The sequence below is a fragment of the Salarias fasciatus genome, chromosome 15, assembly GCF_902148845.1.
Source record: "Salarias fasciatus chromosome 15, fSalaFa1.1, whole genome shotgun sequence".
In the NCBI taxonomy this organism is placed as follows: domain Eukaryota; kingdom Metazoa; phylum Chordata; class Actinopteri; order Blenniiformes; family Blenniidae; genus Salarias; species Salarias fasciatus.
Window position 1 is genome coordinate 12879527 of NC_043759.1, and position 576716 is coordinate 13456242.

General features: G+C 42.1%; 22 protein-coding genes across 53 annotated transcripts in view; 9 read left to right on the plus strand and 13 right to left on the minus strand.

Moving 5' to 3' along the window:
• Positions 1–29077: 29077 nt before the first annotated feature.
• On the minus strand, positions 29078–72004 carry jag2b (jagged canonical Notch ligand 2b). Of its 3 annotated transcripts, XM_030110014.1 has the most exons (27): positions 71823–72004; positions 71639–71709; positions 70634–70951; positions 54417–54471; positions 48331–48588; positions 46812–46872; positions 44268–44398; positions 42498–42617; positions 42196–42309; positions 41836–41949; positions 40789–40902; positions 40429–40475; positions 40162–40335; positions 37771–37933; positions 37510–37671; positions 37217–37330; positions 36929–37042; positions 36607–36720; positions 35901–36017; positions 34837–34864; positions 34136–34221; positions 32968–33081; positions 32738–32853; positions 32382–32639; positions 32136–32267; positions 31768–31918; positions 29078–31651 (listed from the first exon to the last, which is right to left on the minus strand). In XM_030110014.1, exons 2-27 carry the CDS (start codon positions 71705–71707, stop codon positions 31128–31130), a joined length of 3768 nt encoding a protein of 1255 aa, XP_029965874.1. In that variant the 5' UTR covers positions 71708–71709; positions 71823–72004; the 3' UTR covers positions 29078–31127. The 3 variants fall into 3 exon arrangements, with proteins under 3 accessions (XP_029965874.1, XP_029965873.1, XP_029965876.1); XM_030110013.1 differs by having other exon boundaries at positions 71639–72004; XM_030110016.1 differs by lacking the exon at positions 40789–40902 and having other exon boundaries at positions 71639–72003.
• A 9173-nt stretch (positions 72005–81177) lies between these two features.
• On the minus strand, positions 81178–102041 carry nudt14 (nudix (nucleoside diphosphate linked moiety X)-type motif 14). Its single transcript, XM_030110361.1, has 5 exons — positions 101876–102041; positions 92892–92935; positions 89131–89195; positions 88276–88573; positions 81178–87006 (listed from the first exon to the last, which is right to left on the minus strand). Exons 1-5 carry the CDS (start codon positions 101954–101956, stop codon positions 86757–86759), a joined length of 738 nt encoding a protein of 245 aa, XP_029966221.1. The 5' UTR covers positions 101957–102041; the 3' UTR covers positions 81178–86756.
• A 10840-nt stretch (positions 102042–112881) lies between these two features.
• Positions 112882–124911, minus strand: knl1 (kinetochore scaffold 1). The gene is made up of 30 exons (XM_030110812.1): positions 124894–124911; positions 123600–123639; positions 123414–123450; positions 123268–123327; positions 123084–123166; positions 122940–122995; positions 122838–122859; positions 122670–122713; positions 122542–122594; positions 121701–122409; positions 120943–120980; positions 120224–120800; positions 120024–120073; positions 117551–119857; positions 117133–117250; positions 116982–117040; positions 116789–116887; positions 116555–116670; positions 115698–115788; positions 115436–115552; positions 115268–115355; positions 115082–115144; positions 114955–114994; positions 114749–114853; positions 114552–114652; positions 114363–114428; positions 114096–114205; positions 113887–114008; positions 113671–113796; positions 112882–113363 (listed from the first exon to the last, which is right to left on the minus strand). Exons 2-30 carry the CDS (start codon positions 123623–123625, stop codon positions 113267–113269), a joined length of 5580 nt encoding a protein of 1859 aa, XP_029966672.1. The 5' UTR covers positions 123626–123639; positions 124894–124911; the 3' UTR covers positions 112882–113266.
• On the plus strand, positions 124415–126543 carry knstrn (kinetochore localized astrin (SPAG5) binding protein). 2 transcript variants are annotated; one of them, XM_030110675.1, is made up of 9 exons: positions 124415–124490; positions 124753–124788; positions 124882–125005; positions 125209–125238; positions 125330–125429; positions 125550–125664; positions 125766–125824; positions 125961–126035; positions 126144–126543. In XM_030110675.1, the coding sequence occupies exons 2-9, from the start codon at positions 124767–124769 to the stop codon at positions 126270–126272; spliced, it is 654 nt and encodes a 217-aa protein (XP_029966535.1). In that variant the 5' UTR covers positions 124415–124490; positions 124753–124766; the 3' UTR covers positions 126273–126543. The 2 variants fall into 2 exon arrangements, with proteins under 2 accessions (XP_029966535.1, XP_029966534.1); XM_030110674.1 differs by having other exon boundaries at positions 124434–124490; positions 124719–124788.
• A 523-nt stretch (positions 126544–127066) lies between these two features.
• mtif3 (mitochondrial translational initiation factor 3) lies at positions 127067–129121 on the plus strand. 3 transcript variants are annotated; one of them, XM_030110670.1, is made up of 4 exons: positions 127067–127126; positions 127686–128145; positions 128382–128533; positions 128645–129121. In XM_030110670.1, the coding sequence occupies exons 2-4, from the start codon at positions 127689–127691 to the stop codon at positions 128879–128881; spliced, it is 846 nt and encodes a 281-aa protein (XP_029966530.1). In that variant the 5' UTR covers positions 127067–127126; positions 127686–127688; the 3' UTR covers positions 128882–129121. The 3 variants fall into 3 exon arrangements, with proteins under 3 accessions (XP_029966530.1, XP_029966532.1, XP_029966533.1); XM_030110672.1 differs by having other exon boundaries at positions 127086–127225; XM_030110673.1 differs by lacking the exon at positions 127067–127126 and adding an exon at positions 127285–127521.
• Positions 129122–129787: 666 nt separating this feature from the next.
• Positions 129788–136505, minus strand: heca (hdc homolog, cell cycle regulator). Of its 2 annotated transcripts, none has more exons than XM_030110607.1 (5): positions 136069–136505; positions 132440–133520; positions 131699–131865; positions 130794–130906; positions 129788–130303 (listed from the first exon to the last, which is right to left on the minus strand). In XM_030110607.1, the coding sequence occupies exons 1-5, from the start codon at positions 136205–136207 to the stop codon at positions 130139–130141; spliced, it is 1665 nt and encodes a 554-aa protein (XP_029966467.1). In that variant the 5' UTR covers positions 136208–136505; the 3' UTR covers positions 129788–130138. The 2 variants fall into 2 exon arrangements, with proteins under 2 accessions (XP_029966467.1, XP_029966466.1); XM_030110606.1 differs by having other exon boundaries at positions 130794–130948.
• A 2688-nt stretch (positions 136506–139193) lies between these two features.
• Positions 139194–142451, minus strand: abracl (ABRA C-terminal like). Its single transcript, XM_030110753.1, has 3 exons — positions 142358–142451; positions 141258–141323; positions 139194–140533 (listed from the first exon to the last, which is right to left on the minus strand). The coding sequence occupies exons 2-3, from the start codon at positions 141316–141318 to the stop codon at positions 140349–140351; spliced, it is 246 nt and encodes an 81-aa protein (XP_029966613.1). The 5' UTR covers positions 141319–141323; positions 142358–142451; the 3' UTR covers positions 139194–140348.
• A 1897-nt stretch (positions 142452–144348) lies between these two features.
• reps1 (RALBP1 associated Eps domain containing 1) lies at positions 144349–160859 on the plus strand. Of its 3 annotated transcripts, none has more exons than XM_030110059.1 (19): positions 144350–145110; positions 147575–147698; positions 149699–149928; positions 150642–150807; positions 151092–151222; positions 152335–152497; positions 152588–152651; positions 153158–153312; positions 154246–154367; positions 154774–154854; positions 156088–156175; positions 156592–156693; positions 157475–157535; positions 157656–157854; positions 157932–158126; positions 158222–158311; positions 158509–158666; positions 158750–158855; positions 158963–160859. In XM_030110059.1, exons 1-19 carry the CDS (start codon positions 144958–144960, stop codon positions 159029–159031), a joined length of 2457 nt encoding a protein of 818 aa, XP_029965919.1. In that variant the 5' UTR covers positions 144350–144957; the 3' UTR covers positions 159032–160859. The 3 variants fall into 3 exon arrangements, with proteins under 3 accessions (XP_029965921.1, XP_029965919.1, XP_029965920.1); XM_030110060.1 differs by having other exon boundaries at positions 150645–150807; XM_030110061.1 differs by lacking the exon at positions 154774–154854 and having other exon boundaries at positions 144349–145110.
• Positions 160860–162090: 1231 nt separating this feature from the next.
• Positions 162091–172365, minus strand: clu (clusterin). Its single transcript, XM_030110062.1, has 10 exons — positions 172245–172365; positions 168621–168779; positions 164512–164660; positions 164197–164367; positions 163918–164088; positions 163624–163819; positions 163337–163477; positions 163014–163234; positions 162763–162932; positions 162091–162647 (listed from the first exon to the last, which is right to left on the minus strand). Exons 2-10 carry the CDS (start codon positions 168733–168735, stop codon positions 162635–162637), a joined length of 1347 nt encoding a protein of 448 aa, XP_029965922.1. The 5' UTR covers positions 168736–168779; positions 172245–172365; the 3' UTR covers positions 162091–162634.
• Positions 172366–180756: 8391 nt separating this feature from the next.
• scara3 (scavenger receptor class A, member 3) lies at positions 180757–194073 on the plus strand. Of its 2 annotated transcripts, none has more exons than XM_030110629.1 (12): positions 180757–181143; positions 187007–187042; positions 187936–187980; positions 188261–188380; positions 190002–190082; positions 191380–191498; positions 191582–191826; positions 192001–192220; positions 192381–192469; positions 192563–192755; positions 192853–193030; positions 193571–194073. In XM_030110629.1, the coding sequence occupies exons 1-12, from the start codon at positions 181137–181139 to the stop codon at positions 194062–194064; spliced, it is 1827 nt and encodes a 608-aa protein (XP_029966489.1). In that variant the 5' UTR covers positions 180757–181136; the 3' UTR covers positions 194065–194073. The 2 variants fall into 2 exon arrangements, with proteins under 2 accessions (XP_029966489.1, XP_029966490.1); XM_030110630.1 differs by having other exon boundaries at positions 187939–187980.
• Positions 194074–206585: 12512 nt separating this feature from the next.
• LOC115402300 (adenylate kinase 7-like) lies at positions 206586–211398 on the minus strand. The gene is made up of 18 exons (XM_030110813.1): positions 211324–211398; positions 211091–211222; positions 210552–210666; positions 210364–210458; positions 210048–210158; positions 209740–209823; positions 209561–209649; positions 209382–209472; positions 209176–209253; positions 208667–208816; positions 208394–208522; positions 208117–208222; positions 207663–207815; positions 207532–207597; positions 207245–207442; positions 206946–207163; positions 206717–206875; positions 206586–206636 (listed from the first exon to the last, which is right to left on the minus strand). Exons 1-18 carry the CDS (start codon positions 211396–211398, stop codon positions 206586–206588), a joined length of 2100 nt encoding a protein of 699 aa, XP_029966673.1.
• A 2526-nt stretch (positions 211399–213924) lies between these two features.
• Positions 213925–227091, plus strand: LOC115402301 (phospholipase B1, membrane-associated-like). Its single transcript, XM_030110814.1, has 41 exons — positions 213925–213942; positions 214899–214952; positions 215790–215824; positions 216657–216708; positions 217177–217257; positions 217452–217517; positions 217615–217667; positions 217960–218035; positions 218131–218238; positions 218822–218896; positions 219001–219072; positions 219170–219244; positions 219324–219384; positions 219569–219627; positions 219797–219870; positions 219950–219993; positions 220133–220241; positions 220977–221028; positions 221122–221202; positions 221302–221367; positions 221641–221741; positions 221860–221941; positions 222045–222149; positions 222291–222386; positions 222474–222545; positions 222753–222830; positions 223314–223374; positions 223556–223614; positions 223842–223909; positions 223998–224041; positions 224266–224365; positions 224450–224501; positions 224584–224664; positions 224760–224825; positions 224907–225001; positions 225510–225591; positions 225688–225792; positions 225881–225976; positions 226086–226160; positions 226779–226967; positions 227086–227091. The coding sequence occupies exons 1-41, from the start codon at positions 213925–213927 to the stop codon at positions 227089–227091; spliced, it is 3024 nt and encodes a 1007-aa protein (XP_029966674.1).
• A 2537-nt stretch (positions 227092–229628) lies between these two features.
• LOC115401741 (serine/threonine-protein phosphatase PP1-beta catalytic subunit-like) lies at positions 229629–236778 on the plus strand. Its single transcript, XM_030110042.1, has 8 exons — positions 229629–229712; positions 232506–232637; positions 232843–233073; positions 233473–233577; positions 234127–234198; positions 234313–234464; positions 234984–235118; positions 235201–236778. Exons 1-8 carry the CDS (start codon positions 229661–229663, stop codon positions 235303–235305), a joined length of 984 nt encoding a protein of 327 aa, XP_029965902.1. The 5' UTR covers positions 229629–229660; the 3' UTR covers positions 235306–236778.
• Positions 235533–240360, minus strand: bpnt1 (bisphosphate nucleotidase 1). Its single transcript, XM_030110043.1, has 9 exons — positions 240300–240360; positions 239215–239375; positions 239033–239137; positions 238821–238928; positions 238687–238735; positions 237968–238059; positions 237698–237895; positions 237513–237618; positions 235533–237423 (listed from the first exon to the last, which is right to left on the minus strand). The coding sequence occupies exons 2-9, from the start codon at positions 239332–239334 to the stop codon at positions 237272–237274; spliced, it is 930 nt and encodes a 309-aa protein (XP_029965903.1). The 5' UTR covers positions 239335–239375; positions 240300–240360; the 3' UTR covers positions 235533–237271.
• A 2350-nt stretch (positions 240361–242710) lies between these two features.
• On the minus strand, positions 242711–244710 carry saysd1 (SAYSVFN motif domain containing 1). The gene is made up of 2 exons (XM_030109741.1): positions 244307–244710; positions 242711–243183 (listed from the first exon to the last, which is right to left on the minus strand). Exons 1-2 carry the CDS (start codon positions 244544–244546, stop codon positions 242860–242862), a joined length of 564 nt encoding a protein of 187 aa, XP_029965601.1. The 5' UTR covers positions 244547–244710; the 3' UTR covers positions 242711–242859.
• On the plus strand, positions 244680–247344 carry grcc10 (gene rich cluster, C10 gene). Its single transcript, XM_030109742.1, has 4 exons — positions 244680–244817; positions 245813–245866; positions 246678–246854; positions 246946–247344. The coding sequence occupies exons 2-4, from the start codon at positions 245815–245817 to the stop codon at positions 247083–247085; spliced, it is 369 nt and encodes a 122-aa protein (XP_029965602.1). The 5' UTR covers positions 244680–244817; positions 245813–245814; the 3' UTR covers positions 247086–247344.
• Positions 247345–247707: 363 nt separating this feature from the next.
• Positions 247708–249650, minus strand: LOC115401485 (smoothelin-like protein 1). Its single transcript, XM_030109740.1, has 7 exons — positions 249445–249650; positions 249211–249374; positions 249090–249126; positions 248833–248929; positions 248581–248697; positions 248210–248269; positions 247708–248115 (listed from the first exon to the last, which is right to left on the minus strand). The coding sequence occupies exons 1-7, from the start codon at positions 249645–249647 to the stop codon at positions 248026–248028; spliced, it is 768 nt and encodes a 255-aa protein (XP_029965600.1). The 5' UTR covers positions 249648–249650; the 3' UTR covers positions 247708–248025.
• Positions 249651–249687: 37 nt separating this feature from the next.
• LOC115402302 (uncharacterized) lies at positions 249688–255118 on the minus strand. Its single transcript, XM_030110815.1, has 6 exons — positions 255021–255118; positions 254259–254373; positions 251004–251492; positions 250685–250758; positions 249736–249968; positions 249688–249694 (listed from the first exon to the last, which is right to left on the minus strand). Exons 2-6 carry the CDS (start codon positions 254296–254298, stop codon positions 249688–249690), a joined length of 843 nt encoding a protein of 280 aa, XP_029966675.1. The 5' UTR covers positions 254299–254373; positions 255021–255118.
• Positions 255119–261836: 6718 nt separating this feature from the next.
• LOC115401484 (disks large-associated protein 2-like) lies at positions 261837–349801 on the plus strand. 4 transcript variants are annotated; one of them, XM_030109738.1, is made up of 14 exons: positions 261837–262010; positions 262543–262597; positions 315202–316358; positions 322063–322280; positions 323062–323215; positions 324421–324640; positions 332819–332863; positions 339282–339338; positions 344671–345029; positions 345741–345826; positions 345903–346309; positions 346624–346715; positions 348276–348428; positions 349571–349786. In XM_030109738.1, exons 1-14 carry the CDS (start codon positions 261993–261995, stop codon positions 349784–349786), a joined length of 3237 nt encoding a protein of 1078 aa, XP_029965598.1. In that variant the 5' UTR covers positions 261837–261992. The 4 variants fall into 4 exon arrangements, with proteins under 4 accessions (XP_029965598.1, XP_029965596.1, XP_029965597.1 ...); XM_030109736.1 differs by lacking the exon at positions 262543–262597 and having other exon boundaries at positions 349571–349801; XM_030109737.1 differs by lacking the exon at positions 262543–262597 and having other exon boundaries at positions 332819–332854; positions 349571–349801.
• Positions 349802–358483: 8682 nt separating this feature from the next.
• Positions 358484–472662, minus strand: ptprk (protein tyrosine phosphatase receptor type K). Of its 20 annotated transcripts, none has more exons than XM_030109717.1 (42): positions 472352–472662; positions 466201–466224; positions 426139–426261; positions 419790–419950; positions 419624–419675; positions 419488–419546; positions 411631–411712; positions 410040–410155; positions 409348–409522; positions 400917–401029; positions 400116–400296; positions 391033–391215; positions 390278–390397; positions 389879–389988; positions 389573–389774; positions 389204–389309; positions 388759–388831; positions 388360–388482; positions 387443–387517; positions 387167–387203; positions 381187–381322; positions 377196–377225; positions 373865–374025; positions 373341–373376; positions 371400–371411; positions 370908–371095; positions 370263–370350; positions 369786–369931; positions 368489–368506; positions 367852–367888; positions 367601–367698; positions 366832–366948; positions 366446–366600; positions 366208–366343; positions 365075–365224; positions 363860–364033; positions 363038–363055; positions 362219–362350; positions 361911–362036; positions 361602–361765; positions 361346–361481; positions 358484–360991 (listed from the first exon to the last, which is right to left on the minus strand). In XM_030109717.1, the coding sequence occupies exons 1-42, from the start codon at positions 472431–472433 to the stop codon at positions 360938–360940; spliced, it is 4509 nt and encodes a 1502-aa protein (XP_029965577.1). In that variant the 5' UTR covers positions 472434–472662; the 3' UTR covers positions 358484–360937. The 20 variants fall into 20 exon arrangements, with proteins under 20 accessions (XP_029965577.1, XP_029965576.1, XP_029965584.1 ...); XM_030109716.1 differs by having other exon boundaries at positions 370263–370359; XM_030109724.1 differs by having other exon boundaries at positions 369855–369931; positions 370263–370362.
• A 40556-nt stretch (positions 472663–513218) lies between these two features.
• On the minus strand, positions 513219–522886 carry LOC115402303 (vesicular inhibitory amino acid transporter-like). The gene is made up of 8 exons (XM_030110816.1): positions 522783–522886; positions 522010–522664; positions 516866–517002; positions 516564–516690; positions 515992–516194; positions 515147–515384; positions 514868–515030; positions 513219–513538 (listed from the first exon to the last, which is right to left on the minus strand). The coding sequence occupies exons 1-8, from the start codon at positions 522884–522886 to the stop codon at positions 513219–513221; spliced, it is 1947 nt and encodes a 648-aa protein (XP_029966676.1).
• A 1609-nt stretch (positions 522887–524495) lies between these two features.
• The window catches only part of lama2 (laminin, alpha 2), a 163599-nt gene continuing 111378 nt past the window's right edge, over positions 524496–576716 (plus strand). Inside the window, 7 exon segments of the mRNA XM_030109644.1 lie at positions 524496–524598; positions 560097–560267; positions 560975–561087; positions 571358–571409; positions 572722–572912; positions 575959–576138; positions 576360–576449. Of these exon segments, the coding sequence (XP_029965504.1) occupies positions 524520–524598; positions 560097–560267; positions 560975–561087; positions 571358–571409; positions 572722–572912; positions 575959–576138; positions 576360–576449 (876 nt within the window). The 5' untranslated portion in view covers positions 524496–524519.

The following is a 576716-nucleotide window of genomic DNA, read 5'->3' on the forward strand; positions in this document are numbered from 1 at the left end:
CTACATAGAAAATAGGTACTGTACAGGAGAAATAAGGAGGATGATGGTGATGAGCAGTGCTGACTGTTGGAAGTCTTTTGACCAGTAGTGTAAATTCATATTAAATTCTTTTATGAACAGATGAAATGAAAACAGAAAAAAAAACTTCATAAGATAAACTGTTGCAACAGACAGAGACAGAGGCTCGTCAGTCAGATATTTCATATTGAGAGTTATTCTCTTTCATTGTCTGCAGAGCCCGACAGGAGACATCAGTAATATTTCACAAAGTGAAAAACAACAAAGCCTGACTACCTGGCGTGAGGCGAAGCGCAATGCGGCTCCTGCTTTGTGAGACGGGTCTCGTCCTCCCACACTTTGAAAAAACCTCTGGCGTGGAAGATGGATGAATGGCGAGGTATAAAAACGTTGGTGAGCAGAGCTTTGTCTTTCTAAACCTGCTCTGTTTCACTGAGGACCCACTGACCTCGTATCAGTTGACTTCACAGATGAGTCACTTTAAGAGAATACAAGAAGAGGTTGCCGCAAGGTTTTGCTTCTCTAATTACAATTTGGGGCTAAAAGCAGATGTGCAGGACTTCGTGTTTCCTTTGAAGCCTTGACCTTGCCTTCAAACTTCCTCAGTCTCAGCTCTGGAGGAGCTGGCAGCTCATTGTGGGAGAAAACCTCCCTGCGCCTCCACAACGCCGCGCATCCTGCCGCCACTCGCGTCGGTGGAGTTTTCAAGGTCTAGCTGAGCGTTACCGCTTTGCTTCAGAGAACTAAAGCAGTTAGGGAATAGTCCTCAGGGACGTTTACAATCAGTTTCCAGATTTCTAAGACTGCATAAGAAAAAGAAGAGAGAAAAATGTTTAAATTGGTGAAATGAGGATGAGAAAGGGGTGAAATCTGAATTTACTTTTACAATTCAACACATTCTTTAAAGTCCTATTGTAACATTTAGACGATCGGGCTCGATTAAACCAAGTCTTCAAGGTCCAGACTGATCCAGAATACTAAAGAAGTCGTTAAATATCCCTCACGATCATTTACAATTGGTTTCCAAGTTTCTATTGCTGCATTACATAAAAAGAAACAAGAAAAAGAAAGTTGTTTAACTTAATTCTTTTTTAAAGGATGAAATTTGAACATTATTCAGCAAAGAAAAGCTGAAATTTGTCATCTTTTACAGGCTTAGGTTGACATTTAGGTGGAAGCACAAAAACATTCACAAAGAAGAAATACACTTGTTTAATTTGGTTTCTTGGCATTTAAACCAACAAGGCACTTTGCATAATGGCTCTGTAATGAAACGCATCTGATTTAAAGGCATCTTCACTACATTAAATCACATGAAAAGACTTTGTCCTCAAATGTTCAGGCAGAGTTCCTCTATATACTCAGCTCCAGTCAAAATCCCTCCTCACTCCCTGAATTATACAGTACAAGACTGAAGCCAGACTGTGTCATGGCGAGCACTGTACCTCACCAGTAGCCAGGAAATACAAAAACTCAAGGCCACGATCTTTCCCCATCCTAAAGAGCCTCCTTAAACTGAGGCGGAAACGGATGCGAAGGAGCTCGGTCCAAAAGAGCCGTACTCTGCTGAATACAATGAAGGAGTCTGAAGGAGGATGTAAATGAATGTAACCATACGGCGTTGGAATAATATACCGAAAAGGTCCATTAAAACTTGCAAGTCACCAAAAGAATCGCTGATTCGATTTAACAATGGCCGAGTGGTTTGTTAAGTCTGGCTGTAGATTTCAGTGCTCTGCATTTTACATTTGCGCCACAGCAGTAAGGAGCTCATTCAATTCATTTAGAAGTTTCGGTGTGATTAAAAAACTGTTATTATACTGTTAACTATTAAAAAATGGAGCTTTCTCGTATGGCAACAAAAATCATGATGAAGAAATACTGGACAACTGAAAAAAAAGTAAAGAAGATGTTGAGAATGATTAGAGTAAAGGATACTCTTGGTAAGTTTTAGAGGCAGTGGAAAGAAATTCGTTCAAGTGCAAATAGCGATGGGATGTGTTTAAATCACATTATTTGTTAGTTTTTTTTTTTTTAAATCTCCTAGTCACATGAAGAGCTGCTGATCGTAATGCTCACACACACACACACACAAGTCAGATTGTGAAGCTCAAGTTCTCACAAAATAAAAATGTCCGGAGAAGTTATTTTGGACTAGTCTAATAATTTCCTCGAATGTGTAAATCCACTTCCAAAATGCAGAACTTAAGAGTATTTCTGCAATTTACATGTTGGACAAACAAGAAACAGTATGTTTTTCTAACTTAACAATATTTGGGCATAAAATATATCAAATAAAATTAACATGCCGATTACAATACTACCTAAGCTGCCAAAAAAAAACTTGATTTAAAAAAAATAAATAAATTATTTTATATAAGTAAAAAAAAAAAACAAAAAACAAAGACTTTTAGTTGTTCTGTGAAAAAAATCAATCTAAAATGTTTGAACTAGCAAATGTGGATTTCTCTGCATTGAAATTAACGAATTTAGACAAACTTTGCAGTTTTTGCAGAAGTGTCATTTTAGCGTGGGAAGGGTAACTTTGTTTTTTTCCCCCATTGTTTATATAGATAATTCAACTACAGGAAATAAGCTGACTTCAATAATGGTGCATGGGATGCAGAGCTGAGCAGAAGGAGCCAGTTCCTGTGAGCTCCTCTGTATCACAGCAGCTGGCTGATAGCAGCCGCTTGTTTACACACTGATAAGTGCTTTTTGAAGTGCAGTGTTCACATGCGCCTTGTTTAATTATCAAACTGAATTGCGGAAAATACAGATTGCATTAGCGCGTTAGAAAGTACGAGCTGGAGCAGCTATGTGAGTAGAAATAAAATCTTTAAAAAGCAAGGCTGACTGCATTCTGCTGACAAGGATAAAAAATAAAAAAAAAAACCTTGAAAATGGCTCATAGCTTCTTGCAATAAAGTCGCCCTGCAGGATAAATTATTGAGCCACCTGTTAAGAGATTAGGCCTTCTACTTGTTGATTCAATTCCCCCCTTCTAAACAAATCTGAAGGACAGATGTGGCTTTAACTCTGCTTCAGTCCTGCAACATTAGTAAACACGGGAATAAATCTTACCTGCTGCTCCAGAAACACAAGCTGCGCACTGAGTGCGCACTTCGTCGAGCTGCGGGGGAATAAAGTGCGCCAAGCCGCGCAAAGTCCGAGCGCAGGCAAGGAGCCGAGCCTTCCAGCTGCTCTCCGCTCGCACGAGATGCGTGTTTCTGCCCGAGGACGAACAATCTGCTGCGTTTAGGGGAATAAAAAAAAAAAAAAGTCCCTCAAGCGACAAACTGCGAGGCCCGCAACTTCCGGCCGCTGCGTTCAAAATAAAAGCAGGGCTAAGTGAATTTACCAACACGTTTAGCATCACTTTCCACGGAACAGAAGTGGTTTGCACTGTCATCTCACATCTCAAATCCTTTTCTCGGTGGAAGTTTGCATGTTTTCCCTGAGCCCACATCAGCTTTCTCCAAATAGAAACAAAGTAGGTTCGATGTCCTTGATGTTTTGGCTTTTGGCCCCACAAAATATTCTGTCTGATGGATCAAAATTTTGTAACAATTCAATTCTATTTGCCAGAGTCATTTTGGCCAAAACATCAAATTGTGTATAGCAAATGACAAGAGAGGTTACTTTACTGCTTTATTTCTTTGAAAACAAGAATCCAGCAAATAAGAGGCAGATGGAAAGTTCTCTGACAAACATTAAGCACTCATGAAGAGTCCTTTTGATGTCATTAGGAAAAAGATTGACCTTATCAAAATACGACAAAGCAGAAAGAAAAAACTTTTGATTTTACGTTATTGTTTCGTTCATTTTTTTATGTTGACTTTCATACAACAAAGAATTTAACCATTTTCTTTTCATTGTAGGCTCTAAAACTAAAACAATTATAGTGCAGACATCAGTATAAAATATTTCATATAAACCATTCATCCAGTGGTAGTTTCTGACATTGAATTAAAACAGTTAATGATTAAAAATTACAAAAAATATATATATTCTATTGGAGATAAGTGAGTACATGTTTTCATATAGCTATTCCTGAGGGTTTAAGGATGGTTTTATTGTGAAGAATATTAAAGCATTTCAGTGGTTTAACTTTATAATATGACATTGACTGACAGTTAAAAAAAAAGAAAAAAAGAAGTAAAAGTCCAGAATAAACCACACATCAACTCAACACAAATCATTCAGCGACTGCGGACATCATGCAGTTAACTTTTATGACACCTGCTGTGCATTTTTCAACACTGTGGCCTATTTGGAATCAAAGTTTAATACATCACTGTCAGCTAAATGCTTACAGATCTACAGTGTTCAGTGCTTTAAAAGTTTAAAATGACAGAGAATCTTTAGTGTGTCTTTAGAGCAACAAAACTCTAGTTTTAATGTTTTTTTTTCCTTCGGGGGCATTTACCAGTTTCCAGAAATATCTTAAGAGGTGGCAATTTCGTTTTTGTTGTGTTCAGTTTCCAGGAAACCGGGACTGGCTGGCTGCAGCTGCAAACAGGAGGGCACATCCCTTCCTCGCATTAAACCAGGTGTAATGGACAAATAAAATGGACTCGCTGCGTCTGGCAGCTGCACCGCGCTCTGATTCACCGAGGCGGTCAGAAGATGAAAAATCCTCGTATGACTGCAGTGCTGTCAGGTCATTCCTTATGAGAGGCTGACGTCTGCTCTAGATCTGTTACAAGCATCCATATGGACTCACATGGCCAGAACTGGTCTGGAGTCAAAGTGACCAAAGTGTATACCTCAGCTCCAGTCACCAGTGTCATCGCTTGTTTGGTTTTTTTTTTGTTTAGTTTCTTTTAGAGAATATTTGGCGTTATAAAAGCCGGTTCTGTTTGTAAATGCCTGTGCGCACGCGCACACACACACACACACACACACACACACAAACACACACACACAGGAAGTCTGACCTCTATTTGCCTCTGAGCTCATTAGCAAAGGGTCCTGAGGGGAAATTGCTTATGAATCTGAAGCCAAGGCAGAAAACTATCAACAATGCAACATATTTCATCATTTAAAAAAAGCAACGATGCGAAGTCAATTTATTTTGTTCGCACTTTCATTTCGGGAGTTCCACCGGAGGGTAAATGCAGCAAAATCCATTGTTTTCCATTCCAGATTCATTGTTGTTGATATTGAGTAAAAGAACTTAACACATGAAACATTCACTTTAACTGCCAACCTTAAACAGAGTCAGCAGGACAAAGATTATATCAGTTTCTCTGTCCGATCTGTCTTTTCTCTTCCTCTGTCCATGAATCCCAACCAGAAGAGATGCCTAAATGTTTCAGCAACATGTTGAGACAAACCAGTATGACACATATATTGCAAATCTGTGGCAATTGGACAAAAACACACTTGGAAAGAAAACTAGACAAACAACCAAATTCACGAAGAACAAGACAACAACATAAGACATAAAAAACTTGAACATGAGGACCCATGGCACAGTCACACATGAAGGAAACACACAGCAAAACAAAGTATTTCAACAGCGAACAGGGAGAATTACAAAATAGAAATACATCAAGTCATCGTTTATGGATGCTCTCTCTTCAGCTGGGGTCAATGTCTCCTGCTAAAGTGGATAACAAAGAGTTAACTGAATAACGGAAAACAATCCAACCAGTGAAATCCAAGCAACTGCACACAAATCAGCTCTACTGCTCAGAATTTTTTTTTTTTTTAAAGGAAAAAAAATATTCAAAAAGCAGCAATCTGACATAGCTTTTTATCTGGTTCCTGGAATTTTATTTTTCCCCATATTTGTCCTGTATGCCTGCTCACCCAGAAGTCAGACGGACAAAGTATGTGACTAAGGGAGCATTCATTATCACTCCACTTTCAGAGGAGGAAAAAAAAAAAAAAAAAAAAAGCTCTTCCAAGGACCACCATCTCACCTGCGGAGATAATCATTCAGAATTGCCACACGCTCGTTTATCACCTCTCACAATCCAATTTTGGTGATTACATTTTGTGGCTGCACAGTCTATCAGTGCTTCAGAAAGTCATTTGACATTTCGGGTAATGGACTACAGTCTTTACATTCTGGCGAAAAACCAGCTCCGGCACACCGCAGGTTACAAGGTGCAAATTGTGCCGGGAGATGCGGCTTCTCCAATCTCCCTCAGTCATTTGGTTCACGGGGACACGAGGGAGCAAATTGGCCTCAAAATTGAGCTTTTAACCCTCGGTTGTCATGAAGGCACCTGACTAATAAGCATCACTGAGAGAGACTCGGTCCCAGACGTCTCGTATCCTCCCCCCTTCACTGCTCTGGCACAAAGACACCTGTCAGCAGAAGTTCTTTTTTCCTCTTCTTCTTCTACTTTTACACTCCAGGTGTATCATTTCTGCTCAGATCACATCTGCTTTCCTGGGTTTCAAACCATCAGCTTCTTTTATTTACTCAGACAGTATCATCTTTGATGTCTGTCTAGCCCAGATGTGGCCCAATCTGTGGCGCTTTTTTCTTTTCTTTTTGTCTACTATTTATCTGATTGGAGAGAAAAGACACAAAAGTTAGAAATTACAGACTGAAGTCTCAAACCAAGCGAACACTGTAACAGTTTCATGGTCGATGCCGATTATGCCGAGTCATGCCGATTTTTGTCATAAATTAACTTTTCCCAACCAGGATGTATTCATCACAAGAAACAAGATAACGTTGTCAATCCTAAGCAGAATTATTTGAATAAAAAGGAGAGGAGTTTTCTTCCCATCCATCATAAACATTCAGAACTACATTTACCTACAATGTTTTCACCTTGAAAAAGGTTTAATGGGAATCTCTTCAAGGCTACAGAATGAGTTTTAGAAAATGGCCATTTAACTGATGACTTGTTTCTGTTGAAAACATTTCTTCATCGCGGCAGCCAAATCCATAACTACATCAAAGTGTCACAGTCTGTCCCCACATTGCAGTTTTTTTTCCCCCCATACATTCGTGTCAGTCTGAATTTGTCCACTCACATCTCCTCTCGTTTCTTGTTTTGCCCACCCACCCCCACCCGGAGCTCGCCTTTCTCCTGACTGTTTCCACCTGTGTCCTGTTAACTCCCCATTTCATCCTCTGTTTAAGGGATGCACTCTTCGATAACAAACTTGTTTTTACACACATTAAACTCATCATTTAGCTCTGAGTAAGCCACTTCAGCAATAAATAAATAAGAGCCAGTTGAATAGTCGGAAAAAAACCAGCAATAATAATAAAAATCAAATTTCAGAACAAACTATTTCGACTGTCGGATGGGAGGGAATTCCAGCGGTGGGTGGTCGGGTGAGCTGCGAGAGCAGGAAGATCTGAAGGTCCAGCTGGGGGGACCAATGTGGGGGAGGTCAGAGAGACTTGGAGGAACAAGGTTTGGGGTGGTTTTTTTAATGTGAGAAGTTTCATACTGGATGCAGAGTTATATCAGAAGAGAGTGGGCTTTTAGGAAGGCAGGTGTTATAAAGGTAGCATTTCCACTGTCATCTCAGGCTTCTAACACGTCACATAATCTGCTGAAAATATGAATAAACTGTGCAGTGTGGGAGGGATGGTTCTTCAGCATTGTGAATGAGGGATGGAGGTGTGTTTTTAATACTACGTCTTATGTCTGTGCTACATCCTGTTGCTTTTAAATAAAGAGTGACTGATGAATAGTTGACGTGATGGATGGTGGTGTTGTGGTGATGAACCTGTCGGCAGCAGTTTGAACAAGGCAAAATTTTTGGATGAATTTGAGAAACACACCACAGAAAAAGAAACTTAAAGAGTCAAGTCATGAGTCGACCAGAGAGTGGAGCAGAACGACTACTGCTGAGTGAGATGGAGGGACAAAGGTGCGCCATGTGTGGAGGCTGTAATATGTGAACACAGTGATGTTATTGATGTGGTTTTGAAATTAAAGTACTGCCAAGAAAGAAGGCCGAAGCAGAGGAGGTTGTGACAGTGATGGGAGAAACTAATAACCTTTGTGAGTTTGGACTTGGAGGCAATTAGAAGAACTTAAGTTTTACCACTTCTCAGTTTGAGAAAGTTGAAAGAAAAACAGGATTTTATACTCCATAAACAGTCACAGAGAGTGTTAGGTTGAAGGAAGGCTTGTTAGAGAAGTAGAGCAAGGTGTCATCTGCATAGCAGTGAGTCTGTATGATATTTCTGCATTGCTGCACTCAACCTTTTAAGAAGTCACTGCCTGTCTGTGGGTCAACAAAAACAAAAAACAAAGCCAAAAACGCAACAGTCCCTTTTCAGGTACCCTCAAACTCACAGAAACAACCGTCTGCCCAACAGTACGAGACCTGCAGACCGGCATCTGCCGTCATCTTTCTAGAGCAGCTCTGCCTCTGCCGGCCCTGGGAGAGGGAGGGGGAGAGGCAACCGATAATCACCCACTGGTGATTTCAATTAACTCTCCTCACAGACAACTAACAAAACTTTCCTTTTTCACCTTCAACTATGTTTCTGAATTCTGCTTAGTGTTTAAATTTTTTAAATTGCATTAACTTTACTTGACCACTATGACTCTAAACCTAAAGAATTACATAGAAAGCCTAATGGAGAGTAAATGAAAAAAAATGCAATTTTGATCAATTAAAATTATAAATCCAATCAGGTGAATTAGAAAAAAAAAAATCCTGCAAAGAATCCTCAAGACGAAACTCCTAACAGTTCTGACCGATAACACATACATTTTAAAAATCAGCAAATTTCTACTTCAAAATGTAGAAAATCAAAATACAAATTGAGCCAACACATTCAAATCCTAACAAAATGAATAGGAAAAGAATTCAGAGGTGAAAAATAACATAAACAGTGAATACATTTCATCCGAATAGCGTGATTTCACTCCTGCACCAGTTGCAAAGACTTTCGGCGGAGTTCAGAACTGCAGCTGAACCACCTCACTCATTAAACAGAAAAAATAAAACCCTTGAATGAAATATGAAGGAAAACCTGAAGAAAAAATCTGAAGTTCATTAAAAAAAACTTTCATTGCCTCACTTTTTTAAAAATTAGTCCCAAGTTGAATATTCTTACCAAATGCAAGAATTTGATGTAATAGTGGTGAAAGCTATTATCTAAACAGGATTTGGGAAATTTAAAGTGTTTTTGATTTCCTGTGCGGGACTTCAGTAAACCAAACCAGTCTTCATTTGGTTCAGACAGATGTGCTGGATAATGATCAGGATCAATTAATGGAGCAGTTACTACCGAACCTGCAGCGCAAAACGCTTTAATGACCTTTTGGTGCATTTTCCAAGAAATAACGTATTTCCGCAATTTGCCCACCAATTTGAAGAGCTAATTTTTGGGATGATGATGATGATGATGATGATGATGATGATGATGATGATGATGATGATGACATCACTGCGACATGCAGAGTAAATGAAGCATGTTTCACAGGGTAACATTCAAAAAAGACAACATGGTGAAACATTTTCATTTACTACTGCCTCCATCCTCTCTTATTCCACACACCCACATAGTTAAGTCTCCTGAAAAAGTGATATATTACTTATTTACTTCCAGAAGGTCCAGTAACACTGAGGTCAGTGCTGCTGCTGTCTCTGGTGAAGTGGAATCATTTCACCAGAATATATTTGTTGTGCACTGATGAGGACAGTGACTGTGTTATAAATACTGTGTTATTGTGTATGTAATATGAAAAAAAAGAGTGTTTTTGTGCGGAAACAGCTGGCACAGAGAAAGGAGAAGTCCAGTGTGCCCTAGGAGAGATGGATCCATCAGTAAGAGGAACACAGAGGGTTATGCTGCCTCCAGAAGTCACAGCTCCACAGGTCTGCCCTCCACTGCTCTGCTGATCCCTGACATCTGCTCTTGGTCAGAGATGTTACTTAACCTGTGGTGGTGTTTGGAGCATGAGACCAAAGTGGATATGGAGCCGCTTATGTATCCATTACAATGTAGAAGCTCCAAATCATCTGCAAAAACCTTAAGAGTGTCTTCGTTTCCTAAAACAAATAGAACTAAACTCCATCAGAAAAAAAAAACAAACAAGTCAATCATTCCCTGCCCTAAAACAAGGAATCAAAACTGCCTGAGCACGAGCACCAGCCTGTCAGGGTCCTGTCAAGGTCAGAGGTTCGCGCTGACCTCCGAGGCATGGCACAGGGCAGGCATCACATGCTGGCAGCTTTGTAGAAGTGAGAGTGGGAAGTTGTCGCTCTGACTGTGGCAACCTGGCACACGAGGTGACACTGAGGGCACCGCTGCCCAGTGTGGGAACTATTTATTTACTCACAGAGGAGGAACAGAGCATTTACTGGACATGTTTTTGGTGGCCTGGAGGTTTAAATACCCCGGGCTTGTTATTTTCCTGACAAAAGCATTAAAGATAAGAAGAGTGCTTTTAGTTTGTTTCACCTTCACCTCTGCAACAGCTTGTTTACCCATTTAAACACTATTACAGCAAAATCACTGCGGCACGATTTCTACAACAAAAACAGTTGTAGGTGGAAATTACATCCAGTTCAAGGATTTTGGCATAAATTATTTTTCAACTTTCAAATAAAGCTTGAGCCTGAGAAAAGACTGCTTCCATCCATTCCTCTATCTTCTGTACATTAGGAGCTGCGTGGAGAAGATCTCAGTTAACTGGATGAAGGCAGACACTCCCTGAACTCCCTGAACAGGTCACCGGTCCATCACGGCGCAAGCAGTCACAGACTGGAGAACCCAGAGAGCATCTCTGCACACACAGGGGGAAACATGGATACTGTCGTTGTGTCCTTGGGCAAGACACTTCACCCACCTTGCCTAAGTATGAAAGTTGTGAGAGTGAACGGTTGGTGGTGGTCGGAGGGGCCGATGGCGCAGATTGGGAGCCTCGCTTCCGTCAGTCTGCCCCAGGGCAGCTGTGGCTACAGCAGTAGCTTACCACCACCCAGTATGGAGTGAATGAATAATGCAATGTAAAGCGTCTTTGAGTGTCCAGAAAAGCGCTATATAAAACCAATGCATTATTATTATTATTAAAACCACAGATTTTGCGACAGTGTCATCTTCACATCACTCTAAAGCTCTTGCATTACAATAAAATTAAAAAAAAGACCCAAAAAAAAGTGAAATTAAAGCGGAAAAACTTTGTAAAAAATTTTTGCAAGTCAACTGAAATCAGACGGTAAGTTTAAGGAGTAGAATTAAATAAACTTGATTCTTCAAGACAGGATTTAACATTTCACAAACATGGTCCCAAAGTGAGGCTACCAAATCTGAAATGAGTTAAAAGGAATCTATTCAAACACCAGTTGAAGATTTTATTTGAATGGCTTGAAGCAAAACTAATTCTAATCATTAGTCACTAAATCTTCGGCTGAACTAATTTTCCATTTCATGGTGCAGATCTGCAGAAACAACATAGAAATTGCTCGCTAGCCACTACTATCCTTAAATCTGTCACGCTGAAACAATTTGTGAATTGAAAGAATGACAACTGAACTAATTTATACTGTTCTACTTACACACACACACACACACACACACACACACACACACACACACACACACACACACACACACATTGAAGCAGAGGCATATCAACAAAATTACTTGTTTTTGTTTGCAGATTACGTTTTGTACATAAAGGTTTATGTTTAGATGTGGAGTTGAAACCCTGAGGTGTATTAGTAGAGCAAGAAATGCTTCTTGTCGACCAGCAATCCTGGTCAACTAAATTAAAACGAATATTTGAAATATATGAATATATTTGAAAATACGATATACATGCATGACGCAATGTGGCGCAGCGACATTTGTTAAACTGTAGGGATTAAGTAGGGATTATCAGTAATATGAGAGACAACCTGTTAAAAACTTTCTGAATGGTTAGAGCTCTGTGGTTCAACCCTTACTGACAATCAGTGGAGGCTCAGACAATAATGAACAGTTAGTCAGAGTTGTCCCTGAGTGTGTGTGGCTTTTCAGAAAACATTCATTTGAGGCATCTAAACTGTCCGGAAGCCTGATTTTTCCGCTGAGCTGTGCAGGGCATGCCTGCCGTCCCGCCACGCTCAGCCTGGATCGGCTGCAGCTCCTGCCACACTAACGTTAAGATAAAAAGATGCGACTGTTAAAAAGAGAAATCAGGAGCATCGTGAGTCATTCTGACTCAGTGGTGTCTGTTTACCGCTGAGGGCCGCTTCAGATAACACGCACTTCCTGAATAATCAGCTGCACGTTTCACCTCTAATGACGAAAAGTTGTCACACATGTGAGGAAGCTAATACAGCTGTTGGTCCCTTTGGTAACTTGCTGACTTTTCTCAGTCCGTCTCTTGGCTGTTTGAACACACTATGCAGGTTACTAATGCCATAATGCATGTCAAACTTTCTAGTGGGAATTAGTTTTTTCCATTCCTTTTGAGATTTATCACTAATGCAGTGTTACTCCTCATGAATACACAAAAAAAAACTTTACGAAGGCTCTGTGAGAACACTGAGAAGTACTTGAGAATGTAAAAAATGATGGAAAAGTGTAATAATAAATCTAGGAGATGGAAAAGAAAAAGGTGTGTGTGTGTGAGAGAGAGAGAGAGAGAGAGAGAGAGAGAGAGAGAGAGAGAGAGAGAGAGAAAGAGAGACTCATGGCCTCGCTCTTTGTTGCTGCTGGTTTCCTGTAACAGTCTGAAGAGGTTATTTATTGCTGGAGAGCTCCGTGCCTCGCATTCTCTCTCGGTACATGTTGTGATGTGGGAGTAATGCTGCTTTTCCAAAAAGCAATTAAAACCATCCGGAGATTTGAGGAAAGGGAAGAAACAAAAAATGCTCGCAACCCCACAGCCCACACCATTATTTAGAAACATGTTTTTTGGGGGTTTGAGTCTTTGTAGGTTCTGTGTAAAAGAGGATTCCGGTTGATCATCGATGCTCAAGGAATATATACTCCTTTTACCTTCATGAAGTGTTCCTGTTGGAAATATTTATTTATTTCTCCATCAAGAAAGTCACGTGTGCAGTTTCTTCATTCCATTTCAAATGAAAGATTATCTTGATAAAATCATTTTATTCAGAAAGCAGCCTCTGCTCGGTTCTAATCAGACTCAGCTGAATCCAGGATGGATTTTCTACACTCGTCCTTATTAGAATGAATAAAACTGAGAAATGGTGTTTTGCTGTAATTTCAAGTTAAAAGCAATTTAATGGTATGATTAAATTTCACTTTGGGAATCAGTCACGCAGTCTGGACGACTGAGGATGAATCTCAGGCTGGAGACTATTTTATGTGAACTTTCTGTTGTTTTGTTCCGCGGTTAGTTGCTTCTTGACAGATTAAAAGCCGCGGTTGAGTCCATGTTTGCCCTCGAACACCGAGGTGGGTGAGCAGCTTCAGAGCCCGACGTTTTGATACGTTGCATTGAGTGATATTTTCTTTCATTCTCACCAGGTCAAAATGACACTAAGTGTGCTGCGGTGCACTTTGTTCTACCAACACTGACCGTAATTTCTACAACATTTGGCACGAGGGAAGAATGACCTCCAAGAATATACAGAGTATATTAACTATACTTTATATCACCTCAGAATAGAACAGGTTTTTGTGTCTTTGGGGTGGGATGAAACTCAGCATTCAATAAAACTGAGGACACCATCAGGTCTCTTTATATATTCAGCAGTAATTATTGGAGAAGACATGTTTTTGTGACAGTAATAAATAAAATACTGCATTCTTGCTGTCTCTAAACTCCAGGTTAGAGCATCCCACTCGAGTCCAACAATAAGAGCTTTTCTATTTGTACACCAGCTGTAGAAAAAAACTAAATAAAGAAAATATCAGTATCTTAACTCACCAAAAATGAAAAAAAAAAAAGAAAACATCCTAGTGCTATGAAAATATTATTTAAAAACTTCATAATTACATGCTGCATATGAATCACACACTGATACATGAATGCATTCATTCTGGGACGGCCCAGTAATTGATTCATCATGATTTCTTTGTTTTTTTATCCTTTTGTTTCTGGAGTTTTTCACAGGACTGTCTCTTCTCACTGACACTCGCCTCTTTTGGGATGCTCAGAGGGTCATCTCGGACATGCTCACAGAAAAAAAGATATTCTTAAAAAAAGTGGAAATCACCTCCTCCCAAACCTCAAAAAATTCTTCAATTAACTTGTTTCAGTGATTCATTTAGAGAAAATGTGTTTCAGCAAACCTAAAATGGCAGACAAGTGGAAATGATTTTGTGGTTCTTTGCTTAATTACCTGAATCCAGTTGGACTGCATTTGTGTTTTAACCATTTGTGTTTTTGCTTAAACCAAAAACAACATCTTAAGGCAGTGGAAATTAATCAAAACACAAATGGATGATATTAGTTGATGCGCAACCTAAAAACTATTTTCAAGTGAAATTGGCAAAAAATGACCACAAACTGTGAAAAGGTTCCTTTACAGAAAATATCACATGTTAAGCTGCTTTGGTCACTTCTTCTTTTTTTTTTTCTTCAATTACGCTCATTCACATCGCCCTTGTTCCATCTCAGCTAAAGCAGATATTTTCGAAGAGAAAAGGAAAATACCCATTACCTGAGCAGCATGAAATGGCAGAGAGGCCTCTCCGTGTGCAGAGCAGGGTTTTACGGCCAGATATCTGCGGTTTGTCAGAGTGGAGAGAAAAGCGGAGTTATTTTCACCAGGTGGCCAAAAACAAGCCTACAATAAAATAATAGGTCACTCTGAGTACAGTAGCAAAGGTTTGCTTTAACAGCATAAAAGCTTGTGCCAGTGGTGCATTTAAAGAAACACAATACAAGCTTTTATTTTGGGATTTGAGGCCACAGAATGGGTTTAACTCTGCTCAAACTGCACTCGGCATTCTGCTTGGTAACCAAAGTCAAAACCTTCTAACTAAAAACCTTAAACTATCAAAACTTTACTGACGTCTGAAACAGGTATGGAGGAACACACAGCTTCCCCAGCGAGCCCTGCTCCTCTGACCCAGACCTTTCACTGCCTCTGGACGGTGAATGAATGAATGAATCTGTCACAGTCAAAAGCTTTCTGAAAGCTCTGCAGTGTATTTTCAGTAAATGTGTGGCAGCACAAAAAGTCTCGTTTTGCCAGTTGTCTTTGGTTTCCCAAGAAATTTCTCTCACAGAGACTGAACTCCAGATATTTCTGTGCTATTATTGTTCACTTCTTTCTCATAGAAATGAACAATGAACCACCTCTTATTTTAAGTGACTAATTGGTTTTACCTCTAATAACTGAATTTATATTAAGTTCTTTGCTTCGTCAACTCTGAAATAATAAATCCTGGCCTACAGATGGGCGGGATGTGCTGAAAGAGTATTTTCTGAGTTTATTGTCTCTTTTTCCTTGCATTAATGACTCATTTTAAACTCTTTGTTTTCGCCTAAAAATGAACCGCTTATTAAGTGAACTAACACTGCGCCCTAGTGGTTATTTCTATCAATTACATCTAACCTAAACTATTATTTACTGGTGGTACTTTTGCCTTTTTGCAAATCTTTACTCTCTTAAAAAAAAAATGGAATCAACAAACTTTTAAAACCAAAGAACCTGCAGAAGATAAGAAATAAAATGTAATAGTTTGATTTGAGGTCATTGCTGTAGTTATTGTGCAGGACATGCTCACACCAGACGTTGATGCAACCTGAAGGGAGTCGCTGAAGTGTAAAAACACTAATGACAAAATAATTAACTGATGAGGCTGTTGGAAATGACAGATTTCTTTCAGATCTGCCCTCACTGGAGGCTCACATCTGTTGCTACTCAAGCTGCAGTCCCCAAAACTCACCCGGTGCACAGATTCGTCTTTATATTCCAATATTAGATAAAGAAACCACAGAGAGCTTTCTGTGAATGTAGGAGCTGAAAATGAGCAATGTTTACTTCAGGCTAATTCATTTTATACCAAGTCAGCTCATTTCACCTGACCAGGTCACTGTGTGTAGATAAGAGACATCTGTCACAGGAGACACTGCTGTGCTGCTGGGCTCTTCACTGAAAACAGGGACTGAAAAATGTGCACTTGTTTCCTGACAGGCTGCCATTGCTGCTGGTTAACAGTTAACCTGCTTTCATGCTTGATTTCATGATTAGTGCTAATTCTCACAAAGCCATTCACCGGAGGGGTCAGAGATGCGTGGCGCTGGAGTCGCCAACCTTTCTGCGACCACGACAGAAACATCATTTTTACACAGTGTTGAGGCGTCACCTCCTCACAGTGGCCGCTGATTTATTGCCGTGCCGCAAGAAAGACTTTCTTTGTGCACTGGAATAAAAGCCAGGAATGTTAGACACTCCATTATTTAGGCTTTTTGCTGTGCTGCTGCATGGGGGCACGAGTAATGATTAAACCAGCCTGCACCTCCTCACAAACACACACACACTCATCTGACTGATGGCCGTTTCGAGCCTCTAAAAATGTAATGTGGAACTTTTTCTTGAAAATAAAAGCGTGACAACTTTGTAATATTCCTATTTAGATGCAAAATAATTTGGAATTATTTGTTGTAGTTTGTGTGCACCAGCGTTGGTAAAGGCAGCAAAATTCATTAATTCATATAATCAATGAATTAGGCTTGTTTGCTGTGCATATTGCTATTAATGCAAGTCAAACCATCTGTGAAGCTGCAGAGCTGCTGTCTCTCTGTTAACCAAACCATCAGCTACACTAAAGCTTACAAGATTTTTTTTCTTTTTTCCAGGTGAAGAGCAGCTATATTTACTTTAGTCACTGATTAACCCTTTAACGTGCCTTTTAACCATTTAGTAGAGCAAATATTGTGTTGTTGTTTCCACCAAAACTGCTGAAATGTTAAAGGCCTTCCTTTAAAAAAAAGAAAGTCTACCGCAATGTTCTGGGTCTTCAATGAGTAAGTTAGAAAAAGTTTAGATGTTCAGTATTTCAGACAGGTTTTGATGAGTTCATGTGTTTTAAATGGTTTCTAGTGCAGTTTTAGAAGTCTGGATAATGTGTGAAGATTTTTTTTTTTTAATAATAAACCCAACTCAATTAATGAGCGTGGTTTCGTGTATTAAAGAAGTGGATAAAAAATGTGTATCTTTATTAAAAAAAATCCAGATGTGGCTTTACAATTAAGTCTATGTTTTTAAAGAGTTTGAAGAGGTGTAGCATTAAAAGTCAAATGCTTTCGGGGAATCTACCTCAAATAATGGATCCAACTCCCACAAACCAATTTCAGTGTCCAGCAACATGTCACGGGTGGGTGTCAGTCATTTCGTGTTGCTCTTTTCTATAAAAAGCTGCTTCATAAATAAGAATTCAGATGAATCAAATGGACATTATCAACAGTACTCTTCTTCTGAGCCATTAAATGTTAACTTAGATGCGTAATTTGTCGGGTTAGTTTTTCTTTTGCAGTGAAGTAACTTAACTTTTTAGTACCTTGCTAAATTTTTGTGGTGCACTTTTATTCCATATGTGAAAAAGGACCCAAAATGTGTTGAATCAACTCACCCAGTGGTAATCCAGTGATGTCTCTTCAGCTCAGATCAACGCAGCTCACTGATGGACCTGAATGAAACCAGACAAGTACATTACCGGTAGAGGCATTAAAACTACTGTATTTTAAAACGGTGTCCACAGTTTTCTACCCCTGACAGAGAGGAGGATGTTTTTTTCTCAATGAATAATAATGAAATATAAGGAAATGGGGCTCTCGAGCTTTCCTGGAGTGTTGTACAAGCTGGAACCCAACAGTAGAGGTCAGTACAGGAATGTGTAGCTGCAGTGCAATGCACGTGTAAAAAAATGTAATCTTTCAAATACAGTGTGGCTGGATGCGAAACACACTTCCTTCAGTGTCATGGCTGCAGATGAAAGTGACTTCTGTCCCATCTTCACTGCTGTTTCCTTCTCTGTCTGCAGCAGTAGGCATCAGAAATCAGAAGTCACCGAAAGTCATATGGTGACCAAAAAACATTTAGCAAACTCAGTTTATTACTCTCCAATTTACAGGAACTTAACAAGCATTTCTTTTGGTTGTGAGAGGAAAACTCAAGTGTGGACAGGAAGAACAAAAAACAAAAATCCCTGAAAGAAAAACAATTGAAAAGGCGTCTTCCTGCAGTGAAGCGAGAGTACCTGACATTATAACATACTGCGCGCCCTGGAATTGTATATATTATGTTGATTTGTCCATTTCCAGACTATTTAAGTCATCGATCCATCACCTGAACCCACTTTAGAGGGTCAGAGGGGGCTGCAGCCTGTCCCTGCTGACCTTGGGAGAAAGACATCCCAGGCTGATCCTATGTCTATGGTAGGGCTGATAAGCAAGAAAAAGCAAATAAATCTTGAGATTACTTCCCTGACAGGAAAACTATGTTTAGAAATGTCCACCTTTCCACCCTAATCATTTGCTTTACATGTGCCCGTTTGGCCTTGGTGTTTTGGTGATGGTGGCTTTTTTTTTTATTGGAAATTGTATTAACGTATTAATATAATTGCATCTTTTTATCCAATGAAAGTATGTAATGTGGCACCTTAAAGTGGTGGTAATAGACCAGCTGTGTACAAATTACCCACTGAGAGAGACGATCCAGTTCAGCTGATTCCCCACCCAGCGTTTCTAAGATCATTGTGCATGAAAACAGTTCCAATTTTACAGCATTCTACTGATTTCCCCATGACTCCAAACACTGATAATGTCTCAAATGAGTTAAAATGTTTCTGGACTAAACTACGCTACTTAAGAGAGAGAGATTTTGCTTCTTGGGTTGTCTTCTCTTTTCTTGTGTGTGTGTGTGTGTGTGTGTGTGTGTGTGTGTGTGTGGTGGTAAACTTCCTGACCTTCTTCGCTGCAGCAGTGCTCATCTCTGCACTGCATTGACTCCCTCTGTGGAGAAAATCAATAAGGGCAGGTCAAAACAGCCACTGAAGGAAAGAGTATTGGTAACACTATAAAACCATCACCACATGATTTACTGAAGATGCAGCCACGGTCTAAACACCGAGTAATAATGTGCTTTTTGTGATTCAGCTCGTATCTCTGTATATAGAAACTGTAGTACAGCTTCATTTTAACTGAGCTTTTCCAACTGAGAGCCGTGGTAGTGCTTGACCACTCTGCAGCACATGGAAACACACTTCCAGCAGCTTAGATTCAGACTTGCTGACATACATTTGACACACAGGAAACCTCCGGCAGGCCGTAATGTGTAGACAACAAGCTTCTCTCTTTCCACACATGTCTCTCACCTCTCAGCTCTCATCATGAATGTGCTGTCATGGAGTATCTTTGGCCCTGCGCCGGCTGGTGTCTGCGCCGCACTCAGTCTCCTTATCAGGTGTCAGATGTGGCTTTGGTGTCACTGAAATCCTGTCAATTTCCCTTCACACCCTGTTTCTTCCTGCTTTATTGAGACAACCAATAAACAATAAAATGTATACTTTTAAGCTGGTGGATGTACAGTATGTCACATTGCTGCAAAATAGCAGTTTGTCAAAGAAATCCTGACTTCCCCAGACTTCAGACAGATCGGTTCTTTGCATTCGAAGCCACCGACGGAGTCGAGTGTAATTGAAAACGTCCCATGTCCAAAGTTTGGAAAGTCCCGTATCCCACCGTGGGAATCCGGCACATCAAAGCTGGCGGCTCAGCACCGGGATAAGTGAATGAACTCTTCAGATGCAACACTGTCTCCTTGACATTATTGGCAATTAGCTGCTGATAAGCAGAGAGGAAAGGCAGCAGACGGTGTGTGAATGTCTTTCAGGGAGATGCAGCACAGTGGTGAGGAAGAAAACCGGATTCTTGATTTCCACTCCTTACTGACGTTAACATATCAAAGACAGGATGGACTCTTTACTCTAAAACATGAATATGTTTGTAAGCAGATTTAAAAAACATTACATAATTTCATAATCAGTTTCATGCAACATAAACTACACCAAAAGGAATTGTTTGACAGACATTCTGGTGTAAACAAATGTCCTTTTAAACCGTTTTCAAATTGATTATGACAATTTAAGGATTTCAACACAGGAAAAAGACCAGAAGAGATTTTTTTACTTAGTATGAAATCCAATTTACTGCAAAGTACATTACTCAACAGAGAGTAAAGAGTAACCATTTATTAACTTCTCAGACGCTGTTAGTCTCCAATTATAGCTGACTGGAGGGTAACAAAGACCAACATACCTATTTAAAGACAAATTCTTTCCATTCAGACAACTCATTGAGTGAGTTTGTTTGAAAAAATGAAAAAAAAAAAAAAAATTGGTGCTTTGTCAGCAGACTCCAAATAACAGCTTCTAATGCATGAATCACCTCCCCTGAGGAATCATCAGAGCTGAAACCGGCTAACGTGGCCTAAACAGTCTGCTAAAAAGACTAACATGACAATAAGATTTCAGCATCGTGTCAACGCTTCTATCAGGATTCAAATATATTTCTTGAAGGATCGGTGAAAAATAAGCAGGGGTGTGTAGGTTAAACCACATTTCACCCCCTTCCCCCAACTCTCACTGCACACGCTTCCTCATGCTTTCATATTATAAGTTATGATAGATAACTGGGTGAATAAAAACTCCTCACACAGGTTAGACGCTTTCAGATCTTCCGGTCTTTTTTCCTGACTTTAATCTGTGTCTCCAAATGTTTTTGTTGAACTGTGACTCGTGCACATAATGTAGTGGTTTTTTTTGACAAGCTGATTGATGAAACAGGGCAGCTATGTTTTAAATGTTGTCATTGTTACCGAGTTGTTCTTTAAATACTTGTCAGTAAATCAACCGAGGCTGTGTTACACAGACAAATGTCGTGTCAGGCTGGAAATCTTAATCGTCCGGTGGAATTTTCTCCCCTCCCCTTTGATGTTTCTCCAAGGGTGACTATTTATACAGCCACCACTTGTTGTCTGGAAAGGCTGCGCTGCAGCACAGATCCCCACTGTACACACACATATAAACACGGCCCGGGCTCACAACACTGCCCTCCTTATCGACAGGAACCCAAAGTTCCTCCAGTGGAAATGTCTTTGTTCCCCCTTCGGCTGCCACACAATGAGCGCGACTCTCTGGAGTCTGCTGAAGGCGCTGCGAGCGAAGGCCTTCATTCATTCCGCACATAGCGCAGTGAAGCCGCTGACCTTGGCCAGCGAATTTTAAAAACGTTTCCCTAACGTGCATACGTGCAATCGCCTTGGTGCATGAGAACGCACTGCTTCGCATTACATGTTCAGGTAACGAGTTAAAAATGTGAGGTGATGCAATCCGTTGTATCGGATAAACCTGCAGTGAAACTTTTCATTTCATTTTGACTTGAGCTGCAATATGTAAAGAGCACGATGGCACTCAGTTATTTAAAACTAGTTCTTATTGGTTGAAAAAAAAAAAAGAATCTAAAGAAGCATCTAAACATATTTATGAAGTAGGTTACGTTACCGGACAACAAGCATAACGGTAGAAAAAGTCCAAGATACAGAGATAGGGATTCAAACCTGCAACTTTCCAAGTGCGACATTGCTCGCTGTACATACTGAGCTACAGTTAGATGAGAAATACACACACACACACACACACACAGTCTTGTATTTCTATCCTTGTGGGGACCGTCCATTGACTCCCATTCATGTCTAGCCCCTAACCCTGACCCTTACCCTAACCCTAACCCACACCACAACAAAGCCTAACCCTAAAGAAATGTTTTTGCACTTTTACTTTTTTCAGTAACAACAACATGGTCAAGAAAACACTGTTTCTCCTACTTAGGACCGGAAAAAGGTCCCCACAAGGCACGTCGTTCCACGTTTTGCTATCCTTGTGGGGACATTTGGCCCCGACAAGGATAGAAATACAAGAACACACACGCACACACGCACACACACACACACACACACACACACACACACACACACACACAGATCTTCTCTAATGACCGTCCTCACGGCTGCAGTCAGTCGGAGCTCCAGAGAGGATGAAATCCTGTTACAGCTGGCTTTTCACGACGCCTTTAACCGCATTACACTTCCTTCTCAAGTCCAGATCCAATTTCCCTATCAAAGAAGGCTGCACACAGCAACGCTGTGACACGGCCGCCTGCCTTTAATGTTGTAGAGAACTAAAACTACGTTTTTCCTCCGTCAGTGCCTCCAGCGGCTGAGCTCTCCTGGTAGATGGGAACAGGAACTCAGTCAGACGGACGGGGGAGGAAATCGCCGGTGTGAGCGGACTTGACTGATGTTTGGTTCATTCGCCGAACTTTTAGTTATTCCACAGTTGTTGAACTTGTTCAGGATGAGAACAGCAGTGACGCCCATAATGAGGGTGTTTGAGTAACTGAGCTTCTGTGTTTGGGGAAAGATCTGAGTTTTATCTTTACAGAATCATGTTGAAGTACTTTTTCTTACAGTTTCTATTTTTGGCAGCACGATAATCTGAAAACACTCTGGTATCTAGGGCATGAATTGTTGACTAAAAAACTATCCATCTCCTGGAAAAGCTTGTGAAACCACAACAAAGCTGAAAAAGAGCATCTACAGGACTTCGTTTCCTCGTCTGTAATAATAACATCTTCATGATGTGTTGTGAATGTTGCATTCATTACACACTGATGTCCCCCAGAATGCCCCTAAATAGGAGATGAAAATGTTGTAGTGTCGACACTGAAATAAAAAAAAAAACACCTCGATGTGTGACAAACAAGTCAGCCTGAATGAGTGTGAAAAGCGGGTCTCGTGTCCAGAAGATGTCAGGAGGCAGAACAAACCCAAAACCTCACTTCTCACTGGAGATAACCACACCATGTGAAGACAGGACGTCAAGGTTTTACACAGCGTTCAAAGACTCAACACGTCTGTAGAATGTATGGTCTATCGTCAGTTTGAATTAATGGCAGCCCAGCACTGGATTCAGACCCATTTAACAAATCAAAGGTTAATTGGGGGGTACTTCCAAATGAAAATGCTCATTAGGCAGAAGCAGCATAATGAAGAGACTCGAGGACGTGGAGAGAGGCTGGTGCGACACCGGCCACATGTTCGTCTGCTTTGATAAGAGGCCTTCCTTATTAAGTCAGCTGTCACTTTGGGCGTCCTGCCAAACGACGCATCCATCTCTTCACTTCTGCCAGCTGTGCCCTCGCTGCTCACTGCCAACTCAGAGTCCTGGCATGACCTCCCATCGCTGCAAATGACTTGTTTTTTTTTTTCCTACTCTTGTTATATTCCTCACCGCTAACACAAAGGGCACGATTTACTGTGATCCCGGAGGGTAGCGTCGTATTGAGTGTGTGTAGAGTAGGCTTCATTTACACGAGACGGATCTGCTGGAAACGCTGCTGCTTCAGTGTTTGATTTCTTGTGTTCAACATGCCAGCAGACAAACACACTGAAGTGTGAGGCTCCTCAGAAGATCAGACCCTAAGTGCCTAATAACAGGAAAAAATCCCCAAAATGTATAAAGATTCATAAAATAACATTGTTATGCATCTGAGCTTAGGTGTATTCACCAGGGTTTTCAGTAAAGAACTTCTTATTGTTTATGTGTGACTGTTCCGGTGACTTTTAATGATCTGTTCATTTAGTCTGTAATTGAATTGATTGGGAGCAGATGGAGTTGACCTCCGATCGGCTTTAAGGTCCCCCCTGTCAAGTGTCGGGTTGAGGAAATTGATTTAAGGACCACATCGGTTTCTGATTAATTGATTTTTTTTTTCGCTCCCTCTGGAGAGGTGTCACCTTCACCACTTTCCACCACACAAAGGACAGACTTTTGCTTCTTTGTTTAAATTAATCAATCTAAGGCTGGCAGCGGACCTGCCTTCTCATGTCAAGATGTTGATGTTTTCTTGGTATCAATGTCCAAAATTCAGTAGCATAGTGAAGCTATGATTAGGACTGTTGCTCCCATAATGATATTTGACTTCAGGTTTTTGGATTTGCAGGTTCTTTTAGTGAATGTGAAAGCTGCAAATGCAAGTAAATTTGTTGTTACAAATTCATTTTAGTGGATGAAAGCTTCACCAAATAGTTTCAGTTTGATTCTCCCCCGCAATCACTTTCTTAACAGCATTATTTCTCAAGCACGCTCCCTGCCTCACTCAGCTTAATCTTTTTACTTACCGTGGCTCAAGGCAACATATTTCTTTAAACATGCCCAAACCGACCCAGGAATGTGTGATAATACAAAGTCACGCATTCATTATTTCCTTATTCACTGTAAACCAAAATGAGTCAAGGATGAGTCACAAAGGCGTGGCGAAATGAGAAGCTCAAATCAATGACTGAAGGGTACAGAAGACTGTCCACCTTCAGTGAAAAAGGTGTGGTTTTCCATTACTTACACCCGAAAAATCTCCAGCAGCCGTGCCTGACTCAGAATGGATGCCATCCAAACCCTCAACAAACCAGCTTACTTTTACTTATTCATCTGAAATTCAATTTGTATCACACCTCTTTCCAAAGGTGTGATACAGATTGTTCAAATTCATGTCTGCCAAAGGTCACGCTATATATTATTGAGCAAGCGGAAGGCTTCAGATATCCTGACCTAAAATATTCAATATTCACCGTAGAAACAGAGTCCTGATCTTCACTGCTACTATTATTTCAAAAAACACTTACAACTCATTTAAGATCATAGCAGCACAAAAAGTTGATACCTTTTGAATAATGTTTGATTTAAAGTAAAATAGAAGCTTGCCTTGTTAGACTGGATATAATAACTTTACTTCTGCTGCTATTTGCTTCAGAGGGATTCTTGGCGATATCTTACACTCCTCCTTAGACTCAGACTCTGAAAGGTGCAAATTGACCTTGCATATCGATGTATGGAGTGTCGGGTAACGTTGCACTCTGCCGCTCCAGCGTGGACAAACAAACATGCGTGGAATATGTGGGGGTAAATATACAGCAGGATGGAAAAGTCCATGGCAAGAGCTCAGAAAAAAGCTCAATCTGAAGCACACAGTCTTCCCATCTGTTCCAGGAAACACCGGCCAGATAGATTTGTGTGAGCGATGCGGTGGATGTGTTTAGGATATGTGAGGTATATACTGTGTTTGTCTCTGCAGGTTTCCAAAGGTCACAGTCTCATCAAAGAAACAACCATCAAAGACAAGGATATACACTGTATGAACCCGAGTTCAGGTTTTTGTGGATGTGCGCGGACAAGGACTCGTTGCAGGGACAGACATGCAAATTCACAGTTTGTTTATCCTCCTTTGACCTTCTGACATTTTCCCCCTGACCTACAAATCCAACATTAGCTCAGAATGACGTACTGGGCTGTGAAGTCCCCACAAGGAGAGAGAAAAACTCGACTATTTTTACAATGTAAAATGTTGCGATCTCTCTCTCTCTCTCTCTCTCTCTGTGTTTATGTGCCTCTCTAACTGCAGTTGCCACAATAACCCACAAATAATTTGGGTTTCATCTTGCTGGTTGATGGAGACTCGTGGCATCCAGATGCTCCCAGAGCAGATCCCTCTGTTCCCTCCTCCACTCATCAGCTCTGCTCCACAAAGGTAATGTGTTCCCCATCTCCTATGGAGAGGACGTGTGCATGTGTGTGTGTGTGTGTGTGTGTGTGGAGTTACTGCAGCGCCCATAAACACCAGACACACTACACAGACTCAGTTGGTACACTGTGTCTTTTTTCCACTGCCTTCATCAGCCCGCAGTGCCAGCTGCAGCCCGCTGTCCAGCAGCACGTGCCAGTTTCATGTCCCATAAGGGGGCATGTGTAGTGTGTGTGTGAGTGTGTGTGTGTGTGCGTGCGTGTGTGTGTTTAAAGGAAAAGAGCTTAGCCTAAAATCCTGCCACCCAGCTGCCTTCACTGTCAGATGGCTCAAAAGACCCACACCAACAGATGCACGAAGCGGCATCGAGAGCAGAGCACACACAAAATCCCATCATTCAGTCCTCCTGCTGCAGTCTGCCTGTGTTTACAGGAAGTGCATGTGTGTGCAGACCGTCTGAGATCATGCGTCCAAAGCTGTTTATGCTTTCTCTGTGGATTCTTTTGGCGGGGTTCGAGCTCGGTGTAGTACTACGTGTTTACAAACGCCGCGCGCCGAGATGTCCTTGGCTGTTTGTGAGGAGCTACTTTTGGACTCTGGTGTCAGTTTACTGATGCAGTCTGGGATCAGAAGGGCTGTATTGACGCTGACAGGCACAGACGCATGTCAGCATCGCGCTTCTAATACTTGGTGCTCAGAACTCAACACTAACTTGTTTTGCTCACCAGTCACTGTGACAAGTTAATAACTACTCAACGTTTTCAAATGAGGTTATTATAAATTAACCCGAGGAGCACCTTTAGGCCTTATTTAAAAAAAATCTAAATCCTTCTGGACATGTTGAGTAAAAGTTATGACTGATGACAGCATTTCAATTCCAAATCCAGTCTAATCTAATCATGTCCAGTGTTGATTAATAAGAATTTTCATGTTGGTGTCCACATTATTTGCAGTCCCTTGCTGTTGCGTTGCTGCAGGGTTTTACAGGTTCTTACTGTGTAAAAGACGACAAAAGAAATCGAGGTAGAGAGAAAATTTCCACCTGTCATAGTGGCTAGTAAGACATACCAAGACCGTTTGTGGGCGTTAGGGTTGAGCCCTGTTTGTGCATGCAATGACAAGAAATATTTCTATTGCAACATGAAATGCAGGAATTTAGTTTCTCGGCAGAAATGAGGCAAAAATATCCAAGTTCTTGTGATGGATTTCATCACTTTTTCCTTAGCACGAAGAGTTCAGACAAACCAGACCCTTCGTAGAAACAACAGTCATTCTGATATCGTGATATTTCAAACGTTCATCATCTCCTCTCTCCTCTCCCACCGTGACACCACCACTTCCACACGGCGGTGTAAGTTGATCCGGCCTTTCCGACTAGGAAAGGTCCCATTAGCGCCAGTCAGCGGGGTATCCCATGGGAGTCGGGAGGAAAAGTCTCCTGCCTCACCGCCGCTCCGCCCGATACCGTAACATTACTCATGAAACATTCAGATTACCGCGTGGCCAGGAAGATCACGCCAGTCTCCCATTGGCGGAGACTGGATCGGCCCAGAACAGGAGACGGGACTCCATTGGCGTGGCGGGAGCCGGAGAGAGAGCAGGACTGCGAGGAGGGCCGGCGAGGTTATTGGATCGATCGGTCCCGGCTCTTCTCAGCCCACACGGAGGTGGGCAAGGGCAAACGCTGCGGGGACGCCGAAGAATGAGCGTCTCATGTAACGGGCACCAGTCAGAGGGAGAAAGTGAAGCTGTGTTAAAGGGAGTAGAGTCAAAACAATTACAACTAAACTATTAGAGTTTAGCTCGAATCATTAATTCCAAAAAAATAGCTTTGAAGGCTGGTTTTGCCAAGTGGACCTGGATTAAGAACCCTGATGCTAGTTAGCATTAACCTTGTTGAAGGCAGCTAATGCCAGAATATAGAATCAATTATTGTCAAATAAAAATATTTTGTTTGAAAAGCGACCCTGACATTTCTTTGAGTGCAAATCTTTGCATTAAGTTAAAGACTTGAAAGATGATGTTCATTACAGATCACACTCTTGTTCACAAATCCAGAATGTCACTTTTCAACTGTTTAAACTGAGACTAAAAACACCAATCCAAGCACAAACATTAGAGAGAAATCTTTGAACTATATGTAATCAACATAGTCACTTCTTTTTTTTTTTCCTCGCCTGCCCACTGCTTTGCTCACCTGGTTCAGTTCTGATTAACAGCAGAGGTCGTCTCGCCTCATCGCCGCCCTGACAGGTGGTTTTGGTGCTGCATTTGGCTTTTTGGCTTTCTCAAACCCTCCTGGATTTGTGCAACCTTTACCTTTTGTAAGTGAAGCACCGTTTACTCATTCGTGGTGATGGATTTAGGCAAAAACATGTTTGAATTTGTGACTTCAACAAATCATGTAATGCGTTTTCAACTTTGTCCTAACTTGACTCAAAATTGTTGGTACTAGTTTAACCTGATATAATGGAGATGTTTCAATTGAAATGTTTTTTCCTGCTTTTTAATCTTGATATAAATCTTACATGATTTTTGAAGAAAAACAAGCACCACAGTCACACACACTGAATAGCCTATATTATGGAAACTTCAGAAGCTGCTGAAAATGATCTAAGACGGCCGTGGCTTGAAATAAGCGAGGAGACACTCAACACTAGCATGCTATATGGGGACAGGCTGATCACTTCAGATCAGATCAGAGACGACACACGGACGGCTTTTCTGAGTTCTATCCATCTTCTACAGTTCAGGGGTGCTGGTGCCAATCCCAGCTATGAACAAAGGCAGGGTACACCCACCCTGGACAGTTTTCCAGTCCATCACAGAACGCTACTAGGAAGTTACAAGTTTTTTTTTTTTTTCACCACTCAGAAGTCTGACCTTTCCCAGTTACTCATGAATGCATCTTCTGTTCTTAAGAGTCTGAACTTGCTGAATCACTCAAATGGAATTATTGTTAATGTGCTGTTATGATCAAAATAAATAAAATTGAATTTATAAGTCACTAGCAGGACATCCCACATACTATCTCAGTGTAATAAATTCCCTCTCATGTCCGTTTACTTCCTCACATGTGCTGGCCATATGCAAGTCTCCTTTCCAGTCCTGAAAACCAAATATTACAAACATATGTCAAATCTGCTTTAATAAGTCGGACTGTTATTTTGAACAATGAAACATCAACTAGAAGAATGGAAATGTTTGGGTCTTTTTTACTACTTTGTACAAAATTGTCTCATGTACAATCAAAAAGGTAACAATATGCATATTCAGCTTTTAACACCAGCAGTGATGCAACTTTTTTTTTTTTTTATTTTGCTCTGTCCCATTTACAGAAATACAATGGCATGTTTGAGACAATGACATATGAAATTGAGTAAAACCATCATTTCAACTGAGCTGGTAACTTAAACATATCTGCATGATTACACAACAACAACAAAAAAAAAATCTGCATATGCAAACATTGTTCCCTTCATTAAAGCCTTGAAACCAAACATGAAGCTAATGCATGAAGTCCACATCTGACCTACTAACATCTACATTCATAACACTCAAAACTGCCATGGTGGATTGTTTTATTCTTTTTTTTTTTCTTTTTTTGTTTAAACCCTCTGTCCGTGTTTTATTCCAGAAATCTCCATGATAGCAAAGTGAGACAAGGAGCGTGCTTTACTCGGGTGAATAAACCACACCGCAATACACCACACAATGTTTTAAAGAGTTACTTTCCTTATTAGTGAAAACAAACCAACATAAAAAGATGACCATGACAACACAAATAATGCATTACTCGTTACATGAAGGCACCTGAAATAAAAGGTTTAGTGACGGGTTTAGAAATGGTTTGAAAAACTTTTAAGGCTGTAATGTTGGCAGCTTTGAAACAAAACGCAAACAAAAAAAAAAAAAAAAAAGCTACCGCTGAATATTTTTAACCAATTCTGGATCAAGAAGGAACTTAAAACTACAAGTTGTGTTTCTGGCCACAACTGTTTCATGTCTCGGTAGGCAGTCTCCATTGGTTCTCAATGAGGCGAGGAGGAAAAAAAAACCAAAACAAGAACAGGGACATGATTGGAAGTGCGGCCACCGGTTTGATTCTGCACTAGAGGACACACTTGACTTCTGTATTGGATAAAACCATTACATTATTCCTGCTTTGTGAAGAGAAAGTAGTAGAAGACAGATGTATATGCCTGATATACAGTATTAGGGGTTTATTTGTCTCAAAAAAATGTCTGGAGGTCATGATTTCTACTGTCAAGCTCTTGACCAGCGATTTTTAGTTTACATTCGAGCAACTTTGGTTAAAAAAAAATAAAGAGTAATGTGTGATGTGCTCAATATGGGGACCAGATGTAAATATGCAGAAAAACAAAAAAAATGTAGAGGTCTTGGTCCTGTAACAGCTGTCATTGAAAATAAGAGATTTTAACTAAAGACTAATATAGTTACAGCTGTTTTATCACAAAAAAACAAAAACAAACCATTTGTAAACCCTTCAGAAATTCCTTCATTGGTGGTACCTCATAGTAAAGGTTCTTAACTGTGGGACTCTGGATATTAAGTGTTATAAAACCTGCCTATTTCGACTGGCATAAATAAAAGGAATGGCCTTGTAAAAAAAAAAATAAAAATAATAATAGTAATAATAATAATAAAAATGTGTGACTTGTCTTTAAGTTACTTATTTCAAATATACACAGCGACTCCTTTAGTATTTACATGTATGTACAGAGTATTCATTTCTGTTTTGATCAAATACCTTGAATGGCGTTGCTGTGAAATTTAACTCTAAATGTACACATATCCCTTTGAGATCTGAGAACAAGGAGGTCAAACTGGGCAGCGCGACTCGGAGTGTGAACACAGCTCTTAGAAAGGCACTTGCTACCAACTGAAATACTGCAAACAATCCTCAAACAAGAGTTTTCAGCCAAGACAACTGAGAAACAGGAGAAGAAAATGCAAGGCCACATAGTAGGCACTGGGGTTTCTGTCCCCTCTCCCCTCCAGGCCAAGTGTTTTGGTAAGGCTGGCGAATGATGGCCACAGGTGGATAAGTGGGCAAAGCTGGAAGGAGACACAGCGAAAGTGAGGGTTTTCCTTCTGTTACTCTCGACGCAACAGTTTATTTTCCCCTCAAACCCTTCCTTCACCGTCCCTTTAATGGTATATGCCCCCACAGACGCTGAACAAAAAGTCCACGGACAAGTTAACAAAAGTCATAGTTATCTGTAAACAAACAAATCTTTATACAAGTTGTTCTCGATTCACCATTTCTTTAAATTGTATCATTTCAACAACGAAAATTGCAGAGAGCTCCTTTTGCCTCTTGAAACATTGTTACAGTTCAGCTCCTTCTGTACACAAAGAAAAATAAAATAATAGAAGCAAAAAAAAAAGAAAAAAAAAATCACTGTGCTCTCGTCTCCTGAATCCAAAATCATTTCAGGCGACAGTGACAAAAACATGGAAACAAAGCAAAGAATGGCTTTTTAAAACGCAAAGCCGTTTTTTTTTTTTCTCTCTCCAAAAGTAGTCCAAAAACTAAGAATAGTTGCTGCCTTGCAGCTTCTCTCGCTTCCACATTGTGTGTCCTTTTGTTTAAATTTCTTATACACAATGGTCTCTGAGGCCTTTCTGACCAGTCAAGACGGCACTGACATTTTTCCAGCGGTTGTCTTTGGGGCTGTAGCTTGGGGTCCGGTGGGGTGCCTTGAGGGGTGGGCTGGAGCTGTGCAGGGTGCAGATCACTCCACTGGACTGCACCGCAGTCTTAGAGTACTTATAAACTAGCTGCTTTCCCGCCTCCACGCCGCCGCACTCCTCCTCGAGCTCGAGCTCGCCTTCCGTCTCCGTCTCCTCCTCCCCTTCATCACACGTCCGATAGGAGGGGCCCATGAGCTTCTTGCGCTCCTGCTCGGCCTCCCGGTTGCTTTCTTTCAGCTGCTGCTGCTGCTGGGCGGATCCCACGACGAGCCGCAGCGGCTCCCACTGGTTGTTCACGCTGTCGTCGGCGGCCGACTGCGCGGATCTCTCGCGCTCTTTTCTCCGTTTGCGCGTCCACCAAACGCACACGATTATACAGAAGAGGCAGAGCAAGCAGAAGACCACACACAGCAGAGGCACAAGGTAATCTGAACATGTAACAACAAGGAGGAGAGAGAGGAGAAAAAAAAATGGAGACGTAATGAGAAATAATCACAAAATGACAGAGGTCCAACTACAGATCCCTGTGGAACGCCTCACTTACCCACTGACGGAGGCATGACCTGCGTCTCCACTTTGACCTCGATGACCGCCAGCATTATGGTGCTGTTGTGTCTCTTTGACAAGGTGCCCACGATGGCGCTGGCGGTCTCCTGGACCAGGCTGTGGTCCGGCAGATCCTCCGGACGGAAGGACTGTGGATCAAACCAGACGTGAGACAACAGCTGGAAACAGAATACTCCTATCAGGAGCGCTGGTTGCATGTTTTTCTCTATACTGTAATGTGAAAAAAGCAGATGATTAACTCTTACATGAGAAAAATCAACATTCTCAGGTCTCTAAGCAAAGAATTCCAAAAGATAATCAAGGGAACTGTATATTGCGTCTGTTTCGGTTGTATTATTCACTTACTATAGCCACCTCTACAGCATCGGGATTTGTATGAGAGAGGTCACAGAGCAGGAGGAGTTCGTGATCTTTCGCCAAGCTTCGAGTGTCCTGAAGATACCTGAGCTCAAAGCAGATATTTTCCACCGTTGTTCCCTGTGAATTCACAACACAGACATGCTGATCAGCAAAAAAACAAACAAACCCACTAAAGCAGTTCAAGACGACAAGGAGCAAAACAAATGAAGTGATATGTAAGCACCGACTCACCGCTGGTACTTTCTCTCGGTTGAAGACAAGTGTTATGCGGCCGCAGCTGTTGTCCAAGTGGCTGCTGTTCGGCTGGCACTTGGTGGCTGCTTGTGGCGCTGAAGGGCCGGCCATGGAACAAACCCCCCACTGATGGCAGGGCGGGGAGAAGCAGGTGAAGTAGCTGTGCTCCAGGCACTCGCGTCCAGCCGGGCAGGCCTGCTGTTTCAGGTCCTGTCCCGAGGGCTGAAGCTGGCAGGGGCGGCGACCGCACAGCACCTGAGTTCACAAGGGGATAGCATCCAATTCTGATCCCGTCCAGGTAAACGATGAGCATATCTTTGGAGCGGTAGGTAAAAACGATGAGCTCTGGTTACCTTTGTGCAGCCCACTTTGCCATTGATGCAATGGCAGCTGTTGCACTCCTCCTCCCAGCGGCTGCCGTGTGGAAACTGCAGCCCAGCGTAGTGGCAAGCCTTCCCGATCCCGATGACTGCAAGGAAACAGAACCGATGAATAAGTGCAGTACTGACTGAACGTGTGAATTGAAGCAGCCACAAACTGTCAGTGAATTCATGGCAAGGATTTACACAGAAGAAGTATTTACACTCTTGGCATCGGGTTCCCGTTCTACCGAGTGGACAGATGCACCGGTAACCGTTAATCTCGTCCACACAGGTCGCTCCGTAGGCACAGGGTGAAGACTGGCACTCATTAATGTCTGAACAGGAAAAAAAAAACATACAGATTTTAGCTTGGATTAGAGCCTACGTCTATTTGCATTTCACAGAAAACTGCTATGGACTCAAACGATGAGTTGCACACTGTTCTTTTGTTTCAAGCCAAGTTTGCTTCATGACAGTTCAATTAAAAAGAGCAGGCTGTAAGTAAGCTGTAAAATGTAAACACCAAAATCCCTCAGAAATGTATCTATACAATTCAGTAATATCACTGGAATGAAATGAATGGAGACAATGTGCCGAAAACCCTTTTTGAAATCTCTTCTCGTTAGTCGTCTATGCAAGACGATTATTTCCAGAATCACAAAGAAGTGGAATGTGGGGAGGTATTTGAGGAAGAAAAGCATTTTGCATGATCTATATTTTTCTCCTAAATCAATCAATGGCTTCTTGGTTACTTTCATTTTTTTCTTTTTTCTTTTTTTTCCCTGGGGTGGTGTTGGGGGGTTCCAGGATGAAAACAGCAGCCAGTCAAAACCAACAACTTCCAATCTGTGCAGGGTAGAATCACAAAGCCAGCCTGCAGCTCCGCTCTACAATCAGTGGGAACTTTTGGCCATTGTCACCCAGGTTTCTCATGAACACGGCCTGGATGAGAATTTCCAAATTTGAGCCTGACAACAAAGGTGAGCGCTATCCGGCCGAAACAAAGGAGCAGAAAAGAAGAATTTCAGGGTCACTGGGTAATTTGTCTTCCATGTGTGAATGTGTGACTGTGTGAGTATGGAGGAGGGACGACCTCTGACCCCCGAGGCGTTAAAGGACCGAGAAAAAGGGAGAGGGCGGTGTCCCGCTCTTGCATTTAGGTGTCAATGTGTCCATCTCTTCCTTGTCCTTTTCTATCTCTAAGTTCCTCGCTCGCTCCATCCATCCATCCATCCTCTTAATCCTAACACACTGTCAGGACATTGTTATGGCCGTCATGAAATAATAATGAGGGCCGGCTTTGGATTTTCACTGCAAACACCCCATCCGCATCAAAAAAACGTGTCGCATCATGAAGGAGACTAAATATAAAAACATGTCAACACTCACTGATTCTGCAGTCCGGTCCAGCGAACCCTGGAGCGCACTCGCACCGAAACCAGTTGACTCCGTCCACACAGATCCCGCCGTTGTAGCTGAGAGAGGAGAGAAATAGTAAAAAAAAAACAAAAAAAAAACGATTAGATAAGGCTGTACATTCTTTCCAGCTGCAACAAAGTACATTGTGTGTGTGTGTGTGTGTGTGTGTGTGTGTGTGTGTGTGTGTGTGTGCGTGTGTCACAAAGCTCAATTCAGCTCATCAATACAAGCCTCCACCTTTCAGATGCTAATAGGCGTGTCCAGTCCCTCCCCTCCCCTCCTCTCATCGCGCCTCCTTTCCATTCCCCCCTCAAAGCTCCGTTTCCCCCCAGGTCGCACGGGAAGAATGGACACGTACACCCCCACCTCGGCCACTCCACCCCCCACCTGCATTCACCACGGGGTAGGTGGGACTCTTGTCCTCCCCAGAAAAACTCCCACCTCTCACTGTCCTATTCAATAACTAAGCCCCCTCCTCTATGCGATGCCTCTTTGAGGCTTGATTTAAGGACGACTTCCACCGCTTTCAGTGGCCCTTCACCCCGTCAGCCTGCAGGGCCTGTGTGAAGTGTGGAGGAGATGAGGGAGACGCGGATAAATGGGGAGCCAGAAAAGCGTGTGTGTGTGTGTGTGTGTGCGCGTGTGTGTGTGTGTTCAGAGATGTTACATACCACGGATGAGGGTTGCAGTCATTGGTGTCTGTTGAAGAGGACAAACAAGAGTTTTAGATTCAACTGAAAACTGTTGAAACTTAATTATTTGATGCATGGCATTTTAACATGACAAATACAATGAAATGTAAACTGGCTCACCAGGACTCACATCCTAAAATCTCTCTTTCGTGGAACATGCTTGTTCAATAAAAACTTCATTATAGACAGTTAATAGTTAGTATAATTTGAAGTTAGTATACTTATATATATGATGAATTAAAAATATGCACAATTGGATCAATCTATGCAAAATCAGGAGTATATTTAACTCATCAAGAGCTGCGATATTTCCAGAAATTCTTTTCAACAGCAAGTGCAACATTTCTGTACTTCAAGCAGCAGCAGCGACAACATGCTCAACACATTCAGCTCTAGCCAGTGACAAAAACACAAAAATCTTCAAGTTTTAGTGAGTGGCACCTGTTTACACTGAGAATGCCAATCAGAAGTTCAGCCTTAACATCATTACCACTCATTAATATGCAGGTCTCCCTTTCACTGCCGAAATGACCCTCAGACTTTGATGCACGGGCTACACCACACTTCTGAAGATGTACTTTGGCATCTGACACTGAGTTGTTAGGCGCAGACCCTTTAAGGCCTGGGAACTGAGGTCGGGCCACCATGGGACCGCGTACATCAATGAGCCATGACCTCCTCTGACCCCGTCACCGGTTCACCTCCTTCCCTTCGCTCAACCACTTATGACAGACGCTGACCGCTGCTGACCGGACAGCTCGGATTCATTCAAGCATTGTAATTTAGTTCCTCTTAAACTTTCCATTGGAGGCCTTCATACTACAAAATACAAGAATCAATTCATCATTATTAAATGATTTTGAATATGTTCTGTTTTCATTCATCTGCTATAGTGAATACAAGCTATTTAAATTCAGCAAGTGAAGAAAAACAGTCTCGACAATCTTTTAAAGGCCTGCAGTCTTTTTTGACATAGAAAATTCTCACTTATAGCTGAGAACGATTCTCCTCTCAGTTAAATTCAAAGCTGCTGAGGGACTAACTTTGTTCACAAGTGGGGCCCTCCCAGCCCTCTTTGCAGATGCATGTGAAGGTGTCTCCTCCTCCCACACACGTCCCGCCGTTGGAACAAGGGCTGGAGGCGCATGTGCTGTTCTTGGCTGTAGGAAGACAGAGGATGAGTCAGAGATCACAGAGGTGTGCAGGATTGTTAAAATCTAAAATTATATCTGCGCAGAAAACACAACAGGTCAAATATGGTAATCTTAAGGGATAAAAAAAAAAATAGATAATCATAGTTTTGCCGTTTCCTGCAACTTTTTCCATCTACTTATTTATCGCCCTCATACTTTCAGCCTCATTTAACCACGAGTGAACCAGGTCTTAATTGAGATTACTTTAAGTAATTGTAATTACTCCACTCCAGAGTTTCTTTCAAGAGAAGCCGTAAGAAATGCATGCATGTTGGACGAAATTAGAGAAATCCAATTAGTAAATTCCATTAAACCAGCTACCTCAATTCCCATAAGTCTCTGTGATAGATGTACTCTGTCACAATTTGGCCGTCTGGTAATGAAGAGAACATTTTTACTCCTCTCACAAGATCAAGCCTGCCCCTCCATGTACAACACCGCAAAGACTGGAAAATATTTACATGTGACTTTCATTTAAACATCATTTCAACTTTCTGCATTTGCAAAAAGCAAAACTGGACTACAGTATTTATCATTGCTACTCTTTAATGTTTACCTGTGTTGCAGGTGTTGCCTTCCCAGTCAGGCGGGCAGGCGCAGCGGAAAGCGTCTCCGTGGTCGTAGCAGGTGCCTCCATTACTGCAGGTGGTTTCATCACACTGGCTCTCACCTGCACAGGAATGAATAAAAACCCCAAAACATCAAAAACGCATTCAATAAAATCCTTCCAAATCCCAATATGAGACAAAGGATGAACCCTTTAAGTCTTTCTAGCTATACCAACATGTTCTAGCTGTCACAACGAGCGAGGTGGAGTGTGAGCGGCTGCTCGCCACCAACATAAACACACGCGGAAACACAGACGCCACATAACTCACGGGAATGGCAGGTCTTGCCCTTCCAGTTATCGGCGCACTCGCAGTAGAAGTCGTTCACCAGGTCGACGCAGCGCCCGCCGTTCTTACAGGGGTTATGTCCGCACTCGTTGACATCTGATGGAAGGGGAGGATTCCCATGACTCGGCGTTTCATTAAAACGATTGTTTATTCAATAAAGACACAAAGAATAGCAGTGTAGGCAGAAACACTGACTCCAACAGGACTTTATGTCTGGAAATCTGCAAAACTGGAGGAAAAAAAAATAATGAAGATTTGCGAAGGACTCACTGAGGTCGCAGACTCGACCCTCCCAACCGTCCGGACAGAAGCACTGAAAGGAGTTCACGCCGTCGATGCAGGTCCCTCCATTTTTACAGGGGGTGCTGACGCAGTCGTTGATATCTAAAATAATGGCAACAGAAGCCAAACAGATGATCAACTGAAATCTACACAAATGTTAGAGAGATTTGCTCCTGTTCACTTTGTCTTTTGAGCTTTCTGGTGACTTAACATCTTTCAGTGGTCCAAACTTTTGAAATGACAAACTGCAAGCGTTAAACGGAACAAACCAGACTACGCACTCTCATGACAGTAGATGCCGCTGAATCCTGGGTCGCAGGTGCAGGTGAAGTTGCCCGTCGGTTGGCTGATGCAGCGTCCTCTCGGTCCGCAGACGTTGGAGGAAATGTGCTGCACGCCAGCCGAGTCGTTGGTTGCCACGGCGATGGTGCAGCTGTCAATCACTGCAAAAAGAAAACAAAAAGTTTTAAAATCACAGCAACTTTTTTGGCTCTCCAGTTTTTTGTTTTGTTTTTTTTTTAAGGATGCATAATGGTGCCCACCTTGACACGGGGTGGTCAGGCAGTTTTCTTTGACTCGCTCACATGTCTTCCCCTTGTAGCCTTCGGGACATGCACAGTAGAAGTCCTGCTCCATGCTGTGGCACGTGGCCTCGTTCTCACAAGGGTTCGGATCACAAGCATCTGACGGCAACCAGCTCGCAATCTGCAAGAGATCGTAGAGTTCGTAGAACCATTAGCTTTAAAACTGGGCATACGATCGAACAGAATGAGGACACATTAGTAAATCAAATAATAAATGAGCAAGTTAAGTCACACCAGTATTAGCCAGGAGCAGTTTTGAGCAATAAAGTGTGATATTCCCCCCAAAAATATCCAGGAGCAAACAGAAACCAGTCAAGAATGTGACCTTTACCAATGATAATGTTACCACATTGCACACAAGTCACTGCAAATTAACCTCAGCTGGATATAACCATTTCAAAATGCCAATGCTTCTGGCTTGTTGTGCAGCTGAAAACGAGCGAACAACTAAAAAGTACAAGTTTTTGTTCCTTAGACCAGTTTAACGGCTTTCAGGCTGGAATCGGCCCTCAGGAGCTGCAGTTCTGAAGATCCTCTGACCGACTCTCCAGCGATCACAGTTTGGGTCTAATCTCATGTCCGGCGCGTTTTCACATTGTGAAAGCAAAGTACAGATATCATACACTAAAACAGCGTCTCAAACATCCAACTGAGCATGATTATCACGCTGAGCAGGCTCTCTGCAGGCTACAGCGACGACGAGGAAAGTGAAAGCAGAGCTGAAGTGTGTGTAGGCGAGCGGCTTAGCTTGGCTCAAGCCTCGGCTGCGGTTCACGACGAACCCAAGGTAAGTGGACGAGCAACATAAGCCTCAGAAACTTTCACTAAGCTTATCAAGGGAATCCACGCTTTTGGTTCTACATCTCTTCTTGGCCTAATCTTGCAAGATTACGCCACCACTGAACCCTTGGAGGGGAGATGGCGAGAAACTGAGCAGGTATGAGGTGAACGATCCATAGTAAAGCCTGTCGCATCCAGAGCCACAGAGAAGAAAATAAAGATAAATCACGAAACGCCAGAGAGGCCATTCAAGCAGCTTTTGCCCTTCATAGATTCTACAATGCCGAGGTTGGATAGAAAATCTCAGAGTTTGTGTCAACAGAGGCCCAGCGTGCATAAACGGTGAATTTCACCATTTTGCCATTTAAGGTGTTGAACATGGGAGGTCGAGCGGGGCAACAGGGTGGGTGAGGCTTCTGGTCACACACAGTTTATTTAACCGTAAGGGCCAGAAACATGGCTTTCTTCAGCATTTCAATGTGTGTGGTCAAAGAAGCGCGCCTGACGGCAAGAGAGTCAATAAATCTTCAGCGCATTATTGTAACTGCTGTCACTGATCCGCCAAAGCAAATTCTCATAATTCAGATGTTGGCCACTAGAAAAAAAAGAAGAAACGGATTTAATCTAAAAAAAATGAAATTAATTCAGCGATCACTCACGATTACAGACAAAATATGTGGATTAGAAAGCTTAACTATAGTGAGAATGAATTATTCGATCCCAAAAGTATTAGCTCAAAGCAAAAAAAAAAAAAAAAAAGGCCCACAACTAAATTTAACAGCAGAGAAACACAAATTGACTTTGTGAATCATTTGTTTAAAGAAAGTATTTGAGGATGTATTTTCTAGATGGGAAACTGAGGGCATAAAAAAAAGAAATTAACATTTTGTCATTACATGAATGTTTACAACTAGGAAAGTTTTTCTTGGCTTCCTCCCAGAGATGAGACTTTAGACAGTCGGATCAAGAATGAGCAGAACATTATTGCACAATCACACTTTTAAGAAGCGTAAAAGCAGATACTAATCAGAGCGATCTGATGCAGGAGGTGTTGTAGTTTTGGCACTGCGCGGCAGGAATGTACGCCGTGCCATAGCAGGCATCAGACCTTTGTAGTATGTGGGCAGAAATCCAGAGTCACCTCATTCACAGTGGCTCGTATTTATAGTAGAGATGCTAATTCAGGATTGGCTCCTGACCAGCAATGTCCTCCATTCAGGGCCCCAGAGATGCAGTGAAGTGTCTGTTTCCTCACTACTAACCTACATCCAGACACACACACACACACACACACACACACACACACACACACACACACACACACACACTTCGTACATGAAAGGCTGTGGCAAGAACCCCGATACGTAATGTTGGCAAGACGCGAAAACCCATGATTTACAAGACAAAGCGTGCAATCAAAACTGGGCTCGGCTTCCAAGCCGGAGACATGCGATGTTACACAACTCCTGGGCAAATCACGGCAATGATTCGGCATGATGGAGCGAGATGACTGCTACGATAACGATACTGTGGCAATACTTTCACTGCGTTACATGAGTCGGGACTCACCTCGCACAGCTGTCCGGCAAACTCCGGTGGGCATTCACACACAAAGCTGTCCAGCACAGAGTGGCACTGTCCTCCGTTCAGGCACGGCCCGCTGTCGCATTTATTCCTCTGGATTTCACAGTGGGTGCCCGAGAAGCCGGCAGGACACAGGCAGTGGTAACCCCGCGGGCCTCCCTACAAGAAGACGACGGCGACAAGCAGTCAAAGGAGAGGCGAAAAGAAGAGCTTTCAAATCCATCCACGATTTCGTTCCCGCATCGCCCGTACCTTGCATGTTGCTCCATTCTTGCAGTGACCGTGGCAGCCGCTGATATCTGAGGAAGGTGAAGATGTGACGGATGAGAAACCTTAAAATAACACCCAATCCGCCGACAGATCAAACTCGCAGCTCGGGTTGTGCACTGATTAAATAAAGGTTTGGAAAAGAAATAATTAGTGAAGCAACTGTCAGAGTTTGGTGAACTATCTGTGCATGCACGACGAGGGAGACAGGAACCGGTCGCCACGTGGGGAAAGTGAGCGGCTAAGACTAAGTTGTGTGACCAGGAAGTGAGCCAGAGGCGTCCGAAAGAGGACGGAAGAAGAAATCGCCAATCGGAGGACGGAAATTCAGGAAGCAATACTGACTGATGTCACAGTTTTGTCCGGACCATCCCCGAAAACAGTCGCAGTGATATCCACCAATCAAATTTTTGCAAGAGTGAGCGTTCACACAGGGCTGTGTTGCACACTCATTTGCATCTGTGGAGGCAGGAAGTAGAAGGAGACCCAAGACAATCAGTCAAAGGAAGCTGAAGGAGGGACGGCGAGACAGAAGAGACAACAGAGATCCAACCTTTGAAGCCCCTGCTGGCACCAACATTAAAGAACTGGCACCATGAAAAAAGTTCAAACCTGCTCGAGTTGAAAACCAAGAGAAAGAAAAGGATGAGCGCAGTTACTTCTGTATCAACGTTGACAGAAGATGTTTCAAAGGGATTTTTTATTTCCTGAAGCCAAAATCAGATGAGTGGAAACAACAGTTTGGCTCAAACATTCATCACTTCCATGCATGTGGAGGGTGCAGGATGCAGGGGGGCAGTCGGCAGGGAGTCCTGCTGCACTCCTGCACACACTCGTCCTCTCTCTCTGAAACCCAACACTCTGCATGCGCACACACACACACAACTCGCCGGGTAACACAGAAGGCCTATAGCGGCCTGTAAGCCGAGATCCCAGCTGGTAAGACGACACTGAACTCCCGGGATCCCTTTCCTGCCATTACACTCACACACTGTACACGAGCATTCCAACTTTGTTTACCGGTCGTAATCCGTTTCCTGGCTTCATATTGTTCACGTCCGCTGGTCGGGACGTGAGCGATATAGAAGCGAATGGCCACCAAGGGCGACAAACAAACAGCCGGATACAGACACACTAGTAGCTCTTAAAGTCATTGAGAAAAAAGGGGGCCAGGCTGCCAGCTCATCCAGGATATTGACTGCTTGTACTCTGGCCATGGGACTCAGGTTGCAAAACATGAATTTAAAACATGGCGGGCGTGTTGAGAGAGCAAGGCAGAATCTGCTTCTTGAACGATGTTCGTTTGTTTCGGGGGAAAAATGTGCAAAAAAAAAAAACCAAACAAAAAAAAAACTTAATGAAGATTTTATCAATATGAAATAGAAAACGTACCTATCTGGCAGGTTTTTCCCTCCCACTGAGGGGGGCACACACACTCGAAGCCATCCTCCAGGTCAATGCAGGTGCCGCCATGAGCGCAAGGGCTGGACGCACACTCGTCCAAATCTGAGGAAAACAGACACTGCTTATGTCTAATTCAGCAGCACGTTCTAAAAAGTGTTGGACTTGATCATTGTCAAAGCGAACAAGAGCGTGCAGGCAGCGGAGAGCAGGCGCCGCCTCATTCAGCACCGACAGTTTACTTTTAATTAAATTATTGATTCAAAGGATTTAAAAAAAAATTTATTTCGAACGTTTAAAAGGAATCGTTTTGTAAAGGATGCCATCCAGGAGAGAAATGCAGCCACTCACTGTTGGCGCAGGTCGGACCCTCCCAGCCTGGAGGACACTGGCACTCGAACCCTGCAGAAAGCTCGTGGCATGTACCACCGTTGGCGCAGGGGCTGGAGACACAGGCGTGCTCAGCTGAGGAGGGCAGACGGAGGCAGGGAACATTGCATTTCTGTCAGTCAAAACTTGACTTTGCGGGAAAATGTTAAGTGAATTTCTACCTGACAGATGAAATACTGTGTGTTGTACACGGAAAAAGTGACAACTTTAAGTTTAAAACCACAGCTACACGCAATTACTGCGAAGTCGACTGTCTGTCTGACCTATGTGGCAGGTCTTTCCGGAGTATCCCAGCGGACAGGCGCAGTCGTACTCGTCGGGCTCCGTGTTCATGCAGGTGCCGCCGTTGACGCAGGGCTGGTGGCGGCCGCAGTAATTCAGATCTGGAGGAGAGAAACGCCCACAGATGCAGAATGAGGTTTTTTTTTTTCTTCTTCTCCTACATAAAATCTATCTGCAGAGGATAATGAGGAGCATGTTCCATCTGTGTAGCTTTCTCAAAACACACTGACTGTGTGATCTGGAGCGATGACACTGGAGGCAATAATGGAGTTAGTAAACGTCTCACTGGTGGTAATGCAGATTTGAAAACAATACCCCAATTTTTTTTTTAACAAGGTGGAAAAAAAAAGTATCTCTAAATGTTATTAAGAAAACAGTGAAACAAAGTTTGGAGCTCTAGCTGGATCGGCCCTGTGTAGCAGGCTCTCTGCTGGCATCGCCATTTATCCCACTGGTGCTGGGAGTTCCCAGAAAGCTTGCTGGAGTCTTCGCTGTGTGTCGAGCACCAGCTGTCCGCTCTGACAGGAAGCGCGGGCTGTTTTCTCAGCCACTCTGCTACACTGCATCTTCACAGACTTCACTGTATTTACAGAGCACAGCCAAGCGGTTCAGATTTAGAGCAGCCTTACAGTCACTATTGATCCGCAGACACTCGGCTGTGCAGAATCATTCTACTTTCACATTTTAGAATTCCTGCGCACGCCCGCTGTCGGCTGAAGGCCAGCTCACCCTTAAGGCTGGTAAATTAATGAGCAGGGATCTGTCTCCACCGAGGATCTTAGGACCCATTCTCATCCCCTGAAGAGCCCTGTGTGACGAAGGGCTGTGGGAAGATCAGGTGTCTGTGCCGCTGCTCAGGTCACACGCGCAGTAAAACTATCCAGCTCTCCAGTCAGGGAGAAAGACCAGTACAGAGAGTTTCTAACCCTGCAACAGTGGTCTGTGAACAAATCTGATATATCCGCAATCATTTGCCATTGTATAATTCTAGCTCATCCAAGGACATTTCACTTAAATGAGAAAAAAAAAAAGTCACAACTTAATTAAAATCAAAAAAAGAAAAAAAAATCCACATATTGATCATTTAAGTAGAAAGTAAATAAAACACTAGTATATGAAAACCTTTTTATCACACATGTGCTGGCATTCCTTTAAAACGCATAGTCATTCGGTATACTGCCGCTGCCCAGTATAGCGTGAGGTTCCCGTGCAGTGTGTATTCATGCTCTGCATGTCAACATATTCAGTCAATCAGATTGAGAGTTAATCCTCTAGATGCCCAATAATTGGGGATCTGTGACCGGCCGGGGCCACGAGCTGTCGTTAAATGGTGAAAGAGCCCAAGACTAGCAAGAAAATTCTATGCAAAGAAGAACTAGAACTAATCCACAAGGCCATGTTTTTGTTGTTTTGTTTTTACACAAAGTGAAAATAGTACATCTCCGTTACATTTAGGCCGTTTTATCCACAGGACAATGCCACTTTCAAAAACTGGCTTCCAGAGAGTAAGAGTCTTGATACAACTCTTTCACAACAAGGAAATGAAAAACCTTTTGGGACATGTAGAGCAGGAAAACTTCCTTTTCCTGGAGGATCGATGTGAGTACTTTATATTTTAATGATATGTTTTCTCCAGACATTTTTTCTGAGCTCACTCATTATCAGTCAGTGTCATGCAACCGTAGCTGGAGGGCAGATGCAGGGTGAGAGCGTTGTGCGTGGGAAGCGATGGAATTTAAATTTTTCTGTACCTTTATCACACAGCAGGCCACCCCAGTTCCTCTCACAGTTGCACTGCCAGGGGGCCTTGCAGGTCCCGTGGACGCATCCCGGATAGAGCACACAGTCATCGCAGAACTGGCCCTGCCAGCCGTAGTTACATCTGTCAAACACACACACACACACACACACACCATAAATCACTGCAGCGATCACCCTCTTTACTGAAGCAACTCATTTCCATGATCTCATCCATCCACCTACTCGGTGAAGAATCTGCTTTTTGGCACGTGTGGCGACTTCTTCTCTTTCGAAACCGACATGATCATTTTCCAAAACACTTGAGGGAGTTTTGCACTTCACTGCTTAATGCAGTGATGAAAATGACAGTCAAATCATCCTCAATACCCTATCGATGAAAATAATGATGCAGACGCCAGAGATGTCTTATGTTTGACACTGAATTCGACATATAGTCGTGTAAAAGATGGATGGATGTGAACGGAAGCTGTTCCCTCAGTTATTAAGCTATTCAAGAGAGCATCAGAGCTTAAGTTACTTTCCCATCATTCTAAGATAAGGCACTTATAAATCATGATAAAATATCACAGTACATAAAGTCTGAAGCTGCATTTCTAACTTGAAAGCAGATTTCAAACCAGCCGTGCGCCCCGCCACGCTCTGCAAACACACCTAATATTGTATCTGCGCCCGCCCCCACACATCCCAAGGCCTCCGACCAACTAATCTTAGTGGAGGGTGACATTCCAGGGCAGGAGAGGTTAAGAATACTTCCAGTGGCTCCCGGGTTGCGTGGGTGGGGGGGCTTTGAGGGTGGCACGGCGGCTCTGAGAGCGAGCGAGCGGCTGCGCATGTGTCTGGTGTGTATACGTGCACGCTCCCGCACCTTCAGGTTGGCGCGCTGCGGCGACGGCGGCGGCGTCCCGCCAGCTGTCTTGTCAATTGACTGCTATTTTGAGTCGGGATGCAGACGGCACCACTGCCGCCGTAAGAGACGGAGGCTTTGGAAATCTCTGCCATTCTCGGGCCAACGGGGGAGGAGGGGGGGGTGAAAGGGGGGGGCACCAGGAGAATACTTGGCATGCTTCCCCCACTGTATATGATTAGCTCCAGAGGGCTTGACAACAACACAGCAATAACAGCAGTGATCCATTTAGGCTTTTCAAGCTCGACAGCACTCAAAGTCTCATTATGCGGCTTAATTTTTGCCCTCATTGATGTCATGATTACTCATCCGCCTTTTTTTCTTTTCTTCTTTTTTTAAATTCGTTGGGGGCGTCATATTTCTTACGGAGCGGATTCCAACAACCTGACACCTTTGACGTGTCAAAGTTTGCAAACTTGCAGGTAAGAAATGTGATTCCTGGGACATGGCGAACCTCTTGATAAATATGTTGGGACAGGCCTAATGATGTGGGCTAATAAAAAGCTTCAATGCGGCGGCGTCAGCAGGCACGTACCGGCTTTTGTGCCTCTCTAAAGCCCGTGGCAAACGAGGCAAAGCCCATAAAACTGTGATGAAATAAAAGGGAATGAAAGGAGATTCCAGGGGATTTAATGCTAGTTTTCTGTGACCCGAGGCGTCATTAAATTCATGCTCCTGCAGGAAAAGTCTTTACTGCTGCTTCTCTATTCATGACACTGTTCCTGTTGACTGCAACTTGACATTTCTGAAATGAAAGAAGTTCTGCCTCTTTGCTGACTGGAATGAAGATGACTCAAAAAAAAAAAAAAAAAAGAAAAAGGAAAAAAAAGTGGACTCGTTTCCTCACTGCTTGGCTCGGAGCCAGAAACCTTTTCTTCCAAGTGTCTCTCCATCCGGCAGGTGGGAAAAGAGGGGGGGGGTTTACAAATGACGACGGGATGTGGCGCATCCTGGAAACGTGGACCTTATGGGGACAATCCAACGTCACTTTATCTGACTGTCGTTTCCACTTTGGGAAATGTACATAACACAGCGGGATATTCATTTCCTCTGCTGCCCCTTGCCCTTCAAGGAGGACCGCAATGCGGATGGGGAGGGGATCTGACAATTCTCAGCACGTTTGCACTACCGGTCAAATTCGCACACCGACAAGTCTTTCTTCAGTTGGAGCCGCAGAGCAAGCCGATGAGATGCTTGGTATTCTGAGGAGGATTTTGGGAGGGCTAAAAATACGAGGAGGCAGGCGCGGCGCTGCCCTTTTCTTCTGAACTGAGGTGGAGATGCCCACGAGGGAAGGAAAGGCTGACATGAAACAAAACAAAAAAAAAAAAAAAAAAAAAGAAAACAGGCTTCGACAAGTGATGGTGCCTCCATTTGGAATCTGAAAATCCATCACGCTTCGACACATCCAGCTCGTCAACTGGAGGCGGCGGATGTAAAACGACTGCAGCTGCATTATTTTCGGTGGTTGGAGAAACTACCTTTCACTACAGACACGCCTCATTAAAAATGCATGTATAATATGACACCGATCCACACGCCAAGCACAGGAGAGCGTCCCGTTTCTCTAAAGCAGCGAGTCTTTTTTAGGGAAGAAGAAAAGAAAAAGGGATTTTCCTTCATATCTTACCTGCATTCACCAGGGACAGAGCAGCCTCCATGTAACAGGTTGCAGCCTTGTTTGCAGATTGCTAAAAGAAGGAAACGAAAAAAGAGATGCCAATTAAAAAAAAAAAAAGGAGTAATATTTAGGTTTGGTGCATGACTTTCATTACATTTCCGTAGAAACAAGATCAGAGGAAGGGGCAACAATCAGCAGCAGGAGGAGGAGGAGGCTGGTTTCCCTGTCATTCCTCTAACAAGTGCAACAAGACGTGAGAATTCATGGCACCCCGTACAGGCTGGCGAGCGCAGAAAGGACAACTTTATAGCCTCCATGTACAACATTACCAGCCCCTCTGCACCACCCCTCCTCTTTCTGCCCTTTTTCCCTCCCCTAAGGTTAGCTGGATGATTTATTACGGCTCCCTGCTCTCCTCCAACGCCTCCCACAAGCACCACTGGCATAAACATGCCGGATTTCCACCAAAGATGCTTCATTTGCATAAACTTTTATTGCCCTGCACTCCTCAGTAAATTCCAGTGCTCCTAATAGGAGTGAGATGGGAGGAAAAAAAGGATCGTTCACGTGTAGTTTAAGAACAATACATTCAGCAAATATGAAAATCAATGGGATTTTTTTTAATTAGGTCAAGGACATTTTATTCCTGTCTTGTTCTTATCCTCTTGTTTTAAGTTTCATAAAACGTCTACAATCCAAGAAGACATTAACATGAACGCTGAATCAATGAAACAAAAGAAATTGATTGTTATTTAGGGCAGCAAAAAATGTCAATATTGCGCTTTTAAGGGCATCAACATGTTAAACCGAGTAATTCCAGAGTGACGGCGCATCGACAGCAAAGACTGGACCTGCTTTGGCTTCAAATTCAATTTAATTCAATCCAGCTTTATTTATATAGCGTCAATTCCTACATAGTTATTTCCAGACAATTTTACAAAGAATGACATTGAATGAGAATAAATTACACTGAATTATTCAATATTGCATGATCTGTATTTTTAATTGAGTTACAAAAAACTAAGTATCTACATTAAATCTAAAGGAATAAAGGACAAATTAAATTAGGAAATGTTTCATTTCTTTGCCACCAATTCCTTGTTCTTTGTTTCTGAGGCGTTCCCCTCAGGAGCCACCACAGTGGATCATTTGCCTCCTTTATTCTCACACGAACCATATATGTCCCTCTTTTTCCCACATCCAGTATTATTCTGACGTCTTCCTCGTCTTCTGCCTCCTTGCTTGCACCATCCTCGGTGCTAAACGTACGCTCTCTCTCCTCAGCACGTCTGAACCATCGCAACATTCTCCTTTTAAAGTTTATAGACCCTTCATTGCTGCAACAGTCTCCAAAACCATAAATCACAGCAGGCGCCAGCACTGTGTTGTAAATCTTATTCTTGCCGATAACCTTCTGTCAAACGGCAGCTCTCATCTATCAGCCTCTCCCTCTCTCTTTCTCGCCTCTTGTTTACTGTCGAAGTTTAGCTGAACTTATCCACCTCTGGTACCTGCGGCAGCTTCTCACCTGTCCGGCAGTCCGGGCCCATCCATCCGTCCAGGCAGACCTGCGTCCCCGAGGGTTCACAGCGGTAGTGGCCGAAGTAGTCGTCCCGGGGGACGCACAGCTTGTTGCACTTGTTGCCGAAGTAGTTCTCGTCGCAGCGCACGCGGATGCGGTACATGAGGCGAGCCACCGGCCCGTCGTGCGGGATGGTCTGCCAGGGGTCCCCGGGGTTGATCGTGCCGGTGTGAACGCCGCGCTCGATGAGCAGCTCCTCCTCGACTGGAGTGAAAAGAAGAGGAAGACAATTCACTCAACGAAAACGGCGAGCCATTAAAAACGCCGTCCCTGGATTACCAGACAGAAACATAAGTGAGCAGCTCTCGTATCAGCACAGGGACGGTCCTGACACGCTTTTTGACATTGGAAACATGAGTGTTGACAGGCTCACTGGTTTCCTTTTCCCCGCAGACGGATGTGTCACACACTTGAGCTGCTACGAGTTCATCAATTCATCACTTAAATGAAAAGAAAATCAATCTAAAAACTACTCAGAAAATGATTTCATCACGTTGATGAGCTTGTTTTCTAATCAGATTTGTCCAAAATAAAATCCTACAATTAATTTTGATATTGAAGAGTAAAAACGAACAAAGCAAGTCGTGCCAACTGCTCCGAGAGGTTTTAAAAACGAGTAACAAGAAACACTAAAATCAGACAACGGTGGGATCTCTGCTCTGTTGTAACGTCACAAGAGGAAAGCAGCGCATTCTCATTCAGTCTGCAGGCGCCTTGGTATCACAGAGTGTGTGTGTGTGCGTGCATGCGTGTGTGTGTGTGGAAAGTACCCACTGAATTTTAAGTATGCAATTGAAATTCATTGTCTGCAGACTTATCCATTTTGAGGCGACGGCCGACATGATCAGCGCGCTTCACAGAGCGTTTGCGTCGCGGCCGGCGGGACTGAGCTGACGCACGCCGACATCCTATATAATAAATACGGTCTGTGTTTTTGGGATTCACAGCAGCGCCGGCAACAAGAAAAAAAAAAAAAAAAAAAAAAGTGTTTTTCCACAGTGGGATCGGAGCTGTCAAACAAACTCAGTAGAAACGGGAGGTCTGTGATTTCCTCTCCGCCGTGGTTTTTGGGTTCAGTGCACCGTAGACACTCTGAAGCAATAACACACACAGTCATGTACCCATGACACACACACACACACACGCCTTCCTCTGCTCGGGACGGACACAATGTCAGACAAAATTAAGCAACAATAACAGAAATAACCCCCGGCGGTTGCCAGATAGAGAACAATGGGCCGCGGGCCCGAGCCGGCCGCTACTGCGAAGTGTCTAAACACTGAGCCCGGCCGCTCGGCCCGCTCCGCTTCCTGCTCGATAAACACAAGGAAAACAGCCGGCCGCTTTTCCTGAGGACGAGGGAGGTGGGGGGGGGGGGGAGGCACGCTGGAGGACGTGACGCTGGAGGAGAGGAATCTCACTGACAGACACACACACACACACACACACACACCGATGGGCTCTTACGTAGGACCAGACAGGAGCTCGGTGCTGAGTCAGGCCAGACGTGATGCTCATCTTCCCTTCTCACACCGATAAAATACTGTTTACAGTAAACTGCTTCAACTGGAATGCACCTATACTCCCCCTCCCCAACTTCAAAGTCTGCCAGAATGAAATGTATTTAACCTTTAAAACAATTAACGTGTGGCTTTCAATTCAACCTGATCAAACACAAAAATGAAATCGCTGAGTTGAGAAATTACAGTTAAAGATCCCCAACAGGGACATTTTCTTGGATGCTTCTCAAACCATTCTCTCTTTGCTCAGATTTTTTTCATAACATGAACTTGTCAGAAACGTCGTAGTCATGAATAGCCGCGTCAATAACTGCTCGTTGCAACTTCAAAGCCTTTAAATCAAAATAAATCCAATGAGTCTAATGACAGGAGAGTTCAGGATGAATTTGCTCTTTTCTGTTAAGTCAAGTTAAAACAAAACCTGGTGTGATTGCTGCAGTATTTGTGGAGGAACGCGAGCTGCCTTGTAAACTCCGAAGATGACCCAAAAAGACCGGGTTGGTCGAAAAATCCGTTCTGGGTTAACTTCCAAATTGTCGTTCAATTGAAGTCTGATCGCAGCACGAACCAAAGAGCTTCAAACACTAAACGCAGGACGTGACGGACTTCAGAGGAGCTCGTGTTGCAGATGCGGAGACTGGAGGAATTCCTGCCACGACTTTGAAGCCTTTATTTTCTTTACAAACTGACCACGACTTCTTTCGCAGGTAGAATTACCGCTACAGTAGCTGCTGCTACTGAAGCTGCATTGTACCCAGTGGATGTTTCATTCCCATCTTCCTCAGTGTTTCCTGTGCAGCGATGCCTTGCTCCAGCACGCCTGCCATAATTAAATCGAAAAGCTCCCTATAAGTCACTTTTTCCAAGTCCGTCATGCGGCACCTGCGATTCGCTCTGGATTTCCTCCACAGCAACAAAGCCATGTCCCCCTCAGCTCGAGCTTCATGTTCAGGAAGATAAATAAAAATAAGTCCCAAGGAGCCAAATTCAACAAAAGGGGGACAGGGAGTGCTGCCAGCGTTGGTATGTCCAAAAAAAAAAAAAAAAGTGTGCGGACGTGTCGTCACAGTGGGAAACCCGAATGTGCAACTGGCTGTGCGTGTTTCAAACTGATCAGGACGGCTGGATCGCCACCAGAGAGGCTGGAATTTGCAGGACGTTCCAAAATATGCAGTATGAATTGGAAGCTGAAGGGACAACATGTCAACACGGTGGAAGTGACCCAGTGCACAACAATTTTTAAAAGAAAGAAAGGAAGGGGGGGGGGGGGGGGGTCCCTGCTCGAGTCATAGTGGGAAGAGTTTGAAGAAAACTCCATCAAAGGGATGATGGCAAAACTGCACATGGTTCTTTTTTTTTTTTTTTTTTTTAACCAGACACGATGTAAACATGGAAATACACAACTGGACTCAGTTTTCCCCTCAGAAGTCAGTCGTCCAGAAAAATGAAAGTTAACCTTAAAGTAATTAAAAAAAACTTTCACTTTGGACAAGAATTAAAATAAATCTCATATATATACTATTTTCTCAAACTTCAGCCACAAAGGCAATTTTGGGTGAAACTCGCTGACAAATTGCAACGCAAACACTTTTATTAACCACCAGCTGCACAACATAAGTGAGAATTCATGATTGTGGGGTTGAAGCCAGTGGTGTCAAAGACAGTTTAGTGACACTTTATACTCATTTAAAGGTCACATTTTCATTAATCATTATGCCAGTTTTTTTTTTTTTTTTTGATAGGGAATTTCAACACATCGGCAAGCCCCAAGCTGACGACATTTCAACTTCACATCTTTAAAATGGTCTTAAAAAAAAAAAAAAATCACTGAAAGCTCTGCTTCCAGTTCAGATACAAAAAAAGGTAGAGAGGAATGTAAATATCTGCAGATCCTAATGCAAGTGTTTTTGCTCTAAATGGACAGGACATTCAGCATTTCATCTAAAAATTGGCAACAGCATCAAGTTGCTGTGGGGTGGTAAGAGACTTCTATAAAGTGTCTTGTTTCAGGATACTGAAAAGTAGAGAGGAAGTTGGAACTCTTACCAACTCCAACAGCTTCCTTCTTGATTTAGCTAGAAAAGCTCACCAATGGTGAAATTTGTGTGGGATAGAGAGAAGCAACAAACCAGGCCAAATCCAGCCTAAAGAAATACTTAAAGTCATTTTACTTCCAGTAAACTACACTACAATACAACAGTGCCAGTGCACAGGCTGTAATCTTGATTTGTACCATTACGACTTCTGAGATGCTTTACAACAGTTTGAAAACGACTAAATAAATAAAAGTGACCCACCTGCAGGGCAAAGGCAACAATCCTCGCCGTAACTGTGACCTACAAGCTGCTACATGCGGGCTTTCTTGTGATCTTCCTCCGAGTTTGAAAGAAGCATTTGTTCCAGACGTTTGTGTTTGCTGAACCCATGACATTAAGGTCAAAGTCAGCTGATGCGGTTCAGCTTTTTTAAAAGAGTTCAATAGAACATTTAATAAAACATGCCTGAGCCTGAAATTTACCAGGAAAAAAAAAAAAAAAAATCTCTGAAGTCATTTCTGTGACAGCCCATTAAGAAGTGTTTGCATCGTGTATCCTTGGAGCAGAAAGCAATTTATTTTGCTTCTTTACAGCACTTTGGCTGAGAGTGAAGTGCAAGTGGGCTGGCAGGAAACCAACTGGACTGATTCTCAAACGTCACATTAAAGCCTCAGAGCTGTCAGAAAGGACTAATTGCTCCAAACGGTTTTCACCACTTCTTCAGAAACAGGAGACCACACAGGGCAACGCGAGTCCATGATGTCAAAATCTATTTCTTCTCCATTGTCTGCGTTCACCACTGGAAGTGTGTTTGATGTTATGGACAAAACAGGATGCAATGAGCTCATATAAATAAAAGCCAAGATCGAACAAGCGAGGACTTTATGTATATAAGATAAGATAAATGAATTCATGCACATTCCAGCATGAGTAGAACGGAGCGAGGGACTGGATCATGAAAAGTGCCACCGTCTCCACAGATCAAAGGTTCAGACGTTGCAGCGCTCAATGGGTCCTCTTCCTCCCAGACTGAGCCACCGCTCAGACGGGAAAAAGGAGGCCGAACAGGAGTCCACCCAGCGGACATAACCCAAGGAAAACAGGATACAGCTGGTCACAAGTGGCCGCCGCGGCCAGCGGAGCAGAGCGGGACCGAGTCCTCGGCGTGAGGAACGGCTAATAAACGGCTCATTAGTGATCATGAAGTATCACCTGTGCCAACGACGAGGGGTGACAGCGCTGAGATTTATGACTGAGGTGATTTCAAAAACTGATCTTAGTTTTCCTCATACTTAATGTTTACATGTCAAAATTCTACATTTTTGAATTGAGCACAAACTGCTTGAAGCCACAGGATTGAGACGTTGCATAAAGAGGCACATGATTATGACTGATCGATATCAGCTGATTTTATTTTTAGTTTCAGGACGGCTGGAGCTGCTCAAGCACGGTGCTAAAAGAAAAAAAAAAAAAAAAAAAAAAAAAAAATCACCAAAACATGACTGGCCGATAAAATAATCACCTGGACTTCAATCTATAATGAGGCTTATTTTCATGCATAGTTAAAATATTGAGCCAAAACCTGTGCGTATATCATTTTCAGCACGTGTTTTAATTATTTCTACACACTTTATACCATAAGGGATCTTTAAGAATTGTTAATACTATCACTATAATTTCTAATGTGATTTTAGTGAAATTTTACAGATAAAGCTGAAACGGTTTGCTGATTTGTTTACATTACAATATACTGTTACACAACTAAAATGTGTCACATTGAATGTGACCAACAGCATCAAGCATGGCTCTAAGTGGCTAACATTTAATGAATACATGTGAACTCAGGGCTTTATTTTAGGTGTTTTTCCAAGAGAAAAATCCTCGGCTGCACACATTTTCTGTATTTTAAATGTATGACAGTGCAACGCTAAATGATATTAAAGACAAATCTGCCATCCATGCATTGATTCAGCAAGAGCGGAGACATGCATTCATTTTCACAAAGTTCACAGACAAGAAATCCAATTATTGCAAACTCCCAAATATTACATTATATCATTGTATAGATTCAAAATGTACTATATCAAATGGCACCTTGGTTCATAAAAGAAAGATGGATATGCAGCACTGCGTTAGGCTACATGAGGAAAAAAATACAGGTGTTGCAAAAATGCTCTGAAATATTGTCAGTCAGCGGTCATGTCACACTTGCAAAACTAAATGTTTAATTTGCACCATAATTAAAATATAAATTGAGGCACGACTGATTCAACTGCTGGGCTTCCATGTGGGCATAAGCTGAAGGTGAAAATGCTCCAGCTGGAACTTTATTTTGCTCACAATGAAGCAGAAACAAATATTTACAGATATTTTGTATGTAAATGTGCAACAAGACGGAGTTTCTAAAATAAAAAAATGTAAATTGAGGGTTAGGGGGAAATCATTCACACATTTATAATGTAAAGATGCCACTTACAGTTCCGCGTGTCATTGTCCCAGTCCCAGGCCTCTACGATCAATGTGTACCCCCGCTGAAAACAAAGGAAAACACAGAAATTAGTCATTTGTGACTTTTGGACAAATTATGCACTTGTTTTAACTTATGAACAGTAATGCTGCTTTTCCAACATCAGGTCAAGCATGATTCACATGATTAAAGTAAACATGTTACCCTGTCTGTGCAGTGAATTTCATGGGGAATAACACAAACTTAAACAATCTAAAGTAGATTAAAAATGCCCAGAAGGTAAAAGTCCTTTTTTTTGTTCAAATGATGTCATTTTGTTGAATATTAGAAGATAATTTATCAATTAAGTATCATCTGCAATTTGCCCAAATTCACTACAATGATAATCACAAACAAAAAGCTAAATTTAGCCTGCATACTCTATACAGACATCAGCAGCACACACACTCACACACAAACACACACAGGGATGATGCAAAAATCGATTCCGTTGCTACTACAGAGTCTCATTTGCAACTTGGCCGGCTTGACTTACGCCGTCCGCGAAACCCAATGATTCAGAAGCGCGAGCGAAAAACACAGCGGAGCACAACTGTGGGATGAAGCCAAGGGAGGCGGCGCGGCTTGGAAGAGGAGGAGGAGGAGGAGGAGGGAGGATGCGAGAGGAGTGCATCAAAATGCCTGGCATGTAGCAACGTTTCTCTGGCTCAGTTGTGCCAGCGGCGCAGGAGTGCGAACCTGCACGTGCACACCCCTGCTGGCTTGTCAGTGAGGCTTTGCAGCTCTGATACAGAAATCGATCACAGAGGTCAGCTGGGGAAAAGGCTGCAGAGGCACACAGAGGCTGTGCTTGTTAATACTTTCGTGCTATCGTCAGAGCAATGGGGGGAAAAAACTAATATGGAGCTGCAGATGGAAGGAAGAAAAAAACTGAGAGTATAACAGATCTTTTGACAGAAGGAACGAGGGAATTCGGACTGACTGTTCCACAAAGCTCGGAGACATGCGATCTGAAACTACACACCAAATGGGCACCAGAAAAAAAAAATATTGAGAAATATTGTTGGGCTCAAAATGAAACATTACGTTCGATATCTCCAGCGTCTGGCTGTCTGGTCTCACTCTCACAAGTTACAGCAACATTTGGGGGAAAAAGCAGTTTAAAACGTGTAAAGAACTTGCATTAAAGTTATGTTTCAGATTGTTGAGACAAGTGCTGTCGTCTGTACACCGATTCTGAACTGAACTTAACCAACGCATCTGGAAGGAATTTAAGAAGCTGATCAAACAGTCAAGATTTTTTCTTCACATAAATCCAATAAAAGCAGATGAGTTGTTTATTAGAAAAAAACAGTCATTTGAGCAAAAAATTAATGAGGGAAATGGGTTGACTTTCAATTATATATTTTTTTTTTCGGGAAAATAAAGCCTCAGTAGGTGTGATGCCCATTAGGAAGGTGACTTTGCCAATATTAGCTGGGTGAGATGAAGTGGCTTTGTCCTTGGTTGTCAGACAGAGAGGTAAAGCAGCAGCTAAGGGGATTATCTGGTTTCACACCAGATAGTTTTGCTTTACACTTGACCAGGACAGCTGAAGTTGTACAGTTTACTCTGGTGAAACAGTATGTTCATTTAAATAATCACTCTCAACATATCCTGCAAGTAATATCTGTTTAAATATGACTTTCATTTAACCATTTTATAGCTATGTTTTTTTCCTTCAGCTCGATGTTTGAGGCCAGAATCAATGGTTTTCTTAGCGATTCATCTGTAGATTGGCTTTATAGTTCAATAAGAAGGATGTTCATTTATAAACTTGTTTGCTAAAAAACAGATATTTTGCCATTCAAGATAGAAGTTAGTGTAATAACTCCAGCTAAGGAATTTTAAATTCAACCATTTTCTTAACAACAACCAAAATGTCAAACTATATTTTGTGCTTAAAAAAAAAAAAAAAAAAAAAAAAAAAAGGTAAATGCTGCACACTTTGCAAGTATAGTCTTAAAAAAAAACAACTTACATTTTTGCAGAGCTGACAGGAGTTTGAAATTGCACAAACACACCCAAGCAAACCAGGCATCAGAGGCGTAATCTAGCCGGTGTGCTGCAGGGCACACTGCTAGGCAACCAGCTGACCTAAATAGCACTCATTACGTCACCAGCAGTGACAGTTGTAGTAGTCGGTGTGACTGCTGTGACCTCTAGTGTAATGTCATTGATGGGAACTTGGCCTGGGGGTGGGGGGGGTGGAGGGGCCGGGGGGCATTAACATGTATTTGGGGGGGGGGGAATGTTGATTGCATGAATGAAACGGCGAGCAGAAATCACAGGGAGGAGAAGACTGCAGAGTGTGTGTGTGTGTGTGTGTGTGTGTGTGTGTGTGTGTGTGTGTCAGTCTGTGTTGTTGATCTGGGGGACCAACAAGCCGGGCGGCTGGTTGCTGCTGGGCGGTGGGATTAAGAAGGCTTGTCTGGCTGTGGGTGGTGGTGGGAGGAAGGGGAGGGGAGTGTTGTTGTGGACGGCCGGCGGTAACAGGAGAAGGGACGGAGGATGACGGGGCAGGGTGGGGGTGGGGGGGGGGGGGGGGGGGGGGGGGGGGTACTTCGGCACAAGTGCACGGGCACGCACCTTCAGGTGGATGCGAAGCCGAAAGGAACTAGCACGAAGAGATGGAAAACTGCAGTTACAGCAGAGGACATGTGGGGGGGTGGGGGGGTACTGGGGGGGGGGGGCAGTTGTTGCCGGAAGCTCTGCCAACCCATCCAACTGCAGACGCACAACAGATGCAGCCACAAAGATGGATTATTTGACATGAACGTGGATCATCCCACGACATGTAGCTCGGCTTCTGACCTTTCCACCCATCCCCCCTCCCCCCACCACAAAAGGGTGGGCTGGCTGCCCCAGTCTGAGCATGTGGGTGGGTGTGCACGTATGCCAATGCACACAAGGGACCCGTGAGTGGCAGCGCACGCATGAATTACTGCAGATCTTTGAAACGAAGCACCTCCAACTCCTGACGTTACGCAACAGTCGACCCTCGTCGTGAGGAAGAGGCAAAGATCAGCGGATGAACAGGTGGCCATACTGTGACCTGTGATGTTCGGGGTTTACGTCAAATCCAGGCTTGCTTGCATGCCTGCGTGGTGTAAACGTTTGGGTAAATAGTCCCCTGAGTCAGTGTATGTTGATGAGCAAAGCCTCGGACTAGTCTGGTTTCCCACAGACCATCCCAGTCTGATTAGCTGGATTAAGTGACAGCTGCTCAAATGGTTGGAACAAGATAGATGGATGGGCAGGGGGATAAAGGGGAAGGGTGGGGGAGGGACGGGGGGAAAGGCTACTGAACAAAGACCCTTGTCCCAACACCGTAACTCACCCCCATTCCAATCAAAACCATTGTCCATGAAGACACACAGTCAGCACGGGGACAATTAGTGTCAGCATGTGTGCCACTGAGCCCGAGCAGGACAGCCGCATGGGCAAAGTCAAAACAAGCCGCCTGAAGTTCTTCAATGGCTCCTGATCTCACGCCCAACTGTGCGCTTATCCTAATTTCATTAACGTCTCCTCTTTCCCGACCCAAAACGCTCGTCGGCCACGTTCGGCGGCACGAAATCAGAGACTATGAAGAATCCTCCGTCAGTCAAATCTCCAAAACCCAAGCCCAGCCCTTACCCTGCTGGATTAGAGGATTTACTCAGAGAAATCCTAGTTTCCAAGTCAAGAAGGGGGGGGGGGGGGCATGGCGAAAAAGGATGTTTCTGTGTCATGTAACGAGGAGACAAATGTCATCCTGGCAACATGTGGTGTGGAAATGGTCCGGATCCCAGTTGCTCTCGATATCATCCATCACAAGTGGCAACGCTTAATGGAGGCAGGAGAGGTCCCCGGTGGTCGCGGTGGACGTATGGGGAGAGCCACAGGTGAAGGTTCCCACGCCAGATGAGAGGGTGGATGGGTAAGTGGAAAGTGGCCGCTGAAATAGAAAAAAAAAAAAAAAGGCGGAGAGAACAGAGAGAGGTGGCAGTGGGAAGTGGAAGCCGGGGCAGGTTGGGGTCACTAAGCATGGGATCTGCACGCTTCTCTTTCAAAAGAGGGGTCAGCCCTCTGCATGTGGTGTGATGTGCATGTTTGCATTTGAAGAATACCAAGAATGTGAGATCCAGGCCTGGTGTGTAATCCCATGCAAGATCCGAGTCCACCAGCGATTGAGTATCCCTGAAGGGGGTGTGTCTCCATTGTAGAATTAAGCTTTGATTGACTCATTTCTGCCTCTTTGGGACGCCAGAAGCTGATTGAGCTTTGAAGATCTTTCTTACGAGATGGTTTTCCAACTTTCATGAAGCAGTTGTAAAACTCACAAGCTAAAATCTATTAAAAAAAAAAAAAAAAAAAGTGTGTGACCTTGAGTTATTTCTGTTTCCCATGTCACCTAGAAGTGACCCGAATATCCACCTCCACATCCCCGCCTCCTCCGCAGGGACTTCCACTGACAACTCCTGATTTATTGCCTTCTGATGGGACGTCAGGTCATCACGATTCAGGCTGTGGCCGGTAATCGCTGCATGTAATCTTCATTAATCTGTGATGTCAATCCCAGCTTTTGGTTTTTACTTGGGCCGAGTTCACACTATTCCAGCAGACAGTGAAGCAGGAAGGAGCTCACTCGGAAGAAGTGGTGGAAAACTGAATTTTACAACCGTGGAGCACAGTCGGCTCTGAAAAAAGGGTGTCCGAATCTAGAAAACTAAGACCACACCCGCAAATATTTGGGAAACAGTTGGGAAGGAGCAAGTTAAGATATGGAGGTTAGGGGTAAATGCTTCTCAAAGGGAGGAGGGGAAAAAAAAAAGCATCCATAAGCTGAAACAGCTCCACTTCTGTCAAGAGGGGAGACTCAAATGTAAATCTTGCGGGGTCTCGCTCCTCAATCTGTTCAGAAGCAGGGATCAAAGACCTCCGGTGGCAAAATCCTTGCATGTGTGGCGGTGATGTTGGCAGGCTGAGAGGCTGGACGGTTTTTGACCCTTTGACATCCACACTGAACATTAGCATCTTTCGTTTATTCAAGGCAGAGACAACTCAAGCTCCAAAACATGTTCTTCAAAAAAATGACATAAGATCGTGTTGATCCATATGTAGTAATACTCTGGGGATTAGAGGTTAGTTTTAGGGTGCAGCTGAGGTCAGGTTCAGCATCTCAACACTGAAAACAGATTGATTTGAGAGCTGGAACATTACGTCACCAAACTCCTATCAATTTTTTGGGAGGAATACTTAATCGAAAAGTAAACTTGCATCAAAATATGGCTGCAATATTTAGCTCAATTAAGGAAATTAACCTTTGACGCACTCTGATCGGTTGCATCTCTCTGGGTGGAGAGAAGTTCTGCATGCAGTTTGCTGCCGGAGTCATGTGCCGAGAAATGTCACACAAGGCATTTGGCCGACCGGTGTACACCGGCTGTGTGAGCGCACACACAAACGCACGCACGCACACACACGGCCCATTGAGCGTGTCGCTACTATGCCAACAGGGTCATTACCCATTCACTTCCAATACAACAGACTCCTCCCCTCCTGGCGCTAATTGAGCAGCATGATCCAGGAATACACAACACGCAAGACAAACATCAACACACTCACCTTTACATGCAAAGGGTAATTGAGTTCACACTCCTACCTCAGGCGGGTCGTGAAGACACTCATGAGGTTACAACTACTCGAATGCCAACGGAAATGCGGAGATGAATGAGACACAATGCCAGAATGGGAGCGAGGGTTTGAATTTCTGGCTTGGTAAAAGAAAAAGCAGAATGAAGAGGTAAAATAGAATGGATCAAAACGAGCTCATTCAGTCGGTCAAGTGCACGTGGCTCTGGGATCAAATCATAGCTGCACCACATCTGAAAATACTAGTTGGAAGACATTCAGAGAAACAACGCACATAATGTGTGTCAAGACGCAATTAACACCAAATTAAAAAAAAAAAAGGGGGGGGTTCTAACAAATGGTTCATGCTTAATTAACCCATACAAATGGATCATTGTGACTGACTTCCTTTGGTGTTGAAGCACCTGCAAAGGTGTGAGAGGTAGAGAGGCAGAAAGCTTCAGAAACCAAAGCGCCGGGGCGCCTGCCTGGAGAGCGATGCAGCACCGCCTCCAGCAGAGAGGCATTATCATTTCAAACAGGTTCAACAGTACAGTGACAATTTAACTGCCCATGTAATGACATGCTGTAATTACCCCCACTAGGAGCCTCTGGCACCTGCACAGCGTCCTTATAAGAGGAGGCAGGGGATACAGCGAGCCCCTCTTACACACACACACACACACACACACACACACGTACAGTGTGTTCGTCACATGCTTCAACGCAGAAACATGCACACAGACACTGGGGGGGGGGTTCCTGGAATCTAATCTGTCAGCTATAAACAAAACTTCTAATTAGGAGTAGTTAACTTGTCCTCTAAACACTCTGCCACTCAAAACTGCTCATCTCAGATTCACACATCCTGGGATTCATTTCAGACAAGTTTTTAATCTTGTACAGGTAATTTTGCTCCTTCATTGTACCCGGATTCCAGCAGCGTCTTTGCTAAACCTCTTACTGGTTATTGTTGACAAGTCAACTGCAGTAAAATGAATCTACCTTTTTTTGTTCCAATAAGCCTCAGATTTTATTACCACACCAGCCACAGCACTATTTTTAATCAATTGGAAATCCAAACTTGTGTCTTTGCATATTTGCTCATTAATATTGGCATTAACATAATTTTTATTGTTGCTTTATTTTTATTAAGCAGAAACATATGGAAGACACCTACCAGCATGTGTCTATTTTCACCAACAGCGAAGCATAAACTACTCAGCAGCAGCTCTAACAGGGAGACAGTATAGACCACAGCACTCATTCCATAGTCTTCCTCTTGATTTTAATAAAAATAGAACTCATTATCTTCAAATAATGATTTTCAAATATTTCAACAGCATCAATCCAACAGCAATGCTTTGAGTCTCAACTCACGTCTGCCAGATAACATTTCATCTAAACCACGTTCGGTACACTTCTCTGATCCACTGAGCAGTCACATGTGGTCGGAAGCCACGTAAAGTTGATAAAGAGCCTCTACTAGAGTGAAGAGAAGACGAATGTTAAATGAAGCGAGACCCTACCTCGCCAGCATCTGGAGTATTTTGAAAAGCGTCATACAAATAAAATATTATCAACCAGAGATCAATTTATCAGAATTGTGTCACAATGACAGCAACATAACTATGGAACAAAAAATACAAATCATGTGTTTGCAGCACAGTAAACTTTACAAACCATGGTGGATATGATAAATTAGCTGTGGCGCACCATTTCAAAATAAAACTAAAAACTGCAGCTGAAATACTTCAGACATAATCAAAGGGTGAGTTTCCTCATGTGTCCCACGAGTTCAAAACCACAGGAGGCTCCTCAGACTCGCTTCTTAAACACAGTTATGAAAACGCCCACAGGGAAATGTCACAACGCCGGGGCTCATGCAGGTCTCAAGACCTGGGATGAAATCCTTCATGGAGTCGGCTCTTGTTCATTTCCATTTGCTCAATGCTGAATACTACCGTCTACCCTTACAGAAAGACTTCATCACCACTATAAACCACGAGCAGACTGGTGCTGCTCAACCCCACATCAGGTGATCCCAATCAACTAATTAGTGGTTTACACCTCTAAAACAAAAATCATATTGACAATTTGTGATTTAAACTCACCTAAAAGAAGACGAGTTTGTTTTCATGCATCGGGGCTGCAGGATGTTTCTCAGAACATTTAAAACCAAAGACTTGTTGTGAAGGACTCAAGCTTAACTCCCACAAGCAGCATTTCCACTATTCACAACCGAAAGTTAAAAATACAAAGATGCTTATGACTTCCTCAGTTCGACAGAACGCAAAGAAGCTTTTTGATTCACAAAACACAAAAGGATACTTAACCTAGACATACCGAGAGCACAGCTGTGAGAGTCCGGATGAATTGTGAGTGAAACGACACCTAATGTGACTGCAAGGCAAAGACACAAATATTTCAATTATTTTTCTATCACTAGTTAATGCTGTGTTGGACAAAAATAACTGGAAGGTTAGCGTAAGATATAATTGCTTTAATTAAACATTGACGTACAGTGCAGATATGCAGGTTTAAGGTATGTAATTAAGGAAGGACCCTGGCATGTCTGAACACGGACTAAAAATGTCAATTTTGATAAAAACACACTCACAGTCTACTTACAGCACCGTATGATCACACAAATAATGTCGAAATCTACATGGCATGTTGTGTTCAAACTACTCCAAGAATGTAAAGAGGCTCATCCTAAAAAAAAAAAAACCTGTTCATTCGCAAAATTATTGTTTCAAGCGGGATAAAACCATATCCTCTCCCTGAGGCGGCACGTATGAAAACAGCCTTTAAATAATTACGGAGAAGCTGTTATTTCCCACTTGTACATGCTGTTCTTTGCGTGAAATTACAGAACGAACCAAACAAAGTGTCCTCAGAGGAAATCCCTGCTCCCTCCTCCCCGCCATCAGCGCAGATCTGTGTGATGTTCAGACTGTAGTCGGAGTCAGATGGTAACGGCAGCGTCGGGCTTCCGCGGGGCTGCCGTCCAGATCACACACTCAAATGCTGCACCGCATCTTTGTGGATGAACGACGACAACAACGCAGGCGTTTGTTAGGACTCTGTGACGACGGACGGAGACTCACAAGACACAAGAATGTGCAGCGTGTTTTTGGGGAGGAACCAGAGCGGGACTGTGAAAGCCACGATGGTTCTCTTGATTCAAAGGAGTGGAGACGACGATTCGATCGAGAGCACAAAGCGTGTTGATTGAACAGAATCCGCATGTAGTATTTCATCTTGAAGCTTTGATCGCTTTACAGATTACACACACGGCAAAATGTATGTAGTTTGTGTGAAATGGTTAAAAGGTTAATAAAAAAAAATCAAACTTCAGTTAAAACTAGATGTATGAATCAAAGCTCATAAGGTATTTTATTCAAACTCAAATTCAGGATCAAATTCCTGATTCGGTGGTAAAGCTCTGCTTGCCTTTCACGTGGCTTAAAGTCGAGTCCTATTCCTCGTCAGATATGTACTACAAGAGGAAGCCGCTATGAGGAGATGAAAAGGAAAAACCTTGAAGGTAAGCTTTTCCTTCCATCAATAACCACAATTCACTGTGAACTTCCTGCAACATGCTGACCGGTCTGATCTCTCTTCCCACCATCAGACTGCAGGACGACGTGTTCTTTCTCACACAGGTGCACCTTTCTCTGGATTTTTATCTCCCAGCTCAACACATTCACTTCAAATAGAGTAATTGTTAGCTGCAGCCCTAAAATCAGGGCTTAAACAATATATATCACAAATTTATCACCCGATGCAGGTTTTTTTCCCTACAGTAAAGCCTGTTTGCAGTTCTGTCAGGACACTCTTCAGATGACAGCCTCAAAATCCAAATATCAGACACCAAGTCCCTCTCCTACAGGAGGGCAGCTCTCAGGAACAGCTGCCGTCTCACCTCGGGGAGTTCAGGCTGACGGGGTGATGGCATAATCAATACAGAGCCCAGCTGAATCACAGGTGAGACTCAGGCGAGTGGCTTCTCCACGCGGCAGCCCTGGGACGAGCAGAGGATGGATGGATGGATGGATGGGGGAGGGAGGGAGGATAATTGTTTACTAGAGGCCTATGCTGCTGTCTCCTAGCAACAGATCTGACAAGCTCCGTATCAGGTGTGGCTAACCGGAGCAGCCTGCATTAGCCTTTGGCTCTGTGTGTGTGTGTCTGTGTGTGTTTCTGTGTGTATCCACAGCACAGCTAAGTGCAGAGAGAAGGAAGGAGAGAGGGGAGAACATATATAGCACATGAGCCAAAGTGCATAAACGAGCCACTTATAAAGCCGACATCCTGTTTCTTTCCTCGGATTAGGAAGCACTATATTCCATCTGCATATTTCCTGGTCCTGATTTCTTTCCTCCGTTCTTGTTTTCTCATCTGCAAAAAAAACTGAAAGGCTAGCATGGAAGACGACCAAAAACAACAAGAAAAAAAAAGAAAAAGTTGACTTGATATTTTTAAATATTTCCAAAATTCTGTTCAGTCCCAAAAGGTGTATAAGCTGACAAATGAGTTCTAAACAAACACAGAGGGGCAGGTTATTGCTGGTGTTGGCAACTTGTAAGATCTACCACAGAACATTCAGAGCTACTGCTAAAAAAAAACCACACCGATGACACCCAATTAAAATCATTTAATCGTTACACCAATCTCCCAGCTGCCATCATTGATAAAGAGCATGTTAACAAATCTCATGGTTTGAAGTGTTAGATTGGAACAAAATCTGGCTGGACTGAATAAACAGGGAGGCTGCATTTCACAATTTTGCAATCAACTTTCCAACTAATTATGACTCAGCCAAACAAGAACTTCATTTCAGCACATGAGCTAAGAATATCTAAACCGCTGGCTGGGAAAAACGTGATGAGACAAAATCCGTGAACTGCTGGATTCAGTTTTGAAAAACTGCAATAGTTAGGATAAGTGCAAGTGGTTGGCTAAGCTGTTAAACCGTCGCCCCTCTGATTGGTGGCAACAGGAATACTAATTCTAAACCAAAATGTTTGCGGATCAAAGACACGATGTCTCAATAAACCAACACTGTTTGTCAAACTTCATTTAGAAAAAAAAAAAAAAAGTAGCACATGGGCTGTTAGGAATATTAACACCGATATACAAATACTTAAACCCAAGCATTTGCATAATAACCTGCACCAAACCACAGCTGCTGCAACCAGCGGTGCGAAAGTCAGAAACCGAGAGGCAGAACAAGCTCAGAGAGTTTGACAAAGAAGGATAATCATGGGCTAAAAGAGCTGGAGAAATAAATTCACAGAGCTCAGCACAATTTATCATCAGGAAAATATCCCTGTTGCTGTAAATACTTTCGGTTTTTATCCCACTTGCTGTGAAGAGGTAATACTGCTTCTCAATGCAAATTCTGATTCCATATAACTTACATGAAGAGCAGGAAGTTTCAGGAAGTCGACACAGTGAAAGGTAATGAGAACCTACAGAACACCGCACGAAGGGCCTCATCCTCAAACAGCACAGAGAACTCCATGTCACTTTTGAAAACTGAATATTAACTCCTTTCATCTTTTCTTTTTATTTTTAACTGGTCCTAAACGTTTTGTTCAGCCGACAGGATCGTCCCTGCTTTAAATCCATATCATCCCCCTCTGCTTTGCTCCAACTGGCCAGATGTGCAGATGTATGCAAATAAGCCAAGACTGAACTTCTTCCACACAGCTCCCCCGCTTTTTTTTTTTTTTTTTTAATTCCACACACAAGCAGCATCATGTACATTTTGCCTCTCCCCTTCAGGAATTATTGGCATTTTGATCCACTGCACACACGTGTAATTTAGGCAATGAACGATACACAGAACAATGCTATAAGCATTAAAGTGTGTGTTTCAGTCATAAACTGAATAATGAGCTGGAATCATTCAAATATTTTCGGGGAGTTTGCTCCAGGAAAAACGATCCTCAGCAGGTCTGTGCAGATTAAAGCCTTCTGAATGTGAATGAGAGCGGCGACGATCAGCCACGTGAGACTAACTACACGCCGAGGGAGAGCATGATCAGCAGACCAAACAGAGCTGCCTGCTACACACACACAGACACACACACACGGTATCCCTGGATGAGTTACCCTCCAGAGGCTGCGTGTTTAAACAGCTAGTTCTCTTGTAAATACTCCATCCTGGCTGTCAAAAAAAAATAAAAAAAAATAAAGCTATTGCTCCAAGTCAGCCTCGCAACATGTAGGGTACTTGATGAGGCTGGCGGCTGTAAGAGGAACGACATGCATCCAGTTACCAACGGAGGGAGAGAGAAGGGCCGATACGGTTACATCAAACGGACGTCCGGACGATGCAGCCGGAGGGCGGGGACGGACGCAGAAAGGGAGGCAGAGAAATTCCACCGGCAATTTCATTAGCGATCAAATGGAAGTAAGAAGCGTCTCTCCGCCCGCCCGCGCTCGCCCTCCCTCCTGAAGTGCACACGCAGCATGGGCCAACGAAATGGAAACTCAATCAGGCCGGCCGGACGAGGCCTTGACTTGGTCGGCTTCCCGCTGAACCGGGTTAATGATTGACGGCCATTCTTCAGAGCCCACCTCAGCCTCCTCGCCTAATGTCTCATCAATTACATTAAAGCATTTGGGGAAGCACGCTTCATTTGGTTTTGAAGAGAACCGACGCCACATTCATGCCAGTGGCCGGGATACTACTACTTTATGAATAGTCCATTTTTATATGTTTATATGCCTTTTTGCTTCTCTCATGTCTGTAAACTATATAAACTCCTGCTTAGATTCTAATACGAGCAATGCTTCAAAAAAAGGCTGCAGGCCCATGAGAAAAGAGGCAGCAGCAGCAGGGAATATTACACTGTAAATCCACAAATGTGAAGAGAGTGTAGGCTGAGCTCAGAGGTGGCAGCAGCATCAGTCGTCCGTTTCTTTACTGGCAAACAAAAACAACAAAACAAGCCAAGACACAATCACTGGTAGGTTTCCAAAGAGTAGAGAGGCGTCGTGCAATCCGAGTAAAAATCAGCTAATATCGACTGCATGGCACCGCCGTGGTGATCCGAGGGCGGAGAGGAGGAAGGAGCTCCGGTGCCTCTGCTCCTTCACAGAAACAGCAGCCCTTCCCAGAAACGCAGATTTTCACTGCTCCAGCCTGACTGCGCTGCACTCCACTGAGAGATGAAAACCGCTCGTATGCAAACCGTTTCAGGGTCGGTTCAGAAAATTCAGAAGAATAAACTGGTATTTTCAGAACTCAGACTACCAAGGTCAGAAAGAAAATCATGGCTTTTAATCTAAATGTTAAGAAGAAAAAAAACGATTACTGCGTGTGCAACGGCTTTACCATTGGATTGAGACGTCTCTGCAACTTGAGTAACTTGTACACACTTGCACAGCTCAGACATGTTGCCAAAATTATGCTAGGAAGTTCCTCAACCAGCCATGTTCGTGCAGGGATCCAACAGCTCCTGCACGGTTTCACTTCTATAGCACTGCTGATGTGAGGCTGGAGATGACAGAAGAGTCTCTCGCCCTCGCTGCTTTACATAGGGTCGTAAAACGGGCAGGTGGCCAGACGACACGGCCAATCGCACAGTGCATCTTTGTTTCTGCGGCGAGGAAAGCAACCGCGCCACAGCCAGTGACCCCGCAGGCTTGTTGTGACATCTGGCACTGGAATAGTGCACCGTTATCAGCTGGGCCACTTGACAGAGGGACAGCACACCAGAATATCCCTCTTCACCTCTGCCTCCAGCTGTCTGTCAAACAGCCCAGCACTGGACTCCGGGGGGTTCAAATACTTCAAGATTTAAAGATATAAAGTGTAAATCACATCTTTACGCCACCAATCAATCAGAATCAAGCTGTTAATGTAAACTGAACACAGAAAGACTGAGGGTATCCACTATCCAAGTATCCGAATATCACTGAATTAAAAGAAACAAATGAATTAACAGACTAGTTTATCAATCATCTTAATTATGAGGCATGAAGCCCACCACAGCATTCCCAGTCTTAGCAGTAAATTTATAAACAACTTAGGTTGTATTGCGTGAAATTGTTAAATGTTTTTGCCCATTTGCTGATCATGTCAGATGTAGCTGAAAGCATGATGAACATTTTATGGTTTAATCAAAATTCAGTCGACGTTCAGGGCCTAAAACCGACATCAAACCGAGAGCCAAGTTTCAATCCTCTTTGTTGCAACACTTTCTGAAAGTGCAGTGAAACCTGGAACAGCAGGAGCAACAACATGCTGGCTATGAAGCCAAGTGCTCCAGTGCAAGTGCTTATGATTTCTTTTTTTGTTTGTTTAAACCTGACTCATTCGTGTGCCTGGCGTATCGGCAATCACTCGTCTGCTGTCAGATGAGCCTAATTGCCCTGGAGGGGCTCCCAGGGGCCTCTGGCTCTGCCCAGCAGGAGAGGGGGCTCAGAGAGAGGTGTCAAAACCAGCCAGCAGTGCACAGAATAAAGCACTGCCCAGAGGCGTCGTTTCCTGCAGCCGAACACACATTTCAAACTCGGGGCATTATGCCACCTATTTCTCATTTCAATGGTGAAGAGCTGAAACATCAAACCACGGCCAGGCTGCACCTCGCACCTGCACGCCTGTGAGAGCTTGTTGGATTTTCTCTGCTTCACTTTAACTTCAATCCTTGGCATGTTTTAGGCTCTTGGATCACAGCCTCCACTAGAGGTGTGCGATATATCGGAAATGTTCAAGCTATACTATCTTGAAAAGAAAACAAACGCGGGTCGAGCACTCTCCCTAGCACAAGGACCAGGCGCTTTATCCCTTTCCCAACATCTTTTAAGGAGATCCTGAAATATCAAGCCGTCCAGGCCAGCCGTTAGCTTGTTAGCATAGCCACTGGCGTCAGCCAGCCGTTATCATAATATGACTTTTTTGAGTTGCTATGAGCTATGAATCCATCCAGAGGGGTCCAGGACTACCGCATCCAGGCAGGATCAAGGTATTTCAGTCCAGGACAAGTCCTGAAATATCTACATTTCTTGACACGGTCAGGACGTTCCAGACCTGATGTTTTGCAGAATGTTATTGAAGCACTTTGTGCAACAAATCAGTGACACCTCTTCAATCCTTTACATTAACACCTGACTGCTGCACAATTTACCAGTAAGCAAGGACAATTTTAACAGCATGTTAAGAAATCAAATTTTCAATAACATCAGCTAATCGCTATTAGAAATGTTTTTTTTTTTTAAAAAGTTACTGTGTTTTTTGGCCATAATGCACACCCCTTGCTCCCATAAAGCAAAGGTCATTCTGACATCTGCCTGAATTAGTACAAGTAATTCGCCTTCAACAATTTCATGAGTCAGCAAAATGAAAAAAAAAAAAAAAAAAAACATTTCTCAATCTGAGAAGTAGCAGCTTCCCCTCCAGGATCCACATTTCAAAGCATATCCTCGGCCTAATCACCCCATCATGGTTTTGGCAAGTGCTAACTGGTGCACTGGAACAAAGCCAATCCTCATATATCAGGGCAAGTCGAAGAGATGACCCAGATGACACTGCGAAACACTGGAGCTGCAACTGGATACTCATGAAGCATGCAAGCGTTTAGCCCCGATGTTGTTTCAATTCTCAGAAGGACAGGATGCTGCTGTCCAGCAGCCTCATTTAACAAGGTCCGAGCAGACGCATGTGACCCAGTACCTTCTCTTAGTCATTAGGAACATCAGTCTGCACATACAGTCATCATCAAATCATCATTCATCATATTCATCTGGAAATATACTCACTGAACTACATTAAATTATCCATGTATGCATTTCACTCTAACAAAAGATGAAAGACAAAATAAACAAACCACTCCGCTTGTTAAAGGCCAGTTTAAAATACAGATGTATGTGTGGTTGATATAAGAAATGTGACTCAGTGATGTCTGGTTAAAATTAGGTCCAACAGCAGAAAGATCACTGATATGTGAAAGCACAAATCAAGGTTCAAAGACAATAAGGTCATGAGCTGAATGGAGCGTTTGTGTATTCATGAAAAAAATATTACATGTTGAACTCATATCATGCAGCTTAAAATCTGTGACACAATGTTATATTTAGATCAGACTAACTGAATTACACCTCTTAAACACAAACAAGCAATTAAATAAGTTGCTCATAAGAAAGTGAGTCTGTAACTGCTTTGATGGTTTCACTATTTACTCCATTAACTTCACATGTAAACATAAATGAAGAGCTCACGTTGTAGTTTTAATTTAGTGCAATAAATCAGCTATTTGAGGGAGAGTTATGATTTGTTTGTGCTCTGGGACACAGTTCCTTATTAGCTGTCATTCTAGTGATCAAAGTGTGAAATCTGAGCTGCAGGTCACAGAAGAAATTAAACACTGTGTGCTGCAGTTTAACTCCCGGAGAGATAAAAGATCACAAGCTTCGTTTTGACCGAGCAGGTCTGATGCAGGTGATGCTGAATGACAGAGAGAATTGGAGTGGTGTTGCTTGAGGGGTCCAGCAGCTGGTCGAACGGATCAATAACGGGGTGGGGGGGGGGGTGGGGTTAAAGAAGCGGCACTCACCGGCCAGGCGAACTGGAAGGGGATCAAAATCTTCCCAGCATCGTCGATTTTATTGGGGTTGTTCTTTGCGCCCCTGAAAGAAAACGTATTTCCACCGAGAACGCGCGTAGATCCAGCTCCGAACGTGCACTGGCCGGGGGTGGTGACCGTCTGGAACTCCTTCAGGCACACTTTGAAGTAAGTGTCGCACTCGTCTCGAGTGCAGCGCAGGTCCGCGGAGCTCCGGGAGCCGTCGCAGCACTCCCCGTCCGCCAGCTCGCCGTTTACGTTCTCCACGGAGATCAGCTGCAGCTCGAAATAGCCGGTCGACTGGGCCACCTGGAAACAGCACGTTCAAATAAATAAATAAATAAATAAATAGAATAAGAAGAGCTCCAAATTACGCACAGTCGCGCGTAAACAGCTCGAGGTTAATCTGGTGCGTAAACGTGGGCGAGTGGCCAAACTGCGTTTTACTCTTAATTAAGACCAATATTAAAAAGGTTTTACTTGACCGCGCGAGGTGGATGTCCCCCCAAAAAATAATGTGTTGCACTATGAATGGAGCACGTGAACACCCACCAGTGTTCCATGCCTTTTTTTTTTTTTTTAAGACAATCAGGTTACTCTCAGCAAATTAACCACTGCAGCGGCCAATTGATGCAACGCAACTTCCAAGTTGTTCGGTCCAGGCCCGATTCTCCCGGTAGAGGAACGCATGGGAGTCCGCAATTTCGCCAAAAATGGAGAAGAGTATAGCTTTTTGTATCAAACGCTCAAGACTTGTCATGGTAACACGATCACATGCTGCACAAACTGACGGCTGCGTAATTCAATTATCGATTAATACGGGATAAAAAAGGCAAAAAAAAAAAAAAACGAGCGCAAATACATCTGCCCACGCCCACCAACTTTTAGCCAACGATGGTCATTTTTTGGGAACATATTTTTTTTTAAAAATTCAATCATGTGGGATAAAGTATATGGTTAATAATAATAATGATTAAAAAACAGGAGCGTTCTTACCTTGGGCCATAACGTCAACAGCAGACACACTATTGAGAGGCAATTCCTAATCCTGGTGCGATTCCACATGCCTCCGATTAATTAGAGTGACATAGGAGGGGGGGCAAACGATAAGAAAAGACAATCAGCCGCGGACCCGGCGACTCGGTCCTCCCCTCCTGACATGCAAAGAGGAAATATTTACATGCGTGTTTAGTCCAGCGCGTACGTCCGAGGCTTCAGCGATGCGTTACATGCGTGTTGTGTGTGAGCGGGCGGCCGCGATGGTCCATGTACAGGAGGATCCCTCCGTCAAATCTCTCCACACAGCAACTGAGATGTTTCGTAGCCACAGCCTGAGGAGAGGATGTCTGCTTTGATTGGCAGCTCCGCAAACCACTTACAAATTGGCCTGCGGGCAGTCTCTGAGCCAACCGGATTAAGGGGCGGACAATAGTATAATAAACCCCACCAGCACCAGCAGAGCAGCCACTATCACCCTCCTCCTCCTCCTCCTCTTCCTCCGCCTCCGCCTCCTCCCAAAACTTGAATTATACTGGCTTTCTATTCAGCCTCATTTAGACAAACCGCATTACAGCGCGCAAACAAAGCAGGGGTCGGCTTTAATTAAAGGCAGCCGCACAGATATTCTAATGAGCTCGGTCATTAGTTCATCTCACATCAGGACCCGCTCTGCCTCCGTGCCATTTCATTTCGCTCCTAATTGGGCACAAATTTGGACGATTGTTTGAATTTTTGGCCATGAGGCAACCTTTCATTAAAGCTTTAAAACCTTTTTTTTGTTTGTTTCCTCCACCTTTAAGACGAAAAAACAGCCGCAAGTGCGTTTTCTGTCAGTCTGGATCAATCTTTGACTTTAATTCGTAGGAAAAGGGAAAAATTAAAACATAAAAATATAAAAAAGATCACTTTAAGCAATTAGTTTCATTTTAAAAGACTTCACCTCTGCTGCCGCAGTTACTAAATCTCGTCCATGAGTGATATTTCAATGCAGAGGAAAGTAATGCCGGTTTATTCATCCTCTTACCAAAAACGAGGCTTTTCCCGTCTGCTCCTGCAGTATTTATGGCTATATAAAGTAAAACCGCCTCGACAACGCTGCACTTTGCAGTATTGCAGCAGGTTAGAGCGCCCTCTACCGCCACTACAACGCAATGCACTCCACTTCAGTGTAAGACATTAAAAAAACTGCACGTTATAGAATGTGATAGCTGGTAGATAATGTGCACATTGAAAATTTATTACCTTAATTACTTCCTTTTAATTTGATGTCTGCCATCAGCTTTAGTCTTATTCAGTTTGTGCTGAACACATAAATCTATACAAACACTCTGTCTTTCTTAGTTGTTCCATAACATGCAGGGTGTGTATATCCTCCAATGTGGTAAACACAGCGAGTAAATCCTTTTTCCAGCTGACCCACCTCTCCTCTGGTTGTACATTTTCATACATTTGATCTTTTCTTTTAAGTCTACACAGTGTTGAAGTGGTTTTGCACTGCTGAGAAAAACCCAGTTTGAGTGCAGGTTCAGGGTTTTTTTCTGTGTAGAATTAGGATGCTCTCACAGTGCACACATGGCTTTGCGGGTCTTCTCCTCCTCTGAAACATGTGTTTGAGGCTAATCGGTGACTTTCCCCTGGAGGTGTGACTTTTCCAGGATGCATCCTGCCTTCGCTCGCCCGGCTGGGAGCCTTTTCTTTATGGATACTGCTATAAGCTACCTGTACCAGCATTGCTTCCTCCTTAAATCTACCCATTGGTTTGGGAAAAACTCGTTCATGACAAGGCTTTTTTTTTTTTTTTCTGGAGCACAGGATAAGATGTGAGATGCTTCCAGGAGCCACCCGACTCTCCGTGTGACGGGGACAACAAAAGATAGAGGAGCTGCCAATCAAAGTGTACATGACAGCGGCCCCCCGTCCTCCCCCCATGTCACCATCTCCCTCTCATCAGGCGACTGCCAGCCCAGCAGATAGGCCTCCGAGGAGGCTGCCGATACCCTGCGCCGCTGCACAGCCTTTGACCGGAACATTTCACACGCTGTCACAAGTGCCTGTGAGTGCCTTAAGTTGGCTCACACTTGGTAAAGGGCTGCAGGTGGTGAACGGACAACGTGCCACTGTGTGTGTGTGAGTGTGTGTGTGCGCGTGTGTATTTGATCCTTCAAATATGCTGCTATTAAATTGACTGAAGAATTCATTATAGTTAGAGAAAGACTGAATTTCTTTTTTCAATTTGTTTCCAAATATTTTTATAAACTTTATGGCTTTTAACCTGTGTTGTTTATAAATCTTTTTGCATTCTCCGTAAGTCACCAGTCCATAACGGAGTGAACAAAGAGATATTTATGCATACGCCCACATCTACAGAGAACTTAGTGTCTGTAAACAATTTGAAAACCCATGTACACACAATGAGAACATGCAAACTTCATAGCAGATCTGCCTGACCCAGGATACAACCACATCTTCTGATTGTGAGGTGGGAGTGCTCACCACCGTGCATTAGGCCTTCGGTTATTTCACTGGAAAACTGATGGCGATAATCCACTGGAGAATGGACTTTATTGCACCCGCTGAACATCAGCTTGTGTTTTTCCTTTGTTTTGATAGAAATCAATCCTTTTGTCAGTCTCATATCTGTAGTTATCTTTCACATATTCAGAATTATTTATCTGCTGATGTGGAAAAAACTGAATGAGAAAGCTTTTACTGATTCACTAATATGAGCTTCACCATTGAACACTTGATTTATTAAGATTATGACGCATTTTCTGAAGAAACTCATACAGTTTATTGAGCAATTGAAATCGCTCTCAGGTCTACCACAAACCTTGACCAACAAAAGAAAATACGTCAAGTCATTTTAGATCTTCGAGTCTTTTATGAAGCCCGGTTTTATCACATCAGTCACAGATCATATCCATTCCGCCATAAAAGACTGATATTAGCATCAGAATGAAGTACGTCCTGAATCCTATCACCTTCCCCGGGGCCTCAGGCGGTGTGTGTGCCTACCTTGTCTTCCTGTTTGCATACACCACATGCCTGTGTGTGAGGCGCAGAGAGAGGAGTGTGTGTGTGCAGGAGGAGAAAGGATTATGAGTGGGAGCACTGTGGGGGGTTTGCCAGCCTCCAGGGGGGAGGTGAAGTGGATTTCTTCTCTCATCCATTTTTCATGGCTTTTCTCCTTTCAGATCTCGAGTCTCTGTACATATGGCTGACGGGTCGATTCTCTTTTATCTTTAAGCATCTTTTGGGGACTCTCTGTGTGCGTCTGGTGGCGCTTGGTGGGGTTTGGTGGAGACGGCACGGGTCAAGGGCGACGCACGCTGTTTTTCATGGCGCTCTAATGACTGCCTCCGCACGCCGGCTACTCGCATTATGCTCATTTGCTGATCTCTTCAGTTTTGCTTTTTGAAATTCAGAGGTTAGCAGATTGATTATTTTTCCCTGATGGCTACAGAGACACGCAATTTCACACATTATTATCCATGTTTTACCACAATGAAAATGGCTTTGTCTCAGAGGAGGAGGTCAGTCCACATGGAACATATATAAACAGTGCTGTTTAATGCTCATTTATTTCCCTTGTGAGTTAATTCAAACACATATGTATTTTAAAAGGGTCTTTAAATAATTAATAACTTCAGTTTGTGACCTCTAGGGTTCAGCACGATTGACTGAACTGGCTTCCTGGCCACCCTCCCTCTCCATTGAGCAACACTGGCCTTTAAATGGCACTTTTGCTTATATTAATACAATATATTCTCAGTTTTACAACTGATCAGACGTCATAATGATCTCTGTGCTATCTTCACTGGAATACAACTGGCTAAAAGCAGACTGAATGCCGTTTTCTCCTTTGCGCACACACCGTATTTGATGACGATTCCGTGCATCTGCATGATTCCAATTCAAAAAAGAGCCGTAGCCGCAGTTTAAGCTGTGTATTTTCTCTCCACCCACAGTTTAATCTGTGGATATAAGAATGGGGAAACCACAACTGCGCTGTATGGAAGCCAGCAGAGGAATGTAGCTTTTCCAGCACACTGATTGTTAAAAAGCATAACACAACAAGGCGGTTACGCAAACACTGACTAGCACAGCCTCAAAAAGAAAAAAAATAAACTACCCGACTGGCTGCAGAGTTGTTAGGTGGAGATAATATGTTAGCAACAATGCCGTGTTGCAGCAAATAGGTGTGCCAGCACGAACGTGCAATGCAAAGTGCACAACAAAAAGAGCCACATTACCACATAAATAAACTACTGATTGACTAATTAGCCCAACAACTCAAATATTAACTGTTTGAAACAGGAGAAAAAAAACATGACCATAAGCATTCAGTATGTTATACATACTGTTTTCAATAAGATTTATTACAAACACACATTTCATAATATGAATATCATGAAAAATACAAATGTAAATGTAACTCTCTGTAAGTCGTGTTAAATTTTGGAGGAGAAGATTTTATCTATTTGTTTTGACGTTGATAAATTCTACAACTTGTTCAAAAGTTACTCAGGAACCCAAAAACTATTCCCTCCCAACCTCAGGCTCTAATGAACGCACACTTCCACTGGCCATGCCTGACAAAAGTGTTTCCATGCCTGACAATGCGTGGCACCGAATGAAAAGCAGTTCGCTGTTTCTAAGCAGCAATGTTGTCAGACCTGAACTACTTCCACCAAAAAAACAGAACAAGCCATAATGATCCTGACTTTTCTTTTCATAATGTAAAAGTTTGAAGGTCGCATTGTTCATGTTGCTAATTGCAGTAACCAGTCTTTTAAGGCTTTATGCCGGTGCTGAGAAGCCGTGGTTTGGACTCTACCAGATCTCCTGAAGTGTACCGGAGTGTTATTAGCACCAGCTGACCTGATTCAGTTGCTTTATGATGCATCCTACCTGAAAAAAATGAAAGTATGCATGGACATATCGGGCACCAAGATGTAAAAATCAGATCATGTCAGTCCTGTAAGTCACGAGATGGAGGCTCCACAGATCAGGCCTGTTTGTCCAGCACATACAGCTGATGCTCGATTATATCGAGCTCTGAGTTACTGCAAGGTCAAGCAAACTATTCCTGAACCATCTGTCCTGCAGATAAAGGAACCACCATCAAAGAATGCAGTTTGAGGGAGGTCATGGTTTGTGATAATGTTTAGCAGGAGCCACATGGAGAGCAGGACTCAAGCTTTCTGCTGGGAAACATGACCCAGAGCATCGCCTGAGTGCATCCTGATGCCGTGTTTTCTCATGTTAGCCATGATACCAATCTGTCACAGCTTGAGCAAAGTCCTGATTCATTGATTTTAATAACAATGACACTCCTTTTTTGACCTCTAACATATTAACCTCATGGTCATAATGTTATGGCTGAACTGTGTTGTTGCCCAGCACTTCTTTTTTTTTCCTTCTTCTTCTTCTTCTTCTTCTTTCATTTCTCACGGCTGACCGAGCTATCAAGTGTGTGGAAAGAGCATTTCCGCCGCGATAAAGGCGCACATCCACGTCTCCACGGCCGACACAGAGGTGCACCTCTGCTCTGCCCTCATGTTCCGCTCGGCTGGCAGGACTGTATGCGTTTGTGTTTTCTCCAGCGAGGAGCTCACATTTCATACAGCCGCATGCTGGTCGCCGTGGCACGCCACCGCTCAGACGCACGGACGTATGCGAATCGACTCGAAAATGCACCGCTGACCTTCAATGACATTGGAGCGAACTGGGAAGTCTCACACACACACACACACACACACGCGCGCGATTTAAAGAATGGCGACAATGGAAAAGAAACAGTTACAATGTTAACCAGTCGGACGAGTCGGTGGCATTTCGTAATGCTTTTCCTGAGTTTCCTGTTCACGCTTGGCAGTCCTCATTTAACCTTTCGGCCTTTTAAAATGAATAGCTCACAACTCTCTTCTATTCAGCGTGTTTTCAGGGACATCCTGGCAACTCGATTTTGTTTATACTCCGAAAACATCTCCAGCGCCGAGGAAGAGCTTCAACAGGAAACGCCGCAGACCTGTGCTCTTAATCCCCCCCGAACCTAAATTACTGTCGTTTGTGCTTCCTCTCCCGTATCATCGCCAACCTGTCGGAGATGAGATACGCCGTTCGGAGTATCCAGAAGCTGCTGCTCTGACAGCAGATCACTGATTAAAAGATGTGATTGATGGCAATACGTTGCAGCTTGTTAGAATCGTTGTTAATCAGTGTAAATGTAGCAGATAACATTTTCCCGTTTGACTCCTTCCACATGCTGTGATGCCAGAAGAGGAGGCCAGTGATAAACCCTCCCATCCATCTCAGCATGCACAGAGCAGAAACTCATAAATTCACCTCGCTGATAAGACCAGCAGACGCCGCAGGAACAAAAAAAAAAAAAAAAGAGCAGCAAAAAGCTCTCAAGTCTGCTGGATATGGCACTTTAAAACAGAAACAGGTTGAGAGAGCTCACCTGGTTCCTGTTGGAGTGTTTTATCAGATTCTCCTCTGCCCCATGCCACGATAATCCAGGGCTGTGACCTGACTGTTTGAAAGCTGAGGGCAGAGAAGTAGCATCACATACAGTTTGTTGAAAAAGTAAGTGATCCAATTCGAAGATTTACCAGCAGCGTGAAGCATCGCTCCTAAACTGAACTTTTACTGACTCATTAGGTCAAAACGGCTGTCAGATCATGCAGACTATTGGTTTAGTCTTTCTTAGGGGAGCGTGGGGCGGATGGATGGGTCATATTCAGGTCAGTACGACACAACAAGCTTAAATTAAATCCACGAATGAGATGAAATTCAACTTCATTTTGTTTTTTAAGGGACATGCAACCACCGAAATACTGGATGCTTGTATTTTGTTCAGACTTGATGAATTTTCAATCCTAAACACCTCTGAAAAGCAAAAGCTTAAGAACATAAAAGTGTTTTTTTTTTTCCAGTCACCTGAAATTATGACTCTTATCTGGTAAAACATGTGAAAGTGATGTGAAGCTCTTCGGTCCAGATGATGGACCACTGAATGTCCAATAAAAAAAAAAATGATTTGGAAGCCCATCAGTGTGTGAAAACCAACCGTTTTGTAATTTTAACACAAGAGTGTCAACCACTTCACCACACTCCTGCATCCTAAAGCATGACTGAAGAAGAGAAAGCAGAAATAAACAGTATTTGAAACTCTCTGTCTGCAGAAACACAGGTGATTTCTGACAGCGGATGGATTGATGTTTTAAAGCGTGCATCCCTGCTATAGAGTGTGAGATCCGATTTGCATACAGATGGAGAGTGTGTCGGCGTCTGCCGGACTCATTCTGGCTTTGTGCACCTCGGTGTGTCCTCCGAGCGCAGCGCTCGTTACTGGATCCCGACTTTCCCTAAAAGGGCAGGCTTTTTAGATCCCACCTGTGAATGGGCTGCATTGAGAAAGAGAGGGGAGGTAATCCATCTGCTGTGGAAACACACACACACACACACACACACACACACACACACACACACACACACACACACACACACACGCACACACACACACACACACACACACACACATCCAGATGGTCTCTGGAGAACAGAGACATCCCATGTGTCCAGTTACAACATGAAAGCAACAGGGACGCTATTTAAGGACTGATCCATCCATTCCCGCAACCCCACCACCCTCCTGAAGGCTGTAAGAAGCTTCATTAGGGAGGGACAAGACTAAATGAGCATCTGAGTTTACTTGTAGAAATTCATGTTTAAGTGATCCACCTCGTGTGGTTGATTATTTACAAAATCAGTCCGGACAGTAGCAGCATGATTTTCATGCCGGATCAAGCGTGGTGTTGAAGCCGGTGTGGTTTCTTTTCCAGTTTAGATCACCACCTGCCCAGCAACAGACAGCAGGCAGACAAAGTTAGTGGCTTGCTGGGAATGAAGTGGAGCATTTGAAGAGCAAGTTATTTCCCACAGGAGTTGGAGGAGATGGAAATAGAGCTGTAGCGTGAGAGAATATTGACCTTCCCATTCATCAGGTGGACAGCAACATGACTCCAAATGAATACTATAGCTGCTCCATGTGTGAGGAGCCCGGATCGGTCTGCTAATAACTTTATTTCAATGCCTCAAACAACACCGGAGGTCTTACCTCATGTCATCAAATTCAATGCACTTCATCTGCAGTCCCATTTCAGAGAAACGTAGGAGAATAAAACAATAATTCTACCTGGGGGAAAACAGGTATCTCTGCAATCTGCGTCGACTGGTTGAGTGGCGTTAGTAAGAAGAGTATAAACCTGAAGCAGAAGAACTTAAAAAATAATCCAGGTCGACTTAAAGCCTCAATTAAATTAATTAAAAGACTGCTTGACCCTCCCAAACTGAACCTGGGAGCTACCACTGGAGCTAAAAACTCACCTGCCTAGCCTACATTTGGACACTGACCAACAAAGTAATGACTTTTTTTGGCCCAGAGGGAAAACTTCTGCGCTATTACTACCATTTACAAACGCTTGAAGCTCGAATGTGAATGTAACAACGCACTTTTTAGTCCACAAGGAAGCAAAACCTCTTCAACTTGAACAGGAAGACGCAGCAGGAGGTTTCTGGTGACAGATCTGTAGAGGTATATCGCTTATGAACTGGTATAAATATACAGTAAAACCAAAACTATCCAAGATAGAAGCAGGTTCTGATGTTGAAATGGGGAAAGGTCTTTTATCCCAAGGAAAATTCCTCACGTGGAATTTTGTTAAAGAGCATTAAACAGACTAAACTGCACTATTTCCAACTTAAAACTCAATGGGTCACAGCTTATTTACTTGTTAATTTTACAGTACAGATGGATTGTAGAGAGGAGAGGATTTAATAAGCTTCTGTTTGTTCTTAGTCCCATTTGAGCATGTTTTCATTGCAAGTTTTCACTGTATTTAAAACCTTTTTGATTTTGAATAAAATAAAACAACAGATTTGGAAGACAACATGAAACACTGTCACGATAATTAGTTCGATAGAAACAGGAACAAATGTGGAAGTTAAAGGTGAACAAAGCAACAACAGTTGGGGGGAAAAAAAGGAAAGAAAGAAAATAAATTGAAAGTGAGCTGTTGAAAGCCATAAAGGTGTCATTTCTAACAACAACTCCACATGAAAGATAAGGTTCTTCCTGTTTCCCTGCACACCTCTGCCGAATCCCCTCTGATAAAATCATCCCCGCTGCACTCAGGCTTTCATTTTGCCCTCTGGCTGAAAGCGAGAAGCCAGCTTTATATATATATATTTTTTTTTTTTATCAGGAAGCCCATCAAGATCAGGTTTGGAGAATTTACACTTGCTTTTGGCTTATCGGATTCTTTGCATGAATGTGTCGTCCCGTTTCCTGATCCTCATCTGGTTTGGCGGTATCTCGGCGATACGCATCGCGCAGGCTGCATATAATGGCCGCTGACAGATTGGTGTAAGCAGCGGAGAAGTGCGGGAGACGTCACGAATACGAGAGACGTCACGTGAAAACATACAGACAGAAGAGATCCGATAAAGATCACAAGACAAGAAAAAGAGACGTTTTGGGCAACAAACCCATTTTATTTCAACTTAATGCAGTTTTAATCCAACACATTTAGTGCACATGCAAAGTATCATATTTAAATATATACTGTATGTTTGTACCAAGTGTCATGTTTTTTGAAAGTTAAATATTTCAACATGTAGGTAATAAATTAACTTACCGGAACGTTACTAAAAACACTGCCCACAATGTATACACTTGTAATTAAGCTGAAAATACATGGTAAATTTGTAATTTTGCAATGTTCATATTTGTACTTTTTATTCAGAAAATAAATTTTGTTTAAAAACACAATTTCAGCATGAGACACGAGAAAGAAAAGAGAAACTCACAAGTAAACCTTTTTTCTTTTTTTTTTTAAAACGTCTTCACCATTGAACACAAAACGATCCCTCCACTTAAAGGTATTATGTGTAGGATTTTCGCTGAACGTCACACGAGCTAATAGAATAAACAGAAGTGCTACAACATAGAGTCACTATGAGCTGCCTGAAAGCAGCCATCATTCCTTCATGTTGCTTCTCAATATTCAGCTACCAGTCTGCTGATCCGAGAGGCAGAAGCCACCGATATCAAAATCAAAAAGTGCTTTTTTTTCAATCGAGATATTTAGAAAAAGAGGGATATAGATCGGGTCAATAGTGGCGATGTCTGGACTGGAACATCCAGGGTTATCCAGATAGAATTTCACAGATATCACACCCTCTGTAAGTAGAGAATACTACACATAGCACCTTTAAAAAAAAAAATCATTTTCACCTTGAAATGATGCTCAGATAATAGAAAATACAGTAAGAAATTGTCAAACAGTGCACAAACCATGAACAAAAAAAAAAAAAAAAAAACCAAACAGAAAACAATCACATTTGAAGAAGCGATTACAGCATAGCCATGGGGGGAACAGCTAGAAAAACTCTGGTGGTGATGATTGAACCGCTGAGTCAGGAGCTGCTGAGAATCCGATATGTCGACGCCTTACGAGCAAGCGAGCGGACGCGAGATCTGTTTCCCGCGCGCCTGAGTGATGGAGGTAGAAATGCTTGGCTAATGGTTAAAATCCAGCATAGGCAAGAGCGAATCGATGGACTTGTTTACTCACCTCAGATGTTCTGCTTGGTTTAGTTGAGCTTTTTTTTTTTTTCTTTTTATGGCTTACAGAGGCACAGTCTGCAACCTCGCTCCCACCTGTCGAAAGCATGCTAAGATCTGGTTTGGAGGACAAGAGCGGAGCGGCGGCCGACGCCCTCGGGCTCGTGCACGGGCGCGAGACGTTCAGGGACAATTTTAAAACGTCAGTGCGCAATTTTAGGCTGGTTGCGATCGAATGAGCGAAGGTTTTGGATGACTTGAGGTCTATGAAATACACTTAATGATGTGAAAAAGCGCAAAGGATCGTGGTCCAGCAGAGTTGCGTCACACCGACAACACGTCAAACACTAGCAGAAGTGTAGAGAACGTTAAGTAACACCAAAAGTACCGTTCTTTAAATTGTTTGTGATCGTATTTGGTGAGGAGTTGCCTTCACACAGGAAAATCCTATAAATAGAAGGGCAGGAGGGTGTGCGTGACCTTTAACCTTGTGGTTACCGGCTCCTTCCCACACTGTTTCTGCGCTGTTAATATCACACTTAACTTGATATTCCGTTTGTTCACTGCCAGAAAATGCATTTAGATTTCATATTGTGCACAGCAAAAATGTGTGTGATTGTTAGAGAAATGCACAATTTATCTTCTTTTCATGGAGCCTTTCAATATGTTTGCTATTTAATGTGCAGTTCGGCACGTAATGCATGATGATCAGCGTATATCAAAAAACAAATAACTGTAAATACAAAACAAAATGCAGGTCACCGTGTGAGTTTAACTGCTGATTGACTGAAACTGGCCGAACCTGCTGAACTTGCAGCTGAACCGAACTCTAGCGACAGCCGAGTTTCAGCCGCAACGGCTTTTAGACGTTAAGAGTCGATCCGTCCCACTTTCCTGGTTGGCGAACGACATTCTGAGTGCCGCCGCTGCTCCTGTCCTCAAACGCTCCAGACTTTTGGATAATGGTTTAAGGTGTGGAAGCTTACCGACTGTTTACAGAAAGGTTCCTCCACTGCCGGTTCGCTCCAGACAGGCACAAAGTCACAGACTGGCCTTCGAGGTTTAAAATGGCTTTTGTTTAGAGTTGAACCAAATCAAAGACAAAGTGATTTTTTTTTTTTAGGGAAAACGCACAGATTTCTGACATTTGCCTTCCACTCTGAATAGCTCGCGGTTCACCCCGTACCTTCGAAATTGGGCAACAAATCATTCCGGTCGTGAGTCATTCTTAAAGGAATGTATTTTCCACGGTAATAGACAAGAGCAGATTTAATGGAAAACCGTCAGCACCATTGGAAATCTTTCAGCGAGGTTCCCCATCAGACAGATTCAGAGATCCACTCTGACCCCCTTCAGATATTTTCCAGATGTTTGAACAGAAGAAGTTGCAGAAAGTGACTGAGCTCAACCGTCAATTTACACAGAAAAACATTGAAGTTATTTCAGTGGCTTGTTATTACATTGTCAAGTGTGCTTAAGGAATATTATTCAAACAAATTGTGACAAATGCAGAGCATCCTGACCACTACTAAACCACCTCATGGTTTTTCCCAAGATGCTTTTCACATTTTCCCAGGAGGATTCCGATGCTGAGCTTGTGCGGACAGTTTGCATCAAAACTTCATGCTTTGTCGTCGTGGTTTGTATGCTCCTTTAATCCTGAGAATTTAGCATTCTTTAAAACCAACTTATGAAACAAAAGTCGAGCGTTTTGAGCTAAATTTACAATCGTGCATTTGTGTGGCAGAAGGAGAGCGCGGGTGAAAGGTGGAGATGAGTATGGCTTTCAAAGCTGTTCGTATATCTCTATGTAGTTTTGCGGTGTTGATTCCCAGATTTCTGGGAGAACTAAAACTTATTTCGGTTTTGTCAATGAAATAAAGCATTTTCTCTTGAACAGGCAGCCCAATTCCTAAAATGACGCTCGGTCTTTGAAAAGCAGTGCTGTGAGTTTCAGCGTTAACAAGCACGCACATCGAAACGTTTTATGGGGGGAAAAAAGTGAGCAGATGTTCACGTCTGATTGTCAGTTGTTGGTGCTCTGGAAGTCAGCGAGGACAAACTGCAGAGCACAACACACACTTATCTTAGAGAGGTGTTGATCCACCTGTGTGTGTTCATCATTAAGCTGTAGGTTATGGTGTTGCGTTACTCTAATTCTGATCTCATTAATACAAAGAAAAAATACCAAAAACACCTTTAAAGTCCAGCATCACTCGGACAGCGATTCATGAGGTCTTTAGCTGTTGGTTTTTCACTGGAAGCGTTTGGTTCCAGGTGTTTTGCAGCTGCATCATCAGGGCTTCGAGAGCAGAAAGTCAGAGGCTATGAATGAGATCTGTCGGTGTAGTTCGCTTCTTGTGCTGTGAGAATGTCGAAATCATGAGATGGGTCATTAGTTTTTAGATAAAGTACTGGCTTTCATTTAGTTTTTGCATATTTTAAACAGAACTACGGGGTGGGGGAGTCTCTTTCTACTTAATAAATATTAAAATGAAGTACCAGCCCTTTCTGGATGAAGAAAAATACTGAGAAATATTGGGAACAGTAGAAACCTCTGTTTGCTGCTGTGAGGCGAGCTGTAAATGATCCTAAAATGTATTAATATGCTGGTCGTCATCGTATCCAGAGATCCACCCTGAACGAGACAAAAGATCGACCTATTTAGACCTGAGATTTTGGAGAGCTGCTGTCGAGATCGAGTTTGAGTGTGAACGATGGTCAGAAGCAAATCATTCAGATGGTTGTTAAGTTCGATTAAACATGGCCCTGAACTTTTCTTAATGTGTCCGAAATGGATTCCTAACATGTCGCCCACAAGATCGACTATAAAAATAGAGAAGTGCATTTTTTTATGGTGTCTTCTCTCTTGGTTATAAACTCCTCGTTAAGAGTCAAAGAGAAACTTGGAAACAGTTTCCACGTTTCGGGTCAGTCGCTACTACGATACAGGCTCGGGACACAGACAGAAACCCACTGCAGCGCCTCATATTCTTAATCTACATGTGACGAGACCATCGGGAACAGAAGCGAGTGCCTTTAGCCGGCTAACTCTTTTATCGGGATTGTGCTTGCATATGGTGATTTTGCTGAAAACGGAAATTAGGTCCTGCTGCTTCTGTGAAGGGAATTAGTCTTTCTGCTCATATGTTGGTGTGATTGCCCCTTATTAAAAAAAAAAACCAAAAACTTTGAGACGAAGTGAGAGCAGTCTTCAGTGACGGGGGGGGGTGAGGGTTTAACCTGGGGTACAGTGAGAAGTATTGCTTAAAGGCTGTGGATCAGAGAACTCAAGTGAGGCATGCCCGAACGCCTCCGTCATAACAAGGCCCCACAGTTGACTAGCATAGTTTTTGCATTACTGGATCATGGATTAAAGGAATACGCCACTGTTTTTTTTTTTTTTCACCTTCGTGGATTCATCTTTGATTAGCTGATGAAATGAACCGACACATAAAAGGAAAGATGGTGTGCAGGAAACATGATCACGCTGATATATTAGCAAACAGAGGCTGTGCGGCGGTACACTGCTGGTTAGCACTGTAACCTAATGCCATTTAACTCCGATGGATGGAAAAGGTGGGTCTGATAATGATTTGTTCTAATAATGTAACATCAGATCTCTTAGAATTTATCTAAATTCTAAAAATCATGAATACAAATTCTAATGTAACTAATAAATACTAGGTTATGAATGCTGGTTATTATTATATACGTGTTCATCAAGTTGAGGATATTCCACAATCTCTGTGAGCAAATTATTTAAACATCCATCTGAAATATTGGAATATTTATTGAGTAAGAAAGTCAAAATATATTTGAAATTTCACATTAACCATAAAAACAATGGTCACATTTTGCTGTACTTACAATAATTATGAAACTAATACTACAATTTAGCACTTGAGGCCAATTTGGATGAAAAGAAACATAAAAAATGTAACGACGCTGAACTGATAGTCAAAGTAATTTTCGTGCACAAGTGTTTTTCAGTCTTCTTCAGGTGATACTGTCTCTTGAAGGTGACGTTAAAAAAGATTACATTAAAAAGCAGTGGCGTATCCCTTTAATTAAGGGCAGGCAAATGAAATCAGTGATATGCAGCCATTTCAAAGAAATGACACACTAAACTAAATGATCAGCATAGAATATAAAAAAAATATATATATTAAGTAGAGAAAAAGTGCCAGTGACAACCAGCTATGGCAAAATTTGTTTGAATCAAAAGTCGTGAGACCACATGAAACGAAAAGACAAACAAAAAGAAAACGTCTGCAGACAAAAACGTAACGATACCAGTCGGGAACGGGACGAGGCGCCGCGCGCTTTCGCCGTGTACCGATAAGCAAAGAAGGCATTACAGGACGAAGAACCATCGGGGGGGGGGGGGGGGGGGGGAGCGGTGGACAGAGTGGATGTGCTGGGCCAGTGTTTCGATTGAATTTGGAATAAATGATAGAAAGAGGCGTTGGATAAGACTAGTTACACGTTGGTGGAGATCTTGTACTTGGGAGACATGTTATTGTGGAACCAGATGAAGCTAAAAATGACGCCCATGGTTTTGGGGATGCGCTCGTTGTAGGCGAACGTCATGGCCTCGTGCAGCGGGACCTTGACCACCTCGATCAGCTCGCCCTCCCGCGGCTCGCCTCCGCCCGCGCTCACGCAGTTGTCGTCCGACACCTCGGCGTAGAACATGGTCTGCTTTGCGCCCGTTACGCCGACGCCTGACCTGCGGAGGAGGAAAAAGAAGAAAAAGACAGATTGAAAACAAGCGACGGGGGATTGCGGGCACGGGATTCATTTCCCTTCTCTGCTGCTTTGCCCTGGAGCTGCCTTCCATTAGCAGGTTCGGCACCTCAGAAACACCCTCATAGGTGTTATGGGGGTTAAGGTGATACCTATCTGCACAATATGAGCAGCCCACACATAACAAAGGACGCAGACGACACCAACAAAGCGGAGCGGCGTGCCCGAGTCTGAATCAAAAGCGTGCTTATGAGAGCCGTCAGTCAGAGCCGTCCAGCTGCCGCGGGGCGATGGGGGACGCGCCGTCTCCCGGCTCTTTCAGCGCCTCCGTCAAAATCTAGATGGCGAACATCAAGCTGACGGAGACAGATGGTCTGACTGAAGGCTGGCTCGGGCTCACTTACATAACCTGCAGTTTATTTCAGAACGTCTTAGGAATATTAGCAGAAAGATTCATCAACAGCAAACATCACACACTTTATATTGCGTTTTTAGAATTACCATCAGGTACTTGAACTGCAAGTAACATAAGACATCAGCCATTTTCATAATAACTCCTTGGCAGATGCAGAATTGAAACTACTCTTCATAGTAATACTAGTTTTACTTTCATGCACCACTTTCTTTCAAATCAATATATAAAATTCCTCCTGTTTAACACTGACGGTGCAGTTTCACAGTAATGACATTATTAGCAGCTAAACGGAGGTATGGTTGTGAGCTGGACTGCAGAATGTCACTCTCCAGTGAATCAGAGGTGAAGGCTGCTGCCACGCAACTCAACACACAAGAATACTATTATCTTGGATGTCATCTACTAAGCCACCACTACCTTGAGAAAATAAACTAAGCAAACTAAGAATGGAGTCGTTGTGGTAGCTTTTACGTACAAGGAAAAAGTCTGGGTGAAAAAAAAAAAAAGAAAGACTGAGAATGAGGGCAGAGATTTTGCCTCCTTGCGATTCATTCACAAACAAATATCAGTTATTTCTGTGTATTCTGAGTATTTCAAAGAAGCTCAGAAATTATAAATGAAAATCACAGAAAATAGGACAGGAGGAGTTGTGTCCCTTAATTGTTCGGGGACGAGAAAATCCAGTGGGAGTGATGAAGCAGATTTATAGAAGATAATGAAAAACCGTGTAGCGATGAGACGAAGGGGCTGAGCTGAAAGACGGCGACGGCAAGTGTCACAAATTTCAACCTCCGAACAAGAGCGACCCCAGCGGACGCCGTGCGAGGAGCTACTGACCGGTAGGAGGTGATCCTCTTCAGCTTGGAAGCGGGTACGTCGTAGCCGCACTCCTCCAGCACCTCCTGCCGAGCGATCTCCTCCAGCGAGAGGTCGGGTTTGTCCACCAGGCCGGCGCAGAGCTCGTAGGTGACGCCCGCCGACGCCGGGGGCCACTGGGAAGAGCTGTCCCCCTCCGGGGCCGGCTGCTGGCCCTCCTGAGCCTCGGCGGCCGCGGCCTCGGCGGCGCCCTCCTCGGGCTTCTCCGCTGACTGAGGCGGCTGCGTCTTCGCCTTTTCCCACTCGCACATGTACACGGCTAGCAGCGCAAGAGACGACAAGAGCATTACATGGCTGGGTGAAAAGAGCAGACCCCAAGAGTCAGTGATTCTTTAGGACTATCGGCTCCGTTTCCACGCATTTCACAAAACCAACAATGAATATATTATCGTTACTGATAAAAATATCAGCGGCGGGGTTCATTTTTTTAAATCAAATCTCATTGTAGCTGTGCACAAACTGATTTCTTTCAGATAAGAGACGTTCTTTGACAATGGCAATAAGTAAAGGCAGGAAAAAAAGAAATCAATGCCCAGACTTCCTTGAATTTAGCACACGGCGATGTGGGACAGTCCCTGGCGACTTTTAACAAAGGAGGTTAGGCTGCTTTGTAATGGGGCCTCTTACAGTCTATTTATGAGTCCGCATTGTTGCTAAGATCCAGTTGAACAAATAGGGCCCGTAACGCACTGTTCTGGCAGAGAAAGTGCCCAGAGGAAGTGCAACAATCTAGATCGACGGCGGTGACAAGAGGGAAAAACGTGTAAACTGTGTTAAAAGCGGCGCTGGGCCGCTGCTCGGAAAATGTGAACCAACCTGGACGGAACTGCTTGACGAGGACAAAACAGTGTGAGGTGGTGTTGAAGATCAGCACGGATACACTGAGGAGAGGAGGAGGAGGAGACACAGGATCAATACGGGATAGACATGAGCAGACATCTGTCACAGTCGACTCTCCATCCATCCATCCGTCTGAACCAGCTGAACAAGTCACATCTTTTATTTTGCTCCTGAAACATTGAAGATCTTTAATCTTAGAATCTTTGCGAGGCTGTTAATTTTAACATCTTGTGAGGAAAGACTGACAGTTTGAACACCGCCATTTAAAAACGCATTGAGCAGAAAACAAAAGGGGAAAACCATTTTAGGATGACTGCACAGATTTCACTGCTAACTCCAGAACATCGCCCAATAACAACACAGTGCGTCACCGAGCGTCTTTGTATTCGACATTTCCTGTCGCGAAGGACTAAAAATAAAATGACACTCAAATGACTAAAAATAAAACACTGCTTAAATGAACAATTTCCGAAACTAAGAGGGTCACATAATTGTAGATATTCACGACTCTGAACAAGCCGGATATGGAGATAACGGAGGAAGGTCAGTGTGATATGATTTGCCGCTGGCACCCATTAAGCTGTATATGCACAGGTGGGTCACTGCTGTGTGTGTGTGTGTGTGTGTGTGTGTGTGTGTGTGTGTGTGTGTGTGTGTGTGTGTGTGTGACTGCTGTGGAGACTGGAGGCCCCGGCTCTGTGTTGGGAAAGCGGATGCGTCTGAGGCGGCAGGAAGCCCTGCCCTGTCTTTCCCATGGTAAAAGGGAACAAGGAGATTGCTGTTACAAAGTCTGGCTGCAGCCGTCGGACGGATCCTGATGGAAGCTCGGGTTTTCAGCCTTATCAAACATATATGCGGCTCCACATATTTCAAAAACATGATGGTGTCAGCAGGGCTATTTTATCTGGACTGTCACACTTAATGGAATCATGTTAAAATTCAGGTCCCACACTCCACCATGGAGCATCGTTTTCAATAATCCTCTTAGAGACAATCGACTTTTCACCAACAGTTTCTTAATTGCATTGTGACTTGTGTGGTGGAGGAGGAGGAGGATCTCGGACTGGCTGCTCTGTCAGTCTAGGAGACTCATTTTTGCAAATAGGATGTGATCTAACTGTTGAACACCAACTTTTCCATGTTTCCTCAGTCGTTCATCAACACATTTCATTGAAATCCTACTTCTCTTCTTTGAATCCTTAAACTGATTTGAAGTCTGAACAACCATTTGGTTTGAATCAATTAGAAGAAATAAAAAATAAAATTGAAGATAACAGTGCTAGTTCAAAAATATTAGTTGACTGAACATTTTGATTTAGTCAAAACAGCTTAGATTCTTATGTGTCACAATCACTGATATCAATAAAAGACCATTTCCATCTTTACTCCAACTTCAAATGAGATTTTACAACTTTAAAATATTAGGTTGATCAAACCCTCAGCAAGATTTTTGTCATCTTTACTTACTAATCTTAATTAACTGGTTTGGTCAGCAGTGGCCTCGAGTTTAGGGGTCAAGGGCGAGGAGAAGTCATTTCCCCAAGGGAAATAAAACAAGTGAAAATCATTCAAAATTTAAAACAAGCCATCTGTTCAGTGTCGACTGACTGATTCATAAATCAGATTACATTTTTAATCATTTACAAATGATCTAGTTTGACAGCAGATACTGTAATAGCAGCTGGTATGGAGGGTAAATATTAAAATTGCATCTCTCAACTGTTTTAATACACTGATGCTTATTCGGACTGTGTTCTCAATAACTAACTACAGAGCTGCAACAATAAAACTAATAACAATAAAATGAATTCTGTCTTTTCTGTAAAGGAGTCACGATCAAATTCAGGGCATTAAAAAGCAGAAATGATGTGAGTGAAGAAGAGAATCTCATCGGGGTAATGTTACAGCTGTAGAACCCGAGTGTGGAGGAGATAATATGGAAGATCTGGATGAAAAGTGGGACACGTGAGCCTCGGGCATGGGAGTCGTCCCTTGTGGCAGAGAGGTCCGGGTCTCCCAGTGTTGTTACGCACTTCTACAGCTCTTCCTCTGCTTCGCTTAAACCAAGAAGTGAGCTAAACGGGCACTCAGGACTTTTCATGCATGGTTAGGCTTTCTCGGCGGGGCTTCTGGCTGAGCGGCGGGACAACTGGGTTACGGCAGCTGGATGAAGGGCACGGCTGAGGTGACTGCTGGCATCGAGATATTATTAACAGGCCCGGGTCCCACAAGGAAGGAACCGAGTTAAGTGCTGTATGATCCAAGTTCTGAGGTCGTGACACGGGACACAACCGAAAATGTCCATTTCTATTTTCGGTTTCCATGAGTCCAGCATAAAATACCATTAGTTAATCCTCCTTTTCACCCTTCAAATAAAAGAGTCTCCAAACCTAATCGATGCATCTTTTATTTTATTTTTTGGCACTTTTTTATTGCAATAATCCTTACCCAACTCACTAAACAGTGTTTGAGATAAACACTCAACACATATAGTGAAATAAATAATAAAGTCATTGGAGATCACAAATCAGTCAACATGTGTTTTTGTAGTTTTGGGGATTCTGTGTTTTGGTTGCTCTGCAGACACTGAAGGTGCCAAGAGACTGCTGCTCGGCCTCTTCGCGTATAAATGTGAAGGGTAGGAGCGTTGTCCAGATAAGTGGCCGTTAATGGAGCATGTTGGGCCGTTGGGGAGAAGGTCAAGACCTCCAAGTGGAAGGTAATGGCAAATCCCATGGCAAATTCTGCTCTTCAGGTGGGGGGGGGGCTTGTCATCCCAGTGGAGTGTTTGACTACCTGAAGTGAAAGGCACGGATTTGACAATTGAGATGTTTTGGATTTATCCAACCAGAAAAAGACTGTACAACATGTATGAATATTCTGACGCTGATAGCCAGCTGATTGGAAACGGGACGTCACTATCTTGAGAAACCAGAGCCAAGTCTCACTGGCCGGCCTTTAAATCCAGATGCCCGGCTCCCACAAATCTGCGATTCACATTTGACCCCGAGATCTCCTAAAACGGTACCAAGCAATGAGCGGCCGGCTTGATTCCTGCTGAGAAGAAAATGTTACGCACACTTTCACAAAAATGCAAAACAACCCCGGGCCCATTCGGCACACGCAAAGGAAGGAATAACATCTTGGCAGAGTTTCCACCTGGAGAAGAGCTACACGTTCCCATGGGATTCCTCCTTTCGGAAATACAGGATTTGAGCTTTACTGTTTTTCTCTTGGTGGTACTATTTTTCATGAGGGGGTCAGTAGAGGAGGGAAGAAGGCTCAAATAACCTGAGACCTACCTCAGGGCATTATAGTGCGCTGAGAGGGGAGGAACTGGGGCTTTGACACAGATGTGTGATGTTCCTCTTACAGTTGCCCCCCCGTGAAGCTCGGACATTTACAGCCAAAACAACACGGCTTCAGTTCCCACGGAAAAAAGGCCTGTGTCGACTGACCATCCCAAAAATAATCAATGTGTCCTTATGTGTGCAGAATGTTCAGCAATGTCATATTTTGCTGGAGGTGGCAGTAGTGAGATTTCAGACAGTTGGTGTTTTCCTGATGTGAGCATGTGAATGTTTGCAGACGTTTATCATGTGAAGCAGCCGCAGAGGGCCTCATGTTCAAGCCTCATCTGTACAGTGTGCTGCCATCATGTTGGGTAATTAGTTAAACAGCAAGCTTTAGCATCGCCGTTTATGTGTGCCACATAAGTCATGTATCTAACACTTTACCTGTCATGGGTTCGCATGAAGTCCCAGGATTTCTTTGTGCCATTCTGTGAAGAAAGAGGACAAAAATGAGAAGCATTCATAAACTAAGGAATCTTTATTTTCACAACATGAGACTACAGTTTGCATCACGACCACCATCCGTCCTCCTTAACATGATTGCTGCAAAGAGAACAGTTTTTAGCAGCTACTCTAATGTTATGTTCATTATTTTTTCTATTCTCGTGGTTTCATTCTTCAAGAACGCTACAGCTTTAATCGTAGCTTGCAGTAGCAGCGAGGGACTCCTGAATAACAACTACTGAAACACGTCCTTCAGTTACACAAATCAACAACAGAGGCCGTTGTGTTCCAATGCCCCGTGGTCACATCAACACATCAACAGGATGTCCAACTGAATACTCCTTCAGAGAATTTCCTGCAGCATAATTACAATCAAACTGCCAAGTTGGTGCGCGACCTTCATAAAAAAAGGAAAACCGAAAGGACCACGGCCTTCAGATGACTTCAAAATGGCTGACTGTGGGGTTCGTGCTTGAGTATCTTGCAGAAGAGCATGAAGGAAGAATGAAGCAGTCGTCCTGATAGTCCAGTCTGTTTACATGCAGGCTGAACAAACCAAAGCAATGACAGGTCGGGACATGCAGTCCAATTAAACCTCAATAATTCATAGCTTCATTTCACGCCGACTTAATAAAAAAGCTGCCAAATGCCGACCGTCCACTGATGTGTGAACGCCTGCGGTGTTGGTGTCATTTGCACTGCAAACAAGCTGGAGCTCTCAGCTCTCACCAATCTCTATTAGATGCCCTATACCTAAAATCAGTAAAATCAGTTTTTTTTGTGTGTAGATGGCGTTTAGAGTCTTTTTAGCGACAACCTTTAGGGTTACAAGGTTTGAAGTTTACAACCTCATAAAAACGAGCCATGCAGTGACAATGCCAAGGTTGATGCCACTTTGGAACGGCGCACAGTGAAGAAAATAGAAAACAAGCCGCACAACTTAGTTCCTAAATATTCAGTTTGGATACCACATCCGTGCGCGTCAGTTTGGCGTATACAGTAGTACTCCTCTCTCCACACTGCTTTATAAATATGGTAAAGTTGGCCTACATTTTCAATGCCTGAGGAAATATGGCCTTGATTCAAATTTAGGCTACACCTCCTCTCCGCCCACGAGCTCCTTTAAACATAGAGGTGACAACTTCAATAGCTGTGTGTGTGTGTGTGTGTGTGTGTGTGTGTGTGTGTGTGTGTGTGTGTGTGTGTGTGTGTGTGTGTGTGTGTGTGAGTGTTCTGCTGCAAATTCAGTGCCTCCCAAGAACAGGGATTGGGCTCAAACAGCCAGATACTTGGATTAATTGAATTAAACTACATAATATCTGAATGTGTCATTTTAAAATTCCTCTCTGAAACAAATGTGTTCAAGAAGATCAATCACAATTTATTGAGGATGTGGGAGTTTCTTTCTTTTCCAAATGTTCCTCATTCATCACTTATATCAGAAATTATATGAGTACATCAGAAAGGTAAGGAAATGCACCGATCACTTCACATAGTGGGTCTTTAAAATCAATTTTTTTTTTACTTAAAGTTTGAAATTACAGTAATGATAATAAAAATAGCAGCAAATCCGTTAAGTAAGCATTTCAGGAGGTATTTATAGTCGATGTTGTGTTTTCTGATTTGCTTATTTAAAGATAAGACGAACGACTCAGCAGAGCAGTCAAAACCCTCTTCAAACTCATCTCACAAATGGCTGAAAGTCTGGCACACGACCAAACAGGTCATGGTCCAACGACTTTAATGTGAAGCCAAGCTGGCGTAATGCTGTTCATGCAACATTAACTACCTTGTTGAGGGGTGAAATGAGAGCATGAAACATTTGTGTACATTCAGTTACGGCGCTCCTATACTGTAGTCTTCATGTAGAGCATCAACCTGGAATAAAGCCGCCTCTCGTTTGTACTCACCTCTGAAAAATCAGTGCTATTAATTCAAATTGCTTCAGAAGATTTCTTAATTTCACTTAATTACCACAGTGTGAGAAAGTTATTCATTAAACAATTTTTGTTACTAAAAATGTGCTTTTGATGCTGCTCAATGAATTCTCATCGTTTCTAGAATTTAAAAAAAGGCAGTTTAACTAAATCTACGATACAGCTGCTGTCAAGATATACGAAGAACTGAAAATTACCGTACTAAACAAAAAAAGAAACATTGGAACATTCACTAGAGACAGTATCTACAGTGAACATCATAAGAAAATACATTGAATATTCTGAGAGGCTTGTATAACTTCTCAAAGAATTTATAATGGAATAAATCATTTTGAGAGGCAGCTTTCAAAATAAAATAAAGACAATAAAACATTTCAAAGTCCTAATTTACAAAGATGATCATTTACTTTGAAAGGTTTGCATGAATGTTATGAAGGTGAAATAAAACTGGAAAAACTTGAGAGGAGAAGATACTAGAAAGCACTACCAGCGTCGTTTTCACGCAGCATGCTCCGGCTGCACTGCTGACAGTCTTCGGCTGTTAATTACTCACAAAAAAAAAACTTCCTGTCAGCAAAGTGTGCATCTATCATACACACCACCATTCCTGCATGAGGTCAAGCCAGCAGCGCCCTTTTCACTTTTTACTTGGTGAAAGCAAAACCAGTGTGAAGGCGTGTGTGTGTGTGTGCGTGTGATAAATCATTTGTCGTGACAGAGGCAGGCTCACGTGGCTCTCTGCTTTGTAAAGACTGCTTACTGAATAATACATGAGGGAGATCATTTTTCCTGCCACTGAACCCGGCACAGGTAACTGGGAGGGTATCTGCACAGGTAAAAGATGAGCGAAGCGTGCACATTCACCGTGCACTGCGTCGCCATTCGCAATCTACAAGGAAACGTATCTAAACAACTGTGTTGGCGGAAGAGCGCAACAAAAAATAAGGCAAGAACTTCTGTGAAATTCTAAAAATGATAAAATGATGTAATCTAGTCTCTGGAGCACATCGTAGGATAATTGAAACTGTCATCTGCATACAGACACACTACCAAATGATCAAATTATGTGGCCAAGTGGTAGCATGTACTTGGAAAAAAAAAACACTCAAAAAAAAAAAAAAAAATATATAAAAGGAGCGCCAAGAACAAACAGAGCATCGTAGCCATGTGAGCCAAGTTTGTAATAAAGTAAAACGACCATCACCAAGTTGGCCATTAAACTACACAATAGACATTGAAGAAGTGAAAACCACTTTCCAGTCAAAAGAAACTAAAATTCCTCATCAAACTAATCCGTGAGTTTTGAGTCGATACTCTAGAGAAAATTCCAAGTAACTACAACAAAGAAGTTCATAAGAAATCTGTGATCACTGACTGCTGGAGGACAGATTTCTAAGGTTTGATCAAGCATCAGCTGCAGAGAGAATATTCATGACTGCACAGTTTAACATTAAGTAGTTGTTTATGTTCTGTATATAACCGATTAACTTGAGACAACAATGTCTCAATGACGTCAGCTCAAAGTGAAAATAAAAGGAAACCAGTCGTGTTGTGAATTAAACAGTAATGCACCATCGCTCACACCGATTCCAGCACATATATTGATCTAAGTCTCATAGCTTTCACCATTTCATTTGGTCAACCATACTGACTCAATCACAGCCAATTACTGCTTATAATAAAACCCAGAATACATGCTAATGTCATCCACCGTATCAGTGGAAAAAGTTTGAAACTAGCACACGAGCTAGTGACCATCTTGTTCAGAGGCTGGTGTCTTCACAGCAACTCACCACCAGTTTGGCAGTCGTTGATGTTTATAACACCACAGGAAAAAAAAAATTGCTTGCTTCTCTTCCAAAAACCACGCACTGTACGAGGTAAAACCACTTAGTGTGAATGTGTCCACACACACACACAGACACACAGACAAGTATCCTGTCAGCGCTCACACAGATGGTGGGGTTCCCCTCATTACTCGGGCCACTTGCTGAGAGCGGGGGGGTGGGGACAGCTTGAATGGCCCAGGGGAGATGGAGAATCATGGCCGACATGGATTACGACAGAGAGATTAGCCCATGGGGAGAGAGAGAGAGAGAGAGAGAGGGAGAGGCAGACAGAGAGAGAGGAAGGGAAGCCAGGGCAGGCAGGCGACGCAGGACCTTGAAATTAATGTGGTCCCTCTGGCTTTGGGCATCAGAATTGACGGGCTCCCGCGTGAAAGGCTATTGTATGGAGGGATGTATGGTCTTGATCTTTTAGGTGCTTAAAGTCTAATAACCATTACACACACCTCCTGCACTGGCTATACTATAAAGCTGGCAGCTGCAGCAGGAGGAGAGAAAAAAAAAAAATCAACCACCATCCTCAAATATAATAGCACTCATTGAATCTCAACATGTGCTCTCCATTTTTGGGGGATTTTTTTTTTTCTCCTCTCGCTCTCCTGAATTTACCTTCAACTCTCTTCTCACCAGCCACAACAAAGACTCCAGAGCTATAATATGCGCATTACATCCAGTGAACTCATGGTCAATAGTGTTTTACAAGTGACAATAATAAAAGCACCTGCACCTGCGTGAGTTCACCGTCCAGCAGCGACGATAATACGCCGCGTGAAAGAGCCTGGATGAGCGGGCGCCGTCTCAAGGATGCACCCTTTGAGCACACGTCGAGTGATTGTGTCCTCGATCCAGATCTACACACGGCACATGTCAGAGTCTCTTCAGTTTCAGACATACGTATGCTTTGACATCAGGCGTGCCATTAAAGCACTTCATCTATTCATTAAAGGCGCTCGCTATAAGCAATGGAAGTGAATAACCCAGTACAAGTACGTATACGCACTCCACATTTGGGATGTTTAGGAACACCCTGCTTTTACTAATTAATAATATATAACCACTACTGCCCATGAAGAATTTCAATCTGTCTTTAATCGTGTGTTTCTTTGATTACTTTGGTAAAACAGAGCCTCTTGGGTACTTTTCACACGTGGACAGTTCCATCCTTGTTAACTGTGTCTATCATCATTTAAAAACAATGCAATTTATTCTCCATTACTGTTATCCCTACAAAACAGTGGATGCTGAGGATTGTTTATAAATCACATACTTTAGTTTTCCTTTAATCACCGCTTGGAATTCATAATTCAATTTAACCATTCAAGCGATAGATTTTTGTCAATATTGATGCAACTCCACTGACGGCAGATGACTCATCGAAGCGAAGCTCCACCGGGCCCTAAATTACACTCCAACGATCTTCTCACCACCTACTTCACGTAAATATACTCATTCAAGTCTTGCCAGTCACTTAATTGCTGTGAAACAGGCTCAAGCCGATAAATTACCACTCATGCGAGTAAATCAGAATTTCAAGATGATCGCAGATCCCGTAATCGCTGAAGGAGTGAGGGGCCACTTACTGAAAGCTACACACAGTAAATAATCCCAGATGAATAATTCAGATCATTATAATACATAAATGGACGGTAATTACCCCACAACTTGTGATTCGACATCAGCGTAAGGCGACCGAGATAAGAGGGGCTTCCCAGAGTCAACGAGGGACAATCACCTGCTTTGTAGAGGAGGCCGGAGAGACGGGACAAAACACTAATAAACACTAACGATGCAGACAGCCTCCTGCACATGACATTATCTGCTTGTAGGGTGTGTGTGTGTGTGTGTCTCTGAGAGTAAGGAGATTTCAGTACGGGAGCAGTGGCTGAGCTGCAGATGTACCAAATGGACATAAAAGGGAGAGATGCTCCCTCAGACTGATTGGAGAGCCTTTGTGAGGAGTCCCAGCTCGGCCCCAGCCCCTCCTAAGCCGCAGACGAGAGACGACGGGGGGATAAAAGGCCGGACAGCACCAAGAAAGAGCGCGGCAGAGAGAGAGTCCGGATTCGACTCTTTTGTTGTCCATCTGCTGCGTTTCGCTGTTCCACCATCCTGACGAGCTTAACCCCCCCCCCCTGCACCGACACAGGTGTAAAACCCAAATGGGACGACCTCCTGACTGAGTTCCCCTCCACACGAGTGCAACGCCACTTGAGTTGTCTGATTACAACGAAAGCAACGCTACAATGGAGCTCCTGTACTTATAACCTCACCAGTCAACGATCCTTTATGCTGCCTCACCGCAGGAGCAAATTACAAACTATTTAATACTCAGTTGCTTCTGGGACAAAGCAAGCATCGTCCTTGTAAGTTTTTTTTGAACAGTGAGGGACACAAATCCTCCAGGAGATGAATGAGAACTCCAATTATCATAGAAATACATTATTTCCATGTTGGATGCATCGATCAAGTCCCTTGTTTGCGAGAATGATGTGTCGTTCTCTGATTAGAGGACGTGATATTTGTGGGCGATTTCAGACACCAAATAGCAAATACAAATACAAAAAGAGTACAAAGTTGATCCAATAAAAAGGATGTGCGTGAGAGAGAATGTGAGAGGTTTTAAGGTATTTCATATTCTTAATCACTTAAGATTCATAATTGGTTGATTTTATGTATTTCTTTCATTTCCTAATGTAATTCTTAGTTAAGCACTGTCAGCTGCATTGTGACTGAATGGCGCTCTTTCAAATTAACTGGCTTTGCCTATTGTAATTACGGCAAGAAAAAATTAAACCGTAGCTACATATCCAGCTAATGGTGTGCTTTAGCTGATTTGCAGCTCGACAAAAAGAAACATTTCAAATCATGTCAGTTTCTTAAAAAGAAGAAAGAAAAAAACAAGTTGTGGTTTTCCCATTGGTCACACAGTAACTGTGGGCAGTCGTGTTGAAAATGGAACATGAGTCTCTCAAGTTGCCTCTTTGAACTGTAAATGTGACTGTATGTGATTAGACGGGCATGCTGTATACTGTCAAAAAAACAACAACAACCTGTCAGTATTTCAGCTGTTTCTGTGCGTTAATATTGAGCAGCACCAAATCTTTTGCAGTACAGTCGTCATCCAGCTTTTGCAGAATCCATCTCTAAAAGCTCAGCAACAAAGACTCTGCACAAATATTTTGAAATCTAAAAATAAATTCATCCTGGACTGCAGCCGGTGTTTTGGTAAGGAAGCATCTCTCACTTTGCTGGGGACCATCAGGACGCACAGTCATCACACTTTCTTTTATGTCAGCGGCCGGACTATTATTGTAGCGCATTAATACAAAAAATCACACAAACAAAGCAACTAAATATAATCATTAGGGAGGTTTTGGGGTCATAATTTCACTGCCTTTTAATACCAATGCACACATTCAGTTTTTAACTGGAAAACAGCGACACAACTAATCGGGGACTGACAGCTTTTACACTTCAAATGAGATTTCAGTCACTGTTGATCCACTCTGCCCGCCCTATTTATCACAATGACCTGAATAAGAGGCTAAAAATGGAAATGTGAGTGAGTGGATGGATGGATAGATGAATGGATAGATGGATGGATGGATGCTGTCTATGCTTGTATTCACAATGTCTTAAAAAAAAATCCCATGCAATTAGAAATAGCTACGTAGAATTCCAAACCAGACCTGTAGCCCTTTGCAATGTGTGCTCCATGCAGGAGAAAGGTGGAGCTCGTCTCACAGGAAGTAGGAGAGTACTTGTGATGGAACAAAAAAAAAACAAAAAAAAAACAACAACTGCTGTCTAAACTTGAAACTTGCAACCTGAAACATCACACTTATGACCACGAAGTAATGCCCTGTGAGCGACCAGCCAAAAACATCAGTACCAGAACTTAAAAGTTAATGGATTCCAAGGGACACACATGTCAGTGGGAATGAGATTACTGAACGATCAGTTGCTTTTAAACACTTCTTGTATCCATCAGTCATTAAGCATAAGTTACAGCAGATTTACACCAAAAAGTATAATTTCAAATGAAGTATCTCCTTAACTGTGCCTTTGCACTTCTTCTTGGAAAGCAAATTTTTGATTTTAAAGTCTGACTTAAAAGGAAGTGGCTAAAAAATGAATTCAGTGATAGAAAACAAGCCAGAACATATCACACAGCCTGTCATGCACATCATGAGCTGCTCCAAATTGACTTGGTATGAGCACAAGGCTCATTTACAGGAGCTTAAAAAAACAACAAATGCAGACAAACAAAAAAATAAATAATACAGCCATCCATTAATCGTTGGAACAACACTGAATTATTCCCTACTGGTTTCTAAGTGAAAAGCAGCATTTGCAGAAATAAACAGCTGTCAGTGTGACAGGTAAAGTATGATGCTCTGGTGTGTTTTTAAAAATAGAAGCACAATGCTGCCAACAATTACAAACATTCATAAGACAATAACACTAATGATTCCTCTTGTTCATGTATCACATCATGCAGGGACAAGCAAAAGAAGTTGATGTAAAATGCATTTGGGTTTCATGTCATTATACTGAAAGACTTTTGAATCACGTTAAAAAAATATGCAATAATTAAGAAAAGATCAAATATTTGTGTTTTCTGCTGAAGATCTGAACACCATTTAAACAATATTTCATACGAAATGACTCTAATCCAGAGGGAGCATGAACTGTGAGGACCTCCGACCTTTCCCCACTAACCAGTTAAGATCAACAAGTATCACCTGCTCTCACAATCCACAGAGAAACACCACGTGCTGTCGCATTTCTGTGGTAAAGCTGGTCATCTCCACCACCTGACAGTAATACAAAACATGTGCTGTCATTAACGTGATGCTCTGCAGCAGGCTATCGTTAGCGTGTTAGCTCAGAGTTAGCTTAGCTGCCCCAGGTTCACCTACAATACAAAGGGGGAAACCGTTAAAAAGGGCTGAGCGAAAAGACTCCAGTCACTGCAGGCTTTTCTTAAACGTGCTGAAACGGTGCAAGTCGCTGCTGTCACGGTTTGTGTTTAAGGTCAGCTCAGCCATCATGTTGTGCTAGCCTGCTAGCTGCAAAATGAATGGGGGGGTTGGGCTAGCCTCCAGCATCCTCCAGCCTCCTCTCACAAAGAACTCACCTGGTTGTAGTGCACCCTGAACGGCTTCAGGTAGTCGGACTCTGTGCACGGAACCACTTCAAAGTTATTAATCTCTTCCATGGTGGACACTTGGAGGTTGATTTGAGGGCTCACCGATGTCTGTCACCGCACACTGACAGTGAAGGAATGTCTACGGAAGCCTGGAGAGGACATGAGACCGACTGTGTGGATGCTCTGATTCAAGCATGTTAATGAGACAAAGGGAGATCAATTAGATAACCTAATGCACTGCATTATACTGGATAGAGTGCAATGTAATGTTACATGTATATCTGTGCATTCAGAATAAGGAGTAATATAACTGATGAACTACTTTTTGGTCCTTCTATCCTGTATAATAATAATAATAATAATAATAATAATAATAATAATAATAATAATAATAATAATAATAATAATTGTATTATAATTTTATAACAATAATAAGAATAGGAATAATAAAAAAATAAGAAAATCCTTGAATAGTTTAAGTTGAACTAATTCTGGGTGCTGGAGCTGATGCCATATGATGTATGAAGGCAGGACAAACACTGCAGAGGTTCCCCTTGTTTATTATTACATTATCTGCTTATTCTAACTGATATTGCCAACTGGTTTATCACTACACATATAGATATAGCCAATGACACAACTGATATCTGACTATTGTTTAAAAAAAAAACTATGCAAAAGGTGATTTTGATGATGTGCAAAGGTGATTTAAATTTTCATTATCCGAGAATCGTCCTCACAACAGTCAGGGTACACAACATAAGTTAATATTACACAGGAAGACAAACATGTTTAAGTGTGATTACATATGCCTGCACTTGATTGCCATGGTAAATTGTAAAATACAGTTCATATCAAAGACAGTCTCTGTGAGATGCCTTCATTTTATCATTGTGATGGGCAGAGTCAGACTCATAGTTTCTCAAAAGTTTCTCAAAACCTGCAATCTTTGAACAAGATATAGAGGTACTGTTTTGATGATGTTGGTCTTCTTTATTATCAAAATACTTGATTGCATATGCAAAAAGTCACATTCAGTGTTACATTTTAGTAGCTGTATAATTTACCTAACAACCCTCTATTGACAACAGTTCGTAAGATCATGTATTATTGCCTTTGAACCTGTCACACCTCCACCAGAGCCAGAAGGAAAACTGCATCAGAGCATGTGCAGATGATGTGGCAACAGTAGAAATGTTGCTCTAAGTCCTCCTTTTCCTTGTTTCACAATCACTGACCACCTCAAAAAGAGTGCCTCCTTCTTTCTAAAGCAGTCATCTCTTCTCTGCCTGCTCTTCCTGTGATCTGACCACTGCTTTCCCTCAATCTGGTGACTTCAGGGGTTCTGATCACTTGTTCTATGTATGATTCCAACTTTGAAATTGAAAGTAAGAGCCCTTTATACAGTAGAAAAGCTGCTGTAAGTCTTTTTTTTTTTTAATATGCAGATTTCAGGCATATCACTTTAAGCTTCATAATTTCATCACTTGGATTTCACCAGACTTGGATTAGAAAGTTATAGCTATTTCCAGTGGGATTTTACCATTATCATGAAAACATGGGGATGACTACACAGTAAGTTCAAAATATCATTTGCAATACGAACTCTTCAAACATTTTTATAGTATCAAAAATTTACAAAATTGATCTCATTCTATAAAACAGAACAGCTCTGATATATTGCATTTAATGTAACAGCTGCAACTATCATCCGACTCTAAATGTTAGAAGTTGGACTGTAACATGACAAACATGACTTAAACTTGCATAAAGCAAACCGAGCTCCTCCTCTCTTGAATGTTCTACACGTATCACATTATAAATAAAAAGTACCCACATCCAGAGTCAAGAAAATAGAAGAAGAAGAAAAAAAACACACCAAAAGGATGATGTAGTCTCCCGTCATTGTGCTTTGTTGTTTCCGCTGTGCTGTGATTAGTTCAAGGAAGTCAACAATCGCAGGTCAAACAGAGTTGACATGACTATTACTAACAGTCCCAGATGAGTCCTGTATTATTCATAAACTCCTGCTGGCCCTGTGTGAGTGCATGTGTGTGTGTGTGTGTGTGTGTGTGTGTGTGTGTGTGTGTGTGTGTGTATATATATATATTTCTATTTTCTTATTGTATATGCGCTGGAGCATTCACGCAGTCTACTGGAAGGCCGGTTTGGAGTGACCCTTTCGGGAGCACGTTCAAACTACTCATACAGTTTCTCGGAAGGTGAAACATGGAGAAGTCCCATCCTCGCCGTGCTGAGTAATGAATGCGAGACGGGTGTGGGAGCCCTTTCTCACCGGAGCTGCCTTGAAGGGTGAGGCCGCATGATGTCACCGTCTCACATCAATAACAGCCTTATAATGGAAAACAATCTGCAGAGCTCCAATCTCGATGGGGCTGACTTCCTCCAACAAATGAGCCCCCGTCCACCGCCCACTACACAAGGACAGGACGTAACACTTTTGCAAACTGATTTACATCTAAATAAATACGGGGGGTCCTAGACGAAACAATGCGCAGAACCAAAAGAGGAACTTTCTGCTGGGCAAGTTCAATTTATATTGCCCGATCCGGCCAAGCTGCAGGCCACGATAAGACGGGAGGGACGGCTGAGTTAAAGCACTGAAAAGGAGCAGCCCTCCTCCAGTTTGCTGCTACACTCAGAAATCAGAATGAAATCACACAGTGGCGTGGAAAAGCAGAACAATTAATGAACATCAGCAATGCTGGTGCAGATTTGTGTTCTGTCAAAATGTGAGGAATGGACTGTGGAAGTCTGAAATGTTTAGGATAATCACCATCAAACAAAGTGAAGTAAGTCTGTAAAGTGATTTTCACTTCCTGGAGATAGATCAGTTTCATTTACTCTTTATTTTTGAAGTCCTGCCATCATGTTGCAGATCAGTCACTTGCTCTCTCCAACAATCAAAGTGAATTGCTAAGTACTGGCACATGTCATTGTTTTACGGTATTTACACTCTGCTAAAAAGGCTCAAGCAATCCACCTGAATAAAAATCAGTCTGTTATTAAATAGCCGTTATTTCGGAAGCTTTGTATGCTTGAAAATTCAATTCAAATGTTCGTCCCCTCTGAGGCCTCAGCTAAACATCATCCTGCGGAGATGCTTCCAACTGTCTTATCAGCTCCTCGGGCAGATCCTGAGGCACCCATAACGTGTTAATCCCGTCCTTCCAAGAACATGTGGGTGCAGGGCCCGTGCAGTCACGACCAATAACGGCCTGCAGGCGCCTGACGCAGCCCAGACTTCACCGGACTTAGTGCAACGACAAACCTGGAGCCTCCTGAGGCCACAAAAACGAACTTCCAGTCTGTCTTTCACTGTACCTCACTCAGTAATTTTCACTTCTACTTAACTTTACCGTGGTTTGTTGCATCATTCCAAGCCAACAGCGTGCGTTTCAGTTTGAACCCAATAATGTATTCATGATTGTTTATGACTTATCATGTTGTTAAAGTTTTTTTTTTTGTATAAACGAGGTATATAACCCTCCCGTGGTCTATCCATAGCATAGTTTATCAGTAAGGGTCAAGCAGGGATTTAGGCCAGGGCCTCGGGGAATGCACTTAGCCAAGGTGGCTGCTGCGCCTCTGTTAGCGGGCGCAAGGTGTGGGTCAAGATGGCCGCTATCCGCCCAGCCAGCAGTCTGGACCTTCAGCCGCCACTGGCCCTGTCCAGGAGACGCTCCTAAATCCTCCCGTGCTAGTTGACATTTCAAAATAGCGTCACATGTCAGAAGGGCGCTTGATAAGGCCGCACAGAAATGTGCACTTTGTGTGGTCGAGGTGTGTGAAGAGTCGGCGGCGAGGACAGAAAGATGTGAGGGTGACGTGACCCACAGCAGCTGACCAGACATTAGAAACATTTAATAAGCCTTTTCATTGAAATCAGCTCAAATGATCACTATTAAACACTATATAATCATTTCGTCGATTTCATTGCTCGCGATCATTTTGTACAATTAGAAGCGTTTTGATGTATTTCAGCTCTTTGTTTTTCATGTTTCGCTAAATTGCTGTCGGCAAGCAACGTCGTCCGCTGTGTACCACAGAGCAGCAGACACACTATAAGCAAAACGTGTAGATCAAGGAAATTCATTAAAAGTAATTAGTTAATCTACTGTGTTAAAAGTAAACAAGCACAGGTTTTGAAATGTACACAAATCATGGTCAAAAAACAAAATTCTCACAATTTACTGGTCCATTTTACATCTTGCTTTTTTCTTTCTGTGACAGCTTTTCATCAGTTTCAGAAGGATTTAACCGAGTACAAACTGGCAAACTCTTCAAATGAACTTTCAAATATAATTGTCTTTCATTTGTTATAAATAAATTTTTATCTAATACTATTTTAATTAGAACATTGATAAAGGTTAATAAAAACAAAATAAAAAATTATACTTATGGAGGAAAGGGCAAAAAACATATAGTGTGGTTTTATGAAGAAGACTGTGTATTGAACAAAAATATACACAGAACAAAAGTAATAATGCAATATTTTTGTTACGGCTTCCATTCATGAGCTGAACTCAAAGATCTAATACTTTTTTATGCACACAAGCATGTTTCCCTCAAATATTCCCTAATTTGTCTAAATCTGTATTAGTGAGCGCTTTCTCCTTTGCCGAGCTGATCCCTCCTCCTCACAGGTGTGGCGGATCAAGAGGCTGATTAGACAGCAGGATTGTTGCACAGGTGCGTCTGTTGCCTCGTTGGTCCACTCCTCTTCTATAGCTGTGCCAATTTTCTGGATATTAGCGGGAACTGGAACAAGCTGTGCTATACACCAATCCAGAGCATCCCTAACATGCGCAGTGAGCACGCTGGTTCAGCTCATGTTAAATTGGAGCATAAACAAGAGTGTTGTGTTTATGTTTTTGTTTAGTTTTTATACCTGTAACTAACAACAGGCGCCAGGCAAGACCTCAGATACTCCAGTTCAGTCTAGATTGAATTCCTGTTTCTTAAGGGGAAATTTCCTTCCTCCTGCTCTTGAAAGCCTAATTCTCGGGTCCATTGTAACGACACGCCCGCTCTGTCAGGGCTCTATATTTTTAGGAATATCTATCATTGTTGTGTTCGTTTGTTGCCGCCTCCACCTCTCCTACAATCTTTTCAGTTTACTGAGGTTACTGGGAAGATTATGCAAGTCTAGGATCAGCCTCAGATGAGATTTTTTTTTCTTTTTTTTTTTGACATCCATTCATATGATATCAAAGATACTTCAATGAATTCATATTCAATTCAGTTTAATTTAATTTTTGCCCCCATTCACCAAACTGAGCCTCAGCTGCAGGCAGGTCACAGACCTCCTATGGAAAGGCAGCAACGTGTTCCTCAGCATAGAGTTTAGTTTGGAGAGCATCCTCTATACAGCCACCCCACTACGTCCATCCCTACAACTATTATGGAACCTTTCCATCAGTTTGTGGACACAGTCTTTTATCAGTTGTGTGCACAGTGGTGCAGTGATTAGCTCTCTTATCTCAGACCGAGGAGGTCGTGAGAATGAATCCAGGCGATGCCTTTCTGTGTGGAGTTCCATGTTCTTCCTGTACAAGTTCAGAGTTTTTCCAGTAACTCTGTTTCCCCCCCCCCCCAACAGTCCAAAAATGGAATCATTAGTGACCCTAATTTGTAAGTCTGAATGTGAGTCAGTGTGATTGTCCGTGTCTGTGTTTGCCCTCTGATGGACCTTTGACCTGTCTATGGTGTAACCTGCCTTCATCTACTGGTCGCTGGTATCGGCTCCAGCGTCAGACGACCTCAAAGCAGATAAAGCGGTATCGAAAATCAATGCAGCGACTGAAACGTCGAGCTTTATATCCCCTTTTCTCTCAATGCAGCACAATACTCATAGAGAATATTTATGTTAATTCTCACTGCTCCTCTGCGCTGGACGGTTCTTGTGAAGCTTGATACTGTGGGACAGCTGCCGCTGCTCCTCGGTCCCCCCTGCTGAGAGGGAGCCTATTTTAACAAGCCAGACCTATTGTCTTTTACCAAGAATGAGCGGAGAATGTGGCAACTCGGTGGGTCGCTCCGTCTTTATTTGTGTTGGTGATTGGGGTGAGGGGCAAGACGTGGCCGTGTCCCTGTCATTGGTGTCACCATGGGAGCACATGCCATCGGAGCTAATTACCTGCCTGGAAACACCGATTAAGACGCCCTCCAATCCCCTCCTGAACAATAGACCCCCGGTTCTATAGAGGGTCTCTGGTAAGCAGCACAGGATGAGATTGGCACAAATACTGGCATTTCAGTTGACCTGCACGGAAGAATTTCCTCCTGTTTTGCACGCAAAATCCCAAATATTGAGGAATCTGTCACTTCTACAGAAAACCTCAGCTGAAGCCAGAGACTGCTCAAAGCTTCTCAAGTAAAACATTTAATGCACAGTGCAAATGCTGTAAATATCACTGTGTATTGTTTTAAGTGACCACAATTCAATTAACACTGGGAATTGTTTGGGCTGAAACTGCATTGTTGTGTGGGAAATTGTTGGAATCACAGAATGTGCTGTATGTTTCCATCTATAGGTCCAGAGCTGCTGTGAACAATGGAGCGAAATGAATGTGTCAAGAGAGGGGAATTGTTGTATTGTAATGTCCGCTGCCCTCCTCCCTGCACATCTGTGAGCAGTAGTTTCACAAAGCAGGAGCATTTCATCAAGATCATTTGTATTTGTGTGTGTGTGTGTGTGTGTAGGTGAATGTGTGTGCGTCCTGGAAATTCCCTGCTAGCCATTTGACTGCTTTCAAATTCAAAAATAGAGGAGTCAGATAAAACTTTACTATGAATAGGATGGGTTGAAAGACAGAGAAGTAATTTCCAAAAGGGGATGACTGAAGTATGCTTTCTTCTTTCTATATCACAGCACTGACACAGAAATATAAACAGGTACACACACTCATAAAGAAAAAGGATGTAATGTTCCAAACTGGTCATTGTGTGCACTCAGATGGGTTTTTGATGGATGGTAAAAGCTCTTTCTCTACAATGACAGTTGAATAAAAATAGGAAATGTGGATTACAAATCATGCATGATTTCAGATTAAATTATGCATGCAAAACCAAAACCATGAGCAAAGCCTAAAGTAATGCATAAGGGGGGGGGGGGGGGGGTAACACTGACATATGCTTGACATACAGTCATCTGTCCTGCTCCACCTTGAGATAGCTGGAGGTCAGAGCCAATACCAGCTGATAGACGTTGAAGGCAGGATACACCCTGAACAGATCACCAGTTCATCACAAAGCAAACAGCGTGTCAGACAGGCACACATGCACGGGGAGGGAGAACATGCAAACTCTTAGGTATATAAGTTGGATATTTTCTCTGTGAGGCGAGAGTGTTCACCAGTCAAAGCTGGTCAGTGCAGCTCACTGTGTTCGATTAAAAATGAAGACATGATGTTTGAAAATGAGACATTTTCAAATGCTAAAGGATGATTTGAATATTCCTCACAGTTCACCATGAATTCGCCAAACTTAAAGTTGAAATGATTTTCTTTTTGCATGACTTTTACTCATTTATGACAATGAATATTATACTATATACTAGAATTTTGTACCTACAGCTAGAAATATAACTACCTTTAGCGTCTCAGACATGCCCGTCATTTGTCTCTCAGTGTGAGGAATCCGTGGCAGATGGCGATAATTTAGCTAAGACACAAACAAAACCCTCAGTACAGTTTTCCATCATCTAATGCCAATTGCGTTAGCTCCAACCTGCCTTCTTCCTGGTGTCAGTGGAGGACACTGATGAGGTTACTAAGCTGAAATACTGCTGCTGGATCAGAGGATAAACAGATTTGAAGCAGGTCGTCCGAGGCCAAATGCTCCACTTTACAGAATTAGGCTTTCTCAGCGGTGACAGTGTGTTGCCACCTAATTTCATCTGAATCACAATAAAGAAAAACAAGCTCCGTCACACATTTTCTGTCACTGAACCGTATACAAATACCTCTTAAGTGCAGTTTGATTGTTTCCCTTCTGTTTGAGGATTTGTTGGGCTCCTCTCTTTCCGGTCCAGTCAGCGTCGTGTAATTAACACAGCCCAGACCACTGATGTGTAAATTTTTCTATCAAGAGCTTTAATCATCTGTCAGCTTCTCAATTTGCTTCACCACAACAGTGGTCTCTAATTTACACCGCATTTTCTATTGGTTAAACACTGACACCGCAGTGCAGAAGGAGATAATTGCTGAGGAGAAAAATCTCCATTAAGCCCGTTTCGTGATGAGTGATTATCATGCTGGAAAACTGAAGAAAGAGCTTGTTATCCCCCTTTCTCTATGATTAGACTATTTACTACTCATATGTGCATTGCATAAAATTATTGAATTGATTTATCAATTTATATTTAACAATGAATCTTGACAAACCAACACTTCTCTTCTGACTGCACCTTCTGGAAATGATCATTTAACACAAGTACTGGAAACCCACTTGTTTTAAATTGTTTTATATTTTCTCTGTAAGACACTTTTTTCAAGGAATGCAAGCGCAAAGGAAACCGATCTGGTTATAGAACATTTTTAGAGCTCACTGCACGATACTGATTTTCTTCTTTTTTGATACCATCCAGAGAGATATCAAATTAGCTGAGATTAAATGGAGCATAAGTCATTTCAACAATATTAATGTATAGATGTTACTGTAGCTGGACTTAATTCTAATGATTATATATTATATATGTACATGCAGATTACACTAATGCAATTTATTTTAATTCAAATAAACACCAACCATAGATCAGTCAAATTTTGTCTAGACATTTTAGCCTACACAGAAAACATGAGCATCCTTTCTGTTTTTAGCTAAACAGATAGATAGCCAGACAGACAAAAACAGGAAGACTGACAACTGACACTAAGAATAAATACAACACTAACATTGAAAAGCCTCCTGAGGTTCATTGTACTGTAAAGTGTCTGTTTGTCACACACAATCAAAATTAGAAAAAAACCCAACAAAACTGTACTTTTCAGTGTTGCATGACAATCTGATGAATAAATCACTCGAATAATGAAAATCCTTCGACTGATCGATTCAAATCAAATTACGCTGACCCCCGAGGGGGTGAGGAGACCCAACCGCTGCCGCCCTCTATTTGGTTTGACAGCAGCCGTTGTTCGGGGAGGAGGAAGGGAGGAACCAGTCCCCCCTGATGGCTCACTCGAGGGTGACGGTTTGGAAAGTCCACTTTGACCTTTGACGTCGCTGCCTCCCCCCACCCCCTCCCCCACACCCCCATCCCGGAGCTCGTCTCTGGCCGACTGACCTTTCAGATGAACTCCGGACACTGTCCATGTCAGTCACGCTTTGACTGTTTCGACCACAGAGACAGCAGTAAGATCATGACAATGTTCACTTCCTCTGTTTGTTTTTGCAGCCAAAAAAAAAAAAAAGGAAGAGTCCGTCTTCAGTTTAGGTTGTTCCATTTAACAAATCCACCTGCTCTTTAGTCACAACTGAAAAGTAGAATTTAAATATGCAGATGGTATACATGCTCTTCTGTTTTCAGTCTAATTGAAGACAAGGCTGATCATAGAGTTGCAGTGTGAGGATAGAGAAAACACTCTTTGACCTGTATATAGTTATTGGTTTACATCATGCTACAGAACCACAGCACCCTCCGAAGCTTCACTTCAGCACAGCAGCACACGTCAGGGCTCCATCCATCCATCCATCCATCCATCCATCTTCTTTATCACACTCAGGATTCTGCAGTAGCTGGAGTTCAACCCCACTGTCTGTTCCACTGCACACAGGCCAGCATGAACAGAACACCCAGTCACACACACACTGAGAGGGAGAACATGCAAACTCCACACAGCCAGCGCCACCAAGCCCAGACTCGAACTGGGGCAAAGTGTTTAACACTTCACAACCATGCAGCCTGAGACTGAACTGTTAGATTAAACTGGTTTTTAATTATTCAGAATGAAGGGCAAATATGTGAAATTTAGACTTTGTCATTCAGTTTATTTTCTTTTCCAGTGATGGAGAGAAGAAAAGGTATTTTTACATTTTATACTCAATGTTCAGATTTCTGACAATATATGAAAATATGCCTGATTTGTGCATTAACACCTTGTTTAATTGAAAACTGAGACAAAAAAAAAAAACAAAAAAAAAAACAAAGAAAAGAATCCAGGTGGGAAAAAGCATTTAATTTACTTCTCGTGTTACTGCTGTGCGCCTTCTGAAGCTCTCTAGCGCCCCCCAGCGGACGCTGCTGCACAGGCTTCGCGTGAGGCTTCAGTTCATTTATTTTCTTCACCATCTACAAGTGCATCAGACATGCTGTCTGACTTGGCAAAATGTTTAAACACGTTGTTGCTGCCGATATTCAGTGAAGCATAAAGAAAAAGTGACACTGTATTACTGTGGATTTCAAAACTCCAGAAACACGACAAAAACACTGCTTGATGTTCAGATGTTTCTCAAAAACATTCATCAGTATTTTCAATGATTCTTGTAATAAATGCCACTTCCCTTATTTAGTGTTTGCTTTCGAGGAAGCAACACAGTAGAAAGTGGAACTTCATTATGTGTCTCAGAAATCAAGGAAACTATTTTGTGTCTAAATTTTCTACAACTACGACCAATCAAAGTGTGTTTCAGCTGTCTTCTGTTTGTCAGATTATACTTTCACAACTGGCAGCGGGCAGCCAAATTCATCCTGAGGCTTCATTAGGGCCCTCAATTTGGCACAAACTTGTGTCAAAGATTTTCTTTCGCTATTTAAATCACAAGACTGAAAATACTGATTTCAGAGAAACTGATTCCTGAGGTCACATTTAAAAACAGAAGACAATGATGAATTATCCCCAAAAGCTTCCACTGTGTGGTAAAAGCATTAAAGAAAAAAATATGGAATAAAGAAATGTTATACTCTGAAGACGTTTTCAACAAAATGCAGAAAAAGCCATTTAGTTCAAAATCAACATTTATTTTAAAGCCCATAGCCTTCTAATTATACCAATACAAGTTTTAGATGAAACATTTCAGTTCCTAATGAAACTGTTATAAAACGCATAAAGTGAAAAGATATTTACATGTTGATTAACTGCACAAAGCCAAAAAAACTGTTTAACATTCACCATTTAAAGACCAATCAGGAAACTGAAAAATTTAGGGTTGTTCAAGGATGAGATGCATTTCACTTTTTTTTATTTTTCTTTTTAAAGGAATATTTTGGTGTTAAAATTGTTGAGTCTGAAGACAGAAAGCTGAAAATCACTGAAATCGATTTAAATTCATCTGTTTTTATAACTAAAAGTAAAGAACTTAACATATATACAAGACTTATAATGTACAAGACAATGAACATGTGAAATCCTGCTGGTCCTAACAGAGCAGGGTGTCGTGGATCTTCTTGGCGATCTTGGTCAGGAGGTTCTTGGTCGGAGTGCAGGATGAGACGATCTCCTCAATCTGGCTCATTCTGCAAAAACATTCAAACAATTCTCATAGATTAGGCATCGGCTCTTCACTTCGCAGATTTATTGGTCTGAATGAAAATATTTTGCTGCTTTCATGCGTCATTTTGATCATTCTGGCTGCGTCAGTGCATTTCTTATTTAATCATTTTCAATATAACAAATGTTAGTGGTGAAGGGATTTTTGTTAACTCCTGAATGAGTCTTGGGTATGTCCAATACATTGTTGAAGAAGATTTAACGACTCAAGAGTGGAGTACATTTGAACCCGTTTGGGTTTTTTTATGTGAGTCATGTTTGAATCCTACTCACGTTGTGCTGCCGATCCTGTTTTTGAAGCTCTCCACTTGCAGGACACAGAGGCGGTTGCTCAAGCTGACAGCGAAGACCACTTCAAATTTGGAGCATTTCCTGAGGCTGCTGAAGACGATGGAGATTCTGGAAGGACGACATTCGGCAATTCGTTTCAGTCTCTTATCAAACGTCGTCAATTGCTTGAAAGTCAGAAAGAAATGTTGGAAATCTGACCGAGTGTCGCTGCAGCTGAGGCGGAGGATGTCAAACGGCAGACTTCCCCACAGCTTCAGCCTCCGACACTCCTCTCCCAGCAGGCGGCAGCGGCTCACCACCAGGCTGACGGCGTGGAGCAGCTGAAAACCAACAGCCATCCAGACACTTCACTTCAAAGCTTAGAGGGAACATCGGCACGTCTTCGGCTCTCGGTCGGCGAAACAAACCTTTGGAACGTGCCGACTTGTCGGAAATTTCTCCGCCCAGGCAGGCTCTGCCTCCACGAACTGAGAGACCAGCTTATGAACGAGGCGGGCGTGGCACTGCGACTTCTCGTCTGAGCAGAAAACGCAAGGATGCTTTCAAATCGAGACCAACAGGTGGCAACAGACAGCAGGTATACGCAAAAACAGCTCAATTAATAAATGACAGTCAAAAGGGAAAACTGTCAGGAAATTAGAAATTAATCAAATTGAATAAAGCCGTTTTCTCACCATCGAGCTCGAAGTTGAAACGGATTTGTGTTATTTTACGTTCAGATTCACTGTCCGCAAGGTTTCCTTGAAAAGAGAGACAGAAAGGACAAAGTAGAAGATGTCAAAGCTGTCCTCTTCTCCTCATTGAAAATAGTATTAATGGATTTGGGGGACACTGCTATCACCACTACTGACATAAACTCTTACCATCAGACTTTTCAAAGGTCAGCTGTAAACTCATGGTCTCGTGGAGGAAAGTGTAGACTGTGCCGTCGTCCCTTTTCTCTTTCAACTTCCATTCATTCAGGCTGAGGTGAAGAAAAAGGACAAGAGGTGATCAGCTCAGTGATTCCCTGCATAACGTTCATCTGAAGACATGAAACCAAATGGAAACAGGGACTGACATGTCCAGCATGTCCATGTGGCTCTCCAGGCTTTGGATCTCAGAATTCAGCCGCTTCAGTTTACTTGAGTTCTGCTTCTTCTGCAGTTCCAGTTCAGAGATTTGTCTGCGACAAACAAAATACACCAAAAAGATTTTAGAAAACAGAACGTAAGAAGTCTGCTCAACAACCCGATGGAAGAAGTTACAATTAAAAACAAAACTTGCCTCTCATTATCGTCCATAGTTTCAGAGGCTTTCTTCATTTCTGAAAAAAACAAAAACAAAACAAAATTAGCAATAAAAAAGTGTTTAATTTGATAAAATACCAGGATAAACCTCTCTCATATCTTACCTTCCAGCAGTGACTTCATGCTTGGTTTGCTGTCAAAGCCGTTCTCCTCAACTCCAGCAAGTTCTTATCAACAGAAAACAGAGTCAGGATCAAACCTCTGGCTCTAGTTGTCTGACATGTTGCTCTGTCTTACTTTGATTCATTCACACAAAAACAGTCAAAGAAATGTATTTGTTGTTGCCAAACCTGTTTGTAACTCATGAATGCAGTCATCAAGACTTTTCAACATCTCATCAGCTTTCTCAATTGTTCCTCTCAATTTCTGCTGCTCCTCCTAGAAAAACAAAAAGTAAAGTAAATATCACTCAACACTTATTGTGACCCACACAGTCAACTCTCTGTGAATGTTCCCACCTTAAGAGCATGAAGAAGCTTGAAATACAGGACTTCCTTCATCTCATGACACTGAACTTTGCTTGTTTTCCTGAAGAAGTTATTTCTCTCCTTCAGTTTAACGCCAAACGATTTCAGCTGTCGAACAAAAGAAAAGATGTTCGGTATGCTACATTGTTATTTCTGAAGGCAGTATTAGGAACCAATATTTCTAAATAGCAAATCGAAAGAAAAAAAGAAAAGGAAAGTAAAAAAGGTGAAAAAAAAAAATTAATTTTAGTACCTCTTTGTCTGAGCAACGTCTCATTTCCTCCCACAGTGGGTTGTTAACAGCCTTCAGAGGTTTGTCGAGATCTTCCATCCGAACCTTCAACCTAGAGGAGACATACGATTTGCTTTAACTTTTATTTCCACCAGCAGCATTTCAGAAGCAGAACAGTCGTGATGTAATGTCGTCATAGACTGAAATTCGACCTTTTGTCAACAATCGAAAGCAGTGGTGCTCTCCATCTGATCGGTCAAATGGGCTGAGATATACAGCATGAATGCATCATGCAGAGAAACAGAATTCATTTCAGTTGAATCATTCTGTGAGGTGTAGAATGAATGTTGAAATCGAGACGATATTGCATCTTCCATATAAACCAGATTTTCCATCTAGTCATCACACTTTTTCCACAAGTCGTTTGGCTAATCGTGTATTATATGAAGAAGTGACTTTAATATGAAAATGCCCTCTGAAACAACTAGATGACATTGTAAAAGAGAATGTTTCTGCAGTTCCACTGCAAAACTCCAACAGCACAAGCTAAATGTCAATCAAGAGAAAACAGAACACAGCAGTGTCAACTAAGAGAGTTCACAGTGGGTGAAAAGCAGAGAAATCTGTTACAAGGAGTAACCAATTCATAGTTTGTCCTTAAACACAAGAAAATGGCCAAACAGTGAATTTTAAAGTTTTAAAAATGTAAATACATTTTTTTCCCAGCAAAACTTGGAAGCCATTGGAAGTTGCACCAGACTATTTTTTTTCCCTTTTCCAGCTCGTAGTACCAGGACCAGGTGGAGAGTGTGTGTGTGTGTGTGTGTGTGTATATACGTATATACAGTAGCTAAAAATGTAGCCAGAAGCATAAGTACCTCTCCACCTGATCGGTGAGGTTTCGGACATCTGTCTCATAGACCATCTGCTTCGGATGACTGATGTGTCTATTTCTTAACAAATCCATTGCTGTGACTTCATTTTCTGACAAAATCTGTTGGGGAAAAAAGGCATGAAAAAGATGATTAAAGATTAAGTAAAAAAAAAAAAAACAAATTATTTTTTTTTTATTTTACATTTCTTTCAGTTACTCTGAATAAGAATGAACTAACCCTGCCAGGACAGACACTTTGTCGAGGATTATGGATGACAAAGTCAATGTTGAAGAGTTTGAAGAACTCCAAGACTGTAATGGAGCCATCTTCAAGTTTCTGCAATGAAAAAAAATGAGGGCGGTGAAAAATAAGCCACACAAATATCAGATTTCTAGGTTGCAAATGAAAGATCTACACAAAATCAACAAACCATCTGCACGTCACTGGCGTAGTCTTCAAACTGGGATTCCAACATGCTTTGTTTATAAGCTGGAGAAAGTAATGAACAGAATCTTAAACACTGCATTAAGTAAATGCAGATCTGAAAAGGACTCACCCAGTTTGAAATCATGAGAACTTACTGGACTCAAACGTGGCTTCACATCTCATGTTGGCTGTGTTACTGCAGATGGACGATTCCGTGGTCTGTGTTCTTATTGTTGGGGCTGTGACGATACTGTCGCAGTCTACCACATCAGACTGGAGTACCGGAGGTATTATAAATGAAGGGGAGAGCAAAAAGGAGAATGACTTTAAATACAACACGCAAATGAAACAGGAAAATTTATTTTAAAATGAAAGTCCTATTGTACTAAACTGATGTTTTACTTCAGCAGTCGACTGCAAAAACATTTCAGTGGTTAAATTGTCTAATACACTCTAAATGCAGTGGAAGTTTCTGTTTTCATTTACAAATAAACCTTAAAAAAAGCTTTAAAGGGTACGAGTGACAGTAATGGACAGGAAATTTTTTTTACACAGAACCAAAATTTCACCTACCTTCTCAGTGGGATCGCTGGAAGTTTTCATTCTCTTCTCGTTGTCCATGATGTTTCCATCCTCTGGAAAAGGCCTCTTTTGTCTCTGCACTGGACTCACGAAGTCCTCTACAAACACGTCATCCTCCAGTGGGGTCTTACTGAAATCCAACTCTTCAATGGAACTTTTTCGTTCAGAGGCTTTCTCAAAGTCCTCATCCAGTGTTTCCGATATGTCTTCGTAGCTTCCCAGCTCTTCATCGAAAATATCACTCACATCATTGTCGAAGTTGCTCAAGCGATTGGGAACATTAGCCTCGACTGCTCTTGGACGTTCTTCTGCCAGTTTCCCCTGATTTGAATCATCAGGTTTGCTTCTTCGGGGTAACTTCGGCTGAAAGCCCCCCACTGAAAGTCTTGACATGAGCTGTTTCGTCTTCAAGCTGAAGGCAGCTGTGGCCGTAGAAGCCGCGTCTTCTTCTGCTGTTGCAAGACACTGATCCTGTGCAATATCTTCGGTCCGTACCCGGTTGAGTTCCGGCTCCACTGCGCCAGATGGGAGTTCATCTTCTGGATTTTTGTCCTGTGAGGGTAAAGGCACTGAGCAGCCATCTGTGGCTACGGGATCAGGAGCTGTATTGATCAAGGTGTTTAGGCAGCGCACTTTTGACATGAGATCGGCCAGACTTCTTCGTCTAGACTCCCTTGAGTTCGAAATATCAGCATCTTGGCTCACTGCACTCGGTGAGCTGGCGATGTTCTGGATTATAGGACAAGTTCTGCTACATGGATCAGATTCTCTCATAGTTTCCTTTCCACTTGAGTCGGGAGAACCTGGCAGATTAGCGACTGCCACATTGTTGGTGCAGGGTGCGCCCGGTGCTTCACTCCTTATTAGCGACGTCTTTATGGTCTTTGAATGTTCAAACTCTTTATTTTGTGTCAAAGGAATGCATTGTGGGGATTCATTTGCAAATGTCTGCTCCATAATGCAGCCTGTTTGAGCTTCAGTCAAATCCATGTTTGCGCTGACTTCAGCGCAATCCGTCAAGATTTCAGTTGCAGATTTTTCCATCACACCAGCACATAAAGCTGGACGTTCCAGCTCAGCATTTACATCCGGTTTCGCCATTTGAGACTGGGAATCCTTCATATCGGTGCTTTCTTGAGTGAACGGATCGTCAGTGGCCTCTGCTTTCGACGATTCTCCTTCTAAAACACAGACTGATCTGTCTCTGTGAGGGACGCCGGTGTCACTTTCATCCTTTTTAACAGTGCTAGGAATATTCACGTTTTTGTGCACGTGTGAAACATTTTGGTGTGGCGGAAATCCCTCAAAAGATGAATTACTGGCAATATTGACCGTGAGGCACTGGGTCATATCCATGCCGGCGTCACATGCAGATAACCTTGCTGTCTTTTCCTTTAACACAGGTAGAGTATCTACACTTTGAAGCGGTGGTTGGAAACCAGAGTCAATGCTCACAGTGTGACTTTTGGTCACATCCATAGCGGCATCATCCGCAGTGAACCGCACTGTTTTTTCTCCACTGTTGTGCAGAAGATCCACGTTTTGTGATTGCCTTTTGAAATCAGTGGTGATGCCCACAACGTGACTTCTTGTCTCGTCTTTAGCCGCATCATCAGTGGCGAGCCTGACTGGTATTTCTTCCCTTGTTGAGACAAAGGGCACATTCTGCTGTGACTGCCAATTATAATCTGCTACAATATTCACGGTGTGGCTTTTTGTCATATCCACAGTTGCGTCGTCTGCAGAGAACCTCACTGTTTTCTCTCCACTGTTCTGCAGATGATCCACACTTTGTGACCGTCTTCTGAAATCAGGGGCAACATCCACAACGTGACTTCTTTCTTCATCCACAGCGGCACGGTCATTAGCAAGGCTCACCGATTCTTCTCCACTTGTAGAAGCAAATTCTACTTTCTGGTGTGGCTGCATATCGCAAACGGAGGAAATGTTTACAGTTTGACTTCTTGTGATATCCATAACTGCTTCATCATCATCATGGGTAAATCTCACAGTTTTTTCTCCAGATGCAGGCAGAAACTCTACATTTTGTGATTTTTTTTCAATATCAATTGCAATATTTACAGTGCAACTTTGGGTCAGATCCATAGCTGCATCATCGGCACAGAACCTCACTGTTTTCTCGCCATATACGGGTAAGAAGATCTCATTTAGGTGTGACTGTTGATGCCCTAATCTGTGAATATTGACGGTGTGGCTTTGCGTGAAATCCATGCAGGCATCTTCAGCAGTGAACCTCACTGTTTTCTCTTTGTGGTCAAAATCAGCATCACAATTGACCTGAAAGAACGTCCATTAAAGAAAGCAATCAACTTTTTGAAATGATAAATTCCTAATACAATATGAATAGTTGATTAGCTTTAAACTGTAAGAATGTTTTAACAAAGAGCAAAGACAAAATTGATATTAAATCACTGAAAGACAAAAACCGATGGTCGATGCTCACCTGCTGTATTTCCATTGTCTTCAAAGAAGTCTTGTATGGGATCTCCACACCTTAAAAAATAGAAAACGTGTTGATTTCTGTACAATTAGTTCATTCTGAAGTTTTGCTTATCATTGCGTTTTGTCTGTTTTGTTTCATTTTTCACAAGTTTGTGATCTATAGTTTAGGAGAAAAAATAAAAGGTTTTGTTGTTTTCATACCTTTACAGTCAGGTAGGCCAGCGGTTTCCCTTCTCTGCTGATAGGGAGTCAATGTATCCTTTAAGTCACCATGTTTTGAGGGCGTGGCTCCAGTGGAAAATGTATGCTGCAGATGAGCCACTGTGTCTGGCATGGAGGAGCTGATCTGAGCTTCTGTGATATCCATGCTCACTTCGCCTCCCGAAACGCTTCGTCCTCGGAGTTCCGTCATATTCACGCCAGCATCTTTGGGACGGGTTGTACTTCCACTGAATGACCTTCCAAAGCTTCTGCTTTGATTTAGGGGTTCGTTTTCTTTGTCAGCATGAACCTTTAGTGTCTTTGGAAGGGAGAGAGAGCCGTTTGTGTTGACCGTCGGTGTTGCTCTGGTCGTCACAGGGATACTGGCAGGCTCCCTTGAGTGGCTCACAGGAACATTTTTCAATCCTGGATTCCGCGTATCTGCAGACATTGGCTCAGGAGCTACTGAACCCCTGTCAATGTGCACTGTGTGGCTTTGGGTCAGGTCCATAAACATGTCATCTGCAGCGAACAGCACAGTTTTCTCTCTGTATTCCTCTTTTGGGTCGGCGCTGACCTGAAAAAGCAAAGCACACTCAAATAAATGAAAATGGAGTTAATCGAAAAGCATTTTAACATATTGTAAACTATGGAAATTAACAATGTCCTAAAACAAAGTACTTTATTAAAGAGAAAGATGAAATGATTCTAAAACGTACCTTATGCTGTGTCTGAGGAGTGTCATGCAGAGACTTGGCTAAAATTGGAGAATCAAAAATGACAAACGGTTTATCACTTAAAACTGTAGATGGGAAACAATACATGTATCAAAATTAGGGCTGTCAAAAGATTAATTTTTTAAATTGTCATTAGTTGCAGGATTTTCAGTGAATCGTGATTAATTGTGCTTTCAACTGCATGTTTAAAACTCTGCTGTTTTGCATTTCAAGTCAGTTTTCAGGCCACAGGGTAAACCATTCATCAACACAGACAAAGAACTTTTGACCTTGTCGGACCTTCGTTCAAAATAAAGTGTTATGTAGACCAACTTAATGCAATGTCCACGTTAATAAGGTTTCCAAACGGGAAGAAAAAAAGAAAAAAAGAAAACGTAACTATGCAATTAAAAAAAACCTTTGACAGCCCACATGACCAGCTCGTCATCAAGCTCTGCAGAAGCCTGATAACAATCCTGATCATTTGAATCAGGTGTGTCGGAAGAGGGAAACATCCAAAATATGCGGGATAGTGTTCCCCGAGGACCAGGGTTGGGAAACCCTGATCTAGTTAACTATGAACAGGCGGGATACAACCTGGACAGGCTTAACTGTTTAACTGAGGAAACAGACAACCACACACACTCACTATCACACCTGGCACATTTCAGAGTCAACAACTAACCTCAAATGCACTTTTTTTTTTTTTTGATTGAGGGAAGCTGTAGAACTGAGTGACAACACACACACCCATATCATACCTGTAGAGGCAGATAATCCCACAGATTTCCTGTTCTGCTGCTGCTGACTGGCCTTCGTGTTCTCCGATGTCTGTGACGCTCTTCTGTCAGAGTTTGCGTACATATCTTGAGAGGGAAAAAGCCACTGAAAGGGATCCACATCATCGTCGCCTCTCTGAGCTTCAGGAGCCTCATCTTCTGGACAGAGTACGGCCGATAACAGTCCAGACTTGCTGGCGTTATGAAGCGGCTTCCCGATCGCAGCAGGTACAAATGGTGGAGCTTGATTTTCTTTATCAACATCAAGTCTTCTTGTTTGGGTTACAGGCCTGTTTTTATCTTCTGAGGATGGTCCAAGAGGAGGTGTCGCTCTGGTGATAGCAGAATTCACGCCGGGGCCAGCTGGTTTAGAGAGACTAGCAAGGAACTTTTCAGACTCAGGATCCAGCCATTGTAGAGACGCTGATACATTTTTCTTCTCAACACTTAAGTCCAGCTTTCTTCCAGGGAACAGCGAGCTGCCTGACACACTTGCAGACAGTGAATTAACTGGGAAGATGCTTTTTTTGTCCAAAGCAGTGGGTAAGACATTTTGAAAGGAACAGTCTTCAAGTACATCTGCGCCTGTGGAAATGTTTATAGTTTGACTTTGAGTCATGTCCATAGACGCTTCATGTGCAGAAAACATGACTGTCCTCTCCCCAAAGTCATCGCCTGTGTCGAAGTTGACCTAGTGAAGACAAACAACTGTCAATTAAAAGTCTCTAAATATGTTTTCAATCCTCTCTGACAAGTATGAAGTATTGTAAAAAGGGTTAGGGCCAAAATATTCAACACAAGAAAAAACCAAGATAAAACTCACCTTATCCTTTAGTTGATAATCATGTAGCGGAGCATTCAACAGGCTCTCCATACCTAAAACGTATGACCTAAATTTAGCATCAGCAATCACATGAGACAATTAAATGTTAAAAGCTAGAATATCCTTACCAGCTATTTTTTGACCTCCATCCCCATTGACACCTGTCTGGCCCCTGGTAAAATGAAAATAGTACATCTGTTCAGATGAATCTCAACAATGAACATCAGGTAAGTGTTGAATGATTAAATAAAAACTGCAGATTAAATGGTAGAGATTTAATGCTCATGCAAACGTACCTATTCAGTGTGGGGCATCCAGCTGTAAAATGCAAAAAACAAAGATTAAAAAGCGGCCTGAAATTGTAAAAGGTGACGTGCACATTAGTCTTTTTCACATACTTGTTGCAGTTAACTCTTGAAAAGGATTTCGGGCAGGTGATGTATTTTTTGCATCCCTATAAAAAACAAACAAAAAAAAGAAATAAACATTCAGTCAAAATGGAAACAGTAAGATGAAGTTTTGTTTTCCCTCTGAAAACTAACTTAGAAAACAGCAGAACATCATTGGCAGGAGCAAAGCTGACTCTTCTTGAATTCCTCTTCTCTCCTGGTTTGGCACATTCAACCTTTACAGAATAAAAACAAACTGTTAATTAAATAGCCGGTCATCAATGTTACCACAGTCAAGTGAAAATCCTCATCAACTAAATAATTCAGACTGCATTACCACATTTTCTTGTTGCTCTTGGTCTGGAAATCTGGCTGATTTCCGGGGAGCTTTCAAAATCTAAAAGTCAGAATTAACAAAATTTAAAGTCATTTGTTCACTTGTGAGAAATAACATACTTATTCTGTAACACAAATGCCAGTTACCGATGATATGCGTCGCTTGGAGAATCCACTCTTCTCACTGTAATGTGGAGCATAAATCAGTATTCAGTGAAATGTATATGCAGTTGGAAGGTTGTCAATGAAATGCAATGTGAGGGTTAGTCACAGCCACAGATGTAAGAAACACATCGAATTAACATAATTACACATCGTGCTCATTTTACTTACACATTCTTCACTGGATCAGGCTCCATCTTTGCCTCTTTGCCTGACAGAATATGAAAACAATGTTAAAAAAAATCATAATAATTCATAATAAAAGTTAAGCTGTGAAATATGTCTGTTTTGTGACTGCACGTCCAGCTGATCATAGGCTTGTTTTCAAGCATCTTGCACGAGAGCCCACGTCCAAAGCTTATTTACCTTTGGTACAACCACAACGAGTTCACACATTCATTGATTCGCATACATTCTACACATCATAAACACCTCAAACAACTGCTTACATTTCAGTGTAATATTAGTTGCTGGGTTATTTTCTGCTTCTTTGAGTCTTTATTTTGTTTTAGAAAATTGGCGTAGATAGAAACGTAGACTTTTGTGTTCATGCTAGTTAGCTCGCCATGCAATAATTAGCGACACTGAAAGAACACCAATATAAATAAACGGAGCTTACCTTACACTTGCAGCGGGCTGTTTCTCCTCTTTTCTTTTATGACGGATACATTTGTCGGCTCCTCACTGGCTACAGGTATAGATATATTTTGTATGGTTTATATTGAGCGGACAGTATGAAGCTAACGTCAACGAGCCTGGACGTCTCGAGTTTTGAATTTAACCGCTCCCGCGCATGCGCACTGGCTTTATGACTTTATCAAGCCCCTCGCGCGACTAATCGTTTACAAACAATATCACAACCTATGATTTTCATAACTGTTTCATGGAGATTACACGGAATAAGTAAATATATGCTTCTTTAAAGCTAGAAGCTACGCTAAAAGTGTTATATAGGAAGGAAATTACGTCTTCAAACCGGATGTGATGTTGGAGGGCGGGACATTTTAAATTTCTTGTGATTCAGTTTAGACTGTTGACAAATTTCATCAATATTCCTTCAAGGTAAGTAAAGCAAGTCCAGATGGCACAGATTAGTATTTTATGTTATGTTATGCACCGATCTTCAGCTAAGAGTAACCTTACAAGCCGAAGTGTTTCTTAGAGTGCTGCTCTCCGTTCAAACTGTCAGTTTCGGAGTGTTTAGCTTTTATTTTAAAGCGGAGAACGTGCTTGGTGTCCTTATTATAGAATATTATCAACATCTTTCTGCTTTCTCTGTTGCCCTGGAAGGATATTCACCTTAACTACTTTCGTCCTTATCAAGTTTCTAGAATCGCCATGACTTCAAAAATACCAAAAGGTGAGTCGATGTGTTTTTTCCTCGTAGCCCATTATTATTCAGTATGTACAGAAAAGCTGTGATTATATTCAACACGTGTATTTCTCCTCCCAGGTCTTCACTTACCTCCCGAAACGAAGAGAATTGATCATAAAGTGGAATCCAAAGCACCTGCTGCCCCAGCGGCTGTCCACAAATCAGATGGCATCCTGAAACACACAAAAGAAAATGTACCAAGGTATTAAAGAACTATATAATAATTTAGAAAAAAATCCCCTCATCCATTTGGGTATCTGCCACTGAGGCATGGAGGCACAAAACATGATTTTGCTAAAACAAATGTATGGGATTAATCAATACTGGCAGCATGAGCTAACAGATATCCTCTCTTGAAGAGAATTTCCCTCCCAGGTTCATGTCTGTAACTTCTCTCTCTTTTAGGAAGAATGTAGCATCAAAGGTCTACAAAGGGTGAGCGCTTTTGGATAATGTCCCATATCCATACCGATGTTTGTCATTCACGTATTTATAGTAAATCTACAGCGTTATTTAATTTTTCCAGAGTGTCCACCAGGTATGGGCAACAGGCAGAGCTGAAGGAGCAAAACCAGCATTTGACTGCTGCCAATGAAGAGCTGCAAGGCAACCTGTCTGAAATGCAGGTAAAACAATCACTCAGAACCTCTATTGTTAAGTTTTTCAGACACGCCATGTCTGTTATCGGCTATGTTTACACGGGGTTCTTGTATTTATTTGCCATACCCTTTATTTTCATTTTACAGCATAGAGTAGAAGAGCTGGAGCGACAGTTCAGTGAGCTTGAAAAGGAGAACGTGGACATTAAGAAGAACCTTAAAGACTGCCATGTGCTCCTTGTTGCTGCCCAAATAGACCCAGGTAACAATAAATCCAAAAGTATTTTAGAAATTAATTCCATATGCTTTTGCTTTATGTTTTGTACCATATCACTTGATTAAATTAGATCTCTTGAATTTTAGTGTCAGGAGAGACGGTTGGAGAAACTCAACGACAAGCAGAAGACCGACAGGAAGCGATGGTATGCTTTCAAATTTCGGTCTACTTGCTTTATATCAAAAAATTACGCTCTTTCGAAGTGATGCCGTTAACTACAAGCTTAGTTAGTTAATGTCACAAAATCACAGAAGTGAATAAAATGATCTGCTACTTTTCAGAGTGTCTCCAAAGATCTGCTGAATGAGTTAAAGGCCTTTGGTGAGGTTGCGTCGCAGCAGCGTGCTCAGCTGGAGGTGGGTCAAACTGCATCTCATCTTTTTACTGTCTGAAATAACGCCACTGATTTTTTTTTTTTTTTTTTTTAATTTGGAATTCACATTTTTTATTCTGTAAACTTTTAGGAAATCCAGACAACAATGGCGGATCTCATGAAAGCTCGAGGGCACATGATGCAAGAGAGGGAGAACTTTTCCCAGCAGGCAGCTGAGATAACCGAAGCTTTAAAAGAAGCAGAAGCTCTCCTGATGTAACATGTTCAATATTTCTTAACTTAAAACTATTAAAGATTTGTATGTATTGATGCATATTGTGTTTTAATGTGGCTGAATCTGAACACAGGATTTCTCTCTTCGTATTCCTGAATCCTTAATTTGTGTAGTTCTGCTTGCACGGACTGTACATTTACAGATGAACACAATTTTCTTGAGTTCTTTTGTTGGAAAATCATTTTGTCTGCTTTGCAAGACATATTTGTCTGATTCTGAATATGATTTTTATCACAACACAAGGTAAGTCATTAAAAGCACAACATTTATAAAATGTCTTTTTTTTCCCAAAATGAAAGTTGTATCTTATCTTTCAACTAATTATTGCAGAAATACTTTGGTGAAACTTGTACTTTGAAGAATGCTTTATTTGTCACACACCTGATATACAGTATTAGTGGGATGAGTCTGTTGCTGAAGGATCTCCTGCTGCTGATCGGAACATCATGGAGGGGACAAGAGATATTGTTCACAGTGAACCTCAGTTTGGACCAGATCGTCCTCATATGAAACACAAAGTCCATATCTGAAATAAGCAATTGCCAGGTTTGTAGGTTTGAATCCCACTGCTGGCTTGTCACCTCTGCAGCTCCCTGAGCTACTAAAGTATGATTTGTTTATTCAAGTTCTTGCTGAAATGCTGCTGCTTTTAGCACTATGTGTTTGTCAAATATAATCCTCATATTTAGTTTGATGATTAGTACAAGTTTGAGACGAGTAGAATAATATGACCAGAGGGGGGCAGTAGAGCAACGTGAAAGACGCAGCGTGCACGGCGACGAAGAAGAAGAAGGCGGAAGAAGAGCCGCAGTCACCCTGCAGCACGACTTTGGTCTCCAGTAAGTAAACAAGCACAACAGCTGACGACCAGAAGAGTTTAGCAGTGGAGATCAGCTTGCATCTTTAGCCTCTTCTGTCCTCGGCGATGTCTGTTACTCGTGAGCTTCAGTTTTAGTGTTGTAATCGGAGAACACGAGGAAGACAACATGTCCACAGCGGCAGCTGCAGACTCCCCCAACAGGTCCCGTGAAGGGGTTCAGCTGTTTCCATCACATTCAGACTGCTTTGTGCATTGAAAACATAAATCAGTAGAAACATTTAGTTATACGTTAGCTTTTATAATCAGGCTGGGATGACTTGCTTGTAAAACAAAAGGACGATGCATCTATGAATGGATACTGAGGTGTCAAGTTAACATCCACATTAATGTGAAAGATGGTGTTTTTCGTTTTTGGTAAGTAAGGAATGTGTAAAATTTCTGAATTGAAGCTGGTCCAAAATTGTATTATCTTCTTGTTCATGCACTGATCAAGTTGGACTGTACACTCACTGATTGCTTATGAATAATGATTTCAAAATAAACTGAAATACCTCTATCTCACTTTTGACTTTGTCTAGGATATGTCTGCAGGATGTGTGAGGTGGATGCTGAGCCAAGCAGTGAGAAGCGTGTGTGGCGTCAACCTTGTTTACAGGGCATCAGCATCAAGGTTTCGAATATGCATGGAAAGACAGAACATTGCCGCTGCGTCCTGGAGATGGTCTAATTTCTCAACAGAAGTATCTGACACAGAACACACACCTGAGCCGAAGAAAAAAAAGGCAGCTCTCCGAACTAATGTCCCAATTGGCAGTGTGGGCCGTAAGATCCCCCACCGTCAAATCCAGGTGATAAGTGAGGATGGGGAGGACCTGGGCACACTGCACCGTGCAGACGTAGTGAGAATCATGGATGAAAAGGGTCTGAAACTGGTGCTGCTTCATGAAAAGAAAGACCCTCCAGTTTACCAGCTGATGAGCGGCAAACAGATCCACGAGGAGCAGCTGAAACAGCGAGAGAAAAAGAAAGCAAAAGCAGGTAAATGTGATATTCAGGCAGTTTTATGCAGCAGTCTTTGTGTATACCTGCAGCTTGTGTATGTATGAAGATTCAATAAATCTTCAGTGTAATATCATGTTTTCCAGATATCATCAGAAATGCAACCGCATAATATGTTTATATATGAACACATTTTGCTGCTTCGCCTTGTTACTCTTCTGCCAAAGTCATTTCTTCCTTTCATACTTAAATCTCAGAATGTTTCCCTTCCACAGCTCAGGTGCAGGTGAAGGAACTCACCTTTTCAGCGGGCATTGCGTCTCATGACCTCGCCACCAAGCTGAAACAGGCGGAGAGCTGGCTGGAGAAGAAACATCACGTCAGGATTACTCTGCGGTCTGCGCATGGGGACGCCAACGCCAGCCCGGTGAGGAAAAGCACTCAGAAAACCATAGTATACCATAGTGAGGAAAAAAGCGATGATCCTTTTCACTCCCTTGAAAATATCTTGGGAAAACAAATTTTTTTCTTTCCACAGGTCACCGCTCTGGAGCAAATGGTGGAACAAATGGAAGTGATGTTGGGATTCATCTCCAAACCGCAAGCCATACGTGACGGCCGGGCAGCCATGTGCATCCTCCGCCCGCCTTCAGCCAAAGAACTGCAGCAAATGAAGCAGGCCGGAAAGCCTCCGTCCGCTGACGCCACTGCATCTCAGAGCAAGACGTCCTCTGTTAGCAGCACAGACACAACAGAACAGTCGCCTCAGCCGTGATGGGGAGGGAATTGCAACTTTTCTTTTTAACAGAGCGGTGCTTAAATGTCCCGGTCTGCTGCTGGAGTGAGACTGTGAGCGATGTGTAACGAGAGGTGATGAACAAACTGCTGGAACAACCCTTCACACACAGGATCAGAGACCAGAGGGGGCGTGGCGACTGTGCTCCAAAGACTGCAAAACAGCAAATGTTTTTGGTGGTTTCCCTCTTACATGCAAATAATAAAGGTTGATAAAGTTTTCTGTGTCTGATTATAATAAAAAATAGAGGATTCTCTTGTAAAATGGTGCTTCTAGATGCAGAGGCGGAAAATTTACTAATATTCTTTTCTTAGGTTACAAGTACAGAGAAAAAAATCTGAAGTAAAAATGCAGATTCTGTTTGTTTGTTACTTGAGCAGGAAAGTATGTGTTCTGTTAAAGAGTCAAATATAAAAAAATATTTTTAACTGTTCATCATTTAGGATAAGCCTTATTTATGGTGATTGGTTTATAGGCACAAGTGTGACCAAAATAGTATGTCAGTGTGGATACAACAGCTTAATCCATTAGCACATGGTACAACTTTTATCAGAGTTAGAAATGAGTATTTTCCGAGTTTATTAAAAAACTGGCAAATATCTCACTTGATCAGTGTTAAACTCAAGTTCTGTAGATTCAGTATGGATAAATTAGCTGTGATCATTTGAGTCACATCAGCTGCTGTGATCCTTTTATTCTAACGTCTCTGGAGTTTTAAAGACGTAATGAGAGTTTTAATTATGTAAAGTGGGAAAAAAAAGGTATTTGTGTCCAAATGTAGCGAGCCAAAATTAAGTTGTCATAAGTAAACCAACAAAAAACAGACCAGAACAGATAATATACTTACTAAAATCTACAGTAGCATGAAGAACACAGCCAACGCGAGTCTGTGTCTTTCTCTGCTTTATTTAGGATCATTTTTGGTAAAAAATAAAAGCGAATTTGGCATACAGATACATTCACTTGTCACAGATAAATGTGTTTGACTGAGATATCAGTTCCACACTTTATCGACACCGTTCTCTAACAGCAGAGATCCTGTCGTGAAACTTATTAATCTTTGAATCGAGTCATGTGTGTCCTATACAATTAAAAAAAAAAAAAAAAAATCAAAAAGAGAGAACTTGAAAACATAAAACCACCTTAAGGCCCAAAAAATAAAATCTTTCCTAGATTGTGTTATAAAAAGCAAATTAGAACAAAAGCAGCTTAACTAGCATGCATGAGCAACATTTGTCAATAAGCCTCGAGTACTTTGTAGGAGGAGAACGGTTTAACAAAGTGATAATCCAGGTTTCCGCAGTGGGGACACTGCTGGACGTTGCTGTACTCGGAGAAATACTGCATCCCGACTCGAACGTCCACCACCGGCTTCCCACAGTGTTTACAGTTGAGACGAGCCTGAGGACACACAGCACGGGTTAAACCGGGGGGGTTTCCAACCAGCATATTCCATCAAAAGTTACAGTTTTCAATGCGTCTACTTCAGAAAATTGAAGTAAATGGACATTTTTCATGATGTTATGAAAAACTAAAACAAACATTTAGGTGTGATGCTCTAATTTTACTGGTCTCACACTATTGAGATCAAATTGCGCTGAACCCTGAAAAACACAAATAAAAGCTTGATTACACCTGAACACGTGCAATAAACCTCTGCTGCTGCTCTCTCTGCCAGCAGGTGGATGATTCATTTTCCAGAGGCCACATGACAAAAACAGGCCGAGAGTGGAAAGCTGAGCCATAAATCGAACTCATTTCCACTCAACATGATTTTATGATTTATTCAATCATTCACTGCTCCTGCTCTGCATCGCTCTTTCTGCGTGTTTTGTCATAACAGGAGAATCAAGCGGTGCTCGGCGCTCTCTTCGGAGACCGGCCTTCCTACCTGGCAGCACGGTGAAGCAGCCAGTATGTCGTAAGTGTACATGGTGCCCAGCTGGTGCCAGCTCCCGTCCCAGCGCGACTTGCACTTGATGCAGACGATCTTGTGGACGCCCTCTAGACAATCCACACAGATGGCATAGAGGTGCATTAACCGACCTGTTAGATGACAAACGAGGACAATTCGCAGATTACAAATATTTTCTTAAAAAGGCCAAAGAAGAAAGGTTAAGTTATTCAACTCAGGCAAAATAAGGAAGGTCGTTTTGAATGACTCCATGTGGGAAATGCACTGGAATAGTGTTTAAATTCATAATTACTATCAATCACAACTAATGAGATGATAAAAATCCTCATCAAAATGTTCAACAGTGAGTACAAAGGCAACAGAATTAGCCAATTTGAGCTGAATTTGACATCTGGATGACACCTTTCAAACACTCCTCCTCCAACGAAAAATAAAAAGGGAGAAATAAACTGAATAAATAATCCTTTCATAGTGATCCATATCAAGGACATACATATCAAAGCTTGTAGGCCAGCAGATCAAAGTGGCTTCACGCTGCTGCTGTGCTAATTCACATTCGTGCTGGACTGTGCAGAAGCCAGAAGAAAACCTTTCATGTCTGCGTGCTCGGCGCAGACCGGGCTCACGCTCGGCTCAGCTCCTCTGCACGGGGGCAAAGCCAACGCAGTTTAACACGCTTTAAAATGCAAGTGAATGCACACTCAAACAAACAAACAAAAAAAAAAACATGTTTAGGAATGATTTAAAAAGCTTTAGGGTGTATATTTTTGTCTTTACCCCAGACTGGCACTGAGATTGTGTTCAAAGCGAGCCATATATTGTTTTAGAGCAAATGTGTTCTGCTCTTTTCATAACACAGACAGATGCGAATCATGTCTGACCTTGGAGGTGACAGGGGACGTCGTATTCGATCTCATCGTGGCGCGAGGGGCTGAGGAACAGCGTCCCGTCCACCAGTGGAAACTGTTCGAACACAGGCAGCGCCCGGTGGCACAGCGCGCAGTTCACCACGTTCCTCTGACTCGCACTGAGAGTGGACAGGATGAACCTGCACACAACAACAAACACACATTGAAAACAGTGCCAAGAAAAGTCGAGGCACATTCAGATGACATGATCCTCTAAGGTATGGGAAATATGGAAGCACATTTTCTTTTGCAACTCATAAAAACACAAGAATTTTTTGATGTGTTGTATAAGAAGTCAGACTTTAATATATTTTGCTTATTCCCCTCTGTGGGAGACTTTCATTGTCTTAAAAAAAAACAACTTACAAACACACTGATGAGTCACAGTACTGATTGGCAATTTCACTGTAGTTGTTTTCAAATCACTCCTACACAAAGCATCATGCTGCTGCATCACCAGAGCACCAGGAACGGCGGTCTGCTCGAAGCAGGAGTAGGAAACGTGTGGATTGAAACTAAAAATTCAAAGATTTTCCTTGGAACGCAGATGCTTCAAGAACTGTGACAAATAATGGCAAAATCTGAATTACACAGAATAGAAGTGAGACAGGGAACAACTCATCGTGAACTTGCATCAATGCCAAGATATACAGTATTCTGATGGTCAGAGTTATAGTGATGATGCATTTCTACAGGTTACTGCGGCAGCCTCACCTGCGCAGCTCCTCCCCTTGGCCTGCCTGGGCGTCGTCCTCCATGCGGACGTGGTAGGTGTTGAGTTTGTGTCGAGGGATGTGAGTGAGGAGCTCTGAGAGGTCCAGCCTCCTCAGGAACTGCACGGGGTGGGGGTGGGCGCCGTCGCCCACGCCGCTGGAGGCGAGGCGGTGGTGAAGCGGGAGGGCGAAGGACAGCTGCAGCGGGAGGATGGACCCGGGGTCGAGGTGGGGACCGCCCGCCGTGCCGCCGGAGGCTCCCAGGGAGCAGCCCCCGCCCCTGGCGAGAGCCCCCCCGACCAGCAGATGTTTCCTCTGCGGGTCCATGTGGACGGCCGATTTGAGGAACTCTCCCAGCTGACGGGAGCCCCGCAGGGCCGCCCCTCCTCCTCCGCCCGCCGCTGCGCTGAGGGCGGATGTGGGGGAGAAGGTGAACCCGGTCGGAGGAGACTGTCCCGGGGAATCACATGGAGACTTCTGAGGGGGGCCCAGAGCGAAGGGCCCCCCTGAGGCGTGTCCTCCTGTTGCCCCTCTTTCTGTAGAGTTCTGTCGATCCATTGATTGTCTGCGAGGTAACTCCTGACTCGAAGCCCTGTGAGCTGGTTTGCCTCCTGCTGCTGCTGCTGCTGCTGCTGCTGCTCCTCCTGGTAGTTTGCTTTTCTTGGGCTCCTCAAAGAACCCCTCCGCGGCCCCCGCCGCCCCCGCTCCAGGCCCTGGCCGGCCCGCGCTCCTCTCTGATGGCTTCTTCTTGCGATCGTCCTGCATGCGCTTCACCTGGTACCAGTCGGTGTCCTTCTTCAGGTGACCCTGGCCACAGCGGCAGGAGCAGAACCTGAAGGCCAGGTCGTAGCCCTTCTTGGTCCACATGTTCTGCCGGCACTGCTTCTCGTTCCAGGACCGGGCGCGGCCGATGCAGTTGAACTGGACGAGGATGGAGCTCTCCCACTCGTAGAAGCACTGCAGATGCATCCAGTTGCCGTAAGGGCAGAGCTCGTTGTTGCAGAGCACCCGCTGGTAGTCGTCCTTCTCCAGGTCGATGGCACAGCCCAGGCTGCAGCCGAGAGGGGTGGCACACTGGACCTCTGGGAGGACAAACAGGGGAGAGGGTAGCTTTAGCGGGTATTAACATTCCGTTTCCTCCATTGTTCCAGATCAGAACATTTCAAATATCAAGTGCGTACATTAAATGACAAGCAATGATAAAATATGAACGGAGGGCTTCAGATAATAGTATTCTGTAGAAACAAAGTAAAAGCCACACTTTGTGTTTACATGGCCTTAATAGAGTTTCATTTCTTTTAAAATAATAAATTCTTCTCAATCTATACAGCACCAATCAAAGACAATCAATAGTCCTCAAAAACAATCTTTGAAACTAAAGCAATAAGGCCGTAAAGTAAGAAATACTTCAAGATGAATGACATCTAATGGCCTAATGTAAGAAAATCCAAGTATATATCCTAACATTTTCATGTAAATTGATATAAATAAAGACAAGGTAAATTAAGACAGCATCTAAGAAGCTGAATTTGGCATTAAGCTGAAATTTCAGCATTATAAAGGGGTGTTGGTTAAATTTAGTTTTTATTAAACAGACTATCTTTGTTTTTGTGATCTCTGTTTTTTTTTTAAACTTCATGAACATCACAAGTCTCCTTATTCACTAAAACCCCTAAAAGACACATTGGTGTTTCTGCTGACTGACCATTAGGAATAATACCTTTCTGTTTTAAACTTTGATGCATGTTGGACTTTAAGCAGCACAAGGGACCATTTTCCTTGTAAAACAGTTCCCCCTTCACAAACTCCATAACGACAAACACAAGATGAGGTGAAAATAAAAAAAAAGTGTCCTCGTAGCATCTATTTATGAAATCAAGTAGGCCATCCAAGCCTGTGAGCAGCTCTATTCATGTCCTGCCAATTGTCAAGTCTGGATGTGACTCAAGTTAATGTGGGCACACACAGCCTGAACCAAGAGCAGCGCATTATAATAATAATGCAGCGTACGTGTGTGTGTGTGTGTGTGTGTGTGTGTGTGTGTGTGTGTGTGTGTGTGTGTGTGTGTGTGTGTGTGTGTGTGTGTGTGTGTGTGTGTGTGTGTGTGTGTGTGTGTGTGTGTATGCGTGTGTGTGTTTCCTTTTTCCGGTATGCTCAGCAGTTTCTTCTCTCTCTTTTACTTTGTAACTCAACACAAGGTAGACAGAGAGTGGAAAAAAAACCTCGTCCATGCCCTTTAAACCATGTGTAGTGTCAGAGGCAACTGATGAAGTTTCCAAATACTTCAACTTTACAATATATTACATAAAAGAAAAGAATGACACAATTCTGATGAAACAGCATCAATAACTGTTATTTCACTTCTTCATTACTTTCATATAAACCCAAAAATAACATCACATTTTACAGACATATCTGTATTGCTCATATGTTGATGATTGGAATAATCTTTTTTTAAAATAGAAATGCTATCATTCAAACCAGGAAAGCATCACAAAGTGTCACAGCTGAGAAGCTGTAACCATTTACATTTTTAGATTTTGACTTGAAATAGACTGAAACGTGTGCACGACTTGCTTCAGGACTGTTACAATTTTAGTACCATCAAAATCGGCATTATTTATTCATAACTGAGATTATGTTTTATTATTGTTAGTGTGTCTAACCTGCCATAATACACGATTCCTAGTAGTTTAGTCAGAAACGATTCAGAACTAGATTTTTCTCAATAAAAGTTAGTTTTAATCTACGTTTGCTGAGTTCTGGATGCCAGGCAGCCCAGCCATATGAGTGATCCTGTTATTTACGTCTGATCATGGGATGAAGTTGAACTTGAGTGCGCACACAAGCGGCGAGGTGTCAGTATTACTCTCGAGGAGGAGGAAGGCCAAAGCCAACAACAGTGCGGACAAGGTGCGCTTCAGGAAACGGCAGCTGAGGCCTGCGATTCGGATCTGTCTGCTGTGGATCATTTAACGAGGTCCCGAAGAGCAGCAGAAACACAGCATGCTGCCTCCAGCACCTTTTAAGGATACTTTTGGCTGTTTATTTTTATTCACTCACGGAGGCGTAATCGGGTTTTTTTTTTTCTTTCACGTCCCCAAGAGGATTCTAGGACACCAAACTGCATTCAGAAATGTGTCAATTTGAGGGGGATTTTCCAAACACACACGAATAAAACGCACTTAAGCATGACTGAATCCGACTTATGAAACAGTAGCCGCCGCTGTCAACTTCGGCTAACCTGCTCTGGAAATCAGTGAAGAGGTTTAGCTGCTGCTCCACAATCTCCGCGCACCAAAACAAAAACAAGACAGAGCTCACTGGACAGTAAAGTTAGAACTCCTCCACTGCTTCAGATACATGCAAAATCACTTGATTTACACTAGGCCTTAAAAAAAAAAACAATCATGATCCACCATTGCAGCTCGTGATTGCCAATATTTGCTTTTGAGCGAAGTTTTGGCTGGGGTTTGTGGGAGAGGAAGAAAAAAGAGGTCAGGTCTCGAGGTTTGCAAAGTGCACGCGTGCACGTATGTCAGGACTGCACAGACAATACAAACGGCTTCCCCTCGCTAGGAAGGCAGCATCCCCAAACTTCACTCCATCCGCGTCCGCTTGCTCTCTTACCACTCGAGCGCTCGCTTCTCGGTGCAGCCGCCGCGGCCGCGCCTCCTGTTGCGGCCGCACAGGCTCCATTTTCCTGCTCATCTCCGCTACTGTTAGTGCGTTTGCTTTTCTTTCCCTTGTTGCTCTTCTGGTTGGGCATTTTACTGGATTCGGATGTCAGTGTTATTTTCGACCTCTATCAACGGCTCCTGTCAGCGCTGTCTGACATTTCTGTGGACTCCATTTCTGCAGCTGGACTCTTGGAGGGGGGCTTTTGTTTTCATTTGCCGGGGTAGGGAGGGGGGGCTTTTCTCTCAGTGTGTGGCTGCCTTCGGTCCCTGCCTGGACGGCGGGCTGCGTTTTCGTGCAGCAGGTAAAAGAAATAAGCTGCTATAACCTTTGAGAGCGAAGGCGTGCCCGTCTCTTGTTTTGATTCCTGCTCTGCTGTTTTCTTCCACCCCCTGACGTCACGCGGCCCCGCCCCCCGGCGCTGCTTGTCAGTCCGATGCTGCGTTCACGGCCGTGGGAAAGCTGGGACATTTCTGTTAATTAACCTCTTCATCAACTTTCTCTCTCACTCCACACGCGCTCCATCTTGGTTGCAGAAAAATGTATAAAGGGACGAACCACTCTCCAAAAACCATCATTCAAATTCATTTCATTTCAGTTCATTCACATTTAATACACTACATGTTAAATATACATTTTAATAGTAATTAGGTGGGTGTGTGGGTATAATGTAGGTAAACAATGCTCGATAATTGTCAGGGGAATTTGTATATTGGAGAACTGGGATCCACAGGCTATGTCATTTATTATATGAAGTCTATGCTCTGATCTAGCTTGGTCATGGTTGGAGCTGAGGAGAATCTCACCTGGCTTTGGGTGAACTGGAGGGAAACCTGTTCTTCACAGATCTGACGGTTTCTCCAACCATCCATTCTACTATTCCACTTTATGGCGTGCAGGGTCACAGAGCACTGAAGTAAATCCCAGCTACTACATGCCCTGATGGTTTCTACATGTATGATTTTAGCAGTGTTATGAGTTCATTACCCTGCACACTGTGTGTTTTATGGTTTTCTGTCTTTTCTCCTGCAGGTTCGAGCCTGGTCATGACACCTTTAATAGTAGATGATGGGGTGCCCATTGACCACCCTCTCCCCCTTCCTTTCTATTCTGTTGAATTAGTGAACAGACCTTTCTGATTTATTGAAAAGTTTGTGTGAAATCCAATGTTTCACCGCACAATGTGCATCACCACTGAATCAGAGGTGATGGTTTCAGACATATGGTGACAGCAACTGTCATGCATTGAGAAACAAGGACAACGAGGTCATGCAGTGTGTACATGCATAGAAAACAAGAAGAAACAGATGGAGACGGTAATTCTGGATGCAAAAAAGACCAAAGTCTCATTAATTATTGAGTTGGGTTGGTGAGTGAGTAGCAGTAGGTGATAGGTGTTGTGTCAGATATCCAGGACAGATATCACATAAGATAGATGGAGACATGTAGCATAATTGCAGACAATAAAGCATTTATAGGCTAAGCTACTGTATTATGCCTGGCATTAGCTGATACAAAAAATACAAGCTATCCAAGGTTGGTGCAATTAAAAAAAAAAAAAAAAAAAAAAAACACGTCCAAACAGGTTCAAGGCTTCAAGTGTAAATATTTTAATTCTCAGAATGAAGTCTACAGTGACAGAAACTTCTGCTCTTTCAGGAATGTGTTATTGCCGATACAAAAAACAGTAAGTATGCACTTGAACACATCATGCAGATATCCCACTGGTTCATAAAGTGGCTTGAGGTATTGGTAATGCGCTCTCATTGATCTCCTTGCCAGATGCCATCTTGTGATCACACATTTGTTTTGGGAAAGTCATCGGAAAGTCACTCCAGAGCGACAGCAGGATGTTTTGTGACAGCGACGCAAGCAGCACGGTCCTTCCTCACTCTCTTCTACTTTTAAATAAATCATCAAAATGACACACCATGTGTTAGTCCATCCAACTCATGTCTTTTTTTTTAATATTCATTGACAGTTTGATTCATTCACACCACTGACTCTGAATTCAAAATTTAAAGGAAATATTTCAAGTCAGTTGTAAACAACCAACACCTGAATGTAAATGCGTTAAGCGGGGTTGATGCCACAGCAGTGAGTGAATGCAACATGAGTCTTCTGAGAGGCTGCAGACCAGCCTTCTTAATGCGTGGGTGATAACGCAACCCGAGGTCCAATTCAATGAGGAATATAGAAAATAATTAAATCACGCACATGTCGATATTATGCAAATCAGTGCAGTAGGTGATGTTACATTCTGGATGGAAAAAAAAAGGAGAGCGTTAGTCCATCTGGTGCAAAAAAGATGAGATGTTCTTAACCAAATGGTGCAAACACTTAGCATGGAGGCTCCAAAGAGACTCAAATCAACCACGTTAAAGATATTTTCTTTCTTGTGAGTACAACTTCAAATACTCTCCAACAGATCAGATGAAACTGACAGAGATTTATCAGCATCTTAATTACATAAGTGTCATTTTGACTTTTCAAATTCTGATTTTGTTTATATTTATTTTTCTGTCATGACTTGCAAATTCTTATTTTTCCTCACAAAGACATTTTTGGGAATTAAAACAGAACGGAGCCGGGTATGTGACCGTTTGTTCATTTTGTCTGAATAATTAAAAAAAAACTATTACAATACACTCATGTACTATGACCTCTGTCAATACCGTTATTTCCTGCAGCCAAACATGTTTCTTTTGTCACATGATTTCATCCTAATGTTTCAAATATTGCTTTATCTGTGCTTGTACATAATTGTTTCTTGTATTCATGCTTTTAAAATTATTTTTCATGTTCTTTTCAAGATTTGGGTCTTATTGTTTGGCTATCAGTCTATCAATCCTCTTGCATGGCACTGTTCCTTATGAAAAGTGCCATTTCATTACACTGTCATCAATTTTACTGATCTAACAGTTTTTTTAAATATAGCTATTCATGTCAGTATTTATGTTCAAAGATTCATCTCAACTTCTTTGGGGCACCATACACAGCTGAAAGTGCTTCTCAAAAATATTCTAGCAAAATTAAACACCCAAAAGACGATAAGCGACGAGTTGTGATATCAGTGGTTTTGCCTGATCAGCAAGTTTCGTTGAACCTACGGTACAGAATGAATAGACATTTTAAAAAGTACTAAAACCGTAAATGCACATTGTGTGCAACTAATTTCATCAACAGGACAACTAGACACATTTTGGCTATGTTGATTTGGTCCTGAGCATCTTCACAAATTCATACTTTCCACATTTGGCAACAATCACCCTGTAATTAGACACTAATACAAATTGCACAAGGAATACATTCGCCATCAAAGATTTCTTATGAAAAGGCAATTTTTGGAGTTTGTTCATGAAAGACAATCGTGACTACATATAGAAAAACAATGGATTTAAAACTACTCAAGCATTTTGTGATGAGTAGAAAAAGAGCAAAATGCACTTGGTCTGTGATTGTAGTCAAGAGTTTCTGTGAAAAGGGCTTGTTATTAAATTTCCAAAAGCACTATTCTTATTAAAAAGTCCACAGGAGGTAGTAGGAATGGCTCATGTAAACAATAGAAGAATGTGCTGTTTGGTGATGCTGTTAATGGACGCACACTGCCCTTCACCTCACAGCTGCACAGGACTCCTATGCAGAAATATTAAGGTTAAACGACACACAAGCAAAGAGATCTTAAATCAAACTGCCTCTTCGGAGTCTAAATGGAGGATTTGCTGATTACAGCAAGAAGAGCTTCAGTTGAAATAACATCTTGTGCTCTGTGTCTTTTGCTCCTGACAGTGAAGCTGTACAGATCTGCAGCTTGTTGAGATCGACTGAAATATAGACCAAAATGTGCAATTTAATGTGTTGTACAAAAACCTTACATTCCTGATTTCGGTGTTTGTCCTATATGAGAAGCAAAATGATGCCTGTGGTGGATAAAAGCACCTGAGGAGAACGCAACACCGCTTCCAGATGCAATGTCAAAACTGAAACCCATGACGATATGGCTTGGAATGAGAAACAGGAAAACAAAGATCCTATGCTGATATGCAGAACGATTGGGTGGGTAAAGATCTATTATAGTTATTGCATTTCAGTTCCAATACTGAGCCTTGTGAATGAAGAAGGGAAAACTGAGAACAGACGCTGGGGCGTTAACAGGTTTGTGCGCAGAAGCTCCGGTACTCAAGAGGTTTGGGCGAGATCTGCAGGCGGCGCTGGGACGTCAACGCGGCCTCTCATTCCTGCAGCAGAACGATGTCGACGTTGTCGTGGACGCCCTGCAGGAGCAGCTCGCCCTCGAAGCTGATCAACTTCTTCCTCTTGGCGGCCTTCAGCGTTCCCACCAGGGCCTCGAAGATGTTGGCGCAGCGGTCGTCGTTAAACAAGACGCCGAATTTCACAGTGGTTTGACCGTCGCCATCTAGAAAATGAGGATTAGAACAAAACTGGTGAAGAAATAATATCGAACTGCAGCTTCCTTTAATGAAAGACAGCTCAAAATAATGAGAAATTAAATTAAATCATAAGTGTGAGAGGCTGAAACCCATTTTATCATTTGAATTTATATCTAGCTTTATCCTTAACCCATTTCCTTTCATCTTGATTTCCTCTTTTGAAGAACAAATAAATCACACTCCTGCTGAGACCTGCTTAAAGCTCTCTGGCGCCCCCGGTGGAGCCCAGCATCACACTTTGAAAATCACTGTGTGCAGTAATTTAGTGCTCAGAGTCAACCAGAAGCGCTGCAAATTGCTTAACTTTACTGAGAGGAGAGACATGCTGAGAGAGATTCAAATACTTTGACGACAGTGTGAGCTGGTGTCTGATATCCGACAGCAAAGTCTTAACAGCAGACTCCTCAGGTCCTGTGAGTCGGGGCCTCTCGGGACCAGACCCGTTTGAATTTAATCTGGGGAACTTGGAAGGCAGATCAACACCTCAAAGTGCTTGTCGCGTCTCTGAAATCCATCCTGAGCCGCGCCCGGACAGGCAGGTGGTACATGTCACACTACCAAAGATTTACCAGCAGAACGTTTCCTGAGCCAGCCAGCCTGCTGTCATGCTTTGATGGATAATGGCCCCAGCAGACCAAGAATGGGTGAATAATAAAAGTGAAACACCTCAAAATCAAAGCCTGGACTCACTCTTAGTACCAAGTCGCTGAATCTCCTCCACCAGCAGTTTGACCTCATGTTCGACATTCATTATTACTGAAAGACAAGAGACAAGCACATTAAGACAATAGACGATAGAAGCATTGTACTTTTTCATTATTTGTTCAATTGTGAGACGAGCAACTATTTTGTGGGGTTGGACCCTTTCAGATGTGAAGCATTTTAGGAAACAACGTTTCACAGAAACTGAATGGTTTTTGAAACAGTAATAATTTCTTATTTCAGCAAACGTTTCCACCATTCACAGGTTAGTAACTGTTTCTGGTAGCTTCTACGTTTCTTCCTTTGCACCCCAAAATAAAAAGTGGTTGACAGTCACAAATTACATGACGAAATAGTTGTGGCTAATACCGATTAATATTTTACAATTTTAAACAATCTCTTGGAAAATGTTTTAAGAGGATGTCCATTTTTGAAAAGACACACAATGACTCCAATGTATAAGCAGCTGAAGTGCTCTTAGATCATAATATGCATGCTGAATCGTTCCCTCCCCCCAAAAGAAATGTTTTAAGTCATAAAGCATTTTTTCTAGAGGGAATAAAAGCAGTAATTGTGGAGATGCTTGCTCCATTTTTGCATGGATTGCGAATAAAAGGATTTTCCTAATCAATAACGCCAGTGAATCCAAGCAATAACAGTTGGAAATCATGCAACACGTACTTAAAGGTCAATCTAGGAATTTATTAGAAGCCTCTGCCAGGCTCCATCACGAGCGCCGCACGAGCAGGGCGGACCGTCATCAATGCGGAAGTACAGATTAGCACCAGTAGCTAACTAGCTCCAAGCGCACATCCTGCTTGTAATCTGTTAATTTTAACGAAATGCAGACATCAGTTGGTGGGGTTTTATTGTCGCCAGCTCGGGGTTAGTTTGCGGGCTTTGGGTGCTGCGGGAAACAGTGCTGCGAGCTGCAGATGTGGGCTCGCCGGTAACGTTAGCTTCCAGACAAACGATCCGCTCAGAGGAGTTGTTCAAATCGCTGGAATTACCTGATTTATGATGGCAAACGCCTGAGTCAAAATCAACACAATACAGCTTCAATGCGACACTAAAACATGTATATTTACCAGGTTATTAGAGATCTTTTTAGCTTGAAATGAGAGGATGGACGACTTTCTAATCAATCCGCACCGGTGGCAAAACTTGTGTAGTTCAGGATGGCTCGGAAATTGTCATTTTAACAAGGGAGTGGTACATAGATTGTGTTAATTAAACGAATCAAAATAATCTGTTTTGCAGCATCATGAATCAGAACGAGTATGTTCTATATCAAAACATTATCTTACTTCAACGTAGTCGAGGTGAAGATGCAAGTGTTTTGTGATCGCAAGCTTTTCCATCCAGGATGGAGATATCCTACAACATTTGAACGCAACATTAGAGCTCGTCTGACTTCACAGTGACACGATGCTTTGGTTCAGGAAGGTCTGTCCCATATAGGGGCATATAACATGACATACAAGGCATTGAAGAGGTGTTTGTTAGCACTTCCTGTGAGAGGGTCATGTAACCACCTAATCATAAGGGAAAAAATCCAAATCCTACTGATCACATGATTAGAAATGTACATTAGTATATTTTTTTCTAGACTTCAGTGAATGCATTTGAATGACATACAAATTGACTAAAAGAACCAACTCTAGTCTGGTTATTATTTCATCATCTAGTTTATTTAATCTTCATTACTCGAGTTTGGTCCTAAATTAAAAATAAAATGTTCTTCATGTAATTCAGAACTGATGTAAATGCATTTAAATGTTGCTCCGCTAACCTTGATTGTAAGACAGGCTTGTACTCATTTCCTCCCACATTTTTTTTGATTAAGGTGGATGGATATCCCACTTCTCTATTATATCATTTCCTTTCATCAGTAGTGATATATCTGATTTTTCATTTCAAAAAACCAATGGTTGGTAGAACAGCAAAGAAAAGCAATTGCCAAGGTGTGAATATTTATAACCATATGTTCTTAATATTACAAAAAATATGCATGTGATTGAATACTTCCTCAATTAGTCTTTCTATGAAAAACAAACAGCCATGATTGTCAACATAAAATTATTATGTAAAATCTGAACTGAAAACTTAATTGATTTTAATCACATGATTACAACCTTCATCACCACAAGTCTAGCAATAAATACAACTTTTAAATTGGCAAAATCCCCACCACACACAGACGTCTTAAATAAAAGAATACAATAAAAATAGTATAAATGTGTCAGTCCTTTCCACACATGCACAGGTTGGCCATTTCCTTTAATCAGTCAGCAGGCTTGTCAACATTATTAGCACATTTACCTGAACATGTAGATTGTGGTGGGCCGCACTCCAGTGTACTGGTTGGCTCTCTCACCTCACAGTGACAGTATCCATGGTTTGAGTCTGGATTTTGCTTTGGGGTGCTGATTTGCAAACATTTGAAACTTCACTTCATATAAATTAGTTTTCATGACATGATTTCATTTATTTAATGGAAAAAGTCCACAAATACTCATATATTTTTTTTATTTCTTGATGGCATTCCTTGACTGTTGATTTTGAGTTTTTTCTTTTCTTTTTTGTGATTTATTGAAAAAAGTAAAATTTCCATGTAGAAAAACATCAAGAAAAAAAATCTTGGGGATCTATCTAGACAGCACCCTGTGGATCAGCTCCTGATTGATGCTGGGATGAGATGGATAGATGTATACTCTTGGCTTTTAGTGCAGCTTTTAAAAGCATTTTATATATATAAAGTGTACTTTTATTAAATACACTTTCACACTATCTCTGATCTTAATTTTGAGAGATTGGTTGAAGTGAAACTTCTGACCTTGGGGACATGGGAGTTTAAATTGTTTGAGTAGGGTCGTTTTCGTCTGAACAGAGCTGCATTTTACTTCGAAGGGCCATACAGGAAGTGATCTGGTGGCTCTTAATTGCTCGTAGATGTAAACGTGAGTGTATTTATCCCTCTGTCCAGAGTGCAGCCTGCTTCTTCTCGTAGTCTCACTGGATCAGCTTCAGCTGAGCTGGACAACGAAGTGAAAAGACACGGACGCGTGGGTTAGATTCAATGTGAACGGAGCTGTATTTTACTGTGAAGGGCCGAACCGGAAGTGAGCTGGTGACTCCGGTGGCAGGAATGGCGGCTATGATTACCAGAGGAAGGAACCCAAAGACCCCGAAACTTTACTTCTGACGGCTCCGCGGAGGAATTCGTGCCCGGGCACACAGAGAAACAGTCTCCCGTGAGGGATTGGAGGGAGAAGAAGTGCTGCGACGGGCGGTTCCGGCGCTGGATGTGCGGGTCGAGGAGGTGGACGCACTTTGCGACTCGCTCGTTAGCCTAACGTTGCAGCCGCTGACTTTGATTCAAGGTAGCAGCTAGCTCCCTGCTCCACTGGCTTTGCTGGCCCAACAAGTTAACTAAGTGTTTAACTGCGGCGAGGCACACCGCGTTTGGGTCTCGGAGCTGGGCTCGGTCCCGTTTCTCAGCACGCCGTACCCGGGTGGTTCACGGGGAGTGAGACAACAAGTCGACATTATTACCGTTAGCTAGCCGCTGACGCTAGCTGAGTTGGGATCCTGAAGTCTCGCCCATATTTTGGATCCTGCCCCAGCCATTGGCTAAGGGCTAACCAACAGTCAACTAGTCCCGTTTTCGGGTTCAATTGGTACTACGATGGAAAGTCTAACGCTGAGTGATGTGGAGCAGAAATATTACTCGGATTTGTTCGTCTACTGCGACACGGACAACACCAAAAAAGTGGCTTCCAACGGGAGAGTTCTTGACCTTTTCCGGGCGGCCCAGTTACCCAGCGAAGTTGTCCTGCAGGTAAGCTAGCGACGAGCCAGTGCCATGTTTCAAACTGTTATCACGGGGACTCAGACAGGCTTCGCGGCGACTGGATCATTTACAAAGTTGAGCGCCTGTCAGAGCTGTCCTGTCAGGCGGATCAGCCACGGTTAGCCTGGCTGGTTAGCAGCCTGCGCAGCGACACAGACACACCTTCTTCTGGCTAATGTTAGCCTCAGCCCCCTCACAGAGTTAGTCACAGCTGCAAAATGGACCTTTAACATGCATCTCTAACGCATTAAGAAAGCCTGGCATATCTGATTCGCAAGGGATCCTTTTGTGGACGTATGTTTGAACAGAACAGAATACTGTGTGGTCATCAGTCCTGTGCTTCGCATTTACTTCCCACTCTTTCCTGTCTTCTCTCCAACATCTGCCTCTTTGTCCGGCGGAAACGCAGAGTCACATTGTGTCCTGTTTGACGTGACTTGTAAAAGTTATCACAACATTTGCAGAGACCGTGGGTGGACAGAGCTTCATGAGCAAGATCCCCCATGCTGATACATTATTGGAGGTGTTCATCTTTAATGGACTGGTATCATGTCACCGATTGAATGCTGTACTTTAGAGAATCAGAATTGTTCATATTATGAACACTACATACTTAAAGTTTTATAGTGATGGAGCAGATTAGCCTTTTGTGAAGTAATGGGAAGCAATGATCTGAACAACCCTGACAATCATGGCCAGAGTCACGCAAAGCTTTGTGCAAGAAGTGTTTATTCATCATTTTTCTAAGCCACTGTGTTTCCTAACCCTGATCGCTACCACTGTGGGTCCTGGAAACCTGAAAGCTCCCTGTGTGATACACAGTGACTGCCCACTGGGTTAAATACAGAGGAAAATACGTTTATGTGTGATAAATACAGAAGCTTTTTCTAGTATAGCAGTTGGCATAAAATGATGAATGGGCTTCTCTTTACATAGTGCATTTTCACTGCTTCAGCAGTCTCCAAGCACTTAACACCGTTTCTCACACACACATTCGCTCACCATGTGAGGAGACTGACTGCCCATTATAGAGTTCAGGGTTTTGGCCATGTAGATTTTAACAATGGACAGGGCATGATGGGAGATTAAACCATCAGCATTGGGATTGGAGTATGATGCAGTTGGTCAGTGTGATTAAGGAGCACCAAGTCCAGATGGGTTGAGGTGAGAACCTGCAGTACAATCGAGCCTAAAAACAACCAACACAGTATAATTCCAGGCAGTTCATTAGTTTTCCAATAAAAGTCACTATCTACCTGGAGCTTTTGGTCCAGTAAGGCCAATTCCAGTTTTGATAGTCTTTGAACTTCTCACACAGAATTTGCAAACAGCCCCTCACAGCAGCAGCAGCAGCAGGTTTTCATCTGTGATTCCCACCACACTGAAAGACTGGTGTTGATATTTGGAGCGTACTTTGAAGCCACAGCCCCATGCACACGCAAAGCCTGCAGACTAGGTTACATTTACAAATATTTCCAAAACAAGCAGGCCGGGAGAGGTTGCTGCAGTTAGGTGTACTACCAAATTACAGATATAGCTAACGGCAAAAAATAAGTGTGTCATTGTTGTATTGGTGACGTGACTACACCACAGCCAATCCCATCCAGAGTGTCTCTGCTCTGTCTTGAAACTGCGAGTCATGAGTCTCCAGCTGAACTGCAGCAGCCCATTCTTGTGACTCCGGGTCTTTCAGCAGGCCAATATTTTCAGTTTATGAGTCAGCATCCTTTTCAAGGTCAACAAGGGGAGCACTGTGGTGGAAGAATTAGGCAGCATTGTATTCCCCTCGCTTTTAAAATCCACACTGAACTCCGTGTTGTGCGCTGCGTGCCGCTACAGTGTCATGTTGTGATAGGCTGAGAAAACTGACGAGTGTTTTGTATCCACACACGCTCGGATTAAGTTCTTTGTCAGCAAAAAAAGGGATCAGTCGGCTGTGGCGGACTACTGGTGTTGTGGCGTACACAGTACTGAAGTGCTGGCACTTGAAGAGTTCTTCCAGTGTTATTAATCTGTGCATGCGCAGGTTTTCTCTGGTTTCCTCCCACAGTCCAAAAATATGCATTTGAGGCTTATTGGTTACACTAAATCAGCGAAGGAAATTTATGAAAAGTTGATCTTGTTCTGCTCAGTTTTCTATCTGCTGAAAACCTTCTCGCATCATGAAAAAACAATATAAACATGATCATCAGAATTCGTATTGCAGAGGCACACTGTTTGCAGTGACACACACTGATTAAACTGTTTATTCAATAAGAGCAACCTTTCAGATGCGTCATTCCTCAGTGAACCGTAATACAACATGTGAAGTGTTCAAGAGTCGTTTTAAAGCAAACTATATTTTTGTGGTGGTTTGTTTTGACCGTATATGGACTGTGAGGACTTGTGTGTTACTTTGGACAAACACATTGACTGTTGTTGACTGTTGGTCCTTGTCCTTGTGTGGGTTTAGATCACAGAGTTATGTGGAGCCACTCGGCTGGGTCACTTCGGAAGGAGCCAGTTCTACATTGCCTTGAAGCTTATTGCCATTGCCCAGTCCGGGCTGCCTCTGAGGGTGGAGAGCCTCAACTCGGGTGAGTTCAGAAGTTATTCTTCCTACAGGCACACTTACCTTTTCCTTTCCTTTCCTTTCCTTTCCTTCCTGTTGCATCTTCATGCAGCTCCAGGACAGGTTTAATGTCAACATTTAGGTTCTGTGGATTGCTGCTTGTTTCTCTCCTTAGTCGGGGGGTTATTTAGAGTGCAAAAGAAAAGGTCAGCATGAAAACTGAACTTGATCTTTGTAGAGGATGTCATAATTTTCCCCTGCACAGACAGAACAACTGCTCTTTTCCTGATTGGCTTCATTTATTTACTTCAGGAGGGCTCTGGTAGCACATGTAGATGTCTGCCAGGATAAGAAATGAATGAGTGAAGAGCAGCATTGTGCAGTCAGACTTACTCTTGTACCCACGTTTACAAAGTCTGCGTCACATGATGTAGCGAGTAATCAAATCAAACTTTATTTGAGTAATAAAACTACTGTATAAAACTAAGACCAGCACGATCTGTTACTGTTCTTGCGTGTGAGCCCATAACATTTACTATTAGATAAGTGAAACAATAAGCTTTATACCATATTGTCACATATTCTTCAATGTTCCTGCTTATTGTAATTCCTCTTTGTCATAATAAAGATGTGATCTCTTGTGACAGCAGTTGTTGTCGGCTAACTTGCAAAAAACACCAGGCCTGTTGATACAGGAAACGAGTGTTGTTGAGACACTTTTCACAATCTTTTTGGGTGAGTGATAGTTCAGTCTGCACAGTGGAGTCTGTTCATGTGAAGGATTATTGGCCTTCTTCTAGTGTTAAATGGACTTTATTTCGATGTATGTCACATTTTTCCTCTTGAGCAGGCTGAAGGGATTTTAAAAGATATGTCCTTTTTTTTTTCGTGTTCACATAGACAGTGGTGATTGTCTTACTGAGTGCAACTTGGGCTTCAGTGTCTTAACTGTCGACGGAAGGATTGCATATCAATCCACTCTACCAACGAATCCACCGCCGCCACAAAACTCTTGGATGTTTGGCGATATAACCTGTTCTAACTGGTTTCCTATTATCATAACTCAGTAGTGTTTGAGGCCCAGAAGCACTTTTCTGTTACATTGTGGAGGTTTTTTTTTTCTGTTGTTGGTTTGTTTCTGGTGTGACGTCTCACTAAAACCACAGAAGCGAGACATTGCAATCACCCGGTGCACAAAGTTTCTTGCTTGACTTGAAATATTGCGACATGCTGAAATGATTTCATAATTAGATGCGAAAATAAGGAAGTACGAGCGCCACTTCCTCTGAGCAAGATGATCACGGTGCATTTTATTAGCTTTGGGAATGTTTGAAATCTGCCTTATGTGAAAGTTAATACCTTCCCCGAAGCTGAGGCATTGAGTTAGAGCTGAGAAATGTTATCAAGTATCAAGCCATATCATTTGTGCCACATTATTGGATGTGATCTTATTCCAGGAGTTAGATTGTCTCAGTTTAGTGAAAAACACTCAAGGTCAAAGCATTTCCCTGACATTGGGAAATTAGATGTTTGCTAACTGTGTAAACATAGTATACTTGTGTGTTTTTGGGTTAGGGTGAGACATTCGTTCGTTCGTTCCTTCAGTTGCACCACAATTTTAAGCAGGAGAATATCAGCCAAACAACTGTCTATGTAAATATATATATATAAAAAAAAAAGGCAAACAAGCTTCAGCTGTTGAGGGAGTGAGGGCTTTGGAAGGGGAAGTGAATCCCAAAGTTACTTTAGTGAGGTGACAGTGTGGTCTGTGTGGTAAGTGGTTTTATTGTAGAGAAGTTATATTTAGCAGGGTTTTGTACGCCATGAGGAGCTGGTGCTACCGGCAACTTGATTGATTTTCATTATTTTCACTTCAGCTTTATCCAATGTTCACTTTCTGTTTTACCTTGAGCTAAACGTGTATCTTGTTTGATAATTTTTACTTTGAAAAGCTCTCCTGACCCAGTGGCTTCACGCGGTTTGCATTCCTCATCTTTTGTCTGTCTTTAAATCCTCTCTCACCAGTTAAGGACCTGCCGCTGCCCCGGTTCGTGGTGGGGAAGAACGAGGCGGAGGCGCGGCACGCGGCGCTCTACCAGGATACGGACAGCGGGGGTTTGTATCCTGCCCCCGGTGCTGCAGTAATACCCCGGCCACCTGGCAGGGGTCACCAGAACAAGAAAGGCCCTCCCACCTCCACCTCGCTGCCGGTCCACGAGGTCATCCAGCCCCTGGCGCCCAGCATAGAGCCACAGGTCTGAAACCTCACTGTCGCCTTGTAAACACAGCTCTTTCTCAAAGGCTCTCTTATCTTTTGCTCTCTGCTACACGCACAAACGATTACGAGATGGATCACATCACTGTTTATTTGAGATTTTCCCCATAACTATTAGATGGTTTACAAAAGACACAATTGAAAAATGAAGATAATGGCAGCTTCGAGAAAGCAAACTGACTTTATTGGGTGACGTTGCACACACACACACACACACACACACACACACTCTCACACACTATAATTCTGTCAACAGCTGAAAGCAGCAGTCACCAGAGATAAGCTGCTGGGACACTGCAGTGTTTTTCCTGTGCATGTGCGATCACTTGAAGCTCACATTACTTGCTGCTAGCTGACTTTTTCCTCTCTCGAGCTAAATAGATGTCTTCCTCCGCTCGTATCTCTTTGCATCTGCTTTGAAACGCTCGTTCACGCATCGCTGTGACATCTCACCATGCCCCTCCACAGCGGTGCAGATAAGAAGCTTTTGAAGTAGCTTTCATCGGCCTTGACCGGGTTCAGTTGTGGTGTGTTCAAGTGCAAAACCTTGAAATGGGATTTTTTTAACGCCACAAACACGAGGAATTCACAATACGGCAACAGGAGCTGCTGCTCAGTGCAGTCAAGTTTTCTTACAATGTGAATAACCTGCTGTAATGTAGATATATATTGTTTGTTTCCACATGTGCTCAGCAGCCAGAAGCAACCTCCCCAGTCGTCTCCCCTCACCAGTCCCCTCCCACATCCCCTCACTCCTGGAGGAAACACAAGCGGCAACACAGCGGCGGAAACGTGGACCGGCAACCGGTGGTGGCTGCGACCGGAGCTGTGTGGACGCAGTTCAGAGAACAACAAACAGGTTAGAGTTCATTTTTTTATTTGAAGCAAATATACCAAAACCCACCAGTGTCTGATATCATTAGATTTTGAACAGTTAAGTAGACATCTTGAAACTTACTGTTGTGTGTAATGTCAGTTATGTTTGCGGAGGAAAGTATGGTTTATTTATTAGGGGAACAATTGGAACATGACAGGTTCTGCGCCTGCTGCTGCTAATGATGTTATAAAGATGAGAGAACAAATGACGACCTTTCTTATTCAGCGTACAGCGCTGGGATGATAAAACACCATTGCTCGTTTCAGGAGCAGGGACGGGTGACGGCATGTGGCCGTCCCACTCGCCGCCGCCTCCCGGCCAGGAGAGCTGGGTCAGTTTCACAGCGGACACGCCGCCTTCCAGCACGCTCCCAACAATGCACCCCTCATCAGTCCAGGTAGGAGCCAATGTTGATGACAGCTCAACCTCCATTGGGACTAATTTGGCGTTCAGAATCTTGCTGAAGAACAATTTGACATGTGAACAGAGAATCAAAAAACACATAAAGCTTGAATTAGAAACCTGTTGTTATGTAATTGCTTATTATTCATAGCAAATGTGGAATCAACTATGTTTTAATTTAACTATTAATTTTGATCAATATTGTACGTACCTCAGAATAAGGAGTTAAATATTGGTGAAATAATATTAAATTCTATCTGTATTTGGGTTGATTTTAGTGGCCAACCTTGTACATAACAGATGTTGATAAATTAACCATCAAGTGATTGTTTCAGTTGATTATATTGAACAACAGGTGTTAAATTGAAATGCCCCTTCAATTTGAATATGCATGCATTCGGGAATTCTTTTTCCAATCGAAACGTCAGAAATCTTGAAAAGGACACAAAAAGTCTTAATCAGTGCTTTACTTTCAGTTCATTATGTCGTTACAACGGCAGGAAATACAATATTCGTATTTTCAGAGCTTACACGTCAACTTTGAATTCAATGCTTTTTATATAGATGGGGCTATTACTTAAGCAGCTATCCTCGGTATTGCAGCAGGCTGTGGTAGTCTCAATAGTAGATGTCATGAACGGCTTTTATCAGATGAAGAGGCGCCATAAGACACCACCAATGCCAAACTTGCGACATCACCCGAACCACAATCGCGTCTCAAGCAGGAGCTGACATTTTATATGAGTGCTTTGTCTGCCAGCCCAGCGCCGCTGAAATCTGAGCAGCTTGTGTGACATTGCTCAGGCAAAGGCCTCTCCACCCTGTGCCTAATTTTAGGAAGGAATCCATGCTTATTTTTAGTCGTATTATTGGGTTATTATTATGAATAAGCCAGCAGCACTTTAAGTCAATTTTGCTCTCTCCTAATAAGCTTCAATCATTGCGGTGAATTATGGTTAAAGTTTAATATAAAATTCTTTATAGGTTTCACATATCACACTTATTTTAACTCAATCCCTGTGTGTTTTTTTTTAATTGCGTTTTTGACCACCTCCTTCTTTTACCCTGTATTGATCACTATAAATTGTCCTCTGCGTTTTTGTACAGGAAAGCACAACAATACGAACCGTGGCCTCGGCTGCGACAAACAACGAGATCCAGCGGCAGTCCAGCACATACGACGACCCGTGGAAGATCACAGACGAGCAGAGGCAGTATTACATCAACCAGTTCAAAACCATCCAGCCGGACCTCACGGGCTTCATACCCGGTAAAGAAACGCAAAAAAAAAAAAAAAACCCACACAGACAAGAGGAGCTGCTTTTGAGAGGAACTTTAACCGTCGTCAATCTAATTCCAGGTTCAGCAGCAAAAGAGTTCTTCACCAAATCAAAGCTGCCAATTTTAGAGTTGTCCCATATTTGGTGAGTCGTCATTACCTTGTTGATCACATTCCCAGCCGTGTAGCGATCAGTCAACAGTGAGTCATGCTAATAGGTTGTTTATATTATATCTTTATAATTTATACCTTTATATCTATGCAGGACACTGAGAAGAATGTTTTTGCTCTTGATGTGTTGCTAAATTTTTCACAGCTGCATTTCAATCGTTGTGCCATTAATACCTTTTTTATAGTGAAAGTGACTGGCTGAGCTGGTTTTGAAAACAGAGGAGTCTGTGTTGTATCTGCATTTGTCAATCTTCACGAGTGGCCGACCTGTGCTGAGACGATAAGAAAGAGGCTTCTTGTTTTGACTTGTTACTGTGGATATTGTGGGAATCGGCTCCCAGTCCTGACAGTTGCTCGCAGTAGGGATTGTGTGTATTAATAGGGAATCTGCATACTGTATGTCCCGACGCTTCCTCTCCCACTGTCATCCTGCTGAGTATTTTGGTGTCATCGTGACTCTCGTTTCGCGTGTGTTTGCAGGGAGCTGTCAGACTTTGATAAAGACGGAGCTCTAACCCTGGATGAGTTCTGCGCCGCCTTCCATCTGGTCGTAGCCAGGAAGAACGGCTACGACCTCCCCGAGAAGCTGCCTGAGAGCCTGATGCCAAAGCTGATTGACCTGGATGATTCAGCAGGTGCGGCGACTCTCCCCGTCTGCACTGCAGCTCTCCATTTCCCAACATCAGACCTCATTAAACCCACAAGGCAGCAGAGCTGCGGTGTGGAAAACCTGCCTCTTGGTGCTAGTTAATTGATTTAGGCTGGGCTGCACTTTCCATAACACCCCTTCGTATCCTGCTGCACTTTGATCGTGACCCCTTTAGTTTAATCAGCAGGCACGTGCTGCATGCAAACCAGCGTACGTTATAATAAAAGGATTCTTTTTAAGAAATTGATTGCAATATAGTCATCTAAAATTCTGATGTTATTGATAAATGATGGTTTATAGGACGTATGTATTACCATTAATCCCCCATCCTTTCTTAGCCACTTTTCTTTTTCTCCCCATTTATTCAATTTGATGCTTTATATGCCTGCTAGAAACTAACAACATCACTTAAAAAAAAAACACCCTTCAAATTCCAGCATCTTTAGCTGGCTTGTCCTCACCTTGGGTTGATTCCCAAATCTCTGTTCACTTCGCACCTGTCTGAATGGCTCAGTCAAGAGTCTGGATTACATCCAGCATGTTCCTCCTGTTTCTGAAGCTGCCGTGCTTTTATCGTGCAGAACTGGCCTCAATGTGACACGGGAACTAAATGTCAGGCCTCAGATTGAGCAAACATTTCTTGAAATATACTTCTGGGATAGAAAGCCAGTGTTTGTTTAGCAGGTCTTGTGTAGATCTAAAGTTCCAGTCAGATTTTTTTTCCCAACACTCACATCAAATTATTTTGTGTTCATGGAAAAGACTTCACAAGAATAACTTCAGTAGGATGAATCATCATGAGTTTTTATCAGGAGAAACTCCCCAAACTTTGATAGTTGTGTTGTTTTTTGGCTGTGTATCGTGTATTTGTCATGTGGAGTCCATGTCTCTAACCGATGTGGTGTTTATCGGTTTCCAGAAGTCCCTGAGCAGACGGCGGACGTCGGATACTCGGCGTCACCGGTGGAGGTCACCCCCAACAAGTCTCCCTCCATGCCTTCACTAAACCAGGCCTGGCCGGAGATGAACCAGAGCAACGAGGTTCCAGCTCGCACCCAACACACCATCACACCATGTTTCCAAGCATACCTCCAGCTCCGTTTGCTGCGTTTGCATTTGATTCATCTTTAATTGCTCCCAGTGAATTCAGGCAGAACTGCCCCTGCTTCACCCATCCATTCTGTTTTGATTTGCCACTCCATCCTCTTCATCATCAAACATAATGACTGATAATTCAGCATCTCTTCCCGCCCTCCCTGGCACTGCGATGGGAGCCTGTGGTTCTGCGATGAGTTGCCCATGTCTTTTTTTTTTTTTTTCTTTCACGCCTACTGACGATGTGGCGCGGCGCCGCCGCAGGTGCTCATGCTGATGATGTTAAATGTGAGATGTCACTGCACTGGCTGACTGACATGTTTTTTTCTCACTGTCTGTCTGTCTCCTGCAGCAGTGGGAGACGTTTAGCGAGCGCTCCTCCAGCTCACAAACTCTGACCCAATTTGACTCTAACATTGCACCAGCTGACCCTGTAAGTCAATCACGTAGTATGCATGGTTTCACCATTAATGGACGGACATTAACCCTCTCTGGCTCTCTCTCTCTTTCTCTGTCACTCTTTCTGTGCATGACGTTCTCTCCAAGTCCACTGCACCAGCAGTGTGTGTTGTGATTTGGCTGGCTTAGCTCTGTTGGACATCACCTTTATTTTACCAGTGACATCCATCAGTCAGTAGCACAAACGCAGATTGCTCCGGCGATATATGGTCAGTGCTACGACAACTTAAATTTGGGCGCATAATTCACCGTTGAGCTGTCGGAGTCTTTTGTGATCTCTTCTGTGCACGTCACACAGAATATATGTTACCTTTCAGCAAGTATTGGCCCTGCACAAGTAGTGTGTTAGATTCATTTCACTTCCTCAGTAGATTAAACTTTTTTAACTGTGGGATTGGACCAAAGTAAACTTTGTTCACCATTATTTAAGAAGAGATTAACATCCAAACACTTTTTTAAAATCTACTTTGTTGGGACAGTGTGGGCGGGATTTAATCCGACTTTATTTATATGTAAATAGTTAAGTGTGTCGTTAAAACTTTGTATTCTGTTTGAAGGAGAATTTTTTTTTGGTTCCATTGGGTTTTTTTTTCAGTCCTTAAAGTTTTTCTCACAAAATTACTCTCTTGCATGTGTTAATTACATAATTAAAAGCCACTGCTTTTCAGCTATGAGTAGCACAATCACTCAGAACTGATTGTAATCTGTTGTATATGTCAAGAGTCCCCTTGTAGTGCAAACCAAAAAAAGTATGCTAGCAAAACTTTTAAAGATTTTCAACACCGACATAAAAGAGGTTAGGTATGAGGCGAGCCTGATTTAGTAATTTAGCACTTGGTTTCTAATGTAGTTCTGGGTATATGTCAGAAAGATCTGAAACAAGACTAAAACATTTGCCGATGTGCACAGGGGCAAATCCCATCGTCAATTCAAAGTAATAATTAAACTCTTTCAGTTTAACATGTGACCAAAGTACAGCAATAACAAAGAGGAAGTTCTCCAACAACAAGAAGTGCAAGACTGAGTTTGACTGGCAAATAGTCACCAGCTACTGTTGACTGCAGGTTGCCTCTAAAGCGGAATAGAAAACAAAACCTCTTTGTTTGGAGCTCTGTTCCAGTGTTCAGCCTTACGAGAGAGAGAAACGCTGAGGTCCAGGTCATTTCTTCTCTCCGTCTGACCCTGTCCGACTGTCTTTGTTCTCCAGGACACAGCCATCGTCCATCCTGTTCCCATCCGGATGACGCCCAGTAAAATCCACATGCAGGAGATGGAGCTGAAGAGGACTGGCAGCGGTGAGACGCCACCTGGCTCCAAGCCTGGATGTTTAAGCTTTACAGTCGGATGAATGACGATGTTATTACAGTTGTGCTGCAGGAGAAACCTCCACTGCCATCTGCTCCATGAATCACTTTGCCAGAGCTGGGAGTCACTTTAATGTAACTTAACAGGAGGATGAACTAAAGAGTTGCGTTTTTTCCTGAAATCAGTATAAGATTATCAGACTGGAGTTTTCTGGGTTTGATCTGTGAAAATGTCTGCATGTGGACAGATGGTAGGCAGTGGAGGGTTTCAGCGTACAGAGCAAAAGGTCAGGGAAACTGAGGAGGTCGCAGTTTATCAGCAAACAACTCTTACAATGTTAGACATCATTAGACTTTTGTGTCTGATTTTATGAGCAGATATAACATTTTATTACTCAAAACCTTAGATCACAACCACCCGACCAGTCCTCTGCTGGTGAAGCCTCCAGAATTGTCCGAAGAAACCAAACTACCCGCCTCCATGAAGTTTGTAGCTGCCAACACCGTCGGTGAGTGAACAAAGTGAACATAGACTGATATCTGTCCTGTTTACATCTGAAGATGATCTGATTTCTGCGGTCATCTGATCAAGTGATCATGTGAACAACATTATGCAGTGTATTATATTGGCTAACAGCAGCTTTATTATGGTGAGGAATTGGAGTGACGCACCTTAATCCCTCTTCAATACTCTGATGTCTTTGTGCATGCATACCTGTTCGTCTGATTTATTTCCTTTATTTATACATCTGCCAACGTGTAAAAGAAAAAAACTACCGTAGAAAACACGATAATGGACTGAAACATGCACCCAGGCTTTTCGATTACTGCATTTCAGTCAGATTAGATTATCTCATTACACTCAGTTAGTGGATGCTTTGATCGTAAAATCAGTTTAACTTGCTGAAACCCGTCACTCAGATTACCCATAATGCAACAAAACCACACACCAGTTCAGGCTGAGGCTTGTAAAGTTACACTCCGTCGTGCCACTCGATGCCAGAGGCGCTTCAGCCTGAGATGAAGCTGGTATAGAAACCTTGCTCATCATTCCAGATGTGTTTGCCACATGTGGGCACACTTGAGAAAAACGTCTCGGCACCAGGTGAACTGATTTTCACCTTCCTCTAACTTGCTAATGAATAGAGAACCTTCTCTTGTGGGATGAGCTGATTATATCAAGTTAAGTGCTCAATCCTCCCAGCGTTCCCAATACGTCTCTGTCTATATATTTTTCTTGAAATCTGCAGTGATTTGAGATTTAATTGCTTTTTTTTCAATTCTGTGAAGGTGACGGTTACAGCAGTTCCGACTCCTTCACCTCAGACCAGGAGCCAATCACTCGGCAAAGGTCGGTACTTTTCTCCTACTAAAGATCAAACTTTGCGTTTCAAACCGCCTCGACCGGCCAGCAGGTCAAAGATGACGCGTAATCAACTGAAAGCTTGGTCTTGTGTTGATAAATGTCCAGGTCTCAGTCGGGTACGTCTCCAGAGGCGCTGAAGGTGGTGGCCCCGCCCCCTCCTCCGCCCCGCCCACACCCGTCCCACTCTCGCTCGTCGTCCCTGGACATGAATCGCACCTTCGCTGCCGCGGCCGCCACGGGACAGCAGCAGCCTTCCTCCATCGCGTTCCCCCCCGCGGTGCCTCCTCGACCACTACCCACACAGGTCTGCACGGAAACCATCGGCAGTGAGGTTTTAGACCAGCCTTCCTCTGACTCCTCCTCCTCCTCCTCTTCTCCCAGACCTCAGTCCCGCTCACTGGGCACAGAGTGGAGGCTGACGGCGTACCCGGCGGAGGAGCGGTGCTCACCACCACCTCCCCTCAGCAGATCCCCCAGCAGCCCAACTTTGCCGACTTCAGTCAGTTCCAGGCCTTCGCGGCGTCCGAGCAGCCGTCCAGCCTGCCGGAGGTCGACAAACACGCCGAGGCGGGACAGGTCGGCTGTTTCCTCCACACTCCGTCATTTTGACTCAAGTTTCAGGTTTAGAGTTTCAGATTTATTGTGTTTTTTTGTGCTTTTCAAATCTGCAGGTGGAGAAGACATCAGAGGGCGCCGGCCCTTTAAGAACAGTGAAGAGTGATGGTCAAGCAGACGAGAGACCGTCAGCGACGGTCAACTCGGTCGGTCAGATTTTCAGAGCTTTTGCGGTTTTAATGGGACAAAAATATGTCAGACCCATAGTCTAAAATGCCCTCATTTTACAGTTTCTCAACACTGTTTTATATTCAGAGCAGTGCAACACTTGGAATAACAGCCTCTTATAAAGCAGTGAAAGCTAAAACAGCTTGAAGCTAAACGTAGTTTGGCTCTCTCTCAGGTTAAAGCCGGCTCGTCAGGTCCTCTCGCACCTCCCCCTAAACCGGTCCGGCGGAGGTTGAAGTCCGAAGACGAGCTTCGACCGGAGGACGAGCAGCACGGTCCACAGAAGTCAAACGTCATCGCCGCGGTGCTGGCCACGCAGCCGTCCATCCCCAGGTAGGACACTCGTCCACTGAGGGATAACTCTGTCTCAGGAGTTCGCAGGTGAATCTGTGTGTCAACACTTCCTGTGTTTGCAGGTCAGTCGGAAAGGACAAAAAGGCCATTCAAGCTTCAATCAGAAGAAACAAAGAGACCAACACAGTTCTGGCGCGACTCAACAGTGAACTGCAGCAACAACTGAAGGTTTGAAGGAGATTTTTTACCAAAATGTAGAATTTGGTGAAAGCAGAACTTGTGTTTCATGTTTTGTCTTCTTTTTTTTCTCTCTCTCTCTCTCTCTCTCTCTCCAGGACCTGCTGGAGGAGAGGATATCACTAGAAGTCCAGTTGGAGCAGCTCAGACCTTTCTCTCACCTTTAACCAACACGCCGAGCGAATCTCGGCTGTAGTTCATCGGAAACAAGGCTTTGGCCCTTCATGGCATCTCCCCCCCCCTCCCTCCTCCTGCTCCTTATTTTTTTTCACTCTCTCTCTCTCTCTCTCCTTCCAACATGGCGGCTTTCTTTGGGGGGTCGCAGGCCCACCGCAGAGCGTTCTGTTCATGCTGTCGTGCTCAATCACACGCCGATCGCTCATGAACCGGACGGACCCGAGAGCACAGTCTTACCGACGGGAGGAGGAAACACGAGGGGATTTTACAAACTGGCACTTTTCAATGTTTTTCTTTTTTTTTTTTTTTTTTTTTTTTACAAAGAGAGTCTAAGGTGACAGCGACCGCAAGCTGAGACGGTTCGGAGCGACAAACCAGACGCTCCAACTCTGATCTGAAGACAAACTGCTAGTGTCTAATTACTTTACTCTCAGAATGACTGAAGGTGTGTGTGCTAAGTGTGTGTGTGTGTGACTTTGTGTCTTCCCTGCAGGCTCGTGCTCACATGTTGGGCTCGCCACACCAAACTCCCCTTGAAAGGCAGATTTAAGAAGGTGGTGATTCAATGGTTTTTTTTTTTTTGCTTCTTTCTTAGCTGAAGTCTGATCTGCAGTAGTTTCACATTAAATCCGGAGAACTGCCGTTGCTTCGATGTGATAATTCTAAAAATTAAAACAAGCTTAGCAATAAAACTCTGGCTCCAGCCGGTCTAGTCCTTTAAATCCAGCGTCCAAACTGGCAGATCGATGAGCAAACACTGCACTTGGTAATTAACTACAAACCATCTCTCTGGGTACGACTGGGACTCACTACTGCCACCTGATGTGTAAACGTGGCATTACAACAGATCAGAGGTAGAAAATTGCACTTCGTGATGCTTCTAGATTGGACTTGGTAAACTGGTGAGCCGCCGTCTTTGAAAGTTCTCACGTTACATGTAGCTGAGCCTTTTCTCTTTGTCCTGAACACAAAAACGTAACAGAAGCTATCTGAAGACTAATTAATACCTTGAGTTCACCTCATCCAGTACAGAGGCTTGATGGAGTTTGGTGACGTCGTCTTTGTTCAACATTCTGAGTTCACTCCTGCACAGGACTTTTGCGCGTGTGTGTATGTGTGTGTGTGTGTTTGAAAAGCCACTTGCGGCTAAATAATCACGGTGAAGGCTTTTTTTGTCTCGCGAATCCAGCCCGCCTCCTCCTCCTCCTTATTACTGCCCCTACAAACCTGTGTGTGTTTCGAAGCAGTGAATGATGCCGGCGTGTTTCCTGATCTTGTTACAGTGTTTGAGGGTTGATGTTGACTGAATGGTTGAACTTTATGCCAAATGACTGAACTCTCACTCTGCTCTCTCATCTCCGCTCGGGCTGTCTGAAGAAAAAGAAGAAGAAGAAGAAAAAAAAAACCCATCCTCCCCTCCCTTCCTGCAGGTCTCTCTGTGGCTCAGCTTGTCTTTTCGAACCACAAAATGCTGCGGTTATTTGTCCGATCTTTACTGTACGGAGAAGTGTTACCACACTCACTTGAAGGGTTGGAGGACATTCCAGCTGCTCGACTGCAGGAGGAGGCGGTGCCCATGAAGAATTGCTGATTTGGAGAAGATTTTTTTTTCCGGCGGTTTCTCTGCAGCACAGCGACGTGCACAGGTCCGAAGTGACGGTGCAGGCAGAGTTTGTGTTGATTTTTGTCTGTCGGGCAGTCGGCACTATGCAAGTAGGGGCGATACATCCTCACAGACCAACTATACTTAGCTGTACTATGATAGTAGCAACTGTGTGAACAGTATACCCTGGTCTTTGTATCGTAGATCTTCCAAAACACCCACTACTGTATGTTTGTGATGCCTTTTTTTTTTTTTTTTGGTACTGGTGAGCAGCGTGCTGTCCTCTGCTCCACGCTCCAGAGGGAAGTCGACTCCAGATCAGTGTTTGTTTAGTTTGTTGAATTGTTTGGTGTGTGTGTGTGTGTGTGTGTGTGTGTGTGTGTGTGTGTGTGTGTGTGTGTGTGTGTGGGTGTGTGTGGGTGTGTGTGTGTGTGTGTGTGTGTGTGTGTGTGTGGGTGTGTGTGGGTGTGTGTGGGGGGCCATGGCCATCTCTGGGTGTAGATGAAGCTTACAGGAGAGCAGTCAGCACTACAGGAGACCTGAATGACCCAACTGCACTTTGAACTCCACTTTCTCCCTCCATTCACTTTTTTTTTTTTACTTTTACGTCCTTTCCTCACTTTCAACCTGCATGTCCCTTCTGTGTTTTCACATTTATTTAACGAAGATGCTTTAAGTAGAAAAACAATCGAACCACTTTCTATTTTTTTTCCTTCCATCCTTGAAGCTATTAATGTTTTTGATCCATTCTTGTCTTGTTAAGTTTTTGTCCCTGTGTGTTGACGAAGCGTCGTTCTTCTAAAGCCTTACTCCCCTCCACCGGCGTTCAGGTTTCCGCTGCGGCTGACTGACCTCTCTCGTCCTTGTGGTATCAAGGCCCGCCTTCTTTCTTTTCTGCTGTTGAGGACAATGATGTACTTGGTGTGTGCGTGTGTGTGTGTGCGCGCGCGCGCGTGCGTGTTTCACTGTCTCCAGACTTGGAACTAATACCATTTAAAACCCTATTAAACACCTTCAAGTGGGATTGATTTAATGTTTGCTAGCACAACAGCGCCCCTCCCCTCCTCACCCCCCCTCACCCCAAAGGCAGTCCAGGCAGGCAAGAGCAATCAGTCTTTAATAATGAAGCCTGTTGATGGGATTTTGAATGCTATTCGCTCCCAGATCTGTGTTGTATATTGTATATGATACACACTTTTTTTGGACTCATATGTAAATTTGCATTAATTGCTGACTAACAGCGAAAGAATATTCTATTTAATTCCTTCTCTCTTTGGCTGTGGGATCCTAGATGTTTAACTGCATGGATGTACTGTATCTCTGCAGAGTCAACTAGCAGCTGTGTGATTTTTACACAAAAATAAAAAAACGGCACAATATTTTAAACACGGTTCTCCTTCATTTATGTGATTACGCACCCGTCCCCGCTTCGGAATAACGCACAGGTGAGAGTTTAACATGTTTTTATTGAATCTCTAAACATCGTTTCACTGCTCGGCTGCCGCTACAAGCTATTCCAAAAATAACATTTCTTTCCTCCTGATCAGTGATTTTAACTCCAGCACACTCAAACACTTCAACCAACTCAGACTCTTGTGATCTGAGATTTGTAGAAGGGAGTGAAAGGTCATTAAAGTCACGGCAATAGTTTGAAGACATCCTAAGTTTCTCCTAAATCTTAGCAGAAATTTTGAGTTTTTTTAAAAAAAACTTGCAGAAGTTAAGAATCTCATGTTAGTGCAGCCAAAAGCAACAGGCCAAGTTCCCAAACTACAGGAGTAAAACATTAGCATGAAATATGGTGGCTTTTAGCATTTGGCTCTACAGACATCTAATGAATATCTTACAGCAGGACTAATGGAACAATACAAATCTCTGAGGTTAAACTGTTATTTTGCATTAGCAGGACTTAAAAGAGGAACAATGAGTTTGCTTCAGGTGTTTTTTGTTTCGATGAATCCGGAAGTTCATCGCTTGCAGGTCCTTGAGCTTATTTCACCACACTGAGGAAAAATAACAGAGAAGGAGATCAAAACTCACCAGAGAGCTTTTTAAGCATCTGTTTCTCTCTCAAAAGGAATTTAATCTGCAGCGTAACTCTTCAGGTGTAACACTCACACGCTGGTCTCCTTGTACCGGTCCAGAGCCTCCTGAGCCACCACCTCGGAGAACTTGGGGTCGGTCCAGGGGATGTCGCCCGGCACGGTGAGGTTCATGGGCGGAGAGTCGAAGAGCCGCACCGACACCTTGGTGTCTACGGGATTCTCCTCGGAGTCCTTGCAGACCACCTGCAGAGCGAGGAGCGACGGTTTAAGATTGTCTGGTCGGTCAAAAAGTTTCATCAGAAGGCTGTAGAGTAGAACACACACCGTCTGAACGCGGAAGATGCCGTCCTTGGTGTTGTTCGCCAGAGACGACACCCAACCGAACTGCCTGTTGAAGAGGTCGAGGACGGAGGAGGTGTTGAACATCTGCTCCTCGAACCTCCTCAGCAGTGAGCTGTACTGCTGCGTGAAGCGCTCGGCCATCGCCAGCGCCTCCTCCAGCTTCTCCTTCTCGGGGCCTTCCAGGGGTTTCTTCCCAGAGCAGTCTGGGAGCAAGAAACGAGTCAAAACCATCCACCGACATAAAAAAACCACTTATAACACGTCTCTGCAATTAGCAGTAATAAAAGCGAGGTGAGTTATCTCACCAACATGCTCGATTTCTTTGCACTTCTGACACTCGTCGCGGAACTTGAGGCAGCCGGCCGAGTTCCGTCGAATCTCTCTGCAGGTCATGCTGCCATCGCCGAAAGGCCGGGTAATGACCACGTCCTCGTTCACGTTGCCATCTGTGCCCACAAACGCACAATCTTTTTAATCTTTACTCCAAAGCTGAGACGTGCTTCTCATCTTGAACACTGTTTTCTTCAAATCAAATGTTAGTTTTGTCACCCGCCCGCACCACCCCACGACCCCGAGCAGAGGGAGCTCGTACCCTCGTTGGGAGAGTCGCTGTCGACGTCCATCATGGAGCCGAAGAAGTTCCTGCCCATCATCGGGGAGAACATGCTGTGGAAGTTATGGAAGGGGTTGCGGAACAGAGAGCGGACGCTTCTGGCCCGACGGATGTACGGCGAGAGGAAGTTTGGGATGTAAAACATGGGAGGGTTGTAGTGAACGTGGTCAGCCACCTGAGAAACAGACGGACACAGAGCTTGACTCATATTTCAACTAGAAGTCAGTGAAGACTGTTTTTTCGAATGGATGCGAGGAAACGGGTGAACTCTACCTTCATGCTGTCTGAGAAGATGCTGTCCACGCCGCCCTCCATCTCTGTGTATCTGTCCTCCAGGTCCTTGAACTCTTTGTTCTGACGCTGCTCTTCCTGCATCAGAGTGTCGATCTTCTGCCCGTTGATAAAAATGGAGAACGGAGACGTTCGGTTCAACACCTCCTCCAGCTGCAGACAAAAAAAATCGCACGAATCAGTGAGAGTGATGTTCCATAGAATCTGATGTCTTTCATAATAATGTCACGAGAACTGATATTCTGGTTTGCATGCGCTGACCTGCCGTCCCACCAGGCCGGATCCACTGCTGCAGGTTCGGGAGTAGTACTTGATGCAGGTGTTCTTCAGACAGGGCTTGCACTCCTCCCACAGGGCCCTCGTGGTCTCGTTGCAGACCTCCTCCTCCTGCTCCAGCCTGGCCTCCATCTCCTGAGCGGTACGTATGGCCTCCTGCATCCAGAGGAGCGAAACTCTCACTTTGTGACTTCTTTTGTTTTCTTAACTGCTATTGGTTAATTTAATGGTTTTAAAGTGAAACAAATTCTGCATGTTGCCTTTAAAAACCCTGAAGAAAACTCAAAAATGCCAATCTACCTCTTTCTGCTGCTTGGTTTTCTCTAGAGCATCCAAAAAGTTCTGGTGGTCCTCAGAGGATTTCTGCATCACAGTTTTCATCTCCTTCACGCCATTGATGGCATTTTCAATCTGCTGGTCCAGATACTTTTCCCCCTGGATGGAAATGTCTGGGAAAACAAACAAACAAAATAAATAGAAATGTGTAAAAATGACCAACTTGTCACACTAAACTATCCGGGAAGAGCACCAGTGGTCATTTTCCGCTGTGCTTAAAGTAGTGTTGAACAAAATAAAAGCACAAATGAATGTCGTCTGAAATCGTATTTATTTACATCACTTTTCATTCTATTTTCATATTTATTCTGGCTGAGATCAGCCATGACAGGCTGCAGCTTTGGGTCTGTTGCTATGGAAACAAGCTGCACTCAGACAAGCTATGACATCACAGATGAAAGGATCATCAAAAGATCAAAGGCAGGACAGGACAGCAGAACCTCAGACTCAGCCACAGGGTTCCTCACTCAGCAAGAGAAGAGTTCGGTGAAGACACATTCAGCGAGAACAGCAAGATGACGCAGAGAAAACCACGTTACTTTCGAGGTACGGTGAACGAGACGCCAGCAGTCAATCCCTGGGTCCAAGAACCCCGTCAGCAGGAATTCCCTGACAACTGGTTGCAGTCAGAAGAAGAGTTTCCCCCTCTCCAGAGGGAACCAAGAGGTGGCACTGTCGCACAGAAGAAAGACCCAGGAGGGAAAAATAAGAAGGGCCGCAAACAGAGCCAGATGAACGTATGTTTGCCTGAAGTGAGCACCGAGGAGAAGCCAAAGCTTGTAGCCCCTGCAGGGCTCGCTGAGTCGACTCCCCGGTTGAAGCTGGCACAACGTGGAAAGCCTGTTGCGGCCCTAGAAAAGCCCCTCAATTCTCGTCAGCCACATCCCACTGCAGCACTCCAAACCCAGACTGCTCAAGCACAGCAAGTGGCAACAGCGCCCGAAACCCCAGACGTGCCACTGACGCAGTCATATCGTGCCGAAGCGAGACCGAAGCAGAGAGCATCGAGGCAGATACCTGTGACCATGCAGAAACCAGCACAGGCCAGAGAGGTCAAAGAGCAGCCTGCTGCAGAGGTGCAAGAGAGAAAAGCAATCACCACTCGGCAACAGCACCAGCAGAGCCAAGAAGCACCGCTTCAAGTCCCTCTAAAGCAGTTTGAGGTAATGGCGAAGGCCAAAGATCAGCAAACAGACTTAATCCAAAAGGAAAATGCTGAAATTTTCATTGAGGTGGAACAGTTGAGGAAGAGATTTGAAACAAGCAGGAAAGAGGCCAAAGAATTATTATCAGCCGAGTCTGAGAAGCTTCAGAAAAAGGACACAGTCTGCACTGAAATGTCCAAGACCGCCGAAGAAATTAGAACTGCTTTAAAGGCTGAAAGGAAGAAGAGAGCAGACACAGAGGCCTGCGCGGCCCAGCAAAAGGAGAAGGCAGTCCACATTCAAACTGAGCTGGAAAATATAAAGAGACAACAAGTGGACGAAAGACGGCAGTTCAAAGAGAAGATGTCCACACTCCTGGCGAAACAGGAGACAGGAAGCCAGATGAACCCATGTGTGCCTGAAGTGAGCACCGAGGAGAAGCCAAAGCTTGTAGCCCCTGCAGGGCTCGCTGAGTCGACTCCCCGGTTGAAGCTGGCACAACGTGGAAAGCCTGTTGCGGCCCCAGAAAAGCCCCACAATTCTCGTCAGCCATATCCCACTGCAGCACTCCAAACCCAGACTGCTCAAGCACAGCAAGTGGCAACAGCGCCCACAACCCCAGACGTGCCACTGACGCAGTCATATCCTGCCGGAGCGAGACCGAAGCAGAGAGCATCGAGGCAGATACGTGTGACAATACAGAAATCAGCACAGGGCAGAGAGGTCAAAGTGCAGCCTGCTGCAGAGGTGCAAGAGAGAAAAGCAATCACCACTCGGCAACAGCATCAGCAGCCTATCAATGAGATCAACTTTCAGAACCACCAGCAGAGCCAAGAAGCACCGCTTCAAGTCCCTCGAAAGCAGTTTGAGGAGCTGGCGAAGGCCAAAGAGCAGCAAACAGACTTAGTCGAAAAGGAAAATGCTGAAATTTTCATGGAGGTGGAACCGTTGACGAAGAGATTTGAAACAAGCAGAAAAGAGGCCAAAGAATTATTATCAGCCGCGTCTGAGAAGCTTCAGAAAAAAGACACAGTCTGCACTGAAATGTCCAAGACCGCTGAAGAAATTAGAACTGCTTTAAAGGCTGAAAGGGAGAAGAGAGCAGACACAGAGGCCTGCGTGGTCCAGCAAAAGAAAAAGGCAGTCCACATTCAAACTGAGATGGAGAATATAAAAAGACAGCAAGTGGACGAAAGACGGCAGTTCAAAGAGAAGATGTCCACACTCCTGGCGAAACAGGAGACAGGAAGCCAGATGAACGCATGCGTGCCTGAAGTGAGCACCGAGGAGAAGCCAAAGCTTGTAGCCCCTGTAGGGCTCGCTGAGTCGACTCCCCGGTTGAAGCTGGCCCAACATGGAAAGCCTGTTGCGGCCCCAGAAAAGCCCCACAATTCTCGTCAGCCACATCCCACTGCAGCACTCCAAACCCAGACTGCTCAAGCACAGCAAGTGGCAACAGCGCCCACAACCCCAGACGTGCCACTGACGCAGTCATATCCTGCCGGAGCGAGACCGAAGCAGAGAGCATCGAGGCAGATACGTGTGACAATACAGAAATCAGCACAGAGCAGAGAGGTCAAAGTGCAGCCTGCTGCAGAGGTGCAAGAGAGAAAAACAATCGCCAATCGGCAACAGCATCAGCAGCCTATCAATGAGATCAACTTTCAGAACCACCAGCAGAGCCAAGAAGCACCGCTTCAAGTCCCTCTAAAGCAGTTTGAGGAGCTGGCGAAGGCCAAAGATCAGCAAATAGCCTTAATCGAAAAGGAAAATGCTGAAATTTTCATTGAGGTGGAACAGTTGAGGAAGAGATTTGAAACAAGCAGAAAAGAGGCCAAAGAATTACTATCAGCCGTGTCTGAGAAGCTTCAGAAAAAGGACACAGCCTGCACTGAAATGTCCAAGACCGCTGAAGAAATGAAAACTGCTTTAAAGGCTGAAAGGGAGAAGAGAGCAGACACAGAGGCCTGCATAGCCGAGCAAAAGGAGAAGGCAGTCCACATTCAAACTGAGCTGGAAAATATAAAGAGACAACAAGTGGACGAAAGACGGCAGTTCGAAGAGGAGATGTCCACACTACTGGCGAAACAGGAGGAAGAAAGTTCCCGTTTGAAGAAAACTGTGGGCCAGCTGCAGAAGGATCTGGAGGATCAAAGGTCCAAGATGAGCCAGGAACACGCCGAGCTTCTCGAGTCAGTCAAGACCTTGAAAGAGGCTCTCCAGGAAGACAGGGCCATGAGGCAGAGGTGTTTTGAAGAGATGAACCAGAAGCTGCTGGCTCTGCAGATTGAGGTTGACATTGCTCATCAGAAAAAGAAGAGGACACTGTGGCAGAGGATCCGCAGTCTTTTTCAGAAGAAAAAGAAAATCTACCTAAAGCCCCCCCATCCCGTCTTCGTCTGAAGGTGTCGGAGTCGGACGAGTGGTGCTCATCAGAAAAAGAAGAGGACACTGTGGCAGAGGATCCGCAGTCTTTTTCAGAAGAAAAAGAAAATCTACCTAAAGCCCCCCCATCCCGTCTTCGTCTGAAGGTGTCGGAGTCGGACGAGTGGTGCTCATCAGAAAAAGAAGAGGACACTGTGGCAGAGGATCCGCAGTCTTTTTCAGAAGAAAAAAAAAAATCTACCTAAAGCCCCCCCATCCCGTCTTCGTCTGAAGGTGTCGGAGTCAGACGAGTGGTGCTTTGGGCTGTGTGGCCATAGGTACAGCCATCACATGGAGGTTCTACATGTCTGTGTGTGGGTTTTTCTCCAGGTGCTGTGGTTTCCCCAACAATCTCAAAGATCAAATCAATAAATAAATAAAGAGTGAAACTAAATTTTCTTGAATACAATCTTTTCAGTGACTGAACATCAAGTACATGACCATGTTTAAACTGCCAAAGCAGTCATTCTGCTGTCACCACGTGGCATCTGGGTCTGAACTCACCATTGAGATCTTCTTTGGATGGCGGCAGGATGCAGTTGGCTGAAGCCACGAGAAGCGCCACCACGGCCAGAGACTTGGACCCCTTCTTCTTCATCATCATCATCATCATTAGCATCCTCTCTGCCTCTCACGGGGCCAGCAGGCAATGATGAGAAAGACCTGGAAGAGAAAGCCATCATGCAGCATTCATCTGAGCTGTAATGTTGTTGTAATGATTCCCTTCTTCCCCCAGAGGGCGACACGCGCCACATAGAAACCACTTTTGGCTCTACGCAGCTTAAATAAATGGTTGAGCACTTCTCAGTCTGACACAGCAAAAGTATTAAAATAGGCACCCCAATCAATATATATTAATAATTCAAAGTCATTCCCGATGAGGAGATCTTCCTCTTTGTCTCTGGTTTCAATCATTCCAGTGAGGACGCTGCGACCAAGCTGACCTCTGATGAGCGTCTCTGACCGACTGTGCCTTTGAGAAGCATTATGTAAACCGGACAGCAGGCTCTTTCTCCGTTTACCCTCTTTTCCCCCCCCCCGATGTGTGCTTGGTCAGCTGCCCGTTTATTCAACAATGACAGAAGGTGAACTGTCGCCTCACACTTTCTCACGCAGAAGATGGATGATGAGAGAAAATGCACTGGACAGATGGACTGACCGCCTCGTCTCTTGTTGCAGCATTTTCCCAGATGCAATAACTCCCTCAGTTTGAGCGGGTCTAATCTCTGCTGATTAGTTCTGCCGTTGGCTGTAATCCTTTGCTTTCACTCAAAATATGCGGCTAAATGCAGCAGCACTATTTCATAGAGAGGAATCTGAAGCTTTCATTGTCCGCTCCATTAAATATCAGTCTCTGTTTCTGAATCAGAAATATGAATTGTTTGACAATAGAAATTCTCCAGGAAAACGAATTCCTGGAATCCAAGTTTCAAGTAAATTTAAATCAATAACTCGTCATCATTATGGCTCTGTAGGAACTGCACCGTCACAGTTCATCAGGACGGGTTAAATGAACATCATGTATTTATTACACATATCGTCAGACAGTAGGACTCAGTGGAGTATGAAATACAGGATCACTGGATACTATCTTGTTTGTCATTTTGACAGTTACTGTAAAAAAAACAACATCTTTTTCTGCATTCTAATTTGTCAACATGATTTGGTGAACAGAACATTTGGCATGCATTCAGAATAACATGACCGTTTACTGAAATTTAGTTCACCAGATGTATCTGTAATATTGTCCCTAAACTTTAATCCCAAGGGAAAAATCAGATTAAATTACTCTAAGCACATATTTACATCTGCATGTGTTCATACAGAGTCAGTAAAAGCCCACAACAGTATCTTTGTTAGTTGGACCACATGAAAAAAAAACCCCATCTGTGTTTCATTTGGTCCAGGAGCTTTTATTGTAACGATGAGGGTGCCCGACTATAAAAAACCTTATAAGAATAAAAGTATGTGGACAAGGCTGCAGTGCACGGAGCACTGTAGTCTGTAGCTCATCTAAACAGGCGTAAAGACGAGGGCAGCACAAAGCTTTACATAAAGATGTGGAAAGTTTGCATTTAAAACTATTTTACGTGAAAAGAAATGTTTTTTTTTCCTCCTCTGTGGTGATATCTGTTCCCAGTAACCTGCTCGCCCGCCATCCCCTGCAGTTTCTATGGAAACGAGCAAAGTACAGTACAAACGGAATGTTGTGGGAGTAACAGAGTGGCAGCAAATCTGTCCAAAAAGGTTTATACTGTTTGTGTTTCTGACATATTTGATTGAAAATTGATTATAGGGAATATACAGATTTATTAAAAGTAGAAAACCACACCTACGTGATCAGCACAGTCATTGTAACCACTCTGTTTTCATGGCAGTACTGCTACAAGGTTACTGATCAGGTAACCTCAGCAGAACGTCCGCACGGAAGCAAAGAAATGTCCCACTTTCTACCCTCTGCGTCAACAAATATATTCACGCTTTTTAATACACAAGGCACAAAAAACACAAAATCACATAATTAAGCTCTCACTTTTAATTACGGCGTGTCTGGACTTAGCAGGTTTAAACAGGGAACGACGATCTTCACAAAATAGAAAACGGTAAATCTCAGCGAGAGGAAAGCAGTGAACAGGGGAGGAATTACAAACACAGCCAAAGAAAGAGAAGCAGATAGGGAAAGGAAAACAAATACAGAGAAATTTACAATGCTGAGAGCAAACTGTGTTATTTGCCGAATAGCAGCTGCAGGATCCTGGTTACGCAAGTCAAACAGCAACAATTCTCCTTTCCAGATGTTGCCTGTGAGGCCTTCCAGAAAGTTCAGCTTTGGCTTCAAAATGCGAAGCACCAATCGGGGTTTATGACAATGCCATCTGCTCACTGTGCTCCCACCAGCTTCTGGTTCGATCACTCTTGTTTTTGGGAAGTATGAACAAAGAAATGTTTAACCTGAGGGAAATCACAACATTTCGAGCACTGTTTTTAAGTCCTGGGTGTTGCTTTTCATTTAATGTCTGCTGCAGCCTCATTACACTGAAATCTATTTGAATTGAGTTCAGCAAAACACCACAATATTATTCTGAAATCTTTATTTTTAGCCCTTATGAATTATAATTTCATGTATTTTTATCTATACAAGTTACTACATCGCAAATTGTAATAATACTTTACTACGTACATTGCACTATTTTTTAGCTTCCATTTCACACAGTGCACATAAGATCACATATGTCATGCAATGCAAACCACTGCACTCAACAAATATGCATCCTTGTGATGCTACTTACTGTTACATATTATTACTATTTCTTTATGCATTGCAAAGTTTGTGCTGTGCAAAAACCCAGAAATATGAAACGTAAATTAGTAGTTTTATCAATCTTTCCTGATCACTTGTCTCTTATGCAGTTTGTGAATTAACTGCAGCTACTTTTAAACAGGTTTCCCACAAAAACAGTTCTGCAGTGCTGAAAAGAGCAGAGTCACATCAGGCCACTGGGATGATCTTGACTTCATTTGCTGCAGGTGGGACAGCAGTGGCATATGTGGCCTCATTTCAAGTTTTATTTTAAGTGTTTGGGGGATACCTGCACCCAGAGGATGCTTCAGAAGAACAGTCTCAGAGAAATGAGGGCCAAGTCTAAATTGAAAAATGAAATAGTTCTACTCTGCATAGCAGGATATAAATATATATATGCCAACCTGCATGCATCATTCTGAGCATTACAAATATCAAAAGATCATCATCTATGTGAATGGTTGTTGTTTTTTTGGTCTGCAGAAAGCATTTAAAGGAAAAATACTGCATCAACTGTGAAACCCAGTCATCACAGTCATTCATCTTAGTCCGGCTGTTTTGATCCAGGAACTGAAGTCACACCCATTAATAGGCCACACAAACACAAGTGACCTTAGTCATCCCTCAGAAACAGAAAACAAATCATGGAATGCAGGGAGTAAACACAACAAACCTGCAATCACAGAAATCCAGAGTGACGCTTCCTTTTATACTAACACTAAACAATTCAGCTCATGATTTGGGAGATTTGGTGCAAATAATCTATAAATATGTCAGTCAGCACCTAAAGCCCCGTTTTTTCCTTCCCTTTCAGCATCATTACTCACCTGGGAAGCTCAGGTGGAGACTCCGCTCCTGAAGCTGCAGAGCGTCTGAAGCTGCTCCAGACTGCCTGTCCCTGCTTTTTATCCCCCGGATAACGGGCTCGGTGCAGACATGTGATTCACCGGACAGGCATGCTGCTGCTGCTGCTGCTGCAAACACTCACCAAGCTGCTGGAGGCTGAGCAGCAGCATCCTGGACCACGCTTCAAAATAAACCCCGCATCATGCAGGCGGTTTGTAGTCTCTTATTAACCTACTTAGTTTAACAGTTTATACACAGGCAATTCTTTCTTTATTTATTTTTATTTTTTATTTTTTGGTTGTATTTCTGTTTGCGTTTGCACTATCTTCTTTTATGTCATTTTACTGCAGGCATTCTCTCCGGACAGCAATTCCACACAAGTAAAACGTGCAGACAGGGAGAATGAACCAGTGGGGCATTTTCACGACACTCTGAATTAATCTCTAAAATAATAACTGACCGAAAAGCCGCGATTCAAAACAGTTTCTCTTCTTTTCCCCGTCTGTCTGGCAGAGCCTGACTTATTTTGAAGTAAAGACTCATCTTCCTGTGGTCTCCATGTGTGGCTTGACCACAGTGAGGCCGGAGGACTTTTCCAGAAGTAAAGTCATGTTTTGGCGTCGCTGCTGAGCAGAGAAGCAAAGAGACAAACATTTGATTCATCCTCACTGTGACTCATCATTCACAAACCTTTTCCTAACCTCTGTTTTACTCAACCACTGACTGCAAAAATAACACTTTCATTAAAACCAGGTACAGCATAACATTACTCAACAGGCCTCACGGCTACTGGAATAATATTCAAAAAGAGGTTTATGTGTGTTGTTGAAGTTTGTATTATTGAGGGAATGCTGAAAGTCAAACTGCTGATGTATTAAATCAATATCTGGACTCCTCGGTGAAAACAAATCTTAGTTATGCAGTGTTTTTCTTTCTTCAATTGACTGCGATTTCTTCTTATTTGCAAAAAATGTGCCAGATTTTTCTGGATGGTTGGATGAGGGATGGTTGGTTTCCTTATAGCATCTGGGTAATGCTTTCTTAATTTAGTTTATCTGGTTTGAATTTATTACTAATTCACTCATTTGTATTCTTACTTATGCTACATCCGGCACTGAGGAGCTGGTAGTCACAAAATGCTTCATGGTGAAGAATTTAGAAGTGGCCATTAGTGCGAGGACCCCTGACTTTCTTTGAAATAGATCAGATCACAGATATATAAAAGTATCATGAATTTCTCCCTTCTGTATTTTGTACTTTTCTGCAACATTCACACGTTGTATAAACTGAGGTTAATTTCACTGCACACATTTCTTTTTACTTGTTCTGCAAATGAAATCCCAGATGTTAACAATAACATTAATGAAGTGTCCAAGCCGCGTCAACAAGTCCACAAACTGAACTCCAGGGACGGCTAAATGCTCTAATAACCTGTTTGTTTTCCAACTTCACTGACAAAATCGATCTCTGAGATTAAGAAGCATTATTTTCCCAGAAACAGCAGAGTGTTGGAATTACTAATGAGACGGAAACTTCAGTTGTGTTAACAAAATAACAGATCAACACCCAGTTCTCGTTTAACTGAACGCTTCAGTTTTCATTCTTTGTGAGGGAAATAAAGGTTCTGCAAAGGAAAGGTGCCCAGCTGGAGGAAATAAGAAGGTGCTGTTGTTTTAAGGCAAATTAAGCTGATGTTCTCTGAGCAAAACAATGCTGAGTAGTGTCCCAGCGGCTCAGAGGTCACTGAGCATGACATTGTTTTGACAGAGAGCCAGCTTGCTCCGGTTTACCGTAAAAGTGTGAGAAAGCGTTCAGGAATTTGAAACATGAAAAACAGAGAGAAAAAAAAAAAAGCATCAAATGAGGAAATTTCACAAAAAAATCACACGTCAATAATCTCATCATAATGAGTGTATATCATATACAGAATAGCCTTGACTTTAATATTATTTCAATCTGGATAAACAGTCTGTGAGGACTATGTCCCTTCAGAGGACGGCTCTTCCAGTCATTCACATGCACAAACATGAAAAAGAAACAACCTCATGCAGATTCTTTTGTTGTGTGTCAGCTGCAGACATGTCCCTGCAGAGCCGTAGTCTGCGGTGTAACGGTTCACCGGAGCAATTCAGTTTATCAAAGCGGGACATTTCTACTTTGGAGACTGACGCCCTGATAAAATCTTCTGAGGTTTGTTTGGCGACTGGCAAAGTTGTGACTTTCACAAAGATACTGTACATCAGCATACATTTGTGTTATTTTTGGATTGGATTATTGGAATTCTCTATTATGCAGGTGCTGCTGCAGGAGTACTAACAGGAACTAGCAGGACAGATCACATCGCTCCAATATTAACTTCTCTTCAGTGGCTTCCTGTTAAATCTAGTTAATTCTGTAAACATACAAAGCTCTTAAAAACCAAGCTCCGTCATATCTTTAAGAGCTGCTGGTCCTATATGACCCCAGCAGAACACTTCATTCTCAGAGTGCTGGCCTACTGGAGGGAAGACAGCACTCTGGAGAGGTTCTGTAAAAGTAGAACGGGAGGCAGAGTCTTCAGCTGCCAGGCTCCTGTCATGTGGACGACGGGGAGGCTGACACAGTCTCTACTTTTCAGGTTAGGCTGAAGACTTTTCTATTGATTAAAGTTGACAGTTCGTGCTGGTTCAGGCCTCCTTGGACCGTTTTTTACTTAAGCTGCTGCAGGTTTACATTGCTGGGAGGCCTTCCCTCTTATCACACTCTTCATACAGTGATGTTTCTCTAACTCTCTCTCTGTTTGCTTGAATGTGGACTATTGGAATATTTGGCCTTTCCTCTGTAAAGGTGCCTTGCAATTTCTATGTTGTTTCTGGAATTATAGGAACAAAATGGAGTTAAATCAAATACAAATACATGTCCCCATTGACATTATAGTAATACTTATTTGAGTGATGCAAAATGAAGAATCAGCAACTTTTTGATGGGTGAATCACACAGACTTAGTTCTGCTGCACATCATTTCAATGTTTTTTGAAAACCAAGTTCAACCCTCAACTTTGGTTTTATTGTATTCTGATACACAGACCCAAATACCAATCTTAGAGCAACAGATACTCACTTATTGTGTTCTTCAAATGCGACACATTTTTCCTGCTTTACAAGTTTACACAAGAACAACTTTAACTTAAACAGAAGCTGTGAGATGTTTATTCATCTCTTCTCAGTCATTTCCTTAAATTTAAGTCTTTAGTCTTGCTAATCTCATCAAACACAAATGAGTCCTAACACACCGTGCTCTTTGGTCCATGCTAGTTTGGTCACTCAGCTTTGAGCAGTTGTGTCTGCTGGTGTAAAAGCCTAATGAAACACTAGGTGGCAGAAACTGCAAGCTTTAAAAATTCAGTCTGAGACTGATCATCCTTTCTCTCATGGAGTGTCCGCATGATAATGATAATGAAGTCAAAATATGATTTATCACAATATAGAGAAGACGTCTACATACTTGTAAAATAGAAATTCTTCAAAGCACAAGGAAAAGGAGTGAAGCAAACAAGATCTGAATTCTAAGCATGACACCAATCAATAGTGCACTGCATAATAATGATTCAAGAAAACTTTTTCCATTTGTTCATTGCAATCTTTCTTGACATTTAAAGATATTTCAGTGCACCAGGAGGGCTGACCCAGGCTGTGAGTGAAACACGTCTGTTCAAGCTGCAGTGACTTGCTGTGGCGACCCCTGTAAAAAAGGAGCAGCTGAAGAGACGATCATCATCTCGGGTCTTATCCACCACATGGCGTTCGATTCAGTCCAGATAGAGCGTCTTTAATGGATCTAATGAAATCAAGAATAATACCCAGAACATCTGTGTTACAGTGATATTGGAGACCTTATAGAAAATATCCCGTCATTCCGGACATGTGGCAGCAGCTTTTGGTTTCATGGCCTATTTAGCTGATTAAACAATCTCTCTATTCATTCACAGGGAAGTGCGACCTTATCTAAATCATGATCGTGTGGTGAGGAGCCACACTGCCTTTCTGCTGCCCGTGATATTTCAGTTTCTGTTACGGGGTGTTTAATTCTGTCAAACAAATACTGGATGGAGCTTCATCAACCAAAGATGGATTTTGCCACAATGGTGCAACTTGCTGTCAGGAGGCAGTGAAGGATGGGATTGTTAGAATGTTTTATGGTGTTTATTCTTCACTGCTATTTAAAACCTTGCTGAACTTTTAACAAAGTTCATTGTCTCCCATCATGGAAGTTCCTCTTCATTGTACAGAGAGGATAAAAAGATTATTACTCCAGGCATCTTTTCTAATCCCAACACGAGTTGATTATTGATAATTATTTAAAGTGAAGATATTTCAGCCACAGAAAGCTTCCAGATCTACCTGCCTGGGACCGAGCTCCTCATGTGTAATTCATTACATGTAAGTAATCAGTGCTGGTATTGAGTGAACGCAAAGGGTTTACTTCCTGTAGATTTCCCCTGCTTTTTGTTGACAACACTTCATTTCACTTGGTCAAAGAGATTAAACTGCATGTTCCCTAGAGGCACTCTTTCTCCCCCAAACTGGTTTTGTCCAACAGTCCAGAAACATGTCAGTGTAGGTACGTGAGCGTGGTAGTGTCCATCTCTCTGTGGTTTCTTTATGATGACCTGCCCAGGGTGGACAGAACTTCATGTTTGTTTAGTTGATCTCTCATGGAAAGGCAAGTTGTCCTTTGGTTAAACCAGTGTTCTCGTTCATGCTTTCATTTGAAGTACTTTACGCTTGAATAAATGCTCTAAATAAATATGTGACATAGCTATGCCGATATCGTTCTGTTATTGATTTTCTTCTTAGTTTTAGGCCAAACTCCTTCTCCCCTGAGTCCAAGCCTGCTGTCCCCTCCACAGCTATAAAGGGCCTAAGGAATAAACACTTCTGGAGAACATGTGTGCTTTTTCCAAAGGAGACCAACAAATTGAGGCAGATTGTGCAATATCCTTATGTGTATAAAAAAACTGAGCAGAAGCTTCAGGATTAGTGTGGGCGGATAAGCATTGAAGCAATTATCTTACAATTAGTCTGAAGAACACAGAGGATCTGAATCAGAGAGTCTTCAGAGAGTAGTTAATACATTCATTCATTCATCATATAAACACTTCACAAAAAGTAAGGAAATTTGTGATCGGTCAACTGTAAAAACGCTTCCTAAGAATGAATCTGGCTCAGTTTTAAAGCCTGTTATTGTATAATTCCACAGTATATATAAAGCATTCGTCATTGAATCTTTTTTTTTAACAACTCTGTATTGTTTTAAATTCGATGTTAAATCTAAATAAACAGATGTGGCTTTTCCGATCAGAGCTCTTCCACTTGTATTTGTAGTGCTCCAAGCTGTTGATGTCAAACAGCTGGGCTAAAAAATGCAGCGGCTCCTCACAGCACAAGCATGCTGACTGCAGATGAATCTGCTGAAAATATAACAAAGCAGTGGGGAAGCAGCACCTCTCCAGAGTTTCTGACATTGACAGAGAGGTGAATGAAGTTTTGCTTTTTTAAGGAGAAAATGTGACACATGAACAAGGACTCTCGGGACTCGGAATGAACATGATCTGTATTTACAGCTGGATTTAGATATTTTAGGTCACAAAGTGAAGAAACGATGACTTGAAAACTAAAACAGGTGCTGTACAAAGACAGTTATTAAAAAATCTGTCCATTTAGGGAAAAAAAACCCTTCATTTTAGGGTTGAGTGGATTGAATCAAGATCATGTAATTAAAAATAAGTGGCATTTCTGTTTCATTTTGTCAAATTGACTGTTCTTGCTTCTTTTCCAGGTTGATGATCAAAAAAGCTCAAAAATCCTTGTTTATATTAATTATATGTCCATCCTCATCTCATAGCAAACTGCTGACGTTATGGCTCATTGGTAAAAACAGCAAAACCTTACAGTCTTGAGCAACTGATGGTATAAATGAGAAACAAGCTTGTGAGCAGATTACATACAGATTGAAAACACTTCAGCTGGGACAAGGCCCGTGGTTCTCAGTGAGATATTTGTGGATTGATGGATGAATGGATGGATCCCATCCAGGTAAACCTGCAAATAATTTGACACGTCGCATCACTTGTTGTTGCCAAAGTGTTGCTGTATATTTATTTGACTGAAATGATTGAATTTTGGTTCAAGCTTGACTGTAATAGTCTCATATTGCGATCTTGTCGCCTGGACTTACAATAAGAACACACATGATGTAAGATGAACCACCGTGCGACATGTGGCCGTACTCAGAGGTCGCCAAGTCGACTCGGACACGTGCAGCCGGAACATTTTGGGCCGGAGATAAGCTTTGTTTGTCTCCCAGCCCAGATGCAGGGTGACTCAGCTCAATAATTGTTGCGTGACCTGATGCAAACTTGAGTTTTGCTCCATTTTCCCAGTGGGTGACATCGTGTGTGTGTGTGTGTGTGTGTGTGTGTATGTGTGTGTGTGCCGTCATGTGACATGACCGTTGAGCACTCCAGCAGACACATGCAAACAGAACATTCAGATTTCTGGTTCCCAACACAAAACATAATTATGAGCGTTAATTGTTCCCGATGCTGCAGCGCTGGACGACCACGGGCAGCAGACCGCGGGAGAACTTCAAACATTTGGATGATTCTGGGATTAATTTAGGGGAAATTGTGTCTCTGCGTAGATGTGTGAGTAAGAGTCCGCTGGAATGTGACGAATGGACTTGTTTTTGTAACCAACAGCCGAGGGCTTAGTGATTAAAGACCGACTGAGAAACTTTGACCATTAAATTACCTCACTGAACCCTAATTTCTACAAACCGTAACTTTGAAGGCCACAATGACTCTCTTCCACCATTTCAGTGGAGTGAAAATAAAAGAAAACTGGAAAAGTCCTTGTATACTTTGATTCCAGTTGAGATAAAGCAGTCCAAAACAAGTAGAAAACACTCCGATAAGAGCAGATACAGTAGTAATGACCACAAAGAATGTCCTTCTTGTGTTACAGGCTGAAACGTGGGAAAGCAGTTTGTCTTGATATGTTGACTTTGAAGCTTCTCCAGTGTTCAGTGATGCTTGGATTTACTTGATTCATGAATGAAAGAGGAAAACAAAAACTCCCTGAAGCATTCTACAAAAAACAAAAAAAAAACAAAAACAAAACAACAACCGACATTTCCTTCTGTGATGAAGAACATTTCAGCAGCATCACAAACTCCCAATATGGTGCAGTTTCCTGGTAAATGATTTCACTTACTTCTCATTAAAACAGGAGAGTTACTTTATTAGTTACTGCTGCCGGCACGGTGTGGATGATTTCCTCATCAAACTCTTAGATTAGGGTTAAATAAAGTAAAGATTTTTTGAACCACTGAGATAAATGGAGGTGATGTGGATACACAGTAAAGTTTATTACAATCAGTCTTTCATGATGCTCTTAGGAATGATGAACGTCTGAAGGATTAATGACTATTAACGTCAACCATTAAGTCAGAGCTTGTTGTAAAAGTATTGGATGATGCTCAGCGTGACCCAGTGAATGCGGTGGAAATTAAACAAAAGTAACAAATAACAGGATTAGTAAAGGGATGCTGCTAATGTTGTGAGGTTACAGCTTTGGTTTGAAGAGGGTTGTTCTCAGCTTCATTCTTTGAATTACAGTCTTCAATGTGACCATAAAGTTCAGTCAACACTCCCTAAAAACAACAACATGCAACTCTCCCTGATCGTGTGGTGAAGAAACCTATTCATGATCTTGGTTTTTGTTTTGAATTATCATATATATGTTTGTCAGACTTTTAGTCACTGCTCTGTTTACTCACAGAGAATCTGGGATGTAATAATTCATAGTTAAACTTATACTTGCAGTTACATTTTGCAGAGGAATGCAGCCAAAGGAATAAAGGAGCTGAAATTCAAAGGTGCCAGACACCGTGGAGCTGCCTCGTCAGCTGGATGGCCGGATGTGTGTGTGTGTGTGTGTGTGTGTGTGTGTGTGTGTGTGTGTGTGTGTGTGTGTGTGTGTGTGTGTGTGTGTGTGTGGTGTGTGTGAATAACACCTGCTGTTTGTCTAAGGCACTGGTAGAGGATAGTGGGGGCAAGCTGAGTAGACTGCAAACTGCTGCCAGCGAGGGATTATAGCTTCAGTGTGTGTGTGTGTGTGTGTGTGTGTGTGTGTGTGTGTGTGTGTGTGTGTGTGTGTGTGTGTGTGTGTGTGTGCTCACAGAAAGTATTTTCCCGTCCACAGATATTCAAGGTGCTCCCGCCACAATGTTCAAACATTTGTTAGCAATTAGCCCGGGCCACAAAACTGACTTTCAGCAGAACACATGGACCCTCTCTGCCTCTCTGTCTCCCCCTTCCCGTTCCCCCCCCCCCTGTCCCTTTTCCAGTCCCTCCCTCCATTTTCCACTTTCTTTGTTCCCCTCCCATATCTCTCCCTCTCTCTCTTCCTCCCTCTGGTTTTCTCTCTCCCTCCTTCCCTCCCTCGCTCAGACTGGGACATGGTTTCTGTCTGAGGAGGTCCAGCTGTCTCAGGCTGTAGATGGACGAGGGATGATTCACGGGAGCTGCAGGCAAACACACACTTTAGGAGATGTGACCAATTCCCTTTAGACATGAAAAGAATCCAGGCTGTTTCTAATGCTGCATAGTTTTTAACTTTGGATGTAGATATATATATTTTTTTCTCTTTGTGGAAATAAGGGACACTTTTGAACTTGCTTTGGGGATTTTGGTGAAGTTGGAACATGTTGCGTGCATGAGCCAAACTGCCGAGTGCATCTCCTGAAAGTAACTGCAGCATCGTCACCATCACTGGACTGAGCATCAACAAACTGGACAAACTTTCCAAAAAGGATTCAGGAATCGGAAATCATGAAAGGTAAGTAAACACTGTGTTATGTTCTTCCTTTAAAAATCAAACAAAGACATCATATGCAACATCTGAGTGGATTTGCCAGGGTTGAAATGCAGAAAACAAGGAGAATTAAATAGTTTTTCATCATGGCTGAGGTAAAGGCACCTGCACATGGCACCACTGATCAACATATGCTTCCCATCAGCTCTGCAGCTTGGCAGCGTGGATCCCGAGAGCGAGCGCCGGTTTGTTGTTGTTGGACGTGAAACTTTGATCAGTCAGCTTTAAAATCTCCTATTAGTGTGAGCCCGGTTCCACAAAACATAAAATGCTCTTGAACCTGGCCGCCGGGCCGCAGATTGACTTAATGTCCCCCTCAGCAGAGGGCGAATGAAAACACTGGGGTCGAATCCGAGCGTTTTCACAACATGGCATGAAAGGAGATATGCCAGCGGCTTTGAGGAGGGCAGGGGCTCTTACACAGTTCCCAGACTTCCAGGATGAGAAGTGAAAGGCTGGCAGAGATGGGAGGATATGGTGGGAAAAGAGGGATAACAGAGAGGTTCTTGGAAGAAAGCTCACAAGCTTGAAAAGACGACATTCAGTGTTATCTGGTATAGGGTGAATTTATTCCACGTTATTACATAATATACCTAATAAAGGCAGAAACATGCATGGATTTTTTTTTTCTAATCAAAAAGTGGACATTTGATAACCCTTTAAAGCAAATGAAGCCGAACTGAGGCTGTAGTAGGATTCTGGCTCTCTCTCTCCACCGATCCGAGAGGAGGAGGAGAAGCCGAGCCACGAGACGACACAGCAAATTAACTGTGAGAACACATGCAGTCCACTTCACAGCCAAAAGGTACAGGAGGGCTGCTCATGTGGTTTCCAGCCCCGCCCAGCCAGAAGAAAACATGCTGCCTCATACATTCCTAACCAGGCCGGAGAGGAGGAGAGAGAGCGCAGACAGGTGTATGGCTGGAAGAGAGAAAGGAAAGAGTGAGTGGAAGGAGGACAGGGAGAGGCAGAGTTACTTGCTTCCTGTGTCGTACGACTGTGGAAGCTTCACGATTGACACCGGTCCACTTGTTGGCCCTGTATTAACAGCATCTGCTTATATTAGCATTCCGTTTTTCCTTGGTTCTTCATATAGAAAGCTGCTGGTTCAGCAGCTTACTGTAACCAGCATCAGAACATCAAACCCACTGAAGACCACCAAGGCAATCATTCTGGCGCATGCTTTCCTGCTTCAGCAGATGTTGTCAACCAAGAATTCTATTTTAAAGAATCCGTCGGTGTCGCAACAAAGAAACTGGGTTTTATGACTCAATCCTGCGGCAGTCTGTGCAGGCAACAATTCAGTAGGGATGAGGTTGAACTGGGCTCCTGTCTGGCTGAAGGCATTTGGACATTGACATAGAATGGTTTCTGTTACCGTCTTGTTTGTGCGTGGCTTTAATTCGCTTTATTCTAGTTTCTCATCTCAAAGAGAAATGATGATTTTACCTGATGACTTGACCTGTATTGATTAAATAAGGTTTATACTTTAGAGTAGCACAGCTTGAACTTACATATTGTACATTTAATTCAGTTTTTCTGCTACCTGGCAACATTTGAAGCCATTTTTTTTTTGTCGCTCTACTTGTAAGACGATGTTAGTTTGAAGAAGTTTTATTGTTGCTGAAAGTGAAAGACCGCTATCTCTAACTTTTGTCTGTGTTTAAATGAAGTAAATTATAATTTAGCACAGTTGGACACACGTCACACGTGGTGCTGCGACCAGCATTCAGGATATTAAAGTCATGATATCCAGAAAAGGCTGAAACCAATTTAACTTTGTTTTGAAGATGTTTTGCTTCGTACAGATGTTTCAGAGTCACAGCTTCTCTTTCCTTGCTGTCCAATACAGTTTTGTTCTGAAAAAAAATAAAAACATGATGCTTTCTTTATGGGACTGCGCCTGGAAATCTCCTGTTTCGCTGCTGGGCCACAATAAAAGAGTAAAAGCTGGACTTTAGCGCCCGCTTCCCAGTCTGCAGCGGCACATAGCAGGCGTTTACAGCTTTGTTCGACCGCACGTTCCCGTCACAGGGCGCCGAACGGGCCGAGATGTCAGCGCGCCTCTGGAAACGGACTCGTCTGGCTTTACGAGTCGTGGTCGAGACCTCCACTCTGAATCTGCGGCTGAACCCACCTCCTCGTTTTGGTTTCACTTAATGCTGGCACGAGGGGGATTTTCTGGCTGAAATAACATTAAAGGCGGCAAAAAAATATAAAGGAACAGAAGATCAAAAAAGCATGACATGCCGAATCCATACATGTTTTTTATGAGGAGCGGGCGGCTTTCTGCACGGTGGGTCACATCATGGAGCGACTGATGTGGTCGGGTCAGAGGGCGTTCGGGGCTTGCTGCTCACCGCAAAATAGCGTTTTGCACATTTCCCAGGCAGGAGTGAGTTCCACGGGACGGATGGAGGGAGAGGGAAAGGGTGGGGGGGTGGGGGGGTGTCTGGAAAGTCCAAAAGCCCTCGAGAGGAGCGAGCATCAGAGGAACCACAAACATGAAGCGGTGCTGACACAAGAACAAGCCTGGAGCTGCGTTTGCAAATGTCCGCACACACGGGGGACGAGCTGGAATGTTCTGAGATTTCAGGTTTTTCACCACATATTTGAGTTTGGGGTCTATAATAATGATAATTTCCCCGCATGTAATTGCATAAACGTCCAATTAATCCGTACTGTTTGGAAAGGTGTTCTATCGTGCAACACGAGCGGCCCGTGCCCTGTGTCTGCTGTTTTAACCTTCGGCTGGTATTCATATTTTTATAGGTGCTCTGCTTGGCCTCCGCACATCATCTGGAATACAGTAATATTCAGAATAATGACGCTAGATAAAGACCTGTCCAAAGTGCCTTTTGTTTCCCGTTGGGCCCAAAATATGTATAGAATGAATGGAGAGAGACTGGAGGGGTAAAATGAGAGACTCTGAAAGAGGAAACAGCTACTCTGGGTGTCCTTCTCGCATTTTTTCTCAGCTGTATCTTACAGTAATTCACTTGTTTGAAACCCTGAAGATGTTTCTGTCCCTTGCTGCAGCTTGTTTAGAGGTACAAACAGTCCGTAGAAAATCTAAACCAGTTGGATCACGATCTTCAGGGTTGGTTCTGAACAATCAGATCCCACCCAGATTCAGAAAAGCAAGGCTTGTTATCTAAATGGTCGGCACAGATGCTTCTGGGTTTAAATTGAAGGGGAAATACTTCGCTTCACCAAATTTCACTCCACTTAGGTTGTTTGTGATTCACAGCCAATTTTGAGGTCTCTCGCTTTTACCAGATTTATTTTGTAGGAGTTCCACAGTGTTTTGCCAACCCTGCGAAAGGTGTAAGCTGGCTGGGCGGTGTTGTGCTACCGTCTGATGGGCTCAGGTCGGCCCTGTGTGTGTTGGACTGGTCCACTTCCTCGCAAATGAGACGTGAGGGTTTTTTCCACTGAGGGTGAAAACACGAGGAGAGAGAAAGAAGGGAGCAGAGAAACATATGGTGGATATTTGAGGCTGGAATCATCAATATGTGCCGCATTTGCTAACATACCACCAACCTATCCATTAAATTTCATGAATGAATGGATTAATGAATGAATTATGCCGTTTTTGGACCCACAAAAGGAACGTTACAGTCAATGCAGGTGTGAGAGCAGGAAGAGAACATTTTAATGAACTCAGAACAGTCTGAGTTCTCACCGTCACAATTACATGACTAACTTACTGCCACTCATCTGCCACCACATCATTTGTTCACATAATGTTCCTCAGCAAAATATATAATAATATAATTCATTTCTCCTACATTGTCCCAGGATAAATGAGTGCTCCCCCTCCCTCCTCCCACCATCGCTGTGTCAGTTTCAGTGTTTTTCGTCTGCTCAGACCCGACCTCAGCTCTTCCACCCACATAAACATTTACCTCACCGAAGCTTTTGCAGGACTGCTATCAAAACGTCACCTGGCTGACGCTGTTTCTTAAATACATCCAATGATTTCATTCCTTTTGTTTGGTTTAGTTTTACATTCATGTTCTCTGATTGCATCCAGCTCAGACCTGGTTTGTTTTACCGCCTGTCCCACTGAGAACCGGAACGCAGCTATATTTAGGTCAGCTGTTCATTTGATGCCACATGTGTTGGAGTTGGTAAAAAGATTGTCCTTTGTAAAGTTTGCTTTTGCTACAAAGAGAAAAAAAAAGAAAAGGAACTATATGAAGATCCTGAGCCGCAGGCTTCTCTGGACGTGGTGACAAACAGCTGGTGGTTTCAGTCTCCTGGCAGCCATTTTTCTCTGGTTTTCCGAGGACTTTTCCCTCAACTTGAACTGATGATGTGTCTAACCACCAAGAATGCAAACATTTTAATGGCAGACACACTCCAATAGCTTTGTGTTGGCTTAAAAAATGAATTGAAAAAGAGATGTGAGTTGAACTTTAAAGCAAAAAAAAAAAAAAAAAAATCCTGTCTGCTCAGAGGGAATTTCATCAGAAACCGTTTTTTGTACACCTGCTCATTAAATTTTAGCAGCTCTTCCAGTAAGTTCTGCATTTTCAGACACCGTCTGTCTCCCCAGCTACATTACTGAAAGAAACACTCCCTTGAAGACCTGTTTTTAGCCACAAACACTCATTATGCGTCGGGAACTGTGGAAAGTTCATACTTTGTCGCTCTCAAGGAGGAAAAAAAAAAAGTCCTCAGTAACACGGACACTCTGTGTATGTGGGCAGCGGCGGCCTACAGGTTGGACTCTTAGTTTGCTGGTTCAATTCCCACAGCAGATAGGTTTTGAGCTAGTGTTCCTTCAGAGATTTTGACCTCCAAGTTTAAATAGAAAGAAAAACATTTGCTATAAATCACTGACATGCTGAGCTGATTTTAATGTGACTTATAGACACATTTCACATTTCCAAATAACACACACCTGTGATTGTCTCTCTGGATTTTGCATAATGCTAACGCTAATAGTTGGACAAGTGACAGGACATAAAAGAGACAGCAGCTTCACAACTGTTTTCATGTACTACTAAAGTAATGACGGAAACCTTAGAAATCTTTAACAAACCCACTTAGCATTACAGATCAGCTGAGCACAAAAGTCTTTCTCAAAAGCATCACAGTAAAAGTCAAAGCAGGAAGAAAGTTTTCAGCAGGGCTGCAGACATCATCCCGGTCTGACTGACGCTGTTTACTTAAAGAGCAGCTCAGACGACAGCAAGCAGTCCGAGCTTCTCTCCTGTGCAGCTCAGCAGCCTACTTTTTTTCCGACGGGGGTTTGTTTTCCAGCTGTTTTCCTTCACAAACAGTCCCTCCTGTGGTCCGACGGAGTGTTTCCTCGACGTCCCGCGTTCCACGCCCTCCCTGCCTCAGGTGTGGAGTTGAATGTCGTACAGTAACCGACGTGCTGCATAAAGTCAGATTACACACAGCTATGAAAACACAGTGTTAAATGTATTGTGGGACTGTAAAATCGACTGGATTTGTTTGGTTTATTAAACCCTCTGGTAATATTCTGCCTTTTCCATTGTGTGATGAAAACCTCCTCGGACCCCGCGCGCACGCCCACACTCCCCCTCCCAGCAGGATCAGTGCACAAAATACACATTTTTTTGCACCATTGCGGGGCTGTTTTCTCTTGAGTGTGCAACAGCTCAGAGGAAACACATGAGCAGAGCAAAACCGAGCGAGATAACAGCTTTATATTTCACACACTGGCAGCTGCTTTGTGTGATTTATGAGATGAGTAATAAAACTTGCTAGTGTCTCCGAGAGAATTGAATTTCAGTCCGTTTCGTCTTTTTTAAAAGTCTGCTGTGTGTCTCTCTTTCCTTCTCCTTGGCAGAAAACTATGGCGGATACGAGAACCAGCTCTTCAAAGGTAATGATCATGTTGTTCTGCTGAGCCGGGCTCGGAGCCATGCACGTCAACCGGTTCATTATCCATGACTCTCAGTCCCGTTCACTCCACCGACGGTATGCAAGACCTGACTGGGAGGTTTTAATCATGACCAGACTCCAGTTTGATTTTTCTCATGAGAAATCACTGCAGCAGGTCTTACAGGAAGGCTAAGGAGCTTTATGTTGTATTGGAATTGTCTATTTTTAATGCATTTTTGACTTGTTGAAAATGTTCACGTCAATGCCCACGTCAGGATTTTCCCATGAGATGTTGAGACGACTTCTAGATCACAAAATATTCACCCACAGCAGATCTCTCAGGCTGCAGTGATGTTTTTGTCCACATCTGACCCTGATCAGACTTATTTTTAGAACACTGCACAGCACAAAGCAGATTTTTTTTTTTTTTTCAGAAAATTCAATCCAGGCCATACACATATGTGGTTGTAAAAAGATGCATATCTGATGTTTTTCAGTCTGAACTTTGTTGTTTTGATTTGACTTTTATGTCACAGTGACAAAGGCGTCTCAGTTTGAGATCACATTCAAACACCTTTTGTACTTTTTTCTTCCACCTATCATTTACCCCACCTCACAGGTTATACTGCAAAATCCAGAATTATAAATATTATCCAGGAACTCCGATCAATTATGTTTTATAGAAACAGAATAGATGCTAATTTCTTTTCTTATTAAGTATCCCTGCGAAAGCTTCATTTTTTGCTATTCTGCATCTGTCACTGTATTCATTCTATTGGTTTAATTCATTGCCCAAAGGTGCTGTACAAATGAAATTACTGCAGAAAAGCAACAAATGAACCGAATGCTCAATAAGATTTAAAAAGATTATAAACCTTCCTTTTTGCATTTTAGAAGAAGACTTCACTGGGGAGGAGGAAGAAATGCCTTCATTTAGAGGTGAGAGTGTAACGTGACGACGTTTTATTGGCTGACCTTCACATGTATCTTTTAGGTTTGTTGAGGAATTTCAGTTACATCAATAACAGCTGAAGACTTTCTCTTTCTTTTGGATCTTGTCTGCTTAAAAAGCGAACGCTTTCATGAACTCTGACTGTTGGCTGCTTTCATATCCAAACCTAATCAGATTTTTACATTTCTTTCTCCTTCTTGGCTTCTCATTTATTCTCTGCTATGTCTTTTTTTTTCCTTCTTCTTCTTCTTCCTGTTTTGACTCCAGGCCGGACTCGGGGTGGCTGTGTGAGGTGCCAGCAGAGTCAGTCCCTCCAGCTGGCTGTCAAAGTCCTCTATGCACTTGTTGCATTACTCATCATTACTGTGGCGGTGCTGGCGTCACTCGGTGAGCTCGGGTTTGATTTTCAGTTTCCACTCAGCTGCATCAAAACGGCTGCAGATTATATCTCCACACTCAGAGATGCCATGCAATAAGGTTGGATGTATTCATTTGTGATATTGGTCGCATTGATTAATGCTGACATGTATGTTAGAAAGAGCAGGAAGCTCCTTACCTTTTATCTGTTTTGATAAAGCACAGCTCATTTAACTCCCACAGATCAAATGAACGCGGCCCCCTGCATGTCATGTATCACCTGACAGCCGCACGCCACCGACAGATGCTTTTTACATTCACGTCTCTTTTTATTGGGGCTGAAAGCCGTAAATCCTCATCTTTTACTACTGTTGGGGGATCTCAGAGGAGAGAGGCAGGCCTGGTAGAGGGATGTAAAATCCCACAACACACACAATCCCGTGTTCAGGTACACGAAGTCATAAAGTCCAGTGTGTTGAGCGTGTGCTTTCTGTGGAATTTCATTTATATCTTCAAACACCCGGATTATCTTCCGCTATCGTCAAGTGCTGCATGGACGGTTAGAGAAAACCTGTCATTTTAAATGTTCTCTATCATTTTGGACCAGGGCATAGGCATGAACAAGAAACAGCACTTAAATGATCGTGTCAGCTCCCAGCGCAGCTGTACAACAGCAAAACACTTAAAAGCTTCGGGGGTATCAACAGAAAAATATTGCACTTGGCTGCAGCTCCCAACTGTTCGTGTGCACAAGAAATATAAGCATTCCCTCAATTTTCCACTCACTGCCAAACATCTGTTTTTTTAACAAACGTAATAATCAGTAAAAAGCCTTTTAAGAAACGAATGTGCTCAAAAACATTTGCATCATCGGAAAGAAAGGATTATTTTTGGATCAAAAGCTTTTTTTTTTTTTGTGCAAACATAAACAGTGGCGCACGCGTTCTGCATTTTCTTTCGTTGCTTTCGAAGCCATGGGTCACTTTCAGCATCAGTGGCCCAACAGCTAATACAGTAGAGCAGGTGGTATGCGCTGCGCACATGTGGAAACGCTCATGCATGCAAATAGCGAATGGAACAAGCCTCCATTAATCCCAAAGCTCTGCCTGTTGGACGCTGAAAAAGCCTGAGAATACACTCCCCACAAGGCTGCGCTCTCACAAATGTAAACTTGTACACACAAAGCCTCACACTCTCTAAATAGTTGTGGCTCTCTTGGGAAATATGTTAAGGAAGCAGGAGCGGGACCTCTCCAGCTGCCTAAACCATCACTCATCAGAGTTTTGTTAATGTTTGTTAGGTAATGAAAACTTTACGTGTTTTGTTGTTGGGGCTTAAATTACAACTTCCCGCTTTCACTCCTGTAGATGTTCCCATTTCCTCCTAACACCAATCCGCTGCTGATGTTAATCATTTCTTTATCCACTCAGCAGTCTTATGTTTCTTTCTTTTGTTTTTTTTTTGTTTTTTTTTTCAAACTCTCAGAGGATTTTAAATTTAATGGTTTAATTCTCCATTTCCCTCCAGTAATGAGTTGGTGACAAGTTGCAGCTGGGTACAACGCGCCTGAGTTTTCTCTGACATAAATTAAAGGCTAATTGCAGTCAGTTGTTCGACTCTTGAAATCGTCCTCTTGACTTTGTGTCTTCAGTGTTCAGGAAGGTGGACAACCTGTCAGAGGAAGAATCCGTCTTCCAGAAGAAGCTCACCAAGGCCCAGCAAACGATTGAAGGTGACCAAAGTTGGAATTGATTCACTGATCTGTGGGAAAACTATTTAAAAAAAAGATAAAGTGTTTAAATTCTGCACGATATGTGGTGATGTAAAAACAGCTATAGTCGTACTTATAGAAATCAATGACTTTATTTGGAAGTTTAATAATGCATTTCAGCGCATCGTTTCGCTGTCCAGCCTGTAGATTTACTGTCTCATATCAGCACGGCGGCCCCCTGGCCAAATTCAGGTCCCAAGTGAAAGAAAATTATGAGTCCCCCAGCTGTGTCAGTCCTTCAACAACGTCTGCAGTAGATGATGGACATCCTTTCTCACCTCACTAACTCGCATGTGTATGCCTCGCAAGCGATCGTTTGGGCCCACGTGATGTGAAATGCTCTCCAGTGAACACTGAGCTATAAAATGGGGCCCTGAAGCAATGCCGGTTCAGCATGTGCTCCATGTTCCTGCACATCACCCCACAGCTCACCGTTCAAATACCACTGCTGGTGCAAACCTGCTTCCTGGTTCAGGTTCAAACCAGGTTCATGTTCATCTTCAAGTAGCAGATAAGCACTGAGTTTTCATGTGACACCATGTGCAAATACCAGCACATTTATGGACTACACTCATATAGTACTTTTTGCCCTGCATTAACAGAACCCAAAGCATTTTACACTGCATTACCACATTCACCCATTCACACACACGTTCACACAGCATCGGAGGAGGCTGCCATGCAAGGTAGTCAGTCCGTTCACTGGGGGCAGTTTAGGGTTCGGTGTCTTGCCCAAGGACACTTCAACGTGCAGACGGGAGAGACAGGAATTGATTGTGAGACGACCGCTTGCCCCACTGACTCACAGCTGCCATTAATAAACATTAGATTCTGCAAATAGCACGCCTTGAAATGGATTCAGGTTTGCACAGACACACTTGCATGTCTGGTGCCTTGAAATGTGTCCAAACTCTCATCCTTTACATGCCCACTTTCAACTTTATTTGGCCATTACTGATTGTTTGAGATAAGTTGTGATCACATCTCAGTGAAGGCTGAAATGTTTGACTACCACAGTGAGGAATAGTTTTCCATTCTTCTTTCAATTCAAGATTCTTTATGTCCCCCTGGGGATCAAGTCATTTAAAAGACTGATCACGAGAGGAACAGCTTTTTGTTGGGTTTTTTTAACTCTTTCTGTCCTGAATGTGGGCAGCATGCAAACATCATTTTGTGGAGATCAATACTATTTTCTTAGTTTTGCAAGATAAAAAAGCCAAAGCAGCAGATTAACTTCTCTGTTTTCCTCTCCGGTCAGATCTCAGGTCCGGGTCTAATTGTTCAGGCTGCCCGGATGTGACTCTGTACAGTCAGGAGATCAACAGGCTGAAGAAAGAGTTTGAGGATATACAGCGGATGTTACTGGGACAGGAGCAGGTACAGCAGACGACAAGAAAAAATAACAGCATGGAACACAAAATTGAGAAAAGTAACTGTTAGAATCCTTGGCCCTCTTTCAGATGCTGGATCAAGCCACTCAGACACAGACCAACCTGAAGACCACCAGCAGCCGGCTCACCCGTGACGTTCAAAACCAGCTCATATCCATTAAACTTCTCAACCAGTCCTTGGAAAGATACGTGGATCGGGTGGAGGGCTGGAAGGAGGTGATCGAGGAAACTGAAGAGCAGATGAAAACGCTGACAGAGGACCAGTACGACATTAAAGCTACGGCGCAGCAAGTCAACACAACAGTGGCACTCAGGTAAGATGATGTGGAATATAAACCCTGATGATAGCAGCATGAGCCATTTTCATACAAACTACATGATTATAGTTTCTGCTGATGACCTTTAGTGAGCGAACAATAAAGTGGAGCGAAATCAACAGCAAATAAAACCACATGTCACATGTCTTCTCTGCTCCTTCGACTCTCCAGCACCGTGTGGATCGACGCCCTGCAGAGGAAGGCAGACGAGGAAACTCTGGTGCTCCAGAAGTTGACCAGTGACTGGCAGAACTACAGCCGAGTGCTGACGGCCATGAAGACCAACTCCAGCAACTCGATGCAAACGCTGCGCTTCCTCCAGAACAACGTCGCAGCGGACCACCAGCGAATCGCCATGTCCAATGAGGTGTATTACGACCTGACGCAGCAGGTTGGTGTGTTCCAACAGTAGGATCCATGGCTTTAAAACCTTTCCTGACATTCTTAAACCCACACATAGCATTTAACTGTTGCTCAGTGCTTACAAACCTGAGAGGAAAATTATATGTGAACACAAGGACACTGAAAACCGAACTGCAACCTTTGTGCAGGTGATGAATCTGCAGATGCAGCTCGACAATGTTACGGGTTTCATGGACGAACATGAGGAAAACATGCATGACCTCCACTACCACTCAAGGTAACACACACACACACACCTGTAGCTTCATTATTGTGTTAAACTCATGAGAACAAGGAAAGTGTGTCTATTTACATACTCTGTTCTCATCAGGTACTACGAGAACCGGACCGGCGAGCGTTTCTCTGCTGTAGAGGGTCGTTTGAACTCCATGGAGATGGAAATTCAGACAATCTCCTCCAGCATCGACGCCACCGTCAGCCACGTTCAGAGCATGTACAAGTATATAAACATCGAGAGCTCGTCCTGTCAGAGCCGTCTGGGGAAACACACCGAAGATCTACAAGTGTGTAAAAAAAATAAGCACAAGAAAATGATTTCCACTCATGAATACTGGATTTACAGCTTCAATATTAATGTTCTCTCCTCCATGTTTTGTGCAGAACATAAACAGCACGGTCCTGCTGCTGGCCCACCTGGCCGACACGCTGCGGCAGCAGAACATGCTGATGAGCGTGCGGCTGGACGTGGACGTGAGGAACCTGTCCATGGTGATGGAGGAGCTGAAGCTGGTGGACGTTCATCACACGCAGCTCATAAAGAACTTCACTATCGTGAAAGGTACGGGGAGATGGTTTAATTTGTTTTAAAAATACCTTAAATCCTCTAATAATGACCTATATTCCATTAAAAGCCCGTCTCCTTTAATGACCGGGTGCGTCTTTGAAGAAAGCCGACTCCCAAGCCTGGTTTTTTTTTCTTTTCTTTTCCTCTGTGAAGTGCTACGGCGCTGTACTGACAGTAGTCTGTGCTACAGCGCCAGTCCTCCTGGTATGGCGACTGTGTGTATTACACGCGTCCGGTAAACATGGCGGAGGGACAGAAAACATTAAACTCGATGTTGAGATTTAATTTTTTCACATCGACTGAAAAAAATAAATGAGCTCAGTACATTTTTCTGGGTTCAAATTGACACAAAGATCTTCCTGCTCCTTTGGAAAATTTTAAAATAGAAACCTCTCTCTTATACATGCCTCCTTCCATGAAAAGCCTGGTGCCGGCTGCGGTTGAGAGAAATAAAAGCCCCGGCTACTATAAGAGGATTTACCGTAACAACACTTTCCTTCTGGATTTGTGATTTTTGCCTCCAAATGTCAACAGGTGCCCCAGGACTGCCGGGTCCAAAAGGGAGTCGTGGTGATACTGGCGCTAAAGGACCCATGGGGCTGACTGGCAGCAAAGGTGACCGAGGCCCCACCGGTAGTCGGGGAGCTCTGGGACCGAAGGGTGATATGGGCCCCAAAGGACCGGCAGGTGAAGTAGGTGAAAGCGGCATCAAGGGAGCAGCTGGGATCAAAGGAAGCAAAGGAGCCATGGGTCCACCGGGCGCAAAGGGGGAGAGGGGCCCCAAAGGCGACAGGGGGTTCCCTGGACGTGACGGCCTTCCGGGATCCAACGGGCCCGCCGGGATCCAAGGGCAGGCAGGACCGCGAGGCGTCGCCGGTCCTCAGGGACCAAAAGGACATCCAGGGCCCGTAGGTCCGCCGGGTCCACCCGGGACCCCGGGACCTCCAGGCCTGCCGTACGTCCACGACCACAGCAACACGGCCCATCAGCGAACTGTGGCGCCCGCCGCTGGACCCAAGAGACAATAGAGCAGCACAGAGTTGACCTCTCAGGAGACGGCGGAGCGGAAAAGTCACCTGTGAACTGAAATGTGGAGAAACCATTGACCATTAACGTAGAGTTAATGAAAAGATTTTTATCAACAAAAACAACAAAGTAAGTTCAAGACCGGGACGTAAAGAAGATAAGAAAGAAGATCTTCAAAGGCCTGACGAACTGCACACAAAGAGGAACGGACTGTTCTTCAGTACACTCAGAGAAATGACAGAGTCACACAACACACACACAATGTTCTGTTTTTCTGAAAAGTACGGTACAAGCACATTTGTCTGTTACTTTGAAAGTACCAGAAAAGGGCATATGTTTTACAATTATGCTGGATAAAAGCTCAAGTTTGGGGAAACTTTAAGACTTAAATACTGAACTTGGTTCGTCGAAAATAAAGAGGCTACTAGAAGATTTCCCAGGATTCTCTTGCGTTCGGTGCGTGATTTCTGCACTTTGACCGGTTTGCTGCAGCTTTACTTCACGCAAACTTTGTAGCTCTCCAAATGCTGGTTGTACAATATTGTCCCAGGATTGACGAGACGGTTCAGAATTGTCCCAGTGTTTTTCAGCACAGTCATGTATCAGAGTCCATCGAGAGCAAAAAAGCTTTTAAAGTGTTCAGGATCTTGTTGTTGGCTGAAATTTCAAGTGGGGGTTGTCATCAGCTTTTGGATTTTATTCTGGTTGTGATTTTCATTCAATCTCTGGATCTCCACTTTTTCTCTAAAATACAAAACTAAATCAGAGGACTCGGCAAATTGAATGTAATGGAGGCAAAGAATGTGTTTGAGGTTTTTGTCAAACCAGCAAAACAACTTAGGGTATAATACATAGCGGGGCTGTTAACCACACGTTTGGACTGAAATATTGGGGTTTTCCATCCATATTTCTCAAAGGCCACATTCCCATGTGTCGCTTTATGACACAGAAAATTTCCACGTGCTTTTTGCTTTAGGTATCACATAGTTTTTTTTCCCCAACGGATGGCACTTTAGTGGTTCTTAAAGTGTGACAATTAAAACCCAGTTCATTGTCTTTCGGCTGGTCGGAGCAGGTACTCTGAGGAGCTGCTGGGTCGGCGGACTGCGTTTGAAGATGTAAATTTGACAGATTTGCTCTCAATTTGAACTTGTATTTGCGATGTCTGTGTGAAGCGTTCGCATCCTTCTTTTTTTTTTTATCTTGTTAATCTGGAAAAGAACGGATGCAAATGATAAACTGTTGAAACTGAATGTTGGCGCTCGTTCTGTTGGTTGGTAAAGCCTGGAAGAGAGCGCCTTTAAATCACAATACATATCTGAAGTTTGTGTGCTGTCGCACCTGATAAACAACACTTTAATCATCCACCTTGCATGTGGTCTCGAAAAACTTACCAAATAACCAACCGATTCAACTCCTTATGAATATATATCAGTAAATTTTGCCTGTTGTAATTCATTTTTAAGACATCCAGTGTGGCTGATGTCTTTAATCTCCAGTCTTTATGCTGAAGTCAAGCGAACAATATTCTGCACACCCATACACATGTTGAATAATTCAACTGGAAGAAATCAAATGAACCCGTCAGTGAGAAACATTGGAGCATTAAAGACTTAAAGTTGTTTGTGAAATATTGTAAGACCGTCATTTTAAAAAATGAAAAGGAGTACAAAGTTTTAGATCTAGTTTGTTTTTATTCACAATAGACAACTGTGATGGCAGTAATGAGGAGAGAGAGATTATGTCATATGGTACACAAGTAATCATTTATATCTGAGAGAGAAGGTTTTAAACAGCAAAGACATACAATTTTTGTACATGTGGTTGTTGTGATGACATGCGACTGGCTTGCATTGAACTTCAATAAATGCTTTAAGTGAAAAGCGTGTGTCTCATCAGGATCCTGCTGTACCTTTAGAGCTCAGTAGAAACAGGGGTCATAGGGAGACGTTCACTTATTAATATGAAACACATGTCCGCACGTCCAATCAAATTTTTTTTGGATTTATTTGATAAACAAGTATATGTTATGATCTTCATTCTTCTGTGCATTCTTGACTAGAATTGTAGTCCATACTTCGGATTTACAAAGTAACTGTAGAAGTCTGACTTTCTGCACGAATTCACTGACATAAGTCCCGATTCTCCTATTGTGCTGACGTGATCTCCCCCTCCCTGCAGAAGACTGCCATGATCGCCTGCAGAAATCTATCTTTTACTTTTTTTCCTCAGTGTTGGAACATGACAGGCCATGCGGGACGTTAAAGGAACTTGATCTCCAACAAAAACTTCCGTCAAGAATCCACCAAGATCCCTCATTCCTGTGGCAGTTGGCTATGAACACTGGAACATTTGCTCTGAATCACTTGCCGTTTTCACCTCTGAAACCCAAAACGAAAGCATAAACCTGCTGCCGTGTCTGATCCCCGAAGCAGAGTTAGTCCTGCTGTACCAGTCCTGCAAACTAACTCAAACCGTTTTTCTGCCTTCTTAAAAAAGACGATCTTGGGGCGAAGGAGACCTCCAGCAGACACCTCCAAACCATTCCCACATGTGGGGACATAAATCAGCGGTGAGGCTGCTGAGCTGAGGGATCAGTGCAGGGCAGCAGTGTCAGATTCACTCCAGGTCAGGGGGGCACACGGCTCAGTTTGATCTCCAATAGGCCAGACTAATGAAATGGGCGGATAATAACTTTTACATAACTCACAACTTCAAATGTTTTCAGATCTTTTAATAAAACACTGAAGACAACTGAGAGTGCTTTAAACATTAAACGTATCACGAGTACTTTCATTCCTTTTTACTCCAAGCTTATATGATGCAGGGTCTTACTGTGTCGATTTTTTTCTTCTGTGTTTTACATTAATTGGCGCTCCTTTAGATGCTTTACCTTGACTGTATGCACTTACATGCATTCACAAAACATCTGTTCTCATTCTAGAGTGCAGTTTTTCCCGTCTCAGCACCATCTCCACCTCCTCATTAGTCACAGCAACAGGCAGTGTTTCATATTTCAGCTGCAGTCACAATCACCCTGCGGTTAACTGGAGTAATATGGGAGGAGGGCGGCGGGGAGCGGCTCTGTTTCTACTGGAGCTTGTTAATTTTGGTTTGAACTGTGCACCGTGCGCTTTCTCACAAGATATATTTAAGAACTCTAAAACTGTCAGAGATCAGTAGAAAGGGGTTCGTAGGTTCCTAATTATTATTTTTCTACTTGTTCTTTTGACAAGTGCCTCATTTGGAAGACTTTAATAGTTCCTTGATAGTTATCGTCACAGTAAAACCCAAGTAGATCGTGGAGGCGAGCAACTCATCCTTGAATCTTTCCCAGGTGGTTTGAAACCGTTTAAACAACCTGAAGCTGCTATGGTGAAGTTTAAACATGGAAATCCTTGAGGTTTTACTGTGGGCACCATTAAAGCCATCACAAATCTTACCGCCAGATGTAGTTTAAAAAAAGAAAATCTACCCGGTCTGAATTTACAGTCACATAAATTTTCTCTCTTTCATGAATGATTGTCTCTGCCATGTGACCGAAGTGTCCATGATGTGTTATGATTTCCATTTTTGTTGTCATGAAGTCATCCGTGCGGGGATGTGGCACCTCTTTGTTTGTCTTTTCATGACTGGCTGATTGGAGGTTGAGCAGCTGGGATGGAGCAAAGCTTTGCTGCCCGAGGCGCCCGCAGGACGAAGGCTTTCTGCTGACTCAGTGTGTGATGTAATGCCTCTTCCTGACAAGAGTGAGTGATATTAACAGAGCGCTGAGTGCCTGTAGCTCAGAAATAAACATACAGCATGAATGATTAATCATTTCATTTTGCTTGTCTGTTCAGATTGTCGGCAGTCCAGAGTGATTCAGTCAAATCGTCGACTGTACGACTGAAATAATTCACCTTCTCTGTGAAAGGTCTCAGCTTTTACTCAGTGGACTGGCATCAAATCGTGGTTTCCAGCAGATGAATCATACTGACTGTAGTAATTTCCTGACTTTTTCTCATGTGCACATGAAAAGCACCAATCCAAACCTTTACAGCCACTTTATGCACCCAGCAGGTTGTACAGACATTAAAAAAAAGGACACATTCAGGCTTCACTCTAGATGATTATTTCTGTAACTTTTCATCATACTTTGCCTTTAGATGGAGCCAGTTGGATAAACCACCCATACTGCCTTTAAACATGGTGACCAGTGCATTGTATGAATCTTGATGAAGGAAGATCGAGGAAAGACATTCTGCAAACTCTCCAGCCTCACTTAGTTAACAGTGGGTCAAAACTTTCCAGCTGAAAGGATGTCAAACTTCCTGTTTTTGGTCCAAACACATGTACGAACAATACCGAAGTGCAGCTGGAGACGAGTTCAAAGAAGAGAGTCTGACGTCTCATCTGGGATGGAACGATGAAGAGCGGTGATGGGAAACTTTGATCTCGTTAGAGCTGCAAAAAGTTATTCCTCTTTACCAGATGAAAAAAGTTGCATGATATTGTGGTTTTTTGTTGTTCATCATCCACACATTTTTATTTATTGATTATGTAAAGATATAAAATAAATCTGTAAGATCACAAAAACCATCTCATGCTCTAAAATTCTAATATGCATGAGACGTGTATGAGAAAAGCTGCACATGGTCACAGTTTTTCATCAGATTCCAGTTTTTAATTTCAGTCCCTTCAAGAGACATTACGTAACACACGCACACACACGCACACACACCTCTGAATTTGAGACGTTAGCTAACGGTAAACTTGACAGGCCCCTGAACTGTTCATTTCGCGGACAGCTGTGAAAACACTCTTGGCCTTTTGCCCCGGCTCAGGTAACTCATGTGCTGCTGGAGCGAGAGCGCCGTGATCACACCTGCCTTAGCTTGTCCTGCCAGCCTGTAAGTAAATAAACCCATTTATTTTGACCTATGATGAAATCAGGAAAAAGGGGGTAAAAAAAAATGAGGCTGCAGTTGTGAAATTGCTCCATAATCTTTTGCGAGCAGCAGGAGCCTGATGGAGAAGTTTCCTCTGAGGTCGGCTGCCGACACAGCGGGTTGCCAGAAATCTGCACCACAATCTGGAAAGCTTTTCAGTGTGATCCATTGTTTTGTCTGGATCCCTTGTACTCTGAATTGATTGACATCTGTTTTTACAATTTACTGTAAATTTTGCATGGATTCTATTTCTTGAAATTACATTAAAGCACTTTTTTTTTTTTAAATGTTTGAATAATCTGCCCATTTTCTTTAATAATGTAATTTTGTTATCTAAACACGCAATAACCCAAAGGCAGGATACGTCACAATTATTGTAGCTCATTTACAAAAAATGAACAAAAACTCACAAGAACAACAACAAAAAAAAGCCGTTCTTTGCAGATTTTGCATGTTCTCCCTGTGCATTACACTCTGCTTCCCTTCCAGAATTCAAGATCATGTGTTTTAGATGTTTACAAAAGCAGGAAATGTTGTCGTGTGGTGACTGAGAAGCAGAGACACTGCCAGGAATTCTTGGCCTCATGAGAGAAACAATAAAAAAAATAAAAAAATAAAAAATCACGTCGGCAAGACAAGACCTGGAAAGACACAGATTCTCATCTGAAGTTTGGATTTACCTTACTTACCGACAAACTCTCTCTACTTCTTCTCCTGCACTTGTTCACTTTCTGAGCCACTCTCACAATGTTTTACTCCACCAGAGGAAAGCGAGCGGTCCTGCAGACACTCCGAAGTCGAGTGATTTCAATAAGTAACTTAGCATTTAATCCAGAAACTAAATGAAAGCATTACTTGTTTGTTTACTCTGCGAGGCAGCGGAGGAAAAATGAGGTTTTGTGTTATTAGAACCATGTGTTTGGGGATTGGAGTGAAGCTGCAGCCAAATGAGGGAGATTAGTCTGCATTTGGGACCGGAGGAACGTTTGATTTGTTTCTTTCTGGTTTATTTTGGACTCACTGCTCCAGCCCCTCCTTCTCTGGCACATCAAACTGTCACAGAAACTGATATTAATGTTTCTTTTATTGACGCCAACTCCAATAAAATCAGCTTTTCTCACAAAACTGGTGACAAATCAAACTGAATCTTTCAACAGAGACGTAAATTAGAACTTTTGACTGATGTTTAAATACAAATAACATCATATGAACAAAAAAAAAGAAGAAAGAAAATAGCTGCACATTAGACTGAACAATGTAAATGGTTGTTTTTGACTTTATTTTTTTTTTTTTTCAAAACCAACTCCATAAAAAGTGTTTTTTTTTTTTTTTTTTTTTTTTAATGAACTTACATCCGGTTGTGGATAAACAATCCTATAAATGAGTATAAAGACGGATTATCGTACATTCTTTTCTTGGGATGTGGCTGCTTTCAGGGATCTGTTTCATTAAGTGGAGAATCTGTCACCCCTTCATCTTCCATCCTTCTTCATTCCACTTGGTGTCAGAACAAACACAGAGGAAGACAGAATCATTCACACATGGGGGATTTCAGGTGGAGGCAATTAACCTTAAATGCATGTTTTTCGGAAAGAAGACAGAATAGCCTGAGAAAAACCTACATACAGGTAGAACATGCAAACTGTGCACTGGAGGATTTTATCACTGTGAGGAAAGAAAACTAGTTACTGTGGACATAATGTGATTTGTTTATTAACCTTTTTGCTCTTCAGTTTGGTCAGACTGCTGAACTGAGGGCGCCGGCTGAAGCTCTGCAGTGGAGCAGGAACACGGTGGTCTTGCTGTGGGTTGCTGGATTCTTATTTTCTCCTCTTTCTCTCACTCTTGTTTGCTGAACCGACTTCAAATGGCTTTACTAAATGGCTGACAGCTGCTGGACGAGATGTGATAGTTTCTCAAACCACTAGAAAAACCCACTAATTCGGTCACTGTAGTGAAACTTTTTCGATTTTGCAAATCAACAGACGTATCTCGTTTTCACCACAAATAACTTTTAATTGTTTCCAATCAGCCCAAAACAGTTTGGCACAGATTTGCTGCTCTTCTGGGATTTCTCCGCTGTATTGTGTGTATTTAGAGACGGTCCCATAAATGTCATAATACCGCTCCATTTCATGAGTCTTAAAGGTTTTGTTTTCAAATCCTGCCATTGTATATCATCCTGTGAGGAAGACTGAAGGTAAAACAGAAGCACGGCAGCCGAACGGGACGCTTTCTGAGAAACTGCCTCCTCGAATAATGTCTGCACAGCTGGTGGAACTCGGGCTCTCCCTTGCATGCAACCCCCTCACGGCGACTGCTCCCATAAATCAATCGCAGGGCAGATCTAAACAAAAACAAATGTTGCATGTCCTGGTATAGGTGAAACAAATAAAGGGGCCAGGCATGGAAACTCATCACTGCCACTCAAATGACTCTAAAAGAAGATAAAAAGTTTTTTTTTCTTGTTTCACTTAAAAGTAGCAGGATCTTCAAGCAGGAATCTGTTAATGAATGTTTCCACAACTATTTGTCTGGATTGTCGTCAACATATACTTAAACTTAGACTTTTTTTAATGACATACGTCAGTCTACTTCAAACTATACCTTTTGCAAATCAGAATTTGTTTAGAAGAACTATTCAGGCTATAAAAACAGAAAAAATACCAAACAACTAATACACAAAATATTCTCCAAATTTAAGGGGAACCTTATGCAACCCTGAAAGATTCATGCTGTCACGAGGTGATCGATGCATGAAAAACCGCTTTTACAAAGCCTTAAACACATTAAATATTGGAAATACTTCTGCTATTCAGGGGTAATCAAGGGCAAATTGTCGGCGCCACAGTCGTGCGTGACTGACTCTCACAAGCTTTTTGGACAGATAACAAGAACATCTCTTCAAATCAACATCCAGCCTCTCACATCTGCTCCACATTTCAGAACAACGGGGGCTGATGAGAGATGTTTTCTTGCTTTATCAGAGGATGGATTAGAGTATCATGTCTATAGGGTGATATATATGGGTATTATTTCTACATCACAAGGTTTATCTGGGTATTGTCTCTGTGATGAAGAGAAAGCCCTCATGCGTCCTAGCAGGGGATTCATGAAGGGTGCTTCCTACCTCAAACATGCCGTGTTTCTTTAAAAGCTCGTGACCCTGTGCCGGCAAGCAGTCAGGCCCACGGTCAACCTTCACGCAGTGCTTTCTGGGAGGAGCCGCAATATAAAGTCCTCTCTTCATTTCCCTCCCTGTGTTTAGAATAACAGAGATCCAGCTGCTCCCAATGGAAGCGGCTGCTTTCGAATGCTTCACTCTGCAGCCTGCTCTCTGTTCTTCCCCTCTCTGCTTAATTTCACGTCCGACTGGAGCTCGCTGATTTGGCCCGACAGCTCTGCAAAACGGAGGGAAGTCGACCCATGCAAATTTAGATAATCTCCCTTCTGTGGCACATATACCTGCGTTATGGATGTCATGTCTACTGACAGTGTGCACTGCGCGGTGTGCGCGTTGTATATTTACATTTCGAAGACTTTGGGTGAAATCGTGAAATTTGACGCAAAAACAAGCTCGTTCGGACAAACAAACAGAGATAATCATTGCCACAGGGAGCAGATCGTGGCTGCTGCACCGAAGCGTGGGTTTGTGGGAGTCTGGGGATCCCGCTGGCAATCAGAGATAATTGAGGGATGTTTATAATGTCCTCGCCTGAAACACACAAACATGAACACACATGTAGCCAGCAGCCTACACAACAACTCTCAGGCAAACGCTCATGTAAACACAGCAATAAACACGTGAGATTATCCTCATAGAGAATGGTCGCTGATGTTTGGGAAACAATGCCCAGGGTAGCTTAAAGTCTCTCTCTCTCTTTTTTTTTTTTTTTTACACTTTTTTAGCTTAAATTCCTGTATTTTTTCTGTATTTTAGACAGTTCCTCTACTCTAACGGATGTTTTCAGATTAACTCAGCCACTCATGCAGTAAATATGCACATAAAAACACCCAATAATCTTAAACAACAGGAATCAACACATTCAAAAGACAAACTATGTGAATTTCCCAGTATAATATCACCCGGGGAAAGCCAGTCATACTTCCTTGATGAGTCTGTCTTGACCTCGAAAAAAATCTGTTTCAACCTGAAGAGCAGAGTCGAATCCACTGCAGTGAGCTGATTAGCAGATGTTATTTTTGGGATGTGAAATGTGGTGTTGAGAACGTTTAATAGGCTTGCGGTGGATTGTTTCTTCTGGTTAAATATGGTGCACCGAGATTTACCCCTCTTCAATAAAATGTATTGGATTACACTGCAGATTTACTGTCAGGGGCAAATGTGTTGCCATGGCCAGCTGGTGCAACAAGTTATCAGACAGAATCATCTCAGATGTTTTATGCTTGTCATTGTTCGTCTTGTGAGTCTTATTTTGCAGCTATTAGAATGAAGTCTGCACTACTGACATCTTTGCTGCCAACACGCAGACTGCGCTCCGGCTGAGACAAATGAGCTCTGACCCCTCGGACCCCTCGTGGGTGACTGCCTTGCACGCACAGTAAAGCGTGTCTGTGTGCAGCCACATGCACGGCCTGACATGGGCCAGCGTTACTGTGTCAGTTTCATTATCCAACAAAAGCAAACACGGCAGTTAAACACTTGCTTGGCAGACAGTGTGTATGTGTATGTGTGTGTGTGTGTGTGTGTGTGTGTGTGTGTGTGCGTGCGTGCGTGCATAAGTGCACGTGAACGAGGTCAATCGGGCCAACACATGGTGATAATAATCTTTTCTGTAATGTGTGAAAACAAGATATACAGAACTACTTTTGGTGTCTTCGGTGTGTGTGTGTGTGTGTGTGTGTGTGTGTGTGTGTGTGTGTGTGTGTGTTTGTGTGTGTGTGTGTGTGTGTGTGTGTGTGTGTGTGTGTGTGTGTGTGTGTGTGTCTGTGTATTTGTGCCCTGTCCAATTAAAGCCCATGGCATGTAGGTGTGTGTGTGTGGTCCTCTTCTAACATCTCCAACCACCAGCAGATGTTCGGTTGACCACCTCGTAGGTGGTTCATGTTATTTCCATTGTGTGTGTGTGTGTGTGTGTGTGTGTGTGTGTGTGTGTGTAAGAACGAGAGCGAGGGAGCTTCCAGGGAGGTGGACTGTTGTGACTGGAAGCACAGCAGATAAAACACTGCTGAGACCACCACGGCCCTCAGCCGCACTCTTCCTGACAAACACACACCCATTTGTATTCCCGTGATCTGAGAGCTTCAGTCACACATATAGAATTAATGTCGCTGCTTAACATCACCCCAACTCTGATCGTATGAATTCAATAATTTATGCTATGGGAAGTTGAATTTTTTTATCCGGTCACCACAATGAGACAAACAGATTTATGTGCCCACAACATGCCCAACGCAAGTGCACACACTCACACACACACACACACACACACACACCAGGCTGTGCAGACTACTGGGCACCACCAGTAATTTTCTTTTTCTTTTACATAAATCCTCTCAGGCCTCTCAGTTGTCGTAGGAGGAGGACTGAAGGCAGCGTGGAGAGGATGACAGCATGTTTCCTACACACACGCGCGTGCGCGCCTATGTGCACACACTATTAACTCGCAGCTGTTTGACGAGAAAGACTGTTACAGGGAAAATGATTCACTATAAAGCAAACGGTGACCTCTGACACGGAGAGATAGCTAATTGCTCACTGCAGATTTTAATGGCAGCAGCTTAAATATTTCTTATCTGTTCTGTAAAACTCTCCACTCCAGTCATAACATTAGATTTTTCTCTCTGGGTGAAAGATTGTCCTCACATCACAATAAAATGCTGGACAAGAAGCAGGTGCTGGCTGACTCTGAGGTCCTGAAAGCGCTGCCTCATCCTCTTAAATGAGCTGTGGGAACACGGCGCGTTTTGGCCGGACGTCCCTCCATAAATTTCACATTAAACATCAGCAGACAGGCTGGACAGGCTATCCTGACTCTGCTGGGTCTCTCCGGCCAACGCTTTTATTGGGGCCTGATTGAAACCGAAAATGAAGTGAAAAAAAATAAGAGCGGATATTTGCAATGTGTAAAGAATGTCCTTTTCCGTACATGAACACCGATGGTAATTTGCTGCAGTCACACCATGTTGCTCGTCGCCAAGTATAAAATCCAACTGATGCGTGACAGAGTTCATGTGAGGCTTTATTCAGAACTACACTCAGGATATGTAATAAAACACAAACAGCAACATTTTGTAGAGTATGTAACGCGTGGCTTTACATTACTGTAACTTTCAGGGTTCAGTTTGTCTGCAAACTGAACTTAAAGGAACTGCACATGTTTTCTGTTACTCTCACTTCTCTGCTCCGGCTACATTTTGGGATTAAGCGAATAAAAAAGGATCAGATGTGTCAATCAGGAGGAAAACCTGAGATTTAGCAAGTGAGGATTTTGGTGGCTTCATAAGCCACATTGCATGAGGGACAGTTCAAGTTTCTTTCAGAACGTGTAAAAGTTCACACAAGCTGCTGCAAATTTCACAACAAAGACACAATGAAGTGCGGTTTCACTGTTTGGATTCTAAAAACTTCAAGTATGTTTTCGTGACATTTATTGTGGTAAAAACCGAGTACGCACTTCAAGCGTCTCTATTCTGCTCCAATTTATTTTCCACACACTGTAAGCGAGCGTGCAGACAGCTTCCCAGTCAGACTTCACAAGAAAGTGCAGCACAGACACCAGTCGGACTTTAATAAGCACAACAACTGCAGGAAGTCATTCTTATTTTATGACACATTTTATAAGTATTTTCTGCAGCTATTGTGATTTATTCATCACAGAAACTCAATGCTGGCATTCAAATAAGGAAAGTCTGCCCTGCTTTTTGGAAAAGGGGAAGATTTCAATTAATGTCTAAACTTCAGCTGTGAAGTTTACAGACTCTGTGCGCCACCTAGTGTTAGAAAAGCAGAGTTTAGAAAGATCACCCTGACAATTAACGCCTGTTTTTCCTTTTGAAAGGGGCCTTTTGTTTTGGTTTTAAAGACATCTAAAAAATTACACTGAAAAAACAATCATACTTGAGGTTTTTTCAATGATAAATCTCATCAATTTATTTAGAACATACATTAGAAAAGGAAGATAACAGAAACTAATAGGGTAATTACTGTAAAATTAACATTTTTTTAGTTTCTTTAGGGCCTCATATAGAGTGAAATGTTGGAGGTGCAGTGTTTACATTCTTACTGGAATAAAATCATTGCTGCCATGCTTCTCTCCTTCCAGTAAATGCTGAGTCTGAGAACACAGCCTGAGCTGAGTCACCGCCAGCTGGAGGCTCTGAAAGGACGGCGCTGCCATGACTGGAAATCTGGATGAAGTGCAGCGAGGACGCAACAGCTCCCTCCCAGTATGTTCAGCCTCCTTCCGAGGGAAGGTGCCTCAACACTGAATATTTCTGCTATGATTTATCTGTTAAAATAAACTTATAAACTGGACAATTTATTAATTTCTTAATAACTGAATTTTGTGTTTACTCCTGCGGCAAAGCGGTCATAAATTTCTGTTTCTTTGGGATGATATACTTGAATGTTAGAACTGTTTGTCCTCTTCTTGATGGATGTTCCGTAAAAGATGTTCAGCCTGCAAAAATGAAACAGAAAACACAAACACTCAGCTGCTGCATGCAGGTTTCAGAGTGTGCAGGACAGCGGAGGGATTACCAGGAAGTCCACGGGGTCCTCGGGTTTGATCTTGCTGCAGTCCGTCATGGCGGCGGCCAGCGAGGGCATCACGTGCTTCATCAGGTAGCTCCTCAGAGGAAGAGCTCGCGCTTCCAGCAGCTCGTCCTCCTGCCGCTTCACCTCTGACACGTTCTTCTTCTAAATGTAGACATTTCATCATTAGTCTATTTTAACAAATGAGTCCTTCATGCGCCCACCCTACACTCACCCACTCCTCGTACTGAGTGGTCATCTCAGCCAGCGCTGCCTCCTTCCTGTGTTTCCTCTCACAGGCCTGTGCAGCCAGTTTCTCCCTCGCCTCCTTCTCTTTCCTCCGATCCTCCTCCTCCTGCTCCTCCGGACTCAGGCCGTAGTTCTTGGGAGGCCCGACAGTCTCTGTGATGTTCTTCATGACGTCTGCGTTCGCTGGATTGTCCACAGTGACCTCTTGAGAGGAACAGGTCAAACGTGGTGTGAAAAAAATCTGAAATGAAAGGTGTCATCTACAGCGTTTGATCCTAGCGGTACCAATGTGTTCTGGGTGGATCTCCAGCTCATCAAAGTAGTCCAGCAGTGTGTCCTCGGCGCCACTGAGCTGCCGGTATCTCTTCAGACGAGAAACAAACTCATCCTGAGTGTAATGCATCTGCTCCGCCACACATTCCGGAAGCTCCTGGACTCTCTTGATCAGGAAATCGTCTTTAGCTTGAAGTTCAAAAACATACTCTGTGGAACATAAACACAGCTATTTCAGTACTTTGCGCAGTTTCTGTTTGACCTTTATGACGAGTTAATGTCAAAAGAACTCCAACAACCTGGAGTGATCTTCTTGTTGTACACGGGGGTTTTCAAACCAGAGTCCAAATCCTGGTTTTCCTCCACTGAAATGAAACAAGCCATCAAGCCATCAAGCCAACAAGACACGCTGCGGCTCAAATTATTTCACTGAAGTTGTGGCAGGGCTGAAACTCACCAGAGAAAATCCTTTTGGCTTCTTCTTGAGTTTCAGGGAAGCCGTCAAGGACAAACCCTTGGTTGATACACTGTTTGGAATTCAGCTTTTCAAGCAAAATCTCACAAATCAGATCAGCCAGTTGACCTAAAAAACAGGGTTCTGTGTTGAGAAACCGAAAGACTCTCTGTTCAGTAATATGCTAAAATTTGCAAGTTGCATTTCTAATAAACAGAAACCCTGCCCTGTTAAAATACACACTCCTGCAAGCTCCAACAGCTAAAATGACCCGTGTGACGAAAGTAGGAACTCTGAGCATGGTAATAGCAGCATGTCTTTCTCATATTTCTCAAAAGTTTAAAGAGCGCAGTCCCCAGTATCACACTAATGGACACGTAAAATGAAGCAGCATTTTCATTTAAGGAGAGTTTAAGAGTTACTGTCTCACCTTCATTTTCATTCATTCTTTTCTCAATAGTTCTCAGTTGTTTCTGTGCAGCAGCTGCCTCCTCCTCACTGACCAGGTCAGGGTCAGTCTCAGTCGATCGCTCCCTCTGGAACAAACACAAATTAACAATGAAGACTCCTATATTCAGGACATCCACATCTTTTTTTTTTTTTTCATTTTTATCAATTTTATTTTACCACAAATCCCCACAAGAGGGCAGTATGTGGATTCTGTTTCCATGACAGGCATGAAAACAGGATTGTTTGCTCTGACTGACCAGTTCCTTCATCTTCCCTTCGATGAGGCCTTGCACCCTGATGTGGGGGATTTGATAAAAATGGCAGAGCTTCTCTGCAACACTGCTCTTTCCCACAGCTGGAGGCCCAACCAGGCAGATTTTAACAGACTACAATATAAAGAAAAAGAACAATACCGGTTCAGAAATGAGTCACTGAAGCTGTCAGTTTGTTTGACTTTTATATAACGCCTCTATAAAGGCTATACTTCAAAAGTGTGTTTGTCAATTCATTTTTTGAGCTCCAGCGCTCACCAGGAGTTGTCTGGTGTCTCTGTATTCCTCCACAATGCTCTCCATATTTTCAACCATCCCGGCCTCAGACACCCAGTCGAGCTTGAAAGAGTCCTTTATGATGAAGGCGTCCAGACGGAGGTTGATCTTAAGGTACTCCAGCTCCTCCGTCTGAAACGAGAAGCACCGAGATTGGCTCAAATTATATTTATAGCTGAAATGATCCAAGTAGACATCTATATATCCCTGTTAGTGATTCAACACAAACAGCAGGCATTTTTATTTTTTCAAAGAAAACGATAAATTGAGGAATCACAAAAAAAAGCCCAGGTAATTGCTTCTCTTAAAAAGGAACTGGACTTTCCCAGTTTAGTTTAAATCCACATATTTGGATCTTATAAATACTATCAAAAAGGGCAATCAATAAACTGATTTTAGTACTAAACATTGAATAGCAGAACCATAAAATATAAACACAATAAATCCAAATTTTAATGATGAACTTTCACTCCATTTTAACAATTTGCAACCTTGAAGGCTTCCATGGCGATGGCTTCCTGCTCTGGTAACGTCTGGATTTGTTGTGGCCCGAGAAGATTGCTTATCCTCTACAAAGTTAAAGATAAAATACATACATTATATTCTGCTATGAAATACAGTAATTAAAAATGCATGGCACACACAGCTTCAGCTGGGTTCTATCACAATTATATTTGACATGTGTAGAATTCCTCACCTGCACAATATCACCAAAAGTGTTCATCGAAGAGTCAATGGCAAGTATGTACTTTGACTTTGGCTTGAGGTCGATAATATTCTGGATCACCCTGAGAAAGAAGCACACCTCGGATCAGTCCCGAATCCATTCATTTATATCAGTCAATCTTTATAGAATATGCAGCTAATTAAAATCACCCTCCAAGATCATATACGTGAATCGTGGGAATGTGATTTGTGCCTTCGCCAAAAACAGGAACTTTTGGAAACTGCATCAGCCATGAAACCTGTTATAAAATAAAATTAAAGAACAGGTTGAGCAGACAGTGTGGATGATGTAATGAGGAATATGATCATGATCATGCATAAACATTTACCTTAAAAAAATAGTGAAAGAGATTCTCCCCCCGGCCATACTGGATACCACTACCTACGACATAACCATTTAGTTTGGTCTTCTGCTGTATAATTGATTAAAAAACAAAAAAACAAAACAGAAAACTGTTATTTTTTTTCTTTTAGATTGCATATGAACTGATTGTCCATTTTTATAATCAGAATAACTCTGATTACCCCAGGTTGAACCAAACCACAGGAATAATACAAATTCCTTGAACTTTGTTTTGCAACATTTTGATGAGTGATGTTTTGATTGTTGTTGTCGTTGTTGCTATAATCAACTTACGCCTTTAGTCAATTTCAGCACGAGCTTCTCCAGGTTGTGGTGCTGTCTGAAACTAGGATGAGGCCTTCTGCGTCTGAACTCCTCCTCTGTTAGCACAGCATCAGTGTCATCCTAAAGGGCAAAAATACAAAGGTTACCAGACAAGCTGAGGGTTCATCAACCTTCTGGATTCTGAGAGCTTGTTAAGAATACAAATAAAAGGAATAGTGAACTTTCTGATAACTTCCTGAATATTCACAGTTTATATTCACTATGGGCCTCTCTCAGGGTTCCTGTGGTGCACCTCACCCCCAGCTAAAATCTTCTCCAGACTCACCGGGTTTTGAGGTTTGGTCCTGGCCCACGTCAATACAGTGGAGACTAGGATGAATATTTTACCATATTTGAAGTTCTCCATCTCAGCATGAAGGGCTGTTTTGCAAGGGAATGAATAGCGTGCAGTCAAATATGAGCATCATTTATTGAAAAAGTCATCCATATAACCTGCCCAGCAGACTCTTTTACCTGTCAATGCCCACGTTGCTTCTTCTATCTGTTGTTGTGCAGTAGTTTCTGAGATGTTATAAACCACTACATCACACTCCAACAGGTGCTGAAAAAGCTCATTTCTGGTTGGTGACTGCAAAAAAAAAACAAAAATAAAGAGCATACTGGCTGTTAATATATCTGCTATTTGAAAAAAATATGTTTTTTTTTAATTAAATCGTGCAATCAAATTGAAAAATGACCAATTAAAGTGACCATAATATGTGATGGAGGACAAGTAGGTAAAAAAAAATGTGAAGATGAGGATATAGCAAAGGACTGGAAGAAAATCCAAAACGAAAAGCAGATGTGACACGTGCAAACATTACATAACATTTCTAATTAAACAGTTTAGAATATAAAAACAGCTTCAAATTAATCAGTATATTTATAAAGGGGAAATGCTGTAAGAATATCAGGCCTGGAGCTGCAGGTGTGTAAGCAGTGAGACTCTCCAGACACAGAAATGTTGAGTACTGAATGCCTGCTTGTCTTTGCTTGTCTTTGTTGCTGTTTACCTCGTACTGTTCGAACAGTGACTTTGACCCGTCCTCCCTGCAGGAGGAAGAAGACGTAGTCCCCACCACCTCAAAAGCAGCTTGACGTCCACGATCCTCTGGGGACTCTCCGGAACTGCAGCCTGATAAAAACTGTTCAAGGAAAGAAAAAAAAAAAAGATTCGGTGGGCGGTGAAACAAAACAGCGCTAGAGATATGTACTTTCTTTAATGTATTTATTTATTGTTTGTTACCTCTGCAATGTTCTTGGAGGAATATCGATGGACGTCGTTGACAAAAATCCTTTTTATTCGTTTCTTGTCTTCCATCTTTTTAACCGAGGGCCTGCTTTGTTTGTACTGCGTTTTACGACAACGATAGTCGACATATATACATTTAAAATGGCAACAAAATCCAACTTGCTTCCGGCTTACCGTTGCTACGGACTCTCTGCGGTTGCTATGGCTCAACCAATGAAACGTCACGATGAGTGTACGTATGGAGAATGCAAACGTCATCACGTAACTACTCCCAAACGATGTGAATCCTTATTTATTTATTTATTTATTTATTTATTTATTTATTTATTTATTTATTTATTCTGTTACGGCCAGTCAATTCATTGCAATTGTGAACTTGGTTTCTACGGATTTTAAATGACAGTGCAGAAAAATGACAATGTCAGAAGCAGATTCAAACTTAACTAAATGAATTAATTGGGACCAAAAAGGAAACGTGTCGAAAAGATCAATATGTGTGTTTTCCTGTTCAGGGTTTTAAAAGTGAGAGCTTGAGCCACATCGTTCTCCAATGCCCTCAAACTCTCAGACTGTACCGAATTACATGCAACAGTGCATAATGTGTGTGTGGAAGTGGATCTCTGTAGTATTTTCATACTACATGCATAATTAAATATGAAAGATCAAGATAATTTAAAATCCTCCCTGTATCACAGCAACAAATGCACGCACATTAAAAAAAGGATGATGATCATCCTGAATTGCCAGGTATATTGATAAGTAATCACAGTTCCAGTGCCATAACAGACTCTCACTGGCCAGCTGGACTGTATCTGTTTGAGATTAGAGTTGATCATGGAAATGAAGCAATATTGCAGCTGGAGGTTCACTTCGAGTTGATGTCCTTGAAGCAAGATAACAGACTGTAAAGGCGGACCGCAAAAGACCTCGTATCAGGATTACAGTTATCATGATCGGAGTCACGATGTTCATGGTTACTGCTGCATTCAGAATCTACTGAAAAGACTTGGTGATCTCTGAAGTTAAAGAACATATAGGTAGATATAGAACAGTATAGGTGAACTTGGTGAACACACATTCTGTGTCTTTACATCCATCACCTCTCCAGGCAGAAAACAGATAAGATAGTGAGGAACAGTGAACTTAGTGTTATGTAAAAAACAAAAACTTCAGTTGTGTTAGAGGGAACATTATAATTATCATTTCCAAGTAATATTCCCTGTAACAAAATATATGTGTATTTATTGTCACAATTCTTTTTGATCAGGAAATCAAGATGCTTTCTCCACATCCCACGACAAAAAACACATTTCCATGCCAACTGTCAGTCATGACAGTGGATTTGTTAGATTATGGCATCAACATTTCATATTTGTATCCAGGCTTATGCAACACAGACTCTTCCCCTGTGACCCATTCATTCCAGAGCTTGAGATAGAGTTAACCTATTGCACAAATAATCAAGATATTACATCCTGTTTGTGTTTTTTTTTGTCACATCATACGATGTGATCATACGATGTTGACATCAAGTGTCAAGGAGGTTTGATATCTGACCTCTTTTTAATGTACTTAACAGATCAAGTCAAAATGCCAAAGATGTATACTGTACTCTGGATGATATTAGCCCAACATTTTAGACAATGATAAGGAAAATAAAGCAGCCCTGATTCTGTCATTCGACTTTATTAGTCTTTGTGTCAGTTTGGCAAAAAGAAAAAAAAAAAAAAGAAGAAGACGCAAAGACTCTTTACCATCTCTCACAGATTGAAAGGTTTTGTACACATTATGTCGGCCACTAGTCCATCACAGCATGGTAATCCAACAAAAGGCTTTGAACTGTGGGAAGCAGTCAGAACACCTGGAAAAATCTGAATACGCAAACTCTACTCTGAGAGTCGATTTAAACATCTTTCACTAGTATTCCACAGTAGCAGCAGGCTATTCGAAATCAATTTATTGTTACACCACAGTCATCTCACAGCACTGTAAAAAAATAAAAAAAAAAGAAAAGAAAAGGATGTTCCAGCGGATTCCAGCTGACTATTCCAGGTAAAACACACAGACAGTCCCACATACTTACATACAAGCGATTTACAGTAACTACATTCTGGTAGTTAACCTTAAACTTTTTTGGGCTGTGAGAGGAAACCAGAATATCAAGAGAAAACCCACCCATAGGAACCCCACACACCTGATATCACAGTGTGAGGACACCTGAACTCTTGACAGTCTTATGCTGTCAAGATGAATTCTTTCACTCTGTAACATTGTATGCAACTTCTTCTGATCAGACTGGCACAAAGACAACACAGAAATAACCCAAAAATGTTGGACTATTTCTTTAGGACACAGTGCCTTCTTACAGTTCTTTCACTACAAAATACCTTAACTACCTACAGTGGAAAAGAATTAAAGTGTCAGTGATGTTACCATACTAAGGTGCAGACAGCTAACTGGCTTAACCAGTGAATTGATTTTGATATGCAGCTTAATCTCTCATATAAAACAGCATAAAATTGTACATAATTGCACTGGGACATGGCATTGCCAAAAAACCTGAGGCCACTTCCCTTATGCAATGATGCTAAAAATATGGCAGCCATCATATGGGTGAGATGAACATGTGGCCAGAGAAAACCATTTACATGATTTGTTACCTAGACTTAGTTTTTTTTTTCTCCGTCTAGAAAACAGACAATACCGTTTGAGGTGAAAGTAAAATCATTTGATAATTAATTAAATAACAACATATAAATACCATTTATCTGGACCTTATCATAGTTATTGTGTCTGTGTAAAAAAGTCACAGTCTTGTCCTTTGAACAGAGAGCTGTTCTCCTCCCCCAGCACACATTTATGATCATACCAGCCAGGTAGGACTGATAATGACAGAGGAAAACAGCAGACCTACAAGCAGATGAACTTGGGAGAAACCAGAGTCTGGCAGCAAGATCCAGCAGGACAAAGAAGAGAAGGATGATGCTTCAGCTGATTCTGATTCCACTGCTGAGTCTCACATGGACAACAGGTTTCCACTGACATTTCTACTTTATTTAGCTTGTGTTATTCTAATGAATGGTGCAGCTTTTTTGTAGTTAAAAATCAAGAGTGAACAAACAGAAATCTAAAATAAAATGCTGAATCTGATCTTTTTGGTTTATACTTTTTCCAGTGTATCTTAGTCATAACATTTGTTTTTTGCTTTTGCTGCTTTATAAAGCCTGTAAATGTTTCCACAAATGCATTTGAAACATTCTGCAAAGCTGTGCTGTTGTTTTGTTGGCACTTTCAACATCTCAAATTGCTTTTTATACTGGAAGTACAGTAACTCTGAAAATTATAACTGATAACGGATCTCAACTCACTCACTAAAGTCCTCCAGGACCTTCGCTTTAATCTCAAGGTTCCTCCAGGTTTCTCTGGGTATGGACTGAGCTGTGAGGAGCTGAGTTCAGTTTGCATAGACGGAGAGGAAAAGTGTGTGTAAATACACTTTAAGGACACTTAATCCCAGATCCGTTCATATCTCCATATCTGTACTCTTTGTTATCTCCCCTCACTTGCAGCAGCTGGATTTCCTTGTACACAGACGGCCCGCTCTCAGCCGCCTCCTGCAACAGGTGAGTCTGTTAAACACATTCACATTAAGTCTGATTTATTATGGTAGGAGGGGAATCTTTGTGAAATTAATTTTACATGTCCTCATTCCTTGTGTTGTTATCATGTGCGTTTATTCCGTATGTGTATAAAAACATTTTTTTTATATCAATTTTATTACAAATTCTTCTATCTGGTTAAGGTGCATATGCTTGAAATCTTCTTTATGCTTGGATTGATCGGAAGCTGTGGGGTTGCAATTGCTACTGAAAACTACCCGTTTAATGTTTACCCTGTTCTTGTATCCCTGTAATAACAGTGCTTATTACATAATGAGATTGCATCACCCTTCTTTCAGGGCTTCTTGTCCCTCATCCTCAAATCACAGCGTTTTATTCATCCCTGCCACCTTGAAATACAAAAGAAACCATGACTGACTGACTTAATTAATTCACTGTGACTTATAGCAGAAGTACACTCATTATCCATCAAATGTGTACATTTTTAAAATCCTGAATATCTACTTGCTTCAACTCTTCTAATGTATCATTCATGCATGGAATTCATTTACAGGTGTTTGATATTTAAATGCAGTATTATTTTCCTCCATCCATCCTCATTCACCAGCATAATTACTCTGCAGTAATGTTTTTTTTAATTTGTCTGAAATTCAACAAATCCAATTCATTTCTTGACTCTTGTCTTTCTCCAGTGAATATGGTGAGGCCCTCAGATGTTGCAGCGTTCTCTGCCATCGGTCTTCAAATGCAAAGGTGAGCTCAGATCACAACGTTTCCACAATCACGCCGTAAAATGTGTTTCCCACTGGCTCATATCCACACTGTGGTTTTCCTCCACAGCACTCAGATGTCAACAATCGTATCGGGACTCAAAGGTGAGATTGTTGTTGTTATTTCTTTCATTTTGTAAATTTCGGGGACTTCAATGCTGCTCGCTTTCCACTTTATGTTCTGTAGAATTCCTCCAGGCCTTACATAAGTTTCTATTGTACTACTGTCTACTATCTTTGCTGCTTTCATATCTGCATACAGTAGGATAACGGGAAACAATGGACCCCGATACAGTCAAGGTTGCCGGCCTGTGAAGTGTTATCTGTATGAAGATATTCATGATGTTGCATGTTTCTTGGTTTCCAGTCAATGGCAAGCACAGATAGATAAACACACACGCTCACATTCACATCTACGGGCAAGTGAGGGTCATCAGTTAACCTCACAGCATGTGTTCAGACTGTGAGAGGAAACTGGAGTATCCAGAGAAAATTTAACAGTTTACAAGTTTTTACCTCACTCTCTATTAAAGAATAGATTTTGTACTCATTTGTTAAATATCTTTTAATTGAACAGAACTCAACTTGGAATCTTAGTTCAGTTTTTATTGTTTTGTAAAACCATATATATATTTAATTGAACTTCTGGAAGCAGACCTTAAGATTTTTTTTCTGTTTTGAAATAAAAGAAAATATGACTTTTAAGTCCATATACCAAAGGCTGTGGGTTGAGGGTTGAAGCTTGTGGCTTTTGATGTTAAACTTGTTTTATTTACTTCCCACAGAGCTGATGAGTCTATTCAGACCTGATCTGATCAGTCATCCATCAGATGAGTCACACTTTCTCCAACACAGGTACAGTTTTATCTGCAGATTACAATGAACTCCAGACGTTTTCAGCTTCACATGGCCTCTCCACATTATGTTCTCCTTTCAGCTCACTAGTGGAGCAAGCAAAGGAGGTGGTCTCCTACCTACGTAATAACCGGGTATGTACTCATGTGACTGTATGCTTCAAAAACTTGAGCACAATCTAGAAGCAAGAAGGGTGCATGTAAAATACAATCCCTCCCTTATTTGGGAAAAAAAAATCCCAAACTTCTCAGTGAAAGCATTAGTCTTAATTTCTAGGATCATCCTTAAAATAAACATGACCCAACTGCTCTATTGCCTCATTGCTCATTTTTATAGCTTGAGCATGTGATCTCATTATTATCTCAAACATTTATTTAAGCAACAGCTGACCTTTGGTGTGTGGAAAATATCCTGTCCCGTCTGGACTTGGAAATTGTTCAACTGTAATTGCACCAATGAACATCAGCTACTTTCCTCATATAAATAGATAGATAGATAAAAACTTTACTGTCTGTTTATCTTGCATAGTCGCTATCATATCATGAAATCCATAAAATTGCTGATAGCTTTAAACTCAACTATGTGACTTTTCCACATTGCAGGATATTGATGTGAATCAAGACTGGAAGTTGGTGCTTGTCGTACTTCGGGTGGATCAGCTCTGCGCCTGCCAGCAGCAGCAGGTCAGAGATCTGCTGAAACTTCTCAGCATAGAAGCCACAGCAGCATTATTATTGGTGGTTTCATTTGAAATGTACTCAAAACTAAAGCATATTTCCAAAAGTTGGTTAAATCTTATGTGATCTGTGTGTGTGTGTGTGTGTGTGTGTGTGTGTGTGTGTGTGTGTGTGTGTGTGTGTGTGTGTGTGTGTTGTAGGCCGCATCTGCTGTCAAAGCAGCGGTCGAAGAGGTGGATGAGATCCTGCAGCTGCTGCACTCTCAGGTAATTTTCACATTGTTTCCTGTACATTATTTACTGATCCTTTAATGTGACCACATTGTGAATATTTACACATTGTTGTCACTTCATGGCGATGCAGTTGAAACGGACCATTGTCAGTGTCACTTTATGGGATGGAGAGCTCCAGAGCAGGTACGCTGTCCCATGAACATTTGCTTTTTCTGTTAAAACACTGTTTTTTTTCTGAATTACTTGTGTTAGCTTGTTTCTTCATGTATTCTGATTTTGTTTATTTATAAGTTTAACTAATCTGTGCTTCTGCTCATTCAAGTATATATTAGGGCTTAATACACTTAAAATGTTATGCTGATAACCTTGCTGTATTTTTCCACCATTGAACTTTCTCATTTTGAAAATCTTATGGTCAATTTCTACCTTAAAAACCTATATTAAGTTATATGAATTAAATGTGTTTGCCTGACAGCAAATGTTCATGTGAGGAAACGAGCACTGAAGGGGAGCTCAGATTTCAGAGGGCCATGCTGACTCAAGCTTTGCAGGTTTGTCTGAAATTTACACCCACATTTTGCCGTTAACCTTCCAGATATTTAATGCCCTTGATGTATTTCCTATTAAACTCCTTCTGCGTGACCAGGAGTCGTTGGATGAGCTCTTGGTGCAGAAGCAGTGGTACAGCGACAGAGACGACTTCACCGTGACTCTGCAGGACGTCCCCCTGATCACAGAGCCAGTGTCTTTAATTGTGAGTAGCAAAAGCTTCACACAGTTATAAAAATTCAAAGCTACACATAATTCAATGTCTATGCCTAAATAATTTCCCAAAAGGGGCCTAATTTCTCAGTGAATCCATTTCAACAAACCCAACAATCCTGTTTCCAAGTCCTACACACCACTACACTGCCCTGTCACTTATTTAAAAAATGTATTTCAGTCACACATCACAGGGTAATGAGTTCAAAAATTAGGGAAAAAAAATAGCAATGCTGTATCTGTAATTATGTCTGTGCGTGCAATCCAGTGTTTTCAGCTGAAATGCATCCATTAAATGCAGCAATTAGGGGTTAATTTGTTGAAAGAGCAAAATGTTTATATTTTGAGAAATATGTAGAAAAAGTAGCACGCAGTCCCAAATTTTACACCGTAGTTGAAACATTGTGCAGTAAATCACATTTTAAGAGATAAACTTTTTAAGAGCTTCTATCAAACCTTTCCCATCAAATCCCCAGTGTAATTGTGAATAAAGATAAATATTTTTTCTGCTGACTTGAAGATACTCCACATTTATTTACAGTGTGTGATCTGATTTTATCTTCTATATTTAACAGAGCGGACAGCCTCTCTCCAAGTCCGGAGCTTCACAGCACGCCAGCAGGCTGACCCTGCGGATGTGGACAAACCTGGTGAGGCCTGGAGCAGCAGGAGTGAAACCCTCTGGCCTCCGCTCCTTCTCTCTCACACGCTGTTACTGTTCCTGATGTCACAAAAGAGTCTTTCTGTCTTTCAGCTGCAGCCCACGGTCGGTCAACAAGAAACAGAGAACAATGGAGAGATCCTCTCACTGCCGTGTCCGAGCGAGGTGAGTGACTGCAGAAAACCCACATGCACACAGCTAAATCTTTATGTCCGGGTGCAGTTAGACTGAGAGTCTGCCTTCCTCCCCCTCCCTACCAAAGGACCGACCCTTCCTCCGGACCGAGGGAAACTCTCCTTCGTATCACCGCAGCAACGATTCTTCTTCCGCCGACTCAGTGAGTGTTGCTGGCGGAAACCGCGGCGATGTTGCACGCCTTCTCTCTCTGTCTGACCGTTGCATGTCTGTCCGCTCAGCTCACAGGAACTGAGATGCCATGCACTGACTTCAGCCCCTCTCCCTCCATACCCACCTCAGGTAGGATGGCTTTTACCAGGAGCCGGGACGTCCTTTTTCTTATGAAGCTTGATTATTATATCTTGGTGCATTTATAAGTGCAATATAATTGTTTTCACTGCCTGAATGTCCTCCACCGTCTCGGGACTATCATTTACAGCTTCTGTCATTGTGACTGACGTGAGGTTGTTTTTGCATTTTCCAGTCCATGAACTGACGCCTGCAGATATCAAAGTTGTGGCTGCTGTGGGAGATTCTTTAACAGTGAGTCATTAAAAAGAAAGTGTGAGAGAGATAAAAGATAGATAAGTAAACTGAGATCACATATGTAATTCCAACAATTTCATGTGTTTCACATGGAGCCTACGGTTGGAGATGTGTTCATTTTAGAAAACCAGGTCGTTTGATTCCGCTTTTCTGTTTTCTTCGTCAGGCAGGGAACGGCATCGCGTCCAGCCAGTCAAACATCCTGGATGTCCTGACTCAGTACAGAGGTCTATCCTGGAGGTCGGCTGAGACACCTCTGCAGGGCAGGAATTTCTGATCAGCTCTTCAGTATTGACGTGCTTCTGTTTGTGCTTTTCAGTGTTGGAGGAGACGGGAACCTCACCACTGTCACCACTCTGCCCAGTGAGTCACTTTCATGATTTGATTGCAGTGTTTTTATAACTGACAGTAGATTCATGTGCAGCTCTGGGCTGAACGTGGCAGCTTTGTCTGTTTGCACTGAAGACGTCAAGCTGACATTTACTCTTGTTCGTCAATGTAGATATCTTGAAATATTTCAACCCAAACCTGACGGGCTACTCTGTCAGGACGGGAGGAGCCACCACTCCTGACGCCTTCTTCAACCAGGCTGTTCCAGGATCCAAGAGCAGGTGAGCTCTATCTGCCGTCTTTTCAGATTAGATTTCAAGGTTAAGATCAAGGTCAAGGTCAAGGTTACTTTAATTACACCCATGGGCGGATTTGTTGAGGAGATCATTTTAATTGGCATGCCATAACAAAGCTGCACTACACTACACAAGCTTTGAATGTAACAAACAGGTATCTGACCGAATGACGATAAGCAAACAGAGTAAAGCAAAAAATGAAGTGTAATTTCACTGTTTCTTATTGAGCTGTGTAACGGCGACAGGAACAAAACGTTTCCTTAATGTTTTGTCGAGCACCTCGAGACTAATGACCTCCGCCCAGAGGGAGGAAGCTGAAAATCTCCTCGCAGAGGATGGGAGTCAATAGTAAGGATTGAGGAAGCCATCCTCTCTGCCTGTTTAGTGTACGGCGAGGCTGGATAAGACTCGCCATTCAGGCGACTGGACCGTCTCACAAATTGATCCAGTGAATTTTTCTCTTTAACGGAGATCTGACTGAATCACGCCACCAAGCAAGCAAAAAGTTAAACAGAGTCAAGATTGTTTGGTCAGTGTGGAAAAATGCAAGTTTTCTGTCGACTTGCTTGTTTTCATCAAAATTCTGTTATTGCACTTGCTCAATGTTCTGATCTTTATTTAAAGCTTCTCTGTGTCTGTCTTGTTCCTAAGTTTTGAAGGCTTGGATTAAATGTCATTTGTTGCTTTGATCGTGATTGTTTGTGGTCGTTGTGGTTTCAGGGACGTACCATCGCAGGTAGAAGCTCTGGTTCAACGGATGAAGGCTGACTCCGTAAGTTCATACTTTTAAAGGGTTATCTCCACAAAATGAAAAACCTTCACCGAATAAATCTGTTTATTTTCCATGCTGTCCCGTGCTTTACAGAGAATCAACTTTGAGCTGGACTGGAAGGTGATCACCCTCTTCATCGGTGGAAATGACATGTGCGACCACTGCTACAACTCAGTGAGTATTAAACACAGTTTAAAATGAGATTTTGAAAAGGTACCGAAAGAAAAATATTGACCTTGATTACACTATCCTGTTTTTTTTTTTTTTTTACAGTTGCTCCACTCGGTGGAAAATTATCGCAAAAATGTTCGTGACAGCTTGGATTATCTTCACAAAGAGGTGAAATAAACTCTTTCACACATGTTGTGTATAAAGTTTTTCTCACACTTGCTCAGTCCTCGGTGATTCTGGCCCCACATTAAGGATGTGAGGAGAACCTCAAAGGGTTTGAAGCACGTTCGACTATTTGCAGATTTTACAGTATATGTAGTTTTTTGTCATTTTTAAACAAGGTAGGATTAACCGGTTGATGTGATTAATGAAAGCAGTGTAAGAGCCTTTATGCGAGCTCTTCAGATTGTTTTGAGCATTAACGGATCTGATCTCTCCCAGGTGCCCCGGGCTCTGGTGAACCTGGTGGAGGTTCTCTATATATCACCACTCAGAGAAATGCACTTGGAGACATCACTTAATTGCCCCACCTGGCTGGTCAAGTGAGTTCTTTTTCTTTGTTTATTTTCATTTTAACATTGGCTGTCTCGTTAAAACTGTTCAGTTTTTGTGCCTTCATTTTGTGATGAGCGTTGTGACACTTTGTCTTTGTATTCCCAGTTACATGTGTCCCTGCGTTATCCTGCCAGAGGCCGACTCTAAAGCCCTTCAAATGGTGGAAGAATTGAACAGAAAATATCAGGTAGGAACCACTCAAAAATAAAACAATAACAACAACAAAAAAAAAAAAAAACGCAAATGTCATTTTTCCTAACCGATCGTGGGGGTTTGGTCTGATTTCTTAGGAAACGCTGCATGAGCTTGTGGAGTCCGGCCGCTATGACACGAGCCCAGATTTCACCGTGGTCATCCAGCCTTTCTTCAGAGACGTGGTCGTCCCCAGACTGGAGGTCAGTCTCTTGACTCAACTCTTTTTAGCTGAATGATCATTACTGCTTGAAGCCACTGCATAGCAATTCAAAAACATTGAAACAGTGGTCTGGAAATAGTGTGGGGATTAAAGGGAATACAATTTCTTCCTTTTTTGTCAGGATGGACGTCCGGATCGCTCCTACTTCAGTGCTGACTGTTTCCACCTCAGTCAGAAAGCGCAAACCCTGATGGCTCGCTCACTCTGGAACAACATGGTGAACACTGAGCCGCAGTGAAAACATGGTTTTATATGTTCTGTTTTGTGCTGGAAATCTGAGTCCAATTTGTGTTTTTTCTTTCAGCTGGAGCCTCTCGGCAGTAAAACAGCAAAACACGATTTCAGTGCAACCGTTGGCTTGAAATGCCCAACCAAGGTATAATAATAGATAAAGGTGAAACTGCAAATGAAGCTTTTGATGCTCTGAATGCCGTGTGTTTGGTAATAAAATGCAGGGGAGAAAAATTCCACGAAAACTCCTTTTCTCGTGTTAAGACTAGTTGATGTTTTTTGAAAAGCCACATTATTACCATGAAGCAGATTTTCTTCCTCATTAAATGTAAATTGTTTTCTTTTTCTGCAGTCTTCACCTTATATTAGCACCTATATAAACAGCAATTACACATATTCTGGACCCAGCCCGACACCTGCACCTGTTCCAGTAAGTATCTGTTTGACAAATCTATCAAATATTAAAACAAGAAAGTTGTAGGAAAAAAAAAAAACACAGCTGAAAACTGAAATGAAGGTTAAATTTCATTATTATGTTGGCACACATTGATTGAACAATAAAATAAATGCCTAACAGATCCAATAGTTTCTTGTTTTTAAGTCTTTTCTTATGTTTTGATGTTGTTGAATGTTTGATGATTTTCCGTTTTACTGGTTGAGCAGCTTTTATAGATTTGAATGTAACTAGTAAATGAATGTCTTGATGGGTGAGAATCTTAATGCCATTGTTTCATGGAAGGCGCACAGTGGAGCTGATGTTGTTGCCTCACAGTGAGAATATCTCTGTTCCAAACCCATCGTCGAGCTTTTCTGTGTGGTTTGCATGTTTTCCCTCTGCATTCAGGGTCACATGTCTGAATCAGCTCATTTTTCATACTTCTTCTTTTTTTTGTTTGTTTTTTTTTTTTAACAGAATTTTGGAAGTGAATTCTCCTGTTCAAATCTGAATGAATCAGACACTGTGCCAACTTCAGGTGAGCCTTGCTTCTTCATCACCACCCTAAGATTAAGGTCTACACTGATGAATATTCATCAGTGGTTTTAAGAATGAAAATTTGAAGTGGTATTAGCAAAAAATCGTGGAGGAAAAAAAGAACTGCTCAGTGGTTAGTTTAGTAAGTATTTGTTTGGTTCTTCTCTGGTTCATATCTGCAGTCCACAAGCTGAGACCAGCAGACATTAAAGTGGTGGCGGCGCTGGGAGACTACATCACAGTAAGTTCCTCATGAACTCCAAGAGTTTTTATTTTCTCCGGTATCAGAGGTAATGATTGATGTTTTTATATGGCATCCAGTATTCAGTAAAAACTCCTAATATCTGAACTTTGTCCTTTCCAATCACTTTGTTATCAGCCTACAGATTGGGGGCACAGCTCTTTATTACGTAAAACGATCTGGAGTTACATTTTATTGTTTGTGGTTTGTTTGTTCCCTGTTCACAGGCAGGCACCGGTTCTAAAGCACCAAGCTGGAATTTCCTGAACCGGGACTACCGAGGAGTATCATGGAGGCAAGACCCGTCTTGACAACACATTAATGGTGACCATCATGATTTAACAAACCATGCTGATGTTTTGGCGGATTTTTTTTTTTTCCAGCATTGGAGGGGACAACACTCTGGACACTGTCACAACACTACCAAGTGAGTTTGCACAGTAATTGTTGCTAAAACGTGACATTATTTTTCCAGTTCAAGCAAAACATGTGGTCTTTAATTTGCTGGAATAAAACAGTCAATAGCACCGTCCCACTGTTTTCACTGCATCACATTCATCTGTCCTTTCTATAAATCAATCTTTCATTTTCTAGGAGTTTCTAGAAAAGTGTGGATGAGATCATGCTTTAGATTCTTCTCTCTCTCCTCAGACATTTTAAAGAAGTTCAACCCCCTCCTAAAAGGCTTCTCTAAAGGAACTGGGTCAAACCAGAGGGCCTTCAACATGGCTGAAGCCGGAGCTAAGACTTCGTACGAACGCGCAAATTCACGTATTCAGCCACACAACCCAGTGACGTCTCTTTAACCCCTCCCGTTGTGTTTCCTCGCTCACAGAGACATCCCAGGACAAGTCCAAGCTCTTATCGAGGCCATGAGAGCAGACGTGGTAAGACGTCTCCAAAAATAAAACCTCAGTATGAACCGTCTGGCTGCTGGAGTCTGATGGCATCTGTTTTTATGATACACAGGAGGTGAATTTTGAAACGGACTGGAAACTTGTGACAGTTTTTATCGGAGGAACTGATCTTTGTCACTACTGCTTGGACCAAGTAAGGATGAAAAAAACCCCAAACAGATAAAATTAGAGAATGCCTAATGATTTATGTTGGACCGATACCATGACTTGTGTTTAATGTCTCTGTAGGATAACCTGTCACCCAGCAACTACAGCCATAACCTCATGCTGGCCTTGGACATACTTTACCGAGAGGTGAAATATTTGAGAACCAGGAAAAACCTGACACTGTTTTTCCTTTCTGTGAGCTATAATCCTCCCCATGTCTCTCTCCAGGTGCCTCGAGTGTTGGTTAATGTTGTGGAGGTGATGGAGATGGAGGTGTTGAGGCCAATCACCAGGAACACGCTGGCCTGTGCACTCCTGCCAAGGTCGGTTTTGTTACGATTTCCAGTGTTAGTTTTCACAAGTTTAGACATGTTGAAGAACGAAATGTTGGTGAGCATCAAGGAGACACTGGTGTTTTGCTTTTGCCGATATTTTTTCTTTCGGTTGGTTGAATGTTTGTGCTGACATTGTAGAAATGATTTATGCTTTTTTACTGTACTTAAGCAGATTTTTCTTTTTGACTGGTTCCTTTGACTTCACACATTTGAGCCGATTCTCTTGAACTTCTACTTGTTCACATTCAGGCACGATCAAGCTTCGTCCGTAGAGGTTGAATACCTAGATTCCCTGTTTCTATTTTAACAAGAAGATTTAGGTTCGTGAGAATTCGACTTTAGCTTCAGTGGACTTTGGTAGAGTTTTGAAATACAATTGGTGCTTTTTCATTCACAAAAGTCTTTTTTTGTACTCAAGTATCTCTTTTTCTACTCATGGAAAGAATGTGAGTAGACTAAAATACCCCTCTCTCTCTCTCTCTCTCTTTTCTTACAGGAGCAGTTGTCCCTGTGTGATCAACCCATCGGAAAACTCTCCAGAGTTTGAGGAGATTAAGAGAATTAATTATAAGTACCAGGTAAAAACCTTCTTCAAGCATTTATTTTATCATTTTTTTTTTGGCAGAAACTGAGTTCTGTCTTTAATGGCAGTGGTTCTTCTTTGTGATCCTCAGGCTGAGATCCAGAACCTGCTTTCTGGAGACCGCTATGATGGAAAAGAGGACTTTGCTGTTGTACTTCAGCCATTTTTACAAAACTCCATCATCCCTTCTGTTGGTGTAAGTCACTGAAAACACCCCAACCTGTTTTTAAGAAGGTGATGGAATCCATTGACATCCATAGTGAAAATCTCTCTTCTTTTACCAGGTAGGTGAGCCGGATACGACTCTGTTCGCTTTGGACTGTTTCCACATGAGTCAGCGGGCACAGGAAGAGTTGGCCATAGCTCTGTGGAATAACATGGTGAGCTGAGCTCTGAACAGTAATGAACTGAACTGGCACGTCGATCTGTTTCTTTCAGCAACATTTAAGTTGGTTTAGTAGTTTTACAGATTTCCTTCTGTCTTAACAGCTGGAGCCGGTGGGCCAGAAACAGACTTACAACAACTTCACACGCGACCGCTCCAAGATCAGCTGTCCGTCTGAGGTAGGAAAGAAGGAAGACTTCTGAAATATGAACTCTGTTATTGATCATTTCACAATTTCATCATTGTATTCCTATTGTGGGATCACAAACTGTTATTCCCTTCAAATCAGTTTGTAATCCAGAATTTAATTCACTTAAATTCAGATGACCTTGTCATCCTATTTAATTTATTCCTTTTTTCTTCTTTTTACTTTAAACTGTATTTTAGAATAACTTATCTTAGCAGTTTTTCCTTTTTTATTTTCTAATTTCTAAATGTTGTCTTATTGAAATTATTTCATTTTAGATCTTATTGATTATACAATCCATAAAATTGATTTACAACTCTCATGTATGTTTACTGATGAATGGATTCAAACCAACTTGTTAGAAATACGCATTTCATAATCATTATCAGTTGTTTTATAGTTGTTCAGGAAGAAACATCCTTACCAAATTACCTTATTTTCAGAAATATTTTATTATACCAATCTCAAAATTCAAAATGTTAAGATTTTCTTTTTAATTTTGAACCGAACACATGGACTTTTCATTCTTGCTTTTTTTTAATGACACAATTAGTCAAAAATATAACCTGATCTGAGTTTCTAATTTTTTTGGTTTCTTCTTTTCACATAGGCCAGTCCTTACATTTTCACCAAGGTCAACAGTCAGTCAAGTCCTCCAGTCTTCCAGACCACCCCTCCACCTGTGCTTACTCCTGAAATCCTGACTCTCCCGAATCCTGAACTGACCACCAGAGATGCCAATTGCCCCGAAACTTTGCCCGTGTGGGCGACGGTGGTTGTGGGAGTAGGGAGTTTACTGGTTGGTGTCTTCTTCACCTGGCTGATTATGTACTGTTGTTGTCGAAGTAGGAAACCCAAAGAGCAGAAAGGATCTGGGTTTTAATGTCTTAATATTTAATGTGAAACACCTCTAATAGGGCTGAAACAGCTTGGATGTGTCTGCCAGTGCGGCGATCTGATTAGTTTCCACATCTTTGTTGTAAGAAGCCGGCTTGTCCGATAACTCAGTCTCAGTTGAAATCTGCATTGCTGTGACTTTCACTTGTTGCACTTGCAGCACTTGTTGTTCAGATCACATACCTGATTTTAGAATTGAATAATATTTCTTGAGGTGTTACAAATGTGCAAAAATGTGTAATTCCTACTGCACTGGAATTTTCAAATGTTCAATATGTAACTGATCATGTCTAATCATGTATAGTTTTCAACTGTATTTATTTGCTTAAATTAAAATGATGTAAATATTTATGATATGATTGTAGCCTTTAATAAAGAAAAAAATATTGAAAACTGAAATCTGTTTAATTGATCTTGTGCAAGAAGAATCGCTACAAATTTTAATAATTTCAAAAGAATTCCTGAATTTTCTTTGCAACATTCCGACATGAACATACACGTGTCTTGTTGGATTGATTGCCAATCAGTGCTAGGGCTGGTTGATTTCTGATTCACTAATTAAGCAGAATAAAGAATCACAGCAGATTCAGTCCTCTGGCTTCACCAGAAACACTGTGGACTGATGATCACTGACTTCATACCAGTCAGTGAATAAGTTACATATTATTAAACACACACGTGTTTGTTGTGTGTCTGATATATTTTATGTACTTGCTATGGGGATAATGTTTGAAATTATAATTCATCAATCCATCTGCAATACTTTTTTATTCAGTTAAAGGCCAGGAGGCACTGGAGCAGGTCTCAGCTGAATATGGGCAAAAGGCAGAGTAAATCCTGCTCAGGTCAAACTGAACGTAAAATATAATAGGTTTACTTTTTTGCATTTTGCATTTTTTTAAGTTTTGCAAAGTCATCAGGATAAGTGTTAATAACTTCGTTATTCTAAGTAGGCAGTAGTTAAAAATTATGTAGTTATTAATGTTGTGAGCTCATATACAAGTTGAAAGTGATGCTTGTGGTAACCTGTAACCAAGGTTTTTTTTTTATTAATAAAGTTTACTACTCCCTTTTAAGTAACTCACACTTTCTATTAATCCAAACAGGCAGTAATTAAGATTATCTACTTCAAGTAGCAATATAAACTTTATTTTTGATATTGTGCAACATGTGATGTGAAGCTGTGGCTGTCCACGGGTTCTGTTAGGTGGAGTCGCAGGATCGAAAGTCAAGTTTTGTTCCGCTTATCAGTTTCACGAAGGATGTTTGAAAGCTTTCTTGTCGAGGTATGTTAAAATAATCATGACAGTTGTGGGTGAAAGAAGAGAAATGCAATCACACACCCAGAGAACATGCAAAGTCTGCACAGGAAGGCCGGCATATATTTGACCTTCTCGCCGTGAGATGAGAGAGCCAACCATTCCTTGTTCTTTGTCTGCAGAACTGTGACTAAGATTGTTGGTCATTGTACATCTTTGAGATATCAGAGTAGTCATAACGCAAAATGAGGAGGAACGAGAAAGAAAACCCTCTCTCTTCAGTTGCTCACTGGTCAAAGTTTGACTGACAGCTGCATTCAGCTGGTGCACAGTTTTTTTCCAAATATGGTCACGAGGACGGATGACCCTAGAGCACTGCCTCCAGTCCTCAAGGGACCGCCTTCCTGCATGTTTTACATGTCTCCCTGCTGCAGCACACCTCAATCTAATGTTGATGTCATCTTCGAGCTTGTAGAAAAGCCCACTAATGAGTCCCTCATTGCAATCAGGTGTTCTGCAGCTGAGAGCTGAAAAGAAAATAGATTATCTTCCAGTCTATGTTGGTTTCAAAGCAGTCAGACTTCAACAACCTGCGACTCTGGAACCACATGTGGCTCTTTCACCCTTCTGTCATGGCTTTCTGAGGCCTCCACTAAATTATACCTGTAAAAACGTTTTTATTACTGTTTTACTAGGAAGTCATTTTCAAAATGACTTGTATGCTTGGATTTAAAAGCTTGTATCAGAAAATATGCTAAAATAACTAGAATTTCTGAAATTGGAAAAAAAAGCACACAATAAACCAAGAAAAACTGTCAAAGTTGTCTAAAATGCTGAAAAAAAAGGGCGTAACTGCTAAAATCAGGAACACAAACAGCTGGAAATACACTGAAATGTTTCCTAAGATATTGCTAAAACTTCTTAAAAGATGTGTCTCTACATTTCAAAACTGCTTTATATTTCAAACATTGGAAGCTGTTCTAGCTGCTCCAGGTGAATTTTATTTGCTAGAAAAATCACACAAATCGCTCCTTTGGTCATGAGGGTTGCAGCACCCTGGTTTAGACACTAGAGGTCTCAGTTTGTGAAAAAAAGGCGAGGGTTTCAAATAAATCCATTATAGCTGACAGCAAAAATCCTGGGGAGATTGCAGGAGATGCACCGTTTCTCTCTCACGACGGGATCAGATTTGGGTGAATCTGAACGTCAGGAAAAATAATAAGGAAGAAGCGAACGGGGCTCGGGCCCCCATAATAAAAGCGTCATCGCTGACGTCACGTCGACGTTACCAGCCGGAGCGGGACGCAGCCTCCTCGAGCCTGCGAGTATCACAAACATGGCGGAAAGCGAACTGAACGTTGACAGCCTCATCTCTCGATTACTGGAAGGTACGTGAGCAGCTCGCTTCTTTTCTGCTTAATTTCACCCCGAGTAACACACGGCACATTTGCAGCTTCGTGTTCGTAGCCGCTGACTCTACAGTACGTGACATATTCTCCTTTATAGCGCCGCATCCTCGTCTCCCTGCTGTTAGCTAGCTGCTGCATTGAAAGCTCATTCACTACCGTGAATGTTACAGTGACGCCACGCTCGTTTAGGAGCTAGTAACGTTTACGCGATGTCTTGCTGTCTGGTGGAAAGGCGATGGACAAATGGCTTGCGGCTCTCCGGGTGTTAGCGCTAACTGGTCATATCATTCAGAGCCATTCTAGCAGCAGAACTCGTTTGAGTGGTTTTTGTGAGTATTTTGACACAATGAGCCATTGAAAGTCGTGGTTGCTTGGTAACGCTAACAGTTCTTAACAAGGGGGCTACCATCACGGACACGCCCCCCTTTTCAGGACACCGCGGAAACCAGACACTCCAGATTAATCCATCTACACACACGACGCTCATTTATTTATTTACATATGGTTATTCTTCCCTCTGCTATATTACGCTTTTATTCCAATGAAATTCAGGGGCACCACTGTATTTCCATCTCAATCACAAATGAAGAGAATCTTGGATACATTTTCCTATATAATGTAGGCATGCATCAACGAAATCATGTTAAGATATGATGCTATCACTATTGTATATATTAATGTTATTATTATTTATATTTTTCTTACATATATAACAGTTGCTGCTGTAACAATGTGAATTTCGCCCGGCGTGGGGAGTGATGAAGACTCTATCTTATCTTAAGCCAATTTCACTTATTTGCTTTTCCACTGCTTGAGCTTTACATTTGTAATCACATTCACCCATTCACATACACTGCTGCCATGCAAGGCACTCAGTCCATCCTTTTGGAGCAGTTTGGGGTTCAGTGTTTTGCTCAAGGACACTTTAACCTGCGGACAGATAGTGAATCAAACCATCAACATTCTGATTGAGAGACGACCCAATCTTCCAGCCAAGCCAACAACAATTTTTCATAGTGTTGCTCATTCTTAGACACAATAATGATATCGTATTTCAATTTCCTAACATATATCTAATATTATGCATGGTGGCACAGCAGATAGTGCTTTCAGTGAAAAGGTTGCGGGTTCAAATGCTGGCCATGCCCCATGGAGTTTGCATGTTCTCCCTATGTCTGGGTTCATAAGTCTGCATGAGGGTAATTGCCCCTTGGTGTGGATATGTGTGTGTGTTTGTGGTTGTCTGTCTCTCTGTGAAGGCCTCATGCCCTATCCAAGTGTACTACTACCCTGCCCTCCCACATTGCTGGCTGTGATAGGCTCTGGTGCTCCACGACCCTTCCCAGGATAAAACGATATAAAAGATGGATGTATGAATGCTGTCCACCATTGCTGTGTGGAACACCCACATTTTTCTAGCACATAGCTACACAGTAACAATAAAGCTAATTTATTTCTTTCATATTCCTTTAATTCACCTGTGAATGCTTGATGTCGCATTGCGTGGTCAGCATTAGTGTATATATTATTCGTGTGGTTGTTTAAATGTTTTCAAATTATTCTCTCAAACTTTACTTTTTTCACAGAAGTGAATGCATTCCTGTCACTTTAGCCACCAGTCAAGAATAACCTGATTTATTTGCGTGCCTTGTGATGTTTACATATTTGATGTATTTGGAAGGCTTTACTTTTTTTGAATTGCACGTGGCTCAAAGGCATTCTGAAAACTCAAACAGCATGCATGTAGATGCATGTACTTTAACCATTTGAGAGAAACTCTCCTCGAAAGATACATATTTATCTTCTTATGTGTTTTGCTGTCACAATCTGACCGGACAGGAAAAAGAAGTATTCTCAGTGTGTGTTCTTTAGTGGCTTTCGCTTGAATTTTTTTCCCATATATATTTACAAAGACAGTGAAGTATTGCAATTATTTAAAAGGCCTAAATAACTATTCTTGTTGTGGGCATAAACAAATAAGTTCACAACCTTTTTTTTTTTTTCTTGACACATGAATCTGCTCTCTAGCCTTTTCGTCCCTCCAGGACAACATGGTCCGCCCTCGCTTGCAAACTTCCAGCTGAGCCGACAAGCTGTTCACTCGCACACTTGCCAGTTCATAATGCTGCGTGTTGACTGCAGTAAATGGCATGTCTGGCCAGTAGCAAAGCAAAAGCAGGAACCGTCAGGCCCCGTTAATCCATAATGGAAATGTAAACAAAACAAAAGGTGGTTGAGCCACATTGCTGAAAGATACAGCTCGTAGCGTGAACAGGCTGTCACCTTATTACAGTGAAACAAGTCCAGGCACAGAACTAAACTACATTTTTACTGTATTTTAAAGTGGATTAGTACATTAACTTTACTGTGAACTCTGTCTCTGCACTGGTAATATTCAGTTTTTGCTTGAAATTTAATTCAACTACATGTTGAAATTTGCAGTGGCGTTGAGCTGCATTTTGCTGTCATTGAGAGGAGTTTTTATACTTTATATTACTCATAAATTTCCATCCATCTTCAACATCCTTTAATCCAACAATATTGCACCTTGAACAGGTCATCGAATAGGACAAACCCTCAGAAAATCCAAACGTCCACATGGACAACATGCAAACTCCACACAGCAACCCGTCCCAACCGAGATTTGAACTTTGTTGTTATGATACATGAGTGGTACCCACTGCATCACTATGTGGCCCCAACTCTTTACCGAGAGAAATGATAGAAGGATTTTTGATCAAATCTTTCTCTGTGTTTTTTAATGATCTGCAGTGCGAGGATGTCGTCCTGGAAAGATGGTACAGATGACAGAGGCTGAGGTGCGAGGGCTCTGCATCAAGTCCAGAGAGATCTTCCTCAGTCAGCCGATCCTCCTTGAACTGGAGGCTCCTCTCAAAATCTGTGGTGAGAACCAGCATTTGTCCTTAACTTGCAGAGCTATGCTTCATTCCCTGGTCGTGTCTTTTGTTGCTGATAACTTACCAGTAAAGAGCAAGTTTGGCTCAGATTTCTGCTTGTTGGTCACATTCCCTTTTGTAAAAGTTCCCTTCAATTCCTATAAATAATAATGTTCACTATTCATATTTTGAGTTGATTGTTTTAATTCCAGGCGATATCCACGGACAATATACAGACTTGCTGAGGCTATTTGAGTATGGGGGCTTCCCTCCGGAGGCCAACTATCTGTTCCTGGGAGATTACGTGGACAGAGGGAAGCAGTCGCTGGAGACCATCTGCCTGCTGCTGGCCTACAAGATCAAATACCCAGAAAACTTCTTTTTGCTCAGGGGGAACCACGAGTGTGCCTCCATCAATCGCATCTACGGCTTCTATGACGAGTGTGAGTCGGGAAGCATCTTGCTTGTGAGACAATGACTGCATAAAGAGATTTATTTCATTCTTGGAGAATATTGCAACTTTCATGCAGCCATGCAGGAAAAAAGTAAATAGCAAGCCTGACTACTTAAGTGAACAAGTCCAAAGTATTATCTGACTGATTAACCAACCTCAATCAGATTCTATTGTTAGTACACATAAACCTGCGTTATCAGTCTGGTCACTTTGCACAGAGTTCATGTAAATGGAACAGAGCGTTCAGATCAGATTTAGAAAAGACTGACTGTCTAAACATGGATATTATTAGCGCTGTGCCTAAAGGATCACAATCCAAAACTAAAATTCACAATTCCTTATCTGGAGAATTCATGGCCGGTTCTGTGTTCTTGTGTTTTGTTCTCAGGCAAGCGCAGGTTCAACATAAAGCTGTGGAAGACGTTCACAGACTGTTTTAACTGTCTGCCCATTGCGGCAATCATTGACGAGAAGATCTTTTGCTGTCATGGAGGTTTGTGAAGCATCTTTTTGACTAAAAGAGCCATTTTTGTGCGCAAAACATGATAAACCTCTGAAATGAGAAAAAGAAGTTGCTAACAGCACAGAAACTGAGGTTGCTTTTGTGAAGTTTTATTTCTACAATTATAGATATTCTATTACATTTTTAGCTGTTTTTGCGGCGTTGCTTCTTGATTTTTTGTCATGTATTTTACAATTTTACTTAGTTTGACTTTGCCACTAGCCTTGTTCTTACTTTTTACTGGTTTCAGTAGTTCGAGCTATAGAAGGTATTTTACCTGTTGGTATATTCTGTAAGGCTGAAGGAGCCACATGTTTACAGACTGTGAAATGTCCCTCTTTTAATCTCTGCAAATTTACTGATCATATAATAATCCAGAAAGGTCAAAGGTTGTTTTTATCAGTCACAATGAAATTTGTGTAATTCACTTGCTTGCATTGTGCATTGTGTAAATTGCTGAAGTGCATGTCATGCTGGTGATTCCTTCTTTTCAGCCCATCTTTCTTGATAAACCTTTGTAATCCACCTCTTTCCTCGCAGGACTTTCACCTGACCTGCAGTCTATGGAGCAGATCCGGCGTATTATGAGACCCACTGACGTCCCAGACACAGGTCTGTCCAGCTGAGTGAACTCACTTTTGTACTTATAGTCTCATGCCTCGATGCAGTCAACACTAAAATGAATGAAAGTGACGACTCAGAGATGCCGACGTCTCTTTGTTCCAGGCCTGCTGTGTGACCTGCTGTGGTCGGACCCAGACAAAGACGTGCAGGGCTGGGGGGAGAACGATCGGGGAGTCTCTTTCACTTTTGGGGCCGATGTGGTCAGCAAGTTCCTCAACCGCCACGATCTGGACCTAATCTGTCGAGCACACCAGGTACCACTGCCGCCAAGTGAAGTCAAGAGTCAAATGAGTCATTTTGGGTTTTTTTTATTTGAAAAAAAAAAAAATCTCTCTATATATATCGGGCTGTCTAATACATTGTACAGCTTGATAATAAAAGGCACTTTTCAGCTAATTTAATATCGAAAAGGACTCAAAGTGAAAAATAATTCCTGCAAAAGTTTTGAGCGTGTAAATGCAGCTATGAGGCCGTTATAGCAGTTGAGTTTGATTTCATTAAGTTTTAGCATGAAAAATACATAAAATTCACAAAATTCAGACTGTTTAAAACAGCTCAGACATTGTGAAATAAACAGGTACAAGAGCCACCATAGAATGATTATCACTGATATTCTGTTGCTCTACATTATACTGACTTGTATTGACAATACATACAAAAAAACACTGGAAGGTTGTGCAAAATCTAAGTGTATTAAAACTAATGAATGTTTTTTTGAAGAAAACATGCTCATGCAGGTTCCTGGTCTCTGCTCTTATCCTGCCGCCCTTCAGGTTGTTGAAGACGGCTACGAGTTCTTTGCGAAGCGGCAGCTGGTGACGCTGTTTTCTGCCCCCAACTACTGCGGGGAGTTTGACAACGCGGGAGGAATGATGAGCGTGGACGAGTCTCTCATGTGCTCCTTTCAGGTAGAAAATCTCTTCATTCGCCTTAAATCTGCTTCCCGTGCGGCCGACGGGACTGTTTTAACGCCGCCACGTTTCCTCTCAGATCCTGAAGCCCTCGGAGAAAAAAGCCAAGTACCAGTACGGAGGGGTGAATTCAGGGCGTCCTGTCACCCCCCCTCGTACCACTCAGGCGCCTAAGAAGAGGTGAGCGGCCGGCTCTGAGCCCCCCCCCCCCTCCCCCACCGGCTGGTCCCTGGCCCACGTCCCTGCAAGCTGCCTCAAACACTCCAGCCTTCTCTCAGTCAGCTTGTTCATGGATCAATAGTTAAAAACTTCCAGAGTGTTTTTTGCTTGTTCTGTGGGTATTTTTATGAACATGTGAGTGGTATAGTTTTCTGTTTCCCCTCCCGCCCCCCTCCCCCCCCTTTTTTTTTTTTTGATGCCATGATCTGTATTTACTAAGCGCTCGCGTCTTCTGTCTCAGCCCATTCAGGGATGTTAACACCAACCTGTTGCGGAATGGAGAGGAAGCTTCTTTGCCTTCAGATTAACTATTTCCATTGTGGTTTTGTGAATTCATGCACGCTTGAAATATGAGATTTCTCCAGGCCAGTAAAAAACCTGCCGATTATCACGACCGACAGGTCCAAGGTTTTTCCCGTCTGACTTCTACATCAGCTCTGTTACGTTACACCTGGTCCACGTGCCGCCTGTTGAATGAGTAACGGCTGCTTCCCAAAACGACGGGAAGCAACAGGAAAACCCGACTCTGTTCAAATCGGTCAAACCCAGCCTCCACATCTTAATACAACACTTTGTTTTAGTCACACAAACCTCAGTGGGAAAGTAGAAGTGAAGCTCAGATATCTGGATTCTCCCCCTGGTGGCTGTTTGATGCATTGGTCATAAATCCCTTTGTGTGAACTAAAATATCAAAGTGCGTCTCTTTTCCATAATCCACACGTGATTTCTTTCATTTCATGTCACCTTCATCAGGATATGGGGTTATTTGATCTGGTGTTTGGTAAGGTTGAAGAGCGGGTGTCGTCTGTCTTCATGTACAGTTTATAGTCCTAGCCAAGAACTAGTTGAGTAAAATGGTGCAGTGTTGTATTTCACTTTTCAGGGTTCCAAAAGTACACATGGGTGCGTTTATTAATGAGCCTCAAAGCAGTGGTTGGTTGGAGTTTGTGTAATTTGAACAGAGTCGAGCATTTCATTCCCTCATTCTTCCCACCGCCCTGCGACAGGCGGCAGTGATGTGTGTAATCAAACAGAGCAGCGGAGTCGGCAAACTGTGGAATAAAACGACTGAGAAGAATTCCTACGTCACTTTAACCGGTTGAAAATCACCCCGCGACTCCAGAATGTTTCTCTCCACGCGGAGATCTCGATAAAATCTGAAGATTTTGACTAAGTGCAATAATCATTGCTCGAAATCTTGCTATGCGCAAACCTAAGTATTTTCAAAGGCTAGTTAATAAGGACACAGTCGACCTATGCTACGACTCCAGGAGGGCATCATGTACACCTGATGCTCTTCGTTAGATCAGTGTTTTGAGCCTTTTTCTTTTTCATAACCAGTTGTACACATTTTCTATTTATCACATCACCGAGTGAGCATCTGTGGTTATTCAAGAATTTTTATTGATGGAATAAATCAGAGTAATCTGCAATGCAACAGTGTGAATGACTCCTCTTTTGTTCTGACGCGATTCCAGCGTGCAGCAGGATGCTTTGATATGATCAGTGAGGAGAAGAGTAGAGTTTCACGGTGAAAAGTGAGAGAAGACAGCGTCTCAACTGTGCTTCAGTATTTTCATCTTTTATATTCACTTTAATCTGAGAAAGCAGTCGACCTCTGACACTGAACATCGCTGCACTGCCAGTCATCGCACTGCAAAAGACATCAAAACTCAGCAAGGTGGAGACGATTAATCTAGAAGTCCTCATGTTGGAACAGGTATGCTGCCACATTATGAGATTTGGATGACTTTGTTTCAAAAAAGTAGGTTGTTCAGTTTATTTCTGAATCACTGAGCATTACAAACTGTACAGTGTGACTCAGAAGTGACTGTTTGGCACTAAATTTAAATAACATAAAGAAAGGTTTAAAGCATCTTCGTTAAAAGTAGAGAAAATGGTGATGTGTCTTTTTCCTGCATCTCCAGATTTCAATCTGACTTGAGGGCCTGCAGCACCGACTGTGGGACTCTGCGGAGGTAGTAGTCATGGTTACGCAGCGTAGCCAGGACCCCCGCGGAGTTCATGTGCTTCACGTTTGCGTCGTAGTGATAAGCGTTGCCATGCATGTCGGTCAGTTTTCCTGAAAAAATGCAATCACAGATCAGATTGTAACCAGAAAAATGTTATAAGTATTAATAAAAAAAGCAGAGAGGGAGCTGCTTGTTTCACCTCCAACAGCTTGCAGAATGGCTTCAGGACCACAAGTGTCCCACTTCTTGCAGCCAGGGCTGGCAAAGACATACGCAGAAGCCTTTCCTTCAATGAGCTGGATTATCTGCACAGAGGAAGACAGGCGCTCTGCATCAACGTCCTCTTTCTTTGGAGAAATAAACTGCAAGTACAGTCTGCTGCACCTTGTTTCCAGCGCCGCCCACTCTCACAACTTCGTGAGGCTCCATGGCGTCCACGCAGTCCGTCACCACCTTGTTGCTATGGGAACGAGTGGTGGTGACGATCCGCCTGTCACCCGGAACCTCCCGCAGCTTGAACCCGAAGGCGCCCAGTCCGGGCATCCCCCACAGCGTCCTTCCTAAAGCGGCGCCCGGCCCCAGCTGAGAGGGAAGAGTCGGGATTGAAGTGGAGTAGAATGTTTTATTTATTTATCTCAAATCGTCGTTTTGTACCTGGTAGTTGTAGAACGGCTGGTTGATGACGCCAGCAACAACTTTGCCTCCGTGCGCAATGCCGATGAGCACCGTCACGTTGTCCAGGAGCCCTGGAGCCAGAGCACGACACGGAGTCAGCAAACACCACTCAACTGTTTTCACTCACAAGTAAATATTTGAGACGAGGGAAAGTGTCAATATCCACATGCAGATGCAGAAAAGATAGAAAAGCTACTGAGTACTTCTGAATAAAAGTTGAGTTTAGTGCAGATTATCAATGATCTACTCCTCCAGAGTTAATATTCCCCTACAGAGAGCTGAGATGTGCGGCGTCGGGGCCACAGCTGGGACGTGGAGACAGCGGGACGCTGGGGCCAGCAGAGGGGGGGGGGAGCGAGCGACAGGTGGACAGAAAGATCAGGGAAACACAAAGAGAACAAGCACAACTGATTGACAAGTTTGTGCAAAAAAACACAAACATAAGATAAGACGAAGAGCTGCTGGTGGAAAAATCACTGAAAGGAGGAAAATAGCATGAAAAGAGTTACATTTAATGGTCTTTAACTACAGTTTGACAGTGTTTTCAGACAGAGGAAAATCTATTCCGTAGTGCAAAGTTCAATTTCACTGCTTCCTGGGAGTCTTTCTTTTTCCTGGCCATCATAAAAGATCTAAGAGTTGCAGTTTATGAAAGGTACAGCATGCCAAGTCCTGAAGAGAAAGGTTGGTCAGCTCACCTTCCGTATACTCCTTGGTGCCATCCACTGGATCAACCCACACCACGAGCTGCGATACGGACACATTCATGGAGTTAAATTAACAACGCAATGCTAACTGATGTTAATAAGTAAGCAGATCTGCGTGTGGTCACCTCCTCTTCTTTCAGCTCCTGATACTCTGATGGACAGCTCATCTGCAGGATTTCCTCCAACTGACCGTTTTCAATGAGATCTTCTTTTACTTCCTCGGCTGGAAGGTCCTGCATAGAAAGACCCAAATAGAATTATAATTTTTTAATGAATCTGTGTCCACAGGCATCATTTGGCCAAAGCATGCTGTCAAAATGAAGTGACATTGACTCACCTCCTCTCCGATGATGGTGACTTTGGGGAAACGTTTGGATAGCGAAGCACAGATGCTCTGCTGTGCTAGTCTGTCCGCCAGTGTCTGCAGATCATTCGCTCCGGTCTGTGCAAGAGCAGAAATGAGCTGCGGTTCTCTTTGTGCTTGGATCATTATATTTACAGTATTGATATGTATTGTACCTTTTCCACAATGCCAAGTTCTCCGCTGTGAAGCACTTTCCTCACAATGGATCCAGCTTTCTCGGCCACACAGTAGGCTGAAGCCACCAGACGCATTACGACGGCGGGACTTCCAGACATGGTCGAACTGCTGATCTGTTCAACGCAGAAGGAACTCAAACCTACGGATGAATGAATCATGGTTATTTGATTCAAGAATGCAGTCATTTTTATGGTTTTCAAGTGAATTCAAGGGCGTTTATAAACATTTGAGTACCTTTACAAAAGACTTGTCACTCTTCGTTCAAAAAAGGTACAAGTAAAATTTGGACAAAAAAAAAAAGAAGCTTAAACCAAGAATGGGGGAAAATTTTATAGAAGGGCTTAAAAAAACAGACATTTTTTAGAATTTCTAAAGGAAGAAAATGTATGCAAATCTACATAAAAAGAGTTACAATGATTAAAACTGCTAAAAGTTCAAAATTGTCTACAAAAAAATCTTAAAAAGAGGAACAAAACTGTTAAAATTGGGTACAAAAATAGGTTAAAATAAGAAAATGTCCACTATCATGAACTGCTGTTAAAACCTTAAAAATACATCATAAAATGTAGTTTTTGTATGTGCATCAAAACTATTATGAAACTTCATGAGCTGCATAAAGGTTAAATGTGCTTTGCGGCTCCAGATCAACCTGATTTTGGTGGAAAGCCATAAAAATGGCTCTTTTGGCCATAAAGGTTGCAGAGTCCCTGGTCTAGGGGGTGTGGACAAAAATGATCAATTTACATGCATTTATTCTTAAAATAACAGTATTTTTGAGCTGAGTAAAAGCATTTTGTGGCAAAAAAAAAACAAAAAACCTGTTACTAACCTGACTGCAAAACACAGACACGCTATGCACTGAGGCACCATGGAAATACAACGCGACAATGAAGAGTGAACAGTACATATGAAGTTGCAGTCTCTGTCTCTTTATTAATAACGATAAGTTTAATTACATCTGCAAGGACACGAAGATATAAAAAGGTTGACACTTTTCTTCCACGCTAAATGCATGAATTGGAGAACTGTCTGCGAATGGCCAAATTGCAAACAGAATCCTTACCTTTAGTAAAGTAGAAGAAAGTGCAGGAGCACTCTTTACTGATGCGATCACAGAGCCGAGCTATCCCGGAAGTATAACAACCTTTGACCTACAAAGATCCAAACCAACATACCAAGATGGTTCCGCCTCACCCGAAACGTAAGCGCTCCAGACTGAAGTGTTCGTGATTAAACGCTCAAAGAAACACCGACGTGAAAACTTTGGTGATTTAAGTGAATTTATTCCTAAATGCATTTGTGTTCATCCTTTAGCTAACTGACATACAACCCTATTGAAATCGTTATCCCGGGTTTAATGTCAACCCGAAAGTACCGATTGGGTGAAACATCTTCTCTTTGACTTCAAAACATTTAATCTTCGTGCTTAAGGGAAAAAAGTCTTTACATAAAACCAATTAAATAAAAAAAACAACTTTTTTTCAGGAATTGGTTTGGATATTGCAGATACTTTATTGATAAATAACTATAAAAACCAGTTCGACTTCAGGAAAGCTGGTTGAGAAAGGTTGCATGCTTTGTTTTTGAAGCTGGCTGCTGATTTTATACTGAACTTTTCTTGCACATTTTTAAGATGCACAAAATTCTCAAAGTCTGGAAAATGGCCTCTGTACTTCCAGTTCCTAAAGGAGAAAATCCCTCTGAAGTAAACAACTGTAGACTTATTTCTAAACTGTGTATCCTGGTTTTCTTTCTTTCTTTAAAAAAAAAAAAAAAAAAAAAAGCATGCTCAGTGATCAAATCAAGTTGTTTTCGGAAACTAATTGCACTTTGAATTATTTTCTGTATGGTTTGAGAAAGCAGTATATTGCAGTTACAGCACCTTGAAAGTCTCAGATGATTTTATCCATACACTTGGATGTCAAAAAAATTTATATCACACTTTTTACTGACCTCTCAAAGGCTTTTGACACTGGAGCACTGTCTCCTGGTTAAAAATCTGTCTAAGATTGGCATCTCTGATCAAGCTGTTGGCTGGTTTGTCCACTATCTGCCAAACAGAGCCCAGTCTATTCAAATGGGTGGGTCAAATTATTTGTTGAGGTCACTAAAGGTGTGCTACAGGGCTCGTTGTAAGACCAATTTTAATTTGTATTTATGTGAATGATACATGTGATTATCTGCCTCATCATCATAGCTCAGGTGTTTGGGCTTTTACAGCCTGCTTTCAATGTTGTCCAGTTTCACTTGCAGAAATTGAAGCTTGTCTTAAATGCAGAGAAAACAAAAGTCATCACAAAAAAACTGACAACCTTCCAGTATTCATGACTCAGGGTGAACAAGTAGAATGTCTCAGAATGTCTCGGCAGCTAGTACCAAAGTATCTTGATTTAGTGCTTGATCCAGAACTTTATTTTAAAGAGCATATAGACATTTTAGTTCATAAACTTAAAATTCTGATTGGATTTTACTTTTGAAAACAAATGATGTTATTCGCTCAGTGCTTGTAAAAAGATTGTGTCTGCCACATTTTTTCATAACTTATTGATTATGGTGATGTTCTTTATATGAGCGCATCATGCAGAGGTCTGCTGTCCCTGAACGCAGTGTACCAATGTGATGCCTCATTCACCACTGTGAACGGTCTGTGCCAGATCCGAGTGGCCTTCGCTCAGTGTGAGGAGCTCCCCTCACTGGATGACCTCTTGGCTCGGTTACCTCCTCTTCTCCAGAGAACCAACAGTTCACCCAGTGGCATTTTTCTTTTGGACGTTCCCTGTGTCCGTACTGAACTGGGAAAGCCAGCTTTTAGTTTCTCTGCCCCCTCTGCTTGGAACACTCTCCAAATATAAACGAAAATGTCTGAATTGGTTTCTTTGAAAAAAATTCTAATTTTTTAAGCAACAAAAAGTGAATTTCCACCAATAAATGTTTGCATTTTAAAAGTCTTTCATAGCAAACGAGTGCTCTTTAAAATCTTACAATTGTTCTTTGTCTACAAAACCTGTTTTCATCTTTAAACATTGTCATGTTGTATGCTGTTAGATTAAGGTTAACTAAACAAATAAATAAAATAAACTGTAATTACTCCCTAAGCTTCATTCCATTACTCTCTAGGTTGATATGTGTGATAAGCTCTTGAATTTTCTGGACTTTGACAGCATTACTTAAGCAGCACTAGTAGAGGTGGCCATGTTGCTTGCTATTGTCACATGAATGCTGCAAGATGGCTCTCAGAGTTCCCAGCACCGTGAAAGCACAGTTTTTATAAAAAATCTACAAACAGGAAGAACCGGTAAACACCTCCCAGAAAAGAGCAGAATGACCGTTTTGCTGTGATGAAATCTTGCAAATCATCTTACTGCCGTACTCCATGCTAATAAAGCATGCAAATGATGGTGATCTCATCATGACTGCTTTGTCATATGCCATTATTGATCATATGAAAATTCTTAAAAAAAAAAAGAAATAGCATTCAAGTGACATCAATTCCAGTTTAATGTGCAATAGAAAAGTAATCAACTGAAATTGCAAAAAGTTATAACCTTTTCTTAATTAATTTACCATTTTCCCAGAAAAAGAAATAGCTTCCAATTTTCTATAAACGTGCAAACGTGAACTTTTCATCTGTTGGCCAGAGGTCTGTAACCCATCTCCCCCTCCAGCTGCTCTGCAGTGAGGGAGCCCAGCAGAGGCTGACAGTCTGGGTTGAACACGGAGTAGGCGCTCATCTCTCCGGGCTGGCGTGGTGCCGGGCTGCGGAGGCCTTCGTAGAGCCAGTAGAAGAGGGAGAGCACGAAGAAGGCCAGGCCGAACTCCAGCTCCACGAACAGGCCCAGGAGAACCAGCCACAGCAGCACTTTGAGCAAGATCACGTTTGAGACGACGTACTGCCTGGAGGCCAGCCACTGTCCCAGAGCGCTGTCCAGCATCCAGTCTCTGCGGGGCTGAACAGGAGACACAGCAGGAAACAATCCAAGGACATTAATGAACAGTGAGTGACCCAGAACAGTGATTTCCAGACATTCAACAACAAATGACATACCTTTTTCCTCATTTCTTTGAGTCTACTTTCACTTATTCCCTTTGTTTCATTTTCAAACTGATTGATTATTTTTTGAACTGTTCAACTTCAATCTAAATTATATTTCTTGTCTGTTAAATAGTTTTAATTTTAGTTTACACTTTGAGCTTCGTGGCAGCTGTGGCTCCATTGGTAGAGTAGTCGTCTCACTATTGGGAGGTTGTTGGTTGAATTCTCCAGTCCCCCTGTCCATATGTCCTTTATCAAGACACTAAACCTTGAACTGCTCCCAGTAGATTAATTCAGCACCTTGCATGGCACATGCCTTCACTGGTGTGTGTGCATGGATGAATGCGATTATGCAGTGTAAAGTGCTTTGGGCTCTGCTGCTGCAGTGTAAAAAGCGCTATGCCAGTGTAGTCCATTTGCTTTGATTAACTGAAGTATTTGCTTTTGAACTGCATTGTGTGTCTCAAAGGTACAATATCAAATAGTTAATTTATCACTGACTATGTTGTTGGTGTAACATTTTATGTGTGATATATACAGTACAGCAGATTGTACATAAACTGTGCAGTAGTGGGTTCCATGTTGGTGCTGCGAGATCTTTTGAAGACTTCACATGCTTAATATCAGCTGTAACAGGATCATGTTTATGGATTCGCAAAGAACATTCAGCTTAATTTTACTAACTATAACCACAAATTACTTTTTAAAACCTTTGATCATCTTTGATCTACTTGACATGTTATGCTTCTCTTTAGTTTTCCCTTTTCCTTGAGTCCTTCCTGGCTGACTAAAGGTGCTAAAAAATTACTTATGAATAAAAGAGGTCTTCTCCATGGTTATAAACACAGGGTTATAAATTACTGCTTTTCTCTTTGCTGCTTGTCATTCACCACTGCCCCCTACAGCATTAATAACCATATTACACACTGTCAGACTGTACAGATACAATCAGGAACCAAATACCGTTCACGCCTTATCAAGTAACATTTAACAGGTTGTTCACCTCTTCATTCACTTTGCTGAAATGACTTTATTACCTGGCTTTGAGAGCTGTGTGCTGGATTGTTTTCTGTCCTCTCTGGTTGTTGACAGCCAGCTGTTTCAGACTGGGCTTCGGATTCTGCTGCAGTCTGTTCCTCAGAGCGTGGAAAGTCAGACTTTTGACTTCTTTTATCGACACTTTCAGCAGTCTGTTCTTCAGACTGCGATCTTTCGCTCATTTTGTCGGCATTTTGAGCCAGTCTTCTGGCTCTGAACTCCGCCAGTCTCTTTTCCATCGATACTCCACCAGCGTCGATAACAAAAAGAAAAAAAAACTCGGGCTTCTTATTCAACAACCTCTAAATGTCCCCGCTTCTCTTCTAGTAGGAATTTTGAAGAAACAACGCTGTCCTTCTCTAACTTTAACTTCTTCGAGTGAATGCTGCATCGTTGCTATCAGTTTAGCTTTACGTCAGCGCATACCGGAAAACGGAAGGGATTGTCGCAAAACGCAGAAGTTTTTACGACATTTCCTCTCTGCTTGCAGCTCAGTTGTTTTCATCACCGGTGAGTTTCCAAACCTCTTTTTCTTAATGTTTAGCCACTAATTCCTCTCTGGTGATGTACAGTTTAGTCTATGATATGATTTATAACCGTCTAATAACCTTTATTTCCCTAATATTACGTGTGGAGCTGATGTGAAACGACAATGAGGTTTAGCTCCTCATCACACACACCTCGCCTGCTGTGTGTTTACGTGTCTGATAATTTATTTCTCTGGTTTCATTACATCTACTGTCATCTGGAATAGACTTCATTTTTTAACTGCTTTCATCACGTATACAAATAAATATAAATCCAGCATATTGTTTTTGCACCAAGCCGAAAGCTTTACCATAGAATCACTGTATTTTCCATTCTATTCTAGAATATAATGGAGAATACTTTGCTTCCACATTGAACTTATTTCACAAAATTGCTTCACACAATAGAAAACAATGCATAGAAGTTCCAATATATAGAAAGACAGAAAAAAGAATATAAATTAATAAGTGAATAATATGTACAAGGATTTCCTGTGGCACTCTGCAGTATACTGGGTGGTATGAGTCTGTTGCTGAAGGTGCTCCTGCTGCTGACCAGGACATCCTGGAGGGGATGAGAGACATAGTTCAGGTTGGACTGGATCCTCCTCTGAGACAGAGTCCATCTCCACCCCCATCCTGTCACTGGACTGCCACCCTCAGCCTGCTGCCCCAGCATGCAACAGCATAGAGAACAGCCCTCCTCCACACACTGGTAGAGCCCCCTCAGCACAGTGTGGCAGATGTTGAAGAACCTCAGCTGCCTCAAAAATGAAAAAAAAAAAACCAAAAAAAAAAAACTGGTTTATTGTCAGTGCATACCCCTCGATTTTTGTGGTATTTGTACTCTATGACTTCAAGTGTCTCTCAGTTTTCTTCAGCATTACACTTGATTTGCATCAGTCCACTTTATTAGTTATATGCATTAATTCAATTGCTGTGACCAACCTTGACTGTTTTGTGTTGTTTATTCTGCAGTAATGGCCTCGGCTCCAGCACAGCAGCCCACTCTGACTGTTGAACAGACCAGAGGTGAGAGGAACTGCTTCACATCCCTTTACTGCATTTTTTTAGTCACCCATAGGTGACCCATATTGTAGCTGAATGAAAGTAGAATTTGTGCAGCGTTCACATGTTTAAGACTGACTTGGTTCTGTCATCAGACGTGCAGCTTATTTAGTTTTGGAGCCGATTTAGTTATGATTTGATGCAGCAGGTATTATCACCATGCACTGTCAATAAAATAATCAGAATATTCTCTTCCCAAGCAGGTAAAATGCTTCATTAGTTTAGCTTGTTTAGACCATGTTCACAGCATCTGTTTCTTAGTTTGTACTTAAAGAGTCACGACAGTTGATTTAGTTTTTAAAGTTCCCAAGTTTATGTAAATTTTTAAACCTTAAGACATCACATATTTAATTTTTCATGTACTTGAAACCAACCAAAAGAACTAACTACTAGTCTTTCTATCCTGATGGCTGACATTTCTGTAATCCATCTCAGAAAACATGGAGCTGTGGGAGCTTTCCGTTCCCTCAGAATGAGTCTCTTAGCGATTATCATTTTTAGTCATCCTTGCACAGGTTTTGTCATTTTTTACACAGGTTCTAAAAATACTTTTCAAAACTATTTTCTCATGTCTTCTGTGATCACCAGTGTGTCGCAATTATTTTAGAAGAAACAAGGAAGTAAGTTACCCACATATGGTCCCTTATGTGAAGTAAGGTTAAAGGGACCTAATTTGCATTTTCATGATCTGAGATGTGGGTAATTCACCTGAAATTAAAAAAAAAAAAGGGATGCTGTGTAAAATGTATTCAAGTAGTTGTGCTTGTCTTCCCAGTGGTTTTGAGCGAGGTGATTCAGGCCTTCTCAGTCCCAGAGAATGCCGCCCGGATGGACGAAGCCCGAGAGAGTGCCTGTAATGACATGGGGAAGATGCTGCAGCTGGTGCTGCCGGTGGCCACCCAGATACAGCAGGAAGTGATCAAAGCCTACGGATTCAACAATGAAGGAGAGGGTGAGGTGTCCATTCTTTTATTTAAATAAACAAAACAAACAAAAATTTCAGGACAGGGCTTCATGCGATTCTGACTGTGCTTTGCTTTCAGGCGTCCTTAAATTTGCCCGACTGGTGAAGATGTATGAAACCCAGGACCCTGAAATTGCCGCCATGTCTGCCAAACTGAAGTCCCTCCTGCTGCCGCCGCTGTCAACGCCGCCTATAGGAGGCGCCATTCCAGCCTCATAGGAACCGTTTCTGCTCAGTGATGATCTGCAAGCCTGTATTTAATTTTCTGGATCTGACCTACTCATCCTTTTAATACATTTCCAAGATCCACTTTTTGTGCGTTTAAAACACAAATCCCTTATATGGTCCAACAAAGTTTTTTTTTTTCTCTCCATGTGTCATTTAATGCATTTGTTTGTTTTTGTATTTATTATACTTTAACCATATTCCAATGTTGCTGAATTCCTTTGATGCCATTTTGTACCATTTTTTTTTTTATAACGTCAAATGTATTTTTTGTCATATTAAAATAAAACTTTTCTTGGAATTGGTGTGGTAACATAACAGGCGATAAACTTAATTTCATTATTCATACTTTATTATTGCGGTAAGTTTTACATACAATAAACATTAAAAAACAAAAAAACAGATTATACACATACACACTCCTCACAGGAAATGTTACTTAGCATCTGGCGAGTTTATAGTTAAAACATTTCTATTCCAATATATAAAATATGGGTATACCCCTGGTCATGCTGACATAATAGAACATAAGAAAAATAAATTATCAAGATAAATACACTTTAAATGACCCATGTTCTGTAACCAACTGCTAAAATCGTTTTACAATATTTAAAGTGCTCATTCACTTTTTTAAAGGCAAACTGTGCAGAACCAGCACACCCAGCATCCACTGAGGTGACGGCAACATGGAAGTACTTCAATTTAGTGTCCTGTGCATATCGACCTGCAACAATCACTGCTGTGTATGGAGGAAAATAAGTCTTCCGATAACGAAACCGTTAGGTTTCTTCCGTCCTGTCATCAGCCAGCAGCTGTTTCTGGATGTAAAAGTCAACCAAAGTCAACCGAAGTCTTAATACTGAAAAACAAGCGTTAAATCCAGGTTGAAGAGGTCGTTTTGAGAACACTATTTGGTGGACGGATTTTCAGTCCTTCACGTCTCAAAGTGACGGAAAATACTTTCAACGTATCCCAGCACCCTCTGCCAGTCCGGCCCGTCCGCTTTCAGCATCTCCTCCACAGACTGTCGCATGGGAAAAAAAAAGATTACTGCATGATTCCTGGCAAACTAACCCATGAACTGGCATATCACTGGTTAAGAAAGGATGTGCTCTCACCAGTGTGGCTGTGATCCCCACACTCTGCCCCGTCTTAAATGCAAGATCCAAGTTTTCCTTCTGTAAAAAAACAACTGCAGCTATTAAATCAACATTAAAGCACATTTAGAGACGTTTCATATGGTAATGAATTAACAGCAGAATGCATTATTTAATCGAGGAAGTACAAAATGATTTATGAGTGAATAAACTTCATATAACTTTACACTTGGATGAAAGTGTCATTTTATTTTCTCTTTATTAAATTTATAATACAAGCTTATTCTTAAAGGCTCCAGGACATAAAACCAATTTATCCCACTTCTTGTGTTCAAATGTCAAAACAACAGATTTGTTTTTCTACCTTAAATGCATCCAGTCTCAGTTTTTACCTTGTCAGTTGGTTTGAGGCTGTCGAAGGGGATGTAGGTCGGTAAATAGGTGTGATAAATGGCACAGAAAGCCAAACCGTCTTCCCAGCTGCTGCTGAAGTTGGTGATCTCAATATTCTGTGAGAAAGTATTCAAAACATGTCAATTATTACAGACCAGTGCTGTTTTGGTTTATTTTTTCTTCATTTGTATAGGTTTGAACATTGACATCCACATGTGTCATTCAGAATATTAACCCTTTCCTTCTCTTACCTTGTAACCTTGGGTTCGACTTTGGCACCAGCGCAGCAGGGAGTTTCTCCTGGAGCCGCCATGACGCCTCAGCAGAGCACTGAAACCATCCTGAGGCCTGTCGAGAATCAACCACTCACTTCAAGACTTACATGGTGGGATTTGTCTACTTTGCAGAACTGATATTTGTTGGATTTTTGTCTGATTTAATTCTTTGTTTGACACATCAGTGTTGATTAAAAGCGTCATCGTCAATATGAGGTCAAGCAGCCACACACCTGATAGACTCCGAGCTCTGTTCCTCATCCTGTTTTCCTGAAACACAAAAATGCAGCATCAGTCGTCCAGCCGCAGAAAACATGACTAGAGTCCGTGGTGATGTGGTCTTAACCGCTTCACCTGTGTAAAAGTTGGACCAGCTGTCCTGCCGCTTTAAAATACGATCCATCCTTCTGTCTTTGGTCGGGTCTTCTTTCTTGCATAGAGGCAACGTTGTGCTTGCATTTTTTGAGGCAGCTCTTTGACTTGAGGAGTCGTTTGAGAGCGGAAGACGAGAGAGACTCCTGGAAGGCAAAAAGTGTAAATTCAAGATTTTCTTGACATTATTCGAGAGTAACCCTAATGTCAGCTCACCAAGATCTTTCAGACAGCATCAATATCTTTCTTGGATCTTTCGGTCCGTGTCCTTTATTTTTCTCGATTGCAGCCAGCCTGCGGAGGTACGCCTCTGCCACCCCTCTTCCTTTCAGCTGTGAGTCTCCGGATTCACTCGTCTCATCCTCAGCTGCCCCTTTGTCGCCCTCTTCACTCGAGTCCCCCTGCTCTTTGGTCTCCATCTCCTCCACATCCCCCTGGATCTCCTCCAGCTGCCTCTCCTCAGAGTCTTTCGCCCTGGAGTTGTTCCTCGGAGCGTTTTGTTCCTGCAGGCTGAGTTCAGTCAGTTTGCGACAGACGTCTTTGTGCTCGGCTCTTAGCCGCTGGAGCTCCCGGTCCGTCTCCTGCTGCTTGCTGAGGGCCTGAGCCAGCTTCTCCCCCACGACCCGGTGGCTCTCCTGGAGCGAGGCCAGGGCCTGGTCTGACTCCATACGGAGCCGGTCGGCCACAGACACCGCCACCTGCAGGTCGGACTGGAACTGATGCCACTCCAGCCTCTCTGTCTGCGGACCGAAAGCAACGCCACAAGTTCAACAACTGATACCTTAATATATACAGTACACTTGGTCAGTTACAATGTGCTACAATAAGGCAAGTTTGCCTCCCTATTTGAAATGTCTCAACAGAAATAAGGATAAAAATGGATGAAGTTAAAAAAAAAAGCTAAAGGAATATTTTAGTAAATCATGTAAAAATACATGTTTGAGCATGAAACTGCAGGTGTATGGGTGTGATGGTTAAAGGCTACAGGTGCATCTCAAAATTACATTTTCACTGAAAAGTTTGTTTTCACTGTTATTTCTATACTATATTCTGTTCAGATGCTCTATTTTTGATTTTGTCTGTAAAGCTATTTGAATTGTAGGAGGGGAACTATTTTTCCATTGAAATTGAAATTATTTTGTGACATCTTTATACAGAGCAATGAAAACCCTCTATCAAATGTCAAAATTAACTTATTTACTCATGAATCCAATAGTAATAAATTGACTTCCACCCTCTAAGAAAATCCATTTTTCTAATTGCGATGCTAGATTGTACAATCAGCACAATCAGCATGGCCACTGAACTTCATGATTTAAAACGGAGACCGAATTACCGTTTCTCAAATCAACATTAATGTTAGTCAGTAAACTAAAGCAGAATTTCTGAATTTTACCGAGTAGTCTTTTCAGTCAATCTGGAAGCATTCAGGATTTGTAAACAGAGAGAAACTCACCCTGAGCGTCTCCCTGAGTGTCTCCACCTCCTCTACCAGCTCCTCTCTCTCCGTTATCAAGCGTCGAAGCAGCTCTGACAACAAAAACAATCAGAGAAGATTAGAAAAAAGAGATAGGTAATTATAAGAACTGTATTTTTCACTATTTACAATTTGACGGTATAATTTGCATTACTACACTGACCCCTCAATAACAACAGAAGGTGGCTGTCTGCCCTGACTCACAGCAGACAGTCGTCTCTTTTTACATGACTGACAGTAAAAGTTCCCTTAAAGCTTCTTAAACAAAAAGAGGAGTAAGTGAAGATAGCGGGCTCACCCACTGCCCCTGTGGTGACGTCGGTGTTGGGGGTCAGGCCCAGTGAGGTTCTGTAGTGCTCCATCAGGCTGAGTAAGACCAAGGTCATCTCATCCCCGGCTCTCTCTGCGGCAGCCTGTGGCTCCAGCCCGCTGTCCCTCTCCTGCCAGCTCTCCTCTGGCGTCGATCCTCTGGAAAGCAGCAGCGAAGACGACGCCGGACTGCCCAGCCGGACCGCCGACTTCTCCCGCCTGGCCGGAGCCGCATCGCTGACATTATTCTCAGACGGGGGGGCGCCGTCCACGCTGATCACGGCCCACTCGGACGGACCCGCTGACAGCTTCTGCGTCCACTCTGCCGCCGGGGAGGCGGAGGAGGAGGGGGTGGCGGTGCCGGCCGGCGACGGAGTCTGAGACTTCTCCGGGGAGGCTGCAGAGGATAAGGCCATGGCTGTCAGCTCTGCCTGGGTGGGTGTGGTGGGAGGCGTGTGGAAGAAATCTAAAGGAGAACCTAACAGGGAGGGAAGGATGGAAAAGAGAAAAATGCCACTGACCTGAGAATTAAAATCATCTAGGTTAAGTTCAGAAATGTGCCGAGTGCAAAGCCCCCCTTCTCCTCTTCCTTGATGCAGATGTAAGCACTCAGTGTGCGCTCCCTTATTTACCGTCCTGGGCTGCCTGATGCAGCAGAAAACTCCCCTGCCAGTGTCTTGGCTGGCAGACACGCTGCTCTCTAATGTGGCAGGCTTCAGTAAGAGAGATGGTTTCACCTTGATCTGATATCAAGCGGCTGCTCACCTCATATCCTTCCTCAAAGAACAAATAGCACAAAAAAAATGCCCCAAAAACAATTATTCCAATTCCAATCCTGTGTTTACTGGCAGGATGGCTTGGTTTCTGTGTGTCATCTGTTGTTAAAAACTCATGTCAGAGCTCTGTGTGATTTTTCTTTCCAGTTTGGAGAGTGCAGATTTCGGCAGGCTGCAGACGTCTTAGATGGTTTCACGCTTCCCCTCCTTGCCCTTGTGCTGTGCTGCAGGATTCTGCAGACTCATCGTTTCCCCCCGCAGCAGCGAGGTGTAGTCTGCTCGGCTGCAGCAGGGGAGCTGTTCTCATCCTGGAGCACTGAGCGCGCTTCCTGCATACTGACGGCTAAAAGATGGAAATCAGAGCCCGCATCATAAACAGCTGCGAGTCTGAATCACTCTGAGCGAGGAGGCGATCGAACGTCTCGGGCTGAAGATGTGACAAGTGATTTCAGACTGAAGTGATGAAGCATGACACTTTCAGATGCCCCACAAGCCAAAATGCAAATTCAAAATTAGAATTTGTTGATTTAACACGTGCAGCTCATCGTGTCTATTTTGACGAGCAGAACATCTGAGAGCTAAATGAATAAGAGGGCAATGATTTGATAAGGTGGAAGTCAATGCATTTTCCTGAGCAGCATCATTATCTTTCTTGCCAAGGAGCTCTCATGTTCAGAGGATTTCTACATTTAGCATAAACAAACAATGCCTCAAACAGAAATCCAAACAACGCCTGGTGAGACAGGGCGCTGTTCAACTGTAAGCTAATGAGAGAATACACATTAAACACCTGTTTGTTCACATTTTGAGAAATCTAAGTTAGACCTGAATTCAGAGTAATATAACATCACTATCATGAGTTCCAAACTGAATTTCTTACAGATATACTGTCTTTGCTTATTTTCTTCATTTCACACAACAGACTGACTGAAGACCTCTGAAGAGACAAAAACCTCTTTCCTTAAGTAAAGTACAGAGGAAGGACCACCATCATGTTGGGTTTGTTTTGCTGCCACAGAGCCGGAAACAAAGAAGAAGAAAAAAACATAAGAAGTATTGAACAGATGGGTGTCTGCAGGGACTGAGTAGGAACATGATGCTGCAGGACAGAAATCTTGAACATTTATATACAGTCAAGGTTTTTTTACACAGTTTGTCATTTAAAGCTTCACTGTGGATTAATACAAACAAAATGTGATGAACACACCTGGTTAGGTTTCACATATTTGATCTGTCACAGTAGGCAGCTTTTGCTTTAATGACAGGTTTACACACACCTTGTATTCTCTCAGTTTCATAAACTACACACCTGATTGGCTTTTAATGAGCCGTGCCAAGAGGAATGTGTATAATTTCCTCCCTTCTTTACATCCTTGAGACCATCAGTAGTGGTTTGTTGAGGCGAGGCTGGGACGCAGTGACTAGCCTTTTTTTCTACTGTTCTAATTCATATTAGATCAATAAAAACTCAGATGAGTACAGACAAATGTCAATCTGTCAATTTATCAGGACAATTTGTAGAACTTTCAAAATATGCGAAACTACAAAACACCACAGTGAAGCTGATTCATGAGGACCGCCCCAGGTTTGAGTCACTGAATGAAAAGGCGAGTTCGAAGCTTTAGCTTTTCTACATATGACGACAAGCTGAAGGATAAATACATGGGAAATACTACAGTAGTGAAAAAACAGAACCATTGTGTCTTTTTCTTTCTCCAAATCCCATTAAAGACATACACTAAAAGGATGTTTCATAAAAAGAATTATTGTCTTGTGTGAAGGGTCATCAATTTTCCCATCAGCAACCGGTGAAAAACTAAAGCAGAGCCCAAACCTTTCTGATCGCAGCTGTAAATGCCTTCTATAAATCAATGTGTTGCCATACATTAAGAATTATGCTGAGAGATTCTTGAAAAGTTATCTTCATTTGGGTTTCTTTAAATAAATACTTTTATTTTAAGTTCAGTAAAAACAAACTAGTTGCTGACTGGGCGAAATGCCAGGTTGAACTGCAGGAGATGATGAATGGTGTTTAGGAAAATGGGTTTCATCGTTGTTTAGCTATTCTTACAGCTCCAAAAGCTGAATGTTCCAACAGGAAACAAACTGGGTCAAGCGAAATCCTGCCCAAACCTACAACCTGAGTGTTTTTACTGTATGTACAGTTCCTGCTTTTTCTTTTCTATCTCAAGGAGTAAAGCAGACATTATCTGATGCCTCCAGAGTGTAAATTCTTCTGCTGATCTGCTCCATTACATAATAAAAACCTCAGACGACTTCTTTTCTGAGACACTGAAATCAAAGGAGTGTGGCACTTTGTTGAAAACAGCGGTCTAAAAATAGCATGTCTGTGATGACTAGAGGAAAGATGGCAGACAAATAAACGGAGGAAAACAACCAAGAGTGTGAAGTCGGGCAAAAATCCACATAAATAAGGAGATATTAGAGTGTGTCAGAAAGAGAGTTACCTGTGGGGGCATTGCTGTCTCTGCCATTATGATTACCCATGATCCAGCAGGGTTGGGCTTTATGAGACTATTCCAGCTGTCCCTCACTGTGTCCTCTATCCTGTGCAGCCTTGTTCTGTACAGAAAAGGGAGTGAATGCATATTTTCATTAGTGTGACTCACCGCTGCTCCTCTGACCAGCAAAACCAGACCAGTCTGACATTGTCCAAAAAAAGACCAAAAAACATCAGGCCATAAAACCTCTTATCATCAAAAACATAAAAAAAACCCCCTGCAGTTTCTGAATTTTATTGTAAAATTAACCTAGGTTAAATACTTACAACACAATAGGACATATACAGGAGCTGCCAACAAGGGTCACATACTTGTCTGACAACTTCCTAGCAGTACTATCAGGTCATGTCATGAGTAACACGTGGCCATTTCCTGACTGTGAAGCAATCAATAATCTGTCAGATTAAGCCTGTCCTGCTGAACACTGGATGTTAATATCCGGAGGATATGTCTGCATACATATATGATGTGTAAAAACAAACAGTATTTCCAAAAATATATATGCTGATTGTTCTGATTCACCCATCTGGAAGTCGAATCAATCATTAACTGAGCAAATTGAATGATTTGAATGATCACCTTCAAGATGAACATGCATGTGTAAAACATCATTTTAGAGATTGAGTGGGTTTTTGTCTTTCCTCCCCCTCCACGTAAACAATTAGAAAGAGACACAGAGCATTAAGCCTCCAGGTTCATTCATCCTACCTGCTCCCCCGGCCAGCTGGACGTCTTCCAGCCGGGACGAACCGGGCTGTCCGCCGCTTTCTCCTCCGCGCGTCCCGACAGCGTTTTTTCTCCGCTGCGTCTCCCTCCTCCAAAAAAAAAAAAAAAAGAAAAATCACGTGCAGACCCGGTCCGACTCACAGACGCTCATTTTCTGTCACGTTATAGCCTCAACACACCGCCACCGGGGAACGACTCGTGCGTAATTAGTAATAATATTCAACTCCGCTGCTTCGCCTTTAAATCCAATGCGTCAAAAAAAAAAAAAAAAAAAAAAAAAAAAAAAGCGGAGAAGGAGGCAGAAACAAAAGTGGCTGCGCGTGCTGGAGGGACGGCGTGAAGGTTGATCATGGCTTCATCTGGAGGTTTGTTAAGGGAGGCAGGGTGAATATCTTGTGGTATGCGGGGTGAAATGCGTCGGCTGCCGCCGCGGACACACCGGGCGCAGGGATGCAGTCACACCGGCTGCTGCTTCATTAGCTTTTGTTCCAGGCAGGTGTGGCGGCGCGCAGGTAACAGGTTGGACCTGGACCAAGCCTGCAGGTGCATCACACACACTCACTGGGCCTGTCACACATCACCGAGGCTAGGAGCCCAAAAAAATAACAGCAGTAATGATCACACACTCAGGGGGGGAGGAAGTGATTTATTATTTCTAATTTGAGATTTAATCTGACACAGTGGATGACTGATGACCAGGACTCCATCCAGAGGATCTTTAGAGGGCGAATGCTATTGGAACCAGAGGAATGAGCTGTTAATGAAATCTGTATAGCTTCAGGGTGAATTTATTGACTCAGATTGTGTCTTTGGTACAAAATAAATACATTGGTGATGAGAGTGTGTTCTTCATTGACCTTTTTCAGTTTCACACTATGTCAAAACTCTGTTTATTTATTTTTTTTTGTGTGCAATCCATGAGTTTTACCACAGATTTACACAAATCACCAGTCCATCATATGCCAGCACAGCGAGACAGAGAACCATTCACACAAACACTCATACTGAGCCCACAGCGTTCTCACTTTGAAGCAAGAGCCCCCCTTTGCCCCCCACCTACCCCCTCCTCCCTCCTACTGCTTTAAGCAGTTCAGAATTAGAGGTTGCTTGAGCCCATCCCAGGTGACCGAAGGTGAAGACAGGTTCACCAGTCCATCCAAGGACAATTGTCCAAATTCATTTAACTCGTGATTAACACCAACTAACCAGAGTGTCCATTGAAAACCACAGTCTGGATCTGAACTCATGTCATGACATTCTTAGGCAAACATGCTGACCACTAAAGGACCACGTGCTGCCTGCTTCATAACAAACAACTGCAGCAGACACACGCTTTTTAAAATGAAACGTTTGTATGTTTTCTATAAGCCATTGTAAAAGAGTAGAACGCTTGAGAAGTAAAATAAACTAAAATGTTGGTTAAATGTGAGTTAAAATTAACTTAAAATTTAGGAAATAAAATCAAATACATTTGAGCATTCAGTTTTCAGCATTCATAGATTGTTAGTTTATGTAAACACAAAAACATCCAGGCATCAAAATCACAAGATTATGAATTAAAAACTGTTCAAAGCACTTTGATACTAAAGCTTTGAAAAAATACTCTAAGTGAAGATCAAGCCACATTAATCTGATGACTTCTTCAATTTCCACTCACTGTGAATCTAAATACCACGTTGGACGTGACACCTTGGCCACATCATGGTTACTGAGCCATTCAACAGATTAAAGGTCCAGACAGACTCTGCAAGACGAGAAAGTATCTCCCCTGGAAGAGAGAACAAATGTTCTCACAGCTTGTTCTCAACACATTAACTGAGAAGCACTGGTCTTTCTCCAGTATTGTGTCAACAATAATGTCAGAAATCTGAACAACAGGGACGTGGTTAATGTGAGCATGTCACATTCTTTCACTCCTTTCTCTTTCCTCCCAGGATTTCTGCACTTGATTTTTTCATGAAGCATGAAGGATCCTGGCCAGAAGTGACACATATCTCTGTTCCTGTGAAGTCAGTGTCCACCCACAGTGATTTAAGACATGAACACTGTGTGGCATTGCCTGTCAGTAACCATACAACACGACTTTTTGTTCCCTTTTTTTTTGGGTGAAGAACATAAAGAAATACCCACAAAGTGAAATTGAGTTTATAAGTCTAATATTTCATTCAAATATCTTTTTTTTTATAATGACAATGACAACTTTACACTATAACTGATATCACTTGGGAAGATCATATGAAAATTCTATTTTTATATTATTTCTTCTTCCTCTTGATTTTTTTTAAAATAAAAAACTGAAAAGTATAAGTGTCTCATCTCATTTTAAACCCATATGTCCTGTGTAGGCCTCAGAATTATCATTACAGAACATATGTGAAAAAAAACAGCAACATAAAGACCAAGGAACACACCAGACAGGTCAGGGATAAGGCTGTGGAAATTTAAAGAAGTTATTAAAGAATAGTAAAACCTCAGCTTTGAACAGCTCACAGCTCGCCGAGCAATCTATCATAGGAAAATAAAAAGTGTATGGCGCAACTGCAAACTGACCAAGACCGGCCGAGCAAGGAGGGAATCGATCGGAGAATCAGTCGAGAGGCTCGTGGTGACTCTCCACAGCTCAGGTGGGGCAATCTGTCCACACAACAACTGTCACTAATGCAATCCACAAATCATTCCTTTATGGAAGAGCAGCGACAAGAATGTCATTGTTGAAATAAAACCAGTAGAACTCGTGTTTCAACATTTCCACAAGTCATTTTGGGGAAAGGTGGAGGAAGGTCCTCTGGTCAGATGAGACCAAAAGGGAGTTTACTGGACAAAATGCAAAAAAAAAAAAAAATAATAATAATGTGGGGCAGAAAAACCATCACTGCACATCACCCTGAATGCATCATTCCCAATATATGATGGTGGCAGCATAATGCTGTAGGAATACTTTTCTTCATGAGGGACAGGGAGGCTTCTTGGAGTTGATGGAACGATGGATGAAGCCATATGAGGAAAACCTTTTAAAGTCTGCAGGCAACTCCAGACCAGGGCGGATGTTCACATTCCAGCAGGACAAGAACCCTAAACATAAAGACACAGCGCCAATGACAAGGTTTAGATCATATATTTATGCATTAGTATAGACGAGTCAACATTACATACCTTACCCATATGGAAGTAAAAAAAGTATAATTTTCCTTTCAGTTCACAATTATGCAGCATGTTGAGTTGTTCTATTAAATCAAATCTCAATTTACAAGTTAATTTACATTTGTGGTGAAAATGTGACAAATTGTGGAAGGCTTCAGCAGGTCATTTGAAAAAAAAAAAAACCCTGAAAGGTTTGCCACAATGCATTTTAAAGATGGCCGCTGCAAAGACCCAAACATTCTGGAAACCTTCAGCACTCCTTCGTTTTCACATGAACCCCGTCTGGTAAATGGTGAATGTGCTACACTTATATAGCGCTTTTAAACATCTTGAGCAGAGCCCAAAGCGCTTTACACTGTAATTCACATTCACCCATTCACACATACATTCATACACCAGTGTCTGTGTGTGAGTATGAATCTGTATCTGCACGTTTTGAGACACCAGTAATCTACAATCCCTACTGCATGATAAAGTATGGTAGAGGCAGCATCGTGTCTTGGGGATGCCTTCCATCTTGAAGATGGAATAGAAATTAATTCCCAAGTTGCACATTTTCAGGGTGTTCATCTGCCAACTGGGAGTTGGATCATGAAGTGGGACAATGACTTCTATTATTGTTGTAAATTTGAAAAAAAGAGCAAAGACAAACATTTGGAAAACACCAAAATAGCAGAGAATGAGCAGTCTGGCATGCTTTCCACTAAGAAAAAGAAAAAAAAAGTCAAATTCTGATTATTTTTAATGAAAACAGAACATGCACCATGTTGCAAAGCAAATGTAATTTAAAAGTGTAGATCAGCTGGTAACTTTTTTTTTTTTTTTTTTTAAGAACTGGGGGAGAGCAAAGACAGAGATGAAAAAGTTTTATTAGATAGCATGCATCAAGGACTGGACAGTACAACAACATATCAATGACTTGAAACATCCAGTCCAAACTCAAAATCAACAGTTTATCTGAGATTCAATCCAAAGAAGAGAAGAAATAAACATTTGAGCAAACAGAGAGAGAGAACACATTTTAGTGACCATTTATGAAACATCTGAAGAATCAAGGACTTTGTGAGGAGCTCAATGTTAACTAAGCAATTAACAGACGCGCACTCATTTCAAAAAGACAAAATTACTTTTTTTGTGCATTTTGCATAACAGGACATTAATTCCCACTTTTAATTTCATCACAGTATCACCGTGGCAACAACACTGCTGGAGGAGATATCAGGTGAAAAACTGAAAAACAGAACAAAAAAAAATCCCAAACTGAATTATCATGTGTAGAACAGAAAAATATTGGAAGAATAAACCCTGTGTGTGTTGCTAAGAAACGAATGAAGATCAGATGTGGTTGTTGCTGAGCAATAATACAGGATCCCAAAAAATAAGCATATTTTATACAAGGAAATGTATCATTTCAGTGTGTTTACCTCAAATTCAAACATTTAGCCTCTTTTTAAATATCAACAAAGCTGCGTCTTTCAAAGGAGCTATTATTACATAACACACAGAGTTTGAAAGCTTCAGCACCATGGACAGCTACACACTGACCGTCGTCTCTGGCGACCTCCAGTGTCCAGAACACAGTAATGAGAAACAGAAGAGAGCAACCACTGGATCAAATTATCAAATATTTAAAATTAAAAACAACTACAAAGAATTTTTTTCATTACAAAAACTGATGGGATGTTTATTTTTTTCAACCATTCAAGATAACTGCTTGATATCAAACAACTGATGCAATGCAAGTAAAATTGCATTTGTTGTAAAGCAATAGAAGAACAAACCCTGGAAATTTTGGAGCATCATCTAAATGTTTTGTTACATTTTTTTTGAACAGTGCTGAAGTAGCTAAAAAAAACCCCGATGTACTCTTATGAAACTAAACCGTACTTGCAAAGTCTTGACATTATTGGACTGAAGAAGCAGTAAGTTTTAGAAAGTGTAACTTGAGAAAAGATCTGAGACAAGTTTATATCTGCTGGTATCTGCAGCATGAACTAGAGTTATGAGAGGCAGACAGTTTCCAGCCTCTGGCTTTTCAAACTCTACACCCACAAGATTTCTCAGTGACCTCGACTCCTCACTGTTCCTGAGCAATACATCCAGTTATGCACCAAGCCCACTCACTTCATTAACATAAAACTGTCTTGAGGCTTATCCAACTGAACAAACATTTGCTCTGCATAACTTAACTTAACGGGGACCAAAAAATGGAGAAATTGATGAACCACAAGGTGGCAAAAAGGAAAAAAAAATGAAAGGGAGAAAGGAATATTTAGGTGTATTTTGAAATGGTGCACAAATCTACTCCATTGAATTCCAGATTCAAGGCCTGTCTGTGTGGAGTTGACAATTTATCTAGGTACCTAGATAGACCCCACCCCGCTTTCCTCATGAAGCTCAGACACATGCAGGTTAGATTATTTAGTGACTCTGAAATATTCTTTATGTGTGAATATGTGCCCCTCTCTCTGCGCAGTGATTGTCAGTCGATATCCAGGGTGTACCCTACCTGTCAGCTGGGATTGACTCCAGCTCACCGCAGCCAGAACTTGAATGAAGGGGCATTGAAGATGGATGATTGTACGGATGTGATGCCTTCTGGATGCCCATACTGAACAGTTTTTAAAGGTAATTTATGCTGAGTATGTCCTTTTCCTGTGCATTGCTATAACAATCACCTTTGTGGGGTGTCCAGTTACACAGCAGTCTACCTTCATTTGCCTGTGATGAAGCACTTGACTTGACTTCAGTGGTATTTCTACAGAAGTTTGAAGGTCAGTAGGCAGTGTATAAAAAGTTACTTAAGGAAGATTTTAAAAAAAATAGCATTGTTTTATATTTATCTGTCTAATTACTCTCATTTAAAGCCTTTAATTATACCAGATTATTATCATTCAGAGGTGTGGGTGGCTGGAGAGAAATCCCAGCTGACATCAGGAAAAAGGCCGTTGAGAAGAGGTCACGATAACGCAACATCATGATCACTGATGCACATATTTACACCTGCTGGCCATTTCCAAGTAACCAGTCAGCCTTGCTGAACATGGATTGAATTGCAGATGAAAGCTGAAATACAAGCAAAAAACAAACAAACAATAAAACAAACTACAACTTTAGCAGGTAGAACATGCAAACACGTCAAAGAAAAGACATCATGCCTGGAATCTAACCAGATGTGTGTGTTTTTTTAAGAAAACTCCAGTTTCATCACAATGATAACCTTTGCGAGGGAAAAAAAAAGGCAAATTCCTGTGAATTATTTCTAGAAAAAATTATAATTGTTATAATATCTTTCAAAATTTCACAATATCCGTCACAATTATGTGTGTTTCAATCTAAACAACTGCTCATGTTTATCAGCGTGGCGCACATCGAGAGGTCGTTCTAACTTTTTCCGTTTTTTTTTTTTTCCCCCTTCTTTTGCGTCGAGAAGTTGCGCGTGGAGTTGCGCGCGTCTTGCAGTTGCAGCCCCGCGGTACAGGCGCACACTTTGGGAAAAAATGGCGTCTGATATGGACTGCCTTCAGAGGAGCGGCGGCGCCTTCTCTGACCACAACGTCGGCGCATAACAAGTCCTCACATCTCCACAGAATGAAGTCTGCCGCCGCGTCGCGACCCGCGTCGGAGCGGACGGCGCGCACGAGCCGCCGCCTCCACCGCCATGGGAAAGTACAGCCGCTCCGCCGCCGCAGATGTTTGTAACGGACGACACCATGAGCGTTTTCACGGATGCCAGGGGACATGATCGCCTCTCCTTTATCTATGTGCCGTTCACTATCGAAGAAGAAGAAGTGACCTTCTGCGAGTCGGAAGATGTCAGCTCTGAAGAAGGTAGGGCTGGAGAAGATGGGGAAAAAGGTGGAGGGATGTTTTTTCTTCTTTTCTTTTTTTTTTTTTTTTAGTGCATGAGCAGAAGCTGCAGCCTCTGTTGTTGTTGAGGATGGTCTCAGGTGAAAAATCCACGAGGTGCGATGGAGGTTGAGATTTGTCACCGTCTGAGGGCCGGGGCGCACCTGGCCGCGCGCGTCGCAGAACCTACCTGAAGTTCTGCAGATGCCTATATCTATTAATCAGTCAGTCAATCAATCAATCAATCAATCAATCAATCAGAAAGATGCATGGTTGTGTATTAGACTTGTGATAAGAGAAAGTGTGCATGTGCAGGTAGGTGTGTATCCATTGAGAGCCGCTGTAAATGCGGAGGGGACTCTCAGTCCCCTCCCTCAAGTTTTATGTGTCTTTAAATGTTGTCATTGTTCTGCTCCCCTCCATCCAGCCTATATATGTGTGCATATATGTGTGTGTGTGCAGTGACTCAGCTGTATTGTACTATATCTGTCATCCATCTTTCCATCTGTCACAGGTGTTACCATGGCTACTACAGACTCACTGCTGTCTTTTCTTTGAGAAGGACTCAGGTAAGAGGTGGGAGGGGTGATTAATAAGCAGGGCCTTTCTTTCACATGTGGTATTATGGATTACAGAACCTAGAGGAATTACAGCGTTCAGGTAAAGGCAGGTTTCTTTGTTTAGCCGCCGTTCAGCAGCATTATGCTCTGCTACTGTTTCAAAGGAGTGTTTGGAGTGAGTTGCATGTACATTTTCAACAAATCAAACAGAAATATCAAAACCAGACGAGCTTGGCATGACTCTTTTCATTCATGTTCAACACCACTGATGTCAAACAGACATTTTATGCAACAAGCACAATATTTTATTTCTTCTACAATACCACCCATTTAATACCACCTATGTAATTAAGGTGAATATAGAATACTCAGAGTTGTGCAGATGACAAAAGAGAGAAGTGAATCAATACAAAATGGTAATGCTTATAATATCAAACGTGATTGATTTATAATCTGAAATTAAAAGGTGGATGTTTACTTTGAAGTAAACGTAGAAGAAAGGTACTGCTTCATTTATAAGATTTATTCATAGAAGGCTGGAAAGGACTGCTCCTTCTGTCATGGTGACCTGAACTCTGCCTGTCTGAGAGCCAGAGGCAGCTCCACTCAGATCACTCAGTCAGAACCTAAGCTGCATGTTGATGATGGCAAATGTATGGTGTGGAGCTGTTTCAGCTCGAAGATCTGCAATTACACTATTTGTGAAACATGTGGATTAAGAATCAGTAAGAATATCCTGTTTCCTCAAATCAATTCATCAATATCAGACAGAAAATCTTGGCCAAATTAAAAGACTTTCTCTTAAAATGAAAAGAAATTTCAGTGTTGCTTGACAAAATATAATTGCTTTTGTTGCAGCAGCTTGTAAAGCAAAACTTCATTTGACAAATGTTGCAATTAGCATTCAACTAGAAATGAAAAGTGGAATGAACTCATGTGAGATACAGAGCAAAAAAACGCAGAGATTAACTGGTAACAGACGACACATTTATATATATAAACAAACCGAGGGAGACCATGAGGGACCGTTGAAAACATTCAAGGTGAGGAAGGACAGAGCGACAAGACACCTGAGAGCAGACATGGAGCCTGAAGACAGATATCGACATCGCCGCAGAATCAGACATGCATAAAGTTCAAACCTGACACAAAAACCATGAAACAAGCATAAAAGAAATACACAGTGACCCAAAGTGGAATGACCTTAAACACAAAAGCCAAGGACAAAGTGAAAATGCACCATGACCGCCTGAGACAGAACGGATATGGGACAAAACAGCAGGACATTCATCACAGACCTTTCTCAGCTATGCTTCTGCTGGTTCTTACTGCAACAACTATCAGCATAAAATGGCTGCATGATCACTTTCCTAAGGTGATATTTTAAATTGTCATCAAACAATTAACTGTCTGACAGATGAAGCTTCTTCTGTTACCTAAAACTGAAATAATCATACTTTATTAATCTTCTTTGAGTAATTAAAAATAGTTTTTTTTCTGGAAACTTGACAAATCTGACTGTTGTATTTGCTTCTCTGAGATTTCTCTGATTAGTTAAACCTACATTAGCACATCATGCTCTCTAGTGCGTCTTTGAAGGTGCAGTATGAGAAATACAAGTAATGCCACTTGTTTTGAATAGTGGTTGTCCACAGTTTGTCTTCAGCCCAGATATCTTCAATTTCACTCCAGGGTTCAGCCGTTTGTTTGTTAGAAATTACCAAAAGCTCCAGCTTCTGTTGTGTCTGCTACTCAATCTGTTATTTTTCTTGTTGAATTTAACACCGATTAGATGCTGGATTTATAAAACTGGAACCAAACGAGGCCATTTCTGCAGTTTGATTTCTCGAAAGATTAATATATACAAAGAAAATAAACTCTTTCTGTGTCCTGAGCATGTTTGTGTTACATGTGTGTGGGCCAGCAGTACACTGGGTCCCCTGAAGAGAGCCGGAGCGTTAAGACAGACAAACAGGCCTCGGAGAGTGTGGAGGAGGCATTTTGATGAGCGCAGGAAGGAAGGGAGAGAGCTGATAGCTGTTGATCAGTTAAAATCTGCACGGCTCTCTCCGTCAGCAGAGGTCAGAGAGTTGTCCCGGGAAAAAGCACTGCGGGGGTCCGCCGCCTTCCTCTCGGTAATTTCTGGCCATTGTAGATGATCAAATGCTGGCTCACATCAGCACAAACCTCAAATACTGTCACAGGGACTGCGCTGCCTTTGAAGCCAGAGGCTAAGATGAAATGATGAAAGTATAATGTTGCAATTATTATTATTATTTTTTTCATTTGCCAATTCTTTTTTTTATATATAAAGAAGACAGAAAGGGAAAGGAAAGGATGTGAATCTAAGCGTTTCATTGTAGCTCTTGATTATGTCCTCGGGGATGCTGCTGCATCCACAATAAACAGTCGAAGCCGTTTGTTCAGCTGCTGGTTCTGCACACATGTTGCCTCTAAATGAAAGGCTGCGTGTCTTTCAGGTTTGAGCTTGCATGTTCTCCATGTGCTTACATGTATTTCCACTACAGTTTCCCCCCCTAAAGTCTTTAGTGATCATCAAGATCAATACTGTTGCTGAGAATTTAAAGAAAACAAATAAACTAATGGGTAAAAGAAAAAAAAAAATGACGCAGAAGGCTTGATTCATAACTGAGACCAATTTGGATTCACACATCTGGGCTCCATACCAGAGGTGTTAGCGCAGAGATCTTCCTCCCACAACTGTGCCAACAACCGGTCAGGATAATTACTCACAATTCTGACCTTCTGGAGTCATCTGTGCACAACACATTTTAATAAATTGCCTAACACATTCAGAGAACTTAGCTTACATGGACTTTCTCAATCTGTCCTGGTGAAAGAGGTTTTAGGAACATGCAGGCTGAGAGCAGCGCGACTGGAGGCTGTGATTTATCGGACGCCGGTTCGATTTTGATGGAAATCGCGGCAATAATATCACTGGATTTCTTCTGGTCACAAGCAATAACTGCACATCATCTGTGAAAAAAATGGACATTTGACAGAGATATTTTTCTTTTCCTCAGGTCAGTATGTTTTTGTCTAGATTTGGGTTCAGTGTCCAGATCTGATAGTGTCTCATGTTAGAAATTTGTGAAGTTCCATACACATTTTGTCATGAGAACCAGTTTAACCCAAAAACGAGTAGCATCATAATCTCCTTAATATAATAGAGAAAAGAGGTCATATTGCCATTTTAATGGCCTGGACCATGTTATATATTTTTATTTTCTTTAGCATTTATTTGTACGAGTGAGTCTCATTTTCAAGAGCGACCTGTTAGACAATGACAGAAAAATGATTGGGTCTTCCTTCATTTGGTCAGATTAGAATTCTCAGGAAAAAAGCTTTTCTTCAGGTCTTTTTACAAATCTGGCTGTATCAACAGCGATTGTGTCCAGCCACTATTGAATACCGTCTAAATATAAAATGTGTGTAGTATATATTTAGCCAATGTATTAAACATTTTTAAGCAAAAACTAAATGTCTAACTAAATGTATCATCCATCTTCCTTCACCTCTTTTTCCAACTGGAGGGCAGGTCGTCATTCCAGTACAAATACAGAGAAACAGACATTCACATTTAAAGAAAACCGAGACATCTGTCAACGTCCACTGGAACCATTAGATAATTAAATACCGGCTGGATTGAAATCTATGAACAGTGTGACATTGTGAAAATATCTTGGTGTCGCCTGAAAAACGTCACAATATAGAAAGAAATATATTTTAAAATATAATGTGACAACGTACCAGAATGTCAGCACCTCTGCCTTCGTTGGCTTGAAGGTTTCTTATGTTGCAGCAAAGATCAATTAAAAATTCATGTATACAGTTGAAATGACAGGTTACAAATGATTCATTTACAAGCCTCTCAGTCAGAATAATCGACTCTGATTAGCTAATCATCAGTGAGGAATGGTTTTTACTCAACTGATCCCCTTTCTGCCACATATTTCATGTTTCCTCACATAATTTGGTGGTTTGTCTCTATTGTTGTCGGACTCAATTAAATCATAATTTCATTTTCATTTAAAGAAGAAAAATCACGTTGTTCATTTGTGGAGCTTAGAATATGTCCGTGTCTGCATTAACCGCTGTCAGAATGCGTCTCTTCATGATAGAAATGAGCTGACGGGAAATCTGTGGCATCAGAGACGATCTGTGATTTAATCACGTGCCGGGTCCTGCTGTGATTTTACAATCTTTTGTCAGCACAAACGCTTTGTGTTGAAGTGAGCGTAGGAACAGGAAAGTCTCTGCTTTGTTTGATGTGCATAACCTAAAGAATAGTTGGAGTTTTATCAGCTTCATCAGCCATCCACGGAACTTACTCCCGATCGCACCTTAGTCATCATTTTCTCAAGGTTGAGGCAGAATGTTAATGACTGCATGGACCGGATCGTTTTAAGGAATATTAAGCAAGCCGAGTGTCAGGAGCACTGAGGCTGTTTATGGCTCTGTGTCAGAGAAAGTGTTCATGTTCCATTCTCTTCAAGTCCTTCAGATTTCCACACTGAGCAGAATCACACCACTAGGTGGGACTGTTTGCTTTCTTTGATAACGTTACCCACTGCTGCTGTGATATACTGACGATTTTCACAATCCTACACAGACAGTGTGCCATGTTGCCCTGGAAGAATGTATTTACTTAGTCGGGCTGCTTGTGCTGCCTGTTTAAAGCTCCACTACAAAAGCAAATTTGTTGGGACTAAATGCAAAAAAATGAAAAAGATGTCCCTCCTCATCTTGGTAAATATTTTTAGTTAAGTCACACTCAGAATATCTCATGACAGTTATATTATAATCACGTCTGTACAGTAGCTGAGTGTATAATAGTGAAATATCTAAAAGATATGTATTTCATTTTCAGTTATGCTATAGGAAGATCTCCAAGATGCTATTTGTCTCTTTGCAAATGAGCAGGATTTTCTCTCTGCACACATTTGAGACGTCTTTTATCCTGTAATAGTTTCTCTCTGCAGATAAAACTTTAGATGGATCAACTGTGATCTGAAGAGATGTCTTTTTTTGTTTTTATTTGTCATAAATCTCACTACATATCATCTGGGGCCCCCCTTTAATTATATCTAATCCTGTACATTTTGCTCACAATTCATTTCCACTTCCTGAGTGGGAGAAGGGGGTTGTGTAATTTTAGAATGTTGCTGGGTGCACATTAAAATCTCAGAACAGCATGGAAACACTTGTGATTCCTGATTACGCTCTCATTAACATGATGAGCCGTTTCCACTCTCCTGCGTGCAGAACTCTTCTCACTGCTGTTGGATCCGAGCTCTTCCATGCACATGGGTTTTATATCTTTTCTTTCCCGACTTGTTCCGACTGGAGAAGCCGCAGTCAGATTTCTCTCGAGTAACTCAATTTCTGCTCTTCAGAATACCAATAAGTCCAGCGTTCGGACTGAAATCAATGCAATGCTTTCCCAAATCTGTATTTATTTTTCCCTCAGATTGTCTCTCAACCTTTGAAGCTGTGCTGTATGACGGGGGGAAAGGGGCCGGCGGACGACGTGAGCTGAATGTGAGGGAGGGTGAACTCGGAGATCAAGTCCTCTGCTGATTGCTGGAATGTGTAGCTTTGGCTGAGAGGCTGTCAGGGGCTTGAGAACATCGGAAGTGGAGTGGAGTCTCGTGTAGTGTTTTGATCAATGACGACTTCACACGGGCCAAAAAGCGAAGCGTTCCTGCACCGCATCCTGTTTCTATTAGAGTCAAACTTTCTCTGCGGGCTTGTGTGGTTTTTTTTTTTTTTTTTAAAACACCTGCACATGGCTTTGGGAACGCGTGTGATCTCTGTGACGCACGCCGTGTCCCGACAGGACCAGGAAACAGCTCCCCCCTCTTTTTTGGGTCGAAAGAAGTGATGTCATCGCGGAGAGAGCGCGAGGTTGGCCGAGGCGTTATTGAGCTTGGCATTTTATCACCAAGAGCACCAGACGCATGACCACATGCACCAGTCGGCACGGGGACACACAGAGCGGGAGAGCCGGGAGCGCGGCGTGATGGCAGCACGTTGGTGAATTTGCTGCAGCCTCCAACCACGCCGAGAGGGCGAGGAATGTGCGGTAGAGGCATTAAAAGCGAGAAATGCAGATAGAAATCCAGAAGGGAGCAGAGAGGCAGCATGAGTGTGCATGCTGATGGAGAGAGGGGAGCGTGGAGCTACAGAGCTGCAGAATCCTGAATCCAGCAGATGGAGACTCCGTGTCCTTGTTTTGTGGTGATCTGCGGGAGCAACATGCAGCTCGCGCCGCTGCCTCGCACTGCTGCAGTGGAGGAGTAAATGCGGAGCCCAACACTGCTCCAGGTGATCCACAGCAGCCCAGCCCGGCAGCCTGCTCCCTCCTCAGCTTTCCCTCTCCTCCTCCTCCTCCTCCTCCTCCTCCTCCTTTTCCTCCTCCTCCTCCTTTTCCTCCTTCTCCATCTCCTCCACCACCACCACCACCACCACCACCTCCTCCTCCTCTCCATCCTCCTCATCCTTTTCTTCCTCCTATGTCAGCGCTCCGTTCCTCTGAAGGCTTTGGGGAAAAAAAAAAAGAAAAAAGGAACAGAACAACCAGAGGAGGAATCTTGCTTTCCCCCCCCCCTCCGTTCTCAGATGTGACACACCTCTGCATGACTGTCCGTCGCTTCCCTGTCATCGTGTGAAGACGCGCCGCATATGTGCTCCAATGTCTCCGAAACATAGACTCGCTGCCAGGTAAGAGGACCCAGACTCATTCAGAAAAATCTTCCAGGGTCTGTGTGTTTTTTTTGTTTTTTTTTTTCCCCTCACACGTTTCACAGAATGTTTTCTGGGGAACTGCTTGAGAATGCTGTATGGGCTCGTGTCTGTGGATTTAACAGGTAGATGAGAAGTTGTCACAGAAGATTAGATAATCGGCTTTTCCTTTGCGATGGAAGGAAGGAAATTAGAAGAAGCTTTCAGGGAAGAAAATATATCAGCTTTTAGTTTCGGAGGAAAACCACCTCTCCTCATTGACAGTGATCCGTGCAGGTGTGTGTGTGTGTGTGTGTGTGTGTGTGTGTGTGCTGATATGTATGTGTAACAGCATCCGGCAGGGTGGGAGGGATTGCTCTTCAACCAGGCTTCTCGATGGGCAACAAGAGGATTTTCATCTTGACAGTGTGGCCAAACAGCTTTCCATCGATCTTGTCATGGCCACAAGCGTCGAATGAATTCATGTCTTTGGAGTATATGACGGACCAGCTTCTTGAATGATACCAATAGCTGATCATTATGTAATCATTTTTATGAATTCAGTTTGGCTGCATGGACGGAGGGGGGGGGGGAAAAATCCTTGCTCTTCATTTCATATTCACTGTGCCTTCATGTCATGTTTGTTAGAGACGGAGGGGATTTAAAATAAAGAGAAGGAAGAGATTTGCGCTTGGTGTTAGGATAGTGAAAGGGAGTGGATGAGGACAGGAGGGGATGGAGACGGGGGGGTGCAGGAGAACTTACTCCATCACTGTGTGATTTGGGAAACCTGCCGGCCGACAGCTGAACGGCGCAGTCCTTCTCTTCATCACATGCTGGGTTTGACTCTTCCTCAAACCTGACGTGACCTAATGAGGGTCCATCACCTTCACCTTCGCTCTTTGCAATGAGGCTCCTCGGTGCTGCAGCAGCATCCCAGTCCTGCATTCAGGTTTTTGACAGGGTTACAGGAGGCTTCTGTCCATCTATGAGATCAAACCTTTTGATTTGTTTGCACTCACTTTTTACATATGAGAAATACAACAAGCCTGTTTTAGTGGTAATTATACTTTCATGGTCATCTCTGTCGACTAGCACCTTGGATTATTTCAGAATTGTGCTGCGATATGCTGCAGATGACTGGAAACCTGAAGGATAAATGTCAGCATTAAATGTGATGTGTAACATGTACACAGTAACATGTGCTCCATCAGCCTCTCCAACCGCGAACACTCTGTACAGAGACCTGATAAACCCTCACCTACATCGTCACCTTCAGAGCCCTCGGAGTGCTACGTGGGCTGAATTGGGCTGCTCTCCTGTCTAGTGAGGTGTCTTGCAGATGTGGTCGTTTGTCACGTGTGGCATTGGGATGCAGAGGAGGTGCCTCGCAGGAGCAGAGTCTCAGCTCCCCGCAGCTCCCCGGCGGCTTCCCTCTCCTTTGATTCTCCAGCAGATACACAAGCCGCCTGAAACGCTTCATTTAGTCCGCAGAAGTATCCGCCAGGAGCCCCTAGAGGGTGCACTGCATATTGCACCCAAGAGTGGAGAGCGTTGGTTGGGAATGACACCTGCGTTACTTTACAACTTGTTGCCCTGATGGTCGGGAAACAGATCAGCGTTTGAGGGAAATTGGATCGTTTGACATGCCGGTTGACAGGTCACGGTCTGCGCCGCGTCTTTGCAGTAACTGAAAATGCAGCCAATAGCATGTCAGCGTAGCGTGGTGCGAAGACCGGTAATGAAAACCAAAAATAAAATTTTACTTTTTATAGGGGGTTACGTGATGGACTATTTATTGCACTGGACAAGTAACTTCTCCGGCGGTTGCCTGGCAACTGGTACCAGCCAAAAAATAGAAAGCCGCCAATTGTGAAGTTAACACTTCAGTGAGCTTTAGAGGAGCTGGTAGGCGGATTTTGTTACCTTTGGACAGTGCGAGGCTAGCTGTTTGGCCATTTCCAGTTCCTAAGTTAACTGACAGTTTGCTTCCGATCTATTCAGTCTGTGATCCTCTCGTCAAAGTTTAGACCAATAGAACGTTGATCTCTGGCAGAACATGACGGGTTAATGTTAGTGTGTGTACACACTGTAACCCTAACCCCGATTTCACCATTTTTTCACTATTATTTCTGCAGGTCAAAGTGCATTACTTTGGTAATGAGACTTTATTACAATGTCGACATATACATTTAGCTCTAAAGGGAGAGCTGCGTTTTGTGTTTGCCTTGTGATGAACCTGCAGCCAGTCCAGGGTGTAGAGCGCTTTTCAGTCATTGTCAGTTGTGACCGGCTTCACCCTGTCGTGACCCTAAGTTGGGTGAAGCGGCTGTAGAAGACAGATGGACGGACAGGTGGAGAGACAGATGGGTATTGTTGATCTTTGAACCTGACACTGAGACTGATGCCAGCAAGTGATCTGATTGTCTGGTCGATTACGGTTAAATAGCATTTTTGACCGCTGGTCTCTTGCTGTGGGTTTCAGTTCAAACAGGTGAAACACCCCTTGCATGCTGCTGATTGTTATGTTAATTCTTCACTCGCTTGATTTTGGAATTTTCACTTCCGTCAGCTTGCAGATCTCTTTTAGCCCTGAGATATTTCCGTCGGTATCACAAGCTCAGCATGTTCAAGATCCATCCACACACTTTCATTGACTGTGAAGGCTGATCCAAACACTCCAGCTTGCTTTTCTTGAAGCACTTCATTGTGTTTTTTACGGGTTTGTCCAGTCTCAGCAACAGGGTCTTGATTGACCGCAGGACGTTTTGCTGATATTTGAAATCCATTCTTCCCTCTATCCTTGCAGTGCCGCTCACTGCAACACAGCATGACAAAATAAAGTCTCCACCCCCATGCATAGCAGTTGGCAACATGTTTTCTCCATCAAACGTTGCTCATTTTAACATGTTACTGGTTGGAGCCAAGAAGCTGAATTTTAATTGTGAACTCATCCAGATGCTATGCTGTAAGCACAGAATTTTGACTTAGATGTACGCTTACACCCCTAAGTACTGGAGATGCTGGTTATGTTTCAGTACTGCTGGGTTGGGCAGTTTACTACCACGTCTGTGACAGCTATGCTTTAGTGGAGCTCCTCTGTGGTTGCATGAAGGTCTTACTTTGGCTTTGTGCTCAGTAGACGTACAGTTTAAACCACAATGTCTTTTTTTTCCTCTGAAAATCTACCAACTTCCATAATGATACCTTCCCAGGTTGTTTTCATTTTAGCCATATTGAACTCATGATTGATAAGTGTTACCACAAAATTTAAAGAATCTCTGCATTAAAACTGTCTTGGAGTAATTCAGCTTTCAGAAACTCTTGATGAATCAAATAAAACCCAAAGAGTTTTGAGAGAATCAAGGTTTAACTAGTAGCCGATTGTCCAAATCATTAATTACTGTTTTTCTTGTTAGTTAAGATCAATTCTCACAACAGTTTCAAAACATTTGTAGATTGTGAATGCATTTAACTTTAAAATCAACATTATGTGCCTGCAACACTGACTACAGCTTTAGTTGATGAAATTAGTTTATTCCTGCTCTTAGCTGTACAGTGCAGGGTTTGGAGGTCAGGAAGCAAAGATTAACCACCCATTAACTGACAAGCTGATTTATAGCCGGGAGCGGTGCAGGACGACAACAGAAACATCAGCAAAACGCTGTAAATTTAAAGCGACAAGCTGCACAATCATTTGAAGTTCTGCTTTTATGTTGTCTTATCTGTGGCACCGAACAGTCACATCTGGCACATCTGTATTGCCTGATCAAGACGTAGCGTAAAAGTCAAGCCGGGACAAACGGGACTCCTTCTTCTCTGTATTTCCTGTACTGCAGAGGACGGTGCTGCGATGGTGCTTCAATTTTCTCATTCTTCTTGTACATGCGCTGCGCATGAAAACCCTCAATGTTTATGTATTTCAAACAAAAATAAGCTTGTCTTTCTGTGGCAAAGAAAAATAAGGGTGGTAATGACAAGCTCCTCGGGGAGTGACTCTCTTCCAAGATCTTGCAATTAATTCACCTCTTCATGATTCAGGATGGAGCCTCCATTAACAGCTTGCCTGTTCAGATGCTGGGAGTGTTACTACTTCACATCCCTTCCCTGTCTCATCATGTTGCGAGAGTGACACCTTGTTATTCTCTCCCACTTCATGACAGAGTCTACAGCACAAAAGGTGAAATGGATTTGATTCATTAGTTCATTGACTTGCAGATCACACCAAAAAGCAAACGGTGCGACTGCCTCGGCAGCAGATATGGTTCAATACATGTTTCCAGCGTTGAGACGATTGTGTGTTTATCTTCCTACATGCAGCGCAGCCAGTGTTGACACTGATGTCTTGGATGAACCCCTCTTAAGTTCATCGAAAACATGATTAACTTAGCTCTTGAAAATGTATGATTTGTGGAAATATTTATATATTAAACACCTGTTTTCATTCACTGTGAGCATTACGTGTGCTAAAGATTAGGAAAGTATTAATACTTATTTTCACTGCATTAGTGATTAATAAGCAAAGCACAGTTTGATGAGCAAGTCTGCAACATCCAACCTGTGTTTCAAAAACATCTACTACAAGAAAAACAGACACAAATCCTCACATGTGAGAAGTCAAACTGCTCAATTATTGAGTGTTTCTGTTTCTGAAAAAAAAACTTAATCAGTTGTCCTCTTTACTGGCTTCTTTTATTCTAATCTGCTATAATCGAAAAGGCAGCTTTTCTTCTTCTTTCGTACCTACAGTGGCCCACAGCTCCCCACAGGGATCATCAAAGTTTAATTTGAGCTCCTTTATCACAGCTCAGTCCAGGCAAAAAAAAAAAAATCACGAAGAGCTGGATGGAAATATCCAGAAACCTGGTGGAGAGTTTTAATCCCTCCGAGTGGTGCTCGGTACAATACCATGTTAGGCAGCGAGTGAAGCTGCGTGGGTGCACGAGTGAGTGGAAGAGTGAGTATAAAGAGCATCGAGAGGAGTGAGCTGCACATTGGCAGCAAAGAGCAAGACTGATACAATTTATTGTTTTGTGTGGAGGACATGTGGATACTTGCTCTGTTAGGCTGTTCTGACATACTGCGAGGAGATAATAGTTGGCATTTTTATCTGTAAATAAATCGTGATTGTTGACCTCATGATTTTGATACATTAGAAAAAAATATTCAGCTGAATTTCTTTGCAAGTTTTCCAAACTACAAGAAGTGGATCCTCCATCTGAACTGTTACTGTGATGACTGGACTGTAAATACAATTAGATTATATTAAAATAGCTAATGGCCTCAAACTGTACACGTCAAAACATAAGGTCAGATGTCATGTGCACTTCGTAGTTTTTCCCAGAAAGATGCCAATAAAATCAGTGCAAATAAATGAGGGCTGGGTTAAAATCAATGTCCCATGTTGCATTACCATACTAATAACTGGTGCAGATTCTAATTGGAAATCTTTTTTTTTATTTAAATGAAGACATAACATGGATTTCCATTGTTTTTTGGTATAAACTCGCGTCTATGCGTCGATGAAATGTGTCTCCCTGTGACAGATTGCGCCGACAAATTAGTAAAATAAAGGTTTGTCTGTTTTTGGTTTTTTTTTTTTTACTGCAAGAAGCCAACAGAAAAAAGCTCTGCAGAAAGCCTCATCATATTTTGGAGTCATTTCAGGTGAGCAGCATGCTTCGCAGCTGCAGTGAGCACTTTGAGAGGTGCACTTAGTTCAGAGCATCTGCAGTTTACACAAGCTCATATCCAGCGTGCGATGATTGTAGGTGCATTTATGCAGGAAATGATTTAAAAAAGACTCCACTTCTGAATTTATGCTTCAGCGGTTTGGCTTCAGTCACCAAATAAGTCAACGCCAGCAGCTGAAATTACAGTCGGGGATCAATGATCGTGAGCCCATTCCTTTGTGTTCACTGGACTAAATGTGTCAGACAGCTCTGCTGAAATTCATTCATCATTATTTATCTAATGTCACACTGACAAAACATAGAATAAGTAAAAAGAAAAAAAAAAAGTGTAATAGAATGAGCCTATTCTTTATTTCCAGTAATGACATTGCAGGACAATGAATAACCTGAATCGGCAGACCTTTTAAGAGTAAAGACACCAGGATGTTAAAAGTTCCTGAGGGAAGCATCGGAGCTGAAAGATGGTGAACAAACTGAATGTATGAAAATAAATAAAAAGAGAAAGGCCCTAGAGGATATTGTTGTGAGGGTGAGAGTTCTCAGCACTAAACCACTGTGCAGCCCTCCGGTAATTGACTAAGCAGCATTCCTAATTACCCTTATGCATGTGAAAATATACTTGTTTACAGAAGAAGAACAAATTTTGTTAAAGAGTTGCTTTATGCTTGGTACCTTGCATGTAAAAAGATATTCCACTCGGGGATTACACTTATTAATTTAAGGTAAACGTGAGCTATATCGTATCATTACATACACATCAGGTTGACACAATCTCTGTGAAGACTTACATCTGTAGACATTCTACATATGTTTACTGAATTCTTTATGATGATAAGATCAGGTGGTCCTGTTTACATGAACGCTGAATACAGTTTTTTGACTGTTCAGGTTTATAAGCATCAATAATATCAAACAATTCAGTGAGTGCGTCAGCCCCAGAATGCTTTAAACTGTGATGTTGGTCACTCTTGCTCATGATCCCACTAATGTTAAAAAATGGATTCGTGAGCTCCAGTCTTTCAATATGTTAAACATAACAGCTTTGTTTTTTGCCTGCATTAATGAGGTGTGATTTGCCAACACCGTTTTTAACAAAAAAAAGTGTCATTTTGTGACGTTACATAACAGGAAGCGGTGGGGAGGTAGTCTGATGTGCTGTTTGCATGGACCCTGATGGGATCATAACCATGGTTACACCATCACTTCTGATCCGATGGGAATAGCGTCTGTTTGGGTCAGTCTGATCGGACCGAAGTGGTTACATGACACAATGCTGATTCGATCGACATTTAATCAGATTACTTTTGAACTGCTCCCTGTCTTTTACCTCTGTATTATTCTGAGGCAGCAACAGCAGCAAATTCGTAGGAAAGTAATTGTTTATTAGAATCAAGTCCTTTGGCCTTCAATGTGTTCATCAGTGCGTCATCAACATTTCAGTGTCAAAACTGATTTTCTCTTTTTCAAGTGAGCTGTTAATGCTAGAACAAAGCGTAAAAAGACTCCTAACATGAGGCTTCTGCAGGAAAATCACAGATACACACATTGCAGTGGAATAATCATGCAATCTGCCATGATCAGGTATCAATATCCTGTTGAAGTCTCATAGCTGCAGTGAACCTTTAGCATGAGGAAACCCCTTTATCCAGGTGTGCATTTTTTATTTATTTATTTTTTATTTCAGGGTGAAAATGATGTTACAATTAATTATGGAATCAACCGCCTGGTGTGTGGCGTGGTTTGGCTTTCCTAATGAGGACTGGATTCATCCCTCAGTCTCTGACGGTGCGTCGAGCGGGATATGCTGCTCTCCAGCCTGTTTCCATGGAGATACTCGGGAGCTGTAGCGTTTCCCCCTTCTGCTGTACATTCCTCTAAACACGGCTCCTTCATCGGAGGGATCTGGGCCAGAGCGTGCATGTGTGTGCGTGTGTGTGCGTGTGGGATTTAATGGTGTGTTAACAGGCGCAGACACGTATGGTGCCATTGACAGATATGCTTATGCTACTGTGGTTGTATTAAGTGTGTTTCTTCAGTGTGTGTGCATGCGTGCCTGTGTGTGTGTGTGTTGCTAGTAGTAGCTCTTAATCTTGAAGCCTTTCAATCTTGCAAGTGTGTGTCATGGCAAAATATGGAGGCTGAATTATCAGACGTGTGTGTGTGTGTGTGTGTTTGAGTGTGTGCGTGAGGTACTGTAGTGAGTCAGAGACACAAAACGGAGTGAGAGAAGAGTGAGAGGGGTTTAGGAAGAGAGACAGAGAAACAGAAGGGAAAGAGACATAATGATCTAATGAATGCAGAAAATAATGGTCCATTGTGCCCGGTATAACCTCAGCTCTGAAATCCTGCTGCATTCGGCTGCGTGTGTGTGCGGCTGTTGGTGTGTGACTGACTGACTGACTGTTTATCCCCTTTAGAGCCGCCAGGCCAGAAACAGACTCTTGTGGCTCCTGCTTACAAGGTGACAGTTGTGACAGGTGATTCCTGGCTGGACAAAGAAGCCACGGCGGGGACGGAGCGTGTCCAAAATAGCCGCGAAAAGGATCTTTCCATTTTGGCAGAATGATGTAGTGCAGACCTGAAATGAGAGTCCCTGCTGCACAAAGGCCAGGGCAATCCCTGCAGCAGCACCATTTCTAATCCGGAAGCTCTGACCTGTCAATATGTGGCAGGAGTCTCTCTGAAGGGCAGATCTGCTCCTCCATTCACCGGCCGGATCTGCTGGTTGTTTGTTAGTTGTTGCTGGCTGGTTTTAATTTGTCACAGGAGCATGTAAATAATTAAACTAGGCTTTGTGTAAACTATTTCTCTTTCTGTAATTATTTTTGAAGCGCAGCCAAATGTTTTCTAGGACATTTGGAGCTTAAGAATTATCATTTAATTATTCAAGCTCCGCCATGACAGTCACTATTTACTAGGTCCCGAAAAATATCCCATCTGACCAACAGCTGAAACACACCCCAAATTGTCACCTCATTGATCAAAGCTATCAGATGTATTCATATTCATTACTGAAGCAGACATATATATACTGAGGTTTGAAAATACTTTTGTAGAGCATGAAGTATCATCTCAAGCTTTTTACTCAAGTACAACTGTAAAAGTACTGACTTCAAAACTGCTTGTATTATAAAGAAAAAAAACCCAATTTGCTCCAGTTGTCTTGAATCTCTGCCCCAGATATCTTCATATTACGTGAAGTCTGTCGACTATGTGCCTCTTGGTGGCGTGTGACGTGATTTGTATTTGTCATAAATGTGCAGGGGTGATGGATCGAGTACCAACCAACAGGGTGTCAGAATGATATATGCTCATACTTCTCATCCAGTTACTATCAAATTGACTTGGTCTGGATGGTCCCGTGGATTTGGATGTTTTTTGAACAATGAAAATTTAAACAAAAAGCTTGTTCTAAAAGAAATAAAGGCAACAGGGATGTATTTAAAATGTAAATGTAAAAAGTATAGATAAATGCTTTAAAATGCATGGAAGGAGTATAAGTAAAAAATACCTTGAAAAATAATGACTCCAGTAAAGTATCGAAACATTTTACCTTTTTTAAATTAAAGTACAAAATAGTATTTGTACTTTGTTACTTGGGTCTACGCCCATACTTATCTGGGATTGGCTCCAGCATCTGACAACCCTCAGTTGGATGAAGCAGTTCAGAAGATGAATGTATGGATGACAGAGATAGCTCAGGTTTCATCATAAAATCTATCAATGGTTAAAAAAAAAAGTGGTTAAAAACAAAATTTCTATTTTGCCAAACAAGTCTATCATTAACTAGCTCTGTGGGAGGTTTTAGACAATCTTGGTCAATATTCACAGTTTTGTTGACAAGAACACACCAAATTATTTGTGAAGAAGTTGTCCAGTTTGCAAATTATTTAATGCCATTGTAATCATATGAAAATTCATTTAAACAGTAATAATCTAGCATGAGAAAACTAATAAGTAAAATGCTATATTAGAAATAAACAACTCATTGGTGTAAGTGGAAAAGGGCCCACAATGAAATGAAATAGACTAATATAGGATGAAATAGTGGGGCGTTGAGAGCCTGTCGCTGCAGTCAGCCTGCTGCTGAGGCTGAAGATGGTTTCATGTTTAATGCACTATTACCACGCCATGTTTTCCTAAATACTGGGTGGCCGGATCTGCCTGCTGAATATATTGTGTCTACTTGCAGGCTGTCATATCTCGAAAACTCTATGCTTCCATCTCTTTGTACAATATCACACATAAGCAAGCAGACTGCATGAAAGCCAAAAATGGATACATGAAGGAAATGTGTCCTTTTTGCAACAAGGAATGCGAATCAACTCGATCGACCCATGTAGTTCTAATCGGTATGCCATCATGCGTGAAATTGATTTGAGAGAGAGAGAGAGAGAGAGAGAGAGAGAGAGAGAGAGAGAGAGAGGGAGGGAAGTGGGGGGGCAGTATACAGCGAACATCTTCATGCACAGCTGATAATAGGATATGCTGTGCACAGGGTTGAGCCTGCAGAGAAGCCGGGTGGTGGCAGTTCACGTCAGTCGATCGCACTCCGGGGAACGCTTATAGGATCAGTGCGAGCGAGGGCAGGGGAGAAGCTGTGCCAGTGCGGACAGGAAGGTTGACATCGCCGCGCGCTCTTGATCCTCCTCCGGCGCCGCGGCTCCTGAGGCGCATTAATGGCCAGAGCGCTCGGACTCACGCGGGGCGGCAGTGCCTGCCAGGTGGTGCTTGTCCACACGGGGAATTCAGGGTGTTAATGCTAATGTGCCAAAGCAGCATCCAGTCAGGCCAAAGGCGGAGGCCGGCTCGAGTCAACCTGAGTGCCACGGGCGGGATGGAACATCAGTGGGGCATGGCGTGGCGCATCGCTTAGCAGGTTTACTCAGCTGGAGGTTCACCTGCTCTCTGCCACCCTACGTTTTTTTACATTTTGTATACATTCACTGTATACAGAGTGACTTTTACCGTACCGCCGGTTCTGGTGTCGCTGCAGAGGCAGACGATCACACACAGTCTCACACACACACCGTCAATGTAGTATCAGTAATCAACATCAAGGATATTTGTGTCCAAAAACTTATGAGCAGAGCCATTGAGGGTTGTTTGGGAGAAGTGTTTGCAGGTCTCCAGTCAACAGACTGATGAAATACAGCTGGACTCTACATCTTCAGTGCTGAGGACACGCTCTATTCTAGAAAGTCCTTCATTCACTCTGACGTCATTTTCACCTCTTGTGCTCTTGCTTTGCACACACTGTTCTTCTCAGTAGCTTTTCTTCCTTTTTCTTTTAAACTTGATTTCAAACAAAACCCATTCTTTCTACTTTAAATCTCTTTGGCAACCCTCTAACCAGCCTCTAATCAGACAGTACTGCCCATTTGGAAACAGCCTCTCTAGAAGTTTTTTCTTTTTTTTTTTTCACTTGACTCTCACAGGGTGCTGGCATGCTCTCTCAGTCTGGCCTGAACAGCAAACCCTTGGCTCTCCAACATAACTTGAGCAAGGAAGTGGAATATTAATAACGATGAATATTCCCCTCGCTAAGGATCCATCAAGCCTCTCACACATGGACTTCAATACACTTCTGAATCCATTTAGCTGCTTAGTTAATTTTCAAAACATGTTTTTTTTTTTGTTTTTTTTTTAAAGCTGTTAATCCTTTAAGGAAAAAAAAAACAATTTCATTGCTGTTCTGAATCAGTTTGGCTAAATTCACTTTGCATCCATCTTCTTCTTCCTCTTTAAGGGTTGTGCCATGAATATGGAGAACAGAGAAGCATCTGTCTCCCACACTTTCTACTGCTCTTCCTAGGGGACGAAAAGTCATTGCAAAGCCAACTGAGAGATATAATCTCTCCAGCGCGTGCTGGCTCAAATGGAAAGTTTCATTCAGGCTACATGTGCAGCCTGCATCTAGAAACATACATTTTTAGATGCGTCCGTTTTATGGCCAGTGCTCCAAAGTGTCGCGACATGCAGAGGTGAGAGCGCCGACAGCAGCGTCTGGCGCCCTGCTGGCGCTGGCAAAACTAATCAAAGCTAATTATGAAGCTTTTTCTGGGTTTCCTCTTGGTGTCCCACACCGGGAGACGAGGCGTTGGCCCACCTCTCGAATCGGATTGCAGAGGGGTCTTCATTTAAATCACCACTAATCAGATTTCACAAATATCATTAGAGCAGCATAGACTGTGAGCGAAATGGCGATTCTTCTTCATAGCAGGAATGAATGGTGGCCTACACCTTTCATACTCCAGGGTAATTATAGATCTATTATATCTATTATAGAAGATAAATGGAAGTGATGTAAAACTACATCCACAGAATGGTTCCACTATTTTCCCATCCAAGTCTTGCATAGAATTCTGAGAATATAGGTTAAGAAACGTGGAGTATTTACTCGTCTACAGGCATTGGCCATGTTGCAGACCAAGCACGTGTGTGTTGCGTGTCACAATGTGAGCTGAAAAGAGTGAGAGACGATGAAAAGCATGCATCCTCCTCAACTTCAATAAAAAGCAAAAATCAAAGCTGTCCGGTCTCTTGAATCAACATGTTTTAGGTGTTTTGCTGCAGAATATCAATATCCTGCAATCTCGTTCGGGTTTCTGAAGTGTAACGTGTCGCGTCAGAAAGTGCCACAGCCTGCCAGAGAGGCTGCGCCATTCCGTTTATTACCTGCTCCAACTAGGCCGCGCCGTCAGTCCTCCCAGCCTGCGTGAGCTCGAAGGACAATCATCCATTCAGAGTTGACCATGGATAAGGAAGAGTGCCACTATAAACTGATTGAAAAGGTTGGACTGATTGTCAGTGTTTATACTAATGAAGCAGATTTTGGCCATGCTGTGATGGAGCTTCATTACTCTGTTTAGTCTCTCAGAAATTTCATCTTTGAAATACTGAAATATCCATTAGCTTAAAAAAAAACAAAACAGTAACAACCAAAAACAAATGGGAGAATGGAACCTGTTCTTTATAGCAACAGTGTTATTATCCCGGCAATGGAATGGACCGAGGCAAAATGTAAAAAAGACCAAAGCCTGTTTCAGCCACAGGCCTCCAGCCTGGAGCCAACGCAGAAGCACAATATAACACAACCACTCACCTGAAGGTAATTAATGTAGCAAGCAGGTTGGAAGCTGTTTTATGGTCTACTCTCTCAGTTTCTACAGTGTCGCTTCCCTTATTTGTGGAGCAGAAATCAAAACACACGAGCAGGTGATTGTAATAAAATCTAGGTCTGTCATCTGAGGTGCTGCTGAACACCAAGCCACCGGCAGCGTACAATTACACGGCGAGCTCTCGCTGCGAATCACATTGCCAATTAGTTTGTGTCATATAGTTGCAAGGAAATAATCCGAGTACTTGGGGACCGTGATTCGATTTTACTTGCATCACGTCTGGACCAGTTATCCAGTGAACCCGTTACCCTAGCACTAAACCCCCAACAACAGCCACACCACCACCCAAGGTGCTCTGAAAGCAGGATGAAAGCCTGCTTTTGTGGCTGCAGATGGGCGTAATAAGAAATATTGCTGTGTGAAATACCCAGTTTGTGCTTGTGTAATCTCCCACAGCAGCATCTTTATTAAAATATTCTGTCACTGCAGTGCGCGCTCGCCGTCTTAAGAAGAGACAGCTTCTGTTGAATGTCAGGCACGCTTTGAAAATTCACAAATTTAGTAGGGGGAGCCACACTGCTACTTATGTGCAGCAAAATACAGCTACTCGAAACATCTCAGCGGGAGACCAGAGAGGACGTGATCGAAAGAAAACATAGTGGAGGAAGCTAAAAGAGGTCAAGCAGCTGAGAACGTAATCATAAATGCAAACAGAAGCCAGAAGAGATGGGTTTAGGTTCAGAGTGGGAGGGGGTGCGTTTCAGATTCAGCATTTGTTTTACAGATTAGGCTCCAATTATCAGTTGGCTAACAAGAAAGTTGCTGAAACCAAACAGAATCTTTTGCTTAATGCTTGTTAAAAACCAGCAGCGTGAAGGGTTTGTGCTGTTTGTATGGTTCTTATATCCGAACTGCTAGGAACTGGATTTTTTTTTTTTTCTGGATTTTTCTGAGCTGGGCATTTGACACATAATCACAGAGCCATATGTGTTTATTGATAATCTTTGGGTGCTTTTGGTTGACGTCCTTTCATCTACGATGCCACTTTATTAAGATCAGGGAGGGTCATGGAATGTTGGCACTGATCCCACTTGACCATATGTGGAGGCCGGATACACTTCCGACATTTCCATCACAGAGTGAACACAGACACAAGTCACCCCGAAGGACAATTTTAAGCGAACATAAATCCTCAACAGTGAGGAAAGTAGCGTCTGAGAAGAGTTCATGTGAAGAGTCCAGTCAAATCATATCAGTATCCTTGCTGAGTGACCTAAGTGGCTTCTTTCTCCCGTTCTCTCTCTGTGGTGAAGGTGGATGACTCACTCTGCCATTTGGAGCAAGTTGTTATACCTAACAATTACCTTAACAAATGTTCAGCAGTGCACAAATAAATCAGCGTGTTCAGATTCACCCATGTGCACAAACACTGTGAACGGGCAGAATGGCTTCGGTTTTTCAGACCGGCGCTGATGGTCTACAGACGTCTGATGACACAGCGAGGCCAAAGGTGTCGAATGAAGACATCTCCCAAACACACTGAGACATCTGTTTTCACATACTGATTAAGGAGTGAATAACTACAGCTAATAGGAATTTGGTGGCATGACTAACAACATTGGTTAATAGCCTGTTTGATGTGTTAAATTTAATACTTGGAGAACAAGAACATGCTGCTTAATGTTGTGATGATCATGAAGTTGATTTTTAACTGGATTTTGATATGTGAACCAGTAGCTGGTGATTAGCTTCTGTGGTTTTTTTTTTTTTTACCAATTATTCTTTCTTTTTTTTCCCCCCTTGTTCATGTTTTGGGCCATTTGCTTGTTGATCTTAACTGCTGTGAGTGATTCCCTTCTGGGGGCCTTGGTTGGGAAAAATGTGAGTGAGTTCCGTAAAGTAGCATATTGACAAAGTCACAAACAAATTTAACAAAAATGTCTTATCCCAAACAGCTAAATTTAAGCAAGTAGTAAAAAAGATAAAAGGACAGAGTATGCCGACAATAATGGAGGTGAGTCAGTCCATCTCGCATCTATTTTTTCCTACAGAAAGAGAGGAAGCGGGAGGTTTTTCACACTTTCAAATATGGTGGTTAATAACAATCACATCTCAGTGGAGGGGCGTAATTTGGGATTTGTTGTTGAAGGCAACAGAATCTGTGAGTTGTCGGGAGTTTAGCAGTAGTTTTTATTGATTTGTATTTGGTTTCTGAAAGAGCTTATTGTACGTATATTGACCAATTATTGTACAAGTTCACATTCAGATTTGCACGTATTCTAAACTCGATCCACATTGTTTGATACAACTCCGCAAATATGTTTCTGCACCAGTTACACAGCAGAAATAGGAACAAAATGTGAGCGTGCTTGCAAAATAGGATTTATGCACATTTGATTAAGAATTTGTGGCTGTGTAGCTGTTGTGTGGCACTAGTGCTTTTATACCTTTTACCTCCACTCGAACACATGCAAACATCACATTCCCAGTGCAAACAGAAACATGATGCTACTCACAGCTGATGCAACTTATAAATAATTGATTTTAGTTCAGCCAACACTTCAGAGTGAAGAAATCCTCATTTCTCTTAAGAACATGCAGACTTCTCACATATTTGATTTCATTTATCCTGAGAACCGCATTAAGACGTCCAGGGTGGTTTGCTGTAATTCCCAAACGCCTCCATTAGAGGTCAGAAGCCATTTGAGTCACACTGCTTCTACCTCTCCTCTTCCAGCTTTGAGCCACGGCGACACACCTCTGACACAGATATGAACACACACACATCTACAATCCAACTCTGAACCCACTCTCAGCTCAACCCTCTGCCCTTTCCTGCTTCCTTCCCCTCTCGACATGTGAAGCACCCTCTGCGCTCGCTCGCCGCTCGCCGCGCTCAGCTGAGTGTTGCTTTGAGATTGATACGTCGGGGGCCTCTTTGCCCGATGATGTAATAATTGTGGTGGTTTGCTGTTGCCTGGATACACAAAAGACACCAGATGAAACAGACGACCGGGTCCTGCTGTCTCCGTCACCGAGACCCCCGAGGACGATTCGTGTCTGTTCGAACCAACGTGTTTCAGCTGAGCGGCTCGTCATTTTTAAAGCCGTCAAACGGCAACAGGCATTTTCATGTAAGAGGACGTCCCTTCTCTGTGTGGAGTTTGCACGTTCCCCCTGGGAGCTGAATTACCCACAGGCTCGAGTGTGTCTGTATGATTGTGTTTCTCTCTGTGATAACCCGGCCGCCAGTCCACAGTACGACCTGCACTTTGCTCATGATCAGCTGTGATTCAGTTGAACAGGTCAAGTACAGAACGGTAATTTTCAAAGTGAGGCGAGGCTTCCCCTGGGGGGCAGCAGAGAGCTCGAGGGGCAGGAAAAATCTGAGACCCAGGTGGTAGCTTGTCCCAACGTGATTTCAGTTCCTGATTGTTTCATTGAACCCGTATTGAGAAATAATTTTACAGTCAGTGACAAAGACAAAATGAAATAATTAAATATGCATTAGTGCAAAACAGTTAGGATGAAGCCTTGCTATCCGTCTCGTTCCTTTGAGAAACCGAACAGCACCAGCACAAGATCATTCCTTCTTGACTCTTTTTGAAAAGAAGAAAAAAGAAAAGCCTCTCCCTCTATTTCTTCCTGCAGCCACAGATTCTTAGAATTTGAAAGAAACATTTCACAAGTCTGGCATTCATCCAAAAACTACTATTTTGGCATGAGATAAAGCATATGTGCTGCGAGAGATGGAGGGGCAAGGTGGGTGCAGTGTGGTTCTGAGATGAAAGGACGGCAGCCTCTCTGCTTCAGCTCATTACTTTTGACAGCTTACCACATGCTAATGTAAAGCAATACCGGTATACTTGTTAAAAATATAACATCTGATCCTCCCATTATGTAACTCTCTCCAGCTTGCCTCAGGGTGCCGTTGACTAAAGCTGTTCTGCCTCATATGTGCAACTTTAGCGTTCTGAGGATGCAAGAGATCCACTGACTGTTGCTTCTGACACCTCCTCTTCTTCTGCGCTCCGCTCGGTCCGCTCCAGCTCCTCACCCTCCACACACGTCCCAAAGCTAGACAGGGAACTCCGGTAGCCTGCTGAGACGCAGGTCAGTGTGTTTGTCTCGCTGTGTGTGTGTGTGTGTGTGTTTGTGTGTGTGTGTGCACGCTCCCAGGAGGGTGTTGGTGACTCAGCCTGTGCTTCTCTAACGGAGTTGCATTAAGAACGTCTTCATTCTGTTTTTAGCACAGTCAAATTCATGCAACAGTTGCTATAGCAATAAAGTCTTTTCACACTGAAACTTCTCCGTGCCTTCTGGTTGATCTGATAACCCTTTATATATCAGGAAGATGGAGTCTCTAATTTGGAGACGGATGGCTAGAGAGCTCTCTTGTGTAAGTCTGCACAGGGATATATTGTGGATCCTGTGAGTCCTGGTTTGTGTAGTCGTGGGACAAACAAATATCCCAGCCTGCATGAGTCACTCTGCATCTGCTACTGTGCCACCAAGCTGGAACTCAAGAGTTCTTTTTTGAAGATGAGAGATTAACCGTCCTGATTTCAGATGTTATCTACTTAAAAGTTTTAAGATTTTCAAACATGTAAGGACCAGTGGAGGCAGAGTCCCCAATCAGGGCACCAGTCTGTTTTCCTAATTGAAACGGTTTCATTTGAAAGTATTTGCAGGAGAAGAATCACAGGAACTGGGATGCTGGGAAACCAGTTTGGCTGAAGATGTTTCTCTGCTTCTTTTTTCTTTTTTTTTTTCTTAGAAGGGAAAGCTTAAGGTGTATGTCTTTTTAACACCAAGGTCCACCAAGGTGAAATGTAAATTAAGGGAATCAGGTGTATCTGTTTTTAAGAAGGTAAAAAGACATTAAATTAAAAGCTGGAGCAGTTGTGGCCCCAGGGGCAAAATTAAGCATGTTGCATATTTAAATGAAGAGGCTGAAAATCATTCAGCACAAACACCATTGGTAACAACATTTCACCCTTTGAGAAGAAAAAGAAATGCCTTCTGTTCCCTGTTCATTAAATTCTAAATATTCTTGCTCTTTTTGAACACAGTTGCACTTGATTCATTGCTCCATTACAGTACAAAAGGTGACTTAAAAACTTAAAAAAAAAAAAAAAATCCAATCATTGTCTTTTAAATTATGTTTACTGCAGAGGTTACTGGGTGAAAGTTATGGACTGAAGGGAATTAGCACATGTTGAGAGGTGTTTCAGAAGTCTGACTTCTTCATACATTTTAATGGGCTGACCCAAAAAGTAGAGACGTTCAACCGTCCTTTGAAAACATCTTATACCCAAGTTCAAGAAGAGTGAGAGCCACTGTTTAATTAACCTCAAATCATTGCAGAAAACTGTAAGTAGACTTTACTCACACGAGCACAGGGAGAACATAAAAACTCCACACAGAAAGGCTCTGAAGTCCAATGTGGACTACTGCATCATCAGCAGCCTTACAGACGCTACAACATTAGGTGGAGTCTAATACAACATCGCTGAAAACTAAAAGTGACTAAATATAATTGTCTTATGAACACCTTTCATGAGGAACAAATCAGATCTACTCCTCCAAGGCTTGTGGATCACCGCAGAATTGGACTGCCGTGCGTCATGGTGCTGGATTCTACGAGAAGCGATTTCTCGTTGAAATACAGAAAGCAAAAGAAGTTGCTTTTGCGCACTGATATCTCATCGTTAGCAGATGTTGGCAGAGAGTTTTCGAAGTGCTGGCGGACTGTACATGTATATGGTCTGCGTAAAATCATGGATATACTGTATGTTGTCCAGTTGTACCTGGACTGTAGAATGGATATTAACCTGGAAGAAGTTATATCACAAAGTTTGTAAACTGGAGATGAAGGAAGAGGAGGAGAGGTTGTTGGGTAATTCAGCTACTGCTTGGATGCCATTGTGAAACGGTTATAATGGCTCCTCACTTACAGTTTTGTTGAGTAACTTATTTAATCTTGGTGAGATCCATGATGTGCTTTTATAACGGCAACAGTCAGAAGAGATCTTGTGAGATCAGGCCAAGTGAATGTAGATAAGATCCTTTCACATTAAGTTACTGCAGAACGACCAAAAAAAACGTCTGTTACATCAAATCATGTCAGCCTTTAACACATATTGTAAATGGAATCTCTTGATTTTTAGAATTTTTTTTTTTTTTTTTTTTTGGACAAAAGGACACCCATCTTCTCCGCCGGGTGAGTAATGACAGAGCGTCATTTTACCACCATCTGGTGCTCTGGTGCCAGTGATCTATGAGAGACTGGCTGTGACCTTGGGGGGGAGGCTGGGCTGCGTGGGCCTGTCTGCATGTCATGGCCGCTTGTTGCCAGCTGTCCGTTAGCTCTGGGCAAACTGCGTGATGAGTCTGTGGTGAGGTAAAGTGTGCTGCTACACTTTTGGATTGTTACATCGGCTATTGTCGTGCATTTTTACCGCTTAAAAAGTTCTTTCTTTAAGTGGTTTTTGTCTCATTTGGCAGCGTGCGGGAGAGTGAATAAGAGATGGAGACGATCAGACGTGATTTTGAAAAGGAAAAGTCTTCCAAGTGTGATGTGGACTTTCTAGATTTAGCACTTTTCCATGTAACAGTCTGACATTTGTGACACTGCCATGTGACGATGAGCTCTGCTGGCTTCCAAACGGAAAGTAGAACCTGTCAGGCCTCCATTTTCTTTTTTTCTTTTTTTTTTCCCATCTTCCTCGCTGCCCAAAGAGGAATACCTTCTCTCCAAACTGGCACCTATTTGAAGAACACACATGGCAGATGGTCAGAGTAGGGGGGGGTTCCATGTCTCATGGTTACATCTTTAAATAATACATTTACCCTCATCCTCCCAGTGTGGCTGCTAAAAAGTCACATTTCACTGCATGGATTGACTCATCCGCATTAGTTCACTCTCACTCTCTTTTGAAACATTAAGGGCCCTAACTTGGTAGACTACGCCGAATCCGCCGGCTGTCAGCGGAGCGCAAAGTGCGCCGTCGGCGGATAAAGTCAACGGGGCGTGTCCAGAAAATTGTCCTAATTTCGTGAACCAGGCGCAGTCACGCCTCCATCCCGCCCACCGGCGCTGGTGGCGCAAGAGAGAGGAGAGAAAGTGGGTTTAACCCAGCTGAGCGCAATTTGACCAATCAAATGAACACCTCTCCTTTTTTTCAAAGGACACTGCTACATTAACATGATGAAATACATTTTATTTCCTGACCTCAATACTAAACCATAGTGAAGCAACAATGTATATGACTGCATTTTGAAATAAATGATCTCTTGTAGAGCTTGGGGAGCCAGACAAATGAAATAAAAATGCAGACACCCTGCATTTAGCGGCTACATACAGACTTTGTAGGGAAAGGGAAAATCTGTTTTTATTTGTGTGCATCATAACTCTTAAAGATACATTTGGGAAAGCACAAAGAATTACAGGTGCCAATCACTCAGCACAGCTGCACAGCGGAGCTGGGTGAGTCTACTTAGGACTGCTGGTTCAGTTGTCATCAGATCGATGTCCTCTGAAATGATTCCCTGTAATTCCTATCACACACATGGCATTCCGGCCATCCCAGACGAAGGATAATCATTTATGAGAGAATGGTGGCGACATCTGCTATCTGCTCCGTCCTCCGCTCTGCTTCACGTGTTGCCAGCATTCTTACCCCCCTCCAAAGGCCACTATGGTCAGCCAGACTGTCATATGCAGTGTTTTTGCGCAGGAGCACACCAACAGGTTGCTTTTCTGTAATCTAATGCATTAGAAATTAAGGTAAAGAAACAAAATATTAAATCAAGTGGATCAGCAAAACTTCTGCCTCATATCTGCTTTATTAATGCCTCAAATCAGGTTTTAAAATGTATTGAACTTTTTACAGTGCGCATTTGCGCAGCGTACCTCTCACTCACACTCCGCGCACTCCTTTCCCTGATACACACGCAAACACACGCCAACACACACAAAATAGTTGTATTATTAACTGTCAATAATAATCAAGAACATATTAAAATTAGTAAAATAAGTCTCCCCGGTTGCGCACCAGGACGGACACCTTCCCACACCGACCCGTCCTCACCCGGCTCATTTTATTCTGGGACTGCAGGCTCAACAGGACAAAGGTATTTATTCAGAAAATGTGTTCGTTCTAAAATTAATTTTTGGAAACGAAAAATACATGGTTTGCTGTACTTTAATGGAGGATATAATATTTTACCTGAATCTGTAACTGGCACATCTCGAGACGCTGCAGTGCCCCTGCTGTCAATACCGTGTTCACTGTTGTGCTCAGATTTATTACATTAGTTTAAATAATAATAATAATAATAATAATAATAATTTTACACCATTTTATGTTATTATTATTTAGTTGTAAACTGACAGCAGCTTACAGTAATTCTCTACCTGGAGGTGACGCGTGAGCGCTTCATGCGCCACTGCAGGTTCTACGCTGGACTTTACAGCAGCTGGAGGTCGGTCGGGTATTTTTGGGGCAGCAGCATTATATTTGTTTCGCTGTTTGGCCCGCGACTGTTCTGACTCTGATTCAGAACATTCCTCCTCTTCACTCCAGTCAAGATCGCTGATGTCCGACACGTCTCCGCCATCCGATTCCCCCTCACTGACCTCCTGTATCATTGCTAAAGCTTCTTCCACCTTATATCTCTTATTTATGCCTGTTTTTACTATCTTTCTTTTGGGATTTGCTTGATATTTTTGGCCATCTGTCTGATTGTCTGCTGTCAGAGCTAGCCCCCTGTTCAGATGCGCGCATGAACCAAAACAAATCAATCACAGAAGAAAAAAAAAGCCCCGTGAAGTGCATCTTTTTAATCAGTCTAATAATAATAATAATAATAATAATAATAATAATAAATAAATAAATAAATAATAAGTCTCACAGACCACTGTTGGCCTTTGGAGGTATAAATGCTTTGTAATATTATCTGTGTTATTGTTAGGACCTTATTTGCTTCAGAAAAACATACAAGACACATATTTAGGAAAAGTCAAAGAACTAGAGGACAGGGGAATTATTTTTAACAGATTTATTTGAATTCTAAAAACCCAAATGGTCTGTCAGATCGTCTTGGATGTTCTAGTGCTAAAGAAGATAATAAAAACAATTATGTGGTTCATGAGTGATTTTGTGTATCTTTCATGACACTGACAAGCTGAAACCCTGCCTCTGAGGTTTTCTCAGACAAATTATCATCAGATCCTCCTCCCCAGCCTGCTCACACCTTCCGCAATAAACTCTCACTGTGCCAGCTGATTCTGTCGAGCCCTCCCCCTGGTGCGCCGCCACGCCCATCTCGGCGCAAGTGCAGCAGACCAGTCAGAAACCCTCTTCTGCGCCTGTCGAAAATAGGAATGCGCTGCCTCCGCCGCTGATCATCGCCAAGTTGCGCCGTCAAATTAGAGCCTTATGTCTTGAATGTTATTCAACGACGAGAATTTTTCAGCAACATGAACTAATCGAGTTTCTTCAGGAAATGCGGCAGCAGAACGCTATTCCTGCTGGACTCAGCTCTGGGGATAAAGAATCGGATCTCTCTGCGTTTCTGCTGTACTCCCTGCAGCTACACTGTCCTGTTCGTGACAAACAATACAGTCGAGTCACAACTGCACAATAGAGAGGAGCGGGGCAGCTAATTACACAACAGCAAAACATCCATTCAGAAGGCAATCTATCATGGTGTTAAGTAGAGGATTAATAAAGCTGCCCTGACATTCGCTTTCACCTGAATGCTTCGCCTTTGGAGTTGTGTTGCATTAGTGGTCACTTAGTCATGGTGAGTAACATGCCACAGCAGGTGAGATAATTGTAATAAAGGGAGCGTGTTTTTCTCAGCTTGCCTGTGAAATGGAAGAGAAGTCATGAGACAGTTGTACGCAGGATGGAAATCGGATAGAAGGATTGATGGGATTTCCCCTAAACTGCAACATTTTCATTGCAGAAGGAATAAAGACATTTACCATCAGACATTACATGCTTTATTGTGGCAAAGAACTGGTCTATTCCTAGATTTTCATCTGCATTTGGGTTTATATTTGTATTAATTCACACCTAAGGTGAATGCCTTCTATCACAGAGTGCCTGAAGGTACATTTTATACCGCCGCAGTGGAAAAATGGAGCAGTTTTGACACCTGAATATGTACTCATATTGATAACACATGCCCACACAAGAAGTGTTATGCTTCTCCACATCTTCTCACCGGCTTTTTTTTTTTTTTTTTTCTTGTCACTGTGCCGTCCGACGTCGCAGAAGCGCCTGAAAAACAATAGCTGTCATGTCAGAAAACAGCTGCATTACGTCTCCCGTGCCGTGGACGGGGCGGTGTGTAATCCCTGCCTCCGTGGTTGCCGACTCAAAGCATGAAGCGTCCGTCTCAAAGCTTCCAGCGTCTGTTTTCCCCTCCTGAGGGCGAGCGGAGGGCTTCCCGGCTGACAGCCGAGGTCGTCACCCGTGTTTTTATCTGGCTGCTGTGCAGTGACAGGATTGTACTTGAAAATAAAAATAAAAATCCTCAAGACGAGGCTCTGGGAGCAACAACAAAAAAAAAAGTTGCGTTCAGTGATGCTCATCATGTAACGTGTGCACAATTAAAAACTCTATTTTTATCCGAAGATGTTTGATGTTCGATTTATTATTTTCCTGACAAATTCTAATACTCGCACAAAGAGCATGCCTAACATATCCGGAGTTTTTGACAGTTGGAAGAATAATTGAGGACTTGATGTAGGGCGAGGTGTGTTTGATCTTAGGGGGCTGTGCCATCCTTTATGGCACATTTAGCATGTTCTTATGGCTCATTAATTTTAGGACGGCTCAGTGAACACCGCAGCAGCATGTGGTTTAATTATCAGGAAGGCCAAGAATATCCCTCAAGATGACTGATCTTGACATGCGCTCCTCTCCCTGGATGCTGTTGGTGTTTGTGGGCTGTAAAATTTACTGTTGGCGTGCTCCTGTAATGTACTTACCGCTGTAGACATGCCTCAATTCATTATCTCATCCCGCGTGTTCTTAATTTATGGGTGCTTAGGTTTTCCTCTAAGGATGAGTGTAAAGTTGTAAGTGAATATCCACCTTAGAACCGTCTCCCACCGACGTATCTGGTGTTGCCTGGCAACCACTCAGCATCTTTTTGTGAAGGATACCCTTACACTGGAATCAGAAAAGGCACGGCGAAGGCTAAGTTCCCTGAACTCTTGATGTGGGCGTTTGTATACTGAATACATTATATTTCCGAACACACACTGAACAGAGTTTCAGTCCTACTCTTGAACTGTTCCAGCTATTTCAAGAGAAACTTTTTTTTCTTTTCTTCCTTCAACTGACAAGACAAGAAAAAGCGAAGAGTTTACACACAGAGTTCTGGATGAACTTTTCTTGAGAGATCAATGGAGCGTAATGCCTCGGGGATGGAGGCTGAACCAGGAGTTTGCTTGAGGAGTTAAATAAATGCTGTGTAACTGTGAGGGCTTCTGTTCCCTTTGGCTTCCAAGCACATAAGAAAAAGTTATTGTTTCCTTATGTAGATTTTACATCAACAGAGTGTTTAATTTTTGTATAAAGGCTCCCAAATTCATGCAACACCCGCCCCAAAAATATAGTAAACCTAAAAAATGTGCAAGAACATAGAAAACATGGCCCAGTCACTACAAGGACTGTTAATTTTAGAAAAACAAATCACAAACATTGATATCATCTTCATAAGAACAACATCTTATTGACATAAAAGTCAACATCCTGACTTGGAACAATCAAAGTAAGAACATCTATTCCCACTGTGCAAAACATATGGCTGCAATATTGATAACTTCATTAGCTGTCATGAGGAAAATGTGCACAAAGTCACTATCGCGGCCAAATGACATGGTAATGGATTCAGAGCAGCAGCTGATCCGCCTGTAACTGTAATTATCTCCACATCCTGCTTTTACTTTCATTAGCAGCCCGTCTCTATAGTGTGCTAATTGTGAGACAGCCAAATGAGAACAAATTAATAAGACTTTGGAAGTGTCCCAACCCTCTTGGAGGAAAAACGCTGGGCTCGCTGTGGAAAACTTACAAATGAAATAGTGCGAAAAACCGTGCAAGTGAGTTGCGTTTGTGTCTCGAGAGGGAAAAGGAGGAAGATCCTTCAATCGGAGGTTTTTAGTGGATCCTCATACTGTGTGATGTTAAATCCACTGACAAACACCAGGAAAGTAGCACGTCAGCCAGTGTGTCTCGATTTTAATTGATTCTTAATGTGGCTTTTGCGGATATTACTGCTTTAGTTTTTAAACAAGCTAAACCACTTTGGAATGTGTGTGCTACTTGCCACTCATTAAAAGGGGCATGCAGGAGCACAAACAATGGATTCCCTTTTTTTTTTTTTTTTTTTTTTTTTTTAGTCAGCAGCACATTTCATGTTACAACCTGTAAAACCCAGCAAGAAAAAATGATTATTTCATTATGTAATTATGGCAGAACTGCCAACACTCTTTTCTACTTGAACCAAAAGACCTGAACTCCTGCAGAGAACCGTTTTTCATGATTATAAAGCCATTGTTTTTTTTGTTTTGTTTTTTTTAGAAAGTGTGAGAAACTGCGATTAATCTTGCACTTCACTTTGTTGTTATTTATACTCCGTCGTGTGTTTTAAGTGTTCTTCATCACGAGCGGATTGCAGCAGTGTTCGGCGCTGTGCTGCAGTGGTTTGGTCAGTGTGCCCCGGTTCAATTTCCAGTCGCGGCGTCACTTAGCCACACTGGCAAGGAGTGAGAGTCAGTGTCGGGTCTTTAGGCAGACAGAGGAGAATTACACATTAAATCAGGTTTGCACTGCCTCATTATTCATGCACATGGTGTCCAGCAACCTTGAGTAATTCTGATGAATCACTTTCCCTGCAGTAAAACCACTGCGTGTCTAAAGACAGCCCCTCAGCTCCAAACAAACCAAAACAACGCTGCGTATTTCCTCTTAACGCCTCATATGGAGATTATCAATAATGCATTAGGCTGCAGGTTGTGTATTTCTGTAATTAAGTGAACTTTAACCTCGCAGTCCGGTGTCATTTAATGACTGATGAGGCAATAGGGTAAAGTCAGGGGACTCAGAGTGTATTTCACTGACAGATGAATGATGAAAAAGTTGTGCTTGAGCTTTAAAAAGAATAAAATTACATAATGTAATTACAGTTTCGGCATAACATGTATATAATACATAAAGCCGTGTCATAATTCAACAGCCGACGTTAAATCAAGCAGTTGAATTAATTCAGGAACCCTTTGTTTCTGAATAATAAATTTAGTGTTGCAGATTGCATTTTTTCAGGCTTTGATCCTCCCACTGATGTTTGCTGCCTTTTTAATGGGGTGGTGTCATGTGGCTCAAACCCGACACATGAAATCCAAATATTTGCATGGATACACACCTCGAGAGCTATGTGGGAGTATATTCATAGTTAATAATACACCTCCTCTGAAATATTCAGTGCGGCGTGCCATCAGAGTCTGATTTATTAAACAAGAACCCTGAAAGTGAAGAACTGTCTGAAATTCATCAATGAATTCACAGCACTCCTGTCATTTGTCATCGTGCTCTGACTCTGGGGCGTCGCTGCAGCTGTGTTCAACTGTATTGAGTCTCTTTGAAAAGCCTCATGTTCGTCATCACTTATCGAGTCGGCATTGCACCAGAAACAGTAACATGGAGCAAAATGTGTCCATCGCTCCATCCTTTGATTATGCTTTATCTAATTTAGGGTCAAGGGGGCCTGGAGACAGTAACTGTCACATAGAAACAACATTTTTGATTATATAAAGCAAAACTGAGTGTCGTCTTTGCAAAGGTAGAATATGTGACCTGGCTGTTTTACCAGATCACAATAGATTGTACAAGGTTACAGAATAAAGAGGCCGAATGTCCTAATTTGCACTTCTTTTATTACATTTTTAACTCTTTACTGTGATTCGTGTAGACTCTGCCTTCAAAAGCAGTGCTGGATTGATTCAATTAAACAATGGCCACCGCCTCTGAGATGATTTGATAGCTGACTGGTACGGTGAAATTGCATTATAATAGAAAAAAAAAAAGATGTGGAGTTGTAGAGGTATGTGATTAAGCTGCTTTGAAAACACTGAAGAGTGGATTGACAATTCTGGGTTTGAGTTCAAAGCGACACACCAATTACAAGCTTAAATTCAAATAAGATAGATGAAAACCCAACTGAACTCCAACAGATCTCACACTCAGACCCAAAGGTGGCCGTTTTCTGTGTACAGGTCAGGGTTAAGCGGTCACAAGACAGAAAAGGGCCAGACTAAAAGCTGCAAACAAGGCCTCGTTTCATTTGGCGATAACATTTCCAACAGTCGGTATTAGGCTTGCTTCGACATTTATTTTCATAATTTTTCTGTGACCAGTGATTTGGCTCTTCCTCCGCTGTTTCTCATTTTGCATGGCTTTTTGGGTTTCTTTGGCGATGGCGCCACACTGCAGAGTGTAAAAGGGAGTTTAGGAGAATCCTCGATTTCTAAACAGTTGTGGGGAACACATCGCTTGTGTCTAGATTCAGAATTAGAAGCAATACATTTGTTGACATATAGTTATATTCAGTGGCAGCTGGTGCTGAAATTTGTTGGGGGGGGGGCTAACAAATGCTTGCATTACAGATTAAATAGTTAACAGAGCTGCAAAAGTAACATCACCTATGACACACAGTGCTCTACATCAACTCTCTCTCTCTCTCTCTCTCTCTCTCTCTCTCTCTCTCTGTCACACGCACACATTTACGCACTACAGACGTGTTCCAACCCAACTTCAACGACTGCCCACAGATCGCCTGCTGCAACTGTCTTATTACAGCTGCTTGGTGACATGTAGTGCCAAACACGCCTTGAGTACAACAGCTAACCTCAGCAAAAACAAGGCGTCACGGTCCTTTAACAGGTCGGCATGGGCCTACCTTATTTGAAAAGAAGCTCAAATCGACGCCTTTCTGGGACGCAAACAGGTTAATCACCACGTCGTTGAAGTCTGGTAATTTTTGGATGAAGTCCACCTCGATAGACAGCGTTGCAAATGCATTCAATCGGTCCAAATAATTGGATTATCCAAAGCAAATAGTCCACCTCGTTCATGCTGACGCCCGCCATAGCTGAACTTTTTCTCCCTCCTTCCCAAATCTGGCGCCAAATAGCAGCACCGCTGTGTTAAATCGCAGCTATTGGTCAAAAGTCCGTGGCCTGTGGGCTAACTGAAGTTAACCCAAAATGCTCAGTAAACCACGGGGGGCGGGACATGACACCTGTCAATCACTTACAAGAACGAAATGAATGTATCTGCTGGGGCTCTAAAAAACCAGCCCATTTAGAGATATTCTATGTTTTCCTTTTGACTGATTGGTGCTGTTGCTACCTTTGGTTTTATCTAAACTTAAAACAATCGGTTCTAAGTTATTTAAAAAAATAATTTCTCATCTTTTTTGAATTGGCTGTCTTTTTGTGCTGGGAGGGCTTAGCCCTGCTAGCCCATTTATACCAGCCGTCCCTGGTTGTATTTAAAGTTGCAAATGCAACGTAGTATGCATTGTCAGTGATTCAGAATTACATAACTTTGCATACATTTACATTTTAATATGTAATATAATCACAACTGTAGCGGCAAGTGAGTATATATTATTACTGTCATCTCATACTCACGCATTCAAAGTATGAAATAGTAACTAACTGTCTAAATTAAAAACCTCATTTCAATAAATGCTTTTAATTTGAGATCCTGCGGTGTTGCCCCAAAGTGCCTTCAGCTTTTAACACGGCGAAGAGCATCAGGAATCACGAGCTGCAAGAGGGGCGTGTAATCTCCAACACTTCCAGCACATGTCACACACACACAGTCTGTCAATATACCAGCGTTCCCTCGACTGAGCCTTCCCTCCAGGATCTGCTCTTGTTGACTTTGCTGCACCGCACTGGTGAAACTGTTATCCGGGGGGATTCTCCGATATCTCGGCGCGTCGCTGTGGGAGTCCGTCTGCTGCATCACGATGTAAGCATCAGTAATGCAACTCAAGAAGAGGCTCCGACCCTCCACCCCTCTCAAAATGTCACCACACCGACTCCCGCGCGCCGATAAAAGCGCGTTTCTTCTCCTCAGCCTCGGTCTGTTGCGTCACAACCTTGAGAAGACGACGCGGACTGAGGAGAAAACTGTGATCAAACAAGGCTCAAGCTAAAGCTCCTGAAAGAGCATTTTCTTTGTCACATCTGCGATTTTCCTGTCACTTTCATGTCAACCCCAAACGGGAGTAGATTCGTGACAAATAAGACAATGCTAATAAATCATCTGCGAGCTTCCTTTGTAAGCTCACTGGAAAGAAATTGACATGAAAGAAACAATCAATAATGGATGTTGTGCTCTCTCCAGATTTTTCTCCCCCCCCCCTTTTTTTTGTACGGTCTGTTTCACCATTTTGGTTGCATCCCCACCAAATGGCTCAGAAATAAGAGAACACTCTCACACACAATGTGAATCCGTCAAAGCCGGGAAATCTCATTTTGTTAATTCTCTCAAATGCCTCAGTGACACAGTTGAGCAAAAAAAAACACTGTATACGCTCTTGATTAATTAGAGATAAGTGAAGCCAGTCAGCAGAGGAGCTCCAGCCTTCCTTCAGTGTGTCTCCGTCTCTGGGAAAATTGAGTAAGAACTACCAACACGCAAAGAAAACAAGCAAGATCCCTCACAGTTTGACAGCTGCTGCATCAGCACTATCGAGTCCTGCTGCAGCCGAGCAGTGTGTGCAAGGCCATGTATTTCAAACATGTTGACCTCATATCCTATTTATGTAAGATCTATAGTAATAATGGGGTTTGCAGCTACATACTGTAAAAATAAGATGTGAATGTACATTTTTGTTATAGCGTTTTATTTATATTCAGCATTGTTTCTCAAATTGATCAAACACTGTATGCAAAGTTGAGACTGTTTTGTTTTATTTCTAATATAGACTCACTTTGGGATGAAATTCCAAAGGTGACTTTTCCAATCTTTGATCTGAACTAATTTGATCATCTGTGATTACAGTAGCAGTTATTTTATTGTCGGCACTGTGGGATTGAAGTGTGGGGGTGAAACTAATGTAGCATGTTAGCTGCAGTATTTTTAGCAATGGCACAAATGACTGTTTTAGCCTAGATACGTTTTAACACGGGACACTGTCATCTTTCACATCGGGCTAATGTTGACGTGGGTAATTGTTGAATGCAGCAGGCCTCACAATGAGACCCCTCGGAGCCGTTAACAGCTGTCTGCTCACTCGAGTGGAAAGGACGACGCTGAAGATTTACAAGCTCCTCTCAGAAAGTCATGCAGGTGCTGCTGCAGCCAAAGGAGGACAAACCACGAGGCCCTCTTCCTTAGTCTCCGTCTCATGATACTGCAAGGTCCGAGACGAAGGATCATCACTCACATTAACCAGAGAGGCGAGCTCAGGGCTTTGTACGTTGACTTTATAATTTAGGTTCTTTTCCACTCTCATTAAAGCTCATTAATTACAGAATATAATTAATCAGCTGCGCTTTTTCTTTCCTTTCTTTTTTGTTTTTAGAAATACTACCGTCGCTAAGCGTATTAAGGCTAGACTCATTGATCTGGACTTTGTAACTCACAGACATTTACTTTTAAAAGCATGTGCGTCCCAGTGATGAAGCGTTGGGGTTTACTGTCTCAGCAAGAAGTTCTTGATCAGGAAAAGGGCTGAATTGGGGTCAAAGTTTGTAACAGGAGTTTACTAAGTACTTTGTCTTCCTCCTCCAGTCCTAATACTTGTATGTAAGGTTGTTTGGTGAGTGAACTCTGAATCGATTGCTTATGTGTTTGTCTTCAGAGGGACTAGCAAGCTCCCTGTGATACATACTCTGCCTTTTCCCCGAGTTGAATAGGTGACTTTGAAAAAGCAAAAGTATCAGGATTGGAGAGATTATATGATTTTAAACCTGATGGCAGTGACACCAGGTATTATCTGATGCCTCCAGTGACGACATAAAGATTGGACCAAGATCCGATGACTCTCTTAAGCTCACATTGAATCACCTCTGGAGGAGGTTTCCTTTTTACTATTTCACAGCAGTCGTCTTCTGTGAACTCTGGCATTTGGTGGTCAATGCCGGCAGAAGAATGCCAGCGTGCTGTGGAGCCGGGCCTCAGACTGGGCTGTTTGTCACATGAATCGATCCCTCCCACCACCATCACCACCGCGCCCCCCGCCACGGTCACTTTGTCCCTGAATGGATCCCGTATGGAAAATAGTGCAAACTCTGCTGCTGCAGCGGCATTTACGTGCTCCCATACACAAGGAAATAACCCCGACAACGCCCATAAATCTGTTTGTTGGACCTGTAAAGGGTTCTTTTACAGAAAACCCATTGCACAAGACGGTTGATGTGGCCATTGAGCTTTGCAAGTCTGATCAATCAAATTTCAATATGTCCTGTGTGTGCATCGGATTCACTTACTGTACTTTTATGTGGTCAAGCGTTGTTCGATTGCAACTCATTCACCAAAAGGCAGCCGTAATGTCAGCTTTAAGTGGTGGCTCAGACATCCATGCACCATCAGGACTTCCTTCTCTTTCTTTGTTCAGTTTGACATTTAATGACAGCTGGTCGCACACAGACGTAGTAAATCCATCCTTCCATCTTTTATAGCTGCTTTATCCAGACTCGGATTAACCAGGACTAGTGCTTAACACGGCTAATACCAGGCAAAATGGTGCAAACACTTGAGATAGGTCAGGAAAATGAATTGTTTTGTCAGATTTACAATAATGCGTAACTTCAAATCATCAAGTATTCGTGAAAGCAAGTCGTTGATTTTAATAAGTCTTCAGTTATACAGAAAATAATGGAATGGATTTATGTGTTTTAGCCTAATTTAGATAGGACTGTGTGAGTGACAGAATATCTTTAAAATGAGTGAAAGAAGAATTCAGACACAAACCAACAAAGACAACTCAAAGTAAACTTTCTACTCTATCAAGAGAAAATCAATAAAAAGTGTTGCAGGCTTTGGTGTATAATGAACGAGTGACACCACGTCAGAAATCCCTCAGCATCACAGGTGGAGGTGAAGTCAGTCCCCTCTCGTCAGTGTGCTGATCTTGTCTTATTTAAAGACCGTCTACATTCAATCAATGCATGAGCTGGGCCTCTTACAGAGAAATGCATATTTGTCTGCAAGCGGTTGTGAAATCGACACCACTGATCAATTAGTTTTATTCTCCCCTCACAGCCGGTGCACGGTGACGTAAACAATGGTAGAAAGTGACTAACGGATGTTTAGTTTGGCAGCAGGCGTAACAAAATGTTACCTCATGACTTGTGAAGTAAACAGACTGGTATCGATTCGATAGATTTTTAGCAAGAACAGCAAACAACGGACAGTCAAGTTAATTAATTAAAGTGAATTAATAGAAGTGTAGTCATCTGTGATCTTTGGTTGTTTTATTGCCTGAAATTTAGATTGTGATTGAATTATACCATTGTAAACCGGTGACTGGCTTTATGTTGAAATTGAGGAATTTAGAAATTAAGAGTGAAAGTGGAAAAACAAAAAAGTCAATACGATATATTCATTTCAACAGTAGATCTATGACAAACTGTTGTTGTATGAAGTTGGTTAAATGCAGTGCTATTGCCTTTACTCTTGACTCCAAGTATCCCAGATCTTGTTGCCAGCCTGACATTTACAGAGTAATTGCTCTAAACAGATAATCCTTGGAAAGGTTCTTTCAGTCTGTCTCCCTAACCTTTCCTGTTAACTAATCCCGCGAACATGTTCAAAATCAGAGTGACTGGATCCCTCGGTTCTCCGCTGTGGCTCACAGGATGTCTAAAGGTGCGTGTTGATGCTGAAGGTGTGAGCTTGTAGACACAGATGCTCCTCTGCTGCTGTCGTCTGGTTTCCAGCTGAGCTTTAGCCTGTCTGCCTCCTCTTTCTTGTCACCTTGCTCCGGGACAGCGCCGACGGGGCAAATGTGAACGTGTTTACGTTCACGGCTGCAATCTGTGTGTCTCTGTGTATACATCACGTTACAACCTCTAAGCTGTAATGTATCCTGTGACCTGGGAGTCACCGGCTGTCTGGCGGCCTGAGCTGCGACCGGAGTGGCAGATGGAGTGACTCGGCCGTTTCCACGAGCACGGGGGTTTGGAGATAATAAAAGATGAGCTAGTTATCTCAGCACAAAGAATGGAGGGTTGACCATTGTTTCTGGTGGGAAAAATCGTGTCGTCTCTGCTCCAAATTTATACTGTGAGTGGAGTAATACTTCCAAATGAGAGGAAGCTGATCTAAATGAAGGGTTTGATGGAATTGGCTCGGTGGGAAATTCAGTAGCTACTGTATCTTAACCCTGCTATTTTTTTTTAAAGCTTAGTCAGTGTTTTAGAGATTTCCATCTCTTTCTCATGTTTGCTAACACAGCGCACGAGTTCATAAAACTTTCAAGACTGGGAAAGAGATCCTTCATTGTTCTGCCTCGAAATGTGTCACTTGACATTTACTCTGAATGGAATTTGTGTCACACACAATTACACAAAACGTCATATTTTTAGGAATCAGACATTCTTTTATCCACTTGAATGTTGCCTATTTAGGCTGGCGATTAGAACAATCAGGACAACAGTGACTTTTTGGGGATGTACATTTAAATATGCAGTATTTACAGTGACACCAGTCTTCCTTTCTCAGTTGAGTGAAAACTGACACCGAATAACATCTTACTTTGTGGCAATATATCTGATTACATGTTGAAATTGGATTACATGCATCAGTTGTGGCCATCTGATTTGAGACCTTTTCACAGAAATCAAACCTCATTCCAAGGTCCCATTCAGACTAGAATGAGTGAAATATTTGTGTTTTTATTGGGCACCTGTCTATCTATTCCATTTTCCTCTTCATAGTACAGGCTACCCATAAATCCAGTGGGTGGTAAGATGACAACATCTCTTTCATCCTCAAACCTCAACAAGGTCTCTTGTCATTATTAGAGTTTTTCCTTTCCACCGCTGCCAATGCTTGCTCATGTGGAATTGTTGGGTCTTCCTGTGCGAAACTGCCTTGACTTGACTGTGTTGCGTTTGGCGCTATTGAATTGAACTGAGTGAGCCGGGCCTCTTGATCATTTCTCTTAATTGTTTAGCGCGTCCCTTGACAACTAAAATGGAAATAAAACTGTGGTTTTGAAGTGAACTTGTCATGTTAGCACGTTAACCCTCAAACACTTTGAAGCTAATCAAAATTCCTCCTTTTTTGTCCCCGTGTTTGGCTTCACAAAGCAGCCGTTCATCCTCATGTCAGGAGATAGGTGGTTGCCACAGCAACAAGCTTTTATCCCGCTATCTCTCGAGTGTTGGACAAATGGTGCGACCTGGCCTGGACAACACTGCTGTGACCCCGACGCCCTGACTGTAAATCTTTGTTCCCTCTAATTTACACTAATAAGAGGCAAGTGTGTGAAATAAATTAGCATTTATTAGAAGTGCAAGTGCACAATATTGTGTTTAGCGGTGGTATTTATGTGCAATGGTGAAGCCCGGTAAGCTTCAGAGTGCACAGGAGAACACTGAATCCAGCTAACGGCGATATAATTTAACAACCAAGCTTTCCTTTTTGCAATCTTTTTGGTTTTCAGCCGCCTTCTTTTCTGTTGTTTAATTATCAGCGCACAATGGTGCAATCTTCTCTATTTAGAGCAAAGAAGGCCTCTCCCCCTGTCATATATCTTCCAGTGTTCGCTTGAGTAAACGTCTATTAATCTGTCTTCAGCCATCAGGAGGAGGGCCTGCCCTCCAACAGCTCATGTTCTTTGCATTCTGGTTATCCATCATTAAAGCTCAACCTCTCACACTGGCTGCTTGACAATCTGGTCCAGGCTGTACAGGTAATGGGGAGTCTGGGTCTCCTCACCCCTCCCTTCTTCCCCTCTCTGTGTCTGTCCCTTTCGCTCTCTCTCTCTCTCGCTCTCACTCTCTCTCTCTCTCTCTCTCTCTCTCTCGCTCTCTCTCTCTCTCTCTTTCGTTTGCTCTCTGTGCTGCAGTCGGCTCAAGACAGATGGAGCAGTACATGACAAAACAGCCTAATTAAGAGAGTGGCACACCTCTGAATTCCCACATGTGGAAACCTTCTCCACAACCGCGACAGGAACACACTAACACAAGGAAAGAAGAAGAAAAAAAAAAAAACGTTTTGCGCACTTTGCATCATCCATCTTTGTCTTTGTAGTGCTTGGCTTTTAGTATATCTGAAAAATCCCGCAAAAGATCATGTAATCTCAGGTTATCTAAATGTATTTGTTCTCTGGCGTGTCAAAGGCAGTCTACAGCAACAGCATGAATATCCTGATGAGTTACTTTCCTGAATACATACAAGCTGAGGATGATGTAGGTGTGCTGAAACGTGGACTTTTTTAAATGCTTTATAGTCACATATATATGCATAATGTGTAACACTTATTAAAATGAAGTCATGGACGAGCCTGGTTCTCCTCATCACTCACATGAGATATTAGATAAGCCTGTTTGCATTTGGTGAGCTACCTTTACAACATCTTGCTTTTTTTTGTCAGGTATTTGATCAATGTCACATTCATCTGTCTTTGCATCTTCCTTCTTATTTGTCTTTGCCTCCTGCAGGCGGGGGAATATTGATTAGTTCTGATTTCTCAGCAGATTACAAAAAGGGTCCAGGTACGACCGAGTGAAAGGAACATTTATGTATGTGTTTATTTAAATGGATTTCCTACTTTATGTTGAAAGGAAGAAGGTTTGTGCTGGGCAGATTGGTGGGAAAGTGAGAGAGACGAGGCAGGAGAGGTGATAGCTGCGCAGTAGAAAGGGATGCCGAGGATGGAGCTGCCAGATAAGCGGAGGAGAGGAAGGCCAGTGATTATAGACATGCGGCAGGTGACTCGTGTTCGGAGAGAGAATACCGGAGATCATATCTCACTCTCTTTGTCTTTAGGATGTTTAGAGCTCATTTTGAGTTGTTCTTTGTTACTAAAAAATTTGTAAACTCTGAAAAGATTTGACGAATTCACATCCTAAAATATAAAAACAATTACATTAAAGTTGAAATATTTTCAATATTCACTGAGAACATTGGAATAATTATTGAAAGCAGGCTGAATATTCGGATCTGTGCTTGTTGTCTAAGACGTCTGTCAGGAGGAGCGCTACCAAAGGACAGATTTTAATGATTGTGATGTTTGGAGCAGAGCTGGTTGGAGAGCCGTGACTTCAGTAGAAATGAAGGTTCACAAATCCATTGATAATGTCATTTTGTTTTGGTCCTGTGGGGTGATTAAATATCTGTTTCTGTCCCGAGACTACATGCCTCCTCGTGGTCGTCTCGAGGTGAACATTTGGACAGAAGGCTCTGATTTAGTGAGTCGACATAACTTCCTTTCCCACAGCGTTGTCTTAAAGATGCCGCCACACAAACATGACAGTTAACACCTTGTGCGTGAATAAAAAGCAACTGTGGAGTTGTGCAACCTAGGAATATAAATAATTACATATTTGTGTCCGAAACAATGATATACTGTTGTATACAATGTTCCAGGTGTCTCATTGTTCAAACCTGTGCAAAGTGAAGCTTCTGCGGTGGTTTCACACTGTAGGAGTAGTTTCCATGGAGACGTGTCAACATTTGGTGTAAGACCTGAATGAGGACCGGCACGATGCCAGTGCTGAAACTCCTACACCTGGCTTTTTTTCCTCTGCATGGTGCCAACAGATACATTTTGGGATTGTGCCCACAACAATGAGATGCAACGGACAAAAGAATTTAATTATCAGACTGTTTCGACCCTCAGGTGGAAGATTTACAGTGAAATTTAGAGAGTCTGTAGGAAACCTTGTAAAGACATCTGAATTAAAACAAGGTGGTTGTTTAGTTTTATTTGACATTACCTATTAATCTGCTTTATATTTAAATTCTTTGATTGTCATTTTCCTATAAAGACAGTGCAAGTAGTTACATATCTATGGACATAGTCGGAAATACAAATAAACCCTGAGGGATGAGTGTTTTTCCGTTCCATATAGGGCCTTATCTTTTGTGTTAAATCACAGTGGTGTGGGAGGCTTCGCAGGCTGCTGCACAGCGAGCAGCGATGGTCTATAAGCTCCCTATTTGGCGTTTTCTTCCGTTGAAAGGCGTAGAGAAGAGACTGAGGCCCGGTCCAGGGTGTGTGGCATCACTACAACATCAGCCAGCGTCTGCCTGCCGAGGAGAGAGCGGCAGTGGGAGGAAGTGGGCGGATATCAAAAGGTGAAAAGCAGACTCTGCCGCACAAGCTCCATCCAATTGAATATGATTTTGTCTCAGTTGCAAGGTCTAGCACTTTTTCCACTTATATAATGTTCACTGCTGTCCTGGTTTGTGTGAGCCACAAGCCACAATACCGTTACAGGAGTGTTTTCTCTTCGCTGCCTCTGCGGTACCGGGAGAGTGATAACACCTTTAGTTCTGGAAGACGCTTCAGCTATTCCATGCCAGTAAATTCTGATTTTGTTACTCACGGTTAGCATTTGCTGTATCACAATATAAATAAAACTATTGCCAGGTCATTGCCGGTTTTTTAATTTGATCGTCTGAGCAGCTTCGACGTGAAGCTGGAAATGTTTGTTTTGTTCGAAGCAAACAGAAAACAGGGCAGTATCAGCAGCACCATGTTTCAAACAAACTGCTCTGTTCAGTTTCCAAAGAATTCCTCATCATGACCACAATCCTGATTCTGATTGCTTCCTGATGTAACCAGTACATGGATTTTCATCATCTTTAGATGCAGTAAACAGTATAACCTGTGAACAGATATGCTTTGTGGTTTTGTTAATCCACATCATTTCTGATCTTTCATATTATGATATTGGTGCTGCTTTTTGATCATTTTTTGTTTGGAACAATTTTGCCTTTGTCCTTCCAGTTAAATACAGTCAGTGGGCAGTGCTGATCTTAAAAAAAAGTTTTCAATTTGTGAAGCACTTGAAACACTTCCACCTGATGGATTTGCACAATCTGATTGAAGCTGAAATCAGATCAGAGGAAGTTGTTTCCCTTGTTTATGATCCAATCATAGTGCATATAAATGGAATATTGAGTTGCTTCCTACTGTCTGAACTTTGTACGCACGACTGTTTGTAGCATCGCGTCGCTTCACGCTTGGTGTTTCCAGAAAATGGCATTCAAAACACAACTGTTGGAGACAGCACTTCTCTTAAAGATATTAAACTTTAAAATAGTTAAGAAGATCATCGGATGTCAAGGGCTCTGTGCTTCTCTGTTTCTCTAGCGTTGCAATTTCGCAACAAATATAGTAAGAAAAAAAAACAGCTTGATTAATCTTGTAAACAACTCCGTCTTCGATATTGGAGAGCTTCCAAATAAAGCTGAATGTGCAATCATGTGTCTTGTCTCAACTGCTGAATGAGATGATGCTCCTAGGTCTTATAAACCTGAACATCAAAATGAATTTAGTATTCATGCAAATGGAACAAATTGGTCTTTTATTCTTAAACAATTCAGTGACACTGACAAGTGACATTGCTCCTGAGTGTTAGAAACTCTTCCTGTTTTTAAAGTGGATGGTCAGAACGCCTAGCCGTCTCTTCACACGTACAAGTGGTTGGTACTTTACTGTAATTACGCAGCTGTTGAGGTACTGAGTTACTCCTACGGAAATCAGGGTGAGTAAACAGTCCCAGTGGTGGATGAGGGTTGATTGAGAACGGATGCCTTTGCTCAGCAGCGATCGATAAATTATCGAGGATGTTTTTATTTTCCAGCTCTGTGAATCATATTCCACAGTTAGGCTGCCTGTTGCTCTGCTCTTCCCTGTGGCTTTAGCGAGCTGTGCATTGGTGTGGAGGAGGGAGGCCTCATTTATTCCAAGTTATGCAACCATCTTGGGAAAAATGCTGGCCAGGCCCTGACTGCAGCACAGCGGCAAAGCTTCAACTTAGCAGCCAGTCGCACAACGCTTTCCCGGAGAGCACGGCAAACAGAGAGGCTTTCCCCTCAGCTTTTCCCTTTATCTTCACTGGCCCGTAATCTTCCCTCTCTCAGTGTCTCTTGCATCTTTATTTGGGGAGAAAAAAACAATATATTCCAGGCTGCATCAGGTGCTGACAGAGGCAGAGTGAGGAAATAGCCTGTTGATCATGCAGCACAATATCTGTTGCGTAAGCTGTAATGAAGGCGGCTGTCATCAATGATTCATGAACATGTAAAGGCTGAAAATTGCTTCTTTTCTCTATTGAGGAGTCAAACACTCTAGTATTTTTTTTCTTATTCATGTCAACAATATATGAATAATTTCCATAAAGTCTTTTTTTTTTGCACAGAATACACTAATTTGCATGAATTGTAACTGATTAAATCATTGCATACAAACTTATAACAGCAAAAATACCTCTTGCACATTTCCGACTGTACTCGCAAAGCGCCTGCATTTCTTTGATATTGGAGGAGAACACTTGAAAAAAAATCTTTACATCTTCCAAGGAGATCTCCCAGAGAACTTGAGCACTTGAAGCACTCCACGGTTCACCTGAGGCCGACGAGCCTGGCGGTTTGAAGGTGATCTGGAGTTACAGCGGTTGGCGGTGGGGAGAGTGGGTGTTACTGACCGAGACAGACCTGGGGAGCTCGACCTCCCGTGTGTGTCCGCCCGCAGGCCATCCAGTCTCAGCCCTGCGACACTGCTAGCTTGTGTGTTTTTCAGACCAGTTTGTTGAGCCTGCCGGCATCCCTGCCTTGATGTCACCTCCTCCGCACTGTACGCTGACCACTCCGCATTGGTGGAAGTTACAGGGCCGTCTGATGAAAATATTGGATGACACACTCCTCCCGAGGCGGACAGTCAGTGTGTGTTGGTGTTAACAGGCTTGACTAAGTCGTTACATGATACAACCTTCCAGAACTTGACCGCACTACCTTCACTTCCTCTCTCCGGCTCGCTGTCAGGCCTCAGTGGCCTCCCGCTCTGCCAGGAAATCTCCTACAGGCCACTTCTCTTCACCAGCGTTCGGTGTGAAGAGGCGAGTTCAGCGCAGCTACAAATAGTATATCAGGAGTTGAAATGCAATATTTGATGTGGAACATTTTTGTTCGACAGTGCAGACAAACAGATTGCTCACACCTTGCTTATTCACAGTTACCTTCGGGGAGAAGAAGCTTCCAATTCATAAGTTGTTTAAAGATGTAGAGGATGTTATTTGGAAAAGGCGGTCAGTCAATTTGGCATGCATTGTCTAGAAATAATTTTTTCAGTACAATTTATGGATTGTTTTATCTGTTCGTTTGACTCTTTGATGAAGCACCTTCAAAGCTTTTATCTGCTACCAATCTAGCTTGAGGTGTTTGAATGTGGGTTTTTGCTCGGAATATTCGACAGTGATGGCAGATAGTAAACTATAATTGTGTCAAGAGTGACATTGGCGATACTTGTGCACCCAAATCAGGATTAAAGATGACTTCAGTTATGCTGCAATCAACTCCTGCTCAGCGATCGATCAATAAAACCATGAAGTAAAAACATTTTCACGCCGTCGTAGTTTATTTTCTTTCCTCTGTCTCTTAGCAAAGTAATTTACAGTAAGTCAAATTGACTCTCCTTGAAATGAATTACTTGATAGCTGAAGAGACTGATCTAGGTTGAAACATTGGTCTCTAAACAGCTGATTACGGGGTAATCAAACCACCTCGAGAGAGTTTATGTAATCAGAATCCTGGTGTGATTGTGGAGAGAAAATGCAGATCAGTCTGACAGTTTACTCGGTGGGAGCAAACAGCTGTTGCGTGTCTTCTAAATGTGTATTCGGTTTTCAGAATATTCATCGCTGCCATGTAGTGATACGCTGTGACTGAATGGGTCTGATTCTGATGGGCAAAATCAAGAAAACTGACACTATATCAACAACATACCACCATCTGTGCAGTGGAGCGTGGAAAGATAGATTTATGATTTATCTGACTTCCAAACTTGCATCCTGTTACACCATCTCCTTTGAAAGCTTCAGAAATTAGACCATGCTTCACCAAAAGGTGAAAATATATTTATTTTATCGGGCTACAGAGATTTTCTGTCTTTGTAAGACAGGCCTTAACCACACAATTCCAGTCAGAAAGCGTTTAACTGGCTGCGAGGCTTGTTAGTTATTAAAGATTAATGGGACTTCACCGACACTGATGGCAGTCCGACGCCGCTGAAAGCCAGATCATTTAGATAAAACCACCTCTTCAGCCCGTCGTCTCAGTGAGAGAAATGCAGCTCAGCCGGAGCAAATGCAGTCAAAGATTATGAAAACATGACCCGTGTGTGTTTCCTGCTTGGGTCAGGATGCACTTTAGCGGCAGATGCTGCTGCATTGGTCAGGGAGTAATACGGCTTTGTAATAACGACAGGCAATTTAAAAAGAAAGAAATGAAAAGAGATGAGCATGGTAGCAACTGAATCGACCATGACATTCAAACAAAAGTATCACAAAAAGGAGACCGGGCCACTAAAATTCAGGTTTCAGGATACTGATAACCCTGTAACACTGAGCCGACCGCCCTCTTAAAATATAAAAGCATGAGCCACAGAAGGGTCATTAAAATTTTTAGAAGGTCTGATCAAAACGAGTGTGACTGAAATATATTGTTCTTTACAGTGTTACACAGATTATTTCAAAGGTTGCATCTACCAGAAAAACAACAAACAAATCCTAAGTAGAAAATGTGTTTGTGTTTTACAAAACCACCAAATTCACAGATTTGTTTTTTGTCCTTTTTTCTTTGAGGGAACCTGAATTACTTCTGACTGGTTCCAGTTAAATTCAGAATGCTGCTGAATGGTATGCTGATGAGATGCTTTGGTTAAAAAAGCTGCTTTCTGTTATAAATACTGCCTGACCGATACAGTAAAAGCAGTTCCAGGATTTTTTTTTTGTTAGTACTCTTCAAACAAGGTCACTGCCTCACAGAGGAAGACATGGGGGCATCGCTTTTTAAATTATAACACTGAATCTAGCCAGCTCGATGACAATAACGGGGTCATTATTTAATGGACTTTTATTCATCCTCTATAGATTTTGCCGATACTGAGAAAGAGATGGAGTACACCTTGAAACGGTTCCTCATAATTTAGCTTTTGAGCAATATATTTTACAAATCTGTTAACAACCTGATGTGAAGCCAAAGCTTCACTTTAACTTTTAAGCACCATACTGAAGAGACGGTGCAATTTCTCAATTATCACAGCAACTAATATTCTGGGTGATTTTTTTTTTATATACAGACTTATATTAATAAAAAGACAAACAAATACAAAAACATTTAATTTATAATAGCATGTTACCAGAAAATAAAACATTACCCTCACAATTATAATTTTCTTCATAAGTCTGATGTAAATGTATAAATCTGTATGTTTCAGTATGCCCAGCTGAATTAATTACAACTTTTGAAGCCAGTGTTATAAAACCTGGTCTTTATCCTTCTGTAATTTTAAGAATCTTGCAGACTGTGCAGGTCATCTGAAATCAAACTTGCTGTCTGACGCCATAATCAGAACTAATTTAGGTTGAAAACCGGTTTACTGCTGGTTTCAGTTGCACCGCATCTTTAACTCCTGTGATAGACGACACCATACAGTCAAGAGTGTGTATCACACAGTAACCCCCCTCCCCTACCCCGAAGTGGGATCTACCCCAAACAACCTTGAAAAGCTGGTTACAGTTTCCTGGGCTTTTCGGCTGCGGTTGCCATGACAACAGTGTATTTTATTTCTGGCTCTTTTGAAACGGTGTGTGAGATCAGAGATCCCAAACGTTATGTAAGATGATGTGCACCGTTCCAGACTGGGGTTTCCTGCTGCAGAGAACTTAAAGTAATTAATTACAGGGGAATGGCGCTCACTCAAGGCGCCACGTCGCCGCGTCCCTGTTTACCGTACCGCTTTCATCATGCGCTGGTAACATGTAGGCTGTAATTGTTATGCAGGAAGCTTGACAGGAGGAGAGACACTATTAATAACGCTCTTCATTTGGCAAGTCCTGCCTTGCTGTAAATGTCTCCGTGCGGCTTCATGAGTTACAGAAGAATGAGCGTCAAGGTGAAGAAATGTGAAAGAGGAACAAAGAAAAACTCTAAATGATAGTTCGAAGTGCGATTCAAATCTGTGGTTGGATTAGAAGACAGAGTGGGAGTTAGGATGTCAGCACTTCAAAACCTGTGGATCCATCCATCTATCATCCTTAACCACTTCATCTAAGTTTCGTTGGAGTTTCGATGTCGAGTTGACATTGTGTGGCACGCAGGGTTCATTCTGGACGTGTTGCCAGTTCAAGAACAGAGACAAACAAGCATAACAACTTTTAGACATTTAACAGACAGTGAACCAGAAACATGAAAAAAAAGAACCAAAACATGCAAACACACAGAAATGCCCAAATGCTCAGCATCACACTTTTGGGATTGTGGAGCAAGAGTTCACATCATTACACCACTGCGTGGCCTGATGAGCAAGATTTTCCCATATAATTAATTGTTCCTGAGCAATAAACAGGACGATAGAAGCAGTACATAAAAATTGATCATGCTGACTCACCGCAGCTCTTCTATGCTATTTATAAAACTCCTGTTTTGCATGCAGACATTGCAACGTCAACGCTTTCTAAATAGAAGATCCCATATGTTCTCCTTTTCCTCAAAACTATTGTTCCCTGCATTAATATTCAACAAAACTGTGTAAATGTCTCCCCATTCTCAGTAAGTGCTGTTTATGGACTATACAGGTGAACCATACAGAAATAAAAAGCTGTTATTCTTCATGCATCATCGTCCTCAGACAGGCAGGAAAACAGAAAGTAGGATGTTATTCTGAACTCTTTGACCCCACGCAGAGAAATTACCAAACTGCCTCACCTGAAAGTGTCTTTGAAGTCTCGAAAAAAAATGTGTCACTCTTTTTGATCACCACTCAGATGTGCACATCCTCCGCAAGATGATTAGAAGTTCTGCTAACTGGTTCTCCACTGTAGAACTTCAGAAACTCCTCTTTTTTTCACAGATTTAAACTGTCAAGGGAATCAGACTTCCTGCTTATAAGGCTCAGATGGGACGGGGCTTACACACCCAGAATACTTGCTTGTTTTTGAAAAAACTTGGATGAGATGAGTCATACAAGGTTTTGATAAGAAAGCCAATGTGACAGTGTGTGAGCTACAAGTAACTTTAAGAAATTATTCTGCTTCATAAACACACTATTTAGTCGTCTCCTTATGTGCTGATCCTTGACAACAACCGTTGTCAACAATCCACGACAGTAATAAATCTTTCTGTGCTTCTCTCACGCAACGTGTTCTCCTTTGGTTTCATAGAAATAAAGATAAAGCTCATAAAGATGAAACTCTTTTACAGAAATTATTAAAAATCACACAAAATACTTTCCACCTGATTAACAAAGCGATGGCTTTGCTAAGGAAGTATCAGGGCCCTGTGAAGTCAGCAGTGCATAATACACAGACCGAATCACAGAGCTGAGTCACGAAAACCGGACCGAGCTATGGAAGTGGAATTTGCATATATTGTGATGCCAGGAAACGATTCAGTTTTTCCACAGGTTGACTAAGACAGTACAGTGTTTCCTCACAGCAGACACTGTCTGACAGCTTTCAACTGGGAAGACTTTCTTAAAGTGAAATCTACCCAAATGAGTTCAATCATGTAGCCTATTAATAGTTTCTCACATGATTTTGTCGACTAAATGCATCAAAATCGTGACTAAATGAATAACTTCCAGTAAGCCCACGGTTTAAAAAAAATTCACTAGTGTTTGAAGGTTATATAGAATTTGAAGCCGCTCAAAATGAAAAAAACAAACAGAAATTGGAAGGAATCATTTCAGGCTCTTGAAAATAATCATCAGCTGATGACAGATTAAACATTAGAGGAAAATCCAGTTTTCAGAAAGATTCAGTATTTTGTCTCCTCTCTTTTCAGACAAGACAATCATAGTAGCATGAATAATATCAGCTGATGAATATTCATACATTTGAGGTACATGAGCATGCATGCATTACTGAAAGTGGTTTAGAGACTGTTGTAATTGTCCTGGAACATTTTAATTTCTCAGGTTAACACCGAACCCTGTCATGCTCAGAGGTTAACAACTCAGGTGAATGTGTTGCAGTTGCAGACTGCCCTTGTGAGTTACGAATCATTATCCTTTCATGTGTACTGTAACAGTGTAAAAATAGGGTCCGCTCACTTTGAGAGAGCGGGATTATATTACAGATGGAGCCTTTTGATTTGCACAATGCAGAAAGCCCAGACTGAATGGAGGAGTTTGATAATAAGAATGGATTGAACTGTGGAGGACTGTGGAATCTGTATTGGGAAAAAAAAAAAAAAAGTGGTGGCAATTTGAAATAGTCGGGTTTCCGCTGCTGTCCAGCCACTATAGTCCTTTTTATGAGCAGGCGAGATGAATAAAGGGGGAAGCATTATGCTGTAAGTGTTTATCAGTGACTGTGTATGAAAAGGCGTTGGATGGAGGAAGTACTGAGAGCATGTTACTGTAACTGTTCAGTCAGAACAGATAAAACTATGGCTAATGGCTTAGATTTTTTTTAAAATATCACCTGAATTAGAACTATATTATGTTAAAGTGCACCTGAATTGTAAGAAATAAGCCTTACAGGTCTGTTATTACAGAGAAAATAGCTTAAATTGTTTTTTTTTGTTTTTTTTACAAATGCTCATTATTACACAGACAAAACAAAATGCATCGGCCTTCAAACACTGACATTTTAAGAATGAATGTCAGATGGAAGCAGATCTGCTTTATCTGCTGTGTTCCTGACAGGAAACACTCAGTCAGCAGCAATTTTGTCCTATGGAAATTTAGATCAGAGAGAAAAACACCGAGAAAGATGTTAACTGTATTCTTCTCAGTGTCTGATGCTTTTTTCTCTCTTCTTTCTCTTTAACAGACCAGAAGTTTTCATCTTGGTCCCCGTCTCGAAAGTTCAATGAAGGCAGACGCCTACCTCCATCTAGGAACATGAAGGGCTTATCCGGCAGCCGTTCCCACCACCAGATTCCTTTACCCCACGGCTTGGACTATGACCCCCACGCCCATGACCTCCACGCCCGCCATGGCTCCGAGTCCCGCCACTCATCCTACCTGCTCAGCCCCACGGAGAGCTGCCCTATGGACTTCCACCACCGCTACTCGCCGCGCAGCTCCATCCACTCCGACTGCATGATGATGTCGCCCGTCCTGATCGCCCCGCCCGCCGCGCCGGAACACATCTCCAGCAGCACCTTCCCCAGAATGCACTACAGCTCTCAGTACTACGACTCGGCCACACGCGACGACTGCGCCGCCATCACAGCCTCCGCCACCTCGCCGGCCGTCGCGGCGGCGGCGGCGGCCGCGGCCGCCTCCTCCCACCACGCCGGCACCAAGAGCAACCGCCTTCCCGCCAACCTGCTCGACCAGTTCGAGAAACAACTGCCACTGCACCGCGACGGCTTCCACACATTACAGTACCAGCGCACCTCCACCACCACCGAGCAACGCAGCGAGAGTCCCGGCCGCATCCGACACCTCGTCCATTCCGTCCAGAAGCTCTTCACCAAGTCCCACTCCCTGGAGGGCTCGTCCAAGATGAACGGCACGAAGGGGGACGTAGGAGGCGGAGGAGGATCGGGGGGTTACTACCATCACGGCCATCACTCCACCAAACACGGTAGCAAGAGGAGCAAGAGCAAAGAGCGCAAGCACCGCTCGGGCGGCTGGTGGAGCTCGGACGACAACCTGGACAGCGACAGCACCTACCGCACGCCCAGCGTCATGTCGCGGCACCACGGCGAGCACGTCAGCAGCCACTGCTACCCGGATTCCATGCACAGCCACCACTTCGGAGACCTGTCGCTCAAGGCCTCCAAGAGCAACAACGACGTCAAGTGCTCGGCGTGTGAGAGCATGGCCATGGCGCCCGAGGGCAAGTTCATGAAGAGGAGCTCCTGGTCGACGTTAACGGTCAGCCAGGCCAAGGAGGCCTACAGGAAGTCATCGCTTAATTTAGATAAACCCATGATGCACACCGACCTCAAGTCATCGCGGACGTGTCACTATCTGCAGGTGAGTCATTTTCTCCTTTCTGCTCTTTAGGTTAACGGTCAATCCTGCTTAATTTTTGCACCAGTGTCAGCATAGTTTGGAAAATAGGGAAAAACGATGTATAAAGTCACTATGCCCATCACTTGTCTTTGAAATATAACTGACAAATAAGTAGTAATAATTGAGATCAATAACCACTCGTCCCCCCATAGAGGTTTTTTCTGACTGAATGTAATGATTGATGGATTGATTCAAAATCCAGCCAGGAAGCCATTCGGTTTTCAACGTACGTTTCCCACCTGAGACCAATTACAGTGTCCAGGAGTGCGAGAAGAAGTCAATGTATTTGAGCAGGATTCCCTTTTGTGTGGTCACCTCGGGGAGCTATTGTCTACCGACGTGAACATGTTGAGTGGATCAATGTCACGGTGGAAAGTGCTGAGAATGAACTGCAGAGACGACAGATCATGTTAAGTCCGCTTCCAGGTAACATCCTCCGCTCACCTGCAGCTGTTGTTGGAGCTTGTTCAATAGCACTGAGATAGAATTAACTTCATTCCCAGCCTCAGTCTTTGCCGTCTACTACAGCTGGTGAGCCACAGGAACTGGCTCCCAAAACGCTGTCCTTTAGCAACCTTTCATTTAATTTCATTTCATTTTTAATATTCAGCACTTAGCACACGCTTTCATTAACAGTGACTCACCGTGTGCGCAGCATTCAAATGCTAAGCATGAAATCATTTCTTAAACCTCCTTAGTAAGGTGGTGACGATGGTTTCAGCATCTTCAGAAATATGATTTACTCCGAAAGATCAGTCATCATTAGACCTTGATGAAAAACAAAGTGGGCTAAGTGAGTGAGCCTCCTGAGAAAAGTTCTCCACGACCCTTTCAAGTTGGTTGAATACTCCTCGAGGACACACACACACACGTTTGTGTTTTATCTCTCAAGGCAGCGATGACAAAGTTAGTTCTGATTTCATACATCACAAAAAACAAGTGCAAAACTCCAGGGGAAGATGGAAAAACAAAAAAAATGGATGTGGACTGGTCACTTTCTGCATCAAATTTCTGACCAATCGCACAACACGCAAGAAAAATGTCCTGTCCAGATGATGTGTGGAGAACAAGAACTCCCAAATCAAGAGTGCAAGAAATAAATGACATCCTTCTTCTCTCACAGCCCTGGAATAAAGACCAAACCTCTCTATTTCTGCAGAGTGTGTGTTGAGCTTTAGTTTGTGATGAAACGGACCGAAACCATCCAGGGTCCAGGTGTAGTATAGCTCTTTTACAAGTGGTATAAAATATTTTGTGTGGATTTAGGATGAAGTTCTTCACTGTTCTTGTGCTCTATTTAAAGCACGGTGCAGATAATAAAAAACTTTCTCTGGAGTCGGAGCAGAAAAATCGATGACAGCGGATCAGCGTTGATTGCGGCTCTTTGTCACATGCTGTGTTGGAATCGAATAAAATTAATCAACCATATGTACACAGCAATCTCCATTTGCCTGGAAAAAAAGAAAAAATGGTGCTCCTTTCATGCAACTGTATAAATAGCTCCTTTGTGTTTGCGTTGCTTCCATGCTCATGCTTGGAGAGAACACGTTGGCCATTTGCCCAGTGCTTACATTTCGATGCTGCGAGGTACTCACAGAAAGTGTGTGACGGCAAGTTTGTCAGTAAAGAAGCTCTCCGGCTGGCATTTGATGAGCTTATGTGTCAGCGGGCGAAGAGCCTGCAGCTGCATCATTCTGCTGTGAGCGAGTCAACAGTGAGAGCTTCATCCTGAGGAAAAAAGAGAAGATCTCTGCAGACCTCACGGTCATCGGTCTGGGAGCTCAGTGATGTCCGGGCCTTTTAGAACGATGTTAACTTGTGGTGAAGGTCAGTGCTGGGAAGCACTTCGCGTAATCTGGTTTTTACAGGTTTTAAATCTTCAAGGTGACATTCTCATGCAACAAGAGTAAGGTCACACTTTCGTCAAGCTTCACATCTGTCAATAAAACACTTCAATGTCACTGTAAAAGTCTCTAAAAACAAAAAGTGAAACTGCAAAAATGGAGAAAACCCTGAAGCAGTAATCCAGTGAGAATTCTCAGTTGGGCTTATTTTGGACCAGTTGGGACATTTTGCCATTTTCAATTAGATGTATCAGAATTTCTGTTTTTCTTGGGGTTTTCAAGCTTTAAGAGTTTTGGGCTATATGGCTTATTACTGTATTGAACGGCAAAACTCTCAAAATATTAGAAGTCTGTCAGCTGCTTTTAGTTTCATGCCATCCAATAATCTTGATGGGGAATTTGCAGACTGCGTGACAAAATTGCAGGAATCGTACATTTATGATCATGAGGCTATATTGTAACAAAAACACATCATCTCCTACTTCATGATAGTATGGAGTCAGTGTCTGCTTTGAAAAAAAAATGTGATATTCTAAGTTATTTCTATGTTTGTGTGGGGCTGCTTGTGTGTGGAGCTGGAGCCACCGAAACAGGTATTTTCAGGTAGAGCATCAAATGAGCACAGAGATAAGTCTGTGCTAATGAGCGAGTGTTCTGCTTCCGTAAGTGTTTGGTGTCGCTTTAACCACAGCCTGAAAAATGATGAACAGATGCACAGAGGAAGAAAAACAGTATTTTACTCCGTTACAGTTGTCTTCACTGAATATTTCATGTTGTCATGATGCAGGGGAGAGGATAAATCCACATATTGTACGTTTGGAGAGATGCTTTGTGTTGCTTTTTATTGTTGGTATCCAACGAGTAGGCTCGAAGATGACGTCTATTTTAGTATGATAATGTGATTCATTTTCCCAAATATTCATTTTTGTTTCTCTCATGGGAGAGTTTTTGGAGCATATGGTCTCCATGCTTCAAAACTCTTTATCTTGAGAAAAAATTTGGAGAGAGAAAGGAGATTAATGATAGCCGAAGCCAGTGGGCTTTTCTTATTACCGTTGCACAGCGTAACCCCTCCATCCCTCTCTTAACGGAGGTCGATTAAGCACCTCACGTCGTCTAGCCTTCATCTGTCTGATCTGAAAACGGGAGTCACGTCAAGCACAGAGAATATTTGCTCTGAAAAAAGAAAAAAGACGAGGTAAAGAACGCATTACCATACCTTCGAGCTAAAAACGTGTGCATCAGTCATGAGAGAACTGTTGAGCTGGCGTGTGAGAGAGAAGCAGCTCGGCTGTACGACAGGCTAAAGTGAGTAACTGGCGAGTATTAAGGACAGCGCCCGGGGCTGTTGTTCCAAGTGCTGAGACTGCCCTGTCCGCTGGGAGAGCCGCTCCAGCTGCACCGCTTGCCGTCTATCTTGTACTCGTTGCAAGTCTGATCAAAACAGTGGCAGGACTTGCAATGCGTGGCACGCTACCAACGCAAATCCTCGCTCTCACAAGTAGAGAACTGGAGGGCATTAAAGACAAACAGTAATTGATCCCTGTGAACGGTTTGAAATTGTAAATATTAATCATAATTTGATCGGAACAAAGTCAGATAAGCTTGAATAAAAAGACGGGATTCAACACAGTGATTAAAAACATTGAGGGTAATTGCTTTTTTGGGGTTAAACTGGATGGACTCTGTGTTGATACTTATTACATCAGAATCTAATTAAAACCCACTCACTTCCTGTACATAAGCAGGTTTTACATACACATGTAAAACAGTTCACACAGTAATTAAGTTACTATCTCTTAATCACCATGTTAATTCTGATGCAGTCATGCTTTGAAGAGTTCATGTTTATAGCTATTTGAGCACAAATGTGACCATTTTTAGTTAAAACCAAGAATTACATCCTTTCTTGTTCCAGGCAATGTTTTGGCCTTCAGTATGAACAGTTTCATATCAGTTGATTTGTTTATGAATCACCTTTGAATAAGAATTGATTTTGAATGCTGTTGAGTGGCTTTGCATTAACAGTATTTTCTAGATACGAATAATTGTTGAGTGCCAATTTTAAAATTTTAGCCTCCAATCCGCAGCCTTTGCTGTGCAGACACTAAATACAAACTGCATCCACACCAGTGTGTGTGTGTAGAATGCTGTTTTTTTTTCCTCTTCCTAATAATCATTGAGTTTAAGATCTTCTTGATGTAATTTAAAATTTGAGGCGTTATTCATACCTACCATTCATCTGAATAATGACCCTGCATGATGTGAAGCAGAATTTGGGCATCTCTCAAAAATGCACTGATGCAGCTCAGCCTGTGGCACGGCCGCGCTTTCCTCCATCGCAGCACTGTCTAATAAAAATTGATGAATGAAAACATAACTTTGGAACATATCAAAAGTTAAACCAAAATGCTGACATTGTGAAATAAGTTTTGGCCAGACTAGTAAACCTGATAGTGATTTGAATTTTTGCTGGACTTCACAAAATAACAAAATACGAACCAATAAATAGTGGCTCTGTCAGTTAGTCCTGCACAGTATGCACAAGTAAAGAGTTTAAACATGGAAACTCTTGTGCTTATCAAGAGTGTGTTCACACTTGGCAGATTTTGTTCCAATAAAATCAGCTGGTGTGTTCACTCGGTTGATGCGGGTCCGTTTAATAAAGTGTGAATGCAGCCATGCGAGCCTGCCACGCACCAAACAACTGAACCAGCGCCTGCCGAGCAGTGGGTGTCAGTCAGCTTCCAGACAGACCCTGGTGCAGTTGGCTTAAAGCTTCATGCATTTTGGAGAAAATATTAGTTATTTTTCGTGATGCAAGAATAAGATAATTTGTGCAAAGTGCTAATACAGGACTATGAGCTTCTGTTCTGTAGCTACAGCCTGATACAGATCGCTCCTTCGTGGTGGCAGTGGAGAACTTGAAGAAAACCTCAAAGTATGATTTCCATTTGCAAGAAGGATTAACCTTTTTGCTTGTTTGATGTCAGGTGAAGCTCAGCAGAACGAAGCAGAGAAAATCAGATAAGAAATGTGAATCGGGAAGAGGAATCCAGGAAGAGCTTATCAAACTGCCCATCTGACACGCTTTTCAAAACTGTTCACCTAATTGGGCCCCATAGTTTTGTCTGATGTGGGGGCGACTGTTGGTGATCAGAGTCGTGATGGGGTGACTTGTTCCAGTAACAGGAACAGAAGGCGGACAGTAGGGGGCGCTAGAAGTGGGGGATGGTGGTAGGTGAAACTGAGGAGGTGGAGGTGAACCTTCAGCTGCGGGTGAGTGATAGTCTGGACAGCGTGGCGAATGCTGGCAGCCAAAATACTCCTGCCCAGTTTACTTGGGTGAACAGCATCAGTTCTGTAAAAAAACAGGGCCGGCTCCAGAAAAGGTTAAAGGTGTCGATAAAACCAACCTTGTTCACCATGCAGGCTGACTGCAGCCAGGTTCTGAGACCGAGGAATCTGCTGAAACTCCACAATTCAGCGATGGAAGAGGTCCAGAGATAAAATCAGATAATCCACAGCCATTTGAAAGGGCAAAAAGCTCCTTAAAATCCCTTTTGGTCAGATCAGACTGTCCACGAGAAGTGTCTTTAAAACCCACATGTAAAACCAGCCTCTTGATAAAAGCTGGGAATAAGCTCCGCAGCTCAGGACGTTCCTCCAGGATTACTGGGACTGTGGCTGCAGGGAGGCAGCGGGTGATGGAGATGAAGAGGTGTCTGTGACGAACAACGAATCCCCGACTATTGATGACCTGATTCCGCTGTATTTTGTTGAATGACATGAACGACATTCCCGTTTACGCCTTGCTACAGGTGCCCCAGGACGAGTGGAGCGGATACCCGGGGGACAAAGACGAGGAGATCCCGTGTCGGCGGATGCGAAGCAGCAGCTACGTCAAAGCTATGGGAGAGGTGGACGATGAGAGCGGGGATTCCGACACCAGCCCGAAGATGTCTCCACAGAAGGCCATCCGACCGGACGCTCTTGTCCTTAAATCAGCCATGCAGAGACCCCATTTAGACTCGCACAGGTAGGCCAAGCTCACACCACAGCCGGGGTCGTTCAGATGCTTTTCCAGTTTCCACATGGCGTCTCTGAATGGATGATAAATAATCTGCCTTGTTCGGCTGTCTGTGACAGTCAACAAAATGTTTTGGCGAATTTATCATGTGTGACTGTCCCATCACTTGTTACACTTTGATAAATTCTGGTGCTATGAACACCTGACAGGTTTGTGTTTGACCTTTTTGGTTTATTATTCATTTTAGGCATTGTCAAAGTGCGTCAAGTTATTAAACGTCTTGATCATGAAAAGCGAAATGCAGTAGAAATCCTAACGATCATCAGAAGGTGGCAGCATGCTTCTTGTTAAGTAAAACCTGTATAGTTTAATGAAATCCAGTGAATCCAGCGTTTCCACTCATTCCAGTGAGCAGATTCTGTTTAATTTGTTTTGCACGTCGATCCATTATCACGGTTGTGTTAAAGGTTGTACCGTGTGGTGCTGTTACAGTGATGTGATGTCTAAAGAGATGCGTTTTCCTCAGTTAATCCTCATAATTCAGGACTTCATTTACCCAGCGGATATTGATAATTTTCAGGATTTATTAACAACTGTGGGAAGGACTCCTACACTGGTTAAATATGATTGATTATTTAAGAAATTGGACTGTGTTACAGCGCATAGAGGTAGATCTACAGACGCCACACCTGGTTTTCTCAACAAGTTGTTTTAATTCAGTTGTTATCTGTGACTGTTTTCAGACGGTATACTCATGTCTCTCCCCACCTTTTTTTTTGTCCTTGTTCAGCCAGGGCTACCACTTGCAAACAAGAGATTTGCGGCCCCACCCTAGTGTAACGCTGGACCCTGCCACCTCCTTTCACCCCCCACCCTTCCGCTCTCGCAACCAGAGCTACATGCGCGCCGTCAGCACCCTCAGTCAGGCTAGCTGCGTCAGCCAGGTGAGTCCCAGACATGCACTGCACGGAGGCGACCCGTGGAGACAAGTATGACACCCTATGGTGGAGCTTAGTAAGGACAGCAATATTGAGGCATTGGATATTCATGGGCTTTTATACTGAAGGTCCAGAGCTGACTGTTAGCTTGTAGAAACACTTTGTGCATGACAACTTCAGAAAAGGAATATACGTTTTGGCTTAGTTTTAATCAGATCCAGTCATATATTTAGTTTGTTTTTTAATGTTTCATAGCCAAGTTGTAAATAGTGATGTCTAGTAAAGGTCACTAACACATGATCTGGCATTGCTCCATCATATTTACTCATAAACAGGTAACCATTGATAACCATAGTTGACTTACTTGAGTCATTTTAAAGCCAACGGACGCTGCAGTTTCCTGTTTAACCTCACATGAAAAACCAACCTTTCCAGGTACCTCCCTCTTTAATACCCTGCTATGAATCTATACAGTTGTGGAAGTCACTTTTGGACCTCCATGGTGGCTCAAGACGTGGTTACTACAGTAAGGCGATCTCTAAGACAAACAGCAGCAGAGCCTCTCTATGGACAAGGACTAACAGGAAGAGAGATTTTAACAGCTTACCCCTGTTTTATAGACAAGATAAATGTCTTCGGGGAGTAATAAAACTCAATTTTCAGATGTGTATTTTACAGTACACTGTACGGTAATAAGAAAAAGATAACTTACATTATTTAAATAGGAATCAGCTTTACAGATATACATTCTGAGAGGAAGTGAGTAAATGAATCGACTGTGTTAGAGACATACACACTCATAAATCAGATTAAACCAAAACACATGTTCCCCATTGACTAGAAAATACAGGAATGAATATGACTGAAATGTTTTTTCATGTAGAAGAACTTAATGAAATTGTCAGACACATTAGCCTGCAGGGTTTGTTTTTCCCCCTTTCTAATAGGAGCATTCAGCATACAGTGTAGTGGTATTTTGGATGCTTTATAACACAAACTGTATATTTTTTAGAATGCTTTTGTTGTCATTTGCATGCTTTTTTTCCCCTTCATTTGATCTTACATGTGTTCAGTTCAAAGTCAAAAATGCCAGTGGCCTTTCCTAATGCTAACACTCCTTCATATTTGCTGTGCAAAGGGGAAGAATCAAAGTGAGAAAGAGAAAGGAAGAGGAAAAATTAAGGACTGCTATTCCTGTTTTTGTCTCTCAGGTGAGTGAGACTGAGATCAATGGCCAGTTTGAGTCAGTTTGCGAGTCCGTTTTTAGTGAAGTAGAATCCCAGGCTATGGAGGCCTTGGACCTGCCTGGTTCGTTCCGCACTCGAAGCCACAGTTACCTCCGTGCAATTCAGGCTGGTTATTCCCAAGATGACGACTGCTTGCCTTCAATGACATCCTCCACTGTCACTTCAACTCTCAGATCCACAACAGGTAAAACAATCCCCTCCCCCCCCCCCCCCCCCCCCTAAATGAGCCAGGGCTTAGTCCACATATCCTCATACATTCTATACATGCGCACATCTGGACATACCTACATATGTACAGTGGGGAACCCTTGAGCTTCTAAGATGCCACGCTGATTGAGTCCACCGATTTTTCTTTCCAAGCTACGGTGTGCTTGTGTTTGTTTCTGCCACTGCATACACCCAAAAACATTGTTTTAGGTGGACCTGCTTGTGTGTTACTTGCACGATTCATGCATCATTAGCCGAGCTTCCGGTCGGTCACTTGTGTTGTTGCCAAGCTGTAACCCAGGAAAAACAAAATAGAAGGGTGGGAGGGTCACATTATAAACACAGCCACGACACACACACTATCACGACGCAGCCACACTACATGGCATGACTAAGATCAACAGGCCCTAACCTGAGCATGCTTTACTGTGGTGTTATATATGTGTTGTGCAAAGCGTGTGAGTTACCTAGGGAGGGATGAGGTCTGAAACGGGTCAGGGGTCGGGCAGCTGTAGATTGTTGACTTATTTTTATGAAAAAAAAAAAATCTACCTGTCCTCCCCCTGCTCTGTTTTATCAACATAGCACCATTTTGTAACTGACCTTGTAAATGACCTCATGGCACACAAAAAAAAAAAAAAAATTAATAAATATTAATCAGTTCAAGGTAAGTCAATAAGCTTCATAGACGAGAACACACGCACACATGCATGCTGGTTGCACAAAGGGACTGTGCAGTGGCGGCATTTCTCTGTTTGAAAAGCACAACCTTCACAAAGTATTGTTGTATTGTGTTGCATGAACTAGAGAATAACTTAAGGCAGCTGCGATGTGAACGCAAATAACAGGTCTTCAACACTGTCATATCCACTAGAAAGATCCAATTGAGCAAATCTATGATTATTAGATATTTTTTATTTCCATTTTTAATTATTATATGACAGTGGACGTTATCAGTAGAATTAGTCTTGACTTTCAGCTACGCCCTGCTTTGACTTCAAGGTTTTTTGCAACACAGTGCAAGCAATATGTCCCTTATAAGAAAGCACTGTAAGTTCTTTGTGCAAGCAGAGTCTTTGCAGTAAGTCCCCCACTCAGTGTATTCCGTGTTTTGCCTGCAAGAGTAAAGCTATGAACCCTATTGAAACATTTTTATCTAACTATGTGCATTTTTAAACATTGACCTGGACTTTGCTTTTTGTGCACTTTTCTGTCAATTGATTTATTGGAGACTTTTACTCATTTTGTTGGTTTTGTTTCCTTGTTGAATCTGGAATTTTGTTTTTTGGAATCCCTTCATCTTCAATTGGGTTTCAATCGACGTTTTCCTCGACGTGACAGAAGTACCGAGGATAAAGGAGTGTTCTCCAATCCCACTGTCTTATTTGCTGAACTCTATCCATTTAGCTCTCTGCTCCTAATCTGTCGGCTCTGTACGGGCCAACACAACCAGTTGATTGTACACCTTTTTTTGTGAAGATTAGCGTGTTGCATCAAAGACAGTCTGTCCGATAAGGTTGTAGCAGCCTAGAGAAAGGGTTCCCTAGATGGTGATTAGCTTTACACAGTACAATCACCTCCCATTCACTGTAAACAAAACTTGTCCTTTGGTGTACTCTCTATTTTTCCTCAACAAATAGTGGACCTAATGTTAAATACAAAAACTTCAGACTATCATATTAAAACCAGTTGATTTTTGTAATCTTATTTTCTACATTAGTTCTCAGCATAAGTTTATAATTAAATTGTAACCGCCTTTATGAGTCAAACCCTGAGGTTAGTGGGCCCTTGAGTGGGGAAGGGATCCCATGATGCTCTAGGGCAGATGAGCAGCAAACCCCTCGCCATTTGACCATCCAGCTCTTGAAGGATAACCAGGGGGAAAGAACAACTGGAGGCATCAGTGATGATTGTTGCAGGTATTTTAATGTTGACACGCATACATATATCTATGTATATGTGTGTTTTTGCACTGCCTTCTCAGTAAAAAAATAAAAAAAATAGATGCATAGAGTCTATATGTAGTTGGTAGAAATACCTCGTTATGTTATGCTGAGTAGCAGACAGTTCCAAACAACTCATAAAACCTCAGACACTTTGTATTCTTAAAATACGACCATCTCTGAATATTCATTGCAGTGATGAAGCTGGCTTTTGTGAGTTGTTTGCCTTGTCACTATTTTTAAGTGTTCTTAGATCACCATGTAAGTGTAAATGTACTTCTCAAACTTTCCCGAATGTTTCCATGTCGCAACCATAAAATAGCATTGACTGTTCTCGCATTGCCACCGTCTCCAATCATTTGTGAAAACAGCATCTATCGGCTGTATCTGTGTAAATCTTTTTTTTTCTTCTTTCTTTCTTTCTTTCCATGGAAATCTGACTTCTTTTTAAGGCCACCCGTGGCAGAGTCTAACCCTTGGCATTGAGTTTGTCAGCTCTCTTTGACTGTGGGATTGCAGCCTCTCCCTGGTGCAGCTCCGAAGGGGGCAGGGGTGATCCCTCCCCGTACCGGGTTATTTAACTCCTCCACATGGTCTAATCAACCACTTCGGACCTGATATGTTCAATAGGGTTCATATCTGCTTCTTGGCCCAGTGGGTTGTGATTCTTCTGCTACCCTTTACATCTTTTCTTTTGCACAAAATGGCACAAAGTGACTGAAAAACATATATAGACTTTGTAGAACAGGGGTTCGCAAAAAAAAAAAAAAAAATGGATTCATGATTTGATAATGATTGATGTATTTCATGTTTAATTCCACTTTTTGTTGTGCTGTGCAGTGAAAAGATGGAAAGAAGTCTTGAGATGACTGAGAAGGCAGTGTAAAAACTTTACCAGAAGCCTACAGTATGTGAGTTTAATAATGACCTTTCAGCTAAAAGGGGTAAAGAAACTATCAAATAAAGGTTTTATTCTGAGTGGAACTTTCGCCATGTGACATTTTATGAAAGAAGCACTGACACAAGTAAAAAACATGTTTAAAAAAGAGATTATTTTCAAAAATAAAAAGTAAAAAAAGGTTATCAATTCCTTGAAAAATGCAATAACCCAGTGGCTTTACCCTTCAATTCTTAGACCCGAATGGGCCATCAGTGTATCTGGACTTGTGTGTTTCTGGAACTTGCCACTCACATACTGTATGTTTTCCATAGATATATGTTTCTTTTCTTAGCTGAGAAATCAATACACACCATGCTCCAGCTGTTCCTTTCACCTTGAATGTCCTTCTGTTTGCATATTCACATTTTTCTTCCAGAGGGATATGATGTTGTGGATGGAACATCCTTACTAAATGACGACATGATAGAGGATGATGATGGTGCTAGCTCCTCTGCCTATGCGGAGCTGGAGAGGCTAGAAAGAGAAACCGCTGCCGCTCGCAGCCAGCACAGTACTAGCTCCACCGTAACGGCCATCTCCGTCCCGCCGGCATCGCCCCCCTCGTACAGGGTCCCCAGTGCTTCGCCCATAGCCACCTCTGAGCCGCCGGTCCCCCAGGCTCTTCAGGCCTTCAAGGAGTCCGCCAACATGGTCGCCGCCTTCAACCTGCAGTGGAAGGATGAGATCTCGGCGATGCGCTACGAGCTGGCGGAGCTGCGCCGAGACGTCTGCGGGGAACTGAAGACTTTCAACAGCAACTTCTTCAACTTTACTCAGTGCTACAACATGTGGACTTTGTGCCGGGAGCCCTGCAGCGACAGCACCACGCAGACCGACGACAGGGTGTCCATCGGAATCCAGGCGGGCTCCAGCTGGTCCATCCGACAGAACACGGAGGACAAGTCCGTGATGTGCCAACCGGAGCCAGCACCGTTCAGCATCATGGATTTAATGAACCCACCTCGGATTGAGATTATAGAGGGAACTCCCGAGAGCACGCCAGAGGGGTCAGGCAGCCCCGCCAGCCCGCTTCCAATCGAGGATTTCCCATGGGAGATCAACAAAAAGCAAAAGGCTCACAAGCAGTCAGACACAAGTTGCCACGCAGGCGGCCACAGAAGCGCCAGTCTAGAACTGTGGAGCAGAAAGTACACCAGCGGGCCCATGTCATATCTGTCTATGTCATTCTAATCATTCACATTCTGCGCATACTGTCCATCCAGATGAGGAAGCCAGGGTCAAAACCTGACATTTATCCAGAAAAAGCAGGGCAATGCTGTTGTTAGATGTCCCTTTACTCTATGCAGACACAGAGTCTGTCATCTCTTGAACAGGTCACGGTATTGTTCAAGCAATCTTTTAACAAGTGTCTTGCTTAGCCATGGAATAAAAGCGAGTGGTTTTGTTTCACACCAGAATAAGGTGGACATCAGAATGTGAGAGCGACTGTGGCTGATATTCAGATCCTCAAGTGCCAACAAGTGCAGCGTTATCTTCCCTCCATTGTCTTAAAGACACAACTCTCTGAGGAAAAAGAAGTCCCAAGTGAGCAGGATGGAAAATCTGAGGGGTAGTTAATAAGACTCAATAATCAGCCATGTGCGGTGAGGCATAATCTAGTCCGTTTCTGCACACAAATCTGAAAAGCTCATGTTCATTCCAGTTTCTCTTCATGTAGAAACATTCTAAGCACCTAAGTATACTGAAAAAAAATACTGTGAATAACTTTATAAAACCCTAGTTTTCTAAAGAACGTATTACAGATAAATACATTATTTAGAAATATATTAATATATAATTAAATTTTTAGTTATCTAATAAAAGCATTCCTTCACCATGGCCTTCATCCATTTTGTAGCCAGTTCGAGTTGAAATGGGAATCTTGGAGAATTCCAAACCCTCGATAGTGTTCTCAGCATACGGACAGAGTTGAAAAGACAAACAGGACATCGTCCCCCCCAAAAAAATTTATAGATATTAAATTCCCCGGGAAGCCTTATCGATCACCCTCTCAAGGCTCCTGAGACTTGGGTTGCTGACCAAAATTGTTTACAATAAATCACTTAAAGAGTTTTTCTAAAGTCAGTACCTGTGGAGTCAAACGGTAAAGGAGGATTCACAGTGATCATTATGTCTGAATGTATCGGCTTCACTTCATTCCTGCACAAAACGCATCCATGTTCAAACTCTGTACATGTATATAAATGTACCATTTTGTATATAGAGAAACTTATATTCAATACTGTTTGCGGTTCCAGGCGTACTGTGTTCTGACAGAGCTGAGCGGGGATACAGCAGTTCAATGTGGTTCTAAACCAAACAGCACTTTTTTCCAGTCTGTCTTCTTTTATCTCATCGTGTTCATCAAACCGCTAATTTTGCATAAAAAAGGTTGGTAATGTATACCAGTGTTCCGACTGTTTTTCATCACTTAAATGTTTGATAAAGTGTCTTACCTAGTCATAGTATATTATATTTATTTTAAAAGAGAGAGAGAGAGGGTCAAACAAACGCAGAATTCAACGCTGGTCCCTATGAGTAAGACAATCAGAGCCGCTGAGGGCCTCTACCTCTTCAACGCGTCCCTAGAGGTGCAGTATATTTCCACTGAATGTACTAACACCGCCTCACTAGTGATGGCTTTGCCGGGCTCCTGTCAGACCTTAACAGGTAGGAACCCCCAATCATCCGCTATATTTGGCCAAAAGCTCATTTTGTGCGTTACAAGAAAAAAAAAAATGCCATTAAGCCGCTGACATCCCCCCACCCCCCCCCCCCCCCCCCCCCCCTTCCAAACACTCATACTCTCCACCGTCTCATACCAACATGGCGTAAAACCGAGTTAATACTGAGGCACACGGAACGGAGGCCAGCAGCAGAGATCCCTTTTCTCTGGACGATCACTGCAGCACAGGACCATGGGAAGCCCGTACGTATCAGAGCCCTGACTGAAATGTGAACCTTTCTAAAAGACTTAATAAAGGAGAGACGCCGCCCTCCATGTCTTTATAGAGAAAGTGGATCTCCTGCCCCCGTCGCACCACCAAAAGACAATGTTTTGCAGAAAAAAAAAAGTGGCATTTTGAAAGGATGGCATTTGTACCAAGGTTGTACTAGAGGTAAGAGAGAAATTAACGTTTGACGCCACAAATGAAGAATAAGGCAAACGTTTCCTTTTGCGTTTTTTTTTTGCAGTAGCTCCACTCCACACATCAGACGCAACGCCCAACATGATTCATTTGCCTCGATAATCTAATCTATGTGTTACAGAGAAATGCTATATGACACGGTGTTTAATGGGGATTTTTGGAAGTAACTCTTGAACTCGGAGCTTTCAGTTCTGTAAAGATAAAAGTCTCCGGGGCGAGGAGTGATGGAGAAGGGATACCATCAAGTGTATTTGCTGTCATTCTCTACTATTTGCAATACAGAATAAGAATTTTTAAAAGCCTATGACCTATTTATTGTTGTTATAAACCCAAATAAAACAGTTTTAAGTTGAATTTTTAGTAAAGACCAGCCAAGAGCTGGATTTTGATGAGGAAAAAAAAAAAAATCGTATCAGAGTTTCATGAGAGGCATATGACTGTGACAACATTTAGCCTATGAATATTTTAATGTATAGATATATAGTGTGTATGAAAAACCTTGGGAAGGCTTGTGTTCATACTTTTGCTTTTTGAAAGATTAAGGGGGGATTGCAGTGGCATTCTTTATTTGCATCTTTTCCCATCGTTTGTGGGAAATGCAAACTGATTTAAAGGTGCTGATGACCGGCCAATCATGATGTCTCCAATCTGCATCCATTCATTCTATGCAAGTCCTTTTTTCCTTGTTGTGCGTCATTCGACCTGTCGCAGTTATAGATGGTTCTTTTGTTAAGCCTTCATGCAAGTCATCAATATCTGAAATACAATGACATTTTCTGAAACCATTGGTGGCTCCAAAAAAAAAAAAAAAAAAGGGAAATATATATTTTTCTTTTTTTAAAAGTTTACTTTTTTTGTCAAACAGCTGTTTAATTCAGATTTCTTCCATTTCAGCCTGTGTGCATCCTGCAATCTCAGTTTGATGAGGAGATTCCTGCTATTCGGTAGCATCCATGTGCTTCTGTGATACAAAACGAGCGGAGCACCTTTGTGTTCATATTTATTGATGATTCATTTACAATATGAAGCAAAAATTTGAACAAAAAAAGTGGAATTGCTGTAAAAATGCTTAACACCATTCTAAATTTCTCTATAACTAAAATGCAACCTGGTAATGAATTGATGCTCGGGGACCTCGCCCTTTCCAGAAATAACTTTAATCCAGTGTGTCATTATCATTTCATTATTTATCCCAAAGAAATTATTCTTCCCAAAAGGCAAGTTGATATGTAGCAAAATACAGATCTTAATATTATTTTGGAAATGATATATGTAAAAGATAAGCATTTAACAAAGAGTGAATAAAACATTGAAAAGGGTATTTACAATTATTTTTACCCATGCAACCATATTTTGTGTAGTGAAATATAGAATTATTTGTTTGAGATCCTGACCTGTCTACAGTCTGTAGTCGGTGACTCCGTTTTTTTCTGTTTACATTCTGTTGTCCTCCAGAGATTTGATGCAACAACTGTGCCGACTCTGTGACGTCCACTTATTAGGACAAAGGGTTTTGGATGGAACCTGATCTCACCTGAACCTGTAAAATTGCTTGAATATAAACCTTTTTCTACCCCTGTTCTTCTCTTCCTGCATTTCTTTGATGTGTCTCGGACATTCATGTTGCAAATTTTCAGGGATCTCAGACTGTCAGAGTTACAAAGCATCCTTTTTAAAACCACAGCGCAGCCTGAATTTGTCAGCTTATGCTTATTTTGTTAAAAGAATGAAAACATTGTGTGATACTTTTATTTATTTTTTGCTTATTGTGGTGTTCCTTGTGGATTTTCATTTGAACTTTCATTGGCCTTATGTACTTTTCATAAATTGGTATAAAACAATGGATTAAAAAAATGTTCATGATGTTTATATTTTATGTTAATTTAAATGGCAAAATGGGGGTCATAGCTTTACAATTGCATTCAAAGTTGAAAGTGACTTAGAGCATTGATAGGATTGCTTTGTCCACAGCTACACACACTGCAAACACACGACACGGGCCTGACACGATGTCTTTCACTCTGACCCTCTCAATATGCCTTGCTTTTCTACTAAGCTATCACCTTTTTTTGTTTTTCTTTGTTTGTTTGTTTTCCTTTTTCCTTTTTTTCCCCTCATTTCAGGCGCCCGTAGCTTAGCTGGGGGGCGTAGAGAGTACGGTAGGTCTGGTAGGGAACCGCTTTATTCTCTTTTTTTTGTCTGTCCTTAATGCAGTTTTTCATGCATTTTGTCTGACTCATTAACATTTTTTTTCACACAATAAACGAGTGATATGATAGGTTAAAGATGACATGGTGCATCAGTATGTATAAAACTGATTATTTGAGGGTTTTCTTGTGTTAGTCCTGGATATAAAAATAATCAAACCAAATGAGAGAAGTGTGGTTACATGTCTGCTGTTAGCACACAGGCATTTTGTGTACACTATATGCGTTCAACAGAATAAAGGTCTTTCCATACTCTGCGAGAACAGAGGAATTTGTTCTCGGTTTTCGGAGTTCTCGCAGGTTCTTTGCTGATCATCTGCGCAGAACCTTTTTTCTGATTCGGTGTCTGAGTCAGTCAGATGTTTGCAGGGACTATGGTTCATGCAAAAAACAGAAAACACCACATAAATATACTCTTTTCTTGCTTCTTGCACTTCAGTACTCAAAATTTTCTTGACTTTGTCAGAACCAGGTTTGTTCTCGTTAATGTCACCGTGAGAAAACAAAGGAATTCCTTTGTTCTCGCAGAGTATGAATCCTACTGGTATTTTCAAAACCTGTTCTTTACATGTGGAAGAAATATTAACCAACACGTGCATGAAGCTTTATAAAAAAAATAAGTCCCGCTTACACTTGGCATTGAAATGTGTTTTGGGTAAATTGATCACAGATCTAAATAGGTGTGAACAGTAGTGAAGTCGTGGACGATGTATAAATACACTCACTGACTCAGGTTTCATGGCACACGCTAAAGAAACGAGCTGCTCAAGCAGCACCGTCTGCATGAGCAGCAGACACATTTAAAACCTCCACATGTTCGTGTTTGGGAAGTCGGAGCTCATTCATAATAGTTTTACATGATGTTTTCAGTATCGATATCAATGCAAATGTAGTGTAGAACACTGAAGTTCAGGTTTTTAGATTATATTCGGTGAAAATTAAAAATGAGTCATCAGCATAATAAATGAATTAATGACCAAATAAGGATGTGTGTCTCAACTTATCAAAAAACTGACATTTCATTGAACAAATAAGACATTCCATTGATTACAAATAATGCTTTAGAAATATTTATGCGTCAAAAATTTTACATGTAAAAATGGAACAAGTCTCTGCTGCTGATAAATGTCCTGTTTAAGGGAGGAAGCCTTCACACAATTAACATGATCATAACTAAATTTAGAGCCTGCTTTTATGTGGGTTGGTTTGTTTTTGGCAGAATTGAGAAAAGTTTCAGAACATCATCATATTATTACTACCTTGAGCAAATACAGTGTGAAAGATGATCCTGTATACAGGAATAAAGATGATGTACATGTGCATAAACATATTCAAGTCTATTAGTCGAGTAATAATAAAGGCCATATGTTTTTTAAAAAAAGCGTCCCATTTTCTAGTTAGTTAAAAACTAGTATACTCTAGTAAAAACTTGTAGTTGTCCTGGACACATTTCAATACCATGTGTGATCAGGGCCAACGTCCATAAAACTATTGAGGTTATGTTTTCTGTTTGTTTGTTATGTTTCAATATTAATGTTCTGTTTAAACTCATTGCTGTTGGAACTGGTTCACTTTCTTGTGTTAAATCATTTTCAACTTTTTATTTATTATTATTTTTTTGGTTTAAAAAAATACAGAGGGGAATATTTGCTTTATTTGAAGTAGAATGGCATGCTACAAGGCAGGTTATGACCAACATAACAGCTTTGTTCTACAAACCACCACAAATCAATGCAGCTTTGTGATATCTTTGGTTGTTAAGTTTACAATTACAGTCTGGAGTATTTCAAAGATGCATTTTAAGGAATTAGTGGATGCAACCTTAGTCTCTAGTTTTAAAGAAGATGCTCGATGTATTTTATCATACATTTGTTTGAGATATAAGCATTTTGAGTTCTACCATCTCGATGCTTTAACACAGTGATCATTACCTTTGCAATTTTCTGAACTTCTACACACAGCTTTAAAAGGGCACAATAGTTAATGCCCACGTCAGCCGGGGGAAAATGACTTAGCTTGTTGTTACCACAAGGGTCGATGAAGGTTTCTCACATTTACTGATTTCAAATTCTTATTCCTGTTCTAAACCATGCACAAAAAGTAAGGACGTGTGTTTGGTAGAGTATTTCTTAATCCACACAGTGCTCATTGGCATTAGAACTAACACCTTTGCAGGGCTTATTTTGCTTTTAATGAACATGCATTTGCGGGATGAGCAGTGGAGCTGAGTACATCCACGATAGATTTTTAAAATCTAATCTGTCATTGCCAAGCAGCTTTAGATGTAGGATTAAGGAAACACGTTACTTTTTTTTGGCATTTTAACTGTCTTCATAGAAGAAGCAGGAGCCTTGGTAGCATGTGGAAGAACCGCACACAGCCTGGCGCCTCCTTGTCCTGGTCGTCACCAGCCTACTCACTACTCACACACTGCTTTGGGAAGACGTCACACTCGCCAACCAGCATTTGTCACAAGTAACTCATGTAGATGCGATGATCTCTCTGGCAATAAATCAGAGAAATTGAGTCTCGTCCTCGATTGTTTGGATTTGGGATCGCCTCTACTTGCAAAATTTAATCTTGAATACTGTGCGACTTGAAAATAGGAAGTGAGATTAGGAGATCTGAACTAGAGTCAAGGACAACGTCATGAAGATGATTGGTGTTGGCAGATGTTTTAAAAAGCTCAGCCGTACTGAATATCCCACAAATGCATGCTTCTTACAAATGTGGTGCCATTTGAGAGAGAATGATCGGTCATTACAGAATACCCATCAAAGAAACTGACAGATAAGTGACCCTGTTCTCACTCAGAAATGTCCATATTGAATTTTTTATCACTCTCTTGGCCCTAAAGTTGTAGTAACACCCACAGATAAATTATCTTTTGCCTTACCAACAAACTGTTCGTCAAGCTTTCCTCATTTTTTAAACACAAAATGCGAGACTGAAAGCTTGAATACGACAAATATGATTGGGTAAATTTAGTTTAAAATGAGTTTAAGCTGTTGCAGATGTTTTCCCAAATGAAAATCTCATTTTATCTGTTTTTATTTGTGGTTTTATTTATCTGTTTACTATTTTCACTATAGGCAAAGGGAGGGTCTGTTGGGGTTTCGGTCATTGATTTGTATTGGTTTGTTGTTTGATATGATCATACATAAAAGGTTAATTCACCCTGCATCCATGGGGGCGTCACCACTGTATGTATATATGTATGTGGCTATGAATCACATGCTTGTTTTATTTGAGAGAACTACTACACCGACACACTCGTTAAATTCTGTCAGTCCAGAGGAACCATCCGGAGTTTCTAAACTTTACACACCCTGGAGTCCTGCTAGTTGTCCTACGTCAAGTCATCCATTCATTTAAATCATTCATCACGTCATCAAATCATCTACCCCATCTCTCTAAATCGACCAGAAACATACAGTTAATGTCTTTACAAAGGTTGATTTATACATCATGACAGGACAGAAAAACGATTCTCCTGACTCATGTTTTGGATTGTTTGGCTGGAGAGTAAATTTAAAAAGCGACTTATGTGTCAGAATATGCTGGTAAGTGCCATCAGAGCTCACAGGTTGGAACTGGAGCAGCAAAAAAACAAACCAAAAAAAAAAAAAAAAAAAACTCTTACGAGACACAGCACAACGAAAATGTCACCAATAAGAAAAAGCAACAGCAGAATTTGAAGTAAACATAAAGAGAGTCCAGTGTCTGAAAAGTTGTGATTGACTGGACCCAAAAAAATAAATAAATAATTAAATAAATAAGAAGAAGAAGAAGAAGAAGAAGGAGGAAGTTGTTCGTTGACTAATAGTTTGATGGTCGGAGCTGGAAGAACAAATCACCATTTCAAGTTGAGGTCTCAGTGATAAGAAGGAAAAACCTCAAATCTCTGAGGAAACCATGTAGCTGTAGGTATTTCAAGATCGTCTTGTGAGGTTGTAGATCACCAGATCCATATTTTAAATTACTCAGAAATAGTGACTGTTTTCAGAAGTGGTAATAACTCACTACCAGGATCAAACGTGAAGAAATCAATTGGACTTCCTGTTTACTCGTTCTTTATGCCGTACTGGTCTGAAAAATAAGACGATCCAGATTCTAAACCTTTACGTTTTCAGTCAGTGTTCGTTCTCTCTCCCGTCTTTAACCACTGTAAGCACCATAGTACGATCTCCTCAGACTGTTTTTCTGCCTTTTTGTGTGCTCCTTTTTCTTACATCGCAGTGACATTTGTTTGCAGCGTCACAGCTGCTATAAATTTCAGCTGTATCGATCACCACCAGATTAAAACGACCATTACAACTTTCTAAGCAAACCATAAAAATTATGTTTATTGATATTTAAAAGACCGGGAAGAGCAGATATCTCCTTTTCCTTACATCCTAAATATAAGATGACCTCAGTTCTTCAGATCGTTTTTTTCCCCCCTAAAACACAATGTGGTTCATTTTAAATCATTCATCTTAAATTGCACAAACTTTATCTTTACTACAACTGTTAATCTCTAAATGTAGGCTTCAAAAAAGACGAGTGCATTACTGTTTATTTGCACAGTCATGTTATTTTTCACTATCAGTATATAGTCTGAAGCTGATCAAAACAAAGAAACAGAGACGTCACATCGACATCGTTGCATCTTCAGCCCCCATGCTCACGCTCATGCCCATACAGCCCGTCGCTCATCACATGCCACCACCCCACATTCCACCCGGACCCGAGTAAGAACAGCGTCTTACCGGCCTCTCTGCCGGTCTGAGCCCACGACAATGGCAAGAGCAACCTCCGGCACCAGCGGACGCAGTCGGATGGAGAGGAGACGCTGTCAGAGCTCGCTCAACCGTTTTCGTTGTGAAATTTGAGTCTTGAACACAAACGGAGCAAAAAGGTTTGAGAGGTCGTGCTGAAAAGGCACAAGAGCGAAGGTCTGTTCCATGTTCTCTGCATTAGAACTATTCTGTAATGAGGTCAGCTTTCACTTTACATCAAGTCCATGCAAGTATTGTCATTTGTGTTACTGCACTTGAATAATCTCAGAGGACGTTTCAGTTAATATTGAGCCAAAACCTTGACATGATTTTCTCACAGTTGGGTTTAAGAACAGCTACTCTACCTGCACTTCATGTAAAGTCTAACTTAAGATCGTCCAAATATCGTTTGAGCAGTATAAGATTTAAAAATAAATAAAAGTTCCCCATGCTCCAGTACAGCATGTTAACACTGGGAATGCACTATGGGAACACAAAACACGAAAACAGACCTTCTGGAATTTTAGCCTCAAGAGTGTTTAATTTGTCCTTTCAGCACATTCTGTCTGACTTCCTTTATTACCCCACTGTCTGATCCCTAATTTGTGTTAGCGCTACAGAAATGCCACTTAACAGAGATGGCAGTTCTTAGCATTCACAGTGGTTAATCCAGTTTTCTCTCCAGTCTACATGTGATTATGACATTTTCCTGCAACGTTCGGTGTCTCTCTCATGAGACACCGTATTGATTAAAAACCATATCTCCTCCTATAATACCCTCCAATCACACCGTGAAAAGAAAAATTATTAAATTGGTTTTATTACATCCAGGAACTCAACCCGATCGTAACGTTTCTGTTAATAAAGTCTAATTTATTTCTTATGAGTCTCTTTAGTATGAAAAAATACAGCTGTCCCTTTTCAGATGTTATCTCAGGCCATATGTTTTAGCGCATTATCAAATCAGGTTAAAAGACCAAAGCGAAATTCTTCACAGCCTCAACCAACATCCACTGTTCAAAGACTTTGAAATATTTTTGCTTGAAGGACTTTGACTGATTTGCATTTGGTTCATTCCTCTTTGGATAATCTTTTACCAGTTATTTTTGTTTGTTTGTTTTTAATTGTGATAATGTTGGTCTTGCCATGCCTTGCCGTGAAATTACAACCTTGTTATCGGACGCTGAGTTAAGGCCCTGCGGAGGGATGCTGCCTTTGAGCAATGCCTGTTCAGTTGCAAGTTGTGTCAGTGCTGTTAGAATGTCTGCATTTTGAGGCAGAAACACAGTCAGTGCTGGATTATTTACCAGCAAATCAGCCTTTAACCTGATTGAGCTAAATAACGGTTAATTGCAAATATGATTTAGTCAATCTTTTAGTCCAATATTTGTTGAAAAAACTGATTTGATACATTCCCAACTTAAGAAAAAGCCTGTGTTTCTCTCTCTTCTTGCCTGTTAATGACTGAAACTAAGAAAAAAACCCTGAACAACCTGTAAATACTTGCAATGCTCCCTCTCATGACGGGTATGTATTTGAAAACCTGATTTCCTAGTGTTGGTTGTGGGGCTCGGTACCTGTGCCCGGCCGCTCTAACCGGTGTTGCTTGTACGTTCCAGGGATTCAGTTCCGTCTCCCTACTTCCTGCAGCGTGGACCGCGCTCAGCCTCCTCCAGGTACCGCTCCATCTCCATCCCTTCCCCTCTCCGACATGCCAGCTCCGATCTCTGCACATTTCAGTTGCAGTCATGAATCCATTAACACTGCAAAGACAAAAAGAAAAGTAAATGAATTACATACATTTACATGAGAAACAGCATGAGTAAACATACACAAAGACATGATACATATTGTGACCACAAGCAGAACTACAGCAGAGGTGACTCCCATTTGCATCTACATCTATAAGTAAGTATAAGTAAAAGATCTCACTGCAGAGACAGAGAACCTCAAAATGACTTCGATCAGAGATAAAATGAAGACGTAGTAAGTCAGAATTACTCGAAAGCAAACTCTTTTTTTAATCATACATTTTAAATACTAGTATATAATTAATGGCGTTTACGTTTTCATACATTCTGCTTCACATGTCAAGTCAGTGTAAATGTTTAGTCGGTAAATTAATGAAGAAACTGTGATACAGCACGCTTCAAAAGTGATCAGTTAGTTTATTATTACTAAATACTCATCTGTGACACGCTTCGTTCTCTAGTAAAGTTAATTTAATAACGGAGTGGAAAAAGTCTGGGTCTGAAAGGCAATAATAAATTACATGAGTTGACAGTCAGCAGTGAAGGTCAGAGTGAGGTTGGGGATGATTATTCTGTGTTTTAAAACAGGAACACATCTCTCACGTTGTGTTGAATTGCTTGCTTTAAAAGCGTAATGTTCCGGGACTCCGGCTGTTTATTTGTAATAATACAATTGTACGGCAACGCAATTTTTACTGCATGACATTTGGAAGTCCATTTAGTCTTGGCTGGCCCTTCAGCGCTCGCTTCTATTTGCTGAACGGCCCTGTGCAGCGGTGCTGAGCCAAACGGCCAAATTCAAACACACACAGCCGCAACTGGCCAAACACAGCACATGCTACTTTCCTTTCCGCTGAAACTGAAGCATTTACAAGGAAAAAAAAAAAAAAAATCAAGAACAGGCAAAGGCAGAATGAGACTGACTGACTGACTGCATGGTCGTATTCGCTGTAGTGTAAGAATCAGATCAGTTTTCTGGTCTTGTTTTCTGAGCTTTCCTTCGTATTGATTCACACCACTTGTAAAGCAGTTGTCTGCAAAAGCAACAGCAGGCGGTAACAGTCAGTAGAGAGGCAGTTTTTTTTTCCTTTACAATTTACACCTGATTAACACTGAAGCACTTCTTACAATTTTTTTTAAAGGAAAATACAAAATATCAATTTGCACATTTGGACGAAAAAACAAAAACAATATTTGAAGCACATTACCCAACAAGGTCATACACATTCAGTAGCTGCTGAAAATAACTAATCACACTGCAGTGCCACTTCATTCCCGTTTTGGTTCAGAACCTCTTCGTTTGGCATCGTATTAGGCAAAAAGAACCGAGATGCACCATACCCGATTAAATGTCAACTCTCTAATGTCTGAAGTGTAACTGTACACAGGCTTTTTTCAAGAACTGTCACACTTATGTAGACATCACAAAAACCAATATCTAGAAGCTACAATTGGTGTTACTTAATTCTCTTGCAGTAACTTAAACAGTCGCTGAGCAATTTTCACCTGGAGCTGAAGCCGCTATTCAGAGCCCAGTGCCTGGGTGGGAGAAGATAAGACATCTGCAGAGGTGTTTTATATTCAGCACGTTCACATCTTTGTCACATTGTACACAATGACTGTCCACTCCAGTCGCAGATTAGTTCCGGTACATCCGCTGTGGCTCGCTTGTCAAATCACACTGCCATTACCAATATATTGTTGGGAGAGCCTGTTTGCTGGAGGACGCTCGCTGGGAAAAAAAAAAAACATTCAGACCACATAATAAAAAAGCAAAAGTACTGCATTTGAAATTCTGGTTCAGTCAAAAACCATAAGTGCAGGTTATAAAGAAAGGTGCCCTTATCAAATTTTACCTATGTATTGTTGGTATTTTCTGCAACTGTTGCAGTTTTATTTTTTTGTAAACTGCATTTGCCACAGCTGATTAAACCTGTGCACTTGCCCTTTTGATGATAAGGTGATTTGGAGACAAGTTGATGGATATATCTGGACATTCCTCTCAGAATGAAAGGAAAGTTAACTTTACTTTAGATGAGATAAGCTTATGTTAGTCCCACAGCAGGACAATACCAGGCAAACAAAGAAAAATACTACATATACACGAGTGCATTCACACACAACATGTAGAATGTGGATGGAATTTTGTTCATAGAGGTGTGTGTGTGTGTGTGTGTGTGTGTGTGTGTGTGTATGAGAATATATACACAGGACAAGTTAATAAATACTCAAACTGTGTGTACAAAAGCTAAAATTATACAGTGTTACAGTAATATTGTACAGTAATATCTGTGTGTGTGTAAATTCAGACTACTTGTACTGTATGTTCGTCCAAGCAGTCAAGTTTTCTCTTGTTAGAGAGTGAATTCTGGAAATTAAATGTCTTCACTGAACAAAAACGAAAAAAAAAAAAAAATCACAATTAATTCTGCTTCGTGAATATAGGTGTATAGTCAAACATTCATATCCAAAAATAAAGCATATAAAAACCCTGTAGTGCTGACTCGGTCTAATGTTGGATGATTGACTACTTGACCAGAGTCAGTTTGCTCATATTAGGCCAGTTCCCTCTTTCTGAACGTTCCAGGTCCTCTCCTGCAGCGCCACCAGCAGGCCGAAGGAGTATCTGTGACTAAATTCCACCCTCTGAGTCACTGCCTTTCAATACACTTGTTGCTGAGCACATTAGTGATGTTAAAGAGGAGACGCACTGGAAACCAAGTCAACTTCTAACACTGGAGGGTGAGGCGAGTGGTTCAGGTTTGAATGGAATCAATAGAACGCGAGTCAGTGCGATGTCCCCAGAATGTATGAAAACACAACCCGCCTCTGTGTGTGTGTGTGTGTGTGTGTGTGTGTGTGTGTGTGTGTGTTTGTGTTTGTGTTTGGAGAGGTCAAACTCTTCATGCCCGAGTGTTTGAGTAGACAAGGCATCGCAATCCATCTTTACTAAATAATGCATTCAACACTCTGAATATTTGATAGCATTCAATTAATGGGTGTGTGTGGCAGCACACTGACACTGAGGTCAGCCCAGTTGTCCATTTAAATCTGTTGCTGTCTTTTTTGACCCCCCCTCGTGATTTGTTTGCGGGCCACATGGCGGCCGTGGTTAGCGCTCTTGGCTCGCACAGGGAGAGGGAGAGACTTTAAATACTGCCCAGAGTTTGCATGGTTTCCCTCTGGGTGGATGGATGGACGGATGATTTCACAAGTGGATGACTGGAGAAATGATTTGGAGGCCGATTTCTGAATAGAGCCAGCGAGGATACGTCCCAGCGCAGTATAATTGCACAAGCTGTGAGTCACAGTGTCATTCTTCTCAGTGATCCTTTTAAATGTGCCAGCACTTTATTCACTGAGCAAAATCCTCAATGGAGAAACACAAGTTGGTGAAGTCATTATTCTCTGCTTGATTCACATTGTGCCGGGCTTTAGCCTGTGATACTCAAACTAAAAAGGGACATTTTCTGCATCTGTACTTTCATGAGTCGCTGTTAGCAGGTGAACAATGCTGATCACAGAGCGAGCGTTCTTTTTGTCTGGCAGTGAAAACCAAATAACTTTCAAACAAGTCATCTTTAAAGCAAATTAAGCATAAAATGATGGCTGAATGAATAAATGATGCATTTATGTCCGTTTTAGGACAAGGTTGACTAAAAATGACGGCTTTTGGTTTTTCAACTTGAAGATAAAATTGAGCTCGAACATTTAATAATAGTAATGTGTGAGAAAAGCTCCTCAGTCCTGTCAGGTTTAACCTGCAGCTTGCTTCAGAAGAATAGGCTGGAATTCAACCAATGACCAATATTCATTTTCATTCTGAAAGTCATTAAGGCCAAAACAGGTAAAAAAAAAAACAATCTTAAAACACACATGAACAGAAGATCAAGAAAATGTACCAGTAACCATAAACCGAGTATCAAATAATTTTCAAACCACTAGAAATTAACCTTGAAAGTACAAAAATTGAAAGTACCCAAAATAGCACTGCTCAGTGATTCTTTTATTTTAGCAAACTTTACCAACTTTTAGCAACGTCAATCAACAAAATCGCAGTCATTTTTAGCCTTAAAAATTGTTCTTCAAATACGCCACATTTTTAACTGTATATTATGTTAAACATTCCATTTTAACTTGCATTTTAATCACACAGTTTTTTTTAAAAACATTATATTTTGAACTGAAATTGATCAGCTGATCAATCCACAGCGATCAGACTGCAAAACTGAAAGCTCACCGGCTCTTTCTGCCTTCCTTCAACCGAGCTTTAATCCAGACTCCTCAACCATTCTCTCCTGTGAGCCAGCGCCTCCAAACTCCCCTGATCCCCAGATCACCTCCACCTGCTGCCTCCAGACACACACACACACACACACACACACGCACACACCTGATGCACTCAGGCATGGAGGGCGTGGCCTGCTGCTCAGTTACGTACCAATTCACTCCAGTGCAGCCATGACTGTGGCTCATGCATCACAACATGTTGAGATATCTAAAGGATCGATATATAATAAATTGCTGTGATTATGTAAATAACATTATACAACATTATCAACTCATTTGTCAAAACAAAAGACAAGTATTTACCGACTGCAGTTCACCAAACTTTATGCCTTGTACGGATCACTCACTCAAACTGGAGAGTTTAGCCAAAAACTGCTGCATAATCACACAAAACAATATATAATAGGAGAAGCTGAAAAAAGTGCAGGCGACCCTGATAAACTGCAGCCACGATCTGCTCCACAACTGGAAGTAGACGTGTCAGTGTGTGTGTGTATTGTATGAATGATCACTCCTTTTCCCTCGGGTTCACCTTGACCATAGATAGATAGATGGATGGATAGATAGATAGATAGAACTTTATTCACGCACCTCAAACATCAACAACACAGTCTGGAATTTATCCTTTCTGTGCCACCTGAGTGAATTTGGTACCTTCACTCGATGAGGTCCATCTGGACGGATTATCTTCAGTTTCTCACTCAGAGAGAACAAATCCTTCTACATATCCCTTCATGGCTGATCAACACAGACACACTACAAAGCGGCTGTCACCTTGCTGGCGTTCCCCCCACTTGAAGCCCCGATGCCTGATCTCCCATCATGCCCTGAGAGTGTGCTGGTGACCGACAGCATTGGCCCTGCTGTCAGCTTTTTCGCATTCTCATGTTTTTTTGGTTTTTTTATTTTATTCTCTTCCTTTGTTTTTGCCTTGTCCTCGTCTTCTCATCGTGCTTGTGCTGTCTAGCGGTATCATATCCTCCCAGTTACAAGAAGACTCCACCTCCTGTGCCCCCGCGCACCACCACCAAGCCTCTTATCTCTGTGACAGCCCAGAGCAGTACAGAGTCCACACAAGATGCCTACCAGGAGGGCAGGCACCCGCGGGGCGGTCTGTGGACCACGGACAGCCTCGGCCGTCCCATCTACAGCTCCATGGACAGCCTGGACAGCACCAAGGCGGTCACCATGGCCATGGAGTCGGCGGCGAGCAAGAGGCATGCCTCTTTGGGCAGCCACACTTCCATCCAGACGTGCGACAAGGCGGTGCTGGTGTCCAAGGCCGAGGAGTACCTCAAAACCCCCCGTTCCTCCATTGGGATACAGGTAGAGTCACCACTGTCCAGAAATCACGTTTAGCTTCCAAGGCGTCCCAGAGCGACTGTAAAATGTTGCTTATTTGACCCATATTAGATGATATTAGTTCTAAATGTCATGTTTTGAATCATAAGCAAGTCAAATTAGCCACCGCGAAACTTCTTGTTGTGGCAGAACTAAAAGAATGGGAAGAATCTAAATCCACTCCTCCTTAGTTCAGAATGTTAAACGGACGATCACAGTACAAGTGTACAAATTAGTCAAACTTGTCGTTTTCAGTGTTTTAGCAAAACTTTCCAGCCTGCAGGGTTTTGGAGTCTTGTTGACCTTTAAATGCGTCAAGATGAACAACTGCATGCAGAGGGCTTGTTCGTGGTATCAGTAGTGAGGAGTAATCGCTGCTCCTCTCCAAATCAGTCGGTAATTTGTGTGCTTCGCCTCTTGAAAACATTTTTTATTGTAGCAAAGATGTTTTCAAGAGGCTTACTCGCTGTATCTGAACAAAGAGAGCAGCTCTCTGCCGTGTGCGCCTCCTGTTAGGTCACCTTTAAAGCAGGTTGTGAAATAGACACGGGTCAGTCCTGCAGGTTATTATGCAGACATGGAGTTCTTAAGCCATAAATCTCTCAACTCGTTTGTTTGTTCATTGAAAGATTTGAGGTTCTTGCTGTGTCGGCTCTTTTTCCAGCTCACTTGACGTTCTGTCGTGTGTCCTTACAGGTGGAAACTGTGACAGACTCTGAGACTGAGAGTAAAGGCCTTCCTCAGTTCCATTCGATCGGGATCCAGGTGGAGGATCACAAACGGTACGTCCAAACACTCGCGTGAATCTGTTCCGGTTTTTCTTGCAGCGGTTTGACGCGTCGCTTCCGTCTCCGTCAGGCACGGGCGGTTCAAGCGCTCCAACAGCGTGACCACTGCCGTGCAGGCAGACTTAGAGCTGGAGGGCTTCCCCTCCACGGAGGACAAGGGTCTGCAGTTCGGCGGCGGTTTCGGCCGCCACTCGGAGCCCAGCACGCCGACGCAGTACGGCGCCATCCGCACGGTGCGCACGCAGGGCCTGTTCAGCTACAGGGAGGACTACCGGCCCTCCAGCGGGCCCTCCAGCCCGCAGCCCGAGCCCTGGCTGGTGGAGCCCAGCCTGGAGAGCACCGACACGGGCCGGGTGTCCCCTCTGCGCCGGGACGGCAGCTGGTTCATGCAGCTGCTGCACAACGAAACCAAGCGGTTGGAGGGATGGTGCAAGGAGATGGAGAGAGAGGCCGAAGAGCACGACCTGTCGGAGGAGAGTGAGTGTCGTCAGGGAGACGAGTGTATCCAGGTTTTTCCGACATGTATGGATGTGTGACGATGTCTTTATGCCGTCCGCATGACAGTCGGGCCAAAGTGAACATTCTGAGTGTGAGCTGTCGTGTTGACGATGAAAATGCAGAATCGTGACAGGAATTCTCAGAGCAGATTGGATTCTTGTGAATGACTGGAAGACATTACTCACCGTCTTGGCTTCTGCCGAGCTCGCGGTGATAACACCAGACTGACTCTCCCTCTCTCTTCAACTTTCTGTGTTTCACTTCCTGTCTGTGTGTGTGTGTGTGTCCGTCAGTCCTAGGAAAAATCCGGAGTGCGGTTGGAAGTGCACAGCTCTTAATGTCTCAAAAGTTTCAGCAGTTTTACTGGCTGTGCCAGCAGAATTTGGTGAGTACTTCCAACACCTCGCGCCGTCATGCCGTTAACATGTAACACAATAGATCAGAGACGGACTTGTTGATTGGTTTTCTTTTTCCCGGAGCTTTGAGAAGGTGGCTTGTCCTGATGCCGCACTCGCGCGCCTTCCAGAAATAGAGCCGGGAGATCAATAGCGGAGCGGTCTCTCTGCTGATATTGACCCTGCAGTGAACGAAAGGGGAATTCCAATAGGAAGCAGCACCTGCGCTGAGCGTTTCCATTAATGCTCCGAGGCAGCGGTATGAATGAGAAGCCGGGGTTTGAATAATGGACTGTCACACTGTCTCAGTGTTTAGCCCTCATGTCACGTCGACCGGAAACTCATACCTATTCCAACGCGAACAATTCACAGAGTCAGCATGTATTAGAAGACAGCGCCGTCTGAAGTGGGGCCGTTTCTGCAGATACAGGAGAGAGAGAGAGAGAGAGAGAGAGAGAGAGAGAGAGAGAGAGAGAGAGAGAGAGAGAGAGAGAGAGGGCCGCAGATAATTAAAACAAAAATCTCAATACATGCAGAGTCTTGTGTGGGTGGATGAAATCTGCTTTCTGCCTGCCTTGTGTTGTTTACTTGCTATGTGTGTATGTAAGTGTGTGTGTGTGTGTGTGTGTGTGTGTGTGTGTGTGTGTGTGTGTGTGTGTGTGTGTGTGTGTGTGTCTTAACTCAAAGCGCAGCCCTCTTTTGGGTGGGTTGAGGCTTTCTCTCTCTCTTCCTGTTGATCGTAGGATGATGAATTAAGTCGCACATCGGTAGTGACAAGCTTTAGATTGCCCTGAGCTTTCAGATGTGTCTGAATGAGGGAACGACTCTGTGGCTTTAGGGAAGAGCTCCGCGTGAAAATAAAAGAACTGAATGTGCTTTTGAAGGTTGACTGGATTGACCGTTTGCTGGTCACGTGGTTCCTTGTGGCTCCCTAATTGGGCTGATTGTGGATTTCAATTGATCCAACTGGCTGATAAACATCCATGTAATGCAGTGATGAACGTCACCTTTAGATGTGGAAGATCATAGTAAATTTGTTGAAATCCTTTTAAATAAATTCACATTTTGTCTAAAGATAGAAAAGAAAAAGAGAAAACTCTAAAAATAGCGCCTCCAACACACTGGTGCTTGACTCAAAGTATTGAGCGCTGCTGATGAACGGCGTCTCCTTCCTTCTCCTGGGCTTTTTCTATTCTCAGCGCACGCGACCATAAAAATGACCCCTGCCAACCATTTATCACCCATGTTTCCCAAACGCACAGTGAACCAAATAAGCTGTAAAAGAAGCCATTAAAAGACGGTTGGGACCTTAATGCTGTCTTGTGCTGCCACACAGTGGACAGAATGCTGAGGCTCCGATTTATGTGATTAACAGCAGGAAATGTTTTTTGTTTTTTTTTGACTGATGAAAGCAGTAAAAGTACTACGATTCTTTATTAAGAATAAAGTAGAGCTTATATAAAAACGTCGTCAGGTGATGCAGATCGTCGTTCGATTTGGTTGGTTTGATTGAATAGTTTGACGCTCTGTGATGCCCGCTCTCTGCCCAGGACCCCAGTGCCATGCCCAGACCCACATCTCAGGACCTGGCTGGATTCTGGGACCTTTTGCAGCTTTCCATCGACGACGTCACTGCCAAGTTTGACGAGCTGCAGCAGATCAAGAGCAACCACTGGCAGCTGGTGGAGAGCCCAGAGAAGAAGGTGAAAGCTGATCACTGCTTTAAAAAAAAAAAAAAAAAAAAAACTAAAATGCACTCACGATAAAACTTACTTGTAATGGGCTTCGGATGAAGTTGCACAGCTTTCTGTTTCAGAGACAAACATTTGTGTTTTTATTGAGACTTGGAAGCAGCAGGAAGTTACAAAGCATGGACAGTTTTGGTTAGAAAGCTGGTCGCATCCTCTTAAACTGTCTGTTTTCCAATTAAAAATAGAAGCTGCATACATGGATGCAAATCCCTTTTCATTTTTAAGGGGAAGCATTAGAATTTCACGAGAGCGCCCGCATGTAGAGAACGATGTGTTGCATTACTTTGCAAGAGCACCTGAAGAAAACCCACGCATGCACAGGGAGAACATGCAAACTCCACACAGAAAGACCTAGCCCAGACAGGAGCTGCATGTTTCAGAACATTTTTCTGCTAAAAAAAACAAAAAAAAAGGTACAGATGGAAAGCAAAACGAAAGCATTGAAAAGTATGTAAATCATCCATTTAAAGCCTCTTTTCCATCACTTTACATGAAAGCACATCGAGGAGGGCGGCACTGGTGAGATGAGGGAGCTCCAGTCGTATTTAGATGAAAATGTGTTTTCAGAGATAGAGCAGATCCTTCAGGGTACTTTGATAATTATCTCCATCCTCCAGTTGTAGTTGTGAGTGGTTATTTACCTCCAGCCGCTAACGGGGACATATCAAGCTCCATGAAGCGGCGCCCCGGCAGTGACACAGATGCTCCGTGCGCGCTTTATCAAGGCATTAAAACCGCAAAACTATGAGGAAAGAATGTGAAGCCGCACGCCAGCAGGTTCAGTTTGTTCTTTACTGCATTCAAAGGTAAATCTTGTTGAGACATAATCAAAAGAAATGAGAAAATTGTGGTTCTGGATGGTTGTTTTTTTTTCTCAAACTTGGGGACACATTTCGTCTGTTAAACTGTCAGCAGAGGTGAAAACTCTAGTGATAGTTTTTTTTTGTGTGTGTGTGGAGGTTTGGGCAGTTGGTGAAAATCACTCGTGTTTGTTGACGAGTTGAACTGCAAGCTGTGATCAGATTTTATTTATTTATTTATTTTAATAAAGTTAAGGCAAACTGCTGCACTTCTTTATCGATTTGTGTCCTCAGGAGCGGAAGTGGCCGCCACCTCTGCCCAAGAGGCCCTCCAAGGGGCGTGGCAGCGTGATGCGGGAGCGTTCTCTGGACCTTCAGGACCGCCAGCGTCAGGAGGCTCGCCGGCGCCTCATGGCGGCCAAGCGTGCGGCTTCTTTCAGACAGAACTCGGCCACAGAGCGGGCGGACAGCATCGAGATCTACATCCCCGAAGCCCAGACGCGGCTTTGAGGTCCATGGATTCACGTCCACGCCCCTCCCGTCAAACCTCCACCCGACACACCAGCTCAGCATTTCACAGCCCACTCCTCCACGCCGCCATTCTCAGTGTGGATCCTCTTAAAGCTACACCAAGCAACGTTTCATTTCGAACAATCAACCTGATCTTCTTCCTGATCAATAAGCCTGTCAACCATTCGCTTTAGCCTTTCTGACTGATTAACAAATATGCTGTTCATGCACAAACGATTCGAGGATATTTAGGAGGATTCTTTATTGCCCAGTGTAGCTTTGAGTGGATTTCGCCACATGTTGTGCACAATGAGAATGAGCCGATTAACCCTCAACTATCATTCATTTAAAAGACGGAAATCAGAAATTCCTATCGTAAGCTTCCTTCCACACCTGCTCCTAAGCCTCGTCTTAGACTTCACCGCCGTTTTCATTTCCCCCGGTGTTTGTAATGAAACGTGAAACAATCTGACAGAAACAGAAGCGTTTCTCTCACCAGCAGCAGTGGTCTCAAGCTTCAACATGATGGTGCCCTGGAAACACAGCCTGACGCTTCACGTGCATCCCTTAGTTTTGTTATTCAGGTAAAATGCTCGTACACCCAGAAAAAGTTTCATTTCAAACATTTGATCTAGATTTTATTCATTTATTTTTTTGCAAAATGTGTTGTGGACAATCTGTGCTGTCTTAGGGAAGAAAGTGCAATCTGAAAGCCTTCGTGTGTTTGTCCTCAGACGAGTGTATGCAATAGCCTGAGCCACAGAACCCTGCAGACATCAGCATGTTGTTGTTTTAAAGCTTATTCTATTCCTTTCGCAATAAGATTGCTAAATTTCACTGTTGAGTCACTGATCTCTTGCTACCAGTCTTGCTGCCATCAGACACTCAGTTCTGAGTCATGCTGTTGTGTTCTGAACATTTCCCTAACAGTGAGACCTCAAGTGGGAAAGTTAGGAACTGCAGTTATCCTTTTTTTTTTTTTTCTTTTTAAATCTTATCAATGCCAGTTTGGAAGTTTTTGACATGAGAGCAGAATCAGATCCGCTTACAGGCCACTTGATGCCTTTTCCTACAAGGCCATGACAAAATAAGAGGAAACGTGGGCATTTCAGCCACATTTCAGCCAATTTTTGATCAAAATGTATCGATCATCCAATCCAGGCCTGCTGCAGCTCCTGACCAGTGTTGTCTGGTGAGATTGAAAACAAAATGCTAAAACGCCTCATCCATCCATCCATCCATCCACCCATCTCACTCCTGTGACGGCGCTCTGCGCCGGGACGAGACCTTTTTGAGGACGTGTACGTTAATTTGCTGCTGGATACATTTCCATTGCAGAACAAATATGAATTAAATAACAAGAGACAGTTTTTGCGCAGCCTGGCAGAGGTGACTGTATTAAACAATGCATTTTGCACCTTATAATATTCATGTTTGTATTTCCAAGGGAAATGTAGTTATTGAAGCTCATGTGATATTGTTGCAGTTGAATTGCAAGGAAAGATATGGAAAAAAAAAAACATTTACTACAGAATTTCATATAACTCTGTAGGTCACAGAAATTGCACCTACTGTTGTTTTGTTTTCATTTCTTCCTGACGGCGTTCGTGCTTTCAGAAGTAAAATATTGTAATTTCGAGACTTTTAATTCTACTTACAGGATCAGTCACACGACCAACATCACGAATCCGCAGGATGTTTTTAGCATTTACGGTTAAAGCAGCAGCTACTGGCTTGATTTGACAGTGCATCTGTCCCGGTGATTACGTGGTGCTCTCCAGCTACAGAACCATCTCCCATCAACACACCGCATCCGAGGTTTTTACCGAGTGGCGCGTGAGGAAAACTCTTCTGTTCTCGTATCGATCAGCTCACGTAGTCTAGGACAGACAGGTGCAAACGACACTTTAACAATATTCAGTTACTATAGTAAATGGTGCTGCTTTTTACTCTAAAACTGTTGTCCTTTACCCAGTGCACGCAAACACACACGCACACACACACATACACACACACAGACACACACACACACAGACACACTCAAGGACTTTTTAAAAGAGATTTATTAATATGGTGCCCGCCGTCTCTGACGACTTGTGGTATATTGTAACTTTAGAAACGATCGTCTTTGCAATGCTCTTATGGCCTCGGTGACGAGTGAGAGGAGGCTTGTGTGGCTCTTTTGGAAAAAAAAGAAAAAAGAAAAAATACGACGAGGCAAGGGACATTTCTTTCTGAGATGGGACAGACTGCATGCTTTGACATTCCATCGACCTTAAAGTCAAACCCAATATGCCCACCCTGAGCCAAGGGCATACTGCTACAGCTAGCTGAAAGTACACCCTGTTTCTGTTCGGATCCCTTTACAGCTGTGGCGTCCGTCCTCAACCCCCAGCTCGTTCATATCGGCGTTTCGTGTCCTGCGTGTGGTTGTGTGAGACTTGGCGCTCGGCGGTGAAACGTCGCTCACGTCACCAGCGGGAATTATTTTGCTCACACTGAGGCTCGAGTCATGTGACCAACAGCTGGAGTCCTTCGCTCTCTGACGGGTTCATCACTGAATGGAAGAGCGTCACTTACCAGACGGCCTTAATCGAAACACTCGTGAATGTAGAGCCCCCATCGACGCAAAAAAACTAAAACAAGAACAAATACCAACTAAACTGACATTTTTCGAATTGACATCAGATTCTATGTTTTCCTCGAGTTAGTTTTTGTATTAATTTGGATGAAAAGGACACAAAATTAAAAACACGCAGAAAGAGACAACTTTATGACGTGGAGCAACATGGCAACATGAGAAAGAGAAAAATCATATGAAGAACCTTTAGTTAGTTCTGCGTCAATATAAATGACAGAATGAAACAGTTTTTGGTTCTGCAATGGCAAATATTTCAGCTATGATAAGAAAAAACTCCACAATATAAATTTTTGTCACTATTATTACCCTGACCCTTTACAGAGCATTTCAAAAAGAAACTTAGAAAATGAAATTGTCAGTCACAGATTTTTTTAATGATATTAAAAATGTTATGTTATTGATTCCTTATGTTCCATTCATATATGATAAAATCAGTTAAATAACTAATTGAACTGACCAAATGTATCCACATTTCATTATTTCTCCGACCACTGCCCCGACGTCAAATGTTTGATTTGTCGCTGATTCAGCTTTACAGTCTTTGGATTGCTGTTGTCATTCCTACTTATAAGTCCGTCTAATAATTAGGATTAAATTATAAGAATTTATTCATGACACATTATATATTTATGTTGTCGAAACTCAGTTGTTGTTTTAGTCTCGATTCCAAATCAAGAAATCCACTTGATCCAAATGTTGATTTTTGTGCTCCACCGTCAAGGGAAGGAGGACGAATAATGATTAGTGTGGAAAAAAATTCTAGAGTGCTGCATAATTAGCTCCGCTGATAAAATGGCTCGCTTTTAACTTTACTGAATCAAAGAAGGATCCAACAGATTGTGACTAATTCGAGTTAATCGCCTCCTTTATACTAAAGAAACATTTGAAAAAAATGAAGCTTAATAAAGCTCTTCTTTGAGTTCACAGGTTGGTTTTTATTCCCCAGTAATTACAGCACTCACTTATTTCCGATTTGAATAAATCAATCCATTTCTGTCCCTTTGATGAGGAGCGCACGGGACTTTCTATTCTGATTTGGAGCTGTTAGCCGGTGGGGAAGTGGGACCTGCTGGGCTGTTTTTCAACCGTTAATTTGACAGCCTGGAGCCAGACACGCTTCTCTTTCTTTTCTTTTTTTTTTTTTCACACGGAGTAGTTGGTACTGAACTGTGATTCAGAAAACTTTGCCTCTCAGCGATCAGCCATAACATTATGAATGATTAATCCTGGAAATGTTCTCGTGGTATTTAATGGGAGGGATTTGAACATGTTATTTTATTCTGAAACAGATCAAACAGTTTGACTGGTCATGTCTGATTTCTGATAGAAATGGCGGAGGAATTCTACCGTCTCCATTTAAACGTTACCAGGATGCTTCAAGCCTTTAAGAAAATCCAGTTCAACCGATCTGCTCGAGAACTCAAACGTTCAAGCTTTAGAATTTCAAGGCATCATTCCTCTGTTTTCAGTGTGGGACAAATAATTCAGCTTTATTTCAAGGTGTGACGTCAGTTCAAAGAGTCGGAGATTTTAAATAGTCCTGTCAAAAGCATATGTCAAAGAATTATTTCCGGATTCCTCAAACTGCTCCTGGAATCTTTCAAACAGACACAAACTCTTTGAACTGAACAGAAACTACACAAAAAATTGGACTCTTGAATTCCTGAAGATTGTTAGTTATCAGCATGTTAAAGAGTTAAAAAGCTTCAGCTGTTTTTACACCAACCGTGACTCTGTGAGGCCGGGGTCAGGAGAACGAGGCCGATGTCCTCCGAGGTCAGAGGTCACTGAGCTGCTGGATGGTGCGTGTTTGCAGATCCAGACATGATTTCATGCTGTTTTTGACGTTGGGCTGTTCTGTGATTCATTCCTCCATCCCCAGTCGTTTTAGCTGATTAAGTCCCGCCGTGTTTTTTCCTACCATGCTAAGAGGGGCTAAGACGTTTGCCAACTATGTACATGACGAATCCTCAGGTGCCTTACAGCTTGATTCTTCTAGGACTGAGTGAATGTTTTCGGGTGGAGGTACGTGAAAAGGACGCCACACCTCTCAGAGTGCTAGCTCGTCCGTAATACCTTCTCAAAGGGCTGGAAACCGGGCTGGGTCGGACCGCAGAACTTCAGATGAACTTTGCATTTATACCTGAAGGACTCAGGCGTCCTACTGTAATAAACTTCAGCACAATACAGTCTTGAGGATGACAGGAGGAGGATTTGCTAGCATTTGTTTTCCTCTCTTCTTTTGAACACACTGATTCACCACGATGCAGCTACGTTTTCAAGAAAAATCTTACTACGACTGAATGAATCTGCGTTTCGGGCTGTGGGCGATGAGCGGATATCAGGCGTTTCGGGTCGCGTGTCACAGCCACAGCTAATCATACGATCACACTTCTTCAAATAAAGGTCTTGATTTCATTTAATTTCTCATCCGAGCTGTGATATTGTAATCTTACAATGTATTTTTTTTTTTTTTTTTTGGTTTTTGGCATCGACATCTCCAGAATCTGAAGACTGACAAAACTTGACCAGCCAAAAAGTGCAATAGTGTTTTCATTTAAAAAAGGCGGGCTCAGCTCCAGCTATTTACCTCACGGTTGAAGTGCTAAAGGGAACGCGGTACGAGCGGGACTGGTTGTGAGTCTCCACAGGCGCACTCCGTCTTGCCTGTGTACTATGCAGCAGTATTTCTGAGGGGCGGCGGAGCTCGCGCCCCCACCCCCTCCACCCCCTCCACCCCCACCCTGACCCCCACCCCCCCCCCGGTGCAAACCACCGGACACGACACACAACTAGAGCAAAGACACCTTCGGCCAGATCCTCCAGTCGGGAGCTTCTTTATGTTGAGTGAAACGTTTTTAACCGCTCTGCAGTGATTCACATGAATTCACCAGAGTTACTCCCCCCCCCCCCCCCTGCAAGTTAAAATCCGGAGCACTTTCTCGCGGCGCCATATTTAGATGAGCATCGTTTTGACGGCCGTCCTGAAGATCAAACTCTGTATCGGTGCTGAATCCACCCACTTCTCTCTCCCGGGACGTTTCCCTCAAGTTTCTGCTTTATTTGCTCTCATTTTTTTCATTGTTTATTCTGACAATCAGCACACACCAAAAGCATCAAACACACACACACACACACACACACACGCACACACGGTACAACACAAACATTACAGTATATCCTCTAGACAGCAGCCGGAGTTTCCGCTCTCGATGTCGAGGATCTTGATTCGGTTCCCATTCAGTTTTTTTTCACGGACAGTTTTCGAGATACAGTTGCACTGCAGAGATGTCTTTCTGTGGCTTCGCTCTCTCTCCTCATGAACCGCCGGGCCTCCCAGCGGCGCCGCCGCCACGCTGACGTCGAGTGTGAGCTGCTCCTCAAGCAATAAGCCTAATCACAGCATGGAGGGGGACTTTTGGTTTTACTCTTTCATAGTTTGGTCGTTGGAAAGATGAATTCTTTCCTAAGAGTTGCTCAGAGTTGGTTGTCACTGCTTGAACACATTAGCTTTACCTATGAAGCCACAGTTAATTTAGTTTAATTTAGAAACAGTCATAACAATCAATCAGTTTTAGTTTTTTTGAGCCATTCAAAAACACTGAAAACTTTTTAAAGATTTGCACTGAATTAAAGTGCACAAATACAAAATGACCAGTTTTTTCGGACTGATTTTGTTGTTTTCAGGTGATATTTTTAATTACATGAGCCATAAAAAATGTGGTTAGTCAAGCTAATTCAAACAACAGCAGTTTATTCCCTGTTATTGTAAAATACAACCACTCCTGTTTTTATTAAACAACTGATTACAAGAACTACTGTCAGTTAAAGTTCCCATTCCAAAAAATTATTTACCCTGAAATGCACTGACACAATAGGGCATTCAAGTCCATTACAGTGAAAAAAATATATAATCCAGTAAGTGAATGTTAACATAACCCAGAGGTTTTCTCAGTGAAATCAATAAAATCACTTGTGGGTGTCTTCAGTCGTTACATGACTTTAACTGTAGTGAAATTTGTTAACTGGTGTAACCTCTGTATAACTAAAATCCTCTCCTAAAAAATACTCTAAACAAATAGCACAAAACACTACTTAACAACAGTAATGTATTTAGGACTATCTAAACATCTATTTAATATGATTAAGTAATAAATGTATTATTTCATTGCTTACTTCACCCCTAACCAGGATCTTAATAAAACTGAGCTTTCATTTTACTGTCATTTCCTTTAGTTTCCTGAACTCAGTGAACATTTAAATCATGAGTCCGAGGCCCCGTTTCCACAATGCTTTCAAGTGAAAAATGCAAAATGTGTCTGTTTACACGACAGTGACGCTCGGAGTCACTGAAAACACGACTTTCAGGAAACAGATGGAAATTCTCCTGAAGGGTGTTTTTAATTGCATACCAACAGCACCCCCTAGTGACCCCACATGGAAACTGCATCATGTCGAGTATTTCTGCCATTTCCGTGTAGATGGACATCGTTTTCGAAACGTTGCCATGTTGCGTTTTCACTGTAAACGTCGTGGATTCAGGGCTTCAGGACGTCCCCTCCGCACCGATTCTCCTCACGTTTCAGACAAAACCCTTCGGCCACGCCTTCGCGGGGAGAGAGAGCAGCCATGGTCGTGTTCGCCTTTGGTGGAGAAGTGTCTTGTGTTGTGGCTGTGGGTAGAAACGACTAAAGGCCTCATGTGGTTTTTTTTTTTTTTTTTTTTTTTTTTTTTTTTGGAAAGTGACATGAGAAAAATTTGATAGCATTAAAAGAAAAAAAAAAAGGTTTGTGGTTAGCTTAAAACTATTTTCAAATCGTTAGATATATCAATAATGAGGATAAATATAATGCCAAATATTCAGTATTTGTACAGAAATATACATATATAAATATATAATATATGCCTAATTTAAATGGAACTATTTTCCGCTCTTGACCATGTTTCTGTTGTTTAACGTTTCTTTGTCGACATTTTTTTCTAAGATCTTCAGATAGCATGCAGGATAGTGAAAATGAATGTATTATTTAGTGTTTCATTGCTGCTCAGTATTACAGCACTCTACAGATCAGTTTGTGTTCGTAAGATTGATTTATGCTGAATATTTCATTTCTAAATTAGGTTACCTACAAATGAATTGTAAACATTCTTTTTCTAAATGCAAGTTTTTGAAATAGTTTCAACAGTTTCTATCATTTTATTACTTTTTTTCCCCTGCTTTATCAATGTGGTTAAGTATATTTTGGCTCTCCTAAGTACGGCTATCAACCATCTGTTGTAAATAATTATGCAAATTAAACTTTTTGAAGAAAACGGCGCTGTTGTGACTGATTCATTCGTCTCGGTGACAGTTCAGGAAGCTCAAAGCAGCCAAAAAGTTGTTTTGTTTTCCAAACTTTAAAGCAGTTCTGCCAGGATATCACTATCACAGACAGCAAATATCACGGTAAAGGGATCATCTAAAACTCAACCCAAACTTCATTTAAAATTGTACAAATTTAAGGGATTTTAGTCAAAGTGGATCGTTAATTCTTCACATCTGGATTTTTACTGCTAAATGAATGAATGGTGAAAAGACTACTCCTTAATCTGGATCCAATGACGAAGCACTGGCCACGCAGTTCTTTAAAGAAGTGGTTTTTATTACAGCAAAGAAGCCAAACATTACAGACAATAATAATTATGAACCATGAATATCAATTTGAAAGTCGGGCTGGCCTCTCATCCGGACACCAGCTTCATTCTCTGTTCTTCAGGGACTCTACTTCCCATTCATGAAGGAGGAATTATGGGTATCCGAAGAAGATTTGTTCCTTAGTTTTCCCCTAAGTGTGGTTCAGAGGGTTGTTACACTGTCTGCCATCACTCTCCTGTAAATCCCTTTTGTTCAGCAGGCGAATCCCATCAACACGGCCTCTGAAATCCTTCTTTGGGTCAGACCAGAAATCTGGAGAAATAAAAGTGAAAGCCGATGTTCCACCAACAGATTAACCTTCTGTTTTCTGTGAAACCGACTGAGGTTTTTAAACACCATCTGGTTTAAACATTTGAAGTTGAATTCTGCAGGAGTACAATCTGTGACTTTTTTTTTTTTTTATATCTACAGCAGAACGAACGTCCTGACATTGCATCCATCATCTAAACCTCCGCAGCGGAGCGCTTTAGAGTTACTCATGATAGTCTATTTACAATAACATCCTTAAGCAGGGCTGCTCTCGCTCCAGCCAAGAGGAACATCTGACATTTTATGTACAATAAAAGTGTTTTTTTTTTATTTTTCTTCTCTCTCTTTTTTTTTTTTAGTATTTTTTGAATCGGCACAAACAGAAACACATCTGATACTCGGTAAGCTTGTAAAGCCTCACAAAGAAGCATTCTGATGAAGAAAACACAATGAATCATGGTCCAAAAAAGATATTTCGAATCTTGATCGTCTGCGAGAACGCACTGGACCAAGCCCCGGTCGCTATCCATGGTGCTGATAAAATGCTTGTATCAACAAGTAATTTCAAATGATTAGGCACAATCAATGTTTTTTTGTTTTTTTTTATATGTGTGTGTGTGTGTGTGTGTGTCACAGTCCTGCGTGTTTCACTCACTAAGCCTGTTTGCATCGCTGTGTGTGTTCAGAGATAATGGTGAACAGGATATGTGGATGCAGATAAACAGCTCATCCCTCACTAAGACCGTAAGAGGGAGACCAGCTATCATCCAGAATACCGGCTGCAGGCAGACGCACTCGTCTTCTACTGACCGCAAACAACAGCGATGAGGCTTTTTACACCAGCAAAAACCACGGGAACATCACGTAAGTAAAAACAAAGACGATACTACTGAATTCCACCTAAATACTGGAAAAAAAAAAAAAAAAAAAAAAAAAAAAAACTACTTCTAATGCTTCAATATACAGCTTTAATCAGGGCTTCTTAAACTTTTCTTCGTGGATCCAAACTGAGCCGATAGTCTCCCGCCTGAGGATCCGTTACAGGCTTGTTAATTCAATCTAATACTCTCAAGACTCCAGAGGAAACAGACTTGCGGCTCTTTTTGCGTCCCACTCCACAGTTTAGGAAACGCTGGTGGTAAACATGGAATGAAAAAAAAAAAAAAAATTAAAAAAACTAAACAAAAAAGATTGTTCTTACAAGCGATGCAAGTAAACAATAAATACAAACCATGTGCTTTATCCATATAGACATATTTACACAAAGTCTTTGGCTTATGAATAAACATCAGCTACAAAATAATCTTAAAAACTAAAAGGAAAGTATTGGCCACCAGTGCACAAAGCAAATGCAGCCTGGGGTCAGTTCAACTCCATTCGAGCAGAAATGAAAACTGCCTTTTATTTTTTTGTTCTTTTAAACCAAACAATGTGAAATCTCAGTCTTTTTATTATTTTATTTTTTTTAAGAGTAAACGAGCTGATTCTCTCATTCTCTAAACCTCAGGATGGGTCTGCCCTGTGAGAGACTTTCCATTAGTGAACCGGCTGTATTGAAAGTGCGTCGGGCCCAGCCCTGAAACAAACATGATTGGACGAATGTCACTCAAAGCAAACCACGTCTCAGCTTTACAATTTTGGGCACAGAGAGGACATGAACAACTTCTATCCAGTAGATCAGATAACGACACTATAAAAGCAAAAGAATGAAAAATAAAATCATAAAACAGAAAAACAAAAACAACACTATTTTTCAATATATGGATTTTAAGTGAAAATCCTACATAGCTTGTTTCACTTCATGATAACATAAAAAAAATGTGAACGCCGAAAACCCCCGATGTAAACTCCTCGTTGTTCTGTTGGTCTTCTCTGTGAGACTGCTTCCTCCTGACAATCAGCAGTGCGACCGATGTGACGTTACCAGGTGTTGGTTGAAATGGAGCAGAAACAGAAGCAGAGTTTGGCCGGCGTGTGACTTTTGACCTTTCGGATTTTTTTTTTTTTTTTTTGTACAGACGTACAGGCTGCAAAACACTCGAACATCACCACAACGAGCTGCCCGACACTGGGAAGTTACTCTGCCAGTAACATGAAAGCAGGACTGTGGGGCCACTGAAAACTTGCAGTCTGGTCAGAAGCTGTGGTTGCAGCTTGCAAGGGGGCAGGGAGACATCTACAGGTCACATCGAGTACTGCAGCCGAAACAGCATGAAGCTTCATGTCCATATGCAGGAGGAGGGAGGGAGGGGGGGGGGCTGCTGCAGTGAGAGGCTAAATGTTTAGAAGGGGCCACAACATACAGAGGCCCGCTGGCACTCCAAAAGCTGTACAATAAACATGAAAGGAGCAACAGGAGGCGGATCTCTCTCCTTCTCCTCACTTCCCTTTGTTCAACAACGCTGTACAAGGAGCCGCTTTTGCTTGACCACAACATGGATGCTACGGCACGACACCGCCACAGGGGGGAGTCAGAGCCCAGCGAAGCACAGGATCAGTCTCAGGTGAACAGATGTTGTCCAGCTCTTCTTCTCCTACTCCTCCTCCTCCTCGGATCTCCTTCGCTTTAGGAGGACTCTATGAACTCCAACGCCAGGTCGTAGCAGAAGCGGTACTGCTCCTGTGGACAGACGGACAAATAACTCAGAATTACATCTTTAAATCATCATTAGTTATATCCATATTGTGAAGCTTCAGTAGGTATATCTGGCACTCTCTATATTTCTCTGACATAGCCTTTTATGAGTCAAAGTATAAAATTGTTCTTTATCTTGCTGATTAACATTTTTCTCTTGCATGCATCACAGTAAATTCAAATAAAAGTAAAGATAATTACTCATGTAATGAATCTACAGTATGTTGAATTTCCAAAGTTAAACTGTGTGAAAAATAAGCAGCTGATTTCATCGTTTGATGCATTTACTATGAACACACAACACTGTTCAACAACCCGTGCGACAGGAATGACACTCACTGGAGTGTCCACCATGTTGGGCTTGCTGTTCCTCAAGGTCTTGACGGCGTGGAAAACGTCCACCACACTCTGCCTCTTGGCCATCTCACACACGATGCTGCTGGCACAGAAAACTCCACTGCGCCCGCCTCCGTTCCTGCAGACCAACACAGAACATGAAGGAAACACGTGAGGAGACGTGAGTCGAGCTGCAGATTCACCAAAACCTGCAGCGCGGCGTCGCTAGCACTTCTTTAGCGGTTTTGCAGTGACTCACAGGCAGTGCACGATGGTTCTTCCCTCCCCCTCCTCTCCCTCGCGCTGCCATTGGTCCACCTGAAGGATCAGTTTGAGGAAGGAGCGTTTGGAGGCAGGAACTTCTCTGTGCCCCGCCCAGCCCAGGTACTGGAACTGACGCACCATCAGGTAGCCTTCCTGAGGCTGAGGGACCAAACACAAGAACAGACTTAACCTCATCTCGATGAAGGATTATTTATTGTTTTCACTTAATTTATCACATTGTAGCAAGAGGGGGAATAAAAATCCTTCCAGCAGCATAAAACACAACACAACCAAAGAAACTGACCCGAGTGAGGTTGCAGACTCTGAAGAGTCTGCTGATAATGTCACAGTCCATCGAACACGACATACATTCCACCTGCACCGGTCCGTAGCGCAGCATGCCCTCTTCTGGCCAATACTGAGGACAACCCTGAGGACGCAGAGCAGCAGCTCGGTTGGAAGAGAACAGCAAACTCTAACAAAAACTGGGGGAACCGAGTCTTTCAAAGATGTATATATACACAGTATGCATAGTTATCAATAACGTTTCTAGATACAGGACTTTTGAGACAATATTTCAATGCGTTGCATATAAAATTAGAGCGTAGTTACCTGAGCCAGATCAATCTCGTTCAGCATCACCAGGCTGGTACATCCATAGTCGTAAACCAGACGCCAGAAGTCTTTGACAGTGTTGGGCAGAGGATGCTGGGTAACAATGAAAGCAGCAGGCTGCCTGTAGCTCTGCAGAGAGGAGAAAACATAACTGCTATCAGGCTTTCATTCGGAAAAAAACAAAAAACAAAAACCCACTGTGAACTAAAAATCCTGGCAGCGATATAAAGCTGTGTTTGGCTTTTATTCAGTGTCATTCACTCAAATATTTCTACTCGTTGAAACAGATTCCATCTTTCTTTCTCTCTCTCATACAAAACAGAGTACAGAGGCACAGACCGTGAGACGTGACGATACAAGCGCACTTTATAATGTGATGTTAGGTCGGGCGGTCATGCAGTGGGTGTGTCGACTGAGGGTCGGGACGAACATGCTGGTACACACACATAAACAACACCAACATGGACGCATACTGAGCTCAGGTCACTTCAGGTTCAGTCAAGATTCGGTGTTTAACCGCAAGTCTGATTTACAAACTCAGTAAGGGAACGACTCAGAGTTTCTTTGAACATAATGAAGTGACTTAACTGAATGTGAACTGAGCACAGCTCATGGAAATCCGCAGCCGAATATGTGGCGGAGGTGTGAATGACTGAGGCCAAGTCGCCATGAGGAGAGTCTAATGTGATGGGGGAGGGGGGGGGTTTGGGATCTTGGGGTCTTAAATGGTTTTGGTAAACATGGACCTGGTGGCAGAACAACACTGAAGCCATGAAACAAATCCAGTATTGGAGATTTGAAGTGAAATCCCATTACCTGGAACTCTTCTGACAGCTTGGTTAGAGAGAGGCCAAAGGTGAGTGACTAAACTTTAATATCGACGGCTACAACTTGGCTGAATCTCATTAATTTTTACAGCAACTGCAAGGTTTTGTTGTTTTGTTTTCCAACAAGCTTCTGTTGGAGAAAAACTTGTTTTCCCTCCACACCATACATGATTACCACCTGTATTCCAACCATCCGTATGAAATTACATCCCACCCCTCGCTTTGTGGTCCCCGCTCTCTGGTGACGACCTTTATCTGACTGTGACTGAAAATAACCAGACACTTCTATCTTACCTCGACATTTATTTCTTTATTTATTTCTTTATTTTTAAAGAAAGGAATGTTTGGTGGCCGGTGGGGCGGTGGGTGGCGGCCAGAGAAGTCAGTGGTCTTTTCAGAACCTGGATTTGTCTCTAGCCTTCTGCTGCTAAAACCACAAACACAGCATCACACAAACAGGGAGGGGAGTCTGTGTGTGTGTGTGTGTGTGTGTGTGTGTGTGTGTGTGTGCGTGCGTGTGTGTGTGTGTGTTGTTTTGTATTATCACAATGTGTGCTTTTTATTTACCATTATTTTACCAGATTCTAACAAAAGTCCGTATCATTTTCAACAGCTATGTGACTGCAGTTTGGGACAACATGATTTAACTTCTTTTCCCAACGCAAATTGTGTGCAAAGCAACACATCTGCTGGAGTAAAAATTCTACTTACACATGTAGGAAGTGTGAAATGTCCCAAACTATTCTTGCTTGATGTGTTGAAAATAACACAACCTCGCTTTTTACACACGAGTTTCTCGTCATTGACTTACATCCATCAGAGCGGCGTTGATGTAGTTGCTGCTTTCTCCATCTATTGTGATGAGGAAGGGGAGGCATCTGTCAGGAGGAAGGCCGTCCATGAAGCGGTTCTTATCTTGGTTTCTAGGCAACAATGCGATGCTGCAGTCTTCCGGCTGAGGCTGTGGAGTCACTGAGTTTAACGTCTGCATGGAGAGAGAGAGAGAGAGAGAGAGAGAGAGAGAGAGAGAGAGAGATAAAGAGAGGCGGATCATTTACAAGTTCAGTGGAAGAAGGGATCAAAGAAGTTTGCTGAAGTTTACAGGAAGAACAGTTCTGCACAGAGCTGCTGTTAACAGTTTTAAATGACAGTAACGGGACCTGAACGAATGCACAGACACAGAGAGACGACTTTACCAAACTCTTCAGAGAGTTTCTCCTGACACAGAGTTTCTCTTCAGCGAGTTTGAGGCACAGATCTGCTCATTTGCTGGTTTTACTTCAGCTCTCAAGGCTCATATCATCCTCAAAACATCTGAACAAACTTTAATTAGGTTAAATGCTCATAGTGGCACCTGACATTTGATTGGCTCACAGTCAGGTCGGTCTATGTCTTCTGAGGACACTGTATTTTTATTTAGAACTTGGAAGAGCTGAATATTGAACCTGAATATAGAGCAGTCCTATTTTCTGAAAACAATCCACAACTGTGGAAATGACAAAAACAGAGCCCTCCATGAAGGTTGGTGCATTCAGGTACATACTCCAACTTTCAAATACAAAGATCGTCACAGAAAAACGAGAAGCGAAAGGCAAGAAGGAGAAAACTCCAGGCAGGTAAACATTACTAGAATGAAAATGTCCTTCCTCTGCATAAACCTGAGGCGTAAATATGTATTTAACCTTCACAGAAACGATGCAGAAGGCTCATTAAGTTAGCTCATTAAATTATGCAGATTTGCTGTCTCTCATATAAACTCGGCATTTTCCTAGTTGGCCGTTGTTCCTAAGTTGCCTCATGTTTTTTTTTTTTTTTAATAAATACCAGAAATTAAATTAGAAGACATTTTTACACAAACACGTCCTCCTGATCCTCTGATCTGCAACAAAGCAGTAAAAACCTTGACATTTGTTTTATACTCCTTAAAAAAAAAACTGTAGCAACTTTTAGAAATCAAAGCAAAAACATGACAAAACAGTTTAAACAATTTAATATCAAACAGTAACTGATGACAATATGAGTCTACCTGGAATTCATCCTTCAGGTGGGACGAGTTGGTCTGGGAGTCGATGCGGATCAGGTCATAAAACGCTGCTTTGAACTCGCAGACTGGAATGGCTGTTTCTCCACATAGACAAGCCTCTAATATGGCGTCATGGATGAATATGTACTGCTCCTGAAGATACATGATGCAGGACACACACATTAACACATACACACTCGCTTATGTTACTCTCGGATAAAGATTTTGGCAGAAGCATCAAAACGCCATAAGCCTGTGACGCGGTTAACACACGCAGCGGGTGAAAGTGAGGGTGCAGACGCAGCGAGTGGATGAGGATGGGCGGGAGATGGAGGCATGAATGAGATGGGACGATGACTGGTGAGTCACTGAGTCTAGCTGTGCAGGAAATTGTAGTTCTGGATCACTCAAGCAAAAATAATGACTGCTTCCACTCAGTGAGGAGAGAGATTAAAAAAAAAAAAAGGGCTTCATGTGCATAACTGAAAATGAGCTGTTCTGAAAGATGAAGGATGGAAGCTATTCTTATTCTTCCGCTCAGAAGTTTTTTTGGGGTCAAATTTAAGAGTGTGATGACAAGAAGTATTTTGTGCAAAGAGATTTTTTTCTCATAATGTATTCCTGATGATGCTATAGTCAACAAATGCTTGTTTTGCTCTGAAAGAATAGAATAAAAATAAACAGTATAACAGCAAGAATTTCATGTCAATAATACTAAGAAGCTGAACAGCAGCTTTGTTCTTTGTTTTCCATTTACAGCTATTTAATAAGTTAATTCAGGTCCACGTCAGCAGTGAATTCATCATTTCACAGTTCAAGCTGCACGTATTAAGAATTGCAATTATCGATGCTGCCACTAGAGGGTACAATAAAAAGGCATCATATCTCCAATCTCAAAGTAATTTGATTTAACTATCATCAAAAACAGACGCAAACCTCAATCCTCATTTTCTCAGGACACAAGATGTGAAATGTGCACATAAAAAAGATGGCGTGTTCATGAAAGCATGGAAACTAGATAACTACAGAAAGCCAGCTCAGCCTGCACAGCGCCGACGGCTGAGGGTCTGAAAGCGAAGGTTTGCTGTGTTTATTCTAGGATGAGGATGCAGATGGAGGATGGGTAATGCAGTCACCTCAGTCTGTACCATGTTGATCCTCCGGGAGCGGAGAGCCTTCACACAGTTGTAGATGTCCACCACTCCCTCTCTCTCCGCCATGTCCAGCATGATGTCGATGACGATGAAGCAGCCTGTGCGTCCTGCCCCAGCGCTGCGGAAACATGTGCAACAAATTAGTCTCTATGTCTGAGAGAGAAAAGATTTCATCTGAAATGTAAGAATGCAATGTAGTCACAAGTGGGAGCGTATTTACCTGCAGTGCACCACGATGGGCCCAGCTGAGGGCGGGTTGGAAATTTTAACTCTGCGGATGAAGGACAGGAGTCCCGTGGCGTGATACGGGACTCCGTGGTCAGGCCAGCCTGTGAAGTGGAACTGCTTGACCTCCCGCACCTCGTTGAAGCCGCGCTGAGGGAAGACAGAAAACAACACTTGACTCCGTCTGCTCTCTTGCAAAACGTTACTCAAACTTTCTGTCAGCTTTTTTCATGTAGAACTCAGGAAATACATTTCCTAAGTACTGATGTTTAGCAAGTATAAGAATAAAACTAAATGTAACAGAAACTTTCAGTATCTAAGTTTATATATCAAATTACAGAGAGGAAATGTCACACCACAAGGAGCTAAAATATCACTCACCCTCTCCAGTGTAAAGGTGCGAACCACATACTCAGCGAGAGGCTCCACCTCCACAAACGTCACCTTGAAGTCTCCGTACACTTCAGCGTCATCTGGCCAGTACTTGTAGCACTTCACCTAAAGAAACAACAACAAAAAATCCTGTTAGGGAGGGTTTAAAAACTTCTATTGATCTATTTAAGCAGATTAAATAAACAAATGAATAGCTGCTTTTCACACAGTAAATCTTTGACTTCTCATGTTCATCAAATCAATTTCAGCTGGGGAAAAACTATCCATATATTATTCATCGATGAGGCGCTTTTATACAACATCTAACACAGTGGATGTTCTTTACTAGTGAAATACTTTTGCTCATGAAGGCTTTGTGGCCATCTAGTGGATGTTTTTGTGAGTGTGATCATTTTCCTGATTGTCTGCTGTCTTCAGTTTCAGTGTGGACATAAATTGTCTCTGCCTTGATTATTCACTTTTGTGCTTGACCTCTTGACCTTTTTTTTATGAGTTATTGTGACAGATGTGCTCGTGCTGGATGCTACTACCAGATAGGAAATAGGTTAAAGCTATTCACCAGATTTCTTCACCCAGCTTTTTTTTTTCCAGCCCGAAGAATTTTTTCAAAACAGCCGTTAATATCTTCTAATTCATGGAAGTTTTTTCTTTCTAAATGTGGATAATTTCTACTCAAAAATGCAAATCACAACGCCGCAAAACGCTGCAGAAAATGTGTTGTTTCTCCTCAAAGTTAAATGCGAAAAGAGCAACTTACCCTTCCAACTTCCACCAGATTGGTCACCATCACGATGCAGGCCGACTGTTCCTGCCACACCATCCTCCAGAAGTCGTACACTGTCTCATGAACGGGTCCTACGCACACACACACACACAAACAAACACAAACACACACAAACACACATCTTTGACTTTTTGTAGCTGGAAGTACGACTGCTTATCACCATTAAAGTGTCTCTCTTAAAACATCCTGTAACACTTTCGGTGCACTTTCTTGCGTATTCTCACCCTGAGTGGCGATGTAGTGGCTCGGCCTCTGGTATCCCTGCAAACACAACACCGCACAATCACTCTTCGCGCACTGAAAATGCAGCCATCATGTTGCTAAAACCTTTCATCATAGCTGGAGATGTTCACAAAATTTTTGTGTAAAGTCTCTCTGTTATCTGGCTTTCACCTGCAACAACAGAAACGCCACTTTGACAATATAATGAAAGTCATTGTCATTCCAAAATGCTGAACTGCGCTGCACACTGTTCATTATAAAGTTTGAAAAGTTGGTCATCTCACCAGGGCGATACAATCTGACAAAAACTTCTACACGCAACACCTGATATCAGCTTTCATATCTGCTGTCATAGAACTGCGCACGTCTGACAGTGCCGAGACAACCACTGATTACTTTTTTTTCTTTTGGGTTTGCAATAACGCAAAAATACAGACTGTGCATAAGCAAATATACAGCACACGGTGAAATGATAGAAGAATGAGTGGAAGGGCAGGATTAACGTGAAATCGTTCATGCAGCAGAAGCCCCATCAACTCAAAGTGAATGCGCGCCTTTAAGGACTGCTGTGCACGTGTGGATGAGCGGGTGTGGTAGACGTTGATGGGCATGAACGAAAGAATCCACAGTGATACTTACATCCCTGTACAGCCAAATCTACAGCCCAAGCCACAGGCAGAAAGAAGAACGAGTGGAAGAAGGAAGGAAGGAAGGAAGGAAAGAAAGAAAGAGAGCACAACAATGTCAGTGAGTGTCAATCAGAGAAAAGAAAAGCTGCATTGACATAATGAGAGTTTGAACAGGACATGCAAAAGAAGAGACAAAAAAACAAAAAAACAAACAAAAAAAAAGAAGCAAAAACATGATCTAAAACTTCAAATTAGATGAATTAGAAAGGACACTCCCCGGTGGATTTTGACCACCCTCACACATCAAGGTACGTCAGTATGTTTAACAGGACCGGTGTCCAAAGCCTGAAGAGCAAAGAGAGAGAGTGTCCGATCCAATTCATTCTAATTCTAGCTTCATGTTACTGGAAACATGCGCATAAAATAAAGCATTAGCACTGAAGAAGCACAACATGAGTGGTGGTGATTAACATGCAGACGACTGGTGAAAGTCACAGCAGGATGAAGAGTTGGAGGTGAAGCTAATGGATGACTGAATGAACGAAGGTTACGTTAACACTAGCAAACAGAGAAGGACATTTTGATATAGCTGAGGTCGTTTTAGAGATCGAGGCTGTCCGGTTAAAAGATGGAGGGCTCATATCGCTGATTTCCAGAGGCAGTTTAAAATTTTGGGTGAATATTTTTTAAGAGAGGATCAGACGTGCTAACAGAAAGTCTGACAGTCATAAAATCTGCTCAATGTCACCTCATTCAAAATGTAGCTAAATCTAGATACTGGCATTGTTACTATTGAGTTTTTATAGGATTATTTATTGAATGATTTTCCATTAAAATCTCAGTAAAAATTCTAAATAGTGAATTAAAAAAAAATCTGTTTCACTATCAGGGGAACTTACAGATGACATGAAAAGCTTTTTCCATAAACTCTGAAGAATCTGAATAAAGGTGTTTCTGAACACACTGATGACACAGCGTGTTTCTCCGTGTTGCTGCAGGTCTACTTTTAAAACACTACTTTCATAGTAAAAAGAGAAATAGTTTTCATTTTCACGTGTCAAAACATTTCTTGGCCAAGTACTGAAGACATCCTTTGTTTCTATATAGATTTCTTTCCCTCTTGCATTCCTGCAATATCTCATATCGACCATATGGAGAAGCAAATAAGCTCTGGATGGATGAGTGGATGATGATAAACTTTGAGACACAGCTACAGTGCATGGGATGGATTTTCAGGGTGGCTGGATGCATTTGATGGCACGATGGATGACTAGTAGACGCAATAAAGGTATAGAGGCCTGACATACGAGCGAGGGAGTGTGGTTTCGTTGGTTTCGTTGGGAGCCAATAGTAGCATTCGATGCGTTTCCACTTACATCGATGTAGTTGGCGTTGATGTAATCGGAGGACGGGTCGTCTTCTATTGGCTGCAGAATAACCCTTGAATGGTCATCTGAGTAAAGACAATCGAGACGGTGAGGGGAGAGAGTCACAGGAAGAGACGGAACAGGGACAATCAATCACAATATTGAAACTCTGCAACATAACTGCACCGTCCTCCGGAAAACAGAGAACAGTTAAAGTATTTTTTTTACCAGCAGATTCAAGGCACGGACCAAAAACACATTCCGCTCCACTCACTTTTCCTCTCATCTTGATTTTTAACCTTGTGCACTGAATGAATTCTGACTATTTTAACTAACTGTTTCTTGCAGTTTCCGTTTTCCTTTGTCATCGTTCCCCTGCAAAGCAAGCTTAGCACAGGAATAAAAACTCAGGCTTACATGCTATAATGTTTCCGTAGCGGTTTTTGGTGCGGTTCTGCTCTTTCTTGGCCACGTCCCAGGAGGCCGACTGGCCCTCGAAGAAGCTCTGTAAAACCAACAGCAGAAAAAAACAGAGGGGAGAAAATTACGCGTCATGAAACTTTAAAAATCTTTTTAAAAAAACATGGCTGACATTCAGAAAAAGGTGCGACAGTTCAAATTTCATTTTCTCCAATCAAGAAACTAAAAACACTTGGAAACAAGACTTTGTTTAGTCTATTCCCTCACAGACTGCGTCCCTCCAGTTTTTGTCCCTCTCATGCTCTATTTTCTCTCCTCCTTGTATCGCGCCTCATCGCTGGAGCTGATAACAGAATTTAAGATGCAGCATTTTGAAAGCCTTTAAAAACAGCTTGTTCGCAGCCGACTTCATATCCTGCAGCTGTCAGGTGCAGAGCTCAGCGCAGCACTGACAGCTTAATATAAGACAGCATTTGTTCACTTGATCATACAGTCTTAAATTCCTGTATCTTGGTCGAGGCAATAAAAACATTTCTGTCAGTGCCTCAAACGTCGAGAACCCGCAGCGCTGCTGGCACCCATATTGCATTAGCAGCTCTTGTGACCGTAGACAGACAGAAGCACTGATAATAACAATCTTACTTCGTATTCCTCCTTGAAGCCGTAGCTGTCGGAGGTTTTCATCAGGTTGATGTGCTGCAGCAGATCGGCCACTCTGATGGCGGGGTGGAGCTGTCCTGTCTGGTAAGGGGATTCGGTTCCCTCGCAGTGATACCGAGGAACGTCCAGCAGCCTGCTGTTCTCTGCTGCTGAGGCACTGTGGTTCTCGTCTGGAAGAGGTGAGGAAAGTCAGCTGAGGTTACAAACTAATACCTTTTTATTTCACCTCTGTCAAAACACTTTCTTCCAATTATCTCTTAACAGTTGTTCTAAATGTAACACAATGATTAGTATAAACAGATCCAAACAATGAATATTCCAATTTTTTTCTAATTAAAGCTGTGCAAAAAGTAATTTACATGAACAGAGTACAGGGATAGCATACATGGCTGTGTACAAAATCCTGTTCTGATTTCACTTGGAAAAAGAAAAAAAAAATCTCATAATCATCAGTTGGTCTCAGTTTCTACTCACCTGTGATTGGAACTACATGTTAAAGCAGCAGAAAAGAGAAAGAGTAAAAACATTCGGTGAGACTGCAGGAGAAATGGGAGAGTCGGACAGACTTTCTACAACATCTAAAGGTTAGTGCAAGGATTCTGACGTAGTCACACAGAGCTCATGGGTTTTTAGATGATGGATGATACAAAGACCTGGCAGATGGTCTCACACAACAATGAAGCATGATCAAACATGTCAGGAGAAAACACAATCAAGACAAAATGAGCTTTAAACTCTGCTTGAAGTTTACCGCAGTGCCATCTAGTGGCATTATGCTTAATAGCATTATTTAAAATATCACATTACATTTAATTTTAATGAATGAAACTCAAATATCACCATCAGGGAGTGATCACATTTGGTTTCTTAATGGGGATTAAACTGAGTAATTAAAACTACAAACGAGGAATAATTTCGTGATATGGTGCATAAGAGAAAAATTGTTTTAATTATCTTTGAGTGTTTGAAGCCGCGTGTGCAAGTTAGGAAGTTTTGAAGTTGCAGGTAATTAACAGTGTCAAATAGTGACAGCGGCCTGGGCTGAACACTTCTGCTGCGTGGGAAATATGTGAGCTGACTGTAGCAAAGCAAAAAACTGACAGGTGGTATAATTGAGTAGCTGGAGGTTGCAGCACTACCGACTGATTTCATCTTCACCGCTGTTTATTAAGTGACACTGTTTATTTCATCTAGCTGATGCTTTTCTCTGCTCCGAGGACATGTTAGCTCATTACTGATTGTTAAAGGTTTGTTAAGCCCTCGTCAGGCCAATTAACAGTAAACTTGACCTGACACTGCCTCTTAATTCGCTACTTCCTGCTACTTCTTACCCCTCTGTGAAGTGATTGGCCAAGACAGATTGTAACTGCAGCCTTCACTCCAAATTAGAGGCTGCGGAACGGTTAATTAACACGGTTTGGTGGCGTTGTGGGTTGCGGAGCCCTTAAGGCAGCGCTACAACGCCACGTGGTCGCCGCAGTGTCAACACTCGACTAAAGCAAAGATAAACACATTGCAGCACGACACTGAAGCAGGAGAAAAACATTCGGCTTGGCAAGAAAGCCGCAGCTTTCACCATTCAGACACTCAGAATTGGGCGTCGGGCACCAAAAACAAGCCTGGGGAATAACACAGATGGTTGATACTCGAGCAGGCCTCCTAGATCCAATGCACAGGAAAAACTGTGCCAGCGACACAGGGCTGCAGGCACTAACTTGTTCAGTGTTGTCACAGATTTAATCTGCAGTCACTTTGTCGTGGCAACCTGACAAATTGTCTTCCTCCTTTTAAGCTTCAATTTCTGTCATTTTCGGGACAGAAAATGGAATGCCTTAAAACAACTCCAAACTGAGGAAATAATGAGGTCTCTGAGGGAGAATGACGGTAATTACTGTGAATATCAATAACTCTCAGTGGGAAGCAGATACTGTGGCTGGGATTGAGAGTGACTGAACCTCGGGAAAGCACAGGGAGACGAAACACTTGGCTGTCGGAGGTTTTTTTTTTTTTTTTATACCAGACATCTTTTATGCAGAGTTGGCAAAAGGTGGCAAAGACTATTAAAAACAGAACACACAATTTACAGTCCTCAAGTACTCTGTTTCATCATGCTTCTTTAGGTTTGCTTTGATATTTTCTGTATTTGTGGGAATACTACCGAGACCGAGTTAAACATCCAGAAGGAAAAGACCAGACGTTTCAAAAATAACAAAAAACATGAAGCAAATAAATATCATGAGACTTTTAATTTGTCCAGCAGCCACAGCTACGCACACGTGGGGCTGATGGAATGACGCACAGGGACACACAAGTCGGGGGCCACAGGCACAGGAGCTATATGGTCATGATGGGTGAGCACTACGGGGTTTATGTCGGTGATAAATCTGACAAATCGAACCACACCAGAAGTCTCACCTAACACAGCAGTGGGAACCAGAGGGTCGTTGGGCACTGCAGGAGGAAACATGGTGAGGAATAACAATTTAAATGCTCCTAAAGACTAAGGAATAATGGAAAATCCATGATATTCAAGCAGTAATTGTGGCTTTAACATTTGCACACCTCCAAATAGCACGAGTGTGATCTGTTGTCTTTGGATGTTGCAGGGTTTTGTTTAATTTTTCCACACCCACTATAGCTGAATTATTTATTAAGGTTTTTAACCTTTACACCCCAGTGAGTCATTTCTTTTAACATTACTTAACTGCAATAAAAAAAAAACATTAAGCGAGGCTTATTAACTGAAGCTCGGCTGTTAGTAAAAGACACTTAGCAACAATGCGTCCACAAAAGAGAAAGTGAATTACTGTAGGAAGAGGAGAAAATAGATGTGAACCAGTCTACAAATGTCAGAATGAAGTAGCAGAAATCGAAAAGATCTGTCTGAGTTCTCATTTGGGAAAGTTTCTTCACTTCTGTTATTAAGTTTCTGAACGTACATCTGTTGTTGTAGTTGTGGGAGTCCATGAAGGTGACGGCCATGGGGTCCTCCCCGTGCAGGGTGCTCTGGTCGGCATAGCTGCGGTCCATAGCATTCACCATGTGCGTCATTTCCTGCCGGGTCGTCCCGATAGCGTCTTTACGTTTTTTAGCCAGCTTCCTGTCGGGGGGGCAGAAACAGACACAGTCACGCATCGCATGAACGAGTCGGCAGGCATCAACTAGCCTGCAGACCCCAGCCTCAAAGAGCTCAATTTGTTTTATTTTGTTTTTTGAGTGCAGCCTAATTTTTTAATAGAAATTGGATTTTTTTTTTTTTTTTTTTGGGGCTGAGGACCGCTGGCCGCTGACTTTGAGTTTTGAAGCTAGGAAGAAAAAAGGGTGAAAAACAGAAAGGAAGGGAGAGGAAAAAAGATAAGAGAACAAGCAAGGAAGGTATAGGAGAGGCTTGTTTTTAAATGGCAGCATTTAACCCGCTATAGGAGCCAAGGGGAAACAGCTTTTAGTACAAACCAAGGGGGGAAAAACCCTCTAACCGAGAGGAAAACCAGCTTCAGCTTCTGAACAAAAGACCTGTCAGATGGGTGATTTTATACATTTTCTTGGCTGATCAAAATGAATAAAAAGTATATATTATGAGGTTACAAAAAATTAACCTTGGTTCTCTGAAACATGACAGTATCGCCACAGATACTCATGTTTGACTGTGAGGGAGAATGTATCTTTTAATAAACCAGTAAAAAAAAACAGAATGAAGTATTCAGTTTTCATCTGACAGCAAAAATAAAAGAAAGAAAAAAACCTTGATTAAAAAAGTTTGAGAATGATTTAAAAGCCACTGAAGCTCAGGGGAAATCAAACAGTTACCACTGAATAAGAGGAAGGACTGAAGGTCATATCATGAATAGTCCACTGTTATGAGAAAGTGGGGCACATTTTGGCGACACCTGAAGTCTGTCTTCTTCTTCTTTTTTTGCTTCTGTTTTTAACAAAAGCAAAAGCCAGAAAAAAAAAAAAATAGCCAAGTTTTTGTTTATTAGATTAGTGCCCAGTGCAGAAAAGTCCCAGCTCGAAATGAAAAGATCAGAGTATCTGGTTCAGGTTAAACTCTCACTGTGTTCAATCCATAAAGCTGCAGGGAAAATATCTCATGAGGACTTGTTATGCCGAGCATGACGAAGCGTGCAGGACCGTCGTATAACCCAGAGCCGTAGATGTGCATCAGTTAGGACCACAGCTCCGTTGCCGTCTCTCTGCAGTCTGAGGCTAATTACAAACTTTCAGTGCAATTTGATCTCAAACGCAAATTCAAAGAGTAAATGAATGATTCGAGGCTGCAGCTGCAAAAGAGGACATCTGGTGTTTTGCATTGATTAAATGCGCCTGCAAATTGTTGCCAAACTGATGCAATGTACAGCTCTGATTTCATCTCAGTAAAGAGACAGAAAGCATGCTAGTTTTATGCACATTTTACCTCTTGACCCCCAATATACACCAACTCCACCTCTACAACCACACACACACACACACACACACACTCACACTCAGTAGACACATAACATTAACCAAGTGCAGCTGCTTGTATTTGTGAGATATTGATTATCCCGCCATTAAACATAGAAACAAGAAAAAAAATAGAGGAGCCACCACACACTGTGTGTCTGTGCTGTACACCAGCATTTTAAATGCTGAGGAACTAAAGCGATGAACAGAGAGAAAAAGAGAAGTGAAGCTGGGCCCTCGAGAGGATATTATGAGTTTTCTTCACACTGTTTTTTTCCCGTTTTTTTTTTTTTTTTACTGCAGGGGTGTCAAACATGGCGAAGCACAGGATGACTTGCATAGTGTCAACACTGCTGGTGAGCAGTTGTTAGAAACTGGTAACTGCTCTCTGGTATCTATTCATCGCAGATTGCACTGTTTTTAGTGAGAGTAGTGGACAGAACCGAGAGATCAAAGATGCATCTTCAAGTTAATTAATTAAAAATGTGCGTCATTTTTTTGCACATTTGGATGCAAAGAAATTAAAAGCAAGAGTATGAGCTACAAATGGTTGCATTGCTTTTTGTACTGAAGCATACCTTAAAATGGTATAACAGTGAATCTGAATAATTTTGTCTGAAAATATCTGAATGTTGTGACTTTTTTCATAATTTACTCTCAATTCTTCACAATAAACCAGAAGAAATCATTTGAAGTGGACTTTATTATGCTCTCATTTTGCTAGTCTGGACAATTTAAGATGAAAATAAGGTCCTGGGACAAAAATAGGTTTGACACCCCTGTTTTGAGATCAGGACATAACTATTAAATTATGCATATGATATACTTTAGTAAGTGTTTTCTGTTGATATAGATTTATATCAATTAGCAACCATCATGCCAAATTTCAATGATTATCTGACATCTGAGATTTTCTTCATTGTTTGTTTGTTTTGTTAGCTCTGTGTTGGCAGGGAAGAGGCCCTCAAGACTGACACTGAAATTAAAAATAAAAAAGCTACCAGGTGTAGAGTGAACACTTAAAAGGTTTCCTCTCTGTTTCAACTCGCTGCAGATTCCCGGTGGAGAATCCGTCTCGGTCACAGCAGGAGAAACACCCACAGCAGAAGGAAACCACGGTGAGAAACTACAGACATGAGACCGGACGCCCCACAAAAGGAAAAAAAAAAAAGGAAAAAAAAAAAAAACCCTTCTGGTTCAGATCCACCGATAGGAGAGTTTCACCATGATACCTGTGACTTGACTGGCGGATGGATGATCACATGACTACATGCACACAAAGAGCTACAAGTCACAAGTGCAGCATTCTTTTTTCAAATAACACGCTCAGGCGTCCCACTTTGGCCCGCTTTGTTCTGTTTGGAGGCCAACTTTGGCCTCCATAAGCCTGCTTCAGAGCAACTTTGGAGCATGTAGAGGACACCAGGGCTGAAGTCAATTCACTATCAGTTCAGTCCTTTACAAAAATAACAAAAAAAAACTCCAGCAACGCCAGTGATTCATCACTTATCTTTTCATTTTAGATAGGAGACCACTTCTTATTGAAAACCAGTTACCGTAAGGTTTCAAAAATAAAAGAAACAAAAGTAAAATGTCAACAAGGAGCTCATTAACATCCTGAATCGACTGACATGAAAGTGAACTGACCCCCACCCTGGCGAGGTGTCAATGATGATGGCTTTGGCTGGTTGATCAGAGCTGAAAATGTGTTTTGTCTTGAAAAAAGTATACTGCATCTTTAAAAATAACAACAACTAGCCACTAGGAATTCGCCCAGTAAGATAGCAGCAGCTGGGTGAGCTGATCGTTTGTTGGTTGTTTACTTACAGGTAATAAGAGTATGAATAGTAGGTCCTCCTGGGGTTGTGAGCCAATCAGAAAGCAAAGAGTGAGACACAAGGGAATATGCAAATTAGGACAATACTGTCCTCTCTAGACCAGTAATAACATAAACAGAAAAAAAAAATCAAAACAAAAAAAAAAAAAAAACACCCTTTGATTGCTAAAGCTAGAGGGTCATGCAAGGAGGGGTGCCATAGCATCTACGGGCCATGTTTGTTTGGAAAAAGTCAAAACTCAAGGTAAGGCTAAATAATTAATACAACAAAACCTGAATGGCAACTAGAAAAAACAAGAAACTATCAAACTCAACATGCAGTCTCTCTCTGTCACGTCCTTTTATAATATCCATGCAGTATTATGAAGCTACGTTTGCTGTGACCTGATTAGAGAATTAGCCCTAATCAGTTAATGACCTTTTTCTGTCACTCACTCCTATGAATGTTAACGATTCGCTCCAAAACTGACACAAAGCTATCCAGTCTGAAAACGCCAAGCGGCTGGCTTCCTGCGAAGCCAGCAGGATGTCTTTGCAATGTCATCACGTCCCTCCATTTTAAAGATGCAGTATTGTTCAAAGTTGCAAAAGGTTTGATGACAATGAAGATTGATCTCCCCAGAAACCTTCATGGAAGAGAAAACTACCTCCTGCTTTGATTCTTTACAAAAACAAATGTGTGAACTGCCACTACGTCCCTTGTCAACGCTAAAATCTTACGGTTGTCTTGGGTTGATCAGTGCTTTACGACGTTTTATGAAGTAACATTTTGAACATAATGCTTAGCAGCTAAAATATGTGGTATTTTATGCATAACAATAACAATAAAATCACCAGTGAAACTGCCCAAGCTGATGAAGTACAGTTAAAATCTTATCTACTGAGTTCTGCACAGGGAGGAAACAACAGGAACACACTGGATGGGATCTGTAGACACGTGACTGAGTCAGCCAGACGTCAGGTTTGTACAATAAACGGTGACATGGTGATCGCACTGGAGGGAGAAGAATCCAGCTACCGGTGCTGCATGTTGCTAATGAGCTGCTGAAAGGCTTCAAAATGCTGCAGATACTTTGGATGTCAGCGAGGATGAGGAGTACGGGAGGAACTGGCACAAAAGCTCATCGACTGAGGACAGAATGTATATGTGTGCTTCAACATCACGCCAAATCCATGTGTTTTCAGAGGGCGCTGTCTTAGGATCAGTTTCACCTATTGGTATCAATATAAGTTACATGTGCTTGTAATCGATTACTGTCTAAATGCATTATTTGAAGTTGAGCTTCACAGATGCTGCCGTTCAGCAGAGCAGTGACACCAGACACTAAATTCAATCCCAGTCAAGGAGACCAAACACTCGGGGGACAGATAGTGTTGAACGTGTAACGGCAGTCAGGCCACTGAGTGAGCGCGCGCACACACACACACACACACACACACACTCGCAAAATACAGTGGGATATTAGGAAGATAAGCAGCGGAGTTACTGCAGGAGATCTCAAACACAGCCTCGACTCCACACTTTGAGCTCAGTTTGCCTTGTAATCATGGTCGATTAGACTTTCACTGTGAAGCTGCGGCTTGACTGCTGTCTCATGGAAATTCATTATGCAGATTAGAATAAAAATATGGAGGTCAGGGGCTGCAAGAGTTCTCAAGAGTTCATTACTGACTGTAATTTAATATCTTCTAATTGTTTTTGCTTTTCTGGGTGAGATGGTGATTGGTTGTAATTGGAGGACTCTTTTCCCGGTGCCGCTGGCAAGATGCAATGTTTCAGAGTTCAGAGGAAATCAGAGGATGCTTTCTCAGAATTATTCATTAATTAATTTCTTTAAAGTGGAGACGCGTGTAGGTGCAAGATATTAAGCTGTCAGTGAGTTAAAAGAGAAAACAAAAAACAGATCAAGCTCATTTTTCAAACTGAACTGATGTTACTAAAACATGGGAATGTTTTGTCACATGCAGCCAAGCATTTCTATTTAGTGAATGTTGAATTTTAACAATGTCCAAATGTCATTAAAAAAAAAAAAAAACCTTCTGTATTTCTATATTGAAAGACATGATTTTAATTAAATACACATTACTGTATTATATATATATATCTTTGCATACCTTTTACATGACCTTATATATTTCTTACATTACTTCTTTTACGTTACACAATGCTTTATTGTATAGATATCTGGTTTACTGTTTATGTCTATCATAAAATCAATACTCTGACTTAGTGACATTTATTGAATGTATTTCAATTAAATTCTTACTTTTTGTGTGGTATTCAATTAGTTTTGGGTCAAGATGAAAAAAGGTTTTGTTCTGGATTTCTGATGCTTATGTTAATTCCTTTACCTATTTTTTTTTATTTTCAATAAAAAACCCTGCCAGTCCGTCAGTAAACCAATGTTTCTGTGTTAGTGTGGCACATTCAGTGGTTGAACGTTACTCCGGGCTTTTAACATGTTTGTTTTTTGTTCATGTTTCCTCTCGTGCCTGTGGCTCTTCTGTTACTGACTCCTCTTGTTCCTGAAGCCCATCTGGCTCTCGTGTTCTCCGAGCCGCTCTGAGTGCTGTCAGGTGGAGGCCGGCGGCTCTTCGCTGTGTCACGTTGCGTCTTCGGCTTTGCCAGTTCGTCTCGCGATGTTGAATGTCTTTTACCTTGCATGCTGTCGCTCCTGTCATGCACTGAGCCTTAAAGCCTCATTTAGCGTACCAAGCTCTCCTTTCTTGAATAATTTTTAGATTGTTGCTGTTTTTTGTCTTTTGCCTGATGAACAGCGCTCGTCTCAAGCGAATCTAAAGTGCAAACTGAAACGTGGGCAGAATTCAAACATAGAAAACATGTTACTTCATAAAATCTTTCGACTTTAAATGAAAGTTGATCAATACAGGGATAATTTTGAGCTGCTTTATGTCCCCTAATTTGGTGTATATCTGCAGAGACAGCAGAGACGGAAGCATGTAAGAATCGGCTTGGATGTACACATTTTTCTGGTTCTAAATGTGAAACACAGGAAATCTTCTTCCAATCAACTTGTGATTAAAAAAAAAATTAAATTTATTTGCATGATTCTTTCTTGATATACTAGAATAACATTAGGAAGATAAACCCAATCTGGACGAGCCATCTCTGCACTCCTGCCTTGATCTATTTCAAATAACTCGAAAGACGGAGGTGCTGGTGATTGTTGTCATGTTGTAGTTGTGTTTGAGCACCACATGGTGGAGCTCTGCACCAATTTAGCACAATACAGGCCAGAGCTGTTTCTCCTCACACTGTTCCGATGTGTTTCTTACAGGACAGATTCAGAGCAAATCACTTATTTCATCAATATCAATTACAAAAAAAACAACCTAATTGCGTGTGCATATTATACACAATCATTTCAGCTGCTTCTTTGCTTTTGCAAAGCAGTTTTTTGTCTTCTACTTTTACTTTCCAGCACACTGCGTCACCTGCCTCTGGTGGGCATATTAATGTAAAGATAATGAAAATAACCAATGCATGGAGGCATTCTCACTTCAGCCTCGCAGTTATTTAAAAGATATTCCCTGGAAAGTCCCGCTGAATTCTTTTTTCAAGCTCTCACATAAGTCAGGTATTGACTGTTGGTGCTCACCTAAGTTTGATTTAAAAAAAAGGCATCATCTCTACTCTCTCCTGCACAAAGTCACACAACTTTCAGGCAGCTTTTTCTGACTTTGCCTCTGCTCATCAGTTAAAAACACACTTTAGGAAGCAGTCATATTGGTTCTGGGGGGAGATCAACGTTTATGGTGGATGGATGGAAGATGGTGTTACTACGGTAAGTACTGGATCAACACACAACAGGAGGATGGATTTAAAAGCACGTTTGAGTCTTCTTGTTCTTGCGCCTGCATGCGTTCGCCGCTCACATCCAGTATTGGCTGTGTGGCATTTGCACTTGTTATTAAATTCCGCGTCTGAGCCGCTCCGGGAGGCTAACGGCTGTCACTCACCTCTTCTTGACCAGCAGGATGGCGACCAGCACCAGCAGTATGAACACGAGGACGCCCGCACTGATCCCGGCGATTTTCACCACCCGGTCGGTCTGCTTGGCCGGGTCCGGGACCACTTCTGGCTCCTCCGTAGCTCCTGGAAATCCAAGAGAATCAAATCAAGGACAAAGACTCCAACATACACACTTTAACTCTGTACGACGGCGTGTTTTGTGATACTGGAAATGGACAAAATGAATGTTATAATTGATTTTATTTGAAGACTAATGTGGATGTGACAAAATAAAACAACTATTAAAACATAAAGAGACATTTTACAAGCATTAATTAGAAATCAGGCAGCAGTGGGAACAGGGAGAATGCCACACGGCTTTGGAAGACAAACAAAATATGTTGAACGTTTTTATTTATTTGTTTATTTATTTTTTTGCAGCTCACCTTTATGTTTCAGAGGGTTTTTTGGAGCTTTTTGGCGCTAATGTTTGCTGGAGAAAAGAGGTGGAAAAAGTGCCCCTCACTCCTGTGAAATATCACTCACTCACTTAGAAACTAAAAGCTTTGTGAGCTTGACTTTGCTTGTGGCACTTGTATGGTTCATTATGTGGCCACTGCTGCTGGACAGACGCTGACTTTTTGTTTACTTTTTATTTATCTTTTTTTATTTTTTTCAAAGCTACTGCTACTCCGGAGTAAGGCATGTAAAATAGCTGTTTCTACTGAATGTACTTTCTATCCACAAGCAAGATTTTTTGCTGTGAGAAACTGAAGTTCTGTGTAAAATGAGAAAACAAATTAGGACGAAGCCCATTGACCTGAAATCAATAATTCAAAATAGTCTGAAGGAAACGCAATTTTCCAAGTTTTCTAACAGATGAGTGATCTTTTGAGCAAAGAGCAGATACATAATCATGTGCTAAACCGAGCCCTCTCTTTGCAGAACAGACCTTTTCTGAAGGGAGAAAACCGATGGATGGAGCCAACTCAAGCTGATGTACATCTTGCACATCACATGACAAACACACACACACACTCACATCCACATCTACAGATAATTTAGAGTGACCAATAACCCTTAAATGCATGGGCTTGAACTATGGGAGGAAACTACCTTGAGAAACTCTGTGCTTACATGAGGAACGCACCCAAAATGTTCACACACTTGCTGCATTTTGCACTGTTTATTCCACGGGTCTGTCAATTTAGCCTGTTTGTGCTTCTTCTGTATCATTTCTGTAACATTTTACCTTTTGCTGTTTGCTTTTGAATTGTTTGTGTTTCTCTTTTGTCATTTTTTGTGAACTTTTTTGCCTCCTTTAACACTTTTGTGTTCATAGAGCCGGATGGACAGTCAGTACATTTCCCTGTTATAACAAATACAAATCCAATCTAATCTAGAAATACCCCCCACTTGACTTTGAAGCAGATATTTTTACTATAAAGCAATAGCAGTATAACCAGTTCACCACAATGAAGTCATTCAACATGTACAGGAGCTTTGATTATTCAGCACTTGCAGTCCTATTCACATCCAAACAAATACTCAAAATACTGACGTCTACTTTTTAGTAAGCATCTTATGTAACCGCCGAGACTCCATGCTCAGGCTGAAAAAAGTGCTGTTTTAACAGCCTCAGGAAAAAGAATAAAATAATGCTTGTCTTCTTCGTGGGTGCCTTGGCGAAACGCCCCTACGTCAGGAGAGCGGTGAGCACGACACTGAAACAAATCCAGACAAGCCGTTTAAAGTGGAAGGTTTAATCATCCCAGAGTGAAAGATCAGGTAAATATCAATTCTTTAAATATTCACTGCAAAGAAAAGCCAGAAAACTGCAGTTCAAATTCCATGGCAACTATGCAGGAAGCAAATGTAGGCCCAGGTTTTGTTTGAGGCAGTTATTTGTCTTGTGGGTTGAATGATTGGGATCAACAGCACATCTCATTAAAATGGCTATGGTGTAATATTGAAGGAAGACGAAAGTGGCTCCAACTTTTATCTTATATGAAGAATTTTCAGCAGGTGCTGTACAACAAACTGTAGAAATCTCTCTCGGCTCAATTGAGTTGAAGGCATTCAATGCATATTAAAACGTCTTCGTGAACTTATATCTTCACATTTACTACTCGAAATCTCCTGCTGCAGCCAGACTAAAGAAAGCATTAAAAAATAAACAGACATCGAAGGGAACGGGCACATGAAAAGAAATAATCAATTGTGTGTGTCTGCTGCTGGTCTCTCCAGTAGATTGCAGGTTATCTTGTGCTTCACACTCTCATTGGGAAATGCTTTTAAATTGCAATTTGACTGTAGCTGTCCAGTGTCTCTGCAGCAATGTCACCGTATATTACTCACAGTCAAACTCATTTCTGCTCCTGATGACTTCAGAGAATTGACCGAACTCCCTGATTTCTTCAGTCGGGTCTATAACTCTCCAGTCATGTTCGCTGCGCTGCCGAGCGGTTTAAACCGCGCACATCGCGGAGTCAATAGAGAGGAGGAGGGCATCTGCTTTCAGGCTGCCGAGCTCGACTTAGCGATGTGATCTCATAACACCAGAATAGTTCAGACCGCAGCGTAAGAACATTATCGTGTATTATGATAATCCAAATAATCCAACTCAAAGAAATATGCACAAAACTCAACATAATGCAATACATCTATCAAACAATAATCCACTTCTAAAGCGGAATATCAACAAGATAAACATAATCTGCCCCTCCCTCACTTTAGCTGTCTCAATATTTATGACTTAAGCATAATGTTTTGTTGGAAATGTTTTTACCACATTATTTTTGACACCATCATCTAACACAGTGTCATTATGTAACAATATAACAGAATCACAAAACTCAGAGTCAGTTGAAAAGAGACGAAGAAGAAGGTGGAGATTACTCTTTATTGCATCTACTTCCACATGGCTAGTTTGGCTCTGTAATCTTTTGACAAACATATTGAAAGAGATTTTTTTTTTTAATCTATTTTCAGTGGAGAACACCAGATTTACTAAAAGGTAAAGGCAGCCTACAGTATAGACAGGTCATCATTCCATCACAGGGAAAAATACACACTAAAAGACAACCACACACACTCACATTGGTATGTAAAGGCAATTATCCATTCAGGGAATGTTTTAACAAATAGATATGTTATTGTTTGAGTATTACAAAGGGCCAAGAGGTTAAATATTTCCATTCATTTCTTAAAAACTAGGAGGTTTAGCATGTTCCTCAGAAACTTTCTTTTTTATTACTCTAGGTTAAAACATCAAAATGACACCGAAAAACACAAGGAAACAAAACAAGAGTCTTAAAAGGATTCTCCGTCTGACCTCCTAATGCCAGCAGCAGCTCTTAATGTCTCCAAAAATGATCCAGGTCAGTACACTAACGTTCACAATTTACACACACAAACACCTAAAGCTCACACACACACGAACCGTGCACAACACCCCGCGGCAGAAATGACAATACACAAGACCCCAGATGACCCAAGAGGACCAACACCACTTAATCCTCCCTCCCGGACGCACGCTTCAGTGCACACACACACACATACACACACACGCACTCACATGCACGGAGAGAGGCGGCGAGATGAAGGACGAGACGATCGTCTGACCTCTTTGTCCGTTTGTGTGCGTGCGTCTCACTTATTTCTCTAAAACATCTAAAATCCTTTCTACAGTCTTTCGGCTCCGGGGGTCAGAGAGGCGGACATGTTGGAATGGCGGCTTTTGAGCGCAGCGGCCGCTTCCTGTAGTACCTCAAACCATCAGCTCCTCCTAAAATATGATGAGCCAAGAAAGCCCCTACTCTCCCATATTCTGGATAATTCTAGTGTGGAAACATGACACTTTTAAGGAACTGGAGGGCCCGGGCCAGCGCTTTGATCTGCACTCCAGCAGGATCAGCTCCTCACATGACTACACACTCACCCTGACCTGCTCCACCTCATGGGAAGAAATGTGAAACACTTTTATCAGTGAGGCTTTATTAACGCGCGCACTCGGAGAGGTAGAGAAAATATTGGTTGAAAAAACAATTATGCTCCTTCTCAGGCTGGTCTTTGGAGCGGTGCCACACACCGCAGAGCCTGATGTCCTTTTCAGCGCCCGTCCTTTGATGGCTCTTTATACAAATACTTAATCATCTCAGATTAATCAGCCATAATGATTCATTCCACAATCATTAGGGCCGACTGGCCTCAAAATGATGTCGCTTTTATTGTGTAATTTTATGATCCTTTTGCACTTCAAGGTCAAAGCAACCAAGGGCAGGGAAGCATTAGACTCTAACTTAACCTCTTTACTGCAATAACACCCGGAGAGCATTGGATGTGAGATGGCTCACAAGGACAGCTTTCAGCCACTGTTTACCACATTGTGTGAAAATGACTTCAACCTCCTTCAACTGCTGTATCTACGCCACGCGTTTAAGTGAATGGAAGAATATTAGATCTGAAAAGTCTTGGAAATTCATCAAACGGAGCGGCTATCATTCATTAGGGCATCAGAAGAGTGTTTATACGACACCACGAGGCTGAGTTATTCCTCTGTTATCACGGCGAGGTTTGTCAATACTGCCACGGCTCATTCAACCCGACAGTCGACTGACACTGTGATTTAATTCACGAGTACAGTTTCTTTTAAAATACACTATCTAGCTGCAGTGTGTAGCCTATGTTAATTCTGTGAAATGAAATTAAATGTAGAAAATCAAGTTTTAAAACGGTAGTAAAGTCAACTTTTCAAAATGCTACAAACATCTACTGTTGATCACCATGATGCCAAAACAATTTCAAGCTATTTATTACTTGAAGAGTAGACTGATATTTGACTTACTATCACATATTTTGGTATTCTACTTCGGTTTAAGTTTTAGAATTTACAAAAATTATAATTCTTGTTCGTAAAAAGCAATAATCGGTTTCCGTAATTAACGACTGCACGTCAGAGAGAGAAAAAAAGGCATCATTATTGAATCATTACCCATGAAAAACTACATTTTGACTTGAAACAAAGGCTTTCTGTGAATCAGTTCATCCCTCCCGCTCTTCCCAGTTCACATTCACGGAGTTTTTGTTGCACTTCAGCCAAAAACATTCAAAGCCAGAAATAAGCACAATGGCTGAGTTCACGTTCGATTTTCCTTCAACTTTTCACCTCCGTTCGTCCCTCCCTCCATCTCCATTATTAACCTACTAAACACTCAAATGCCGTCGCCGTCCTTTAAAGCCAAACAACAACGAGGGACTGTCAATTTCATTGAAAACATGATAATGTCTTTTTCTGTTTATCCTTGTTTTTACTCCACAGAACTAAGCTCTGATCCATCAGCCGCATTTCTAAAAAATCTTTCCTCAAAACAGTGAATGTGCACTCTCGTGTGTGTGTGTGTGTGTGTGTGTGCGTGTGTGTGTGTGTGTTTGGATGTGCAGGGATTAACTGGGCACCATTTAAAACCCGCCTGATAATCTATCAACATATGGCTGCTGGGAAAAACCTGACATGTAGACTCACATAAAGCACACACAAATGCATAATGCATGGCTGTACTTTCTCCCTTTAATATATACAAATGCTATATTGTTATTTTTAATGCTCTTTGTACAACAAACATACCAAATCTCGACTGAACACCAGCTGCAGAGGGAAGGATTGATCACATGGATTCATGTGTACAGTGTGTGTTTGGCTTGCTTTGTTAAATTGTGTCTATTTTGAAGAGGAAGCTAATAAATTTAGAAACTGAAGCCAATTAAATATAAAAATACATATATTTTTTTAACATTTGCTTTATTGAAAGAATATATTAAGCCATCTTGTCATCTTGAATGCTCACTTTATCCAACTTGAAGAGACAAATGAATGCGCACACACACACACTCTTAGGAGGAACTTTAACCTAACAATGCGTAGTTTCAGCACTAATTTGTGCTTTTATTGACGGGGAGGTTGAGTTTGTGGTGACAGTTGGTACTTACGTTTAGCAGCCAGCCTCAGACACTGCGTCTTAGTTTCCTGTTAAAAAATAAAGAAAGAAAGAATAAACCTTAGTCTTACAAAACCTCAGTACAACAGGAGAGAGCGGGACTTTGTTATGTTAAATGTCAATCATCACAGAAATGCTACGTTAAAGGGTAAACTGGTGAGTTCAGTCGAGTGCTCGCTTCAGAATGCGTACATGTTTTCTAATAGCAGCCAGCAGGTGAAGGCGCACTGTGTACATAATGTATAAATAATGTGAATATATTATTTACCCTCTCCGTGCTGCTAACAGCTTGAAGGTAGATGTTGTAGTTCTTCCTTGGGGCCAGCGGAGGATTCCAGAAGCCCTAAAGAAAAGAAGGAGATATCAGGTAAGCTTCATGTGACACAGAACATAGAGATCGTCAGGTAATAATCCCAGATTCAACTTAAGTCAAGATATGTCTGGAGTCACAGTTGTCAGTTATCAGGCTCTCGGTTTCACTTCGATTTTTAAGATTAGGTTCAAGATTTTGCTCTTCGATAAAGCTCTGAGTTCAGGCAGATTCGGGTCATGCTGGACCATTTTCTAGTTAAGCTGCTTTACGTTTAGGGTGCTGGAGAACCTTCTTTATTTCACTGAGCTTTACATCTCTTCTCACTCCATAAATTTCGATGCTACCATTAAATGTCACCAACATGGCGTGTTTCTCTCTTGTAGTTAAAGCTCTGCCGTCTCTGTACCATCCTGCAGGAAGTTGGTGAATCTCACCCTGATCAAATGTATTGAAGCTTTGTTGCTTTCTGCCTCTGTCCCTCTCTCAGTATCCTGAACAGCACAACAGTTTCCACCTGAGTTTGGACATTTTGTCTCTCCACTCTAACTTTTGCTTGTTCATCTGGGATTGTTTGGTTTTTCTGGGTAGCAGCCATCAGATGGCTGTGTTGTCATTGGCGCTGTTTAAATAGAACAGCCTTTAATTGAATTAAATATTGAGAAAAATACTAATCAACCTAATTGTTTAGATTATAAGTCCTTGGCAGGTGTATAACCAATATCTAGTGAATACGTTGTACAGATTTCTGCATTAGGCTTTCAGTAATTTCTATTTGATAGGTTTATCTTTTAACTCAGATTTTTGTAGCACTACAGACTAAAAGTGTTCAGATATAAAAAAAAAAAAAAAAAAGAAGAAAAAGAAAAGCTTGCCTGATATGTCTTGTTGTCTCCCACAGTGAAGGGGAGCGGCTCGGGCAGGTTGCTGGGTGACAGCTGGGCAGCGTAATAATACGGGGATCCACCGCTGGATGCACTGTGGTAGGAAACTGGGACCTGAGGGAGACCGTTTATTTACATTAAATACTATGTACTTCTAAATGTGGTTGACAAATGCAAAACATTCAGTAAACAGAGGATTATCAGCAAATAAAAGACTGCTTTAAACATTTAAAAATGTATCCTCAAGAGCCTAATAGTAGAATTATAATGTAAAATGACTGATTTATGGAATAAATTCCTTGATATGCTTACTAAAAAAACAAATGCACAAACAGAATATGTTATAGAGCAGTGAGTTGTTAATTATATGCGGAGCAGATTGATAATCACCTCGTAACAGTCAGAGGAAGCTTGACGGCGAGTCCGCTGAGGATTCACTTCCTCCACCACAATCTGGTACGCACTGTCGAGAAACGAGCACAGTCATCTCCTCTGGTTCTATTCTTTCGCCAGTGTAATCACAGAATGAAACCATTACTCAGGTCGAGATCCAAACGGAGGCAGACTAGCTACTTCTAGTATTGACTATCAGAAAAAAGGAGAAACAATACAGCATCATTTTAATAATTTAGCTCTGAACTGTGATGCTTAAAACAAAATTAAAAATGAAGGTACAGTGTAACAATTTAAAGCATGAATACAGCAATTTCCTGGACTGTAGCTATCAATTCCGGTGATTGCAATAGTCCCAAAAAATGAAATGTGAAAAAAAAAAATCCTATTTTCAGTCTGTTTGATCCCTTTTACAAGTGTTTACTGGAACAGGCTGAAGTACCTTATCGGAGCTCCTTTGGCCTGTGCAGGTTTCAGCAGGACGGTGATGGTGGTTGCGGTTTCATTCAGAAAAGCTTCTGATCCATCATACTCATCTATTGTCGGGGCTGAGGAGAGCGCATGAGTCAGCGTCAGTGCGGCCGTACTATCTTTACAATGAAATTAAATATAAACATCTATTCATCACAGAGAGACAGATACTCTCACATATGCCTCCTTGCATTTTTTTTTTTTTTTTTTGAATAATTTTAATGCACAAACTACTCAAACATGTACCTTTTGGTTAAACTATGATCTGTGACGCAGCAGTGCTAACCACGGTCACACTGTGACATCTGAAAACTGAATACGGATTAGAAATATTGAGTACCTGAAATGTTAGTGGTCACGTTGAGTGTGGTTCCAGGTCCGAACCCTTTGGAGGTGGAGGCTCGTATAGACAGCTGGTACGTGACGCCTGGGTGGAGCTGGGAAAACACGTGGTGGGTCGCATTTGAAGGCAGAGACACGGGGAGTCCCGGCCGCTGCAGGGGCACCGAGGGGTCAAACGAACGCACGCCGCTGTAGCTGATCTGAGAAGGAGAAGAGAAACAAAGAAAGGAATTCAGAATGTTTCTGAAGCAGCGTGTTGCTAATTTGACTGTGAGCGCCGCTCCTGCAGCTGATTTAAAAGTACCTCGTATTGGATGATGACTCCGTTGGGCTCAGCTGGTTCCTTCCAGGAAAGACTTATTGTCTCTTCAGACGGAGTGGCTTTGAGAGACTGACTGGGAACTGGACCTGGCACTGTAAACACATCCAGGCAGACACAATTACACAATGATCATAAAAACCAACAATATCTGCAAATAAACAGAACAGAAGGGACTCAGACAGGAGCAAGAGATAAATCAGACTTGAAATCTCTGTCAAACTGTGCCATTTTGAATATATCTGTGGACACGAGGCCTGCGTCATTAGAAGAACTTACTGTACATCATATTGAAAAAACTAACATGAAACAATATATTCTTGGGAAGAATGCATTTAACTAATGAATAAATAATCAAGTGTCATGTTTTCATGTGTCTCGCACCATCTTCGTCAGTTTGTATGATGGTCTCGTCGCTCTCCTTTCGCCCCTCTGGGTTGGTCAGAATCATCTTGAGGCTGACGTTGGTGTAGGGCGGCAAATTCCCCACGAGGTGGCGAGGTGCTGAGAGGACAACAGATTGATCGATATTATTATAGATAATCGGTATTTGGGAAACAAATGTATTATATATGTTCATTTGGATGGTTAGACATTCCACTCCATTCCATTGCAGAGCTAAAAGGTTCTTGAAACTTGTTTGTCACCAGAAATGAGCTGAATCCCACTGCTGACTAACTATGGATTAAAGCGGATGGATTAAATACACAGATATTTTTGACACAGAATGAATCCCCAATAAAATAAATTAAATCTGGAAACATAATTTGTATTGTCTGTATACAAAAACAACAAAAGTACACAAAAAAACAGCTAAAATGATCTTTAAATGTGCCCTTTGCGCCCTTAAAAAGTAGGATTAGGGGTTAGGGTTAGTCATAATCATCATTTCTGTTCAGTCTCAATGGTAATTCAACTGTAGCTTAACACCATTTGCACTGTATCATAACAAAAAGCACTATTATAAGAGCAGCAGGTGCACCAACAAGACATATTTTTGTTGATCATTTGTCAGAATTCCTCAGAAATGCCTTTCCCCGCATCTTCACTGAAGCTATAATCAATGGACATCAGCGCGGCGCCAGCGTGTGTCGTGGCAGCGGAGCTTGTATCAACAGCAGCACAATATCGAGTGATACCTTTAGGATCCATGTCCAAGCAGTCGGCTTTGCTGCGGTTGTTGGCAGTCATGTAATGGTAACAGATGGTGACGTTGAAAGTGTGACAGCGAGTGATGTTGTAGCCCAGCGACTCCCAGTCCACCGCGATCAAACGGGACCTGGTCTCTGCGATCTTCAGCCTCTTGGGAGTCCGCATGGGCTCTGCAAGGAAAAAGAGAGAGAGAGACAAGGTGAAACAAAAGAGGATCTTTTACGCATAACTTCCAACAAAAAAAAAAAATGAATTGAGAGTAAATAGTTGCTGAATCATGAGGTGTACTGCTGACTTCTCATCAGATATGAGAAATGATGCCTTGATGAATCGATACATGGGAGAACTTCAAAATGGTCTTTATGAGGTTTAGAACAAGTGTGCAGTCTGAGCATGAAGTAAATATACTTAGTGGTGCCAAAAATGACAAAAAGTGCTGAATCAGTGCTTTTTTTTTCCTTCTTTCCAGTATTAAAAATGTGGGTTTTACAAACACTTCACTTTGTGCTCCATGCTACCGTTCAACCATTTGTCAAGAGCAATAACTTCTACAAGGCACATCTTTGGCTTCCATCTTTTATGTGTATTCAGGCTGTTATTGTCGATATAATCTACTTTCCCTCCTCGCTGCCCAGAGCTTTAATTACCTTAACTGGCTCATTTAACTGGATCAATAGCCCCCGCCCGTCCCTACACAGTACACACATACACACACACACACACACACACGTTCACAAGACTACAATCATAAAATCAAGATCTTCCTCCTGCGTCTGCTCATTTGAGTCCACTACATGCCAGATAGCACGCCGATATAAATGTTTACCCAATTCCACGTCCCGACCATTTAACAGGAGGGGTCAGCGACATGCTGCTAATACCTGATGGCGCGCAGAAGCTGCTGCGTTTCCTCTAGGAAAGCTATTAAAACTGAGCAGGCACTAATTATTTTACAAGAGTTATTTCTTTGAGAACCACTTCTCTAACCAGAGAAGGAATCACTCGATCAAGAGGGTTGATACATTTTTTTTTTTTCCTCCAGAGGACTTAACAGCTTCTATCACTCACACAGTAGTAAATACTTGATTGACCATCTGTCACATTTTCACAGAAAAACAGAGCTGCTCTGCTACTTCTTCCACATATTTCTGATATCAGAACAGAACGCGGGCCTCAAAATAGCGTGGTAGTCACTAAGTCCCTGATTCATATCCAGATCGGGTTTGGGAATCTTTCTTTATGGCGTTTGAATGTTCTCACTGTGCATGCGTGTGCGGTTGGTAAGTAAGTAAGTGAGTCAAAATGCAACGGTTCCCTGACATTTTTGGATGCAGATGAATGGTGCAGCGTCAACATGAATTTACTACCAAAGCAGAAAACGAGCGGTGTGTCGGCAATTTGAACGGGGTAGCGATCTGGAAGGCCATCACTCCTCGTTAGCAAAATGACCAGAGAGCACCTCCCTTGTTAACCTGCCGTCACCTCACTCCATTTAATTCAGCTGGAGTTGCCAGGTTCACGGTTTCCTTTTGAAGGTTAAATTTCTAGCGTGAGTGAGCGAGCTGGACCTGGGCAGATGAACTGTGGATGCAAATCGCACGAGTGATGCCGATGAATAAACATCCACTTTTTTGAGTGAAATTAATTGTTTGAAATCTTATCAAAACTGACTCCTCGGTCCAGATTAACATGCATAATGAGTGACAAGCAGACAATCATACACCTCAGAGCGAGGGCCGCCGCTGTGACGGCAGCATCACGCACACGCACACACACACACATAGCCAACCCAGGAACCCTCAACTGGACTGACAGCAGGAGAAAATACAGAACAGAAATGTAAAAAAAAAAAAAAAATGGAATTAACATGTGCTTTGCTAATATTACAGTAGTTTTTTGCTGGTTCTGTTTGATGCTGGGTTGATGTGGAGTGGCGGTCTGGTTGGTTCTCTCTGTCAGACACTTCATTGCTGAGTCTGCCTGATCTTCTACCTGGTGGTTTGTGTGTGTTTGAAAACATCGTCCCGACCATCAAACATCGGCAGGCTCTCTGAGAAATGCATGAATAAATAACACAGTATTGATAAATGGTTCCTTAGAGCTATGCTTCGTCTTAAAAGAAATACCATCTCACCCCTTGACTATAGCAAAGATAACATGGCGTACACAGGCCATCTTTAAAATAAGGATCTATCACTGTGATATTTCATTTTCTTGCCAGTTGAATGCACAAACACTACAAAAAGAGTTTTACGCCTTGACTGACTTTGATAATGATTGCGCACATTGGCTCCTGACAACTCGCACTGAAGAGAAATCTATTATTGAGCAACAAGGACAAACTTAATTAAAAGTTTTGTTCATTCTCTCTTGTCAGAAGTTGACATCTCAGTGATATTCAGTCTATCACCTGTTGATAAGTTGACGCTTCCTCTTCTTTTCCGTCTTTGTTTCTTTCTCGTAACCTGCCTGCTTCTTTACGTCCCGCTGGGATGTTTTAATATAAACGGCTCAAGTTAAATACAGACCGCCAAGTCTCTCCCTAACCCTCCGTCGGCTCGGCCTGTGTTTTTCCCCGGGTCTTCCTCTCTCAGAGGAGACAACACAAGGACACAAACTTGTCGCTTCTTCTGACAACCCATTATCTGCCTGTCACTCACACACACACACACACACACACACGTGCGCGCGCTCGCGCGCGCGCAGAAACCAACAGGCACGACACAGCCACACTGGGTTATTACCCGAACAAACACACACACACGCACACACAAAGTCAAGCTTTAGGTTGTGACAGCATCAAGATTAAATCTGGGTAGAGATACATAGGTGTGTATGTGTGTTTGTGTGTGTGTGCGCGTGTGTGCATGCGTGCGCGCCAGTAAAAGTTCCCATAATAAGAATCCATCGTCAAGGGCAAACACAACTCATAACTCATAAACACCCACACACATATACATGCATATGCCCACACACACACACACACACACACACACACACACACACACACACACACACACACACACACACACACACACACACACACACACACACACACTGAGCTGTAAGCAAAATACAAATGTGGAGGTTTGCTAAAATGTTTGGATATATAAATATCTCGCTAATAGATTGACATATAGACAGAAAATGATGAAGGGTGGTTAAAAAAAAAAACTGAGGAGGATAGCTGTGCAGGTAATTGTCTGTTGACCATATATCATTACCAAACTCTGTGTGTGTGTGTGTGTGTGTGGGTGTGTGTGTTATCGTCTGCGAGGTCAGAGCATTTCATTTTCGCTGCAACCTGTTATTGGCTGGTTGACATTTCAATAGAGCAAAAGGGAGACCTGCAGCTTTCTCCACCTGTCTCCTCCTCACTTGTCTCCTTCTCGCCGTCCTTCCTTTCTCCCCCCCCCCTGCCCTCCCCTCCCCTCCCCTCCCTCCCTCAAATCAATACCCATGATCCTCATCATAAACTGCACTATTAGGACGGACGCACACTCGCACGTGTGCACGCTGTTAGGGCGGTGTAATAAACTGTATTGATTTTAGCTTCTCTTGATGCTAACGCCGCTTCACAGTGCGATGGTCTTCAACGCAAAATTCAAAGAAAATACACGACGTAGCTGCGTTTTACACACAAACATATGGAACTGCGTTTCTCTCATCCTCAGACAGAATCACACTCATTCAGTAAAACCTTAATCAGATATCACACAATAAAATGTAAAGATTTCCACTGCATGGACTTCTTGTCCTCAAACGCCGAAACATTGGCCACAATGTGACTTTGGAAACAGATTTGTCCACGACACGCACACACACACACTTACACACACCAACCATTTCCAAACCCGATTCCCATTCTGACCCACAGTGCACCGCCGCTTATCTGTCAATTCACCGTTGATAGTGAAAGTAGGTGGAGCGCAAGTGACAATGGAGAGAATATGGATGGAAGGGAAGAGTTAGGGAGGAAGAAAGAAGGAAGGAAGGAAGGAAGGAAGGAAGGAGGGGAGTGTTGAAAACACTGAATAACGACGAGTGTAAACAAAGCAAAGTGTGGAAAAATGAAACTGGGTCTGGAGGGAGTGAGGGACAGATAAAAGGGAGCAGAGAGGGGAAAGGGAGAAAAGGATGAGAGAGAGGAGGGGGGGGGTAGCGAGGTGGAACGGGGAGAGACGATAACTAGGTTGGACTGGGGCCAGAGTGGAGCGGGACCGGGTCCAGAGGCAAACCACAGAAGCTGCCTTGTCCCTTTCCCCTCCTCCGGTAGACAGACAAACGGCTGGATTCATGTTGGAACTAAAAGGCTTTGTTCTCCACAGATGGAGCTTTGAAAATAACAACAATACCAATAAACACCAACAATAACACCAAGGACGGAAAGCTTCATATCAGCAGAATCCAGAGGTTGGAATTAAAGAATGGGAAACAAAAAGGAAATTAAACTAAATGGAATATAACTACGCTAAAGGCAACCGAAAACCATGTCCCCCAACATGAGGCACGAGGAAGAGCCAATAAATATACAGTTAAAAAACCAAAGAGCAGAAGAGAAGAAAGCTGGAGGAAAAAAAAAAAAGTGAGAAGACAAGAAGTGGAAAGGAAGGAAGCAGCAGAGGGGAGGAAGATAGAAAAGGTTGACAGGAAATGCAGCTAAATCCAAGTTAATCTGTCCAATTAGTTCCCGGTAATCCTTCCACTGTCACGAGAAAGACAAATGAGCCTCCGACCATTTATTCTGTCTCCAAGTCTAATTTCTCTCTGCATGCGTTTGTCTCATTCGAGGCCAGATTTATGGACATGAAAGGTGCACATTTGCACTGTGCGATGTTTTCAATTTACAGTTTCCTTCTGATTTGGCCGGTGAAGAGGCTAATTGTGAAAGTAGCAACTGAAACATCTACAACTGCAAAAAAAAAAAAAAAATAACAAGAAGAAGAAGAAAAGAAAACCTACACATAATGCGAGAAATGACTGGAAATAATGAGGAATCAAAGGACACCTTGTGTGTTATGATTACTGAGAAATGCTCACAAGCTATATAAAAATAAAGCCAGGAATTAAAGCTACAAGGAATCAGTCATTAGACAAACTTCTGAGGATTTAAGGATTAAGGGACATAAAAAGTGCAGTACTAAATTAACAGATTACTTAAAAATGCAACTGCAAAGCATATGTGACTTACACAATGAAGCTGGTAGCTCTCTATATAGATAAATATCATGAAACAGTCTCAATATTCTCACAGGGTGGTTCACTTACTCTAGCAGAAAGGTAATTAAAACATGAATTAAATATCTCCAAATTGTTTAATTTGTCTAACAGGTTGGATGAGAGGCTGAATTGTGAGCGAATTCTTCAAGATTTTTAATACAGATGCAGCACAGTGGCATTGTGGGTAGCACACGCTGTGAGGAGATCCCTGGTTTGATTTGGGCACTTCCTGTGTGTCAGAGGATTTTCTCTGGTTTCCTCTCTCAATGCACACGAGGTTAACTGATGAGCATCTGTCTCTGTGATTGTCCTGTGGTGGATTTGTGTTCACTGCCTTCACCCGCAGTTTAGCTCTATTCGCCACGAGCCCGAACTGGCTGAAGCCGTGCAGGAACTGGATGAGCGGACAGCAGGAAAACATGGTGAGATTAAACTGGACGACCAAATGTCACACAGCGAGAGGGATTAATTCTTGAAAACATAGCACAATGAGACTCACCTGTGTCAATTTTCAGTCCAAATGACACAAAATAACAAAAAACATAACAGAACATGTTGTTTTGTTTTGTTTCTGTTTGACACTGTGTTTCAATGCTATTTCTAATGATGTCATTGGAGTCACCACAATGGCTTTAGATACAATGCTTTCGGCCAAGTTTAGCACATGCCTGCAACTCACAATTTCCTTACTCTCATTCAAACCGTAAGCGCACTACATAGTTTGGGACTTTTAATTATCTTGTCTTGAAACAGCTGTACCTCACTGCAATTGCTTCAAAACACTTTTCCACAGGAGAAATCTTTATTCTTGCAAAATCTGTACCTGTAGCGATCAATACAAGCACTAAGTTAACACATGCAGAGACACACAGTCACACAACAGCACTGCAAAACTCACGCACACACTCACTCAGCACATCAACCTCTGTTGAGCTTGTGGCTGCTATTTCAAGGTCCTGACCCTCGAAGTGTTATACTCCTGACTGTGTGTGCATGTGTGCTTGCGTGTGTGTGTGTGTATTCTCACATACATAAAGAAGTGTATTTGTTATTTTGTGCTTGTGTGTTTGAAAATGTGTGTATTGCAATCCCATTCTTCCATAAATCCAAGTGATGCTGAGTTTGTGCAACATAGGAGAAATACTGTGACTCTCTTGAACTGTGTGTGTGCGCGCGCGCATTTGCACGTTTGCGTCTAACCTGCCATGACCGGGAGGTCTTGAGCAGAAAATTCAGGATTTGGATTAAAAGCTACTTCATCACTTTCTTCTGTTACACACACGCGCACGCACACTCTTCACTTCAAGTTGATTATTTTTCACCCTTCAGACAAGAGCAATACATCACCACTGAGGAAAAAAAAAAACATCCAGAGGAGTTAGAGGAGAAACAGAGGGAGCATGACAAAGAAAAAGAAAAGAATAAACTGCAAAGGAAGACAAGAAAAGAGACGAAGAAGAGCAGATGAAATCCTTCCTGTTATCATATCAACTGCTCAGCAGGGTGTGTGAAGTCTGCGCAGTGTTTTATTAACTTTATTGGTTTTTAATTAAACACTGTTGTGTGTGGCGGCATGCTCGGGTTTTACGCCTAATGTCTGTGCACACGTTTCCCCGTGTGAGCGTGCATGCACATCTTCATTATGTTGTATTACACCAAATCTTCAGCAAACTACAGGTGGCGGGATCAGACGAGCCTAACCAATCAGAAAAGCCAAAGGAATCATTACCATTTAAATAGCATTTCTACCCCGTGCCTTGTGTAGCCCTTCGCTCTCATAACAAACAAACACAACCCAACCAAGTCCAGGGGGGAGAGCGAGTGTGTGTGTGTGTGTGTGTGTACGAGGTGTGCGTGCGTTTGAATGAGATTGAGTGTGGATGACCTCAGTCACACCGAAAACAGAATGATGAACAGGTTACAAGGTATCATGGTAATAAACAGAGTGAGCAGAATACACAGATTTAAAGACAAAAAGAGTTGATTACTTCAGGAAGTCAATACATTTGATCTATTCAAGCGACTGGACCTAAAATACTGCTGCTGCCCCACTGTTCACCAATGCTGACAGTGACATCGGCCCATAATGTGGCTTTACTCACATAAAATCTAAATGTATCCTGTCTGTTCTTTCAGCCACGGCAGATGCAGACACAAAGTGCAATGTTCAAAATATATAAATGACCATTTGTGATGTCTCTGGCAGCAATATTCAGTGTCTTGCTTTTGGAGGTATCCTGTCTAACAGCTCAAAGGTGAAACCACTAAGATACAGATAGACCAGAGACTCTGTGAGAGTTTGGGTGGGAACATGGAAAGTTACACTTTATAAACTTAGAGGTATTCAACAGAAGACAACAAGCTGAGATGTGATTTTCTTAAGTGGATGAGCAAATTCTCATGCTGATTATCATCAAGTTGGTATGTCAAAGCTTTCACCGCAACCCAGCAGGAATATGTTCCGCTTATGGCAGTATTGGACATTTCAGCATCAAAATACACAATTTGTCTAAAATGGTTTTGATGACTGATCATATGTCAGGAAAACTCCTGAAAGAACACTACTTTTAATCATTCTAACACTTGACTCACTCTTATTTTGAAATCAGCACACAGAAAGGATTTGGCTTGCAGAGAATGGGTTGATTCAATTCACATAACCTTGTTTCCTTGCTTTGGGTTTGTTATCGGCACATTATGTGGATTACAATGACTCAACGTCTTTAACGCCGATGTGTTCCAGCTTGAATGAGGAGAAGCAGATTAATTTCCTCTTCCTGTCAAACAGGAAAACTGCTCAATGGAGGAGTCGCCTGAACAAGTCTTTGACTTCCTCTCTGTCAACACACAACACACACACTGACACACACACACAGGTTGGCAGACATCAGTCAGGCCCTGTGGTTATGAGTTTTCATTTCTCTTTCATTTTCATTCTCCAGTTTCATCATTCTCTCGCCTCTTGCTCTCTCCCTCTCTCTCTCGTCGCGCTTCCATTCTCTCTGCTCTTTCTTTTCCAGCCTTATTGTTTTTCATCGTCTCTCCATCGCTCCCTTATTCTGTTTCTCATTCAAGCTCATTGCTTTTATTTCTGTCTCTTTCTCTCTCATATCAAGCCTCTCGCGCTTGCTCTGTCGCTCTCCCTCAGGCTAGCTGTGTTTATATTTCAGTCGTTTATTTCTACAAATGTCAGACAGTGTTTCTGCCCCCCGTCTATTGATCCACAGAGAGCGAAGGAGACGGGGAGAGAAGGGCTTGGAAAAAAGGGGGGAGAAAGGCGGCAGCAAGGAGCGAAAGCAGAGAGAAGAGATGTAAGGAAAGAGAAATGGAAGCTATGAAAGGAGGGAGAGGCACAGGGAAAGCAGGAGTGAGGTGAGGGTCGTAAAAAGGAGGATAAAAAGTGATGAAAGATGGGAGAACCTCCAGTATTCAGTTCACTCTTTCCCTCAGATTGCTGAGCAGCAACACTGACTCAGGCTCTCTCCTCCTTTCCTTTCCAACCCCATCTTCCTCCTGCCAGCTAAATGTACAAATGTCACTGCACCAAGTAAAACACAGACACCACGACAAGGAAACAATAACAGTAGATGGACAGATCAATAAATAATCAGTGAGGACCAAGCTTTAGTCTGATTTCTACATTTTCTCGCCCCATTGATTAGAGATCATTTTATGTGAACATTTTTCTTTGTGGTCCACTGTCACACAATGCATCTGGATGAAGAATTTATTGTGGAAACACATCCATCCCAAAAAAAAACAAAAGCAAAAACAAAACAAAACCACGCAAACTCTACAGTTTTCTACAAAGCTCTCCTCACACTGGAGTCCTGAAGAAGTCACGCCTTACCTGCACATTTAGTCCGGGTAATGAGCGGCGGTCCGGGTTTGCCCGTCCCTCCCTCTCCGGGCCTCGTCAGCAGCACTCTGATCTCGTACTCGGTGTCCGGATCGAGGTGCCATAACTTGTAGTTGGGGGAGTTCACGGCGTGGGTCTCGGTCCAGCTGCCGGATGTCATGCGGTACTCGACCTACAATGTGGAACACACATTTCATTTCAGGGTCAATTCAGAATTTAGCATCAAATCAGAGCACAATAGGTGAGGGAATGTCCGTTTATTCCACTATTGGTGGAAATACTCAACAAATAGCCGAACAATATTATGAAATAATCACTTCAACCTGTGCTGAAAAGACATTTCACACTTTTCCCAAATCTTTCACTTAATGTACATCGTTTCACAAGACAGCATCATTTCCTTGATTTATGAACTTTACACCAAGACAGACAAACTGTGTTTCGCTGCTTAGCCTGCTCCCTGCTGGCTAACGATGAATATTTAGCATTACGACACCGTGATGGAGTGGTTCTGAACTTTTGATCGAACTCTTGGCAAGAATGCAAAACACCATATTTCTTACAAAGTGGAGCTTTCTCTTTGATATATTCCACTTAGAATCCATTTTCAGCCTATTTCCCCGGTTTCCCATAAGGATAATTGGTCTTTTAATGCCACTGGTTGAGAAAGAAGTTTTATTAAACATATTCATCATTTCCTGACTGCACAACAGTCTGATGCCTTCATGTACAATAATATCTTGCTGCAGACATTCTTGCTGAACGGCCACCGACATGACACGCAGGAAATACCTCTTTGAGTATAATAGGTCCGTCTCCAAATATGGAGTTGGCGTTGAGCTGAATCAGCAGGTAGGTCGGGCCCACGCCGAGCAGCTGGGGTGGGGCAATGGGGTGCGGAGGCTCTGAGGAGAGAAAACAATGGACAGGATCACAAGAGATGGCTTCAAAGGGTCTCACAAGACGAACAAAAAACACAGAACAGAACAAGGTCACAGCATAACACACTGTTGTGGATGCAAAGTAACCCGAGTCGCTGTAATCGAGGGCGTCTCTGGAGCCGATGTGACATTAGTGAGGTCAAATTATTGTAAACAAACCAGCGGTGAAACATGTCAACTCTATGAAACAAATGGTTTTTGGTTTCCTCACAGTAACAACAACTCGTGATGAACTGTGTTAACACGTTGATCAGGTAATTAGTGTAATAAACCGTCATGCAAGAGGTTGGAGTGAAGGTTTTTTTTTTTCTACTTCTTTACAGAAACTGCTCTCATTTGTAGGTTTATTTCAGTCTCCGCTCTTTGCTTTTCCTACTAAAAATAATACAGACATTAATTCTGCCGATATGGACTTTCTCTACGGCTACTCAAACGCACTTCACAAAATATAAAAAGCGTTATGTACAGCCACTTTTATCAAACAGCCACTGTAGCAGCTGTGTTTTTTCAAGCATTAATACACTATACATCAAAAGCCTCACACCTTCAAAACAAGTCACTGGGAGGCATTTTAGCAGGAAAGAGCTTTAAAAAGTGTCAACCGTGACCGATACGTGGAGTCTTTCTGAGATGTGGAATATGTAAATTCACTCATACAATGATGTATTTTTGTTATTTATATATGAGGATGTGACAAGCGAGGCGGGAAAAAAAAAAAAAAAAAGTTGCGTTCAGCCCACTCCCATTGCTCTCATGCTCCAACCAGTCCCATCAGAAACAGAACCCTTATTGTTTTAATAAACAACATTCATGGAGTCAGTTCGTTATCATCCCACATTAAAGCCGTCCCACCGGGTTTGAGGATCAGTCCACATCTACCCCGGCTCAGCCCTCCACTGGCCCGACAGCCGCCCGCAGGCTCTGACTCTGGAATTGATATTTACCCATCAGTCACCAATATCTCTGTGCAAATGTATTCTGCAGCGAGCGAGGAGGTCAGAGGCTGGAGGCCAAACTCTAACTACACTCTGCTCAACAGACCGCTGTGGGGATTTGCGCGCTTAGTCAGACATGAAAACCAAATTACACTGGCATCTGATTAATGCAAGGAGCTGCGCGCTTAAAAGGTGGCTTTGGTCGTCGGCTTACTTTCTAAATGCAATTTATAGGAAAAACTTATCGCAGTTTGTTCCTAACATTTAGTCACTTTTAGTCGAAAACCTTCTTGAATCTAACTATATTTTGTATGAAACTGAAATGTGCATGCAAGTGTTGAATGTGGAAGGAGGGGTCATCACAGGAAGTCAAAATCTTCTATTCATTTTGTTATTTTTCCTCCCGCTGCATTCTCTAAGAATGTTCGGGCCTTAAACACAGTATTTAGCTTTCCTTGGGTGCGCATGCCACAGATCCAGAAACTCATCCTTGAATCACAGCCATGATCCTCTCAGTGAATAAATTGTGTGTGTATGTGTGTGTGTAGATGTGATGGATGTGTGATGGTTCAGGGCCAGCCAGATCAGAGCTATCTGTCACACATCTGTGATTGACAGGCCGGAGGCACACACAACCTTAAAACACGGCACATCAAAGATTCATCTACTTGACACATACGCACAGATCAGCGCATGAATTAATCACTCCCCACACACACACACACACACACACACACATGCACTGTGATCTCTCTCACATACAGTAAATCATACAGATTTTATCTCTCCCAGGCACATTTGCAAACACATTATCAGGCGATATTACGATCTGTACAAGGGTAGGAGAATGCTTTTTCTGTAAAATAGCTTCAGTAGCAACATATCAAAGTAAGAAATATATTACGTCAATTAAATGTGTGTCCTTAGTGTGTATGTTTCAACAACAATAGCTATATTTTGCATTACTGCCACCTGTTTTATTTCTGTGCATGTGTGTGTGTGTGCGTGCATGTGTGCTGAATATGGCTGTCAGAGAGGTGCGCGATGCGAAGTGTCTTTTTCGCAACAGATGAAACAGTGAAGTTTGACAGCACAAGCACATGTGCAAACGCAGACATATAACACACGCACACACACACACACACTCACACACGCACGCACACACGCGTAGCGGCAGTTGGAGGAGAATCCAGATAATGAATGCTGAAGTGACTTCAGAAAACCAATACCGTCAACAACATGTCAGCTCACAACGCCACCAAATAAATAAACAACTTCATGATTAACACACACCTAAAGAAAGGAGGACAGAGAAATACATTTTTTTTTTTTATTATTCTAAAAATATTGGGTTTGTGCATTTTCATCTTGCGTGCGACTGAAGAATGCAGCGACTATCAAAAAGATAAATAATAGACTCAAAAATGAAATAGTAAGAAATGTAAGTGGGTCATTATGCGACTCCAGAGAAAAAACAAGAGCTGGAAGGGGTTCAGGCTTTAGATTTTATTCTGCTTTTTGTCTCTCCATCACTTGTCAGTTGTACAGTTGACCTAAAAAAAAAAATGCAGCAAATCATCAGTAGTGTTACTGCGATAGTTTGTGGTGAGTCTGTTGTCACCATCTTTTTTTTTTTATTATTAATCACATGTGTGAAACCTCTCGCTATTTTTTTTTTTTTTTTTTCAGTTTCTGGGTCAAATGTAAATGATTATAACAAAACAAATCAACTCTGGGAGAACTTGAAATGCGTGTGTCAAGTTTGACCGAACACATCTCGATGATTAATTTGTTTTTGGTGTCATTCATCTTATTCACTGGCAAAAAAAAAAAAAAAAAAAAAAATCCCAAGGCACTCAGAGATTTTCTTCATTCAAGTTTGATAACAAACATCGTGCCAGTGACATAAAGGCCAACTTGAGGGGGGGAGGAGGAGATTTCAGCAGCGACTGGCAGCCACCAGGCATGTTCTTCTTCTGCTTTGTTGTCCATTGTCAGCAACCTTGTCAATAAAGTTTAGCTTTTGCGAACCGCTGCTGCCATCACTGGAGAACTCACTGGAGGACATCTGACCTCCAGAGCCACAGAGGAGTGTGTCTGAGTCTGCATGGGTCTGTGTGAGTGAGCGTGAATCTGTGCATGCGTACGTGCGCGCGTGCACGTGCGTGTTATTTCAGTTGCATCAATGGCCGACAGTGTAGTAGGTTTTGTATCGCTCCCCATTGCCTGAAGCTCAACCTGTCAGTACTACTTAAATGTGTGTGTGTGCGTGTGTGTGTGTGTGTGTGTAAAATAAGTTATAAGTTAAACAGGAAAAAAAAAAAATGTTTCAGTTGTGCACAGTCATCCCCAAATGTCAGGATTTCACGTATCTTGCATGTCCTCTTCAGCCTGATGCATTTGTGTGTTTGTTTTGTGACAGTGATTTTGCAGGAGATTTTTAGGCCAGTGGTTGTGTGTGTAATGCAAGCTGGCATGGTGATGCATGTTTGTGTGTGTGATAAGAGCTGGCGTGATGATGCACTCTGTCACTGCAGGGACCAGAGGGCAAGGCTTTATTGGAGCACGCCTCCGACCAAACCAAGCGCGACACACACTCACACACACGGACACACTCTTTCTTCTTGCGCTGTTTATTTACAGATAAAACTTGTAAAGGCAGGGCTGCAGCTTGCCATTATCAATCCATCCAATGTCGAAGCTAAGAGATACTGGAACTGAATCTACTGTACCGACAGCACAAAGGTTCAAGAGTGACCTCCAGATAACCATTTTTTAAAAAAAAATCTTACCTACACATTCATCAGATTCTGTGCAGCATTGCGAGGTTTTTTTTTTTTTTTTTTTTTTTTTGAATATGTGATGTATTTACACATTTTCTTGGTTTTCACAAAAAGCAAGTTGTGCATCACTTCACATGGACGGTAATTCAGTGAGCCACAGGAAATTGAACGTCATTGTCAAAGAATGTCATTGGAAAAGAATTTGAATGCAGTCATAAAAAATATGCAATATGATTGAGAAAACAGTTTCAGATTCAGTTAACTGAATTGAAATGGTTAAGAAGATATTCAAAGAGAACTAAAAGGAAACAGACTTTGCTGGCTGGTTTGTTCTTTTGCTTAATAAATGTCTTTTATGTCTAAATGACAAAATAACCTGCATTATCATTTACACAAGTAATTTACTGTTCAGTATATTGTACCAATTGCAGAAATTGTATTGTTCCATATGTTTTCATCTGCTACTGGAGTAAAACTGCACAAATAATTGATTTTAATTGATTTTTTTTATATGTAAAAGAGACTAGATATGACTATGTTGTAATTGGCGCTATTTAAATAAAGCTGAATTGAAATTGAATTGAGTAGAATGGCCATATATGAGACACCGGTTTAGCCAATCGTTGATTATTACGATCATTAAAGAACCTAAGGACTGCAAGTAAATGGTTTACAAAGTAAACAAATTGAATACCATGTTTGAGCACTATTCAATTGTTTTTTGGCCTGTGATCAATCACAGGATGTCAGTCTGTGTTTTTAGATTTTACTGACAAAAAAGAGCAATAAAAAAAAAAATAATAAAAAAAAAAAGTGAGAAAAGCACATATCATGCTCCCTTGACGTACCTATGTCTGCAAAATGTACTTTGTCTCTTGGGTTTTGACATCTTCAGCGCACAATAATGGCACATGGCTGTCATCTACATGTTATAAATATCAATAGGCGATACAGGACTACCTGTATCACAGCAATCATGCATCCCCCAGTGGAGCATTTTCTGTTCTTTGAAGCTGAAACCCGGGTCTGCGTCCTACTGCCAAACATTTCTAATGTATACAATTCATTTTCGGCACGTCCCGAGGATTTTTCCCTTCCCGCTGTTCTCCTGCTTATCATATTCCTATCTTATAACCACCGTTCCTCCAGTGGTCTCCACATCACTCTCCGATTAGCTTCAATTTCGCAATAAATAAATATTAAAATATTCAGAGTAAAAAAATATATATATTTAAAAAAATTTGCAATGCAGCTGAACTCTGCCCGTATTCATGGTCGTCAGTGTCCTGCAGGAGCATCAAACCTCCAACAAGCGCACTTCTCCACAAGTGAAATAAACATATTCCCTGTTTCTTTGATTTCTCTCTGGCTCTCATCTCCCATCTGATATTTCTAATAAATAAACATGAAGTTCCACTCCTTCTGCATTTATACATGCAGGCCCCATTCTTTTATAGTGATATCTTCCTAACAACCAGACTCCAGATCAATATTCATAATCAGCAATATCTCTCAAAGCTCCAAAAGAATCTTTTCACACATTGTGAAAGTCTACTCTCACATGCTTTATGGAGATTGGTCTTCTTCATGTTTTGACACATATCTCCAGCTGTGTGTTTTATTTCTATCTCCTCTTCACATGTTTAAAATAAAAAAGAGCAATGTTCATGATAAATAAACATTAGCCACTCACTGATTCTTATTAAATCGGCAAAGACCAAGTCTCTTCAACTGCTGGATCCTCTCGACAAAAGACATAACAAATCTATTCACTTTCACTGGGGAGCTGTAGCCTCAGCCACGGCAGTGCAAAGGGTCAAGTGACACAGGGACTTGAACCGCTGCACCGGACCGCGCGAGACCTCCGCCGTGTGATATGTGCCATCAAATATTCATATACACTGCGCAGGCTTCGCCTTTCATTTCTCATTTCTTTCTCCTCCGCCATCTCATATGCAGAATAATAAACATGCCTCTCCTCGGCTGTTTACATATTCAGACATATTCCTCATTCTAATATGGATATTCTTTGGATAATGAGCTGACTATTTACATTTAACTTTTCTCCACCGTCTCCGCACCACTCTTTGCTCGCCCTCCTCCGCTCCTTCCCCCTGCTCTCTGTCACTCTCGTATCGTTCTTTCTGAATCTTGTTCAACCCCCCCAAACACACACACACGCACACACACGCACACACACACACACACACACACACACACACACACACACACACACACACACCCTGCCCTCCTCCTCCGTCTCTCTCTGGGAGATGAATTGAATATGTGAGCTATTGGATGTGAATGAATAAAGCATCCCATCTCAAACACACATTGGTGACACCTTATTAACCACATGTCAGATGCACATGACAACTGGAGCACACACACACTCACGTGGTTTCCATTCACGTAACACACACACACACGCACACACACACATACCCGCAAACGTAGATGACAATGGAACTGGCTGACGTTCACACACTCAGACACAGCGGTAGCACACACTCATCTGCATGCACACACACACACCGACTCATTAGCCTATACTGTGTGAGTGACTTACATTTTATCGGTCAGACGCAGTGAGCGTGTCTTTCATTGGAAACTGAACTTGACATTCAAAAGGTTTGACAAAATACAAAGTTACTCGTATAAGGAGTAAAACCACAACAATTCAAATGAATTTCACAAATGACCATTGTTGGAAGCGGTGATATCTATTTCCATTCTCTGCATGTTTCAACATCTCTGTGCTGCACGAGCTGGAGTCCACCCAGGCAGTTTTTTGCAAAGGCTGATGCTAAGGTATTCATGTGAAGCAGGTGCGTTGTGCGGGGAGATGCTGAAACATGCAGGGCAGCAGCTCTGTGGCTGCGGTCGGACGGCATTGTGCTGAAGTGACGTTCACATAAAGAATCAGCGTACCAGCCCTGCAGGCCAGCGGAGTCACGGGATCAGCAGTAGATGCAGGTGTAAAGATTTTGGAACTCCATAAACCGCGGTTCGAGTCCCCGCTTCAACGAGGACAAACCCAGATGTCTTCTTTTCAACATTCTGTCTTGAGCATATGTCCAGTTTTCATAGTTTTTCAAAGGACTGTTAATCTGTCCACAAGATGTTTATTAAATTTATTTGGCTATTGTTACCGGCTATTCTTACTATTTATTGTTGTTATTTCATCCAAGAGATTCTTAATTTATTGTAGGACATTTGATTGTTCAGGAGAGATTAGTTTAGGTATAATGAAGCACATATATAGCTTTCTATATTATTTTGTTATATTCTATTCAGATTCAGGGTGAAGATTCAAGCTGTAGCTAAGACGCTCTAGTCTATAATCTGAATGTGACCTTCTCTAAACTTTTGAATGTATATGTCCAACTGTTCAATGTTTCTGTATATTTTGCACAGCTTGCTGATTTCTAAAGAGCTTAACAGCAAAATTCAGAACAGGTGTTCGATCCATGAACTGACCAATAAAATTCTTGGTTCAATTTGAACTAGTGCTTTAAATAGTCCTTGTCATTGTGCTTCTGCATTAACAAAACAGGCCTAATTTTATCTTCATGGAGGACAATACTCCAGCTGATCGCAGTTGTATCAGCACAGAACGGCTGCTGGTCACTGGGATACCTCAAATGGAGTGGTATGCTCTTCCTCTGCACCTGAATCCCATTGAAAACCTCTGGGATCAGCTGAGTCGCCGTGTAGAGGCTCGTAACTCTGCGACCCAGAAGCTCAACCACCTGAGGGCCGCCCTTCAAGAAGAGTGGGATGCCATGCAGACAATAAGTCCACTTGTGAACAGCATGAGACGTTGTTGTCAAGCTGCAACTGATGCTCAAGGGCGCCCGACGAGTTATTGGTACATTGACAGCTTTTGTTGTGGTTTCCCCTCCACTGTGATGACTTTTGCTTCAATAATTTGACTGAGATGAGGGAAATCACCTTTGCATGTTTCTGCTTAAACGTCCATGATATAATATCGCTGTTATAAACCTTTTACATTTCACAAATTGCAGATGCTGTCAATATGAAATGCACAATAACTGAACTAAACAACAATAATTTATGCATTTTCTTTCAAAAGCGATTACACACGCATTGAATTTGGAGAGTCAGATACAGCTGATGAAATCCGCGATGCAAAGGCTCAATGCTATGGAGTTTTGTTGGCAGCACAGATTTTTTTTTCTTCCAATTTTTGCAACTGGTATTATTGAGTTTGTTGTTTTGTAAGCCTCACTGGCTGTTTTCATTTTGCTTATCAGTCACCTGCATGAGAGTTGACATAGATAAAGTTTCATTGATTGATTTTAGGTGCTGTGCAACAGCAGAAGATTTACAGCAGGCTGAATAAAAACGGCAAAACGCGCACAAACCCCCCCCACCCATACTGTCATTACTTTCCAAAAAAACCTACCCACCATATTTAATCCCTAAAAAAGCTGATATTTAATTTAAAATCAGAGAAAAATGGTCGCATCACAAAGAAGTAGAGAGTTGACAGCAAATCAATCAAACAACCTTGAAAATACAGTTTTTCTGAATGCCTCACCTCTGACGATAAGACCTGCAAAGTTTGACACCCCGGAGCCGCGCTCTGATTGGGTGACACAGCGATACAGATCTTGATCCTGATTAGTGACTTCTTTGAGGTGAAAGGAGGCAGCGAACCGCCGGTGGTTGATGTTTTTGGTCAGAGCCACAGGAATGTCCTCTCCATTTCTCCTCTGGGTCACGAACAGAAAGAAAAAACACACAGAGACGGAGATCGTTGAAGTGGCTACGGAGGGTTAACTGCCTTGCTCAAGGTTTCACGGCAACACGGGACCACACGCAGCCACATGGACGCACACTGCCACCCGCCTGCGCCGCACTGACAGCAGGTTTGAAGGTCACGGCTACAATAGAGCCGTAATGAAATCAGCGGCTATTAAACTCTTAATCATGTTAGCTGCTAGATGTATGGCCTGGAGTCACCCTGGGTGTGTGTGTGTGTGTGTGTGTGTGTGTGTGTGTGTGTGTGTGTGTGTGTGTGTGTGTGTGTGTGAGTGTGTGTGTGTGAGAGAGAGTGAGTGCGCCCAGAAGAGATCAACCAGAGTGTGTGCTTCAGCAGTGTGTGGTTCTGAAAGTATCAACCCGATCTCATTCACTGACCCCATTCTGTCAAAATAAGATATATTTAAAGTTACTTGCTAATCGCACAATAATGCTGGAGTTCGGATGATTTTGTGTGAATAAATGTACCTGCAGCCAGAGTTTGTTGTTGGAAGTGTCTCTTCCAGTGGCAATACACTGAAACGTGGCGTTCTGTCCGGCGTTCACCTCCACGTCCCCGAGGCGCAGGAAATGAGGGGATTTATCTGCAGGAGGTCAAACAAATGAAGAAAATGAGACGGAGGTTACGGTAAGGTTACATGTATTAGTGCTTAAAATGTTTGTATTTTATTATATTTAACTGGCCAAAGTGAGAATGAGGCGACAAACAGATCTGGTTATCACAGACACGCTGAAGACGTTTCTGGCCATCGTGACGCCTGGAGGAAAATGTTGGTTATTACTGCAATTAGATTTTACTGGAGCTGGAGAAAAATCAAAGCTTTACAATGAACTGACACTGGGAGGTAACATCAATGTCACATCCAGTATGTATAATTCACGAGGCTTCCAATTCTTAACTACCGCGCAAAGACGTGAAATAAGCCTTTCGAGGCTGAAGATGCAGTTCAGCGATGACATTTTTATTCTGGGGATGTGATTGCAATCATAGATAGCAGCTCCGACGGTGAATGAAAACCCGCACACACAAACCCGTGTGTCCAGAAATGCAGCTGTGAGAATGAATGCGTCTACTGTGGAGACTAAGTACTAATTCCTTTTCAAATGCTTGCTCCTTCCTATTAAGAGTCCTGGTGCTCTGCCTTACCAGGAGATCCTCTCTTTAGGTTTTCCTCGATCTCAAGTCTGAGTTTTGGTTTTTACTTCTAAAGCAGACAGCGACCAGGCAATACCAGGACGCCACAAACTCTGCATGTTGGATGCTTTTTTTTTTTTTTTTTTTTTTTTTTTTTTTAACTAATAATAAATAGAATCCATTGAGAAGCTGAATTGCCTTCAAAGGTTTTCGTGTCTTTCTAGATAGATGACCAAAAGCAGTTGTATCGACTCCGGAGCATGAACTCGGCTGCAGATAAGCAGACCCTTCTCTGGTAATTGTAACAGCCTGTCGTCCGAACTTCCTTTTTGTGGAAAGGAAACACCCAGGCAGAGCGGAGAAGACGAGCAGAGACGTAGAGCGAATTTAAAATGGATCGCGGCTCTCATCTCTTTCCTGTCAGTACTGAGACAAGACAGCTACTGTTCACTGTGAGTGTGTTTGCAAAGTGTGTGCAAGCGAGAGAGAGAGAGAGAGAGAGAGAGAGAGGAAGAGAGAGAGAGAGAGTGTGTGTGTGTGTGTGTGTGTGTGTGTGTGTGTGTGCGGGATAAAGAGAGAGACTGAAAATGCTGAGTGGTCAGAATCTTCTCTTTCCATGATTGCCCTAATACTGTCTCATTTCCCGCTTCACTCTCCTCTACTCTCCCTCTCTCTTCCTGTTTTCCTCCTGGTTGCAATCTCACTTTCCTTTTTGGAAAAAAAAAAAAAAAAAAAATTCTCTCATTTTTCTTGACGACTTGTCTCTCTCCCCTCGCCACAATCCTTCTCTCCTGTGTCACCTTCCCACTTATCTGAGCGTTCGACTGCAACAGAAACCATCCCAGGTACAGTCTAATTAGTGGCCAAAGCTATCAGTGTCTATCCACTGAGCTAGGACTAATTGCTGGCAAGCTAATGACTCACCGCATGGGTAGCTGAGCACCTGAATGTCGTCGATGGCAATGAAGCCGGCTTTGCTGTCCGAAACCTCGGCTTCAAATATGACCTGAAAAGAAAGGGAGAGATTTACATACATTACTATCATTATTACACAGTTCTTAAGCCCACGCCTGTGTAAAGGTGATGTTGGTCAAAATCATACGAGTTGTGGATTTGAGATAATCGATTCGTCTTTGACAATGGCAGTGAACCAATTCATGCCTGTTTTTTGGACAGGTCCGAACATATACTGGATAAATCGAAATGTTTTGAACAATGATGGCCACAGAATATGCATGAGCTTAGCCTCTTGTATTTAAATGCACAAAAAAGGAGAAGAAACATCTCTTTATTAATGTATTTATTTGCAAAATGCTGCAAATATTTCTTAATTTCTTAATACAGGGCTCTCAAGTGTCACACATTGAGCGTGACAGTAACGCATTTCGGTGTTATGTCACACACTCACGCCACATATTGTATTTCTCACGCTGAAAAAAAATACCAGTAAATTTGTCTGGTGCGCCGCTGCCATTGAACCGGGAGGAAACCCGTCTGCTACCCTGTCACTTGCCTGTCAATCAAATAAGGAAAAGGGTGGGCTAAAATAGCGCCACAACCAATGAAAAAAAGCATTGCTATCACGTGAGTCTGCTAGCACGGAATCCGCTGAGTCCGATGGGATGAGCTCAAAGAATCATTTCCAACTCTTGGCCGATTGAGCTCGTACTCTTCACATACAATGGGGGAAATAAGTATTGAACGCATTAACTGTTTTGTCATTACATTTATTTCCAAAGATGCAATTCATGTGACATTTCTTCCAGACACTGGTATTAACTCAAATAATCCACACATGAAAAGAAATCACAACATTCAAATCCATAAATAGTGATTATGTGGAATTAAGTGCAATAACACAGGAAAAAAGTATTGAACACACCATGGGAAAGCTGTATAGTTTGTCAAGGAAAGGCACCATACCATCTCACACCTGAAAGTAATTACTCTTTGTACTTCCTATAAGTGCAAACCAACATCAGCTGGGTTAGTGCTAATTGATGGCCCTATAAACAGGTTGTTTTTTCACCAAGTAGTCAAACAAGACACATCTCATGATGGGTAAAAGCAAGGAGCTCTCTCAAGACCTTCGCAGCTGGATTGTTGCTCAGCATCAGAATGGAACTGGTTACAGACTTATCTCAAAGAATCTGAGTATTCCAGTAAGCACCGTTGGGGCCATTATCCGCAAGTGGAAGAAGCATCACCTTATCATCAACAGGCCGCGCACAGGAGCTCCTCGCAAGATTTCTGACCAGGGAGTCAGAAAGATGGTCAGAAGAGTTCTCAAAGAGCCAAGGACCACCCGGAAAGCACTCCAGCAAGACATGGAGGCAGCAGGTACAAGTGTTACAGAGAAAACGATAGGCAATGCACTCCACCGCCATGGCCTCTATGGACGCTCAGCCCGCAAGACTCCGTTCCTCAAAAAAAGGCATGTTGAAGCTCGTCTAAAGTTTGCTAAACAGCATCTGGATAAGCCTGTGGAATACTGGGAGAATGTTGTCTGGTCAGATGAGACCAAAATTGAACTTTTTGGGTGTCATACTACACACCATGTTTGGAGGAGAAATGGCACTGCACATCACCCAAATAACACTATACCAACAGTGAAGTTTGGTGGTGGAAACATCATGGCATCGGGTTGTTTCTCATCTCGTGGTACTGGCAGACTTCATATAATTGAAGGAGCAATGAATGGAAACGTCTATCGGCAAATTCTTGAGATGAACCTCCTGCCATCCACCAGGATGATGAAGATGAGACGGGGCTGGACCTTTCAACAGGACAACGATCCGAAGCACACGGCAAAGTTGACTCTCGAATGGTTTAAAAAAAAGAAAATCAATGTGTTAGAATGGCCCAGTCAATCACCTGACTTAAATCCGATCGAACATTTGTGGAAAGAACTAAAGATAAGGGTTCACCAGAGGGCACCAAAGAATATTCAGGATTTGAAGACAATCTGTGCGGAGGAATGGGCAAAAATCACACCTGAGCAGTGTGGGCGATTAGTTCATACATACAACAAGCGTCTGGAAGCAGTCACTGCAAACAAAGGCTTCTCCACAAAGTATCAAACGAGTCTCAGACAGTGTGTTCAATACTTTTTTCCTGTGTTATTGCACTTAATTCCACATAATCACTATTTATGGATTTGAATGTTGTGATTTCTTTTCATGTGTGGATTATTTGAGTTAATACCAGTGTCTGGAAGAAATGTCACATGAATTGCATCTTTGGAAATAAATGTAATGACAAAACAGTTAATGCGTTCAATACTTATTTCCCCCATTGTATAACCCGGGACCTGTCAGTCCGCTGAAAAAAACTTAACGGTTCATTTTTGGAAAAATCACTTTGGACCTTCTTGGACAGCTTCGGACTGTGGCATATTGATTTTTCATTATTCATTTCATCATCGCAATGCATTTCGTAAAACCATGTACCAGTCGATTTTTCTATCAGTGACAGTACACGGCCCGGTGTGAAAGCGTGTTAAACAACAACATGAGTGTTTGACCAAAAAGCCATTGATGACTCTCAAGTCATTTACAATCTGTAAAGGAAACAAGTTGTGCAAAAAACAAAATGAACAGAAAACAGGAAAAAAATTACAAAAACACTGTTCTCGGGAGAAAACTGAAACATTTTCTACCGAACCCAACTCTACTTGGCTTGGTATTATACAACAAATGTTTAGATGTGAACTAGGAGCTAGTGTATCGAAGACAGCATTTAAATTTGCTGCCAAAAGGGAGATATGAAAAGTCAGTGACAGCCGTTGATGTTGTGCATAAAGCTGGATAAATACAAAGCCGCCATTCTGACTGCTGATGGATTTATACATACTGGCCAGCGAGGCAGGGTGGATGAATGAGATACTTCCTGGTGGATCATAGTAATCTTCTTTGGTACACATAAAATGGTTGCTACAAAAACGATAATAAGCAATGAAACCTGCAGTGGTAAGGTGGAGAGTCGAGGGTCTGCTCCGTCTGCTTGTTTTTCATTCCCATGTCATTCAGCCTCGCTGCTTTCCTTTCATTTCTCTCACAGCCTGTTCCCCTGCATCTGCCTCTTTTCTTTATTTTGTATCACAACTGCAGCTCAGTGAAACTGGTGCTCATTCCCAGGCAGTGCATGCAGTGTTTGCATGTTCTTCCCGTGACATCCAGTTTCCTCCCCAGTCCGAAAGGATGAATATGAGCTCAATTTGTCAATCTAAACTGCCCTCAGATGTGCATGTCTCCCGTGATGGACTGGTGAGCGTGCTCTGCCTTCTTCCATAGTCAGTTGGATTCTGCTCCAGTCCTGCAGTTCTGAATTGGATAAAACGGTGCAGAAGACGGATAGCTCTAAAATGCTCCAATACACACAGTAGGTTCATGTGAGGGTTAATGGTGAATATGGCAAAAGTGACATGTAGATTGCAGTTTCAAAATGACGCTGCGAGTGTCACTTCTTTGGAGGTGGTTAAACATTTTTTTGCAGAAAACAACGTGGATGTTAGTCTGACACCAGCAGGTCAGCGTTGTTCCAGTTTTTCAGACTGAAGCATGCCTGGTAAGACAGCTTGCCAATCATAGGAATGACAAAAAAAAAAAAGGAAAAACAAACCTGCTGCATATTGTGATTCAAACCTCTGCTGCAGACTTGACTTGGTGTCCTCGGACGCACTGGAAAACAACGTGCCGTACTCATATCGATTCCCCTTGGGGGAGTGGAAATGCAACGTTTTCTATGCTTTAGCTTTAAACTGGGAACGTACAGACCAGTAGGCTCATTACTGCACCGAAGGGCTTCCCCGTTCAGATATTCCACTGATAGGCCACTTTTCATTATGATGGCCGATTACTGTGAATGGGGGATGAGATAAATAAAACTGTGTGAAAACATAAAACTCTGAACTAATTTGTTTATGCAAGCACACCAGCGAGGAAGGAAATCAGAGCTGAGTATGCAAATTGCGTGCTTGATAGTAACATCTGCAAGCTGCAAGGCAACAGAGGGGAGAGGGGGGAAACCACTATATGTTAATAGTTGAAATTTAAGATTTTCAGTCAACAGGTGCTTCAATTTCCCTCCATCTCATTAACCGAGACTCGGAGCGAAGACGTCTCTCCTCATCCATCTTTTCCTCTTCGTCCGCCTCACGCATGCATAACAATCCCAGCTCCTTTCACTCTTTGCCTGCCCCATTATCACACCTTTCCAACCATTTTTACTCTTTAATTTCTCTCCGTCTCACTCAACTTGCCATCTGTTTGCTAACAGTGTTTACTCAGAGAAGGGTAGTGTAATGAACAGAGGGGAGAAGGAGGACGAGAGTTCACCGCCGAGATGAGAGACGGAGGCAGAAAGAGAGCAAGGAGGTGAGCCGTTGTTGTCATTCATCACCTGCAAAAGGAAATCTGCCGTGAACTGTTTACCCATAGCTTATCATCTCCTGCTTGTCACACTCTCGCCCCCTCTCGGTCTTCCTCCCCTACCAATCTGTCTTGTCTCTCCGTCCCATCATCTTTCACTCATAGCTCACCGCGGAGCGCGGCAGAAAGACATCAGCTGACTTTTAATACCTTCATCTCTGTCCGCCGGACGGCCCGCCTACCCGTCTACCTGCCTCCCCGCTCCGTCCATCACTGATTGTTATTACAGCCACGCTTGATTCGACGGAGGTAACAAGACCTCGTCGCTTCTTCTCTTTGTGCGGACAAGCATGTCTATTAATGCACACAATTACATTCTGCATTATCTTCAATAAGTGTTTTTTAAGGCGGCAGTCATCACGAGCGTGTCCAGGCCGAGTCCCCGAGGAACACGTTCATGGCACGAGCAGGAGGCGAAAGAAATCCTTTCAAGTCTCTGAATGCTGGGGTAAATTTAATGTCATGGCAGTTACATGCTTTCCCTTCAGGGCTTTTCTCGGGGCGCTTTCTTAAATAGCTGAGGCGAGTCTGTTCAAAACATAGGTTTAATTGAATCAAACTTGTGGTTTTGGGTGTCTCCCTATCACGCTGCTGCTCACGTGATACAGAAACATCAACAACAGCTTTGAATTACATACATACTGCAGCCTCACAGCTGGAAAATCTCTAGTTCAGGGTCAAGGTGTGTGTGTCCCCAGAGTTAGTTTGGATTTGCTCCAGCAATAGTTGGAAAAATTGGTATAAAAGGTGAATTAATTTCATTTAAAATATATAAATCTAACTATTTTGTGCATTTCTTTAACATGTGTAAATGTAACTGATATCTGAATGATATAAATTTATGATTAACGGCTTTGCAGCAGTTGCTGTCCTTCTTGAATCTCAAACCTAAGTCACATTTTCAAAGCATTCAAATCAAGCCCATCCCTTTGTCTACAGCTCTGGCAATAATTTTGGGCAGAATTAAAATAATTTCCACAAGGTCCAGGGTCACTGCCGCTTGCATGTGAGTCGCTGCTGATTTTATCTCCTCGTAAAATTTAACTGTCGGCCATAAGACTCCTTGAATTCTGCTATTTCTGGATTGAATGGTAGTCACCTCTCGGCACTCACGTATCAAATGTTCGCCGACTGACTGATCTCGCTGTTATGAAGCCGCTTTATTGATGGCTCGTGTTTACAAGTTCGCACACAGGCAAAGCCACTCCGAAACGCTGAAGGCTACGGACTGACATATCATCACTCCAGAGAAGGGCTGGGCGATAGCATACATCCTCTTATCGTCCAATTGCATATATCACCCTGATGCATGCGTGTATGGGTGCTGAATCAAAAATGTTTAAAGCTGCAGAGAGGAGACTTCTTATCGCCTCATGTTATAGTCGGAATCCTAATAAATGCAAATTGTGTTTAGGCACTGGCATACAGCACATATTTATCTGAAGCCAAAAGCTTCCGGTAATACATGTTCAAATGGTGGGAAACAGCAGGGGGAGGTTGAGATAATGACGGGGAGAAAAATCTCAGCACAGCCAGAAAGGCAGCAATTATTCTATTAATGATTCTTTCAATAAAATATTTAATCAATGAAGTACAAACTAGCCATTAAAAATCATATATCAACTCAAGAAATTGTTACTACATGTCCTGTACCTCCATTATAAACACATACATATGTATATATTATATACACATACAATACTTGTTAACTGAACATACACTATTTGAAAAACACAAGCATTGTAATATCATGGTTGACTATATGGAGAATGAGTTATCATTTAATTAATTGTGATGTTATCACTTTTCAACCATTTCTTGTTCTAATCTGGCTGATGAGGTTGTGCTTCTTGTATTTGTCAATCTGAACCTGGACTTTAGTTGAAATATTATTATTTCTTTAAAGAAACTAACGTTAAGAACAATACTACTAGTTCCTGCTTTTAAGGTGAGGTGTTTTTATGTGTAGACATTTGTTGTTTGTGGGTGTCTGTGAAAGTACATGCTCCCTAAATGAGAATGTCTTCCCTGTGGGGACGAAAAGCATTACATCCATTTCAGACTGTTTTTATTCAGTTCCTGGTCTCGATGGCTGGAGCCAATCACAGCTGACCATGGGTAAAAGCAGTTGTCCATCAAAGGAAGATTAGAGGCATTAATTAATTAATCTCAAACATGTTTGTTTGTTTTTTTGTTTTTTTTTTTTCTGACAGTGGGATAAAACCTGAGTACCTGTGGAAAATCCACACACAGTAAGAACATGTTAACTCAACACAGAAAGGCCCTGCTGATCTTGAACGGGGAATGCTTTTGATGTGAGGTGAAAGCACCAACCTCTACACTTACTTTGTGGTCTCAAACGCATCAAAGCAGTTGTAGTAAACACATGCTTTAGGGTTAGAGTGATGAAGGGATGGATTTAGGATTTTGCAAGAAGGGTTCAACTCAGTTTAAATTAAATGTATGAAAGTTAATGCAACGTCTCCAGAAGGCAGATGTTTGTGTTGCAGTCTGGCAAAACCAGTCTCATTACAACTCAAGCTGAAGTGCTAACGCAGAAACATGTTGGAACATGAAAAACATAGCTTCGTAACCTCAAATATAATAGCCTGCTTCACAGCCTGAAAAAAAAAAAAAAGAACCTCTGTAAGCCTCTGCAAACCAGGATGATTACGTTCAATTAAAACATGTTGACACACGAGTTCCCTGCTGGTGATCTCCTCCCATAGCCACCGAGTAGCACTGGGCTCCAGATGGGCCATTTGGAGGATGCTTTCACACCCTGCCATACAGTAGTATTATGTGTTCCCAAGGCTACGTGTGTTAACATGATCAGTGTGTGCATATATGCCTGCGAGAACGTTCGGAGACAAGATATCCGGGAACATGGACGCATCTGTCAACACCAGCCAGCGCGCACACGTATGCACGCATGCACACGCACACACAGAAATCACACTGAGTGACACAAATTAGGAAAACACGGAGCAGAAACAAACACAGAGTATAATGCAGCCTGCTACAATAGAGCTGCAATCAAGTCTGCACATGTAGATCTTAAATGTTTAGGTTAGATCAGATAGGTGTTGAACGCACTCCCAAAAATGTGTATTTTTTGGTGCATTTCTTTGTCTTTGTCCATTATCTTATCGCCTCGTGTGTGTGTGTGTGTTCGTGTGTGTGTGTGTGTTCATGCATGTTATTCAGCTGCATCAATGGGCAACAGTGTAGTAGGTTTTCTATCACCTCTCAACACCTGAAGCTCCAGTGTGTGTTCAGATCACCACAACTGAGAAACACAAAATTATACACACAGTAGAACAATTCTTCTGGTTGCTACTTAGGGACCAACCTGATATTCATTGGGCCAAAAGGTGGAGACGGCGAGTTCGGCTTTCAACCAGTCTTTACCTGAAAAACATTAGAGTTAGAACATGCAAGAAAGCAAATCTACAGCTAATGTAAATAAGCAAGAGTGGACTGTTTACCAGTGTAGGATGTCACGTTCCATATGGGGTTGGCCAAAGGACCCTTGTTTACCTAAATAATACAAAAAGAACATTTTATAAAATGCACAACAGCAAGTGTTTGAAGCAGTGATTCAAAGCCTTTGAAGACATGTCCAGGCTGTGCGGTTGGTGGGCTGCTCAGTACCTTCACCAGGACGTTGAGGGTCCCGGGGCTGGAGCCGTCAGGGCTGGTGAGGAGATAGTTGAAGTCGATGCAGTGAGTGTCGTTCTCCTTCATGACGGGCAGCTGAAACCTGGCCTTCTCTCCAACGTCGTACTGAGAGACATCAACGTACATGTAGGAACCTAGACACGGGAAAACAGACAACACTTTAGTTTTAAAAGCAATCTGGACTCATAGGAGTTAAAACCAAAGTAGATCATAGTGATCTGAATTGCTCATAAAACTTTATTAAAGACCCAGGAGTCTTTTGGTTTGCAGCTGTTTGCACTTGTACACCACATACCGACTGAAAGCTTGAACGGACTAGCACCGCTGCCCTCTGAGGGGGTAGTTAGCGTGGAGACGCTGGGAGTATTACGATTGGACTTGCCAAAAAGTGGGCTGCATGCCCAAAGCTTGTGTTACATGTACCTACAGGAGCAAACCAAGAGCTCCTGTGTATCTTAAAGAGTGAAAAAAGCTCTGAGCTGATGCAGGATTATGTAGCTCTTTGTTTTCCAGTCACCTAATAGCACTCCCTTACAGTATTTGCATCCTTGGCTGCAGTGCACACCTCATTTGCACACCTAAACGTTCAACATATAAGTTTAAATACTCTACTGGCATCCAATATAAACTAATAGAGGCGAACAACTTCAATCCTTTCACTTTACCTGCCAATCTTTTGCAGCCTCTCTCTCATGCAAATATACCTTAAAGCACTGAATTCTCTCAGAATTTCCAATAAAGAGCCTTATTTCCCTCCCTTTATGTCTGCACACTTCACTCCCTTCTGTTTACCGCTCCTTTCTTTCCTTTTGGGCTTACAGTACACATATTGGCCCCTCCAAGACACATAAAGTAAACCCTTGCTCCGATGACTGCCGCATTTGTTTCTCCCCGTGCGATTGTAGGGCTCCTTCTGAGCTGGCCAACAGCGTATAAACACAGGGAAAAAGAATTGAGGAGAACCTTCAAACTGAGTAGTTGTTGGCAAAATGATGTAATATTGATGCCAGTCGCTGTGTTTGGCTCAGACTCCTTAGCTGCACTTGTCAAAAAACTTCAAATGCGTGCAATATTTAATTTCTTGCAGCGAGTCAGACGTCTGAAAGGCGAGTTGTGTTTCTGTTTCTTCAGTTATGCTTCTTTTCTGTCTGTGCTCACAAACTATTTACATTTGTAAAGTTAACACATGAAAAATTAGACAAATCAAATGTTCTGATTCAGCCTGGAGGAGCATTTTATAACGCTAAGAAATGTTTTTTTTTTTTTTTTGGAAAGTCCAACGCATATAAGAAATCGGTCAGTATATAAATACTGTTCACATTGTGTTACATCAATTGTATCTTCTGTTGGTGTCAATATAACCCACAATCGTTCAGTTCAGAGGGAATCGTATTTGATGGAGAAGTTTCCACTAAGAAAATCTCGAGAAAACCCTGGTTGATAAAGCCACAAATATCTCTGAGGTACTTCCTAAATTTTGCTGTCACTATTGCGCACTCCACCTCGTACTGACAGGCGCTGACTGAGAAATGGAGCTCGACATGATACATAATCTCTGTGTACTGACAGGACAGTCAGTCTGCGCGTCCAGATGTTCTCGTAATCAGCTCAGACCTCAACCAGATGTTGTGGCACTGAAAATATGATGAAATGTGATCCGCTCCTGCTTGGCGTTTAATCCCACAATCTCACACAATAGCTCGTCCCAAATTGAGAGAAACTAGCTCGTGTTACCGTTTAATTCTGCTTGAAGTGTCCTCTTTAAAATGCAAAAAGGTCTTAATTAACTGATTAGTCAATCTCGCTCTTTGATTAGTCGTTCATGAAGCTGAAGAGCTTGTTAACACATTAGTGGCTCTAACCTCTTAAATCTGAAGATTTTGTGCTTTCGCCTTCTTTATATCAAGTAAACTGAACACAATTACTGTTGACTGAATAAGAAAGAAATTAGACACGCAAGATGCATGGTAGCCTATTGAAGCTTTGCAATATGCATTGTGTTTGTAATTTTTTCACATCTTGCAGATTTACAGCGGATTTAGTGAAATAAAGAGATATAAAAAAGTGAAGGGATGGACGGTATAATGCAGAACACAACTGTACAGGGTACGATAAAAAATAAACAAAGTTTAGATTTTTTTTAATTAAAAACCTCTAAAACTCTGCATACAAAGTACTGAGCAGTGACAATAACTAGTTAATTGTATTTGCGCATTATATCATACACAATATGCCATATACAAAAGCCTGAGAGACAATGGCGATAATCTCTTATTGTTCAGCTAATCTACTGTGAGAAAACACGTTTCTCGGCACAACGGACGAGAACACAACAGGCTTTCAACTGGTGCACGCTTTCATGTGTCTGCGTGGACACACACACACACACACACACACACACACACAGTTTCACTTTCCCAATTATGATTGAAGCTCTTCATTTTTCTTGATCTGGGTTCACTTCCTCTCATTACCCCCCCTGCCTACTTCAACACATAGCCACACAGAACCACCTCTGCCATGGAGGTATTAGAATAATCCCACTTCCTGGTTCTGAATGTCACCAACCAATATCCAAATTGACTACATCCAAAATGGACTTCAGCCAATCAGACTGAGAACATGAGGCCAGCAGCAGGTTCCCTCCCTCTTCTCTCTGCATTATTATTCCGACTCTGTCCAGAATGAGACCATGATGGACGCTGCTCCTGTTTCTTCCATCTTTCTGGCGCTGATACAAAGACTGTGACATGAGAAAAGTGCCTTTAAGATGGCTGCCAAGATGAAGTGCCAGTTAAAAATACTCCTATCTGTCAGAGACCCAGATATGTCACGACACACACAACATTGCAAAATATAACCTTTAGCACATCAGCTAATCAGAACACCGCCTGCTAAATAATTGCAGCAGCAGATGGATTTTGCTTATTTAAAAACAGCTGCATTTTTACGACATATACCAATGCATTCAACTTGTTTTAACATGCCGTGCTGACTGAAAGAATTTCCTATATTATTTTTAAAATCATTGAAATTGCCTCAAAAACCAGCCATCCGTTACAGAACAATAACAACACTTAATCTGGGGGCAAAAATAGCGATGGGAAATATGAGTAATAAAAGACTGGCACTACAGGAAACTGATACAGCACCCATGAGCGGACCTTGAGATGCCAAGAACATCTGACACCTGAAATCTGCCAGTTTCTAAAATGGCTGATGTCTTTGAACTGCCAAAGTCTAAAATGGCCGCTAATATAATGACGCCACAGTGTAACGATGAGGCTAAAAATACCGCCGTGACAGCCTTAAGACCCAGATATGTCACATAATGACAACGGCAGCGCCGGTAGACAGAGGACAGTATTCTTCAGCAAAACAATAACAACCTGCTGGTGGAATAACAGCGAACACGGTGGTTTCATTTTTAGCATTTTAAGGTGCCAATCAAATTACACGGGTTGCAAAAAAACAAACAGGCTGGTTGGAGACCCAGACACACGTTGTTTACATGGGAAATCTCTCTAATGACAGGATGAACCTCCTCAGAAGATGCATCAATTAAGTTTAGGATGGATTAATTTAGATTAAATAGATTAAATTAAATGACTGCTTAAAATACTATAAACAACTATCACATAGACACGTTTGTTTAAATCCCATAATTAGCAATTAAGGATGTAAAAAAAAAAAAAAGTAAGTTCTAGTTCTCTGATCAACACTTATTGGTGAATTTTCCCCATTACAATCTTTGAACATAAAATTTTAAATGCATTTTTTTTAATATTATTAAACCTTTATAAATGTAAAAATACATATGTTTAAATACTTGATGGTGTTTATGGCATTTAATGTTTTGGGGTTTTTTTTTTTTCTTGGTTTTTTTTCTGCTTTTGTGTGGTTGGTCTCATAAAATCAAACCAGTGTGCAACAGTAACAGTGTGATTCCAGGATGACCCACTCCACTAACTAAGCCATTTTCCTTATTTTTACAGACAAGTTGGGACTTCATATTTTAAAATGTATTTTCCAATTTGCCACATTTTTAACTCCAACCGCGTCAGCCAGACGTGCTGCCATAAAATTTTAATTTGTGCTGCTTTGGATTGACTTGTTTATCATGTAATGCCAACTAACACAGATATTATTTAAAGTTTTATTTCCCGATGCTGCAGACACAATGCCAGTGAAGTTTTACTGAATGGTCACTTTCAGGCCATGGCATTCTTCAATATTGAGCATTTATTGCCATATCCAGCTGTCAAGAGAGTGGCCCTGTTGCAGTCGACATGCATTTTTCCCTCGACTTGCTTATTAGACAACACACAGTACAACACCACGAGAAAAGCGAGCGACAGAGAGAGAATGGCGTGCCAAATAGGTTTAGTGGCACTGGCTGACAACATTATGAGTCAAAAGTATCTGCTTTAGTCCACTGAGCCACAGAGCTCCAGCCTATGAATGTTCAACTGGCACAATGCACATTGCCAGCATAGCGTCGAGACCCTGCCATGGTGACGGGTGCCAGCGTCAACCCCCAGAGAGATTACATAGAGGAGTTTTATCTCTATTGCGAAAAACTGCCAAAACATCCCTGCACACTCAATACTGCCTTAAGCGCAATTGCTGATTAGCAACTGGGACGAATCAGAGTGGGTTATAAAGGACAAACGTATAATTGATGCCTCTGCAATGAGTCTAAATGATTCTTAAAAAAAAAAGCTCTGAGTCGATGACCTCTTTTCTTTAAGCATTACCTTTGATAAAACAAGAGTCTGAACTCCTCATCAGAGAAATGAATTCACCCCCAAAGGTTGTCAGGATGCCAAATACTCTTCACAATCCTCCCAGAGCAAGGGTAGGTATGTTTCTATTCTCACAGGTCGAAAGTCAAAGCAGTTTACTTCTGCGCCTTCAGGGGACTTCAACTGGCCAGATGGGTGGTTGTGGCTGGTTGAGAAAAGCCCTCCTAATAATAGAAGTTACCAACGTGTCCCTGGGCCAGGCGTTTAAGATACCAACTCAACCCCTCACCCACTTCCCACTGCTCCTTCCAAATAGGAAACCCAGCCAAGTGCACTATCTGTAATCCCCTCCAGCAACCTCATTTTCCAGCCACTGTGCCACTGTTCCACACCCTGCTGGCATTATTAACACATCAAATGTCAGTTCATGCTCCCGTACCTTTAGGCAAGGCTCTGAACTCCCCCTTCAGCAACTAACATCTCCAAACCATTAACCTGCTCTGCCATCCCCGTTCCACCATCCTTCACAGGCGTTAATGCTATGCTAATTCCAGGCATTACCTCTGCACTCTAGGCCCGAGTGTTTGACCTCTTCAAACCGCTCGATCGGCCCTCTCTGCATAGCGACACCACTTGGTATTAATAACAGTAAATTCGAGACTTTGGCTGGGGACCACTGGGCGCCACACGTCGGCGTCGCCGCTTAAATAGATGCGGGGCCACAAGCGGCACACACTGAGTGTGTGTCTGGGTGAAAAGTGTGAAGAGCTGGTGTTAAACTGAGCCTTTCTCTAAATGTCAGCCGGGCTGGGTTGTCATGATGATAAGCACGGTTGATAAATAACAGCATTACAATGTCATGGTAACAAAGTCATAATCCCCTGAAATAGGAAAGGGAAGGTAGGGAAAGAACGGGAAAGGCAATCGGACGTAAAGACAGCAAATGATAGAAAAGGGAAGAACGGGAAATAAGTGTCCGAAAGAATACAAAGCAAAGAATACAAGGAAATTATGGGAAGGACAGGAGGAAAGGGAAGTGAGTCAGAAAGGGGAGAGCATGGAAAGAAGAAAAGGAGAATAAACTGTGAAAAGAGAGAAATGAATTTAAGAGGAATGAGGAAAGGAAAAGAGCAAACAAAAGAAGAGGAAAGGTGAGATGAGAGAAGGACTGGAGAGATGGAGGCACAGTGAAAGGAAACACACATCTTTGGCTTGTATCAGTTTCCTGCCTGTGTTCACTTAAAGTTCATACAGCTGCTCGTCGCTCTCACTCTGTGGTTTTGTTAGCATTTAAACTATGCATAGCTGGTTACTGTTATAACATTTTGGTTTTTAACATTGTAAAGTAGGCAACCTTCCCTGTTCACTGCTGTTGATTAATGACCTCATATTCTGTTAATTAGACCCTCAGCCCCAAGGCAGAAAGATTTAATTTCCCCTTCATCATCATCATGGAGAAAAAAGAAAGGAAAAAAAAAACCCAACTGATTAAAGAGGAGAGGAGAGGGGAAGAGAGAAAGGAAATATGGAGTGGCTCAGAGAGGCTCAAGTTAGAGGCAATGAAGGCGTGTGTTCACCTTGTGGCAGGTCTGGTGAGACATACGGCACTTCCTGGGTGTTTATGTGCGTCCAGTCGAAGTCGTCGTAAGGATCTTGTTGGTAGTCGCATTGAGAGAAGCCCTCATCAAATGTACAACTTCCTGCAAAATAAGCACACAAAAAAGCAGAGTGAGTGGAGTTCATGCAGAAGAAAATCTTTATTGAAATCGCTTGATAATAAACTTTCTTTCCAGTATGTTCCAGAAACTCTGATAATTTCCTCTAAGCTGCTATTCTCTGTGAGTGTGTGTGTGTGTGTGTTTGTCTCAGCTCATTAAAAAACCACCAGAAGCCTGAAATGCGACAGTCATCACTCACAGCCAGTCACAATCACCTCTGACTCAACCAGCAGAGCCTTCAGCTGATCATCTGAGCCCACCGCCGCAGCCTCCGGGCCGCCATGTGCGAGCTGGCTCCCTCTGGCTCCGCCCAACCAGGAAGTCATTCTAATACAGAGCGACGCCACTTGTCCCTGACAGCCAGCTGAGCCGATCATCTTGCAATGATACATGGTTCATATCGGCCGCATCGCTGATAGGAACAGCGGGCTGGTACTACGAGCTATCTGATTCATTCACCTCGCAGCGATGTGGAACTTGTGTTAATAAAACCGCTCCAAGAGATGTGGCCACAATAGCATCTGATTCAAGTCTCTGGCACTTAATGGTCTCAGACAAGTGTCCTTTGTGCCCTTCTGCACATTAACTCAACTAGGTGAGCTGGAAAGGGTTCATATTTGAAGAATGTATTAAAGTATTTATGATTAAAAATGCAAGTCTTGATTATTAGCATTGCGCCACTTCTCGATGCTAATCAAATCAACAAAAAAATAATGGAGTGAGTCCCGTTTTCATTGCCATGGTTTACTTTGACACTGAATATGTGTGTTAGAAAAGTTTAACTTCATCGTCAAAGGTTTTTATGAACTGCATCTGCCACCAAAACATCTTGAAAACACTGGAGTTATCCTAGAGAAAACTAAATTTTGACTTATCCAATTACTAATTTTTGCAATTTTCTTTATGGAAGTATAGATTCACACAGTGAAAATTAAACAGAATTTTTTTTCTTTGTTTCCATTGCACAACTTCTTTTACCTTTACTCAAGAATTTTCTTTGGTGTATTATAGCTGCTGATGGAACTTTAGGTGAAGTTCACCAAGTGCATACACGTTAAAATGTGAACTGTCACGACCTTAATGCCAATTTTGGTGAATGAGCATGTTTCTGAATCTTTTTTTCTTCGTGACTTAAACAGACCACCGATGACATGACTCCCTAGCATAAATGACTCGGGGCAAGGACTTTATTTTAATCTAATACACAAAGCCTTCAAATTCCACTGAAGAATTTTTCATTAAAACACAAGTATTCCAAAAAATATAAGCATTCTAGCTTTACACAACACCAAGCTCAGATGCACACACACACACAAAGAGAGAGAAACAGAAATGCAATACAAGAAAAGCTAAAAGCAGGCCAAAGAAGATCATTCCAGGCACAAAAGCATGAAAATATCATCCAAGAGCCACAAAATTTAACAGTGATCCAATACTACGGAATACTACCACAGCAAAGTCAAAATCCAGATGTTTCAGGAGAAGATCAGGAATTATTTCCCTTTTGTCTGAATATTAATGTGGATAAATCACATTTTTTCTCAATGGCATAACTCATCGTTTTCTATAATGACTATTTCATCCAGTCGGAATAACAAACAACACGCTAATTACTGAAAAAGCTGAAAGAGAGAAACACTGCATGAAGTAATAAACCACCTGTGAGACTTCAGTAAATTTATGAAAGGTGAATGTTGATGCTTTGAATCACCTTTCATCGGTTTCAGTCTTTGTTAAATATTGACTTTATTTTTACAGTACCTACCTGCACACAAAAACATGATAGAAAGGTGGTTGTTCTTGCTTTTGTTTTTAATATCCTCTTGGGACACACGCAAAGAGCCAATGCGTTTAAAGAAACATGAACAACAAAGATCTGAGTGAGAAAGGCACCATTAAGCTCTACCCGCAACCAGCACTGCCAGCAACACGGCTCTCCTATCATTCAGTCAGCGGTGCAGCTTTGCTACCTGTGTCCTGGAGCAAGTGGCGGTGGCTGTGATGGAGAGCAGACCGACAGGCCCTCAGATACCCCACTGATCTGAGCTCCCACTACAGAGGCATACCAAGAGGTGACAGCCGCCGCCGGAGGAGAAACAAGTTAACATCAAACTAAGCGACTGTCTTCGGCTGCCGGCTGTATGGCTGCCTGTGACTCACAGCCTCAGAGAGGCACTGGATCACATTCCTCTCGGCATCTTTCTTCAAACCGGCCTCTCTTCATCCGATTCAGTTCGCTTCCATTCAGTTCAATTAAGTCTTTGTCACAGCTTGTCACCTCTAGTCACAATGCAGAGAACATGCAGCGAGATGCTGAAGGCCTCAAGTGCAGCAACAACAATATGAATTTCACTGTATTATAACCTGAACTGATTTTTTTTTTTTTTTTTTTTTTTTTTACTTAGTAACTCAAATCCTGGTGTTAAAGCGCCGCTTTGTGTTGTTGTGTGTTTACGTAAACCTCCACGACTTCCTGTGTCTCACAGTGTGTGTGTGTCAGTTTACATCTGGTTGTCAGGAACAGTGTGTGTATCACAGGCGTGTCTGTATACATTATTATAATTATTAACTGACCCAGCTGATTTAGAAATATTTCTAGCAGAGAAAGCTCATCTTATATCCCAACCAATATGGTGGGTAAATGTGCCACAGAACACAATGAACACGCATGTGGCTGAACGTATTGTACATGAGGACATGAGAATCGGTGGAGGTTACAGTGACTTGGGCTATTTCTTTAATCAGGACTGGAGACCTCAGCTTTGCCGACATACACAGCAGGAGCGGGGCGAAAAAAGTGATGAAAACAGAGTGAAAGAGGCCGGAGGGGCAGAGAATGTAGAGGTATCCGTGCAGGACTGAAAAGCTAAAGCTGGCCCTCCCAGGCTGCACCGCCTCGCTGCATCAACCGTCCCACTGGCAGATGTGCATCCACTGGACAACAGAGTGGATTATTTAGGAATCAAGGAGGCCGCTCGGCGTATCATGAAGGACGGCTGTGTTGTGTTTGAGTCTGTCTGCTTGACTTCACTGCAGCTTCATTCCTATCAGGACCACAAACACATCAGGATGTGCATGTGGACGGGCTGCACTTCCTGGAATTCTCAGATGTGGGCTGCATGTAGCCCCCCTTACTGAGAGCTGCATGAATGATTTTCGGTTTCCTGTTTTTGTTGTTGCTGTTTGTTTTTGAGTTTTATTCAATGTTCTTCTTTATTTCATGGATGCTGACTTGGGCAGAGCGACCCTGCTTCAATGGACACTGAATCAAGTCTCCTCGGCACATCTGAGTTCTTCTCGCTATAGAATCTGAATTGACTGCAGCTTTAATTAGACATTTAGCCTTGATTTATCTGTTGCAGCACTTGTTGGGCCTTTTTTGTCCTCATTGAAAGCTACGGGCAACATGTAGTCGCTCTATTTATTTTTAAAGCTCTTCAGTCAAACTTGCCCCTGAAAGTTGTATACAGAATACAGCAATATTGAATTTAATCAGTGTGTCATATACAGTATGTGCTTTTACTATGTTCACAAACACAGTCTCGCTCAGCTCTGATACAGTGCTTTGCTACAAAAGGTATTTTACCTTGGCTCTGCAGACTAGAAAAACATGTCCTTGTTTCAAATTCTGCTTTATAGCCTGGTTTAAAAGAAAAGAAAATTCAATAGTAAGAATTCCTCTCTTCTTGTTTGCACACCTCTGATAGATATTCACTTTCAGCTGCTTGCAAACTAACCAAAAAAGCTCCTTGTGCATGTGTGTGTACTGAAAGGGGGGGGGGGGCTCCGCGAAAAACTAAACATGTGAGAAAAAGTCTGCTCGCACACAAGCCTCGCGCTAGCTCGCCCACATTCCCAACACTCTCTTTCCTAAATGTCCTGCCAACTTAAACCAGAACACACATCAACAGACACACATCTGACAGCACATCCTTGTTGCCAGTAATGAGATGAGCAGACCTTCAAATACTCTTTTACCTCAGTCAGGGGGAAAAAAAAAACATCTTCAGACCCAGCAATGCTCAACATACTCAACAACACAAAGCTAAACACAATGTTTTTTTTTAACATAAAGTAAAATGTCATATATAACTGAGATCTGTTGGAGAAACCTTTTTGACGTATGTGCAAACTATTGCTTCCTCGTTCAACAGTTCACCTCCTTTATGTAAATCTAGTCTTAATTTCAGCTTTTTTTTTGTGGAAAGATCTCGCTCCTCCACTACTAAATGCTGCACCACGTTTACAAGCTGGAAGCAGACTGTTTGCCTGCCATTTGTTGCTGAGCAGGTAGGATGTTCCGTGTTTTAAAGCTTTTTTCCACTGCAAACAAGCTGCATCCTGTGGCTAAGAACAAAGCAGTGTGCGCAATGAGAGTGAACCGAAATGAGCCGAGGCACACAGAATCAAAAACAGCCCGACCAAAAATGAGCCCAAACACGCAGCGGAACATTTATTTACGGCTCGATCCCAGCAGTGACCTCTTTCACATTAAAGAATCAGTGCCAGGCTCATTTTAAAAGGCATTTTTGTACTAATATTATGCTCTGCATGTTTTAACTGTATAACTAATCCCTACAACAGTTTCCAAAGTACATGTATATGCATGAGTGTGTGTCCAGATGGGTCATTATTGCCACCCTCTCCTCCATTCACAAGGACACACACAGGGAGAGAGAGGAGGGAGCCGACTGCATGCTAATCACTTTCTAATCAGCCTCTGTGATTGGCTGCCCCGCTAATGAAATAATGGAGACTCATTTGCATAATAAAATAATTAGAAGACTTGATAAAGGCTCAAGGGCAGAGTGGAAACCACACACACTTACACCCACACATACACGGTGTAACGCCGTACAGCCACAGTCTTTTCGAAAAGATTATTGAATGGCATCAGACACAACATCTGCCACCGTCACTCACTATCATTTTGTGGTGATTTGCATTGACCTCAACCTCCGTGAGGTGATTCCAGCAAAACTGCTCAAACCAAAACTGTTCAAAAACATGGTTGCCTATGGAATCGGGTTTTTAACAAAGAAGAGGGCCATTTTTCAATTAATAACTGAGATCAAGATTATAAACTGGGAATGGTAAAAAAAAGTGTAACAATAGGTAGTTTGATTAGCTTCCGCTCCCACCAATGTGATCTACAATCTGCAGAATAGACGCTATTAAATCAGATATCTAACAGGGAAGTCTGCACAGATAGGAGTCCCTCAAACACCTTTAAATGAAGGTCTGAATAGTTTTTTTTTCCTTCCCTTATGTCCTTGAGCAGATTCTTACTTTGGTTTTTTCAGTTAGTACATTTAACAAGAAGCTAAAATCAAAAGTGTGAAGCATTTAAACTTGTCCACGAGTCAAGCAGTCAAATAAACTACTTTATAATAAGAATGATGATATCAACTTTACATTAGCGCTAAGCGCCACTGCTACACAAGCCTTACAAGTTATCTTGGTTTGACTCACAGCTGGGAAACTGGTGGCCCACGGTCCACAGCACATACTTTCCCTCAATATGGTGACACTCAATAAACGGTAATCTCACAATCAAGTGCAAATACAGCACAAACATAATCCAATTCAAAGAAGAAATGACTTCATGCAAGCATTTTGATTCGATAAGATTAATTTAGAGATATTCCAGCTCGCTCTCATTCAATCAGCACTTCCACGCCTCATAAATAATTAAATAGTTGGTTACAATTTAAACCACTGTGAGTATGGATGACACTTTTGTGGATCTAACCATGATCAAAGTTACCCATCCCTGTGCTACTGCCATCACAAATCACGCAATTTAATAAAATCCTCGCCGTCGGAGGATCAAACACTATATACACCAGTTATCTCGTGTCTTCTGATTATGATACCCCTTAATCTTAACATTTATAGTTATTACTCTGAAGTAGCAGCGAAAAAGGTTGATTTCCACTTACACATAAATGACTGGCTGTTGCTCTAATAATAGTCACAGAATCTAAAACTGAGACTTTGAAGAACTGAGACAACCGCAGCAACCAGCAAATCAAATTTGCAGTCCTTTCAAAAGGCACGGTAACAGAAAGTTTCTGGTGTAATCAATCCACAGATGCCGATGCTTAAGCTCTGTCATCTCATATATGGCCCATACAGTGATATACTGCACAAGGTTGCAGAGCTCAGCGTACAAGTGCCGAACGTGAGAGATAAAAGATGTGCGAGTTCACTGACTCGACTTCATGGCAGCTTAATTTTTATGACTGGAAAGTGTGTACATGTTAATGGAAACCGTTCATTCGGGGGACTTTTTCTCAGGCAGAGGACCCCAAAATGTATTACAGGTCAGTTTGAGGACACCGTCAGATTGTGGCTCCAATCACAAACTGAGGTTTCACTACATCAGATATGAGGAACAACAAACAACAAACCTTCACTATTTCCTAACGTACAGTAAAACTCTTCCTTCACGCTGTCTTTTTTTTTTTTTTTCTTTCCTCTGGACTATGTCCGTCTAGTATTTATCAGCAGAGCTCTGTTTCAGTCTGCGAGCAGAGAGATGTTATCACTGGAGAGCAGATAAGACAACATGAGTGAAAGTGGGTGAAATAGAGAGGAGGGCGTACAGGAACGGTGAAAAAAAAACTGAGAAAGCAGAGGGGAAAAAAAGGAGGAAAATTAATTTTCGTGAAATCACATTAAGCCTGTTGATGAGCCATATGATACAGTAGATGTTCATAGTGTTTTCTCTTTTGTTTCAGGCTTCTTTTGTCTTTCTGTGCTCCTTTCAGGCTGTCATAGGCTGAATTAATGACGAGAAGAGAAGAGAAGAGAAGAGAAGAGAAGAGAAGAGAAGAGAAGAGAAGAGAAGTCCACTAGGCCGTTTTTGCAAATGGAAATAATTTTCAAGGACAATAATTACATTTACATCATTAAAATCCAATTCAAACCACCAGTAATCCTGTTTTCCCTCCAAATCACAGCAATTTTTGCCAAGTCAAGTTAATAATTACGTTAGCTGACCTGGATTTATAATGGAGTGTGGCTTAGTGGGACATTTTATACCATTGAATCACTACAACGTTATGGGCTTTTGGCTCAAATGTACTAAAAAGCTTAAAAAGGAGAAAAGAAGGGCAGAAACGAATTATAGCAAAAAGCAGCAGCACATTATGATTGCTTAATTAACTATGTGCTGTTTTTCTGTGCCAAAAGACTATATGCTGCTCTTTCATTACGCCCTCTTGTCTGCAGTGCACGGTGCTATACCGTGCACGTACCATTTGTTGCTCCTAATCTGCGTACATGCATCACTGAGGAGCCCCGATGTTGACCGACTGCCTCAAGGACACTAATAAAGTTGTACCTTATCATTTACTTTCCTGGTGTCATCTCTACTTTTTGTTCTCTGCCTCTTGTTCTCCCTCTCTTTCCCTCACTGAGAATAGGTGAAATTAGCCTGAAATGATACAAGGTGACATCAGAGAGGCTGACACACACACACGCGCGCACACACAAACTCTCCCTCGTCACGCTCCAGTGGCCCTCGCAGCGCAGCGCCACGCCATCAAAGCCAGGCCCCATACACACACACACACACACACACACACACACACACACATACACACACCTCGCCTGTTAAACATACACAGTAGCACGCGCAATCACACACGCAAGCACTCACGACTTCCGCAGCAACGCACCGACACACACACACACTGCCACACACACACAAGACTGACACTCATGCATGCACACACTCAGAGCGGTAGTTTAATTGGAAGTGCTGAAGGCTGAAGAATTTCTCCTTCATCTCACAATGCTGTAATTGAATCTGAGACGTGTGTGTGTGTGTGTGTGTGCGTGTGTGTGGTGGTGGTGGGTGGCGGTTGCCTGTGCGTGTTCAGCTGATTCAGGACTTTCCATTGACAGTGACAGTAAAACAGAAATGTGTGTTTTTCCTTGCGAGGGGAGCCTTTCTGTCCTTCCATCCCTGACTATCTTCTCCCCCTCACCCTGCTGCTCTCACGGGGGTTAATGCCGCTTTTCAATTCAAATCCAGACCCAAGCAGTTTCCCTGCGCCGCTTTATTTCTCCCAAACTGATGATTTGGTCGTGCAGGGGGAAAAGGCACCCGTGACCTCCACTGCTGCTCGCTGGCATTTCATTGACCGGCATGTCTGGACAGGCGTATGTTTTTGATGATAGTAATAATATTAAAAAAAAAACAAAAAAAAAAAAAACAACTTTCCTGAGCTAAATGCTAATTTATGTGTTTGGTTTTTAAAGGACCTTTCCAATAAAAGCCCACTTTTGAGAGTTTTTTTGTTTTTTTTTTGGGGGGGGGGGGGGGGCGGCTAAAGTGTGATAACACACTTGTGCTGGTGAATCAGGATCTCATTGCTGTTGTCAGAGAAAAGAGGTTCAATGTAGCACCTGAAAACACTTCTCTGCTTGGACACCTGCAGACAAAGAGCACCATCAGCACACAATGAGGCATGAATGACTTTCTAATGACCTGCGATCACCGTCACACACCACAATGGAAAGAGCGCCGAGGAACACGGGTTTAGATACCGTTACCCTTTAATGAGGAAGCTAATGGCTTTTAAGTGTCAACATTATCATTCCAAAAATGGCAAAGAGCCTGTTTCACTGTGTCTTCTGGCAAAGCTCTCTGGTTGTTGAGCTGAAAGATCATGAACTGAGCTTCTTCACTTCTCCATTACTTTGATGGTTGATGTGAAATTTGTTGGTTTGTGACTCTGTCTCTGTCCTGAGGCAACAGAGACAGTTGACCATGTAAGTAAGAGAGCTGAGAGCTATGAAAAGGATGCTGAGGAGGGAGCTGCCAGGAAAAGAGAGACGAGGAAGCCCAGTGAGGAGGTTCTTGGATTTGTCCCATCGCACCAACTGGAAAAGATTGAAACATTTCTGGTCTGAGAGGGAAAGAAGGAAACTGTAACCTGAAAGGCTGCGTACAAATATATTCACAACCAAACTGGTAGAAATCACGAGGCCAGGATTCAACAATTTTTACCTGATGATTTGTTCAGAAGACTTTTTTTTTCTTAGCAACTGTAGCAAAAATCAGACTTGCTCCGCCCATCTCCTGACAATTCCCTGTGATAAAACACTGATTATTTTGTTTTTTTGCGCTCTTACATGGGACATTTTTCACTCTTTTGGACACTTTACAGACTTCATGATTAAGCGATTAATCAAGGAACCAATCGTTAGCCCTGCAGCCCTGCAGCACGCTCACATCTGGGAGGTTAGAACAAATGAATGGCTCCTTGATAACAGATTAGTCATGTAATTATTTCAGCAAGTAGGATTTGATTAGGAATGAATAGGTTGCTCACTTTTCAGTGAACAGCTTCATTATGACTTTTTTTTTTCAGACGTGAAATACCCAGAGTGCTTTGAGTTTGTCTGAACAATTCCTCATGACGGTAAGATAATTAACCTGCCTGCACGACCTGTTGACAGTCAACATGACACCTAAACCCTAAATACATCACATCTCTGTGGGAATATCCCCCATCTTCCATTCTTTCTTTGCTCTTCCCTTTGTCTGATCTGAGTGTGTGTGTGTGTGTGTGCTTCGAGATAGATGTTAGCACAGTTAGCCGGGGTCGAAACCTCCCATAGACACTATCTTTATGACATTCACCTCCCTCCTGCACCTCCTCGCTCTCTCAGTCTCACGCTCCTGTGTCTATCTCTCCATCGTTAATCTCTATTACTATTCAAATGCTGACATTTAAAGCAACTTCACATGCTGACTGACTGGCCCACTGGCTTGCAGATAAGGAAGGAAGGAGAGGAGAGGAGCGGGGAGGAGAGGATGAGGTGGGGGATGGTTTGGGGAAATCCTCCTCACCTTTCTTTTACCCCCCCTCCGCCTTCACGCCTCCCCCATCTGTGAATGAGTTCACCCATAAGCCCAGAAGAGAGTCATATTTCAGTCGCTCCCAGGAAAGCTGAACCGTTCCCTCGTTCCCTCCTTTTTTTTGTTCTTTTGTGTGTTTGTTCACCCATTTACCTGTCCCCTACACCCTCTACTCTGCTTACCACTTCCCTGTCCACCCCCTTTTCTTTTGGTCTCTGCCTCAGTGGGATACAATAAAGTTTGGGACCGGAGGTGCCCATTTAACAATTCCCTGTAAAATATAGTGCTCCGGGAACACTGACACGCTTCAGCTTTTTGTCAAACATGGCAGGTCAACTTGTCTTACCTCTTCAACAGCAATAAAAAGTGAACTGTAACTGGCAGGAAAGTTTTATGGTTGGCAATTAAGTGCTAAGATGACTCCAGACATTGGTAGCGTATAACGTCACCCCACAACCCCAAGACTATCCCATAAAGCATCTTCACAATCAGATCTCACGTCAGCGAGTGTCATTCTGAATGGGTCAGGAGGGAGTAATTATTGAGCCTTGAGTCTACACGGAGCTGAACTGAAACCTGAAAGCACAGCTGTTTTTTTTTTCTTTTTTTTTTTTTTTGAGTAGCAACACCAAACAACAAGTCTCAACAGGCTTTTCTCCTCCACCCTTCAACCACACGCTTGACCTCAAATATGCTGACTGGTTGATTCGCAGCAGACGCTCAGCCTGCACAAACTTAAACCATACGATGATTCAAAGAGGAAAAAATTCAGGAAGCAATTAATATTTTATTGCGGCTCTCTTTCCAGAGCATCCAGACGAGATGTGAGTGATCTCCGATTCGCAAGATATAAGCAAAGTTGCACAATACGGCTCGATGACATCTCGCAGTGAGGACGAGCCGGAATGGACTTTTCCCATTGAGTTATACAAAAGGAGCCCGGACTGAAAGGGGATCGATACCGGACAGAATGAGGTCAGGATGATTGCTGGCAGTCGGTGGACTGCGTTTGGGTGGAGCGACGTCGCACCTGTGTGTACCCAAATGCCACCAGAGCCAACGAGTCCCCTTCCCACTGTGGCTGAGCCATTCATCAAGCTCCCTGATAGCGAACTGATAAATTACCAGGAGAGTACAATCAAATAATGCTTTATCCATAGGAGAGGGGTTTGAATGGGCCAATCACAGGGCAGGCAGGAGGCAGTGTGTTCCTGAGCCAATCAGGGCACAGCTGAGGTTTTGGACTGGAAAGCAGGTCTGGTGTGGACGAGATAAGAGCAGAACAAACACACATTAAACACCGACCCCCACACACGCACACACACAAACAGACCCACAAGGTACGTAAGGCCAGATGGAAAAAGGAAAGATGGAAATTTAGTAAAAACAAAAGCAAAGGAAGGAGGGGAAGACTGATGAGGGAGGGAAGAGGCAGAAAAGTGCCAAAGTAAGAGTAGGCGGAAACCCAACTGTGACTTCAGGGGGGGTTGGAAATCCAACCCAAGAGCTGTAAGCAGGTTAAATCTGAAGCAGCTAGCTTAGCAAGTCAGCACAGAAGCTGGTGACACACTGAACCGCCTGGGTGACTTTTCCGATTGTCCAGAAAGCTGGTTCAAAGGCTGGCTGGCTGATTTACTAACTGACTGACTGGCAGGGCGGATTTACTCTATCCCGTGTTTGTGCAGGAGAAGCACTTCTCTTGTTCAGCCTGTCGGACAAAAGCAGTTCTCCCCACCGACACACAAAGAACAACCTGAAACAGCACTAATGCTGGAGAGACCAACAGAGACGGAGAGAAGGGAGAAAAAAGACAGACAAACAAATAAACACACAGCCTCTAAAACATTGAACTTCAAAGAAGAGAAAAGGCTCCTAAAATAACAATTGAAAAATGTTTCTGGGACTTCTGAAACCAATAAAAATCAAATATGAAAAAAAAAAAACTTGAATAGAGAAAAAAAATGTCAAAGAAGCTCTTTTATCTGTGGCTGTGACACAGTTCTGTCGAAACACAAAAGACACCTAACGATAGCATTTATTTTCCTGGAGGAAATTTACTTTTCTCTGCTAGCAATGAAAAAAAAAGAAAAAGAAAGAAACACGAATTATACAGTGGTGGAAACCATAGAGACCCAAACAAAGAGAAGAACAACATGCAAGTGGGAATAACATGCTAGCAAGCCAGATAACTACCAAAGCATCGAGATGTGAGGCTGTCTGCAGAGCTAAACACACATTACACATTTCTGCTGGCGTGTCAGAATGGCTGCGTCAAGACTAAGAACCGGTATGCACAGCATGATAACAGGCATAAATAAAAACCACAGATGTACGTCACCACTGCCAAACCACACGTGTATACATGCACGACAACGTAAACCAATATTTACAACAACGTTAGCCCTGTGGTCAGTCTGTTTACTTCAAAAGACAGGTGTATATTACAGGGCGCTCTGGTTATTACAACTAGTGGGTTGGTTTTTGTCATTATACTCAACTGTGTGATGAGCATAAACAGCAATTTCATATTTCCTCCTTGCTGAGCTGCATTAGAAAAACAGCTTAAGAGGGAGGAAGAATCTTGTGCATTGTATAAACAAGGAATAGCTTATCCACGTAGTAAAATGTTGGCTCAAATACTTTTACTTTGGTTGAAAAAACAACTTAACTACACACTTAACTCATGAACTGCAGCACGTTCAGTTACTGAATCTGAGACTGCCAGTTGGTTTGAGCTGTGCTCTGGTCACACAGCTGCTCTCTCGTGCACGCTGCACCGACATTCAAGGAATTACGAACACAAGATGGTTGGTTGTTTGAATTGGACCCCAGTCTTGTTTTGGATTAAAAATAAATTTGTTTTGTGTCATCAACTAACCACTTGCAATTTCAGCTGTTAAATACTCACAGTGTAGTGAATATCTGGTATTGCTATTCTGACTGAGCTCACTTTAAACTTTACTTCAGTGACTTATAATAATTATGATTTAGGAAAAGGGAGAGAGAAAACAAACAACGTGAATTATCGAAAGTATAAATTGCAAATAAAATCGCTAATGGCACCAAATGATAATTCCAAATCTCACAAATTAAAACGATCACAAAAACTTTTACTCCCTATATCTTTTTTGGAATTATTGTTGAAGAACAAATGTGTTTAGCTAAATAACAATGCTTGCCTTAACAATCCAAACAAGCCACCTGTTGAAAACTACATTTTTCTTTACCCTCAATCCCAAATAATTGTTTAAATAAAAAGGTAATTTAAAAATGTTTTGTTTCTAAAGGGAACATTTCATAAGAAAAAAGTGCAAACAGTTCTCCTTTCACCTTTTCCTCCTTCACAAACACTCACAAAAAAAGTGAAAACATTGGCCTGGAGACAGGCGGCTGCACGAACTGCAGAGTGTGCACGAACTTCAGTGTGTATCTTGTCACCTTCAGTTGCAAAATGTGGTCAAACATCACTTACGGGCTGGAAAGGAGGAGATGCTGGGAACTGAGAGAGAGTATGAGAGAGTACGAGAGTTTCAGTCAAGAAAAGAGACGGAGAGAGAGAGAGAGAGAGAGAGAGGGAGGGAGGGAGAGAGAGAGAGAGAGAGAGATGGCACTGTTCCTGCAGGTTCACAGCATGTGTGTGCCTGTGTGTGTGGTAAATGAGTTTTGGGAGTTGTCGCCTCTTTACGATAGCTGTAACTGGCCTGAGGACAGCTGTTATTACACTTCACAACAGGGAAATACTCCGTGTGCGTGTGTGTGTGTGTGTGTGTTTGTGAGAGGGAGAGAAGGAGTGAGTGTGTGCATGCGTGCACATGTGCGTGTGTGCGCGCACGTATGTGCACGTGTGTGAGAGAGCGAAGCCATAAGGGGACATAATGGTCATACACTTTGTCCTTGAGCGAGCGTAATGATGAAGAAAATTTAAGATGAGCCACATTTAGAAGCCATTTAGGCAAAACATATACATTCAATTATTCACCTGAGTGTCGTCACACAAACCCATATTTTCTCTCATTGTGTGTGTATGCGAGTGTGTGTGTGCATGTCCTAGAGCTAAGGAGTGGCTTATGGGATGGACAGGCCATTTACCTTGATGGGAGTGGTCTTTCAGTGTGTGTGTGTGTGTGTGTGTGTGTGTGTGTGTGTGTGTGTCTGAGCAGGAAATGAGTCCAACCGGTTTCTGACTAACATTCAAGCGACAGAACCCTGCCTCAGGGTTACTCAGACACACACACACACACACACACACACACACACACACACACACACACACACACACACACACTATTAGACACCAGACACCACTGTTAAATCTGTTCCCTCTCTTCTTTCTTTATCTCTGTCTGGGATTATCGAGGTCAATAGACAAGTGTTATACTGGATAGGCGGGTGGGGTGGGGTGTGTGTGTGGTTGGGGGGGTTGGTGGTCGGAGACATGACTGCAGAGTTGATTGCGCGAATTGCTGCAAATACACTCATAAAAGCTGTGCGCATGTTGACCTCTGTGAACTCGCTCAGTTTTTAGAGAACTTTCTTTAACAAAGCACATTCTCACGCTCCGACTGCAGAACAGCTACAGTGTAAAACCTGTTGTCACTACATTATAATTTCTTCATCATCAATGATCATATCACCTGTCTCAGCTGTTGCTTGTAAATGATAATAACCTAAAGAAGATTTCAAAGAGTAAAAAAAATGAGAAAGGTTTGGATAGAGCAGTCTGAAAATTTTGCCTGAAAACATACATTTCAGTATATATTTTAATTGTTTTTCAAAATGCTCAACATAAATATTATATAAATTATTGTAAATATAAGGAAAAATAATCAACCATTTAGTCTTATGTAATATTAGAAGCAGAGCTATTAAAGTAATAATTATTTTCACTACTGATTAATTTGTAATGTAGTTTTACTGATTATCTCTAAAATGCCCCAAAAACACACACACACACACACACACACACACACACACACACACACACACACACAAATGTCAATCATCACTTTGTGAAGTGTGAATATCTTCACATGTCTTACTCAATTAACAGCTTGAAATGAAAAAAAATATTTGTTTGAGGAGTTACTGAATCTGTTATCCCGCTGCCAGGAACAGGTGTAAAAAAAACACGATGTATCCACCGATGCTTTGATTCTTATTTTACGTAATAAGGATGTCCGGTGACGTGTCATGTATGCTGCATGAGCAACAAAAGGCGTACACATTTGAGTGAGACTGACATGATTTAGCCGCAGCAGTCATGTTGTTGAGAAAAAAAAAAAAAAAGACAGTCCTGCACAGTTTGTAGAATAAACTTCAGTGCTGTCAGAGCTGCACAGCTATCACTGTCACTTTGACTCCAGCTGACAGAAAACTCTGCCTCTTGTAAGCAGAAAAAAAAAAAAATCTTTCCTGACCTTGACAGAAATTCTGACCATCGATTTGGGGACAGCAGAACACGAGCGATTCTCTGGCAGCTGTCTGGAAATGATTGTATGAAATGTCAAATGATTTTTAAACTGTTGTGAAGGAACAAAACTCTGAGATACAAAACATTCTGCATGACCTTGACGGCATTAAATTCAAAGCAAAACCTTGACCATTCCCCAACAGTAGAACATCAGGCAAAAAAAAAATAAACATAATAATTTTTGTTTTGTTTTGCTTTCATATAAAAATTAAATAGAAATACTTCAAGATTACCAGCTGACCTCAAAATGTCCGGTTAATGGGGAGTGTGTGTGTGTGTGTGTGTGTGTGTCTGTGTGTGTGCGTCTCATTTTTGAGGGGCTGTGGTCTATTGCTTCAGGGCATCACACCCTGTTTGATCAAGCATGGAGTCATTCTTGGACGGACCTTCTAATGTCAGAGTCATGGGAGGAGGACATCAGTGAAGCATGCACACACCCATCCCTTGACCTAAGACCCAGATACTGACACAGACTACACAAAACAAGTAGCACCAGTCTGTCTCACTGAGCTCCGCATTGCAGCATTGATAACTTCCATTACATGGCATTTTAGCAGCACAGTAAGCATGTGGTTCTCGAACAGGAGCTTCGATTTTTTTTTTTTTTTTTATCTAGAAGTTGTCTACATTCCTATCCTGCTCTGTCTCAGCAGTATTCAATAGAATTTCATACTCTATGGATGTTTTCTTTTCTGAATGTGAACTTTCACTGTCAAAATCTGGCATGGAAGCCACAATCTAGCGTAATACTGTAATATTTTATTGTCGCTTATGGGTATATTTATTCATGCGCCTCTGGGAAGATCTGAGGAGCTGAGGTCGAGATCAAGTGCAGAACAGAAAGCCTGCAGCAAGTAATAAACTGTCGTCTGGCTTTAAGATGCTTCAGCAGTTTTGGAGCTTAATGTAAAGTTTTTTTAACATATCATGGATGAGCATAGCTATCCATCCACACATCTCAGGATCAATATTAAGCTTTCATATAACATCCACTGTACTTTTAAAACTTAAGATGCTATCTTTATCCAAAACTTGTCTAAATTCGACACAGATCGGTTTCATTCATCCGCCATTATTGAAAGAAGATTCTCCGATTGGTCTTAAATCAATAGATTGTTCATAAAATGATCAATAGTGATGACGATGGCTTTTTTTTTAGATGAATTCTATTATTCTCTATGAATGTAACAATACACTCTGAATTTGAGTCTCTTTTCACTTCTGGTATTTTTAAAATCAAATTCTCGCCAGAGCGGGAGAGGTTAAAACGTTCTCGTGTTGGTGCTGCTGCATGCATCATGATTTACTGCGCATGTAGCACCAATACAAGGAAAATTTTCTGAGCAAAATGTAGGAAAATCTTACTTCAACCTCACAAGATTACAGTCTACAGTGACAAACATACACTTAAGTGTTGCGATAATCTGTTTACCCAAAATTCCCTCCTGCTCCTCCCGAACACCCGTGGTATTATTCACTGGTCTGAACCAAAGTTGGGAAGAAACAGAAATTTTGCAGTTTTGTCTTATTCATCTCATGCTCCCACGGATATTTTTAGCTTGGACCAAAAGGTATAAACAAAACACAGGCTGGAGACCTGCTGTGACATGTACTGGAGACACTGCCTCAACAAACATCCTGTATGTTGGGATGAATGCAATACAAAGCGCGCTAGATTTGTGCAATGTTTACCTCTTCACCTGAGATCTTGCCACAGGCTGATAAAATGTATTAAAGGCTCCACACGGTTGGAATAAATCCATTGTGCATATCACCTCTGATTTGCTGCAATGATCATTGAATCTGTCCCTTTCTGTGCTTGGTCCATTTACAGAGGTTCTGTAGAACTGGACAAACAGGGTCCATTCATTTTTCACGTGTAAATTGTGACGGTTTACAAGGCGCCATTCACCCTCCCATGAATGAGCTGCACCAACACAACAGGAATCCCACAAGATTTTATTTTACTCAAATCAAATTTGACAAACTCACTCCAAGCATGACTCAAATTTCCAACCCAAATTAAAACCAAACCTGCTCTTCAAGTTCTTCCTGTACCCACATTTTTGAGACCAGAAATGAATCAGCCACATATGTGAGCAATAAAGTTCTGCATTACTCACAGTGGTACATCAGTGGCAGAAGTCGAAGTTTTATTATAAGCAGGAGTTTAAGAGGCGTACTGAGTCAGTGCATCTGCATGAATAAGTCTCACAGAAGTAATCTTCTTTCTTGCCGTCACACATGCAGATAAGTAATAATTATTTGGTTTATCAACAAATTTCCTGCTCTCTGTTCCATTTACAAATGCTTGATTTTGTAAAAAAGGTCAACACATTCTTCAGCTTCTACTCTTTAGCAGAAAGGGACAAAAGAAACAGCCACAGCCTATAGGAGCCACTTTCTTTGGTAAATTCTGTTCTGTTTCCTCTCAGTCTCCCAGCTCCTCTTCAGGGACTGACACAGCAGATCATTTACCTCCATCTTTGACCAACAGTATTCAAATTACCACCAGCAGCTTGGTTTTCATCAAACCTGATCAACATGTTTGCTCAGCACAAGGTGCCATGTGCCTTGACCATTTGTCCGGGCTTTGAACGGGTACCAGAAGTACAAAGAAAATGTTGCTCCAATCACTGTGTGTATGCTCTGTAGCTCTGGCGTCGGAAAAGTATCTGGCTTAAATCAGTCAATGTAATTAGAGGACCACAAATAGATGAAAAAGACCTGCTCCAGCTACTGTGTAGTCGCTTCTGATCATCCATGTGTGAGTGCTGCCCTAGATCCCCTGAACTTTCCCACAGTACCGTCTCTTCTGTCCCCTTCGCCCATCCTTTTATTTAATGTACAAGCGCACACATTCACAGACTCTCGCTCCCATTGTGGCACGTACACCACCATGCGAGCCAAGTAATCAACGCTGTTTGTGTTTATTCTGTGAACACTTAGGAACCTTGATAATGGAAAACAAGTGCAGACTGGCCATATTTTCATGTTTTTTTACATCTAATCTATCTACGCTTTCACATCCTTCCGTCCCCCTTGGGATCACTCAACTATCCCATCATAACCCATAAATGTACACAAGCACATACACACTCCTATCACTCTCCTTCTCCTCCTCCCTCTCTGTCAGTGCCATCCTTCACGGCAGCCAGGCAGAAAATGCTGGTTCCTCTCTGGTTTGTCTCACAAGGAAACCATTGGTTGTTATCCAACGACCCAACAATCACTGCTCTGTTGACTTGTGTCTGAGCTGAACACACACACACACACAGACCCACACACACACACACACACACAGAACTGGTCACTCTCTTTCCTCTCTGAAGGGAACACACACGCGAATCCAGAGCGCAGTCTTTTTCTTGCTCATGTTAATGTAAGTAATCAAAGTGGACACCGGGCTTTGTAATGCTGAGAGAGCAAAAGGGAGGCAGAGCCAGAGCGAGCGAGGGAGGGAGAGAGGGAGGGAGGGAGCGAGGGAGGAGCGAGGGGTCATCTCCCTTAACTGTCCACTCCTCTCTGCCTCCTGTCCTGCAGGCAAGGGGGTGGGGGGGGAGGACGACAAGGAGGAGGAGATGGGGAGGCTGATTGTGACCCTGGCGGCACAGAAAAAAGAGAAATATAGATGTGATGAAAAGACAGGATCAAACCAGCCTCCCATTTATTCCGAATTCGCGGTCCACTCTGTCCGCAAACTGGGATTTCACAATGACAACATTTTTGTTTCCTCTTAGGATAAACAAATCCTCTGGTGATGCGCAATGTGGACCATTTACAGAACATTTGCACCATAAAATCCCTGAGATGGGCTGTAATTTTCACAAATCACTGCAGGATATTACTGCAAAAAGCATCTACTAGCCGGATGCTGTGGCTCCGTCCTTTGATTTACAGCGGCTCCGCATCCATCAGCGAAACATACAGCTTCTGCTTTAAAAAGTTCTGCCCTGACGACAGCTGCAATTTCAGAAAACATACACACAAACACATATTTACTGAATAATTGGACAGCGCAGTGGCTCTGCCAGGTGAGCTTGACAGATGTAAATGTTGCTTTCAGACAGCGGCTCCTATGAAAGCTGCTGCCTCAGTAGGAAATGCAGGCATGTATGCGGGCATGTGTGTTTCTTTGTATTATTCCATGCCCACAAGAGCAAACATCCATACAATCAGGCCATGTGTACTTCCACATGTCTCTGTGAATGCATGCGAGTGTGTGATGTTACGCCAAGGGCGTTGTGTAAAATCCACTCAAACAAACAACTTAAAACAGCTTCCTTGGACTGAATATGTAGCCATGGGCAAAGTGGGGGAGAGTGTGTGTGTGTGTATGTGTGTGTGTGTGTGTGTGAGTGAGTGTGAGTGTGTCCGTGTTGGCCTGAGGCAGAGAGAGAATATGTGTGTGTGTGTGTGTGTGTGTGTGTGTGTGTGTGTGTGTGTGTGTGTGTGTATGTGAGGGCTGGACTGCTTCATGGCTGGACGGACATGAAAGGTAGAAGGAAATAGAGAGAGAGAGAGAGAGAAGGAGAGATTGAGAGAGCATGACCACACACACACACACACACACACACACACACACACACACACACACACACCTCCAGTCACTGGAAAAACCTTTGCCCATACTGTGCATGTACAAATGCATGAACACACAATTCAGTGTTTCCATCTCATTTTCTCACACACACACACACACACACACACACACACACACACACACACAAACATGCACGCACACACGCACTCACACAATCCTGAAGCAAACTTCATATAGCTTCCAAGCAAGAGATTTATTTCTGTTTTACCCCCATCGGGTTTAGACTGTAGTTGTACAGGGGATACCAACAAACAAAAACACGTTTCTACTATATTTATCATGAAATCTTCAGAAGTTATTTTTAGAACAGAAACAAATGCTCTTAGACCTGTTTTCTCAACGCTGTTAAACGATGAAAAGTTGTGATGACAGAAATTGAATAAATCAAACAGTATATTATGACAAAAAAAAATGAAAACAGCAAGTCGTCCTTCAAGAAATACACAACGGTGAAAAGCCGTTGCTGTTTTTTTTTCTCCTCCAAGGTCACAAAAACGTAAAAATATAGAGTAATACTAAAGTATACATTTGAAAATCAAGAGACTGACAGACTTCTGCCCAAAATGTCTTTGTAATCATCTGATCAATAACAAAATATGCTGTTTTTTTTAAGCTCTCATGCTATCCTCACTGGTGTAGAGCTGGCCTTTTCAAACTGGTTTGTGCATTTCCTGTTGCCTTTATTAATGCCCTTCCTTCCATCTGCACTTTCAAATAGTGTCAATTTTGCATTTAAAATAAGACCAGCCAGTTAGTTCGCACCTCCAAAGCAGTCCAATCGCCGTCGAATGCATCTCCTCGCACTGATCTTTAGAATATTAAACGAGTAAATCCGTCTGTAACAGCAGAAAAGCTGAACTGAGCACATTCCTCCATGCAGACTGAAGCTGATTTCATTATAGATAAATCAGATTCATCTATTCAATCTCTCTTTTTATCTATCTGTCGAGCCCTTTCCATTTCGATCCCTCCCTCTTTTCTCTATGTGTTTCTTTTCCCCAATTTCAGCCGTCTCTCCCTGCCTTTTAGAGCACTCCCATTACTTTTTACTCTGTCTGTCTTTCTCAATTTCTGTCGTGTCTTGTATCAGCCTCGTTATCTGTGTAATATAATAAGTATGCACACAGCTGAAGAGAAGAGAAGAGAAGAGAAGAGAAGAGAAGAGAAGAGAAGAGAAGAGAAGAGAAGAGAAGAGAAGAGAAGCAGAAACAAACCGTGGGGAAAAGAGGAGAGCAGAGAAAAAGAAGTGCTGTGTTAAAAAGCTGAGTCCACCAGAGCAGTCACAACAGATTCATCTCTCCCTCTCTCCCAATTCTTTCCTTCCCTCTCTTCCCTCTCACCCTGATACAAGCTGGCCTCAGTAATACAATAAAAAACTTGGCTCAGCTCTGTGCGTCCGTGAGCATTTGTGTGTGTGTGTGTGTGGTGTGTGTGTGTGTGTGTGTGTGTGTGTGTGTGTGTGTGTGTGTGTGTGTGTGTGTGTGTAAGGTAGACGACACCTCTTACTCCCTACTCTCTGTCTCATCATTGCAGCTGTTCCACAGAGGTGTGTTTCAATATATCACCCTGTCTCTCTCATGCACACACACACACACACACACACACACACACACACACACACACACACACACACACACACACACACACACACACACAGAGCTTAATAAGCGGTATTCAGAACTCCTGGGTTTATAGAAGCTGAAACTGCACTCCTGCACTTTACACTCCTTCATTTCTTTCTTCACTCTATTCTTTCCGCATTCCTTTTGTTTCCATTACATTCCTTCTTTTCTATTTCTTTTTCCACTTAGTTTTCTTCTTCCGCCTCATCTATCTGCAGTTAATGGTTAGCAAATTAAATGCCTGGATAAACCAGAAAAACAAGAATAATGAGAGTATAATGAACAAGAAAGGAGAATCTATGGGCTTTAAGAAATATATTTCCAAGATGCTCGAGGTGATCAGACTTTAAATATGGTCATATCAATTCATTCATCCAGTTCTCCATACAAAAGTCTTCAAGTTGCATGAAGCCCTTCCTGCTAACCATCAGTCCATTCGGGTCCTCCTATTACTTTATGTTTTTCTTGTTAATGCAAGTAAGATTAATAATTGTGAATATATATATATAAAATTCACAAATAACTGATGACAATGAGATTACAAACACAAAGCCTTCATCTGATGTGTGATTTTACTGTCTTCGCCTTAAAGTGTCAATTTGAATGTGAGGAATCTGTCAGTCGTCCAATGATTTTCACACATGGATACAACAAAAAGAAAAAAAAAAAAAAAAAATGGAGAGAAAAAAAAAAGAGCAAAAGATGCCAGAGGAAGAAAGTGGACACCTGGATGAGTCCTGAGGCTCTGCAGGGAGGAGGGGAGGAATGGGAGAAGGAGGGGAGATGGGTAGGAGGGTGGGCAGTTTCTTTCAGCTGTTCCTTTATATGGGTGTGTGTGGAGATATGTGCGTGCGTGTGCACGGTCCATATGTGCATTAGTGCTGGAGGAGTTGAACAGGGGGTCATACCAGATGGACACTCACACAAACGACAGATTCCACCCACTAGCATCATGTTACCACAGTTCGGCAGTTCTCCTGCATGCGTGCGGCACAGACACCGCATCCTCACTTTTAAGAGTTACAACATATGAACAGGAGGTGCTTTGGCACGGGGAGCTGAAATGAGGTTTTCTTGTCCGATCCCGGCAAAAAGAAACAACATTAGTGAGATTTATGGCTCTTTGTCTTTGAATTGCAGTTCTTGTGAGGTATTGACTGAAAACTGTTTAACCCTCGCAGACATTTTGTTGTTATCGACCTGTGCATCAAAACAGGTGCTGTGCCTGTGATTGCAGATGGTAAACACCTGTCGTAACATCGCTGATTGGGAAGTAGCCAGGAGAGCAGCATGGCTATATGCTTCAATCCGCACCGCAATCCAGCTGGGATTGTTTTGTAACCTGCTTGGCTCTAAATTAAATCTATTTGGCAGGAGATTTTCTTTATTTTCGACTGCCACTAAATACTGACATGGAAAAGTGCCAATTCATTATTATGTTATATCAGTTTTTTTCTTCACTTATGTCAGATCAGTTGTTGTCAATAACACTGCAGGATCCCTGGGCCCAATGGGATATTGTCAATTTGCAGATTAGCTCCAACCAAGGGTACGAAACAAAAGGAGATTCAAAAAATGACCCACCGAAAGAAAGACCTGCTGTCGGTTCTTATCAGTTCCACAGATAACGGAGTAACATGGCTCAACTACTCCAACCGAAATGAAAAGGCTGAAAGACTGCAAGGAAAACAATGCAGGGCGACCACAGTGAAAGTCTGAAAGTCAGAGGAAGGTCAACATAGGATTTTAACCTCTTAGACTGCTGTTTGAGTTCAGTATCAAACACGAAATCTGATGAGAAATTAGAGTCAGTGCTGAATGAAGATGCTAACAGTGTCCCAATGGTAATACAAATAGCAGCATCTCACCAAGTGTGATTGTGTCAGGTTTATTTCTAATAATGTGGTTTCCGTTGTTCATATTAGTGAGATTATTGTCAGTGGGAATAGGTGGACACATCCCAACGGTAGAAACACTTAAAAGGATGTAGTTACCATGCCACTGCTATCGCTGTGGAGCATTTCCAAAAAGTTCCACCTCGGTGGCTGTTTTCAAACGGTTACGTTCTCAGTGGCAATGAGCACCGTTGTGTAAACTTTCTAAACTCAAAACGAGAAAATGTTGTGTTTTCTCTAGTTTTCATTGTCGTGTAAATGGAGTCTTTATCAGGTTGATTGATTTTCCAGTCAACTTTTGCTGCCAGGACAATTATTATAAAATCAAAATCTAGAGGATTGGACCATCGATGTTGCCAAGGAACTTATACTTTTAAAGTTTTGGGGAATTTACAGCAACTTGGAAAACTTCACAGCGTCATGTATAGTACTACTACTTGTCAGGCTTACCCAGAACTGTTCTTGTTAAGAGTGGATCCCTCAAAGCTCTTAGAGACAAATTGTGTCTATTGACCCCGATCAACCTCACCCTCTCAGCACACACTCTCACGCACACACAAACATGCAGACACAGAGTTTTCTCCCCCCAGTCTCTTGCGCACAAACACACTCCACTTAATAACCTCAGTGCTCGGTTCGCCACTCCATTCCTCATCCAGTAAACTAGTTCTCTGTGTGCGTCTGTGTGCGTGTGTGTGTGTGTGTGTGTGTGTGTGTGTGTGTGTGTGTGTGTGTGTGTGTGTGTGTGTGTGTTGCTTCAGTCTGTGTGTGCAGAGGTGAAAGGTTAAATGATGGCCATTAAGATTCATCTCTGAGTTTACAACCAGCAAACCAAGCGGCTAACACACACACACACACACACACACACACACATACACACACACACACACACACACACACACACACATAGAAAAAAGAGAGAGAGAGAAGGGCGCGCCTCTGTCAAAGTGCAGCAATTGCCTCTCCTCCACGGTTTGCCTCTCGCTTGTCATTTAGGCCAATTGAAATCACTGAATACATAATGGATGCAATAATTGTAGTGCTGAAGAGGAGCTAAATATTTGTTGCTCCTTTATTTTTTGCTTCTTTTAATCTGTATTAATCACCTACTTTGTCAAAGGGGGTAAACACGACCTGTTATAACTCCTTTGTAGATCAACATCAGTGACTTGTGCAGCTCTGTGATCTGCTATAACGTGCAGTCGACACATTTTCCAACATTCCCCCTATTTGGCCTTCTGCTGTCACCTAGAATATATATACAAAAAAAAAAACAAAAAAAAAAAAAACAAGGATGAACAAATAAAGTGATGATTGAAGCCATTCCATCTTCACACCTACAGATTGGAAATCACCAGGCAATTTCCTTGTTTAACAATGTTTCCTGCACAGAAAGTCTTTGTGTGTGTTTATGTGTGTGTGTGTGTGTGTGTGTGTGTGTGTGTGTGTGTGTGTGTGCACGCGCACACGCCTGTGTTTTTTTTTTTATTTGCATCTCTGTTAATCCTTTCCTCTCCGACACATTCACTGACTGCCTAACAAGGAAATAACTGACAAACTGTCTCATTTTCCTCCAGTGGAACTTTAATACACACACAAATAGACACACGGCGCATAAACACTCTGCACAGTTACTGGAGTGGACTCCGCGTCTATCCCAGCATGCCGCTCTGCTCCGGGGCACGAGATCCTGTCATCACCACGGTTACTGTCAGGACGCATGATCGGTGGCCGTGGCAACTAATTAAGACCTGCCTGTCAGGCCTGTGGTCAGTGTATTGGTGTGGAAACTTACACGAACAGACAAACACATTCGTGTAATTAACTACCTGTCATAAACACACACCAAAACAAACAGACGCACACATACATCCGTTTCCCGGCCGGGGCGACTGTATCTGCCAGTAGGCATCAACAGAGAAAATGTGTTACTCACTATAACTCACCAGCCATTTGTCACCCGCACAAACGTAAATCCTAACAGACACTCACTCATGCGAATCAAACAATAGTTTCAGTTTTTCCATTATGGTCAAATGTTTTCCCAATGAGGCCCACACGGTCCCATAAAATGGTTTTTTTATGCATGACAAGTCACCATGATTGGTAGTAATGATTGGTGGTGAGTGAAAAAAAATAAAAAATAAAAAAACTGTCCAAGATTTAGTAAAAGTGTTAAAAGTGTCAAAGTGGCAAGCAAAAGGCCTGTACTGAAAGCTAATTTTTTTAACTGTTACTAAGATTAAAGTACAAACACCACAGTATGCAGAGACAATTAATGTTGGCAGTAATGACTAAATATCAATGAGGTTGGTCGAGTTGGAGTTAATTGTATCTGTTGTACTTCCTGTTGAGAGGAGCTGCATTATTTTAGTTGATTGCTATTCGTAAAAGAAAGATAATAATGCAAACATTTACAGTTTAAGTGTAAATTCTAACTAAATGCAAAACATTTGCATTTTCCCACTTCTCTTACTTTATTTTTGTGATACTTACCTGCACATTGGAAAACTGAGTTTTAAATAATAAAATATACTCAGACAAAATGTTGGGATATTTGAAACACTGATCCTTTTTTTGATGTGCATTTTGAATTGTATCCATTTACTTCATCCATCAATTCATCCATTATCTGCCACTTATCCAGGACCGGGTTGCAGGAGTAGCAGCGTAAACAGGGATGCCCAGGGATTTCCTCATCCCTAGACGCTTCTTCCGGGAGGATCCCGAGGCGTTCCCAGGCCAGCCGAGTGGCAGTGTGTCCTAGGTCCTCCCTGGGGCCTACTCTCAGAACAGATGCTCGAGCCGCCTCAGCTGGCTCCTCTCGATGTTGAGTTGTAGCAACTCTACTCTGAGCTCCTCCCTGGTGACTGAGCTCCTCACCCCATCGCTAAGGGAGCACCCAGCCAGTCTACGGAGGAAAGTCATTACAGCTGCTTGTGTCTGGAATCTTGTCCTTTCGGTCATGGCCATAGGTGAGAGTTGGAACGAAGATTGGACTGAGAGCCTCGCCTTTTGGCTCAGTTCCCTCTTCAAAATGGCTGTATCATTGCAGTTGCTGCACCAATCCGCCTGTCAATCTCACCAACAAGACGCTCAGATACTTAAACACCTGCACTTGGGGTAGGTTCTCTCCACCGACCTGGAGAGGGTAGACCTGCTTCTTCCAGTTGAGGATCATGGCCTCGGATTTCGAGATGTTGATCCTCATCCCCACACTCGGTTGCAAACCGCCCCAGAACATCCTATAAGTCCAGGTTCAATGAAGTCAACAGGACAGCGTCATTTGCAAAAATCTAAGAAAAGATACTGTGGTCCCTGAACCTGACCCCCTCCAGCAACTGGCTGCACCTACAAATTCTGTCAGTAGAAATTATGAACAGAACTGGTGACAAAGAGCAGTCCTGCCGGAGTCCAACATGCACCAGGAACAGGTCTGACTTACTGCCTGCAACGCAGACCAAACTCCCACTTCGGTCATACAGAGGCCAGATGGGGGCCCGCCGGTCCGCCTTTATAAAAAGGGGCAGCACCACAGAAAGACCCACAGAATCACGCAAGCAGAAAATGCAAACTCGGAAAGGCAAATACTCCTTTGGAAACGACGGATTAAGACTGTTCCCTTTTAAAAGTAACCAAAATAAAAAGCCCTGCAAGCTAAACAACATTAAAATCCTGTTTATGTCGGTTTTCCTCAGTTGCACTAATACGAATGTCCACATCCGTCCTCCCCACATTAATGCACACAAGTGATGCAGGTTCACTGGCTGAAAACTAATGCTGTGTGAGCGTGTGTGTGTGTGTGTGTGTGTGTGTGTGTTTGTACAGTCAGTAATGAGGTGTGACGAGTGTGTGTCAGTGAAACTTGACTGATCAGCATAATGAGCAGCAGAACATAGCGGGAAAAGAGACGGCGGACAGGCGGAGAGGAAGAGTGGGAGATGTACACAAAATGAGGTGGAGGAGATCTTCATGTTTATTTCATAATGGCTGATCACATCATCTAAAGACAGTCTGTGTCCCCTCCTGCTATTTTCGAGACGGCTGTACACGTCGCGACAGAACAGAACAAAATATGTCCACACTTAAAAAGAGTGACTTAAAAGTGACGATTCTGACTTGTGTAAGTTAGATCAGCGTTGTCAGGTTGAAGAGCCCGGTCAACTGGATTTTGAGGATGTGGCACGAAGGGACGGATGAGGATGATATGCTGGCTTTCTTCCTAGTCTTCACATCCCTCTTTCAGCTAATTATTATTGTCACCAGGTGGATTCGACTGTATTCCCTCTCATTTCTGACAGATACTCATTCATGGACCAAGCAAAACACATGGTGTGAGAAAATGCAGGTCATACTCTGTGATTGTACACAGTAATAAAAACATATTCCGTAAGTTTAAATTGGCCGCATTAAATTTATCATAAATATTATCTAGCTGAATTACACAGTTCTAAACTGTTGTATTTCAATAAATTGTAACCACATATACTGTATTGTATATATATTTGTTTATCCACTACTCACTGCACCACATCCCACACTGTGCGTTAGTTTCACTGACATAAAAAAATTGTACTACAAAAATGATACTACCGTATTCCTACATGCATTAGTACACAATTAACAATTTCCCAATATGTAGAATTCTGTTTGAATTATTTAGACATTCCAATAATGAATCAATCACATACCTGAGGTCAATAAAAATGCGGAATCCTCAACATGTGGTGAGGGGAGCACATTGCAGCAGCCACAACTACACTCAGACCATCCTAATTGCTTTCAGAGTAGACAATTAGGGGTCATTAAATTAAAATGTTTACTAAACTATGACCTATTTAAATTACAGAGCAGGTAATGGGATGTGGCTGACATGTCTGACCTGGCACTTACTCAAAAAGCTGCTTAGTCATGTGAACTGAGAGTATTTTTAAACTACACGCTTTAAAAAAAAAAGAGTCAGCAATAAGCTGACAATGGCTAATTAATATATTAGTGATGGTCAAGTAAATGATGAAATAATAAGTTGATCATTAGAATGTGAAGGACATGTGCATAACTCTTGCAACCCAACACAATCAGGCTGGTTTAATTTCCATTGTAAAGATTTATGTTGGTTTACAAAGTGGGCTGAACAACAGTTGCAGTCATTTTACCCTCGGATACGTCTGGCCGGTCACACCGAAGCAGCTCTAAAAGCCGAAAAATGTGAAAGAGAAACAGGCCCCTGAAAGATAAATAGGCTGATTTCAGAGCAGAAACCAACCAATCTCTGCCCAGGATTCCAGCCACTTAGCAATGTAAATACACACACACACACACACACACACACACACACATGCAGGCAAGCGAGCGAGGAACAAAGTCCACTTCTCAAGTCTCTGCCTGCGTGAGAAAAAGAGTTAATAACTTCTGTTTGAGTTGGTCCAAAAGTAAACAAAATTATCTCTGTGGCCTCGAATTAAAGTGCCTAAATGCTGGTGACGCTTGCCAGTGGTAATGCTAACGCTGACTATACTTGATTGAACCCTGAACGGGTCACGGATTTATAAGGAGGGGGGGAAAAAGTTTGCTTCACAGAACAAAACCAAAGGGAATCCAGGACCTCCATCCTATCAAACAAGCATAACTTTCACTGCCTCCCTCGGCCTCGCTCCTCTGTTATCAGCAGATATGGAGGAGGTAAGGAATGAAAGAGTGCAGCTGCGAGTGTTTGTTGTGTCAGTCTGCTCCCTGCTTGTGTAGTTTCTTATCGTACTTCAAACAGCTCGTGTTTCTTCCCCCCACACTTTTCTCAGCCCACTTCTGTATCATTTACTCTCATTTCACTCTATTACTTTTTTTTTTTTGGTGGAGGATTACCTTCCACGACTGTGTCCCTCAGATTACGGTCTGCAACATAACATACAAACGGCCATTCAGGCCAACGTGCTTTTTGCTGTTCTCCTTTCTTGAATTCCGAATTATTCTCTTACGCACACACAAAACAATACACTTCAAATTGTTCTCCTATGAGCACCAACAGAAAGGAGAAAGCAAAGCCGAGACACCAAAGAATGCTGACAGAGAGCCTTACTGATCTCACACATCAGATTCAAACATGTACCTCTGTATATCTGCAAGCTATGCCATCTTTTAAGCATCTGTCACTTCACATCTCTACAAACTGTAAAATGGTAAGAAATTGTAACTTTGCAGAAAAGCTAACAGCCATGAAAACAGACGGGGCTGTGTTTCGGTCCTGCTTGATGGCGGTGGGAATTCGGTGGAGACCTCATCACGGGATTCAATTTCCATTTACAGGTGTGGATCTGATTCCGAACACGGCCAGTAGAAATGAGCCGCCACAGTTCACGGTTAGCTCTTGAAATGAATTAATCTAAAACGTGTTACATTCATAATGTAGAACAATACACATCCCAGAAAGGCAATTTTTCAGGTGTGCGAATCAGAAATGAGAGTACAGATATGGAAAAAGACATTTGCAGCTACAGAGGAGCCTTTCAAATTGGGTTAAGGGAAACAGTATCGCCATCCCAAACACCATTACACTACAGTAGGTGTGTCGAGCTTCTTCATTATGTTGCAGTAATACACCAAAGTGATGCAGCAGCAGTCAAGGAAAATGATGTATGATTCAGAAACTGGAACACAGAGGTTGTTAGTCACCGCAGTCGGAGTTAAAAGTGAAAAAAACCCTGCCTGCTGTTCAAGTCCTCTCTTTGTTCGCGGCGTCATTTAAAAAGCGTTAGGCTCTCTAAATTGTTCTCACATGTAGGTGGAGGTCTTGCAGTGTTCTAGGGAGGCCCGGTTGAAAGCAAAGTTGAGCTGTTAATTTTCCAGCAGGCAATATGATTAGGTTGACTTGTGTTCGTGGGAATCCGGGAAGGACTCGAGTACTGGGTGGTACTTGAAACTTGGCAGGCCTGAACAGGCCGGCTCTGGAGAACACTCATCCCACAGATAGAGAATAGAAAAACTATTTACTTTATACCGAAAAGGTTGATGAATCAGTTGACCTCAGTCGCATACAGTTCCCCTGCTTGACTTTTTCATCTACACTTTTGCACATATTTATAGTCTGAACCAGCTCTCGGTTCCAGGTCTATTAAATGAAAGCCTTTTCCTCCTCAGGGTTACAGGCCTGCTGATGTTTAACAGAGCTGCGTAGTGAGAAGGATACTTCTACAGTTAGGTCATGACAAAGATATACTATTACATGACAATTATTCCATCAAACCCCCTCTAAAAGTTGCAGAAAACTGACCAAAATCACACAGATGTCACCAATTCCAGCCCAAAACAAATATTCTAAATGGGCTATAAACACTGTTGAAAGATTTCCAATACAATATTCAGTTCTACTGACCTTCAATACAATATATCATTAACCAAAAAAGTACACTAAATTCAACTTAATTCACTATATGTCACTTGCAGAATTTTTCTTTACCAGATTAGTTTTTCTATATTCTATTATATTCAATATTTCTTTCTATTTAAAATTACCAGTTTTGAAAAAAAGTGAAGGCAGACGCACAAGTTAGCAAATATGGTTTACGTGGCTAATAAACAATGAAAAATACAACAATGTGAATTTTAACAATGCTTAAAAACCAACGTGACAAACCAAGGTTTGATGGTGAACATAAAAATGAGCAGCCCGTAGAAAAAAAAAAGACAGTGAAATATCAACCACTTAAATTCTCTGTCTTTGCTTGCATTAATCCAAAGCACCACTTAGATTTCATGGCTCATAGTTACACAAAAGGGCATTGTAAATTCTGAGCACAGCCTCTTGAAATGTTGCAACAATTTTGAAACTTGCAAACTAATTAAAACTTTAAAAATAAGACTTTACTCAGCGTGGTTTGACAGATCAGGCTGAATTGAATCAGGCATCTCAGATAAAGAAAACACAGTAAAAAAAAAAAAAAGAAGCATGTGTATTTTATTGATCGTCAAATCAGCGGTTAAGATCACAACTCTTCCACATATTTAATGTATCGCACAACAGGGAATTTCAGATATATATCCTTGAGTTAATTTGTGGGCAACAACACCCGTGCCATACAAAGTACTTCTACCGCTCAAGATGTGAAATCTGGAGGATCTAATGTTTTAACAATGACTTCATCTGTTTGATGACGCTCTTCAAACTGCATGAAGTTTAAAGGAAAAGATGAACTAACAGTAACAGAATTTACACACATCCACAAAGAAGCACCATACAACAGCACAGACATTTCAACCTCATGATAGCAACAGAGGATTGATCCTCCAGCAGCAGATTATTTAGTCATAAGCCGACGTGAAATACAATCCCTGTCTTGACCGCTTTTATAAAGTCCACATATTGATAAGCTTTAACGTCAACAGCTCAACATGACCGGCATTAATTGCAATTAATTGCATGTAGTTCGTACACACAGCTAGAAGTGGATCCCCTAAATCCAGGAGTCCTCCTCCTCCTCCTCCTCCTCCTCCTCCTCCTCCTCCTCCTCCTCCAAGCCCCTCTCCCACTCCTGTTGCCTCCATTATTACGGTCCCTCTTCCCCCTCTCTCAGTCTCTCTTGCTCTCTCTGGACTACTAACCTTGATTCACTGCTCCACTCGACTCTGCCCCGGGCTGGGACACACACACACACACACACACACACACACACACACACACACACACACACACACACACACACACACGTAGACTGAACGCAGACACATGTACAGTGTACAGGCAGGCAGATTTACAAGCAAACACGCGGTAGCGCACGCCGAATGGTAGATATACACATGTGCTTGACCATGGTAGCGTAGAAGTGGTTAGATTGGGGCCAGTGTGAGGGGGGAAGTGTGGCTAACCGAAACCACATGTGGCTGACTCGCTCGTTCGCTCCGTCCAGAGGTATGCAAGCCTCTGATGTGTGTGTGTGTGTGTGTGTGTAGGGGGAGGTGTGATAGAGTGCAAACCTCCTAAGAAGAGGCAGAATGAGCTCATGGTCTGACTTGAATTCTTGCGGGGAACATGCACGCCTGCTGTCAAACTCCTGCACATTCAAATGGTTACGTCCCTCAAAAGCTGCCCCACTGATTCTAGCGGTGTGGCCACTAACATGTCACAACAAGAACTGAGAAGCAGCTCCACTGTCATTACATGTAGAAAAAAAAAAAAAAAAACAGGGTGGAATGCTGTTCACAACGGTGTTTTGACCATTAAAAAAAAATCTTGAAACATCCCACTTCATACTTTTCAATCAAATATGTGTGGCTTGAAGAGGAATTTAAACACCAACCTCAGGACTGGACGGTGGCCAGCTCTGCCAACTGATCCACTGGAGTAACAGGTAACTAGGTGGTCAGAAACCCCTGAACAGTGCATGTGACCAATGCTGTTATTGCAAACTCAAAAGGATACAAGTTTGTCATATGCCAACACAGAGAGATATACAATCACCAAAACAAGCATTGACAACTATGGCCACGTTATATTTACTGATCTGTAGAAGGCTGGCACAGTAAGAACGTGCAAACATCACTGCGCCACAGTGACAAAAAACAAATTTTTGCTGTCGCCGTTCACGTACACTTAAATGAAACTGAATAATACAAGAAGTTGACACACAGAGACACTAGAGTACCAGTGGTTGCAGCATCATTAAACTGAAAACCAGTTTTTTTGACAGCATTAATATAATGTCCAAGAAAATCCCAGGAAATATAGAGAACTGCTCTGCCTCACACCTTAAATGAAAAGTTTTTTTTTCCATTGATCTATCATATCTGTGACAATTCTGGAGAAATTCTTAGTTTCTTTCTGCCACCTGCATGATAATGATCAGCCAATTAAAGATTAAGATAGCAGAACAAATGCCACAAACTTTTCAAAATACCCACACAATTAACAGAAGTCAATTCAAATGCTTTTCCCCGAGTTCGTCTGTAAACAGAAAACAGCCACCTTCATTAGGCACTTTTGCCATGTCACATCGCTAATGATCATGAATGACTTGACATTTAGCATTTCCACTGCACAATGTCTCCAATTATGTCTCTCTCAGATAATCTGCTCCACAACACAAGAGCAGAATGTTAAAATGCTTAAAGATTTCACGAACGTTAAACGCAACTGCAGCGTAACGGACAGAACCGAAGAAGAAAATGAGTTAAATTATTGCCTGCAAGTAAGCATGCAAAGTGGCATTTATCCAAAGAATTCATCACACCAGAAAACATCAGCACACTTGGCCTCACTCAGAAGTCAACAAAGGCAGACAGCTGTAGTTTTGTTTCAAACCTGTACTTAACTTCACGCTTTGTAGTGAGGAACTAACACTAGAAGACAGAGCTACGCTGTGTGTTAAGGTAGTACTCTGTGTGTGTGTGTGTGTGTGTGTGTGTGTGTGTGTGTGTGTGTGTGTCTGAGACTGAGCATGAGAGACAGTTTGTGTCATGGGGAGGTAGCGCTGTATCTGCTAACCGTTACCCCAACAAGACAGCTCGCTTGGCTCGCGCAGACACACACACACACACACACACACGCACAGTCTCGTATTTCTATCCTTGTGGGGACCTTCCATTGACTCCCATTCATGTCTAGCCCCTAACCCTGACCCTTACCCTAACCCTAACCCACACCACAATAAAGCCTAACCCTAAAGAAATGTTTTTGCACTTTTACTTTTTTCAGTAACAACAACATGGTCAAGAAAACACTGTTTCTCCTACTTAGGACCGGAAAAAGGTCCCCACAAGGCACGTCGTTTCACGTTTTGCTATCCTTGTGGGGACATTTGGCCCCAACAAGGATAGAAATACGAGAACACACACACACACACACACACACACACACACACACACACAGGACATACATGAGTTTCACACACAGACACTTTATTTGCCTTTGGTCCAGCGCAGGCATAGTGACAGTTAACCTCGCCACTTAATACAAAGAGACAGTTTCTTCTACAAAGTCTTATATGTAGGGGTATGTGTGTGTGTGCGCGCGTGCATGCGTGCGTGTGTGTGTGTGTGTGTGCGCGTGTTTTTACGTGTGCGTGACTCAGAGTAAATCTGCCTGAGCTGAAAACAGAGCAGAGAGAAAACACGAACAAAAGCATTCCACAAAGTGACTGAGAAAGATACAATGACACAGAGATACAGAGGAAGAGGGAGAAAGGGAGAGAAACCTTGAAGTGAGACGGGAGAAGGTGAAGTCGAGACAAACAGGGGAGAATGTTATGTGCCAGCATGACACCACGGAGAAGAATTTGTTCTCTGGTTTATCAGATTAACCACACAAGATACAGTCATTGTTTTCTTTGGCAGCTGGTGTAAGTGGCTTCAAGAAACACTTGAATTGCACTTCGGTTTGTCTTGTTCTGGATTTATTTCAGTGTGTGTGAGTGTGCGTTTCTGTCTTCAGGATAAACATTCAAAAGAAAGGTTTTGCGCAGAACATAAGGAGAAACATGTCCCTGATTTCAAATTAGTTCAATATCCAAAAAATTTATGTGAAGACAATGTAAACAGAACTAGCTGCAGGTAAATTCAGGAGTTTAACATCCGCTTGCTCATTTTTCAAATCATTCTCAACTGGGCTGGTATCGGTGCTGTGCATGACTAATTTTATAGCTGCCATTTCCACTTGGAAAAAAAAAAAAAAAACACTTTATCCCAGTAATCCAACACCATGCAGTCTGGATTTGGAAATCCACCCTTGTGCACGTTTTCAGGGGAAACACAGAAACTGGAGAGCAAGAAAAATAAAGGGGGGAAGGGAGAGAGGGGGCAACAGAGGTAAAAGAGGGTACGAGAAGGAGGAGGGGAGAAGGATAAGAGAGGGGAAAAAGTAGAGTACATGAAAAGGGGGGAGGGTTTGATAAACGTTGTGTTACTCTGTTTGGGTTAGTGTGCCATAAATTCCAAGGGATGGGGTGAGAGATAGAGGGAGGAGTGCTGCAAGAAGGGAATGAGGTAAACTAAGCATTTCAGGAGAGAGGCTTAGTTGGAGATGTTTTGCAAGAGAGGATTGTTTAACTAAAATGACTCATTTTGCTTGACTCCACCAAACAGAGCAACATCTGCATAGCATCAGAATTGTTGGTGTGTGTGCGTGTGCGCGTGTATGTGTGTGTGTGTTTCAGCACCATTAGTTTATAGAACACCTTCCCAATGTGAATCCCAAGGCTTCCTCCCAATGAGCAAAACCTACATGTCCTGTTTTAGCATCTTTCGTGGTTCATTTGCCGCTCCACGGCATCTGCTGGGAGTTCCGCCGCGCTCCCCTCTCTTCCTTAACGCTTCCAGTGGAAAAGGCCAAACTGTTTGGACCGTTCAAAGAACTTTGCGGTTCAGTAATCAGAGCGGCAGAACTTAAGATCAGGGTTTCCCACACGCTCTTTTACAGAGCCGCTCAAAAACACAAGTGCCTGAAGGAGTTACGGTCTCGGTGGGAGTTCTAACACTACCATGGAAAAACCTATTGTTTAGTTTCTTGAATGCATAGATATAAATCTCAAAGGTTGCCTGTTTGTAGGTATGAGGTTGAGAATCAGCAGGCAGCGCCGGCCCCTCTCAGCTATAACTGTTGGGGGTGGTGTTTACACATCACTGATGACCTCTTGTGAATCAATGGAAAGTGTGCATTGCTATTCGAGTTTTCAGCCAACAATGCAGTTCAGTGAAGATTTTATTCCAAAAGGATCCAAATTACTCAAGTTTGCTTCATGTATGAGTTATTAGACTACAGATAAGCTGATTGATCTCTGTAATGCTTTCATCTGTTCTTGTGCATACTGAGTAAATACAACAGATTCAGGCTGGGCTGGAAAAGTGAACATTGTGAATATGTTGATGAGGCTTATGTTGCATCATTTGCCTTCTGAAAAATGCCTAATAAATGTCCATCACTCGGCAGCCTCATCAAGCTTCTTATTAATTGCAATCATCACTCCGATATCAAAGGATTTTAATTTACAAAAAAAAATGATCTGCAAAACTCTTGTGGAGGCAAAGTTAGTCACTTTGGCCTGTTAAATGGCTTTAAGAACTATTCAGTAATTAACTTTGTTGTCATTTCATTTGATATTGATTCATTAGTTAATTAAATTGCGTCTGATTTATTTTGCATGTCCTTGTGCTCAGCTTTGTGCTGAATATCTTCCGTCCTATCCAGTAAAGTGGCACGTCGAACAAGATCCAGAGAGATGTGGCATCATGACTGCAGACATCAAAGGTTTATGATCAACATTTATCACCTCATTACCGCTCACTTACAAGCAGAATATGATTTTATTGTATACATACCAATGAGGGAAGTTTCTGAGTCAACATTAAAGTGTTTTGTGTGTGTGTGTGTGTGTGTGTGTGTGTGCGGGACAGTTTCTGACGCGACTCTCACACACTCAGAAATCCAGGCTGAGATGGACCAGCCAGCGAGCTGACAGACAGACAGATGTTGAACATTGAAATGTCCATCCTCAGACTCCCACACACAGCCTGTCTCCTGGAGTGATTGACTGTAGGTGCGTATGCGCGATCGCTGTCAGGCTGACCATGTGTCCGCAGTCATCTTGCAGTGAGAAGGGACACGCACAAGCTGGCAGGCAGACAGACGGACCAAGCGACAGATTAAGGTGGCAGACAGACAGTTTTGAGAGGAGAGTGTTAAAAAAAAAAAAAAAAAAAAAAGCCTTGTGTAACATCATTTGGAGGAAAGAGATAGCTTGAGAATATCTGCAAGGAGATTTAAATCTCGGCTCGCACAGACAGAGGAGCGGCAGTGTGGCGATGTGAAGATACATGGTTGGGGATGGAGCTGATAATCTTAATGGACCGGTCATCTATCTGTAAGCTGCTGATTCTCACACACACACGCGCACAGACAGGATGGAGGGTTTATATATCTCGAAAGCTTTCTACCACTTGTGATCTGAAATCAGCTTAAAGGAAAGAGGAACATCACTGGAGACAGACATAAGAGCAGTAAAATAAAGTCTGTTTTAATATCTGGGTGGACATACAGTAGCGGTATGGCTGAGACAGAATGTCCTGTGGGATTTTACAACACACACAGATCAGGAACGGGCATTTTCTCTGGTATTCTGCACATGGATTGCTTTTGGCTACTTTTCTTTGTGGTAGTGTGCGTTGCCGTTTCATGACAGATGTCTTCTTAACTGGACTAATGGAAACCACTTCGCCTGGCGTCCGCAGAAACACACAGGCACATACGCGGGATCCCCTTGGCTATGCTGAGTACCTAAAGGCTGTCAGAGTCATGTTGGAATAGCCACACACATTTCAGTTGTCATATTTACCCAAAACGCAGATCAACCACTGCCTGGGGGAAATGTTTTAAACATCTCTATGGAAGATTTGGTTTCCAATTGAAGAAATCCTGATGTTACCTAATTGCTCAATTTGTTAGGTAAAAAGAGGCAGCAAGAACCCACAGAAGATTTTTCCACTGATGCTTTTACTATTATTTTTAGACAATGCACATTCATTAAAACAGGAATTTATATATGAGAGGAAAAATAATCAAAGTCACGACTCTTAGTTACACTTTAGCCACCAAAATCCCCTCATGCTCATCTATTTTAGACTTGAGTTGTTCTGGCTAGACGCCAATATCATCAAACATTTGCTCAACCAGCAGGACAACGGTGACATTTTGGTTTCAGTGAAAAGTGGAAGTTTTCTGTCAGGTTAATTTTTCAGTCTGGTCAAGATGAATACCTCAGTTATGAGCAAAGTTCTCTTGCTTTGTACATGTCGCCTAATTTGCAGACTTCCTCTGTAAATGTTCTGCAACCTCTTGGACAAAGTATAATCGAATCACAACAAATGCAATAACGTTTTCATTAACTTTTGCTTAAAAAAAAAAAAACAAGAAGTTTGCATTGCAACCGAATGAAAACGCACATCCACGGCAGGATTCATTGTGCTTTCCAGAGGTAAAAACCACCTCAGTGACACAGGCTCCTAGTGTTGTATTACAGGTTGTTTGTAGCCTCGGGGTTACAAGTGAGTCTTTTAGAGCTGTTCAGTGCTAAAGGTGGAGCCCATTTTCAGCATAGAGAGTTTGTAATGTGTGTCCTGTGCAGGTTTGCCACAGGACATACATTACAGATGAGAGAAAACAAACCCAAAATCTTACGTCTGAGCCAGAAAAAAACACTGTGTCAATATTTGCATTCATGAGTTAATTATGTTCACAAAGCAACAAACATCAGGCTCTGGCTTTTCTGAGCAGTTCTTCATTCAACTTTTTCCTCAACTCTAGTCCTTCATTAGTTTGTAGCTCATCTACTGAAAGAGCCTGAGAACTGAGAGGCCATTCAAATTAATTACAAAAAAGCCTCTCAGAGTATGATTTGAAGAAAATCTACTGAGATCAGCCAGAGCAGATGTAGAATCTGCCAAAACTCCTTTCAAGACCTTGTCCTCACTAATATGAATTGACAGTATTTCTGCCCCACTGAGCTTCCATTAAGCTCCTATTATTTTTGTATTAAACAATTTGGGTTTTGAAACATAGCACTCCAGATCCTCTCACTCTTCCATGACTAACCAGAATGTGACCTTGAGTCGAACAAATATAGGATTTTTTCCCCCCCCCCTTTAATTATGATTAGCAAAAGAATTAAAATTACATTTGCTTTTCGAGTCTTTTCGGGAAACTGGATTCTAGTGTTACGCGGCAATCTCTGTCTCACAGTCTGAAACTCAGTTGCGTACGGTGCAGACGCGTCACTTTCACGGCAAAGAAAACAACCACAACTCTCTCATTAAACACCAGTCGCGACGAGCAATTGTGTGTGAAGGGGAGAAAGAGAAACATATGGCGAACAAACACAGAGGCTGTCTTTGAGAAGAGAAGAGAAGAGAAGAGAAGAGAAGAGAAGAGAAGAGAAGAGAAGAGGTGTGTTGAGCTACTGAAGGAAGTTTCTCAGGGCTTGTTTATTAAAGGCTGGGCTTAACTAAAACAGCACCTGGAAACATCAAACGTCCCGACAGCTGTCTAACTCCGCAGACAGACAAAGACGGGACACACAAATGGTAAACAGATTAACTGGGAGCCAGGCTGGCAAAGGCAGGCGACAGCAAACCAGTACAAGTGTGCTTCAAGGTTCAAGGTAGCGTTTAATGAAGCTCCTAATCTATTTTGACATTGGATTAAATATTTACAGTGGGAACCAGATAGTTTGCAGATCTGCTACATAGTTAAAGACATTGTACTGGTGTGTCAAAATGATTAATGAGAATTGAGGCTAAGTGGGATGGTTAGTAAAGGAGCTAAAAGGGGTGACGATGGACGATAAAACCCACAAATCACTACAGTGAGTGTCTACACACCAACGCGGGGAACCCAGGTTAAAATGAGGACTCGGGAACAAAATGAAAACACTAAGGGAAGATGAAGCTCAGCTCACTGCTGATCGATCTGGACTCACCTTTCTCAGCGCGCCCCATGTGAGCTGCGTCCAACAGAAGCAAACAGAAGACAGAGTTAGGTTGGAAAGCATGCGAAGATTCAGAGATTCAAGAGAGTCAATGCAAATTCAAACACCCAGCATTTCTCCCTTTTGTGGGCCTCAAAAAGGCTTGAACCTCGATATAAACAACTGTCATTACAGATTATGGCATTTATTTTTACCAATTTATGTTTGACAAAACTCAATCTATATGAGGCATTCCACATCAATGAATGGTCTAATTTGCTTCCGCATAAAAAGATGATTGTTTTAAATCTTTAAAAGTGAAAAGTTAGAAATGGTCAGCTTAGAGGAAGGTGAAGAAAAACAGAAAAGAGAAAACAGAAAACCATCAGACTCCAATTCCAATCGTGCACAATTCAGAAGCAGCTTCAAAAGTAATCAGCACTGCGTAAAAGCAAAAACACCATGGAAATATCCATAATAATAGAGTCTGAGTTTAAAGCATTGCGTTGTTGACCTGCACAGGTTTCCCAAATCCAAACTTTCACCTGTTTTCCACCATGTGTCCGACCTCAACCTTTCCCCTCTGCCTCATGGTTCACCCTGCAAATAATGGTTTTACCAGGACGGTCCTCACCTGCCGCTACTCCCCAAATATTTAGCTTCTTTACACACACGTACAGCAGCCACGTCTCCATTTTACATATCATCATCTCTGCACATCCAGTTACACAACTGGTTGTTACATCTGCCTGTGTTAGTGCGAGCCAAACAGTGAATGTGTGTGTGTGTGTGTGTGTGTGTGTGTGTGTGTGTGTGTGTATGCACTCACTGTAATGTAATTAATCAGCTGAGTGTTGATTACTTAATTTGTCATTAGCCAGCCATGTGCATAAGTGTGTGTGTGTGAGTGTGTGTGCGTGTATGTAAAAGGGAGAGGGAGGCAACAGCATTTTTCAAGCCCCCCCCCTTGTACCAACAGCTGTGACCAGAGCCAAACAGGGCGGAGAAGAGATTGATGACGGCGAACTGGTATCATCATTCATCAGGGATGTGATGTTTTGGGGATTTGGGATTTGTTTAGATGTGCTGATTCTTTTAATTTCGAATAGAACTTCATCACTTTCTTGGCTCACTTCCTGTTTACTTGAGTGATGGTTCACATGCTTGGTGTAGCAGCATGTAAAGACCATAACTTCAGGGCAACTTGTAAATGACACGCCCGGTGGTAAGACTGGAAATTACAAAGTACAGAGTGAAGCAGTGCAGATCTGCTTGCCCGAACTTCACAGGTTCTGTTATAAAATCACGATGATGCAAACAGGCAGGTAAAGACGCTCATCCATGTTATCCTTCATCGCTCTAATACAGACATAAATTCCAATGTTTCACATCTTTATATTTTTAGACATTTTTGTGTTAATACCAACAACAAAAAACAACAACTGTACAACTGATAATATCAAGTGCACCAAAGAAATTAAAAAAAACAAAAAACAAAACAAAAACATCTATTTTACAATGCCATTTTCAACCTAAATGGAACAATTAATAGCTATTTGCATCCTGTACATAGCATCAGAACATCTGGTGTAAAGAGGATTGCTTTGGCTAAGAAAAGTCCATTTCACTGATGGTAATAACAAACAGGAATTAGTGAGTGTCTAGACGGATGATGTTTATTAGAGCAGCAGCACCTGCAAGTGCTACACAGGAAGTGCTCCCATAAACTTGCAGCCTCGTGTTGGCCCTGGTAGTCAAGGTAAGGCTGCAGTTTAGATATTGTTTGAGCTTGCTAGTGTTCTATCCGTAGTTGAAATCCTGATACTGTAGCAACTCGATCTGCAAAAAAGTCCAACAAATGGATAAAAAGAGTCTTTGGTGTAGGTAACCACAATCTCTGGTTCAGGTCCAGACAGGCAGCTCCTGTTTCCCTCCGAGTGTGGCTCAGATGAGGGGAGACAAATTTATTCATTAAAAATATCAAATGCCATCTTATTAGGAAGCATCAATTCCGTCAGCACGCGTGTTCACATGCTGAGCCCAAAAAGCTGTCGTATCCGTCTCCGAAGAACGCCAAAATCTGCTCTCCTTTAAAAATGAACCTTTCTTCAACTTAGCACACTCCTCACACCTGATGAAGCGCCGGTCTGAGCTTTAAATGGTACCTCTTCAAATGTAGTAGAGTTCAAAGGCGATGGTTAAAGCTGTGCGTTCCTTATTGGCCGACATTCAACAGCCAAATGTTGTCAGTGCTGTTTCTGCTCAGTTAAGCCCCCTCCCCATGAAAAACCGTCCAAATCTTATGCATTTTGGTGGACAATAAGCATATGTTTGCGTGTGCCTGGCAACCTAATAAAGTGCATATTTGTGTTCAGAGGCCTAAATCACAAGCTGTCAATCACAATGTTCTCAGTCTCCCTTCCTCTTCTCAACTGTCTGACAAGAGGCAAGGTCGCACCACCACTGTGTGTCGCTAATCCATTATTACAGCAGCAACCCTCCACTTCATTCAAACTCTTAACGCACACATATGCACACAGTCTAATGAGGGATTAGCTAATGAATTCTCTCAACAGATTAATTACATTTTACAGACTTCATCCCTAAACAGCTGAAGAAATGAGCCGGTTCTTTCAAAGAGATGGATTTTTTTATTTTTTTTTTAAACCTATCACTAAATTGAAATCCGTAGGAACAGATTGGCTCTGAGCAAAGGGACGTTTGATTTGAGGAGAAGACATTAAGATGGATCTGAAGGACTGCACACTGAGGCATCACTTTTAACGAGAAAATAAAGAAAACACCCTTTGATTTGGCGCCATTTTACATGGCATGAGTAGAATGAGAAGACATTTTCACATGAATCTAAATGAGACACAAACATTTCACATGCTCGTCTTTGTACCACTGTACTCCGGAGGGCTTAAAAGCATCAGCCTTCCTCTTTCTCTTTAAGTGACAGTGAAACACATGAGTTGACACACACACACACACACACACACACACACACACACACACACACACACACACACATACTCCCTCCTGCCGTTTTCACAGTCTCTTGAGTAGAGGAGATGCCCACGGCCAAAAAACCCAATGGTTTCTTGTTTTTTTTTTCTTTCTTATTCCCGTCCTCCTCCTCCTCTTCTTCTTCTTTTTCTCTCTATCACTCCATTTATTTTTCCTTTCTCCATTAAAACACACAATTTTATTTCATCTCCTAAATGGAGCGCAAAAGTAATTATAATTAAAACCAACTTGGTTTTAATGTTCAAAATACTAAAATAATTTACGATTATAATTAAACCAGCTCTGATGTTCTGCTCAGTGGCAGTGGCAGGCTTCTAATTCGTCTGGAGACACTGATGGAAAACAATTATTTCACTTCATTAAGATTAAAGACGCCTGGAATCTGTGTCACAACTCGATCAGAGAGGAGACAGATTTAGAAAGTTGTTGAATTAACATAAACTCAGTTACTGACTTTGTAAAGACAGCGAGACACGCTCATTCACATTTATTACACTGACTTTGTAAGTGATTAGCCAAAACCAAACTGTGCAAAACAGCATGATAAGAAGAGACACGAGAGAGGCAGATTTATATAAATGCCTTAAATTATGGCCTGACTTTCTAATTGGGAAAATAAGAATAGATTAAAATGGAAATGAGATGAATTTAGAGAAGAGACGTCTTAATAGCGGACTCACAATGACTTTTTAAAATGCCTGATAGATGGTTTGAAATCCTGGTCACTGATATTTTTGCCCTTGTCAGTGATTGAGTGCAATAGGTACTGGTGCAGCACCCCAGCACAAATTTCCCTCATTACTGACTCTTGATCTAACAATTATCAGTTTTTGCTCAATGACAGATCGCACTGACTGTAATATCTTTTGTCCATTAAGCTGATCAGCCTCATTGATTACACATTTTATTTGAATAATCACATAAAATTGCTGTCAGTGTAGAAAAATGACCGAGCTTTTCGGAAGAAGCTGACTTGGGCAGCATGTATAGTGTTCCATAGGCCACATCTCTTACATCTAGTGCTGTCCTGCTGAAATCACAGGAAAAATGCATGAACATATGAAGAAAAAAAACACTTTTTCCATCAGATTGACTTCAATCCTTCTCATCAATGTGTACTTCTTGAACTGAAACACAAGTGCCTGCAGGTTCTCTCTTTCAACTCTTTTACACACAATTAACAGCCAGCTTAGCTGCTTTGGAAAACAGCATCTAGTCACTAGTATTTACTTGCAAATTAACTGCACTCAAATTCCCACCAAGGCCTCAAAGAAATTCCACGCATTTGTTACCCAGAGAACCAAATGGCCCCAAGGGAGGGGAAGGAGGGGGGATAGTTATGGGGTGTAGCGTGGGGTGGGGTGGGGTGGGGATGGAGGTGGAGGTGGGGGAGGGGGAGAGGGGGCAGTAAAACGTTCAGAGATGAAATTGTAATTAATGTGTAATTTCAAAGCGCATCATTAACGACCCTTTGAGGATAATGGAACAGAATAACGATGTGATCCCCGGCTATCCCGAGCATGGTGTGTCCCTTCACATAAACCTTAAGAGGTTTTTTTTTATTATTATTTATTTTTTCTTTTTTGTGATTTTGGAGGTCAGTTTGCAAACAGCTGACTCGTTCTCTGTATCTCTGCTGGGAGCAGACCGACTACTGAATGGAGAAATAAAACGCGCAGACAGAAACACGGGCATCGCAGCCCGGGAAGAAAAAAAAAACAACATAGTTTCATGTGTTCACAAGGTCCGATCAGACCCGCTCCAACAACACTGCACGAGATAACTTCGTCTCGCTCTTTTAAGAGAGTTTAAGCAAAAACCTCGTTCCGGAGCGCATCGGGAAATACTTTGAGCATTGCGCTCTCGAACCGGCGAAGGAGACGTAAAGACGCACTTTCCGACGAGAGTTGCTGTTTTAACGGGCTGTGTGGTTCCAGCTCAAGTCCAACAGCAGCGGGTTGCTTCCATCTCCCGAAAAATACACAAGTTATTGTCACGGTCACCTGCTTTTTCGCAGCAAAAACTGCGGTAATGCCCACGGATCCGCGGAGTTTGAGAGTGCGATTTTTGCAGATTTACCAAATTCACAATTTTCTCACTGAATTAAAAACTCACATTTCTTCTCAAGTCAAATCTCGCACTGCATAAAAACAGACATCCCTTAATCACCTGGCGAAGGGGGTACAGGCTGTATTCCCAGCCATTAGGTTTTATTGCATTCAGCGCGGATAAAGTTGGAGCAGACGAGGGTCATTTGGTTTGCAAGGAGCGAGAAGCTCGCGGCGCTTAAGAACCTAACCGAGCGACGTCTGGCTCAAAGGAGAAACACCTCTCCGAAGACACTTTTACTACATGACAGAACAGAACTGATCTGACAGAGCAACACCGTGTGGGAATGTCATAAAGTGCGAGATCAGTATGATAAACACATTTTAGTCACTGGTGGCATTTTATGTGGATGTGACAGCGGTATCCGTGCACAGCGTAACTTTTTTCTCCTTGTCCTCCGTCCACTGCACGGCTGACCGGGGACCGATGTCCCTCCGTTCGTGCAGCTTCGCGCAACTTACCGGCTATCCCATGCAAAAGAAACACTGCATATCAAATGCTCATAGCTGCTTGTGAATAGAGATGATTTGTGATCTCAAATTACATTTTCCCCCCTCACCAGAATCAGTTGAACCTCATGTGCGTAGCGATGAAGAGAGGATAAAAAGAGAAACGCTTTAACTTAGTTTGGGGTCTTTATCACGGGAGTTCACATTCCAGGCACTGAGTCACTGTTACTCATTTATTCACGCAAGCCAAACTGCATTCAAACTATCCCGACGTGCCCGAGCACGATCTCCGCGCAACAAAACATTTCACACTTTAACAAAGACCGAAAAAACAAAAACACGTTCCCCTCACAAAAGGTGCCGGTGTAACATCCTCTGGCATTTGCAAAAAAAACAGACAGGACGGAGCGTTTCGGATAGGTTCGAGGCGAACTTTTTCTCCCCCGCACATCGAAACACACCTGTCAGGAATTCACTCGACGGGACCGACCGGGAACGCGGCTAAACTTCAGCTCCATTCCGTTAAAAAAACACACTCTAAAGAGTCCGTTTTGGGGATGGGTGGTCACTCTTACCTGTCGGTATTTGGCCGCAGACGTTACGAAGTGTCGAAAAGAGCAGCAGGACTTCCAGGAATACAGTGTAAAGTGTATCCATGGTTTGAAACCGCGGCCGAGCCAGAGTCTGTAACAGTTTCCCCACGAAAAGTTTTCCTCCTCCGTCTTCGGCGTTTCTTCGCCTCTGTCTCTCTCCCTCTCTCTTTCGCTTTGCGTGCTTTTTATTTTCTTTCGCGTTGTTGTGATTATTCCTCCTGTGGCCGTGGGTTCAGCCGCTCCATTCTCTCCTCTTGTCGCTTCCTGCGGGCTCTCGCGGACTCTCCACTTTGTTTCACGCGGAGTGAGCGAGCGCGAGCGAGAGCGAGCCGAGCGGAGAAAGTGCGTGACGTCACGAGGTAGGAGTCGATGGAGAGCACGAGGGGAAACGATGTCGCAAAGATGCCACGCGTTCTGTTTATTTACCTTCTATATCATCAAGTAAATAAAGCTAAATAAATAAATAAATAATGTTTAGGCAGGGTATGTTTCAGTTTTTAAACATTATGCTTTTAATCCGGGCTCAATTCAGACTTGCCTCACTGTTGACTTTTTTAATTCCTGAAATCACAAATTTATACAGTAATTTCTTCATATCTTTTTAGATACAATTTCAGTAATGCTGCACAGAGCTGTATTGGTCAGCACTCTCGTCTCAAACTAAGTTTGCATGTTTTCCCTTTGCATGTACAGGTTTTTCTCTCTGTTTTCTTCCAAAGCATTTGTGGCTAATTGGTGAATGTAACTGGCATGTCTGTGTTTGTTCTCTGATAAAGTGGTAAACTGCCCATAATCAGCTTGGATCAGCTTGAACAACAATAAGTTAATGCGGTAGAAGGTGAATGGATCAATGGATGTTGTTTCAGACAACTGTGAACTTCTTTGATGTGAAAAGCCATCAAAATAATCAGTTTCTTTATGAGTATTGTATCCTAGCCATCCTTCTAGTTTTTCACTTGCAGATTAAGTATGCAGTAGATATATGCACATTTCTTTTAATAAAATCCTCTATATATGTATTTTTTATATAATTTTTTTACATCTTTGAAATTAACTAATTAAAAAAGCCATATGACAAGGTTATGACATAGCACCTTGGATAACGAAATCCTTGAGGATGTACTTTCCTTTACCTGTCTATGTACTGTAATTTCTACTGATGTTTGCTCTGGAAAAAGATCTGCAAGAACTGGTTAAACTAGATCTGCTTTTCTTTTGCAAATGCCAATATGGAGAACCATAAACTTAAGTCTTAAGACCAAGTTGAAGAGCTTCAATAGTAACATCGAAGCTGTCTTACACTGTAGTGCTGTGACCTGGAGACAACCAAAAACCTCAAGGACAGAGTCCAAGTGTTTGTTAATCAGTGTCTGCATTCCATCCTTGGGATCTGATGGGATCTGGTAATCTGTGAGGAAAATCTAAGGGAAATAATCAACCAAGAAAGGATGGAAAACAAAATACACAGAAGGGCTGGAGTTTATCAGGTGACTGTGGGTGAAGGCGGTGAGCATTCTGAACTGGTCACCACTTCCTCACTGAGCTCCGACACAGAAAGACAAACACAATCACATTCACACCTGTGGCAAATTTTTCAATTCACCAAATCATCTCAAAGTTTTTGGACCACAGCGCCCACAGAAACCCATTGCATGCACAGGGAGAACATGCAAAATCTGCTCAGAAACCATAAACTGGTGATATCTTCACTATGAAGGAGGATATTTGTCAATCTGTCAGTTGGGTAGCACTTGACTATTTATGTTGACTATAAAAACTACGCCTTCATGCTTGCTTGGGTAAATATGATGATGTACGGTTTGGTCTTGTGTTGAGGGAACTTTCTGTCTCTTCACTATCAGTGTTATCTGATTTGCTTCAGACTGTGAGAAGAATCATTGATGGAAAGTCCAATACAATCTTCAGTTTCTTTCTTTCTTGAGTGCACTCGCTCACGTAAGTGCTGTCTATGGATCTAACTCATCTGAGATTTGACACATGGTATTTTAATTAATGAAGATGACTGTGCTAATGTTTCACAGACTTTGTAATGCCACTGTATATGTCAGTATCTGGAAGAGAAATCAGCTAATATGCAGTAAATCAGATCTACATTTATTATTTCACCGACCTTTTGTTTCTTTAAATGTAATTTTTCTCACAAACAGTTGTGTTTTGAGAACAATGCATTTATTACAACAGACTGCTTAGTTTAACGTAACTCATAGGCTTAATGTAAGGATGTGATTCCTCTCAATGATTGTGCGAAGCCATTTACACAAATACGTATCACCATTCAAACAGACACATTCAGTCATAACAATGTGAAGTATGTTCCTGTACTATAGTTGATATTTATGTAGTACAGTTACAACTGTACTTCTACCACAACCTGTTTTTACAGTTGATTTATGACAGGTTCAACTGGGTTGTGTGTAGTGGAGTAACGCAAAAAAAAAAAGGAACATCTTCACTACTGATGTAAAAAAAAAACTGCGTTATCAACAGTATGCAAACCAATATATTTCCCAGAAGTTGTTTGATCTTGTCACTCTTGAGATAACTAATTTGGGAGGGTTTTATAGACCGATGGTTCCCAACTGTTTGCCTCAAAGAAAGGTTACCAACCTCCATGATCTCCGCTTCACCAAGACATTATGGTCATTTCAAATTCTGCAAGCATTCCCACTCTCAAAGGTCGTGTATGGAGTCTAAAAAAGGGCTTATCATAGCTTAGTTTGACATGATTTCAGCTATATTCGACCAAAGTTAAACATTCTCACTCATACTCCTCTGATAATTTTATCCATTTGCATGGTTAGTGAGTGGCATTCATTCATACAGTGCAGTAAAATACAGAAGTAAAAGATATTTGAAACATGAGAGTTTGTTAAAAAAAAAAAAAATCTTTCAAAACCTACATTTTGTAACTTGATCTCTTTTACAGAAGAGGCAGATCAACCAGGGATGGGTTTGGCAGGACAGAAATCATGTCCCTATATAGACAGAAAGCAGAGCACTAAGGGCTTGGATCTGCAAAGTCATCAAGATGTACAGCCAGAGGCTGTTTCCGTTTGATTTACAGGAGACCTTGTGGACGGTTGGTCGGCTGTGAACATAACGGAACTTTTTTTATTCTGTACTCAGAACCTTTCTGTCAAAGGGTGATTTAAATTAGTGCGGCACCCGTGATGACCTTTACATACCTTTTTCAACGGCTCTTGATTTACCACCAAGTGCAAAGCGGTGCAGTGGTTAGTACTTTCACCTGAGAATGCCCCTGGTTTAAGAGCAAGCCTGAGAGGCTCTGATGGGAGTTTCCATGTTCTCCATCTGCATGTGTGACTCTTTTTTTTTTTCTCTTTTTGGGCCCTCACGATCCAGAGGGTGACAAAGCATTATAGAAGACAGATGATTCACCATAAAGCTGATTTGTGCAAAATGTATGTATTTGCACTTCCTTTTCTATTTTCCTCCATATTCTGTACATATACATGTTATTAACATGTGGACTGGAGCCTGTATTCTCCAGCTCCAGAAGAAATCATTTGCCCACATTTCACCATTTGTCAAAAGTGGTGACAGTGTGTCAGAGTGGGACTGGATAACACCACCACAGACCTGCCAGAAATACAAAATAGATGTTTTGATTTGGTACACAGCTGTGCTAAAAATACACACTGTGGATTGAAATGTATGATCAGGGGACAGGTGTGTATTCTCTGAGTATTTTGTCTTTGTTAGTGCCACCTCTCACATATTAAAAATGTGAAAAGTCTCTTCTCCTCAGTGTCTGGTTGTAAAAAAATAGGGACATTTATGTCGATATTGGGTGGAATCTGTCGAGAAAACAAGTGCGTTGTAGATTCTTGTGTTGGCGATTACAGAAGCCTTTGTGTCCTCTCACCAACATTTGAATTTGTGATTATTCCTCTTAGCTGCTGCCCAGCCATTATCTAAAGTCCACCCTTTCTATCACATTGCAGGTTTCAGGTTATTTCCATTTATATCTAGTACTATTATGCCACTTTTTCCTGAATTTTCATCAGAGCTGCATTTAATATTGCATTAGGCCTAGAACATAGTTGATCATTTGGTGATCATATACATGCACAATATCATATTGCAAAAAAAAAAAAAAAAGAATGTCTAAAGCATGTAAAGTGTGTTGATTCAAAGCTGAAACCCCTTTATCAGTGATCAGAACATATGCATAGAAACATAGATACACTTTTGTCACTTTTGTTTGAGGCTTCCCAACATATTCCATATATTTGCAATGAATAGTGGACGACTCTGCATTCAGTCATTGCTTTTCACAGTATGAATTCTGACTTGCTGTGATTTCAGGATGGTTGTCTGTCTCTCCCCGGCCCCACTATTGTTTTTTCATCCCTCACATCAAACAAAGCTATCATTGCTGCATCTCATTTCTGGCTTCAGGTTGCAAAAGCCAGCAGACAAAACATGGCGTGCAGTCCTTGCTGTGTAACAGCAGATCTGTTTGACTGAAAGTTGGTCTACAAGGGAGGAAAAAAAAAAACCTGTGCAGGAAATGGACAGCAAGCATAAATAGATTTTTTATTTGGGACCACTCCATGACCCCTTTCGATCCCAATGCAGCTACATTGTTCCTGTGCAGGCAATTTTCAGCAATCTAACCTGTCACAGCACTCACCGGAGCTCACTGGTAGCTCAGTGCAATTTTCAGACCAAATGTTCCATCCAGTATCTGTTCCATGATGGATTGCAGAGGAGGTCTATGTGTTTTCTTTCTTTTTTTTTTTCTTTTTTTTTCAGCAGACAAGAACATCTATGGGGCGATGCTGCATCACCCCGAGTTCAGCCACATTTCCGTATTTCCAGCTTCAAAATTATTTCAGCTCAATAAAGGGCATCTCATTGGGAAGCTTTGTGAAAGTTGATCCTATACTTTTTTATCATGCAGAATTTTGAGATACGTGAGGACACAAAGATGATGATGATGCTGATTATCAGATGATGTCATCCTCACAGACATCAACATGTTAAACTGGTCGCTGTGAATGTGATAGTTCTGAACTGAAGCGCCTCTGAACCGACACACAGCCTCGCAGAGCTCCGAGCAGAGCAGTTCAGCTTTTGAGGCTTGTTACCTCCAAGACACAGATACCACAGATGTACTGTACCCTCAACTCTGTCTTTTTTCTCGTGTCTGTCTGGCTAGTGCGAGATTGACAGCTCAGTGACTCTCGCGCTTTTTTATACCCACCTGTGAAGGCAGGACAGCTTTTTTTCCCCTACACAGTCTGCCTGTCATTTTCTTTATTCAAAGACAGACAGAAATGTCAAAACAGAGTTCCCTGAATCTATTCTTGGGTAGGATACATTTTATTTTACATTTCAATTCTATATTTTCATTGTAAAAAAAAAAAAAAAGTAAAATATTGTAACCCTGACCTGTCATCTCTGTTTTGGTTTGAAATTTACTATTTTATAACCAACGTGACGGCTCCAACTGTGGCAACTATGCAAGACTCCCCTGACCTGAAACAGACTGTGAGTATCTTATTTGTCTGAAAAGGTCGCTTGCGAGACTTTAAATATGGACAGATAAAAGGCCTGTGTGATAAAGATATGTAGGAGTCATAAATGAAATACTGAATCAAACACGGAAAATATATTTAATGCAACACTGCGTTGATCACAGACAAAAAGAGAGGCATCGGCTCCTCTTTTGGTTGCTGTGAAGGGGCTAAAACAAAAGAAGAAAGAAGCCAAGCAGGAATCAAGGTCAGATCATTTGATTTTTGCTTTAATTCATCCACAGTGCGAACAGAAGCAGGAACTCACTTTTTTTTTTTTTTTAAAGTTTCAACCTTCACTCTGTTCTGATGAATACGTGGTCCTTGCAACACCAAAAAGTCTTTCAAAATATGAATCGCACCTGAAATGAAAAACAAAATTGCTGAATTAAATTAATATAAAAGGAACATGACACTGGATGTTCATGGAATTTTGTCCTCAGATGTAAAAACTAGTTAATTTTGAAAATGCAGAAGAAAAGGGAAAATAGAATGCGTGCGGCACAAAAACCATAAAATGCAAGGCAGCTTTAAAGATCAGGGACAATTTGTGACCTTGATACGGGACAAAAAAAAAACTAAGTTAGAATACCACAAAAAACTTGAACTTGGAGCTCAATACAACGGAGATAAAGCTACATTGTTGATGAAAAGATTATATGAATGGATGAAAGGCAGCTGGTTGGCACGAAGCAAGATGTGTGAAACACACCACAAAAGGTGAGAGTAAAAAGTTAAACAAGCAATAACTGCGGAAAGCGATTTTCTTTTTTCTTTTGGATTATTCTCTTTTACAGCCTTGAAAAAAAAAATGTACATATTGATAATTTTAGACCGTTTCATCATGAGGGACCTGCAGCCACATTCAGTCCCGTTTCTGTAACCTATTGAATGCCAGTAACATTCACTGTATGGTCATTTTGAGCTCTATTTTTGGTCTTCATCACCTTATGAGGCCGAAGTCTTGTCTGTAAAGCTTCCAAATAATCCTCTGCCACAGTCTTCGTTTCTTGCCTTATCTCGCTCTCGTGGAACTCAGTGACGACCCACTGCAGGAAATGAGTGAAAGCCCATGAAGGAATTCAAGCAAAACCCACAGAATTGTGTGGAATTAGATATTCGGATAGTTAAACTGTGATTCAGTCTCATGTCAGTAACTGATAAATTTGTACCCCATATAGTCGATGGTGCTTTTCTTTGCGTCATATGTGGAAGAGCCGCTGTCTCAAAGTTGTCGTCTACACAGACCTCAAGTTTTGATGTTCTCTCTTATCATAAGTGGATTTTCTTCAGACGCTCTGATTTCCTTCCTGTGATGGACCACTGGTCCACTCTAAGGCGTGTCCTGCCTTTGGATGAAGTCAGATAAATAGGAAAGGTGGGTGAATTAATGCTCTCTCCATACATTCTCATTTCACTGAAGCTGAACCGGAGAAGTGCATCAACGCAGACGGACGTCTTTCATCGTTGCAGCTTTCATCATCATGAAAGCAGCTAACATTAATATAAACATCCTTCTCTGGTACTTGTGCAGTAAATAAGTCTTACATGACCACTACTTTATTCTCCTAAGCCCTATCAGCTCAAACAAATTCATCTAATTAGTTTCGTTGTTATTTTTTGGCTTCAATGGTTCCTAAATTTGAAATGCCAACATCAAGAGAACTGACAGTCCTGCTAATGTGTCACTGCAACAACACAACAAGACAGATTTCTGGATATCATAAAGACAGAATATAAATTAGCACTGGTTAACTTTTAACTTTCAAGAAAATGAAATTGACTCATTTCATGTAATAGTATTTATTCCATCAACGTCAAACTTGGTGTGAGAGATATGAGATCAAAACGATACAACCTGGAACTGCACTTACTGCACCAATAGTTATTTTGAAGAGGCCAATGCGCACCTGTCAGCGTGGCACGAGTCTTTATGAGGTTGTACTCCAGTAAAGAAGAAGATATAACATCAAAATGTACGTTGATGAACTCAGGAGAAAGAAAGTTAATGAATGTCTTAAAGCTTCGCCTCTTCTTTGATTATGAAGGCCTGGCACACTGTTTTATTACCAGTTATCCATTTGAAATCATACCTCAATTGTGTTAGAGAATGCAAGGCAACACCCCACCCCCACCACCACCTAAGATGAGAGTGAACTAAAAGGAAAATGAATGAATAGGAGAAAATTGAATAGTGAATATGCAAACATTTCTGAAGGCCAAAAGCCTGCTAGGTACAGCAAATGCAGGCCAAGAAGGAATAAAAAGAAAATACCTCAGTGAAATAAAAAGATAAAAGATAAGATAAAGACCCTGCTAAAGCCTCCCTTATGGAAACAAAGAAGTCTGATAAACCAGCATGAATAAAAAGTCACACTTTACCACCACACCTAGGAAAAAAAAAGATGAATTCTACACCGGTTTTTATTTTTTCCTCAAGTGAAATTTACGTGAATTTTCTTTTTCATAATTCATATTCAGCCACTTGTGATGAGGCGCTGAGGTATTTGCACATCCACATCAAAGGCACTTTTGAACATGCAGCTGTAAAGGATTGAACCGAGTTTGATCCGGATCATCCGTACAGTAATGTTCAAAAGCCGGGAGTTTGTTGTGGCACGCGTCAGTCCAGCCTCCAGCCATTTGATGCAAGCCCAAGTCAAGGCTGAAGTCTTCATGAGCAAACGGTGACTGGAAATCCTGCGGGACTCTGAAGGCTGTCGATTCCAGTGGTTTACAGTGTGATAAAACTTTCATATCAAAATTGTTTGGGTGTCTTCTCTTGGGATTTTTTTTTTTAATGTGTATGTTTGCATTCTTTATCTCCAGCTGGATTAATTCGCTCTCTTTGCTCGCTTGTTTCAGGTCTTCTGTTGTTCTCCTACATCACAGTTTCCAGGTGTCCCTTAATAATCATAAAAAAAAAAAAAATCAAGTTATTTATGGATAACTCCAGGTATTTTTTTCCAATGAGAATTTCTCATCAGAATCTAGTTAAACAATCATCCTTTTGCCAGCTGCTCTCCTCCAGTCCCCTCCCTCATCGTGTGAACCTCTGTCTTGGTATTTGTCCACTCCCTGCTCTATTAAGATGGTGTGTTGTCAGTTGCCAGTTTGTCCGGTGCCACGACTCAGCCGTTCAGCCTTTTGTCTCCTTCAGTCTTACTGGTTTGGATCTAGTTTGGGGTTCCTGGTTCAGTTTGTCATTTCAGTTCCTTAATGTGACAAACCAGTTTTATTTCTCTGTCCACCTTTTGACTTTAAAATAATCCCCTGTTGATGAGAGGACAGTGATGGCACTTCTCGTCCATTCTGGCACACATTTTAAATGTTGAACATTTTTACTGATGTCTCAAGGTTTCTTACTTGAACTGTCACTTTGACTTACTGACTTATCCACAGTCAGTCATAAACATACAGACGATGACGGCTTCCCACTGTCGGTGGAAAACTTGAGGTTCGGCTTCTTGCTCAAGGACACCTCAACACATAAACAGTGGCAAAGAGTAACTGAACCGACAGCCTTGGGATTAGAGGAGCCACGGTGGTGAAAATATGTCATGAAGCTGATAAAGGGCAGGGAGAGAAGTTGTCAAACAACTACGTCAAAGAAAAGCAGCCAACTAGAACGAGGTAGCTAAAAACACTTGAAATCAACAATGATTTTGAAAGTCCATCAACATAACAAGGAACAAACAGGTTAAAATTGCATCATGTGACCAAGAGCGATGGAATTCAAAAGAAAGAGGGGAGTTTTGAGGTTTTCTGTTGTTGGCAAAGTTCCATGTTAGCATTCATAGCCTCAGCTGGACTATTTGGCAAGACAGAGACACGACCATGATCAGTCTCAAGGTTGCTGCAGTGGCTGTAAACTGCTGCAAATGTGTGTACTTACACTTAAAAAAAAAAAAAAAAAAAGGCATGCATACTCGAGCCCGAGGTATGCAACCTGGTTGGAGAAGGCGTAACTGCACGAGCAAACAAATATGCGCCTCCGAGCAGTCAGCCTTCTTCCTTTGCTCACACATATTTTCTTAGAAAGACACTTGAAGCCATTTTTTCCGCTTTATCATTCAGCACTGTGCAGCACTGAGGACTGTGTGCAGCGGCGTGGAGAGATGATTGCAGAGTTGTCCAACAACCAAATGAAGGAAGCCTGTATCTCAGTCCGAATTCCGGCTGAGCTGAAACCGAGCCAAGCAAATAATATATGATCGGGACTGTTTTTTTTCCATTAAAAATGGATTCCAACATGTTTTGAAAATCACTTAGTAACATTAGAGGGAGAATTTCGTATTGCTCAGCTTTACATGTCCGCTTGTCATCCTGCCAACTAAATGGAATTGAAAACCTAGTGCAACCTGTGGTTTCAATTTGCCACAGGGGGAGTATAACCTGCTCAGGCTTTGCATATTTGGTCGGTCTGTACTGTGGTGGCAAAATATGAAGAACGGGAAAGAAAAACCTATTTCCCGTAACAGACACAAAGACAGTTTTTTTTAATATTTATTTCACCAGCTGGAGATCATCAAACTCTGAAGTTTTGCCAAGAAGTTGGTTCACATTATAGAGTTTTATTTCTGGGCTTCTCTGCCAGCATGCTGTATATACATGCCTACAGATATCACGCGGAGGAAGACACGACCAAGAATGGTAAATTTAACTCCGAACATAAAGTCCTTGTGATGTTGTTGTTAATCATGTTGAAAAAAAAAAAAAACTTTCTCAGAGAACTTTCCTCTCATTTTTTTTTTCTTTTTCAAAACCTGTAAATTGTGTTGTGGTGCTAAACCATCCAACTTCTTATCAGCCTTAATAACTTGGCCACTCCACATGTACTTTTCCTATTTGTGCGAGTCTGTCCGCTCAGCCGTGCGGGGTGGGGGGGAGGCCTGCTACACACTTCAACTGTAGCCATTTTTCCTCTCGCGCGTTGCCCATGCTGCCCACGGATTCGGCCAAGGCAGACACAGTTGGCCGCGCTGTCGTCCAACGCCTGGCTTTGCTAAAAGCTGTGAACTTGATTTAAAGTGATAATCTGCAGGATCTGTGTTTGCTTTTGTCTCGCCGAAGAGGATTAATTTTGATTGTTCCGAACAGCAGAGACGGGGAATTAACTTGTCTGTGATCTGGCTGCAGGTTGAAGGGACACAGCTGGTGATAAAAAACTGATCCGACTGACACTCAGTGACATGCTAATGCAGGAGTTTAGTGCTGTGAAAGGTGTTGTTCCTGGAGTGTTTGTTGTTGAGCGCACCAAACGATCAGCGCCATCAAGCAATGGTGAGCGAGTGTGTGTGTGTGTGTGTGTGTGTGTGTGTGTGTGTGTGTGTGTGTGTGTGTGTGTGTGTGTGTGTCCCATAGGGTTGGCAATGCCCGATTATCTGTTCCACTGTTACTATGACAATCCCTACCATGCCAGGCCAACACCATATGGTTGCTATGGCAACATTCTATTTTTTTTTGGCTGATGCCGGTGAGCCAGGTGTATCTGCCAGCTGGTAACGACAGGTGGATGGTGGGAGTGAGTGTGTGTGTGTGTGTGTGTGTGTGCGAGTGTGTGCTTCTGTTTCAGAGCAGATAAACCAAAAACACTGAGTCTCCTGGAGACAGAATAAACCGGAAGAGAGCAGAGGGGTGCGATGTGTCTCTACCCATTCCCAATGACTGATGGTGAGACGCTTCCATACAGTGAAACTTTTTCCTTTTTTCTTTTTTTAGGATTTGCAGGTCTTTCAATATGAAACCACTGCAATATGTCTTTCCAACCCTGATAAACCAAATCACTATTAATTCATTGGCCGATTTGAATCTGCACAGCAGCGTCATTGCTTTCTTGCTGGTCGGTATCCGTGTTCGTTCGGCCAAGTCAGTTTTTCGAGTGAGAAAAGACTAAACCACTGAATATCCACCAGTCTGAGTGCTCGCTCGATTGTTAATCAGTTGCATCTTCAAAGCCATCCTGAAATTCTGTCAGTTTGGATCGGAACCACAACATAACAATACAGTTTGCTCTCAGCTGCTGGTGCATAAAAATGACAGGCCGGACTGTTTGGATGCAATCCCTCAGCCCATTTGGTTTTTGACTGTGCTAATTCTCTGAATTGTGCTGCGTTCGGAGTCGACTTCTGTTTTAAAATATCTGAAACGAACGTAGATGACTCCACCATGTAAATGAAGCATTAACTCCCGCGGAGAACGGCACTGGCACTTGTAAGTAGCAGCTGTTGGTCGTTTGCAGTCCCGCGCTTCACAATGAGCGTCTCATTCACAGCTGCTCGACCGGTGACATGTAATACCTTGTCGTTGTGAGCTCCGTCGAACAGCACAAACGCCCCCCCCCACCCACGAGAATAAAGGCTCCTGTAAATGGTGGGTTCATTCTTGCATTGCTCACTAAAACAAGAGTTCTTTTCTAATTACTGTTGGTTACTGAATGTTTTTGAATGTCACTGAAGCCTATAAAACATTTGAAATGTAATTTATCCATAACATAAATTGGAGGCATTCACTAAATACTGCAGATCGTTGACTTGCGTCACACTCTTACACGTTGACTGCAATGGAAGTGTGTGTGCGTGCGTGTGTTTATCAAATGCCAGAGTCGCCAGACTTCAGCACATCTGCATTACTGGAATAGTTGCTCACACAGTGAGGCATGCCTCATCTGATTAAGCAGGTTAGATAGAGCTGACTGTACTGTTGCACTGATGCAATAACTGTTGCACTCAAGTGTTAAGACCAAGGCTCGGTTCAACAATGTCTGCTATCTCTTCACTGCAGCAGCAGATAGGCAGTATGTGTCCATGCATGTGTGTGTGTGCATTTGGTACTGACCTTGACTTCATCCCCCCCCCCCCCCCCCCCCGTGAGTTGTTTATTTTTTTAAGCAAACCTGAAATGCATTGCAGTGTTTGTATGGAGAAAAACATTGCTCGAAATCCTGATTCTCTTCACTATCTACAGTCTTCTTTAATTTTTCAAACTGTAAACAGTACCTCTGTTTCCTTCTGGGACGAAACTCATTGCCAAACCCTCCAAGCACCCCGCTCCAAAACCTACTCTCTGCGGAACTGCAAGAAAAACTAATTTTATTTGTCTGCAATTACTTAAGGACTATCTTGTTATTTTTCTTTCTATGCACAAGATTGACACATCAGTGATGATATTATGCTTCCTCTATTTAAGTGGATGTCACTGTCCTTACATTATGCTGTAAACTTGAGGTCACAAGGTTTTCCAAGTGACATTCATAAAGGACAAGCAACAATGAAAATCACTGGAAGCTCGGGAGCCTGTGTGAGAGTTGGCTCTTGCCAGCGGTAATGTGTATGCGTGTGTGTGTGTGTGTCCCTTTGTTTTTTCCATGTGCGTGCGTGTATGTGTGTGTGTGTGTGTGTGTGTGTGTGTGTGCTCACAAGTGCACCAGAAGTCTCTGTGTGGCGTTGGTGTACGAGTCTTTGCCCGGAGAAGAGAGGAGGTAAATTCATGTCAGAGTGTTTTTGCCACAGGCGTGGTAATTATGGCAGTTTTTAATAACTGTGCTTTATAATCATTTAGCAGTGATGATGCGCGCGCACACACACACACACACACACACACACACACACACACACACACTCTTATCTCTTGGGGCACTAATGAATTTAGATGTGATAGGCACTGGAGCTTAACTTAAAGGAGGGGGAGCAGAGAGATGGATGGATAAAGGGAGGAGAAGGCCAGGAGATAGAGAGGTGGGGAAACTTTGTTTTGGGGGTAACAAAATAGCAATTTTTCATAAAAACATCAAGATTCATCCATCATTCTTTTTTTTTCTCTCCCCCATCATGTTGGCAATATATTTAGAAAAACAGTCGCTTTAGTCAGTGAGACAAAAGAAAGGAGTAAGCAAATATTTTCACCTGGCTTCAGTGTATAAAAGCCTGAGCGAGCAGAAGTGTGACTTCAGCTTAATCCAGATGGCGTGGTTTTTGCATTACATGCTACAATGGATACAATGCATTCTCACAAACTTGGCTGTGGAGGTTGATTGCTGCGATGTGCGGAGAGGTGACATCTGCTGCGACATACATCAAGACACAATAATAACAAAGTCGTTCACAGCATCACCCGTGTACGCCGCCGGTGCCGTTAAGAGATATTTAAATGAAGTCAACAAAGGATGGGGAGATTGCTCTTGTAGCGTTTATGTAGTGAAAATGTGGATTCAGGGCAGCACAGTGAGAGTGAGTTGGTTTGAGTCTTGACTTGTGGAGTTTTAGTTGATATTAGTGTTGATTTCTAGCATTTAACTTGTTCTGGCTGTATTTATTCTGAGACGGACTTATGTTCAAGGTTAATTGGTAACCCTAAGAGGCGGGTTTACAATACTGGCCTTTGACTAAGCTCTGCCCGCTTGTCCAACATGTACCCTGCCTTCACTCACTGTGAGCTGGGATCGGCTCTAACCCGTGACCCTGAACCGGATAAAAGGGGGTATAGAAGATGGATGAATGAAACATGACGACAATGTGGGAAAAATGGACAAGGACAGAGGAGAAAACAGCACAGGAGGCACGTTCGACACTGTATGAGACTTGACAAACAGCCTCACCGGTGAGGAGTGCAGTGCTGGAATGACAGTCTGAAAGGCACCACACTGACCGGCCGCGAGAAATGTGAGAGTTACACTGATAGAAAGTGGCCCGGCAGTGAAAAGGAACTGAAAGTGCAGAAAAGCATGTATGGTTAAAAAAAAAAAAAAAAAAGACACAGCTCCCTCAGGTGAGGTCAACCAGTTTGTTAGAATGTGTCTTGAAAGGAGCTGTTTGACCATGTGAAGCATGCAGAGAGGCGCCCATTGGATGGAAAATGACCATCGTGGCTCAGAGTTGGTCTCCTGTCCAAAAAAAAAAAAAACCCACCCTGGGCTTCAGGAGCACTCCAAGCACCCCAGAGTATCACAGAATCTCAGCGTATTTGAGAGAAGCATCCATTTGTGTAGGATTTATATGAATCAATTTGATATTCCCTGCTATAAATCTATGGGAAGAAATAACGTACATTTTTTTTTGTTAATCTCAGGGCTAACAGATAAACACAAGCACATAACTTTCATTCCTACTTGCTAGAAGGGTTGGGTGAGATAGATCCTTCCTCTGGTCTATGTTTCCCCCTTATGTCTAATCATTTCCACTGCACTGTGATGAAATCAGACTTACTTAATTCTCAACTCACAAACTCTCCACACAGCATATTCCTCACTCAACCAAGTACAATTTGGTTAAATTCCAGATTCTCTCCATTTTTGAAACAAGAGATACTGACGTCAAGAGCAGATCCTAAAAATTGTTGTCTGGAGTCGACGGCTTTTTACTGAACAAAGCTTTCCAACCAATGCAACTGAAGCGTAACATGTTGTCTGCATTAGATCGCTTTGGTAGTAGTTTGTCACTGTCAGCTTCCAGCAAAGTGTGTTTTTGTCTTAATGTTAGTCAGCGACTATGACACCAATCAGGTGGAAGCTCAGACTCATTTCTTTAACCCAAATATTGCCCCCAAAAAAAGAAAACTGCATTGGTTGACGATATAACAAGCTTGAACACTGCTGTGTGAGCATTTAAACGACGAGCCTGGTTGTTTGTGATCTATAAATGCTTTCTAAAACTTACATCAAGGAAAATCTGCACAGAATAAGATGTAACATGAGATGCATCCCTCTTAGAATATTGAAGCTCATATCAGTCGGCGGAAACAGTGACTTGAGAAAGTTTAATTCAGCATTTTCAGTTTGAGAAAAAGATGAATACTCCTCTCCTCTTCTCTCCTCTCCTCTCTTCTCTTCTCTCCTCATAGGTTTCGACAGGTACTGAGTGTGGCAGAGCTGAGTGAATTGGTTGCTGAGATGGGTCATTAGCTTTTCGCCCTCGCCATCGATCTGAAGCGGAGTAAGCACGGGAGAGAGAGGGGGAGAAAGGGAACGGCGGGCCGAGCGAGAGAAAGACAGGAGCATGGCCGGGCCTCTAAATTGAGATGATTGGAGAGAATGAAACACTGAATAGAGTGACTGCAACAGGATTGGCCAGGTTAAATGGATTAAAGTGTCCAGAATGCTTTGTTTTAACTTAATGTCACAGGTCCTGTAAGTGAGTCTGATAAGGCGGCCATTTTATGCCCCTGAGTGTGTGAAGCCACTCAGTTTAACCGCAGACACAAAATGGCATGAAGCCCATGAAACCAGCAAGGAAGACGACTGTAATAATTCAAAACTGGCTCGCTTTGGTGCAATCCACCACAATAACACTTAAGAGCTTTGGTTAAAAAAAACACAGAAAAGCCTTAAGATAAGTCACTGTATCAGTAAAAAACAAAACATTTTGATACAAAGTTGTGTCACTAATGTCGACGTAACACATCGCTTTAACTTTTCCTAACTTTGTGAACCTCTTTGACTTATGCTGTTACGTTTCCAGTTTGTTCACCAGTTTCATTTCCCTTATTTTATTCCGCAGCAACAACACTGACACCTGGCTGACAGTCTGCAAGTTATGGTCTATAATTACCACTGCTTTAATTCCTACTGTACCATTTATAAATCACTCATACATTTGAAAGGTCATATTATGTCCTGAAAAGTGTATCTGAGCTGCAGCCACAGTGGATCATCTGCCTTCATCTCCTGCCTCCTCCGCTGTTCCAGAAACCGAACCTCCATGTTCTCCTTCACCGTATTCATAAACCCTCTCTGAAGTCTTCTTTTCCTCTCCAACACACTTTGTCGAACGCATGCATTATTCACAATCTCGTCCTGGCCTCTCCATCACCTTATGTCATTGCAGATAATAATAGCAGATACAGTATTTAATGAAATCAATTTAAAAAGTAACAAAAAAAGAGGAAAACAAATTGTATTTGGTTGAAGCATAGAACTTTAAAACTTTACATTTTAGTGAAAATCATCAGAATAAATGTAATCCTAAGCAGATCAGTCATATTATCAATGTTCCAGTTGTATCAACTCTATACTTCTGTCAGATTTAAAGGCACTTACCTTTACTCACTTAGTCAAGAAACAACATTTATTTTAAATTTCATCTTTGCCTTTCAATGAAGGCTTGTCTTTTGAAATTGTCTCTTATATTTTTGAAAACACTTTGAACCAAACTTTATGACTTTGTGTGAGACAGACGGTGTGTTTCGTGAGTGTGAGTTCACAGTTTATCTCAAGTTCTGCTTTATTTATTTTGTACATATTTGTCTTTCTTGTGCTGGCATTCTGGCAACGTAACTTTAGCCTTAAGACCCATTTAATGTAGCTTTAGCTTTTACGCTGTATTATTTTCAAGTGAGAACAGAAAACACCACTCGGAGCCGCTGAAATCACATATATTTGAAAATTGCTCCTGAGGTGAAACTTTTTAAAAACACTCCGACTCTGTCTCCATGCAAGCACAGGAAAACACCACTTTTCTGAAGCAGTGCGACTGTGCATGTTAACTACAGACGTGGTAAGCAGTAGTTCTGCACACGTGAGTAGACTGACAATAACAAAGATGGCGGCCTCCAGAGTGTCCATATTCTGCTGGAACTTGCCAGTTTTGTAGTTCGCAGTCACCGTTACAGCAATCCAACTTGGTCATCTATCCATACGAATATCTGTGTGCTTCGCACTGTTAATGTTTATACACAGAGCAGAGGGGTGGAGGAATATCACAACCTGCTTACTGACAGATATCCACAACGGAACCAGCACGTTTAACTAGGCTAAATAGGCCGTGAATGCTCAATATTATAGCAGTTCAGCATGTTAGCGATCTAGCCTGACCTTGTCGATGTGGTAATTTTAGTGATTAGCACAAAACACTACTGTAAGGCTCTGCAGTTGTTTGCACGGGCCCTGGATTCCCTGCACCTTTGCTCCCTCCCCTGCATCATTTTCCTTCCCTTTTCGCCAACACCGTGTAATTATCTCGAGAGATGTGCTGCGTTTGTGTTTCTTTCCTTTCACAGGCGTCCCCCTGCAGCCTCACAGGCGAGAGTAGGTGGACGTTCCTCGGGTTCAACTGTACGGAAGAAACGCCTCCTGTTTCTCTCGCAGACCGTTTCCTTCGCCATCTTTTTGCGATCTTAACCATCTATGACATCACCGCCTTTGCCTTTCTAACGCGCTGTGACATCACCGCGGCTGCGTTTATTGATTAAAACGCTGGCAGCCCTCAGGAAGTTGAAATAAGATCCCAATCCAATCAAGGCTCGGCTTAATGGCATTAGTCGCTGCCATTGGCTGGCCGGTCGCTCTGTAACCTGATTAGTACAAAAGCAGCTTGATGTTAATGAGATTTGCTCTTATTGGTGTCTGATCAAATCCCATCACCAAAATGTCTGCACACACCCTGGCACTTTTTGAAAAATTGCAGGAAATACACACACACACACACACACACTCAGGCACCAGTAATTATACATTCATTAGCAGGAATACATAGAGGGTGAAAAGTTCCAAAAAAAAACCTTGTGAAAAATTAAATCTTACTGAAAAACAGACCAATAGTGCTGACATAAAAAAGGTTGGAGAGAGAGGGAGGAAAAGAAAAAAATATACAAAATAGAATGGTTAAACTTCTTCGGTACAACCTGGAGACGAATCATATGATGTTTACAATCTGCGCCTTGAATTATTCGGTTAAAGCTGCTGATTTTAAGGTGCTACAGCCAACTGGAACAGGGAGACAGACGGGCGGAGACAGATCTCCCCCAGAATCCAAGTTCTGCGGTAACATCAACAACATCAATCTGGAGCGAAAAACTCCATCAATCCCGTGGAATTGATCCACTTGGAGAGAAAAAGCTAAGAGGTAAAACACCCCAGCGGGGTATACACACACATTCTTTCTGAGCTGGGAAATTCCAATCCAAACCACGTAGGCTTGTTTGTTTATCTTCTATTTTGCCATCTTAAAACCTCTGCTTTGAATATTTGTCAGTAGTTTATTTTGTGAGATAACTATGTGGCTCTTCGATGAGGGGACTGTGTTGTGATATCCATCTTTTAAACGGCTTTATCTGACTCAGAGTTGCGCTGGAGCTGATCCCGGCTGAGTCAAAGGCCTGATACACCCTTGACTGGTTGGTAGTCTATCACAGGGCTAACAGTATTGCATGTTTTGTCACATGAAGACCCACAAATGCAGGGAGAACATGCAGATAAACAACAAACTTTTTCAAGATGAGCAGGAGAAATACACTTAGGCTACTCTACGAATAACTCTGCACGAAACTAACAGGTAATCAAAGGAAAAATGCTGAATGTTCCAAAGAAAAGAGTTTCCTATGTAGAATTTGATTAGAAAACACATTTTTCAGAGCCTGCAGACGAGTCCTTGGTTGACAGAGTTATGCTACTCATGCAGACTGCGTCGCCCTAATGAAACACTGTGATCATTAAGTATTGGTTTTGATGACTGCCTTGGCAAATGGAGCTCAGCTCATGACTACCTGCCAACTGGCCAAGACCTGACGGATGAATATTCATGAGGGAAACCGGTGAACTGCAGAGACTCAGACTCTGTACCCAGAATGAACCGCCTCAAATTTGAACTCGCATCCCTTTTAATCCATTTTTGGCCTTTTGTGGATCATATTTATCGTTTTTCACAAGCCAAAATGTTTCTTTAGGAAAAACATCCAGAGGGGATTAATCTTAATAATATATACCTGTTCTGCTTGACTGACACTAGAGATAATTACACAACACAGCCTCTTGTTCTTCTTGTTCAAATGAGTTTGGGAGCACGAAGCACAAGCAGGCTCTTCAACACAGAAATTAGAAGCTGCAACGATGCAATAACTTCTACTCAGAACACAGACAGATATATATTGTGGAGAGTATTTGAGGAATTAAAATGCTATGATATGTAAGTCAAAGTGAAGTTAAGGTGAAAAAGTTCAAGGAACGCAGAGGGAGCATTGATGTCAAAGAAAAAAGAAAACTGCAGTGGCAGAAGCAGAAAAGTCATCACACCTGTCTGCTTGCCACCTTGACCTCACTGCTCTCACATTATGGTTTTCCTCTTGGAAAATATACCTGCCCTGAAGAGAAGGTGTTTGTATTCTAATCGTGCCATGATGAGCTAAAGGTGGCTGTAAATCACGTTAAAGGGCACATTAATTTCCTGCTCAAAAGGTGAACTCTGCAACATTAACTTTGTAATTTCTGCAAATACTTTTAACACAGGAGCAGCGTCCTCTTTATTTTCATTCACACTAAATCTTTCCCCCGTATGAAGTCAACAGCTTATTTCCTCGGCTGACCTTTCTGGTTAATGCTGAATTTAGCTGGTCCTCTCTGCATTGCGTTCATAGATTCGGGTCATGAACAAGTAAAAAAATGTAAACCCAGAGCAGGTTGATGACTAAGTCCATGGAGAAAAGAATGTAGAAGCATAAACGAAACTGTTTCAGCTTGAAAATGGCTTCAAATCCTACTTCTTCAGAAGTGTTTTGATGGTGTTAGGATCATGGTTGTGGACCCGTAGACAGCTTGTTTTTTGTTACATCAAACGAACTAAAAAATTATAAGTCAAGCTGAACAATTAACTTTATATTTATATTTATATTCACTGAATTTCTTGGTTGAGATTCCGCAGAAAAAGTCCAACTGCTACTGCCGTTTAAAGTCCCTTACTTGTTGTCATTGTAGTTGGTAAAATAAATGGTATTGCATTAGCTTCAGATTACAAATACAATATGTTTGAATTCATCGTGGGATTCTGCACGTAAGACCGAGAATATTTGTTTTTCTGTGATTAATCACAGTTACATTTCTAATTGTTTTCCTGCAGTGTTGTAAGCAAGACAAACCTGGAGTGTGCATGATGATATATGATTTTGGCAACGGGAAGCAGCTTCTTGAGGTTGTGTGTGTGTGTGTGTGTGTGTGTGTAGGTGCAGAGTTCTTTACACTTTGTAGACTGAAATGCCAACTCCTCTTTTCACTCTTACTGATTCCCTTATAATTAATCAGCCATGCAATTATACTGCAGAATAGAGAGGGAGAGCAGGGGAAGAGAGATAGGGCGAGAGAGGGGAGAAACACAGGGAATATGGAAAGAGAGAGAGGATAAAAAGTTCCATTTGAGTCTATTGTGAGGGAGCGAGAGAAAGGAGAAGGAGAGGGAGCGACGGAGAAAGAGAGGGTTTCTCTTGAAAGGTGATAATAAGGAACCCTTAAAAGAACAAATGAAAATGTCATTTCTCCCCCTTGGCCCCCCTTTCTTCTGTCCTGTGGAGGAATAATGAGGGGGAAAAGGAGAAAGTGAGGGAGAACGAGTGTTTCTCAACATGAGACCTTTTGTCGAAACATCTCCTTCGCTCCTTCCCCTCCTCTCCTCTCCTCTTCGCCGTGCACCCTGACGTCTCACCCCCCTCTTCCTCACCCTCCACCAAGCCTACCTTTCCTCCCCATCTCGCCCTCGACACCCTTTCCGATTGTTGAGTGTGTGTTTTTTTCTTTCTTTCTCCTGATAAAGACGTGTCTTCCACCACCCACGCCACCACGTCTACCCTCATTTTTCCTCCTCCGCCCATTGCTCTATTATCCCGGACATTAATTCCAGGTTGTTATCGAGATGATAGATTTGGACTGAGCCAAAAGCTGAGACTGTGCGCCCCCCCCCCCCAATCAATAGAAAGGTCAGTTATTATGGTAATAGGACACAGTTTGATATTAGAACCAGTCTCTTTGTTCTGGACAAGTTTCATTACTCTGGAGAGGCTCTCATTACAAAGAACAACGCCTCAACCCGCTCGCTTTTGTTGAGAGGATAATACACGAGGCGGGTGAATGTAGAACACTGTCTGCTCACTGTAAATATTCTACTGAGGTGCCCTTGAGCCAAGTAATTACACTCCGACAACTTTGAGCCGAAATCGTCTCGCGATTAAAAAGCAAAACCGCACATTCAGAGAGTAAAGCGTCACCGTGGGTATATTCAGAGCCGGCATTCAATAAAATTATGCAATCAAAACAGCTCGTACTTATTTCCTCTTGTCAAGCACATCTTGGCCTCAATAAACACTTGAATCCATTCAGCTGTCAAAAACCGTGCTTTTAGTGCCGCGGCGGATCAGGAAGTCCACTGTTTGGTGCCACCTCACCTCCTTTGAGGCCATTTCACATTGTAAGCCCCGACCGGTGAGAAATCAGTCATTTCCAGTGAAAGGCGAGTGCAGAGCCGTGGGCAGCCTGGCAGGCAGCGTAAGAAAACGGCCTCCTTCTCATGGAAAACCGCTGTGAAACGGCAGGCGAACCATGTTGAGCTTTTTTGAGGCCGTCTGAGTGCAACTCCACACTTGACCAGTGAAACGACGTGCCTGATCCCTCCGTCAGAGAAGAAAAGGCAGCTCCCGCTGCGCGTGGTTTCATTCTGATGTGTGTATTGTACGGGACTCGTCTGATTCACGGGAGCCAGGAGCTTTTCCTGTCGTCCGTTTTGTTCTACATACAGTACGTCGTGAATACACTGTTTGATCCATCTAAAAACAGCAATGTCACATTTTATTGAGAAATAAAACAATAATGATTACAGAAATTTCAATTTATGACATGTAGGGCTATAATGGTTGTAGACCCTTGGACTACGAAACTAATAATAATCCATAGAAGTCTGTTAGACTTTAAAGGGATACTTCAACATTTTGGCAAATTGGCCTATTTAGCGCAATTCCTTAGTCGTTTCGAACAGCATACTTACTTTTTTTGTGAGGGCGAGCTATTGTTTATTCAAAGGTGAGTCGGGGAAGGTTTTCCAGACGGACACAATGGAAGTGAATGGTATTTTTGCTTCTCCTCATCAAACTCATCAAATACAAAATCCAAAACCCCCAAAACACTTTAGTGGACATGTTATAATCCGCACATTCACTACGTTGTGAAATATTAATGCAAAATTACGAGATTGAGTTGTTTATGCGAAGATTGCTAAGACGGAACTACTTACTAAACATGGCGTCTGGGCGTAGTGATTTCAAAAGAAAAAATAGTTCCCAGTATTTGCTTCAGTGTCATAACGCTACAATATTATTTGTTGGTGTTCCACAGCATTATTTATTCTTTTTGATCAATTTTCATTTCAACTTCACATTTTTGTAAACAAATGCAATGATATAATGAACATAAAATATGAAGACCCTAAAGCATTTTACAGCTGCACACATTGGTTGCAGAGACCTGTGAAAAAAAGGACTAAAATAAAGTCTAAATTTAAATAAATTCCTCCCTTCTTGCAGTAGAAGAATCAACAATTTGAGGAAAATGGATCCACAAAATTAAGGAAAAATTTGATTTAAAGGCGATTCATTTAACTTCAAAAAGTAAAAATGTTTTGAATTAAAATCAATATGTACATTAGTGTATAATCATGTTGTACAGTGCTGTACAGCAGTGATTACAACTGTTTAAGTTGCTGATAAAAAAAAAAAGACATTCCTGCTCTCGTCTCCTGTGACAGATTCTGAGTTTTCCTGGAGTTTTGAAGGCCACACAGAGCGACAGAAGAGCCACATGTCTGGTCTCCACTAATAAGCCACCAAAGGCTAATTACTGCAGCTCACATTTTTTCAGGGTCAGCCTATTTCAGGGTAAACACACCACACGCTTGTTTCCAAGGGATACATTTTTTTCCCCTCCTTCCTTAGAGTTATATCACTTAATTTTACATTTTTAAACAACTTTCAGTTACTTGAGGGAGGTTTGGACTCGCAGGCCTTGGCTCGATCAGTTCGTGAGTTCAGTAACACGATCCCTGCGGCCTACTTGTTTCAATACAATTTAACATAAACCCAAGTATGATTAATTTCTTTTCTTTTTTTTGGAGCATTTTGTTCTTTGTCAGAGTCAAATTTTGCACTCTAAAGGCCTCCTCAAAAGTCACGTACTGTTTTAAAGCAACAAATTCTTGTGTCAGAGTTTAGCGTCTGTGAGTTAATTCTCTCGGCGAGCGAATGGAAATCAATCAATTGATTCCTCCGTCTGAAACGCTAGCCCTCGGCGAAGCTGCCATTTTCAGTGAAAGTGATCCTGTGCGACTTTGTGTTTGTTGCACGGGTTCATTTGCTGCCGTCGTAACGGTTTCAGAGCAGTAATGATTTTACCTGAGGGTACGCGATGCCAGAGAAAACTCTGATATGGCCGTGAAGTAAAGAGAGCAATAACTGTAGTTAACATGACAACAATTTATATTATATTCACACAAACTATGTTGCTGTAGCTCTAGTTCCCCAAAAAAACTAAAAAAAGAAAAAAAAAAATCAGAGTACAACCAGAACCCTGATAACAGTGATGATCTTGCTCCCGCCCATTAGTGGAAGCCCAATTTAAAGTCTGGCTTCTTCCAGCTCTCAGAGCTCCAGCCGAGAAACAAGGATGTCGCAGGGAGGAGGCGCGAGTCTGCGGGCGACACACAGCTTATCGTCTGGAGAAGGCGTTTAGGTTGATTCTGTAATGCAGCCGCGGGGAGGCCGAGTCCAGCTGGACCGGAGTGATCAGAGATCAGTGAAACACACCGTGGAATCCGACAAGACAATTACCAAAAGATAGAGAGGCTTTGTGCATGTGTGTGTGTGCGATCCTTACTTATTCTCTCACTGTTTTCGAAAGCTGTGCGTGTGTGTGTGTGTGAGTGTGTGTGTAGCAAGCAGATGGGTGATAGAAGTATCAGTAAATTAATCCTCAACACATTGCGGAGCACTAATCACTGATTAATAACCTCTGGACTGTCCTTTCCCCACACACACACACACAGGCACACACACACACACACACACACACACACACACACACATATCGTTTTAGCTGGATTCGTAAATGAATGAGTCAGAAATGGCTGGTTGTTGGGTTAGCAGAACAACAGTCCAGTAAATGGAGACAATGTGGTGCAGAAGAATGAGAGGACAGTGACACACAGAGAGATTCAGTAAGAGAGAGGCTGGGCACGGAGACAGAGGAAGCTGTGTCGGGAATGAAAGTCTATTGTCTTTTCATCAAAGCTCTCATTGTTTATAATCCACTTACACACACACACACACATGCGCACACACACACAACGAGTTATGTTTTCATGCCTTACGAGGACACTACATTGACTTTCATTCATTTTCTGCACACTGGTTTAAACCAGGCGCTCAAATAAACAGAACTTCGAGCAGAGTGCCCAGTGTGCCACTTCCTAACTTTAATCAGGCATAATATATTCATATTAATGGCTGTTGGAATTCGTAGGCAATAGAAAATATCGCTTTTTTATGAAATACCTGTCCAGCCTTTGCATATCGACTACCACTGTTGCTACACTATTTTTTAAAAAAATTTTGTTTTCAATTTTAAGTCATCTCATTTCCACCAACAACAAACATCGTCCGGATGACGTCCTTTAACCACTGCTCCACACTCACTTGCCTAACACTAACCATAAACTACTGACCTCCATTAAAACTGATTTTCCTTAAATGTCCCCACTTCTCCTCAAGCGAGGAGTCGTCACTTCACTCCCTGAAGTTCATCTCACTATTATCTCAAACACGCCTTCATCCAGAACTTAAATGATTTCCCTGATGCCAGTTTGTAACCACGCACACACACACACACGCACACACACACACGTGCAGATTTATCCAGCAGGCTGCTTACTCATTTGTTTTGGTCATAAAAAGACAGATGAATAACAAGTGATGTCTGAAAAACACCATGCAGCCGATCAATACGGCACATGTTTGTTACTCAGAAATTGCTCCAAACATAAGCTCCGTTACGTCAGCTCTGCTGTGTTAACGATGGTTCACGCGCTTACTTCTTTTTCTCTTCCAGATCTTCAGAGATTAAAATACATGATCTCAGTGACTAATATATTTTTCACCCACAGGATGAGGAAGACAAATCCTTGTCATGAGCTGCTGAACTTTTTTTTTGGCCAGGATAAACAGTAAACATGTAGGCCTACTCACAATGCCATGACAAATGTCTGCCTACGTCTGCTTCAGGCCATTGAGGAAAAGAAAACAGTTTGTTCTTGGTGCGAAGGCACAGCCATTTTGGGAATATTCAACTTGATTCTTATATCACTGCAGAGCAGTCGGTGCCAACTCGCGCATTTCCATCGGCAAACTGTTAGTCAGCTGCGAGTCTTTGCTGACTATTAAAAGACACTATAATTAAGTGACGCATTAATCTCACATTTAAAAGGTTTGATTGGATGGGATCATGCTCTCAGCACCGTTTGAAATTGAGATCATTCAACTTAAGGAGCTAAACGTTAGGTTTGGCTCGGTAGAGACGGACTCAAGATGCCTGAAAAACATCAAGAAACTCATCTGGTTAGAAAAAAGGAAACAAAAAAAGCCAAACTGTCCAACAACCAAAATCCACAAATTTAGGGGAGCGTGAGCACAAAGAACACGACACACACAAGCACGAAAAGATTGAAGCATGCAAGCTCAGGAGCAGAGTCACCCAGAGAACACAAACAACTGGAACACACAAAGAAAGCCCATTATATTGCCAAAGCCACCAGGTGAGGACAATCACACACTCAGGCACAGGTGAAAGACATCCGGGTGGGGAACAGCAATCAGACATGAGGAGGGGAAATCAAGGAACCTGGAGCAAGAGACTCACAAAAAACACAAGACAACACCTGAGCCGTGACACCAACCCTCTGTTTAGTAACTTTGTTTCAATGGAATGAAATGCAGGTTTGCAAACCCCACGTTTTTTTCAGACTTTTCACTGCATAATTTGTCATAGTTTTTTTCTCAATATTGTCTGATTTTATTGTTCTACAGCTTCTTCATCTTGCGAGGCATCAGCCTGACAGATGACGTTCAAGTGAGGATGGCAGGATGGTCACCTGGCGCTCGGAGTGTCCCTTTAAGAGGAAAGTGAGTATTGAATGAACTGGAAAGTCTGCACTCATTACTCAACATAATGGACAGACAGAGAGGGGTGGGGAGGTGGGGGAGTTAGAGGGAGCGGGAGTGAATACGTCCCGCACTTGATCATGCAATATTACCACTCTAATAGATAAAGTAAAAAATGCTGAGTGGTAGTTTTCCCACCTCTCTCCTGGACCATCTATCTCACTAACTACTACAGTCTGAGGAAGCTGCTATTTCTACAGGAAATTACCATAGAGCCTTTACCTCTCCCAAGAATGACCACATTAGCCTTATCTCCTGCAGAAAATACAATACGTGGGGCTATTTCCACTGACAAACCCAGTCGCGTACTATATTCCCATATCGTGGCTTTTCATTTTTGGAAATAAAATTTTAATTGGAAAGTTTTTCTTTTGTATCATGATTAAATGAAATGACCCCAGCAAGACCTCTGGACATAGAAAAAGTTATTTATATCTCCACAAAAACTTGACAGTGTGGAAATATTCAATGCAGCTTTAAATATTGAGATAAGGTTTTTGGTAGGACCCTTTTAAGAATGCACCAAAAGTTGAACACGTATGTATAGGCAAGTGTTAGAACAGCTACAAATGGGAGACACACAAAGGATTCAAGCCTGTGTGTCCTCAAACACAATGATCTGATGTCAGTTGTGACTGCTGGGGCTCAGTTTTCCCAGTTTGTGGAGAAACATTCACAGAGGGCTCCTGCTTATGGGCATGTCCAAGTTCACTCAAGTAATTTGAAATGGAGATAATCTGAGTGTAATGTGTCTCACATGGTTAAAAGGGGTTGCACTCAGGCACTTAGCCTTTTAATTATTCAAAGGTAGGTTTTGTCAGCTCAACCAATCAGATTAATACCCGCACTTACGATGAAAACTCGAGGGAGTGATCACCTTTTGCTACAGAGTTCTGCTTCTGTCTTTATCAATACCAACTGCAAATTGTGCCATTACGAAAGAAGAGTCGTCAAGCAGCAGTGAAAGCGACAGCTAAGAGTTCAGGACTGTGAACAGATCATGCGTGATGATCTTTAACGTTGTCACTGCTCGATAAAAAAATTAATCATCAAATCCATACGTAATACTTGCCTTGTGTACATAAGGACTTTCCAGAAGTCACATTCATTGAATCTCACACAGCTTGGAGATTCACCCAGATTTGAGCGATTGTGACATTGGAAACCATTTTCAAGCACAATTGGATCTTTAAGCATTCTATGTAAAAAGCAGTTTATGCATGTTTCCAGTTATCCATCTGTATGCGTTTATACCCTGCTCTTAAACTGAGCGAAAAAAAAAAAAACACCCGCTGTACCATTGAATTAAAACTGAGTTTCAGTTGATCGATGATTCAGTTGCTATTCTCTGCCTCAAGACACCACAGCACATAGTGTTATCATGCCTCACTTTATAACTAATTTGCCCATGAGCTCAAGTATATGAGTGATTTAAGTGGACGCTGGAAGTAAAAAAAAAAAAAAAAAAAAGAAAAAGTGTCAGTCTAAAATTAGCTGTCTGTGCGGCGTTTTTTTGCTTTGTCCTCAAAAGTTTGTGTCGCTACCAATCTTGACTCTTGAATCCTGATGTTGGGATTAAAGCTGTCACTGTTCAAAAAAATATTTTCTATACTCAATGCTTTTTTCCCCTACTGCTGTGTTCTATTCGTAACTTTGGGGGAAAGGCAGTATACCAAATGTCAAAAGATACGCAATCACATTTACGACTACAGTCATACCTACTACAGGACTACAGGATACCTAAGTATAGCTGAAAAAAGACTCATGCACACAAAGACAGTCTAGAATTGGAAGATTTCAATCAATTTACTTCCTGTTTTCTGATTACCACCACATGAAATCACCACTTTCTGCAGCACCGATTCTCGACCATTTTGACCTTTGCTTCTGATTGCCTTCTTTTACAGCTGCAACAGCAACCAAGGCACATGGATATTATATTCATAAAAGGTACATAATAGCAAAGGTGTAGAGGAAACCTAATCTTTTTAGAATCAACACTTCCCCTTTTGCAGTTTCTTGTACTCTAAAATGTCCAAACTGCAATTGAAGTTAAAGCTCAAATGGCACAAAAATCCTATTAAATGCCCGTTTAACAAGTAATCTATGTATGCTGCTCTCTCACAGGAAGCCAAATGGTATAAAAATCTATATCCATTCACATTTATCTCCTCAAACAGCTGTGCTCTACACCACTAAAGGGCCGACCATACTTCAAAATGGTTGTGCACGCAGACGGCACATGTGCACGTCGTCTCTTCACCTAATTCACACACACACACACACACACACACACACACACACACACACACACACACACACACACAGATCATCCTGTATCCTGCTGCTGAAACAGAACAGATTAACTGCTGCTGAGAACCAATATCACTAATGACTGACCCTATAACTTACACACACACATACTGACACATACACACACACACACACACACAGGACTCTGGCAGCCACCAATAGCAGCTGCATGTGTGTTGTTTATTAGCTCTTCCATTGTACTGCGCGCTCCTGTCTGTGTCGGATGTGGGTCATTGTGCGCGCGACGTGCGTCTGATGATATTAATTCTGATCATCATCTGTCTGTCCACACCACAGCTGCTGCAGCATAGAGCAGGAGCAACTAGAGAAGAGTGACTGTACTGCGATATCTGTGTCTGTAATTACTGCAGCAGCCATGAAAACATGTTGAAACCTATTAGCAACCGGCTCCAAGGATACACAATGAAAGCAGACAATGGGGATGAATGAATACACACATCCCTCAGTCGCAAATGACTGCTTAAGTGCATCATAAGTGATTTCTAAGGATGTTGCTGTTATTGACAATGAGAGATGTTTGTTCAGGATATTATGTGAGTAGCACTAAAAGCACAACGAAGCGAACCGGAGGCCTGTTGATGAAAGAGTTTGGAATCAGGGAGATGTTGTGATTAACCTGCATGACTAGAGAAACCCAAACATGCTTTATATTTACCTAATTGTAATTTGTTGGATGCAGTATATTGATTTGATACGGTTTTGACACATGTTCCTGTGTTCCTGCCTTGAATTTCTGGTCTCTGGCTTTACATTCATCATTTGTTGTTTTGCTTTTGTCACACATTATGTTTAATTTCATGCTAATGTCCTCTACTTTACCACTCATGCTCTTGTTTCCGAACATTCTCTGTATCCGTTTTCATGTCTCTGTTCCAGTTTGCGTCTGATTTGACATTGCGTGTCTGGTGAGTTTTCACCCGCACTTCCTCTCCCATCGTCTTTTGTGTCTTTTGACTCTTTCCTTTGTGCTCCCTCTCTGATTAACGTGTTCAGTGTTTTCACTTGCGTCCAGTGAAGCCTTTCCTCCTTCAGTGTGTGTCAAGAACTATCCATATGTGTGCCATCCCCATTTGGTTTGAGCTACATTGTCATTTTGTTTGATCCATGCCGCTCCAAGCGCACTGATGCTACTGTCACTCTGACTGTATTTAATTTCACTGATAGTTTAATCGGTGTACTCATCAGGCTCTGAGAAATAACCATATAGACACTATCGTCACCCAATCCTTGAGCTAACATGCGCATACTCGATCAGTAGGACAGAGGTAGACGGCCCAGTAGCTGCCACTGGACGACAAACGGGACAAAAAATAAGTTCATTGAAACTCACTGCCAGAACTAGTGGCGCTACAGCTTTCATGACAGAATTTATTATCAATACTTTCCACTAATACTCTGACCCTGCCTAACCTACTAGTTAAAAAAAAAAAAAAAAAGTCAAGCCTTATTATATAATTTCATCTAACTGCCAACATTTTAGGGCCAAATGGGACAATCCAGGAAATTAAAACCTTGATTAATGCTGAGAGAAATCTACAATCTGCATGAAGAAAGTGAAGACTGGTAATATCTGCCACAGTGATCCATAGGCGTGCTGGATGAAAATGAGCTCGTCGGATGTAGAGTCACAGCCTGAATTTTCAGTGTTCTCTATACGAGGGACGGATGTGTTGATTCTAGTTCTTGCAGTTCTATGGTGAAGCATCTTTCACATCTGCTGACCCCAAGCTCAAAGAGATTAAATATGACCCGGGCTTATTATGATGTTTAATTATCATAATGCTGTCATTATGGAGCCGTGGTCAGCAATGCAGTGGGATTATTTCATTATTTAGGTTTGCTTAACCTTGTAGGTTAGTGGGGCATAGATTCTTATTTGCTCTGACAGTTGAGCTTGGGGCAGCGCTAAGATCAGATCATTCAGAGTTGAATGAAACAGAAAAGCCGCAGATGAAATTCAAAGCGTGTACAGTCAAGGAAGAAGCAAGCTATCAATGCAAAATAAAGACATGGCTGGAATGGTTATGAAATTTGAGAAAAGCTGTAGGGGTACGAATTAGTGAGTGTTCCTTTGACTTGCTTTATTTTTAAAGGAAATTGGTGGGATGAAAAGATCAGTTTTGGGCGGTGGGATTGTGGAACTCGTCGGTGGCGCTGGCAGCTGCACAGTGGAGTGGGTTACAGCCAAAGGAGGTGTGAGCGTTGGGGAGGAGGAGGGAAAGAGGAGGGAAATTGCTGGAGCTGGTGGAGATGTGGACTGGTGAGCTCAGATAAAGCACAGCCTTGCCAAGGATGGATTTGCAGATGAGTTAGTCTGATGAATGAGCGAGTACGGCGCTGATAGACTTGTAGGACTGCCCATAACTCGTTAATATTTATGACAGCGCCGGCTGACCAAAGTGGTTTTATTATAATGCCCGGGCCAAGCTGAGAGCACGGCGGCCCACCCAGCATGCTCCAGTAGCTCTCTCTTCAGCTTAATGTATTCCCTCCAAACCAGCAGGTATTCCACAATTATGTGAAATATGTACTGTAAAAATGAAATTAAGGCAATGGTAATGAGAATGCTAATCAGCACGTACAGTTAAAGCTGGCAGTAATATATCTCTTGCGCTCTCTTATACACATCCAGTATTCATATGTAGGAAGTCTGGCATGGAGAGTAGGTGTAAAAGTGAGAGAAAAACAATAGGATTTCAAACAAAAGCAGCCTCACAAAACAAGCAAATAAAAATGAAACAATTGACTCACTTTGCCAGAAAGCTGCAAGTGCACAACAAACAGAAGGGAGGAAAACATATGCATATTTAAAAACAGGATGAGCAAACGACTGACTGTTTGGGTGAGGTGGAACTACTCTGGCATTGCTATTATCCTGCTGCTTTAATTTGAGATTCAACAAAAGTGACTGCTGAACTTCTCACTGCAAAAATAGCGAGAAAAATCATTCTGGATGGACCGAACATACATCAAGTGGAGTTTGCTGTATCTGATCAATATTAAAGGGCAGCTTTGGTCAAGTGCAGTTTGTCAAAAATACAGTTCTGAGTCTGGACTGGAAAAGATGACCACATTAGCCTCGTGCCGACCTGCCTGCATTTGCTCCAATTTCAAGGTACTCCAGCTGACATATTACACAGAATTGCACCATCTGAAGCCTGTCTAAGCCCACAATGCAGAGTTAGAGCCTATTCAGAGAAATAACCCCAAAAAAGGAAAAATTCCTATGGAACATACTGTTTGTTGGAATAGTTTTCCATCTTTTCAGTGTGAGCAGTGTCTGCATAATAATTTGAAATGAAGTGGTGCAATATAAACCTATTGTCATGTCGCAGGCCGAAATTGAATTTGAACTGTGCTCACAATTATTAGTTCTTCTGTGAAGGAGGTTCACTTTGACATAATTAGCTGTTATTACACTCATGATGCATTTATGCAGACGATACTGTAAAGATAATGTAGGTATTGTTGTCGTCCATATACGTGTGAGGTCGGAGGGTCGTCAAATGCATCTTTGAGATTTTGCTCCATTTCTATGAATCACTTGTTTCTCTTTGTGTAGTTTCAAAATGATCCATGATTGTGAGACGACGACTCTACCATCTGTTGCGAGGCTCCTTGCTCTTCTTGTGACCGATTGCTCTTTTTGACTGTGTGCGGTCATTTTCATGCTGCAAAAGGACTTTAGGTTCAAGTGGACTCTTCAGCCGACTGATATATTTTGTACGAAGAGTACCGGGAGAAAAGTCTTTCGGCTTTATAAAAAGTGACAAAAATATTTATGAAAAATGTCCTTTTCTAAGCTGTATTGACAACAAGGCTCTAAAGGGCACAGGAGGTCATCATCCCCCAGCAGTAGCGCATCAAACTCCAGGGTAGCAGTGGGTTCGCTTGTTTTTAGTGTGACAATTTTATCACTCTGAATGCAGCGCTGTGCTCGAGGCACACACACACACATACAGTATGCCAAAAAAGCAAAACATATGCACATGCTAGCATTCACTGACATGCACCCATTAGGAATATATGTGCATCTGCAGAGACTTAGAGCAGCGCAGCGCTGCGCAGAGCCAATATTTAAAGTCTCACCCACAAATGAAACCATGCACACATGTGTGTACGCTGCCCTACAATGGCACTCCTACGTGCATACACACACACACACACACACACACAGTGTCTCTGCCAGCCAGATGTGAGGAGGATTAGCAAAATTGGCAGCCAGCACAGAGCTCCTTATCCAGCGGAGCTAATTCACTTTACTACACTACCTCGCTCCCGCTTTCTCACCGGCAATCTTTGTCTCCATCTTCACCTTTTGATCTCCCTGTCTGTCTCTGTTTCCGTCTCTCCATTCTTCTTCTCTTTTATATCTTTCTATACCCCTATCTCCATTCTTTCTCACCCCACTTCCTCACCTCCTCTCCCCTGTTGCTTTCAGCTCCGGCAGGAGTGCTTGACTGTCTTTGTCAGGCAGGTGAGGATGTCTTGGAAAGCTCTCCGTGCCTCTGGCTGTGAAAGCCCCGTGCTGATAAAGGTGTAGCTGCATAGATGGGTGACGTTACTCATGAGGCTCTTTCAGAATCTGTGAAGATTGATAATAATATAAAAAAAAAAAAAAAAGGTATGGTGCTGCTGCTTAAATATTTAAGGCCCTTTTTCATTATTTGACCTGCAAAAGACAGCAGGTTGTGTGTTTCCCTGTAAAGGAGGGCTTTGTTGACCTGAAAGCCAAAATCATCTTTTCAAATACCTATATTATTATAAATGTGGTGTATTATTGAAAGCTGTTGGTTAGAGATAATACGGAGGCCACAAGTGGACCGGGCTCATCCCCAACAGATCTACAGTCCATCAAACACAGAGGGGCAGACAATCACAGAGTGACATTCATACTTGTGGACAATTTAGAGACAGCAATTAGTCTCTAACACGTCTTTTAACTGTAGGAGAAGGGTAACTAACAAAAAAAAAAGCCCATCCACGCTCAGGAAGAACATGAAAACGCTGCACCATGCCCACATGGTGGGAGCAACCCCGTGCAAAAGTAAGAACATTGGTGATGTGTTAAAATGTTACCATATTGTAAAAATACCTCTTGCCAATAAATCGTCGTTTTCATTGTTGCCACTTATACGTATGAGAAACATGAACTCTGGTTTCGTGAAGATGATAATACAAAGTGTGAGTTTCAGATCACACCAAATGCTGGGAGGAGTTTCTTCAGTCCATCAGTAAAGTAATTCAAAATGTCTGAAAAAAATTTGCATCGTTCACACCCACACATAGAACATAATGCAACAGTGAATAGATACAAGTAAGAGTTGCTCTCCATAGAGGTAAGATTGGTCATTTGAACACTGCGGATTGCATCAAACTAATTCATTCACTTATTTAACAGAACATAGGTCCACTTTAAACATGTTTGTAAGATTTACAAAAAAATGTAACTGAAATGAGCTGTTGCAGCTTGGTGAAGACCCATATATTTCTAAATAGAATGTATTTCTAGAAATAGAACATTTAGATCTGCAAAAAAACAAAAAAAAACACTTTAAGCATTAAAAGTTTCCACTGACCTCACCACAGAAATATGCTGCGAAGTCCAGATTGCCTCAAATAGAGAAGGTAAAGATGATTCAGGATGCTATTTCTGCTCGGATCTCTACAGTTTCCAGACTCTTCGACTGGACTTCATTTGCTGGGGAGATTTGGAATGATTCACGGAAACACTGGTCCACTCTAAAGATTATTGTAGTTCATAACTTCCCTGATCTTCATTCAGAACTAATGCCTCATTTACATGCCAAGGACTTTTATTGTCTTTTGGTCTTTATACGACAATGGTGCCTCTGAAAATGCAACTTTTTGAAAACACCCCAAGGTGAAACATTTTGAAAACACTCTGACTCTGTCTCCGTGTAAAATGGGAAAACTCAACCACTCTTAAATGCTTCTACAGTGCCACAGCAGTAGTTAAGAATTCTTCTGCACCATTTAATGGACAATAGCAACAATGGCGGCCACCAGAGAGCATGACTCATGGTCCATATTCTCCTGGGACCTACTGTAGTTTTGTCATTGTTAAGGTTTATAGTATATTGATGTAACTCATGGCCCGGCACGCTAACTACATCATTTGAAGAACACCACAAATTAATATATTTCCTCTCAAACTCGAAAGTCTCTTATAGGATTACCAGTATCAGGCTACTAACAAAATACTTTTTAAATGCGTACACTTTTAGCTTTTAGGTCTTCCAGCTGAAGGACGGTCATCAGGATTGCCAAATGTCACACGGTGGACACTTTCATCCAGAGCAGCTCGGTGTGGCAACTGCATACTTCTTACACATAATTGGCTCCAGAGGGATTGACTGAAACACCGTTCCAGCCTGACCCCAGATGACAGGGCGCCACCCCGCCCACGCTCAGGCTAAATAAGAGCCAGCACAACCTATATTGTACCTGCGTGTGTGTCAGATGCGAAAGGGCCAATTCTACGACGCTGGACACACAGAGCGCTTTTCAAAGAGGAGGCACAAAAAGATCACACTCTCAGGAAAATTCAGGTTCCTGCTATTACTGTAATTGAATAAACCAAAAGGCATGGCAAAGGCCCAGAGTATAAATAGTATCATTTATCACCAGAGAGTACAAGTCCAGGTACACTGAATACAACTGCAGCAATGACCGATAACAAGGTATTAGGCCTCCTTCATGATAAATCAATAGCTGTAGAGGTCACTGAGCTATCTGCAGAACGGGGCTCTGGTTACCTTTATGTGGCTTGAAAAGTTTTATTCTTTGTTTTTTTGTGTGTGTGTGTGTGTGCAACTTAATACTAGTTCATGTAGAACAGTTATTACAATGCAGCAGCATCATCCTTCAGATTCAAAGGTCTCAGTCATTTGAAGTTACAAATTGTTTTTGATATTTTTGGCGAGGAAAAGTTTTAAGCAATTATTATTATTATTATTATTTTTAACAAAAATGTGACTCCAAGAGAACTCTCACCTCTTTGAGTTCACACTTGGTAGTAAATTTCAGAAACTGTTTTCACAATGGTGCTCTGAGCCACTGGCAACACAACTTTTTGAAAATTGTTCCTGAGGTGGAACTTGCCGAAAGCAGTCCGACTCCACGTAAAAGCGTTAAGCGCAACTTTTCTGAAACACTGCTACTGTGTTTTTGCAGCATTTATGCCATTTCCATGTAAACATGACATTTTTCTGAAACAAAAATACTTAACCCACGCGTTTCAGTTGAAAAGTCTTGTAGGAAAACGGGGCCTCATACTCAAGTGTGACTTATACAATGGAAAACATGGCTGCTATTTTTATGTCCTACACAATTCACAGGTCATCTTCGGTTTTGCGGTTATAGGAAGAAAAGCAGAAGTTTCAAACTGGTCACTTTCTGGTCAAATGGTTAAAGCCTACAGCTTCAGATATCCTGCAGAACATACTACCTGCTGACTGAATCATTTGCATTATTGTTGACTATGAATAAGAAAGAAGAAAGATGATAAATAATCTGATGATTAGATTATTTCTCGCAGCAGGTTTAATTTATGTAAAGTTGGTTTTCAGTTGTTGGTCTGAAAATCCTGTCATGTTGTATCACAATGCCAAAGAACAAATTTATATACTGGAGTTAAATTCTCCTTTCTGCCTTGTTTTTTTCTTCATGTTTGCAATAGAGGAACTGCCTCGCTTGTTTATTAGTCTTGAAACCGTGGCTGAATGGAAAGGTGCTCAACCTTCCATCGGGTACAAGGACCTTTGACATATGAGCTATTTGATCGAAAAGGCAAAACTGGAATTGGAAGGCAATCTACTCTTCCAACTGAGTCACAGCTGTGCTGTTGTTCCACCAACAGTGCATTTCTATGAATAATGCTCCTGTTTTTTTTTTGTTTTTTTTTTTTTTAAGCAGAATCAAGCAGGTAAAGGCATAGCTGCTCAGAAAATCCAGTCATGCAACAACTCAAGGCCAGACTGACCTCAAACCCACGGCACTGCTAGAATTTGATTTGAGAAGATTTGACCAGCAGGTCTCGGCTGCCAGCAATTTTGTAGTTTCGCTGCATCACACTGAAGAGACCCACTCTGAGAAGTGTTTAAACTCGAAGTAAATTTGAACGAGTCGATTTTCCGTCCGTGTCCGTGATACTGCGCAGTGCAATGTCACGACTCATGACAGTCGAGGAAAACCAGCATGGCTGGTTCCAGCCAGACTGACCGGATAGATCAAGTGTTGGAAGTTGGAAGCTTAGTGAGATATATTATCCATTCAAATGAATTCATTCACTGAAAACTGTTTTTCTGATGTATGAAAGAGTCCGAGCTGGCCTCAGTGTCAGTATCTGCTGTTTTCCTTCAAAGGCCGTTTGGAAGAGGAGGATCGGCGTGAGGCTGGATACCCGACAGACTGACATGCTGAGTACAAGCTACATCACCATGTGAACCTGACCTCAGCTGTGCTGTCTAGACAACATACACACACACACACACACACACACACACACGCACGCGTTTTATAATGATGTCTGTTTGGACGTGACAGGTGTTATGGCTTAAAGACTTTGTCACCCTGTCAGCTGTGTGTCTGACTGACCTAAAGTGAGTGAGGTTGGCTGTAACGTGAGAACAAAGACAATTTGTAACTCCAGACCTGGCAAAACCAGAGAATGTGACAAGAAATGAAAACTGTCAGACAGCAATGCTAAAAAAAAAATCCATTAATAATAATAAAAGCTGTTAGGGAAAAGTAAATTAAAACATATGGGGGTAATATACATTTTATCTCACTCTTTGAAGCCTTATTTTGGAATCTTTTTATACTAATCTTTTGGTTTGAGTTGAAGTCACACTTAGTCCTCTGTTTTCCTCACGTTAATATTTGTTCTGAACATTGAATTTAATTTGCAGGGTTTATGTAGGATTCGCAACTATTCTAAAAGCTAACACACAGTTTCCACACGGTTTTATGTTTCATGTTGTAGACTAAATATGTTCCACAAAACAGAAAGTACTGGCCAGTAGATCCATGTGTAATGTGTAATGTGACTCGCTTTCTCTGACAATTTTCGCAAATGATTGCATTTGTCCTTATCACTTTGTGAAAAGTTGTGTCAAGGGTGCTCATGATCCGATATGTTATATCTTCTACCACCTATAACCCCACATGGATGGGGTTTTATGCTCCAGTCTATCACTCCAGGGTGAATACAGAAACCTGCGTGGAAGTGATGCTGTTTTCAGCACATCATCAACCCTCTCTCAAATGCTCCTGTTTGCACGAGGCACTCATGGCGTCACTCCTGCAAAGCACATGCAAACCGCACACACTCTGTCTTTATGTGATCGTGTAGTTTTGCAGGAACTCATCGAATGTGGTGAAGTGTTTCAGGTTTACTGGACTGTTCCAACGTCTGTTTAGTAGCTGACTCTAACCTGGTCTTTACCTCAAATGTCCTGTTTATGCTGGTTGGTTTGTTTAGTTTCCACACTGGTTAACTGGCTGCTCCAGGCCCTGAATAAACTCTCTAAACCTTTGTCTGCAGCTTGTCGTGTGTTTGGATCCTCTGTCTCTCCCCTTGTCACAATAACCTGAGTGATTGTAACAACCGAACCAGACCGTGGTTTGGTTTGGGAAAAAAACATTTGGCTGTTTGTCTGATGCTGCCTTTTTGATGTCTTCCCTTCTTCCAAGTGATTACTTCTTCGCTACACTTCAACAAATAAGAGATCATAAAACTGTAATGTATATGCAAATCTACTCTGGCTCTGGTGAAACATACCTGCTTTGAAAAGCAAAAGTTCAACAGATGTTTCTGTGTATGTGTAGTTGTGTGTCCGCGTTTGTGTTTACATACCTGACCAGTGCGCTCATGTCTGCTTGAATCACCCCGAGTCAGACGAAAACCACAACAGGAAAAGCTGGAAACTTTAATTTCTCCTCTCTAACTTTGCCTGCTGACCTTCTTTAAGTCATCTGTGATACGCTCCTCCTGCTTTCCACCCTTTTCAGTCTTATCTTCCTCCTGTTCATTTTTCATTCCTTTGACTCTTCACATTTTTATATTCAGTCGATGTTTTTTTAACTGCATGAGAAATGAAGCCAATTTTTTTTTTTTTTTTTACATTACTTTTGTAGTTCCCCTCTTTTTTTCCTCTCAGTCTTGGCAAACTCACTTTCACACTGTTTTGAAATCACATAAAAAAAACAAGACCAAAAAATCACTCCCACCTGCACAGACTCGCACATGCAGCGGTAGACCAAACACACTTTCAAACACGTATCGCCTTCATACATATTCAGACACAACAAATCCGGGCATTAGATTAGACAAACATCAGTCCATCTTCTGCAGCCCGTAGGAGAATTAGATAAGCTATAAGTTCTAATGTTTACTTCCCTCGGAGGCTAATTATATCATTTTCGCAACAAAGATAAGGTTCACATATTTACATCAGACACATACATTTGGACAATAATGCTTCAAAACTAAACAAAATGTTCCCATCAACACTAAAGCATCAAAAACAACATTGATGGCCACATTTATCTTGACTTCCAGCTACACCACCAGGAACAAAATCAAGGTACATTAAAACAAGTCTCCACTGTAACACAATTTACATTCTCTGAAACCAATGTCCGTGGCTTCCATTGTATAACTACCAAATAAATACCTCTTCTCTTTGCTTTTCGGCATCAGCACTAAAATCTGTTTTTAACAGGTTTACAAAGTCTTGATGGCAGGTTTGAAAGAACCACACAAGCCTCTCTGGTGAAGAAACCATAAGAAGCTCATAAGAAAGCAGTCAAACTGACCTTTAGTTTTTTATTAATGAGTTATCCCTAAACCATACACCATCAAAACATCAAAGCTTTACCACACAGAACCTTGATGCAAAGCTAGGAACTTAATATATTCTCTATGCAAAATATGCAAAAAGGACAAGAGAGAGATTCATGCAAATATTCATGAGTACCTTCTTGTGCGATCATTTTAAGAATGCTATTCTTATTTTTCATAGGACATCTAACATTGGAAAAAATTCACAACTGGCCTGTCGGTACACTGTTTATAGTTTGACCCGTAGTTCCATGAATAGATTATGATAAATGAATATATAAATGCATAAATGAATAAATAGACTGGACACAAAAATATTGGAAATTAAAAAAAGAAATGTAAAATAATACAAGTATTATTTCACATTGACAAAATAATAAAATGAAGCAACAACACATCAACATTCAATATTATTTTTATTCAGGCACAAAACTACAACAGATGGAATGGTTTCACCAGAGTCTAAGGTCTCTGTCTTCTCTTGGCTCTCATGACCTCCAATCCCAGACAACGATATCCCCAAACCTCCCTCTAGTCCGTTCTTAACCAGAGTCCTCTCATCTCCTCCTGGTTCCAGGTTAAGCCTCTTCTTCATGGAGGCCCCTCTTTCCTGTTCGTCCGCCTCCTTGGTGTCATTGTCCTCACTTTAGAGTCTTCTGAGTCCTCAGCAGGTGGTCTTGCATCTTCTCTACTCTCCAGGTGGTCGGTTCCATAACAGTCTTTCTTGCTGGCCTCTGGCCTAAATCACATCTTCATACTGTAACATCAAGCAAAACCTCCCCTTTCCTGGATCGGGGAGGGCACTCCTTCCTTCCTTCCTTTAGCTCACTACCACATGCACCAAACACGCCCTGTCAGCCTTTTGTCTCATTAATGCCCCATAAAACTAAAATATACCTGTGTATGTTTTGTTAACCTTAAATACTATATATAACACATTCTCCCTCTTTGTATGACTTGAGTCATGCAAACATTTGAGTCATCAAGTTTGTGTAACATTGACAAAAAAAAAACAAAAAAAAACTGCTTCCTGTAAATTGATAGTTCTAAACTGGACTTTTGTATTTCTTCATGGTCAGATAGTCCCAGTCAATCAATCAGTGTTGTTTGATCGCCATTGTGTTTTCCTCTCCTACAGTCCCTCCAGCAGTCTTTTCACTGAACAGATCACCCCACACACACTGCAGATGAGCCCCAGACTCAGGATGCCCACGTCGATCAGGCGGCCCCCCGCTGTGAGGCGCCCCCACTGCAGTCTGAGGTGAAACAGGCAGGGCAGGATGAGCGTCATGGCCGCCCCAGTCACACTGCCGGTCAGGCCCATCAGCAGGGAGAACCTGGGCACCAGCAAGGCCAGCAGGTACGACGTCATCAACAGGGCGCCACGCACCACCAGGGCCGCTCGGGACACGCCTCGACGTCCGGGTTTGGAGTAAGACGACACAGCAGCATCTGAAGAAAGACACGGGGCAGTTCATGCTGTTATAAATGTGCTGTCACCTGTTTAATGATAATTATGATTATAATTACACTAAGATCCAAAACAAATATGGAGAAGCGTCATGCTTTTTCCTCATTTTAACAAATGACCCACACAAAGCCGACACAAATATCCTCTCTGTCAGTGTTTATTCGCACAAACCATTAACCGCGTGACTGGATTAACTGTAAACTATTCCTTCCTACTTCAACTTTATATATCTGCCAGCTCTTCAATATCTTTACCTGTTTTTGATGGTTATATCATAAATGCGAGACTTGCACAGTGAATCTTGCCGACTAAGGAAGTCCCGGGGCCGCAGTAATGACTAATATGTAATCGCAAAGCTGCATATCTCTGGCTTCTGGTGTTTTTTTGAATTTAATATATATTGCAAAAGGTGCAGGAGTGATGGATGTGAGGAGTTTTATAGCAGTTCTGTCAATGGAGACAGATCAGCAGTACAGGAGCTGATTATGTATTCTGATTGTAGAAAGAAACTTACCTTATTATCAGTTTTGAAGAAACGTGAAGATATATGTACTTAGAATTGCTTTCAGGGCTTCACTTCAACAGTTGAAGATGGGTCAGTTTCCTTAAATCTTCCTATTTTGCCACTTGACAGTTATTGTTTTGCGTTGTGGCTCGATGACTTCATGTCTGTTGACAGTCAACTTGGAAAAGTTCAGACTCCTGATTGATTTGTTGACTGTCAACACAGCAGGCTTCTTACCTGATTTGTAAGGCTTGGTTTCAAGATTCATAAATTATTCATTTCAGGTAAAATTCTTCTTAATCTGGGTCTCATTGATCAAACCATCATCGAATCAACAGACTTTTGCACCTAAAAACACGGGTCGTGATCAATGAGCTTAAACCTTATTTTTATCAGCAGAGTAATCATCCCCTGTTCCCGGCAAGATCCTCCTTTCAACTGAATCATTCCCAGCTGGACGCTGTCCGTAACACACACTTTATTGCTCACAACCGCGAGGGCAATTGAAGGGCAACTTCACAGCCCGGGGAAGTAAAAATTTAATTGATTCAACTTTCTTTAACTTGACTTTTATGGACTAGAAGGAGTTTGAATGGGACGGACCTCCACTTACAGCAGTAACTTTTCTGCTGCTCCGCAAGACAGGAAATGTGTGAAGGAGCCTATCAAAGATCAAGAGCTCCAGATTAAGCTTTTCCACTTTCGGCGGGGGAACTAAGCGACGTTTTAATTCATGCTTGACTCCAGTTATTTGGTTTATATCAGAGATGAGGATGTGCGGTGGGTTTTATTGTGGGTTTATCACCTCTCAGAACGCAGGTCTGCAGGATTTCTGCTGCAGAGTAGAACGGCAGAGGGTAGGACAGAAGGGCCTTCGCTAGGAGACACAGGTTGACAAGAGGTCGGAGGTCAGAGGGCAGGTTGTCGGTGATGACCTCTTTGATTTCTGCCCCCCAGGTCAACACGGCCTAATAAAAGAGAGCGACAGTCAATATGATGAGTCAACCTGTCGTTTCCTTTTTCCATCCCTTAATTAGAATTCCTGCAGACTCTCCTCTGTGAACTTCTGGAGCTAGTGACCAACCAGTAGTGAAAACAGAGTTTTCATGATGCACGCAGCGCCGTGGGTCCATCCCAGCATGACGCTGAACTGCCCCCTGTCCTCCATACTGCCCTCCAGTGGAGGGAGGAAGATCTGCGAGGTGTAGGAGAAGATGATGACGCCCACCGAGACGACGAAGTCCTCCGGCTCCACAGACAGAGACAAAACGGACCACGACCAGCCGCTGGCTCGACTCAGGCAGTACAACATGACCAGCAGGCTATCAAGGCGGATGAGGAAATAAAAATAAACATCAGAAAAAGTTTACAACTAAACTTAGTTTAAAACTTTCATTATATAAATTTAGCATTTATTAATTCACACACAAAGAAACCTTCACATAAAGACATCTGGCTTTTAATATGAGGATGCAACACTCAGCCAAAGACTGAATAAGCTGTATTTACTGTTATACTCTGTGCTGGCGGTGCATTAATTCAACAGAGGTTGCAGGGGAAACCCAAATTAGATCTTTGAAAGAGAGCAGGGAGGTAATGTATATGTGCACAGGACCCAATGTTCCCCCCCAAAAACTAATAGATCAGACAGCTGTTGGAAATCCAGCAGCCAGATTTTTTTTTTCCTCCCCTGCCCGGCTCAGGATTTCTCCTCTGGTGTAAGACACCTGGCATTGGATATAAATCAAACCACCAGTAACAGTATTGCGTAGCAGGAAAGAGAAGACAGATAAACCAGCAGCAGCTGCGTCGCATCCACACGAGGCCGAATGAGTGTGTGTTACACTGATTGGTAAAAATGATTGTTGAGTTCTTCGAGTGAGGCTCCGTTATCCTTTGTGAAAGCGCCGCTTGTTTTCGTTCCGTCACCTGATCAGTATGTGAGCCAGCGAGCAGAGCAGGCTGAGGGTGGAGACTGGTCTGAGATCAGTCAGGAGCAGGCAGGGCAGGAGAAACAGCAGCGAGCCCAGCGAGCACACCGATCGAGGCACAGCCAGCCCAGACAGACTGTCAGACAGCAGACTGGTGGAAACCAGTAGGTACAGGGTGCAGGTCATCAATAGTTCAATAACCTGAGACAGTAAAAAAAAAAACAGATTAGCCCAAACATGTACGCTGTATTCTGGAACATCACTTTAGAAAGACTCTTAGTGTCTATTTTATACACTGTTAGGGTGATCTAAATAAGTCAGACAGACAGGAATTAAGTTTTATTTAGTGTAATGATTCGAGGAGTGATGTAATTTCTCTGGTTTCCAGTGCAATAAAGGTTCTGACTGAATCAAAAACAATACTCTCAAATGTGACAGTATTTTAAGAACCTGCCACAAACTTGGAAAACTCTTTCATCTGTCGTTCTGAAGAAAAAGTTTGAAGACTCGATTTATGCATGTGCAAAGTGATCTGCAGAATACAGAACAAAGTGTGAATGAATGTGCTACCTGAGCGATGTTAACCATCCATCCTCCCACTCCAGACCACTTTGGCCACAGCCCTCTGCAGCAGGCCTCCATGATGTCCTGGTAGCTGTGTCGGACACGGACCTTTGACACCAAGCCGGATGCTCCACTGAAATGCAACAATTTAACAATTTCAGTGATAAAGAGACAAAAAGGTACATGAAGACGGGTTTAGTGTCAGTGGTGGACAGATACAGGACTGACGGCTCTTTTCCAATAGAGGGTATTGATCAGAATTTATAATGTAGTTACCAAATCAAAATCAAGTGTATTAGAAACGTCACCTTTGTGCATCCTCATACAAACAGTCCACCAGGATCCTTCCGGTGTGGTTACAGACCCACGCAGACACGATCAGCAGGACAAGGCCCACGTAGCCCGACTGCACCAGGGCAAAGGGCAGACCCAGCACAAAGATGCCCTTAAAGGTCAAGGAGAAACATAATGAATAATATATTATAAGTGTAGAGTGAAAGAAATACATACCTTTATCATCTTATTGCCTTCTTGTTCTAACTATGTATTAAAAAAATTAGGGGAACTGGAAGACAAAGAGATGTTTTTTTTGTTTTTTTTTTTGATGTTTTTGTTTTGCATCTGACAGTCTTCCTCTTCTTTTTTTTTAACCTACTTACATCAAACTCTGGTTTGCAGTGATTTGGAGCCAATCTGAACTGGATAAATTCACCACACAACTAATTCAGAGACAAAGACAACATCCTACATTTTGGACTGAACAAGTCTGACTAGCCAGACAAACTCATGTGCACACAGGTAGAACATGAATATTTCCTGCAGAGAGATTCTGAAGACCGGAATCGAACCGGGGGTTTCTTCGCAGTGAGACATTTCAGTCGTTTCCTCACATATGAAAAGGTGTAAGGCAGGATTAAACCATATAATCAGTAAAGCAATATGCAACAAAAATTTCAAGAAAACTCTCTGAAGATGTCAGAAATCAATCACATAATGGAGATTCCCTCATATGTGCCTGATACACATGATGAATTTTCTGTTTCAAACCTAAAATTGAAGGTGAAAATGGCTTCCAAAATTATGAAACTGTGGTAGAAATAAAGTCTTGCAGCTTTGTTGGAATAAAAAAGCATTCAAATTATATGAACATATGGAGGCACGATAGTGAATACCAAACCTCTAAATGAGGCTGCATTAGTCAGAGTCAATGTGGGATGGTCAAAACAAACACCGTGTGCATTAAAATGGAGTAAATAAATGAGTAAAATGTGGAAAAGAAAAAAAAAACAATGAATGAGGGTGACTGAGGAGGTAGAAAAGAGAGAGAGGAGAGATGAAAGGCCTGTTCATGGATGGATGATGAGGAGGCGAGAGGAGAGTTTTGGCGCCGTGCCTGGAGAGTCTGAGGATGCAGGAGACCAGCAGGAGCAGAAGGAAGAGGAGAGTCAAGCTTTGGCCCAACACCAAGGGAAAATTTCAGCGACTGCCAGAGACACAGAGAGACAGAAAGAGAGAGAGAGAGAGAGAGAGAGAGAGAGAGAGAGAGAGAGAAAAGAGGAGTTGAGGGAATGGAGGAGAAAGTGGGAGACAAGAAATGAGTGGAGCAGAGGGAGAGACAGACTGGAGAGATGTGGAGGGAAGTAGAGGTGTCGTCTCCCTGCTTGAGAGCACCAGGTAGGATGATGGAAGATCAGAGGAGACAACATGCTACTTTGATGGAGTCGCCGTGTTTTCAGTGTTGGAACACGGAGAAACGCAGACTCACCCAGAGACATGGAAGCACATCATAGGTGGCAGCCACAAGCACACGGTGCGGACGCATAAAGCCCACTCGCGCACACACACTCTCCCCTCTTTCAAGCTACTATTTTGTAACTGGTGTCTGTTCGGCATATGTTGATGGAACTTTGATGTTCAAATGGAGCTGCTGGGGGATGAAAGCCGTTTCAGAGAAATCTGACGCTCAAGTGTCTGATTTCATCTCCCACCCTCTCTCTTTCTCTCTCTCTCTCGCTGCGCTTCTCTTTCCGTCTGTGTTTTTGCCAACTAATTCCTCATTGGCTACTGTGGGCTCAACCTGAAGCGGCTACCAATCAAAAAGGAAAAAAAATAAATGGTACTATAAGAGAAAAACAAAGTGCCCGATTGGTTTGAGAAAAGACAAATATGCTGCAATTAGACGGTCAGATAAAATGTTTTCTTATCTTCTTATTTTGGGATGATTAACTGAGCACTTGTGCGTTTTTCTATTTTGTTAAATAGTCAGCACTGGCTACCTGGCACACACTGGAAAAAAATAAAGATTAATGCGGATCACTTGTTCCTCCTCCATCCTGGACGTCCAACAGCAAGAATTCATCCGCTGCCCTCGGGGTCATGTCTAATACTTTATGCAAGCACATGCCTCGTTCACAAAAAAATGACAGAGGACTGCCTCTGCTCGCTATGCGGGGATTAGACGGAGCTGGCTTGAGCCAGAAGAGACAGGTTTGACATTTAGATAACCAAAATGCCCCCCCAAGATCACAAGGTCCTAGTCTTGAATTTTATCAAAAGTTTTTTTTTTTTTAAATAATAACAATAATTTCCATAGATTGGAAAAATTATTAAAAAAAAAAACCTGGATTAAATTATACTTAGGTTAAGTTCTATCAGTTTAAATCTGCAGAGTTATCTGAGACAATAACAATTAAACACTGGGTGACTACGCAGTTCAGTTAGTTCAAAGAAACAATATTTAACTGATTTCTCAGAGGTGGAAATGGAATGCATTTTTCATTTCAAGAAAAAAAAAAAAAGAATTAAATGACAGTAAATAACAAAGTAGATATGATTCTCTTATGCTTTCAGTCCATATCCAGATTGGAGCCGGATCTTCCTGTTGTCAGCAATCTTTCTTAAAACAAAACGGGGTCATTCTTCAATCTCCTGCCACTCGGGTTCGATTTGAAATTCACAAGCTTCCCTGAGCTTGAATTTTCTATGCAGTTTCAAATGAAATGCCACATGTAAACAGGGACTCCTTCACTCAAAGACGGTTAAATTAATACAAGTCCTGCTCTGGTCCCTCAGTCTACAGCTGGAGCGTCCTCATTAGCAATCAGGTTGGAAATCAAACTGAGATTCTCAATATTCCCAAGTTGGGAGCCTTGAGAGCTGGAATACGTTTTTTTTTTTTTTTTTTTTGGCAGGAAAGTTGTTCTCTAATAAAAACTTTATTGAGCTGGCAGACAGACATTTGTATTGGCACCAACACGCTGCCACAGGAAAATACATATTTTCTTCTGAGTCCTGACGGGGAATAAAACTGCTGGCATTTTCTTTTTTAATTCTTGAGACATCTGTTGGCTGATCTAGAGGATCTCTAATTACTGCAGTGATGTGTCTTTAAGCATAAGATACATTCCTAAGCTTTTATTATTATTATTATTATCATTATCAGTTTTGTAATTCTCCATTACTGTTGCAGATTTTTAGCAGTTTGACACCTCATCCCGACCACAATGTGAAGGATTACAGAGCAGGTTTGCAGATCATTTGTTAAGACTGCTGATTAAAGTGTGGCTCAGATCATGACCACCCTATAAAATATTAACCAACCAACATTAGCTCTAAAACGGCTCATAAAAATTTAGCTCCCTTTCAAGAAAGACATAAATGTGCTGCTGAAAAATGAGGGTAAAATAAAAAACTGTTCAAAATACAGAGTGGCTGGAAGCACTGCGGTCACGAAGGATCAGAGAGAAAAGCTATTCTGATCCGTTCTGTATTTATCTGATCTCCAACTTTCAGAGAAACAAACTTTCTACACCTCATCTGGCACAGACACTCATTCTCAAAGGAATAACTGGGAAGAAGAAAAAGAATTCCTGGTAATGGCATAGATACGCCAAAATAAACAGACCAAGTACACGCAGTGTTTGTTTTTCTGCAATAATTCACGTTGTGAATATGTGTGTATGTTCAGACAACAGTATCAGCAGTGATTAAATCTGCATGTTCACTCAAGTGGACTCTAAAAGCATGTTAATTTGCTTGTGTTTCCGAACATGCATATTATGCATGTGTGTGTATGTGTGTATGTGTGTGTGTGTGTGTGTGTGAATGCATACATTCATTTGATGCCCTAATGTCATAATGTATTCTCCAAAGACCCGGTGACACTGTTCAATTACGCCACAGTTATTCAGTGAAAGAACACATTTACATGAACACAGTAGTTGAATATGGCTCAACATTTACAGCATAATGAGCTATTAGCATTACTGCCACGAGGACACTGTGTGACCGGCAGATTTTCATTAACAAAAAAAAAGAAAGAACGAAAGAAAGAAAGATTTGATTTGTGCCTAATTTGATTATGAAGACTGTAGCGCGCCTGACAGAGCACAAAGCATTGTTTAGGAATATGAAAACACAATGAAGGCAAATGAAATAACCTAATGCTTTCTGAATGCCGTGCTGCAGCTTAACAGCTAACTGTTGGCATTTAGATTTCATGTTTAAGAATAGGGACAGACAAACGCATAAAGGAGGACCGGCATGCCAAAACTGAACCAGGAATAATGGATTTGCAACTCTTATTATCACAGCCTATGCTTTCAAAAAAATAACAAACATGAGACATTTGTGGAATTGTCTGTTTTAAAGATGCTTGATGAAGCAATGAAATAACCTCTAATGAAAAGATTTCACCTGATTTGAACAATGGCAAACATTCTTGCTTTGTTTGAGTCATGCTTGGGAATTAAGTGTATGACTTGTATCTTTCTTATATATTTTGGGTGAAATGTGAATTTATCTGTGTGTTTGTCAGTGAAACAGAGTTATCTCTGCTCATATGACAAAACTGCTCAAGAACGTGGTACATCCATAACTATGACAAGGGAATGACTCTGGGGTTCATTTGAGGCTAATTCTAAATAACCTGAGGTACAATTTACAATAATAACACACCAGAGAGTTTATTATTCAACATCAAGGAATCAGTGGGCCAAAGTCCAGCAAAGATTAATTAAACAAAGTTTTTAGGATCTCAAGAAAACAAAACACAACACTTAAAAATTATATTTAACAATTAAATAATGGAATTCTTAAAAACTAAATTTAAATAACTTTTGTAGAATCCAGTCAGTGGGTATTGAATTAATTAAATTTATCTTAATATGGAAACTAAAACTTTTGAATTGGGAACAAATCACTGACATTTTAACAGAAATTGGATGTTTGTATCAAAGATTGTCCAGAAGAACATAATTTTATCTTGGAGGGCACCATCTCATCGACAAAGCTGTGTGCCAATGAAAGAACTAATTTTTTTTTTTTTTCGTTAAAATTATTCAATGTATCTTTAAACAGGACATGGCAGCAACCGCTGAATATTTCTATTCATCAAAGCTGCCTTGGTTAGAGAACCCTGTCTGACCGAGCATACCAGCGGTAATCACTGTACCTGTATGGCGTTTGTGACGTTCCAGCCGGCCTCCCAGGCAGTGATGGTTGGGGGATCATTCAGACGTGTGTTGGCTTTAGAGCTGTGAAACGGAGAAGTCAAGGTGACGTTGGCTTTGTCTTTTTCAAGATTTTTACAGTTTGGAGGAGTTTCTTCTACTGTTTCCTCTCTTCCTTCTTTGTCCTTTCTACTATGTCCTTCCACATCACCTCTCTGAAGCCTGTAGGGTCTTTTCTTGCTGAAATTTGGGCTGTCGTCAATCACACGTCTCGGTTTGCCCGTTTGCGTCACACGAGACCTTCTTTCTTTGGCACTATTCCTGGTGGTTTTGGCGAAAGGGGAGTCTGTGGCAGTAGAAACAGCTGATGTTATGGTAATGGCCTTATTTTGAGAGAAGTCGAAAGTAGCTCTGGTTTCTTTGAAGCCTTGCTGAAAAGCGCTGCTGGATGGCATCGTGTTGGAAAGAGGTTCCTCCAGATTATCTCTGTCGGTCCACACCGGACTGTTTTCACTTCTATTTCCTCTACTGTCAACATAACATGCATTGCTCTCCCTTGATGTGTCGTCAAGCGGAAATCTGATGTCCTCACAATAAACTCTGTTCAACTCATCGCTTTGGGTCAGAACCAGCATCTCATCGTCTTCTTGAAGAAACCTGCAGATGAAAAAAGACTTGAGTTTATCAGTGCTTGGACCATCATCAACCTCCTCCATCAAGAATTAAGATGAAGGTGTTCATACATTATTAAGCTGAGATTTCTGATCTGCCTCACCTTGCTGTCCAGCCCAGGTGTAGTCTGGATGCAGCCCAGTCCCACAAAGACCCAGCAGCACTCCAGGGCTGCCAGGAGCGCTGACCCCAGAGAGGAGAGCCCATCTTCAGCCTCAGTGTCTGCACAGTCTGCACTCTTTGCCTGTTCAGGTCTCGGAGTCTGAAGGAACTTGACTGACACTGGACCCAAACACAACTCTCACAACAAACCACCGCTCAAAACCCAGGATGCACATTTACAGTAACATTAGCACATCTGCATAAATACCCACATGCAAGGTGTGTGAAGTGATTGACAGGCCGGTGAGCTGTAACATTATAATGTGGCAGTGTTTTCAGCTGTGAAGGAATAAACAGTTATAATGTCTCGCACATAAAGACATTCAGGAGTGGATGTGGTGGAGGACAATAATGAATTTACTACGGGTTTTTTTTAAAATGAAAACAGGAACTTTATTCATCTCTTCTCCTCTTCTCTTACCTTAAAATGAATAACACGTCATGTAACTGAGAAAAAAAATGAATGAATGCATTCACCTAACATGGCAGCAATGAGCTGATAAATGCAGTGACTATGATCTTTATGTTGACATAGAAGGACGAAGAAAAATAACCCTCACAGTTCAGTTCGGAGCTTCTTTGCTGAGACTGCAAGTTCAGAAATTAAAGTGCTTTCAGTTGATACAGCCCACTCACTGTTCCCTTTTATTTAACATCTTTTGTAGAGCATCCAGCTGTGCTTTTATGAGTGGCAGCACCCCGTTTTGCCCCAGAGTGTGGTGAGTTGTGAAGGGCAGCAGGAGGAGCCATTGAACAGAAGTGTACTTAATGGGCTGGGCTCAGCTGGACCGAAAACTTTTCCTCACTTCTCATGCGTGCTCTCTGTGCACCATTACTTCTTTTGGACCCCACTCACCAGCCATTATGTGTTTTATTTTGCATTTCATTGTCTTTTCTGTTAGTGTTGGTTGCTAAAACACTGTTGATGTAATGTTTGTTGTTGCATTTGAAGTTTCAGTCTCCAAAACTGGAATACTCCTTGGACTTCTTGCAGTTCAGGGCTCTAAATAAAAACATTTATTCTACATTTTCAATTCTTTTTTCTAACATGGATGTTGCCATTCGATGTTAAATAAAAGGGTGATCTCATGATCAACCACTGAAGTTTACATAAGTTTACATTTACACTTACATCTCTGAAGACGAGAGTGGGAATTGCCAATATTCTTCATAACACATGATCATTTCTGTTCTGTTGAAATCAATTGAGGGGAAAAAACATATTTATAGTTTATATGTGCTTTTGTCAGATTTTACCATTAGTTAATGGTTTTTGCCCTAAAGCTTGCGTTATAGCAGTATTTTTTCCTGTGCTATTCTCACAAAAGCAAATATTTTTTTCGTGAAATAGCCAGTTTATCTGCAATTTGATTTTTTCCCCCTGAATTTAAAGGAAGTTATTTAAAAAATGCAAAAGCACAGGGGTGAAGAAAGACTCTCGGACCGGGACTCGAACCCGCCACCTTTAGGTCATGCTATGAATGACGTGAATGCCCACACGCTTACCCCCAACAGTGGCGGCCGAAGCAGAAGGAGGAGAGAAGAGAGGAGGAGTAGGAGGAGGAGGAAGAGGGAGAAGAGTTTGGCTCAACTTGTGTGAAACTTTCCTCCCACATTCAACTCCAGAGTGAACCGCGCGTGAGCACGGCGCGCGCTCAACCTCGACATTTAAAGCACAATGGACGAAACGAAGCGACTCGTGCTCGTGCTTGGCGCCACGCTGCTGTGGCTGCAGTGCCACCATGCCCAGCAGAGAGGTAGGTCCTCACCGCTTCACTCATTATCTGACCCGTTTCTGCATTGGTGATGAGGGATGGTTTGCAGACAGATCTGGTCATGGTTTTGAAAAAAAAAAAAAAAAGCAAACTGGTCAATTCAGATAACAGTGCGTTTGTTATTTATAGACTCATAAATTAAATTAAGTGCTTTGAACTTTGACAGTCATATATCACTGGGCTTGCTGTTCCCAGCAGCCCTACAGGTTGTCCTCTGTGTGTCTTTTGAGTTACAGCAGTTGAGCTTTCAGTGAACTCTTTCTGCAACTCCATGTGTTGGCTCTGCATTTCTGAGAGTTTCTTGATTTTGTTTGTGGAGGAAAAAAAACCAAACTTTTTTCTTAAAAAAACACCATTAGCAACTCATGTGAACTCAGTTCTGCTTGACCAAATTAAAAAAAAAAAAGTTGTTTTCACATTTTTGCAAGCACACTCTGTGTTTCCTCCTGCTGCCAGTACTTATTTGCAATGGTTTTTGGTATGTCCTAAAAGGTTTTATCCTAATTTCATGAACCCTCATTTAGAAGTTATCTTTAAAACGCAGAGATGTGAAATTCAGTGACATTGTTCGACTTCCCCAATGACAAGTTCTCAGAAGTGTGTGAATTATCTTGACTGTTGATGTTTTATCATCAGGAACTCTAAAATCAGTCAAAGGGGTTGAAAGCTGGAATTTCTCTGTGAGCCAGGTGATAAAACCCTGAAGCCGCTCGCATCTTGAACCAGGGCATCGGCTTTCTTTATTGACCAAGGCATTTGGCTTTTGGGTTCATGTGGAATACACAAAAATCTTTTATTACTGGCAACCATGTGAGCAGAGCATGATTGATGTATGATTCTGTGAGAAGAGCCAAAGGTGTTCTGAATCATCAGGAAGTGATGCTAGCTTTGTATAACTTGGCATTATGACCAGAAACCTTTCAGTAGGATGGAAACTGCCAACAGTTTTTAATTCTTTTTGGAGTACTTATTTTTATTTCAGGCTGTTTGAGCAAAGTCTTCTTTGTTTATTTGGCTATGTAATCAATTAACATATAAAAGCAGGGATTTCTTCTGGGAATGAAACAATCACAGGGGGAGTCTTGAAAGTGGAGTATTGTCTTGAGAGGTGTGAATACACGACTAAATTTGTCACACTGACAATCAAGAAGAACATTTCTCTCGTATAAAGAAACTCTCACAGAAATCCAAAAGTCACAAATCGTTGTGAAGTAGGTCAGATGCCATTAGGTATCCTGTTTGATAGAATCGCACTTTGTTTCATCTCAGTTGAATCCAACATTACAGCCAATCCTGCCGCGAAAGGCACTCGAGGAAGAAACGCGGCTCCTTGCCGCGGCGCATTTGCAGGCTTGTGAAAGATTAATTAATGTGCAGCGTGCGTGTTGGGGCCGTGACACAGTCAACAATGAAAAACGAGCTGCGAACCCTTGAGCGGAGATGTGGATTGACAGCTGAGACAAAACCAATATTGCACGGCACACAACAAGAGTCAAAATATTCACACGAGCGATGACTCTTGACTTGTAGATTTGCTGAGTACATTGTCCCACTTTATTATTAAATACACTTTTAAAAACGGCTGTTTGATTGTGTGTTTGAATAGAGTTTGTATGCGTGCGTGTGTCTGCGAGGGCTGGATGATTTTCCCGTGAAAGATACGGCACGTCTATAGCCGGCCATGCTTTTCTCCCTCGCTTCTTACCTCTCAGAAACATCTCCGAGTAGGATTTGACCCAGGAGTGCTCCGGACCTCCTGCGGAGGGGAGAGGGAGGCGCTTGCCTTCAGGACGCGGTTCTGCATACTGTTTATGCGTTTGAGAGCGAAAGTGAGTGAGTGGAGGAGGCCAGGAGAGGCCATCTGCTTTAGGAGCCTCATTACCAGGCGTGTCAACCAGGCATGCTCTCTATCAGCAACAGAGCTCCGAGAGAGACACCGGGAGATAATCGGACTGAGGAGGAGGAGGAGGAGGAGGAGGAGGAGGATGAAGCAGGGAGCAGGGTTCTGAGAGAGATGGAGAGGAAAGGAGGGTGCGTTCAAGAGTTATTAGGCATCGGAAGAGGCGTCAATGATAGGAGGAAGATGGATGGAGCACGTAGACGGAAGGATCAGAGGACAGAAGAGAGAGGATAAGGTTAAAGCACAGATAGCGAATGAGAGAGTAGGAGCATACGCAAACAGAAAGTTTGCATGGAAGTTTCTCAAACTGTTTCCTCTGTATCAAATCAGGTTTTTGTGCCGGCTCGCTGGCAGGAATTGGACCACTTTTTGATCGAGAAATTACACTTTTTCAGAGATATTGAGAAAAGGTTGAGTTGAGGTTGTTGCTACATGTTCAACGGTGCAGAACGTTTGACTGCATTGAGCAGTTGATGCTTTAACTGGATCGCTTTCTCAACTCATAGGAAAATCTGGATAACCTTTCAGTTGATTAACTTTTCTTTACTGTGGACAGTTCATCTTTATATGAGGTGTTTGAAAGACAGAAACCACTGACAAAATGGATATAAATTCATTATGTGACAACCGCAGACTCTGAGTTAAATTTTGCATTTACAGCATTTACAAATATTGAAATGTACTAACCAGACTACTGGACTGACAAGTATAATGCGCTGGAGTATTAGTCGCCTCTGTCACAAACTTCTTCATAAAGAGCAAGTGCCCTGGTTTGTAAGGTGTATTTAAAGAACTTAGGCTAAATTTCAATGCACATAACATGTTAAGAGTCCGATCTCTTTCCATTGGAGTCCACTCAATTTATAGAAGATAAAGAAAAGCCTAAAAAATAAATTGGATGAAGTGTTGAACAACCAAATCTAGAGAATGTATTAGATGAATTTACACTTGTAATGAAAAACTAAAACACTCTTTAAGTTTTGAATTTTCATTTGTACAATATGTAAAACTTGGGAGCCCGTCCAGACAGCTGTATCTCTGAAAGATGTGAACACCATGTTTCTGACGAGAGGAAAATTGGAAAAGTTTTGAGAAGTTACCTGTAAAGTTGACTATGTTGATGTGAATCGGCCCAGCCTGATTTGCATGACTAAATTCACTAGAGGCACCAGTGAGGCTGGAATTCTGACTTGGCTTGTAAAGCACCAGAAAGATCGACCTGTTTTTTTTTTTTTTTTTAATTCAGAAGACTCATTGTGATTTCTTTATAGTTCTGCTGAAACCTCATGCAGCATCTTTAAAATGAAAAATGACAACATGTCAGGAAGAAAACCGACAGTTTGACATACATGCAGGTGTAGACTGATCCTATAAAACATTTAGCCCTTGGTGTAATCGATGCTTAAAAAAAAAAAAAAAACCCAGGTAATTTGTGGATAAAAGGTCCTGTAGGAGAGACTAGAGATGTGTTTATAAGTTTATGCTAATGTGGATTTAACCAAGCCTGGCTGAATGCGATGTGAAGACAGGAGAGGTGCCGCAGTGAAGGCGCCGTGAATCCAGAATGGCTTTCCCTGCCCATCAGAGAAATCAACATTTTTATGAGCTGAATTCTTCCCGATGTCATGATGTTTCTGGAATATGTCGGCGTCACTCTGCTATGTTAATGCCGGAGCAGCCGAGCTTAGCTGAATGGATTTGATGGTACGCACCGGAGGGAAAGCTTGCAGACGTTTTCTCAGAGATTCGCTGAATGTAATCAATGTGCCCGAGAAAATAGGAGGAGAGGAAAGGTAGTGATGGAAAGAGAACAACATCAGAAAGAGGCAGGGGAAAAGCAGGTGTGTTTAGTGAGGCTGAGATTGTGTTTTGATAATTAGTCAATATGTGGCTGAGTCCCTCTCGCAGGCAGTGTGAGTTCCAGGTTGGAGCCTCTTGTTTCTGTCTTCAGAACCGACTTCGTATTTCTTGTCATAGCTTCAAAACGACGCTGGCTGCTGTCCTCGGAGATTCTGCTCCATATTGACATTATTCACACAGTTGCTGGAGATTTGTGTGCCGCTCATCCGTGATGTAAATCTTCTATTTCAGCAGAGCTGGAAGTTCTTTTGGATTGAATTTTGGTAACTCTCTCGGTCGTGATTACAGGTAATTATGAAGGCAGTTACATTAAACTCATTGTTTAAAAGATAACTGATGATATACTCTTGTCCATATTATTTAAATGACACAGTACAAATCAAGACTCATCAGACAAGGCAAGATTATCCCAATCTTATGTTGTCGAATTTTACTGAACGCTTTGGCCTCCGTTTCATTTTTGTAGCTTGACAGCAGTGACAGACACCTGCTGTGTACTGTTGTTGCTGTGTCCCATCTGCTTGGAGATTTGACATGTTGTACACTCAGAAGTGGTGTTCAGGATGCACGAGCCCCGGTGGATGTGCAGTGAAATGTTTGCCTCCTTGCTGGATGGATGGCTTTGTTGTTGACTGGTAAGACACAGCTGTGTTGCACTTATTCTTCAGTGTCATGTTTTTGCTGTGAAGCATCATTATTTGACTCATGTTGGACTCTATTTATTAAGAAAAATACATATTGACACATTTTTCCCATCGCTGGACTTTGAGGTTGGGCTTATTGCTGCAGGAATGCACAGATCTCCCTGAGCGAAGGCAACTTGCTGTGAAGTTGTGTTTGGCTCCACAGCAGCCAAGAATTAATCAGTGACATTGCGCCAAAGACATGGATCACATGACCACCAACAGGTGTTTGGGTGTCCGTGTGCTTTCGGAGGAATCTACTGGGTGCTAAAATTAACCAGGTGCTAAGCCGGAACGCTGCTGGATCGTCCTCGTCAATCAGAAAGACAGCGCCGCGCGCTCCTGTACGGTTTAGTTTATCAAGAGCAGCGAAACTTGAGCGAAGATGTACTGACGAAGGATCCAAAAGAGTAATGCAAAAACCAGGAAATAGTCCAATAGTGAATATAACTCAAAATAGAATACATTTTCAAATCTTATCAACTTTTTTAAAGCCACAGAATAGCTTGTTTCGTTGGCAAACTGTTGACTGTGCTCCGCTGCGATAAACTGTGTGTTGATAGGATTTTCACATCATGACGTACTGTTAATATTTACAATGCACACAATATCCAAACCTTTTAGGAGCCGGGAGTCATCAAAGTCATGCATACATTCATGTGATGCTTCAACCCAGTCACTGGACTTTGTTTGTGCTGACGTGTGTGACGCGGCTCACAAAATATTTGCCTTGTTTATTCTGCCGTGCACGTTCCGCTGTTTGCATGTATCGCCGTGTGTCTCTGCTTATTACAGTAGCGTGTTAATATTTGACTTGCGCCGTTCCCGGCGGGGCTCCACCGCCGTCTACAAAGTGCGCGTCTACCGAACAAAATCTAAGTCTCCTCTCTGTTCATTTGCGCCCGTGTGTGTGTGTGTGTGAGTGTGAGTGTGTCCTGGCTGTTTTGTTGTTAGGACAGCATTGATAATGCTGAGGAGAAAATCAATAGTTAATTCTAGCAGGGACACAATAGCTTCTCTGCCCAGCTCCGTTCCACGGTGGGCTCAGACGCAGAGAGAAGCAGGGCATGAGCTGATGAATTGGTAAGTGTGTGTGCATGGGAGTTCATCATAGGTGTATATATGTGTTTTGCACCAGGAACATATATTTTTTTAATGTGCCTAAAAAAATAAACCAGACCCTGATATGGATTTGCAGGGAAAATAAATGACAAACTTTTTTTTTTTTTTTTTTTTTGGGTAGATTGCAACTCCCAGCATTGATTTAAAAACAATGTTTTATTTATGCTACATAGCTCAGCAATAGCACACATGTTTCTGGAGTGGAATATATGAAAAACAGTGGGGAATAATGCAAGAATATTTATTTGGAGACGTGAATTTCCTGTTGGAGACACTTCAAAATTAAAAGTATTCTGCGAAGTCAAGTTAAATGGACTCTAACTGCCTCACTTGAATGTGGCATTACAAAAATAACAGCCAAAAATGACCCATATTCTCTGTGAAGCACCGCTCCGGGGAAGTTTGATGGTCCTCATTCTCAAACCTCTTTAGTTTTTTTCTGACACATCTACTGTGGCGGTGTGAATAAATTGCTCTCTTGGAGCCTGTTACTTTTAAGTTAATGGGTATCTTACTTTGAACACAGCAATCTCTTTGGTATAATGCATTAAAACCCATATTAAGATTTATCACTGAAACTTAACCATCGCTACTCTTAAGTTTCATCTTCTTCATTCTCTAACCTCCAAAAGCCATCCAAACAATATTTTTTTGTCGTTTAAATTTTCTGTGAAATAAAGCTAGAGATTTATTTTCAAATCTAGTTGGACAATGCCAGCAAGAAGTGAGAATGAGTATTTCTGGGAGTGCTCAGGTTTACCAGTTTGATAGTTTAGGTCAGTCAGTGAACAGCTGGATTAAATTTTCGTGAAGAAACAAGAAGGAACATTTAAAATTATAGTAATACTGAATTTTATTTTGGTGTAACTAACTGAACACATAGATCTGGTTTATTTAGATGCTGAAAATACAGTCTGAGGTGTGGACAACTGACCCAAAAGCAGAGGACATGAAACTTTAATCAGTTTACTGTGCTGGAAAGGAAGGGGTTCTGTCCATAGTCAGTTCATGAAGCAGCGAGAACTAACAAGGTTTTTCTTTAATGACAGGAGTGAGGGCAGGCTGAGGTCAGAAGCAGACAAAAGCAGAGGAGATTCACAACACTTCACCTGGTGCAAAGACCAACAACATACCGAGGTCAGCTGGCACGACCGAGGACGGCACATTTACACACACTGGGAGCGAGGAGACGGCGGAGCGCAGCCGACAGCGCTCCAGGAGCGCTCCGGGGGAGACACTTGTAGGGAGATCATCCGACATGTCAGACACGCAACATGAAATGTGCACGACAAGAGCCTAGGTCCCTATGACATGTACCACGACACGAGAAACTAAGACCGGAATAATATGACACAGTAAAATTTACAAGGAATCATAAAGGCGATAAAACACAAGCAGGAAAGCATCTCACAGAGACAGCAGGTGGAACCAAACAGCTCAGAACAACGCTTCCCTGACATTTCTTCAGAAAAAGCTCTTAGCCTGTGATTTAAAGGTGCTGTAGGCAGGATTTTGCTCGTCAATGCTAATTTTTCTGTGTTTAGTTTGGATTAAATGTTAGAGTATCCATTAATAATCCTTTAGGAGTGTAGCATAATTGCACTACCGCAAGGACGCAGCGTTTCCATCTGTCTGTGTTCTGAGCTGAAAAGGAATCTCCACAGCTCCAGGTATCTTTGACCAATCAGGAGAGCCCATGAGGCTCTAACTGTGATTGGTCGAGGGGCGTTCGTCGCACGTTCTTGTGGGAGGGGCTTAACTTGTGTAAGGGCGTGATATCAGAGAAAACGGGACAGAATTGGCTGTGCTGGGTTTCAAATCGCTATCTTAGATGGGTCAAATCGCCATCTTGCTTAGGTAAACCCAAGCAAGATGGCGGAGATACGGAATCCTGCCTACAGCACCTTTAACATGTAGGTTTACCTGGTTTAACAAAACAAAAGATGGATGAAGCATTGAATGGTGTGTGTAATATTAAAGTATAAACTATTGGGAGATGGAGATACCTGTGGTACCTTACAGGACTCATCGGCTGTCTCCAGGTGTTACTAGTGCACATGGGTTTCAACTTACCCAGCCAAATTCTACAGTTTGAATGCTTTTTGAACCGCTTTAAGGTCTTGCTTGTATTTTAGACTTCATCCAGAACATTTCTGGTGCTTTTAGAGCATCATGTACTGACACAGACTCTAAACATCTTAAACATGTCTGTGTGCATGATGCATAATTAAAAATGTGTTAGACTGACAGGAGAACAGATCAGTGAGCGTCCTCTGTGGGATTTGATCCTCTGAACTTGTGGCTGAAAAGCAGCTCGCCTGCCATACAGAGCGAGCCGCAGCGCACGCCGAGGCTGCCGACCCCGACACGCAAACGCACACGTCCGCAGCTGCAGAGACGCCGGCGTGACCTCTGTTTCTTCATCTTTCCTTCTCTGTGTCACTCTCTCATCTCCCCCTTGCTCTCTGATCTTTCTGGGTGCTTCTATTTTCCCGCGGAGCTTCCTGTGGTAACACATGGTGTCAATAATGAGCACACACACACACACACACACTCTATCCCCTCCTCCGCTGCTTATGATCCTTCATCCCCCATCGCCTGCCTCTTTCTCTCCTATCCCTCTCTGATTTTTCTCTCCTTTCACCCCCTGGCCTCCTGATTGCTCATTTTTCTTTTATTTATTCTTTCTTTTCTCTCACCCGACTCGTGTTTTTATTGTTTCTTCACATCTTTCGATCTGTATTATTATTTTTTTTTTTTACTCAACCACATGCCTGTAAACATGGCTGCAAATCTAATCCAAAGAGTAAATATCTGCACTTTAAAAAGTACTATATGTACATTTTTCTGAAAGTATGAGGCTCTTCGCTGTTTCTCCATTTCATATCCTCGCCGCCCCTTTTCTCTGTGCCCTCTCATGCGCCCCCTCCTCCTCCTCCTCCTCCTCCTCCTCCGCCGTCTCCGCCGCCTTTCATCCTGCGGAGGAGCACCGTTGACAACCTCTGCGGCCATAGTTGAGCTCCACGTCTGGCCTCGGTTTGTTTGTCTTGCTGCCCCCTCGCCGTTGGTTTCTGGAGGTCTTATTGTTTTGCTCTAGCTCAAATCACTTGAGTTCAGAACCTCTGTTTATCCACAGCGAGCACACTGAGAGCAAACCGTCTTTTACAGGAGGAATCTGTCTGACACAGGCGCTTCAAAAACATCCACGAAGAAAGACAGATGCCCCCCAGTGCTGTTTTGGATTTTTTGCTTTGTTGGGTTTGGTATGTTTAGGCAATTTTTTTTTTTTTTCCTTTGAATAAAACTTGGGGAGCTGGAGCTCAGTTTGAGTTGGGTCCAGGTTTTTTTTTTTTTTCACAGCTGTCATTGGATGTTATCTAGGTCACATAACTACATCTCTGGCATGTGTCAACATTTTTACATTAGACTCAGTTAAGATTTTTGTTTCCAATATTGTGATTATTTGGGTTAACATTTAAATAATGTAAATATAAGGAATGGTGTTCAGGTTTATGTAACAGTTTTGACATTAATGTCTAATGGCAGGAGTCACATACTGCAGTTTGACATCCCGAGCCTGTTTCTGAAGTATTCTTACAAAGATTATTTTTGATACGAACTTGACGTGTTTAGGTGTGTGTGTCCTTGTGTTGTCCCGTTTTCTTCATATTGAAAGGTAATTTTAACAGCTTCCACTTCAAACCTGCAGCATGAGAAAACCAAACTGCATTAGCCGTCGTACTAAACAGATGGAATTTTAGATGATTTGACAGACAGACAGGCATAGAGAGAATTTATTAATCCTAAGGGAAAATCAAGTATTCAGCAGCCCACATACCAATGTCACTGGCGGGAATTATTACAGATCTGCAAAGCTTGAGTGTTACAATTTTATGAGGTTGTGTACGAAGAGCTAACTAAATTGGAAAGTCAGACAAAGAGCAGCTGCTTCCTGTAATTTTGAATTACCCGTCCACCTGAAGGACCGGCGACAGGACTGTATGTGATTAGATGTGGGGGCTTGACATAAATTAGAATCCATCCATCAGTCCGTCCATCCATCCATCCAACACTCAAACAAATCGACATTCACAACTACGTGTATTTATGAGGCACCAATCTCCACCAACACTTTTTGGGACTGCGGAAGCAAACCAGATTACACAGAAAAATCCACACACGCAGAGAGAGCATGACAAATCTGCCCAGAAAGACCCCCAAGCTCCGAGGTGAAATGGGGATATTCTAGCTGTGAGGCAGGAGAGCTAACCGCTACACGACTGTGCAACCCCCGGGGCCTAAATGAAGACTAGAAAACATCTTCATGGTCGCTGTTGCTTATCCCAGTCAGTTTGGGGCTTAAAAAGATTGTAAGTGCCCTGCGGGAGGGGAACCTTCACTAGAAACCTAATTGTAGCACACGGGTAACGTGGACAACAATGTTATATCATCAAATTGACAAGATACAGAGTACATTATCAGGTTGATATACCCGTTTTAAATGAACTGAAATGAGAAACTTTGCATTATATGAGAAAAGCCCTGAAGGTTAAAGTATCCAATTAAAAAAGAAACTGCCTAAGAGTTATAAAAACTGATTAATAATAATCAAAACTGAAAATCTATTAACTACTTGACTGATTATGATAAAAGAAAGTCTGATCACGGCTGAATTAGAACAATGTGCGTTTGCCTTGAGTGTGTTGGTGAATGCCAAGGCTGACAAATAATTTGTGCAGCGTATCACCTTCACAGGTTGAAGGGCTTCCTGTCACTCCAAATCAGACATTATCAAGACAACCACACCCTAAAACACACCTGCTTCCTGTTCTCTACCCGAGCATGGACGTTCTGTGTGGAAGAAGACAAACATATACTCATCTATGATACTGTCAAACAATGAACTTAGGTTTTCATGACAATATTTAAAGCTTTGAGAATTCTAATCTGAAGATTTTGAACCACAGGACGTAAGCCTGGTTGCTGTCAGTGGTATTTCACTTCAAGATGAATTTCTTCTCAGCTTCAGGTTCAAGCTTTGGTTGTCTTTTGAACTAAATTCCTACTGAGACGATTCAAAACTTTGGGGAAGCATCAGAACACATGTTCTGCACATGTTGGTGGGTTATGCTGTTTGTCTTTGATTCTTTGGCTTTCTTGTGGCTTCCTGATCTGGTTTCCTTCTTTCAAAATGACCCATTCAGAGTCACTTCTGTATTCATTTGATTTAGATAGAAATGAGCTCAAATACCAAACATTCAAAGTTCTTTTTCAATCGTGTTTTCTATTAAAAGATTTCGTTTTTGCTGAGTTTTTCAGAGTACTACTCAATCCCACTGTACCAGACTCCCACCAACACCACGGTGCTTTATAGATCATGTTTCAAACACAGTTTTTTTTACACTTTTGTTTGCAAGTCTGCTGCGGGCCACCGTGGAGCAGCGATGTTTGAGCTGAGGCTTCTTGTTCTACTCAGATTTCTCTGAAGCTGTGTGTACCTTGATACCAGCTGGTTCTCGTGGCTGCTAGAAATTACCAATTACCTCAACCGCGACGTCCTCGTTTAACACATGGTCTCAATATGCTTTCAGGAATATGTGTGTGTGTGTGTGTGTGTGTGAGAAAAATAGAGAGACACCGCTGCAGCATGCCCTTGAATGTTTGTTGATGCAACTGTTGTTTCTTTGTGTGTCCAGCTGTAAAGATTCTCTGTCTTGACCGAGGTGAGGCGACCTCCGACCTCTCACATGCGTGCTCTTTGAACTGCAAGGGTCGCCACGTTTTAACCTTGTGTTGCCATGACCCCGTCCAGCTGTGTGGTCGCACATGTCCAGTGCACAATCGTTTGAGAGCTTCAGAGTTACACAGATACCACAGAGTGTTTTATATGACGACTTTGATATCAGTGGAAAAACTATCACTTAGAACAGACCAAGACTTGCACTATTTCAACAACACATCTACCTTTGTAGTTTAACCTGGACTTTTAACGTTTGACCTGGACTGTTTTAAACCCACACATAGACTCCTTAAAACACAATAAGACTTTAAACATTTCTTGGAATCCATTTTTAGACCTCTTTAACCTGTGCATTCCTTCCAAAAAATGTGCATACATATTCTAAAAACGAGGTCCTGTGTCTTATAATCAGACTTTTATGAGACTGAAGCACCTGGATTCATCAAAGTTCTGGAATCAACCTGCATTGTTTAAATCAGTCCCTTTAAACATCAGATTCATCCAAGTTTTGGTAGGATTCTGCTCTTCCAAATGGTTTAACTACATATTAAACTAATAATAAGAAGACATTACAGAATATAATTAAAAAAAAGGCCTATTATTCTGCATTTACTGGTTTTATTCAGCTACGGATCATGTGAAACTGGAATCAATCCCAGCTGACAGCGGACTGAAGGGAGTTATTATGGGGCTAACACAGACACACACACCTGCAAGCAATTCAGAGTCACCCATGCACCGCACGTGCACTTCTTTGGATTGTTGGCCAAAGCTTTGAGTGTTTGGACAAAGCTCATGTTTGAACAGGGTAAGAATGCAAACCCAACATGAAAAATGCTCAGAACCCAAATTCAGACTGTTATTTATAGAAATAAGCATCTGATGGGAAATGTAACAGGGTGATAGTCTTGGGTTTGTTGCAGTATTATGAATGAATGAATTGGCATTTGGAGTTCTTTGTGCTTTTCAGGCTCCATACAGCTGAAGATTTTCTTGGAAGTAGGTAAGAATTCCAGAGAGAGTTAGAAAGAGTAGAATACCACCTGCGTTATTTTAGAAACAACAGCTGAAAGTGACTGACATGTCATTTGAGGAGTGCTGGAAAGAAACACCACTTAGACAATCACTAAGACAGGAAAGTCTCGCAAATTACCATTTTACCTGAAACGCAGTCCCTTTTGGGCCCCCCCCCAAAAAAAATGACTGACTAGAGATGAAGCGCTCCGGCACTGGCGTGTTGCTTCGGAACTCGGTCGCTTTTCCTCATTTGTGACCCTTAATCAAAATGAAATACATACAGCAAGCTTGACTGACAGGTGAATAAATGAATGAATGAATGAAAGTCTCAGCACCTAACCCAACATTATCTATTTCTGGGTTTACTGACAGATCTGTATGCAGCACACACTGTCTGTGCAGCACAGCTCTGAGATAGGAACACACACACACACACACACACACACACACACACACACACACACACACACACACACACACACACACACACACACACACACACACAAAGAGGCAGCAAACAGAAAGGCCATTATTTTGGGGCTGAATGTTTGTGTGATTGAGCTGATAAAGCGTCAGAGGAATAAGAGTCTATTAGACTGGCCTGGTTAGCTATGGATTTAACATTTATACACACCTCTGTGTGCCTGTGTGTGCCTTTATGTGTGTGTATAGGTGTGTGACAGAGAGTGAAAAATATACACAGGGGCAGAGTGGAAGAGGGAGAAAGAGGTGTTGTGTATACATTTTTGCTTTTCCATTATTCTAGTTGCTTTTCCTCATCAATTGTGTGTGTGTGTGTGTGCGTGTGCGTGTGTGTGCACAAAGAAAGAGCAACATAGTCCGTATGTAATTTCATATTTCCATTAAATTTTTTGTATTTCCATTATTCTGGTTCAAGGCAAACCCACAGAGAGCCTAATGTTCACATCTGACATGAGAGGAAATATGTGAAAAGTTGTATGTGTGTGTGTGTGTGTGTGTGTGTGTGTGTGCATGTGTGTGTGTGTGTGTGTGGACAGCAGACCTGCAGTAATAGACCAAGTGACACCTGGGAATTTGGTGGCGCTCGCCTGTGATCGGACGAGGGTGGGAAGCAGTAAAATATTCCACACTGTAATTTCCTGTTTCAGGATGGTCAGTCGATAATCGAGTACTACTTTTTATTCTTTCTTTCTTTTTTAAAGAAAATTAATTTTGGGGGGTTTTTTGAGGCCAAGTAATGAGGGTAAAAATAAATGTTAAAATTCCAGATGGATACCAATTCGGTTTGATGAAGCTAAGTGGAATCAATAATCTTTGGGTGCCAGCTTCATTAAATAGTGATGATATTTCATTTGTTCAAAGTATTTTTGATCTATTAGCTTTGATTTATCTGATCAGCCAGTATTTGGTGTGCTTAGGTACGCTCCTCAAAACAATCCGGTCATAGCAAATATTTACTGAGGAGTTATCTGGGGAGAATTAACAGATCCAATCCACCCTTTTCTACTGAGTTTTGCTCGTTTATAAGCCAGTTGAAAGGCAAACATGTCATTGAAATTTTGGACGCCTCCTTGTCTCGTCTGTGATGTGAGTGGTGGTTAAAATCATATAAGAATGTGGGATTTTGGAAAAAAGGGCAACCTTATTTAGATGTGGCAGCACATGTCTTCTTTATGTAATGTTCGGTCTGGCTCCTATCATGATTGTGACACTGGATATTATTGTTGATGAAATTCACACTGCACAGTGTGTCCGGTATTGTACTGAAGAGGACCTTTAGAGTTGAGGGGCTGAAGGAGAACCAGCTGACTGGATGAAGGCAGGTCTGTCCTCTAAAACACAAAGAGAACATGCAAACATCCCATAAAGATCTTGCAGTTCAGTTCGGGAGCCTTCCCGAGTGAAGTTTTTCATACTTGGTATGAGTTGAGTGTCCTAAAAATATTACCGCTGTGTGGCCTCATGTCAGAGTCTTATGAAGTAAATGTTTTTGAAAGCACCATTAGTCATCCCTACATCACTATGGCAATATCAGTATTTATAGTAAATTCAATTTTAAAGGCCTTTTTTTCATTTGTCCATTCTCCCATTTTATTACCTGTGAGTCTGAAAAAAACGACAGAGATAGAACACACTGCTTTTACCTATATCCAGGGTTGGGAGGGTTACTTTAAAATTGTAATCCGGTACAGTTACAAGTTCCTTGTCAAAAAATGTAATCAGTAACTTACTGTAATTACTTCAATTAAAAAGTAACATGCCAGATTACTTTGTTACTTTTTGATTACTTCACCAGCAAACATAAAAATAAAGACACAGACAAATACAAAGTGTCATCCTCGCAGTGTAGTGACAACTCTACACCGTAAACACTGAGTGCTCTGAGTGTTATGAACTCTGCTGAACTCTGTGTGTTCAGCCCCAATTAATACCAACAACATGATGCCTTCTAAACCTGCTGAGAATCTGACTTTCTTTCTTTCTGACTCAGGATCAGCTCCATCAGTTCAGACTGTGTTCCTCTAGTAGTTCTACAGTCCAGCAGCAGCACCAGGAGCAGCATTGACAGTGTTAACAACACACATTTATATTATGTACTCGATCTGCTGTGTAGCTGTACTGCTGTAGTGAGGAGCAGGGTTTGTGTTCAGGTAGGCCATGCTCAGTATTTTTTTTTTTTCAAGAGTTCAGGGTTCATTTATTCCTCAGTGATAGAAGGTAACATGTAGTCTTCAATAAATCCTCCAGACAGGCTGAAGATATTATTGCCTCCATCAGATTCTTCTGAGTTCAGCCTGGTGAGGCTGTGCTTCTCAGCAGCAGGTTACTGACAGGTTAGCAGGCTAACAACACTTTAGCTTCACTGTGAGTTCAGGTGTGCTTCATACCTGTAGATGTGTCTTCAGGTTTGATGAGTCCCTGGATGTTGAGACCATTTTCACAGCTGGGAGGCAGAATTTACATTGTACAGAGAAGTTCTGGGCCTCATCTGACTTAAATGCAAAATGTTGTCTAAGTTTCCAGCCAAAGAATGAGTTTCTCTCTGGAGCAGCCATGACTCCAGCAGCAGAGGGTAAAATCCATGGAAACGCGGGTTGTTTCATTCACGGTTAAACAGAGCGGGAGGCTGCTCCAAGATAGCGGTCGATGCGGCGTCTATCTTTTATATACGTATATACTCGTATCTACGGTGTATATTGTTTATAGATCTATGGTATGGTGGTTGGTGCCATAAAGTGCTGGAAGGTGCTGGAAAGTGTCACAATGTCTGTATACGGCGTGGATGTCTGTTGTAATTCTGATATATTCCGTCTGATTTTCAAAAGTAATCCCACTCATTAATCCGTGTTTTTATCAGAAGTACCTGTAACGAGATTGCATATTTTTTGCGTGTACTGTAACGGATTACAGCTACAATTTTTTTGTATCCTGATTACGTAACAGCGTTACATGTAATCCGTTACTCCCCAACCCTGCCTATATCTGACCTTTGACCTTCCTTAAGCTAGAAGGGATTCCCTGTTTGAATCAGTGACGTATCAAACCATCCTAAAATCATCAGCCAAAAGCAGATTCTGTGAAGGACTCGTCCACATATTTGGAAAAGAAAAGTTTCCGGGACTCCAGAGAAAAGAAAGGCTTTTTTTTTTTTTTTTTTTTTTTTTCTGTCAAGCCTGAGCATTCCAGTTTTTAATATCTTTGAGACTCGTACTTCATGTTTCTTCTGCTGACCTTGTTTGGCCCTGCAGAGGAAAGCCGACCTCAGCATTCAGCCGAGCCTGGGGCTTGTTCTGACAGTGGGTGGGAGGTGGGTGGTCTGTCAGCACATTTATTCCTGGAGGAGCCCACTGCTATCTTCTAGCAACTCAACCGGCTCATTGTCCTCTGCTGGCTGGAGCCACGTTAACAAAGACCTCTGTTATTTTGACTCAAAGGGCTCCAGATCTCTTCTGCTTTTGGGACGGAGTGTTTTCCTGTTTGTCTTCCTGTTTCTGTTTACCGAGAGCCGAATCTGACCTGGCTTTATTTAGCTGCTGTGGTATCCGATTCCATGTGTGATTCAGCTTTTAATTTCTATAAATTGATGAAAAGGTGTTTTTTTTTTTGGCTGTTTGATCACATTTAATACACGTTAGTATTTCACATGTGCATGTTAGTGTTTCTCTCTGGATCATGGTCCAGGATTTAATGTCACACCCAGTCCAGACCTCAGTCAATGCTGCTGAAGTTCATAAATATTTAGATTGAAATTTTTCTTGCTTTATTTAAAAACGTGAGGATTGGACTGCATTTTAGTTGTTGGCATTCTTGCTTTACATCTCGACTTCTAGACTCCTGGACACTTCTTGCAGTAACTTTTCATGTTTTCTACTGTTATTTTGTAGCAATATATCAATATCAATTATGTTTTTTTTTTTGTTTTTGTTTTTTTGCTTGACCTTTTATTTTAGCATGGATCTTTTTCTTGAAAGCCTTTATATCATCCCATGACAGGTAATCATATTTCTTCATCTTAAAAAAAAAAAAAAAAAAAAAAAAAAAAGGACTAATCAATACCGTGACTGCTTACATTTGGATAGACGTTTGTACCAAGTACTGAATACGTCATAATTAGATGCCTAAATGCTGTTCATTTAGTAACAAATCATTTAATCACTGACACTTGGACTTTCACTGTATTTTTCTCAAAGATATCCACAAAAAAAAAAAAAAAAGGAAAAAAAAAGGCTAGAAAACTTTGGTTTTGTACCTCTGGCCTCTCAGGTATCTTCAATGAATGAAGGCATTACGTCAACATGGGAGCTCACTTTAAAAATGGCCGTTCTACAATGCCTTTCATGTGTTGCCTTCCCTTCAGGCTTGATCTTCTTTGTTAACTTGATACAACCTGCTTAAAAAAAAACAAAAAAACAACAGAATTGCCGTGTGACGCAGCCATTCAACCCTGGCTGTAGTTCACATTGAGGGCAAAGGTGTTGGTGAAGTCTCAGTCAACATGGGCCACAAGAAAGTTTCTGTCGAAAGTCTTTTTTTTTTTTTTCATATAAAACATGCTTTTTCAAAAATCTTGAATTTTTCTGTTGGTTTCTGACTCATAATCATAGCTAAAATGCCATACACTACCGGGGCTTGGCTTTAACACCACGTACTTCTGTCCAAGACACTTTTGATGTCACGCTGTAATCATGGAGGAGCCAATTTTCAGGTGGCCTACATAAAATTATTGGCACTCTGTTGCCCAACCAGCAGCCGCAGAAAATGAGTCCCCTCTCTAGACAGATGCATCCTGGGAAATGTGGAAAGGCATCAAGTGAAATGCAAGCGGGTCAGGTCTATTAGGTGGAGATGGAGGGGGGTAAAAAAGTGATTACTACACTTAATCACAATTTAACTGCTGCAGATTCTTGACCATCATAGATTAATATTATCCAACAGTATAAGCAGATCTGACGGGGTGTGATGGGGTCATTTAATCGCTCTCGGAGGTGCCTGTCTAATTTGAAATTAGCGCGGTGTTGTTACATTTGTGACTGGATTGCAGTTTTGAAAGTGAGCGTGCCACTTATGCATTTTATCCAAGCATGCCACTACAGTGGACATATTACACGTGCAGAGGTATTTCCCCTGGAAAAAACGCTTTCCCAGTGTTTTAGTCTCAGCCATGAGAGCTTGATGTTGAAAAAAAATTGTACGCTCATTCACAACCACGCACGCACTTATATTACGATCTCCCATGTGACTGCCTTTCTTTCTTTTTACTCAAATATAGTGTGTCTAATGTAGGGGGGGAAAAAATCCATCTGCTTCATAACAGACACGCCTATGGTGTGTGTGTGTGTGTGTGTGTGTGTGTGTGTGTGTGTGTGTGTGTGTGTGTGTGTGTGTGTGTCATATACAGCAGCTGTTCACTGACTGAAAGCAGAAACAGAAACTTTAAAGCACAGTTTTTTTTTTACGTTCTGTTGCACTTCCTTTCACTATATTACACTTTGTTTCATTGCCATTAGCTCCCAATTGATATGTCATTTCCAAACAACCAGAGACTGAAGTTGTTTTGTGTGATTTCACATCACAAACCTGCGTTTCGGGTTTCTATGATTTACAAACCTTTTCAGAACAGAGCAGAACCCTAAACCAAGGTGTTTTTTTTTTCCTCTGTGAAAATCATAGCCCTTTTCCAGTGCTCCCCGCAAAGGTGCATGTTTCATAGTGTGTACGTGCGTGTGTGTGTGCGTGCGTACTTGCTGAGACAGCAGGTCTGCGTAGTGGCCAGCTCGCAGCCCTGGCTGGTGATGCATGGAGAAATCAGAGCTCCAATAATGAGCGGAATCAGCCTTTAACATGGTAATGTGTCATTTAGGGCCTATCCATTTAGCTAACGACTTGCTTCCTTTTGAAACCTATTAGCAGTAATGGTAAATAGCAGCTCCCCTTTCAACTCACATCTGATGTATTTCATTCCCCTCTGTTCCTCCTCTTCCCTTCTCTTCTTTTCCCCTACAGTTTCATCCCTTTTCCTCTTTTCTTCATGCATAATCTCTTCACCTTCGACTTAAATTCCTCTCGTTTTCCCGCCTTTGTTTTCTTCACTTCTCCAAGCGAACGTCTGCATCTGTTAATCAACATTGTCCTGTCCTGATTCATGCTTTTGTCCACTGTTTCTCCCTCTCCTCTCCTCTGCTCTCCGGCCCGTGGGGGCTCATTCATAACATGTACCCATTACCCACCAAGCTATTAGGTTTGCTAACAGTGAGATCCGTTGGGTGAAAATCAATGTCTATCCTGGGAGCAGTTTGTCTGTAGCGCCACTGTAATGAATGCTGTATACTCCGACACACACAGGCCCCTGTCACAGCCTTACACACACAGGTGCAAACTAAACATGTGAGTCTATATAAAGTTGACCTGCAACAGGAATAGATGAATGTGCGGCTCCTTTCGAAAGTGGGCTAAGCAATAAAAAAAATTAAAATGTAAATTTCCCAATATTATGAAGCATAAAACTCCGAATCCCATCGTAAAAGCTCTCTCTCTCCCTCTCTCTCTCTCTCTCTCTCTCTCTCTCTCTCTCTCTCGAGCACACACACACTAATGGATCTTGTATCGTCAAACACATTTCAGCTATGCTCAATCTAACCTGAACATTCCCCGTGCCAGAGCAGTTAGCGGTAGCCCGGGGCCGGCTAATAGCAGATGTGTAGTCATCAGCGCGGGTCAAAAAACGACGAGTCAGCAACCTGCGGTCGAATCCCAGCAAAATCTATAGCCATTATTTAATACCGAGCGTGAACTTCACAAGTGGAGGGGAGCTCGTTTCTGTTCCGCTCTTTTGATCGAGGTGTTTTATGGCGATGTGAGCATGTAAGAGACACCGTGGAGAAATAATACAGTTCAACTTTTTTAACAGTTACAGAGGAGGGAAAGTGTTTTGGAGGGTCTGTGAAGGGCCTGTGTGGTATTTGAGCTCCAGTGACTCACTTGTTAGTCAGCTGCTGCTTTGTCAAGAGGTGGTTCCCACACTGGGGAGATTTGGTTCCATTTGCAAGGAATATCATTTAACCTTCTGTTCGGTGCAGAATCTTTGACTCACTGTTTTAAAGCTGTGCAAAAAGTGTTGTTAGTAGGAGGGAATGTTCTCCAGTTCACTGCAGTGCTTCTCAGGATAAAGCTGATATGCGTAAAGAATAGATTAGAGTGTTAATTCTGACATTATTTCTAGTGAGGCATTGTTACGCTGTTTTTTAATTATCATGAAAACACACATTATCAAAAGACTGAAACTTACATCAAACTGTGAACTCATATCAACTTGAATGTTCATAAAGTGTGTTTTTTGTCTTTATTAGAATTAGTCCTCATCCTTTGTCCATTCAAACTGTTTGAACTATTAATACCATTCGAACTTCTGAACGTGTATTGTTGTTTTCAACATGACTCTGTTGGTTGTTTCCCAATTTTTCTCCATGTATAAAACATACAGTGAAAGAAAACCAGCCTGTCTCCAGCCTGGATGTATCTCTCAGGGTTCCTGCAGGAATCTGTTAATACATTGTTAGCTTGCCAAAGACTGGCGATGGAAACTTTACATTGATTACCTATGGACAGCTGATATTGCACGTGACACATATTTCAGTCGACTAACATTTATTTATGTGTATATTTGTCACTTCTGTGAGATATGAGTCCTGATGAAAGCTCTCCTGCTTTACAGCAAAATTACAAATCAGCTTAAAAAGGCAGTTTAGGAGCTGCTACAGTTACCTCATCAGATGATGTATTTGCTTGAAACAACAGCTCCAACATAAAAATGACTTTAATAATCTGCCATATCACTGCTTTCTATATTTAGAAGGGGTATTCCTGTTGTTTTTAATACAAGTAAACGATACCCTAAATTACTGAAAACCTCCGTGAGTCAGTCTGTCCTCAGCTGATCTTTAATGCTTCCTGTCTGTATTCATGTACAAACAAAGGCGACACATCTGTTTTGTGTTTTTGTTGGCCTGTGCTGATGCTATCTGGATTGACCATGTGCTCTTAGCAGACTGTTAAACTGCTGAGGCTAATCTCGCCATCATAACAACAGCACGGCCAAGTGCACCGCTGCTAACCGACGCAGAGACTGATGGCAGCGCCTCCAGTTTCCATCGGTCTGTGTGACGGGGAACTCGTTGTATTCCTCCCCCTTGCTGTGAAGAAGTTGCTCCCCAGGGAAACGTACCAAGATTAATTGTGGGTGCAGGTTCAGTAAATGTTCCTTATGACTGTTGGCCGTTCCTTTTCGTACATATTTTGTTGATTGGTCCCTGTGGACCCGCCCACTCGGCTCTCTGGCCAATTGGACGGCGTTTCCCGTCTCTCCCTTTGTCATCCGTCAGCCAGCTGAATGGAGAGAACAAGGAAAAAAACTGAGGGAGGATAAGCAGGTGGAAGGAGAGAACAGAAAAGTGACGCTACAAGAAGAAGAGGGCTGCACAGAAAGAGATGAACAATATTAACGTTGTTGAGTGTGTTGGGTTCGATCTCCGCAGTAACCGGTTCTTCCTGGAAGCTCATGCACATCCATCTGGATTTCCAATTACCCACAATCCCTTGTGACCCCACGGGCTGCCTCTAGAAAATGATGTTATTTCCTGACCTGACAAATACAAAACACAGTCAGGATAAGCAGCGCAGCACGTTCACAGTTGTACGAATTGCATACAGCAACAGACGCAGCAAGGCCACCCCTCTCTGTACAGGCTCACTCTCCTCCACTCTCCAACCAAGAAGCTTTCTTTTCTTTACTGTTTGAGTCTATAAACAAATTTTAGATTTTCTTATAGCAAAAATGTAGAAAATAGTCGTGTCTATTCGTTTGTGGACGTCATCCAGATGTACATAGTGTATCAAGGTTATTCAGAAATAACTGAGCAAACACATAAAACACATTTAGCAAGAACATTCATCATCTTTTTAAATGATACTATCAGTGACAACAAGAATCTGAAATAGTACATTTTGCAACACTCATACAAACAGTGCCATCAAATTTAACTGAATTTTTTAATTCATTTTTTAAACTAATTTTAGGTATAATACCTGAGTGCATTACTTCACATATCCCTGCAGTTTATGGGGTTCCTAAACATGTCAGACATGCTGTTTTTCAATGGTGTAACATTTGAAATGAACATGCATTTGTAGGAGGAGTATTTCAGTTTTATCATTGAATTTTGCAGAGTTTAACTGCCAATTCTAAGCATATATCTGCTATTCAAGATGTTTTTCCAAGAAACATTGTTTGAACCTTGTTTTCTACATCTCTTAGTTCGCTGTCTTAGATTCTCACAGGCTGCAGTAAAGTGAACCTTTGCATTAGTGTCATAGAAATGTCTGACAAGAACTTACTGATTGTGTGAAAATGTTTGCTGGATCAACATCAAATTTCAGTTTTCCTTGCGGAAATGATTTGTACTTGTCATATTTCCTTAGGAGATCATTAGAAAAGTATCAATTTATGTACTGATACCAATGTTTTAAGTATTTACTCACAGTCTGCATATCACTTTTTGTAAAATCAAGTTAAAGACGTGAGCTTTCGCTTCCTACTTGTGAATGTTGAAGAACAACTTCTGCTAGCTGGCTGCAGTTCTGATACCATAAAAACATGTGAGAAGTTTTCCATAAAGCCGTTTTGTTCACACCGCACTCGTGCTGACATATAACACGTCTGCCTTCACGAGGTCAGGCTGTATTGTTGTTTGACTTTGGCCAAACACATGCTCCAAATGCTTGAGCAGTCAACGAACCTTGACTTTATCTCCAGAGACCATTTTAACTGGACGAGCAAATTTCAGAAGAGGAGAGCTAAATGGAAAGTTAAAGGATTAGAAAAACAGCTATTCTATTCTATTCTATTCTATTAGTTGCAGTGTTGAAAGGCAATATAGCTGTTGTAGCTTTGGGAAGATTAGATCCTCTCTGGGGCCAGAGGTCAAGTTGCTCTCTCCTGTAAATCTACTCACTGGCATGTTTTCATTACCCACAGCAACATCTCCCCCATATTCCCCAGACAGCGTGCGCGTATATGTGTGTATGCGTGTGAGTGTGTGTGTAGTGGCCTTGGCTGCAGACTGGACTGTAAGTACAAACCAAGGCGAGCACCAGTGATTCCTACTTAAATCATACGCAGCCACACACACACACACACACACACACACGCACACACACACATACACACTCGAGCAGTCATTTCTCAGAGGTGCTTGTGGATGATTTAACAAAGTCCTCATCACTGCCTCATCAGCTATGGATCGGCTCCGTGGATGTGGGAAAGCAGTTGGACCATTGCAGGATAGATTTACTGCTTACTGGTGTAAGCTCAGCTAAATCACTTCATACACTTACCCAGGAGTTATTGCACATAAACATTCCCTCTGTCTCGCCCTCTCTACTTTATTTATTTTTTTCATTTTTTGAAAGTTTTTATACGGTGTGGAGTTGGTGGATCATTTTTGATAGGAAGGTTCCTAATTTTTTTTTTTTTTTTTTTTTTACAAACTTTCAACACACTTTCATAAATAATGACTGATTATTCAATCTTTAATGTTGATTTCCAGTTGATGGTAAAAACAGGTGTTTTAAGGAGTTTTCACGTGTGTTAATGCGGCTGCTGTAATGAGCTTCACTCCATTGGTACTATTACTTGTATCGATACTGTTTATCGATCCGGCATTTTTATCAATATCTCTTTTTTTCAAAGTTTTTCTATGATAGCAACCCATAAGAACAAGGTTAAAGGACCTTTACTGTCAGAGTTTATTGATCAGAGCACTACAGCGAGGTGGTGCACACCCTGGAGCTTCCACAGCACACCAGAGTTCGACGAGAGCCACACCAAGATTCTGTCTTTGGCTCGGTCCCAGTGTGGCTGGTCGGCTCTTCACACCCCCTCTGCCTCACTGTACTAAACCCGGAACAGCTGGAGTACACCCGATAACAGCTGCAGCACGGCTGGATGAGCTCTGGCTTGATGTCACATGTGGGGTACTGATAACATTGGTACATTTGTTTCTTAAAACATTTAAACAAGAATATGTTCAATAGTGTTTTTTGTTCACCCATTTCCACTGTCCTTCTCTCAGAATTTGTTTTTTTTTTAATAAATATTGTCAAGCGTTTGTTTTAGTAGGACTCTGCTGTCTATTTATGTGCTTGAGCTGCATTCTTGACCCAGTTGGCGCAAAGAAACAACGTAAATGTTGTGGATGAGGCCAAAGACACAGGAAACATGGGGGCCAGCCTGCAGGACGACACGCTACTGGCGCTACTGTCATGACTGTTATCTTAGCCTTAATCCAACCCTGTCATGTAGGCCTAACCCAGACTGGGCAAACCACACCACAGTGCCACCTCTCACAAGACGGGCGACCCTCATTCCCGACACGTCACTGCAACGTATTTGCTCCAGATTTTAAAAGCAATTTAACAGCCAAAGCCCTCACGTGTTGTAATTTCCAACATCCGAGGCTGCAAAATTAAGTTGAATTGCCAGGAAATCCAACAAGCCTCCCGGGAGACCGATGCCCCCCCCCCCTCCAGTCTGGAGCACGGTGACCACAGAAGCCTCCGGCAGACGCAGGTCAGTTCATTGACACCGTGTTTGCATGTGTGGACAAGTGTGTGTAAGTGGAGGATTAACTGTCTATAACTTAGCGGTTTTCCTGTTTAGTCTGAGTGTGTGACCGTCTGGAAGAGGCCAGCATCTGCAGAGCTGGAGCCAGACAGACACACAGACCCAGATGCTTAAACCCACATGTCCCTCCTCGTCGCCTCTGTAATGAGTGTGTGGCCATCTGGAAAAAGACGACATTTGAGCCTCTAATTTTCAGAAATTGGATGCAATTGCAATTCAAAGAGAGGCTTTACGCTCTAATGATCAGGGATATATTTTTCTGCTCCTTCCCTGTTCGGCAGTATAGCAATAGAAAAAAAAAAAAAAATTAAAGCGGTAACTTACACTTTAGAGTATTTATACCGACTCGTTGGTTAAAAACTATTTCAATCCAAAGCGAGCTGGTGTTGCTTAAAGTTGTGGGTGCATGGGCAAATTGGCCGGTGGCTGATACGGTGCGAGGGAACATGTAATAACTGCCGAGAAAGGAAGGTCTCAGCTTGTAAACCCTTGAAGTGAAATTTAATTGAAACAGAGATGAAGGCAGAGAGACAGGTCAATGTCCTGACCCTTTTGATCAGTCCGCAATCTCCTCTGCTGTTATTTTCTTTGTATAATAAGTCATTCACTGCACTCTTTCAAGGCAATGGGACTGACTTTCCTTTGTTGATTCACACGCGCGCGCCTGCAAAGCGCGCGCGCCCGCACGCACACGACTGTCATCATTCTCCGCGTTCTGCGTGTTGTTTCCATGGTGACACAGTTCACGCTGACATGTTGGATAAATGAATGACTTTAGTAATAGACGGAAAATTACATTTCCCGGACATCAAATACCTTTCTGTTTCTGTCAGCCTGCGTCGCACTAACACGAAGTTCTGCCTTAAAACAATTTGTCATAATACCCTCTAAATACAAGGAATGATTATGTTGTCATAAGTCATATAGCTCACCACAGAGCTCTGAGCTCAGTATACTAACATGTTCAAATCACAAAGCCAACATGCTGATTCTCAGCTATAATTACAGTTTAGCATGAAACACTTTTTTCCTCATACTTGTTTGGAAACTGTTTTGTGACTAAAGCATTAAAGAAACACATTGCAGTGATTGCCAGTGTGAATGTATTGGTGCGGATTGTTGTACATGAAAACAGTTCAAGAGCTGCAAAGCTGCTGTTTGAGAAACTGCGCCTCATTAATCCTGAGCTACTCTGGAAATGAAAGATGGCTGACTGGGAGTAACACTGAAGTTCCAATTAGTATTTCCAATCTACAGCTCATCGTCAAGATAATCATGTTTGAGTTACCAACTAAAGAAATTCATTCCTGTCATGTTTAACTGAATAAGCATATTGATAATAATAAGAAAAAAAAAAAAAACAACAAAATAAGGCAAAACATGTTTGCAAATAATGGAAATACAACAGTTACATCTCTACATAGGACAGACATTAGAATGGGGCTTATGGTCTGGAAAATACAGCAGTAACTGCAATCAATAAGCATTTTGATTAACTGGTGCGTTGTATTTGTGAAAAATTCAGTCTTAATATCAATGAAAGTTTGAATCAAATTTTCAGTGCAGGTGGATATCAGCTGGAGCTAGTATCAAATCGCACACACAAATTATCCCATGAAAATAATATGTATGAATAATAAGTCAATTTTCTCTTCGATTTGGTGGAAAGATGTATAACCTAATATCTTAAAATCTTACCATTTCTTAGCACATTTCAGCAATATATGTTGTAAATAAAGCCATGTCGTGACAGAAAAATTGCAGCTATGATTTGATGATCCAGTTTGGCCTCATTGTTGTAGATGTTGATGATGTTCTTGACCATCCTCATTAACAGTTTTTATATATATATATATATATATATATATATATATATATATATATATATATATATATATATATATATATATATATATATAAGTAAGGATACTGCATACTGTTTGTAAAAATGCTCTACATTTTTTTTGTGTGCTAGGAATGCAGTAGAACATTTGAAAAGCCCTTTCATGTTTTGTTTTTCATGGCCTCTAGAGATCGGTGAATATAACAATGTTAAATTTAGTACAAAAGCACAGTTCACTGCATTGTTAAAGCTAATAATAAAATCGTAAAATCCCTCTACGAATAAATACATTTACATATAAATTTGATGTATTTTCCTGCCTTTACTGTTTCTCCTCAGTCCCTGCTATCCCCTACGGTTTTCCTACATTTTTATCCTTCCGCACTAGTGCTGTAAATAAATATGTACTTTAAGCTTTCTTGTTATGACTTGTCTGGAGTGATAAGGGTTAGAAAAAAATACATTAATCAGTATTTTTGTTTCCCCACTTCTATCTCCGGCTTTACATCTGTTGGCCGCTCTTCTGTCGACCTCCAGGGTGTTCGGGGGAAAGCTGAAATGAAAACTATGTCAACATCCTGCTCTCCGAAAGACTTCCTGCCCTGGGAGAGCACGAGAGAGAAACTGCATGTGTGTGTGTGTCTGTGTGTGTGTGTGTGTGTGTCTGCATCTTCGTGCTTGATTTTGAAGTTATTTCTATAATGTGAGCTTTGTTGAACTTAACGATAAGCAGCGTGCCGTGAGACTTTGAGGACAGGTGGTCATCCGTGTGTTTCGTTTGTGTGGTATGTGACCAAGATGAAAACTGATTACAGGAGATATTCAAATTTTTCATTTATGATTCTGATGAAGTGATGTTTATCACTCTTGGCTCAATTTCCCTTTTAAGTTATCCCTAAACAAACCTCATTACTGGATGTTTTCTTTTGTCATGATCCGATTGTTTATGATCCATATGAAGGCCCCGATTCAGATATCTGAAGTTCACATGAGCTCGCCACTTTTCAAAGTTTGCTTTCATAAGTCCGCTTCTTTCAGGAACAAGTGTTTCTGAGCTGTACGACTCTGCTGGGAGATGTTCAGTGCAGCGCAGCGCTTGTAGCTAAAATACCAGACTTTAATATTGACTAATCAACTGAAACATCCCTCAAAATGACATGCATGCTCCGCCGTTTGACTCCCAACACCACTGATGTGATTTGAGCCGAACGTGATGAGTAAACGCTTTACAGACTGAGCCGCACAGTGAAGACCAGCTCAGGTCATGTGAGACGGCGCTCAGAGAAAACGAAAGCAATGCAACGGGTTATGTTTTTTTCTAAAAGTGCCCATTGAAGTCACTCCAATACTTTATATAAAATGAATTATACATTTCACTTTAGTAAAGTTTCTTGAATAAAGCTTTACAATGCTAATAAACAACATTGTTCTCGGTGTGTAATACATTTTCTCGTTGGCCTCATGTGGTTCTGGTCTTAGCGGGTTTTCATCACACTTAAGCAACGACTTAACAACATAGTTCATAAAATGAAGCCATGATCTTTAGATTTTTCTAATATGTCGTGTGATGGCTTTATTTTTCAGAGTGAAACTTTCCTTTGTGTGTAATTTCTACGTTTTCATTTCTACCTCGACGGCTGATACTGTGTGTTGGATGCACTGTAGCATATGAGTGGAAACCAAAGCTTTGTTTCGTCTGGAGGATGAAAGAGGCCAGTTGGTTGATCATATTGATGACGTGACGCGGTCGTGAGCAGAGGCAGGTACCATCAACACACTTGCAAACAATTGCAGATCTCTAATTGTGTTAAAAACAGTGAAATCTCGATTTCAAAAGATGTTTGCGGTTCGATTTCAAGGCTGTGGGAGTTCCACGGTAGGATGTTTGAACCCACTGTGGACATGGGCTGAATCCTGCTGTCCTTGTTAAACCGTTAACAACCCCATTTCCTGGATTTCCTTGTTTATGAAACTCAGAGGAAGAAGAGAAATCATATTTCAGGTGTTCTGGGCACAGCTGAGCTAACAAAGCAGATTAGTTTGTTAGGAAAGCTCCTCGCATGAAATGTCCACAACAGATTAGTGGGCTTTTTTTTTTCCTGTTTGCTTGGAAGGTTGAAAATGAGTCAGTGTTGGTGGTGCAAGTGTATTGTGCATATTAATCTGTTTATGTATGTATCTCTGGTGCATTAATTGTCTTTTGCATATTTGTGAATGTATATTTTTATTTATCTGCGCAGGATGAAGCATGTGTGTGCCTGACTGTTTTGCACCTTTCTGTATGTAAATATGTGTGTGTAAAGGTTCTGTGTGTGTGTGTGTGTGTGTGTGTGTGTGTGTGTGTGGACCATACAGGATTACCACTGACTCATCCCTCATTCCCCTTCTGGTCCTGACCCCTTTAAACAACACTCTATCTTTCTGTGGGAATCCCTCCATCCATCTCTTGCCTTCCATCAATCTTTCTATCTCTTTCCTCATCCGCTCCCCTCGCTTTCTCACCCCCAAACTACTGGAGGTGGAGGGAACGATGGAAAGTTACAGCAAGAGAGGGAGATACAGAGAGAGATGATCCTGTCTTTTTCAACCTTCTTCTTATTCCATCAAGCATACATCTCGGCTCAAAATTCAACAATAACACATCCATCACACGTACACATAAGCGCACACACACACACACACACACACACATAACAAGGCAGGCAGTGCAGAGTCATCTTCCACTGTGACAGAAAAAAGTGAATAAAGTTTTCTTCGTAATGCAATTTGAAACCTTTATAAGATAGAAAGAATTTCCTGTCAGCATGAGCCTTTGGAAATCAGCTGAAGTGCAACTACGTTCTCAGTGAATTCAGTGTAAACTCACAACATAATGAAATTCAAGCTTCATGATTAGCACGTCTAAACAATTGAACTGTTCCAATTAGTGTTGTTATTACATTTTTATCTTTTTGTTCTTATCTACTTCTTGCTGTATCAAGCTCTGGTAATTGGTTTGTTTTGCTTAGTGGTGAATGTAGCTGGTTTTCATGCAAACTTCCCATCGACCACTTGCCTGCGGATTCAAACCAGGAGCTTTCTCGCTGTGAGGCCACTGCACTCATAACACATCACGATGCCAGCCAGCTTTCAGCATCTGCAGCAACGCGTTGCAGTGGGCTTAGTGGATTTACAGACCATCAGAGGAAGGAGTTTATGGCCTCTTTCTACAGTCTTTCTCTAGTTGTAGATTCTTTGCTTAGTTTTAACCAGCACGTAACCAGAGGAGATTGCACAGTGGTGTGGTGGGTAGCTCTTGTGCATCAACCTGGTTCAAGCCCTGATTGGGCTTCAGGGGGGCGGTGGCGAGGGTCTAAATTTGTGGGGGTTAATTTGCTCTTCCTGTTTGTTCTCTATAATTTTTCTAGATATTTCGTTTTCCCACTGCAGTCCATAAACAAGTGCTCGAGATTAATTGGTAGCTGTTTGTGTTCCGTGACGGATCGGCAGCCTGACCAGGACACACCCTGTCTTTACACATAGATGCCTAGAAAAGGTTCAGGCTTCTAAAACCTTGAGCTCAATAAAGACGAATGGATCCTACTGTCATGAAAGCAAAATTCACATTATTTCATTGTTTGCCTTCTACTTGTGCTTTTTCCTTTTCCATCCACTCATCGCCGTCACTCTGGACCTTTGAGCAAGACTCCCAGACATTTGAACGCTCCTGAATGCCACATGAATGCTCCTCATTGTTTTTCTGAATGGGTTAAAGGTAGAGGACACATTTCACTGCACCAATAGAAGATTTTCTCCTTTCTGTCCATTTTGTTTGATGCTAGCCTCTCGTTCTCAGGTTGGGATGTTAAAGCAGCTTCTTCGGCAGTGACACCGTCTAGTTTTCTCTGACTAAATATGTACATTTTGACAGTATTATAATTTAGAGCCTGTGTGGCTGCGAGCCCCCTGAGACGTCTGGTTAACAGAGCGAAGACGGGGGATAGAAAGGCCAGCAGACAGACAGACAGATGTACAGACGGACGGGCGGGTTACCACAGTTATCAGAGCGGAGAGAAGAGAATAGAAGGTGACGAACCTGAGTAGGTGTGTGTGCCTGTGTCTGTGTGTGTGTGTGTGTGTGTGTGAGGCAGCCACAGACCCATCGGCACACAATCATTGTGTCCTTGTCATTCATTGATACTGAAATGTGAACCGCCGTCTTTATCCAGCCCTCTCCGTTTCTGTTATCTCACCTTTTTGTTCAACATGAAAGGCGAGAGAGAAAAATTGTTACCACCAGCTGAAGGCAGAGTTGCACTCACGGTCCGATTTTTTTTCCAAGAAATAATTTCGATGTTTCGTGGAAGTTGCTGTGACAGATAATACAGACGCCGAGACCCTGCGGAAGTCTCGGAAGTACACTTTATTGAAATTTTCCTGCACTGCCTCTTGTATTGTTTCATAACCTCATAAAGGTGTATTTCTTAGTATCCTGATGATTGAATTGTGGAAATTGTGTTTTTTTGGCCCTACAATGGCTGCCCTGAGCAGCCTGAGCTGGGATCTCAAAATTGCTTCTCACATCCTGGAAATCCTCGGTGATTCTCATAGGTCTGCTGTTCCGTTCATCGATACCAGTTTCCCTATTGGGGGCAAACAACCACAGCAATCAGAGTGGTAAAAAAAAAAAAAGAGGCATCAGAAGTCCCACAAAAGGCAGAAATGAAGCTAAATGTGTAGAAAAATGGCACAAGATCTCTTTTAAAAGCATTTTACATACTGTTAAATTCATAGGTTTGTAGAAATATCTCTGAAATCAGAAAGTAACAAACAGCAAAGCCGACCATAACTTTCCATTTTACATGAAACAAACAGACTTCCTTTTCTGAATCTGCCGTGGTTCTGTGAATCAGACACGCAAAACTGATAAGAAGCTTATGGCATTAGCTATAAACCAAGGTAAAATGACACTTTTAAGATTGCACAGTCTCCCACTCGCATTTGCGTCGAGAGCCTCTTCCAGGTCGTGGATCAAAACCTTTGAATAAGCAGGATGTTGGCTTGACTCGCTGGCAGGAGCCAGAGGCAGTAGGTGTAAATGGTGTGGAGAAGAACCATAAAAAATGCGCTCATGAAAACAACGGTTCAGAGCAGGCATTACGGCCTTAACGAAGATCATTTCTTCAAAATCCTAGCGTCTGGCAGCATGCGGTGCATCCTTTTCTTCTCCGCCCTGTGATGGGTTCCTGGATTGGGATATTCAGAAGGCATTAGCATGGAGAGACCTTGCTTTCTATTTGAGAACGTCATTGTTTGCCTATCGACGCTGTTCGGATTGAGTAAGAGCGAACAAAGGAGTACAGACAAAAGAGTCGAACCTTCTCTCTGCCGACTTGTCTCTTTGAGACCCGGGCAAAACATCGTACTTTAAATCTTCAGATGTGTTCAGAAGGATAGATTGCTTTTTGATACAGCATGTGTTGAAAGTTTTATATTCTTTTGTATTGTTCTGGCAGAGGACAGAAAGGGAGCCAAATTCACACTTGCTTCAATTTGAAACAGACTGAAGAATTAGACGTTGTGATTATATTTGGATGAGTACAGTGTGGTGATCGCTGTTTATTGAATTACTACAAATGTTACTAATGCAAAAGATGTTACCTCTCCAAGTGTGTTTCTCCCAGAAGTCGGTATAGCGAGGCAAGCCGCATAATCCTCCTCCTCATTTCCATTTGCACCATTTTTTTTTTTTTCTTGAACTCTTCAGATGCTTGTTTCTGACTTTAAATAGTTCTGGCCAATCACACTTAATTGGGAAGAATCTTTTTGCAACAGACTGCCCCAAGTGCAACGAACAAGAAAATTATCTTTTTTTTTTTTTTTTTTTTCCTGCGCTCACGCTTTAACACCGCTCTGCCAAACAGATGAATTCCCAGTTAGCTGTCAGCTACACTCAGATTAATTAGTGTCAGTTTGGTGGCGACATATGAGGTTATTTAGAGCTCTAACTGAGGAAATGGAGAAGGCGGAAGGAGAGGTGGTTGACCACGATCTTGCGGCGAGCACAAAAGCAACACTTCTACAGATTTCATATGTATATTGATGAAATTACGCTGTCATATCTTCTTTACATTTTTTTTTTTTGTCATATTGTTTAACTCTGAGAAGAAAAGTGACCGTACTTACTGACTGCATGTATTCACCCATCCATCTTTTATGCTCCTTTATTTTACCAGCTTGGGGTCACAAGGGGGACCGGAGCTGAGTCCAGGTGATTCTGGGAGAAAGGCAGGGTGCACCCTGGACTTGTCAGTAATCCATGACAGAGTAAATGCATAGAGACAGACAGCACACACTCTTTCATTCTCTTTGGAGCCATCAATTAACCCTCAAAGCTCAGACTTGGACCAGGGACACCCAAAGGTCAAGCCAACTGTGGCTTCACACGTTCTCTCAATTCAGGATTTCTGCTGTGCCTCTACATCAACGCTACGATACAGAAATCCGATAACGCTGATGGGAAAGAAAAAAAAAAAAAAGGTCACTGCGACCTCACATGTTCCATGTTTGAGTGCCACGTTTCAGCAAAGCTTCCACTCAATACGTTATGAGTTTGGACACACATCATTATCAGCCACTACCGCCGTGGCTGGGGGAGGCAGTAATTCCATTTTATTAGTAGAGGCTTCGCGGTGGCTGTCCTCGGTGGCGGCTGAGCAGCGGATGCATTAGAGGCTTCTGCTCCTCACACACAGTGAGAACTTGGGCTTGAATATTCATCCGGGATCCATTCTTCCTTTTCATTAGAGCTCCGTGTTATTGAAATCCGGGCTTCCTAAGTGGTGGAGTCTTCTCAGATGTCATAACCGAAAGGCTTCTAGGCAAGTGCTGGACCGAGTGTGTATGTGAGTCTGCGTGCGAGAGTGTGTGTACACATGTGTGGGAGAGACTTTGGGTGTCTCAGATGTTCTTCACAGTTCATCAGTGTTGACATCTGGCCAAACAGCTGGACACGCACACACACACATACACACACACACGCACACACATCAAAGTTTCTCCTCTTTGGTTTTCTTACTTCTTCAAATTTGTTTTTCCCTTCGTGTCCTCTGTGCCCTACAGATATTGAACATTTTCTTTGTGTGTCTGTGTTAAACATTTGTGTGTAGGTACGGATTGTTGTTTAAGCATTAAAGAACCATGAAGTAGGACTGGACTGTCGTAAGCAACAAATTTTATTCACGTGTTTGTCCGTGCGTGTTTTCCAGACAGGAAACGTGAACCATATGTATGTTAAGTATTCCAGAACTTTAAACACCACAGCCATGTCCTTCTCCGTCAGCGCTGTGCCGAGGTTTTACTATGGGAACTACACGGATCAGCTTTACTTACTGGTGGGAAAAAAACGTATACATGTCGCTCTTGTCATGATGACATGTGGACGTTGTACAAACAACTCTACATCCAAAATTCCGTTGCCTGTACTTGTTTTATGCAAGCTAGCATTGCATGGCATCAGTCCGTCCATCCATCCATCCATCCATCCATCCATCATCCATCCATCCATCCATCCATCCATCCTAGGAATTCAAAATTCAATAATTTAGTTATACTGAATAACTTATTTACTTTATCCCATCAATATAATATAAATAATATTATAGTTGAAGGTTTATGTTATTGGAAATATCTGGACATGGCCAACATATGTGTAAATAAACAACCTTTTCATCTGTTATTATTGATCATTCTCTGCCCTATATGAGTGAAAGCCAATAATTATGTTCTCAATTCATATTTCATCAAAACGTAAAGAGCACATGGTTGTTGCTCTGTATGGGGTGAATTTTATTCATGCTTTTACTTTACCAAAAATACACCCAGATTAAATAAGTTGGATGAGATGAAACCCCTGCCCTCCCCCTCATGTTCCAGACTAATTACTCAGAACCTCAGTACAACAGGAATCCAAGCATTAGTTGGCTTATTTGGAATAAGACCACATGGAAGAACTGTCATCTTTTTAATGATTCGAAATACAAAACCTGAATGCAAAGCAGGATGAGCAGGATGTACCGGTTGTTCCCAATAACCCTCAGCGCTGCTTTCTGGTGATTGGACATGTTTTCTGGCGTTATTTTATTTTGCTTTGAAGCAGAAATCCTGCCACGGCACATTTAAACTGCTTTGATCAGGTTTGATTTTGTGATTGGTGAGCATTCTTCCACACACTAAACTTTCTTTAAAATCAGTGTGTCATCAGCATCATTATTGATCTTATTTATTCGAGTGTTTTCCATTTTTTGCAAATCTTTTTTTTCTTTAAATTCTGTGCTTGATGCTCTTGTTATTCAAGTTATTGATGTAGGAAAACGGAGCCAAACCTCTGCTCGCTGTCTGCAAAGGACATGTTGCCGTTCAGTCGCAGGGCTCAACACACAGTAAGACACACAATCACAAACATGACCAGGAAACCTTGAGTCAACAAACGACCCGACAAACATGTGGGAGGCAGTCAGAGTTCAGAGAAAACTTTAGTATGATTGAACTTCTACAGCGGTGATCACCGTACTACTATTATACCTTAGATTGCGATAAATTGTAGAGAATAATGAAGATTCCTCTGTGGGCAGGTGTGTGCAGGAGGAATTCCTTTGTGTCCTGCTGCTATAGAAAAACTGCTTCAAGGTTTCACATGTTGTGGATATCTACTGTCTACCTTCTCAGTGGTTGGGGTGTTTTTCACCTGCTTCTCTGTCATTTTGAATCAACCCGACTATCTTGCTCCGACTGCCCGGATCAACGGGGGAATTTGGCGCCGGTTTGACACCTCGCCATGTGCTGGAGTGGGTTCGACAATAATGCCTTGATTGTTGGTTTGTTCACTGAAACTGAACTGTCGTTTCTACCAGTCCAGCATCACAAGCCATTGCAGCTGTTATCATTCAATGTGTTGAGAATGTTCTTCACTGTTCTGCCCGGAGCCAGACAGGAAGATCTGTGAATACTTTTATGTTTGACGCCGTTCTTTTTTTTTTCTTAACCCCACAAAGAGAATGAACGCTGCATCAATATGTCAAGCTTACTTCAGAGAAACGCAGATAGCTTTGTGTCTTGTAATATTTTTTTATTTTCATGTGTGTAATTGAATGTGCGTGTGTTTTTTTTTTTACCAGGGCTGTTTCCAGCTGTGCTGAATCTGGCGACGATGGCGGACATAACAGCCAACGCCACCTGCGGTTCGGACGGCCCGGAGATGTTCTGTAAGCTGGTGGAACACGTACCAGGGCAGCCCGTGAGAAACCCACAGTGTCGCACCTGCAACCAAAAAAGCTCAAGACCATTTGGTGAGAATATTTCACACTCTCACAAGACGGTCCCAGTTATTCTTCTGTGTTTTAAAAAGTGAAGTATGTGCTCAGTAAAGTATAACCTGTTAGCAATAAATATTCTTTTCTTTGGAAAAAGTTGGGAAGAAAAGTTAATGAACAAATGTGTAATTCTTCCATTTTGCCACCTGTAGTTGTCAGATTTAAAGGAAATGTCACAGGTTAGTACTCACAGGATTCGTAGGTGCCAGTCAATATGAAACATCCATTTTTCCCCCTGAATCTTTGTTCTTATACCAGCAATCTTGCGCACACAGCCTACATAACAGCCCTGCATTGTGACCTTTGCTTTATAATAAACTAATATTGTGTTTTATCAGCCCGCTCCATAAGAGCTATTGTGCCGAGTTGGTAACAGCACACAGAAGTGGATTCTACAAATGGGTGCCCTTTTTTTTTCCATATCCAGAGAGAAACAAAATCATGTGAAATGGAAAGAAATTCTGTTATTCTTTCTTCTACTAGGTGCTTTTGTTACCTGGCCTCGAACAGCTGAAATGTCAGGGTGGAAAAAAACAGCAGAAAAAAAAAACATTTCAGAGCGACTGTGGCTTCAAGAGGAAAAATACTTTAAGATAATTAAACTAAAACAGACAATAACCCCCCCATCCTTTTAGTTTTTTTTTTTTTTTTTTAGCATTTTCTTTCTCTGTTTGTGTGCACAGAGCGCCACCCCATTGAGTACGCTATAGATGGAACTAACCGCTGGTGGCAAAGTCCCTCCATCAAAAATGGAATGGGATACCACTATGTGACCATCACGCTCGACCTAAAACAGGTAAAACACACACACACGCACGCACGCACGCACACGCTCATCCCTCTTCTTTTCCTACATGCAATAGTAAATAATGGGCACAAAGCTTCCACAGCAAACATGCTGTTTGATCTGGAATCAAACAGCTTTAGCAGTAAATTAATAATCACCCTGCATAGTGAGCACACTTCCGTCTTCTCGGATATATTCACTCAATCATGCATGTGAACAGGTGTGCTACATATTGTAAGAATTGTGAGTGTGCACATGAATCCGTTCGGATGTGTTGAGCTGGAGTCTTTTATTAAACACTTCCTCGCACAATGAGAGAGTACACGTTTTAGCCCAGGTGTGTGTGTCTGGTGTTGATGGTCCTCTAATGTTAAGTGATGGTGGATTGAAGCTTCATCTCTTTGGTGTTAAGCCGCCGTTCCCTGCCGGCTCCCCAGACGTCAGCGCAAAGTGCCTCCTCACAGTACTTCAGCTGTGCTTTATTTTGGATATAGAATGTTTTGGAAAACGGTGATGGTGACTTTTACCTGCTGTGGATCAAATTTGATCGCAGCTTCTGTTCTTTAGTGAGGAGAAACTTTTTTTTCTTTTTAAGTAATGGATGAAGACCTTGAAAATCAATAGTAAAATTTGAGTCTGTCCTGTGACGTACTCTGCAGACGATTGAAAAACGGATGGACGTGCGAGCTTCTGAGATGTGGTCTCCACCAGGGCATCGGTCCTGAACCTCCCAGTACTCATTCCATTTATCAGTCCATGACCATGTATTCAAATACGGTCCTTTCTTCTTGCTTTATCTTTTCATAATGCCAGTCGATTCATCTGTGAAGGAAAATGATGTTTCCCTGTCAGGGTGTTTGTCCCTCTGCCACTGATTCACATAAACACACCAGCTTGTCATTAGTTCTGCTTTTATTTAAAAAAAAAATTGCAATTTTAAAAAATGGAGCCGTCAGAAATACACGTGAAGTTAGAAAAACAGAAGACAATACCGTGCGCAGTGCCTGATGACAAAAACAAACATTACAATGCTGTGAATACACGAATGAGGACCTGCGATGGTCACAACTCTAAATGATTTCATTATTTATTGTGGTTTATCAAAAGCAGTGGTGTCAAACATAGAAAATGTGTGTGTGTATTTCTCCCAGCAGTCCCCGTACATTCGGCGATTTTGAATTCATAGGTGCTGTGTGAGTGTGTGCGATTGACCCGCCGTGTTTGCCCTGTGATGGACCGTCCGGTGTGTGTACCCTGCCTCCGCTCGTAGCCACCCGGGACCTGCTCCAGCAATCTGTGACCCCGAATTGGATAAAGCAGCTCAGAGGTCGGATGGATTGATGCGATATTGAGAGCAGTGGGAGTAACGCCACCAGGAGAACCGAGCCGAGAGATCAGTAACACAGCGGTGAAAGCGCTCGACCTTACCTCCAGTAGAGCTCTGAGTCTTTTGTTGTGCTTTTGGATGCAACTAAATTAAAAGAGGAGCCGGAAACAAAAGGCATGGCTTTTTCACATTTCATTGTTAAAAATTAGCATCATTATATCAAAATTATACTTTTTATTCAGGTTTTGTTAAAAGTCATTCAAATAAATGTGAACTTTACTATACTGTACTTCTACCTTTTTGCATTAATATAAAATCTGACACATTTGTAAATATTTAGAAGCCATTGTGCTATTATTTTCCTTGCCTTGCCCAAATTGGACTGAATCTCGCAACTAAGCGATAATGAGCTTAACAAACCTGATCCTGAAAGTGGTGTTTAGAGAATGCTCTATCTATAGATGTATCTGCGCTATCGAGAAAACAGGCAGCCCTCAGTGCTGGAATGAGATAAACCAACTTCGCGATCAGTCATTTAATAGCCACGCGTGCCTCTCTTTAAATATGGGTTTCCGTTTTTGATTGGGAAATCTTGGCAGGAATCTTTGTGATGGAGAAGCCGTGTACTGGCATGGGATGATTTAGGACATTTCGCCTGGTTTAGTAGTGTGATTAAACAGACCAGACTGCCAGATTATAATTATATGGATGTCATGAGACTAAAACTCAGATGAGAGATTTATTTTATGAGAAGCCCTTCATTTAAAGAAGGCAGTCAGAAATTGCTCAGAAGGTTCAAAACAGATTGATTTTTAGGCAAATGAAGAAGAAACACCAATATTCTAGGAAAATACCAAGATGCATTAATGAAAACATTCATGAAAACACTAATGAAGAAAGACTTGGGACTCCTGTCTGGATTATTTTGGCTAAGATTAGAAAATAAAAAAGTTTCATTCACTTTTTGAATATTTTAGTCCGTCTTGTTTTGTGGTCTCAGTGGATCGAGGACCATCTCTCACTGTGAGATTAAATTTAGGGCAAGATCTGCATCAAGATCAAATGAAAAAACTGAAAGAAGTGTGCTCGAAAGTAAAGGTTGAAAAAGAAATAAGCACCAGAAATGAAAAGAATGTGAAAATGTGATAAAGTCATGATATAATAAAACATAAGACTTGAGAGGAAGAACCTCAGTCATGAAAAAAGTTAAGAAAAATGCATACATTTTACCTTAACATAAAATGTATATAATTAATCATACTAAGGAAAATGTCAATGTACTCAGTGAGGGAGGGAAACATGTTTGTTTTAATTCCTGGGTGTACTTTCACAATTAAATCTTATCTCCCAGCATAGAAAGTACTAAATGAACATGTTTAAGGATTAATTGAAATTATACAGATATTTGCCAGAAACTCAGACATTAATGAAGAGTTGAGTGGGTTTTACTTTCACAGCATGAGTCTGTACGTGATGAGGGGGGTTCGGGTTACAGCCACCCGTCAGTCACTCGCCGCTGTTGACAGCTGACATGTAACGTTCTCACACACCACTGGAAGAGACCTGGAGTTCAGTGTCTTTGCTCAAGGACACTTTGACAGACAGTGAGATGGGGGGTTCGGAATTGGAAAAAAAAGACTTCACCAACTGAGCTGCAGCCGTCCCAGGAAGACAAAATGAAAATGCAGGAGCTGCCTTTTCTCTCACATGTAACCTATGAGAACCCATGAACTGTGTTTGTATTTTATTTGACTGTTGGAAAACTAAGTAGGTGTCTCTGTGAAGTTTATTGAAATCAAACTGCTCGCAAAGAGAGCTGCGCCGTGTTGGTGGTGCCCCGAGAAAATGATGATGATCGCGGTAATGGCGGTAATAGAAATTGTCGGAGGTGGCGCCGCCATCAGAGTTTTCCCAAAGCGTACAGCGAGACCTGTGCTCTGGCACGCTTCCACCAACAATAAATTGCGGCGGAAAATGCAAAGTGACTCACTGCCGACGTGGCGAAACCCCAAAAGAACGGAGGCTTCAAATTATAGCCAGCGGGTTTATCCCCCAAGAGCAAGACGAAGAAGGAAAAAAAAAAAAAAAAAGTGTCATTATGTCTTCTTTCCATGTTGCAGTTTTTCTATTCTGATCTTTTCTATCATAACACAGAGACAGACCCAGACAAACGTAACAGACTGATTCTGCTTCTGTAAATGTAATATGTTCAGCAAAACAGGAATCCATCAGAGAGTCAGATTGAAATACTGAAACAACACGTGATAATTGCATTTTTCCTATTATTCCTTTGTAATTGAATTTACAGACCAAGGTAGAGCAGAGAAATGAAAAGAGGCCAAACTCAGGTGAGATTAGTTTATTTATATGTTTATGTCAACCATCACATATGAGCAACATAATTATACGCCCGGACAGGAAGTAGAGAAACAGATATCTTGACATGTTAATGACTTTGGGCCCATCAATCAGACCTTTCACCACTGTGGTGCGGCGGCGGAATAAATATTCAGCCTCAAGTGTTTCTACAAACACAATTTCACACCTGTCTCTGAAGTGGTACGGCCTCTGAATGTATCTACCTGGTTACTCTTGTTCGCTCAATCGCACGCCGCCACTTCCACGTCAGCGCACGCCGCCACTTCCACGTCAGCGCACGCCGTGGCCGATAAACGTGCCCGCATTATTTCTCCCGCTTGTTCACAGTCAGAATTTTAGCGAGTTACCCAAGTATGATTATAAGCATTGACAGCTTGATAAGAAGACTACACTGAAGTCATGCTTGAAAAAAATCCACCGCGGAACAGTTCTCATGTATCGTAAAGACAGACAGTTGGATTTGAATCAACATGGAACGTATAATGTACATGTCAGGCACACATTTCGACGAAGATTCATCAGCATTTCTATAAACTGAGTAACATTATGTGCTTCTTTTACGCTGAGAGAAGTTTTATCACTTTCACAGCAGCGGTTTTTTTTGCAGGGCTTGATGCAGTTGGAGAATCACGCTGACCCTCTAAAGCAGGCTGTAATGACGGCTTTTTCCCACATCGCTGAGATTCCATATAAATAAGAAAATGAATGAATAAAAAACATTGATCGATTGGTCTGATCTGTTCAATGAAAGGAAGATCATTATCAAAAATGATGCAGAGAAATATTGGGATTGTGTCAGTGATTCCTCTGGAAGGACCCTCCGGTTCTGCGGCGTAATAGCAAGACTTAATCGTACTGCGTTCAGGCTCCAGTCGACTTTATTTCCACCAGCAAATTTTCAATATTACAATAATGTCCAGAAATTAAATACATAAACATGCGACGACTTTTACAAACATCTTCATCTGAAAAGACCGAAAACAATACTTTAAAATGATTTATGACCGCAATTATGTATCTAGCACATTATGAGAACGCACTCGCTGTGTAATGATCACCTATATATCAAACGCTGATAATGTCCGTGTTTGTGTTAGTGTGTGTGTGTGTGTGTCCGCCTCGGCGAGCACTTTGTGTATACGTCTGTGTGAGTTTCGATCAGTCGGACAGAAAGCTATTTACCCTCCAGCGCACTGAATTTCCCTTGTGACCGCAGTCATCTCACTCAGAAAATGACAGTGGACTCTTGTATTTGTCTGTGTGTGTGTGTGTGTGTGTGTGTGTGTGTATGTGTGTGTGTGTGTGTGTGTGTGTGTGTGTGGTTATCGCCTGTGACATCACCACTCTCATTTCCTCTCTTGTTATTGTTGAGCCTCTCTGGACAGAGAGACTAAATAATGAGAAAGAGTGGGAGCTGAGAGACTGTGTGTGACTCTGTGTGTGTGTGTGTGTGTGTGTGTGTGTGTGTGTACGACGGGAGACAGTCGATGTCTGTGTATGTTCTCCATTATTTTTAGATAAATTCGTGTGTCGTAATTGTGCGTGCAGAGGCATCTGACTCGACAATACGCCAAAGGCGCCCCGCAGAGACCTGCGGAAGAAACTTGAGATAATTTTCAAATAACTACCCATTTTATTTTTATTATTATTATTGAGCTGTTACACCTCCAGTCATTTGATATCAAACTAAAAGTCTTCCACCCATGCACAAGCTGCGTGTGAAATATTGTGTTGCCGCCGGCGTTGGCATTAATATGCATATAGATTAAGAAATTAGCAGTAAATGTATTAGGAATTTTTTTTTTTTTTTTTTTTTTTTACTACGAGGGGCTGAACTCTTCTCACCATAGCAACAATCTTTTATCAGCCTGAGACAGGACTCAGTTAAATTGCGGTTATTATGGAAATCCAGCCATCAGTTTGATTGATGGACAGTGGTCAAACGGTGCATCGGCTCAGCTCTCTGGAGACGGAGGGAGAACCTGGTGATCAGGGCTCTGAAAGAGGCTGCCAGTCAAAGTGCTTTTATCCACAGCTCTAAAATAGCCCACTTTATTCACAAATACACATTAAAACTAGTATACTGTAGCCGCAAAATTACTATATCACAGCATAATGAAGCATTCATAAGCATACTCTATTTAACGTTTCACGTCCTATTATCAAAAGAATCTAGATTATATTATGTTGGTGCCCCTTCTAGAATGAATACAGCTCTGACCCATCAAGGAGTGTGGGTTATCTCACATTTTCTATTGACCTTTGTATAAAATTTTCAACCAGTAAGTTGAAAACCAATGGTACGATTAGGACCCAATTACCTAAACCAGATATTGCGATTCATCAGACCAGTTCGTCTTCTTCCGTTTCTCTGATCTATCCCTAATGCTCGAGTTCCCACGGTTGATTATTTCCTGACAAATGAAAGCGCGGCGTGTATTCTGACAGTTTCTGCAGCAGCTCATCTCTGAGGCCAGGCCACAGCCACACACGGCCGGTCTTTTCTCTCCGTGTGCGTCAGCCTTGACAGCCCATGACCCTGCTGTGGTTCACAGCTTCTCCTCCCTCGGACCACTTTTGATAGTACCTGAACACCGTAGGCTGGGATCACTTCAGTAGAGCTCGGTTTGGAGATGCTGTGGCCCTGACATGAAGTATTACTGTTTGGACTCTTTTAAAGCTTACCTAAATCCTCACACTTGCCCATCTTTCATGTTTCTAACGCATCAACTTTGAGGTGAAAATGGTTTCTTGCTGCTTGACAGACACTCAGTCATAGATACCTTAAAAAAGAAATAATCATTACTGATCAATGTTGACAAAATGAGTCAGAACAATGGAATCGCTGTAAAAAAACAAAGGGAATCTCGATTATTTGTCTGAATTGAAGTTATGATTAGTGCTTAAAGTACAGAACAGAAGCTCACATTATTTGGCAGCTGAACTACTTCTGTTTGCTTTTTATTACAAAACAGGTTCAGAAACATAAAAAAAAAAAAAAAAAATATGGCCATAGCATTTAGTGCCAGAAAAATATCTTTACTCATTCCGGTGAGAATGTAAATGAAACATCTGCTGTACTCCATGAAACTTTGTTGGTTTTAATGTTTGACAGTAGCTGGTCCAAGGCAAGAATGTGGGAGAGATTGCAGCATCTGCTGTTTTGTGTGGACTAAAGCCTATTTCAAAGCTTAAGGCCAAATTACGAGCCGGTGTGTGAGCGAGTGCGCCGGTGTGTGTATGTGCATTTTTGTTTGTGTCTGCAAGTGTGGTATGGGCAGTTTAGGCGGATCGGCAGAGAGCGGATCCCAAATGGCTGTTGCACAACAGGCCATCGCCGCGTTTTAACCACAGGCCCGTGTTTGTATGTGCCGCAGTCCTGTCTTGAGGCGGTGTGAAAAGTCACCATAATGTGTCCCGTTTTTCATATTTTGTACGATTTTCTCTGCAATTTGGAGAATGCTGCAAATGCGTTTGCCGCATAACCGTCGGAATGACATTGAAATTTCCACGTTCGGAATGTTTCTTCCGAAGCGTTTCGGTGGAAAAGATGGAGAGATTTTGCTCTGAGCCCAGCGAGCGGCCTCGCCGAATATCTGCCGCGTGTTTGTCTGCATTCAGTTTGGCAGCCGGGGGATGCTGGATGATTCACACTGTCTAGAGCAGGGCCAACAGCTACTTTATTAGTCCAGCGAGATGTTAACACGTTTTCATTTGAAGTGACAGAGGATTTTAACGAGTCTGCATACCGATTGTGCTCCTCTGACGACATCCCCACCTGTGCGTCTGCACGAACGCGCCTTTCATGCCTGGATCCCGAAACGCCGCCTCGCGATCCCTGGCCGCTTGTTTTGAATGCGTCGCGCCTCTCGCTGAACCCGTCCCACCTCGCGTTAGATCTGTCTTTTGTTCTCCGGTGTACGCGTGGCGCTGGAATGAGCTGAACCGAATGGATTCGGAGCCCGGTGCCAGTTTATCGGGCCGGAGAGATTTTAACACGTTTCCATGTGAATGGCCTGTAAACACCAGCTGTCCAGTAAAACCTCTGTCGCTGTGTGTCCAAATCACGCTGAGACAAAATGGATTCTTCACAGTCTATTTAATTGTAGGCAACCCAACCATACTGGGTACTGGGCTTAAATGGACTGATTGAGTGTTAAAATAAACATTTTAAGTGCTCATTTGGCTGCTGTGCTCAGATTCCTGCCAAAAGCCGCTCCCTGGCAAAACTAGTTCCTGTCAAGTGTGTAAGATGGCAGCAATGAAACCGTGCTTGAGAACTGTGCGATTTGCATGGTTTTTTCAGAATAACGTCTCTTGTGAGAGTTAGAAGAGGGCATGCTTGATATTTCTCAACATATATGTGATTCTCTATCCTTTTATCTACTTCTCCACCACATTCGCTGTTGTCATTTCTCTATCAGAAGCAGTGTGCAGCAGAAAAAGTTACATTGACTCAGTCGTTTTTTTTCTTCAGTTTGTTTTTCTGGAATCACAGTTATTCATCAGCTTGGATGAGACTGCTTGATTTAATTTCAGGGTAATATTAGCCGCTGATTGCTTCTTTTTTCAACACTACACTTGTTTGGCTCAGCCAGACAGACCGTTCACTTCCTTTTTAGATAAAACTGGTACTCGTCAGGCAAAACCCTTCATAACATCACCGTGTGGTTGTTGAGTGATGGCAAACTGTATTTTTTTCCCACCGTAAGGTGATGCCATTAAGCCTCTTTCTATGGAATCAGATTTGTCAAGCACTAATGAAAGTGACAGCTTAAGTCTGAAAGTAAGCATGACCACCGACTGTCAGTGCACGTGCATTCAGGAGATCGGCGCTGCAACAGAGTGTTTAGAGATCAATGTAGCTTTTTAATTCACTGATATAAATGCTTTTGTTTTTTTGTACATATCTAGACATAAACTGATCTTTGTGTCTCTTTGTTTGCATTGTGATGGACTGGCGACCTGTCAGGGTGAAACCTTCCTTTGTTCTCGGTCTGCTGGGATCTGCTCCAGACTTCTGCGACCGTCTGCTTAGTGGCAGGGAATGGGTGAAAGACGGATGGGAGAAATATGACTTTGACATCATGTTTGCCTTCACACGGGGAGCAGCAATTCTGTTTTTAGGAAGACTGGAAAGTCGGTTTGTCCCTCAAGGGGTCGGCCAACACGCCCAGTGTGGTAAATAAACCCCCGTTTCATTTAGTGCTGTGTCTTCGTGATTCATAACCCTAACCCTGAATAAATAAAATCCTCTCAAAGTTTGATGACACCAGGGCACTCTAAACTTTTACTTCTCCCTTTCTAAAAGATTTTAAAAAGCAAAAAAAAACCAAAAAAAAAAAAACCAACAACACTGGTATGACAGATAAAACAAGCCGAATCATTTATTCAATCGCATACAATGTGCTCAACATACATAAACATGTCTGAGATACATTTTTCTTTGCCAGATTTGTGGACGGCTGCTTGTTGTTTTTCTGCAGAGTGGATTTTGTTGTTTTTTGTTTTTTTGCCAGACATGTTGAGTTTCACAGTGAGAAAACAAACCAAAAAAAAAAAAAAAATCCAACTTCCATCTGATCCACATTTGATCAAAACTGGGGGTGTGACACATTGCAATTGCCACACACACACACACACACACACACACACACACACACACACACACATACACACACACACACACACACACACACTCAGTCACACACACTGCATTAGTTAGCTGTGTTGATCTATGTTTAGCTGTTGGAGCTGCCTAGCTGTCCCAAAGTTGTCACCATATTACAAGCTGCAGCTGAAAGCTCTCTGACTCTCTTCCTTACACACACACACACACACACACACACACACACACACACACACACACACACACACACACACACACCCAAACGCACAGCGTGAATACAGGTAACAGTGACTCTTTGTAGGTGGTTTGAATGACTGCTATAAGGTTACCTTAAAAGATGCTTTCACACACACATGTGCGCAAGTGCGAGCGTGCACACCCACACACACACACACATTTGGTAGCTTTCTCCCTATTCTAATTGGTGCAATGTGACACTGCTTCCCACATCAGGAGAAGAAAGAGAGATGTAGTTGCCGGGAGAAGGGATGCGGTGAAAAGAGATAGCAAAAGGGAGACGGTGGAGAAAGAGAGTCGGTGTTTGACCTAAATCTAATGTTCTGTATCTATATCCTCCCATCTGGCCGGCTATTGATCTGCCCTTTCCTCCTGTCCAGGGAAAGTTGGATAAACATTTTCAATAGCGGAGAAATGTTTGGCTTATTCAAAAGTCAGAGTGAACCCTCTTTGATGCATCCTATGTTGATTTTCAGCAGCAAGTGGGTTCATTTGCATTAATGTCACATCAATAGGAATACATTTCATCTGTGAAGATGAATGAGCTAATAACTAATTCTTACCTGACTGCTTTCTGCATTATGTTCCTACTCACACAGTCAATTCTAAGTTGGCTGTAATTGTGGTTCTACAGACTTAAAGTGAAGAAAAGGGATGAGTTTTTTTTTAAATTTCATGTTATCATGTCTTCTCTTTGCATTTTCCAGGTTTTCCAGATCGCCTATGTGATCATAAAAGCCGCCAACTCACCTCGACCAGGTATTCACTCACATTATTTCTCATGTAAACACATCTTTAACTTCATGAGCAGCTTCATGGCTGGATGAAGAATTTAACCATGCTGGACTTCAGTAAATTGCATTTTTACCCCAGACTTTAACATTATTGACGTGGATTTAAGAAGACAACAATCTAGTTTACCGTCTGCAAGTGTTATTGCGTTTTCCACTAAACAAGCACCTTTTGCCCTCATTACGCGAGAAGGTGCATGGCTATGCAACGATCCAGCCACAACGCTGTAAGTTAAAGAAAAAAGTTGGCTTTAAAAGACAAACAAACACCAAAACTTTAAATCAATTCTCCGATTAGATAGATTTCCACATCAGTGACGAAAAACAAGTGCCTACACGACAATTAAAAAGGAGTGGAAGTACAATGACAAAGGTTTTAAAAAAACTTTATAATTTTTATTTTTAGTAAACAACAATTCCAAATTTTACTTTTGCGTCACAGACCTATAAGCACTGGATTATGTGCAAACTAACCGACAGTATATTACTGTAAGTAGATAAAACTATAGGAGATGTTTGGGTGGTTATTGAAGACATTCACTCCGGTCAGCAGCAGCTGTATTACAGGATTTCACTCAACGTGAACTTGACCTGCTGCCCTCTGAACGGAGACGGACTCTTCAGAACCTCAGCAAGCAGATTGAGAAACAGCTTCTTCTCTATTCCTCAGATCTGTTTTGCAGTAGCATAACAGGTACTAACGCGGAGGATGGCCACTCCTGGTCCTGCAAGGCCAGAATCCTGCATGTTTTCCATGTCCTTCTGAAAGCCTCTGAAGCCCAGACTCGAACCGTGAGCCCTCTCACATTGAGAGTGCACACTACACTGCACTCCCACCCCTCATTGTCTCTCAAACAGTGATAATGAATTTGATTTATGTTAACTGTTGAACTGATTATCATGTTGAATGTGTTGTATGATGTTTACTTATGCAGTTTTAATGACATTTTATGTATTTTTCTGATTTTTAAACCTTTTTTTTTTAATCAGCTTTAACCAAGAAAAGTAATCCCTTTTCACAGCGACCATATTTGTACCTTCCAATATGAATTTTGACTGATTCAGTGATGAGTTACTGAACTACAATGTCATAGTTTGCTCTTAGTGAGGAATCCAGAATTGACTCATCCGTCAATTTTCTATGTATATTAAACAGTGGGGGGTAAACAGATGCTTGGATGCTCCCCATTATCTTTATTGATCTTTTTCTCATCTTCATATCAGACATTTGAAGCTTTTCATCATTGTGTTCTTTACCAATATTTTTTTTTTGGCCACAGGTAATTGGATCTTGGAGCGTTCGATAGATGGCCTGACATTTGAGCCGTGGCAGTACTACGCCATCACCGAAACGGAGTGCCTGACCAGGTTCAACATCAATCCCCGAACCGGTCCTCCGTCGTACACCAGGGACGATGAAGTTATCTGCACGTCCTTCTACTCCAAGATTCACCCGCTGGAGAACGGCGAGGTAACAGTCGCAGTTATATTTTCTGAAAACCGTCTTCCTAAAATTAATATAGAACGTATAGATGGAGTTAGATGGCATATATTTACAACTCCTGAGAGGCTGAGCTTGTTTGTCCATTTTCAGACCTCTTGTCAGTCAGCAGGGAACACAGGTGGGTGGGTGGGGGTGGGGTTTAAATTAGATTTGCACATGTCAAAGAAAAACAGAAGACATTTTCCATCCTGTCAAGCAGGCCAGGGATACGGACTTGTGAGCTCCTCCACAGGAACACACTGAATCAACACTCGAGTGTGATACCAAGCTTGAGAGCAGGTGTGATTTTATAATGTGAAATCGATTATATAACTGTAATTTCAATAAATGATGGGAAGATAAAATCTGATTTATGATAAAAATAAAATCAAACTCATGTTGACACACACACACACATGCGTGCTGCTGTTTACTGCTGTATTGCTTTGATCAGCCCTGTGCAAAGGCAGCCCATAAGAAACAGTAAGGCAAACCTGCAATAACTGACATTAATGAAGAGAGGACACACACACACACACACACACACACACACACACACCCAAGTGTGCAGTGAAAACAAACTAATCACACATTTTACATTCCCCATGCAGGGCTAATTGTAGAAGCCTCTCTGCGTTTACATTAATGGTGGTGCGTAGTTCTGGTTAACACCTCTGCCAGCGTGTGTGTTCAGTGTGTCTGTGTGTGTGTGTGTTTGTGCTGTATGTGCTTGTGTCCTGCGGGGGAGCGCTAGAGGGGGCGCGAGCTGGGATATGTCAAGAGCTGCAAGTAACGACTGAGGTGTCTGTGTGTGTGTGTGTGTGTGTGTGTGTGTGTGTGTGTGTGTGTGTGTGTGTGTGTGTGTGTGTGTGTGTGTGCGCCTGACAGCTCCCTAGCCGTCTGATCACAGTGAAACCATAATGAGTCGTAGGCGATGTGTCACAGCAGCACACACACATTCACAATGTCACCCCGCCGCTCGACACACACACACACACACACACACACACACACACACACACACACACACACACACACCACTCATGTACACATCTTTCTCTTTCGTTATTTCCATGTGTGCCACTTACACAAATAAGGATTGCTGCATTCATGTATATACGCATGCACACACATGGACGCACACACACACACACACACACACACACACACACACACACACACACACACACACACACACACACAACAGTTGCACTGACTCTACTCTTTGCCTCCCTAATTTTAGTCTAACCTTAAAGGAAATGAAAAACAATTCTGGCCTCATGAAACATTTTTCTCTCTATAAGATGTATATATATATGTGCACACAAACGTGCACCACAGCACTAACATACACAACCATTTCCTTCTTCTCACACACATACACATGCACAGACTCCCAGCTCAGTGCGAGACTGCTTTTTTTTTTTTTTACAGATGCCAAATGTTGCGATTGGCCAGATTAGTGAGACGGACAGATGGACAGTCAGACAGAACCTCACACTCACACACTGCTCATTATGTCGCTGCTTCTTGATGGTTGATTGGAATTTGAACTGAGGCTGCTTCTATCTGTTTCTACTCGGAGTTAAAGGCGGATCAAGCCCCAGTTTTCATGTAAAGAAGCACCCTTGTGTCAGTGTTGTGTTATTTCCCCTGTAGGTTTCAAATGCTTAGAAATAAACAGTTTTGTTGTGCTGTTTTGTGGTTGGTTTTCCAATATCGGAACATGTTTTCCATTAATTCATCTGCATTAATTATGGCTTCTTCGTAGAGGATTCTTAGATCCCTGGACAATTTGTGGCTGCAAACCTGTCATGATTGATAAACCGTGTTGGTTTGTGACTCTAAATTGTATCAGTTTTTACCCACTCATCTGAAAACCGCATTTTTTTTTAACTTAGATTTTCTCAGATCATTTATTTGTAGCATGGTGATTCCTGCATTATCCTGTCTGTAGAATAAAAGTGGGTTCCACGTCATTCCACTTTAAGCTGTCCGTTGGAGCAGGACTGCATTCTGAGCAAGTTGTAATGCCACAAATCATTCCCTCAGTTACACGCCTTAAACTCTCAGCGAGCTCTGTGGAACTTTTTACTTTTAAGAACGAATTTGAAAACTGTCTTCAGACTCTGCTCACACATCATTCTGTGCAGTGAAGCTCAAACATCCTGGAGAAGCGACATCCACCAAAATGCTTTTTCTTCCCCCCCTCTTCCTTTAGTGCAGGAGGATTGTATTTATTTTTTGAACAAATGAGAAAAAAAATGAAAGAAACCAATAAATCATGCCTGTGGATCCTGGATAAGGGTTTTCAATCACGAACACACGTGATATTAAGCTTCTTCGAGTTTGTGGTTTGAATTTATTGAAGTCAGAGTTTGTGCAACACATGTAGATGCTGTGGTTTGTGGCTTTAAGGCCTTTAGCTGGTGAATGACAGTGATGGTGATAGAACGACAATCACAGGATGTAAACTCATGTGCTAAACAAAATATCATGTTCAAAGCATAGTATTCTGAAACAGCAGTTGTGGTTTCATATTTAAATAAGACACTCTTTTTTTCCCCTGAAATAAGACAACAAACCACAGCTAGTGGCATACATGTCAGAACTTTTCTTTTTTTTTTTTGAAGATTAAAATAAATGTCTCATAAGCAGGCCTTGTTACAAAGGGATTGTTGCTCCTCCTTCCAATCTGTTGACTCTTGTTTGTATTTTACACAAATACACCCAAAAGGCTTCTCTCTACTCTTTTCCTTCAGTTGGAAAACTAAATCATTTATCAAGTCTGTATGAGGCAAATCTAGTGATTTTTCTCAGAATACATTGTACATTATTGACTGGCTCAATGCAGTGATGAATTTGGGAGTTAGAGTGGAGGGTGAAAGTTGTTCACTCAACTTGGTGTACATATCATTCATTTTTTCCAGGTTTTTATTTACAAATCTCTCTCTTCCACACAGATACAGAACTCCTGCACTTTGTTTGTGTTGAATCAGCAAACCTCCGTGCGATTGTGTTTGCCTGTTTATAGATCCACACTTCCCTGATCAATGGTCGACCCAGTGCAGACGACCCCTCCCCAACCCTGCTGAACTTCACCTCCGCCCGCTACATCAGGTTGGTGTTCCAGCGAATCCGGACGCTGAACGCCGATCTCATGACCCTGACACAGCACGACCCCAAAGATATCGATCCCATTGTGACAAGGCGGGTGAGTCTCAGATACTCTTACTTTTCTTTTATTTACCACGGCTTGCAAAAGTTTTTTTTTTTTTCACTTTGCAACCACAAATGTAAATATTTTTCATTGAGATTTTATGTGATTGACCAACACAATGTGTGTGAAATGGACGAAATTGGATTTTAGTAGTGTTCTTAATCTGCTGTATGATCCGTAATGTTTTGACTCTCCCCCAATTCTCTCTCTCTCAGTACTACTATTCTGTTAAGGACATCTCAGTTGGAGGGATGTGCATCTGTTACGGCCACGCCAAAGCCTGTCCGCTCAACAGTGTTACAAAGGTAAAAGTTTCCCTTTCTCTCTCTCCCTCTGTATCATTAACAATACCATGGAGGTAATGGAGCTCTCTCATAGAGGTGAACAGGACCGAAGCAAACATGTAAACCCCCGGGCGTCAGCTTCGTCTCCATCACCTTACATCAAATCTTGTGTGTGTGTGTGTGTGTGTGTGTGTGTGTGTGTGTGTGTGTGTGTGTGTGTTGCGAAGGAAACAGAAGAAGATCAGGTGTCTGGTATCAAACTCGCCTCTGTTTGAAGTCAGACAAGGG

Coding starts and splice junctions, on each gene's coding strand:
- jag2b (XM_030110014.1), bottom strand. CDS start 71,707: ATGTGGAATCGCACCAGGATTAGGAATTGCCTCTCAATAGTGTGTCTG. Junction 40,336..40,428: donor AGAATGGAGCAACATGCAAG/GTACGGGCGATG, acceptor GTCTTCTTGTAG/GGAGGCCCGCGGGGTTACCA. Junction 31,652..31,767: donor GGTCATGCCTCCGTCAGTGG/GTAAGTGAGGCG, acceptor TTACATGTTCAG/ATTACCTTGTGCCTCTGCTG.
- nudt14 (XM_030110361.1), bottom strand. CDS start 101,956: ATGGAAGAGATTAATAACTTTGAAGTGGTTCCGTGCACAGAGTCCGAC. Junction 88,574..89,130: donor CGTCAAGCAGTTCCGTCCAG/GTTGGTTCACAT, acceptor TTGCGCTGCTAG/CCGTGTACATGTGCGAGTGG. Junction 87,007..88,275: donor AAGAGGATCACCTCCTACCG/GTCAGTAGCTCC, acceptor CCTCCTCCGCAG/GTCAGGCGTCGGCGTAACGG.
- knl1 (XM_030110812.1), bottom strand. CDS start 123,625: ATGGAGCCTGATCCAGTGAAGAATGT. Junction 122,410..122,541: donor ATTATCAACTAAAGGATAAG/GTGAGTTTTATC, acceptor TGTCTTCACTAG/GTCAACTTCGACACAGGCGA. Junction 114,995..115,081: donor CATGAAGTCACTGCTGGAAG/GTAAGATATGAG, acceptor TGTTTTTTTCAG/AAATGAAGAAAGCCTCTGAA.
- knstrn (XM_030110675.1), top strand. CDS start 124,767: ATGACTTCAAAAATACCAAAAG. Junction 125,430..125,549: donor GCAACCTGTCTGAAATGCAG/GTAAAACAATCA, acceptor TTCATTTTACAG/CATAGAGTAGAAGAGCTGGA. Junction 126,036..126,143: donor AGCAGCGTGCTCAGCTGGAG/GTGGGTCAAACT, acceptor GTAAACTTTTAG/GAAATCCAGACAACAATGGC.
- mtif3 (XM_030110670.1), top strand. CDS start 127,689: ATGTCTGCAGGATGTGTGAGGTGGATGCTGAGCCAAGCAGTGAGAAGC. Junction 128,146..128,381: donor GAAAAAGAAAGCAAAAGCAG/GTAAATGTGATA, acceptor TCCCTTCCACAG/CTCAGGTGCAGGTGAAGGAA. Junction 128,534..128,644: donor GGGACGCCAACGCCAGCCCG/GTGAGGAAAAGC, acceptor TTCTTTCCACAG/GTCACCGCTCTGGAGCAAAT.
- heca (XM_030110606.1), bottom strand. CDS start 136,207: ATGCCCAACCAGAAGAGCAACAAGGGAAAGAAAAGCAAACGCACTAAC. Junction 131,866..132,439: donor CAAGGGGAGGAGCTGCGCAG/GTGAGGCTGCCG, acceptor TGTTGTGTGCAG/GTTCATCCTGTCCACTCTCA. Junction 130,304..130,793: donor CTGCTTCACCGTGCTGCCAG/GTAGGAAGGCCG, acceptor GTGTGTCCTCAG/GCTCGTCTCAACTGTAAACA.
- abracl (XM_030110753.1), bottom strand. CDS start 141,318: ATGAATGTCGAACATGAGGTCAAACTGCTGGTGGAGGAGATTCAGCGA. Junction 140,534..141,257: donor TCAGCGACTTGGTACTAAGA/GTGAGTCCAGGC, acceptor CTCATTTTCTAG/ATGGCGACGGTCAAACCACT.
- reps1 (XM_030110059.1), top strand. CDS start 144,958: ATGGAAAGTCTAACGCTGAGTGATGTGGAGCAGAAATATTACTCGGAT. Junction 150,808..151,091: donor GTTCAGAGAACAACAAACAG/GTTAGAGTTCAT, acceptor TGCTCGTTTCAG/GAGCAGGGACGGGTGACGGC. Junction 156,694..157,474: donor TGTAGCTGCCAACACCGTCG/GTGAGTGAACAA, acceptor AATTCTGTGAAG/GTGACGGTTACAGCAGTTCC.
- clu (XM_030110062.1), bottom strand. CDS start 168,735: ATGCTAATGATGATGATGATGATGAAGAAGAAGGGGTCCAAGTCTCTG. Junction 164,661..168,620: donor ATCCAAAGAAGATCTCAATG/GTGAGTTCAGAC, acceptor TTGTTTTCCCAG/ACATTTCCATCCAGGGGGAA. Junction 163,478..163,623: donor CAGCGACTCTCCCAACGAGG/GTACGAGCTCCC, acceptor TTGTGGGCACAG/ATGGCAACGTGAACGAGGAC.
- scara3 (XM_030110629.1), top strand. Junction 190,083..191,379: donor GGCCCAGCAAACGATTGAAG/GTGACCAAAGTT, acceptor CTCTCCGGTCAG/ATCTCAGGTCCGGGTCTAAT. Junction 192,221..192,380: donor ATTACGACCTGACGCAGCAG/GTTGGTGTGTTC, acceptor ACCTTTGTGCAG/GTGATGAATCTGCAGATGCA.
- LOC115402300 (XM_030110813.1), bottom strand. CDS start 211,398: ATGGAAGACAAGAAACGAATAAAAAGGATTTTTGTCAACGACGTCCAT. Junction 209,254..209,381: donor CTTTTGGTGATATTGTGCAG/GTGAGGAATTCT, acceptor TTAACTTTGTAG/AGGATAAGCAATCTTCTCGG. Junction 207,443..207,531: donor CAACAAGAAGATCACTCCAG/GTTGTTGGAGTT, acceptor TATGTTCCACAG/AGTATGTTTTTGAACTTCAA.
- LOC115402301 (XM_030110814.1), top strand. Junction 218,036..218,130: donor TGCTGACTCAAGCTTTGCAG/GTTTGTCTGAAA, acceptor CTGCGTGACCAG/GAGTCGTTGGATGAGCTCTT. Junction 221,203..221,301: donor GCGACCACTGCTACAACTCA/GTGAGTATTAAA, acceptor TTTTTTTTACAG/TTGCTCCACTCGGTGGAAAA.
- LOC115401741 (XM_030110042.1), top strand. CDS start 229,661: ATGGCGGAAAGCGAACTGAACGTTGACAGCCTCATCTCTCGATTACTG. Junction 229,713..232,505: donor CATCTCTCGATTACTGGAAG/GTACGTGAGCAG, acceptor AATGATCTGCAG/TGCGAGGATGTCGTCCTGGA. Junction 234,199..234,312: donor CACTGACGTCCCAGACACAG/GTCTGTCCAGCT, acceptor TCTTTGTTCCAG/GCCTGCTGTGTGACCTGCTG.
- bpnt1 (XM_030110043.1), bottom strand. CDS start 239,334: ATGTCTGGAAGTCCCGCCGTCGTAATGCGTCTGGTGGCTTCAGCCTAC. Junction 237,896..237,967: donor AGCCGTTCTACAACTACCAG/GTACAAAACGAC, acceptor CTTCCCTCTCAG/CTGGGGCCGGGCGCCGCTTT. Junction 237,619..237,697: donor TGGGCGGCGCTGGAAACAAG/GTGCAGCAGACT, acceptor TCCTCTGTGCAG/ATAATCCAGCTCATTGAAGG.
- saysd1 (XM_030109741.1), bottom strand. CDS start 244,546: ATGGAAAAGAGACTGGCGGAGTTCAGAGCCAGAAGACTGGCTCAAAAT. Junction 243,184..244,306: donor CACACAGCTCTCAAAGCCAG/GTAATAAAGTCA, acceptor TCTCCTGTTCAG/CCCCGCAGAGACTGGATGCT.
- grcc10 (XM_030109742.1), top strand. CDS start 245,815: ATGGCCTCGGCTCCAGCACAGCAGCCCACTCTGACTGTTGAACAGACC. Junction 245,867..246,677: donor GACTGTTGAACAGACCAGAG/GTGAGAGGAACT, acceptor TTGTCTTCCCAG/TGGTTTTGAGCGAGGTGATT. Junction 246,855..246,945: donor ATTCAACAATGAAGGAGAGG/GTGAGGTGTCCA, acceptor CTTTGCTTTCAG/GCGTCCTTAAATTTGCCCGA.
- LOC115401485 (XM_030109740.1), bottom strand. CDS start 249,647: ATGGAGACCAAAGAGCAGGGGGACTCGAGTGAAGAGGGCGACAAAGGG. Junction 248,698..248,832: donor GTCGAACCCAAGGTTACAAG/GTAAGAGAAGGA, acceptor ACTTTCTCACAG/AATATTGAGATCACCAACTT. Junction 248,270..248,580: donor GCCTCAAACCAACTGACAAG/GTAAAAACTGAG, acceptor GTTTTTTTACAG/AAGGAAAACTTGGATCTTGC.
- LOC115402302 (XM_030110815.1), bottom strand. CDS start 254,298: ATGGGTAATCATAATGGCAGAGACAGCAATGCCCCCACAG. Junction 250,759..251,003: donor CGTCACCACAGGGGCAGTGG/GTGAGCCCGCTA, acceptor TTTTGTTGTCAG/AGCTGCTTCGACGCTTGATA. Junction 249,969..250,684: donor CACTCAGGGAGACGCTCAGG/GTGAGTTTCTCT, acceptor TTCGGTCCGCAG/ACAGAGAGGCTGGAGTGGCA.
- LOC115401484 (XM_030109736.1), top strand. CDS start 261,872: ATGTTTGTAACGGACGACACCATGAGCGTTTTCACGGATGCCAGGGGA. Junction 345,030..345,740: donor GTTCCTCCATTGGGATACAG/GTAGAGTCACCA, acceptor GTGTCCTTACAG/GTGGAAACTGTGACAGACTC. Junction 346,310..346,623: donor GCACGACCTGTCGGAGGAGA/GTGAGTGTCGTC, acceptor TGTGTCCGTCAG/TCCTAGGAAAAATCCGGAGT.
- ptprk (XM_030109715.1), bottom strand. CDS start 472,433: ATGGATACACTTTACACTGTATTCCTGGAAGTCCTGCTGCTCTTTTCG. Junction 419,676..419,789: donor CCCTCAACGTCCTGGTGAAG/GTACTGAGCAGC, acceptor TGTATTATTTAG/GTAAACAAGGGTCCTTTGGC. Junction 401,030..409,347: donor TGCAGGTCTTATCGTCAGAG/GTGAGGCATTCA, acceptor TTCTCTCCTCAG/AGCCTCCGCACCCCATTGCC.
- LOC115402303 (XM_030110816.1), bottom strand. CDS start 522,886: ATGGGCTCTCCTCTCTGGGGTCAGCGCTCCTGGCAGCCCTGGAGTGCT. Junction 522,665..522,782: donor CACCTGGGCTGGACAGCAAG/GTGAGGCAGATC, acceptor TTTCATCTGCAG/GTTTCTTCAAGAAGACGATG. Junction 515,031..515,146: donor AAACTCTGTTTTCACTACTG/GTTGGTCACTAG, acceptor CTCTTTTATTAG/GCCGTGTTGACCTGGGGGGC.